Source organism: Heterodontus francisci, chromosome 2 (genome assembly GCF_036365525.1).
Source record: "Heterodontus francisci isolate sHetFra1 chromosome 2, sHetFra1.hap1, whole genome shotgun sequence".
Lineage (NCBI taxonomy): Eukaryota > Metazoa > Chordata > Chondrichthyes > Heterodontiformes > Heterodontidae > Heterodontus > Heterodontus francisci.
In genome coordinates, this window is record NC_090372.1 from 168,777,586 (window position 1) to 169,354,301 (window position 576,716).

At 43.4% G+C, this 576,716-nt stretch overlaps 3 protein-coding genes and 1 non-coding gene across 11 annotated transcripts in view; 2 read left to right on the forward strand and 2 right to left on the reverse strand.

The window, feature by feature from the left end:
• Nucleotides 1-118,813: 118,813 nt before the first annotated feature.
• Nucleotides 118,814-118,887, reverse strand: trnan-guu (transfer RNA asparagine (anticodon GUU)). Its single transcript has one exon. It is a non-coding gene; the product is annotated as a tRNA-Asn (tRNA).
• Nucleotides 118,888-135,615: 16,728 nt separating this feature from the next.
• Nucleotides 135,616-152,336, forward strand: LOC137380929 (polycomb complex protein BMI-1-like). Its single transcript, XM_068053339.1, has 18 exons — nt 135,616-135,806; nt 136,455-136,566; nt 136,657-136,720; nt 137,078-137,112; nt 138,193-138,253; nt 138,380-138,436; nt 138,521-138,580; nt 139,937-139,992; nt 141,885-141,987; nt 146,323-146,464; nt 146,636-146,732; nt 148,126-148,181; nt 148,276-148,326; nt 149,063-149,171; nt 149,274-149,319; nt 149,568-149,666; nt 150,684-150,764; nt 150,854-152,336. Exons 1-18 carry the CDS (start codon nt 135,668-135,670, stop codon nt 151,178-151,180), a joined length of 1,695 nt encoding a protein of 564 aa, XP_067909440.1. The 5' UTR covers nt 135,616-135,667; the 3' UTR covers nt 151,181-152,336.
• A 16,592-nt stretch (nt 152,337-168,928) lies between these two features.
• On the forward strand, nt 168,929-425,179 carry spag6 (sperm associated antigen 6). 5 transcript variants are annotated; one of them, XM_068013711.1, is made up of 11 exons: nt 168,929-169,088; nt 171,623-171,718; nt 252,027-252,193; nt 253,452-253,635; nt 361,394-361,599; nt 361,980-362,153; nt 368,058-368,210; nt 371,154-371,345; nt 376,135-376,251; nt 419,110-419,255; nt 424,604-425,179. In XM_068013711.1, exons 1-11 carry the CDS (start codon nt 169,064-169,066, stop codon nt 424,668-424,670), a joined length of 1,527 nt encoding a protein of 508 aa, XP_067869812.1. In that variant the 5' UTR covers nt 168,929-169,063; the 3' UTR covers nt 424,671-425,179. The 5 variants fall into 5 exon arrangements, with proteins under 5 accessions (XP_067869812.1, XP_067869817.1, XP_067869815.1 ...); XM_068013713.1 differs by lacking the exon at nt 168,929-169,088 and adding an exon at nt 170,844-170,959; XM_068013716.1 differs by lacking the exon at nt 368,058-368,210.
• A 113,313-nt stretch (nt 425,180-538,492) lies between these two features.
• Nucleotides 538,493-576,716, reverse strand: part of pip4k2aa (phosphatidylinositol-5-phosphate 4-kinase, type II, alpha a) — a 282,211-nt gene continuing 243,987 nt past the window's right edge. For all 4 annotated transcript variants that reach the window (XM_068013719.1, XM_068013720.1, XM_068013718.1 and 1 more), the window contains 4 exons: nt 576,056-576,169; nt 555,568-555,820; nt 541,697-541,800; nt 538,493-540,713 (listed from right to left, as the gene is read on the reverse strand). In XM_068013719.1, the coding sequence (XP_067869820.1) occupies nt 540,633-540,713; nt 541,697-541,800; nt 555,568-555,820; nt 576,056-576,169 (552 nt within the window). In that variant the 3' untranslated portion in view covers nt 538,493-540,632. The remainder of the gene's footprint in view (nt 540,714-541,696; nt 541,801-555,567; nt 555,821-576,055; nt 576,170-576,716) is intronic.

Genomic DNA, 576,716 nt, shown 5'->3' on the forward strand with positions numbered 1-576,716 from the left:
AATACAGGGAGGGGGAACACACAGAAAGGGAGAACTCTGGGAGAGAGAGAGATAGAGAGGGCTGAATTTTATAGAGCCCTCAACGTCGGGAACAGTGGCGGGGGTGGTGCCATGAAGATCGCTGTGGATGAGGCCCACCACCGACTCCACACCGGCAGGGCCCAGCCCGATCTCAATGGGGGCAGAGAGGCCTCGTGATGGCCCCCCCACCACTCGGCGATGGAACCACAATTTCCATATGTAAATAAATTTACCTATCTGAATTAATGAAGATCCTATTGTCTCCTGATTTGCCACATTCTGGTGACCGGCAATGCCGCGCCTTCAAAACCCCATTCAGGGAAATGAGGTGCAACACCTGTGGGGAGGAGGTGATTTTCTCAGTGCAGGAGGTGGGGAGCGTGGTCAAACACTTTGGATTGGGTGTGGGATGATGGGAAGGGGTTAAGGGTTAGAGTTCATGAACTATGGGGGGGAAGGTCACGTAGTCAAGGTAAGTATTTTGGGGGATGTGGGCAAGGCATTAAACGTAAGGCATTGAGGGGGGTGGGAGACGGGATGGAAAGAGTTTTAAAATAATTTTCAATATTTTTAAATGAATTGTCACTTTAAAAATTCAACCTGTCATTAGGGCTCTAAGCCCTTTAAAAATGGCGCCGGCGCCTGCACAGTGGCACCGGATGCCTTGGCCAGGGACGGCTCGCCCTCCCCCTTCACATCATTGTGGCGGGGCAGTTTCCCCGGCCATGATAATGAGCCGCTGTGTTTGGAATCGTGGTGGCTCCATGACATGCGCCCCGTGTGTGCGGGTTGCCATGTTTTACGCCCGCCACCTATTCTGGTGGCGGGCTTTTAAAATGCAGCCCAGAGAGAGAAATCAAGATCGCTCCTGACAGATGGATAACTATCCAGAATAATCTGCATCACTACATCAAGTGTGCAGGCAGAGATTGACTACTTATGCAAGCAAAAACAATGCTAGATATGTCACTAAATCAGTTTTCAATATAGTGATGAGAAAGTAAGTCAATAAACTAGTCTTCTCATTTAAAGCTTCGTTACAAAAATGCACATTTTTTTTTAGAGATACAGCACTGAAACAGGCCCTTCGGCCCACCAAGTCTGTGCCGACCAACAACCACCCATTTATACTAATCCTACATTAATCCCATATTTTCTGCCACATCCCCACCATTCTCCTACCACTTACCTACACTAGGGGCAATTTACAATGGCCAATTTACCTATCAACTCTGCAAGTCTTTTGGAGGTGGGAGGAAACCGGAGCACCCAGCGGAAACCCACGCAGACAGAGGGAGAACTTGCAAACTCCGCACAGGCAGTACCCAGAACTGAGCCCGGGTCGCTGGAGCTGTGAGGCTGCGGTGTTAACCACTGCGCCACCCATTTGTTGTTGTTTTTATTCATAAGATAAATTTTTAATGCCATTATTTTTCAAAATTTGCTCACCGGTCCCGAGCCGAGCAAAAATCATAATGCAGCCCTCCACCCAAAAAGATTGGACAACCCTGGTCTATAGGATGCACTGTTTACTTTGGCAACCTATACTACTGAGAAGGACAAGAGCAGCAATAGCGTGGAAACATCATCACATTCAAGTTCCCATCCAAGACATGCACTATGCCGACTTAGATATATACCATCGTTCCTTCATTGCCACAGGATCAAACTCCTGTAATTCCCTACCTAATACCACCATGGGAGCACCATCACTACTAGGACTGTAACAGGTCAATGAGATGGCCCACCAGTACCTTCTCAGAGCAAGCAGAGATGTTAAAGAAATGCCAACATTGCTCAAATCCTGAGAACGAATACATTTTTTTTCAAACTTAAAAAGGAGGTATATCATATAATCAAAACTAACAATCCTGCGGAAAATCATGAGGAAAATAGGAAGTGTAGAACACATGCACCCTGGCTATTGTAGTAATTCAAAAACATAGCAAAGGCTCTGGCCACAATTTAATGTGAGCCTCTCGTTGGAGATTCCTCTGTTTTCTACCTTAATAGTAAAGAAGGAGAACAGAACAAAGCAAAGAAAGTAAGGCAGATTTAAAGAAGGATAAGGCCCAAGCACTATTACCTTCCCCAAACATGCATATAGGTCCTTCAGATCTTATGATGGACTAATGAACAGCGGTGTCTTTTCTGGCTTTGCTTCACAAAGGAAGTCCTAGGTGAGCTGTTTCATTTTCTGCATGATAACCCGCAGACCTGAATACATATCGCAAAACTTAATTAATTTAAAACAACAACAACTTGTTTTTTTGTTCATTCATGGGATGTGGGCATCGCTGGAAAGGCCAACATTAATTGCCTATCCATAATTGCCCTTGAGAAGGTGTTGGAGAGCTGTCTTCTTGAAACACTGCAGGCCATGTGGTGGAAGTACACCTACAGTGCTGTAGGGAAGGAGTTCCAGGATTTTGACTCAGTAACAGAGAAAGAACGGTGTATGACTTGGAGGGGAACTTGCAGGTGGTGGTGTTCCCCTGTGCCTGCTGCCCTTATTCTTCTAGGTGGTAGAGGTTGCCAGTTTGGAAGGTGCTGTTGAAGGAGCACTGGCGAGTTGCTGCAGTGTACCTTGTAGATGGTACACACAGCTACCACTGTGTACCATTGGTGGAAGGAGTGAATGTGGAAGGTAGTGAATGGGGCAGCAATCATACGGGCTGCTTAGTCCTAGGTGGTGTTGAGCTTCTTGAGGGTTGTTGGAGCCACACTCATCCAGGCAAACTGGTGGAGCTGCAGGCTGACAAGTCCTTGGGTCCTGATGGGCTTCATCCTAGGGTCTTAAAAGAGGTGGGTAGTGAGGTTACTGCATTGGCAATAATTTTTCAAAATTCACTAGATCCTAGAAAGGTTCTATCAGACTGGAAAGTAGCAAATATAACTTTTTATTCAAGAAGGAGGGGGAGGCAGAAAACAGGTAACTATAGGCCAGTTTAGCTTGACATCTGTCGTGGGGAAGGTGTTAGAATCGAGCATTAAAGAGGCTATAGCTGGGCACTTAGCAAAACTCAAGGTAATTGGGAATAGTCAGCATGGTTTTGTGAAAGGGAAATCATGTTTAACCAATTTATTGGAGTTCTTTGAAGAAGTAACATGCACCGTGGATAAAGGGGAGTCTGTTGACGTACTGTACTTGGATTTCCAGAAGGCATTTGACAAGATGCCACATAAAATGTTATTGCGCAAAGTAGGAGCTCATGGTGTAGGGGTAACATATTAGTATGGATAGAAGATTGGCTGACTGGCTGGCAGAAAACAGAGAGTGTACATAAATGGGTCATTTTCTGATTGGCAGGATGTGACAAGTGGACTCCCACAGGGGTCTGTACTAGGGCCTCAACTTTTTACAATTTATATCAATGACTTAGATGAGGGGAGCGATGCCATGGTAGCTAAATTTGCAGATGACACAAAGATAGGTAGGAAAGTATGTTGAGAAGAGGACATAAGGAGTTTGCAGACCAATATAGAAAGGTTGAGTGAGTGGGCAAAAATCTGGCAGATGGAGTATAATGTGGGAAAATGTGAAATTGTTCACTTTGGCAGAAAGAATAAAAATGCAGAGTATTACTTAAATGGAGAATGACTGCAGAATTCCAAGGTGCAGAGGAATCTAGGTGTTCTAGTGCATGAGTCAAAAAGTTAGTATGCAGGTACAGTAAGTAATAAAGAAAGCTAATGGAATGCTCTCTTTTATTACTACAGTAATTGAAAATAAAAGTAAGAATATTATGCAGGGCATTAGTGAGACCACATCTCAAATACTGTGTGCAGTTTTGGTCTCCTTATTTATTGCTGAAAATAGAGATATTATGTCAAAGCTTTTCATCTTGCACTCATCAGGACAATCCACAAGAATACCAATGTAAGGGAAAACAAGTTTATACTTTATGAGAAGACAGTGCTGATTGGTTGGCAAGTGAACTTTGATTGGTACAGATGTTGCCATGGAGAATGCACCAGTTAACGGTGACTGACAGTTAACTGCCAAGCTTTGTTTGAAATATAAACCAGGTAGCTTGACTTGCTTGGTGAAGGCATTGCCCTGAGGAATGAACCAGCGAATGGCTGTCACTTATTTTGTTCAGCTGAAACAGGCACAATGTTAGTAAATATTCTTTCTGTCTGCAAAGAACAGGGCCCTATGTATTAATTTATGTAGCTTCCAGTGCATGCAAATGTGCCACACTGCGAGCCCTACTGACAATCTTAAATTCTTAGCATACTGAGGATTATTTAGCAAATGTTGTCCAATTGTGGAATCACATCTAATGTTGGACACTGTGTTTTGAGTGTTGCAAGCACGGGCTGGTTGGGTACGCCCTGTACCTTGCCCGTTGCGAACATCATTCGGGACATGTCATTTGATACGACCCTTCAGTCTTTGTGACGTACGGCCTATATACCTAGCATCACACTGGCATTGAAATTTATATATCATATTACTCATTTGTGTAATAGGCAGGACATCTTTTTGGCTTGACGGCAGCATCCTGTTAGTGGCGAACACCACACGTGTTGCTACTGCATAGTAGCAGCGTGAAACAGCTAGCTTCACCTGTTGCTCAAATTTTTGGGATATATTACCCTTCCAGGGTAATTTGAGGTAGACTGGGCACTTTTCAGCACTGAAAATGATGGCCTTAGGCCCGTTCATAAGTTTGCGCGATATACAGCGAGAAATGATCTGATCAAGATAGCCATTGTCACACAGGATGTCTTTGATTTGCCCTATTTCAGCATCAAGCTTGCATGGTGAGCAAATGGCACGGGCCCTATTTACGAGGTTGCTGATAAGTCCAATCTTATAGCACGTGGAACTATAAGAATCCCAGTGTGTGTATTGACCAGTGAAGGTAGGTTTGCGGTCGACTGTGGTAGAGAACCCCTCATCAGATTTCTCAACTAGTACGTCAAGGAAAGGGAGCTCATTTGACTGCTCCATTTCAAAGGTGAATTTGAGCGCAGGATGGAGCCCATTAAGACGTGGAAGGAAATTATTGCAAACATTTGCGGATTCAAATATAGCAAATGTATCATCTACATATTGGAAATATGCAAGAGATAGGAGGAAGGATGTATATGTTTTGGAGGTGGTTCAGAGGAGGTTTACTAGATTGATACCTGGAATGAGTGAGTTGTCTTATGAGGAAAGGTTGGACAGACTGGGCTTGTATTCACTGGATTTTATAAGAGTGAGGGGAGACTTGATTGAAGTTTATGAGATTCTGAACAGTCTTGACACGGTGGATGTGGAAAGGATGTTCCTCTTGTAGGGGAGTCCAGAACTAGGGGGCACTGGTTTAATATTAGGGGTCGCCTTTTTAGGACAGAGATGAGGAGAATTTTTTTCTCTCATTCCCTCAATTTTTTGATGAAGTAACAAAGAAGGTTGATGAAGGGAATGCAGTGGATATTGTCTGTATGGATTTTGTCATGGGCAGGCTGTAAGAGGTGTGGGTGGTTCCCACTGTTAACCTCCCACTCGCAATCGTGTCTTGTTTAAAATGGTTAGACCCTGAGTGGTGGCCATCTTGCAGAACATTGTCCACTTTTTTAAAGGAAAAGTCAATTTCAAAGAGTCCACATTGAATAACATTCATATCTTAACTGTAGGAATATATGTCTTTATTGGGCATGACGCCCCGCCGCATAAGAAAAAGGAATCTTGATTAAATTTTTTTAACGTTGTTTTCAGGCTAAAGTATGAGAAACATGAACAGGTTCTGTTCTCATTCTGACATCCACACCTGAACCTTACAACTGCTATAGTTGGCATTGTCTGCAACAGCTATTTCTTGTTCAGCTTTGAGTTTCTCATCACTTTGTTTTTGAATCATGCACAATTATAATTGAATCTCTTTTTGGGGGTTGAGGTTTTGCCCCAGGAAGACTTCTGTTTAGAAAACCTAATGCCTTCTATCCATTCCCCACTTTTAAATCCCAATTATGTGGTGTTGAACGGATTTCTCAAGCATCTGTTTCCAATACTTTGGGAATTTTAATACCAACAGACATGTGGCTTTTGGTGAGCTTTGGGCTAAGTGGGGACTGAAGTTTGACTCGAATTCTTGAAGGGATCGAATTTCGTAGGTTTCTGTAGAGACATCTTTTCTGTTCCGAGGTTTGTAATATGCAGATTTCTGTTACTGCATTGTTCCTGGCTGTTGTCAAATTTCACTGCCTGTACATGCCTTAACCTCTTAACTGTTGCTTCCACAATACATGGATTTAATAGTTTAGGTTCTGGCACATCGATAGTTCTTATCTCTAGGGCGAGAGTGGGAAGTAAACTGTTTTTTAGCCTCTGTGAGGCATCTGGGTTCTCCTCCTGCACTTTGTCCTTAGTGGGTTCTGAATTTAATTTGCTGGATTTAGATTTGGCTTTTCGAACCTGACTGTTTGATTTCTTCAGTGGACAAATCCACACTGACCTCACTTCTGTTTTTCTTGTGGCTTTCACCAGTGCATAGTAGGGCATAGTACCTTCCCTTTTTCCTTTACTTTAAAGGTGTGTTTTTCCTAATCTGCACCAAGTCCTCTGGGATAATAAGGCTCACAGGTGATTGTTCAGCTTCCGTTGCACTCCCCTGTGACACTTCAGCTAGGTGAGGCATCTTCCTCACTCTTGGCTTACCTGTTTGGGAACTTTCCTTGTCCCTATTTAAATATTTAAAGAAGGTTTCTGCTAACCATAACTCTGGTATATTTCCTTCAACCTCTGCTTCTTTTATCTCAGCTCCTTTACTTTCCTCTGCCTCTATCTCAGCCTCTGTAAATTCTACTGGCTCCATCTTGGTCTCTTTAAATTCTGCCGGCTTTCCTTTAGCCTCTTTACTGGCTCTATTGCCTAGTCGGATTTTTGGGACTTCCTCAGCACTCTGCAGCTGTGCAGAATTTTGCTTGTTCCCCTCAGTTTTCTCAGTCTCTGTGGACAGCTCTGGACCCTCTGGAAACAGTTACCTGCTTCCTGCTAACTCATTGCCCAGCAATTGGTAAGCTCGGAATGACCCCAACTGTCACTACCCTGGTGACCAACTTACTCTGTAGGTAATCTTTAACTAAGTGAACCTTCAAACATTTGCCAGTAAGCCCTTTTACCAATACCGTGGTATTTGTTCTGCTTGCGGGTGGCATCTCTGTAACCTTTCTTGCTGCTTCCTCTCTTTTTTCTCTTCTCTGCGATGTTATTTTCTCTCTTTATTTTCAACTGAAATTCCCTTTCTTCTCTTTCCTTTTGAAGCTGAAACTCTCTCTCCTCCTTTTCCTTTTGAAGCTGAAATTCTTTCTCCTCTTTTTCCTTTTTTAATTGCATTTCCTCTTTTTATTTGCATCCCTTCCCTTTGCAACTGAATTCTAGCTAGTGTAATTTAACCATTTCAAATTCCATGCCTGTTTCTTCTGGTTCAGGGGCAAGATTAAAATGGCTAGCTAATTCTTCACTATTTCAGATTTCTTTGCCTTTGTTTTAAAGTGACTCACACATGGGCAGCTAAGGTTTTAAAATCTTCTATACATAATTTATTTAACTTATCAGATATGTCTCCCTTCTCTTCAGCATTAAATATGACCATATCTTTTGTTTCTAGCACTGTAGAGAAAAAAAGAATGATACAAGAAAACCTGTTTGTTCAATTTTGTCCACAGTTTTAAAGGTCAAGTTTTCTCCCTTTTCTAAATCTGTCATTTAATCTGATAGTTCAGAATCTCAGCTTCAAGACCATAGTTTGTTACAAACAGGTAGTAAGGGGTATGGTTGGTTCCCACTGTTCACCTTCCAACTAACCACAATCGTGTTTTGTTTAAAATGATGAGTTAGCCCCTGTGTGTTTTACTTGCCAAATAAACAAACAGTGGCAGGTTTTCTTGTAGGTTTTAAACAGAAGATTGATCATTTATTAAACAATATTCATTCCCCGAAATGTACGCAACACCACTCATGCAAGCATTCACTGTCACATGCACTCTCAAGAGAAGATAGAAGGTAGAGGGTAAGAGTTCAAGGTGTGGTAGGTGTTATGGTTTACAGTAAACCTTTAATCATCTAAGTAGGACAGTCTCTTTTAAAGGTGTAGGCCTGGGTGTTTGTAGTCTTGAACTTGTTGAGGTGTTGTAGGTTGCTGGTGCTTAAGATTTCAGATTGGAAGTGGCGACCACTTTCAGTTTTCTGCTGCACCAAGTTGAAGTATAGAAGTAGCAGCAGGGCTTCTTCTTGTTTGGACTGGATCTTTCCACAGCCCCTGGCTAGACTGTCATCTGTGATGCTGCTGTGATCTGTCCCTATCCAGAGGGTTACCTTTTAGGTCTTTGCATTTCTGTTATTGGACACATGACTTGCTCCCCTGGTGTAACCACACAATGGACCAGGATGTGGAATCCATGGTTATTTATTGATGTTTGGATGCATATCATTCTAAGATGTGGCTACTTCACACCTTCTTTGTCAAAGAAGAAAACCATTCAATTCAGGAATGTCTCTTGATGGTTTCAGGGTGTAGTTGATGCCTCTTAGTCTGGAATGTATCCTTTTGTCCTTTTGAGACAGTGGTGTAGTGTTTGAATACACAGGACAGGTCATCTGACCTTTGGTTGCCATATTGCAACATATTGTCCACTTTTTTTTAAAAGGTAAAGTCAATTTCAATGAGTCTACATTGAATAAAGTTCATATCTTCAAAGTAGTAATATATGTTTTTACTGGGCATGGCAATTTTAAGAAAGTGTTTGATAAAGTACTACATAAAAGGCAGGATAACAACATTGAGGGTCATGGAATAGAAGGGTCAGTATCCAATTCATTAAAAAATTGGCTTAAGGACAGAAAATAGTGAATTGTGGTAAATGGTTGTTTTTTAGAATGGAGGATGAGAGACAGTGGTGTTCCCAAGTATGACTTGGATTTTGGAATACAGAGTAGAATTTCAAAATTTGCAGATGATACCAAACTTGGAGGAGTGGCAAACAGTGAGGATGATACGAACCACCTGCATCGGGACATAGATAGGCTAGCAGAATGGGCAGACAAGTGACAGATGGAATTTAATACAGACAAGTGTGAGGTGATGCATTTTGGCAGAAGGGATAGGGAGAGGCAATATATACTTAATGGCACAGTTCTAAACATTGTGAAGGAACAGAGGGACCTGGGGGTGCCTGTGCATAGATGTTTGAAGGTGGCCGGACATATTGAGAGACTGGTTAGCAAAGCATATTGGATCTTGGGCTTCATAAATAAAGGCATAGAGTATAAAAGCAGGAAAGTTATGCTGAATCTTTAGAAAGCTCTGGTTAGGCCCCAATTAGAGTATTGCATCCAGTTCTGGTCACCATACTTTTGGAAGGATGTGAGGGTCCTTGAGAGGATGCAGAGGAGATTTACCAGAATGATTCCAGGTATGGGGGATTTTAGTTACAAGGTTAGGTCGGAAAAGCTGGGGTTATTCTTCCTGGAGCAAAGGAGATTGTGTGGAGATTGGATAGAGGTGTACAAGATTATGACAGGCTTAGATAGGTTAGACAAGGAAAAACTGTTCCCATTAACTGATGGTACAAGGACAAGGGGACACAGACTGAAGGATTTGGGCAAGAGATGCAGGGGGATGGTAGGATAGAACTTTTTTATGCAGTGAGTTGTAATGACCTGGAACTTAGCGCCCACGAGGGTGGTGGAAGCGGAGACACTCAATGATTTCAAAAGCAAATTGGATGGGCATTTGAAGGAAATAAACTTGCAGGGCTACACGGATCAAGCGGAGGAGTGAGACTGACTGGATTGCTCCTCATAGAGCTGGCATGAACTCAGTGGGCTGAATGGTTTCCATCTATGCCATAAATGACTCTAAGCTCACGTTTATTGGATGAGGAAGGAAATTCAGCCAGAAAGTCCTAAAGTCATCCCCTTGTAGCATCCAATTTTTAATTAAATGTTTCAGCAGTTTTGGTTCCACTACTCTATCTGGAAGTCATAGTTTTGTGTGAGAGTTTCCTTAAATCAGTCGCAAAATTACCTTTAATAAAAGCAAAATACTGCGGATGCTGGAAATCTGAAACAAAAACAAGAAATGCTGGATTCACTCAGCAGGTCTGGCAGCATCTGTGGAAAGAGAAGCAGAGTTAACGTTTCGGGTCAGTGACCCTTCTTCGGAACTCGGAACTCGGAACTTCGGAGTTCCGAAGAAGGGTCACTGACCCGAAACGTTAACTCTGCTTCTCTTTCCACAGATGCTGCCAGACCTGCTGAGTGAATCCAGCATTTCTTGTTTTTGTTGCAAAATTACCTTTTATGAGTTTGAACCTGCATCCTCTTGTTCTACTGCTACAGTTTAATTTAAGGTAATATTGCAGCTTAACTTTTTCTATACCCTTAACAATCTTATACACTGCTATAAGATCTGCTCTCGGCTGCCCAATTTTTTCCAGTCTTTCTTCATTGTTCAGATTCCTGACACAGGGGATCAGCCTTGTGACTCTTCTCTGCACTGCCTCCAGGATTTGACTGTCTCTCCATTTATTGGCAAACAGAACTGCATGTCGTTTTCAAGGTATAGTCTAAACAAAGCAGTATGAAGTTTGACCATTTCCTCCTTTAATTTGCATGTTACGGTTTGACCATGTCATTCAATATCTTATTGGCTTTGTTGATTGCATTTGATGGACATGTTGAGCATCAAGTCATCAAAAACTCCAAATTCTCTTTCAGCTTCAGCTGTATTTTTTCAAGCTATTCATGTATGTCATCTAATTTTGTTTCCTCCTTTTTACTTTCTAATACCGAGTCATAAGATGACTTTGCAACTGCTGGTGCCATGTCTGAATCTTCGGAGTCTGTCTGGATCTGCCATCTTTTTGGCTTCGTCTGGATCATTTGAGTGGAACAGCTGGTCAGCATGGATGTTGATTCACCTTAAGAGACAGCTCCCTCATCTATACCTACTCCTGCTGTATTGTGCACCAACATTCCCTCTAAGCTGTGCAGTTGTGCAGCCACGCAACAGTTGGGAATGTGCCATGCAGCGGACAAACAGGCTGCACACAGCGAAGGAAAATTAAAGGAACATTGCTCTGCACTCCCTCAGCATATCCTGTGATCTGTGTAGGAGAAGGTCATAGGACTTTAGTGAGATAGATGAAACCCCACATCAGGATAGAGTATCTGCTAATTTCCCAGAATGGTGAATCCAGGCAGAACAGAATCCAAGATCTCTAACATAATTTATATCATTCCTTAGATAGCCCAAAGTTGTACTTAGGGCCTTTGTTCAGGGAAAGTGGAGTGGTGCTTTGTTGTAGATGGCCTTTGAGTTATCATGTTCTGCATAGTAGACTGCAGTTCTGCAAATAGATCAAACACTGATGCAAGGATGTGATTGGTAGACTCCTCCATTACAGCCTTTACACCTTACAGGGTGGCTTTCATATTCTCAAATAGAATCAGAGAATGGTTACAGCACAGAAGGAAGCTATTTGGCCCATCGTGTCCAAGTCAGCTCTTTGTGAGAGCAACTCAGCTAGTCCCGCTCTCCAGCCTTTCCCCTCCCCATCCCCCACGTAGCCCTGCAAATCTTTTTACTTCAGATAATTATTCAATGCCCTTTTTCAAAGCCACGATTGAAGCTGCCTCCACCACAATCTCAGGTAGTGCATTCCAGATCCTAACCACTCACTGCATAAAATTTTTCCTCACGTTGCCTCTGGTACTCTTGCCAATCACTTTAAACCAGTGTCCTCTGGTACTTGACCCTTCCACCAATGGGAGGAGTTGCTTCCGATGTACTCTGTCCAGGTCCCTCATGATTTTGAACACTTCTACCAAATCTCCTCTGAACCTTCTCTTCGCTAAGGAGAACAGATCCAGCTTCTCCAATCCATCCTTGTAACTGAAGTCCCTCAACCCTGGAAGAATTCTCATAAAACTTTTCTGCACCCTCTCTAATGTCTTCACATCCGTCCTAAATGGCAATGGCCAGAATTGGATGCAATGCTCCAGTTGAGGCTGAAACAGTGCTTTATGAAGGTTCACCATAAATTCCTTGCTTTTGTATTCTATACCTCCATTTATAAAGCCCAGGATCCCCTTTGCCTTATTAACTCACTTTCTCAACCTGCCCTGGCACCTTCAATGATTTGTGCCCATATACCCACAGGTCCCTTTGTTCCTGCATCCTCTTTAGAATTGTATCCTTCATTTTATATTGCCTTTCCTTGCTCTTCCTACCAAAATGTATCGCTTCACAATTCTCTGCATTAAATTTCATCTGCCACGTTTCCACCCATTCCACCAGCCTGTCTACGTTGTTACAATCAGGCGAGGAGGGGTTGAAAGGGTCCCCTCTTGCCCCTCTCCTTGTTTGACCGCAACAGGGTTTATTTATTTTAAACTGTGGATATGCTTACCAATTCAGTGAGTGTTTGGCCCATTATTTGCTATGATCATAAAAGAACCAATTGGATAGGTTTTCTTGAGTGTAAGTGAGAAAGAAGTTAGTTTATTGTACTTAAAATCAAAACCCGATCTAAGTAAAATAATAAACTATGCTCCAACTTTCTCACACACACATGCACACATGAGAATCACACACAAACAAATAGGTTACAGAGTGAAGAAGAATAGATTCGTTGGATTAGAGTCTGGGACAATAAAGAAAGGATATACAGTCTGTGGAGTCTGGTAATTCAATTGTCTTCCAGCTAAACTTGAAGGTCCTGACGTTTCTGGCTGGTAGAGGAGGCCACCTGATTCAGGGTTTTCTTAGAGACAGTGATGCAGATGGTTTTCTTCCTGGGGTCACTGTCTGCAGCAATGATAGACATGGATGTTCTGTGGCCAGCAGGCCGGGTTCAAACTTGCAGGATCGGCTTGAGAGAGAGAGACAGTGAGTGAGGGAGACCCCGCTTGGGTCCTTCACTGGTCAAGATCAGGTGATTGTCTGTCTGTAGAGAAAAACAACAAGTTTCACACAGATGGAGAGTCTGTCACATGATGGCCCTGTGTATTCTCTCTTTTGCAAATTAATTGGATCATGTCTAAGAATTCCAATCTCTCCGGGTCCAATTATCCCAGGATTACCCTTTGAGTGGCTCGTGCCCACCAGTGTTAATGTTCCAAGATTACCTTTAATGCCTTGTTAATGAAGGCAGGATCAGGTAATCCATTCAAAATTCTCACCATTGATCTGGATGAGGACTAACCAGACATTTGTCTTCACTTCGATACCCTGGAATGTAAGGTATTTAGTTGCAAGTTGTGGTGGCCATTTTAGCTGATAGCACCGATCCACTTATTCTTTGTCTCCATTTTAAAAAAAGTTTAATTCAGGTTTCCAACCAATGGATTAAAAAAATTATCATTTGGCATAGCATGTGTTCATGACAATGTCCTCTTGAAGTTTATCACTATCCTCCTCACAATTCACTATACTTCCAAGTTTTGTGTTGTTTGCAAATTTTGAAATTGTGCCATGCACACCCAAGTCTACGTCATTAATATAGATCAAGAAAAACAGTGTTTCTAATACCGACCCCTGGGGACTCCCACTGTATACTTTTCTCCAGTCTGAAAAACAACCGTTGACCACTACTTCCATTTCCTGTCACTCAGCCAACTTCATATCCATGCTGCAACTAACCATTTTATTCCATTGGCTTTAATTTTGCTGACAAGCCTGTTATATGGCACTTTATCAAATGCCTTTTGGAAGTCCATATATGCCACAACAACCATATTATCCTCATCAACCATTTCTGTTACCTCATCAAAAAACTCTATCAAATTAGTTAAACACAATTTGCCTTTAACAAATCCATGCTGGCTTTCCTTAATTAATTCACATTTGTCCAAGTGACTGTTAATTTTGTTGCCACCAAGGTTAAACTGTCATTGCTGGGGTTATCCTTACAACCTTTTTTGAACAAAGGTGTAACATTTGCAATTCTCCAAAACTCTGGCACCACACCTGTATCTCAGGAGGATTAGAAGATTATGGCCAGTGCCTCCAGCATTTCCACCCTTAACTTCCCTCAGTATCCTTGGATACATCCCATCTGGTCCTAGTGACTTATCAACTTTAATTACAGTCAGCTTTTCTAACACGTCCTCTATCAATTTTTGGCCCATCCAGTATCTCAACTCCTTTTTTTCACCATGACTTGGGCAGCATCTTCTTTCTTGGTAAAGACAGATGCAAAGTACTCATTTAGTATCTCAGTCATGCCCTCTGCCTCCATGTGTAAATCCTCTTTTGGGTCCCTAATCTGCCCTACTCCTCTTTTTAACACAATTTTACTATTTATAAACCGATAGAAGTCTTTTGAATTTCCTTTTATGTTGGCTGCCAGTCTCTTCTCTTACTTCCTCTTTGTTGCTCTTATTTCTTATTTCACTTCCTCTCTGAACTTCCTATATTTAGCCTGCTTCTCACTTATATTAACAACCTGACATCTATCATATGCACTCTTTTTCTGTTTCATTTTACTCTCTATCTCTATCGTCAACTAGAGAGTTCTAGCTTTGTTTGTCCTACCTTTACCCCTTGTGGAAATGTACCTCAACTGTGCCCAAACCATCTCCTCTTTAAAGCCCATTGTTCAACTACAGTTTTGCCTGTCAATCTTTGATTCCAATTTATCTGGGCCAGATCTGTTCTGTTAATTGTGTATCAATTGGTTAATTATATGCAGGTGGAAGGTATTAATTGGAGGTCTTACTTGAGCACTTATAAGCAGACCTTACTGAGATTGGTGCAGGTTTTTGAGTAAGGAGCTACGTGTTTGTAATCATTTTACTCTGTACAATATCAGCATCATCCTTCCCCTATAAGCTTTCTGGAATTTAACACTCACCTCAGTGAATTTGGCCCTCCACCAATTAATTATCTTTACTCTGGATTGCTCCTCGTTCTTTTCCATAACTAACCTAAACCTTAAAGAAACATAGAAAAATAGGAGCAGGATTAGACCATTCAGCCCTTCGAGCCTGCTCCGCCATTCAATACGATCGTGACTGATCATCCAAACTCAGTACCCTGTTCCCACTTTCTCCCCGTATCCCTTGATCCCTTTAGCCCTAAGAACTATATCTAACTCTTTCTTGAATATATTTAATGATTTGGCTTCAACAGCTTTTCGTGGTAGAGAATTCCACAGTTTCACCACTCTCTGGGTGAAGAAATCCCTCCTCATCTGATTCCTAAATGGCTTGCCCCTTATCCTTAGACTGTGATCCCTGGTTCTGGACTCCCCCGCCATCGGGAACATCCTTCCTGCATCTAGTTTGTCCAGTCCTGTTACAATTTTGTAGGTTTCTCCGAGATCCCCTCTCATTCTTCTAAACTCTAGTAAATACAAGCCTAATCGACCCAATCTCTCTTCATACGTCAGTCCTGCCATCCCAGGAATCAGTCCGGTGAACCTTTGCTACACTCCCTCCATAGCAAGAACATCCTTCCTCAGATAAGAAGACCAAAACTGCACACAATACTCCAGATGTGGTCTCACCAAGGCTTGTATAACTGCAGCAAGATATCCTTGCTCCTGTACTCGAATCCTCTCGCTATGAAGGCCAACATACCATTTGCCTTCTTAACTGCCTGCTGCACCTGCATGCTTACTTTCAGCAACTGGTGCACAAGGACACCCAGGTCTTGCTGCACCTCCCCCTTTCCCAATCTTTCGCCGTTCAGATAATAATCTGCCTTTCTGTTTTTGCCACCAAAGTGGATAACCTTACATTTATCCACATTATACTGCATCTGCCATGCATTTGCCCACTCACTCAACCTGTCCAAATCACACTGGAGCTTCTCTGCATCCTCCTCACAGCTCACACTCCCACCCAGCTTTGTGTCATCTGCAAACTTGGATATATTACATTTAATTCCCTCATCTATATCATTAATAAACATTGTGAATAGCTGAGGTCCTAGCACTGATCCCTGCAGTACCCCACTGCCTGCCACTCGGAAAAAGACCTGTTTATTCCTACTCTTTGTTTCCTGTCTGCCAACCAGTTCTTTATCCATGTCAGTACCTTACCCCCAATCCCATGTGCTTTAATTTTGCATGCTAATCTCTTATGTGGGACCTTATCGAAAACCTGCTGAAAGTCCAAATACACCACATCCACTGGTTCTCCTTTATCTATTCTACTAGTTACATCCTCAAAAAATTCCAGTAGATTTGTCAAGCATGATTTCCGTTTCATAAATCCATGTTGACTTTGTCCAATCCTGTCATTGTTTTCCAAGTGCTCTGCTATTACATCTTTGAGAAGAGACTCGAGCATTTTCCCCACTACTGATGTCAGGCTAACTGGTCTATAATTCCCTGTTTTCTCTCTACCTCCTTTTTTAAATAGTGGGGTTAAATTAGCTACCCTCCAATCCATTGGAACTGTTCCAGAGTCTATAGAATTTTGAAAAATGACCAGCAATGCATCTACTATTTCTAGGGCCACTTCCTTAAGTACTCTGGGATGTAGATTATCAAGCCCTGGGGATTTATTGGCCTTCAATCCCATCAATTTCCCAAACACGATTTCCCTATGAATACTGATTTCATACAGTTCCTCCTTCTCACTAGACCCTATGTTCCCCAACATTTCTGGGAGGTAATTTGTATCCTCCTTTGTGAAGACAGAACCAAAGTATGTATTTAATTGGTCTACCATTTCTTTGTTCCATTATAAATTCCCCCGTTTCTGACTGTAAGGGACCCACATTTGTCTTCAGTAATCTTTTTCTCTTCACATATCTATAGAAGCGTTTACAGTCAGTTTTTATGTTCTCTGCAAGCTTTCTCTCATGCTCCATTTTCCCCTCTTAATCAATCCCTTGGTCCTCCTTTGCTGAATTCTAAACTGCTCCCAATCCTCAGGTTTGCTGCTTGTTCTGGCCATTTTATATTTCTCCTCCTTGGATCTAATACTATCCCTAATTTCTTTTGTAAGCCACGGTTGAGCCACCCTTCCTGTTTTATTTTTGCGCCAGACAGGAGTGAACAATTGTTGTAATTCATCCATGCACTCTTTAAATGCTAGCCATTGCCTATCCACTGTCAACCCTTTAAGTAACGTTCCCCAATCTATTATAGCCAACTCGCGCCTCATAGCTTCATAGTTTCCTTTATTTAGATTCAGGACCTTAGTCTCAGAATCAACTCTCTCACTCTCCATCTTAATGAAGAATTCTATCATGTTATGGTCGCTCTTCCCCAAGGGATCCCGCACAACAAGATTGTTAACTAAAATAAAAGCAAAATACTGCGGATGCTGGAAATCTGAAACAAAAACAAGAAATGCTGGAATCACTCAGCAGGTCTGGCAGCATCTGTGGAAAGAGAAGCAGAGTTAACGTTTCGGGTCAGTGACCCTTCTTCGGAATCCTTTCTCATTACACAATACCCAGTCTAGGATAGCCCGTTGTCTAGTTGGTTCCTCAACGTATGGGTCCAAAACAACATCATGTACACACTCCAGGAATTCCTCCTCTACAGTATTATTGTTAATTTGGTTTGCCCAATCTATATGTAGATTAAAGTCACCCATAATTACAGTTGCACCCTTCTTGCATGCGTCTCTAATTTCCTGCTTAATGTCATCCTCTACATCACCACTGCTGTTTGGGGGTCTATATACAACCCCCACCAACGTTTTCTGCTCCTAGGTGTTTCTTAGCTCCATCCATACAGATTCCACATCAGGATTCTTGGAGCTAATAGCCTTCATCACTATTGTATTGATTTCCTCTTTTACTAACAACACTACTCCACCTCCTTTCCCTTTTTGCCTGTCCTTCCTAAATATTGAATACCCTTGGATGTTCAGTTCCCATCCTTGGTCATCCTGCAGCCATGAATCCATAATCGCAACTATATCGTATCCATTTACATATATTTGAGTGGTTAATTAGCCTCCCGTATTGCAAATACTCCGCACATTGAGACACAATGCCTTTAGGCTTGTCTTTTTAACATTCTTAATCATCTTAGCATTATTTCGCACTATGGCCCTATTTGTCTCCCCGCTCAGGTTCCCATGCCCTTGCCATTCTAGTTTAAATCCTCCCCAACAGCACTAGCAAATGCCCCTCCGAGGACATCGGTTCCGGTCCTGCCTGGGTGTAACCCGTCCCGCTTGTACAGGTTCCACCTTCCCCAGAACTGGTCCCCATGTCCCAGGAATCTAAATCCCTCCCTCCTGCACCATTTCTCCAACCATGCATTCATCTGGTCTATTCTCCTGTTCCTATACTCACTAACACGTGGCACAGGAAGTAATCCTGAGATTACTACCTTTGAGGTCCTGCTTTTTAATTTAGCTCCTAACTCCTTAAGTTCATCTTGCAGGACCTCATCCTTTTTCTACCTATGTCGTTGGTACCGACATGTATCACGACCACTGGCTGTTCACCCTCCCCCTTCAGAATGTCCTGCAGCAGCTCCAAGACATCCTTGACCCTAGCACCAGGGAGGCAACATAGTATACTGGAGTCTCGTTTGCAGCTACAGAAACGCCTGTCTGTTCCCCTTACAATTGAATCTCCTATCACTATGGCTCTCCCAGTCTTTTTCCTCCCCTGCTGTGCAGCAGAGCCATCCGTGGTGCCACGAACTTGGCTGTTGCTGCTTTCCCCTGGGAGGCCATCCCCCCCCCCCCAACAGTATTCAAAGTGATATATCTGTTTGAGAGAGGGATGGCCACAGGGGACTCCTGCACTACCTGCCTGCGTCTACTACTCCACCTGGTGGTCACCTATCCCTGTTCTGCCTGTGCAGCCATGACCTGCGGTGTGACCACCTCACTAAACGTGCTATCCAAGATGTCCTCAGCATCGCAGATACTCCACAGTGAATCCACCCGCAGCTCCAGCTCTGTAATGCAGGTAGCCAGTAGCCACAGATGGATACACTTCCTGCACACATGGTCATCAGGGGCACTGGAAGCGTCCGTGATTTCCCACATAGCGCAGGAGTATATCACAGGTGCGAGCTCTCCTGCCATGACTTAACTTTAGATTACTTAGTTACTCCCTTTAATTAAAAAATACTAATTTTGCTAGGGTCCTTGTTCTACTCCAAACACCACCCACTACAATCTAAAGTCCTTAATAAATTACACTAATTTAAAAAAACACACTTTATTAGTACTAACCTTATCACTTATACGGTGGGTTTAAAAAAGAACTTTTCCCTGATTTTTTAAAAGCTATTTCCAGGCTCTCACCTTGCAGCTTTCTTATGATGACACTGTTGACTTTTTTTTCAAACTCTGGCACGCCTGTACTGCTCTCTGCTTCGCTTCCGGAAGGTAAGTGACTGGGCCTCAATCCTCGGGCTGTATTCATCCTCTTCTCTCGCTCGGTGTTCTCCCCACAGGTCCTCTCCCGGAAGTTATGATAGTGTGATCACGGTTCCCTAAGTATTTCCCTACTGACACTTGATCCACTTGTCTCCTCTCATTCCCCAGAACCAAATCCAGCAATGCCTCCTCCTTTATTGGACTTGAAACATACTGGTTTAGAAAATTCTCCTGAACACACTTCAGAAACTCTTGCCCCTCTTTGCCCTTCACACTAGTACTATCCAGTCTATATTAGGATAAATAAAGTCCCCCATTATAACTACTCTATAGTTTTTGCACCTCTCTGTAATTCCCTTTCAAATTTGTTCCACTATATCTTTTCCACCTCTATTGATTCTTAGCTCAAACCAAATTGATTCTATCCTTGACCCATCTATAACATCCTCTCTCTCTAGCACTGTAATATTATCCTTAGTAAATAATGCCACCCCTCCTCCTTTCTTTCCTTCCCTATCTTTCATGAACACCTTAAATCTAGGAATATTTCATACCCAGCCCTGTCCTTTTTGAGCCAAGTCTCCATTCATATTATTGCCATCATATTCCCACATGGCTACCAATGCCTGCAGCTCACCACCTTATATACCACACTCCGTCCATTCAGATCTGAGCATAGTAAACCCAAATAACTCCCTGAATTGATGGTACTCAGAAACCAGTATTCCTTTGTACATAAGCACCAAATAGCAAATGATGGTAGCTTTAAGTAGGTATTCTGGCTAGCTAGTTCCTATTCTTCTGCTGCCATTTAAACTTGCATCTCCTCATTTGTCATGTGTGCTTCACCTGGTAGTTCCTTCTCAAAGTCTACATTTGAAACCCACAGAGTGAATATTCTTGGTATTTAAGACAAGTGGAGTGAGTGCCACTGTGTGTCATTAGGTGGCAGATATAACATCCTCTAAGCCTGCATCTGGTGAATTCCTAAGGCACACCTATGGAAACACAAGAGGAATAAGTATTACAGTGATATCAACAATGTACTCCTTATAACAAATATGCCTTGGCAAGACATGTAGTACAGAGAATTACATGGAATTTACAGCACTGAAACAAGCCACTCAGCCTAACTAGTCCATGCCAGTGTTTATGCTCCACATAAGTCTTCTACCAACTCTGCTTTATCTAACTCGATAAGCATATCCTTCTAGTCCTTCCTCATGAATTTATCTAGATTTCCCTTAAATGCATTTAAGTTATTTGCCTCAACCACTCCCTGTGGTAGTGATTTGCACATTTCAACTACTCTCTGGGTAAAAAAGTTTCTCCTATTGGATTCATTAATGACTATCTTATATTTGTGACTCCTTGTTTTGGACTCCCCCACCATGTGGAAACATCTTTTCTATATCTACCCTATCAAAGCCTTTCATAATTTTAAAGGCCCTCTATTAAGTCACCTCTCAGTGTTTGCTTTTTTTGGAGAAAATTGTACCACCCGTTCAGTCTTTCTTGATAATTTTAATCTCTCAGTATTGGTACTATCCTGTAAATCTTTTTTGCACCTTCTCCAGTATTCCTATATCCTATTTATAATATGGAGACCAGAACTGTGCACAGTTTTCCATTTGGGGTCTAACCAAGGTTCTCTAGAAGTTTAACGTAACCTTTCTGCTTTTTAATTCAATTTCCATGTACAGCTGGCTCCTCTCTATAAACACACATGGCCTAGACTTTTCTCTTTTGCATTAAGCCCACCAGAACTGTACAGGATAGGCTTTTGAAACAATTGGATTTTTCAGACCTGCTAATTTACATATTGAGTGAGCTCTGACACAACCAGCAGCAGAACATCGTCAGCTGTCTCTAGGGCAGCCTGAGCACTGGCAGATTTTGTGAACATTTTCAACTTGGCTTGCTTGCGGACTGCAATCAGTCAACTTACGCTTGGCTAACAGTCCATTTAAAATGTGAATCCCCACCTCTGTTTTCTTAGCAGCACTGGACCCCAGTGTACAACTTTGGTCCTATCATCCAGCTTGGCAAAGATGCCCCTACCCCTACCATAACTCTCGAGGAAAATACCAGAATGGACAGGAACCAACAAGGAACTGGATCAGCTTCCCAGTTGATTTACCTCCCACGTTTGACCTAATTCTGCTGTTAAATAGTTGGTAAAAGGGACAAAAACCTAACCCATAATTTTGTGGCAGTCAATAAAATGTATCTAATTTGAACATCTTTACCTCTCTACACAATTTCTACCTCTCCACATAAACTGTTCATTCTTCTACTTATCTGTTATTTCCTGTGCTATCTCAGATAGGTATTCCTACAAACCCTTTACTCCATGAGGTGTTGGCACTCAGCTTGTTGTTATTAGTCAAGCGACTCATCAATTTTAGATCATTTTGAAATAACAACCTACCATAATTAACTAAAATTATTGTTCTATCATGTATCTGGCACTTAAATCCCTCAGTTCAGATACTTATACACCGTATAACCTCAACTGCCAATACAGATTTGCAGCAGCTCAATAGCTTACAAACATAATTTGTGTCTCAGTCTCCAGCGTTTGTTCAAAGAACCGGCTGCCTCCATGTCTGATAAATCAGTCTCTTCAGCTTTCCAAATAGGTGCAGTTCTACTTTATCACCACACCTGCAAAATTGAATATTTCTGTACCTTTCTACCGATGAGTACTCTGAAGTAGAATGAAAGGAAGATGCAGGACATTTCCCAAGTCCCAGATTTTGAAATATAGGAATGATTTTACAGTCACTGGGACAAACACAGTTCTAAAGGAGTTAACTCAGAGGGAATCAGAAGTGCCCAACCCTCTTCAAACACACAAATATCACTATCCCCTAAAAGTAAACTCTGGAACTTTGCTGGACATAAATCCACCCCAAGGATTAATTTTATAAAATGGTGGAGATTAATGTAAAACAGAACACTGCTCATTGAAAAAGGAAAAGTTAAGAGCTCAATAAACAGACTGCATTGATATAGTACTGCCCTTGAGGCAGCAGAATAAATGAAAGATACAAAGCATGTCAAGAATGCTGTTAGATTGAACAGATTTATAAAGACCACACAAAATCAGCTCCTGATTCCTTACCTGCCAGGGCAATGGCTAAAAGCTTTGTTAGACGCCACATTTGTGAATGTCAAAATGCCTGAGTGTGAAGGTTTATGAGGTGGAAGAAAAAAACAGCAATGATGTGGTACATTCCAACCACCACCATGCCCCCACTACCACCCACACCCCTCACTCCGTCCATACATTCGGTGCAGCCAACAGAGTGGCCCCAGCAAAAAATAATTTCTCATCAATTTCAGTGTGCTACTGCTCTGTTTCCACCAGCCAGGAGGCCTCAAAATCTCCATTGAATATTAACCTGAAAAATGCAGGATCCTCTTTTACACGGCCCTTTCAATTGGCTTCAGCAATTCCAGACCAATTGCTTACCGGGTAATTTATTCTAGGTGGGTTATTAGCTTTAGACTGAGGACACCCCTACCTGTTGCTCATCATTCCTTTTTTTCCTGTAACAATGAACAGAAAATAGTGAAGTGCTGCAAGTTTGAAGAGATGTGAAACTCTTCTGGAAATGTCACCCTGCCAACCCAAACACAAGTCAGTGAGCATGCAACAAGCAAATAGCTGTTGATAGAAACAGTATTGGACTTGTATTTTCTGATAAGTGTGCCAAAGTATTGGAACTGGTTGAGATAGAGGTATCTGCTGCAGACATGCCATAGCATTGCACTTGAGGCAGGTACATTTGCCATGGCAAACATCTTCAACTAGCTTTTTCCTTATCTTTGCTGATGACTTCCCCCCATGAAACTATGTTCACCTGCTCTGACACCTGTTCCCAGGCTGCATAGGCACCAAATGTCTGAGAAGGATACACATTTTGTACAAGAGTACTTTTTTGCAGTCCAAAAGGCCAGCCAAATGATGACGCACTGTGCAAAATGGGCAGGGATCTAGGAATATGGATCTGTGCTTAATTTCCTGGCGCTCCCCCCATTCCCCCACACTCAATGACCTGAAATTCTTTTCAATCTACTGTGTTACAGCTGAATTCTTACAAGTTTACAACCTTATTCACAACTTTTACAATGCCACAACTTACTGATGAATAAATGTTGCACAGAAATGCACAGCATCACAAAAATATGGAAACTACACTTACAGATGTTACTTATTACAAATATTATTTATTGATTTACTGTCATGTTTTCAGCAATTAATTTAATGATAAATTGCAATCATTTTAATGTTGAATATTAAAAATAATCAGCATGTTGCTGTACCCAGTAGTTGTGCTTGTCTGATAAATTCCAGAAACTATATTACTACATAAAATAAGAATAGTCGCTTGGTCGTACAGAACTTGAGTATTGCTGAAAAAAAGAGACATGCGGTTGAAGCTTTACATCTTGCAATCATCAGGACAGGCGTGAGAATGCCAAACTTCAAAAGGAGCAGCAATTTATACTGTATGAGAAAAGGGTGCTGATTGGTTGGCAAATCAATTCTGATTGGTCGAGGCGCTGCCATGGAGAATGCACCAGGAAACTATTGCCCCCATGCTTTGTTTAATTCAAAAAAGGCGCAATGTCTGGGCATGTTCCATTTGCTTGCAGAGGACAAGTCCCTGCATATTAATATATGTAGCTTCTAGCAAGCAAGCGTAAGTGAGCCACATTGCGAGCCCGACTGATAATCTTAAATTGGTTGTTAAATTCTTAGCACACTCGGGATTGTTCAGTAATTGCTGTCCAATGGTGGAATCACATCTAATGTTAGACATTGTGTTCTGAGTTTTCCAAGCACAGGCTGGTTGAGTACGGTCTGTACTCTGCCTATTGTGAACAGCCAAAGGGACGTGCTGTTTGATACAATCCACCAGTTGTTGGGACGTACTGTCTATGTACCTGGCATCACACCGGCACTGGAATTCATATCTCTCTCTCGGCATTTTCTTGCGGACGAAGATTTTGGGAAGGTTGTACTCATTGGTTGCAGGCCTATTTGTGACCGGCAGATTCTCCCACAGCGGGTGTAAGTAAAGGTGTAGTTGCTGCTGGGGGCAAATGGACTTATCCTTCTTCTCCTTTTCTCTTTCATGCTGGTTCTTTGCTCAGTCTCAAATGTGTCTGTTGCCCTCCTGATGTAGCATCTCCAGGCATCACGATCTATGGCCTGCGCTTCCCACTGGCGATGGTCGATGTGGCACACAGAGAGGGACTGCTTCAGGGATTCCTTGAAATGTTTGCATCGGGCCCCTCTGTTCCTTTTACCGATGGTCAGCTCTCCATACAACACGATCTTGGGCAGGCGACTGTTGTCCATCTGGGCAATGTGATCCACCCAACGCAGTTGGCTTTGCAGGAGGATGGCCTCAGTGCTGGTGATGTTGGCTGTTTCCAGGACTTCAATGTTTGTGATGCGGTCCTGCCAGCAGATCTTGATGCTGTGGAGGCAGCGCTGATGGAAGAACTCTAGAAGGTGTACATGACGGCAGTATAAGACCCATGACTTGGTGCCATATAGAAGGGTGATGAGGACTATGGCTTTGTGCACTTTGAATTTGGTCTGTGCTCAGAGGCTGTGGTTGCTCCACTCTCATTTGTTGAGTCTGCCGAATGTACTGTTTGCTTTTGAGAGCCTATTGTCCACTTCCTTGTCTATGGTGGCATCAAACAAGATGACGCTCCCCAAATAAGTAAATTGCTTGACGGCATTCAGCTCGGTTCCCTCAATGACTATGCTTGATGGTCTATATTCTTCTTGGGGTGCAGGCTGATGCAGGATGTCAGTTTTCTTTAAACTGATTTTTAGTCTGAAGAGTTGTGCCGCCTCGGAAAAACATGTTGGTATTACGTTGCAGGTCTGACTGACTGTGGGCCAGGAGAGCACAGTCATTGGCGAAAAGAAGTTCACAGATGGGTTTTTCTTGTGTCTTGTGTGAGCCTGAAGATGCCCGAGGTTGAAAAGGCCTCCCTCAGTCTGGAAGCATATGTAAACTCCTTCCTTAGGTCTTCCGTTGCCTGCTGCAGCTTCATGCTGAAAAAGATGATGAATAAGGTCAGGGCCAGCACATCTCTGCTTCACACCATTGGAGATTTGGAAGAGACTCGAGCGGTCGCTGTTTTGTTTGACTTGTCCATACTGATTTTCATGAAACTGCTTCACCATGGTCAGGAACCTGGGTGAGCATCCAAGTTTTTCAAGGATTTTCCAAAGTCCATCTCTGTTCACAGTGTCGAATACCTTGTTGAGGTCTACGAATGTGTCGTACAGACCTTTGCTTGGCTCATGACACTTTTTTTGTAATTGTCTGAGTGCAAATACCATGTCTGTGGTGTCTGTTTGTGCTGAAACCACACTGACTCTCTGGGAGGTTTTCTTCTGCAATGGTACAGCACGTAATTAGGAAAGCTAATAGAATGTTTCCGTTTATCACAAGGAGAATTGAATACAAAAGTCGGGAGGTTATGCCTCAGCTATATAGGGCATTGGTGAGACCACATCTGCAGTACTGAGTACAGTACTCGCCTCCTTATTTAAGGAAGGATGTAAATGCATTGGAGGCAGTACAGAGAAGGTTTACTAGACTAATACCTGGAATGGGCAGGCTGTCTTACAAGGAAAGATTGGACAGGCTAAGCTTGTATCCGCTGGAATTTAGAAGAGTAAGAGGCGACTTGATTAAAACATATATGATCCTGAGGGGTCTTGATAGGGTGAATGTGGAAAGGATGTTTCCCCTTGTGGGAGAATCTAGAACTAGGGGTCACTGTTTAAAAATAAGGGGTCACTCATTTAAGACAGAGATGAGGAGAAATGTTTTCTCTCAGAGGGTTGTGAGTCTTTGGAATTCTCTTCCTCAAAAGGCGGTGGAAGCAGAGTCTTTGAATATTTTTAAGGCAGAGGTAGGTAGATTCTTGATAAGCAAGGGGGTGAAAGGTTATCAGGGATTGGTGGAAATGTGGAGTAATCAATTCAGCCATGAACTTATTGAATGGTGGAGCAGGCTCGAAGGGCCGAGTGGCCTACTCCTGCTCCTGATTCGTATGTTTGTATGGTAGGCACAAGCCTGTTCAGAAGTATTCTAGCCAGGATCTTCCCAGCAATAGAAAAGAGGGTGATTCTACGGTAGTTGGAGCGGTCTGATTTTTCTCCTTTGTTTTGTACAAGGTGATGATACCGGCATCATGAAGATCCCATGGAATCCTGCCCTGTTCCCAACAGGCTGTGAAAAACTCATGCAGCTTGGTGCATAGGGCAGGGCCACCATGTTTCAAGGCTTCATATGCCACGTTATTCATTTGCATGGTAAGCAGAATGTCTTTTTGGCTTGACGGCAGCATCCTGTTAGTGGAAAATAACACTTGTGTTGTTACTGCATAGTCGCAGTGTAAAACGGCTAACTTCACCTTTTGTTCAAATTTTTGAGATACCTTACCCTTCCAGAGTAATTTGAGGAGACTGGGCACAGGTCCGAAAGTGGTGGTCTTAGGCCCATTTATGAGTATGCACAATACACAACACGCAATGATTTAATCTGGGTAGCCATTATCCTGCAGGATAGCTTTGAAGGGCTCTGCAGCTCCACATGCTATAAGATTGGCTTCATCGGCAATCTCGTAAATAGAACCTGAGCCATTTGCTCACCAAGCAAGCTTGACGCCAAAATAGGGCACATCAAAGCTATTCTTCTGGATAATGGCTACCCCGATCAGATCATTGCTTGTTGTGTATAGATCGCGCACACTCACAAATGGGCAAGGGTAAGGTATCTCAAAAATTTGGCCAACAGGTGAAGCTAGCCATTTCACACTGCAACTATCCAGTAGCAACACAAATGTTATTTTCCACTAACAGGAGGCTGCCGTCAAGCCAAAAAGAAGTTCTGCCTACCATACAATTAAGTAATGTGGTATATGAATTCCAGTGCCGGTGCAATGCCAGGTACATAGGTCACACATCCCAATGACTGGCAGATCGTATCAAACAGCACATCCCTTCGGTTGTTCACAATAAACAGATTACTGACTGTACTCAACTAGCCCATACTTGCAAATCTCAGAACACAATGTCAAACGTTAGATGTGATTCCACCATTGGACAGCAATTACTGAACAATCCCGAGAGTGCTAAGAATTACACTAACAACCAATTTAAGATTAACACTCGGCTTGCAATGTGGCTCACTTACAGTTGCTAGAAGCTACATATGTTCATATGCAGGGACCTGTCCTCTGCAAGCAAAAGGAACATGTCCAGGCGTTGCGCCTTTTTGAATTAAACAAAGCATGGGGGACAATAGTTCCATGGCAAGCCTCGACCAATCAGAGTCGACTTGCCAACCAATCAGCACCCTTTTCTCATGCAGTATAAATTGTTGCTCCCTTTGGAGTTTTGCATTCTTACATCTGTCCTGATGAGTGCAAGATGAAAAGCAAGTCTCTTTTTTTCAGCAATACAAAATAAGAATATAAGAAATAGGAGCAGGAGTAGTCCATTTGGCTGCTTGAACCTGCTCTGCCATTCAATAAGATCACGGCTGATCTGATTTGTGGCCTTATCTTCACTTTCTTGCCTGCCCCCCATTACCTTTCACTCCCTCATAGATCAAAAATCTGTCTAGCTCAACCTTGAATATATTAAATGACCACTGCTATCTTGGATAGAGAATTCTAAAGATTAACTTCCTTCTGAGAGAGGAAATTCCTCCTCATCTCAGTCCTTTGAAGGAGACCTCTTATTTTGAAACTGTGTCCCCTAGCTCTGGATTCCCCCACGAGGGAAAACATCCTCTCAGCATCTACCCTGTCAAGCCCCCTCAGAATTTTCCCATACTTGAAAGTCACAATGGCAAGGAATAGTAAATCTACCTTAGCACTATACGTGCCTTGTAACCGATGGATCAGACAGTAGTAATTCCAAACCAACAAAATTAGGGTCTAGATATAGATTCACAACAGCTCAGGTAAAATAAAAGTTAGCAAAAGCTGTACTATGACTGAGAATCTCAAAATAAAAACTACTACTACCCAAAGTATACAGTAAGAGTGCATGCACCGTTGCAAAATGAATGGAAGCAGCAATTGTTCTGCATAAAAACGATGAATCAAGATCATGCTATTAAAGGTGATTTTAACTTGGGTTTCCACTGAGAAACCACACTGGTGAATTAATTTCCCTCCCACCATAGGCCGCAGGAGGTCTTTGATGAAGTTAACCATTGGGCTTCATTTAAATCCCACTGGTCAACTTCCTGCCTGGAACGGGCATGAAAAGTGTGCAGAGCGACTGGCATCTCCTGAAAACCAAGTGACCAAGAACTGCCTGCTGGCTATCAGTTAAGTGGTGGGGAAGGGATTTCAGAAAGGTTTCTCAGGGAGGAAGAAGGCACGGGGGAGTCCAGGACAAGCAAGGTTGTGACTTTTCTTGTGAGACCCATAGGAGCACTGCTGCTTCTGGCCTCACAGAGGAAATTTTCTCACTTAATTATGGGTCTCTTCTTCATCCCTGATCTTCTTTCAATTGGCAGGAAAGCCATTACAACAGCTAAATTCAAACGAGCTGTTAAAATGCAATCGGATTCCTATTGATGTAATCGATCCCCAATTTGAATGATGTCACAAGACTTCTGCATGCTTCAGGTGGGCACCACAAGAACTATTGAGGTTAGGATCATGGGTGGTGGGAAAAGGGCAATTCCTGACTGCTCAGTTTCAACTCCCCACCGACCAAGCTTCCACTGGACTGGTAGAGTTAAAATTGACTCCCTTGTGTTATAAAGACAGGTAATCAGCAGTTATGATGGACAGAAGAAATTTTGTTGAAATATAAGAAAAGTTAGAATTGGTATAAGAAGAGCTGATGGAAGAAATTAACACATTACAACAAAAACTAAACATGAGATTTGGAACAATGAACAGGAATGGATATATCAAATCAGAAAGTAAAAGCCACCTAAGCAAGTAGACGGATTTTTTTTTATTATTCATTCATGGGATGTGGGCATCGGCAGCTAAACCAGCATTTATTGCCCATCCCTAATTGCCCTTGAACTGAGTGGCTTGCTAGGCCATTTCAGAGGACATTTCAGAGTCCACCACATTGCTGTGGATCTGGAGTCACATGTAGGCCAGACCACATAAGGATGGTAGATTTCCTTCCCTAAAGAACATTTGTGAACCAGATGGGTTTTTACAACAATCGCCAATGGTTTCATGGTCACCATTAGACTAGCTTTTTAATTCCAGATTTATTAATTGAATTCAAATATCATCATCTTCCATGGGGGATTCAGACACATGTCCCCAGAACACTAGCTTGGGCCCCTGTACTACTAGCCCAATGACATTAGCACTATGCCACTGCCTCCCCTTAATATATTCTGATTTTTGTAACTAGCCTATCGCAGAGCTTTATAATACAGTACAACCTGAGAGTTTATCTGAATTTTGAATTTAGTAAAAAAAAAATATAGAAAGACCAATTTCCCATGTTGATGTCACCAGACACTACAGAGAGGAAAAGATGGTGGCGATCATCTAATGAGTGGATGTGGGCTTGTGTTAATGCCTGCACCTCCATCTGAGGTAGGTGCAGACCTAATGTTGTTAGAGAACTGAAGCATTCTCCTCAACATCCTCCATATATATCCAAACAGTTATATTCACAACTGCTTCAAAAGGTGAGACTGCAGGATCTTCATCAAAATGGAGGACTTGAGTTGGGCCCAGCAGCAACTAGAATAGAACAATAACTATAGGTGGGGGCAATTTTTAATGTCCCAGCATGTAGCAGCTTGAATACCCAGAGGCTAACAGCCAGGACTATAGCTGCAGGCCTCTTCAACCTGCAGCTGTGCTCATGTTTTAATCTCTACAATTCTTGGCACAAGGACCTGTTCTGGTGGGCTTATTGCAGAGGTGTCCCTGACCCATCCTAATCATCCGACACAGCAAAATTGGGCACAGAGATACTTTGATAGATACAGTGCATCTTAGGTGTGATGACTGGCTCCCAGTACAGGCGAGGATAGAAAATAAACACTACAGTTTCCTGAAAGGTGGATGCAATGATATGTAAAAGTTGTATAGAGCTATCTAGTGGTCAGAAATGGGATTGATATATAAACAATTCCATGCATCATAGTTCAGTGCACTTTTGGAAAACACTTGACTTGAATGTGTCTTAACATTTAAAGGCTTGTACCAGCTTAAATTGTTATCACTTGTTTCAAAATTGGCTGCAAAAAGATGTGCAGCTGAAGACATCTCTGGCAGCAACAGTCTAAGGAGAAATAGGACACCCTACTTTGATGAAGAGACTATAAAAGTCTTGCTGAAGCAAGTGCAACTCAGGAAATGCCTTCTCTATCCCTGAGATGGGTGTCGGGTGAGCAAGATGGTAGAGCTATGAGCTTGGCAAATGGTGGCAGATTCCAACACTGTGCAGAGTAAAGGTCCCCAGTATCATAAGAATTTAATTGACCTCACCAGGAGCAGCAAAACAGAGGACTGTAATGAGAGCTGTTATTCTTACACTGTGCCAACTATTACTATCATGGACTGTTCCATTTTACCCATGCATCCCTTCACCTTCACTTTGCAGCACCTCCTTTAGTAGAAGACTGTGTAAGACAACACACTGCCAGCTCCTTTCATAGCCAGCACGATGAACCAAGTGGAGGCATGCATCTTATTGTATCTGTGCTCCACTGGTGTTCTGGGATGCTGTAGAAGTCCAGACAGCAGGAGATATCTTTGGTTTTCCAAGCCCTGACTTTTGACTTGCTGGATATCTGCAAATAATAGTGGCTTGGTAGAAGATGGCAAAATGAATGCATCATATTTGCTGCTTGGGAATCTGGAATTTACCTGCCTTAATGGAAGTAGATGACCACGCAAAAACTGAACATCGATGGAATTAAAGCCCTTGTATTCATATATGGGATACTGCTGTGTGCAGGGACACATGAATGCCAGCAAAGGTATTACAGACTTCTGGGAATTGCCATTCAAAACAATCCTTGGGATCTGTCCTGTTGTTGTTTGTTGTCCAGGGAACTATAATATAACTGCTTGCTCTCATTGATGTCCCCACCACCCATTGCAAGTAGCTTGAGCATAAGAGTTGAAGGCAGCTGCCAACTTCACTGCCACTGGCAATGCTGTACCTGCCCTGGAGTCCTTTTGCAGCACGTTGCTCATCACTGTCACTGTCTCCCTGATGGATCAGAGCTTCTGATAACCTTTCTCCTCTATCAGGTCCAGATAATTCTTCTGTGGCTGATGTATTTGATTGGCTGGGTAACTCCAGATAGGAGCCCTCTTCCTGCAGTGAGGTTACACCTCCTTACCATTTATAAGTTTTTTTTTTGTCCCCTTCCTCCAAATAGCACCCGTACAACAGTATTCTGAATGGAAAATACCTAATGCTAAGGTGGGTGATGGGAGCAGGAAACTATAACTTCCCATCTCTTCTTAAAATTTCATTGAGGCAGTATAGCCCAAATGCATGTAAAATCTTTGAAATTTTCTCTCAATTTTCAGCCCAAATGTCAAATTACTAGTCTCAATTCAAATCCCATCAAACAACTTTGGATCTCAAATGCAGCCTAAGGCTGAGAACACCCAGTTTATATGTGCAATATTAGCACATAACCTATGATAAATGTAAGGTGGGGAAATTGACATGATAGATGGAATTACATCATTTCTTTAGCATCTAAATACCTTAAATTTCATGTGCAACAACTTGTATTTATATGGCAACTTTAACATAATAAAATGTCCCAAGGCACTTTACAGGGCATTATATAAAAAAAAAGACACCAAGCCGCAGATGACCAAAAGCTTGGTCAAAGAGCTAGCTTTCAGGAGTGCCATAAAAGGAGGAAAATGAGTTAGAGATGCAGAGAGGTTTAGGGAGGGAATTCCAGAGCTTAGGAAAGCTTAAGACACAGCCACCACTGGTGGAGTGATTAAAATTGTGAATGCTCAGGAGCCCAGAATTAGATGAGCACAGATATATCGGAGGGTTGTGGAGCCCGAGGAGATTACAGCGATAGGGAGTGGCCAGACCATGGAAGGACTTGACAACAAGGTTGAGAATTTTAAAATAGAGGTGTTGCTTGACCGGGAGCCAGTGTAGATCAGTGAGCACAGGGCTGATGAGTGAATGGAATTTGGTGTGACTTAGGACACTGGCAGCAAGGTTTGGATGATCTCAAGTTTACTAAGGGTAGAATGTGGGAGGCTGTCCAGGAGTGCATTAGAATAGTCGAGTATGAAGGTAACAAAGATATGGATGAGGGTTTCAGCAGCCGATGAGCTGAGGCAGTGGTGGAATCAGGTGATATTACGGAGGTGGAAATAGGAGGTCTTAGTGGTGGCCCAGATATGGTGGATGAAAGCTCATCTTGAGGTCAAATATGACATTGAGATTGTGAACAGGCTGGTTCAGCCTCAGACAGTTGCCAGGGAGAGGGATGGAGTCGGGGGGGGGGGGGGGGGGGGTGGTGGTGGGGGGGGGGGGGTGGTGGTTGGGCAGGGGGGTGAGTGCGCTAGGGAACGGAGTTTGTGGCAGAGACCCAATACTTAATTGAAGGAAATCTCTGCTCATCCAGTACTGGATGTCGGACAAACAGTGTGACAATTTGGAGAAAGTGGAGGAGTCAACAGAGGTGGTGGTGAGGTAGAACTGACTTATGACAAATAATGTATGTCAAATGCAAATGGCCTGTGACAAGCACTATGCTGGGCCTGGGCATGCACTTCTTTTCTTCTCTACCTATCATTCTAGAAATAAGCAGACACTGGGCAATAGGCAAAATAAATCAGTCGCACGTGCTCAGAGATAGAAGCAGACACTTTCCATCAGATTGGAGACATGCTCCAGTCTCCTGAGGATCACTGTTCTAATAGGCAACAAACCTTTGCATGACACACTTAGAATAAGACAGGCTACAATGGTGAACTTTCAAGCACTTAAGCTTTCAATTGAAGGAGAAGCTTTATCACTACAGTCTTACATTAATCTCTGCAAGAGGATGGAGTCCTCCTCCTTTAAGTGTTCTTTCACTTTCTCTCTCCCTCTTTCTGCAACCAGAATAGAAGTGAGAAGTTTCAGTGCCAGGATTAGATGCAGTAATATCCAAAAGTCAGTATACATCTGTTGACATATACGTGCAACATTAGATGAAGCATATAATTGAAGCATATGAAAGGAACACTTCCAGGTGAAGAGTGTGACTGCAAAGTGCACCATGAAGCATGATGGGCATTCATACTAATGTTTGAAAGTACTTTGAGACCATGGGCTATTTGTGGGTCCCCAATTGTGGCACAAGTGCCAGGATGTGTCCATTGTGATCACGCCTGTATGCAGAGTGGGTAGGAGGTTCCCTTATCATTGGTGGGCACCAAAGCCACCAAAAGTTCATTAGGGAAAGTGACATAGGCCACTCATTCTCCCCTGTTTCAACATCACCGACTTTAATGTTTCTTTTTCATGAGCCCTTTGTTGAAAGGCTGATGAAGGCCCAGGATTTACAGTCATTTTTGGGGGGGGCCCAAACCAAGTTGAACTCTCAGATGGACCACACTTCCACACATCGTCTGGTCAAAACTCACACATTCATTCTGTGTACCAGCCATCCAGCAGGTCTCAGGCCAGGGCCAAGAAAACTACCAGCCCGAGAAATTGCCACACGGTAATGGTCACATCCTGTCAGAAACAGGAGACCTTGCTTTGGGCAGATGGAGCTTCGACCCGAAACAGGTCATCACAGAAACTTGAGGTAAAAATTGGGACCTGGTATCTCCTGATAATAGCCTAATTTCCAGGCCTTCCACTGCATTTCTTCCTGACTGATGGCAGATTGCAGAAGCAGTTTTGTGGAAATTTAGGGACAATGTTGTATGTGCCTTATTTGCTCAGGATAGTATATTAATGGAAGTTAATGTTATGTCTTCTACTTTCTACTGTATTGAACCTAAGGGCTACAGGTAGATGAAATTGTGGCTTTTCCCAGCAGTGGGGAAGGGAAAGCAGAAATTGGGTAATAAAGGAAACTCCCATAAGATTCTGCAGAGAGAAAGATAAAGAGAGAGAGAGGAGGTGAAATGATATTGCTGACTTGTATCACTGTAAATGTGATTATTAAATACACTTTTCTGTATAAGTAACCAGGTTTGGCGCTTTGGAGAAGAAGTTGAAGATCCTATCATCCATTGTTTACATGGCTGTTTATACTTGCTTCCAAGTATACAGCATGTTGCTCATGAAATTAATGCTAGCACATACCTCTTCCTTGCTCTTCCTGGGAGTCTGTTGCACTCACTACTAAAGATCCCACACCCCCTCCCCACCCCCACCTCAGCTCTGCCTCATTTCCTCTAGCAGAATTTCTATTGCTTCATCTAAGGAAACAGGGTTCTCTGTGGCTTCCTGCACTCCTTACAGGCAACGATTTTTTTGAACAACGTTGTTATGTTTCAAGTTGGCCAAGCTGAACGCCTTAAACTCTGCAAGACTTCAGATTCTGCAACAGAATACAATTTCCTATTCACCAATGGGCAAGCTCCCGAGCCATGCAATTTCTACATGAGGAGCTTGGCTACATTATTAAAATGCCACTGACCCCAGAAATACACGCAAGACAGATTAGAGAGGTGCTATTACCACACTGCCCCAATTCCAATTGCATTGTTGAGTCTTTTGTCAGTCATAAACATGGCAGCTTTGCAATGGTCACATGCACAAATTTTTTGAGACACATCTGTGGTGCAAGGGTAAAGGCCTAAAAATATTGTAATCCAAAGCTTAGCTAAAGAAACCAATCTGAGGTAATGGAGAAGAAGACAACCCTGAACCTCCTGACAGAGGACCAGCCAGCGTGGGGCAAAGTTTTTGGAAGAATTAATATATAGGATGTGTAAACCTTATGAGTTCTTATTGTGTTTTTATATTTATTGTTATGTTAAAAATGTTATTGTTGCAGGATTGGGGAGGGGGTTTAAAGTGGCCACCGAAAGGATTTTAATTGATTTCTTTTTTTGTGAATGGGAAGTCTTTGAGAGATAGGCCCCCAAAATTCTCATGCTCTGGAACTCCCACACCATTATTCTAACAGGTGTGCAGTGGTAGGTCTGGGAAATAGGCCAGCACTGAGATATGTTAGATCCTGTTCCTTTCTAGTATTTTCCAGAGGTCTTGTCTGGGCTTGATCCGCCGGCCATCTGCCCCAAACATGGTCCTCTACATCAGAGGGAGTGGGGCCTGGAGTAGGAATTCCCTAAACTTAGCCTGTGCAGAACTTGGCAAAAATATGGAGGCTGGTAAAACCTAGCAAAATGTAGCTAACTGACCTCTGGCAGGTTGCAGGTGGATCTCACTGGGGAGGAGGGAAGTTTAGGCCAGATAAGTGGTATGGACCTCTTGATTATAATTTGTTGTCATTATGGCTCTTTGCAAGAAGGTCAAAGGAGCCAAAATGAAAACTTTCTGGGGGAGGGGATGGGCACACTTTCCCCAGACAACAGCAGATGCAGGAGTTTCCAGCCTGTGTGGGCTAGCTGTCGCTCAGTGGGCCAACACTAATTAATTGCCCTCCTACTGGCCCCACATACACCACCAGGATCACAAGCGAAGGGCACTGGCATGCACAATCCTGGTTCGCATCCCCAAGCAATTTCTGGGCCATAATGAAGTATGCTGGGTGTCTTTGTGATGAACAAAGCTTCCGATAACATGTCTTTTGGACCAGTTCCAACATCACTCCCTCTTGGATAGGAGGGCCTGGCAACTTAATATGAAGGGAATTCTGAGACACAGTGGGCTGCATTTTAAGAGTCTGCTGCCAAAGTAGGTGGCGGACATAAAAAATGCGCCCCGCCTGCACGGGCACCGCGTCACGGAGCCATCGCGATTTCAAACGTGGCGGCAGCACCCCACCCCTCACAATGGTGTGGCGGGGCGGGCAAGCCATCACCAGCAACAGCGCCCGGTGCCAATGTGCAATCGCGGTGCCATTTTAAAAGGGCTTACAGCCTTTAGTGGAGATTTAAAAATTAAAGGGCCAGGTCAGTTGGATTACCAAAAAGCAGAAATAAATTATCTTTAAATTCATTTTCCCATCCTCCCAATGGCATCTCAAAACATTCCTGCCCTTCCCCCACCCCTTCCCTGGAATTCGTTTATTAAGAATTTGACCTACCCCGCACCCCCCAAAGTTCAGCACCTTTGCCCTTCACCCCTTCCAATCACCCCCCCCCGACTAATCCACAGTGATGTTACCCCCCAACCCCCAACCCCTGCACGGAGAAAAACTCCTCCACCCCCTCCCCACAGGTGTCGAGCCACGTTTCCCCGAACGGGGATTTGAAGGCGCGGCATTGTCGGACGCCCGAATGAAGATTGGTGCGGTGATCAAGGAGGCGACGGGTCCCTCATTAAATCAGCTATGTAAATTAGTTTACATATTGAAATGGGGGTCCCGTCGCCGAGCGATGGGGCAGCCGCCACGAGGCCTCACTGCTGCCGCCGAGATCAGCACGGGGCAAGCCGCCATCGGGGCCATCGATCTTCATTGTCCCCCCACCCCGCCCCCCACCGCCAATACTCCCGACGGCAGAAGGGCTTTAAAATCCAGCCCAGTTTGTTGTCTCCTGGGGCTTCCTTTAGAAAGAACAGAAGTCCCCATAAACTGGTACAATTATTGCTTATGATGTTATTTCCAGCTGAATGTTGCTAGTTCATAGTGATCCATTGAAAGCAGGTGGGTCAAGCTGATACAGATAGAACAACCAATACTGTTTAATTTAGCAATATAATCCTTGCAAGATAGGTGCCATTTGGTCAATGTAATCTCTTGCTTAATTTAAGTAGATTAATTATTTACTTTTGTGTAAAGGGTTCCATTTAGCGACTGTACATGATCATATGTCAAGCATCAGCAGAGCATAAACTGAAATCATTTAGGAGAAATTTCATTTTTTCACATTTATTTGTTCCTTTATCTTAACCTTTGGGCACAATTTGCAGTGTCCTATGTCAGCAGTTAGCATTTGTATTCTGCAGAATAGAACAAACACAATAACAGAAATTAAAACAACATTTTTACCTGTACATTAATGCTGTAATGCAAGTAAATCTTTAAGCAAAAAATACCTTTTGGAAAGTAGAAAGATGATTTAAAGAGGAGGGCAGTTTCTTTCAGGACAGATTTCAGCCGTGCAAAAAAAGATTGATTTTTACAGCTGTTCAGTATAGAAACAATTTTCTCCTCTGCTAAAATGCTTACTTTTAGGTCTGTTATCAAGCATTACTAATATCCCCATGTCATCCTTCAAACAATAACATATATATATATAATATATTGCCTTTAATTTAGTGAAATGTCCAAAGGCACTTCACAGGAGCGTTATCAATCAAAATTTGACTCTCAGCCATATAAGGAGATATTAGGGCAGATGATTGAAAGCTTGATCAAAGAGGTAGATTTTAAGGAGCATCTTAAAGGAGGAGAGAGAAGAAGGGAAGTGGAACTGTTTAGGGAATGAATTCCAGAGATTAGGGCCGAGGCAACTGACAGCACGGGCACCATTGGTGGAATGATTAAAATAGGGGATGTGCAAAAAGCCAGTATAGGAGGAGCACAGAGATCTTGGAGGGTTGTAGGGTTATGGGAGGTTACAGAGATAGATACGAAGTTATGTTAAATTGTCTTGCTCAATCCCAGTGACACAATGTGTCCCTCAGCATTTAGAATCAATCCAGTTTGTGAAACTAATCAGTTTGCATGTGTCTGGACATAGGAATATACAAACATATGAATTAGGAGCAGGAATAGGCCACTCGGCCCCTCGAGCCTGCTCCGCCATTCAACAAGATCATGACTGATCTGATTGTAACCTCAACTCACAACCCTCTGAGTAAAGAAATTTCTCCTCATCTCGATCCTAGGTGGCTTTCCCCTTATTTTGAAATTGTGTTCCCTGGTTCTAGACTCCCCAAGCAAGAGGAAACATCTTACATGCATCTACCCTGTCTATCCCTTTAACTATTTTGTAGGTTTCAATGAGATCACCTCTCATTCTTTGAATCTCTCGAGAATACAGGCCCAGTTTCCTCAATCTCTCTTCATAGGACAGTACCGCCATCCCGTGAACCTTTGTTGCACTCCCTCTATGGCAGTAATATCCTACCTAAGTTAAGGGGACCAAAACTGCACACAGTACTCCAGGTGCAGTCTAACCAAGGTTCTATACAATTGAAGCAAGACTTCACTACCCCTGTACTCAAATCCTCTTGCAATAAAGGGTAACATACCATTAGCCTTCCTAATTGCTTGCTGCAACTGTGTGTTAGCTTTCAATGGCTGATTGATGAGGACATCCAGGTCCCTTTGCACATCTACACTTTCTAATCTCTTACCATTTAAGAAATACTCTGCACATCTATTCCTCCTACCAAAGTGGATAACCTCACATTTTTCCACAAGATATTCCATCTGCCATGTTCTTGCCCACTCACTGGGCTGAATTTTATGTGCCTGCCGCCAATATTGGCAGGGGGGTGGGGGGTGCCAGAAAACGGCAGCCTGCCACATGTCTCTGAGCCGCCACGAATCTAAACGCGGCGGCTCATTTAAGTAGCTGGGGCTGCCTGTGCGCAAGCGCTGAGGCCATTTTTAAAGGACTGTTAGCCCCACAGGCTAATTTAAATATTTAAAGGTAAAGAGAATTAAAATAAATAAATACATTTCTTTTGCCCCTCTCTGACCACCCCCCCATAACAATTAAATTAATTATTTGCCCTTTCCCTCCTCAAAACACTTACCTTTACCATCTGACCTTGCACCCCCCCCCCAAACTGCACAAACCTTCAACTACAACCCATCCCACCATCTCTTACACCCATGACATTAATTTGACCCAGTTCCCTCCCCTCACCACACTGATAAACTTACCCCCTTCCCCCTCCCCGCCAGTGTGGTGCCTCTTTTCCCCGGATGGGGATCCGAAGGCGCAGGAGTGCTTCATTAATTAATTCATTTTAATTTATTTAAATATTCAAATTGGGGTCCCTTCGTGAATGGTGGGCAGGGCTGCCGCAAGGCCTTGCCGCTGCTGGTAATATCGGGCCGGGCTCCGCCCCCCACCCCAGCGTCAGGGTGCGTGGCAGTCCTCTCCCAGAGATATCTTCAGGCCCCCACCGCCACGGAACCTGATGCCTGGGGGAGAACAAAATCCAGCCCACTAACTCTGACCAAATCCCCTTGCAGCCGCTTTGCATCTTCCTCACAACACACATTCCCATCTAGTTTTGTGTCATTCGCAAACTTGGAAATATTACATTTGATCCCCAGGTCCAAATCATTGATATATATTGTGAACAGCTGGGGCCCAAGTACTGATCCCTGCGATACCCCACTAGTTACAGCCTGCCAGTGTGAGAATGACTCGTTCATTCCTACTCTCTACTTTCTGCCTGTTCACCAATCCTTGATCCATGCCAGTATACTACCTCCTATCCCATGTGCTTTAATTTTCCTAACCAACCTCCTGTGGAGGACTTTATTAAAAGCCTTCTGAAAATCCAAGTATACCACGTCCACCGACTCCCCTTTATCAATTATGTTAGTAACATCCTCAAAAAACTCCAATAGGTTTGTCAAACATGATTTACATGATTTTCCATTCTTAAATTCATGTTGACTATGCCCAATCTGATTATTATTATCCAAGTGTTCATTTGTCACATCCTTTAGAATCGATTCTAGCATTTTCCCCAATACTGATGTAAGGCTAACAGTTCTGTAGTTCCCTGTTTTCTCTCCCTCCCTTCTTAAATAGTAGGGTGACATTTTCTACCTTCCAATCTGCAGGAACCATTCCAGAATCTATGGAATTTTAGAAGATGGTCACCAATGCATCCACTATCTCCATAGCTACCTCTTTCAACACTCTTGGATGTAAAATATCAGGTCCCGGGGACTTATCAACCTTCAGCCACATTAATTTCTTCAATACAACCTTCTTACTAATACTAGTTTCCTTCAATTCCTCATTCTCCTTAGTCCTTTGGATCTCTAATTCTGGGATATTTCTGGTATCTTCCTCAGTGAAGATAGACATAAAGTAATCATTTAGCTTCTCTGCCATTTCTCTATTCCCCATTATAAATTCTCCTGATTCTGCCTGTAATGGACCCACATTTATCTTAGCCAAATGTTTCCTTTTTACGTACCTATAGAAGCTTTTACAGTCCATTTTTATGTTTTTGCTAGCTTACATTCATATTCTATTCTCCCTTTCTTTGTCAGTTTCTTGGTTCTCCTTTGCTGTATTCTAAAATCCTCCCAATCCTCGGGTTTTCTACTATTTCTGTCAACTTTATAGGCCTTTTCGTTTAACCTTATATAATCCTTAACTTGCTTTGTTAGCCACGGTTGACTGACTTTTCTTTTTGGGTTTTTGTGCCTTGAAGGAATGTATAGTTGCTGAAAACTATATAATATTTCTTTAATGATATCCATTGCCAATGTACTGTCATATCTCTTAATGTATTTTCCCAATCCACCTCAGCCAATTTGCCCCTCATACCTTCATAATTTCCTTTGTTCAAATTTAACACCCTTTCTTCAGATTGAACCACCTCACTTTCAAACATAATGTAAAATTCTATCATATTATGGTCACTCATCCCTAAAGGTTCTTTTACAACAAGATTATTAATTATCATTTACTGATTAGGCACCTCATTTACTGATTAAGTACGTTCAATAATTTCAGAGCATGATGGGCCCCCCTTTTTAATTTTATTTGTAGTTATTTTTTATTTTTTATTTGTTTATTTCATTTTAGTTTATTTAGTTTGTTCCTACTGTGCCTACCCACTGTTTTTTTCATGTTTGTGCTTGTGGCCAGGCTGTTCATTTTTCGGTCAATTAACACCCTCTCTGCACGAACGCTTTGTCTTTCAGCACACTATTAACATACTGTTTGCCTTTGCTCCATGACCTTTTGGTAAGTTATTCTCTGTGACCTTGTCCTATCAACACCTTCTCTTTGGTTATCTCTTGCCCCACTCCCACTTTACTTGCTTAAAACCTATTACATTTCTAATATTTGCCAGTTCTGATGAAGGGTCACTGACCTGAAACATTAACTCTGCTTCTCTCTCCACAGACGCTGCCAGACCTGCTGAGTATTTCCAGCATTTCTTGTTTCTTTTCAGATTTCCAGCATCTGCAGTATTTTGTTTTTATTATATAAGATTATTAATTAGCCCTTCTCATTGCATAATACTAGATCTAAAATAGCCTGTTCTCTAGTCGGTTCCTCAACATACTGCTCTAGAAAACTATCCCTAACACACTTCAGAAACCCGTCCTCCACAGCATTAGTGCTCATTAGGTTTACCCAGTCTATATGCAGATTGACGTCACCCATGATTACTGTATTACCCATGCTACATGCTTCTCTAATCTCCTGATTAATACCATGCCCCACACTACCACTACAGTTTGGTGGCCTATAAACAACTCCTACCAATGTTTGCTGCCCCTTGCTGTTTCTTAGCTCCACCAAATAGATTCCACATTTTGATCTGAGATCCTCCCTTACTAATGTACTGATCCCATCCCTTATTATCAGCGCAACACCACCTCCTTTTCCTTCTTGCCGGTCCTTCCTAAATGTTGAATATCCTTGAATATTCAGTTCCCAGTCTTGGTCACCCTGTAGCCATGTTTCCGTTATGGCAATTAGATCATACCCATTTACCCCTATTTGAGTCTTTAAATCATCTACCTTGTTGCGAATGCTGCGTGTATTCAGGTAGAGTGCCATTAACTTTTTTTTGACATTATTCTGCATTCTAAGCCTAATTGATGCTCGCCTTTGTTTTGCCTGCCTTCTAATTTCACTTGCTATTTTTCTACTTTCTGTTACCAGCTGTATTTCCTTCCAATTTGAGCTACCCCTCAGGTTCCTAAAAAGCAAGTTAAAACCCACCCCAACAGCACTAGACATTTTGCCTTCTGAATCTTTTCCTTCACCAATTTTCTCCAAGTGCTAACTCATTGCTGAGGTAAGAGGGCCGAATACCTTCAGCCCTCTTGGTGCACTCCCACCACAACTATGGCAGGACTGTGGCCAAAATCAGGATAAGTGAGGTCCCATCCTAACATGGGAGTTTCCGAATGTCGGATATAACAGCCTGCCCAAAACAAGGCCAGTGACACAGGGGGAAGTGGGCCTGGGACGGGGACTTCCATGCCCAAGAGTTTCCCACATTGCTCACTTCTCAAGGGCCCGTTGAAAAATAAAAGGGATGGTCTGTGATAGGGTAGAGGTCAGGAAAGATTAAATGACAAAAGGTTTCATGGTGCAAGGCCAAAGGGAATGGTAATGGGACAAGTAAAGAAACCAAACATGTGTCTAAAGGAGGTATGAATGGCAGGATCCTGAATAGCTACTGTCCAAGAGCAAAGTAAAGGAAATAAAAGAAAAATGAGAGAAACAACTAAACCAGCAAAGAAAAATGAAACAAATTGGGGGTAGAGGTTACAACTTAAAATTGTTGAACTCAGTGGTAAATTTTTGAGTATTGATGGGGGTGATCTAAGACTGGTAGACTAGCATCATATAAAATGAGCCCCAATCTAATTTAGGCAAACAAAGTAATTTTGAGTAACAAAATTTTAACAATCTGCTGCACAACATATTGAGCCTCATGCAATGGTAGGGCACTGATGAGCACTCATATTATTGATCACCAAAGCTTGAGGCCTACTACATGCCTGAGCTGCCCAGTGTAGCCTATTACCTGTTAACTTGAGGAAAGAAATGGTTGCATTCTTGCCTCTGAGTTAGAAAGTTGTAAGTTTAAGTCTCACTTTGAAGACTTGAGCACAAGAATCTAAACTGACACTCCTGTCCAGTACTGAAGGAGTGCTGCATTGTCAGAGGTGCTGTCTTTTCGATGAGGTGTTAAACCAAGGCCCCCTCTGTTCTCTCATGTGAATGTAGAAGATCTCAAGATACCACTTCAAAGAAGAACAGGGGAGTTATTCCCGGTGTCCTGGCCAATATTTATCGCTCAATCAACATCACAAAAACAGGTTGTCTCGTCATCACATTGCTATTTGTGGGACCTTGCTGTGTGCGAACTGGCTGCTGTGTTCCCTATATTACATCAGTGACTTCAAAAGTACTTCATTAGCTGTAGCGCTTTGGAATGTCCTGAGGATGTGAAAGGTACTATATAAATGCAAGTCTTTTCTCTTTCAACATCGACTCTCAGAACGGAACTTCAGAAAGGAAAATATACTGCTCAACAGAGACACCTGGTGGTCAGAGTATAGAACTGCAATGTCACTGATGGTAATAGGAAAATCTAGTTAAAAAACATGACAGGACAGGTGTCACCAAATATAATATAGATGTGGACACAATTAATGTTGAAATGTCCAAAGGAATGTTTACAGATGACAAGACATACAGGCCTAGAAATTCAATCGTGCTTGAAAATAGTGCTGCAACGTCTGTTCATATGGTTCCAAGTACCATGTTAAATATGTACTGAATTTTTGTTAAAATAATTCAGGCATTTAGCCAGTGCTGCCTGTGCTATTCAATGACTGCACTGCTGTGAGGGGGAGATAGAAATCATGTATATTTGACAACATGAAAAGGCAACACCTCTTAAAGGGGAGATGCACGCTACCTGCAGGGACAGCAGGAAACATTGTCAAAGGGCCAAAATAACTGCAAGAGGTCCAGATAGGGTGTCCAGGTTGTCTGATGCCACATTGGCGGTCCTGGCCTGACCCACACCTGAATCAGACTGACCTAATCTATGCCAAGATACTATAGCATGCAACAACAACAACTTGTATTTACATAGTGCCTTTAACATAGTAACGTACCCCAAGGCGTTTTACAGGAATGTCATCAAACAAAGCTTGTCACTAAGTTACATAAGGAGAAATTAGGACTGGTGACCAAAAGCTTGGTCAAACAGGTAGGTTTAAAGTAGGAAAGAGAGGTAGCGAAGCAGAGAGGTTTAGGGAAGCAATTCTGTAGTCTAGAGTGCAGGCAGCTGAAGCCATGTCTGCTAGTGATGGAGCAATTAAAATGCGCAAAAGGCCAGAATTGGAGGAGTGCTGAGATCTCAGAGGATTGTAGGGCTGGAGGAGGTTACAGAGATAGGGGGGCAAGGCCATGGAGGTATTTGAAAAAGCGGATGAGAATCTTAAAATTGAGGCATTGCTGGATCAGGAGCCAATGCAGATCAGCAAGCACAAGGATGATGGGTGAATGGGATGTTGTGCATGTTTGTATACTGGAAGCAAAGTTTTTGATGAGCTCAATTTTATGGAGGGTGGAAGATGGAAGGTTGGACAGGAAAGCATTGCAATAGTCAAGTCTATAAGTAAAAAAGGCATAGATGAGAGTTTCAACAGCAGATGAGCTGAGATATGAACAGAGACAGGCAATGTTATAGAGTTGGAGGTAGGCAGTCTTGGTGATGGAGTGGATATGTAGTCGGAAGCTCATCTCGGGGTCAAATAGGAAACCAGGGTTGTGAATGGCCTGGTTCAGCCTCAGACGATGACCAGGTAGAGGGATGGGGCTGGTGGCTAGGGAACGGAGTTTACGGAGGTGACCGAAGACAAACCCCAGAACTGCTCAAGGTCGGCCACCGCGGCCATTTGAAGTGTTCTAACTGAAAACGCAGCAGTCTTCCACCTCCCAAGCTGTAGATGGTGTAAACATTTTGTAGGAGCACTAGGATAAGTAAAGGAGCATAGAAGGCAGGCAGGAAGGGCAATTCTAAGGGTAATTCTTTATTTTTTTAACCATTAGACACTGGTGGAATGGAGTTATTGGATAAATATGTTTTTTATTCTGGATTTGGAGTTGGTGTTCATATTTGTAGTGATATGAGGGCAAGATCGAAAAGGCTGAAATGAGAGAAGACAATAGGATGGTGGTAATAAGGACGCTGGTGATAAGTACAGCGGGATTGTTGATGTATTAGGGAAGGAAGGGAGGCTTTGATGAAGCATTCATGGCTCTCTGGAAACCCTGGTAGCTATAGGCAACAAGCGTAAAACTGACGCCTAAGTGTTCAATAAGGAAGATGGTGCACTTACGGCACAGATACTTAGATGCCTGTTTTACACCTGTAAGATAGGCAGGCTGCTAATGATTCTCTGTGCCACCAATTTTAATATTCCTGAAAATGTGTGGGGGTTCTAAACCAGCAGAACCAACCAGAAAACAGCAGGGACCCAGCTGTACCAAGTTTCTGGCATTTCTGGGACTTAACAGCATATGTAGGAAGCCTCTGCCTGCCCTTTCCAAGTCAGATATTGTCAAGCAAGTGGATCCAGAAGCAAGGACTCCCTATGCTAGAGTTCTTACTTCCCTGGCTCAGTTGGCGTCCATCCAACAGCAGCTAATAACATGGACTGCATGCCAAACTGTTCATAGCTGGGGCAGACAGCCCACATCTGTACAGGCATAACGGAAACATCCACCCAACTGCCAGCCAGAAAATCAAATTGTGGCACTATGCCAGTCTGATGGTGGGTTCTGAGGCCCTGTTGAGCCAAAGTGATAAAAGCATTTGTTTAAATGCCCCTGAAGATAACCATCACTGTTCATTTGAACTACTCAATCCCTCTGGCCCAGTAGAAGACATATATCAGCTCTCAGCTGCTGTAGGTCCCACTTGGCTTATTGGTGACATATTGGGTGGAAATCGTGGGGTAGCTTGCTTCTTACATGAGGTAAAAACCTGGCAGATCAAGTTTCCTGCTGTCCCCGTCTCCCCCCACCGCCTCTCCAATGATTGATTTGCCCAATCTATGATCTCTCTGACACCCGGATCTTTGGTGTCTACAGAATTTGAAAAAAATTATGTTAACAGTAACGTCGTTGTGTGTGCAGGCATAGTTTTTGGCAAGGTTTGAAAGTGACTTTGACGAGGCAGCATGAATGAGAACAGTGTGAGTTGATACACACAGTCAACCATCTGTAGATGATGGCATACTTGTGGTTGGAAGGAGGAAGATGTGCACAGGACTATTAATGAAGTGGCCAGATGCGATAGTCAAGCAGTTTCCTGTATCAGATTGACATGCAGCTGGCAATGGGTTGTTGTCTTCTTCAGATTGCTATGGTGTCAGTTTGGCTCAGTGGTTTCACTTTTGCCTCTGATGCAGATGGTTGTGCATTCAAGCCACATGCCAAGATTTGAGCATACTGGCGTTTCAATGTGTTACTGAAAAAGTGCTGTATTGTCGGAGGTACCTTCTATTCTTTAAACCTCTTCTGCCTGTTTGATGAAACTAAAAGATCTCATGGCAGTTTTTGAAATGCAGCAGGGGAATTCTCCCAATGCAAAAGCAAAATACTGCAGATGTTAGAAATCTGAAATCAAAACAGGAAATGCTAGAAATACTCAGCTGTTCTGGCAGCATCTGCAGAGAGAGAAACCCAGTCAATGGAAACCTGGCTGAGTGGTAATGACACCTTGCCACTTAATGAAGCTTCCCCACTTGGCTACATCTTACACCATTTGCCCCGCCAAGACTTTCATGGTGGCAGTGTGGTGCGTCTCACCCTGTTCCACCCCTCTCCCTACTCCTCTGACACTTTCTCCTCCTTTGAGCATCTCACCTTTAAAAATCATCATTTTCTACCACCCTCCCAAGTATGATAAAAATTTTCTCACTGAAATATCTTCACTGTTTTTCACCCTCAGCCTCTGCACCGACTGATTTCTCATCTTCGACGATTTCAACCTCCATCTCAACTCATCATGCTCTCTCTCCTCTGAGTTCACTGCCCTCTTATCTTCCCTAAATCTCTCCCTCCAGGTAAATTCCCCAAACCATATTCACGGCCACTCCTTTGACCTTGCCATCTCATGTGATCTTGCTAATCCCATCGTATCAATTATGGAGAAGGCCATCTCGGATCACTTCCTTGTATCACTCTCCACCCACATCGCCCTCCCACGCCCTAACCCTACCTCATTCTGTATACCTCCTGGGGAAAAATGACATCCCTATTCTCTTACAACTGCACTTTAAAAATCTCAACTATCTAGCCTTTGGCCCACTGTTCACCACAACATTTCTGCAGCTACTGATTTGCTCAACTGCACCCTCACCTCCACCTTTGATGCCCTAGTCCCCAATAAAACCATTACCCTCTCTCACCCTGGCCGTTCCCCCGGTACAGCCCTCACCTCCACTCCCTTAAGCCCAAGGGACACAGACTTGCAAGGATATGACAGACAGCTGGTTTAGCAATCCACCGACAGATCACACTGAACCACATAAAACACTATCAGGCCCTGCTCTCATCTGCTAAAACTGCTCACCATTCCAGGATCATCCTGGAATGCAAAGATAACCCCTGGCTTTTCTCCATTGCAAAGCAGCTTCTTAAAGCCCTCTCCCTTGTCCCCTCCACCCTCACCTCCAACAATAAAGTGCGAAGAGCTCATGGATTTCTTTGTCACTAAGATTGAGACCATCCGATCAGCTGCCTCTGTTGCATTCCCTCCCTTCCACCAGCCCACCTTACCAAACTTATTTTATTGCTCCCCACTGCCCTAGCCCTGAACTTGCATCTTTCTCTAGTTTCTCTCCTATCTCCCCTCATCCTCTCTCTGAGCTCATCTTGTGTATGAAACCCACCTCCTGCTCCTTCAAGCCTATTCCTACTAAACTGCTGACCACCCAACTTCCCCTCCTGGTCGCCATATTAGCCGGTATTGTAAACGGTTCTCTCTCTTCCGGTGTTGTTTCCCCTCTCCTTTAAATCTGCCATCATCGCCCCTCTCCTCAAAAAAACAACCCTTCACCCCACCAGCCTTGCAAACTACTACCCATCTCCAACCTCCCTTTTCTCTCCAACGTTGTTGAATATGTTGTCATTTCCCAAATCTCCTCCCATCTTTCCCAGAACTCCAGCCAGAGCCGAAAGCGGGGTGGGGGTGGGAGGGTCGATCCCACTTTAGCGGGCAGAAAGACCAAGGGTTGCAATCAGTCAGTGACGACCAATTAAGTGCGTGCCACCAGTACTTCCATCCCCGTTAAGGACAGCGGCCCGCCCCCAAGAGCTGCCGGCCCAATCAGCAGCCTCAGCAGCACCACCACTAGCAGAGGCCACTGCTGGGGCTGTACCTGCAGGATCAGGGCACGTAGATGGCTGTGCACCCTCACAGTCAGGTAAGTGGGGTCTGGGGGCACCGGGCCAGTCAGGCAGGCCCTGGCGAGTTGGTGGGGGGGGGGGGGGGGGCGGATGGGTTGTCATAGAGGGCAGACGGAGCTGTTGCCGCATGGTGGCCATTGCCACGAGAGGGCTCTTCTTTGGGCCAAAGTGTCCCCAAAAAGGAGGTTTCTACCCCCCCAACCCCCACCCATCACCTCCCTGGAGCCCACCGGGAGGCTGTTAGATTTCACTGAACGGTCTCCCCACGCAGTGGAGGTAAAATGCCAGCAGAGGTGGTAAGAGGCCCTTAATTGGCCACTTAAGTGGCTAAATTGGGCTCCGGGTGGGTGGGCCGTCTGCCACCTTTCTTGTCACTGGCAAAATGACATAGCGGAGGGAAGCTGACAGGCAAACCACTCGCCGCCTTCCTGCTCCATTTTGCCAACCTTGCCACCTCCCAGCCTGTGCCCAAAGGGCTGGTAAAATCCAGCCCTCCCTGTTTGAATACCTCTAATCAAGTTTCTACCCCACCACAGTACCAAAACAGATCTTATCAAAGTCACAAATGATATCCTATGTGACTATGACAAAGGTAAACTTTCCCTCCTCGACCGTCTTGACCTATCTGCAGCCTTTGACATGGGTGACCACATCTAATATCTCCTTCTGTGGCTCAGTGTCATATTTTGTCCTATAGTTAAAGGCGTTATTTGAATATAAGGTTATATAAAAATAAGTTTATATATAAGTATAAATATAAGTTCTTGTTGTTTCAGGTGCACCCTGTGGTGAAACTTTCTGCTGAAAGGTCGTTGGCTTGAAATGTTTCTCTCTCCACAGATGCTGCTGGACCTGCCAGATATTTCCAGCATTTTCTGTTTTTATTTCAGAGTTCTCTCATTGTCCTGGTTAATATTTATTCCCCAACCAAATCAGATTAAAAAGGGAGGTGGCGTGGCAGTATTGATTAGGGAAGACATTGCAGCGTTGGAAAGGAAGGATGGCCTTGAAGGGGTAAGGACAGAATCCATTTGGTTAGATTTGAGAAGCAATAAAGTATGATCACACTACTGGGTGTATTCTATAGACCTCCAAATAGTGAGAGAGAGATAGAGGAGCAAATCTGCAGAGAAATCACAGATGTACAAGAACTATTCTTTTTTTTTTCTTTTGGGCCTCCTTATCTCGAGAGACAATGGAGGTGGTCAGTGGTTTGTGAAGCAGCGCCTGGAGTGGCTATAAAGGCCAATTCTGGAGTGACAGGCTCTTCCACAGGTGCTGCAGAGAAATTTGTTTGTTGGGGCTGTTGCACAGTTGGCTCTCCCCTTGCGCCTCTGTCTTTTTTCCTGCCAACTACTAAGTCTCTTCGACTCGCCACAATTTAGCCCTGTCTTTATGGCTGCCCGCCAGCTCTGGCGAATGCTGGCAACTGACTCCCACGACTTGTGATCAATGTCACACGATTTCATGTCGCGTTTGCAGACGTCTTTATAACGGAGACATGGACGGCCGGTGGGTCTGATACCAGTGGCGAGCTCGCTGTACAATGTGTCTTTGGGGATCCTGCCATCTTCCATGCGGCTCACATGGCCGAGCCATCTCAAGCGCCGCTGACTCAGTAGTGTGTATAAGCTGGGGGTGTTGGCCGCTTCAAGGACTTCTGTGTTGGAGATATAGTCCTGCCACCTGATGCCAAGTATTCTCCGAAGGCAGCGAAGATGGAATGAATTGAGACGTCGCTCTTGGCTGGCATACGTTGTCCAGGCCTCGCTGCCGTAGAGCAAGGTACTGAGGACACAGGCCTGATACACTCGGACTTTTGTGTTCCGTGTCAGTGCGCCATTTTCCCACACTCTCTTGGCCAGTCTGGACATAGCAGTGGAAGCCTTACCCATGCGCTTGTTGATTTCTGCATCTAGAGACAGGTTACTGGTGATAGTTGAGCCTAGGTAGGTGAACTCTTGAACCACTTCCAGAGCGTGGTCGCCAATATTGATGGATGGAGCATTTCTGACATCCTGCCCCATGATGTTCGTTTTCTTGAGGCTGATGGTTAGGCCAAATTCATTGCAGGCAGACGCAAACCTGTCGATGAGACTCTGCAGGCATTCTTCAGTGTGAGATGTTAAAGCAGCATCGTCAGCAAAGAGGAGTTCTCTGATGAGGACTTTCCGTACTTTGGACTTCGCTCTTAGACGGGCAAGGTTGAACAACCTGCCCCCTGATCTTGTGTGGAGGAAAATTCCTTCTTCAGAGGATTTGAACGCATGTGAAAACAGCAGGGAGAAGAAAATCCCAAAAAGTGTGGGTGCGAGAACACAGCCCTGTTTCACACCACTCAGGATAGGAAAGGGCTCTGATGAGGAGCCACCATGTTGAATTGTGCCTTTCATATTGTCATGGAATGAGGTGATGATACTTAGTAGCTTTGGTGGACATCCGATCTTTTCTAGTAGTCTGAAGAGACCACGTCTGCTGACGAGGTCAAAGGCTTTGGTGAGATCAATGAAAGCAATGTAGAGGGGCATCTGTTGTTCACGGCATTTCTCCTGTATCTGACGAAGGGAGAACAGCATGTCAATAGTCGATCTCTCTGCACGAAAGCCACACTGTGCCTCAGGGTAGACGCGCTCGGCCAGCTTCTGGAGCCTGTTCAGAGCGACTCGAGCAAAGACTTTCCCCACTATGCTGAGCAGGGAGATTCCACGGTAGTTGTTGCAGTCACCGCGGTCACCTTTGTTTTTATAGAGGGTGATGATGTTGGCATCGCGCATGTCCTGGGGTACTGCTCCCTCGTCCCAGCACAGGCATAGCAGTTCATGTAGTGCTGAGAGTATAGCAGGCTTGGCACTCTTGATTATTTCAGGGGTAATGCTGTCCTTCCCAGGGGCTTTTCCGCTGGCTAGGGAATCAATGGCATCACTGAGTTCCGATTTGGTTGGCTGTATGTCCAGCTCATCCATGACTGGTAGAGGCTGGGCTGCATTGAGGGCAGTCTCAGTGACAGCATTCTCCCTGGAGTACAGTTCTAGGTAGTGCTCAACCCAGCGGTCCATCTGTTTGCGTTGGTCAGTGATTATGTCCCCCGATTTAGATTTGAGGGGGGTGATCTTCTTGATGGTTGGCCCAAGAGCTCTCTTCATGCCATCATACATTCCTCTGATGTTTCCGGTGTCTGAGGCCAGCTGAATATGACTGCATAGGTGTTGCCAGTAGTCGTTTGCGCAACGCCTAGCTGTTCTTTGTGCAGTACTTCTGGCTGCTTTAAGTGCTGCGGATGTTAAATCGCTGGGGGCTTTCTTGTAGTTCAAAAGTACAAGAACTATAGACTGGTGATATTGGAGGATTTTAATTATCCGAATATGGATTGGGATAATTCTAGAGTAAAGGGAAAGGAGGGGGAAGAATTTCTGTAATGTATTCAGGAGAACTTCCTTGAACAGTATGTTCTCAGCCCAATGAGAAAGGGGACATTGCTGGATCTGGTGCTGGAAAATGAGGTTGGCAGGTGGGCCAAGTATCTGTCAGGAGTACTTAAGTAAGATTGACCATTGTCTCATAGGATTTAGACTTGTATTGCAGAAAAGCAAGGAACAAAATAAGATAGAACATCGAGATTGGAAGAGGGCTAATTTCAACGTGATGAAAAGGGCAAATGAATTAAAAAAGGATAGAATGGAACCAAAAACTGGCAAGAAGAGCTGTATTGGAACAATGGGTTATCTTTAAGGAAGAGATGCTTCAGGTACAGACTTGGAACATTCCAACAAGGGCGAAAGGTAAGGGAACCAATAACAGGCGCCTTGGGTGACAAGGCAGATAGAGATTATGATGAAACAAAAAAAGAGGGGATATGTTGCATGTCACAAGAACACAAGAAATAGGAGCAGAAGTAGACCATATGGCCCATCGGAGCCTGCTCCGCCATTCAATACAATCATGGTTGATCTTGGGCTTCAATTCCACTTTCCTGCCTGCTCCCCATATCCCTTGATTCCATGCGAGACCAAAAATCTGTCTATCCCAGCCATAAATATATTCAATGATGGACCGTTCACAACCCTCTGGGGTAGAGAATTCCAAAGATTTACAACCCTTTGAGTGAACTAATTTCTCCTCATCTCAGTCCTGAATGATTGACCCCTTAGCCTGAGACTGTGTCCCCATGTTTTAGATTCCCTGACCAGTGGGAACAATCTCTCAGCTTCTACCCTATCAAAGTCCTTTTAGGATCTTGTATGTCTCAATTAGATCGCCTCTCATTCTTCTGAACTCCATAGAATATAGGCCCAATTTACTCAGCCTCTCATCATAGAACAACCCCCTCATCCCAGGGACCAATTTAGTAAATCTTTGATGCACCACCTCCAGCACAAGTATATCCTTTCTTAAATGTGGAGACCAAAACTGCACACAGTATTCCAGGTGTGGTCTCACCAAAGCCCTGTACAATTTTATTAAGACTTCTTTATTTCTGTACTCCAATCCCCTTACAATAAAGGCCAACATGCCATTTGCCTTCCTAATAGCCTGCTGCAACTGCATGTTAACTTTGTGCATTCCTTGTACGAGTACCCCCAAGTCTCTCTGAACATCAACATTTAGCAGTTTCACATCTTTTAAAACATATTCTGCTTTTCTGTTTTTACAACCAAAGTGAACAACTTCACACTTCCCTACATTTTGCTCCATTTGCCATCTTGTTGCCCACTCACTTAACCTGTCTCTATCTCTTTGCAGCCTCTTTACATCCTCCCCGCAGCTTACCTTTCCACTGAGCTTTGTATCATCAGCAAACTTAGATACATTACCCTCTGTCTCTTCATCCAACTCATTAATAGAGTGTAAATAGCTGAGGTCCCAGCACTAATCCTTGCAGCACCCCACTATTCACTGCCTGCCAACTTGAAAATGCCCCATTTATGCTCACTCTCTGCGTCCTGTCTGTTAACAAATCCTCTATTCACGCTAATATATTACCCCCAACAACATGAGCCCTTATCTTGCTTATTAATCTTTGATGTGGCACCTTATCGAATGCCTTTTGAAAATCCAGGTATACTACATCTACTGGTTCCCCTTTATCGACCCTACTTGTTACATCTTCAAAAAACTCTAATAAATTTGTCAAACAGGATCTCCCTATAGTAAAACCATGCTGACTTGGTCTAATCATACTATGCTTTTCCAAGTGCAATGTTAAGACTTCCTTAATATTAGTTTCCAGCATCTTCCCAACAGCTGATGTTAGGCTAACTGGCCTGTAGTTCCCTGTTTTCTCTCTACCTCTTTTCTTGAAAAGCGGCAAACATTTGGCAACTTCCAATCTGACAGGACCATTCCTGAATCTAAGGAATTCTGGAAAATCATAGCCAGCACATCCACTATCTCTTTTAGAACTCTAGGATGTAGGCCATTTGGTCCTGGTTACTTGTCAGATTTTAGTCCCTCAAGTTTCTCCAATACTTTTCTCAGCTGATATCAATATCATTAATTTCCTCATTCTTTTTAGTCCCGAGGTATACTATACTAGACCTGGTATTGTGCAACAAGATAGGATTAATTAATGACCTCATAATTAAGGCACCCCAAGGTAGCAGCGATTGTAATATGATTGAATTTTACATTCAGTTTGAGGGAGAGAAGAGTGGATCCAAGACCAGCATTTTAAACTTAAATAAGGGCAATTATGAGGGTATGAAAGCAGAGCTAGCTAAAGTAAACTAGCAAATTAGGTTAAGAGATAGGTCAATAGAGATGCAGTGGCAGACATTTAAGGGGATATTTCAGAATACACAGAATCGATACATTTCAATGAGAAAAATAAGGGTTTCTGATTAATGTGTTACTAATAATGGGTAGATTTTCAACTTGCCACCCAGACTTTGAAATCAGTGGAGTTGAAAATCAAGCAGTTTTCATGGGCGGCCGATCCACAACCCCAGTTTTATCCCTCGGTGACAAGCTGAAAATCGATTGATGAAGTTAACAGAGAAGGTTTTCTTTTTATTCATTCATGGGATGTGGGCGTCACTGGCTATGCCAGCATTTATTGCCCATCCCTAATTGCCGTTGAGAAAAGAAATGTGCTGGATGTTCTTTATTTGGATTTTAAGAAGGAGTTTGATGAAGTACCACATAAAAGGCTGGTTAATAAAATTGAGGCTCATGGAATAAGAGGATCAGTGTCCAACCGGATAAAAAATTGGCTTAAGGGCAGAAAACAACAAGTCATAGTAAATGAAATAAAAACAAGAAATGCTGGAAATACTCAGCAGGTCTGGCAGCATCTGTGGAGAGAGAAGCAGAGTTAATGTTTCAGGTCAGTGACCCTTTTTCAGATGGGAGGATGGTAGACAGTGGTGTTCACAAAGGATCAGTGCTGGGACCACTGCCTTTTTTTGCTATATATAAATGACTTGGATCTTGGAATAGAGAGTAGAATCTCAAAATTTGCCGATGACACCAAACTTGGAGGTGTGGCAAACAGTAAGGACGATATGAACCGCCTGCAACAGGACATTGATAGGCTAGCAGAATGAGCTGACAGGTGGCAGATGGAATTTAATACTGACAAGGGTGAGGTGATGCAATTTGGAAGGAATAGGGAGAGGCAATATATACTTAATGACACAGTTCTAAAGAGTGTGCAGGAACAGAGGGACCTGGGGGTGCATATGCATCGATCTTTGAAGGTGGCAGGACATATTGAAAGTATGGTTAGTAAAGCATATGGGATCTTGGGCTTTATAAACAGAGTCATTGAGTACAAAAGCAGGAAAGTTATGCTGAACCTTTATAAGTCTCTGTTTAGGCCCTGACTGGAGTATTGCATCCAATTCTGGTTACCACACTTTAGGAAGGATGTGAGGGTCCTTGAGAGGGTACAGAGATTTACCAGAATGATTCCAGAGATATGCGATTTTAATTGCAAGGATAGGTTGGGGAAAATGAGGTTGTTCTCCTTCGAACAAAGGAGATTGTGTGGAGATTTAATAGAAATGTACAAGATTATGACAGGCTTAGATAAGTTAGGCAAGCAAAAACTGTTCCCATTAACTGATGGTACAAGGACTAGGGGACACAGATTGAAGGTTTTGGGCTAGAGATGCAGGGGGAATATGAGGAAGAACCTTTTCACTCAGTGAGTGGTAATGACCTTGAACCCGCTGCCCATAAGGGGGATGGAAGTGGAGACAATCAATGAATTCAAAAGGAAATTGGATGGCCACTTGAAGGAAATAAACTTGCAGGGCTGTGGGGATCGAGCGGGGAGTGGGACTGACTGAATAGCTCTGTGGAGAGCCAGTATGGACTCGATGGGCCAAATGGCCTCCTTCTATGCTGTTACTGACTCTATGAACTGTTTGGTTTGCTTCATTATTGTTTATGGAGCCTTGCTGTGTGCAAACTGCCTATTGCACATGCCTACATAACAAGAGTAACTATACTTAAAAAGTAATTAATTGCTTATGTAAAACAAAGCATGAAAGGTGCTATAAATACAAATTCTTCCTTTGCTACTCATTGTTGTTGCCTTTCCTTCCCATGGGGTCCTTTGTTCACTGAAGCCTTCAGTGAGAAGACCTCTTTGTGAAGCAAATTCTCATTTTTAGGCTGACATTTAGTTTTAAGTGTGAATGGTGTCTGTGGATGCTTTGCTGCTCTTGTTCCCACTGTATACTACTCTTCTTCTTCTTCTTTGGCCTCCTTGTCTCAGGAGACAATGGGTAAGCGCCTGGAGATGGTCAGTGGTTTGTGGAGCAGAGCCTGGAGTGGCTATAAAGGCCAATACTCGAGTGACAGACTCTTCCACAGGTGCTGCAGAAAAAATTGGTTGTCGGGACTGATTATGATTTTTTTTTTAGATTAGAGATACAGCACTGAAACAGGCCCTTCGGCCCACCGAGTCTGTGCCGAACATCAACCACCCATTTATACTAATCCTACACTAATCCCATATTCCTACCAAACATCCCCACCTGTCCCTATATTTCCCTACCACCTACCTATACTAGTGACAATTTATAATGGCCAATTTACCTACCAACCTGCAAGTCTTTTGGCTTGTGGGAGGAAACCGGAGCACCCGGAGAAAACCCACGCAGACACAGGGAGAACTTGCAAACTCCACACAGGCAGTACCCGGATTCGAACCCGGGTCCCTGGAGCTGTGAGGCTGCGGTGCTAACCACTGCGCCACTGTGCCGCCACAACTGTTACACAGTTGGCTCTCCCCTTGCGCTTCTGTCTTTTTTCCTGCCAACTGCTAAGTCTCTTTGACTCGCCACACTTTAGCCCCGCCTTTATGGCTGACATTTAGTTTAAGTGTGAATGGTGTCTGTGGATGCTTTGCTGCTCTTGTTCCCACTGTTTCTTTTGGGCCTCCTTATCTCGAGAGACAATGGATATGCACCTGGAGGTGGTCAGTGGTTTGCGAAGCAGCGCCTGGCTATAAAGGCCAATTCTAGAGTGACAGGCTCTTCCACAGGTGCTGCAGAGAAATTTGTTTGTCGGGGCTGTTGCACAGTTGGCTCTCCCCTTGCGCCTCTGTCTTTTTTCCTGCCAACTAATAAGTCTCTTCGACTCGCCACATTTTAGCCCTGTCTTTATGGCTGCCCGCCAGCTCTGGCGAACGCTGGCAACTGACTCCCACGACTTGTGATCAATGTCACAGGATTTCATGTCGCGTTTGCAGACGTCTTTAAAGCGGAGACATGGACGGCCGGTGGGTCTGATACCAGTGGCGAGCTCGCTGTACAATGTGTCAATGTACACTGTATACTACTGATTCCTGCATAATCATGTGTGAAGAGAGCAGAAGGTCCATCAAGACACTTCCTCAAAACACTATTGCCTTTGAAAGTAATGAACTGTAGCATAGAAACATTGATGCTTTGAAGCCTGTTCCTAAGATAACATGAAGTTTGCACATCAGATGGTGCTCATCTACCCCTACATCCTGAAAAAGAGTACCTTCAACTGCCTGTATGTCAATGAAGGTCATCATCCTTTGTTAAAAAGTTCTCTCCAGTAATACAGCAAACCATCATTGAATGCTACCTCTTTGCTGTAAAAATTACACAAGTAGAAATTATTGCAAAGCCTGTTCAACAAAACTCATGCAATGCTGAATTAACTTTCTTGTGCTGTCATGATATACAAATAGGACAACATTTCTATTTTTAAAACTTCTGCTTTCATTCGAACATCTTTGCTCAGTTATATCTGTCTCAGTACAGAACTTTAGCTTCCAATACAGAAGTTTGGAATTCTTCAAATTGTGCTGACAATCCAGTTTAAAGGGTGTAAAAACTGCATTTCAAGTTTTCAAGTTCATAACTGGCTATCCACATGTTATGGTATTTCTTCCTAACTTCCTTCCAGGTCTTTGAGTTTGTGAGATAGCAGTGATACTCAGGAATCAAATGCTGGCCTGGTACCAATCCTAAATTATGGGTCCAGACTATCCTGGAAAAGGCATCCTGTTTTTCATTGGCCCTGCCAATGTATTTCATGCACCCAGAGATCCAGAAATTAAATGTACAAAAAAAGTCTGTGTTTACATTTCAGATCCTTAGAACTGCAAAATATATTGGCTGGGATTTTACGTGATCTGGTGGGGAGGGGAAGGTGGGGCCAGAAGCGGGTGGCATTGGTGCTCCGACTCCGATCCCCGTTCTTGGAGCAATCTTGAGCTGGCTGGCCAATTAGCAACTGGCAGGTGGAGTGGCTGGCCATTCACTGGCCGGAGACGGGAGACTGAGGCGGTGGCCGCTCCATCAGCTGATGCAGTTGGATGTGCTGGCACCATCTTTAAAGGGAAGCCAGCACCGGAATGCTGCCTCAGACCATCCTGTCCAGCAGCCTGTGACCATTTTTACAGCAGCCTCAGACCATCCTGCCCAACAGCCCGTGACCACCTGCCCAGCAGCCTGTGACCACCTGCCCAGCAGCCCGTGACCACCTGCCCAGCAGCCTCAGAAGACATCCAGCCCGCAATGTGGACCTGCCATTGGGAGAGGGTGAAGAAGTCACCGATGCAGCCTTCTGCTGCTTCCCCATCCCAAGGTTGCCCCTACAGGTGACCATGAGGTTGCTGCTGCCCGGATCTGTGTGCCCACATCTCCTTCCCTCAGGTTCTCGCCTTCACAGGAGGACCTGCCTCCCAAATGGACTATGCCCATGGCACTTGAGCACTGCCATTCTGTAGGGCCACTCTGCCAGTTGCTTCCTCAACACTGCCTATCCCACTTTCACCACTACCCCCCCCCCAACCCCCCTCAGCACCCCCTCCCCTTTAATTGACCCCCATGCCAGGAACTTGATAACACGATGAAGACTTGACCCCAGATCTCTTCCTCCTCAACTCCCATTCCTCCACATTAAATGCTCTGGCTGTGCTGCAGCAGCCTTCCTATGAAAGCGAACACCCTGACCCCACAGCTGCCAAATGCAAATATTACCTCAGCTGCTGCCCTCCTGCTGCCCTTAAATACTTGCTGGGGCTCCAGTGCCCTAGCACTCCTTGTAAAATTTGAGTGGACATGTAAAATGCTGTTCAATTGGGTCTTCAACAATTTTAACAAGCTCTCAATTGCCAGTTTTGGAAAAACATTCTTGTTTTCACTCCACTTGCCATCCACCACCGGGAAAATGCCCACCCCGTCGTGATGATGTCGGAGGTCCATCCTTATGCCATCCCACATGATTTTACGCATCCCCCACCCCCCCCACCCCCCTGGCCTCCAACTATCTGCTTCAGAGCTGTAAAATCCCAGCCATTGTCTGCAAAAAGTTTTGATTTTAAATTAAAGAAATGCCCTCAAGCAGCCTGTGACCACCTGCCCAGCAGCCTCAGGAGACATCCAGCCTGCAATGTGGACCTGCCACTGGTCTTCAACAATTAGCTGTTATCTTTAAACTTGACTGTAAATAACACAGTAAAGCATTCAAATTTAGGTACTATAGTCCTTCATTGACTGGAAACTTTCATGGAGTAGTCAATCACACCCAAATCTTTTGTTAATTAACATTACCTTCATTGTATATGGGTACTTCATCTTTCCTACTCCAATACAAATTATATTACAACATTATGATGAAAATGAACTAAATAGAAAATTTGGTGGTAGTTGCTCTGTGTACCAAAACTGCAAAATTATGAAGAGCAGGTTTACGATTTCATTACATATTACATGCCAAAGGAAATTGTCTTCCTTTGTTGTTTCTTACAACTCTTCATGAAGCATTGGGGTCGATTTTCAACTTGTCACCGAAGGATAAAACTGGGGTTGTGGATCGGCCGCCCATGAAAACTGCTTGATTTTCAAATCCATTGATTTCAAAGTCTGTGTGGCAAGTTGAAAACCTACCCATTATTAGTAACACATTAATCAGAAACCCTTTTTTTTTTTAGCTCTGATGAGGAGTTAATTGTACTGCAGTTCACAAATTACAAATCTATTCAAACTTGTCTCCAAGATATTTCATAATAATTTCTTTATATGATAGCTAGTGAATTACTCAATGTCTTATTATACACACGACTACATGATTAACACATCCATATTTGATTATAAACTGTACTCACTAGCAACTTTTTCATAGCAGGGAACTTTTTTAAATATTCAAAATTTACATAGATTGTAAATTGCTAGAAGTAGTAGCTAAAATAACCTTCTTCAGAAACAATGCAAGATTAGGGTAAAATGGATAATAAACTGATTTAGAATTTTGCAATCTATATTGTGATAAATTTTTTAAACAGTTTTTGAACCACTGCTCCATAATATTTCCTATATTCTAGGAAAAATAGTAAAGAATTAATTAATTTTTAAGTATATTTTTATTGGTAATCTGTCCAATTTAACTTAATTCTGTTTTTCCACCCTATCTAATATTAATTTCTCAGTAGGCAGGGTGGTAGACAGCATAATATCCAATTAAAACTTTGCAAATTTTAATATTTAAAAAGCCACAAGTAATAAATATCATAAGCAAGAAAATTTATATTACTGTTGAAAATAGGAAATTTCATTTGTATTTTTGAGGGGAAGGGGAAATGATTATGGACTATGATAGATAGTGACGTACTGTGATATAAAAGGAAGCTTGAATCTTCTAAATACAGTAAGGGTATTTTTAAGTGTTCAATTATTTATAGAACAAAAATCAGAGCAGAATTTCCACTCACCTCTATATAATTTCTCCTCTATTTGTCCCTCAAACTTAAAAAATGATGCATGGGGCAACAGAGGTCAACTAATTTCAAAGTGGCCTATCACTGCCTCGCCAGACCCTCCTACTCATCTATTAACTTGTACAGCAGACATCAATCTCACCTTTAGAAAATAGGCGACAGGTTTAGATAGAGGATCTGGATCGGCGCAGGCTTGGAGGGCTGAAGGGCCTGTTCCTGTGCTGTAATTTTCTTTGTTCTTTGTTCTTTGTTTGAAAAGTGTAATGTTGTTCCATACCTGCGAAGCCCTTATTTGCTTTAGATGTACAGGCTGAATTTTATTAGCGGCCGCACATCGCAGCAGCGTGCTTTGAAGTCGGTGGCCTTCGGGCGCGGATGCACCGTCGCTGAGCTCCAACGATATTTTGCGCGGGGGCTCATTTAAATGGAGGAGGCAGAGCAGCCGCCTCCGCACGTCATCGGGGTAAAATGTGGCGAGGCCTTGTTGGCATCGGGGGTTGTGGCGGGCCGCTCCCACAAGTGTTTTACAGGCCCCCCGGCCACGACCCCCGACATCGAGGGGTCGGTAAAATTCAACCCACAATATTTATAATGTAATTTGTTAAAGTGTGGATCCAGGAAGCAAATGGTTCTTCTTTGGAACTATCCTATCAAATGACATATAAATACACATTAGTTATCTCAGATTTTAGTTAAACAGATAAACATATATTAATGAATCAGTTTTCACAACTACAGGTATGTAAGTTGCTTAGCTGTGTATTTACCCTGATTAGAATTTAATAATCTCACAGCTCAAATGGTTTATTTTATCTGAGAACAAAATTGTGACTTTCTTGCATCTTGGAACCAACTGTTTCAGTTAAACGGTTTCATTTGTTGAATTGGTTGCAAAGCATATTTTGCCCAGATTTCTCCCGTCCTGCCCTGAATGTATTGACTCTTGCTAGCGTACAGTTCACAGGTACTGCCAAACATCCAATACCCTGCCTCAGTGCCCTGTCTTAATGTGTGAGCCATGACAATGACGTCAGAAGCTCAGTCATAGGAAAGAACATAGGGACAGGAGTAGACCATTCAGCCATTTGAGCCTGTTCCACCATTCAATTAAATCATGGTTAATCTATATCTTAACTCTACTTACCTATCTTGGTTCTGTAACCCATAATACCCTTCCCTAACAAAAATCAATCAATCTCAGTTTTGAAATTTTCAATTGACTTAATACCTGACACAAAGGAAGATCTTCTTCTTTGGCCTCCTTGTCTTGAGACACAATGGGTAAGCATCTGGAGGTGGTCAGTGGTTTGTGAAGCAGCGCCTGGAGTGGCTATAAAGGCCAATACTAGAGTGACAGACTCTTCCACAGGTGCTGCAGAAAAAATTGGTTGTCGGGGCTGTTACACAGTTGGCTCTCCCCTTGCGCTTCTGTCTTTTTTCCTGCCAGCTGCTAAGCCTCTTCGACTCGCCACACTTTAGCCCCGCCTTTATGGCTGCCCGCCAGCTCTTATGGCGATCGCTGGCAACTGACTCCCATGACTTGTGATCAATGTTACAGGACTTCATGTCGCGTTTGCAGACGTCTTTAAAGCGGAGACATGGATGGCTGGTAGGTCTGATACCAGTGGCGAGCTCGCTGTACATTGTGTCCTTGGGGATCCTGCCATCTTCCATGCGGCTCACATGGCCAAGCCATCTCAAGCGCCGCTGACTCAGTAGTGAGTATAAGCTGGGGATGTTGGCCGCCTCGAGGGCTACTGTGTTGGCGATACGGTCCTGCCACCTGATGCCAAGGATTCTCCGGAGGCAACGAAGATGGAATGAATTGAGACGTCACTCTTGGCTGACATACGTTGTCCAGGCCTCGCTGCCATAGAGCAAGGTACTGAGGACACAGGCTTGATACACTCGGACTTTTGTGTTCAGTGTCAGTGCGCCATTTTCCCACACTCTCTTGGCCAGTCTGGACATAGCAGTGGAAGCCTTTCCCATGCGCTTGTTGATTTCTGCATCTAGAGACAGGTTACTGGTGATAGTTGAGCCTAGGTAGGTGAACTCTTGAACCACTTCCAGAGTGTGGTCGCCGATATTGATGAATGGAGCATTTCTGATGTCCTGTCCCATGATGTTCGTTTTCTTGAGGCTGATGGTTAGGCCAATTTCATTACAGGCAGCTGCAAACCTGTCGATGAGACTCTGCAGACACGCTTCAGTGTGAGATGTTAGTGCAGCATCGTCAGCAAAGAGGAGCTCCCTGATGAGGACTTTCCGTACTTTGGTCTTCGCTCTTAGGCGGGCAAGGTTGAACAACCTGCCACCTGATCTTGTGTGGAGGAAAATTCCTTCTTCTGAAGACTTGAACGCGTGTGAGAGCAGCAGGGAGAAGAAAATCCCAAACAGTGTAGGTGCGAGAACGCAGCCCTGTTTCACACCACTCAGGATAGGAAAGGGGTCTGATGAGGCGCCGCTATGCTGAATTGTGCCTTTCATATTGTCATGGAATGAAGTGATGATACTTAGTAGCTTTGGTGGACATCCGATCCTTTCTAGTAGTCTGAAGAGACCACGTTGTAATTATTGTAGGCCAATCATCTCAGCCTGAGGACACAGCTGCAAAAATTACTCAGGACAACATCCTGGGCTCACCTCTCTTCAGCTATTTCATCAGTGACCTTCCCTAAATCAGAAGGTCAGCAGTGGAGCTGTTCACTGATGATTGCAGTGTTCAGCAACATTCTCAATTTCTCAGATATTGAAGCAGTTCATGCTGTCATGCAGAAAGAATTGAACAAAATCCAGACTTGGGCTGAAAAGTGGCAAGTAACATTCACGCCACACGCTAGATCATGACCATCTCCTACAAGAGAGCACTTCTTAAACATTTCCTTTGACATTCAATGGCATTATCATTGCTGAATCCCACATCACCAACACTCTGGGGGTAACCATCAACAAACCACATAATTCAACTGAACAAACCACATATATGCCATGGCCGCTAGGGCAGGTGAGAGGCTGGATATTCTGTGACAAGTGGGTTATCTTCTGACTCCCTTGACAGTGTCAGCTGTGGCTCAGTTGTTAGCACTCTTGCTCCTGAGTGACTGGTTCTAAGTTCAAGTCCCACTCCAGGAATTGAGCACAAAAATCAAGTTTGACACTCCAGTGTAGTGCTGTCTCTTGCATAAGATGTTAAACTAAGGCCCTGTCTGCTCTCTCAGGTGGGTGTAAATGATCCTATGGCAATGTTTTGAAGAAAACTATGGGAAATATCACCAATGTCCTGGCCAATATTTATCTCTCAATCAACATCACAAAATCGGATTCTGTGATTATCAGCACATTGTTATTTGTGGGAACTTGCTGTGCACAAATTGATTGCTGTGTTTTTCACAGTGACTACACTTCAAAAGTACTTCATTGGCTGTCAGGTGCTTTGAGATGTCCAGTGGTCATGCAAGGCATTATATAAATGCACGTTATTCTTCTCCTTCTCCCCAGACACTCTCCACCACCTACAAGTGGACACTTAGAGAGGACACGAGAAGTCATTGGCGGATAGGATCAAAGAAAACCCTAAGGCTTTCTATAGGTATATCAGGAATAAAAGAATGACTAGAGATAGGTTAGGGCCAATCAAGGATAGTAGTGGGAAGTTGTGTGTGGAATCGGAGGAGATAGGGGAAGTGTTAAATGAATATTTTTCGTCAGTATTTACAGTGGAGAAAGAAAATGTTGTCGAGGAGAATACTGAGATACAGACTACTAGGCTAGATGGGATTGAGGTTCACAAGGAGGAGGTGTTAGCAATTTTGGAAAGTGTGAAAATAGATAAGTCCCCTGGGCCAGATGGGATTTATCCTAGGATTCTCTGGGAAGCCAGGGAGGAGATTGCAGAGCCTTTGTCCTTGATTTTTATGTCGTCATTGTCGACAGGAATAGTGCCGGAAGACTGGAGGATAGCAAATGTTGTCCCCTTGTTCAAGAAGGGGAGTAGAGACAGACCTGGTAATTATAGACCTGTGAGCCTTACTTCGGTTGTGGGTAAAATGTTGGAAAAGGTTATAAGAGATAGGATTTATAATCATCTTGAAAAGAATAAGTTCATTAGAGATAGTCAGCACGGTTTTGTGAAGGGTAGGTCGTGCCTCACAAACCTTATTGAGTTTTTCGAGAAGGTGACCAAACAGGTGGATGAGGGTAAAGCCGTGGATGTGGTCTATATGGATTTCAGTAAGGCGTTTGATAAAGTTCCCCATGGTAGGCTATTGCAGAAAATACAGAAGTATGGGATTGAAGGTGAATTCGTGCTTTGGATCAGAAATTGGCTAGCTGAAAGAAGACAGAGGGTGGTGGTTGATGGCAAATGTTCATCCTGGAGTATAGTTTCTAGTGGTGTACCGCAAGGATCTGTTTTGGGGCCACTGCTGTTTGTCATTTTTATAAATGACCTGGATGAGGGTGTAGAAGGGTGGGTTAGTAAATTTGCGGATGACACAAAGGTCGTTGGAGTTGTGGATAGTGCCGAAGGATGTTGTAGGTTATAGAGGGACATAGATAGGCTGCAGAGCTGGGCTGAGAGATGGCAAATGAAGTTTAATGCGGAAAAGTGTGAGGTGATTCACTTCGGAAGGAGTAACAGGAATGCAGAATACTGGGCTAATGGGAAGATTCTTGGTAGTGTAGATGAGCAGAGAGATCTTGGTGTCCAGGTACATAAATCCCTGAAAGTTGCCACCCAGGTTAATAGAGCTGTTAAGAAGGCATATGGTGTGTTAGCTTTTATTAGTAGGGGGATCGAGTTTAGGAGCCACGAGGTCATGCTGCAGCTGTACAGAACTCTGGTGCGGCCGCACCTGGAGTATTGCGTGCAGTTCTGGTCACCGCATTATAGGAAGGATGTGGAAGCTTTGGAAAAGGTGCAGAGGAGATTTACTAGGATGTTGCCTGGTATGGAGGGAAGGTCTTACGAGGAAAGGCTGAGGGACTTGAGGTTGTTTTCGTTAGAGAGAAGGAGGAGAAGAGGTGACTTAATAGAGACATATAAGATAATCAGAGGGTTGGACAGGGTGGATAGTGAGAGCCTTTTTTCTCGGATGGTGATGGCAAACACGAGGGGACATAGCTTTAAGTTGAGGGGTGATAGATATAGGACAGATGTCAGAGGTAGTTTCTTTACACAGAGAGTAGTAGGGGCGTGGAACGCCCTGCCTGCAACAGTAGTAGACTCGCCAGCTTTAAGGGCATTTAAGTGGTCATTGGATAGACATATGGATGAAAATGGAATAGTGTAGGTCAGATGGTTTCACAGGTCGGCGCAACATCGAGGGCTGAAGGGCCTGTACTGCGCTGTAATGTTCTATGTTCTATGTTCTAAGTCACAAGTCCGGAGCCTGTTGGAATACTCTCTATTTGCTTGGATGGTGCAGCAAGTCTCAAGAAGCTCATCACCATTCAGGACAAAGCAGTCTATTTGATTGCCACCCCACCCATCGGCTTAAACATTCACTCCCTCCACCACTGACGTACTGTGACTGCAGTGTGTGCTACCTCAACGTTGCACTGCAGCAAGTTACCAAGACTTGTTTGGCAGCACCTCGCTAACCCATAAGCTACACCACCTAGAAGGGCAAGCGCACCAGGTGAATACGAACACCATCACCTCCAACTTCCCCTCTGTCACACACCATCCTAACGTGAACATATATCATCATTTCTTCATTGTCGCTGGGTCAAAATCCCAGAACTCCTCATCTAACAGCACAGTAGGAGTACCTATACCACATGGACTGCAGCAGTTCAAGAAGAAGGCCCATCATCACCTTCTCAAGGGCAACTAATTATGGGCCTTGCCAGTCATGTCCATGTCCAGAAAATGAATTTTTAAAAAAGATATTCCTTACTTTTGAACTCTTTTATAGATTATTTGCCTGTGGATTTCATACATACTTACAAGATCATTTGTTATTTGTCTCATGTTGGTACTCCTATAGTGAGTCCAAGGGTTCTTATTGGGAAACAAAAGAGGTCACACATTCTTCAATAAAACACACCATTTTTGAACTAATTCAAGCTATTTAGGATATTCTTATCCTGCCACTAGTTTTCATTTCACAATGATGGAAAAGCGACAGACTAACCCGAAAGTGACCAAGAGTTAGGTCACAATCTGACTCCAGACTGTAATGATGAGACAGGGGAATCTGCCTCATACTGCTGGGGCCCAACATTGGTGCAGTATTATTCTAGATTTAAAATGTCAGTCTGTTAAACCAGCTGGGCATTGATAAACAAAGCAGATTTTTGAAATGTTTTGAAAAAGTGGGTTTTTCCTTCTGAGTCCTCAGAATCTTAGACACTTACTCAGCTCTCTTTTCACTATGAAAGTATGATTCCCGCCAGGCAGTATAAATCAAGGGTAGCTGACTGCAAATCTACTCTGTAGCTAACAGTCTCAGACCATATACATAGTTTAAATACAACATTGCTAATTAATACACACTGACATTTCACAGTAAAGCAAGAACTTATATTTCAGTTTTCAAAAAGTAGCATTAGTATCTGCATATATTAAAATTTCAGTATATTTAAAAATCTTTATCAAAGACTTACAAAGAAATTAAATAAAACATTATATCTTTAGAGATTAAAATACAATATTCTAGATTTCTTCATTTTTTTTCCTTTTTCTCAACTAAAGGTTCATACATGGGTACACAACGTCAACAACCCCTATTTACCTCAAACAAGTGCTGTTGCTCATCTTTAGTTCATGAGAGTTGGCAGGCTATTCAGCTGCAGGGAGCATCATAGTTATGCCCAGTTCAGTCCTCACACGACATCAGGTGCCACTGAATAGTAATCAGCAGCATGACTCCTGGCCATTTTTCCTCTCCAAAGCCTATGGGCAACAAAAATGATTGTAGCATCCCCACTTCATCCTAGCTTAGATCAACTACCTGATCATAGACCAGGATTTGCATGTAGAACTTTCCTGGTCTGTATATACGATCATAAGAAATAGAACCAGGAGTAGGCCATTCGGTCCTTCGAGCCTGCCCCATTCAACAACATCATGGCTGAGCACCGACCTCAACACCACTTTCCTGCGCTATCCCAATAATCCTTAACTCCCTTCGTATTCTAAAATCTTTCGATCTCTGACTTGAACATACCCAACAACTGAGAATCCACAGCTCTCTGGGGTAGAGAATTCCAAAGATTCACCAACCTTTTGAATGAAGAAATTTCTCCTCATTTCTGTCCTAAATGGCCGACCCCTTATTCTGAAACTGCCACCCCTAATTCTAAATTTCCCAGCCAGGGAAAACATCCCCCCAGCATCTTAAGCTCCTTAAGTGTTTTATTTGTTTCAATTAGATCACCCCCATTCTTCTGAATTCCAGGAAATAGTGGCCTAGTTTACTCAATTTCTCCTCACAAGACAATGCTCTCATTCCCAGAATCAGTCTAGTGAACCCTCACTATATATCCTTCCTTAGGTAAGGATCCGTGAATTCCACAAGAGGAAGGTTGCACCAGAGAAACACAACAAACACATGGGCACAGAGGAAACCTAGAGAAAGGTTCGAAACATGTCAAGGAAGACCGAGACAGAGATTATAATCACCTCACATTTGAACATCTAATCATTGTGGTGGTGCATATCCTCACTACAAAACTTTAGGGCGGCACAGTGGCGCAGTGGTTAGCACCGCAGCCTCACAGCTCCAGCGACCCGGGTTCGATTCTGGGTACTGCCTGTGTGGAGTTTGCAAGTTCTCCCTGTGTCTGCGTGGGTTTCCTCCGGGTGCTCCGGTTTCCTCCCACATGCCAAAGACTTGCAGGGTGATAGGTTAATTGGCCATTAGAAATTGCCCCTGGTATAGGTAGGTGGTAGGGAAATATAGGGACAGGTGGGGATGTGGTAGGAATATGGAATTAGGGTAGGATTAGTATAATTGGGTGGTTGATGGTCAGCACAGACTCGGTGGGCCGAAGTGTATCTCTAAACTAAAAAAAAACTTGTCCTGCGAGAGGAAAGAAGTGTAAAGCCTGTAGAAAAATGGGACGTTTCACAAGAGTATGCCAACTGAAGCCTGCAGGACATATGAATATGTGAATTAGGAGCAGGAGTAGGCCATTCAGTCCCTCGAACCTGCTCTGCCATTTGATAAGATCATGGCTAATCTGATTGTGGCCTCAACTCTACTTTCCTGTCTACCTGCTATAACCTTTGACTCCCTTGTCAATCAAGAATCCATCTAACTCAGTCTTAAAAATATGCAATAACCTTACCTCCACTGCTGTCTGGGGAAGAGAATTCCACAGACTAACAACCCTCTGAGAGAAAAAAATTCGCCTCATCTTCGTCTTAACTGGGAGATCCCCTATTTTTAAACTGTGTTCCCTAGTTCTGGTCTCTGCCATAAGGGGAAACATTCTTTCAGCATCCATTCAGAATATAATAATAGAGTTGAATAGAGAAGGAAGATTACATCTTCGCAGCACAAGAGAAGATCCTTGTTGCTCGCAACCAGAACTATCAACGCCTGCCCATGTGTGATGCGTTCATATACAATTTGACAATCTCTGCAGTAATTGACTCAGGATCAACAGTCAATATAATGGATGCCCTGGCATTCCAAGAGTTACAGGGAAAAAGAAACTGCAATTGAACAAGACGATATCTAAAACCTTCTCCTACAGATCAGATACCCCTCTGCCGGTCCTAGGGATCATCCAAGTTACTCTCAATTCCTCCCATGGATCCACATGCCAAAGTCAGTTCCATGCCGTAGACTCAAGCAAGGGAAATCTGCTAAGTTTCGAAATGCCAACGAATTGAAGCTGATCACATCGTCAGTGGACAGAACCACCTGACGAAACAGGACAGCCTGAAGAAGTATCCACAATTATTCAAAGGCATTGGCAAAGTGAAAAACAAAAAAATCAAGCTCCAAAAAGATAAGTCAGTCCAATCCAAACAACAGAAACACAGGAGGATTGCATTCCACACCAGAAAAGACGTAGAGCTGTATTTTAAGAGCCTGCTGCTGATCTCGGCAGCAAGCTCAAACAATGGCGGCCCGCCCGCACGTATGGGCTGCATGCCAAAGAGTCGCCTCAATCTCCCGCACGGTGGCTTATTTAAATCATCGAGGTGGCCCGCCGCCCACCACCCCCCCACACCCCCCCCAATCATGTGGATGGGGCAGACTGTCCATCCCCGGCAATGGCGTGGCTGCCTGTGCACAGGCGTGGCGCCATTTTTAAAGAGCAACCAGCCCTGCCGGCACATTTAAATTTTTAAAGACAGATCCTCCCCCCAAAATTAAATAAATAAATTTCTAACGCCCTGTTCCCAACCCCCAGTAACAATTATATTAACTATTTGCCCTTCCTCCCCAAATCACTTAACTTTAACATCTGACCTTCCTTCCCCTAAACTGCACAAAGTTTAAGGTTCAACCCTTCCCACCATCCCCTACACCCTTACTATTTATTTGGCCCCATTTTCCTCCCTCCCGCGCTGACAAACTAACCTCCTCCCCCCTCCCCACCAATGTTGTCCCGTCATTCCCCAGACGAGGATCTGAAGGTGCGGGAGTGTCAGCTGCCACCCCAAACATCATGGTGGGCCCTCGAGAGTGCGGGTAAATATATTTAAATTATTCATTTTGTTGATTTGAATATGTCAATTGTGGTCCTGTCGCCCAGCGGTGGAGGGGCCATCATTGAGCCTCACCACCACCGGCAGGATCGAGCCATGCCCTCATGGCATCGAGGTCCATGGTGGGCCTCATCCAGAGCCATCTTCAGGCACCCCCCCCACCCCCTCACCACGGAATCCAACGCTCGGGGGAGAACAAAATCCAGCACGTAGAGAAAGAATTGGACAGACTGGAGAAGTTGGACATCATTGAAAAGACAGAAGGGCCAACACTGTGGATCAGCCCAATTGTTGTAGTTCCCAAACCCACAGGATAAGTACAAATTTGCATAGACGTGAGACAGGCCAACAATGTGATCAAACGAGAAAGGCCAACACTAGATGAGATAATTGAAGACATGAATGGGTCAACAATCTTCAGTACCCTAGATTGACTGCAGGGTATCACTAATTTGAGTTAGACGAATCCAGTCGATACATAATAATATAAAAGCAAAATACTGCGGATGCTGGAAATCTGAAACAAAAACAAGAAATGCTGGATTCACTCAGCAGGTCTGGCAGCATCTGTGGAAAGAGAAGTAGAGTTAACGTTTCGGGTCAGTGACCCTTCTTCGGAACCAGTCGATACATAACTACCTTCAGTACCCACATTGGATTAAGAATGTACAAGCATTTAATGTTCGGAGTAAACGCAGCCTCCGAATTCTTTCAATTGGCAGAAGCAGAACTAATTGCAGCCCTGATAAAAGTCAAGAGTGACTCAGACGACATTATTGTACATGGGAGAACACAAGCAGAACATGACAAGCACCTACAAGCAGTCTTGGATTGGAAAAGGACAATCTCCAGATTTGAAGAAGGTGAAGGCAATCTTGAATGCAGATCCTCTTGCAAACACAAAACAGGAGACAAATTCTGGTATTGAGGGTGATGTGCTTGAAATCTATCAGCCCACTGATGCAACTGATGAAATCATCAGACATATATAACATGAGGAGGATAGTGTAGAACTTCTAAAGGACATAGACATAGGCGGAATGGGCGGACAAGTAGCGGATGAAATTTAATGCAGAAAGGTGTGAAGTGATTCATTTCGATAGGAAGAACACAGAGACACAAAATAAAATAAAGGGTACAATTCTAAAGGGGGTGCAGGAGCAGAGGGGCCTGGGTGTATATGTGCATAAATCATTGAAGATGACACGACAGGTTGAGAGAGTGATTAAATGAGCATGCAGCATCCTAGGCTTTTTTAATAGGGGCATAGAGTACAAAAGCAAGGAAGTTATGTTAAACTTGTATAAAACACTGGTTCAGCCTCAACTGGAGTATTGTGTCCAGTTCTAGGTGTCACCTTAAGAAAGATGTGAAGGCATTAGACAGAGTGCAGACCAGATTCATAAGAATGGTTCCATCGATGAGGAACTTCAGCTACGAGGATAGATTGCAGAAGTGGGGATAAAAACAGAAAGTGCTGGAAATATTGAGCAGGTCTGGCAGCATTTGTGGAGGGAGAAGCAGAGTTAATGTTTCAGGTTTATGACCTTTCATCAGAACTGGCAAAGGTTAGAAATGTAATTGGTTTTATGCTAGTGAAGCGGGGGTGGGGGGTGCTGTGTGGGAGAAGAGAACAAAAGGGAAGGTGTGTGATAGGGCAGAGGGCAGGAGAGATTAAATGACAAAGATGTCATAGGACAAAGGCAAAGGGAGTGCTAATGGTGTGGTGAAAGACAAAACATTAGTCCAGAGAGAGTGTTAATGACAGAATAATGAACAGCTCTGTCTAAAAGCACACACATGAAAAAACAATTTTAAGGTAGGCACATGGTTAAAAACTAAACTAAAATAAAATAATAATAAAAAGGCCAGTCATGCTCTGAAATTATTGAACTCAATGTTGAGTCTGGAAGGCTGTAGAGTGCCTAATTGGAAAATGAGGTCCTGCTCCTCGAGCTTGCATTGATGTTCACTAGAACACTGCAGCAGACTAAGGACAGAAATGTGGGTGTGAGAGCAGGGTGCTGAATTGAAATGTCAAGCCACTGGAAGCTCAGGGTCATGCTTGTGGACTGAGCAGAGGTATTCTGCAAAGTGGTTACCCAATCTACGTTTGGTCTCCCCAGTGTAGAGGCAACCAAACTGTGAGCAGCAAATACAATATACTAAATTGAAAGAAGTACAAGTAAATCACTGCTTCACCTGGAAGGAGTGTTTGGGCCTTGGATAATGAGGAGAGAGGAGGTAAATGGGCAGGTATTACACCTCCTGCAATTGCATGGGAAGGTGCCGTGAGATGGGGAGGAGATGTCAGGGGTAATGGAAGAGTGGACCAGGGTGTCGCAGAGGGAATGATCCCTTCGGAATGCTGCCAGGGGAGGGGAAGGGAAGATGTGTTTGATGGTGGCATCATGCTGTAAGTGGCGGAAATGGCGGAGGATGACCCTTTGGATGTGGAGACTGGTTTGGTGGAAAGTGAGGACAAGGGGAACCCTGTCACAGTTCTGGGAGGGAGGGGAAGGGGTGAGGGCAGAAGTGTTGGAAATGGCACGGACACGGTTGAATGTCCTATGTCAACCATATTGGGGGGAATCCTCGGTTGAGGAAAAGGAAAGCCATATCAGAAGCGCTGTTGTGGAAGTTTGCATCATCAGAACAGATGTGTCGGACACTGAGCAACTGGGAGAGTGGAATGGAGTCTTTACAAGAAGCAGAGTGTGAGGAAGTGCAGTCAAGGTAGCCATGGGAGTCGGTGGGCTTATAATGAATATTAGTGGACAGCCTATCCCCAGAGATAGAGACAAAGGAGTCGAGTAAGGGAAGAAAAATGTCAGAGATAGACCATGTAAAGATGAGAGAAGGGTGGAAATGATGAAGTTTTCCAGCTCAGGGTGAGAGCAGGAAACGGTACTGATATAGTCATCAATGTAGTGGGAAAAGAGTTGAGGGAGGGGGCCTGAGTAGGACTGGAACAAGGAATGTTCGACATACCCTACAAAAGGACAGGCAAAACTAGGATAAAAGCAAAATACTGCAGATGCTGGAAATCTGAAATAAAAACAAAAAGTGCTGGAAATACTCAGCAGGTCTGGCAGTATCTTTAGAGAGAGAAGCAAAGTTAACGTTTCAGATCAGTGACCCTTCTTCAGAACTGGCAAAGGTTAGAAATGTAATAGGTTTTAAGCAAAAAGAAAACAAAAGGGAAGGTGTTGATAGGACAGAGGGTCACAGAGAATAATTGACCAGAAGGTCATGGAGCAAAGGCAAAGAGTGTGTTACTAGTGTGGTGAAAGACAAAGCATTAGTTCATTGACAGAATAATGAAAGTCTTAGCCAAAAGCAAAAACATGAAAAAAAAACAGTGGGCAAGCACATGGTAAAAAGAAATAGGGAAAACTAGGACCCATGTGGATACCCATAGCAACACCTTCAATTTGAAAGAATTGAGTGGAGTTGAAGGAGAAGTTGTTCAATGTAACCACAAGTTCAGCCAGGCAGAGGAGGATGGTGGTGGATGGGGATTGGTTGGTCCTCTGTTCAAGGAAGAAGTGGAGAGCCCTCAAACCGTCCTGGTGGGGGATGGAGGTGTAAAGAGATTGGCCGTCCATAGAGAAGAGGAGGCGGGTAAGGTTAGGAAACTGGAAATAGTCGAAATGACGTAGGGCGCCAGAAGAGTCATGGATGTAGGTGGGAAGAGATTGGACTGGGGAGAAATAATCGAGTCAAGATTGGAAGAAATAAGTTAAGTGGAGCAGGAATAGTCTGAAATGATGGGTCTGCCAGGACAGTCCTGTTTATGGAACTTGGGAAGGAGGTAGAAGTGGGCTGTCCAGGCTTGCAGGACAATGAGGTTGGAAGCTGTAGAGAGAAGATCTCCAGAGGAGATGAGATCAGTGACAGGTCTGGAGACAGTGGTTTGATGTTTGGTGGTGGGGACCTGGTCCGGGGGGAAGTAGGAAGAAGTTTCTGAGAGTTGGCGCTCAGCCTCTGCAAGGTAGAGGTTGATATGCCAGATAACAACAGCACCACCCTTGTCAGCAGGTTTGATCACAATGTTGCGGTTAGACCTGAGAGAATGAAGTGCAGCAAGTTCAGAAGGAGACAGGTTAGAGTGAGCGAACGGAGTCGAGAAATTGAGATGGCCAATCTTAAGCCAACAGTTCTCAATTAAAAGATCGAGAGTGGGTAAGAGGCCAGAGGGCGGGGTCCAGGTGGAGGGAGAATGCTGGAGGCGGGTGAATGAGTCAGCTGGTCAGCGGGAGGACTCCTGGTCAATGAAGTGAGCCGGAGGCGAAGGCAATGGAAGAACAGCTCAACTTCATGCCGAACATGAAATTCATTGAGGTGGGGGCGTAAGGGATAAAACTGAGTCCTTTGTTAAATACAGATCATTCAGCGTCAGACATCGGAAGGTCAGAGGGTATAGTGAATACATGGCAAGGGGTCGGTTAGTAAAAGGGATTTGATCAGAGGGACATGAAGGGGAAGAAGGATCTGGAGGGGCATTAGTCCCCATCAGCTGCTGGAGCTTGCGTTCCTTAACACCTGAAAGGAAGAGAAAAAGTTCTTTGTTAATGCGTTGGATAAGATGAAGGATGAAATGAAACTGCGGAGCAGGACAGCTTTGAGATAAGGTGAATTGGTGCTTCAGGAGAGAGAGGTTGAGTGTGTACATGTGACAGCGCATGGCACTGAGTGTGGATCTCAGGATGCAGTGAAAACCGCAGCCTGAGGAACGTTGTATATCTCGGAGGTATCAGTAATCCTGGGTGGATTCAAAACATGAAGGATGGAACTTCAGTGGGAGTCCGTGTGGAATAAGTTGGAGCCGGAGTCAGTCACTGAGGAAGGAGATGTGGCTTTGAAAATGAGTTTTGGTAGACACCATATCAAACACCAGGAGGGAAATAGAAAGCAATGAAGGTGAACAAGGTCAAAGAGACAAATGAAAATCCTGTCGGAGAGAAGAGCAGGATTTCTTCAAGGTGGGCATTCCTGGACAAGAAATGGCAGTGAATTAAATACTAAAATAAAAGCAAAATACTGCAGATGCTGGAAATCTGAAATAAAAACAGGAAGAGCTGGAAATACTCAGCAGGTCAGGCAGCATCTGTGGAGAGAGAAGCAGAGCTAATGTTTCAGGTCAATGACCTTTCATCAGAACTGGCAAAGGTTAGAAATGTAATAGGTTTTAATCAAGCGAAGCAGGAGTGGGGGGAGGGAAAGAGGACAAAAGAAAAGGTGTGTGATAGGGCAGAGGGCAAGAGTGATTAAATGACAAAGATGTCATGGGACAAAGGCAGAAGTTAGGACTTTTTTTTATTGAAGAGAAGGTTGAGAGGAGATTTGATACAGGCATTCAAAATCCTAAGGGGTCTGGACAGAGTAGATATTTTTTAGAACATTACAGCGCAGTACAGGCCCTTCGGCCCTCGATGTTGCGCCGACCTGTGAAACCATCTGACCGACACTATTCCATTTTCATCCATATGTCTATCCAATGACCACTTAAATGTCCTTAAAGTTGGCGAGTCTACTACTGTTGCAGGCAGGGCGTTCCACGCCCCTACTACTCTCTGAGTAAAGAAACTACCTCTAACATCTGTCCTATATCTATCACCCCTCAACTTAAAGCTATGTCCCCTCGTGTTTGCCATCACCATCCGAGGAAAAAGACTCTCACTATCCACCCTATCTAACCCTCTGATTATCTTATATGTCTCTATTAAGTCACCTCTCCTCCTCCTTCTCTCCAACGAAAACAACCTCAAGTCCCTCAGCTTTTCCTCGTAAGACCTTCCCTCCATACCAGGCAACATCCTAGTAAATCTCCTCTACACCCTTTCCAAAGCTTACACATCCTTCCTATAATGCGGTGACCAGAACTGCACGCAATACTCCAGGTGCAGCCTCACCAGAGTTTTGTACAGCTGCAGCATGACCTCGTGGCTCCGAAACTCGATCCCCCTACTAATAAAAGCTAACACACCATATGCCTTCTTAACAGCCCTATTAACCTGGGTAGCAACTTTCAGGGATTTATGTACCTGGACACCAAGATCTCTCTGCTCATCTACACTACCAAGAATCTTCCCATTAGCCCAGTACTCTGCATTCCTGTTACTCCTTCCAAAGTGAATCACCTCACATTTTTCCGCATTAAACTCCATTTGCCATCTCTCAGCCCAGCTCTGCAGCCTATCTATGTCCCTCTGTACCCTACAACATCCTTCGGCACTATCCACAACTCCAACGACCTTCGTGTCATCCGCAAATTTACTAACCCACCCTTCTACACCCTCTTCCAGGTCATTTATAAAAATGACAAACAGCAGTGGCCCCAAAACAGATCCTTGCGGTACACCACTAGTAACTAAACTCCAGGATGAACATTTGCCATCAACCACCACCCTCTGTCTTCTTTCAGCTAGCCAATTTCTGATCCAAAGCTCTAAATCACCTTCAACCCCATACTTCCGTATTTTCTGCAATAGCCTACCGTGGGGAACCTTATCAAACGCCTTACTGAAATCCATATACACCACATCCACTGCTTTACCCTCATCCACATGTTTGGTCACCTTCTCGAAAAACTCAATAAGGTTTGTGAGGCACGACCTACCCTTCACAAAACCGTGCTGACTATCGCTAATGAACTTATTCTTTTCAAGATGCTTATAAATCCTATCTCTTATAACCTTTTCCAACATTTTACCCACAACCGAAGTAAGGCTCACAGGTCTATAATTACCAGGGCTGTCTCTACTCCCCTTCTTGAACAAGGGGACAACATTTGCTATCCTCCAGTCTTCCGGCACTATTCCTGTCGACAATGACGACATAAAGACAGGGAAACACTGTTCCCATTGGTGGAAGGATGGAGAACAAGAGGGCACAGATTTAAGGTTCTTGACAAAAGAAGCAATGGCAACATGAGGAAAAACCTTTTCATGTAGCGAGTGATTAGGATCTGGAATGCACTTCTTGAGACCATGGTGGAAGGAGGTTCAATCGAGGCATTCAAGAGGGAATTGGATTGTTATCTGAAAATGAAGAATGTGCAGGGCTATAGGGAGAAGGTATGGAAGTAGCAGTAGGTAAATTGCTCTTTTGGAGAGCCAGCGCAGACACGGCTGGCCAAATGGCCTCCTTCAGTGCTGTAACAATTCTGTGATTGTGTGAATGGAAGCTCTTCCTGTTGATGAAGGTGGCTGGCTGGTCAGTGAGAACTTTTATGGCCACATGCGTGCAATCTATCAGACCTTGCACCTGGGGAAATCCAGTGATGGCCCTGAATCCAATGGCCCTGTCTGTCTGACTGTCAGGGTTGGGCCAGTAACGCACATAGTTGCTGGCCCTCTTAAACAGGGCATTGGTCTCTTCTTTGATGCAGTGGTGGGCTGCAGCCTAGGAGACCCCACACATGTCCACGGTGGATCCCTGGAAAGATCCAGATGCATAGAAGTTTAGTGCCACCCTGATCTTCAGGGCCACTGGCATACGGTGACCCCCAAATCCCAGAGGTTGCAATTCGTCCTGCAGCAGGGTGCATAAGTTAGTGATGGCTTCCCTGGAGAGCTGTCATCTTCGCTGACAGTGGTGCTTGGACATTTGGAGGTAGCTAATCTGAGTCTGGTACACTGTGTGGCTCTGTTGGGCCCTTCTTGGCATGTCTGGCTGCTGTTGCTCTCATCGTGGAGCTTCACGACAGGCACAGTAGCCTGTTGTTCCTCCCTTGGTCAGAGGCGCTGCATCATGCCACGGAGTCCAAAAATACAGGGTGTATGTGACCCATACTGGGTGACCTGTGGACCTGCAGAGCATTGTCGATACAGAGACGACCCTGCCTTGGCAACTGAGGTTTGACAATTCTCTAGGCAATTCGCTGATGGACCTCAGAGTCCAACCTTGCTGATGGCGCACCCTCCATTCCAGCAGTGTGAGCAACCAAACACATCACCCAGCAGTTTGATAATCCAATACAGCACCCCCACAAACCCACACTGAAGTCCATTCCACAGCCCCAAAAACCCTGAACCCCTTTGCACAAGCCCCAAGACTTTGAACCCACTTGCAGAGGCTCCGAGACCCTGAACTCCCTTGCAGAGGCCCTGAGACCTGAATTCTCTTGCAGAGGCCCCAAGACCCGGAACTCCCTTGCAGAGGGCCCGAGACCCGGAACTCCCTTGCAGAGGCCTCGAGACCCTGAAACCCCTTGCAGAGGCCCCAAGACCCTGAACTCCCTTGCAGAGGCCCTGAGACCCGTAACTCCCTTGCAGAGGCCCCGAGACCCTGAACACCCTTGCAGAGGTCCCAAGACCCTGAACCCCCTTGCAGAGGCCCCAAGACCCTGAACTCCCTTGCAGAGGTCCCAAGACCCTGAACCCCCTTGCAGAGGCCCCGAGACCCGGAACCCCCTTGCAGAGTATGCAGCAAGACAATCCCACAATGTCTGAATCACCCTCTTTTCCTATGGAGCAAAGCTCAAAGCTGCCTCCCCATTCTGCCAATGTGGCCTTTCGTCTCAGTGCTGTCACAATTTTAACGGGTCATGAACCTTAAGGCATGAGTGCTGCCCGCTATTCACAAACCAAACATTAAATTAGAATTAATTATTTAAATGCATTTAAAACACCAATTTAAAATGGCTTCCCATCGCATTGGGATGGCAATGCCGCCATGGTGTTTTCCCGCCACTGACAAAATCCGGAACCGATGTCATGATGCCGGATTTCCAGGCGGACAGTTCTGGTGCGATTCTCCATCCCTCCATGCCACCATACCTGCCTTCAGCCACATTAAATTCAGCCCCTGGCTGTGAGGGGGCCCAGATGGAAGGAGGGGTTCCCTACCTGCACGTCATCACCACAATGGAAGAGGGAGCCATGGAAATCACTAGGGTCGCTGATGAAGAATAAGTCAGGGAAGGTGAAGTGGGCATCCCTGGTGGAAACAGTAATAGAGACTGCAATGCATATATTAATGGTGTGCATAGCATGCCGGAGACTCAGCTACTTTGGGAAGCCTCTGTGCTGCAGTGGCTTCTGCTGTCCAAGGCTATTTCTCATGATCTCTTCTTGTGTTTCCCACAAGTGCTGACATCGGGGCACTAAGACGGACTCTTTCACCATCACCAGGTCAAGCGCTGCCAGAGCAGAGCTCAGACCAAACACTGTCACACCTTACAAGCGAACCCTCCATTAGCACAGTCACCTCGGTGGATCCATGCGCCTGATTAGATAGGGTGACACTGAGTGATGCATCACGAGTGAGCAGGAGGAGGTGATAGAGGCAGAGGCAGGTGTGCACAGTCCCAATTGAGGATGGAGGACAAACACAGTCCTGTTCAGCTGGGCACAGATGCAGGACCTCAAGATTCACAGGAAAGGAGGTTCTACTTAGACCAGCAGCCACAGATGTGCTTCCACATGTCGGAGTTCCCTGAGACAGTGCGCAGTCATGGGCTGAGAATGGAGGAGTCCATCCAGCTCATGTGCGCCACCATGGCTCAGGGCTTTGAGCGCATGAGCTCCTCCATGGAGAGATGATCAACCTCATGGAGAGCCATATGTGTCAGTACCCGGAGTGCATGCAGGAACTGGGCACTGATGTTCACAGGGTGCATGCCACACTGTGTAGCCTTGACCAGTCAGTGGCATTGATGGCGCACAGGTGTTTGGAGGGGATGCCAGTTGTTTCCCAGCTAGTGCTCCCCTCCAGCCATCTGTAGCACCAGTCAAGGGCTGAGGCAGTCACTGAGGAGGGTGAGGACGAGGGTGCCAACCCTCATGGGGCACCATCAGTATCGGCCTCCTTGGCCCCTCTGATTGAGGGAGCATCTGTGCATCAGGGCCCATTGACAGAGACCGCCCCTGCAATGATGCCAGCGCAGCAGCCTCTGGAGGTGTCCCCGTTGGCACCTCCATGACGAGGACAACTGCCACTCAGCCATGAGCAGAGGCAAGTGAGCAGGCTGCCTCCATCAAATTCTGAGACCACAAGGGGAGCATCACGTAGAAGTGGCCAAGAGCGGAGGCCACTGTATCAGGCAGAGCACTGTAAGTGAGCACTATTTGTCTTTTTAAGCACCATGTAAATATTAACACATGAATCCAGATGTGTGAGCCTCCTTTTTTTCATAGCGGTACAGGAGAAGAGGGATGAAGGGGAGAAAGGGTCCATGAATGGTGTTGTGAAGTCTCTGGGCAGATGTGCATCCTTCATTGGAGGTAAGAATTGAGCTGTTCCAGGCTGTGTCTTCAATGGAAGAGTTGTCACAGGCATTCCCCTAGAGGGGCGAGTAGCCATTTCTTCAAGAGATATCCCTTGTCCCTTAAAATGCATCGATGGAGTTTGGATGGTGCATTGAAGAGCTGCACCAGCCTGGACTGCTGGAGGATGAAGAAACCATAGCAGCTGCCAGGAAAGTGAGTCTCCAGGACCTAAAAATTCAACCCCTTTACTCTTATACTCCAATCTCTTTGTAATAAAGGTTAACATACCATTTGCCTTCCTAATTAATTGCTGTACCTGCATGTTAACTTTATTTGAGCCATGTACAAGGACAACAGGTCCGTCTGAATGCCAACATTTCCCAGTCTCACCATTTAAAAAATGTTCTGCTTTTCTATTTTTCCTACCAAAGTGGATAACTTCACACTGCTCAACATTATATTCCATCTGCCATGATCTTGTCCACTCACTTAACCTGTTTATATCCCTTTGCAGCCTCTTTCCATCCCCCTCACAGCTTATTTTCCCACCTAACTTTGGATGCTGGATACATTACACTCACTTCCCTCATCTAAGTCATTGATATAGATTGTAAATAGCTGAGGCCAAAGCACTGATTCATGCGGTACCCCACTAGTTACAACCTTCCAACCTCAAAATGACCCATTTATTCCTACTCTCAGTCTTTTGTCTGTTAACAAAGCCTCAATCTGTGCTAATATATTACCCAAATCTCATGAACCCTAATTTTGTGTAATAACTTCCTGTGTTTCACCTTATTGAATGTTTTTCGAAAATCCAAATACACTACATCCATGGTTTCCCCTCATCTACCCTACTGGTTACAATGGCAAAGAACAGATTTGTCAAACACGATTTCCCTTTCATAAATCCATTTTGATTCTACCTAATCATATTATGATTTTCTTAGTGCCCTGTTACCACATGCCTAATAATAGATTCTAGCTCCCTATTACTGATGTCAGGCAAACTGACCTATAGGGCAAGATTTTGCCCTTTGGGTCGGGACCCCTATGTCAAGGTCAAATGGCAGGGTGGGGTGGGGGGGGAGGGGGGTCACAACCCAGCACTTGTTGGGAAGACAGTCACCCAGCAGTGATTTTCCCTGCATTGGCCAATTAGTGGCCAGAGGGTGGGCAGGCTCTTGAAGCTGGAATGCCAATAGGAGGCCTGCCAGCCTTGAAGAAGCAGCAGCTTGCCATTCAGGTAAGAGGAAGAGGGTGCATTCATTTTGAGGCACCCTCTCTCCAACTTTTTGGAAAACCCCTCCACAGGGTAGCCTGTGACCACTGCTGTGGCCAGGCAGGCGGGGAGGGCTTCAAAGCCTGTCTGGAGTGCTGGCTCCCTGTTGTGCTGCTGTGAGACTGCCTCCAGGCAGCTGGCCTAGTCCCTGGAGGGAGGGCCCGAAGACCGACTGCCTCCGCACTCACCCCTGTCGGAGCCTAATGATCCTGTCCACAGTTACCCTTTTTCTCTTGCCCTCCTTTCTTGAAAAGCAGGTTATGTTTGCTACTTTCAAATCCATGGGGACTGTTGTAGCATCTAGAGGATTTTGGAAGATCAAAGCCAACGCATCCGTGATCTCTGTCACCACCTCCCTTAAAATCCTAGGATGTAAGCCATCAGTTCTAGGGGATTTGTTGACTTTTAGTCCCATTAATTTCTCCAATACTACTTTTATTCCTTCCTCTTTCTTCTCCAATACTACTTACTTCTTAACTAATACTAATTACTTTAAGTTCCTCATTCTCACTCGACCATTCTATTTCTGGAATGTATTACTCAGTCATGCAGCTCTAAAATTGCTATGAAACCTTGTTTCTTGGTTCAAAGTGTATTTTTTTTAGGTTGGCTTAGTTGCTATTACACCTGCATCTGCATTAGAAACTTCTAGATTCAAGTCCAACTCCAGGGCTTGAGCAAGTGAAACTTGGCTGACAATGCAGTGTAATGGGAACACTGAATTTAAATGGACATGGAGGATTCCACTGAACTGTGTGAAGAAGAGCAGGGACTTGTTCTAGCCAATGTTTTTACATTAACTAACATCATCAAAAACAGATTGACAGGTTGTTTATTCAAGTTACCCTTTGCCTGTATAAGAAATCACTTCATTTCAAAGTAATTAATTTTTCTGAGAAATATGAAAAAAAACATTTTTTCATTCTTTCGTCGGATGTGGGCATCTCTGGCAAGGGTAACATTTATTGCCCATCACTAATTGCCCTTGAGAAGGTAATGGTGAGCAGCCTTTTTGAACCGCTGCAGTCCATCTGGTGCAGGTATACCCACAGTGCTGTTCGGGAGGAAGTTCCAGGATTTTGATCCAGCGATAGTGAAGAAACAGTGATGTATTTCCAAAGCAGGATGATGTGTGACTTGGAGGGGAACTTGCAGGTGCTGGTGTTCCTATGAGTCTACCGTTCTTGTCCTTCTAGGTGGAAGAGGTTGCAGGTTTGAAAGGTGCTGTCAAAGGAGGCTTGGTGAGTTGCTGCACTACATCTTGTAGATGGTATGCACTGCTGCCACTGTGTGTGGAGGCAGTGAATGTTTAAGGAGCTGGATGGGATGCCAATCAAGCAGGCTATTTTACCCTGGATGATGTCAAGCTTCCTGAGTGTTGTTGGAGTTGCAGTCATCCAGGCAAGTGGAGATTATTCCATCTCACTCCTGACTTGTGCCTTGTAGATGGTAGACAGTGTTATGACCACAGCGGGAGCAATGCACTGTCAATTCAGTACCGTAACTCCACAGGTCGCAGCATATTATTAAAAGCTTTCCACCTAACCAGAAAACAGCCAAAGTAAACAATCTAGTAACCCCCAGAAGAAAAACAGACCAAACCAGGCATTTTTAGACAACAAATTAACTATTTATTAAAAACTAAATCTTAAACACTATTAAGATAAACCTAGTCTAAAGACCTTCTAACTTCTTATTTTAATCTAACTCCCCCATTCACACACATACACTCAAAAATAACAGTAGTTAACCAGTTTTAAAAGTGGTGTTTTTAAAAATTAGCTGCTTCTTAAGAATAAATAAATAAGTCTTTGTGGGTTACCTTCCTGATGGATGAGGTATTCTAATGTGGAAATAGTCAAAGGCCACTGGAAGTCTTCACATGGATTTGATGCAGTAGTCTATTCTTAATAGGCATTCAACTCTTCGGCTGCAGTAGGCATCAACAGATCCTTCAGCAGTACAAACAGTTCCTTGAAAAAAGAAGGCTTTTCTGCTTTTGGCAATTAACTTGGCCTGTAGCTCCCTGTAGAACTTTTTCTGAAAGAAAATAGACAGCTTTCTTCTCTTCAGTAGCACGCCTTGCTGAAGACTCTCTCAAAAACCAACTGGTTCAGATTGATTTTTGCCAGTATTACACAAAGTCAAATTGAAATATTATGCCATGTGACCTCTCTCTCTCCTGCTGTCGCCTAGGGTAACAACTGTTCCCATGCATCTGCTGCCCTTGTGCTTCTAGGTGGTAGAGGTCGTGGGTTTGGAAGGTGCTGTCTAAGGAGCCTTGGTGCTTTGCTGCAGTGCATCTTGTTGATGGTATACACTGCTGCCACTGTGCGTTTTTTATAAAACCAAGTCTTAATGAAGTAAATATATATGCGAATTGAAATATTAAAGCCCCATTTTTTTTATATCCTAGCCCTCACGCACACACACATACATCCAAAAACATACCAACATACAAATTAGGAGCAGGAGTAGGCCAGTTAACTAGGGAAAAAAGGAATTTTTGTTTACAGCTGTTACAAAGAAATAGAAGAGATAAAACAATAACTTTTACTGAAGAGAAAAGATGGAAATCTGGTGTTTTGGCAAGGTGTCACAAAGTCGAGTAGTTGGCTGCCACTAGGAATTCTTCCAGGTGAGGTTGATAAACAGTCTGTTTGGGTAGGCGTTCAAAGAAATTCAACTGCAGAAGGCTTCACACAGGTTTTCCAGTGGGTGTGCAGCAACAAATGTCAGTTCTCACACACATATGATACACAGTTCATTTGGAGATGCAAGGTTTCTGCAAGCATTCAGGATGTCTTCAAAATTACAGGAGGCAACAGTACCACTTCATACAAGCTTTTGCTTTTCAAGAGCAGGGATTCTTCAAATAGAGGTAATAGCTTTTTTTTGAACTCCTGGCAGGTCCATCTCAAATTCCAATTGCCTGCTTTAGTCCAAACCCACTGGCTTTTAACAGTTCAAAATTAAACTATTTTTCCAAGCAAGTCTCATGCTAATCATAAATTCTCTCTTGTTACAACAAAGGATAGCTCTTAAGTCAACCCCCCTATGCTGCTTACTTGAAATCACTTGTTTTCTAGTATTTGTTTACGGGTCAAAACCAGGAACCTCTTGTTGACCTTGCTCTTTTTAAAAAGCATCCATAAAGTTCAGCTATCTCGAGATGTTTCAATGTCCATGAAATCCTTTTTTTTTCGTTTTTAAAAATATAGATTTCCAAGTTTTACCACAAAAATGGAAATTCTGTAACAATTGTCATTGCCTGGCACTTGTGTGGCACGAATGTTAACATATAGATATATATTAAGTAATATAACCTCACTTGTTTACTGTATAAGAAATACCAAATTGATAATTGAGTCCTCATGTGCCAATTTAATGCAATTTGTGGTATGCACCACTTTCTAATTTAGTTGCACAATATCTTACTTCACTGTAATAACAATTTGCATTTATCTAGTGCCTTTATTATAGTAATATATCCCAAATGTTAAAATTGCCTTCATACTATGGAGAAATTAAAGTTCAATCAGCCAATTGCACTATATAGTTTGCTTCAATATGAAATAGTTTTGGCTTTATATTAATGCAAATGCTGTAGTATAATTCAAGTGTGAAGTTGTCCAAATGAAATTTAGACAAGTGATGGCAGGCTCTCTCCTCCTCTGTCTCCGAAAGTCATTAAAACAAGGTGTGGCTATCACTAACCTTCATCTTAATTACAACTTTAAAAGACTTGCAAAAATTCCAGGCCTCTGACTGATAAATTTTAGGTTCATATTGTGAACCATTATGGTATTTCAGTACCACAGTCATAATAATCTCCCTAAACACAGAAAAAGGATGTGATGTTGGTGGAGGCCATTTTCTGTTTGTGTCTCTTTGGGAAAGGTGGGGATTGGGGCATGACGTATAGTAATTTCAACAGGATTAAGTCGACTCTACGCTGTCTATTGACACCCCACATTCACAGAGTTTACCAATGATCAGTCTCTCTGCTTCAGTCGATATTGAATGGTATTCCCAATCCTGTGTTTGCTAAAGTAACCTTCTTGCATACATTGAAATTATTGTACAACTTGCACTTACATAGCAACTTTAACATAGTGAAACAACCTAAGATGCTCCACAAAGAAAGGGAAACAGCAAGACTTAAGTGTTGTGAAGCAGACAGACAAAATACTCCAGTCTACCTCTGATTATTTTTTTACTTTTCATTTGATTTTTCTTCCTCCATTTAATTTTTCATGTGCTAGATGCCAGTCCCCAAACAGCAGACTAATGATCTGTTCCAATCCCTCTGCCAGTGCTAGATTATTAGTACTGTTGCGTTCCTCGTCTCCTTACTATACATTACTCAGAGCTGGGCATTGCTCCTAATTACTTAAACCAACACCAGGAAGCTTGAAACAGCCATCAGACTGTAAAAGTTTTATTTGAAAGTTTTATTTGTATTGATATTACCAGCAGAGCTGTCTACTTTAGTACTAGGCTATGATACTCAACCTACTGTTAGTTCTCAGCTTGGTATGCTAAAGTATGATTTTACTGTTGCAATTACCAAGTTGGATTTAAGATCTCTTTGTAAATGAAACATTACTATATTTTCTTAGAACGCTGTTCAAGATGGCTCCTGGGATGGAAACTCCCTAGGAAGCTCCCTTGCTGTTCAACTCTATCCATGGCCATCTGCTCCCATCCCTAACGTTTTCTCCCCCAATCTGCCCTCTTAAACTGTTTAAATTCCCCTGGCTCTTTAAATCAGTTCATTTTAGCCCTATCTAAAAGTTAACAGTTAGTTTAGTGTATGTTACCTGGGCCCACTGCCCTCCCCCAGCCACACCTGCTCTTTGTTTTCTCAATGAAATTGATCCGGATGAAACTGACGAGCACAGCTGCCGATACTTCAATCTCCGATCCTGCTGTCTTCACAGTCCAGAGTGTCTGCAGCCACGGCATGCGGTAAGTCCATTGAGGTGAAGAAGGAGCTGCGGGACCTGAGAGAAGTCCTGTGAAAAGGTGCCCCGAACACCCAAAACATCCACGAACGGCCCCCCCGGCCGCAACTTCAAAGCGCCCGCGGGAGATGGCTCGGAGAGCATCTGCAGCGCACTGTCGGCAATGCTGCATGCCTTTATTTAAACCACTGCAAAAAAAAAACCCTGAGCAAATGTAATCACCTCTAAGTCTGCCAAATGATGCTTCACCTCCCGAAGGACGTGGATGAGCTTTCCGGACGTCGATGGTGGGCACTGAGGAAATGGCTTATTACCTGCACCAGATTCCACCCCCCCTCCCCCCCCCCTTTACCCCCCTTCCACCCCCCCCCCCACCCCCGTCCCCTTCCCTGCTCCACCCTCTCAGCTCACCCCCTCACAACCCCGTCCCAGCCCGCCCCCCCCCTCGCACCATCTTCACCCCGCACCCCCTTCCCCTGCACCCCCCCCCACCCCCTCCCTCTACCCCTCCCCCTTGCATCCCCTCCTCCCACCGGCACCATCCTACACCTGTGTAGGGGCCCCAACAACCCCACTGCCTTGTGGGCGTCTCGGGAGAGACCAAGGCTAAGGGAGTAAACCCTAACAGAAAATCCGGAGCGGAACCCCGTAGGCGGTCATGTGTCACCTTTGGCATGTTTCCGGCAGTTCCTGCAGCCATACTGGTGCCAAACGTCGTGTCCTGCACTCCTTTGGACCCCACCAGAAAGGCCGAGAGGGGGGTTTTGACGACTGGGCAACTCTCAACCTCCATAAATTTGCCCAGGCATGCGCCATGGAGAGGTCACTCCACAGTTGCCTCACAGCGACTAAAACAACACGGAAGGCAGCAGTTACGGGTTATAAGTCCAGATAAATTGGCGTAGAAACTGGGCGCCACGGGTTGCCTTTGTCGGTGGGAGAGGTCATTGCACCTCACTGGACAGATACCGCCCGCCTCAAACCGGGCAGCCCCCGGTCAATAAGGTTCTGTCCCGCCACAGTCTGCCTGCTTCAATGGGTGCTTGGAGCTCAGGGTCATTGCCCGAAAGGTGGACGGATACACCGCACCAAACAACATGAAAAAAGGAAAGAAGGTACCAGCCCTTCGCTTTGCAAGCTGGAACGTCAGAACTATGTGTCCTGGCCTGTCGGAAGACCTTACACAAATCAACGATTCTCGGAAGACCGCCATCATTAACAACGAGCTCAGTAGATTCAATGTGGACATTGCAGCACTTCAGGAGACTCGCCTCCCCGCGAGTGGCTCTCTAGCAGAGCAAGACTACACCTTCTTCTGGCAGGGCAGGGATCCTGAAGAACCAAGACAGCATGGAGTGGGCTTCGCCATCAGAAACTCCTTGCTCAGCATGATAGAGCCTCCCTCAAATGGCTCGGAACGCATACTGTCCATCCGACTGCTCACCACCTCTGGTCCAGTACACCTACTCAGCATCTATGCCCCAACACTCTGCTCCGCACCTGAAGCTAAAGACCAGTTCTATGAACAACTCCATAACATCATTAGCAGCATCCCCAACACCGAACACCTATTCCTGCTGGGGGACTTTAATGCCAGGGTTGGGGCCGACCATGACTCATGGCCCTCCTGCCTTGGGCGCTATGGCGTTGGAAGGATGAATGAGAACGGGCAGAGACTGCTTGAGTTGTGTACCTATCATAACCTCTGCATCACCAACTCGTTCTTTCACACTAAACCCTGTCACCAGGTTTCATGGAGGCACCCAAGATCACGTCGTTGGCACCAGCTAGACCTCATTGTCACAAGGCGAGCCGCCTTAAACAGTGTTCAAATCACACGCAGCTTCCACAGTGCGGACTGCGACACCGACCACTCCCTGGTGTGCAGCAAGGTTAGACTCAGACCAAAGAAGTTGCATCATTCCAAGCAGAAGGGCCACCCGCGCATCAACACGAGCAGAATTTCTCACCCACAGCTGTTACAAAAATTTCTAAATTCACTTGTAACAGCCCTTCAAAACACTCCCACAGGGGATGCTGAGACCAAGTGGGCCCACATCAGAGACGCCATCTATGAGTCAGCTTTGACCACCTACGGCAAAAGTGCGAAGAGAAATGCAGACTGGTTTCAATCTCATAATGAAGAGCTGGAACCTGTCATAGCCGCTAAGCGCATTGCACTTTTGAACTACAAGAAAGCCCCCAGCGATTTAACATCTGCAGCACTTAAAGCAGCCAGAAGTACTGCACAAAGAACAGCTAGGCGTTGCGCAAACGACTACTGGCAACACCTATGCAGTCATATTCAGCTGGCCTCAGACACCGGAAACATCAGAGGAATGTATGATGGCATGAAGAGAGCTCTTGGGCCAACTATCAAGAAGATCACCCCCCTCAAATCTAAATCGGGGGACATAATCACTGACCAACGCAAACAGATGGACCGCTGGGTTGAGCACTACCTAGAACTGTACTCCAGGGAGAATGCTGTCACTGAGACTGCCCTCAATGCAGCCCAGCCTCTACCAGTCATGGATGAGCTGGACATACAGCCAACCAAATCGGAACTCAGTGATGCCATTGATTCCCTAGCCAGCGGAAAAGCCCCTGGGAAGGACAGCATTACCCCTGAAATAATCAAGAGTGCCAAGCCTGCTATACTCTCAGCACTACATGAACTGCTATGCCTGTGCTGGGATGAGGGAGCAGTACCCCAGGACATGCGCGATGCCAACATCATCACCCTCTATAAAAACAAAGGTGACCGCGGTGACTGCAACAACTACCGTGGAATCTCCCTGCTCAGCATAGTGGGGAAAGTCTTTGCTCGAGTCGCTCTGAACAGGCTCCAGAAGCTGGCCGAGCGCGTCTACCCTGAGGCACAGTGTGGCTTTCGTGCAGAGAGATCGACTATTGACATGCTGTTCTCCCTTCGTCAGATACAGGAGAAATGCCGTGAACAACAGATGCCCCTCTACATTGCTTTCATTGATCTCACCAAAGCCTTTGACCTCGTCAGCAGACGTGGTCTCTTCAGACTACTAGAAAAGATCGGATGTCCACCAAAGCTACTAAGTATCATCACCTCATTCCATGACAATATGAAAGGCACAATTCAACATGGTGGCTCCTCATCAGAGCCCTTTCCTATCCTGAGTGGTGTGAAACAGGGCTGTGTTCTCGCACCCACACTTTTTGGGATTTTCTTCTCCCTGCTGCTTTCACATGCGTTCAAATCCTCTGAAGAAGGAATTTTCCTCCACACAAGATCAGGGGGCAGGTTGTTCAACCTTGCCCGTCTAAGAGCGAAGTCCAAAGTACGGAAAGTCCTCATCAGAGAACTCCTCTTTGCTGACGATGCTGCTTTAACATCTCACACTGAAGAATGCCTGCAGAGTCTCATCGACAGGTTTGCGTCTGCCTGCAATGAATTTGGCCTAACCATCAGCCTCAAGAAAACGAACATCATGGGGCAGGATGTCAGAAATGCTCCATCCATCAATATTGGCGACCACGCTCTGGAAGTGGTTCAAGAGTTCACCTACCTAGGCTCAACTATCACCAGTAACCTGTCTCTAGATGCAGAAATCAACAAGCGCATGGGTAAGGCTTCCACTGCTATGTCCAGACTGGCCAAGAGAGTGTGGGAAAATGGCGCACTGACACGGAACACAAAAGTCCGAGTGTATCAGGCCTGTGTCCTCAGTACCTTGCTCTACGGCAGCGAGGCCTGGACAACGTATGCCAGCCAAGAGCGACGTCTCAATTCATTCCATCTTCGCTGCCTCCGGAGAATACTTGGCATCAGGTGGCAGGACTATATCTCCAACACAGAAGTCCTTGAAGCGGCCAACACCCCCAGCTTATACACACTACTGAGTCAGCGGCGCTTGAGATGGCTTGGCCATGTGAGCCGCATGGAAGATGGCAGGATCCCCAAAGACACATTGTACAGCGAGCTCGCCACTGGTATCAGACCCACCGGCCGTCCATGTCTCCGTTATAAAGACGTCTGCAAACGCGACATGAAATCGTGTGACATTGATCACAAGTCGTGGGAGTCAGTTGCCAGCATTCGCCAGAGCTGGCGGGCAGCCATAAAGACAGGGCTAAATTGTGGCGAGTCGAAGAGACTTAGTAGTTGGCAGGAAAAAAGACAGAGGCGCAAGGGGAGAACCAACTGTGCAACAGCCCCAACAAACAAATTTCTCTGCAGCACCTGTGGAAGAGCCTGTCACTCCAGAATTGGCCTTTATAGCCACTCCAGGCGCTGCTTCACAAACCACTGACCACCTCCAGGCGCGTATCCATTGTCTCTCGAGATAAGGAGGCCCAAAAGAAACTATATACTAACACCCTCGACAAACCAAAGTCTATTTAACATGTTTTTAGGATGAATCAGCAGAGTTTACTGCTAACCATGGTTATTAAGGAACCTTATCTCTGAATCTCATCTGACAACTGTATACCCCAGTCATAAACCTTCCAGAAGATATGTCAGCTTGACTCTGCACAGGATTATTAGCCTGTGACTGATTCACAATTATTAACTACTTTTTTGCCAAACTAAAACTATGTTTAAAGTTCAGTAAAATGTAATGTAAATGCAATGTTATTAAGGATGCAAGAACAGTTCAGGATCATTTTCTTTCCTTCCTTATGAGAAAAAGCACAACATCTGCTCTGCATACCCCTCTGATGGCACAGGTGGAATCCGAGATTTTATGTTGAAAACTGGAAGAACAATTCCCAGTCCCCCCGTCCTTTACACAGTACCTTGGTACAGGTTCTATCTTTTACCTGTAATACTGTACCACCTTCTATCTACTACTCTAAACACAATACAGTCATTCTAACCAGAAACAAAACAAAATCTTCCAAGGCTAAATCTATTTTCCTCTGGTTCTGCAAAGACTCTGCCAGGATCTGTTTGTGATTGTCTCCAAGTACAGCAAGAGACATATCAGAAAATGAAACATTCTAGCATGCTCATTTTCATCCTTTCAAATGCTCTTTTCCAGTATCCCGACTCACAGATTATACTAATCTTGATGGAGCCACTATGTGACCTCATTCCTCTAGAATGCCAAAAGATTTCAGGTTGGCTTCACCACACTAAACAGAAAATAGTTAACCACCTCTGTTGCATGTTTTACTATCAAATCCCCCAATTTTTTCTTTAACTGATCTATTTGCGACATTTTTTCTTTTCAGTCTGAGCCACACATCATCCTGATTGAGAAAACAGATGGAAATCCCCCTACCTCAGTCAATGATATGGAATGATAGACCAAGATAATTTTTTTCAGTGTTTCTATTGACCCTTTGAAAAATGCCCAGCCTTTCCATTCTGTGCCCCCCACTTCTGCTGAAACAAATTACATCAGAAGTTCAAAATGTGGTGAAGTGCAACCACCAGTCACATCTTTACCACTCCATAGCATAGCAAAGTGCCATTCCCATATCAAGCAATTGATATAATGGAGTCAGGGACCACATGATGGTTATCATGCCAATTGAAGTCATTATACATGCCACTCATTCAGCCGCTACACTTCTACTTTCTGGAATTCCCTACCCAGATCCCACTACGTTGGCAACTCCTCTCTTGCTTTCAAAAATCTCCTCAAAACCATGCTCTTTGACTGAGGCTTTTGTGACCATCCTGCTTCTACATTCCTCTTCCCGTTCCCCATGGTTGATGCGCACAGTATCCCTTTCATCGTTATTGTGAACATCTTCCTGCACATGAGAAGTTCTATATAAATGGAAATTGTTCTTTCTTTCTAGGATCCAAAAACATTCTCCACCCCTGATGTTCTAGACCTAAATTTACTTGAGGTTTGAGGCACATTCCCCATGTAAATTGGCTGGGAGTGCAATGTAGGCAACCCTGCTCGTTCCACTGCCCCACCCCTTTCCCGTATCCCAGCATAAGTCATTGAAGGTGGCAGGACAGGTTGAGAGAGCAGTTAATAAAGCATAAAGTATCCTTGGCTTTATTAATAGGGGCATAGAATACAAGAGAAAGGAGGTTGTGTTGAACTTTTATAAGTAACCTCATAGCCTGGCTTATCCCCCACTCTACCATTACCATCAAACCGGGGGACTAACATTGGTTCAACAAAGAGGACATGCCAGGAGCAGCACCAGGCATGCCTAAAAATTAGGTGTCAGCCTGGTGAAGCTTCAACACAGGACTAGTTGCATGCCAAACAGCAGAAGCAACATGCAATAGACAGGTGTGATGGAAACAACACCTGCCAAATGGAAACATATTAATTTTGTCATACATGTCACTACTTGAACCTTTTTTACTGGACGTTGCACAGAACTTGTTTAAATAAACAACAGAGCTAACCAGCTGAAAACATGGTTGCACATTTGTATTTGGGAGTGCTCACTGATTCAATTAACAAGATTGATCTGGGCAATCATGAAAATCAACATTCCTTGTCCGTGTGAAGAAGGGTCACTGACCCGAAACGTTAACTCTGCTTCTCTTTCCACAGATGCTGCCAGACCTGCTGAGTGAATCCAGCATTTCTTGTTTTTGTTCCTTGTCCGTGTAACAGCCAGAACTCCACACCCCATCAAGTGTGACTGGAGAGCTTTGAAATCCAACAACCCTCCCAGAAGATGCTGTTTCAAACAAATAGATGGTCACATGACTTACCTGCTGGGCAGACTGGAGACTGTTTGAATTGTGCCTCAGAGAAAGCTTTTTGAGACTGCAACTGAACTCAAAGGAGAAAGCACCTCTCTCGCTGTCTCTCTCTTTCCAGCAAAGTCCCAAGAAAGTCATGGTGTAGCGTAGCCTCAAGACTACAGAACTTTACAGGCGACCACCAAGAAGATGATTGAAACCTCTCTTCAGCCTTCTGGTACCAAGAAAGCAATTTTGAAAGTGTGCAATCGGTCCCAGCGAGAACTCCCAGACCTCAACTTCAACCAAGGACTTTACAGCAAAAAAAAAAGACAGTAACTGAAATCCATTTATTACCAACCCTACTTCAAGCCTCCCAATTCTTTCTCCCCCTCTGTATTTGTGTGTGTGTGTTTATCCCGTATGCATGCTAGCATGCTTGCATCGCATATTTTAGTAACTTGAACCTAGTTAGAGTGATAAGACTAATAAACTTACATCTTTCTTGTTTAAACCTAAGAAAACCTGTCTGATTGGTTCATTTGCAATTACACTTAGAGAGCAGTGGGCAAGGACTCACTGAGGTGGTAAGCTAAAAACAGGGTTTTAAAAGATAAACCTGTTATGGCCAAACTAGGAAAGGGGCAAGAGGGGAGCCTGAGACCCCTTCCTCACCCAGTCGTAACACAGGGCTAAGTGATCCCACAACCAACGTATCAGCTCTAAGCTCTGCAGTCCTGGACAATTAAACAACAGGAGGAGAGGCTCCACAAATATCCCCATTCTCAACGATGGGGAGCCCAGTACATCAGTGCAAAAGACAAGGCTGAAGCATTTGCATCCATCTTCAGCCTGCTCCTCAGGACCCCTGCATCACAGATGTCAGTCTCCAGCCAATCTGGTTCACTCCACGTGATATCAAGAAATGGCTGAAGGCACTGGATACTGCAAAGGCTATGGGCCTGACAACATTCCGGCAATAGTACTGAAGACTTGTGCTCCAGAACTAGCCATGCCCAAGCCAAGCTGTTCCAGTACAGCTACAACACTGGCATCTACCTGGCAATGTGGAAAATTACCGAGTTATGTCCTGTCCACACAAAGCACATCAAATCCAATCCAGCCAATTACCGTCCTATCAGTCTACTCTCGATCATCAGCAAAGTGATGGGAGTGGCCATTGACAGTGCTATCAAGTGGCACTAATAACCTGCTCAGTGATGCTCAGTTTGGGTTTGCCAGGGCCACTCAGCTCCTGACCTCATTACAGCCTTGGTCCAAACATGGACGAAAGAGCTGAACTCAAGAGGTGAGGTGAGAATGACTGCCCTTGACATCAAGGCAGCATTTGACTGAGTATGGCATCAAGGAGCCCTAGCAAAACTGGAGTCAATGGGAATCTGGGGGGAAATTCTCTGCTGGTTAGAGTTATCTCAGTCACAGACATCAGAGCAGGAGTTCTTAGGGGTAATCTCCTAGGCCCAACCATTTTCAGCTGCTTCATCAATGACCTTCCCTCCATCTTAAGGTCAGAAGTGGGGATGTTTGCTGATGAATGCACAATGTTCAGCATCATTTGTGACTACTCAGATACTGAAGCAGTCTGTGTACAGGTGCAGCAAGACCTGGACAGCATCCAGGCTGGGGCTGATAAGTGCAAAAAACATTTGCGCCATACGAGTGAAAGGCAATGACCATCTCAAACAAGAGATAATCTAACCATCTCCCCTTGATGTTCAATGGCATTACCATCATTGAATCCCACACTATCAACATCATGGGGGTTACCATTGACCAGAAACTGAATTGGACCAGCCACATAAACGCTGTGGCTACAAGAACAGGTCAGATGCTAGGAATTCTGCAGCGAGTAACTCACCTCCGTTCTCCCCAAAGCCATCTACAAGGCACAAGTCAGGTGTGTGATGGAATACTCTCCACTTGCCTGGATGGGTGCAGCTCCAACAACACTCACAAAGCTTGACACCATCCAGGACAAAGCAGCCCGCTTGATTGGCACCCCATCCACCACCTTTAACATTCACTCCCTTCACCACCGACACACAGTGGCAGCAGTGTGTACTATCTACACTATGAACTGCAGCAATTCCCCAAGGCTGCTTCAACAGCACCTTCCAAACCAAAGACCTCTTCCATCTAGATGGACAAGAGCATCAGATGCATGGGAACACCACCACCTGCAAGTTCCCCTCCAAGCCACATACCATCCTGACTTGGAACTATATCACCATTCCTTCATGGTCACTGGGTCAAAATCCTGGAACTCCCTCCCTAATAGCTATTGTACCTACACTCCAGGACTGCAGCGGTTCAAGAAGGCAGCTCACCACTACCTCCTCAAGGGCAATTAGGGATGAGCAATAAATGATGGCCTAGCCAGCGACGCTCACATTCCGTGAACGAATAAAAAGAAAGACACTAGTTTGGCCTCAGCTGGAGTATTGCGCCAATTCTGGGCGCCACACTTTAGGAAAGATGTGAAATCATCAGAGAAAGTGCAAAAAAGATTCATGAGAATGGTTCCAGGGATGAGGATCTTCAGTTATGAAGATAGATTGGAGAAGTTGGGATGTTTTCCTTAGAGAAGAGAAGGCTGAGAGGTGATTTGAACCAGACCCACCAAAGCCCAGTTCCAGCAGGTGGTGATAGTGGGCCTTCTCTTTTGCCTTCTCCTTCTCTTGTTAAACCCGACCATGTTTTGTCCACATCTAAGAATCGCAGCAATCCAGTTGAAAGCAAACGCTCAAGATAATGAAACTGCTCAAAACAGCAAAAGATGACATTTTAAACAGAAACGTTAACTTCCCTCAGAGGGGGATGGGATTGACAACACCTCTGAGAGAAACTGGGCCCACCCTCTCAAAATAGTCAGCAGATCTCGAGAAAACCCCACCTCAGCTGCCTACCCTTACCTGAATCCCATTCATTCAACGCCCAACAGTTTAAGGGCCGTGATCGAGACTTTCCAAGCTCCCTGACGTCACGCCAAGGAAACCCCGAACCTCCTTGAAAAATTGCGAGGCAATCGAGACTGAGGAATTGGGCCAATGGTTTTTCTGTCAATGAGGGGGGATTCTGTCCAACGCCTGGCCCCCAGGTTTGTGTTACATGTTCAGTGTTATTGTATAAACCAGTGGTCTGGTCACAAAAAAAAAAGAGAGGTGATTTGATAGAGGTATTCAAAATCATGAGCGGTCTGAACAGAGTGTATAGAGAGAAACACTGTTCCCACTCTTGAAAGGATCGAGAATGAAAGGGCACAGATTTAAAATAATTGGCAAAAGAAGCAAAAGCGACATGAGGAAAACTTTTTCACGCAGCGAGTGGTTAATGTGTGGAATGCACTGCCTGAGAGTGTGGTGAAGGTAGGTTCAATCAAGGCATTCAAAAGAGAATTGGACTTTTATCTGAAAAGGAAGAATGTGCATGGTTATGGAGGGAAGGGAATGGCATTAGGTGAATTGCTCATTTGAAGAGCTGGTACAGACAAGAATCTTTGATTCTGTGATATACAAGCGACGGTATTTGTCCAGATCCAAGCAAATTAGAGGACATACATTCTATGCCTACTCCACTGGACAGGGAGGATCTACAGCATTGACTGGGATTATTTAACTTCCTCGCATCATACATGTTCAGAAGGCATTGTCGCTCAGGGAGCTATTGAGGAAGGAAGTACCATTCACATGGCAAAGGGACCAACAGCACATGTTTGAGGTGTGAAAAAAGTCACTCTCACAGGAAACGTCCTTACTCCAGTTTTACGACCCAAGGAGGTAGATGCATCACAGAAGGGGCTCGGAGCTTGCATTCTGCAGGATGGAAAACCCATTGCAATTGGATCGACGAGCTTATCTCCAGCGCAAGCGAATTATTCAAATATAGAGCAAGAGACACTAGCTGTAGCATTTGGCATAACAAGATTTCATACATATCTGTTTGGAAAGAAATTCATTGTGGAAACAGACCACAAAACCCTTGAAATGATATGGTGAAAACCATTGGAAAGTGCACCACCTAGGTTGCAACGATTGTTGATCAAAATTCAAAGATACGGTTGCAATGCTTGCGAGAAACCAAGCAACTTGATGGTTACTTCAGACACCTTGAGCAGGTTGCCGAATCCAATAAAGAATGTGGATGTTTCATTGGATCTGCAAGTCAATTCACTAGATTCAGAAGTCTAAAATGTGTTACAAGTGTTACGAAAGTGCTTCTGTTTTGTTAAAAACATTTTTTTGAGAATTCATAGTCAAACTGAAGAAATGTTGGACCAGCTTTTTGTTCAAGAGGGTCATCAAGAAAATACTGAAAGAACTTATTTGACAAGTTGTCACATGACTAAAGTTAAAAATGGAACAAAAACCCTGATAACTGAGGAAGTTGTGTGCAGAGAAGTAACAGGTCAGAAGGTGGACTTTCTGTTTCCGGCTTCACTTTTGAATTGTTTGGAGTTGAGAATGAACTGTTTAAAAGGGGTTGGAGTTTTTAAAAAATTAAAATTGAAGGACAGAACCCCATCTATTTAAAAAGCCTCAGAAAAAGGAAGAGAACTTCCAAGGAGAGAAGAAAATTCCCAAGGAAGGAGAGAAGACCACAGTGCAGCTCAACTTTCCAGCACCTCTCTAAAAGACCCTGAGAAGTCCACTGTGTCAACTCATCTCATCTCCGGTCTTTGAAGAAAAGCCTGCTAAATTAATTCTCAATGCTGCCTGAAAAGAACTGTTCTAAAAGATCCCAGTGACCCATCTACATGTACTCGGAGGCTACTCTGTATGCCAATTTTGGAACACAACATCTGCTCTTTTCTTCAAGAATGAGCAAGTATTCAGACCAAATTTTTTTTGTCTGTAACAGAGTTCTAAACAAAAAACCCTTTTATTTTTCCAGTTAACCTGTGTGTGTGTGTGTGTGTGTGTGTGTGTGTGTGTGTGTGTGTGTGTGTGTGTGTGTGTGAGAGAGAGAGAGAGAGAGAGAGAGAGAGGGGCTAATGTAAAAAGGGAACTTTAAAATTTCAATCTGTGTGTTTATGCTTTACTTCATTACTGGTTGAAACTTGTTTTATAATAAACTGATAATTTTGTTGTTCATTAAAGAAACCTGGTTAGTGCGTTTTATTCTGGGAAAATAGAATATATAATTGACTGTATCGGTAAGTGAGAAAATTTAAGTATATGTTGTGACCTGTGGAGAAGTGGAACGAGAATAAATAGTGCACTCCTCCCACCTCAGACATAACACAAGTTCATTTGATGAACACAAATGTCAACAATTACAAATAGAGACATCCAAAGATCCAGTATTCCAGGCACTATGGAAAACCATAATCGAAGGTTGGCCTGATGTACTATAAGAAGTCCAGGAAACCTTAAGACCATTTCAGACCTACTGAAATGAATTAGGAATATCCAGAGGTGCAATAGTCAAAGGTAGACAGGTTCTAATACCTGAGTCACTCCGACCAGATATTCTGTTGCAATTACACCAGGTTCACATGGGCATTGAGTACACTAGACGTCTGCTGAGAGAAACCGTATACTGACCAGGGATCAGCAGTGATCTACAGAAGGCTGTGAGAATGTGTGAGGTATGCCAGGCACACCAGCCAAGCCAGCACAAGGAACCATTGATCTCTCATAAGATTCTATCACACCCATGGACCAGAATTGCTATGGACCTATTTTGTATTTGTAATAACGATTTTCTACTAGTGACAGACTATTTTACCAAGTTTCCGACAATTCGACAACTACATGATACGACGAGCGCAGCCATTGCCAGTAAGCTGACTGCCATTTTCAGTCCGTTTGGGACACCACAACAAATTATCACAGACAACGGTCCTCTGTACACAGGTAAGCCATTTTGAAACATGTGTGAAGTGGGGCATTGATCACAATACCTCATCACCACATTATCCTCCATCAAATGGCCTAGCGGAGCAAATGATTCATACTGTTAAGTCCTTGATTATTAAATGCCGGGAAAGGAAGCAGGATTTCCAGAGGGCAACGCAGCAAAGGGTGACACCCATTGAGTGGAAGTTTACCCTCACCAGCTGAGCTCATGTTTGAGAGGCAATTCAAAATGACTCTTCCAAGCCATCATCTATCCAAGTTTACAGTTGTATGGGTCGAAATGTTATGCCCCCCCCCCACAGAGCAGGAAGGTGGTCGGGGGGAGGGGGGGTGCGTAAAATGGAGCGGGAGGCTCAGGGGCCCTTTCTGACCCGCTCCAGTCTCCGCCTCCACTTTATGCAGGGCGGCGGTGGTAAACGGGCCACCCGCCCCAGGCCAATCAAGGCCCTTAAATAGCCACTTAACAGCCACTTAAGGGCCTCCGCCTGTCGCCACAGGGATTTTACCCGTGGCTGGTCAGGTGGCCAGGCCCGAGAGAAGCCACCTGACAAAAGCAGGCAGCTGTCTGACGGCTTGGGAAGGGGGTCCCTCATGATCAGGCACCCTGTGCCCGACGGAGGGCCACTCCCGTTGCCACAACCACCCCAACACCCATCACGCCCCCCATCCCCCCAATCAACCACCCTTGCATTGCTGGGGCCTGACCGATCACCCCTGGCGAGGCAACAAAAGCTTACCTTGGTTCTGAGGCTCCCCAACATGGTCGTTTTGAAGCTGGACTGCAGTCCCAGCAGTTGCCACTGCTCCCGGTGGCGCTGCTGGGACTAAGAGCTGCTGGACCACTGATTGGCCAGCAGCTCCATTAGGCAGGACTTCCTGCCTCAAGCAGGTGGAAGCCCCGCCTCAGAACAATTAAAGGCCGGGGAACCACAAAATGAAGATCAGATCCCCAGGCCTGGCGGAATCATGTTCGCCACTGACTTTTCAGTTGGTGGATGGCTCCCGTCTGCCAAGGGTAAAATCCCGGCCATGAGACGAGTTACTGGAAAAACAGAGTAGGACGAAGGATATGTATGAATGGCATGCAGGGAAAGAATTGTCAAATTTGACCATAAAACAAAATGTTCAGGTTCTACATCGACAGAGGGAAACTGATTTCCAGCTGAAATAGCTAAGGTTTGTCAAGAGTCAAGATCATATGTAGTGGTGACACCAAATGGAGCAACATTATGCAGAAATCGATGTCAACTCGGGGAGATGTCCAATTATGCAATGCCCAGCAGTCCTATCGCAAATAGAACACATTCAAAGGTGAGACCTGAAAATAGCACTGTGGAAGATCATGGTGAAAACAACCAACATAATGTTGTTGTGTAAGAAAGCAACACAATTGTAAATCAAGACCACTGTGATAACAGTCCTCAAAGAAGTTTCACTGTGACCAGATTGGGTCGTATTAGCAAACCACTTATAAATTCATAAACTCCTAAAGTTGTGAACTCACAATGCACAAAGGTTTCACTGTAATGTAAATCGTGCTATGATATCCTTGTTATTATCTGTTTGGTTATTATAAGTGTGTAATCTCAAATTTAGAAAAAATGGGGATGTCGTATTATGTCTTTAAGTGGGTATGTCCATAATCTGTATACATCAGAAAGCTTATGATGTTGTCTGTCACATGACAGTGCAGTTGGAATGTGTTAAATGGCCAAGCAAGACATTGTTATGGACAGGTGAGTGATGAAAGGTCACAGACCTGAAACATTAACTTTGCTTCTCTCGCCACAGATGCTGGGTATTTTCAGCACTCTGTTTTTATCTCAGATTTCCAGCATCCACAGTATTTTGCTTTTATTATCATGTTGATGACTGATGATGTGAACTGGAAAGACTTTGTTCTTCAAAAGGATTACCTTTAAAGGCAAACTCACGAAGTGTTAGTTTTGCCCATGTGCCTTCAGGTTTCCGTTCCTGATGAGCAATACAATAGCTTTTGATGACCCTATTTTGATAAGATGGGGGCTGTTCACACTCTATTGTGGTAAGGGCAGCTGGAGACATAGAATATGGGAGTGCCTTTGTTTTAGCTTGTTTGTGTACAGCTCACATCCATGTATGAGAAACCCTCATTTCCATGCAGACAGGGTTAATTGGTTTTAGTTCTAGTAGACATGGATGTGCAGCAGGTGGTATGTCATGTGACTGTGTCCTCTATCTTGTTGAAAGTAAATGTACCAGCCCCTTTAAAATTCTCCTCATTTTTTAGCTCTTCAGTTTATTTTTTGTATTTTCATCGCGTCACTTCTCGTGAGCGTGACAATGTACTAGTAAGAGCTCTCCAACAATGTGTATATACTACTGTAATATTTGAATAAAAAACTCACAGTATAGTTTACCAGTCCTCCTTGAGTGATGAATTCATGTTTGAAGGATAGAAGGAAATACAACAACCCCAACTAGAGGATTACATCCAATACTGGTCACCACACTTTAGGAAGCATCTGAAAGTCCTTAAGAGGGTGCAGAGGAGATTTGCCAGAATGTTCAGGCAGCATCTGTGGAGATAAAAGCAGAGTTAACATTTCAGGTCTGTGACCTTTCATCAGAACTGGCAAAGGTTAGAAAAGAATTAGGTTTTAAGCAAGTGAAAAGGGCGGGGTGGGGGCGGTGTTTGGTGGGGAAGAGAACAAAAGGGAAGGTTTGTGATAGGGCAGAGGGCAGGAGAGATTAAATAACAAAGCTCTCCTGGGACAAAGGCAAAGAGTGTGTTAATGCTTGTGGTGAAAGACAAAGCATTAGTCCAGAGACAGTGTTAATGGCAGAGTAATGAGCAACTCTGTCTACATGAAAAAACAGGCACATGGTTAAAAAATAAAATAAAACAAAACAATAAAAAATACAACAAAAGAAAAATATTTTAAAAGGTCAGTCATGTTCTGATATTGTTGAACTCAAGGTTGAATCCTTGAGAAAGGCTGTAGAGTGCCTAATCGAAAGATCAGGTGCTGCTTTGCACTATGGACGTCCAATCTCTCTACACTTCCATTCCCCACCAGGATGGTTTGAGGGCTCTCCACTTCTTCCTTGAACAGACACCCAACCAGTCCCCATCCACCACCACCCTCCTTCTCCTGGCTGAACTTGTTCTCACATTGAACAACTTCTCCTTCAACTCCACTCACTTCTTTCAAATAAAAGGTGTTGCTATGGGTACCCGCATGGTTCCTAGTTATTTCTGTCTTCTTGTAGGATATGTCAAACATTCCTTGTTCCAGTCCTTCTCAGGCCCCCTCCCTCACCTCTCTTTCCAGTACATTGATAACTGTATCGGTGCTGTTTCCTGCTCCCGCCCCAAAGTGGAAAACTTTATCAACTTTGTTTCCAATTTCCACCCTTCACTCACCTTTACATGGCCTAGCTCCAACATTTCCCTTTCCCATCCCTTCCTCAACTTCTCTGTCTCCATCTCTGGGGATAGGTTGTCAATTAATATTCATTATAAGCCCACCGACTCCCACGGCTACCTTGACAACGCTTCTTCAGACCCTGCCTCCTGTAAGGACTCCATTCCATTCTCCCAGTTTCTCCGTCTCCAACGCATCTGCTGTGATGATGCAACCTTCCACAACAGCGCTTCTGACATGTCTTCCTTTTTCCGCAACCAAGGATTCCCCGCCACTGTGGTTGACAGGGCCTTCAACCATGTCCGACCTATTTCCTGCACTTCTGCCCTCACGCCTTCCCCTCCCTCCCAGAACTGCAACAGCGTTCCCCTTGTCCTCACTTTCTACCCCACCAGTCTCCAAATCCAAAGGATCATCTTCCGCCATTTCCGCCACATCCAGCGTGATGCCACCACCAAAGACATCTTCCCCTCCTCTGTCAACATTCAGAAAGGATCGTTCCCTCCACGACACCCTGGTCCACTCCTCCATCACCCTGACACCTCGTCCCCTTCCCACAGCACCTTCCCATGCAATAGCAGGAGATGTAACACCTGCCCTTTTACCTCTTCTCTCCTCACCGTCCAAGGCCCTAAACACACCTTCCAGGTGAAGCAGCAATTTACTTGTACTTCCTTCAATTTAATATACTGTATTCGCTGCTCACAATACAGTCGCCTCTACATTGGTGAGACCTAACTCCGATTGAGTGACCACTTTGCGGAACACATCCACTCAGTTCGGAAGCGTGAACCCGAGCTTCCGGTTGCTGGCCATTTCAACATTCCCCCCTGCTCTCATACCCACATTTCTGTCCTTGGCCTGCTGCAGAGCTTCAGTGATCATCAAGCAAACTCGAGGAGCAGCACCTCATCTTTTGATTAGGCACTCTACAGCCTCACTGACTCAACCATGAGTTCAACAATATCAGAGCATGACTGGCCTTTTTCTATATTTTTATATTTTTTGTATTTTTAAAAATTCTTTTATTTTTTTAACAGTGTGCCTGTTTTTTTCATGTGGACAGAGTTACTCATTACTCTACCATTAACACTCTCTCTGGACGAATGCTTTGTCTTTCACTGCAAGCTTTGTTATTTGATCTCTCCCGTCCTCTGCCCTATCACACACCTTCCCTTTTGTTCTCTTCCCCACCAAACCTGCCCTGAAGGCGGCAGGACAGGTAGATAGACTGGTGAAGAAGGTATATGGAATGCTTTCCTTTATTAGCTGAGGTATAGAATACAAAAGCAGGGATGTGATGCTGGAACTGCATAAAACGTTGGTTAGGCCACAGCTGGAGTATTGTGAACAGTTCTGGTCACCACATTACAGGAAAGACACAATTGCTCTGGAGAGAGTACAGAGGAGATTTACGAGAATGTTTAGTTTAGTTTAGAGATACAGCACTGAAACAGGCCCTTCGGCCCACCAAGTCTATGCCGACCATCAACCACCCATCTATACTAATCCTACATTAATTCCATATTCCTACCACATCCCCACCTGTCCCTATATTTCCCTACCACCTACCTAAACTAGGGGCAATTTATAAAGGCCAATTAACCTATCAACCAGCAAGTCTTTGGCATGTGGGAGGAAACCGGAGCACCCGGAGGAAACCCAGGCAGACACAGGGAGAACTTGCAAACTCCACACAGGCAGTACCCAGAATTGAACCCGGGTCACTGGAGCTGTGAGGCTGCGGTGCTAACCACTGCGCCACTGTGCCACCCATGGCAAGGCTTGAAAGTTGCAGCTACGAGGAACGATTGGATCAGATAGGTTTGTTTTCCTTAGAACAGAGGAGGCTGAGGGGTGACTTAATTGAGGTGTACAAAATTATGAGGGGCCTAGACAGAGTAGACAGCAAGGACTGGTTTCCTCTAGTGGAGAGGTCAATTACTAGGGGGCACAGATTTAAGGTGATTGGTAGAAGCATTAGAGGGGACATGAGGAAAAACTTTTTCACCCAGAGGGTGGTGGGTGTCTGGAATTCACTGCCAGGAATGGGTGGTGGAGGCAGAAATCCTCAACTCATTTAAAAGGTACCTGGACATGCACCTGAAGTGCTGCAACCTGCAAGGCTACAGACCAGGTGCTGGAAGGTGGGATTAGATTGGGCGGCTAGTTTGTTCAGCCGGTGCAGACACGATGGGCTGAATGGCCTCCTTCTGTGCTGTAACTTTTCTATGGTTCACAATGCCCCCCCCCGACCCCACCCCCCTCCACCCTTTCACTTGCTTAAAACCTAATTCTTTTCCAACCTCTGCCAGTTCTTATGAAAGGTCACAGACCTGAAACGTTAACTCTGCTTCTCTCTCCACAGATGCTGCCAGACCTGCTGAGTATTTCAACACTTTTTGTTCTTATTTCAGATTTCCAGCATCTGCAGTATTTTGCTTTTATTTTACCAGAAGGGTGCCAGAGAAAGGAAATTTTAGTTACAAGGTTAGGTTGGAAAAGCTGGAGTTGCTTTCCCTGTAGCAAAGGAGATTGAGGGGAGATTTGATAGAGGTGTACAAGATTATGACAGGCTTAGATATGTTAGACAAGGATAAACTGTTCCCATTAACTGATGGTACTAGGACTAGGGGACACAGTTTGAAAGTTTTGGGCAAGAGATGCAGGGGAAATGTGAGGAAGCACTTTTTCACGCAGCGGGTGTAATGATCTGGAAGTCGCTGCCTACATGGGTGGTGGAAGTGGAGACAATCAATGATTTCAAAAGGAAATTGGATGGGCGCTTGAAGGAAATAAACTTGAAGGGTTACAGGGAATCAAGTGGGGGAGTGGGACTGAGTGGATTGCTCCACAGAGAGCTGGCATTGACTTGTTGGGCTGAATGGCCTCCTTCTATGTCATAAATGACTTTATGGTTTTATGACACTGTGTAAAATGGTTTTCCTCATGTCGCTATTACTTCTTTTGCCAATCACTTTAATTTAGTGTCCACTGGTTCTTGAATACCACTATCAAATCTCCTCTCAACCTTCTCTTCTCCAAGGAGAAGAACCCCAGCTTCTCCAAATCTATCTTCATAACTGAAGACTCTCATCCCTGGAACCATTCTCAGAAAACTTTTCTGGACCTTTCTAAAGCCTTCACATCCTTCCTAAAGTGCAGTGCCCAGAATTGGACACAATACTTCGGATGAGGCCAAACCAAGGTTTTATGAAGGATCATCATAACTTCCTTGCTTTCATTCTGTATGCCTCTATTTATAAAGCCCAGGATGCTGTATGCTTATTAACTATTTTTTCAACCTCCCCTGCCATGTTCAATAATTTGTGCACATATACCCCCCAGGTCGCTCTGTTCCTACACCCACTTTAGAAATGTACCCTTTAGATTTTATTGCCTCTCCCAGTTCTTCCTAGCAAAATTTATCACTTCACACTTCTCTGCATTAAATTTCATCTGCCATGCGTCCAGCCATTCCACCAGTCTGTCTATGTCCTCTTGAAGTCTATCACTATCCTTCTCATAGTTCATGATAATTCCAAGATTTGCATCATATGCAAATGCTGAAAATGTGGCCTGTACTCCCAGGTCTAGGTTGTTTATGTATATCAAGAAGGCCTGTGGTCCTTTTTTAAAAATTAATTCATGGAATGTGGGCATCGCTGGCTTGGCTAGCATTTATTGCCCATCTCTAATTGCTCTTGAGAAGGTGGTGGTGAGCTGCCTTCTTGAACTGCTGCAGTCCATGTTGGGTAGGTATACCCACAGTGCTGTTAGGAAGGCAGTTCCAGGATTTTGACCCAGCCACAGTGAAAGAACGGCGATATAGTTCCAAGTCAGGATGTTGTGTGGCTTGGAGGGGAACTTGCTGGTGGTGTTGTTTCCATGCATTTGCTGCCCTTGACCTTCTAGGTGGAAGTGGTCATGGGTTTGGAAGGTGCTGGCTAAGGAGCCTTGGTGCATTGCTGCAGTGCATCTTGTAGATGGTACCCACTGCTGCCGCTGTACGTCAGTGGTGGAGGGAGTGAATGCTTGTGGGTGGGGTGCCAATCAAGTGGGCTGTTTTGTCCTGGATGTTGTCGAGCTTCTTGAGTGTTGTTGGAGCTGCATCCATCCAGGCAAGTGGAGAGTATTTCATCACACTCCTGATTTGTGCCTTTTGATGATGGACAGGCATTTGGGAGTCAGAAGGTGAGTTACTCACAGAATTCCTAGCCTCTGACCTGCTCTTGCAGCCACAGTATTTATATGGCTACTCTGGTTTAGTTTCTGGTCAATGGTAATCCCCAGGATGTTGATAGCGGGGGATTCAGCGATGGTAATACCATTGAATGTCAAGGAGAGATGATTAGATTCTCTCTTGCTGGAGATGGTCATTGCCTGGCACTTGTGTGGTGTGAATGTTACTTGCCACTTATCAGCCCAAGCCTGGATGCTGTCCAGGTCTTGCTACATTTTTACACGTATCTGAGGAGTCGCAAATAGTGCTGAACATTGTGCAATGATCTGTGAACATCCCCACTTCTGACATTATGATTGAAGGAAGGTCATTGATGAAACAGCTGAAGATGGTTGGGCCTAGGACACAACCTCGAGGAACTCCTACAGTAATGTTCTGGAGCAGAGATGCAAGTAGTCCTGGGCTGTAGCTTCTCCAGGTTGACACCTCATTTTGAGGTATGTCTGCTGTTGCTCCTGGCATGCCCTCCTGCACTCCTCATTGAACCTTCATTCCTAGTACTGACCATTGGGGAAACCCCACTGTATACCCTTCTCCAGTTTGTAAAACAACCGATCACCACTACTCTGTTTCCTATCACTCACCCAACTTTGTATCCATGCTACCATTGCCCCTTTTATTCAATGGGCTTCAACTTTTCTGACAAATCTATTATGTTTCACTTTATCAAGCACCTTTTGGAAATCCATGCACACCACATCAACTACATTACTCTCAATTAACCTTTCTGTTACCTCATCAAAAAACTCACTGAAGATAGTTAAACATGATTTGCCTTTAACAAATCCAAGCTGGCTTTTCTTATAATTAATCACACTTGTCCCAAATTATTGTTTCAAAAAGCTTTCTCACCACCGAGGTTAAACTGACTGAACTGTAGTTGCTGGTTTATCCTTACATCCTTTTTTGAACAGGGTGTAACATTTGCAATTCCCCAGTCCTCTGGCATCACCCCTGTATCTAAGGAGGATTATAGTCAGCACCTCCGCAATTTCCAACCTTACTTCCCTCAGCATCCTCGGCTGCAACCCATCTGATCCTGGTGACTAATCAATTTTTATTACAGCTAACCTTTCTAATACGTGCTCTTTATCAACTATTACCCCATCCAGTATCTCAGCTACTTCCTGTTTTTTTTTATTCTTTCATGGGATGTGAGTGTAAATGGCAAGACCAGCACTTGTTGCCCATTCCTAATTGTCCTTGAGAAGATGGTGGTGGTACTATGGCTGCGGCACTATCTTCTTCCTTGGTAAAGACAGATGCAAAGTACTCATTTAGTTCCTCAGCCATGCCCTCTGCCCCATGCATTTTTTATTCATTTCACGGGATATGGCACCACAGGGAAGGCCAGCATTTGTTGCCCTTCCCCCTAATTGCCCTGGAGAAGGTGGTGGTGAGCTGCCTTCTTGAACTGCTACAGTCCATCTGGTGTGGGTACACCCACAGTGCTGTTAGGGAGAGGGTTCCAGGATTTTGATCCAGTGACAGTCCCCTTTTTGGTCCATAATTGGCCTCACTCCTCCTCTTACTACCATTTTAGTATTAATATGCCTATGGAAGACTTTTGGATTCCCTTTTATATTAGCTGCCAGACTCTTCTCATACTTCCTCTTGGCTTCTCTTATTTTCTTTTTCACTTCAGCTCTGAACTTTCTATATTCAGCCTGGTTTTCATTTGTATTATCAACCTGACATCTGCCGTACTCACACTTTTTCTACTTCATCTTACTCGCTATCTCTTTTGTCATCCAAAGAGCTCTGGCTTTGGTTTCCATACCTTTCCCTCTCATGGGAATGTACCTTGACTGTACCCAAGACATTTCCTATTTAAAGGCATCCCATTGTTCCATTACCGTTTTGCCTGCTAATCTTTGATTCCAATTTACGGGGAACAGATCTGTTCTCATCCCACTGAAATCCAATCCATCAATTAAGTATTTTTACTCGGCATTGCTCCATGTCCATTTCCATAAATAACCTAAACCTTATGATACTATGATCACTGTTCCCTAAATGTTCTCCGACTGACACTTGATCCACCTCATTCCTGAGAACCAGATCCAGCAATGCATCCTTCCTCATTGGGCCAGAAACGTACCGATCAGTAAGATTCTCCTAAATGCACTTAAGATACTTTTCCCTCTCTCTGCCCTTTACATTATTACTATCCCAGTCTATAGTAGGATAATTAAAGTCTCCCATTATCACTACTCTATAATTATTGCACCGTTCTGTGATTTCCTTGCAAGTTTGCTCTTCTATATCTTTCCCACTATTTGGTGGCCGACAGAATACCCCCAGTAGTGTAATGGCACCTTGAATGTTACTTAACTCTAACCAAATATTATCTGTTATTGACCCCTCCAGATCATCCTGTCTCTCTCCAGCACTGTAATATTCTCCTTAATCAACACTGCCACCCCTTCCCTTTTCTTTCCTTCCCTATCTTTCCTGAACACCCAGGAATATTTATGACCCAGCCTGCCCTTTTTTGAGCCAGTTGTTCGTTATTCCTATTATTCCTAGTTATCTGCACCTGCAACTCACCAACCTTATTTACCATGCTTTGTGCATTTACACACATGCACTGTAAACCTGATTTAAACAGCATCCACAGTATTTTGCTTCTATTTTACTGATTTAAACATCTTAGTCTGGCCCCACCATTACCTTACTATTTCTTACTCTAGTGCTATGTCTCTTGCAATCCTTCATGTACCTTGTTTCTCATTTCTAGTATTACATCTTGGTGCTCATCCCCCTACCAAGTTAGTTTAAATCCTTCCCAACAGCACTAGCAAACTGCCCCACAAGGACAATGGGCCAATTCAGTTTAGCTACAACCCATCTGGCCTGTGCAGGTCCCACCACCACCAAAACTGGACCCAATGTCCCAGGAATCTTAAGCCCTCCCTCAAAGCTACTGCTAACATGAGAAACATTGGGTGTTTGCATTGCAAGTTTAACTTGGTGTGAAGAACCAATACCAAATTTGCAGTCTGAGTCCAACCTAACTCTGGAGCAAAGTTGATTAAGATTCACTTAGGTTGCTTCAGTCTAACATTCTATTAATATAATATTTCAGTGGTGCTGTGCAGGTGCTGACAACTTTTTTTAAATGATCAGGTCAGGGAACCTGAAATTCCATGCATGTGCTGACAGTCTCAGGATTTCCAAAACATAAGATAAGCGTCTCTACTAACTGAGAAGGTAAACATTATAGAATTACAGAATCACTTTATAAGTAAAGAATAAAAAGTGAATTTGTAATGGTTTTCTTGATTCTTCTCGGCACCTTCCTGAGGTTTCCCAACTTTATAGAGGCCAGGCTTCAGCCAATTTAATTCACTCCACGTAACATCAAGAAATGGCTAAGTGCAATGTATACAACAAAGGCAAAAAGTTCTGACAATATTTCAGTTGTAGTGATGACGGCCTGTACTCCAGAACTAGCTACACTTGTAGCCAGGCTAATCCAGTACAGCTACAAAACTGGCATCTACCCAACAATATGGAAAATGCTCCAGGTACTTCCTGTCCACAAAAAGCAGGGCAAACCCAACCTAACAAATTATTGCCCTATCTGTCTACTCTCAATCATCAGTAAAGTGATGGAAAGAGTCACAACAGTGCTATCAAGTGGCATTTACTCATGAATCGCCAGCTCATCGATACTCAGTTTAGGTTCCATCGGACCACTTGGCTCCAGACCTCATTAAAGTCTCATCCAAACATAAAGACAAGAAACTCCAAGGCAGCATTTGACCATGTGTGGCACAAGGAGCCCTAGTAAAATTGAAGTCAATGGCAATCAGTGGGAAAACTCTCCACTGCCTGGAATCATACCTGGCACAAAGGGTTTATTCCTGACAATTTCTTTAAAGTTCATTCTCGGCGTTTGGGCGTCACTGACAAAAAAAGTTAATTAATGCTTTGGGTAGCGGCATTCCTCAAAACTTATATAAACAGGCATGGGAGCCTATTTATACATATTTGTGCATTGTTCTCCACACTGATCAGTTTTGGTCAATATGTACATTTTCTGATTTCTTTGTAGGAATTCTTAGCTATGTGAGATGAAGTGGCTGCAGGCATCGGTTGCAGCAGAAAAATTTAATTCCTCAGTTGTTAGAAGGTTTTATGGCTTCTTTCTGCTGTGGGAGATTTATGAGTTAAAGAAGATTTAACAGATTTTGCAACATCTGGAATGTTTTGATAGCTGTCCAGTGCAATTAAATGTTCATAGTGTAATTTATTTGACATCAGTGGGTTGTATTTTTCAGGTACTCACAGTATCATTTTTATTCTTGCTGCTCTGAAGTACTACTGTTAGGGATTGTGGACATAACAGCAACATTTTTTGTTTCGACCACGAGTGCTGATGACATCAGTGATTGACTGCTAGCTTCAAGGAATTAATGTGAATCAACCTGCAAAGTTAAACTAACAATCACTGATGTACTCTACTGATTAATTTAGTCCTTTCAGTTTATCTGATTCAATTGGTCCTCCAAGACCGTTTCTCCTGCTGATGTAATCAGCACTGTTTAAACCTAAATAATATTCAAAGGCCTTAGTGGAAAGATATTAAAAGCATATTGAAGTTAATTGTAAATCTTTATGACTTCTATTTTTAAAAGAAGTGTTGATGTTGAAACTCAGTTATACAAAACAATAAGATTACTTTTTCATGTTGACTGATTTAAATACCTTTTCATTCTTATTATAAAAAAGTTAACATAGAAGCTGTGACTATTATAGTTATTTAAAAAATCTTAAACTGCCTCCACATTCATCAATTCAAATTCTTTGAGCAATTGCTCAAGGGTTATAATTATAAGCAATGTGATATACATTTTGTGCTTAACTCATTCATAGGTATATATTTTCAAATGTAGGAATAGTTTAATTATGAAAACAAGTATCTAAATCATTGTAGCTATATAAGCCTACAACACATTGTGGTATCTGTTCAGTTTAAGCAACTCTCAGATATGTCACTTATTGGAGATAAAGATGACTGTCAGTAAAATCACATGGATGCCTTCTTGATCCTAATTACTAATCTACAAAGCAACATATGAGTCAGAATGAAATTATCTTTAGACATGCATGACACAGATACAGGATGCTGCTGCAGTAATGGTGATAGATATAAAAGATTGGAAATTAACGGAATAGAAATTCAATCGCTGAAATACAAGATGCAACGAAAACATTACATTTTATATCAAATGCAATTACAGATACCGTATGGACTGAAACTCGGGGATTTGCACAAAGCGCCATAAGATCATCTGAATCCTGTCTACTTTGTGCATTAATAGTTGCAGGTAAAAATAAGTATTGACAAAAAATAGTGTAGTGCTTTTTACAGCAACGGGAACTTCGTGCAATAAAATACAATGATTTAGAGAAGGGGTACATACATACGAACATATAATGATATAGTAATAAAAGTTGGTGCTATGCAACTGCAAAATGAGGCGCGGCTGATCGGCAAAGTTTGCGAGCAGGAAACAGCAACACCTGTATAAAGGTGTCATATCTTGGAATGATATTGCGTATTGGAAATCAGACTCCATCAGACCTAAACATCATAGGAGGTTATGGTTTGATAATGATCAAATATACACAAATATAAACATGTAAATAGCAATGTAGAAAATTGAAGAGCGAACGCGTTGAACTCATCTTACATTCCAAGAAACTTTTGATTTTCTCTTCCTTTTCAGATGGATGCTTCAAAAAATGCACACAACAAAGACCGGGATGTAATGAAAATCGGCGACTCGAAATTGTTAGGGAGAAAACTGCAGTGGCCAGAATAATCATTTTCTGTCATCGCTCACGTGGACAATAAATATATCTAACTAACGATTACTTAAAGTATGCCCAACATTAATGCATTGGAAAACCCCTTCTTATCCTACTCGATGATTCCATTCTTTCAGTTTTGAGGAATAGAAAGAAAATCTACTGGAATGTTGCGTATCCTTAACTGTTAAACAGTATGGTTAGCGTCACATTTGTGCAAGTTGCATATACAGCATCTGTATTCGACAGTGCATTCAACAAAAAGGTTAAAGGGCTCGAGTTACAATTTTTCAGGAAGAGGTGATCATCGCATTTCATATCAACTGAATAATTTATTTACTTTATCATCGATAGATATATATTTACTTCCGAATGTTCAATTTATTGACTGCGAAGCGCGTTTGGGTCTCGATGACGTGAGAGGCGCTATATAAATGAAGATCCGCGTCCTTTGCTAATTTTATTCCTCCTGAAATAGAAACATTCTTGCTATAAAGCATGCTTTTAATATAGAATTGCTCAGCGTGATCTATTGCAGCCTGGAGGCACAACTTATGTGATACTTTGATCTAATGTGTCAAACAGTTGTTGCCAATAAATCTCGGTAATGTGCCTAACTATAATTTTGTATGCTCAGTAAAAGAGTGTCTCACGGATGATCCAATCTGTCAAAGTATCCCTTACTGTATGTTCACAGTTTGAAATTAAATCATTATCAACCATTTTATTTCTACTTTATTTATTAACGATATGCTTAAGTTTCTCAGTCTGTGTTTTACATTATTAAAACATTTGAGGATTTGCATGTTCTTCCTCTCAAATAATTAAATATTTAAGATATAAGGGACGAAGACGTCTTTGTTCTTGCACTATTTGTTTACCGGTTGCAATTAGTTTCGTCGCCCTCACTCCTAAAATGTTGAACAATTTAAGTGCTCTGTAATCAATAGTCCACGGCCTTTTCGATAGTACCTGAATAGGAATGTTCGGCAAATCACATCCGCCCCTATAAGAATGTTAAAATATGCAACTGGAATGCCAAGTCTCAGGGGAGTTAATTGCCGGAAATGCTGTCTGGGAGGTGAAAAGTATGGCGTGTTGAACTATTCATATTGCATTTTACTGATTCCGTTTGCTGTCTATGGTGGAAGGCACTTTTAATACTCAGTCCTCTGTTAAAATAGACTCCTTGCACGCTGCGAAGACTGTAGAAGTTTAGACTGATGATAGATGGACAGACATAGGGAAGATGGATTGATTCATATACATATAGTATATGCGTGTTTCCCTCTATCTCTCAAACACATACACGCACATGCTGAAGTGGAAGTCCTTGTACTTATATGTGGTTGAGATTAATTGACTTTTTCGGATGACTGCAGCGAAAGAGCAGCTTTCTTCAATAAATAAATCGCACCCTTTCATTTCTATGAATAGAAATGTAGAAAACTAGTTTTCATTTTCCCAATTGAGTAGTAATTTTTAGTTGCTGCCTGGATGTATTTGTCACCCTAAATCAAGACAGTCCGAAATGAATCTTCAGGTAGAAGTTGGGAACACAAGACGTGGACTCCAGACATGAAGCGTTCTAATCGAAAAATACCTTCACTAAAAGAAATTTAAAATAAATTGAACGCTTATGAAGCCTAAACATAGGTCATCCTCCTGAAATTCTGGAAAATGCAAAGTTTTTTTAACTCTTGCTTTTATTCCTTTGAATGGTAGAAATTTACAGCACGAAAGGAGGCCATTCGGCCCATTGTGTCCACGTGTTCCTGAAGCTCTTGTCTTTCATCAGTTTATTTTTATTGATCTTGTATTTATTGAGTAGCTCGGATAATTAATCAACTAATATTCAATGAGCAAATAACATTAAGATTTTGAAAATAATAGGTGGTATTTAATTGTAAGATTGAAGACTTCTTGAGAAATATATTAGAATATGACCGAAAGATTTATAAGTCACCTATCTCCGACGAAAAGAGGTCATCATTTTCTTTGTTCAGGTGACGGCTGAAGCTATGGGAAAATAATTGAAAAATGTCGGACACGCCCATTAAGCAAACAAAAACCGCGCCTTGACTTCAAATTTTCTCAATGTAATGCAGTAAGTTTTATCTTGATATCTCCCCCAATTATTCTGCTGATTACGTGTTTGAAAGTTGTCAAAATATAAGAATTTAATAACAATCAATTCCATGTAGATTGTTTTTTTGATGTAGTAATGGTGAAGTCCTTAATGACCGCCAAAGACGAACTGCCTTTGTGTTAGAAGAGATAAAAGGACTGCAAGTGCATCTTGCACTTAAAAAGAACAGGAAATATTGGAAATGCACAGCAGGACCCTCAAAAAGAAAAAAAAAGTACCGGTTAATGTTTGGCCTGTGACCCTTTATCAGAACCCGGTTTAATTAGAGCATGAAATCAGTCAGTCATTCGAAGTTGTCCACAATTTTCTGCAGAATATATTCCATTTAATTTTAATTTGAAAAAGGCCCCACAATGGCAAGCTCACCTAACTTTTCACGTTTTCGCCAGTAATAGACATCCATTAAAAGGACACGCGAAACTTATTTAAATACGGAATACAGTTGTTAACGATGTCTTTCCAACTCATTGCTTCGGTTTCATTGGAAAGCAAATGATATTCGAGCCCATCTCGAGGTGGCAAATAATTATAAAATTACAGCCGAACTCCTGTTGTTAAAAATGTTAAACGTGGCAAGCTTAAACATTGGTTGATGTCGTGCCACAAATTTCGAAACCTTTGAAAGGGGTTGTGAGACTAAACAGCGTAAACGAGTCCAAAGAAAAGGTAAACAGAGAAGCTGTTCTTCAAGAAACTTTACGTCAAAACCATTATATTTAAGTTCTTGAGAGTGGTTATGTTTTTCTTACGACAATTGCACATTGAAGTGGCTATATTTGTTCTTCTCCCCATTTATTTTCATTTATCCTAATGTTACATTAATTTCACTAGGTCAATAACTTTGTTGATAGTTGCTTCTTATTGATAATCCTGTTCTATTGTCACAAATATGCACAAACGTTTCATGGACTTCATGACATCTCAATGTACTCTAAATCGGACAATATAATGAAAATCTACCGACTCCTGTAACATTGGGTGCTGAAAAGGGATCGACTTATTTCACAGTGATAATATTTATGAGAGTTTCATTTCCATTATTATCCTATTTGAGAGAATTCCTCTTCCTGTCACTTCTCACTTAAGGGCTCAGGAATCCACAATGGAATTAATAAACATTTTTTTTGCAACATTAAGGATTTTAATTGCTGCTTTTTGGCACGGTGACTTGGTCAACATTGCAAATTGAGTACAAAAAGAAACTTTTTTCTTCTGGAAATGTACAAACCAGATATTGCTGTATTTTACTGGTAACCTTTTAAATAAATGCTACAGCTTCCAGCTACTCTCGCTCAGTAAAATAACTCAAGTTGACTTTTTTATTTTATATATTTAGAAGTAAAAGGGATTCTGCAGTAAGAGTGACTTGTTAGTAAAGGTAAATGTATTTTATATACGACTTTTCTTTATATTTGATACAGGTTTAGTGGGCCAGAAAAATATTCTTTCTATAACCGATGTATTTTTGAATAACATGGTCCTGTATATTTCCTTTGGTGCAATATTGTCTAGGATTTAGTGCATAAGACCACAGAGTTGATAAGATAAGTTACAGGTGGAGAAACAATATTTGAAAAGTTTGGCGTATTTTCGAAATTCTGCTCACTTTCCAATGGGTTTGCATGCCGATTTCTTGTCCTGATTGAAAGACGAGAACTTGGTGAAATCGGACTGACAGCTTAAAGTACAGTATATATTACGCTGTGTGCCCCTTGCTTCCCAATCCAGCATTGCATTAGTTCTACCATGCTTGTAAAACCCTAGTTGTTAAAGTATAGGATATTAACCGCCAGAGTTTGAAATGGTTTTCCCATGAATGAAAGTGTTCAATGTAATTGCCGAAGGCTGTTGTGTAAAGCAAAACTGAATTTATTGAAGTATTTATTTAAGGAAATGTATCATTCCTACGTTACAACAATGACTAAAAACTTCAAAAGTACTTCACTGGCTGTAAAACCTTTGAGACGTCCGGTAGTTTCTTTACACATTCCTCCATAATTGTTCAAATGTACAGACTACATTTTATTTACATAACAATTTAAAATAAACAACAATGTGTTTTGCAAATGAATGCACAAAAATACAATGTAGGTTACAAATTAAGTATTTTTCTTTCTGCAGGTTCTAGATGCACAATCCATTTCTATGGCATGACACCCCTACTGTCACTTTCAATTAGTAATTCTCATTGCATTATTTTTAATTTTGGGGAAAAGATGGCTTCGTGATAAAATGTGAAAATTCCACTAAAGTTGGCAAAACTAACAAAGCTGGGCAATAAAAAAAACTTGCATTTATATAGCGCCTTTCACGACCTCAGAACGTCCCACAACGCTTTGCAGCCAGTGAAGTACAACGATATAAGCACTCTTAACTGGAATAGTTTAAATCCATTTGCTGATGTTTTGTTTTACGGGGCTTTTGGTGGGTTTAGAATTGTAGAAACAAGACTTGTAAAAAATGTAATCAGATTTAAGTTGAAAACAAAAAATGGCAAAATAGAAGTACGATAATAGCGCAAAGCAAAACAAAACCAAGCACATAAATTCTTAATGGTCAACATTAAATTGTACAATGTTTTTCAGAACATATTAAAATCATTTACATACCATGGGTCTTTGACAATAGGCAATGTAATTACGACACAGGAGAGGAGTAGGTAATGTGATCGACATGAGTTTATGTAACATTTAGACAGCGGCTCTTTTATTTATTTCTATTTATTGAAAACTTTACAGTTAAGATATATGCAACGTTCTTTTTCTATTTTGCCTGGATACAACAAGCGAAGGATTGAACAGAATAAATTAAATACCCTTCGTTCTAATTATGCATTTACACCATTCTAAGTAGTTGCAATTGATTCTTTCCACACACAATATTTTGATGTAATCTATATCTATGTTACAATATTTAGTATCCGGGACGTCTGTCTCAAAACTTATAATAAAATTAATTTGCAATGAATAGTTTTATAATCAAGAGATCTTAAAGCATCTCTCTCGAGTATTTAGATATAAACCCCTGAAGAATATTTCTTTACTTTAGCTATTTTTACTTTGTCTTTTGTCGGTGTCATACTAAAATTGAAACGTTTCTGTTGCCTTTGGAGAAAGTTTACTTCTATAATTCTTTCAGCTTTTATCGTGTTTCTAACTGAAGAGCAATTGCAAATCCCTGACTTTTCCAATGGTATTTCCTGAATTACGAAGCTCTGTTAGTAATCTCGGCCGAAAAATTGAATGCGGAGACTCACCTTTTGCACTGCACGATTTTACATCTCTTTGTTTGATTGAATAATCGGCTGAGTTTTGTTTTGTATGGCATGCTACAGGATGGACAAATATTCTTCTCAGAGATCACAACCTGAATTTTGAGATGTACTACTGCTCAGTATAGTTATAGACAGTCAACTTTACCGAGAATTTAATTTTGTGGTTGATCATTTTGCGCGGCCGCTATTGAAAGAAATGTGCAAAAATATCTTCATATTTTTGCAGCTGATATTATTTCTCATACGTTCATACGCGTTATTTCTTTACGTGAGAACAGAGGCTATGATGTGTTTCATACTAGCTGTTGGCAAGATACGCGTTCTGCCAAAAGAGCAGAAACTTAAAAACTGTTAATTTATCTTAAACCCTTTATAATTTTGCAGAGCATTTGTAATCGTACATAAAATGTAAGGGCATTAACGCTACATAAAAATGACAAACGTCCCTGGGTGGGCTCGAACCACCAACCTTTCGGTTAACAGCCGAACGCGCTAACCGATTGCGCCACAGAGACACACTGAGCAAGAAGCTTCCGATTAGAGAAGATAACAGGATAGCTACAAACACATCTAATTGTTCTCTATTTTCTCACAGTCCTTTCAACAAATATTCTTATTAAATCAATCACAAGACACTCTGCTCTCCAGTCACTGGCTTCTTTTGAAATTTTCGTGGAAAAATAGTCCAGGAAACAACAAGGCGTTGATTCACCCTGATCTGCAGCGGATCTACAGCTAATTATTTGTTATTGCTTCTGGATCGGGGTTAATTTTCTCGAAGGTGGTTTTGTGGGGGGAAGGGGGTGTCTCTTGTCACAGCGGCTCATTTAACAGGGTCAAGGTTTGTAGAAAGAGGACCAGAGCCTTCTCTGCGACAAAAGGCCGGGGGTGAGGGGTGGGATTCGGATGATCGGAAACACCAGTTTGTTTTTCACAATTGGGAACATTGGCTGCCTTCCGTTTAATTTGATCTTCTGAGAGCCCAGAAGGTGGTAGAGCGTCACCTGCTGACCGAATGGATCGCAGGACGGAGTCAGTCGTGCGGGACTAAAGTAACGGGACGAACTCGCCAACAGCGCTCGCCGGTCAGCGTTTCCCCTCGAAATTGGAGCGGGGCTAAACTCTCTTAATCATCGATATTGGCATGTTCGGCAGAATTTCTTCGGGAATCCAGATATCCCTCTTGATCGATCGGTTATGCCCGGTGCAAAAAAAATTAATCAAATTGACAATAAATTCTTTTAAAATGTCACTATCACTATTGTTGCATTGCCAAATTACAAAGTGATTATGCGTTGATAGATTTACAATCAATTGCTGCTTACCAGAATTTTAGAAATGTTAAATTTACTAATTTAAATAAAACGACTTCCTAATTGAGTTTACAATTCCTTGAAGATCGCACTGGAAAAAGTCTGAATTACATGCAGCGATGTTGTCAATTCAATAGCATTTTTGCATGCAACGTAAAGAATTTCCGCCTTTATGTGGATGGTACAAAAATAGATCAAAGTTTCTACATCAGACGAATAGTATGTCAATCAAGGATTGAAAAGACGCTTCCCGTTGACAAATCAAGTACAATAATTTTAAAGTTCAATCTGGCTATAGTTAACAAAGAAAACGCACTTATTGAAATGAGAAATGCTTTGCAATAGGTGAGAAAGATCATCGTTTGGCTTTGCTCTCCGTATTTTTTTTCTTCTCTCTCTGTTAATTAGTATTTAGAAGGACGCTTCAGTTCATTTATTTTGACTTCAAATCCTCTTTCTAAAAGTAGCAGAGGTTTAAATACCATTAATTTGATTGTAGTAAATTACAAACAAGTTTTAAATCCTATAGAGAAGTATATATATATATATACACACACTGTCATACAAACAGCTTTTAAAAGATAACCTTTACATGCTTTGATACATTTTAATTCCCATAGTCTCGTTAGATAGGAAAACTGCTAGTTATATGAAATTGATCATTTCAAAAATAGGGTTCTCTTGTCATTATCAATGAATTTTTGGTAATTACGTGAACTATTTATATGTACATGATTAATTATTGCATAAAATTCCGGAAGCTTTGCAAAAAGAATGGCACTTCTTATTTTACTATTTTATGTCAATTAGGAACAGGAATGTCATAATTAGATTTTCATATCCTTTAAAATGGAATAAAAAATGGTCGTTTACAACATCTGAACAATTATTAAATATGCAGTTTGAAATGCAAGTCTTGTTGCTTTGCATGGCAAAATAGAGGTTTAAAGTATTTACTAGATTACCAGTTCTGGCTCCAGTAGTAACTAATGAAGACAAACAGAAATCATCCCTAAAAATTGCAATGCTAAATAAAATGTCAAAAATCAGTCATATGTAGTCATCACTTGTAGCTCTTTTCTGATCGTAAGATGACAGATTGTGAGATTCTGCATTAAATCTATAGCTTGCCTGTTGCATATAGGGATAGATTATCATTATAGCTGTGACGACTCATTCAATAGGGCTGCTTTATATTGATCACTTTGACCAATAGTAACAATGGGAAACAAGTATAATCATGCTCTACCTCATTCAAAAATAATCTTGTTATGGTGTTCATGCATTATTGACTCATAGTTTCAACTCTTTACACCATTGGTGGATTGAATCTGTAGCAAGATATCTCAATAATACATATATTTTCATCTTTATCCCTTTATCTCAGATCCAGGCCAGATGGCAAATACACAGCACAATGCAATATTCTGAAACTGAGATAGGAAGATAAAATTCAACAAAGAATAATAATCAAAACTGCATGATTGAGTGTATTATATATATAATCTAAAAACAATCAATAATCTGTAAAATGAAAACTAGTATGAACATAGGTGACATTTAGGAGGCTATAGTTTTATCTCTGTTTTGAAACACTACTAATATTGCAGTTCTGTAAAAGTAATGCTGATTTTGGACCAAAAAGCATAGTTATTTCTTTACTGTTTTGTAAGAAAAAGAAACAGTTGTTAAAATTCTGTTCCACTAGAAAAAACATTGATTGTTGCTATATATGAGATTAAATGAATAAAGTCAAACATGTGAATGCAAAGAAATTATAAATATTACCTTGATCACAATACATTGCACCACTGCAGTTATATTGAGAAAGTCTGATTTAAAGCCATTAAAACTCAATATACAGACACAGTCTTTCTGTAAGTAACCTTTATACCATTTCTCTATTGTTTATACAATCACTATTTACTCTCCAAAACAATAGTCCTTAGATGTGCCTAAGGATCTGGGAGGCTTGTCCAACCATCAGAATCAATGCAAATCAATTAAATTGCAGCTGGCCTGCATTCATACAGCACAGACCTCCATTTGAATTAACCACATGTGGCTGATACAAACTTCTCACATGTCAGTGTCCAGAGGCCATACTTACAATAGTTTCATCATAAAAGCATAGGCGTGAATAAACAAGCATGCATAAACACAGATGTTTTATGCGAATGAAGAGACAGAAGTACTGGTAAAGATAGATGCAGGTAATACTTCAAATAGACAGTGCAAGGAACTAATGACACTGATTAAATGCATCATTAGGAATTCCATTTTATGTGGTCAGCATTCAATGGAAAACAATTTTATTTCTTTAAAACCTGTAATTCATTCTCATTTAATTGCACAATTTAAAAACAGTTAGTCATTTCCCAGTTACTATTTTTGTCTACAATTGACTAAAGAAAATGGATAGCTTTTTTAAACACAGTAATATAAACATGATAAATTTAAACTACAGTTAACACTAAACATTTTAACACCAATTTCAGTTATTACAGGATAATTGTTAAATGAGCAAACATGTGGACAATCAGTATATGTTAATATTATAAGTTTATGTTAGGAACCCTCAGTTGTGAAAATTAAATTCATTTGAACTAAATTGTTTTGTAAAACTTGATTAATCTCTTTAATCTGGGAAAATGTCACTATATAGTCCATTAGACTCTGTATTCGTTTAATGAAAATAACATTCTGTAACCCACACAAGTATCACTCTTTTGAATTGGTTTACCTGAGGTTTGTAAAATTTGAGAGACTGGAAAAGCATAAAGCTGCGTAGTGTTTTATTCTGTACATATATTACATCAAATTTGATGTGTATATAACACACAATGCAATAATATGACTTTTTAAATGGTTCTATGATTCTATGATAGTTACTTAAATTGATTATGTAATCCATTGTCATGCCAAGCAGAACTCAACACATTTTGTGCTGAACAGAGTTGGGTCCACAAGCTACTATTAAAACCAACAATTGTCCTAGTTTACAAATCTCAGAAGCTGTATGGCTTTCTGTTCAAGCTAATCAAAAGATTTTCCAGTGTCTTATGGCTAATGTAAACTTATTTTGTTTTGCTAGTACTTACACTAAAATATAAAACATTAGTTCAAAACATACTGCATGTTTTTCTCATGCCATATAGTTCAAACTGCTATTTATGTTGAATCCAAAAATGTGTAACTGATTATTATTCCATGTAATGTACTTCTGTCACAATCCAATTTGTGCAATCTTAATTGTTGTTATTTATAATAATTTGCAAGCCAGACATTAAAGCAAGCAGATTCAATGAGGAGTATGATCGAGTAGAACCTGGAAAGAGATGGAAACACCAAGAAGCAATATCATTGAATTAAATTATACCTTACCAACCTGTATCTTTAAACCCTGTCTTTCACTTCTTTCTTAACAATACAGAAGAGAAATTCACTGTGTAATCTTTTGCAACATCATATCAAATTGTACATTAGAATGACTATTTAAACATTAAATATGGAGCCACATTTTGTATTTAATATTTTTTATCAGTTCCAGTAACAGGTATATTATTTGAAGGATACTCAAATCAGATATACAACATACCATAAAATGCTTACTTGTACATTGCTTCAGGTTCTTTTTAAGGCTGTACTTGCTTGATCCTTGTTTTAAATAATGTCTTATTTCCAACAAAGGTTGAGTTTGGAAGTTTAACCTAATGTATTCTGCAAGATATTATCAGAATGTAACAAGATAACAATGTAAACAGAATCTCATATGTTTAAAATTTGAACAGTGACCAATAATACTAAGAATTACAAGAGGAATTTTGACCAGTTTTGAATATAATTACTAGATCTCCAGTGTCAGTGTTGTTGCTCAGATGAGTCAAGGAATATATTAGTCTGAAATGGAGGTTTCTGAAGTACAAATGGAAGGTTTCTACCAGTCAGCATTTGATGTTGGAAAAGTCACTGACAGAAACAATTGACCCGCTATTGGGCAGTACTCAGCACTTATAATTAGTTGAAGAGAAAGTTGTCTTTGGTTTTGCCATCTAATTTGTGAAGAAACCCTACAATAATAGTGCACAACATCACAGTCACTAGACATCTACTTTTTGTGATAGATTTATTTTATTTTAAATTATGTTAAACTCCAGAATATTTTAAAATCATGTAATTAGCAATATTAGTGTTAGGTACAGCATTGATGATTTAATGTTCCTGTCACTGTGCAATATAACTTACCTTTGTATGCAGAACCAATGGTTTTGGATTTACTCACCAGATCCATTTCCAGTTCTGAATATGAACAAGTAATATTTTATGACTCAAATTAGAAAAAAAGCAAGTCACAAATGTAATTAGAGCCCAACAGAGCATAAGCTAAAAAAATCTCTAAACGCTGAATATATGAATAAAAAACATCTAGCAGAATAAGCATTTATATGTCAAGTACAAATTCAATTTTGTGTTAAGTTTGCTACTGTTCAAAATATGTCTAATACATTTGGTGCTTCAACTATAAATCAAGTAATAAAATTAAATTCATACTAGGTTTACCTCCTCCTGACTCCTTGTGTGACTGTAATCTGATATTTTCCTTGTTTAGGGACAAGTGATGTTTAAACTCTGATCAATAACTATGTACATGACAGTATTAAATTAGAGCAATAATATTGAATTGGCTGTGGTCTTACAGGCATTGCTAAGATGTTGACTAGATGCATGAGTCATTTGATGTTTGATAGTATAAAGAGATAGATGCTGCAGAATCAAACTATTTGTTCCAGAATGTATTAATATATCTGTCTTCTTCTCATGAGACATTAGTGAAAATCTATTAAATTTGTCTCTAAAGCTAATTGCATTTTACAGTTTCTTTAATTGTTTAAAAGGAGAAAGTATTAAACTATCATATTTTTCTCAGGATCATTTTAGAGAGAAAAAAGGTCACATTCTTCATTGTAGACAAGCTTTGGTTTCCCCAGTAACATTTTCAGCTGCAATTGGCAATTTCTGAATTGCTGTGTGTAAGTGCACTGTCATTTGCAGCAGAACAGAATTCACTTTAGTGGGATGAGGATTAATTCTCCACCAATCATGTAAATGGAGCATATGAATATTACTCAATTACAATCAGCAAGACTGAGCTAAATTTGACCTAAAATATAAAAGGAGTCTTCTAAAGACTGTCCTGCAAACTGTTGTGAGAAAATAAGTAATTGACAGGATCCCTATGGTCTCTTGACAGGATTAATTGAATGTAACTACGAAGCTTTCACACTCCATTTTGTTGATCTATAAAAAATATTTTTTACATAATACACTTAATGTACTTTGTCTATTCACTTTTATTTTATAGCTATCATTAAGAATAGTAGATAATGGAACTACCAAGTTTACTGAGAAACATCCATCTTATGGAGAAGATGCACTTCTAGAAAAATGAAAAAAAAACAGAAGTGACTGACAAACTAAAAGCATTCCTGCCGATCTTCTTAGTTCCATTATTAAGACGATTGCAAATGTTAATCTCTGACTACCTAGGAAAGTAAATTCATATAAACTGGGACCTTTATTGCCCCAATAACATTTATTTTACAAAGCATTTGACTTATACTGGTAATTACAATGCAAATATTTACCCAGGTCTAGCATTACCTTGTTTATTTTTCCTGTTAAAATATTTATCTGTGTAATTTTCTATTTCATACATTTTTCATAATGTTGTCCTGTTCACACCAAAAGTAATTAAACTCTTTAAAATGATGATAATTTATATTAGGTTTTGCTGGTCTTCAAATGTGCTGAATGGAGTTAGAGAATATCAAAACATTGAAGGATTATCATATCAATTATCATAAGCTAATGAGGTTGAAAGGCACAACCCTCAGCAACTTCAACTGGGGATAATTGTCCTGATATTATTAGCACTGCTTCACTATTGTACTTATCCCCAATATGTTAAAATATTGTGAAGAAATTATAAAATATATTGGTACGTGAATACAAGATATTAAAAACAGGAAAGGAAATAGCCATGATCAGTGTATGTGCGTAAATGTTTTATGTAAATATCCATGTGCATTGTCAGGGTCTTGGGAGGTGTGTCCTTTTTAAAAAATAATTAAGCATGTATTTTTAAAGAAGTGCCTTGCATTTTTTTCCTGCTATGGTTGTATTGTGAATCCACTAGAGTAAAGAAAGAGGCTTTTGGTTCAAGGATATTTCCCTCAGAAGTTTGATTTGCACTTACAAAACCATGACCATCAACAATCAGTGATGTGGTAGTAGGAGTGTCAGTTAAACACTGCACGTGTGTGGAGGATTATCTGGCAGTTCACAAGGACAGGTTACCAGGAAGACTTTGTGAGGATTATCAATTTTGATACAATGACACCTGCAGGTAAAGTAGAATGTTAGCAGTATACTATCTTGAAGAAAAGTATGTATGTTTTATATAAACACATTTGCTGAGGCAAAGGCTGAACAGCAAAGTGATCTATCAAGCTACTATTTTACTACCTTTTTCCAGCATATAACATTAATAGATAAAGCACTGTCATTCATTTTCTGAATGTTTGTTTATTGTGATTTTCTATGGTGTTGATATCCTGTAGGTAGCAATTTGAGATCTGAACTTGCTGAGTGTGATATCAAACTCTTGGAGGGAACATGCTAGAACCTGCTGTCGTAGTGAAAATGCTATAATCTATTAAGAAGAAGATGTGGTAACAGAGCACTTAGAATGGTTGGGCAGAGTCAACATGGATTTCTAAGAGGCAAATCGTGTTTGACAAATCTGTTAGAGTTTTCTGAGGTTGTAACTAGCAGGATAAATAAAGGGGAATCCGAAGTAGTGTATTTGGATTTTCAAAAAACATATGATAAGGTGTCACACAAGAGGTCATTACACAAAATTAGGACTCATGGGATTGAGGGTAACATATTAGTATAGATTAACCATCAGTTAATGGACAAAAAAATAGAGTAGGAACAAACAGGGCATTTTCAGATTGGCAGGTTGTAACTCATGGAGTACCGCAAGGATCAGTGCTTGGACCTCAGCTATTCATGATCTATATCAATTACTTAGATGAGGGGATCCAGTACAATATATCCAAGTTTGCTGACAATACAAAGGTAGGCAGGAAAGTAAGCTGTGAAGAGCAAGTAAAGAGGCTGCAAAGTGATAAAGACAGGTTAAATGAATGGGCAAAAATATGGCAGATGGAATATAATGTGGAGAAGTATGAAGTGATCCATTTTGGTAGAAAAAGTAGAACAGCAGAATATATTTTAAAAGATTAGGAAATATTGGTATTCAGAGGCACCTGGGTGTTCTTGTACACAAATCACATCCAGGTAACAGCATGCAATTAGGAAAGCAAATGGTACGTTAGCCTTTATTACAAAGAGATAAGAATATAAGAGTAAGGAAGTCTTAATGAAATTATTTAGGGCCTTGATGAGTCCACACCTGAAGTATTGTGTGCACTTTTGGTCTCCTGAGCTAATGAAGGATATACCTGCCTTGGAGGGAGTGCAGCAAATGCTCACTATACTGATTCCTGGGTTAAGGGGATTGTCCAATGTGGATAGATTGAGTAGACCAGGCTTATATTTCCTAGAACATAGAAGGATGAAAGGTGATCTCATTAAAACATATAAAATTATTAAGGGGCCTAACAGGGTAAATGCTGGGAGGATGAGGGAGGGCCACTTTTCCTCCCTCAAAAATACTAACTATTTGTTAGGATACAGTTCCTCAAGCACCAGTAACCTTCTAATACCTTGGTCAAGTGAGAATAGCTTTGAGAGTTGATTGGCAATTCAACTACAGAGGCCATTACATATGAGCCTGACCCTGCCCTCCCTTAGGTAGCATTTCTAGTTCTAATCTATCAGAGATCAACTACCTCAGCTCAGAGTATTGATCAAAACAGGGAGCCCTTTAGGGAAGTGAACTTGTGAAGGAGCTCTCACCAGTTTTTTTTTAAGTGTCACTGAAAAGCTGATGGGACGGTTGGCTCTTTGCTAACACTAAAAGATTTCAAAATCCAGTTTAAAGTGCACAAGCAGCAAAGTGTATTGCACCAAAATAAAAACTGAAATATTACAGGATCATTCTTTACCAAGGAAGAAGATGCAACCCAGGCAATGTTGAGAAAGGAGGTAAGTCAGACACTAGAGTGGTTTAAAATTGATAAAGAAGTATTAGATAGGCTGTCTGTACTGAAAGTGGATAGAGCACCAGGACCAGATGAGATGTGTCAAAGGATACTGAGGGAATTGAGGGTGGAAATCGCAGAAGCAATGGCCAGAATTTTTCTGTCTTCCTTAGACTTGCGGAGGTGCCAGAGGACTGGAGAATTGCAAACGTTACCTTGTTCAAAAAAGAGTGTAAAGATAAGCGCAGCAACTACAGGCTGGCCAGTTTAACTTCAGTGGTGGGAAAACATCTAGAAAAAATAATTCAGGACCAAATCAATAGTCACATGGACAAATGTGAGTTAATTAAGGAAAGCCAGCATGAATTTCTTAAGGGAAAATCATCACTTGCTGGAGTTTTTTGAGGAGGTAACAGAAAGAGTTGATGAGGGCAATGATGTTGATGTGGTGTACATGGACTTTCAAAAGGCGTTTGATACAGGGTCACACAACAGACTTGTGAGCTAACTTGTAGCTCATGGAATGAAAGGGACTGTATGCATCATGGACACAAAATTGGCTGAGTGACAGGAAACAAAGAGTAGTGGTTAATGGATGTTTTTTGGGCTGGAGGAAGGTTTGTAATGGAGCTCCCCAGGGATCAGTGGTGGGACTCTTGTTTTTCCTGATATATACTGATGACCTAGACCTTGGTGTACAGCGCACAATTTCAAAGTTTGCAGATGATACAAAACTTGGAAACATTGTGAACTGTAAGGAGGATATTGTAGAACTTCAAAAGGACAAAGACAAGTTGGTGGAATGGGCAGACAGGTGTCAGATGAAGTTCAATGCAGAGAAATGTGAAGTGATTCATTTTGGTAGGAAGAACATGGAGAGACAATACAAAATAAAGGGTACAACTCTAATGGGGATGCAGGAACAGAGGGACCTAGGTGTATATGTGCATAAGTCATTGAAGGTGACAGGACAGGTTGAGAGAGCGGTTGATAAAGCATATATTATCCTGGGCTTTATTAATAGGGGCATAGAGTACGAGCAAGGAAGTTATGTTGCATCCAGTTCTGGGCGCCGCACTTTAAGAAAGACATGAGGGAGAGAATACGGAAAAGATTCACGAGAATGGTTCCAAGGATGAGGAATTTCTGTTATGAAGATAAATTAGAGAAGTTAGGACTATTTTCCTTGGAAAGAGAAGGCTGAGAGATGATTTGATAGAGGTATTCAAAATCATGAGGGGTCTGGACAGAGCAGATAGAGAGAAACTGTTCTGACGCAAGAAAGGATCAAGAATGAGAGGGCACAGATTTAAAGTATTTGGTAAAAGAAGCAAAAGTGACATGAGGGAAAACCTTTTCACACAGCGAGTGGTTAAGGTCTGGAATGTGCTGCCTGAGAACGTGTTGGATGCAGGTTCAACTGAAGCATTCAAAGGGGGATTAGACAGTTATAGGAAAAGGAAGAATGTGCAGGGTTACAGGGAGAAGGCAGGGGAATAGAACTGAGGGAATTGCTCTTTCAGAGAGCCAGTGCTGCCACGATGGGCTGAATGGCCTCCTTCTGCACTGTAATGATTCTGTGATTCTGTGCAAGGTATTTTTCCATGTTTCCCTTTATTCCTTATTTTGAACCTTCTCCAGCCCTACAACCCTCCAAGAAATATGCATTCCTCCAACTCTGGCAGATTTCTTGGAGGGTTGTAGGGTTGGAGAAGGTTGAAAATAAGGATATATCAAAATAAGGATATATCATCATACATATGTTTGTATGTTTGTATGATTACACATCCCCCACTCCCTTTGCCCCACCGGACTATGCCTCCAGTCTAGGCCCTAAGTTTCAAAATTTCCAACCTAAACCTCTGCAGTTTTCTCTTAAAACATCCCTCTTTGCCACCTCTTTGAATATCTGCTTCTTTGGCTCACGGTCAATTTTTGTCTGATTATGCTCCTGTGAAGCACCTTGGAACATTTTCCCAAGTTAAAAGCACGATATAAATACAAGTTGTTGTTTTCCCCTCTTTTCCAGCAGGAAAAACATCACAATGTCCTGCAAACCTCCAGTAGCCATTCATTCATCATTGAGAGTAGACTGATGAATGGTGTAGACAGCCATTAAATGGACTTCACAGTCGAGCTTGATTTAATCTCTGTTTATTTATTATTGAGATACAGCGCTGAAACAGGCTCTTCGGCCCACCGAGTCTGTGCCGACCAACAACCACCCATTTATACTAACCCTATAGTAATCCAATATTCCCTACCACCTACCTACACTCGGGGCAATTTACAATGGCCAATTTACCTATCATCTGCAAGTCTTTGGATGTGGGAGGAAACCGGAGCACCCGGCGAAAACCCACGCGGTCACAGGGAGAACTTGCAAACTCCACATAGGCAGTACCCAGAATCAATCCCGGGTCCCTGGAGCTGTGAGGCTGCGGTGCTAACCACTGCGTCTCACCCAATATTTCCAAATTTCAACTTTCCAGCAGGTCAGTGGCTTACAGTCAAAATCAGGGGCTTGGATGATTTTCTCCCTCCCCAGCTCAGGGGTATTGAAGTTAATTCTGGCACTTATTGTGCTGCTCTCTGAAACTTTTGATCTGTGGAAGGGTACACCAGGTGCCTTTAACACAAAGTCATCAAGATAGCCCTTATTATCTCCTTATGTCAAGCAGCATTTTCATTTAAGCTTGGCAAGTTTACAATGTGCACCAAAGTGTTTCTTTATCTGGTATTTGGATGCTTCCTGAGGGAGGGAAAACATCAGAAGTTGTCACACAACCTGTACCACACTTCCCAATGCCTACTTTTGGTGTATTGTCTAATTCTTTTCGGCACTTACACTTAGCCACTGCTTGACATTCCCAGATGAAGTTAAATGCCAGGGAGTTGCCCCTGTAGAATTACCATACAATACAAAGCAGTTGCTACATACATCAGTAAAGGAACTATTGAAATACATCAGACTTTGCTCCTCACATTTTTATATCCCTTGTAAATTATCTTTACATCATAGTCTTTCTAATTTACATCTTTGATCCAAATTTACTTCAGACTTACTGATTTATATTTAATTCTGCATTCTGTTTAATATCTCTCACTTTTTGATGAATTATGTTTATCAGGGATTGGGAAATCAGTGTTTGGGAATTGAATTCTTTTCTGTTTTGACATCCAAGTACAGTACTGTCAGGTCATGCAAAGCACAGGCCTAGTGCAGAATATGGACTTAATTATACTGTATTTTTAGAATCCGTAACACAATCTTTTGCACTGAAAATGTATTCTTACAATGGCAGCATTGCACATCTGCTGAAGCATAATTGAGGTTCATGCAAAGTTAACATTTTAAATTTTAACCCTCCACTTTCTAATAATAGAAAAGACCTGAGAATCTTGTCAGTTCTTCTGTATGAATAAAACTTTCACCAGCAGTCAGATGTTGATGAGTATAACTCCATGCATGCATTTGAGTACACATGAATGGAGCTCTGGTTTCTTCTATTTAGCATCAATATGAGTATGTAGTATATACGTGATTATTCACTTACATTCCCATTTTAGTGCACCCAACATTGCATTGCTTCACATAGTGTAAATGGGGCATGAAGCTCCCTAACTTTGTTTCAACAAAGTCTGAACTTAAACCTCAGTAAACAATCGGGACTGGGAACTAAATATACCTGGTTATAAAGTTTACAGGAGGGACAGGGAAAATAGCAGAGGGGGTGGAGTAGCCTTGCTGATTAGAAATATCACCTCATTGGTAAGGGAGGATATAATGAGGGGAAAGCATCCAGTGGAGACCTTATGGGTGGAATTGAGGAACAGAAAAGGATCTAAAACTGTAATAGGTGTTGTGTATAGACCCCCTGGTAGTAGTTCTGGAGGTGTTAGATTGTACAAATGCACAAATTAGGCAAATGTGTAACAAAGGCAGAGTAGTATTAATAGGGGATTTTAACTTACACATAGATTGGGGGAGGCAGACTAGCACCTGTCAGAAAGGTAGTGAATTCTGGATTGTGTCCGGGATAGTTTCCTACAGCAATATGTCCTAGATGTAACAAAGGGACAAGCAATATTAGATTTAGTTATGAGTAATGAGCCAAATTTAATTAGTAGCCTAACTGTGCGTGAACATTTACCAAATTTAGGGCAGCACAGTGGCGCAGTGGTTAGCATTGCAGCCTCACAGCTCCAGTGACCCGGGTTCAATTCTGGGTACTGCCTGTGTGGAGTTTGCAAGTTCTCCCTGTGTCTGCGTGGGTTTCCTCCAGGTGCTCTGGTTTCCTCCCAGATGCTAAAGACTTGAAGGTTGATAGGTAAATTGGCCATTAGCAATTGCCCCTAGTATAGGTAGGTGGTAGGGAAATATAGGGACAGGTGGGGATGTGGTAGGAATATGGGATTAGTGTAGGATTAATATAAAATGGGTGGTTAATGGTCGTCACAGACTCGGTGGGCCGAAGGGCCTGTTTCAGTGCTGTATCTCTAAACTAATCCCTACTGCAGAATAACTCTTTTTTCCCTCCCATTTTCCACACCTGCTTTCCTTTTGGGCTGTCAGAGTTGTACTGCCAATTTTGATTTCAAGTTGTGCTAAATTGTGGACAGTTTTGGCTGTGGCTTCATTGCTTGTTCGCATAGGATCCTTACAGTTAATAAAGAAAGATTTTCATCCATCAGCCTGAACATGATTTGAACCAGATCAAAAGACCATATGCTTACATAGGAACAACAGCAGACAAACAGCAAAAGACCAGAAAAATGAGTATAAGAAAAAAGACCTAACACACTATCAAAATCAGCAGTCCAACAATCACATACAATACAAAAGTGCTGTACTAGGGTCAGACATCATACATTGATTTCTAATCTTTGCCAATTCTGTGAAAGGTCACAGACCTGAAACATTAACTCGGTTTTTCTCTCCACAGATGCTGCCAGACCTGCTGAGTATTTCCAGCACTTCCTGTTTTTATTTCAGATTTCCAGCATCCACAGTATTTTGCAATAATTTGGTCTCACTTCTTTAAGGTTCGTATTTTCAAATATTACTATGATTATTTAACAACCAGTTTTGAACTAATTGCAATGATAAAATCATTCTTGGGGATCCAGATGGCACAATGAGTTAGAAAGAGCATTTTCTTTGACTTCTTGGCTGGGTTTATAGGGTATTACAAATTGTGAAAAATGGGGAAAAAAGTTATTCTGCCAGTAGGTGTTGTTTACGGAGGTTTAAGTTAGGACTTTGTTGAAACAAAGTAGAGGAGTTTCATGCACTATATGAAGCAATGCATTGTTGAGCATACTAAAATGATAGTGAATGGATAATTGCATATATACTACCTACTCATATTGATGCTAAATAGAAGCCAAGATCAGTGGGATGAACGTTTCTTCTCTAGGAACCATCCTACACAGAATTGCAACTCAGCTCCTACTGTACACAGTTCTGGAACACAAAAGCAGTCCTGTCCATTATTCAGTATTGGTGATACAGTGTCACTGAGATGGATGGTGAGTGTGGGAAATAAAAATATCACACTAGGAGCACACCAGCATTCCTGCCACTACAAACAAGTACACACCTCAAGTTGGGGTTTAGGCAGAGTCTTATTGCAGAGAAAATACTTCTTTATCCTATATCTAATCTAACCTATAACTGATCTGACAGTGCTTGATACTGCCACCAAGTTCAAAGAAAGCTGAGAAAATTGATAAGTAACTCATTCATTTGCTCTCCATTTTGGATTAACACAGAAGACTATGATTTTATATTTATATAAAATACAATAAAAACTGATTTAGGGATTGGTTACATTTTATCACTTACTGCTTCAGTGCATTTTGACTAATATATTTGAGGGGTGCTATAATTAAATTTACTTTCCACTTTTTCTCCCTCTTGTCATGAAGGTAATCCCTCATGTAGGGATACTATTTCAAAGATGATACCACACAGACCCACACTGAGCTTGGACATTGAATGTTGTTCGATAATTCAACCTTAGGAACATCACAACTGTGCTTATCCAATTCCATCAAACATATATTTTACAGCAGTGGTCATTGGATAGACATCAGGACTGAGAATCCTAGTCCATGACTACCTCTGTTTTGACAGATACCAAGTAATGGATGAATCTAAATTTCCTTTAACTAATCTTCATCAGAAGCTTCACTCCACAATGCTGGACTTCTATTTCTTTTACAGCTGAGCTTCAAACCCAACATCCTATCCATCAGCAAGACCACTTACTCCCACCTCCACTATATTGCCTATTTTCACCCAGATCTTATCCTACCATTGCTGAAATCCTTATCCATGCTTTTGTTATCACTAGACTCAATTTCTGCAATGTCAGTCTCCTACCCTCCACCTTTTATCAAACCTGTTCAAAAGGCAAATATCCAAACTAAATTCCACTTGCTCATCCTCACTGACCTACTATGTCTCCCAAAGTATTTAATTTAACATCCTCATTTTCAAGTCCCTCCACAGTCTCCGTCCAAACTACCTCTGCAACCTTCTCCAGCCTTATATATTCCTCCTGCACCCTTTGGTCCTCCAGCTTTGACCTTCAGTGGATTTCCATCTCCTGTTACCTGTCATTGGTAGTAAAGCCTTACACCCTCCATTTCTCTCTCCACTTAAAAAAATTTCTTATCACCATCTTTTTGACAAAATTCATGACTCATTGAGAACAATCACATCCTTTCAAGCTTGAATAGTCCAAACTTGTCCAGTTTCTCCTCATAATTCAGTCTTCTAATTGTACAGATCAGTCTTGTGTCTCTTTTCTGCATTACACGTCATATTTATGAGCATATAACAATAGCATGAAGACAATTTTCAGTAGTCTCCAACTAATTGGGTGATTTTGCTCTGGCTGTGGTTATTCTACAGCTGATGAACACCAGTGAATAAATGTTGACTCAATAAAAGCTCCACAGAGTTATAATATTGTTTTCTGTTAGGAAAAAACACATTTAACAAACACAAAATCTAGAGTACAACACAATGATTAGCTTGTTAACCCAGTACTCTCAGTTTAGTGCTGGTATTTATAGTGGATAATTGGCTAACATTTGATGTATGCTAGAAGTACCTGATTAATTGCACCAAAGCCCTTGTTAAATGGTAAATTATATTAAGGGAAAGAAAAATATAAAAGATCCTATTAAGCGAATGTAGACGGTTCGTTTCACTATGCCCTGTGCGATAACTACGTAACCGGGCTTAATCAGTTATTTCATCATGTTCTCTACAGCTGCTGCAGTAAAATACACGATTACATTTACAATTACATACATTTATATGTAGAAGTTACACTGATCAGCACCAGACTGATCCTATCCACGTGGTAGTAAATGCTCCACTCATGGATGTAGAATCTGCTTATAAATGTTTTATTGTTTTACTTAACAATAAAATTGGCATTTTATCTTCTTGTTGCATCTTTGAATGTTAAAATTCTGGTTTAAATGCCCTGTGCGATGACAATAATGATGCACTGGCCTTAATTTGTGCAACGCTTTGCGGAAATAGCTCGCAAGAATATTTTCACAGTATTGCATAAAACAATTACGTCTCTACATTTTGCACGCTATTTATGTTTATATTTCTGTATGAATGGCTACTAAGTGAAAGCAATTTCGTAGTGAGCAGGCTTTTCACTTGTTGGAGCAGAGTGTGGTGATATTCTGCTGCTTCAGTTCATTGCTAACACTGTCACATCCGCGTGGATCAGCTGAGCTCGATCACGTGGCTCTGTGTCGAAGGTCAGTACAGCACAATGGAGCTGCCAGAGTACGTGCTGAAAGGGTTGCAATTGCTGGCCGATCCCAGCCACTTCTCCAACAAAACATTCCACATTTTAGTGGAAGCTGCTTTCGAGAGCCTCATAAACCCACAAACAGACGAAACAGTATTAGGTGAGCGTGTATTTTCGAGCTGTTTGTGGAGAGCGGCTGCTGGCTCTTTTACTGATTTAATGCAGGAAGGACACGGTCGGGTTGTTCCTTTGCAAGCGGCTCTGTGTTGCAATGTTCCCGAATCCAGTTATAAATAACATTTTTAACAATGTGTTATTTGCCAAATGTGTTTCTGTTGACTGATTCCTTGTTCTTGAGCTGTCGGCTTGACGGCGCGAAATGTGCATTGAGTCTGCATGTTGTTCATTGTTGTGGACAAATATCCTGGGCCTAATGCATCAGGGTTGCCGACTGAAACTGTATTCTGATTTATCTGGGTTCTTTAACAAGTATTTAAGGTCCCAATATGTTCCGTGGAAGTAAAAGCAGGCAAAAAAACTTTCTCTCAGTGACTGTATGTGGTTGTTATCACTGAAGGCACAATTTATCAAAGTAATTCGGTATAAACAGAATAAAATGTTGTACTTAATTTTCCCAAGAGCTAACGGCCATATGTTTTGGTTTATAAAGTAGCAGACAAAATAATTTCATTATTACTAAATGTCATGTACGTGCTGGACCAGGCGCAGGCCTGTAATAGGTGGAAAGCTTTACGTTTTATGTGGAAATCACATTGAGAGTCATTTATAATCTACCATTGTTATACAGACCATCTAAAGCTGGGAAATTTGGACTTGACTTTGCTGAAACAATGCCATGTAGCCATCGCAACCTGTATATTGGAGGCAGGAAAACAAAACGCCGACAAATCGACTATAAGGTTACATGTCCAAGATTTATGAATATTGTGTATTCAGTTTAATGTTTTCGGGTGTGGAGGCATTTTGTAACTCATGTTCTTTAATTCCAGCACGTTACTTGAAGACTGTAGATTTGGAGGAGAAAGAATAGACATATTTTGTGCAGCATACCAGGTTTGGTGTCACGTATACTGTGCGTTTGTAAAATTTTTGGAAGTGCTGTAGTTTAGGAATTTGCAACGAAAAGAATACGAAGTAACGCAACCAGGCAAATGGTTCACTTTCTGTTTTATTGCAACCAACCTACTGACTTTCTTGTGTACAACTAACAATGTAGATCACTGATTTTAAGGAGGCGTCATTGAAGGGTTGTGACCTTGTAGTTCCATATGAATTTGTCAGAACACGTTTGTACAAGCAAAATACAGCGAGCACCTAGATTTTATACGTTTACTGAAAATATATTAACCGAAGCTAACATTGTAGCTTTAATAATGCGGCTAAGCTCCTGTATTCCCTTTTGCTATTTAGAAAAACAAAGATAAAGTGGAAACATTACTAGGAGGGTGAGTGTTAATTATATTTGCGTAGTTGTCTGGTGCTATGTCACTGCCTGTGGGCGTGGGTGGGAGCGGTGTGGGGGGGTTGCATCTTGGGTTTGATATCTATAAATTGAAATGTTGTATCAGTCCCTTTTTTATATAGACATAATCATAACCCAAATTGTTTATCATAAAATCATTCAATTGTCCACCTTGTAAATGCACAGAAGTTCTAGTATGAGTAGCTTAGTAAAAGTTTACAACAATTGAAATACTTCCAAGACTATATTTAGATTTGCTTTGGTTCAACTGACAATATATCGTGTGTCCAACACTGAATATTTTGACATGTCATTCGCCTAAAACTGTACATGTCACTTCTGGATCATAAATTCTATTAACTTGTTTTGTTGCATTTAATTATTTTAACACTCGTGCCAATCCAGAGCTGAATGCGGATTTGTAGTGATTTTTGAATGCCTGCTCCCCCCGCCCCCTTTTAATTCATCTGGAAGAGAGATAAAGTCCTGTTTCCTCATGCACCCCGGCAGCATATGCTAATAACACTTCGAAAAATATAGAGGAGACAAGAATCTAAAACTGTCCAACTATTTTAACAAATCAGCACTTGCATCTTTGTTAATTAGCCTTTTTTTAAATCCGTGTTCTGACATCTAGTGTATTATCTGCAAAATGTTAGCCAATAAATTTATTAGAAAGGTGAAGGTTTTTTTTAGACTCCTGTTTACAAGCTAAAGGATAAATATAAAGCGAATTCGGCTTCTAACGAACAGTTCGCTATCTTATTTCCATTGAAGTCGAACTTTTTATTTTTACCCCCTCGCTTTGTTTTTGAGCGGATTTACAGTGAACAGTATCTCCACAACAACGCAACGTTAGATTTGGTTGGAATTGATTTTTCCTGGAAGATTTGTGCCAAAACGACTATTTGGATGAAACTCTGTTAAACTACTGACTTTGAGGGTGGGTGGGGGGGGGGGGGGATCTGACTCACTGGGAAAGTGCAAAATAGGAATAGTTAGATTGTAGTATTTAACTTTTTCTACAATGCGTTAATTTTTGTTCCTTTTAAATATGTTGCAGCATAGGAAGATTTCCTTCTCATATCATTGATGCATCTTGGCGCCTCGAATATCACATTAGGGTAAAACAAACGCAAAATGTCAACTTTTCACGTTTGTATTTCATAGTAGCCCGACACAAACTTTCCTCCAATTATTTTGTTATGGTATACATCCGGGCTAATCCAATGTTTTGATATGTATTTCAGAATAACCATCTTCACAAAGTCAATCAGCCTGCATATTTATTAACCTTAAATGTTGAGGTAAGGGTTAAAATAAGCAGATAATGCTTTCTGCGTTTGAATTGCTTATTTAGCACGGCTTAATATTGCTTTAACCTTTTACAGAATGGTGAGTCCAGGCCAGCTCAGGATATTACTTTCAGTTGTACAATGGAGCAATTGCAGGTATTCTAACAAAACATTATCTCTTATACAAAATGTCGATGATTTTCTCCCCCCATGTCAAGATTGAAGTTCCCTGATTGTTGCATTTTCGTTTTAGGCCGAATTGTAAGACCTCCGAGTTTTTATATATGGTTCGATGGACTGATGCCAGAAGTGTCATTTACTCACTTTCTGGAATGCAATTTAAGTGACGTGGGTTATTAGAAAACAAAGTACATTGTGGGGTGACTTAAAATGCAAGTTACATATTGGCCAAAGATCAATTTTCATTTGAGTCTCTTCATAAAAATGCAAACTCATTTAAAATGTCAACTATATTGATTTTAAGATCCACCAACTTTTCTGTTGAGACAATTTTTTCTTCCTGTGCGACGATTTTTACGGACACTTTTACTGGGGATCGATTCCAGACTTCATTATTTACTATAATTTTTTTCTATGAAAAGATTAACCCGTCAGCGAATTTACCCCACTTATTTTGCATTTTTAGTGCTAAGTTTAGATTGCATCCTAGTTCAAATAAATTTATCTATAACTAATGTTTTACAATTGAAGGGCCAAAGAGACTTTGCATTACCTTGGAGTTCTCTGGATTTGATTGTGTGGTGAAACCACCTGTTTGATTTGGACTGTTTAGTGTAAATAACTATTCGTCTCTACAACTTTCCACATTGTTACTAATGCCCCCGTTTGTTAGTTTATTTTGCAACGTTCAGTAGTCCACTGAGCCACCCCGTTTTAGTTTGCAAAAATTGCTCACATTGTTAAGAACCACGGCGGTCGGCATTTTTACTATTGAGGTATTTTACGAAAAGCAATCTTTTTTTTTTAAAAACGCTAAATGTTACAAAGCAATACGAATATTAATACTTTAAAATATAAAATTTTGTTGTCGGAATGACTCGTCTGCTCCGTGAGAAGTTCAGCAAGATAGCATTTTCTTTTAACCTTTGTCGCCTGAAGCTTGGATTTTTTTTTAAGTTCAATTATGCATTTCTAAATCTTGACATCGTTAGTACTTTAAATAAAAGTCTTCAATTTTGGAATGTAGCTGAAGCATAGCCCATGTATCCTCGCGTTGAAGAAACGACTTCGATCCTAATACCTTTGAATTGTTCCTTTTTTAACGGGAAAATCTACTGTATGATTAACGGATATTTTAGTGACTCTATGTATTTTTAAAAATACTTTGCAAAGTTGCATTCTGTGTAATACCTTACTGTGCGTGTGAATTCCTGGAAAAAGATTTAAAATGTGCCTCTCCAATAAAATATTGCTCTCTCCACTGTTGGTGGAATAAATTTGACTTCTTTTTGTGTGTGTGTGTAATTTTAAAAATCTGTTTTCCTATTGTAGGATCTTTTGGGAAAATTGAAGGATGCGGCTAAAAGCATGGAGAAGGCGAGTCAGCTGTAATTGATGGAGCTGTGGGGACCGCGATTGAACTCGAGGCTGTGGGTGGCATAAAAGGAATCCGCCAAAACCTGCGTGCTTCCAGGTTCTATGCAAGAGATGTGAACAGCAGAGAATCTATAAATCGTTCAAACTTTGCATTTGGCGAATGTATAAAATTCCGCCTTATAGTTGAATAAAATGCTTGTGGCGGCAGCGAGTTTTCCTGTATCAGACTTGTATATTTGTCGTGTTTCATTGTGTATATATTTATATATGTATACATATATAATCACTTTTTTCCCATAATAAAGAGATGCTTCCTGAAGTGTGCGGTATTTTGTTTGGTATTTTCTTTAAGTCTTTTACATCCTTTCGTGTTTGTTTGAAATCTCCAGTCACGTTAGATTTTGTATTTGTCAATATTTTGACTTATGGTAATTGTTAAGTCGCTTTATAAATGTCTGTGCTATGTGTACCGATTCTGTGAATAAAAATTACAGTTTGAAGAGATCTCTCATTCACTCGACATTAAGCATCTTTTACAGTTGCCAGATTGGTGGATTTTTTTGGGGGGGGGTGGTGGGGAAGAACGGCAACTATGAACTCGGTCTAATTTTTTATATATTATATTCGCATCTTGGAAGTAATTTTGGCGGCTATTGTCTTCTGTGTTCGTGCCAACAGTGGAATTTGATGACAAGACTTGCTGAAGGATTTAGGAAACAGCAATGATAAATGCAAATTGTGTTTGGAAGCACAACGGAGGCTTTTTCCTGTTCCTCTGGTGGGGACTTACTTAAACTTTAAATAAACGTATTTACAAAATGTCTGTCAGTTCGTTTGCTGCCACATCTAACAGTGGGGTTTCCCCCGTTCGAAACGCATTTGCGTTTGTTTCTGTTTGCCACATTTAAAAAGAACGCAATAAAGTCGACTTTATCAGGGAACCTGCGGTCGAACAGTACGGAGAAGTGAGATTGTGTGAAGTGAATCGGTTCTAGGAACTCGTCCACGTTCTAGTGACTGTAGTTGCTCTGTGCTGGGAAGAATCATGACGCTGGAAACAATACAACAAAATGTTTCAAATGGAAAATTTGGATCAAAATAGGGTCGCCTCGCTACCAATCCTCAGCCGCAACCCAATGAAGTTTCTATACATCATCGGTTAGCAATATCATCGCATGATATTCTATAGATAGTTTAAAAAAATACCAGCGTACAGATCTGTAGAAAGGGAAGCTTTCATTTGATCTGTTGGTTGACATATATTCTCAAATGTGGTAGAAGATTGAAATGAAGTTTGCCATCATATTTTATTATATAATAATCTTTTTGTATCGAAACCACGAGACTTTTATTTTACTCGGCGGCATGTAGAGATTTTTTTTAAAAGCGTGTTGATATTGGAATGGAACTGGAGCTGATGTGTGAAGCTGGTAGAGGGTGCATTATTATTTCGTGTTTTTTTTTGAAGGGGTAGATGGGTGGTGTTGGAGGTGGAGGGGGGTCGGCTCTGATTACACCGACTCTAATTCCCAGGCCACCCTTAAGGAATGAGACCACGTGACGGAGCGGGGCGGTCGAACTCGAGCCATTTTGGGGACGGTGTCAGTTTCACGGCACCCATCACTGGGCTTCGGGGGTGGGTTTTTTTTTTCAACTTCTACAACCGGGAATAGCCCAGCCGCCTCGCTGCCTCGGAACCAGGTAGAATCGGTTGAAGAAATATTGCAAGGGTGCGGATCGGGTCCTGCCAGGGTCGGTGTGTGGGTTGAAGGGCCAGCGTTTAACGAATGTTATTTTCTCTCTCTCTCTCTCTCTAAGCTGCAGCCTCTGCGATTGCAATTGACAGCGTCTGCAGTTCATGCAAGATGGCCGCTTGGCTGCGATTCATTTTTTCCCCCTGATCTACAACTTTCATTGTTTTCCGCGGGGTGCAGGCTGTAGCCGGGAGTCGCCGTGCCCCGGGCATGTTCGCTCCAAGGCGGCACTGTCTAGAAAAGATCTCCCAGGTACATTCCGGTCGCGGCTTGAGGCCGATTTGGCTGTTTGAAATGCACCCGATGCTGCCTCTCTCTCTCTCTCTTTTCTCTCTCTCTTGCTCTCTTCTCGCTCTTAAGGCTGACAGCAACTCAGCGGCTCGTCGCCGTCCTGATTTCCACTCAGTTTCGTTACCCACTTCATTTGCAAAATTTTTGTTCGATTCTCCGCGGCGTTTGAGTCTGCGACCTTTCTGCTCGTTTGTATCGAGGGAATAATATTTATACTTTCGATCATTGCAAGTTGGGAGGTTCGAACTGTCGCGGGTTTTTATTGAGATATCTTTGAAAATTGACCATGGTGGAAATTTGCTGCTGTACCAGCAAAGTGTTATTAGTCAGCTCAGTTACAAATGTATATTTTGACATCAAACGGGGGACCTAGTGGAACGATTTTATAGAGTTAGGATCCATACAGGGTAAGGAATGTGCTTAGGTGACTGTTTGGGTAAAAAGTCGAGTGTGCTGTGTTTTCTGAACTTAACTTCTTAAGAGTACTTCTTTGGATTTTGACGGTAAACATGGCGGTTGGTGGCGGTGCCCTTCGGATCCTTGTACAGTGCGTGTGGTGTTAGAAGTAAATAAACAAACAAGAAGCATGTAAAGCTTTGACATAACCGACTATCAAGATGTTGAGACTTTTTTCATGCCTATTTGTGGACATTTATTTTCTATAATTGGTAACCAGGACTGTATCATTTTGACAGCACTGATTTTCCAGGCAGAGCACGAGGTTTTCTGGGTATGAGTGGGAGTAAGTGTTTTCCCCTTTTTTGCCCAGTTGGATTTATTAGAGTGGATTTCGAGAACGTGTTGGCGTCGTTTACAGTCCCAGTTCTGTGTTGTCTTGGTGTTGATGGTGATGATGGCGGTAGTGGTGGGGAAGGGAAGGGAGTGCGGGCGGGGTGGGGATGGGGATGGGGGGTGGTGGTGGATGGCGAAGAGCTGTTATACAATCTGATTATGATTTGCTTGTGTGGATACCGAATGTATGTTGAGTAAGGAGACACAATGGCCTTGGCCGCAAAATCTTTTTGGCTTATCCCAAGCAAGCAGCAACTGACAAGGACAACTGAAATTGTGAGAACACACGCACATGCACACACACAAAATAAACGTGTCCTTTCCGCCATATAGGATTTTGTTAATATTACAGAATGATTTCTACTGTGATGTACTTAAGCGAATGTACTGAGAACAGGTACTTGAGAGCAGCTAAGAGCTAGATGCAGACAAATAACGTTGTTTCTCTTCTAATAGTTTGATTGCTCCAAAATCTGAATGTTCATTGAAGGGAAATGAAACAGTGCAAATTACAGTACTCCTGTTAACCGTGAGTTTGATTTTAGCTATGCGAAATTCTAGTTTTAGTTAATAACTTAATATTCTGTTCTGAGTTATAGTTCCGATTTAATGTAGTTTTCAAAAATGGTGTTTGTGTGTGTATGTAGGTAGTGGTGGCGATGTTTTGATTGGAGTTGACTTTAGATTTCTTTGTAATATACATGCAGGACACCACAGTTGGTTATATTGCAATAGACCATAGTTTTCTCAGGATTACTGTTGGATGTCCTAGAATAATGTATGCATTTTTGAAACATGGGTTCTCTTATACAGTATCTTGAAGATCCATGTGTCAAACGGTCTACATTGCTTTTGTATTTTATGCAGCTTCAACATTGATTTCTTTGTTGCTTTGGGATGGTGTGAGTACAGTATTATGAAGGCTTATTGTATATCCCGCTGATAATAAAGAACACCGGGCTTAAAACATAATCAGGGAAACACAAAGTTTCACAGCTGAAATGAATTATCTAGCATAAACGGAAGCTCACGGATCTCTGAAATAAAACATGTTCCTTTACATGGATATATATCTATGTATACACCATGGTTGCCTTGTCAGTCCGTGATGAAGGCTTTACTGATGAAGTAGTTAATCTATCGATCAGCTAAACCCACACCAGTTCTGTTGATCTCACTCTGATAAGAGGGGCCGATCACGAGTCTGATGGTGAGAGTGGAGCATTTTGGAACACGTGGTTTGTTTTTATTTTCCTTTTTCTCTCTCTTCCGCGGAATGGAACTACGGTACTTGACAGCGAGAGCCGGCTAAAAGCAAGTATGCGAACTGCAAATGGATAAACGTGCCGCAGTTTCTGCAACTAAATGAGAAAACGGGTGCCTTTTGTGAGATTCGGTACATGAGTGGAGGCAGGACATCCGTGTAAAACGGTTAGATTGGAATAAATGGAGAACTTCTGTTGAGTTCTGTTTGTTGTGTTAGACGGCCTGAAGGGGAAATTACTGAAACTTCACTGAAATCTGTACATCGTTTGATTGTGTCTCAACGCCAATTGAAACATAAAGAATATAGAAATGCTGATTGTTTATGACCGAATGCAGTTTGATTACTTCGAAACGTCGCGCGTCGGCGCTGTGGGTAAAATTTGCTTTCTTAAACCAAATATACATAAACTGTAATGAATTTAATTATTTTAACTGTGTATATAGTGTTATAGGTACTGTAAATAAGTGCGACAAATAATCACTTTTTTCATCTGGTGGGAAATGCCTGCTGTTTATTTGCCCTGGCTCTGTGCGTCTTCTGAATTCTTGCGTCACATAGTTATTTGCATGTTGTCAGTTTTCTTGCTGGTTTCTTAAGAAAAGCAAACTGGTTCCTTTTTGTTTTTACATTTTCAATGAGCAACAAACCCCCCAAAGTTTAGTAAAACATTGAATCTTTATCAATTCCTGTTTCCTGATCACTTATTAATTAATTATTAATCATAGGCGTGCTCTACCAAAGTGATCCTCTGTTGTGGAACTGCAGCTACCCATTAGCCGCTCTGGAAAGGAGACAGGCGTTTGCAGAAGAAAATCGTGTGATCACAAAAGCCACTACTTAAAGCTAGTGTCGACGTGGAGACTATCTCAAGGAGAGCCAAAAAACGATGATGTGCGCTGTGTTAGGGCTCATTTGAAATGGCGGTGAGATTTGCATGTTTAGATTACTCAGATCATCCTCTCATCGTGATTGCGTTGTAGGTTTTAAATTTGCGATATTTCCACATGAACGCTGTGGGTCCCCCACAGAAGCTCGCTCTATTTTCGGTCCTTTGGCGAAATGCCAAGTGTAACCCAAGTTGCTATAGTAACTGCAAGAATTGTCGAGTATGGGCACCAGCAGACGTCAATTTGCCTTTTTGATCATTAAGAATGGCCCTCGTGTAGTACACGAGCATTATTTTATTTATTAAATTTGTAACGGGTCAGCTTTGGTATCTACATCACATTACTAATACAGCACCCCGATGTTCATTACAATATTTCCAACGAACATGTAATTGCCGGAAATGGCTTTGTAGAACACAATTCTTCCTGTTTCGCTTTTCGCGGGGCTATAGAATCGTCGGTTTCATGTCAACCATAAAACGTGTGATTACAAATCTGATGATCCTTGTATTACGACAGTTTCTGCTGAATAAATAGTCGCTTTGTCTGATTACACATTTTCATCGATTCCGACGCGTCTTGAAACGGTGCAAATATGAGCCCAAAGGCATGTGGGTTTCGCGGAAAGAAGTGTGTTTTGGTAGAGCCGCTTCGTATCTGGGAGTAAAGTCTAGAAAAGGCGGTTTTGTTATGCTTAAACATGAAGGAAACAAAGCCAACAAGAATGATCAGGAGTGCTAGTCGAAATTCATTGTCATAAACCTGCATGTAATTGGTTTGTGTTTTTTTTATTAATCACCGTGGAGGTCAGAGGAAAGGTGGTCTGTATAAGATCATCTTAAAGTCTGTCAGATTACGAAAATGATTTAGTATGCCTTTTAATAGATTAGCCACTTTTCATTAATTGGGTGCGATTTGGCAAATGCAATACGGTTTTTACAACTCTTCATTTACAGCTGCTGTACGTCAGCTTGTCAGTATTTCAGTAAAAGCTTAGCTTTGGGGGGTATCAATAGTTTTACAAAACGGTTTTGTTTTACTATTTTGCCAATTAAGAACTAAGTCAATTGAGGGAAGAGAAATGCCTAAACACTGATTTCCTGATATTTCGCGAACATTTTATGTAAAAGTTGTTCCATAAATTATAATTTGTTAATCATTGTGGCTTTAGAAAATAATTTATCAATTTTGTATCTTGCTATTGAGAATGCTAACAGTGGTTTTTTAGTTCAGTGATTGTATCCGACTTATCATATGGACCTTTATATACCAAATCAGTAAACCTAATATGGAGTGAAATTCCATAATAGGAAAAGCTATTCCTTTTACACGGGTTGTATTTCTGCTCAGCTTTCAGAACGCGGCCATTTTAGTCAGAAAATGCACCGAACAACACGAATCAAAATAACAGAACTGAATCCTCACTTGATGTGTGTGTTGTGTGGAGGATACTTCATAGATGCAACAACCATCATTGAGTGTCTACATTCATGTAAGTATATCTACATGCTGCAGTTCAGCAGGCCGCTTGCTTATGTTAGAAATGAAAAGAACACAATACTCTAAGCATTAAAGTATATCAACAATGACGTTTCAGAATCTTTCTTGTCACCAAATCAACCATTACAACCAGTTTATGTATAGGTCCTGCTTTTATTCACAGTTTGCAAGACCTGCATCGTCCGTTACTTGGAAACGAGCAAGTACTGTCCTATTTGCGATGTGCAAGTTCACAAAACTAGGCCCCTTCTTAACATTAGGTATGTATCCGTGTACTTATGGTAATCGTAATATTTGATTACACCATTAAATGTGCTTCTGTGGGAAGTATGACTGAACTACTGTACTGCTCGGAGCTGACATACGTGTTAGATGGACACTAACACAATTCTCAAACTACACACATGATATGTATTCATGTACGTTGGTTAGTGAGACAATTTTCACGTAATACATTTCTAAACCGCACGTCCTGTGGTGCAGTACAGCTTTAAGATCAGGGATATGCTTTATTAAGCGTTTATCCCACTTAATATGGGTATTTTGTAAACTGGAATCTAAGAAAATTGTAATTTTATTTTATTGATATTAAACATCTCATTTGAAAGTAATTGCCAATAATTGAAGGAAGAATGTAATGTTTTCACATTCTGTTTTGAAAGAAATACACAAAATGGGTTATTTGGAAAACTTTGATAGCTGAAGCTCCAAGAATTGTGATCATGTAATGTTCAGTGATATTATTCAGCACTAATCTAGAAATACTGTACCGAAAGATACAATGTTTCTGCTGAGTGAACTGAAATTGGATATAAGCCTTTTTTAGTTATGATAGCAGTTAAAAGAATGTCTGATTGTTAACTGACTAAATTTACTGCAAGTTTTGTCCTTTTGCCCAAGTTGCACAATCAACCAGGTTTACTAATTTGATACATTTTATGAAAAAAATCTCCAATTGTCCAAAGTAAGCATGAAACAGTGCCACAAACATTACTCTGCTAGTTCTCACGTTTAAACAAAAGCAAGGCAAACTTGATTCACTAAATTTAGTTCTACTATTACTCTACTGAAAGAAAATGATGTTGAATATGTGATGGAAAATGTTCCTGTGGCATTGTAAAATATATGTGTTATATTCAAAACTTTTATAGGTCAGAGAGTATTATGTATAAATGAGTAAACATGATACAAGGCATGACACCTTTCTTATCTGTTCTAGAAATACAATTAGTTCTACCCCAATTTATCAATGCACACATCTCCAGAACTGAAATTGAAAATGCAGATATATTTCTAGTTGCTTGTTAAAAACTACATAAACAAAACTTATCAGTTGAATAAAGCTTATGATAATTTCATGTTAACTGAACAGTTTTTACCAAAATGATGCTACCATGTTTACAGACTACATAGTTGCACTTATGTGGATTTCTCTAATCTAACAAATGGCAACATATACAAGGGATCAAAAGTGAGAAATAGTTTGCATTTTAGAACACTGTAAGTTCAAATACAATAAACAGTTATTTGGCATTCACAGAAATTATTCTGCTATGACTTATGCAGGTGGAAATTGTATTGATGAATGTTATGTGGAATAAAGTCTTTCTGTAGCTTTGTGAAATATGACTGTCATGTTCAAATCCATTTTAGGTCAGATAAGACTTTACAAGATATTGTGTATAAATTAGTTCCTGGCCTTTTCAAAGGTAAGTGCAGCAGTCTGTTTATAAAACAAATTTACATTTGAATTGAATTCCTCTTTCTGTCAATTAGATGACTAATAGGCTTTTGTCTTTATAGATGAAATGAAACGTAGAAGAGATTTCTATGCTTCCCATCCCTCTGCTGATGGTAAGTGTGTGCTGGTAACATTAATTGATTTTGTTTTCTCACAATAAACATAATACTAGAATTTTTTGAAAAAGGACAGGTTTTAGTCTCCATTTAAAAAAAATTATGTTTTTTCACAAAACAGTAAAGTGATACTTTTAAAAGATTTCTTTCAACATTTATGTTGGCATGGTGCATTTATTGCAGTTTTTTTGTTATATATATTTTGTAAATTATTTTTAGTTTTGAAAACTTAAACTCTAGCAACAGTTGTTGCTATCATTTTTTAAATCTATGTCTAATCCAATAAAAATGTATTTATAGTTGTGATAGAGACTATTCTGCTTAGACCCACACTTGTGTTATGTTTTTAATTTTTCTGTTAAGTTGGTACATATCAGGATAATTTTATGCTGTTACTCCTTTAGTGTTCACACTAAATTGTCAGCATGGCAAAGTTAATCTTTCAGTTAATACCAGTGTGATTTACTTTATGCTCTTTGAACAACTTAAACTGTGTTAAATGACATCTAAAATGGCATGCTTCCCATCCACTAAAAGCATAAATATAAACAATGTGTCACAGATTTAAGTGATTTCTAATGTATAGGTTTCTTTTGACATCTTGTAGTCTCAAAATAATATAAGAATTATATTTGCTGATGATTTATTTTCCAAATTAGTATTGAAGCACTTGGCTCTAAGTACATGAAAATATTCTGAAATCACTGCTTCTTTAACATTCAAAATTGTATAGCAGCAAATGGCTCTAATGAAGACAGGGGTGAAGTTACAGAAGAAGAAAAGAGGATTATAACAGATGATGAAATCATTAGCTTATCAATAGAATTCTACGAACAAAATAAGTAAGTACAGCAATCATACAAAACAATACATATACTGTATCACAAACTATTTTTGATTTTGCATATTTTTTATTACTAAATGGAGACTGTCTTGTATAACAGGACTGATCGAAAAGCAACTGCAGAAAAAGAAAAGACAAAAGATGAGGTGACGTAATTATGGTCAATTGTGACTCCTTTACATTTATTTCTTTTGCCAAACGTATTTAATTTTAGCTGGAGTTAAGCAAGTAAAGATCAACAAATTAAATAGAAAGACGTTTTAGCACCTTTAATGTACGATGGATATATTTGTATAGACAAATCTGCTACTAATATTTAAAGTAACTGAAATGTTCACTTTATCAACAAATGCAATGCCAGTATATCTCATATCTTTATTTTCTTTCTCTCTAGATGAATGACAAGAGATATTTGCGGTGCCCCGCAGCCATGACTGTGATGCATTTAAGAAAATTCCTGAGGAGTAAAATGGACATCCCTCAAACCTTTCAGGTACATTGAGCTGCACTTTATTAAAGTTATAGAGTAGTGATGATTTCTAATAAGGAATAAATAGGGTTCTATCTCAGAAGAAAACTCTGTTATGATCAAATATTAAAAGTAATATTGAAAGATTTTACTTTTTTACAGATCACTTCTAGTTATGTTTGGGAGGTGGAGCATTCAACTGTTTGTTTGTTTATTTCTTCTGCCCCAGTGCAGCTCTGAAATGTTACGGTGGCATTTTAAATATTATACATAAAGAGATTTGGAGGCCCCTGTACACATGCACACATATAAATTATATGCATACAATTTTGAAAGAGGTATATTTTATTTCTATAGCACAAATGATATTGTGAAGTGCGATTTTGAAAATGATAGTTAAACCTGTTTTTATTTTAATAAATATAAGTTAATTAAATGTGTCACTGGAGATGTTTCCAAGGTTAATCATTTTACCATCCAGAACATTTTGAATTAATTTAGCTAGCTTATCACTGCCCACCAAATTTTAGTAAATATAAAATCAAACACATCTGTTGTGTTAAGAAGGAGCGAATCATTGATGTAAGGAACAGCTTCTAACAGCCACAAAGGATCAGATGTGACCACCCAAAAAAGGGGAAAATGAGAGACTGTGAATGGAGGGATAAATACGCCGTAGTTATTTGCAAGTTGACAAATTGTTTTATTTCTCACCTAGTCAAAATTGACATGTAAATCATTCATGACTGAAAGGCAGATTTTAAATTTTCTCACTTGGCTTCACAGTCTATTCATGATTACTTAATTTTGTGGAAATCAATTGTATGTTGTTGTGACTTACTATGAGTTAATAAAACAATACATATAACTTGGAGTGTAATGTGAACTTGTTTCACTCTTTACAGTGATGCATTGACATTTATATAAAACTACAATGAGGTCTGCGGTACTGAGGTGTGTTATATTTTGTAATAATCAAAGAAAGCAGTTGGGTAAATAATGCTGTCTTTAATATATATGATTTTATTATTTTCACTCTAGATTGATGTTATGTATGAAGATGAACCATTGAAAGATTATTACACACTTATGGATATTGCCTACATTTACGCATGGAGGAGGGTAAGTCCAATCTACCTATTCTAATGGTCCAGCAAAATTTTAATTTCAGACCTTCAATCCTTACTAATATACCTTGCATTTTATTTCAGAATGGACCACTTCCTCTAAAATATCGAGTGCGGCCTACATGCAAAAGAATTAAGATTGGTCATCAACAAGATGGATTAAATAACACCAGTGGAGAGGTAGAAAGTGACTCTGGGAGTGACAAGGCTAATAGCCCAGCTGCTGCACCATCCACATCATCCTCACTGCCCAGTCCCTGTACACCAGGGCAGTCTCCACATCCACACTTTCCTCATATATCGACTACCATGAATGGTTCCTCCAACCTCAATACCAACCATCAGATCCCATTCAGCAACAACAGAGCACGGAAATCATCTGTCAATGGCTCATCAGCATCATCAGGCTGACAGTATTCATCAAATCGATGGCACAATACATATATTTGAAGACCTGTTCATACCATGTGATAATATATAGATATAGAGAATGCTTAGCATTGTGATCATCATTAACATCACTATTTTGTAGTGACTTGCACATTTTGTTCAAAGCAAGAAACAATACGTGGCTGTACTACAAATAGTTCTGACAACATCTTTTGCTCCTCAAGACATTTTTCCAGTTTTTGGGAATGCAAATTAGCAAAGGATCTACATCACTGAAATGCATATTGCAAAGATTTGAGGATATTTACACCTAACAGCGTTGGATTTAATGACTCTGATTGCGACGGAGATGATATTCACTGAATGGAAAATGAAGGAAGGAAAGCTGGGCAGGAAATTATTGTAAAGATGTAAACGTTGGAAGATATTTTGTATAACTGTTTAATTGAATTGAAGTTTACTATATCTGTATATCAACATACTTTTAATTTGCCAGTAATAGGCACTGTGATATTGGCTGTACAGATTAAATATAAAAGGCTAGTGATTTTTCACAATGGCACTCCCAAAAAGAATTTGAGAAATAAAATTAGAAAGACGTATTCTTTGTAGCCATTTCAAAGTAAAAACTGATTGACAGTAGATGTTGACATCATTGGTTGTTAAATGTTTTCCTGCAGCATTAGCATACATACCACAAGAAAATTCTGAATTGATCAACCCAAAATAAAATTGTTTTAATGATTTATCATTTTAGACCTAAAGTGGGTATGAACTAATTGAATTGCCTGTAGAACAACAATATTTACTATACATCGACCAATTAAGTTCCTGGATCTCAGAAAGGAAATTCAAAGATGTAGTATGGATGGATGGATGCCAAACATCCAATATATTCACTATGAAACATAGATATATACGATATATTAGGCATATACTACTCCTGAGAAATCAAACAATTATTTTTGAGAAATTCTGCCCCTTTATATTACCACAGCCCAAATAATGTTTGTACACTATATATAAATGTTTTACTTGAAATGTTCGTTTCATTGTTTTCAGTTAAATTGAATAGTCCAAATTACTTTTGGCAAACTTTTTAAATTAGGCAAGCCAATGATATCTTGTTCAAATTGTAATATTTAAAGATTTAAATATACTTTAAATGATATTTTCACATTAATGTTCCTCTTATTTGCAATGGATTTTTCCACTGAGATTGTCAAAAATTGAAGCTAGGTCATGATTGAGCCTGATATCTGTTCAAGCCATGCTAGTGAACACAGTGTTGGTAAAAGACTTTAAATGTATAAATAGATCAAAATGTTTGAATTTCTAACTGTGAAGGTTTCAGACACTAGTTGTCATTTTTATTAAAAGGTGGTGGTTGATCATCTTAAACAGAATAGTTTAAGAACATAACTCACAACGTTTTCATCTGTAGCACATAAAAATTAAATCTCAGCCACTCAACTGACAACATTTGGAACACAACAGAATAAATAACACTAGGCTCATACAAAATAAGCTTCAGATAATTTTAAAAGTTAACTTCAATCAGAATGGTTACATATGACTGTAGAAGGAGACATTTTCTACTGTAGAATTATCAACTGTCACTAGGCCCAATGTCATACTACAAATCAGACCTATAAATGTATAATTTTCCTGCAAAAATCTTTTCTATATTAGTTTCTGATGTGATAGACGTAAACACGAACTATTGGGAGGTGTGAGTTATAATAATGCAATCTAACTTATGCTGGGAAAATTAAAGCTACAGCGTCTGTTTTCTTGACATTTTCGTAGGCTCACATTTAACGCTGCAAGGGTTAACTTTCTAATGGCCTTCTTGGGATAATGCATCAATTGGGAAATGCGAACTGTAAGAAGAAGATAGATTCCAAAGGATATTTGAGTTTTAATCTTTGATGGTACTAGTTATTAAAGAAGTCATATCATTTTAAGTGATGCCTTAAAGGCATAAGACTGCCTACGATACATTATCATCCGTTTATCTACTGATGTTTACCTACACGTGAACAATGATTGTCTAAGTTAGCCTTATTTTATCGTGGCAGGTCCAAACTTCGTCTCTGCACGGGCTTGATAAGAATTCCTCTTCTATGATGCTCAAATTTTGTTTGAAGGAAAAAACGAGACAATACTTTTGTCTGTATTTTGACATTGTTCTACTGTCACTGATATTGTACATAAATTAGCAAATAAACAAAACAGTTCTTTGCGCCCCAAATTGGAAAAGCACAATGCAAGTCGTGCTTTAATTTCAATTAAAATCAATGATTTCGCATAAGTTCACTTTATGTTTCCTAGTGCTTGAGGAAGTATGGTTAGAGGTTACAGATACATTTCAGTAAAAATAACAATTTGCAATTCAGCACAACTCGTCGAATACAGTCTTAGTGTGTTGAGGGATCACCTCCAAAATAATGTTGATGTTTTATGAAAATACTTTGCGTTTAAGTGAACGGTTTTCATAATTGCTGATGAAATCAAATAATCCTCACTGTGCAAGTTAGCGAAGGTTAAAGACAAAACATTTCATTTCTTAAAATTACATTCCGTAATAATTTACTGTGGCGATGTTATTTTTTTCAAAAGGAAAGAAGTGGCATGACATGGTACTGCATTTCATAAAAATGTAGGAGGTTAAAGATAGTATGTAACAAGATGAGCAGTCAGGGAGGAGGCAGTGCTATGTGTCAATGAAATCTCATTCATCTAATACCCTCGGGGTGCAATTATACTGCAATATTTACATAATGGCCAATGATTTCAGGTGCGCGTCAACAAAAGTGATAGCTTAACTCTCGAGTCAGATCTCCAACGAAGGCCCCCTGAAGAAAGCTTGGCCTCTACTATAGATGAAATATACTTCGGGTCCTAACCCTCCGAGCATTGCAGCCTATCCTCTTTTCCCTCTACTATCCTGTTAAGTGAATCATTCCATATATGTATCCTTGTTTGAGAAAATACGTTCCCTTTATACCTAGCTCTCACCAAACATTAGAACTATAAATGGATTTTTAGAATAATTAGCTTTTGAAATTTAAGCACTACACACATCCACTCTGCTTTCTTTTAAAATGTTTCAAACGTGTTTCTAAGTAAAATAATTAGGATCAAACAAATCAGTCAAAAGTTCCTGAAGCGTATTTGTCAACTCTTTCCTTTTTGACTCATCCTGTAAAAAGATGGGATATTTTCAAGGAGATTGTTACTTCTACTTCCGCGTGAAGCTATTGAGACAAATGCAGTTCTGTTGCAAATGAGGCAAACATGAGCAACTATATCTGATCTACATTTTTCTAGTTTTCTGGATATAGCTTGTATTACTACCTGCAATAAATACTCCACAAAACAGACAAAGCAAAATGTTTTCAAAAAAGGTTCCATGTAAGATCCTCTTTACCGATTTCCTTCATTTTCACACCTTAAAGTAAACATCAGAGAACACTGAGTAACACCCAATCGAATCTCCCCATTCACTTGTAATCAAATTTGTTTCGTTACTCTACAATTGAAAACAGCTGGAAATAAGGTGGATGATGCAAGGGGTAATCATATGAATGAACCAGTATTGTGTTCTTTTTGATATTAATTAGTATGAATTCAATAGGAGTAAACATTGTTGACTTTGTACGTTGACTACATTAACGGGACTATATAACATTTGTTTTGGTTTGCTATCTAAATACTGTTAATCATCTTCTTTGCAGCATTTCATTGAACATGAATGTAGTATTTTTCAAAGTCCACTTCACTTGCACAAAGAGACAAAAAGAAACTTGCCACCTGAGCAGTAAATCTCTACTAAGGGCGATCATTCCTGTTGCTTTCATGTAGACAGGAAAACTTGCCGTGAGAACCAAATTAATGTAGTTGTTGGAGGTTGTCATATTTTCCTGTGTGCGGAGTTAAATAAGAAGCTTTACTTTTTCGTCTTCCCTAAATTATCATTTTTTCACGCGAGTTTAAGAAAAAATACTTTGACTTTATATACTCCTTTGCATTGAAGGTAAGATAACAGTTAAAAACAAATATCCAGGTAAGGCAAACAAAAACACGGGTTCAGGCAATTAAGATGCGTTAATAGTGCTTTTGTGAAGATGAGAACAAATAGACTGAGAAAGGCCCATGAGCATCAGGCCAGCACAAGCCTTTTAGGTTTGCATTGACATGGGTGGGAAAAAAACTTTCCATTTGTCTATTTAAACAACCGATTATTTTGAAAGGGCTCCATGAAAGTTAGTAACAACAGAACTGGAGATCCCCTTGCTTCCAAGACCAATTTAGCACACTGAGTGGCTCAGATCATTCCACTTGGAAAAATCTAAGTACTTTAATCTTTAATTCACAAAAGTAACCCCTATAACCTGTGACATTCACATACCATCTTTATGGTCTTTTCAGACAAATGAGTGACTGTTGGGTTGTGAATTTTCACCATTGGACACACTGAACTCATTCTCATATAACTTTATGGGCAAAGTGCGAGGGGAAGGGAGGGTATTGGGGGCGGTGGGGGAAGAAGAGTAGTCGGACGAATTTGTCCAAACACTCTGTTTTTGATTTGAATTCGAGGTGCAGAGGTGAACGCCAGTGATGTGATGGCGCTGCCTCCTCGTTCCAATATAATCATCATATTCGACAGAATAAAGCAAATACACTTATTTCCGATCTTTTAATCACACTTCCAACCGGCGAATAGGATATGTATTGTCATCCACTCAAAAGTGTATTACTTTGTTTAAACTGATACGCAGTTGTCACAGTTGCTTTGAAAGAGACATATCTGTTTCAATGTTTTACTTCCTGGCCTACAAAAAAGAACAGCTTGTGCAGGTGTACGGGTTCATGTCTCATGGTAACACCAGGTAATAACACAAAAAGATGCAATATCAATGCGTTGGGTTAAATGTAACCTCGGCGTCTCTTGAAAACAATCCATGGCCTTATGGTGCACCTTTGAAAACTAGATATAAATACATATCAACATTACAATCTAAATTCAATACAGATTTTCTTTGTGCAAAGAAGTAAACATGACTATGCAGGATTCTTTAGGTAATAAAATGAACTAGTTTATTTTGACGTAACGCAGACTGACATTCCTACACTTGAAAACCCAGTCTAAACTACATTTGTACATTAATTTGGAGAGATCAGGAAGTACGTCTTTTATTATAAATATTAAGATTTGTTATTGGGTGTTCATTTGTACATTAAAATGTCATGCTAACAGTTAGGTGTCACTGTGACGTTAACAAAAACAGACAAGTGTTACATGATTACCTTAAAAATATTACATCAAAATTCTCAGTAAATGTTTCAATCAGATAACTGCTTCCTGTTTGTCAGTGGTGGGTAACGTTCTTGTCTACTGCGTGATCTTTTTTAGCTCTTTGCTCAACGAGCGGATTTCCTTTTCTCACAAACAAGCAGGTTTTTTTGTAACTTGTACAAGAGCTGAGTGAACGGCTATTGGTAACGTGCTATGTCTGTAGAACATTTTTTCTGGAGGAGCCGCTTTCTTTTTTTTGTCTCTCGCCTTGACATTTCGTACCGGGGCTTGACATTAAATAGCGTAGGCAGAAATGATTTGGTTTTAAATCGCATCTACAGAAAGCAGCGAGTATTGGGCATTGGAAACAACGTTAACACTGATTCTTTAACCATCACTCTCAGTTTTCAATCACATGATGGCAATCGGCCGCATTTTCCAAGATGTTTTACGGACTCTTCAAATTGTGTTTGCATTATCTTCATATGTTATGCACTAGCTGGATTATTCACCTAAAAGTGTCTGGCAGGCTACCTAATGTTCTGCTCACATGTTTCTCTTTGCCTTCTCGCCACTAAATGACAAAAGAGGGCAGGTTTTTGCAGCCCGCAGAGCGGCTGCTCGCAGCCCACGTGACTCTTTTGGCGGGCGCTGGAGCCCTGTTGGGAAACGCTGCAACACGCCTGCGCGCCTCGGTGCTTCCACCACAAAGTGCAATGGTCAAACCTCAGAACAATTTGAGCACATGTAGCATTAATCACCACAGCCACCAGCAAATCCCAGCGCATTCTCAATTATTGTCCAAAAGAAATCACATGCATAGAACATAATATAGATATTTAGTGATGATCAATGTGGTGGCCTTTGTAATACTTGCACATGCTAAAATTCTGCTGCAAAAATAGCGCCCCTTGTCTTTTCTTCCCTCCTGAATTTCAATGTAGCCATGAAGGACATTGAAGCCAATGTAGAGAATTCAATATATTTATTGTTAGCGAACCCAGCATGTGTTTTAGCAAACAGTTTTGGATTTCGTGTCATCGTAAGTCTTAACCGCTGCAATGTTAGAAACTTAATGGGACCATGAAAGATGGCAAAACTCTTCTTGCTGCACATTTACAAAGTTTAATACTGCTGTGTTGTGGTTTTGGCTTGGCACCGTGCTAAACTTGTGTAGGGGGCTAAGGCCCGAATTGATTCCAAAGTGTCCAAATGAAAACAGAAAATCCTGGAAATGCTCAGCAGGTCTGGCAGCACCTTTGGAGGGAGAGAGAACGTTAACGTTTCAGGTCAATGACCTTTCGTCAGTATTTTGCTTTTGCTTTTGCTAAAGTGCCCAGTGTCAGGTGGAGCTCTGGTCCATATTCAGGTTGAATCTGTACGGTATTTGCAATGTCTGTGCAAAGCCAAACTGATTCGCACGAATATTACATTTGTGTAATTGCACCCTCAAACCACATAGTGGTCTGAACTGTGTTCGAAGTAATATTGATTAGGTAGAGTGCTCGAGATGTGAAAAAAAATGAAACCCAGACTTAAAAGTCAACTAATCACTATTCTCAAATCGAAAACTCCAAAACTTCAGCTTCTATTAGTACTTGTTAAAATTTCCTTTCTAAACCCCAATACCAAATGTTTACAAATTTCGCACTGTAAATCATTAGCAAACACTGATATGTAGGCCGGAGAAGCAGAGCAATATTGGTTAAGAACACAATTGTCTAAAGTATAGTTCAGATGCTTTTAAATTCCATATTTTAACGCAATTTACAGATTATTCTATAATCGGTAGCTGCAGCGGTAATTGTTTTTGTATGCCCTAACATTATTTTTAATCCCTTATTCTAGACATCTCTATCGATTTAGAGTTTACTTCCATTACTTACAGAATGGCTGATGCTGATTTGATATTTGAGTAGGCATGGATAGAATGTAAATCAAACATGAGATCTTGCTCGCAGTAACAACACAGCGTCATACTAGAGCAGAATACTGCGGATGTTGGAAACCTGAAATAAAAACAGAAAATGCTGGCAGCATCTGTGGAGATAGAAAGAGTTAACGTTTCAAGTCTGTGACCTTTCATCATAGTTTAATTATACAAGTTTATTGTTTATTAATAAAGCATACCACATTTGATACCCATCAAACGTAGCTGCACCTAAACTCGTTCTTACTTTTAAACATTTGTATTCACTTTCCAGAGAATCTGTATTCTATTTTCTGCTACCAAGTGTACCAAACAAAGGTGACAGATATGGCGAAATTAATATAAATATATTAATATTAATACTTTAGAAAAAATGTGCAATATTATACTCCAGAACATTGTTCGAATTGTTGGTGGTTTCTCTCCAGATTGTAACACTAAGATTTAGAAACATAGAAAAATAGGAGCGGGAGTAGGCCATTCCGCCCTTCGAGCCTGCACGGCCATTCAATACGATCATGGCTGATCATTCAAACTCAGTAACCTGTTCCTGCTTTCTCTCCGTATCCCTTGATCCCTTTAGCCATAAGAACTACATCTAACTCTTTCTTGAATATCTTTAATGATTGGGCCTCAACTTCTTTCTTGGTAGAGAATTCCACAGGTTCAAAAATGTGTGTGGCGTTACTTTTATAAAGTTAAACGGATGAGAATGAAGTTTACAACTCAAGCCGTTTTACTTTTGTTTACCTTTTGGAATATAGCTGAAATATGGTACTTCAACGTTATCCGCATTTCATTTGGAACATCAGGGCGCTTTTAATTAGTTTTTAGATTTTTAAAAAACATGTTTGCACTAGCCTTATGCTGTGTGCATGTGGGTATTTGATGTCGCTTTAGTGTTTACATTAGATTATTATGAAAACGATGTTAAGTATAACTCGTAATTCCTAATAACGCGTACTAGATTTTAAAAAAACAGGCATGCAATTATGACATCCAGACAATACATTATTCTTATGGATATGTCTTACCGTGGTCGTTGCTGGATCTGCCACTAAATGATGCCAAACATCATAGATGTGCATCTCGCCGTTTTGTAGTTGCTGTCACTTCTTAATTAAATATGAAAAACAGAGCACACCGTGTATTCATAAAAATAATAATTCTCCTATAATTATGGTGAATTGATGCAATATAGCCTGGAAATATACACTGCTGTAAAAACAAGAAATGCTGGAGATACTCAGCAGGTCTGGCAGCATCTGTGGAAACAGAAGCAGAGATAACGTTTCGGGTCAGTGACCCGAAGAAGGGTCACTGACCCGAAACGTTATCTCTGCTTCTGTTTCCACAGATGCTGCCAGACCTGCTGAGTATCTCCAGCATTTCTTGTTTTTATTTCAGATTTACAGCATCCGCAGTATTTTGCTTTTATTATACACTGCTAGTTGCCGTTCCTTAAACCTATATGCAACCACACTATTGTTTTACTTTAAAGTATAGGGTTTCGAGCTGGACATAAGATGTCATAGCAAATCTTTATTTGGTGTATAAGGGAGGGAGTTAGTTTAATTTGTGGATATTAATCACTTTCTGTCACTGCAATTACATGACTGCTTGATTCAGCAATGAGGATATTACATTAGGGAAGTCTATTTTAATTAATTGCGCTTACAACATAGAGATGGAAACTGTGAAAGTAGAGAAAAAAACTAAGCTACAGGTATTTGTATGTTATGATGAACGATATGTAATAAGCCGTTTAGCTGTACAGGACACTATTTTGACAAGAATTCCAAACATCTCAGCAACATGACTTGCAGGCAAAATAAAGTTCATAGACACATACCACTGCAACACAACTTCAGAAATAGCACTTGTGTGTTCTCGTTTTTTGTCAATTTCAAAAAATTAAAGTTTCGAACAGTGAGTACATATTGGAATCTATGCCGTGTATATAAACATACCACCTTTTATTGTCCCCAGTGGAAAATGGTGCATAGAGATGTGCGTTAAGAAAACAAAAGAGCAGAAATCGTGGATAACCGATACCACAGATACCCCGTATGAAAAAATACATCCAGCAGCAAAGATTTGTAAAATACAATTTATAAAAGAATAATTTTATATTTAATAAACCCAGTTTTCACACTTAAAGACAAAAGTGATATGAAACCAAAGACTAGTTTGTGGAGTAAAAGACACAGCTGAACATACATATTGGACATATACAATGTTTTCCTTCTATTCTGTTATAGACATCAAATGCAAAGCTATGTTAATATTTTCAAATACGACGGTACTTACAAGGAATATCTGCATGTTTAAAACACGGATTCTGCGAAATGTTCTTTCCAATTTTTCATTTTTCTACACAGTTTTAAAGCACGAGTTATCTTGATCACAAAATAGGGCAATAAAACGTGTGTAAATATTGTAATATATTTCCTTTTCATATACAGCAACATCGTCAACTAATTGGGCGTGGTCTCTCCAAAGAGCGGTTAACAGACATTTCTGGATGACAGGCAGTGCCTTGTTCGTTTATTTTTGTTCAGAAAAGTAGCTTAAACCCTCTGTAAACTTCAGACGCTGCCTGCAGTTTGTATAAACCACACGAGCCGTGGGATTTATAGCAGGCTTTGTTTAGAAGCTCTAACGTGGGAAAATACATTCTTTTCACAATACACAATGTCCACGGAAAATGTTTTTGTTGTTGCTATATTTTAAAAGTAATTTAAAAGTTGGTCATTTATATCAGTTGTTCGCAGCTAAAGTTGAGACATTTCTAACATTTCTCGTAAAGACTTAACATTTGGCAATACTTGAAGCTTCCATTTCTAGCCTTTTATTTTGCTTCTGCTTAGGCATCTGAGGCAACAAATTATCAAGTTTATAATTCTCATTATGTGGAATGTCAAGAAAGATTTATACATATAAAGTAGTCATAAAGACTTGATTAAAGGCACTAATTGTGAGTATATGTGGCTGATACCCCTTCACTCTCTGCTACCCGCAGCGTATCGGTAGCTTTGTTGTTGTGCTTCAGCACTCGACGCAGAGTCAACAGTCAAGCAATAGCCTTTTAAGCTTTGCGAGATTTTACTTTTGGGGCCCTCTCAGAAAGATCAAGTTTCACTTACAAGATTTGTATCAGGGTCAACGCCTAAAGATGCCTTGTAAGCTGTAGCCGAGAAAGCTGTACCCGTCCAGAATTCTCCCTGTTTTCATTTCCTGCCACCTTATGTCAGAAATGCTTTTGAATGATAGTTCTGGCACGTCCTGCGCACAGCTGGCCTCGTCTTGCCATCCGTATCCTGCACTGGCTGAAAGACCTTTGCCAATACGTACAAACATAAATCAAGGCAAAATCAAAAAAAACTGCAAATGAAATAAAACCAGAAAATGTTGGAAATACTTTGAAGGCTAGTCAGCACCTGCGGAGAGAACAGACAAGTTAATGTGTCAGATCAGAAGTATTGATTTCCCTCCCTATTTCTACTGCATTAGCGAGCGACTTGTACAAATGCCAAAATCCTGACTTTTGCGCGTGACGTCAGATTTTTTTTAAACACACAGCACATGCGGATTGGCACCAACGCCTTCCCGCATTGAATTACACTATTTTAAACTAACCACAAAGTAAATCAGGCAGCCTTTGGTGATGCAATAGATCGCTGAGGTGAATTACCCAGTATAAGTTGTATTTTAAGGATACAACCATTCTAAGAAATATGACGTTACGGAAAACATGTTGACTACGTTGGTTCCGTCTTTTAATCACTGCAGATGTATACTAGACCGTGTGTGTGAAGGTGGGTTGGAGTAAAAGAGACATTTGAGGAAGTACCCCACCTTTTGTTGGCTGTAAACCATGCGCCCACTTTATAAAGACAAATGATTGGAAACGATGATTGAGGAAAGATTAAGGAACCACGGAAACTGATAAAATTTGATTTATTCATTTTACACAGCAACACAGTTAACAGTGACTGGAGAGATGAAGGTTCATAAATGTGCGAAAATCTATGTTTATTTACAGTGTCAAGGAGTGCAGGATGAGACCTCGTTTTTTATTATTTCCTTTTTCATTAAAATAAAAGGCCACCGTACTGTAGGTGGTTAAAAAAATAACACATTCACGTCAACGATTTCACTGGAGGTGGAGTCCCACCGCAGGATGTTACACAGCACCAGTACAAGAGAGGTGGTGCGTGGTGCGATGATTATTCTCCCATCGTGTTTTTTCCGACGGCTAGCCAGTAAAGCAATGGCAGATGGCTTGTTGTCCTTTTAGTCAGGTTGTGGGGGATGGGGAAGAGAGAGAGAGAGAAAGAGCGAGATAAAGGAACATTTTAAAATTGGGAATAAAATATTTAATTTGCATATTTAGGTTTTTGCTGGCGATTCTTAGAACCAGAGTTCCTTTCACCACTCTTTTAGGACAATACAATTGTTTCATACAGTGCAGATAAGGATAGCAGCTTGTGACCCTATATTCACATGGCAAATCTCTCAAAGCTTGGATATGGCTATAGCTTCTATTTTAACCTTCGATTTGAGATTAATGGTAGAACATTCTCGGGATTTAGTAGAAGTCTTTACCAGAGTATTGAAGCTCGCAGAATGAGCGACCAATTTAGCTTTCAGACAGTGTCACTGTCTTAGAATAGATTATATATAAAGGACGTGGCTGATTTGCACTAGGATAGGCGTAATGGGGAGCCAGAAGGTGCTGCTCCCCAAAGAAGAAAATAGCAGAGGGCCTTGGAGCCCTCTCCTACCATCTCCGCTCCCCCATGACGTACATCCTTAAACAGATGGGACAAAAGTATTGAGGAATCTGATAAAAATGTACATTTTAATTACGTCATCACGCAGTGTGGAGTGCATCTTATTTGAAACATGAAAGACGTCAGGAACACTCACCCAACAATATCATTTAAAATTATCTAATTATATAATCTATTAAAATTATTAAAATAAAAACGCTTAAGGAATGACTTCTGTATGTTAATTCATTGGAAGAGATGCTCGCATTCATCGACATATTGTCTTCGACTGCTGGTGAAAACTTAATGATAGAAAACGAAAACGGCTCTTTTCTAACATCAGAAACGCAGGCTGCGGTTATACACTTTTTCTGGATATGTACACCAAAGTGGCAATATCATATAGATCCCAATCTGACTGACACATGCACTAAAGCCAAGGGGTTTGAGACCTTGCTGGAATTTATCTCACAGGACTTCAGTTCCACGGATCATGCAGTAAGACGTGAGTTAGGTGTGAGGCCGGACTCAAGAAGTGTTGAGGTAATGATGAGTTGGATTTCGAGGTATTTATATATACAGTGTTGAGTTTTTAAAATCTTACGCAAAGTGCACGCTGACCCTGGCCTTTTTGATATTTAAAACACAGCATTTGGAGAATAGAATTCTTCACATCATGGCTGCTGCTCCTGCCACTCAAAGCATGAGTTGTGACCACAATATAACTCGAGTTCCCAGCTGCATTTTCCAACAGCTACTGTACTGTCTTTGATTAGATTATGCCATAAAAGTATGGGTTCATTTGCGCTCTGGTGGAAACAATGGGAGCCAGGGTGGTGCCTCTTCCCAAGGAGGAAAATATGAGAGCAACTGACCCTTGGAGCTCTCACCCCATCCGCAGGGATCAGTCTTTCTTACCCTTGACTTGCATCGTTAAAAAGATAGGTCAAACATAATGAAAAGCTTGATCAAAATATACATTTTGTACTCGTATTTTGTAAATTAACTGCAGCCTCATTTCTATTTTGCAATGACAACTGTTTGGGGAGAAGGGCTAATTTGAGATTTTCTGATCAGGTGGGCTCTCACCTAATCGAAATTCCCAACAGATACCAGATCAGTTGTATTTAAGCAGGAACTTCATTTATATAGTACCTTATCAGTTCCAAAGTGTCTGATGTCCAATTAATTACTTTGAAGTGCAGTGACTGTGTTATGTAGGCAAATGTGGCAGGCATTGGGAACACAGCAAGCTCCCGCTAAAAACAAAGCTCATTTCGACTTTGTCATGGTGGTGTTGGCTGAGGTAAAAATATATAAATAAAGATCTGGAAATACGCGGCAGATCGGTTAGCCTTTGCTTTCTTTTTATACATGCTGACCGATCTGCTGTGTATTTCCAGCATTCTGTTTTCATTTCAGCTTTCCCGTGTTTGTATTCATTTCCATTTTACTTACACCAGGTGAAGTTCTTGCTGTCCTCAAACTATGCTATGGAAACGGTAACACAGCAAGGACCGAAGTATGTCATCTGAAGGTTGGCACCTCTGACGATGGCTTGAACCTACAACCTTCTGACTCAGAGGCTGGAGCTACTGAGTCACATTGACACTACTATATACAGATCATCTTGCCTCAATGACAAATTCAAACAAAAAACTTCTCAGTTATTTAAAATATGCAGTATTAATTCACTAAACAAGTAATTTAACACATGTTCTCGTTCAGCGTTGCCGCCAGTATAGATTGGAAGCACGTGGCATCACCATGGTTCTTTAGAATAAAAGCAAAATATTGCAGATGCAGGAAATCTGAAATAAAAACAGAAAGTGCTGGAAATACTCAGCAGGTCTGGCAACATCTGTGGAGAGAGAAACAGAGTTAACGTTTCAGATCTGTGACCTTTCATCAGAACTTGGTTCCACGGTTCTTTAGAAGTCGTGACGCTACAACCCAGTGACTTGAATTATATCGTTGCCCAAACCAATGGAAACCAGACGAAGATGAACTATATTCCATAACCGAGCTACTTAACTGCACACATTAGGAAAAACAAGAGAGATGCTGCTTCAATATCACAGGTTGTATTCCCTTCCGAAGGTGCATCACGTGATTAGAGACATAATCTTATCAACACTTTGTAGCTATGGGGTGGGGAGTGAAATGCCGAAAAAGTTCTCGAATTACTGTTAGCATTTTGGGATTTTTAACACGCATCATTTTGTATTGGAAGAATTCAACGATAATCACAGCTGCCGGTGCTTCGTCGGCGGTTAACATGCTAATCAGCGTCAGATGTACAATAAGATAATACGACCCAGAGGGCCGGTCTGTACACGCTTGATCACTGTGTTTTATTTTTTCAAGATATTAAATTGGATTTCCCAATTAAATTTTAAGGTTGTCTACGTTGTCTCGAAGAAGGTTTCCATAAAGACAAATGAACAAATGGAGAAAAGGCAGCGATGCTCTCATTTTCAGTCCATAAGTTCGCTTTGGTTTCGTACCTAGTTACAGTTTGCAACTTGGTGGGTGCGCTTCGCTATTTCTTAGTCATTTTTATGATAAACTGTGTCTTTTTGAATGTACTATCCGATTAATTCATAACACCCTCATGTCCCATTGCGATTCAATAAACATTTTTATTCTATACGAAGCCAGAAATTATTTTTGCCTTTCAGAGGTAGGTGAAGAACTTGAATGTAACCAAGTTCAAGATTATTTCCGCATTACCAGGAACCCTTGCTGTTTTGTTTAAAATTAAATACGATACACGGACTCCAATAAGGCCTATATTCGGTACGGTTGTGACAATAATTATTTTTATGCTTACCATACTGCCCAAACAATGTACCCGCGACTGACCACCCCCCACCACCCTTCCACCTCCCCGCCGCCCCGCCATCACACCACCCCGCAACAGATCCTGAGCATTGATGCAGTTAAACCAACAGTTTCATTAACACTACATAATGATATTACTGGCAGAACTCCACCTCGCGCATTCGCATTTAAATTGAAATGGGTGATTGATATACAGGGAAGGACGAATACAGTACTAATACATTAGGGAACGTGAAAACTAGCGTACAGTTTAGAAAAAGAGCGGCGCTCCAAAAATACGTAAGAACGTGCACAGAAAGACGTGGCTGTAAAAACGTCACTTTTGCTTCACGTGAGATTGGTTCTTCAACGATATGAGCCTTCATTTCATCTGTAATTTGATTTCTCAGCTGCACTTGAGCAGATGTGTTCTAATCTACAACCCTCATGCTCCTGTACTGTGCTTGGGAGGAGACAGTCCATGAGGCTCAGGGGGAAAAAGTTACATTGTATATAATATTTCGGCTATATTAACTTGGCATGTGGGAGCAAACATTGTTCTTCATAGGCCTGACATAATTGGTTTTCTTTCTACTCTGGGCGTCAATGGGACATCTTATATGACCTGATATGTAATCACGTGTACAACAACATCAATGTTAACATTTCTGAAATGTGAAAGGACTACTCCTTTCCAACACATTATTTCTGTAAAAATGTCAACTTGTGAAGGAACCAAATGAACGACCAACCGACCAGCTCGAATGACCCTTTGTATTAATGTACAGCTGTAAAAGCACATGGATATTGTTTTAATAAACACCAAGTTGTGACACTTCTGGTTATGTCACCCCCACCTTGTTTCATATTTTCTACTGCAGCTTATTAAGTACACATTTATCATTTTAGCACAGGTTTCTTTATGTCTTCAGGCGGAACGAGAAATCAAAAATCCGCATTCTGCTTGAGACAGAGTGCAAATAACGGGTGCTTTAAGTCGACTTTTTCATGCAAGTGAGAAGTCTGGAACAGAATTCATTTTAAGTTACAACCTAAACGAAAGCTGTAAGTGTAAATGAAGATTATCTTTTTGGGCCTCCTTATCTCGAGAGACAATGGATACGCGCCTGGAGGTGGTCAGTGGTTTGTGAAGCAGCGCCTGGAGTGGCTATAAAGGCCAATTCTGGAGTAACAGGCTCTTCCACAGGTGCTGCAGAGAAATTTGTTTGTTGGGGCTGTTGCACAGTTGGCTCTCCCCTTGCGCCTCTGTCTTTTTTCCTGCCAACTACTAAATAACCGAAGTTCCGAAGAAGGGTCACTGACCCGAAACGTTAACTCTGCTTCTCTTTCCACAGATGCTGCCAGACCTGCTGAGTGAATCCAGCATTTCTTGTTTTTGTTTCAGATTTCCAGCATCCGCAGTATTTTGCTTTTACCTTTCATAACCTAATAGTTCTATGCCAGTTACCCTGATATGCAGAACACAAAATATATTTAACAACGACAAAATAAACAAACACGCATGTAACGTTTCTAAACAAAAGTTTCGTTACGGAAATAACTCCTTCGATGTTATTATTTTTAATTTTCCGCTTGGGGTGGTTTTGAGTTTAACCCATCGATCTGCAAACGTCCACGCAGCAACCACAGCGCCTTACATACTCAGCGACCTTTTATAACTAATGGAAAAACAAAGATATGCTGCTTACTGCCGCATCATTAACGCTGTATCTTCAATATACACGAAAAGTGAACTCTTCTGGGCTGTTGTAATGTTCCAGATTGCGTGTTATTCAAATATCGAGAATTTATATTTTTGCATTTATTTGGAATTGAGTGAAAACTATGTACTAGTTTTAAATAATTCCAAAGAAATCCCTTAAAATGTTTTAGATGTAAATAGCAAATCCTGACAATCATATTGGACTACAAAAACATTTCCCATAGTGGGAAAAGCTGTTCACCAATACAATATTGTACAAACTGTTTTTAAAAGAGAAAATCAGCAGCAGACCAATATTTTATTAGTTGTGTCCCAGTATAATCAATTCGAGTGGAGACATGGAACTGCTTTGTGTTGAAATAATTTGGCTATGGAGAACCGAGATGAAGATCCACGTGCTTTTATTGTACATTCCTCAGTAGGATGTGGTGTCAATCCAGTTGTTTGCATAAAATGATGAGTTTATGTGCGAGTTGCTATGGCTAACCCCTTCCCCCCTGTTCAAACCTATAAAATTAGTTAATCATTAAACAGACTATTGCCATAGTCTCTCCAGCTTTTATAAGACTTGGTGCACGTGTAGTCAACAGTTGTGATACATGAGGCTATCAAAACTTTCTTGATCAATAGACTATTATCGATACTAGGCAATAATATTGACAGGACCGAATATGTGAAAAATTACAGTTAAGCACTCACCAACCGCAAACATATCACAACTCGTCAATGTCCGAGCATTCATTCCTAACACTGTTTAGCGGGATATGACAATGTGATGACAAATGAGCTGCTTAAATGCCCTTGAGAAAGTTCAAAACAGTTTTAGTGTGAATGTTAAAACATCACTGGCGCTTAGTCAATACCATGCCAATAGTTCCATTTTCAAAATAGATAAATCTCGAAATTGCTAACCGATTTCGGCTTATAATTGGCATCATACTTAGGTTTTTACTGTAATAACCAAGTAACTTAGAATCTTTAAAATAATCCGAATTTTATGTAATTGTTAATATTGAATATTTAAGAACGCGTAAATATTAATTGCATTGAATCATTTACAGAATGCACACCTATCTCAAAATTACATCGGACCTCCTTAAACAGCCATTTCATTACGACAAAAGCTGCTGATTGACAGCCTAGCGCTGGGTCAATGAGATGCATTTCAGCAGCTCCAAGGTCGTGACGTCTAAATAATAGAGGCGGACCTTGAAATGCCGACCGATGCGTAATTACCCCAGTACCGGATTAAGTCAGCTCTAGGACCGCCAGAATTAGTCAACTGGTTTTATGGCTTCATTTTCCGCACACGGCACTTTGGAAACATGGTTACTCATTCAAGTTTATCATGCAGCAACGCTCAATTTTTAAAGGTAAGTCTTTGATCAAGTATTTTTGCGTCAGTTGTTATGGAATAACTTTGATCTGTTTGGAAAAGCTTGATAAATGGTACTTAAATCGGCAAAAAAGGAACGAAACTAAACTTAATCGCTCTTCACGAAGCTAGCAACTGCGCATATCGTTTGCGCCTGCGTCATCAGTATCTGAGTCAGAAAGCGAGTCGAACGCTTCTTTTACATTCAGGTGCAACCACCCTGAGCACTGCAGAATCCACAACGTTTGGAAGATAATGCAGCTTTAAATATGTAGCTTAAATCACTTATAGTGTAATTTAACTGCAATATCCGTTTAAATTGTTTCTAAAAATGTTATTGCGGGGATTGAAGTGGACACGTAGAGATGAGTATACCAAGGAGCTGAACAATAAATTTAACAAAGAATCATTTGAATCTCGGGAAACCTTTCCATTTTTGTGAAACAGTGGATAATGGAGGCGATCTTAGCTTCTAGATGCTTCTAAAATGTGTTTGCAGTCGAATCAGAAGAGCTAAAGCACATGTTAAAGCGGAGAACAAAACATCTGAATAGTAAGACATCCAAATGGAGACATCCAAATAAGCTGTGTAAATATTATTACAAAACACACGCTCATTAAAAAGGGATTGGAAATGAAATAAATGTAAAACGTGTTGTATATATTCTGAATATTTTTAACATCAATACTAATCGATGTGACGAACAAATTCAAGCTTTAGTTAGACGAACATATTTTGTAATTTCAGTTGCTGCTTTTCATTAGAGTTGGTTAGTCCTTTTCATGAAGCAGAAAATATATTTTGGAATATAGACGTGCGAGTGAAGTAAATTGTATCGTGAATTGGTCTTGGCGAACTATCCTTTCGCCGATACAGTTGCATACATAAAATAGCGAACATGGTTATGCAAAAATGGTTATGATTGTTATTCTTGGTTTTCACATGCATAATATTCACTGCTTCATGAAAAAACATAAACATAACACTGAACGTTAGGGCCGCCAGTCAAGATTTATTTGCTTTATTATATTGACTATTCATACGATTTCTTGACATGGTCTGTAATCAAAAGTCAAATCACCAGCGCTTGTATTCAGAACGATCGCAAACATGCTGAGGCACAGTGATCGTTCGCATTTGCTGCCACTTCATCCATTTCCGCTTTAACCCTTCAAGACGTTAATATGTTTGCCGTTCACAGTATTTTATTCGTGTTTTATTGTGTTCTTCATATAAATGTTTTACGTCCCAAGAAATAATGTTTAACACATAGTACAATAACCTGCATGCCTAGTCCATTTTCAGGTGAAAACGTAACATTACTGTACTGTAGAAAATTGCACAATCACTTTTTCAGCTGAAAATGTGGCATTGCACAGTAAAATCGGTAACACAGGCCGAGAACAAATACAATAAAGCTCAGGCTGGCTTTTGCTGCTACACGCAGGATAATGCGAACACTCCCCACACGGAGTACTTGTCAGTCAATGACACAAGGTTGCTTCAGTAACAAAACAGTGTGGGGGGGGGGGGGGGGAATCTTCGGGCGTGCAAACTCACACTATGAACACTTGCGAACAAAGTAACAACAATAATAATGAAAACAGAACCCAGATTCAGCAACTGGGTCCGCTCATGCGCTTCAAGTGACAATCACAAAGTAGCGACCTCTGCTAAGGATTTGGCGGGCAACTCCTTCCGGTTCGTCGCTGTGGTAACCGCGGCATAGCACAATTCACTGAGCTGGTGGTTGTCTTGGACACTCGATAGAGCGCAACTGTGGCAGTCGTCGTGTGTGTGTGTATATAGAGTTTAACTCATCCAATATATAGTTACGGGCACCATGACTCAAAGATTAGCTTTACAAGGTAATTATCATTCAGAAATTATAAGCATTATTGTTTTTAAGACTACTCTTAGAAGTGAATCAGGTGGAAACTATTGTCCTTCATGGGGTGAGAAGGATATAACGTTCCTTATTTCATCTGAAGTTGCAATTCAGCAGCGAATATTTCTATAAAAGAAAGGCTTGCATTCATATAGCGCCTTTCACCATCTCAGGAGGTCCCAAAGTGCTTTAAACTTAATGAAGTACTTTTTAAATATATAATTGTAGTCATTGTTGTAATATAGGCAGCAATTTCCCACAGACAGCAATGATCAGATAAATCTGTTCTTGTGACTTTGGCTGAGAAGTAAATATTAGCTGGGGAGAACCCCCCCCCCCCCCCCCCCTGCAGTTCATTCTCAAACTGTGCCATAGGATCTTTTATGGCCCCCTGAGTGGGCAGGCACGACCTCTGCTCTAACAACTCATCTGAAAGACAGTGCCTCCAACTGTGCAGCAATTGTGCACTGATTTTGTGCTCAAGCCTCTGGAGTCAGTTTTGAAGCCACAACCTTCTGACTCAGAGGCAAGAGTGAATCACAGTGAGTATTGTGTGTTTTTAGGACTCTGTTGTTTAATTATTATGTGTGAGATTTCTTGGGTTTCAAGAATTTACTTTTATTCATCCCACCCCCACCCCCAGTTTTTGAGCAGTACCAGAAGGCTAGAGCGCAATTTGTACAAACAATTGCAGAGCTTGCAACAAGGCCACAAAATATTGAAACTCTACAGAACGCAGGTAAGCCAAAATTGTGCTTGACCATTCGGTGGTAAGTTTCACATTGTAATTGTAAAAGAATATATTAGCTGCTGATTTTTGTTAAAATATTCATAGTACAGTTTTAGGGAACTCAGAAATACGTTTGTTTACCATTTGACACTGTATAAGCTGTAGCATTAATATGAGAAAGTATTACGTATATAAGCATATATAGTTTTGCATTGCTTTGGTTAATATCTCTCCAATATATAGATATGAATTTCTGTGGTGAGAGTACGTGAGAAAAGTAATGAAAAAAAAGTATAAAGCTGCACCTAGACAGCGCGCTTTACTGAAATCTAGGGGTCAAATTCTATATACATTGCCCAGTTATTGATTATCCAGCTGTGTCTGTCTTGGCCTGATGAACTAGACTTGGATGGAATCACATCACTCAATGTTGATTTAACAACAACCTGTATTTATATAGTGCCTTTAACATAATAAAACATTCCAAAATACTTCACAGGAGTATAATTAGACAAAAATTAACAGCAAGCCGAAGACGGAGATATTCAGAGAAGTGACTAAAATCTAAGAGGTAGACTTTAAGGCGTATTGAAGAGGGCTTATATGGAATATACAGGAATGCACATGACTCAAAAGGGCTAAATTGTGATCCACTTGGCCAGTCCCTGTGTCTTGGCACCATCATATTCCATGGTATCTGTCATAGCTCTCCACCAAATCTTTCTACAGGCACTTCTTGAACACTCTCTTGAATTTGTTGATACAAACACCACCTCCCCCCTTCCCCCCCGAAGAATCCTCTGTATACATTAGTTAAATCTAAACAGTTTTTCATCCTCCATCTTCTAATTCTGATACCATGGCCTCTGGTAGGATCTGGGACTATGTTAGAGATATTAACATTTATCTTGTTTGTGCCCTTTACAATCCCTGAGCCTTGGCTTCAATGCCTAGATGTCATTATTACAATAGTGACCAGACTTATACACAATACTTCCTGGTTGGACTGGATCAGTGATTTGTGCAAATTCAGAATCACTTCCTGAGCTTTGTACTCTATTGTTCTGGCTACACAACCCAAGATCCTGTTTGCTCCATTTATCCAGTGATCCAGTACCCCTAAATACTGCTCCTGTGTTATGCTCTGTTGAATAACATAATTTGGCAATTGTGATTCTTTATGATGTTTTCTTAATCTCAGTGTATTTGCCCATTATTAAATGGTATCCTCTGTTCATTAGCACAGCTCCCCAGCCTATCTATGTCTGTCTATGCTTGATCAGGCTATTTCCTGTTGTTTGAAATTCCTCCTATTTGATATCATTTTCATTCTTTATTTGTTATGAGCAATCCTTCATTCTGCCAAGATTGAAAGCATTTCTAGAGATTTGGGATAGGCAAGAGGGGAAGAGTGGTCAGTATCACAGACGGACTATGAAAGCACTGTCTGGTTGTATGTAAGAATCACCATTAGTGAATGGCCTTCTACCTTTTGTGTAATTTCAGCAGGAAAAATGTACTATTCTAAAAATTGAATGTCACTTAGAGTGAGATGATTGGCCTGTGGAATATGAGGTAAATAATGACCAGGAAGGGCATCGGTCAGGACTGATTTAACTTATTTTCCTGATGGAAGTTTTCAACTAATGTAAGTTTGTAAATATATGTACAACACTAATAAAATCACCAGTATGTGTATCAGATTATCTTAATCTAAAAATATGCCTTTTTCCAATCAGTTTCTAGTTCTCTAAAAACTATTAATTGGATGTAGTTTGCTATGTTACCCTCTCAGTGTCTAGTTTTTTTTCATTATGATATCAAAGCAGCATATTGTATCAAGTGTCTGGTATCGCTAACCCAATGAAAGAGTTTGGTGAGGAAGGCAAATTTATAATTAGTGTTTGTCTGAAATAATTGAAATATTAAAAAAAGGCAAATGAAAATCAGAAATCATTAAAAACTCGCAGTTTCTGGGAATTATATATTTGAATCCCTTGGTCTCTCATGCACACCCTTCAGTGTCTTTCCATTAAATGTATAATCCTATTCCTTTGTTTTTCTGTGTTACTTCACACTCCTCTTTTAAGCTGTATTTGCCCACTTTGATAACTTGGGTATGTCTTCCTAAAGTCTTTCATCAACCTCCTTAATTGGTTACCAAACCTCTAATCTTTGTGCCGTCAGCAAATTCAAGATTATGCTCCCTATACCCAAGTTTAAATATATATTAATATATGCTGAGACCAAAAGTGGATTCAGAACATACCTCTGGGATACAGCATTTCCATCCATTCTTCAATCTGAGTAACACTCATATGAATTAGAGCAGAAGTAGGCCATTTGGTCCCTCGAGCCTGCTCCGCCATTCAATAAGATCATGACTGATCTGTTTGTGTCTCGAATTCCACACTCCCATATACTCCCAATAACCTTTGATTCTCTTGCATAACAAGACTCTATCTAGCTCCGCCTTAAAAATATTCAATGACCCTGCCTCCACCACCTTCTGAGGCGAAGAGTTCCAAAGTCGCACAACCCTCTAAGAGAAAAAAATTCTCCTCATCTCTGTCCTAAAAGGGCAACCCCTAATTTTAAAACAGTGCCCCCTAGTTCTGGACTCACCCACAAGAGGAAACATCCTTTCCACATCCACCTTGTCAAGACCGTTCAGGATCTTATATATTTCAATCAAGTCTCCCCTCACTCTTCTAAACTCCGGTGAAAATAAGCCCAGTCTGTCCAACTTTTCCTCATAAGACAACCTGCTCATTCCAGATATCAATCTAGTAAACCTCCTCTGAACCGCCTCCAACACATTTACATCCCTCCTTAAATGAGACCAAAACTGTACACGGTATTCGAGTTGTGGCCTCACCAATGCCCTGTATAACTAAAGCATCACATCTTTACTTTTATTTTCAATTCCTCTCGTAATAAACGATAGCATTCCATTAGCCTTCTTTATGACTTACTGTACCTGTATACTAACGTTTTGTGACTCATGTACTCGAACACCTAGATCCCTCTGCACCTTGGAATTCTGCAGTTGTTCTTGTTTAAGTAATACTCTGCTTTTTTATTCTTCCTGACAAAGTGAACAACTTTACATTTTCCCACATTATACACCATCTGCCAGATTTTTATCCATTCACTCAACCTATCTATATTGGTCTGCAATCTCCTTATGTCCTCTTCACAACATACTTTCCCACCTATCTTTGTGTCATCTGCAAATTTAGCTACCCAAGCCATCGTTCCTTATCTAAGTCATTGATATAAATTGTAAAAAGTTGAGGCCCCAACACAGACCCCTGTGGGACTTCACTTGTCACATCCTGCCAATCAGAAAAGTCCCATTTATGCATACTGTCTGTTTTCTGCCAGCCAGCCAATCTTCTATCCATGCCAATATGTTACCCCCACACCATGAACTCCTACTTGGCACCTTGTCAAGTGCCTTCTGGAAATCCAAGTACAGCATGTTCATGGGCTCCCCTTTATCCACAGCATGTGTTACTTCTTCAAAGAACTGCAATAAATTGGTTAAACATGATTTCCCTTTCATAAAACCATGCTGACTATTCCCAATTATGTTGAGTTTTTCTTAAGTGGCCAACTATATCCTCCTTAATGATCGATTCTAACACCTTCCCCACAACAGACGTCAAGCTAACTGGCCTATACTGTTTTCAGTCTGCCCCCCTCCCCCTTCTTCTTGAATAGAGGGATTATATTTGCTACTTTCCAGTCTGATGGAACCTTTCCAGAATCCAGCGAATTTTGAAAAATTAACACTAACGCATCTACTACCTCATTAGCCACCTCTTTTAAGACCCTTGGATGAAGCCCATCAGGACCCGGGGACTTGTCAGTCCACAGCTCCATCGGTTTGGGCAGTACCGTTTTCCTGGTGATTGTAATTTCACAAAGTTCCTCTTTTCCTTCCACCTCCTGATTTATAGCTATTACTGGAATGTTTTTTGCATCCTCTATAGTGAAGACAGAAGCAAAATATTTGTTCATTTCATCCGCCATTTCCTTATTATCTACTGTTAACTCCCTATTCTCACTCTCTCGAGGACCAACATTTACTTTACTTACTCATTTCCTTTTTAAATTCCTGTAGAAACTCTTGCCATCCATTTTACATTTCTAGCTAGCTTCCTCTCATACTCTAATTTCTTTCTCCTGATTTAACCTTTTAGTCATTCTCTGCTGCTCTTTATATTCTGACCAATCATCTGACCTAGCACTCATCTTTGTGCAATTTTATGCTTTTTCCTTAAGTTTAATGCTTTCCTTAACTTCTTTAGTTAACCAGGGATGGTGGGTCCTCCCCTTAGAATTTTTCTTGATATTAGGAATATACTTATTCTGAGTAATCTGAAATATCCCCTTAAATGTCTGCCACTGCTTCTCTATTGATCTATCTCCTAGCCTAGTAACACAGTTTACGTCAGCTAGCTCAGCTTTCATGCCCACATAGTTGCCCTCATTTAAGTTTAAAAGACCCACTCTTCTCTCTTTCAAACTGGATGTAAAATTCAATCATATTGTGGTTGCTGTTACCTGGAGGTACTTTTACTCTGAGGTCATTAATTAATCCTGTCACATTACACAATACCAAGTCTAATATAACCTGCTGTCTGATTGGTTCCAGAATGTGCTGCTCTAAGAAACTAGCTCAAAAGCATTCTATGAACTTATCATCCAGGCTACTATTGTCAATCTGATTTTTCCAGTTTATAGGTAGATTAAAATCACCCACGATTATTGCCGTCCCTTTATCACAAGCTCCCAATATTTCTTCTTGTATACTTCATCCTACATTGTGATTACTGTTAGGGGCCTGTAGACCACTCCCACTAGTGATTTCTTTCCTCTAGTATTCCTCATCTCCACCCAAACAGATTCTACATCCTGATCTCCTGAACCAAGGTCATCTCTGACTATTGCACCAATGCCATCCTTGATTAACAGTGCTACCCCTCCACCTTTACCTAGTTTCCTATTTTTCTTGAATGTCATAGCCCTCAATATTCAGGACCCAATCCTTGTCATCCTGCAGCCACGTCTCCGCAATGGCTATCAGATCATATTTATTTACTTTAATGTGTGCTATCAGTTTGTCTACATTGTTATGAATGCTACGTGCATTCAGATACAGAGCCTTTAGTTTTGGAAAAACTCGGATTGTTTTCACTGGAACGACGGAGGTGGAGGGGCGACATGATAGAGGTTTACAAAGTTATGAGCGGCATGGACAGAGTGGATAGTCAGAAGCTTTTTCCCAGGGTGGAAGAGTCAGTTACTAGGGGACATAGGTTTAAGGTGCGAGGGGCAAAGTTTTTAGAGGGGATGTGCGAGGCAAGTTTTTTACACAGAGGGTGGTGAGTGCCTGGAACTTGCTGCCAGGGGAGGTGGTGGAAGCAGATACGATAGCGACGTTTAAGAGACATCTTGACAAATATACGAATCGGAAGGGAATAGAGGGATATGGGCCCCGGAAGTGCAGAAGGTGTTAGTTTAGGCAGGCACCAAGATCGGCGCAGGCTTGGAGGGCCGAATGGCCTGTTCCTGTGCTGTACTGTTCTTTGTTCTTTGTTTTTTTTGAAACATCTAGTCTTAACTGTTGGTGTGCTCTTAGGTTGTCTCTCTCTGTCCCTTCCTGACGTTCTCTGATCTTCAGTTCCCATATTACTATTCTGCTCTCCTGCCTGGACTCTACTGCTTGATTTGCTACATCTGCCCAAGCTCCCTCCTTGTTTAGTTTAAAGCCCTCTTTATATCCCTAGTTATACAGTTTGCAAGAACACTGGTCCCAGCACGGTTCAGGTGCAGACCATCCCAGCAGTACAGCCCCCACTTTCCCCTGTACTGGTGCCAGTGCCCGACAATCTGAAACCCACTTCTCCCACACCAGTCTTTGAGCCACATATCACTTCACTAATATTCTGTTCCCTCTGCTAATTGGCACGTGGCTCAGGTAATAATCCAGAGATTATTACCCTTGAGATCCTACTCTTCAATTTAGTGCCTAGCTCCTCGTACTGACTAAGCAGAACTCTTTCCTAGTCCTACCTATGTCGTTGGGACCTACATGGACCACAGCAACTGGATCCTTCCCCTCCCACTCCAAGTTCCTGTCCAGCCCTGAGCAGATGTTCCGAACCCTGGCCTGGTAGGAACCCAACCTTCTGGATTCACGCTCTTGGCTGCACAGAACAGTGTCAATCCCCCTTACTATACTATCTCCTACTACTACCACTACTACATTCCTTTCATTCCTACATTCATTTACTTTAATTCTTTGTTTCCCGTTTCTCAACAAACTGTCTATTCATGCTACTATATTTCCTCTTATGCCGTATGCCTGTACTTTTCTAATGAAGCTCTTGTGAGACATCTTATCAGCGTCTTCTGAAAACCCTCGTGCATTGCATTTACTGCGTTCCCTTTAGTAGCCGATCGTCCTTTTCCCCCCTTAGAATTTGAACAAATAGAGTTTTATTTTATGAATTTTATCATACACCTGTAACAAATGTTTCTTAATTTAATCTCAAATTATGGATTCTAAATCCTGGATTTTGGGACAAAAGTAACAGTGAGTCTCCAGTGTCTGCACATGTGCAGTTAATCATAGAAAGCAGGAAGTTGTTGTTCAATTTGCCCTGCTTCTCCACATGCTTTGCTGCACAGGTAAATCAGCAAGAGATTTGGCATTGAAACACATAAAGAGCTTGAAGTTGCTGTACTTACCCACTAAATATACCAGAAAGAGTGTAAATATAAGTGAATTTCTAATGGTGTGATAACTCATAATTACTGCTAAATAACCTCTCTGGCGCTGAAAATTTATTTTTACAAGTGTTGAGTCTCATTCCTTCAGCTTTTAGTTACTGTTGAAGATTTAAAAAAATTAATTTTAAAAAAAACTTTGCCTCTCTTACTCCCATCGTTATTTCCCTCTCATTATTTCATATGAGGTGTAAAAATAATAGGGTAATAATAGTAGGGGATTTCAATTTCCCCAATATCAACTGGGATAGTCTTAGTGCTAAAGGCTTAAAGGGGGCGGAATTCTTAAAATGCAGACAGGAGAGCTTTTGAGCCAGTATGTAGAAAGTCCGACAAGAGGTGGGGCGGTACTGGACCTAATCCTAGGGAATGAAGCCGGACAAGTGGTAGAAGTGTCAGTGGGGGAGCATTTCAGGGATAGTGACCATAACTTTGTAAGATTTAAGGTGGTTATGGAAAAGGACAAAGATGGACCGGGAATAAAAGTACTGAATTGGGGGAAGGCCAATTTCAATATGATAAAACAGGATCTGGCCAAAGTGGACTGGGAGCAGCGACTTGTAGGAAAGTCTATATCAGACCAGTGGGAGTCATTCATAAAGGAAATAGTGAGAGTTCAGGGCCAACATGTTCCCGTAAAGGTGAAGGGTAGGACCAACAAGTCCAGGGAACCCTGGATGTCGAGGGATATAGATGATTGGATAAGAAAAAAAAGGAGACTTATGGCAGATTCAGAGCGTTGAAAGCAGCGGAGGCACTAGAGGAGTATAGAAAGTGTAGGGGGGTACTTAAAAAAAGTAATTAGGAGAGCGAAGAGGGGACATGAAAAAACACTGGCGGGCAAGATAAAGGAAAATCCTAAGGCGTTTTATAAGTATATTAAGGGCAAGAGGATAACCAGGGAAAGAGTGGGGCCCCATTAGGGACCAAAGTGGCAATCTGTGTGTGGAGCCGGAGGACATAGGTGAGATTTTAAATGATTACTTTTCATCTGTGTTCACTACGGAAAAGGACAATGTAGGTGTAGAGATCGGGGGGGCGGGGGGGATTGTGATATACTTGAACATATTAGCATTGAAAGGGAGGAAGTATTAGCTGTTTTAGCGGGCTTAAAAGTGGATAAATTCCCAGGCCCAGATGAGATGTATCCAAGGCTGTTATGTGAGGCAAGGGAGGAGATAGCAGGGGCTCTGACACAAATTTTCAAATCCTCTCTGGCCACAGGAGAGGCACCAGAGGATTGGAGGACAGCGAATGTGGTACCATTATTCAAGAAGGGTACCAGGAATAAACCAGGTAATTACAGGCTGGTGAGTCTAACATCAGTGGTTGGGAAACCATTGGAAAAAATTCTGAGGGACAGGATTAAACTCCGCTTGGAGAGGCAGGGATTAATGAGGGATAGTCAGCATGGTTTTGTCAGGGGGAGATCGTGTCTAACTAACTTGACTGAATTTTTCGAGGCGGTGACTAGATGTGTAGATGAGAGTAAAGCAGTTGATGTAGTGTACATGGACTTCAGTAAGGCTTTTGATAAGGTCCTGCATGGGAGATTGGTTAAGAAGGTAAGAGCCCATGGGATCCAGGGCAATTTGTCAAATTGGATCCAAACTGGGCTTAGTGGCAGGAGGCAGAGGGTAATGGTCGAGCGTTGTTTTAGCAAGTGGAAGCCTGTGACCAGTGGTGTACCTCAGGGATCGGTGCTGGGACCCTTGCTATTTGTGGCTATAGATGCGGTGCCAGAGGATTGGAGGACAGCTAATGTTGTACCATTGTTTAAAAAAGGAGAAAGTGATAGACCATAATTACAGGCCAGTCAACCTAACTTCGGTGATGGGAAAATTATTGGATAAAATTCTGAGGGTTAGGATAAATTTTCATTTAGAAAGACACTGATTAATCAAAGACAGTCAGCATGAACAGTCAACCAATGGATCAGATCTAAGCTCTGCAGTCCTGCCACATACAGTCATGAATAGTGGTGGACAATTAAACAACTAAGGAGGGTCCACAAATATCCCCATCCTCAATGATGGAGGAGCCCAGCACATCAGTGCAAAAGACAAGGCTGAAGCATTTTCATCCATCTTCAGCCAGAAGTGCCGAGTGGATGATCCATCTCGGCCTCCTCCTGAGATCCCCAGCATCACAGATGCCAGTCTTAAGTCAGTCCGATTCACTCCATGTGATATCAAGAAACGGCTGAAGGCACTGGATACTGCAAAGGCTATGGGCCCTGACAAGTTTCCGGTCATAGTACTGAAGACGTGCTCCAGAACCAGCTGCGCTGCTCGCCAAGCTGTTCCAGTACAGCTACAACACTGGCATCTACCCGACAATGTGGAAAATTGCCCAAGTATGTCCTGTACACAAAAAGCAGGACAAATCCACCCAAGCCAATTACCGCCCTATTGGTCTAGTCTCGATCATCAGCAAAGTGATGGAAGAGGTCGTTGATAGTGCTATCAAGCGGCACTTGCTCAGCAATAACCTGCTCACTGACACTCAGCTTGGGTTCTGCCAGGTCCACTGAGCTCCTGACCTCGTTATAGCCTTGTCCAAATGTGGACAAAAGAGCTGAACTTCAGAGATGAGGTGAGAGTGACTGCCCTTGACATCAAGGCAGCAATTGACTGAGTATGGCATCAAGGAGCCCTAGCAAAAGCGGAGTCAATGGGAATCAGTGGGAAAATTCGCTGCTGGTTGGAATCATACCTAGCTCAAAGGAAGATGGTCGTGGTTGTTGGAGGTCAAAAGTCCCAGGACATTACTGTAGGCATTCCTCAAGGTAGTGTCCTAGGTCCAACCATCTTCAGCTGTTTCATCAATGACCTTCCCTCCATCATAAGGTCAGAAGTGGGGATGTTCGCTGATGATTGCACAATGTTCAGCACCATTCGCAATAAAGGCCAACTACCCGACCGGGACCCGACGACATGGTCGGGTCAGGTTGCACTTTTGATTCCGGCATTCGGGCTCGGGTCGGACACGCTCTGTCACTGGTAAGTGGCTGCAATGTTAATTTAATTTTTGGACTAGAAAGGTGGTTTTATTACAGTTATTTTAAGCTTGTGCAGATCAGCAACAAAGTGAAAAATGGAAGGAAAGTTAACTGATCATCGGGTTGGGTGTGGGAAAAATGGAAGGACTTGGGCCGGGTTGGGCTCGGGTCAGATGCGGTTCTGTCAGGCTCGGGTCGGGGTTTTTTTTGCAGACCCAAGCAGGCCTTTAATTCGCGACTCCTCAGATAATGAAGTAGCTTGGGTTGATAAGTGGCTAATAACATTTGCGCCACACAAGTGCCAGGCAATAACCATCTCAAACAAGAGAGCATCTAACCACCTCCCCTTGATGTTCAATGGCATTACCATTGCTGAATCCCCCGCTATCAACATCCTGGGGGTTACCATTGACCAGAAACTGAACTGGAGAAGCCAAATAAATACTGTGGCTACAAGAGCAGGGCAGAGGCTGGAAATTCTGCTGTGAGTAACTCACCACCTGACTCCCCAGTGCCTATCCACCATCTACAAGGCACAAATTAGAAGTGTGATGAAATACTCTCCACTTGCCTGGTGCAGCTCCAACAACACACAAGAAACTCGACAGTATCCAGGACAAAGCAACCCGCTTGATTGGCACCCCATCCACCACCTTCACCATTCACTCCCTTCACCAGCAGCGCACATTGGCAGCAGTGTGTACCATCTACAAGATGCACTGCAGCAAATCACCAAGTCTCCTTCAACAGCACCTTCCAAACCCATGATCTCTACCACCTAGAAGGACAAGGGCAGCAGAAGCATGGGAATACCACCACCAGCAAGTTCCCCTCCAAGCCACACACCATCCTGACTTGGAACTATATCGTCATTCCTTCACTGTCGCTGGGTCAAAATCCTGGAACTCCCTTCCTAATAGCACAGTGGGTGTACCTACACCCTAAGGACTGCAGCAGTTTAAGAAGGCAGCTCACCGCCACCTTCTCAAGGGCATTTAGGGATGGGCAATAAATGCTGGCCTAGCTAACGACGGCCACATCCCATGAACAAATAAAAAAAAGGACTCTAATCTTTAACATAATTTTCTATTCCTACATTGAACCTACCTATGTTATCGTTACTATATCTTGTCCCTCCGTATTTATTAATGTTTGTAATTACAAATTTGTTTGAATACTTTGTCCATGCATATACATACCACTCAATCCTAACTTCGATTTTTTGAAATATGCACCTTTAATTTTTTTCATGGTTTTCTTTCAAATTTTTGATTATCCCTTGACCCTTCTAAAATATCTTTTTATCTCTTACTTCCTCAAAGTCTGTTTCTTTTGTTTCTGATAGGATTTTCTCACCAGTTATTTCAGCTAAGTCTTGGCCTTTTAATTGAAAAGTTTTATTAATCCTGCTCCCTTTCTCTAGTCTCAATCCTAGATTTCCCTACAATATTAGATTAATTCTGGAAAAGAGATACACCATTGAAATAACAAACATATTAATGTCATAAGAATAAAATAGAATCAGGTACCTGTACCTATTTTTTGTCCAGAAAGGAGAGCAAAATAATAAGAAGGAGAGTTGGAGACCAACAGATAGGAAATGAGACACCAATGAGAGAAAGTGTGCCATACAGAGTAATGCAGAAAAAGAGTGAAAAAACAACAAGCTAGAGAAGGAGATAGGAAAAAAAAAGCGTGGTGGACATTTACAGAAAGACAGAGACACAATTGTTTTCTAACTTTTGTCTGTGAATAACACCGCCGGACATCAAGTAGTATCTGGAAACTAATGTGGTATAGGCCTTGGTCATGAAAGAATGTTGCCCTGCATAACCCCATCCCCTCAGTCAGGAAGTTGAAAGCTCTTCAGTTTTTCCCCTGTCCAGAGAAATAGTACAATACATTTAGATTTGTATGAGATGTTAATATAGATAAAGAATTACAGTCAACAGAGGATGCTTAGAAAGGCATGGTGGTGGGGGGGCGGAGTTTGTGATATTCCTTTGAAGTAAATTGTGTCTCCATTTACTATAAAGTGAGCTCTGTTACTCACGATTTAGTCAGCCTCCCGACAAAAACACAGTTCTTGTCAATGCAAAGTTGATTTTTCAGGTCTAAACAAGGGCTCAGAATTTTTTAATTCTAAGGATGAAAACACAATTAATCCTGGCTTCATTATTTCATTTGGATATACATTTTTGTTTCACCAATTGGGCTTTTATGCAAAACCCATCTGACCAACTTAATTCTTTTCCAACTTCAGGTACTCTCCTTTTGGTAGATTTGTTTCTTATAACAAATCTACATTCATTTATTCCTTCCATAAGAAGGTCAAAATCTTTGGTGATTTATTGTCTTAATATTATAAGAAGTAGCCAACTTAGGCAAGGTTATTGAGAATTAGGGAACCAAAGCACGTGATGAAGTTAAGATAGTGATCAGCTTTGATCTAACTGAATGATGGTACAGACTCGAGGGGCAGAATGGCCTACTCCTGTTCCTATGTTGCTATGTAAATTGTGGGTTTGTGGTATGGAACGTTAGTAAATTTCAAGTGTCCTTATGAGACATTTTAGAACAATAGACATGGAGCGAAGTTCAAGGACTGTATGACCTACTTCTATGCTGAACACTGAACAGTCATAAGCAGAAACTTTGCTGATGAAAATAAAAAAAAGACAAACTTGCATTTATACAGCACCTTTCATGACACCAGATGTCCCAAAGTGCTTTACAGCCAATGAAGTACTTTCTGAAGTATAGTCACAGTTGTAATGTAGGCAATGCAACAGCCATTTTGGACGCAGCAGGCTCCCACAAACAGCAACGTGATAATCATCAGATAATCTGTTTTCAAAGAGTCATAAAAATTTACAGCAGGGAAAGAGGCCATTCAGCCCATCGTGTCTGTGTTGGCCTACAGCCCAAGCCTATTTTCCAGCTCTTGGTCCATAGTCTTGTAGGTTATGACACTTCAAGTGCATATCCAAGTACTTTTTAAATGTTCTGTGGGTTTCTGTCACCCTTTCAGGCAGTGAGTTCCAGATCCCCACCACCCTCTGGTTGAAAAAAATTCCCCTCGAATCCTCTCTAAACCTCCTACCTCTTAACCTAAATCTATGCCCCTGGTTATGGACTCTTCAATCAAGGGGAATAGGGCCTTCCTCTGGTATTGATAAAGGGATAAATGTTGGCCAGGTCACCCGGGATAACTCCCCTGCCCTTCTTCAAAATAGTGCTGTGGGATCTTTTACATCCACCTGAGAGGGCAGATGGGGCCTCAGTATAATGTCTCATTCAAAAGACAGCACCTCCAACAGTGCAGCACTCCTTCAGCACTGGAGTGTCATCCTAGATTGTTGTGCTAAAGTCCTGAAGTGGGACTTCAACCTTCTTGCTCAGAGGCAAGAGTGCTACCGAGCCACGGCTGACACATGACATGATGTGATTGATTTATTACTACAATGCTAAACAACTTTACGGCTAGTAGAATTTCAATTAACTTCCACAAGTTAAATATTCATGTAATCATGTTTACACTAAAGGGATATATTATGATCTGTGCTCCAGTGGGGAGTGGGGCTTACAGGACGTACTTCTCAGAAATGCATAGGCACAAAGCAGGTTTAAGATAACTTAGTTTCAGCCTTATTATGTGTACATTTCATCACTGTACAGATCTGTGTCATATAATCCCAATCTTTTCTCCAGTGATGACAAATTAAATTCTAATTCCCTTGCATTACTGCACCTTTTATGCTGTTTCTGACAGATTGGGTGGAATTTTATGCTCTCCCCTGCAGCAGATTTGGAGGCAGGGAGAGCATAAAATCGGGTGGGATGGTGGCGGGGCTGGGGGGAGAGGCGGAACCGAAATTTAGCCAGGACCGGGAAGGCCTGTGAATGGCCTTTCTGCCCTGCTGCCAATTGAGGCCCTAATTAAGGGCCTCTTCCCGCCACAGCCACAATTACCTATGTGACAGGTGGCCCTGTCGCCGCATGGAAAGCATGGCACAAAAAATCGTGCGGGCTGCATCCCAGCTGTGCGGGGGTGGTGGTGTGGTGGGGTTGGTGCCTGAACGAGGGACCTGGCATTGGGAAGGGGGGCTGCTGAGGGCCACCCCACCTGCCCTTGCTGTCGACCTCCCCCACCCCGCGAGACCCCTCCTGCCTTGACCTAACTTAAGCCTGGTTCCAGCGCCGCTCCTCTGTGTCCTTTCACTGCAGCTACAGCAGCAGCCACTGCCTCGGTACTGCAACTGCTGGCCTCTGATTGGCAGGACTTCCAGCAACGAGTTCCTAAATCGTACGGAAGGCCCGTCGCTGTCCATTTAAGTGCCTAATTGGCACTAGATTCTGTGGGCCTTCTGTATGAGCCGATGTGGGGATCTCGGCAGTGGTTTCCCCCAACGTTGAGATCCCTGCCGCCAGCACAAAATTCCACCCATTGTCCTCACAATTTACCCCATTTTGTTGTTGGCAATGAAGCGAGTCTTTACTCCAAGAAAATTAGCCTCTTGGTTTTGTTTGTTAGTTTAAGGATCAAAGCTGCTTTATTGCTAACTGATCAGAAATATTTTGAAGGTACTGAATATACAGATTCAGGTGACACAATACGTTGGACCACAAATTGTTCGGATTCAAACCTACTATTCTCAACTGTATGATGTGAATGAACTGAAAGGAGGCCAAACAACTCTTGCACACATCCAGTAGTACAGCATCATATGAGAGGCTTGGGCTAGATTGTCTGTTCAATTTTATTTTTATTTTTAGCAATTTTCTTCCTTCCCTATTTCTCCTGCTGAAGGCATTAGCTAATTGGACACAGGTTCATGAGATGCACTCTAATACCTCGCCAAATTGGCTGTTATTTTTGTGAATATCAGCATGCTGTTTGACCATGAGTCTGTTTCTTTTCTTACTTGATGTTCATATGTACTTTCATTATGAGGGAAGCACTATTTAATAGCAGCTGAGCCCTGTCTGATTATTTTCCCTTGCACCCACGGATGACGAGAATCGTAGTGTTTCTATGACTGCTGTGGTTGAGATCAGTTATCACAGCACAGACCAGGGATCAAACATGGGAATCTTTTTTTGCCTTTATATTTAAGCTACTCGCGGGATAAACTCATTGATTCATTGGTGGGGTCTGTCCTCATCGTCAGTCACAATTAAATATGGAAACAAAAAGGGGAGGCACTAAAAACAGTAAATGGTCAATCAAAGTTCCTCTTCTAGACCTCAGTTAAAGCTTTTAATTTGCAGAATGGTGCCTAAAATGTGTACTTTCAACTAGTTGCCAAGAACCTCTCATAAAAATTGGCCCAGAACATTAATATAAGGTGTTTAAAGTGCCACTGGGAGATGCACTGGTAATGTCCCCACTTGTGATATTCAACATTCACGTATAACGCTCCAGCAAAGAGGCAGTGCCTTTGAGAGAGGAGGGGAGTGGATGAAAAAAACTGGTGAAGGGAAACAAAATAAACAAGTAAAATAAAAGTTCTTATGATTTTACATTCTTAAAGTCAAAGCTAGGCAGAACAGTGGGTTTGATTCTGATAGCTAAAGAGATATGACTGGGTTGTCATTAGCACAAGAGTTGCTGCTCATGCTTTTGTCGGAGCAAGAAGCTGGCGCTGTTGCAGTTCAAAAATCTGCATATAGTAAAGTGTGAAGCTTCACACATAATTTCTGCCAATAGATTCTCTCCTACAGGCATGGTTATCTTCTAGATCTCCTGGTCCCACCAATTGAAAAGTTTGATTGTAAATTAAGCTGTACTTGTTGATACAGGATTGGTCAAGCATACATTAATCTGTAGAGGTCTGAACTATAAATTGTACTAATTTTCCATGTCTGTGTGTTCTTCATAAGAACCAGGGCCAAACTTAAGAGACAGTTGTCTTTGTTACATTAGTCCTTGGTTCCACCCTGTTACAATGAATCTTAATTGTTTAGATTTTGCCATTGTAAGGATGACAAAACTATTGGCATTCGTTGTCATTACTTCTCTGAAATTGACAGCTACTTCTGGAGTCTCCACATGCGCAGTTAAATGTGGAAATCCAGAAGTTGCTGTTAGTGATTCTATGCTTTTCCAGCGGCTCTGCTGTTGAGGTTCCCCCAACACTAGCCGCCCCACTGCCTCTTACTGCAATCAATGGGAAATCCATTGAACTGACAAGAACATCCACTCTTACGCTCTTAGGATGAGATTTTAACTCACTCAAAATGCACTTACAGAGTTAAAATTGGGCCAATAGTCTCACTGTAAAAACTCTTGAAAAGTTACACCTTGTTGAATGAAGTATAACTGGGTTTTTAATGGCTTACTGAGTTCATAATTGTAGCTCAGCAGCATCACTGGCTCTGGAAGAGTAATCTTGTATTTATTGAATGCCAGATTTCTACAGTATGATAAGAAATTGCGCATACTTTTAAAAATAATTTTTAAAGCTTTGTGATGATATTTTAGCTTCTACCTAAATTCCATGTGTCTGTCCCAACCATTTATTTTGTTATCTGTAAAATTTAAAAATGAAAGGTGAAGGGGTTCAGTGGTTTTTATTTCTTAGTTTGCTGGCTGTGATTATACTTCAGTGTGATTGGCTGTTTATCCTGCTTGATGACATCACTATTGTTGGACGCCTGGTGATCCCCTTATTTGGCGCCAGATTCAAACTGACATCTGGAAAGGGGAAGTCAGTGCCACAGAGATTACTAGATTTTTGTGGGCACTTTCCTTGAGGTTAGTGACAAGCGCCATTGGTTTGCCACTGACCGCAAAAACTGGGCCAGTATATATTATTTTAAAACTATTTTGTGTGCTCCCTGTTAGAGGTTTCCTTGCTGAACTGTTTTTTGTCCTTGGGCTTCAAAAGTGTTTTCTGTGTATGTCCTGCTCGGGACTCCTGCTTGGTGGTCCAGGGATAAAATGGGCATGAAGCTTCATTTGTAGAGTTAATTGGCCTCAAGCTGTTCCATCAGTAATACCTCTTCTCATTAACCTCCCCCTCAGAAGCTAACTTGTAAGCAGAGGGGAGGAGTACAGACAGACCTTTTAAAAATTTTTATTTGCTCCTTTGATTTCATAACTATTTCTTGAAACAGTATTTGGGTAGACGTTTTGGATTATACAAAAACTAAAGTCCCTAATCTCAATGGGATGGAATATCTATTCTCATAACAGTTAAGATGAGAAATTGCTGTTGGAGATGTTGTGGAAAAATGTCTTATGCATTTATATTGCATTCTTCTGTTATTTTAAAAGACCCTTTTAACTATATTTTAAAAGGGTTCATGGGCTGGATTTTTAGCCCCCACCAGGTCAGTAACGGATACAGTTGAGTGTAGAACTTCACGCTGCCAGCCTGCGTGCCAGTTCCCAAGTTCCATCCTGCCCTGGGCCATTTTCCTGAGGAATTCAAAGACAGGTTTACAATGCATGTACGCAAACACACAAGGTGTGGTGAATAAGATTGGTGAGCTACAAGCACAAATAGCTGTTTGGGAATCTGATGTAGTGGCAATATCGGAAACGTGACTTAAAAGTGGTGATGACTGGGCGCTTCATATACAAGTATATAAAGTGCTCAGAAAAGACAGAGAAGGAGAAAAGGGAGGTGGGGTGGCAGTACTGATTAGGGAAGAAATTGTAGTGTTGGAAAGAGAGGATGTTCTTGAGGGGGCAAAGACAGAATCCATTTGATTAAAAAAGAGTATGATCACACTACTGGGGGTATTCTATAGGCCTCCAAATTAGTGAGAGATAGAGGAGTGAATCTGCAGGGAAATCACGGAGATATTGGGGGACTTTAATTACCCAAATATTGATTGGGATAATGTTAGAGGAAAGGGTAAGGAGAGGGAGGAATTTCTGAAATGTGTTCAGTAGAACCTTCTTGATCAGTGTGCTCTTGGTCCAACTCGGAAGGAGGCATTGCTGGACCTGTTGTTAGGGAATGAGGTGGACCAAGTGTCTGTGGGAGAACACTTGTGTAAGAGTGATCATGGTATCATAAGGTTTAGATTAATAATGGAGACAAACAAGGAAAAAATCTAAAGTGGAACTTCTAAATTGGAAGAGGGCCAACTTCAATGGGGTGAGGACATCTAGCCAGGGTAAAATGGAACCTAAGATTCATGGGAAAAACTATAATGGAATAGTGGGTGATCTTTAAGGAGGAGATGTTTCATTCCAACAAAGGTGCAAGATAAGGGAACCAAAGCCAGGGCTCCTTGGATGATAAGGAACATAAAGCACATGATGAAACAAAGAAAGAGGGTGTATGATGCATGTCAGGTGAATTCTTCAAACGAGAACCAGGCCAAATACATTAAGTTGAGAGGGGAAGTGAAGAGGACAATGAGACTGGCAAAGAGAGAACATGAGAATAGAATGGCTTTTAACATAAAAGTGAACCCAAAAATCTTCTCTTGGCATGTAAATAGTATGCGGGTAGTAAGAGGTGAGGTGCGGCCTATTATGGACAAAGAGGGTGGTATATGCTGAGAGGTGCAGGGCAAGGCTAGTATATTTAATAGGTACTTTGTATGGGTGTTTATTAAGGACGAGGATGCTGACAGAATATCAGTAGAAGTGGAGATGGATGGGGTGAAAATTGATAGGAAGGATGTACTGGAAAGGCTAGCTATGCCCACCTGATCCGGATAGCTTGCATCCCAGGTTGCTAAAGGAAGTGTGAGTGAAGATAGCAGAAGGGCTTGCCATAATCTTCCAATCTTTCCTAGGCATGGGGAGGTTCCAGAAGATTGGAGAGTGGCAAAATGTGACACCATTATTCAAGAAAGGACATTCCTTGTAACTACAGGCCAGCCAGTGTAACATCAGTGGTGCGTAAGATTTTAGAAACGATAAACAGGAAAACAAAAATCAACAGGCACTTGGAGAGGTTTGAGTTAATTAAGGAGAGCCAGCATGGATTTGTAAAAGGCAGCTCATGCTTGAATAATCTAATTGAATTTTTTAATGAAGTAACAGAGAAGGTTGATGAAGGGAGAACAATGAATGTTGTCTATATGAATTTTAAGAAAGTGTTTGACAAAGTACCACATAAAAGGCTGTTTAACAAAATTAAGGGTCAGTGTCCAATTGGCTAAAAAACTGTCTTTTTCCCAGACCTGAAATGTTAACTGTGCTTTTCTCTCCGCAGATGCTGCCAGACCTGCTGAGTATTTCCAGCACTTTCTGTTTATATTTTGGATTTCCAGCATCCACAGTATTTTGCTTTTATTTTTGAAGTTATGCTGAACCTCTATAACGCTCTGGTTAGGCCACAACCAGAATATTACATCCAGGTCTGTTTGCTGCACTTTAGGAAGGATGTGAGGAACCTTGAGAGGGTCCGGAGAAGATTTACCAGAATGGTTCCAGGCTTGGGGGAATTTAGCTACAACGTTAGGTTGGAGAAGCTGGGGTTGTTCTTCTTGGAGCAAAGGAGATTGAGTGGAGATTTGCTGGAGGTGCACAAGATAATGACAGGTTTGGATAGGGTAGACAAAGAAAAGCTGTTCTCATTAGCTGATCGTACAAGGACTAGGGGACACAGGTCTAAGGATTTGGGCAGGAGATGCAGGGGATGTGAGGAAGAACTTTTTATGCAATGAGTGTTCATGACCTGGAACTCACTGCCTATGAAGGTGGTGGAAGCAGAGACAATGAATGATTTCAGAAGCAAAATGGATGGGCGCTTGAGGAAAATAAACTCACAGGGCTATAGGGATAGAGCAGAGGAATGGAACTGATTGGATTGCTCTACAGAGTGCTGGCATGGACTTGATGGACTAAATGGCTTCCTGTGCCGTAATGACTGTATGACTTACCTGCCATGGCATCCTGCTGCTGCTTTCAAGTTGGAAGGACTCGGATGGCCCTCCAGCTTCGGGATCCTACCCGCTGTCCTTAATTGTCAGTGAGCCTGCCCTCTGGCCATTAATTGGTCGCTTCGGGGAAAATAACATTGAGTGACTGTTTCCCACATAGTGCAGGCTCCTGATCTCCATTTGAGTCTGACGGCAGGGTTCAGAAGCCCACAGGGAAAATTACGGCCCATGTCTCTGCTAAGAGAAAGACAGAGGAATATCATATGAATATGTTAATCATCAAATATTGGCAACAGTAATTATCTAGTCAAGTGTTTCTTGACTTGGAGTTGCATCTCTACACATATGTTCATGTCGGAGGGAGGTGGAAAACGAGAGATGATCACTGAGTTGATTGGGCAAGTGCAAAAGGTTAATGCTTTGCTGAACATCATTACAAGAGGTATTAAATGTAAAAGCAAGGAAGTGATTATTCAGTTTTCGAGCATCTGGTTTGATCTCATTTAGGAACGTTGTGTTCAGTTTTGAGTACTGACCTTAGAAAGTATTTAATGGCTTTGGCGAAAATTCAGTGGCAATTCACCAGGACAATACCCGTGATGAAGAGTCTGAACTTGATAAGAGACTGGGTAACCTTGGTTTATAGTTCCTGGAGAAGAAGAGGCGATTTGATGAAAGTGTACATTGGGAACAATCTTGGCTAGGGAATCCAGAACAAGGGGATTCCAGAGTTTGAACTAAGTCAGTTAAAAGTAAATTCAGGAAAAGCTTCTTCACAGAAAGTGTTGTAAGAAGGCCATCAATGCAAAATCAATTGATGTATTTAAAAGAAATAGATGAATACTTAACTGAGTAGTAAGGGTATTAATGGATTTTTATTCTCTAAGTAAAGATACATGGGTGAATTTCCATCTGGCCCCAAATTACTGTCAATGCAGAAAATGACTGGTCACAAACATAAGAGGCAGTAACTATTAAGTAGGCTACAGGAATTGGTATTAAATTGCAGAATATTGGGGCCTTCTGAGAATGATAAGCCTGTACAAGAATTTTCATTTTTAAAAAGTGTTCTCTCTATGTGGCTGACACCAACTTGCCCTAGTTATCCTGAATATTGTACATTGGAGTGGGTTGCTAGGCCACTTCAGAAGACAGTAAGTGTCAACCAGTTCAGGTGGTGGTAGCAAATTGACATTAGTGAATTAGTATGACAATCAGCAGCTTTCATAGTCATTTTTACTGGGGCAAGCTCACAACTTCAATTTCACACTATGCCATGGTGATATTTGAACTTATGACCTCTGAGTGGCTACTCAAGTGCTATAGCCACTACATTACTGTTACGAGTTCACAGGACAACAGTCTTGCTTATATTGAAGTGCCTTCTGATGGCTGCCTGCAGTGAGTGCCTCATGGTAGAGGTCACATGACCACAGCAAGGATGGAGGCACATTAGTACGGTATTACATTTCTTGCCCAAACATCCCCCTTTTCATACAAAAAAAAATTGCATGCATTATCGTTTACACTGAGTTGCCCAAGTTACCTACTATGCACACAACTGTTCTCATGCATTAGCAGTTCGTTATTCTTATCAGTCTCTGCCCATGCATTGCGCACACAGTCTTTAAATCGTGCCGGTCTCTTAATGGTGCGTGTGCACCTTGTCATTGGCTAGGTGGTTTTCCTTCTCCGGGAGTGTCGTTCCTGTGTAAAAGTTGCCGCGTAACTGTTGTTGTTCCCTTTCCGTTGTTGGGGTGCTGTGGACCTCTGGGACTGATGGTTGATTTGTGGTCTGTGCAGTTGATGAGTTCACATCTTCCTGATCGGCCACCTGCAGTGAAGGAATAGCTACTCCAGTTGTATATGCCTGCGATTGTACCAGTATATCTGGTCGTTTACTTCTACTGCATACGATCGAGGTGACAACTGCTCTACGCAGGTCCCAAGTTGCCACTTGGGCTGACTCTTGTTGAGAGTGTTGAAGGTTTGTACCTTGACTGGCTCTCCAATGCTCAATTCTGGCAATGGTTTGGCAGTTTTGTCAAAATAATATTTGGCTTTCTGCCTTGGTTTTGTCACTCATGCCTGTTACTACTTGTGGCTTCAGTAGCTTTTTTGCTACAGGAAGAGTGGTTTGGGTGAGGCGTAACATTAGTCTTGGTACTGGACTACTTTCCATGCCTTCAGTCGGTGTGTTTCTCCACTTGAAGATTGCCTTGTATACATCTGTGCTGAATTTGCTCAATTTCTTTATGATTCCTTTGGCGATTTTCACTGCCGCCTTAATCTTTCCATTTGACTGGGGTTGGTGTGGAGATGAAGTATAGTGTTGTATTTCCCAATGCTTTATGAAGCGGCTGAATTCTTCACTCATGAACTGGGGGCCATTGTCACTCATTACAATGTAGGAATGCCATAACGACTGAAGTGTGCTTTCAGGTATTCTATAATCTCACTGGTCGTCTTTGAAGTCAGCTGGTCTACCTCCCAGTAGTCAGAATTATAGTCGACGGTGACAAGATAATCAGTCCTGCGAGAGCGAAGAGGTCTACTCCTAGCTTCATCCAAGGTCTGTCTGGGATGTCATGTGTCATCAGCAACTCTTTAGCTTGCTTAGCTTAGTACTCCTAACACGCACTGCACTGGCTGATGTGGTCCTTGATTTCATTGCTCATGTTTGGCCAGTAGAGCACTTCTCATGCCTTCTTCAGAGTCGACTCAATTCCTTGGTGGCTTGCGTGGATGGCTTTAGTATCTCTCCTCTCAGCGCCTTTGGAATAATGACTCTATTTCCTTTGTACACAATGATATCTTGGGCTGTCAGTTAATCTCTGTATGCCCAATACGCTCTTGTGACCGCAGGAGTGTCCTTGATGCTTTCAGGCCATCCTTTCATCACTACTTCTTTCAACACCTGGCGAGATGCATCTTGTTGGGTAGTTCGCTTGATTTGAGTAAGGCACATGTCAGTCAGATTCAATGTCTCTGCTGGGTTGATGACTTCCAGAGCATGTCGAGCTGCAGCTTCACATTGGATCTGGAGGATTTCACACTCTGTCATAGCATCCTCTACTTTCTTCACAGGGAGTGCTGCTCTCGACAGCATGTCAGCGATGTACATCTGTTTCCCATGCTTGTATGTCACGTCCAGATGATATCTCTGTAACCGGACACTTTGGAGCAGATAGTAGCGGCTTGAGGAAAATGCTTTGAACTGGCTTGCGGTTGGACTCAGCTGTCACTTTGTCTCTTCTAAGTAGGTATTGATGAAAATGTTCACAAGCAAAGACAATGACCAGGCACTCTTTCTCAGTCTGAGCACAGCATTGTTCCGTTTGTGTTAACGCCCTGGATGCAAATTGAACTGGTTGTTCTTGCTACATTAGGGTTGCTTCAAGTCCTGTCTCGCTGGTGTCACATTGCAGGGTGACTTCATCATTTACGTCATAGAATTTCAGCACTGGCGTTGCTATCACTAGTTGCTTGATTTTAGTGAGTGCTGCTTCTTGTTCTGTGCCCCAATACCACTGCACGTCCTTGGCAGTGAGTTGGCATAATGGTTCACAATCCAATGACAAATTAGCAAAATATTTTCCCAAATAGTTGATGAAAAATCGTTACACTGCTTTTACGTCTGTTGGTCGTTGCATCGCTGTTACTGCTCTCGCCTTTTCAGGATCGGGGCCAAGACCATTTGTTGTCAGTACATGACCTATGTACTTGACTTCAAGCATCTTTAATTGCACTTTTTTCTTGTTCAGCTTCAGGTTCATCTGGCAAGCTCTGTCTAGCAGTCACACTAGATTTTGATCATGGTCAGCAATGGCTTCTTCCATTGTGTCTTCGCATCCATAAACTAGCAGATAATCCACTATAGCTTCCACTCCGGGAAGATCACTAACTATCTTATGCTGTCTGTGTTGATACTCCTCTGGAGCTGTGGAAATGCCAAACAGCATGTGCAACCGTCTGTATCCCCCGAATGGTGTCCAGAATGTAGTTAGAAAGCTGCTGCTTTCATCCAGCTTCACTTGCTTGTAACCATCCTTCACATCTAGGGTAGTGAAGATTTTAGCCTTTTCAAGTTGCGGCAAAATTCCTTCGATGGTAGGCATAGGGTAGTGAGATCGCTTCAGAGCTTTATTTAGGTCCTTTGGGTCGATGCCTACTCTCAGCTTCCCAGCTTGTTTCACTGCTATCATGCTGCTAATCCATTCTGTAGGGGTTGTCACGTTCTTGATTACTCCCTTCTTTTTCAGCTGTTCTATCTTGTCTTTCAGGCTGGCCTTGAGGGCAGCTGGAACTTTCCTTAGTAGCTACTTCAAGATGATATTCTCCAGGAAGACATCCTAAACCTAAATACATCATTGTACTCCTCTAGGATCTGTTCCGCGGGTGAATGGTTTAGTGTGCTGTGACACATTGCAAATCTCTTTTTGCACATTGAGGGTTACCAGTCCAAGCTTTAGACTTTCTCTGACTGAGATGAGTGGCTTTTGCTTGCCATCTCCAATCTGGAACTCCATATCTTCGTTCTTGTTATTGCTTTGGGCTCAGCACTATTATGGTGCCATATATAGCATCAACTTTACTTTCGAGGGCTTCATTCTTGGATCGCCATGTTGAGCCACTTCGTACAGGTCTGTGAAGGTCATGAAATTGCATGATGCACCTGTGTCTATTGAGCACTTTATGTTGACTTGATATTCTCCTTCTGAAGTCATCATTTCAACAGTCACAAACCATTTATCACCTATCGACCTGACTGAACCAACCTGTTGTATGGTGTATAGTGATTCATCAGAATCTTTGGCTGATGTCTCTCCAGTGGCCAACTGTACCTGCTTGTTCTGCTTCCTTCTAGCCAAACACTTGGGTGCAAAATGATTCGGCTTCTTGCAGTGAGAGCACTGCTTTCCCCACTGTGGACATTCCTTCTTTTCCTTTTGTGTGATGTCCTCAGCAGTATTTGCATCCTGCCCTTTGTCCGTGATCTTTCTGCCCTTTTGGCTTGGAATGTCTATCCTGGTGTTCCCATGCATCTAATGCCCTTGTCCTTCTAGATGGTAGAGGTAACGGCCCGCTCAGGTTGGGAATAAGAACCCAACCTGAACCCGACCGATCCATAGCGGACCCGAGCCCGACCCGGCCCGAGTCCCTCCAATTTTGCCCCGACCCGACCCCACTCGACCCGACCCGAGCCCAACCATCCCTTTACTTACCTTCCGACTGGGAAGCTCCTCGAAGCTGCAGCGCATGCGTGATGACGTCATAGTGACATCACTCGCTCACTGCACAGACTCAGTTTCGTCCCGGACTCCCAGCTCAGGTAAGTTTTTATTTTTAATACTTACCGGCAGAACACTTACCGTGTGTGTCTAGCCCGGCCCAACCTGAGCACGACCTGGACTTGGCCTGACCCGACCTGAACCCGGCATATGTCGCAGGTCCGGTCGGGTTGGGGTCGGGTAGCAGGCGTTTAGGTAGTGGTCACGAGTTTGGAAGGTGCTGTTGAAGGAGTTGCTTCAGTGCATCTTGTAGATGGTACACACGGCTGCTGCTGTGCATTAGTGGTGAAGGGAGTGAATGTTGAAGGTGGTGGATGGGGTGCCAATCAAGCAGGCTGCTTTGTCCTGGATGGTGTCGAGATTTTTGAGTGTTGTTGGAGCTGCGCTTATTCAGGCAAGTGCAGAATATTCCATCACTCTCCTGACTTGTCCCTTGCAGATGGTGGACAGGCTTTGGGGAGTCAGGAGGTGAGTTCACTGCGGAAGTCCCAGCCTCTGACCTGCTTTTGTAGTCACAGTATTTACATGACTGGTTCAGTTAAACTCTTGGTCAATGGTAACCCTCCAGGATGTTGATGGTAGGAGATTCAGTGATGGTCATGCCGTTGAACATCAAGGGGAGATGATTTAATTCTGTTTTATTGGAGATGGTCATTGCCTGGCACTTGTGTGGCGCATAAGTTAGTTGCCACTTATCAGCCCAAGTTGTCTAGGTCTTGCTGCATGCAGGCACAGACTACTTCAGTATCGGAGGAATTGCAAATGGTACTGAACACTGCAATCATCAGTGAACATCCTCACTTCTGACCTTGTGGTAGAGGGAAGGTATGGTGTGAACACAGCAGATTAATAATATTATATACTTCATAGGAAGCTATAACAGAGCTTTTCCTTCTTGCCTACTAAATCTTTTTGTGCATGCTTGACAATGTGTTTAATTTTTATCTGTTTTAATTTTTTAGAGTTGTAACATAAGCTATAATATAAATCACAATGTTCCTTTTGACCTATCATGAACATGTTATTGATATGAGAAGCAGGTGTCCAATCACTGAAACCTGCCTTTGAATCCACAACAAAGGAACCATGCAGTTTCCAGATCATCAGCTGTGGTTTCCGTAGCCTAGCAACTTATAGTTTCTGTCTCACCTACAAAATCAAAATGTTTCTTTTAAACAGCATTTTGTTCAAACTGTTACCTATTACATTTCTAACATTTGCCAGTTCTGATGAAGGGTCACTGACCTGAAACGTTAACTCTGCTTCTGTCTCCACAGATGCTGCCAGACCTGCTGAGTATTTCCAGCATTTCTTGTTTTTATTTTGTTCAAACTGATTGTGTTAGGTTGATTTTAAAATCCATAGAACCATAGAAAAATTAGGAGGCCATTCAGCCCGCCGTATCCGTGCCAGCAGAAAAAACTACCCGCCCATTCTAATCCCACCTTCCAGCACCTGGTCCATAGCCTTGCAGGTTACAGCACTTCAGGTGCATGTCCAGGTACCCTTTAAAAGAATTGAGGATTTCTGCCTCCACCACCATTCCTGGCAGTGAATTCCAGACACCCACTACCCTCTGGGTGAAAAGGTTTTTCCTCATGTCCCCTCTAATCCTTCTACCAATCACCTTAAATCTGGGACCCCTGGTAATTGACCTTTCCGTTAGGGGAAACAGGTTCTTCCTGTCTACTCTATCTAGGCCCCTCATAATTTTGTACACCTCTATTAAGTCACCCCTCAGCCTCCTCTGTATTAAGGAAAACAACCCTAGCATATCCAATCTTTCCTCATAGCTGCGGCTTTCGAGCCCTGGCAACATTCTTGTAAATCTCCTCTGTACTCTCTCCAGAGCAATTATGTCCTATCTGTAATGTGGTGACCAGAACTGTACGCAGTACTCCAACTGTGGCCTAACCAGCGTTTTATACAGTTCCAGCATTACATCCCTGCTTTTGTATTCTATACCTCGGCCAATAAAGGAAAGCATTCTATATGTCTTCACCACTCTATCTACCTGTCCTGCAATCCTTCAGGGACGTTTGGACATGCACTCCAAGGTATCTCACTTCTCCTATCCCTCTCAATATCCTCCCGTTTATTGTGTATTCCCTCGCTTTATTTGCCCTCCCCGAATGCATTACCTCACACTTATCTGGATTGAATTCCATTTCCCACTTTTCCGTTCGCTCATCCAAACCATTGATATCTTTCTGGGGTCTACGCCTATCCTATTCACTGTCAACTACACGGCCAATTTTTATGTCAGCAGCAAATTTCCCAATCATGCCTCCCACATTTAAGTCCAAATCATTAATATATACCACAAACAGCAAGGGACCCAACAGTGAGCCCTGTGGAACACCATTGGAAATAGCTTTCCATTCACAAAAACATCCATCTGCTATGAGCACGAGATAAATTAAATGGTTGTAGAAAATTTTTTGTTGTTTGAGAATAAAGTCAACTTTCTTGGTGCTATGAAGTACTTGCGTGACATTACCTTCATTGATTATCATAATTGTTCTTTGCTATGCAAATTATTTCCAAGTTTTTCCTGTGCTGTTCAATGGTGCATGGGAGAAAGGGAGGTGCTTTACTAGAGGGATTTTTAAACTGAGAAATAGTATGCTTCTAAATATATTGTAGTTATGCAACAATGATATTCCTATTTAATAAACAATATAACAGTAAATAATACACTTGCTAATTAATACTTGTCAGGGGTCCTGGGAGGCCCATAATTACAGCAGGGGCCAGCAACCCAACCACGTTCCTCACCCCACTGCGGGCACATAATTGGGCCCACGATTGCAGCATAGAGTCATAGAGAGATACAGCACTGAAACAGGCCCTTCGGCCCACCGAGTCTGTGCCGACCAACAACCACCCATTTATACTAATCCCATATTCCCCATCACATCCCCTCCATTCTCCTACCACCACTAGGGGCAATTTACAATGGCCAATTACCTATCAACCTGCAAGTCTTGGCTGTGGGAGGAAACCAGAGCACTCGGCGGAAACACACGCAAACTCCGCACAGGCAGTACCCAGAACCGAACCCGGGTCGCTGGAGCTTTGAGGCTGCAGTGCAAACCACTGCGCTGCCACATGATGACTGGAGATTGGGGGGAATCTATAAGGGCTACAAACATCAATGCTTGACCAGGACAGGCAGCCTCCTAGAAGGAAGGTGCATGTGCCTTGCTAAGCATTTATCTTCCCCACCACCACCTCCAAATGGAAAAAGAATGCATGGCGAAGGCTCTGGTCAACTCGGAAGCTGCAGTCCCTGCAGCCAACCCATCCCTAACTAAGAAACTGAAACATTGGCCTGCCTTGCAATTTGTATTTTTTTCCTTATGACTTTAATGTATCTTGGTTTGATTTTCTGTGCTAATAGTGGTATGACAGTTTTTGTTGTTTAAATAATGAGTGAGTGCTAATGACACTATTTGCAAGTGGCTTGGAAGGGTTTCTATGCCAACTTGAGGCAGGTGAAATTATAGTTTATTTGCAATACAAATCTGCTGCTGAGTTAACTGCTGAAGTTGGTGGCAGTTTTGCATTATAAATGATGCAATGTTGCTTCTTGTGGGGTGTGTCCCTGGACAATCACTATAAGCAGAAGTTAATTGAATCCAAAAGAAAGATTTTAACTCCCCAAAAATGGTAGCCTTCAACATAAATTGATAAAACTCTCCTTTTTCCTATTTCAGTGAAGTTTTTTTTCACAATTGCTTATGTACAGGTCATTGCTTTTGCTTTTAATCTGCTTTGTGTTTAAAATGCACTGAGTACTATTTGTTAGTAACGTGCCCTTGTGTAAAATTCCTATGTCAGCTATTTTAATGAAGCTGTTAACCAATTTACGATAGTTTCACAAGTAAATTTTAGTCAGTGCAGTAAAATAGCACTCAGCGAAATTTCAACCTCTTGAGACTTTTTTTTACTCTAAGTTCCCCAATCACTTGGAAGCTACATATAGATAAGTGATAGTGAGGCCAGTTTATTGATCCCTTCAATGGTTCAGTTAACACTGCCAGTGTAGAACTGAGTTATGTCGATGAACAAGGTCCCAGGTTGATCCTCCAGCTATACAGAACTATCTAAGCAATAAACTCTGCTTCTGAACACATGGCGAACTGACTGATTCTCTCTCAGCTTAATGTGCTTCCTGAAGTTCATAATGCACAAAATAAAGCCTACAACAGGTACGTAGTCAGTAGTCTTCTGCTCTATCCCTTTTGTGTGCATACAAACATGTGCTTGAACACTCTGGTCCCAATATTAATCAGGAGGGAGGTGGAAGAGTGTGGAGGAGCCTGATAGCAAATTAAGAACTTGACAAGGCCAGTGGATTGGCAGGGTCTTATTTGAATAAATCACTACAGATTCCCACCAAACCACCAGCCATATTGACTGCCTGGCTGGCAAATGGAAGCGGAAATCAGCAGAGGGAGGATACTCATGGGAACAGCCCCTTGAAGTCCTTGAGGTCGGGGGGGGGGGGGGGGGGGGGGGAAGAGGGGTGGGTAAAGGCTCTGGGCTGTGATCAGGGGCTGTGGGAGACCAGAATGATTGAGGCTGTAATTGTGAAAGGTTAGGGGAGCCTGAATGATTGATTGCGCTGTAGTCAGGGCTGTAGAGGCCGAACATTTCCTAGTGAGGTGTGGGAGAAGTACTTCTGTTCCTCCTGGCTCATATTGAACTTCAAAATGGACACAGTTGTCATAGAGCCATTCGGCATATCGAATCTATGATCCATGCTGGCTCTCCACGGAGTTATGCAGTCAGTCCCACTCTTCGGCTTGACCCCATAGCCCTGCAAGTCTATTTCGCTCAGGTGGCCATCCAACTTCCTCTTGAAGTCTCCAGTTGCAACAAGACTTACCTGGACCTCTTTTGTCCAGCCAGCTTCTCCCACCTTGTTGCTACTGCTGGGCAGCAGACAGCATGGGACTCTCTCTATAGTGAGGATAAAAATAAGTTGTGGCACGAGTGACATGATTGGGTCATGACTTTTGTATGTTAAATAGGCCCTGCCTGCTTTTAGCAGGAGCCTTGTCCAGGACCTGGATCACCACCATAAATATTATGGCAGCTGGGAATTGAATTGGGTAGGGTTGCTTGAACCTGTTATTTTAATCCACCATGCCCCCCCCCCCCCGCCCCGACCCTCTCACAGCTGCCATGGGAGGGTGGGGGGCATTTAAAATCGAGGTCTCTGTTTCAAGCAGTGAATGTTGGCATGAAATTCAGTTGCATAGCACTGCTGGAGGTGGTGCTACAGAGGTCTAGTGCTGCTCTCCGGGGGCGCGCACCACTGCCAGTGGCTTCCAGTGCAGTCTGCACGGTGAAGCCTGCTCAAAACAGCACCCACTGGGCATCCAGAGCATGTGCCAGAAGCATGTGAGGCAGTGCTTCCTGATGTAACACAGCCTAACTGGCTGATGCAATGCCAGGATCCCGAATTTGGGCAGTGCTCAGCCTGGCAATGAATTTGTGCATCATTTCTGCAAACAACGGGCTAGAATTCATGGGCTCCCTGAGACAGGGTCATAGGCAGGAAGTGGCCCATAGAATTGTGGCAGAGGGTCCATCGCCTCCCCACCGCGGGCAGTATTGGCTGATGATGGCCTTTCCGCCCAGAGGCCAATTATGGCCCTTGTGGCTTTCAAATGGCCACTTAAGGCCCTCTTCCACCCTGCCACTGGGATTTAACCAGCGACGGGGGATTGAGGGGGGGGGGGTGTGCCTCTGCCACACAGGCGTTTGGGGGGGGTGGGGCGTTCCCCCAGTGAGAATTCCTCCCTGTGGGCTTGAGGAGAGGTCCCTCCTTTGTGGGTAGTCTGTGGCCTACTGAGGACCCCCACTGGGAAAAGCTTCACCTCCCTGGACATCCCCTCCTCTTGCACAAAGCCCACCTGCCTTGCCAGGGCCCTCTGGTCTGGCCCCCGGTGACCCTATCTGGGTCTCCAGCGCTGGGCCTGGGTCCAAGACCTCTGCAGTACTGGGACCTGTACAAGGACTATTTAAAGGGCCATTCAACAATTTTCAGGTGAGGTGTTTTTGGATAACTTTTGCTTTTGTCAGATTTTGTGGTGGGTTGTTGGAGGTGTTTTTAGGAATTTGCTGGATCCATTCAGAGAGAAGAAAGAAGTGTTTGACTCAGGAATGAGGCATTTATTTCAGTGACTCCTCGTCTGCAACATGGCCAGGAATTGGAACGGAGGAGGTAGAGAGGGGAAGCTGTGTGAGGAGGGAGGAGAAGGAGGGCTCTCCATTGAAGGCCCTATACCACTGGTTTTCTGGGAGTAGTTCTCATACATTCAAATGTGCCTGAAGCAATGCTGAGATTCTCCAAGGAGGTGGTGATGGAGCTATGCCATGTCCTTCAGCACAACCTTGAGCCTCACAGCAGGGCAAGGACAGCTGTGCCAGTGCCCGTGAAGGTCACCTTCACCTTTTAAGCCTCTGGGTCATTCCAAGTGGGAGTGAGAGACATTCTGAACATATCACAGGATCCGGGAAGTCACAGAGGTCATTTATACCAAGCATGGGGACCTTATCCTCTTCTCACTCAGGAAGCAAGAGCAGGATGAAAGGGCATGTGGCTTCATCAGGAAAGTGCAATTCCTGATGATGCAGGACACCATTAGCTGTGCCCACGTGGCTCTGTGGGCCCCTCCAGGTCAATGGGGAGAGGTACAGGAACTGCAAGGTCCACCATTCCATCAGTGTGAGTTGGTGTGTGACACACCAAGACCTTCTTCTTGGTGAATGCCCACTATTCTGGCAGCAACCACGATACCTTCATCTTGCGCCAGTCTGCCCTACCCACTGTCTCGGCCTCCCAGAAGAAGCAGAAGCTGGCTACTCGAGAAGAAAGTCTACGCCCCCTGCACGTGCTTATGACTGCTTTTTGCCACCCCTATTACATGAGCAGAAAGCCAAAGGAGACAGCTGCAACATCGTGGAGCAGGTAATTGGTCTCCTGAAGCAACGTTTCCCCTGCCTTGACCGCTAGGGCAGATCACTGCAATACCAGCCAGAGAGGGTCTCCAAGTTTGTCGTGATGTGCTGCGTCCTCCACTACCTGGCCATTGTGAGGGCACAGCCATTACCTGCAAGGATCCGGAGGCCACCTTTGGAGGTGGCTGAGGAAGAGGAACCAGGGTGGGGGGGGGGGGGGGGGGGGGTGCAGGGAGGAGGAACAGGAGGAGTAATTGGCTAGTGAGAGGTGGATATGAGGCTGTGCTTCCACTGAAACTACTTCCCCATTCCAAAGGGGACACACCATTCCCTACCGTCATATAGAATTCAGACTCCCCGTCATAACATCCCCTTGGCCAACATCTAGCAATAAAAGCCACCAACAAAAACCTTCACAAAACATCTTTACCCAACAACCACATCCAATTACACAAACTTTAATGAACTATTCACCCTTGTCCAAACTCTTAATGCCTGTCTTGCGGGTGGCCTTGCATGTCCTAGTGCTCCTTTGCCATGCTACCCCAGTGACTGCAGCCTAGCTGGTGGAAGACTGCTGACTTTCATGAGGGGAGACTGCAGATGGCCTTGCAGAATGTCCACAAGCAGCTTTGAGCCTTGTGAACCTGGCTTTGGACTGCAGCACCACGGCATAGGCGACAGCAGTCTGGGTTGGTTGGCTGACTGCCAGTGCCCCTGCTGTTGACTGTGGAGGTGAAGAGAGAAAAAATGCTGAGGGAGGACTGCAGGGTCGTTTATGCTCCATGCTGCCACTGCCACTCCCATGGGGTAGCACCTTCAGCAAACCTAGTAATCTGCTGGAGGACAGATTGTTGAACTACTGTGAGAGCTTGTATGTCCCTTTCAGCACTGAGATCTGCACCTATGATAGCAGCAGTCTGAGACTGCATGGCAGGCGTGAACGGCATGACCTCTGATTGAGGCTTCTACCTATGCTGCCGTGGAAGCTGAGACGGAGACCATCAGATGCTCCATCAATGAGGTGCGAGCACTGAATTTACATGCTCCCCACCTCTGTTTGAATCAGCGTAGGTAGGCCGCGAATCACAGCCCCATCACATGAAAAGAAGGGTAAGCCAAATTCTAATCAAACTTTATTTGAATAAAGTTTTTGAAATTTATCCTCTAGCTTTTCTTCAAATAATTAAAAAAAAACTAATCAGATACTACTAGAAGCTAAGGAAAAATGTCCAAGTAGATCAACTACTGAATAGTACTAATGCATCCGAGAAAGGTGAGTACGCTACAAATGCTTAGACTGTACAAACTGAATTTAGTTAACTATGTTACAGCTGTGGGCAAAAATGATCAAGATCAATTCCAAGCCTCGGCTTTTGGGAGAGGCTGAGGCATTCTAGCAAAAAAACTTTATTGAAGGCAATAAAAGACACAAAAGACAACTCAAGGAAAAATGTGATTATGTTATAAAATTTGTATTCTTTGAATTTTCAAAACATTTAATTTAAACCTTTGTTTTGGACATTAGAAGTTCCAGGTACTGAAGACAAAATGGCAGACGCTTTTTATTCTGAAAGCATTTTGTGTAGTTTGTCGGAATAGATATGAGAATTTCCATAAGAAGGGGTTTTATATAGGTGTTTTCAATGGAAGATGGCATCCCATATACCAAATATAATGAATTATAGATAGATATATACTGGATTTATCAATATATAATTTTTAAAAAATGAATATTCTTGTTATCTGACCTGATAGTCACTGGTTAAAATTATTAATTTTGTATCTTGGAACTTATTAGGAGAGTTGTACTGGTTTAAAATAATTGCCATATATTTTTTATAGCTGCTGATGAAGAACTTGATTGAGCCATAAATTGAGTGATGTATTATTTTCCAATCTATGAGTCATGGTATTATCAGCAACAAAAAAATATATTTATCTTGTTTGAGTCCTGTTTGCATTTGCAGTCGGGACATGTCTTTTAGTTTTATGCGAAGGAGTTAATGAGTACTGATTTATTTTACGTGTCTACTGTCTGTGCCTGTCAGTCTTTCATAACAATTTTCATATGATTAATGGTGACTGTATTTGTCTTCAAAGGTATATTCAAAAGATTGTTCTTTAATTTACTTTCCACCAACTAAGACAGTTTATTTGAAGCTAATTTTGAGTGACATTTTTATGTTTGCTAATTGTATTTTTTTCATCTAAAGAAATGCAGACTAGATTTTTTTTCATCCAAATACCACATTTCCTTTGACAAATTGCCCATTTTCAATAAGTGGGTTTGATGAAAATTATTAGGCATGAGGAGTTCAGAATCGCATGCTATTTACAGGATGCTTGCTAAGAGCAAGTGCAAATGGTGGCATGGAGGGAGTAGTTAGGAAGTAGTAAACTGTCAAGAGGAGTGGGGACTGCATATAGGGATATGTGGCTAGAAAATATAAGAACGTAAGTAGGAGCTGCAGTAGGCTAAACAAGATCATGGCTGAACACTGAGGTAGGGTAGGACAAGGCTATGAAGAGATTTGAAGGTGAGGATGAGGATATTGAAACCAATTTGTTCGGAAATGGGGAGCTGTGGAGAATGACAAGGCCAAGGATGATGGGAACATGGGACTTCATGTGTGTGAAAGTGTGGGTTGTGGCATTCTGGTATAGTTTGCGGAAGTTGGAGGCCAGCAAGGGGAGCATTGCAGCAGTCAAGCCTTGCAATGATAAAGATGTAAATTAGAGTTTTAGCAGCAGCACGGACAGACAAAGGGGATATTTCGCAGGTGAAGAAAGAAATCTTGGCAATGGATTGAATGTTGTGAAACAGTACTGACTCAAGGTTCTGCAGGTTTTGACAGCACATTTAAATATAAACTTACCACTATTAAATGTGTGTAACTGTATTAAAGCAATACTCTGCAGGGAAAAGCACAGATGTTAATATCAGAGAGATTATGGACAAATGATAAATATTTTCAAAGTACCATTTTCAGACAGGGATAGGCACCAACATGTTGCACCACGGACAATTGTCAAAATTATTGACTCAGCCACGGACATGGGGGGCAATTAATCTGCATATAAAGTGTATAGCCAACTTAATGCCATCAAAACACAGTTGATTTAAAACACATTTCTCCTCATTTAGTGAGATATCTGTTTTTACTTGCAGAAGTAAATGTCTGCCCGCACACTTGATGTTGTGATGCAGAGAATTCGGATTGATGTCCATATGTCAGGAGAGATTGTGATCTTTCTCCTCCTCCTCTCTGTGTCCATCCCCCTCCCCCCTCCGTTCAACACTTTTCTCTGTGTCCATCCCCTTCTGCCCCCCCTCAGTGTGTCCATCCTCCTCTTCCCCCCTCCATGTCCATCTCCCTCTCCCCCCTCCCCCCCCCGTTGTGTCCATCTCCCTCTCCCTCCCCCATCGTTGTGTCCATCTCCCTCTCTCCCCTCTCGGTGTGTCCATCCCCCAACTCCTCCCTCCGTGTTTCCATCCCCCTCTATCCTCTCTGTGTGTCGAGCCCTCTCCTCCCCCCATCTGTGTCAATCCCCCTCTGCCCCCTGAGTGTCCAGCCCCCTCTCCCCCACCCCCCAATCACCCCTGAGTGTCCAGCCCCCTCTGCCCCCCCCAATCACCCGAGTGTCCAGCCCCCTCTCCCCTCCCAATCACCCGTGTCCAGCCCCCTCAATCACCCGAGTGTCCAGCCCCCTCTCCCCTCTCTGTCTAACCCGCCTGCAATTTCTGTGTGTTCATCCCCCTCTCCCACGACCCCATGTCCATCCCCTTCTCCTCTCCTTCTCTGCGTCCATCCCACTCTGTCCCCACCACCCCTACCCCTGGCCAGTGCTTGTTTAAAGGACTGCCTGACTCAGTGTGCTTCCTCCGCGCTGCGCCGCGCCTCTGGCTGTGTGCTGGCCCGCGTCCTCCTCTCTCTTCAGCCTCTCTCTCCCTCTCCCCCACAGCCGCTCACGCTGTGAACCGTGCAAAAACAGCAGAGGTGGTTGATCCCAGCGCACCTGCCCTGTGAACCGCCAATTCGCACTCACCCCGCCCAGGCAGCCCACTGTCAGTCACAAACAGTGACCAATCACAGACATGCGACCAATCACAGACATGCGACCAATCACAGACATGCGACCAATCACAGACATGCGACTGCTGCCCGTCAGACACAGGCCCCGATTTTGCCTGATGTACATTTTATTAGGACAGCCATCAATCAAAGCTGAGCTGAGGGCATCCCACTGTCAGTCAGAAGACTGGTGGGCTGGATGAAAACTACAGACCTCAAAACATTTTTACCATGGACACTGGTGTCTGTGTACAGTCATTTGCTGACCCCTGGTTTAAGATTTCATGAAACAAGAATAACACTTCCACCAATCTATGAACAGTCATAATTATGAGAAGGATCCTTGTCTTAAAGGAAGTCAATATCTGCTTTTTATGGTTTGCATCTTGGTAAGGGCCACTTGTCCTTTTTAAAGTTATCTTGATATTTTCAAAATTTCATTGTTATGCATAATGTTTAGTTGTTAATTTACATGCCTGTCTATGAGGTCCATACGAACATACGAATTAGGAGCGGAGGTAGGCCATCCGGCCTCTCGAGCCTGCTCCGCCATTCAATAAGATCATGGCTGATCTGTTTGTGTCTCAGATTCCACACTCCCATCTATCCCGGATAACCTTTGATTCCCTTTCCTAAGAAAATTCTATCTACCTCTGCCTTAAAAATATTCAATGACCCTGCCTCCACCACCTTCTGAGGCAGAGAGTTCCAAAGTCACACAACCCTCTGAAAGAAAAAAATTCTCCTCATCTCTGTCCTAAAAGGATGACCCCTAATTTTAAAACCATGCCGCCCTAGTTCTGGACGCACCCACAAGAGGAAATGTCTTTTCCACATCCACCTTATCAAGACCGTTCATGATCTTATATACATCAATCAAGTCTCCCCTCACTCTACTAAACTCCAGTGAAAACAAGCCAGTCTGTCCAACCTTTCCTCATAAGACAACCCGCTCATTCCAGGTATCAATCTAGTAAACCTCCTCTGAACCACCTCCAATGTATTTACATCCTTCCTTAAATAAAGAGACCAAAACTGTACAGAGTGGGCTGAATTTTACCGGCCCCTCGACGCCATGGATCGCGGCGCAGGGGCCGGTAAAATGCTGCAGGGAGAGGCCCGCCTCGACCTGCGACGTTGAGACGGGCCCACCGCATTTTACTGGCGGCGGCGGGACCTCGGTGTGGCCCCACCCCCGCTGCATGGCAGCGCACCACAATCAACATATGTTAATGATTACTTACCTATGCTGATTATGTAGCCTGTTGCCTCTCCACCGACACTGCCGGATTTTTTGTTGAACGGGCGGCTGTCCTGTGCCGTCCCGTTCACGATCTGAAAATCTGGCGGATCCTCACTCTGCATTCTGGAAAGGAAGGGGGAGGATATGTAGGGGTCTAACTCTGCATTCCTAAAGGGAGGAGGAACGGGGGAAGGAATACCTAGGGGTCACACCCTGCATTCTGAAAGGAAGGGGGTCTGGGATTACTGGAGGGAAAGCTGTGCTGGCATGAAGGGAGGCACTGTGTACCATCCCTCTGTTAACAGTGTATGTGAGGGGGCAATGGCACACTAGGCACCCTGTGTGTGGGGAGGGTGCCAGGAAGGGCAGGAGCATTAAGGTTTTATGGATGATGGGGCAATCGATTCAGCTGGTGGGATCTTGATGTGGTCATGCTGTGCCACTGAGTGTTGGCCAAGATGGGCAATGTCATGGCATGCCACATAATTGATCCAGGAAAGCAGCTGATGTACCCGTCAACACCAATCCATGCCCTGTTAGCAACCTTCGAATACATGCAGGGTTCAATTTTATTTATCACCTGGAAATAGGTATGGCTCATCCTACATTGTGAGATCCTCCGCACGTGAGGATCTGTGTGCGCCAGAGGCAATATCAACAGGCAGGTGTGATCCATGGAGGCCCCCGGTCGTGAGTAGCAGCCCCCAAGGGGAGCCCGCCATTACAGTTGCTGTGCATGTACAGGCCCCACATGACATCGGATGTCAGAGGCGATTGCGCATATAGAGAGGGTGGTGACACGTCTCTGTGCCCTGCTCAAGGATGACCTGCAGCCCATGGGCTCCAGTGGACATCCTATGCCTTTGTTCCTCATGGCGACAGTGGTTCTCAAGCCTGATGCCTCTGCAGCCTTTTAGGGGCCCATCAGACCTTTCTGGGGTCACACAGTCAGCAGTGCACCGCTGCATCAGGGAGGTCACCAATGCCCTGCACTGGAGGGCCATTGAGGATGTCCGCTTCAGGACGGACTCTCACAGCCAGGCCCAGAGGGCCATTGGTTCTGGCACCATTGCCAGAGAACCATAGGTTGTAATGTTCATAGACTGCACTCATGTGGCCATCAGGCCTACTGCCAGGCTATCACCATTAAAGAAGCCCTCTCAATCTAGGTGAAGCTGGTATATGAACACCGCAGATGCTTGCAGCAAATCTGTAACCACTTCCCAGGCAGCTGCCATGATATCTGGGTCTTGCGCCTGTCCCGGCTGCCACCGCAGCTCACTGAACTGGCTCAGGTGGAGGGATGGCATCTTGGAGATAAGGGCTATCCTTTGCAAACATGGCTCCTGACACAGGTGAGCGACTCCACCACTGCTGCAGAGGAGAGATACAACGCCAGCCACTGGGCTACATGAGCCACCATTTAGCAGGAGATTGGCATGCTGAAAGAGCGCCTCCAATGCCTGGATAGATAGGGTGATGCCCTGTACTACGGGCCGAAAAGGCCAGCTCCTTTCTTTGCTGCTCTGCACAACTACACACCCGATAGGCCTGGCATGAGGAGGAGAGACGTCAACAGGATTCCTCCTCAGACTATGAGTACGCTGAGGACCTACAATATGAAAGATGCATGGGAGGGCAGATGGCACCCAGGCTCTGCATGTAGGGCTAGAAGTGAAGTAGGGATGTACGGAAGTGGCTTATCAGACGAAGGCTGTCTGCTCCATAGGAACTGACATGAGCTCTGCAAGCCACACATCATCCTCGCTCTGCTGCTGTGTACCAGTCCACATCTGCAGCATCCCTGTGTAAACCATTAGAGGCAGCAGCTGACTGAGTCAATGTCCATGTCACTATCTGTGGAGACGCTCATGTGTAATGGTGGCATGGCAATGATGCTACTGCATACCTTGGCTCTTCTGAAGGGCCAACGATGCAAAGGGATGTGACATTGGTGCTGCATGCTGGCACACATCATTCGCACAAAGAAAAAGGACACATGTTGGTGAGGAACATTTAGTGAAAGACGTATTTACATTGCTGTGACACCCGTGAATTCCCATTTGTATCTGTGTGTTCTCTAAACCTCTAATACCTTTTATGGTGTATTTAAGTCTCATGTCTTGGAATGTGCAAATTTAAGATTGTTCACCCAGGTGCAGCACGTCTACAAGAAGGAATGTTACACTTGAGTCGGAGAAGAGGATCGCAACTTCACAGGACACTGGGACACAGCAGGGTAAGTATGTGACAGCAAAGCGGAAAGTGCTGGGATAACTCAGCAGGTCAGGCAGCATCTGTGGAGAGAGAAGCAGAGTTAACTTTCAGGACTGAACTTGGACAAGTTAACTCTGCTTCTCTCTTCACAGATGCTGCCCGATCTGCTGGATTTCTGCAGCACTTTCTGCTTTGCTGCCAGATTGACAGCAGCCCCACTCTTCAGTAGTCAGGTAAGTATTCTTTGACAGCTGTCAGGAAGCAGGTGCTGGGCACTTAAAATAGGGTTGCTGCACAACTGTCAAAGGGTTCCTCACTGCGCCAAATGTCCCGCCTCTCCCCATGTAATATTGTGGGGGGGGGGGAAGGAGAAGAGGCTCGGCGCAATGATGCTAATGAGTCCCCGCGCTTAATATCGTGGGGGCTCTGCGGCGGCTGCTAAATGTGGGCGGCGCCCCAATAAAATTCAGCCCAGTACTTGAAATATAGTCTCACCAATGCCCTGTACAACTGAACCATATCATCCTTATTTTTATTTTCAATTCCTCTTGTATTAAAAGATAGCATTCATTAGCCTTCTTTATGACTTGCTGTACCTGCATACTAACTTATTGTGACTCATGCACTAGAACATCTAGATCCCTCTGCACTTCAGAATTCTATAGTCGTTCTCCATTTAAGTAATACGCTGCTTTTTTATTCTTCCTACCAAAATGAACAACTTCACATTTTCCCACATTATACTCCATCTGCCAGATTTTTGCCCACTCACTCAACCTATCTCTATCAGTCTGCAACCTCCTTATGTCCTCTTCACAACATATTTTCCTACCTATCTTTGTGTCATCTGCAAATGTAGTTACCATGCCATCGCTCCCTTCATCTAAATCATTGATATAAATTGTAAAAGGTTGAGGCCCCAACACAGACCCCTGCGGGACTCCACTCATCACATCCTGCTAATCAGAACAGGACCCATTTATGCATACTCTCTGTTTTGTAGCACCTTGTCAAATGCTTTCTGGAAATCCAAGTACAGCACGTCAATGGGCTCCCCTTTATCTAGAGCACATGTTACTCCTTCAAAGAACTCCCACTATTTTGTTAAACATGATTTCCCTTTTATAAAACCATGCTGACCATTCCCAATTGCCTTGAGTTTTTCTAAGTGCCCAGCTGTAGCCTCCTTAATGATCAATTCTAAAACCTTCCCCATGACAGACGTCAAGCTAACTGGCTTATAGTTACCCGTTTTCTGCCTTTCCCCCTCTCCCTTCTTGAATAGAGGTGTTATATTTGCTACTTTTCAGTCTGATGAAACCTTTCAAATAGGCGACATGTTTAGATAGAGGATCTGGATCGGCGCAGGCTTGGAGGGCCGAAGGGCCTGTTCCTGTGCTGTAATTTTCTTTGTTCTTTTCCACAATCTAGCGAATTTTGAAAAATTAACACCAACACATCTACTACCTCATTAGCAACCTCTTTTAAGACCCTAGGATGAAGTCCATCAGGACCTGGGGACTTGTCAGCCCACAGCTCCATCAGTTTGCTCAGTACCGCTTCCATGGTGATTGTAATTTCATCAAGTTCCTCTCTTCCTTCCATCTCCTGATTTACAGCTATTACTGGAATGTTTTTTGTATCCTCCAAAGTGAAGGCAGAAGCAAAATATATGTTCATTTCATCTGCCATTTCCTTATTATCTACTATTAACTCCCCATTCTTACTCTCTAGAGGACCAACACTCACTTTACGTACTCTTTTCCTTTTTAAATAACTGTAGAAACTCTTGCTATCGGTTTTTACATTTTTTACATTTCTAGCTAGCTTCCTTTCATACTCTAATTTCTTTCTCCCGATTAACCATTTAATCATTCTCTGCTGTTCCTTATATTCTGACCTATCACCTTTGCGCAATTATATGTTTTTTCCTTACGTTTGATGGTTTCCATAACTTCTTTAGTTAACCATGGATGGTGGGTCCTCTCCTTAGAATTTTTCTTTATAGAAGGAATATACTTATTTTGAATATTCTGAGAAATATCCCTTAAATGTCTGCCACTGCTCCTCTATTGATCTATCTCAGAACAAGAACAAAGAACAAAGATAATTACAGCACAGGAACAGGCCCTTCGGCCCTCCAAGCCTGCGCCGATCCAGATCCTCTCTCTAAACATGTCCCCTATTTTCTAAGTTTCTGTATCTCTTTTCTTCCTGCCCATTCATGTATCTGTCTAGATACATCTTAAAAGACTCCATCGTGCCCGCATCTACCACCTCCACTGGCAATGCGTTCCAGGTGCCCACCACCCTCTGCGTAAAGAACTTTCCACGCATATCCCCCCTAAACTTTTCCCCTTTCACTTTGAACTCGTGTCCTCTAGTAATTGAAACCCCCACTCTGGGGAAAAAGCCTCTTGCTATCCACCCTGTCTATACCTCTCATGATTTTGTACACCTCAATCAGGTCCCCCCTCAACCTCCGTCTTTCTAATGAAAATAATCCTAATCTACTCAACCTCTCTTCATAGCTAGCACCCTCCATACCAGGCAACATCCTGGTGAACCTCCTCTGCACCCTCTCCAAAGCATCCACATCCTTTTGATAATGTGGCGACCAGAACTGTACGCAGTATTCCAAATGTGGCCGAACCAAAGTCCTATACAACTGTAACATGACCTGCCAACTCTTGTACTCAATGCCCCGTCCGATGAAGGAAAGCATGCCGTATGCCTTCTTGACCACTCTATTTACCTGCGTTGCCACCTTCAGGGAACAGTGGACCTGAACACCCAAATCTCTCTGGACATCAATTTTCCCCAGGACTTTTCCATTTACTGTATAGTTCACTCTTGAATTGGATCTTCCAAAATGCATCACCTCGCATTTGCCCTGATTGAACTCCATCTGCCATTTCTCTGCCCAACTCTCCAATCTATCTATATTCTGCTGTATTCTCTGACAGTCCCCTTCACTATCTGCTACTCCACCAATCTTAGTGTCATCTGCAAACTTGCTAATCAGTCCACCTATACTTTCCTCCAAATCATTAATGTATATCACAAACAACAGTGGTCCCAGCACGGATCCCTGTGGAACACCACTGGTCACACGTCTCCATTTTGAGAAACTCCCTTCCACTGCTACTCTGTCTCCTGTTGCCCAGCCAGTTCTTTATCCATCTAGCTAGTACACCTTGGACCCCAAGCGCCTTCACTTTCTCCATCAGCCTGCCATGGGGAACCTTATCAAACGCCTTACTGAAGTCCATGTATATGACATCGACAGCCCTTCCCTCATCAATCAACTTTGTCACTTCCTCAAAGAATTCTATTAAGTTGGTAAGACATGACCTTCCCTGCACAAAACCATGTTGCCTATCACTGATGAGCCCATTTTCTTCCAAATGGGAATAGATCCTATCCCTCAGTATCTTCTCCAGCAGCTTCCCTACCACTGACGTCAGGCTCACCGGTCTATAATTACCTGGATTATCCCTGCTACCCTTCTTAAACAAGGGGACAACATTAGCAATTCTCCAGTCCTCCGGGACCTCACCCGTGTTTAAGGATGCTGCAAAGATATCTGTTAAGGCCCCAGCTATTTCCTCTCTCGCTTCCCTCAGTAACCTGGGATAGATCCCATCCGGACCTGGGGACTTGTCCACCTTAATGCCCTTTAGAATACCCAACACTTCCTCCCTCCTTATGCCGACTTGACCTAGAGTAATCAAACATCTGTTCCTAACCTCAACATCCGTCATGTCCCTCTCCTCGGTGAATACCGATGCAAAGTACTCGTTTAGAATCTCACCCATTTTCTCTGAGTCCAAGCATAACATTCCTCCTTTGTCCTTTAGTGGGCCAATCCTTTCTCTAGTTACCCTCTTTCTCCTTATATATGAATAAAAGGCTTTGGGATTTTCCTTAACCCTGTTTGCTAAAGATATTTCATGACCCCTTTTAGCCCTCTTAATTCCTCGTTTCAGATTGGTCCTACATTCCCGATATTCTTTCAAAGCTTCGTTTTTCATCAGCCGCCTAGACCTTATGTATGCTTCCTTTTTCCTCTTAGCTAGTCTCACAATTTCACCTGTCATCCATGGTTCCCTAATCTTGCCATTTCTATCCCTCATTTTCACAGGAACATGTCTCTCCTGCACGCTAATCAACCTGGCCTAGTAACCCGGTTCACTTCAGCTAGCTCAGCTTTCATGCCCACATAGTTGCTCTCATTTAAGTTTAAAATACTAGTCTTAGACCCACTTGTCTCTCTTTCAAACTGGATATAAAATTCAATCATATTGTGGTCGCTGCTACCTAAGGGTGCCTTTACTCTGAGGTCATTAATTAATCCTGTCACTTTACACAATACCAAGTCTAATATAACCTGCTCTCTGGTTGATTCCAGAATGTGCTGCTCTAAGAAACTATCTCAACAGCATTCTATGAACTCCTTATCCAGACTACCATTGCCAATCTGATTTTTCCAGTTTATATGTAGATTAAAGTCACTCATGATTATTGCTGACCCTTTATCACAAGCACCCAATATTTCTTCTTGCATACTTTGTGCCTACATTGTGAATACTGTTAGGGGGCCTGTAGACCACTCCCACTAGTGACTTCTTTTCCCTATGTCATGCAGGCCTCCACCTGCCAAGAATGAGGCACATTAGTTTCGCCACATGGACATTAAATTTCAAATTGTTGCTGGGAAGAGGAGGCCTGTTACAAGGACTGACTTTGGCTGGAAAAAAAACATTTACATACTAACAGACATTGAAGGCAGGGAAGCGCATTCCATTCCTGCTAAGATGATACAATACACAGAGCCAAGACATGGTCAGACCAGTTAGTCACATGACCACATGACTAACCTGCTTGGCAACCTGGGGGTTTCTGAATTGCACAGTTTGAACTGAGAGCCTGCAGAAAGCTGAATGCTCCTGGACCGAAGACCTCCTGTCTGTCTGCCTGCTCCCATCACAAGCCTCTGAATCCACTGAAGACACATGAACCCCGAGAGAAAAGTCTCCTACAGTGAACAAGGTTTAAGAAGCATACTGGGCCCCAATGAAAAGCAAAATCTACCTACAATCAAGGACTCTACAGTGAGCTTGAAGAACTGGAACAAAAACTCTTCAGCTATTGCCTCAAACTTTTCACTTTATTTTTCTTCTTTGCATTTCTGTCTCTATTTGCATGTGTGTATCGCGTATGCATGCTAGTGCGGGCGCATCGTGTATCCGTAGGTGTTAACCGAGTTAGAGTTCAGGTTTAAGTTTAATAAATTTCTAGTTTTCTTCTTTAAACCTAAAAACCTGTTTGTGCTGGTTTCTTTGCCTTATAATTGGAAAGCAGTGAACAAGGATTCACCAAGGGGGAGCTAAAAACACGGTGTTTAAAATTAAATCCTGTTGCAATAAGACCAGATGAAGGCTGAAAGGAAACCCTAGACCTCTTTCTCACCTGGTCGTAACACCTACTATTCCTCATCTCCACCCAAACCAATTCTACATCCTGATCTCCTAAATCAAGGTCGTCTCTAACTATTGCACCAATGCTATGTAAAGTGCGATATCTTTAATTTTTTTTAAGTTTACATGCCTTTTTGCATGATGTTTAGTATTACTTTTTATGTGGAAAAACATGAACATTTTAATTATATTCATACTGCATATGAAAATTTATACTCCAGAATTATTAGTCAGGAGGTTAAAATTTATAAGCTTTAAGGAACTTAATTTCTACAGTTAAACACACATCAGTGCTGAATTTATTTACTAGTGCTTATGCTAACTTTCATTAATTGTCTTAATAGTTATTTGAGGGAGTGGGCAACTAACAGTTGTTCATTTTTAGGACTACTAAGGCAGAATTTTTTTCTGGCCCTCACTTTATGTTTTGAGGCCAGGTGAATACATTATCTTTTTTCCAGCTAAAAACCAAAAGTATAATTAAAGTTTTTAAAAATACATCTTCAAAGATGATATGATGCAATGAAAGCTTTTGTGCCTCTGTGATTGGAAAGTGCAAAAAATGGTTTTACTCCTTTTTTGCCAATGCCCTCTGAGTTTTCTCCCCTTCTTGCCTAAATGTCAAAGGGTCAGCCTTTCGGAAACAGTCGGTAGTGGCCCTAGAATCGTAGTGTTGCATTTACTAGCCCATTCCTGTTCTGACCCTGCCAGTGCAATTTTGCCTGAGTCTTTTTTAAGGGTGGCCTAGGCCATCACAAATCATGGAAACTACTACCCTGGGCACCCATCCTCCTGCCTACCTACCTGCCTGGACACTACAAGCTACAGTGGGACACCGGTTATTTACTGTGCCTTCTATTTAACTATCTGCAAATCTACAATATTTCCTCTAGCTCTATATGCAAATAATTGATGTATACAGTGAACTGCAAAGATCCTAGATTTGAACCCAGTGGAATATTGCTATCTACTTCTAACCATTGTTATGCATGGAAAGAGCAGTGATGAAATAAACAATGAGTTGGAGGAATTATCACGTTTAAAAAGTCAACTGTTAAAACTAAATTACAAGAACTTGGACACTTGAACCATAGTCAAAATGGAGTAGTGGCCATGTAACCCCTCCTATACTGGAAATCCACAAACTTGTCTGCAAAGATGAAGCTTGTTAAGAGAAGCAGAGTTAACGTTTCGGGTCAGTGACCCTTCATTGGAACTGACAAATATTAGAAAAGTCACAGGTTATAAGCTAGTGAGGTGGGGGTGGGGCAAGAGATAACAAAGGAGGTCTAGATTGGACCAGGCCACATTGCTGACCAAAAGGTCACGGAGCAAAGACAAACAATATGTTAATGATGTGTTGAAAGATAAAGCATTAGTACAGATTAGGTGTAAATACACTGAATATTGAACAGCAGCAAGTGCAAACCTGAAAAAAAAACAGTGGGTAAGCAAACTGAACAAAGAAAGATGAAATGAAATAAATGCAAAAAAAAAGATTGTAAAAGAATGTAAAAAAGAATGTTTAAAAAAAAAAGGGAAGAAAAAATAACAAAATGAAAGTAAAATGGGGTTCCCCCCACTGTGGTTGACAGGGCCCTCAACCGTGTCCGACCCATTTCCCACACCTCTACCCTCACCCCTCCCTCCCAGAACCGTGACAGGGTTCCCCTTGTCCTCACTTTTCACCCCACCAGCCTCCATAGCCAAAGGATCATCCTCCGCCATTTCCGCCACCTCCAGCGTGATGCCACTACCAGTCGCATCTTCCCCTCCCTTCCCCTGTCAGCATTCCGAAGGGATCGTTCCCTCCGCGACACCCTGGTCCACTCCTCCATTACCCCCATCACCTCGTCCCCGTCTTAGGGCACCTTCCCCTGCAATCGCAGGAGGTGTAATACCTGCCCATTTACCTCCTCTCTCCTCACTATCCCAGGCCCCAAACACTCCTTTCAGGTGAAGCAGCGATTTACTTGTACTTCTTTCAATGTAGTATACTGTATTCGCTGCTCACAGTGTGGTCTCCTCTACATTGGGGAGACCAAGCGCAGACTGGGTGACCGCTTTGCGGAACATCTCCGCTCAGTCCGCAGGCAGGACCCTGAGCTTCCGGTTGCTTGCCATTTCAACACTCCCCCCTGCTCACATCTCTGTCCTGGGATTGCTGCAGTGTTCCAGTGAACATCAACGCAAGCTCGAGGAACAGCATCTCATTTACCGATTAGGCACACTACAGCCTGCCGGACTGAACATTGAGTTCAATAATTTCAGAGCATGACAGCCCCCCCATTTTACTTTCATTTTTAGTTATTTTTTCTTCCCTTTTTTTTTAAAAAAAACAAACATTCTTTTTTACATTTTTTACAAATTTTTTTTTGCATTTATTTCATTTCATCTTTGTTCAGTTTGCTTACCCACTGTTTTTTTTTCAGGTTTGCACTTGCTGCTGTTCAATATTCAGTGTATTAACACCTAATCTGTACTAATGCTTTGTCTTTCGACACACCATTAACATATTGTTTGCCTCTGCTCCGTGACCTTTTGGTCAGCTATGTGGCCTGGTCCAATCTAGACCTCCTTTGTTATCTCTTGCCCCACCCCCACCTAACTTGCTTATAACCTGTGACCTTTATAATATTTGTCAGTTCCGATGAAGGGTCACTGACCCGAAACGTTAACTCTGCTTCTCTTTCCACAGATGCTGCCAGACCTGCTGAGTGATTCCAGCATTTCTTGTTTTTATTTCAGATTTCCAGCATCCACAGTATTTTGCTTTTATATTAATGAAGCTAGTTAACCTTGTCTGAAATAGCTCTGGGAGAACTCCTTTGAAATTGAAAAGGAGCTATTGCATATCAATTACTCTGATTGACATGAATGAACTAACAGAGGGTGCTGGAGACAGTTTGACTCACAGCCAAACCAAGATGAATAAGGTGTGAAGCAGCAACATCATGACAGATCGATTCCCATTCAACATCAAACAGTGGCCATGGTTATTATCCTGGCCTATTGTGTGGTCAAACAGGGAAGAGGTCCATCATCTTCTAAAATAAACTCCAATGTGATAGATTTTAACCTTAAAAAGGTAGCAATCTGGAGAGAGAAGGAAGATATCAAACCAAACTCACGGAAAGCCTGTGAGAAGAATCCAGCAGGCAAGAGAAGAATGCAGCTGATTAAGAACAGCCACCACAGCAGAGACATCACAAATTGACTTTGAGACTAACCATCTCTGAAGGTAACAAATTACGTAGCACTAGCTTTGGGCTATATTACAACCACTAGAGTGTTACAATGGGAATCAGGGGGAAAACCCTCCACTGGCTGGAGTCATACCTAGCGCAAATGAAGATGGTTGTGGTTGTTGGAGGTCAATCATCTGAGCACCAGGACATCACTGCAGGAGTTCCTCAGGGTAGTGTCCTAGGCCCAACCATCTTCAGCTGCTTCATTAGTGACCTACCTTCAATCATAAGGTCAGAAGTGGGGATTTTTGCTGATGATTGCACAATGTTCAGCACCATTCGTGACTCCTCAGATACTGAGGCAGTCCGTGTAGAAATGTAGCAAGACGTGGACAATATCTAGGCTTGGGCTGAGAAGTTGCAAGTAACATTCGCGCCACACAAGTGCCAGGCAATGACCATCTCCAACAAGAGAGAATCTAACCATCTCCCCTTGACATTCAACAGCATTACCATCGCTGAATCCCCCACTATCAACATCCTCGGGGCCACCATTGACCAGAAACTGAACTGGAATAGTCATAAATACCGTGGCTACAAGAGCAGGTCAGAGGTTGGGAATCCTGAGGCAGGTAACTCACCTCCTGACTCCCCAAAGCCTGTCCACCATCTACAAGGCACAAGTCAGGAGTTTTATTTTTATTTTTTTAAATTTATATTTTATATTTAAATTTTAAAAAAGTCAGGAGTGTGATGGAATACTCTCCACTTGCCTGGATGGGTGCAGCTCCAACACTACTCAAGAAGCTCGACACCATCCAGGACAAAGCAGCCCGCTTGATTGGCACCCCATCTACAAACATTCACTCTCTCCACCACCGACGCACCGTGGCAGCAGTGTGTACCATCTAGAAGATGCACTGCAGCAATGCACCAAGGCTCTTTAGACAGCACCTTCCAAACCCGCGACCTCTACCAACTAGAAAGGACAAGGGCAGCAAATACATGGGAACACCACCACCTGCAAGTTCCCCTCTAAGTCACACACCATCTTGACTTGGAACAATATCACCGTTCCTTCACTGTCAAAATCCTGGAACTCCCTTCCTAACAGCACTGTGGGTGTACCTACCCCAAATGGACTGCAGCGGTTCAAGAAGGCAGCTCACCACCACCTTCTTAAGGGCAATTAGGGATGGGCAATAAATGCTGGCCTAGCCAGCGACGCCCACATCCCTGAATGAATAATAAAAAAAAAATATCTCCGCAAGTTCAAGACTGAGTAATCAGGCCTGCAACTTTTTTTTATAAAACACTTTTCCTCCCAAGAAGACTCAATAATCTTCTGCAAACCACAATACTGAACCTCACTTGGGACTTTAAACTACTTCTTACCCTTTTCTGTCTCTCTACCTATTCTTGTGTGCAAGTATCTGTGGGTGAAGGTGTGCGTGAGTGAGGTTGCGACCATTTTGACACTCGAGGCTAAAGCATCATTTTTAACAAAACACGATTGTGGTCAGTTAGGAGGCGAACAGTGGGAACAACCCACACCATTTACCACCTGTCTGTAACACCATTCTGAAAACTGTTCATCACTCCTACGCTTTGTTTCCTCCTTTCTAACCAGTTTTTAGTTCAATTTACTATCCTTCCTTTAATTTCATACCCCTTAATTTTCTCCACCATTTAGCCCCTCAAGTTTGTTTTGCCATTCAATAAGATCATGGCTGATCTGTGACCTAACTCCGTATACCTGCATTTGCTCCATATCTCTTCATAGATTTTTGTTAACCAAAGCTATCAATCTCAGATTTTAAGATTAACAACTGATCTAGCACCGACTGCCGAAGTGAGTTTGCAGAAGTGAGTTCCAAACTTCTACCACCCTTTGTGTCTAGAAGTGTTTCTTAATTTCACTCCTGAAAAGTCTGGCTCTAATTTTTAGACTATGCCCCCTATTACTAGACTCTCCAACCAGTGAAAATAATTTCTCTCTATCTACCCTATCTATTTCCCTTAATAGCTTGAAAACTTCGATGAAATCACCTTAGCCTTCTAAATTACCCTAGTTTGTGTAATCTCTCCTCGTAATTTAATCCTTGGAGTGCAGGTTTCATTCTGGTCAATCTAAGTGCACTCCATTCAAGTCCAGAGAGACAGAGAGGAGCGAAACCCGAGGACCAGCAGGTCCGGAGGTTTGTGTGGGAGAGAGGCAGAGAGGAGCGGAGCCCGAGGAGCAGCAGGACAAGAGGTTTGTGTGGGAGAGAGGCAGAGCGTAGCCAGAGGAGCAGCAGGACCGGAGGTATAAAAAGCGTGCCAAAAACCTGTGCAGCAGAAGAGAGACAGAGGAACAGAGCCCGAGGAGCAGCAGGACCGGAGGTTTGTGTGGGAGAGAGGCAGAGAGGAGCGGAGCCCGAGGAGCAGCAGGACCGGAGGTTTGTGTGGGAGAGAGGCGGAGAGGAGCGGAGCCCGAGGAGCAGCAGGACCGGAGGTTTGTGTGGGAGAGAGGCAGAGAGGAGCGGAGCCCGAGGAGCAGCAGGACCGGAGGTTTGTGTGGGAGAGAGGCAGAGAGGAGCGGAGCCCGAGGAGCAGCAGGACCGGAGGTTTGTGTGGGAGAGAGGCAGAGAGGAGCGGAGCCCAAGGAGCAGCAGGACCAGAGGTTTGTGTGGGAGAGAGGCAGAGAGCAGCGGAGCCCAAGGAGCAGCAGGACCAGAGGTTTGTGTGGGAGAGAGACAGAGAGGAGCGGAGCCCGAGGAGCAGCAGGACCGGAGGTTTGTGTGGGAGAGAGACAGAGAGGAGCGGAGCCCGAGGAGCAGCAGGACCGGAGGTTTGTGTGGGAGAGAGACAGAGAGGAGCGGAGCCCAAGGAGCAGGGGAAAAAAAATTGAAAAGTGACATCAGAGTGATGTCACATTGAACAGTGAGAGCAGGGAAACAGAAAGCAGCTGGGGTCAGTATTCGGGTAAGTTTTTCATTTAATTTAATTGAATCAACATAGAAGAAGACTTGATTGATTTATAAGTATATAAACTAAAGAGTAAAGCGGTTTGAAATAAAACTAAAGACCAGTCAGAAATTTAAATAAATTAAATTCTAATTATATAGAACATAGAACATAGAAAAATACAGCACAGAACAGGCCCTTCGGCCCACGATGTTGTGCCGATCCTTTGTCCTCTGTCAAGGACAATTTAATCTATACCCCACCATTCTCCTTTATCCATATACCTATCTAAAAGCCGTTTGAAAGTCCCTAAAGTTTCTGACTCAACAACTTCCCCAGGCAAGGCATTCCATGCCCCGACCACTCTCTGGGTAAAGAACCTTCCCCTGACATCCCCCTTATATCTCCCACCCTTCACCTTAAATTTATGACCCCTTGTAACGCTTTGCTCCACCCGGGGAAAAAGTTTCTGACTGTCTACCCTATCTATTCCCCTGATCATCTTATAAACCTCTATCATGTCACCCCTCATCCTTCTCCGTTCTAATGAGAAGAGGCCTAGAATGTTCAGCCTTTCCTCGTAAGACTTATTCTCCATTCCAGGCAACATCCTGGTAAATCTCCTCTGCACCCTCTCCAAGGCTTCCACATCCTTCCTAAAATGAGGCGACCAGAACTGCACACAGTACTCCAAATGAGGCCTTACCAAGGTCCTGTACAGCTGCATCATCACCTCACGGCTCTTAAATTCAATCCCTCTGCTAATGAACGCTAACACCCCATATGCCTTCTTCACAGCCCTATCCACTTGAGTTGCAACTTTCAACGATCTGTGCACATAGACCCCAAGGTCTCTCTGCTCCTCCACATGCCCAAGAACCCTACCGTTAACCCAGTATTTTGCATTCGTGTTTGTCCTTCCAAAATGGACGACCTCACACTTTTCAGGGTTAAACTCCATCTGCCACTTTTCAGCCCAGCACTGCAACCTATCCAAGTCCCTTTGCAGACGACAATAGCCCTCCTCGGTATCCACAACTCCACCAACCTTTGTATCATCTGCAAATTTACTGACCCACCCTTCGACTTCCTCATCCAAGTCGTTAATAAAAATCACAAACAGGAGAGGACCCAGAACTGATCCCTGTGGCACGCCACTGGTAACTGGGCTCCAGGCTGAGTATTTACCATCTAAGACCACTCTCTGCCTTCTATCAGTTAGCCAATTCTTAATCCAACTGGCCACATTCCCCACTATCCCATGCCTCCTGACTTTCTCCATAAGTCTACCATGGGGGACCTTATCAAATGCCTTACTAAAATCCATGTACACCACATCCACTGGTTTACCCTCATCCACTTGCTTGGTCACCTGCTCAAAGAATTCAATCAGGCTTGTGAGGCAAGACCTACCCCTCACAAAACCGTGCTGACTGTCCCGAATCAAGCAGTGTCTTTCCAGATGCTCAGAAATCCTATCCCTCAGCACCTTTTCCATCAACTTGCCTACCACCGAAGTAAGACTAACTGGCCTGTAATTCCCAGGGTTGTTCCTATTCCCTTTCTTGAACAGGGGCACAACATTTGCCACCCTCCAATCACCTGGTACCACCCCCGTCAACAGAGAATATGAAAAGATCATTGCCAGCGGCTCTGCAATTTCATCCCTTGCTTCCCATAACATCCTTGGATATACCCCGTCAGGCCCGGGAGACTTGTCTATCTTCAAGTTATTCAAAAACCCCAACACATCTTCCCTCCTAACGAGCACTTCCTCGAGCTTACCAGTCTGTTTCACACCGTCCTCTTCAGTAATACACCCCTTCTCATTCGTAAATACCGAAGAAAAGTACTCATTCAAAACCTCACTTATCTCTTCCGGCTCAACACACAGTCTCCCGCTATTGTCCTTGACCGGACCTACGGTCCCCCTAGTCATCCTCATATTTCTGACATACGCGTAAAAGGCCTTGGGGTTTTCTTTTATCCTACCCGCCAAGCATTTTTCATGCCCTCTCTTAGCTCTCCTAATCCCTTTCTTCAGATCCTTCCTGGCCATCTTGTATCCCTCCAGAGCTATGCCTGTGCCCTTTTTCCTCAACCTTATATACGCATCCTTCTTCTTCCTAACAAGACTCTCAACCTCTCTTGTCAACCACAGTTCCCTCACATGACCATCCCTTCCCTGTCTGACAGGGACATGCTTATCAATGGCCCCTACTATCTGCTCCTTGAAAAAGTTCCACATTTCGACCGTGCCCTTCCCTGCCAGCATATGCTCCCAACTTATGCTCCTCAGTTCCTGCCTGACAGCATCATATCTACCCTTCCCCCAATTGTAAACCTTGCCCTGTTGCACATACCTATCCCTCTCCATTACCACAGTGAATGCTACAGAATTGTGATCACTATCTCCAAAGTGCTCGCCCACCAACAGCTCTATCACTTGCCCTGGTTCATTACCTAGTACCAAATCCAATATTGCCTCCCCTCTGGTCGGGCAGTCTACATACTGAGTCAGAAAAGCTTCCTGGACATACTGCACAAACACTACCCCATCCAAACTATTCGATCTAAAGAGTTGCCAATCAATATTTGGGAAGTTGAAATCCCCCATAATTACTACCCTGTGACTTCTGCTCCTTTCCAAAATCTGTTTCCCAATCTGCTCTTCCACCTCCCTGCTGCTATTGGGGGGCCGATAGAAAACTCCCATCAAGGTGACTGCTCCTTTCCTGTTCCTGACCTCAACCCACAGTGCCTCAGTCGGCAGATCCTCCTCGAAAATTCTTTCAGCAGTTGTTACACTATTTCTAACTAACAATGCCACCCCCCCACCTCTTTTACCACCATTCCTAATCTTATGAAAACATCTATAACCAGGTACCTCCAAGAACCATTCCTCCCCCTCACCTATCCACGTTTCAGTGATGGCCACAACATCGTAGTCCCAAGTGCCCATCCACGCCTTCAATTCACTCACCTTATTCCTGATGCTTCTTGCGTTGAAGTATACGCACTTTAACCCTTCTCCGTGCCCATCTGTCCTCTGCGACAGTGCTACCTTCCCCAATACCTCACTACACTCTTTGTCTTTGAGTGGACCCACTGGTCCCTGGACTACAAGTCCGGTTCCCATCCCCCTCCCAAACTAGTTTAAACCCTCCCGAACAGTACTAGCAAACCTCCCTCCCAGGATATTGGTGCCCCTCTGGTTCAGATGCAGCCCGTCCTGTTTGAACAGGTCCCATCTTCCCCAGAATGCAGTCCAATTATCCAAGAACTGGAAGCCCTCTCTCCTACACCATTCCTGCAGCCACGTGTTCAGCTGTGCTCTCTCCCTATTCCTAGCCTCACTATCACGTGGCGCCGGCAACAAACCAGAGATAACAACTCTGTCCGTCCGAGCTTTCAGCTTCCAGCCTAACTCCCTAAACTCACTTCTAACATCTGTGCCACCCTTCCTTCCTACGTCGTTGGTGCCAATGTGCACCACGACCTCTGGCTGCTCCCCCTCCCCTTTAAGGATCCTGAAGACGCGATCACAAACATCACGGACCCTGGCACCAGGTAGGCAACAAACCATCCGTGCGTCTCGCTTGCGCCCACAGAACCGCCTGTCGGTACTCCTCACCATCGAGTCCCCGATGACTAGTGCTCTCCCATTCTCCCTCCTTCCCTTCTGAGCCACAGTGCAGGACCCCGTGCCAGAGGCACGGAGCAGAGATGCAGATAAGAGATGCAGAGCCAGGTGATGTGTTGTACCTGCATGATGTGGGAGCTGGTGGACCCCATTGTGGTTCCTGGTGAACACATCTGTAGCAAGTGTTGGCTGCTCGAGGAACTCCGGCTCAGAGTTATGAGCTGGAGTTTGAGCTTCAGACACTGCGACACATCAGGGAGGGGGAGTGTTACCTGGACGCTGTGTTTCAGGAGGCAGATTAACTACATTGAATTCGGCCAGTGGTCAGGGACAGGAGGGTGTGACTATGAGTGAGGCAGGTAGAGGGATCCAGGAGGTAGTGCTGCAGGAGCCTTAGCCATTGTCCTTGTTCAACAGGTTCGAGATTCTTGCTCCCTGTGTGGACGAGAGCAGGGACTGTAGGGAGGATGAGCAAACTGACCACAGCACCGTGGTGCAGGGAGCCATCCAAGTGGGGGGAGAAAAGAGAAATGTAGTTGTAATCGGGGATAGTATAGTTAGGGGCATAGACACTGTTCTCTGTGGCCAGGATCGAGAGTCCCGAAGGCTCTGTTGCCTACCTAGTGCCAGGGTTCATCTGGGCTGCAGAGGAACTTGGAGTGGGAGGGGAAAGATCCAGTTGTCGTGGTCCACGTAGGTACCAACGATATAGGTAGAACGAGGTTAGAGATTCTGCTGAGGGGATATGAGCAGCTAGGGGCTAAATTAAAAAGCAGAACCAAAAAGGTAATAATCTCCGGATTGCTACCTGAGCCACGAGCAAATTGGCAAAGGGTCAATAAGATTAAAGAGGTAAATGCGTGGCTCAAAGATTGGTGTGGGAGAAATAGGTTTGAATTCGAGAGACATTGGCACCTGTACTGGGGAAGGAGGGAGCTGTTCCAATGGGATGGGCTCCACCTGAATCATGCTGGGACCAGAGTCTTGGTGAATCGCATAACTAGGGCTGTAGATAGGGCTTTAAACTAAATAAATAGCGGGGAAGGGGGGGGGGGGGGGGTGGTGGGAGGGTTCAGTGGCATGGAAAACGGGAAGTTAAAGGAGAAGGTAAGAGTGCAGGTTAGTGGTGAGGCTGATTGTTACCAAACTGCAAGTATACTGGTTAAACCAGAAGAGAGAAATAATAAACAGGCAAATAAAGCATCAGTGCTGAGGGACAGGTTAGGGGGTATAGCCCAAATAAGAGTTCTATATACAAATGCATGGAGTGTAAGGAATAAACTAGATGAGCTGCAGGCGCAAATTCAAATGGAAGATTATGATGTAGTGGCCATTGCGGAGACATGGCTGCAGGATGGTCAGGAATGGGAACTAAATATACCTGGTTATAAAGTTTACAGGAGGGACAGGGAAAATGGCAGAGGGGGTGGAGTAGCCTTGCTGATTAGAAATATCACCTCATTGGTAAGGGTGGATATAATGAGGGGAAAGCATCCAGTGGAGACCTTATGGGTGGAATTGAGGAACAGAAAAGGATCTAAAACTGTAATAGGTGTTGTGTATAGACCCCCTGGTAGCAGTTCTGAGGTGTTAGATTGTACAAATGCACAAATTAGGCAAATGTGTAACAAAGGCAGAGTAGTATTAATAGGGGATTTTAACTTACACATAGATTGGGGGAGGCAGACTAGCACCTGTCAGAAAGGTAGTGAATTCTGGATTGTGTCTGGGATAGTTTCCTACAGCAATATGTCCTAGATGTAACAAAGGGACAAGCAATATTAGATTTAGTTATGAGTAATGAGCCAAATTTAATTAGTAGCTTAACTGTGCGTGAACATTTATCAAATTTAGGGCAGCACAGTGGCGCAGTGGTTAGCACCGCAGCCTCATAGCTCCAGCGACCCGGGTTCAATTCTGGGTACTGCCTGTGTGGAGTTTGCAGGTTCTCCCAGTGTCTGCGTGGGTTTCCTCCGGGTGCTCCGGTTTCCTCCCACATGCCAAAGACTTGCAGGTTGATAGGTAAATTGACCATTAGCAATTGCCCCTAGTATAGGTAGGTGGTAGGGAAATATAGGGACAGGTGGGGATGTGGTAGGAATATGGGATTAGTGTAGGATTAGTATAAATGGGTGGTTAATGGTCGGCACAGACTCGGTGGGCCGAAGGGCCTGTTTCAATGCTGTATCTCTAAACTAAACTAAATAGCGATCACAACATGATCGAATTCAAGGTAGCGTTTGAAAATGAAAAGCATGAATCAGCTACTAGAATTTTGTGAAAAGCATGAATCAGCTACTAGAATTTTAGACTTGGGTAAGGCTGACTTTATGGGGATGAGACAGAGACTGTCCACGGTAAACTGGGTAGATCTGTTAATCGGTCAAACGATTGAAGAACAGTGGTGAATATTTTAAGAAACATTTAACGAAATGCAGATCAAGTATATTCCCGAGAGGAAAAAGCTCCGCTTCACAGAAAAAACAGCCATAGACAACTGAAGAGATTAGGGATCGCATAAGACAAAAAGGGCTTACAAAAATGCAAAACGCAGCACAGATCCGGCCGAATGGGATTGTTACAAAGACCAGCAAAGGGTCACAAAGCAGCTTATAAGAGCTATTAAAAGAGATTATGAAAGGAAACTTGCAAGGGACATCAAAATCAATAAGAAGAAATTTTACAGTTACATAAAAGGGAAAGCGGGTGGTCAAGAGCAATGTAGTTGCTAGCAGCTAGCAAAGAGCAGTTAGCCTGACATGTGGTGGGCAAGTTGCTGGAGTCTATAATCAAGGATAGGGTGACTGAACACCTAGAAAAATTTTAGTTGATCAGGGACAGCCAGCATGGATTCATGATGGGAAGGTGATGCCTGACAAATCTCATTGAATTTTTTGAAGAGGTGACTAAGATAGTGGACAGGGAAATGTCTATGGATGTTATTTATATGGTCTTCCAGAAAGCATTTGATAAAGTCCCACATAAGAGACTGTTAACTAAGGTAGAAGCCCATGGAGTCGAGGGCAAATTATTGACATGGTTAGGAAGTTGGTTGAGTGGTAGGCAACAGAGAGTGGAGATAATGGGTAAGTACTCCGATTGGCAGGATGTGACTAATGGTGTCCCGCAGGGATCTGTGTTGGGGCCTCAATTATTCACATTATTCATTAATGACTTGGACTTGGATGGCATAGTAAGTCATATATCCAAATTTGCTGATACAAAGTTAGGCGGCATTGTAGACATTCTAGATGATAGCATAAAGTTGCAAAGAGATATTGACAGACTAGGTGAGTGGGCAAAACTGTGGCAGATGGATTTCAATGTGGGCAAGTGAGAGATTATCCATTTTGGACCAAAAAAGGATAGAGCAGGGTACTTTCTAAATGGGAAGAGGTTAAGTACAGTGGATGTCCAAAGAGACTTGGGGGTTCAGGTGCATAGATCTTTAAAATGCCACGAGCAAGTGCAGAAAATAATCAAAAAGGCTAATGGAATGCTAGCCTTTATGTCTAGAGGATTGGAGTATAAAGACACAGAGGATATGCTGCAGCTGTCCAAAAACCTGGTTAGACCCCACTTGGAGAACTGTGAGCAGTTCAGGGAACCACACCTTAGGAAGGATATATTGGTCTTGGAGGGAGTGCAACGAAAGTTTACAAGAATTATACCTGGACCACAGGGGTTAAGTTACGGGGAGAGATTACACAAATTAGGCCTGTTTTTGCTAGAATTTAGAAGGTTAAGGGGTGATCTGATCGAAGTCTTCAAGATATTAACAGGAAAAGACAGGCTAGATAAAGATAAAATATTTGCACTGGTTGGAGATTCTAAAACTAGGGGGCATAGTCTAAAGATTAGGACCAGACCGTTCAGGAGAGATGTTGGAAAGCACTTCTTCATGCAAAGGGTGGTAGAGGTTTGGAACTCTCTCCCCCAACAGCAGTTGAAGCTAGAACAGTTGTTAACAAAAATCTATTTCAGATTTAAAATTAAGCAAAGATATTAAGGGATATGGGCCAAAAGCAGGTAATATGGAGTTAGGCTGCAGATCAGCCATGATCTCATTGAATGGTGGGACAGGCTCAAGGGGTCAAATGGCCTACTCCTGTTCCTATGTTCCAATATATCCTTCCTAAGGTATGGTGTCCAGAACTGCTCACAGTACTCCAGGTGTTTTCTAACCAGAGCTTTGGAAAGCTGAAGGATTACTTCTACCCCCTTGTATTCTCGTCCTCTGGATATAAAGGCCAGCATTCAATTAGCCTTTTTGATTATTTTCTGTAGCTGTTCAAGACATTCTAATGATCTATATACATGAACCCCCAAGTCTCTTTGGACCACTGCTGTTTCCAGCTTTTCACCATTTCAAAAATACCCTGTTCTGTCCTTTTTAGGTCTAACGTAGATGACATATTTGTCTACACTGAAATCCATTCACCACAGTTTTGCGCATTCATTTAATCTATCAGTATCTCTTTGTAATGTTATTCTTCCATCTACACTGCTTACAATGCCATCCATCTTTGTGCTACTGCAAATATGGATATCTGGCTTTCTATTCCATCATCTAAGTCATTAATAAATAGCGAATAGTTGAGGCCCTAACAGAGATCCTTGCGGGACACCACTAGCCACATCCTGCCAATTAGAGTACCAGCTCTTTGGTTCTACTCTGACTCCAGCTCAGCCAATTTCCTAACCAGGTCAATAATTTGCCTTCAATTCCATGAACTTCAGCTTTAGATAACTGTCTCTTATGAGGGACTATATGAAATGCCTTCTGGAAGTCCATATAAATAACATGCACAGACATTCCACTGACAACCTTTTCAAAAAATTCAATCTGGCATGACCTACCTGTACAAATCTCTGATCAGATGTAGATTTTCAAGGTGTTCAGTCACCCTATCCTTAATTGTAGACTCTAGCAATTTCCAGACAACAGGTGTACAGAAAACTAGTCTATAGTTTCCCTCTGTCATTTTTCTTAAATAGCAGAGTGACAGGCACAATTTTCCAATCTAAAAGAACGGTTCCTGACTTGAGAACTTTAGAAGATTATAATTATAGCACCTGAAAAGCTCTCACCAACTTAAATTGGAAACCATCTAGTCCTGGGGTTTGTCGTTCTTTATAATTGCTTATAATTTTGGTGACTCTGTCCCTGATTCAATATTAGTTTCCTTGGGATGTCTAACATGCCGACCTCTTCCTGTACTGTAAATATTGGTGCAAAGTGATTATTCAGTATGTCCGCCATTTCCTTAATTTCATCAACAATATCACTTATCAGTTTTCCTCTTTTTCCTAATGTTATTGTAAACATTTTTTGTATTGACTTTGATATCGCTTGCAAGTTTATTTTTATATTCCCTTTTGTAGCTCTTACTGTGTTCTGTCACTTTTTGCTGTTCTTTGTATCTTTCCTATTTGCTAGGATCCTTTTTCTTTGCATTTTTGTATGCTTTCTTGTTCAGTTTTATGTTGTTTCTTACCTCTGAAATTGTCCCTGGCTGTATTTGTTTGGCAAGTGGAGCTCTTGCCCCTTAGGGGTATAAACTGGTTCTATCACATTAAATTCTTTTTTGAATACCTCTCACTTGTTATATTCCAGAAAGCCAGTTGGTGAAGCATAAAACTGGAACCAAGCAAGCTTTACACACTTCTATAAGCATTTATTTACAGAGTTACACATTACAAGCATACATCTCCTAACCTAACAACCACAGTTTAGGTCTGTGACTATTTATATTATTTAACTATTCCCAGTTAATGCCCACCATCTGCATACAATTAAACATAATGCATATACAATTAACAGATTCCCTTCTCTTTGTACATAAAAACTATAATTTTTAATTAAAACCAAAATTTCAAAATAATTTAAAGAAAAGCCTCCATATTCTGTACAAAGTGTTACATTGCAAGACACTCCTCCTCTAGGACCCCTAACAATTTCTTCATACAGCATTTCTTTTTGTAAAACAATCAATCAGGTAGTTGATGACTTGCATCCACCCATTTAATTTTAGAGATTTTCATTCTCCAGCATTTGTTTCAAGCCAGCAAGGTCGATCCATAACAGTTTTCTCATCACACTTTTTAGAGAGTGTACATTATCCACGTAACATTCAATGAGTATACTATCTTCCGTATTCCCATTGTACAGAATCTCACTTAACATTTTTGACAAATAGAATCCCATATCCATTGCCTCCACAAGAGCCAGTGTTTCAGCAGCCAGAGTGCTTTTAACAACCCTTTTTATTTTCTTAGCTTCCCAAGCTCAAGGACAAATTTTCCCATTCTCACCCATAAGAAATATTATGAAACCAGCTACACTAGAATACCCATCAGGAAGTTTAGCATATGAAATATCTCTAAAAATGACTAGTTTCATGTTGTTTGGGTCACCTAAGGATGGGAAGTTAAGTACACATTTCTCCAGATTTAATTTTTTGAATGTTTATTTGTCCTTAAAACATTCTTGACTTCAGGGCGTTTCATCATAGTACTTAACTCCAACACATCAAAACTAACATCTGGTCCACTCTGAGTGCCCAGCCAATTCAACTGATCAATCAAGCTTCACAATTGCTCTGTCTCTTTCGAGATAAAATAATTTTTCTGTAAGGACCTAGAACAATTAACAGTGATGGGAGTAACACTCTCTAAATTGGATTGTTGATTTAAAGTTATTTCAGACTTACTCTGCATACTATCTAAACCAATATATTTAAAAGCCCCACAAGACTGACTTATTTTTAAATTCTACTCTAATCTTATGAATAAAACATTTCTTAAATTCTGCAGTACCACCCCATAAGAAATCAACATGCATCATGAAGATGCCGGATATGATCATAGAATTGTTACAGCACAAAAGGAGGCCATTTGGCCCATCGTGTCTGCACCAGTTGTCCGAATGAGCAATTCACTGCCATTTCCCCACTTTCTCGCCATAACCTTGCACATTCTTCCTTTTCAGATAACTATCTAATTCCCTTTTGAATGCCTCGATTGAACCAGTGTCCCATGTAAGCTTTCCATTGGCATGTGATTTAGTAAGAACAAAAGGGTTATTATAGACAAAATCATGAAGAAATGGATGGGGATTGGACTTGAGGCATAAGTAGAGTTTGACTGATAATAGAGGGAATTTGCTAATGACAAGTTTAGAAACCTGTGTGAAAACATGAAAATCATGGTTTTGAATATCGCAGCTGAAAGTCCTTTCACTAATGAACTCTGTGAAAGGAATCATGTGGGGAGGGATGAAATGTTGCATAATGTTTTAGCTGATCAACCAGACCGCAAGTTGACAACTGCCTGGCATGGATGGTTCATGAGAAAAAAAATCATTCCAGATGGTTGCAGGGTATATTCCTTATCAGTTAGTCTATGGGTGAAATCCCAAATTGCCTTCTGTTCTGTGTGGTATTCCTCCTGCTTGGAAGATATGACAATTAGTTCAACTGTTTCTGCACATTTGAATGCTTTATATTGAGGGAGATGGGCTTTCATCAAGGCTGAGGTCTGAGAGAAAACTCAGAGCTCTAAGGCATTGTACAAGACCATCTGAGACAGAAATTAAAATTAGGAGATTTGGTGTATTGTAAAAGAGAGGGTCATAAGGAATGGAAAGTTCCTGGTAAGGTCATAGGTTGTGATGGTAAGATTGCCATGTTTGATGAATACAATCAAACTGTTAAGGTTCATTCCTTACAATCAATGGGAATTAATTAAAATATCTGACTCGAGTAGCTGATAGAATAAATGAGGCACCTTGTACCTCAAGTGCTTATGTCCTTTGCGATGAGGGTCCTGAGGAACAGAATGCAGTAGATCAAGGGCTGGATAGTGGTAACATGAGTGATCATGACACAGGAAAGAGCTATCACATTCAAAGACCAATTGCCCAGAGTGGGTACTCAAGTGACGTATATTCCAGAGGGGTCCAGTGAATGGAGGGATGTGATAATTGAGGGATTGCAGGAAAAGCTATTGGCAAGTTTAAATATTGGTTCAATTTTCAGGATGATGGCCTAGAAGTGAGGTCCATGGACTGGCAGAATGGGGTAAAAGAGTGAAGACCAATAAAACATTGCTGGATTAGCTTTTAGTTGAACACAACCTATTTTCAGCAAAACAGACCTCACCAAAAATACCACACTCTGGAAGCATCATTCAGGTCATAAACACATTTGTTTAGTTTCCATTGTATTCCTTCTGCATCTGCTGCCTCTTTTGGCTGTTTCAGAAACACTTCTCTCTGAAAAGTATTGCCCTGGAAAAATGTGGCTTTTATGTTGATTGATCAACACTCCCATGAATAGGTGGCTAAAAGAGCTAAAAAGATTTTCAAGATTACCTTTCCAGCTGTGGGAGAGTTCACTATAACATCTGTATTAGCCAGTTGCTCTTCAAAACCCCTAGCTACTAGCCTCGCTTTAGCCTTAGAAGTCCCATCTATAAAGGATTTAATCTACAAATCTACCTGTGTGCCCTTATCTGGTACTTCAGAATAAACTCCAAATGTTCTCCAACTATCTCATTCCCTTTGTTTTGCCTCTCTTATTCATTTATCCTCAAGTTTATCAGCAGCCATCAAAACTTCACGATCATGAGGCCTTCCGCTCCTTGTCTGTTCCGAGACTGTTCTGTGGCCTTTATTTCAGTGTCTAATCTATTCAAGCTACAGTCTCTATTTGTATCTTTATGTCTGTCAGGATTACTACGGAGAGATCACCCACTTACAGCATTGGAGGGTCTTTCTCCTGTACATGATCGTTTTCTGACACAAGAGTCACTTCCAAACCCACTATCGGTATTTGCACTGGGCTTTTTTTACTGGCCACTTTTTCACCCCATTCTGCTAGTCCGTGGATCTTGCTTCTTGGCCATCATCCTGAAGATTCAACGAATATTTAAACTTGGGAGTAGCTTTTCCTGTACGTCCCCGAATTGTTGCATTCCTCCATTCACCAGACCGCTCTGGAATATATATCATCTGAGTACCCACTCTTGGCAATTGACCTTTGGATGTGATAGTTCTGTCATGTCATGATCACTCACATTACAACATCCAGCCCTTGATCTACAGTATTCTATTTCTCAGGATGTTTATCACAAAGCACAAGCCTTGAGGTAGAGGATGCCTCGTTTATTTCTCAGAGTCTGCGATTTTGTAATTAATTCTCATTAATTGTGAGGAATGAACCTGAATAGGATTTACTTATAAAACATGGCAATCAAACTAACAGCATGATCTGTTACCTTACTCAGGCCTTTCCATTCCCTATGACCCTCTCTTTTATGCATCAAATCTTCTGAATTAAATTCTGTCTCAGATGGTCTTATACGATGCCTCAGTGCTCTCTGGATTTTCTTCAAGGCCTCAGCCTTGATGAAGCCTGTCTCCCTGCATGTAAAGCATTCAAATGTGCAGAAAAAATTGGAACTAATTGTAGTACCTTCTAGAGCCGGACTATCATACAGCACAGAAGGCGGAGTGAATTCTTTGCATGAATTGCCCATGCCAGGGCAGTTGTCAACTTGCAGTCTGGTTGATCAGATAAAATTTTATGCAGCATTTCACTGATCACATTATTCCTTTCACTGGTTGCTTTGCCAAAAGGGGCTTTCAGCTGTGGTATTCATGACCATGATGCTCAAATTTTCACATATGCCTCTAAATTAGTCATTGGCAAATTCTCCTCAATTATCAGCCAGAATCTTCACTGGTGCCCCAAGTCTGGTCCCTATCCATTTCTTCATCATTTTGTCTATAATCCTTACCAAGTATTATTGTAGAAAGACTAAATCCGTTTGCCAAATCTACAAAAGGTGGAATGAAATAATTTCTGTATTTATGACAACTACCTCGTTAAAGTCACATGCCAGTGGAAGGCTTATAATTTGAATATGGTGGCATCTTCGATACCTTTTTACAGACTTCTCATTAATCCCTTCCATTAGCCTCGTATACTCATCAAATACACCTGCATCGTTTAGCAGGATTTTTAACCTTTGTCACTAGAGTGAGCAAATTGTCTTTGTAACTTTAAGACAATTTGCTTTTTTTCCCTCTCGATTATCACCTGATATCATTGATAATTGTCTAACACTGCGTAGTGTATACCATTTACAAGATGCACTGCAGCAACTCACCATGCCTTCTTCGACACCACCTCCCAAACCTGCAACCTCTTCCAACTAGAAGACAAGGGCAGCAGATGAGTGGGAACACCACCATCTGCAAGTTTCCCCTCCAAGTTACACACAATCCTGACTTGGAACTATAAATCACCATTCCTTCACTGTCACTGGATCAAAATCCTGGAACTCCCTCCCTAACATCCCACAGCGGATGGACTGCAGCAGCTCAAGAAGACAGCTCACCACCACCTCGAGGGCAATTAGGGATGGGCAACAAATGCTGGCCTTGCCATCCCATGAAGTGAAAAAAAAGCACTCTGCTGAGAAGCATCAGGTTTTGTTAAGGGGAATCAATATGTCCAGACTGGATAAACTACAGATCCACTACCTTTCCAAAAATAATTGCCTTATCAAGTTTCATTTGTGCCTTTTTCATAGAAGGGGCAGAGTTTACCTCAAGGGCTTCAGGATCCCACTGTGAGTATCAAATGGGGGTCAGAAGCCTGCACTCTGACTTTTTTTATTCATTTGTGGGATGTAGGTGTCGCTGGTTAGACCAGCATTTATTGCCCATCCTTAATTGCCTTTGAACTGAATGACTTGCTAGGCCATTTCAGAGGGCATTTAAGAGTCAACCACATTGCTGTGGGTCTGGAGTCACATGCAGGCTGGACCAGGTAAGGATGGCAGATTTCCTTCCCTAAAGGACATTAGTGAACCAGATGGGTTTTTACAACAATTGACATTGGTTTCATGGCCACCATTAGACTAGCTTTTTTTTTATAAATTCCAAAATTTAATTTAATTCGAATTTCATTGTCTGCCGTGGTGGGTTTCAAACCCATGTCCCCAGAGCATTAGCCTGAGCTCTGAATTACTAGTCCAGCAACATTACCACTATGCCACCACCTAATCTATGATTTTTCTCTGAATTGGCCAATTAGTGACCAGAGGGTGGGCTTGCTGTATAATTAAAGACAGTGGGTGGGCTGTCAAAGCTGGAGGGCCAATAGGAGGCCCTTCCAAGATGGCAGTGCCCTCTCTCCAACTTTTTAAACTTCAAAAAGAATCAGCAGACTTGCCTACATTATGGGGTATAACCCCCCCTCACTCCACACCGGGCAGTTTGTGGCTGCAGCTGAAGCCAGGGAAGGTCTCTAAGCCTGCTTGAAGCACTGGCCACCCAGTCTGCTGCCGGGAGGCCGCCTCCAGGCAACTGCCCTGTTCCTCGCTACCTCTGGGGACAGTGAGGCCAACTGGAAAATTCCATTTGGCCTCTGACAATAGATCTAATAGGCCTTTAATTAGTTGAATCAGCTACCTACTGCTTGTGGGCAGGTAACCTTGCTGCAACCCCCACCAGCCCCATCCTGCCTCTGGGAAAATAGCCTGGGAGTGGGATGGAGACAGAGAATTGACAGGCCAGGGGCATGAAATTCCCCCCCCCCCCCCAATCCTGCCTCTGTGCCCTCTCCCATTGGGGCTAAAAATTCAGTCCAAGGTTTACTCAACAGTATTTGTATCTCACTAGAGACAACACAGGACTTATAAAATGGCTTACTGCAGCTATTTTATATGGATTGAAACAAAAATAAAAAAATTACAGGTCTCTTTAGTGATTGCAATGTATTGTCATCACCAAACCTAAAGCAAGTAGTGCTTTGGTATTCCTTAACCTTCTGTTGATCCTCACTACTTAGTGAATCAATGTAATATTTTAGACAATCTGTTCCACATATTGTCAATGTGTAATCTCTCCATCTAGTATTGCACAGTTAAAGGAGTGCACGACTAACAAATTCAACACAGGACTAAAACTCCTTGTAAGCAGTATAATTTGTTCGAATGTCATCATCTTCATTCTCTTACTCAGAATTCTCTTCAGCATGCGTCAGAGGACCCTGCATCTCTGTTTTGTGCAGTTCATTGTATAATGATACTTTAAGTCACACCTGAAGCACTGATATTTTTTTATTCATTCATGGGATGTGGGTGTCGCTGGCCAGGCCAGCATTTATTGCCCATCCCTAATTACCCTTGAGAAGGTGGTGGTGAGCTGCCTTCTTGAACCACTGCAGTCCATTTGGGGTAGGTATACCCACAGTGCTGTTAGGAAGTGAGTTCCAGGATTTTGACCCAGCGACGGTGAAGGAATGGCGACATAGTTCCAAATCAGGATGGTGTGTGATTTGGAGGGGAACTTGCAGATGGTGGTGTTCCCATGTATTTTCTGCCCTTGTCCTTCTTGTTGGTAGAGGTCGCGGGATTGGAAGGTGCTGTCTAAGGAGCCTTGGTGCATTGCTGCAGTGAATCTTCTAGATGGTACACACTGCTGCCACAGTGCGTCGGTGGTGGAGGGAGTGAATGTTTGTAGATGGGGTGCCAATCAAGCGGGCTGCTTTGTCCTGGATGGTGTCGAGCTCCTCGAGTGTTGTTGGAGCTGCACCCATCCAGGCAAGTGGAGAGTATTCCATCCCACTCCTGACTTGTGCCTTGTAGATGGTGGACAGGCTTTGGGGAGTCAGGTGGTGAGTTACTCACCTCAGGATTCCCAGCCTTTGACCTGCTCTTGTAGCCACGGTATTTATATGGCTACTCCAGTTCAGTTTCTGGTCAATGGTAGCCCCTAGGATGTTGATAGTGGGGGATTCAGCGATGGTAATGCTGTTGAATGTCAAGGGGAGATGGTTAGATTCTCTCTTGTTGGAGATGGTCATTGCTTGGCATTTGTGTGGCGTGAATGTTACTTGCCACTTCTCAGCCCAAGCCTGGATATTGTCCAGGTCTTGCTGCATTTCTACATGGACTGCTTCAGTGTCTAAGGAGTCACGAATTGTGGAGCATTGCACAATCAGCGAACATCCCCACTTCTGACCTTATGATTCAAGGAAGGTCATTGATGAAGCAGCTGAAGATGGTTGGGCCTAGGACACTCCCCTGAGGAACTCCTGCAGTGATGTCCTGGAGCTCAGATGATTGACCTCCAACAACCACAACCATCTTCCTTTGCACTAGGTGTGACTCCAGTCAGCAGAGGGTTTTCCCTGATTCCCATTGACCTCAGTTTTGCTAGGGCTCCTTGATGCCATACTCGGTTGAATGCTGCCTTGATGTCAAGGGCAGTCACTCTCACCTCATCTTACCTCGAGTTCAGCTCTTTTGTCCATGTTTGAACCAAGGCTGTAATGAGGTCAGGAGCTGAGTGGCCCTGGCGGAACCCAAATTGAGCGTCACTGAGCAGGTTATTGCTAAGCAAGTGCCGCTTGATGGCATTGTTGATGACACCTTCCATCACTTTACTGATGATTGAGAATAGGTTGATGGGGCGGTAATTGGCCAGGTTGGACTTGTCCTGCTTTTTGTGTACAGGACATACCTGGGCAATTTTCCACATTGCAGGGTAGATGCCAGTGTTGTAACTGTACTGGAACAGCTTGGCTAGGGGCACGGCAAGTTCTGGAGCACAGGTCTTCAGTACTATTGCCGGAATATTGTCAGGGCCCATAGCTTTTGCAGTATGCAGTGCCTTCAGTCGTTTCTTTATATCACGCAGAGTGAATCGAATTGGCCGAAGCCTGGCATCTGTGATGCTGGGGACTTCAGGAGGAGGCAGAGATAGATCATCAACTCAGCACTTCTGGCTGAAGATTGTTGCAAATGCTTCAGCCTTATCGTTCGCACTGATGTGCTGGGCTCCCCCATCATTGAGGATGGGGATATTTGTGGAGCTACCTCCTCCAGTTAGTTATTAACCGTTGTAATAGCCAGATCTGCTAAAGGTGCTTTCATCTTCATTCTGTCTGTCTTTAATTCTTCTTCCATTGTATTGACACCAGCATCCAGTATCTGGACCATTTTGAAATCTGGCAATAATCAAGTCCTCTATTCTTTGTGTCATCACAGAATGTCCCATTTGTTCCATGAAGCCTGAAGGAAATGACTGTTCCCTCAGGAACTTTTTCAAGGCAGTAGATAACTGATCCAACAGGGTCTTCCTCTCAGAACCAAACACCATTTAGAACTAGTAGCCTGTTCCTATGAGACACTGCAGAACAATCTAGCAATTTAAATGCTAGTACTGATCCAGGCACCCTCAAATTGAATTTCTTCAATCTTCTGTACAATCTGTTAAAGATCATGATATATTCATCTGTGGAATGACCATCTGTTTTCTGAAATCTCTTAAAGTCTGACCATGCCTCATAGGCATTTAACAGATCGTCTTTGTAGATTTCATCCAAAAAACCCCAATAGAAGGTTCAAACCTTCATCACTATCCAAGTGATGGGTATCCATCTCACAAAATACATTACTTCAGATTTTTCATGTTGCAGGAAGCGACAACGCTAAGGCCATACCTTCTTCCTTTTTGGTAGTGGGGTAGCCCATGTCCACATGCACTTCATTATTCCACTGGTCTTATGGTTCAGATTCCAAGAATATCGGAGAGTAATCATTCCCTGACAATTTACACTTGATTTGTGCCATTTTCCACAATGGCCACGAGGATAGTAGTTTTCTGTCTGATTTTTTTTAGTTTCCAAACGCTACCATGCTATATTCCAGAAAACCAGTTGGTGATGCCAATCTTTTCACACTTTTATAAGCATTTACAGAGCAACACATTAGAAGCATACTCCTCCTAATCCAACGACCACAATTTCAGTCTGTGTCTGTTTATAGGGGTGCAAATGAATCCCTAGTTAATACCAACCATCTTCATACAAGTAAATGCAATTAATATATAATTTACACTACTGATCTTGTCATTTTACACATTAACATATTTGCCCAGTTTATTGTGGACAGTCTGTGTCTCATCCCATTGAAGTCATTCTTAACCAATTCTAGAATCTTCGTAGCTGTTTCGCATTTCTCTATTTCAGAAACTACATTGAACTCAATTGTATTTTGATCACTGTTAGATAAATGTTCATTCACTATTAGACTGTTAACTAAACCTGGCTCATTACTCATTTCTAAATCTACTATGACATGCTTCTTTGTTGGTTCTAGGACATATTGTTGCAAAAAACTATCCTGGATAAACTCAAAAAATTCACTTCCTTACTGACATGTGCAAGTTTGTTTATCCCAATCTGTATGAAGGTTAAAATCCTCCATTAAAACCACTCTGCCTTTTACTGAATGCTTATCTAATCTCTGTATTTATACAAACTACCAATTCACAGCTGCTACATCTATACACAACTTCTACTACAGTTTTAAATCCTTTTCTATTTCTTAATTCTACCCATAAAGTCTCCACTGTCTGCTTACTTATTATTTCCTCGCTTACCATTGAAGTGATTTCATCCTTAATCATTAAGGCTACTCCTCCCCTCTACAATTTTCACAACCTTTTCTGTAAACCTAATAACCTGGTATATTTAGCTCCCAGTCCTGAACATCTTGCAGCCATGAATCAGTAATGGCTGCCATGTCAAACCCTCAAAGTTGAATTTGTGCCTGCAATTCATTCAGTTTGTTCCTTTTGCTCTGTGAGTTTGTTTGTATCAAGAATGCTTATTTGGGCCACATCCCTAACCTGTCCTTCCGCTCTAACGTTTTACTTAAAAACTGTCTTATTTCTTTCTGACTGACTCTATTCTCTTCCCTTTCATTTGCTTTCAAACTATACTTCCTTTTGAACCTGACCCCTCCCCCACTTAGATTTAAAATCCTGCTAATCGCCCTATTTATCCTTTCCACTAGGACCCTAGTCTCAGTCTGGTTCAGGTGGAGCCTGTCCCAACGGTACACTTCCTGACCAATACTGGTCTCAGTGTTCCATTACCTTTTTTTCTCCATGTCATTCCTTTAGCCATGTGTTCACCTCCCAAATCCCTGGATATGGGGGAGGTGTCAGAGGATTGGAGAGTGGCAAGTGTGACACCCTTATTCAAGAAAGAGTGTAAGGACAGTCCTAGCAACTACAGGCCAGTTAGTTTATCAGTGGTGGGTGAGATTTTAGAAACAATTATCGGGAAAATATCAACAGACAAGCCACCGGACCCATGGAAGACACGTAAACCTCAAGAGAGAAAAGACTCCTGCATCGAAACAAGTTGAAGTGTGCACTGGGCTGCAATGAACAGCAACCAAAGACTCCACATTGAACTTAAAGCACTGCAACTATAATCCAGATATTGCCTCAAATTTTTCCCCTTTATTCTTTTCTACTTTTTCTGTCTCTACCTGTGTGTGTTTATCGCGTATGCATGCTAGCGTGGTCACATTGCATATTCGTAGTCATTAACCAGATTAGAAAAGATGAATAAACTTCCACCTTTCTTGTTTAAATCTAAGGAAATCTGTCTGATTTCTTTGTCTTACAACTGGAGCAGTGAACAAGGATTCACTGAGGGGGAGCTAAAAACACGGTGTTTCTAAAATTAAATCCTGTTACGGTTAGACCAGGCAAAGGCTGAGGGCGAACCCCTAGACCTCTTTCTCACCTGATCGTAACAAAGTTAACAGAGAAGGTTGCTGGAGGGAATGTGATGGATGTTGTTTATATGAATTTTAAGAAAGTGTTTGATAAGGTACCCCATAAAAGGCTGGTTAACAAAATTGAGGCTCGTGGAATAGGAGGATCAGTGTCTAATTGGATAAAATATTGGCTTAAGGACAGCAAACAGCAAGTCGTAGTAAAGTTGTAGCAAATGGTTGCTTTTCAGACTGGAGGATGGTAGACAGTGGTGTTCCTCAAGGGTCAGTGCTGGGATTACTGCCTTTCTTTTGCTATATATAAATGACTGATCTTGGAATACAGAGTAGAATCTCAAAATTTGCCAATGACACCAAACTTGGAGGCATGGCAGACAGTGGGGATGATATGAACTGCCTGCAACAGGACATAGATAGGTGGCAGATGAAATTTATTACTGATAAGTGTGAGGTGTTGCATTTTGGCACAAGGAATAGAGAGGCAATATATACTTAATGGCACAGTTCTAATGAGTGTTCAGGAACAGAGGGACCTAGGGGTGCATGTGCATATATCTTTAAAGGTGGTAGGACATATTGAGAGAGTGGTTAGTAAAGCATACGGGATCTTGGACTTCATAAATAGAGGCCTTGAGTCCAAAAGCAGAGAAGTTATTTTGAACCTTTATAAAGCTCTGGTTAGGCCCCAACTGGAGTATTGCATCCAGTTCTAGACACCACACTTTAGGAAGGATGTGAGGGCCCTTGAGAGGGTACAGAGGAGGTTTACCAGAATGGTTCCAGGGATTTTAATCACAAGGTAAGGTTGGAAAAGCTGGGTTTGTTCTCAGAACAAAAAGGACATTGAGGGGAGGTTTAATATAAGTGTACAAGATTATGACAGACTTAGTTAAGTTATACAAGGAAAACTGTTCCCATTAACTTATGGTACAAGGACTAGTGGACACAGATTGAAGGTTTTGGGCAAGAGATGCAGGGGGAATATGAGGAAACACCTTTTTACGCAATGGGTGGTAATAACCTGGAACTCGCCGCCCACAAGGGGGTGTTGGGGGGGGGCGGGGGTGGAGGCAGAGACGATCATTGATTTCGCGAGGAGGTTGGATGGCCAATTGAGATAAATCTGCATGTCTATGGGGATGGAGCCGGGGAGTGGGACTGACTGGATAGCTCCCTGGAGACCTGGCATAAACTTGATGGGCCTTGGTCTCTGCTGTAAATGATTATCTGCTTAATCTTTAGGCCAATTTGCACATGGCTGGGATAATAATTCAGGGATTATAACCCTTGAGGTCCTGTTCTTTAATTTAGCTTCTGGTACTCTCGAAACAGGGCCTCTTGCCTACTCTTCCCAATATCATTGGTCTTAACATGGAAAACAGTGACTGAATCGTCCCTTTCCCTCTCCAGTATCCTTTCAATACAGTTTGAGATGTCCTCACCTGACACCAGGTAGGCAACATACCAAGTAGGACTCTTGATCCTGCTTACAAAGGATGCTATGTATCTCCTTAATTACTGAATCCCCTACAGCTATCAGATTACACATCCCCTCCTCCTCTTCCCCCCCAATCTTTGGACAGATACAGCTCCCCTGAGTGTCTCCAACTTGCACTCCAGCTCAATGACTGAGTCAGAGAAATTTGAGATGGAGATGTCTACTGCAGATGTATTTGCTTGGGACAGTCTCACTGGCCACACACTCCCACAGACTGCAGTCTAACCTGTCCTTCTGCTCCTACACTGTACTAAAAAAAATTCTTATTTCTTTCTTCTGGTTTAATGACTATTTTTTTGTCTTCCCTTTACCTGTGGTGCCTAAAGCACAATTTCTGACTGACTATTCACTTCCTTTTCATTTGTTTTTGAAGTTTTATCTGTACTACCTTTTCAACATGATCCCTTCCCCCACCTAGTAGTTTAAAGTCCTGGTGACTGCCCTATTTATCCTTTCTGCTAGGAACCCGGTCCCAATGGTACAGTTCCTGTCCCAGTGAACTTCATCAGGGAGTGGGATGTCACTAACCTGCTGCCTGGCCTTTGGTCTGCTCCTGCTGATACTTTCCTCTTAGTGCTGTCTCTCTTCAAATGAGATGCTTCTTTCCTCCTCCTGGATCATTTCAAAGCTCTGCTGACAGCACTGCTATTTACTTGGTTGAACATGAGCAGTGAGTGTGGGCAGTTGGTGCACTGCCACTCAGGTTGTCTAGGAAAGAGAAGAGCTGATTTTTGAGTTATTATTTGCCACCGAGTCTATCAGCCACCCATTTATACTAATCCTACATTAGTCCCATATTCCCTACCCCATCCCCACCTTCCCTCAATTCTCCTACCACCTACCTACACTAGGGGCAATTTACAATGGCCAATTTACCTATCAACCTGCAAGTCTTTGGCTGTGGGAGGAAACCGGAGCACCTGGCAGAAACCCACGCAGTCTCAGGGAGAACTTGCAAACTCCGCACAGGCAGTACCCAGAATCGAACCCGGGTCGCTGGAGCTGTGAGGCTGTGGTGCTAACCACTGCGCCACTGTTCATTCCCTCTCCAAGCTCACCTTGTTCATGAGACCCACCTCCTGCTCCTTCAACCCTATTTAGACATAATCTGTGTTAGATGTTCAGCCACATTATTCAAGATTTAAAAAAAAACAATTTTTAAATGAGTTAAATCACAAGATGATGGAATGGGTTATTTATAGAGAGGCTGTAATTACATGATCTTAACAAGCCATGGTTTCCATGAATCTTTATTCAGCCCTGTTGATTATTTTTACTCATTTTTTTCTTAAACTAGCAAGGTGGTTACAGCACATGAATTTTTGAATCCCAATACTCTTTTTAAGCTCCTGATATCACTTTGAACTCCCATCCCTTGGCTGATTGTAGGAATCATCTGAGTTCCTCATTGTCCCATGCTGTTTCCCCAACTCAATGCCTTCAATGATATAGGAAGTAATACAAAAAAGGAAAATTGTGAAGCAACAAACAGAAAAAAGTAAAAAATGAAGAAAATGGGAGGGTGAGAGGGGTGGAAGTAGCAGGAGATATTGAGAGACAATAGTGAGGGAAGTGAGAAATGAAGAGAAACAAAAGTGAAGAGAGAGTTGATGGGAAGGAGTGTTCCTCTCGGCTTCACAAAAAAATTTCCAACTTGCTACTGGCTCATTCTCATGGGCCCCCCCTCACTTCACTGTCTGCACCCCCTCTCCTCCAACAAGTTTTACTTGTCGGCTGGGCACGTGGTGTGGCCAGCCAAGTTACCTCTTAAAGAAATGGTGTGCTGCAGCAGTGTGCCCATTGGATGCCTACAGCTCACCAAAAAGATCTTAAATGAGGCCCAAACCTGAAAGTTGTTCAGACCGCTGCATTGGCTTATGGATGCATCGCCGATATTGCGCCTGTTTGGCACCCAACCTAGAAGTCTCACCCTTTGTTTCTTTTTGATTTAATGGATGGAAGAACAAGGTGCAGCCAGTTGCTGAACACTATAACAAAACCAAGTATCTTACAAAATTGCAAAGACATCTATCCTTGGGTCCAATGGAATAAATCCAGTCTCTTTTGAGCCCCTAATGCATGCTTTAACAATTCTGGTTTCCCAGGTGATGGTTAATGCTGCATTTCAATTTTTGCATACAAGAGACAGAGTCCCAGGCAACAACGTTGCATAAAGTAAAAAACTTTACAAAAGATTGCCTGAGAAGGAAGAAATGTTTGTCAGTGATAGTATTTCGCTGTAGTTCCTCTTTAACAGGAGTTAATTAAAAGTATTCATGTGATAGACTAGTGACAAAAAATATTTAGGATTTTCTTATTCAGCTGTCATTTATTTAAATAATGTGGACTAGAAGCATACTTGGTGTTGGAAAACTTATGTTGTTTCTCCATTTGTTAATTGACTGTTCCACCATATATTTAATAGGTTAAATGATACATAGCGAGCAGCAGCAAAATTTTGGCATTAAGATTTAATGTACAGATTTGGGGAGAAATTTGTTTGGGTCACAGTGCAACACAGGCATATGTCGATTCATTGGGGCAGGCAGAATTGGGAATATATTATAAAGAAAGGTAATACAATGCAAGACAAAATGTTGATTTCCTGTGGCATTGGCCCAGGATAAGTTATATCCCTCATTCTGTAACTGTCTCTTTGCTTTTCTTTTATGTGGGTTTCTCTGTCTTCAGCATCCTGTCTCTTATGGCTATCACTTTTCTCATTATGGTGCTATCTCACTCTTTCCAACTCTTTCATGCAACTGCTTTTATAGTCTTTTTTGCACTTTAACACATTTCATTCTTAAATATAGATAAACCATAGGAGGAGGAAATAGTCTGGCCCATCAAGTTATGCTGGCTCTCTGAAAGAACTATCCTCAGTCCCATTTCTCCATAGCTGTTTAAATTTTCTTTTTCAAATACTTAACCACACCCTTTTAAGTACTGTTGTGGATTCTGTTTCCACCACTATTTCTGGTTGGCATTCTATGTCCTAAAATACCTAATGAATTAAAATAATTCTCCTTAGTTCTCCCTTTGTTCTTTTGCAGGCATTCTAATTACTGACTCACTATCTAGTTGAAATAATTTCCCCCTATTTACCATATCCAAATCTGATAACCAAAGGCTTTCATGCCTGCTATCATTTTAGTGAACCTCTTGTATGGCTTTGACATCTTTCCTAAAGTAAGGCGCACAGAACTGGGCACAATGGGCTGTATTTTCCGGTTATACCTCCCATAATCAGGCAACATAGTGGAGGAAAATTGGGTGGGGAGGCCAAACTAAATTTTCCTCCCTTCTCTCCACAAGCAGGGAAAGGCATCCCATTATGTCCTATACATGAAAATGACTGAGAAGGTGGGGCCCATCAACACTCAATTTCCTGTCTTTTATCTTCATCCCAAAGGACAATGAGGGCCATTCCCCCTTTAGAGGTAGGAGGCCAGTAATGGGCACTCTTACCATTCCTAAATCCTTACCCGATTTAGGCTTTGGCTTTGAAAAAAAAAAAATCAAACCATATATTTTGGGTTCTCCTAACCCCTTTTAAATAGGTACCTTGCTCTTCTGTTTGGCGGGTTCCCTACTACAGCACCACCATAACTTGTTCCTCAGGTCTCATTGGGATCCCATCAGGTGCCCATATGAGTGACTCACAGGAAACTGGAATGTAGTCATTTGTGGAGCCGGGGTGACAGACAGCAGTCCTATTCCATCACCTCCTCTGGTCGAGAGAGTTGGGGTGGAGGAGAGGTGGAATACAGGCCAATATTCTTACTGTAACTTTGTGGATTACATATAAAGTTTAAGTCAATATTTCCCCTTAATTTGCCTCTAACTCAAGTTGCTAGTGTTAATAGATCTTGTGTTCTAATTTAGAATTTATTCACCAATGAGGCTACAATGCTAAAATCAGCCCCTTTCAACCTATAAACTCTCAAAATTCAAGCAAGACAACCCAAAAAATAAATAGGAACACAAAAAAGACTGAGTTGCCAAGTTTACAGGGCTAGATTAGAGACGTTGGGTCATATGTTTCCAAGCCACAACTTGGGTGCCCCTAATATAGATCAAACCCCCAAACCAGGTTGCTGAATGTGTTCTGGGAGGGAGATTTCAATGTCTATCACCAAGAGTGGCTCGATGGCACCACCACTGAGAGCTGGTCAAGTCCTGAAGGATGTAGCTGTTCAAGTCCTGAAGGATGTAGCTGTTAGACTGGGCTAATGGCAGGAGAGAGAAGCAACACAAGGCCAAAACCTATTTGACCTCGTCCTCACAAATCCGCCTGTCGCAGATTCATCTGTCCATGACAGTATTGATAGGAGTGACCATTGCACAGTCCTTGTGGAGACGAATTCCCGTTTTCACACTGAGGATACTACCACCTTGTAAAAAATGGGGTAGATGCAGGACAGATCTAGCAGCTCAAAACTGGGCATCCATGAGGCGCTGTGGGCCATCAGCAGCAGAATTGTATTCCACCACAATTTGTAACCTCATGGCTGGCATATCCCTCACTACCATTACCATCAAGCTAACTGATCAACCTGAGTTCAATGAGAAGTGCAGGAGAGGGTGCCAGGAGCAGCGCCAGCTATATCTGAAAATGAGGTACCAACCTGAAGAAGCGACAACATAGGACTATTACATGCATGTTAAACAGCAGAAGAAGCGTGTTTTGGCAAGAGCCGAGTGATCCCAGAACCAACAGATCAGATTACACTTCTGCAGTCCTGCCACATCCAGTCATGAATGATGGTGGACAATTAAAAACTAAATGGGAGGAGGCGGCTCCACGAACATCCCCATTCTCAGTGATGGTGGTATCTAGCACACGAGCGCAAAAGACAAGGCTGAAGCGTTTTCAGCCATTTTCAGCTAGAGGTGCCGAATGAATGATTGTTCCATCTTGGCCTCCTCCATAGGTTCCCAGCATCACCGATGCCGGTCTTGAGCCACCTCATTTCACTCCATGTCATTATCAAAAAATGGCTGAGTGAACTGGATACAGCAAAGGCTATGGGCTCTGACAACATCCTGGCTGTATTGCTGAAGACTTGTGCTCCAGAACTAGCTGCACCCCTAGTCAAGCTATTCCAGTACAGTACAACATTGGTATCTACCCAACAATGTGGAAAACTGCCCAGCTATCTCCTGTCCCCAAATCCAATCAGGCCAATTATCACCCCATCACTGTACTCTGTCACCATTGTTGGAAGGTGTTGTCGATAATGCTATCAATTGGCATTTACTCAGCAATAATCTACTCACTGATGCTCAGCTTGAGTTCTTCCATGACCACTCACTCTGATCCAGACCACATTATTGCCTTTGTCTAAAATTGGACAAAGGAGCTGAATTCCAGAGGTGAGGTGAGTGTGACTGTCCTTGGCATTCAGGCAGCATTTGACTGAATGTGACATCAAGGAGCCCTACTAAAACTTAAGTCAATAGGAATTGGGGGGGAAAACTCTCCATTTGCTGGCATCATACCTAGCACAAAGGAAGATGATGGTAGTTGTTGCAGGCTAATCATCCTAGTCCCAGGATATCACTGCAAGAGTTCCTCAGGACATTGATTTAGACTAAACCATCTTCAGCTGCTTTATCAATGACCTTCCCTCCATCATATGTTCAGAAGCGAGGATGTTTGCTAATGATTACACATTTTTCAGTTACATTCATAACTCGTCAGGTAATGAAGCTGTCCATGCCCACATGCAGTAACCTGATGGTATTCAGGCTTAGACTGATAAGTGACACGTACATTCATGCCACACAAGTGCCGGTCAGTAACTATCTCCAACAAGCAAACATCTAACGATCTCCTTTATATTCCATGGCAATACTGTTTCTGAAGCCCCCACGGTCAACATCATGGGCGTCATCATTGACCAGAAATTTAACTGTACCAGCCACATAAATACTGTGGTTGGAAGAGGACAGAGGCTGGCTTTCTGCAGCAAGTAACTTACCTCCTGATTCCGTAAAGCCTGTTCGCCATCTACAGGGTACAAGTCAGGAGTGTGATGGAATGCTGTCCAGTTGCCTTGATGAGTGCAACTCAACGACACACAAGACACTCGACATCATCCAAGACAAAGCAGCCCACTTGACAGGTACCCCATCCACCACAATAAGCATTCACGCCCTTCACCATTGCTGCACAGTGGCAGCAGAGTGTACTATCTACAAGATGCAGTGCAGCAACTCAATAAAGGCTCCTTTGACAGCAACTTCCAAATCCATGACCTCTATCACCCAGAAGAACAAGGTCAGCAGATCCATGGGAATACTACCACTTTCAAACTTCCCTCCAAGTCATCCTGACTTAGAAATATATTGCTGTTCCTTCATTGTTACTGGGTCAAAGTTGTGGATCTCTGTCCAACAGCACTCCATGTGTACTTAGACCACATAGACTGCAGGGGTTCAAGAAGATGGCTGATCATGACCTTCAAGGGTAATTAAAGGATGGCCAATAAAGTCTGGCCTTGTCAGCAACGACCACATCCCACAAATGAAGAAAATACTGATTTCCCCTTCCTAGGAAGGATATTAATTCACACATGCAGCACCTTAAATGTAAACTACATTAAGCTTTATAATAAAAGGTAGTCTCTGTGCGATTTTAACAAAATGCGAAGACAGACTTACATTTATGTAAGTGTTGTTCACTACCATGGGACTTCCCAAAGAACTTTATAACCAATGAAGTACTTTTGAAATGTAGTCATTGGTGTAATGTAGAAATTATACATCTTTTATTGTGATACATAATTTTAGTTATTTTCAGTTAATAAAGACACATCCAGTTTTCTAAAAGCTAAAATGTGACAAACGGTGGAAATAAATAACTTGTTAGCTCTACAGCTATGATAGTAGAATACTGAAATCCCTTTTGCCTAAATTTAATTCATCTTTGATCATTGTTTAAATAGCGTAAGCTATGCTTGCTGTTGGCCAAATTGCTGAAGGAGTAGTAGATAGGAAGTGACTCCTCATTGGTGGATGGAGAAAAGTAAAATCAGCATTATCAGTCCTTCTCTACAGAAGTGGATCTTCTGTTGTAATTGAAGGAGGGAGTTTTATGGCAGTGAGTAAGGATCCGATGAATTTAAAAAAAGTGATATGTAATTGTTGATACAAAAATGAAGAAAAATACTGAAAGTAACAAAAGTTTACTGTTGTCGGTGTGTGGCATAAGAACCCTCTCGTAGATGACAACCCTCATTCTTAAAGTAACATGGACAACTAAATTAACAGCTGTTGACTTAATGGTTGTCGTCATTTTGGTTCCTTTAATTTTTTCTATTTCTTACACTGTTATTCTCGGTTTTAAAAAAAATCTCACATTATCTGCTATCTAGTAGGAATCAATTAATAAAAAGATTGATGAACAAACAATTGAAAAGCAAACTGCTTTCTAAGTATTGTAGAATAAAACTAAAATGTATAATTTTCCTATTTTCTCTCTCCCCTATAGGTGTGATGTCTCTTTTGAGGCCCCTGTTACTAGACGTAGTTCCAAGCATTCAGCAGACAGCAGCATTGGCACTGGGACGTCTAGCTAATTACAATGATGATCTGGCTGAGGCTGTTGTTAAGGGAGACATTCTTCCGCAGCTAGTGTATTCATTGGCGGAACAAAATGTAAGACCTCATATTTCCTTTACACTAAGATCAAAAAAGAGATAATATTGGTATAATCATAAAGGTAGAGCTCTGCAGTTTCACGACTTAGAAGAGTGAAAGCATGTATTAAAATAAGTGAATTGTGTACGTCATGGTGATTTGTATTCCAACTGTGAGCTAGTTTTGAATATTTTTTCCCTACTGAAGGGATCTAGTTTAAAAACAGCATAAATTGCCTGCACCGAGGCTTTGCACATTAGCTTTTAGTTTGTCAGGCAGCTGTGAGACAGTGGTTAGCTGGGATCATTGAGGGCACCAGCAGATTAGTGCGGGGTCACAAAAGGCCTATCATACTTTAGTGACTGAGGGCAAGTGAAGGAAGCTAATTAGCCAGTTCATGTAGAGTTTAGCTGCACATGCAAGCAATCTGTTTGTCCCTTGGGCAAAACTACCTTCCTGACTTCCAAGTTGATGATTACAGTGATGACACATTATTTCAAACCATTTAGAAAAAAGCTTATTAAATTGCCATCCTTATGCATTTCAAAAACATTAATAATTTTTCACTTGAAGTCAGATGCGTATTTTTAAATTAAGATGGTGTTGTATTCTTTCCCTTTTGATAAAATGTATCAGTGTACATTCAAATCCACTGATCATTTGAGTAGGTGCTGTAAGGTTTACTTAATTTACCTTCAAGATAATGTAGATGATTCACTTTTTGGTGCTACTCATTGTAGTTTCTGGTCACATCTTGAAAGCTCCAGTTATTTCATCTGGTCATAGAATGGTGTTCGTGATGCATTATATAAAGGAAACCAGATTTAACGAAAAGAACAGTCATGACTAGTCTGCTCTTAAAACTTTTCTTCAGAGCCACATTAGCAGACTCAACACCTGATAAATTATCAGCTACAAAACAAGCTTTTGCAATGTAATTTTCATTTGGTCATATTTATTTTTCAAATCTTTCACAAAGTGGAAGTGATTGATGAATATATTGTAATATATATTACAGTGTATGCCCATGTAAAACAGCATGCCTGTTATTTTACCAAGGACATGAATGGTACTTTTAAAAGAATGTCGTCAATTAAAAAAATCATTTTAGATATTAGAAACAGCCATATGTACTCAAAATAAATTTAACACTTATGTCATCATGGTGTACTGTGATTATTTAGGTTTTTCTGCACCATAAAAACACATCTAAAATTAGGCATCACAAAGCTCTATTTAAATAAGCTGGTTACGAAATACTTCTATTTTTATAAAGCGTTTCTACAAGAAAGCTGCAGCCTTTGTGTTGAGAGCCGTGGCCAAACACTCTCCTCAACTAGCCCAAGCAGTGGTGGATTGTGGGGCACTGGATGCATTGGTGATCTGCCTGGAGGAGTTTGATCCAGGAGTGAAGGAAGCAGCAGCTTGGGCACTGGGATATGTTGCACGCCACAATGCAGGTGAGGAACACTTGGACCTGGCTTTCACATTTTAAAGCAGTTAATTCTTGTGATTGGCTGTGGTCAGTTTCCATGACAACCCAAGGAAAAGGGAAGCCAGCTTGGCAGCATTTCACTACTGCAAACAAAATGATCTTCTGAAATGTTGCAGGTTGGGCAAGAAGAATGTTTCCTAAGTTTTGTCTCATTTTGAACTATGCGTATTGTTACTTCTGTCTAATCAACAAAAGGACAAAGCTGCTCTTGTTAATCAGACAGCAAGTAACAGTGTCCGACACATTCTGCCTTTAATCTACTGGTAATCTGACCACGTATTTGAAATACATATGTGTCCTTCCAACTGGGTTTAAAGTCAGCTAAAATCCAACCTCCATTTGATAATACTACTCTCAAATTCTGGATGTTGAATGAATGCTGTTTTTAAACAAAGTTTATCTCAGTATAGATTTAAGGCTGATGATTCAGAAGCATGCTGGTGTAAACTGTAAGCAGATACAGCTATGATTTGCCATGTTTTATATGTCTTTCGTTCTGTGTTCCACATAATCAAAATACCCCGTCCTGCAAGAATTCCAATTTCTGCATGTTTATATGTACAAATTTATTTTAAAATTAAGTCGCTTTCCATTGCGTAGCAAAAATATAAACCTGACTAATTTCACTCAATCCACTTCTGCAGGCTCAACTACTGTATCCAAATGATAGCTCTAGAACTTTGTAAACATGCTCTGTAGTAACCAAGTGACTTTCAAGGCCGATTTTAATTCTGGGCAGGAGCAATCTCGTGTGGGTTTGTGAGTGGGAGACCTGTCAGATTTTAGCTGCTGAAATATGTTTCTGGCAAAAAGTGGCAGCTGGCTGGCGGGGGAGGATGAAATTCAGATAGCTTGGAGACCAGCCTCCAGCATCAGAACGAGATGACTGGCAGGTCTGGGAAAGGATATTCCACGAGTCTTGTGCTTGGGGGAGCTGAAAGAGTCTAGGGCAGTCGAGGCAGCAGTAGAGCACTCCTGCTTCTCTGAACCCAGTAAAGAAAGGTTTTGTAACTTACCTCACTGGTTCCTGGTAGGTTCACCTGGCGGGCGACCACGGCAGGCGCCCCGCACATGAGCAGGTTAAAATGCCATTGGGATCCCATGTATCTTATAGGATCCCAATTTGCATTTATTAAATGAGACTCCTGTGAAGTTTAGTAGGACCTTCCTCCACCAGCAAAATCAATGGTGTTGAAATCACACATTAGCAGGAATGGAGCAAGAAACAGAACAGCTCTATATTAGCTACTGTCCTGCTCCTTTCCTGCCAATGGCAGGAAGTTAAAATCATTTTCATTCTCTAAATTTGCAAATAGTTTTAGAATATACAAAACAAGAGGAGGAAGAAGCTCTGCCTTGGTTTGCTCATCTCAAGCCTGATCTGCATTTGAACTTCGGTTGCCAGTTCAAATCAATGCCTTATAGTCAGTAAGTCAGAGGTATTGGGCCTCTGATTACCCTAGTCAACGGACTGTGCATGCTCAGATTAGTTTTTCCATAACTATAACAGCCTAATCAGCAATCACTAAAGGGACTAGTGAAGGCTGTCAAAGAAAAGGGAAGTATTACCATTTCTACTTACCTTGATGTGGAACCAGTAAGAGCAGATGTGCTACTCTTGGTTGCATAGAAATACTGTGAGCAGCTGCCAACCCCTGTTCTTGCCCACATTGTTCACTTTCAGGTTGCTCAAAATATCCCTATAACTGGTTACCAGGATGCTTTAGTGACTGCTCAGCTCGGATTTCCCTTGGATTTTCCCTCTTCCTGCCTGGAGACATCACAGTTTCTTCTCTTCTCCGCTGATATATTCTTGGATGGAAATACCACATCTTCTGCTCGTTTTCTCTCTACTTGATGCAGTTAGATCAGGTTGGATGAAGCAGTAGGTCTTTTCTCATCCTATTTATAGGTTTGTATATTCGTATGCAAAAGATAATGCTGAAAGGTTTGCAACCGTCTTCGACTGAAGTACCAAGTGGACGATCCAAATCAGCATCCTGCTGAGGTTCCCAACATTGTAGAACCCAAAGTGGTTCACTCCACATGATATCAACAAACACTATGGGCCCTGACAACATCCCGGCTGTAGTTGAAGATTTATGCTCCGGGATTGGCCACGTCTCCAGCCCCAAGCTCTTCCAGTACAGCTACAACACTGGCATCTCTCCAACAATGTGAAAAATTACCCAGGTATCTCCTGTCCACTAAAAGTATTACAATCCAATCCAGTGAATTACTGCCCAAAAGGTTTACTCTCAATCATTAACCAAGCCTTGGAAGAGGTTGTCAGGAGTTGTCAAGCAGCACTTGTTGACCAATAACCTGCTCACCAATGCTCAGTTTGGGTTCTGTCAGGACACTCTATTCCAGACTTCATTACAGCCTTGGTCCAAACTTGGGCAAAAGAGCAGAATTCCAGAGGTGAAGAGTGTGACTGTCCTTAACATCAAGGCAGCATTTGATCAAGTGTGGCATCAACGAGCTCTAGTAAAATTGAAGTCAATGGGAATCAAGGAAAACTCTCCATTGGCTGGAGTCATACCTAGCACAAAAAGGTGGTGGTGTGGTTTTTGGAGGCCAATCATCTCAGCCCCAGAACATCGCTGCAAGAGTTTCTCAGAGCAGTGTCCTATGTCCAACAATCTTCAGCAGATGATTACACTGGTCAGTTCCATTTGCAACTTCTCAGATACTGAGGCAGCCTATGCTCTCATGCAGCAAGACCTGGATAACATTCAGGCTTGGGCTGATAATTGGCAAGTAACATTCATGCTTCACAAGTGCCAGGCAATAAGCATCTCCAACAAGAGTAACTATCTCCCCATTACATTCAATGGCATTACAGTCAACAAATCCTGATCAACATCCTGCAGGTCACCATTGACCAGAAACCAAACCAGATAGATAGAAAGACAAGGGTAGAAAGTGAGCGGGAACACCATCGCCTCCAAGTCACACTGTCCTGGCTTGGAAATCTAAATCCTTGCCGTTCCAGCATTTGAATCCTTATCTCGACTTTTAGATAATTATTTGCTGTGATCATTTGTGACATTGGTATTGTAAAACTTCAAAGTCAAAATGTACATTGACCCAAGGAAAATGCTTGAAACATTGAAGCATGTTCAGCTTCTACTTTAGGCATGTTAGATTTGAACTGAATTTAAACTTCAAGTTATTTTGATGAGATTGCTATCCTCTCTGAAGGTCAGATTTCTGGCCTGTCCAGATCTATTTTTGTACCTTTGCTTTTAGAACACCAACTTGGATATGCAGAACATTGATCTGAGGAGGAAATGATATTTATTAGAATTGAAATAACAGTAATCAACTGTGAAATTCTGAAAGCTGTACCAGCATATTTACATTCATTTGTCAATTGTTAGCAAATTGCAGTTTAGTTCTTCCATAGCCGGTAATCAAAAAGGTGGCGTGCAGGATGCAATTCTCGTTATTTGCAAGCTTTCTGTCTGCCTCAACCAGTTAAATGTGTAAAGGACACTGTATGCTGCTGAGTAGTATATGCAAAATAGTTTCTGAACTGATCCAGGTTTGATGAAATTACAAATGAGTTAAAAAAAAAACTTGCATTTATATAGCATTTTGTCACATTCCCAGGGCATCTCAAAGTGTTTCACAATCAATTAAATTCTTTTGAAGTGCTGCTATCATGTAGGCAATATAGTAGCCAATTGCAGACAGCAAGGTGATGAATGACTGATTTACCGGTTTTCCTTTGAGGGAGGAATGTTAGCTAAGATACTGGGAGAATTCCTGTTCCCCGACAAACAGTGCCTTGGTTTTTTTTTAAAATACAGTCGCTGTGCGGGCAAAAAGCGGGGGGCAATGCTTAATAAATAATGCTTATTTTCATTTTAATACATTTATTTTTTAGAAACATACACTTTCCCTTTGGGCTAAATGTCATTCCCAGGCCAACAGTGTGAATAGGTAACCAGTTTCCTGCAGCCAGATTTTTAAAGCCTGTTGGGAGTGGAAGTAGGTGCCTGTGCATTTGAAGATCATTTGCCCGCCACCTCCGGAACACAAAGATGTTTTTAAAAGAACACCGAGAGGGAGGGAATGGGAAGCCTGCAGGTCTCCAATTATTCGCCTGTTGAGCTCATTAAAAGGCTGGTCAGGAGTAGTTTGAGAGTTTCAATGGAGGGGCACAGGGAAATTGCCATGTTTGGAGCACGGCAGGGTGTAGAAGACATGAACAATGTGGAGAGCGGATTAACATATAATGCAGAGGCCCAAAATAAAGTTCAGCTGCTCCAAAGGTACCACAGGGTAGCCATTGCTGGAGATGTAAAACTTGCATTTGTCAGTGGTGAGTGGTAGGAATCTGGAGAGGGATGTTAGCCCACTGGTATCACTTGAGCAACTGGGTTGGCAGGGGAAAGCCTGGTGAACGGAGCACCAGCTGAGGGAGTTCAGATGGGAATAGGCTATTCGGACGTTGAACAGAGCAGCCAGGATGAGCTTCAGCAGATGTAACCTCATGGACAGCAGGAGACCTGAAGAGCGCTGTGGAGGCCTGCAAGAGGAAGAATGCACTACCCTAGACATCAGTTTGACCACCCAAGAGTCAGCTAACCTGCAAATGACAGTGCTTCAGTGCCGTAGGAGGCTAAGCCTATCCAGGCATATGGTGTCAGACATTTGTGCTCTGATCCACAATGACCTGAGGCCTTGCAGCTCCCAGGTCAGCCTCTTACCTGCAACCGTCAAGGTCACCATCGCCTTGAACTTCTATGCAACCGGGTCATTCCTGGGATTAGCTGCGGACCTAGGTGGCATCTTGTAGTTGGCATCCCATGCCATCAGGCAGGTCCTGGATGCTATATTCAGGAGGGCAGGGCAATACATCCACTTTGACCTAGATGGGCTTTACTGCCATTGATGGATTCCCTCAGGTCCAGGGCGTCATCGATTGCACTCATGTAACCATCAAGGTACCGACAGACCAGCCAGTCAGATTTCTGAACAGAAAGGGCTACCACTCATTGAATGTCCAGATGATCTGTGACCACAGGAAGTGAATCTTGCAGGTGTGCATCCAGATCCTGGGCAGCTGTCAGGACTGTTTTATTCTGAGAGAGTCCCAGGTGCCGACCTCTTCAGGCCCACATCCAGACTCCATGGGTGGCTCCTGATAAAGGCCTGCTACCCGATCCGTACCCAACGACATGTGTTGGGTTGGGGTCAGGTCGGCCCCTCTTCCGGGTCCGGCGGTCGGGTCGGGCCGGACACACACGGTAAGTGCTCTGCTGGTAAGTATTAATTTAAAAAAAAAAAAAACTTGAGCTGAGAGTCCAGGACGAAACGGAGTCTGCGCAGTGAGCGAGTGACGTCACTATAACATCACGTATACACTGGAGCTTCCGAGCCGGAAGGTAAGTAAAGGGGTGGTCGGGTCGGGTTAGGCTCGGGTCTGCTGTGGATCGGTTGGGTTCGGGTCAGGTTCTTTTTTCCAACCTGAGCAGGCCTTTAGCTCCTGATACATGTCCGAAACCCAGATATGATGGAGAGAGGTGCTACAACCAGAGCCATCTCCTAACATAGACTGCATCGAACAGACCATTGGCCTCTTGAAGATGCCCTTCCGTTGCCTTGACCAGTCAGGTGTTGCCCTCCAGTTAGAGTCAGCCAGAGTGTCCCATATCATGGTCATCTGCTGCACCCTGCGCAACATGACAATGCGAAGAGGGCTGGAGATGGATGAAGGAGGAGGAGCTGGAATGCCATCGCACCTCAGAGGAGGACTGGGAAGCAGAAGAGGAGGAGGAAGGGATTGCTCCAGCAGTGACTGGCAACCAGGCAGTGGAGGACACAGTGCTGTCACAGACCTCGGTGAACTGCAATCTGGCATGGCAGTAGCTGATTCAGCAGCGCTTCAGCTGATCGCCCCAGGCCCTTGTGGCTGATGACTCCAAAATTCACCTTCTAGCATAGAGTTATCATACCGTTATGACCCATAACTGCGAGGTCCCATTGCCAACCATGAGCGTGCAGAATGAGGGTTTCTCCGCCAACATTCACCAACAGCACATAACATTGCTAGGGCCCCATGTTTCCCCCCACCCCCCACAATGCTCCCTCCCCTTCAGAGATGCAACATCAATAACACACATCATAGTGATAACAAACAAGTTAATAACGTGGTGATAACAAAAGAACAGACAAATGTGCAGAACAGCTCACAGGTGACCCATTAAATGGTCAACAGCGTGGCACTTTTCTTTCCCCAACACTTGTACGGGGTGCTCCCACTGTGGCAGAGGATGAGGTGGAGGCAGCCTGCTCCCTAGTCTCTGCCTCTGGCTGAGATACCCGTAGTTTCCATCCTCATCTGATATGCCCTTGGGGACTACTCCTTAGACTGTTGCGACTGCATCATTGCAGGGGCTGCGTCTGTCACAGGGCCTTGGCACACAAATGGCTCGAGTCAGAGAGGGTAATGCCAGTGCCCCCTGGGGAGTGGCCCCTTCATCTGCCGCTTCGAACGTCTCAGCCCTTTCCTGGTGCCCTTGGTTACTGGATGAGGCCACTGACAAACACAGCTGGCATCCGCTCCATGCATCTGTGGGCCATCAGGGACACAGTGGTTGATGCTACAAAGAGTCTTGCTCTTTCTGTGCATACCAGTGCGTTGCTCCTGCACCCACACAGAGTGGTGTTGCATATGGCTCTACAAGAAGTTGCCCAATTTCTCATGCAGTTGAATCCCTGGGTCGTGACAGAGCAAACGTGCTGCATGGACTCCATCGCCCCTCCATGGCTCTTCAAGGGAATTCTGACAAACAGGAACTTATGTGCCTCTGGTTCTTGAGGAAGACCCTCCTTGTTTGTGACACCTGAGGCATAGCACCTTGGCCCAGCAAAGCATCACTGTGTCTGGCCTCTGTCCTGAGGAGGACTGCCCACAGCTGACTGCCTCACCCTCTTCCTCCTGCTCACAGTTGGTGAGGTTCAACCAGTGCTCTTTTCTTATGCTACTCTGGATCCCGACTGGGTTGTGTCTGCACTGGTGGAAGGTGCCAAGGTATGATATGATGGTACAGGTAGAGGAAGAATTCTTGGAGTGTATACGGGATGGTTTTCTGGACCAATACGTTAAGGAACCAACCAGAGAACAGGCTATCCTAGACTGGGTATTGTGTAATGAGGGGAATAAATCGACAATCTAGTGGTGCGAGACCCCTTAGGGATGAGCGACCATAATATAATAGAATTCTTCATCAAGATGGAGAGTGATGTAGTTGATTCCGAGACTAGGGTTCTGAAGCTTAGTAAAGGAAACGAGTTTGAGGCGCGAGTTGCCTGTGACAGATTGGGAAACATGACTTAAAGGGATGACAGTGGATAGACAATGGTAAACATTCAAAGAGTGCATGGATGAACTGCAACAATTGTTTATCCTTGTCTGGTGCAAAAGTAAAACGGGAACGGTAGCCAAACCATGGCTTACAAGGGAAATTAGAGATAGCATTAGATCCAAGGAAGAGGCAAATAAATTTGCCAGAAAAAAACCAGACCTGAGGATTGGGAGCAGTTTAGAATTCAGCAAAGGAGGTCCAAGGGATTGATTAAGAAGGGGAAAATAGAGTACGAGAGCAAGCTTGCGGGGAACATAAAAACTGACTAAAAGTTTCTATAGGTATGTGAAGAGAAGATTGGTGAAGACAAATGTAGGTCCCTTACAGTCAGAAATAGGGGAATTTATTATGGGGAATAAAGAAATGGCTGACCAACTAAATGCATACTTTGGTTCTGTCTTCACAAAGGAGGACACAAATATCATACCAGAAATGTTGGAACACAGGGCTTAGTGAGAGAGGGGAACTGAAGGAAATCAGTATTAGTAGAGAAATGGTGTTGGGGAAATTGATGGGATTGAAGGCCGATAAATCCCCAGGGCCTGATGGTATGCATCCCAGAGTACACAAGGAAGTGGCCCTAGAAATAGTGGATGGTGGTCATCTTCCAAGATTCTGTAGACTCTGGAACAGTTCCTACAGGTTGGAGGGTAGCTAATGTAACCTCACTATTTAAAAAGGGAGGTAGAGAGAAAGCAGGGAATTGTAGACCAGTCAGCCTGATGTCAGTAGTGGTGAAAATTCTAGAGTCCATTATCAAAAATTTTGTAGCAGAGCACTTAGAAAACAGTGGTAGAATTGGGCAGTCAGCATGGATTTATGAAAGGGAAATCATGCTTGACAAATCTACTATAATTCTTCGAGGATGTAACTAGTAGAGTTGATGAGGGGGAGCCAGTGAATGTGGTTTATTTGGACTTTCAGAAGGCTTTCGACAAAGTCCAACATAAGAGATAAGCGTGTAAAATTAAAGCGCATGGGATTGGGGTAGTGTATTGCAATAGATACCTGCTTGAGTTGTGTACCTATCATAACCTCTGCATCACCAACTCGTTCTTTCACACTAAACCCTGTCACCAGGTTTCATGGAGGCACCCAAGATCACGTCGTTGGCACCAGCTAGACCTCATTGTCACAAGGCGAGCCGCCTTAAACAGTGTTCAAATCACACGCAGCTTACACAGTGCGGACTGCGACACCGACCACTCCCTGGTGTGCAGCAAGGTTAGACTCAGACCAAAGAAGTTGCATCATTCCAAGCAGAAGGGCCACCCGCGCATCAACACGAGCAGAATTTCTCACCCACAGCTGTTACAAAAATTTCTAAATTCACTTGTAACAGCCCTTCAAAGCACTCCCACAGGGGATGCTGAGACCAAGTGGGCCCACATCAGAGACGCCATCTATGAGTCAGCTTTGACCACCTACGGCAAAAGTGCGAAGAGAAATGCAGACTGGTTTCAATCTCATAATGAAGAGCTGGAACCTGTCATAGCCGCTAAGCGCATTGCACTTTTGAACTACAAGAAAGCCCCCAGCGATTTAACATCCGCAGCACTTAAAGCAGCCAGAAGTACTGCACAAAGAACAGCTAGGCGTTGCGCAAACGACTACTGGCAACACCTATGCAGCCATATTCAGCTGGCCTCAGACACCGGAAACATCAGAGGAATGTATGATGGCATGAAGAGAGCTCTTGGGCCAACCATCAAGAAGATCGCCCCCCTCAAATCTAAATCGGGGGACATAATCACTGACCAACGCAAACAGATGGACCGCTGGGTTGAGCACTACCTAGAACTGTACTCCAGGGAGAATGCTGTCACTGAGACTGCCCTCAATGCAGCCCAGCCTCTACCAGTCATGGATGAGCTGGACATACAGCCAACCAAATCGGAACTCAGTGATGCCATTGATTCCCTAGCCAGCGGAAAAGCCCCTGGGAAGGACAGCATTACCCCTGAAATAATCAAGAGTGCCAAGCCTGCTATACTCTCAGCACTACATGAACTGCTATGCCTGTGCTGGGACGAGGGAGCAGTACCCCAGGACATGCGCGATGCCAACATCACCCTCTATAAAAACAAAGGTGACCGCGGTGACTGCAACAACTACCGTGGAATCTCCCTGCTCAGCATAGTGGGGAAAGTCTTTGCTCGAGTCGCTCTGAACAGGCTCCAGAAGCTGGCCGAGCGCGTCTACCCTGAGGCACAGTGTGGCTTTCGTGCAGAGAGATCGACTATTGACATGCTGTTCTCCCTTCGTCAGATACAGGAGAAATGCCGTGAACAACAGATGCCCCTCTACATTGCTTTCATTGATCTCACCAAAGCCTTTGACCTCGTCAGCAGACGTGGTCTCTTCAGACTACTAGAAAAGATCGGATGTCCACCAAAGCTACTAAGTATCATCACCTCATTCCATGACAATATGAAAGGCACAATTCAACATGGTGGCTCCTCATCAGACCCCTTTCCTATCCTGAGTGGTGTGAAACAGGGCTGTGTTCTCGCACCCACACTCTTTGGGATTTTCTTCTCCCTGCTGCTTTCACATGCGTTCAAATCCTCTGAAGAAGGAATTTTCCTCCACACAAGATCAGGGGGCAGGTTGTTCAACCTTGCCCGTCTAAGAGCGAAGTCCAAAGTACGGAAAGTCCTCATCAGAGAACTCCTCTTTGCTGACGATGCTGCTTTAACATCTCACACTGAAGAATGCCTGCAGAGTCTCATCGACAGGTTTGCGTCTGCCTGCAATGAATTTGGCCTAACCATCAGCCTCAAGAAAACGAACATCATGGGGCAGGATGTCAGAAATGCTCCATCCATCAATATTGGCGACCACGCTCTGGAAGTGGTTCAAGAGTTCACCTACCTAGGCTCAACTATCACCAGTAACCTGTCTCTAGATGCAGAAATCAACAAGCGCATGGGTAAGGCTTCCACTGCTATGTCCAGACTGGCCAAGAGAGTGTGGGAAAATGGCGCACTGACACGGAACACAAAAGTCCGAGTGTATCAGTCCTGTGTCCTCAGTACCTTGCTCTACGGCAGCGAGGCCTGGACAACGTATGCCAGCCAAGAGCGACGTCTCAATTCATTCCATCTTCGCTGCCTTCGGAGAATACTTGGCATCAGGTGGCAGGACTATATCTCCAACACAGAAGTCCTTGAAGCGGCCAACATCCCCAGCTTATACACACTACTGAGTCAGCGGCGCTTGAGATGGCTTGGCCATGTGAGCCGCATGGAAGATGGCAGGATCCCCAAAGACACATTGTACAGCGAGCTCGCCACTGGTATCAGACCCACCGGCCGTCCATGTCTCCGTTATAAAGACGTCTGCAAACGCGACATGAAATCGTGTGACATTGATCACAAGTCGTGGGAGTCAGTTGCCAGCATTCGCCAGAGCTGGCGGGCAGCCATAAAGACAGGGCTAAATTGTGGCGAGTCGAAGAGACTTAGTAGTTGGCAGGAAAAAAGACAGAGGCGCAAGGGGAGAGCCAACTGTGCAACAGCCCCAACAAACAAATTTCTCTGCAGCACCTGTGGAAGAGCCTGTCACTCCAGAATTGGCCTTTATAGCCACTCCAGGCGCTGCTTCACAAACCACTGACCACCTCCAGGCGCGTATCCATTGTCTCTCGAGATAAGGAGGCCCAAAAGATTGCAATAGATAGAAAATTGGTGGGCAGACAGGAAACAAAGTAGGAATAAATGGGTCTTTTTCCCGAATGGCAGGCAGTGACTAGTGGGGTACCGCAGGGGATAGGTGCTAGGACCTCAGCTATTCACAATAATATATTAAATGATTTAGATGAGGGAACTAAATGTAATATCTCCAAATTTGCAGATGACAAAACTGGGTGGGAGGGTGAGTTGTGAGGAGGATGCGGAGAGGCTTCAGGGTGATTTGAACAAGTTGAGTGAGTGGACAAATGCATGGCAGATGCAGTATAATGTGGATAAGTGTGAGGTTATCTACTTTGGTAGCAAAAACAGGAAAGCAGATTATCTGAACAGCTATAAACAGAGAGGGGAATATGCAGCGAGACGTGGGTGTTCTTGTACACCAGTCGCTGAAGGTAAGCATGCAGGTGCAACAGGTGGTAAAAAAGGCAAATGGTATGTTGGCCTTCATAGCTAGAGGATTCGAGTACAGGAGCAGGGATGTCTTGCTGCAATTATACAGGGCCTTGGTGAGGCCACACCTGGAATATTGTGCAGAGTTTTGGTCTCCTTATCTGAGGAAGTATGTTCTTGCTATAGAGAGAGTGCAGCAAAGGTTTACCAGACTGATTCCTGGTATGGCGGGACTGACGTATGAGGAGAGATTGAGTCCGTTAGGATTATATTTGCTGGAGTTCATAAGAGTGGGGGGGGGGGGGGGGGGGGGGTGGGGGGGGGCAGAAACCTAATAAATTCTAACAGGACTTGACAGGGTAGATGCAGGAAGGATGTTGCCGATGGTGGGAGAGTCCAGATCTAGGGGTCATAGTCTAAGGATATGGGGTAAACTTTTCAGGACTGAGATAAGAAATTTCTTCACCCAGAGTGTGTTGAGCCTGTGGAAAGCAGTCGAGGCCAAAATGCTGTATGTTTTCAAGAAGGAATTAGATATAGCTCTTGGGTCTAAAGGGATCAAAGTGTATGGGGTGAAAGCAGGAACAGGTTATTGAGTTGGATGATCAGCCATGATAATAATGAATGGCGGAGCAGGCTCCAAGGGCCAAATGGCCTACTCCTGCTCCTATTTTCTTTGTTTCTATGTAGGTTCCATGGTGTCTCCCCCACAGGGTCCACTTAGCTCCCCCGGTGCAACTGGCCCTGTGGGAAACACAAGAAAATAGAAAGGAGGACTCTTCCTACTCAACAAGTGCCCCAGTACAACCATCCCCTCAGATGACAGCGATCTAAGGTCCAAAGCATGCATTAGGCAGGAGTCTCCTCCATGCCCTTCACCTCAAGAAAGAGCTTTCCAATGACCATGTTGCTCACAGCCTCCCATTTTGCCACCCCCACCAAATGCCTCAAGGGTGCCCTGGCGATCTCCAGAATTGCCTCCTCCAGCGGGGTCAAAGTTTGCAGTTGAGCCACTCCACCACCCGTTTTGGCCATCTTAAGCGCTATGGGTGCTCTTATCTTGCAGGATGAGAGAAGAATGATTCATAAGTAGGCCACCCTCCCTCATCTTCTCCAGCATGACACACATATGGTCTGATATCCCCCTCAGTAATGTCCCCATCTGACTGTTGCCCCATATGTTAGGGTGGCTGCTGTCTTGGTGTTGCAACTGTACACTTGATCTGAATGTTAGGGAGAACTATGGACATTCCGTGAGGTCAGCTCACTTGCATTCTGGTGCTGAGAGAGTTGGTGGCCAATGAACTGGGTGCCACTGGCCCCTCACCTTACCGGAGTGCAAGAGGTTATTGAACTTCTTCCTACACTGGACCTCCCTCCTTCTTGTGGGTCCCCAGCTGCTGACTTTCGTGGTCACCTCCATCCAAGCCCTCTTGGTTTCTCTGGGTGGATTTCTCCTTCCTGAAGCCAGGAAGAACAGCTCTCATCTCTGCAACTGCTTCAGTCAGCACCTCCAAGGAGACATCAGAAAAATGGGATGCTGCCCGGAGATGCATGCGCATGCCAACACTGGCCCTCTAATCTCCCTACTGCTCCAGTCATGCCTGCCGCATGCCTTTTAAAATCACCTTCTGTAACCTGGTCCCACCTCCAGAACACTTCTTGTGCCTCTAATTTGACACCGGACTCACCCTGGGGCCAATTAGACCTTCTACATATGAAAATTACATCACATCAGCGCAGGGTCGGGACCCAGAAATTTGTCAGGCTTTGGGTTCCTGACCCTGTAATGAAAATTCCAGCCCAGATTTCTGCTGATGTTAGTTGTTAGAAATTAAGAAAAATTGGCTGTCCAACTGATTTTGTTCCTATTTTCCATTGCCAATATGGAGAAATGCTAAAACTCTTTGGTTCCTCCAGATTCAGCCCACTAAGATCAAGGCTTACCAATGTGGAGGCATGTGATTCATGCCTTTCTGTACAGTAGAACAGCATATTGAAGCAACACCACAATACCCCACTGAAATGCTACAAAAACTTCTCTCATATCCCAGAGAGTGTCATTTAGGGAACAGAAGGAGGCCGTTTGGCCCATTGAATATATGCTGGTTTAGCATAAGGCAGTCAGTCTCATTCCCCTGCTGTATCGCTGTACCCCTGCAAGTTTATTTCCTTCAAGTGCCTATCAAATTTCCTTTTGAAATCATTGATTGTCTTTGCTTCCACCACCCTCATAGGCAGCGACTTCCAGGTCACTTCACTCGCTGCATCAAAAGAGTTCTTACTCAAATTTTCCCTGTATCTCTTGCCCAAAACCCTAAATCTGTGTCCCTTAGTCCTTGCACCATCAGCTAATGGGAAAAGATTTTTCTTTCCCTGCCTTATCCAAACCTAGCATCTTGTACACCTCTATCACATCTCCTTTCAATCTTCTTTGCTCCAAGCAGACCAGCCCCAGCTTCTCCAAACTAGACTTGTAACTAAAATCCCTCATCTCTAGAACCAGTCTGTTAATCGCCTCTGCTCAGAACTGGCACAATACTCTAGTTGTGGCCTAACCAGAGTTTTATGAAGGTTCAGCATAACCTCCCTGCTTTTGTACTCTATTTCTATATGAAGCCAAAGATCCCATATGCTTTGCTGACCACTCTCTCAATATGTCCTGCCAACTTTAAAGATCTGTGCATCTGCACCCCAGGTTCCTCTGTCCCTGCACACTTTAGAACTGTGTCATTAAGTCTATATTGCCCCTCCCCATCCCTTCTGCCAAAATACAGCAACTCACACCTTCTCTATTAAATTGCATTTGCTACATGTCCGTCCATTCTGCTAGCCTATCCATGTCCTGTTGAAGTCAATTTGTTTTGTCTTCACTGTTTGCCACTCCAAGTTTGGTATCATTGGCAAATGTTGACATTTTTACTCTGTATTCCAATATCCAAGTCATTTATATATTTCTAAAAAAGCAGTGCTCCCGGCACTGACCTCTTGGAGAACACCACAGTCTACCATTCCTCAGTCTGAAAATCAACCATTTACCATGACTTGTTTTGTTTTAAGCCAATTTTTTTTAATCCAAGTTGACACTGACCCTCCTATTCCATGAGCCTCAATTTTGTTAAGCAGTCTTTTGTGGTATTTTGTCAAACACTTGCTTAAAATCTAAATAGGCAACATGCATTGCATTTCCTTCATCATCCTGCTCTGTTACTTCAGCAAAAAAGTCAATGAGATTAATCAAGCACAGTCTGCCTTGTACAAAGCTGTGCTGGCTATTCTTAATTAGCCCAATCCTCTCAAAGTGCCTGTTGAATTTTTTGATTGTTTCCAAAACCTTACCCACTACTGATGTTAAACTGACTGGCCCATAGGACTGTCCTTACACCCTTTCTTGAATAAGGGTGTCACATTTGCCAATCCTCTGGCACCTCGCCCATATCTAGGGAAGACTGGAAGATTATAGTAAGCTCTTCTGCTATCTCCATCCCCAGTTCATTTAGTAACCTGGATGGCATGCCATCCAGAACAGGCCACTTATGCACTCAGCATAGCCAGCCTTTCCAGTACCTACTGCCTCTCAATTTTCCATCCATTACCTCTACCATCTCTGCTTCTAATCGATTATTGTCAGCATCCTCTTCCTTAGTAAACACGGACACAAAGCACTAAGTATTCTAGCCTTGTCTTGCATCTCTAAGCATATATCATAGATGAACTGTTATAGCACAGAACGAGGCCATTCGGCCCATTGTGTCCACACCGGCTGAGTGAGCAATTCACTTAGTGCCATTTCCCTGCCTTCTCCCCACAACCCTGTACATTCTTCCTTTTCAGGTAACTATTTAATTCCCTTTTGAATGCCTCAATTGAACCTACCTCCATCACACTCTCTGGCAGTGCATTCCAGATCCTAACCACTCACTGCGTGAAAGAGGTTTTTCCTCATGTCGCCATTGCTTCTTTTGCCAATTATCTTAAATCGGTGCCATCTCGTTCTTGATCCTTTCACTAGTGGGAACAGTTTCTCCCTATCTACTCTGTGCAGACCCATGATTTTGAATACCTGTCAAATCTCCTCTCAGCCTTCTCTTCTCCAAAGGAAAGAGTCCCAACTTCTCCAACCTATCTTCATAACTGAAGTTCCACATCCCTGGAACCATTCTCGTGAATCTTCTCTGCACTCTTTTCAGTGCCTTCACATCTTTCTTTAAATGCAGCACCCAGAACTGATGCAATACTCCAGCTGAGGCCAAACTAGTGTCTTAACATAACTTCCTTGCTTTTGTACTCGATGCCCCTATTAACAAAGCCTAGGATACTGTATGCTTTATTAATCGCTCTCAACCTGTTCTGCCACCTTCAATGACTTATACACATATATGCTGTTACGATGGAGGTGGGAGGACTGCACTGCCTTTTCTAGTTCCACTTCTCCACAGGTCAACATAGTTAAATGTTTACCCAGAATAAATATACACCAACCAGGTTTCTTTAATAAACATCATTATCGGTTGATTATAAAACAAGATTTAACCAGTAATGAAGCAAATCATTAACATACAGATTAAAATATGAACGTTCCCTTTTACCTTAGCCCCTCACATATACATGCACTGGTTAACCGAAAAAGAGACTCTCTTTAGAGCTCTATTACAAAATATCCATAATTCTAAAATAAGAGTCCTCAAAAAAAAAAAAAAAATAGAACCACTGTCAGAACAATACCCGGGTCCCTCAGTTCCCGCACCCGCTTGAGTGTTGTACCCTTTATTTTAATTTTGCCTCTCCATGTTCTTCCTACCAAAATGAATCACTTCACATTTCTCCACATTGAACTTCATCTTCCTCTTGTCTATGTCCTTTTCAAATTCTATGCTATCCTCCTCACAGTTCACAATGCTTCCAAGTTTCGTATCATCCACACATCTTGAAATTGTGCCTTGTATATCAAGGTCTAAGTCATTAATCAGGAAGAGCAAGTGTCCCAACACTGACCCCTGGGGAACTCCATTACAAACCTTCCTCCAGCCAGAAAAAAAAAAATCCATTAACTGACACTCGGTTTTCTGTCACTCAGCCAATTTCGTATCCATGTTCCTACTGTCCCTTTTATTCCATGAGCTATAACTTTGCTCACAAGTCTGTTGTGTGGCACTGTGTCACATGCCTTTTGGAAGTCCATGTACACCACATCAACTGCATTGCCATCAACCTTCTTGGTTACCCCTTCCAAAAAAACTCCAGCAAGTTAGTTAAACACTACTTTCCCTTAACAAATCCATGCTGGCTTTCCTTAATTAACCCACAGTTTTCCTTGTGACTATTAACTTTATCCCAAATTATTGTTTCTAGAAGTTTCCCCACCACTGAAGTTAAATTGATTGGTCTGTAGATGCTGGGCTTACCTTTACATCTTTTTTTGAACAGGGGTGCAACATTTGCAATTCTCTAGTCCTCTGGCACCACCTTAAGTCTAAGGAAGACTGAAAAATTATGGCCAGTGGCTCCACAATTCCCACTCACCTCCCTCAGTAGCCTTGAATGCATTTCATCCAGTCCTGGTGCTTTATCAACTTAAGTACAGACAGCCTATCTAAAACCTCATCAATTTTAAATCCTCCTAGTGTATTAATTACCTCCTCTTTCATCATGGCCTGGTTAGCATCTTCTTCCTTGGTAAAGACAGATGCAAAGTATTCATTTAATACTTCAGCTATTCCCCCTGCCTCCATGTGTAAATCCCCTTTTGGTCCCAAATCGGCCCTACTCCACCCTTTACCATCCTTTCACTATTTATATACCTAGAGACGACTTTGGGATTCTCTTTTATGTTAGCGGCCAGTCTCTTTTCATACTCACTGCTTCTCTTATTTGCTTTTTCACTTGCCCTCTGAACCTTTTACATTCAGCCTGCCATTCCATTGTATTATCTAAATGACATCTGTCATAAGCACACTTTTTCTTCTTCGTCTTCACCTCTATCTCTTCTGTTATCCGGGGAGCTCTGGACTTGTTTGCCCTACCTTTCCCCTTTGAGGGAATATACCGAGACTGTGCCTCAACTATCTCTTCTTTGAAGGTAGCCCATTGTTCAGCTACTGTTTTTCCTGCCAACCTTTGATTCCAATTTAATCAGCCCAGATCCATTCTTGAAGTTGGCTTTCCCAGTGTTAATTGTTCTTACTCTGGATTGTTCTTTGTCCTTTCCCATATCCAACCGAAACCTATGATACAATGATCACTGTCCCCTAAATGTTCTCGTACTGATATTTGATCCACTTGGCCCACCTCATTCTAAGAACCAAGTCCAGCAGTGTCTTTTCATTTGACTGGAAACATACAGTAGAATTTTTTTTTAAAAAAATCCGTTTCATGGGATGGGAGCGTCGTTGGCTAGGCCTTGAGAAGGTTGTGGTGAGCTGCCTCTTGAACCGCTGCAGTCCATGTGGGTAGGTACACCCGCAGTACTATTAGGAAGGGAATTCCAGGGTTTTGACCCAATAACAGTGAAGGAACGGCAATGTAGTTCCAAGTCAGGATGGTGTGGGGTTTGGAGGGGAACTTGCAAGTGGTGGTATTCCCACGCATCTGCTGTCCTGGTCCTTCTAGTTGGTAGAGGTCACGGGTTTGGAAGGTGCTGCCTGAGTAGGCTTAGTGCATTGCATCTTGAAGATGATACACACTGCTGCTGCTACAGGAGTGAATGGCACCCCATCCACAAACAAACAAGCAGGCAGGCTGCTTTGACCTGAATGGTGTCAAGCTTCTTGTGTTGTTGGATATGCACCCATCCAGGCAAGTGGGGGAATATTCCATCACAGTCCTGACTTGTGCCTTGTAGATGGTGGACAGACTTTGGGGAGTCAGGTGGTGAGTTACATGCCGCAGGATTCGTAGTCTGAACACGCTCTTGTAGCCACAGTATTTATATGGCTACTCCAGTTCAGTTTCTGGTCATTGGTATCCCCCAGGATGTTGATAGTGGGGGGATTCAGTGATCTTAATGCCGTTGAATGTCAAGGGGAGATGGTTAGATTCTCTTATTGGTGATGGTCATTGCCTGGCACTTAAGTGGCAAGTAACATTTGTGCCACACATCAGCCCAAGCCTGGATATTGTCCAGGTCTTGCTGCATTTCTACATGGACTGCTTCAGTATCTGAGGAGTCATGAATGGTGCTGAACATTTTGCATCAGCAAACATCCCCACTTCTGATCTTACAATTGAAGGAAGGTAATTGATGCAGCAGCTGAGGATAGTTGGGCCTAGAACACTACCCTGAGAACTCCTGCATTGATGTCCTGGAGCCGAGATGATTGACCAACAACTACAACCATCTTCCTTTGCACTAGGTACGATTCCAACCAGTGGAGTGTTTTCGGCCTGATTCCCATTGACCTCAGTTTTACTAGGGTTCCTTGATGCCATACTCTGTCAAATGCTGCCTTGATGTCAAGGGCAGTCACTCTCACCTCACGTAGAGTTTGGCTCTTTTGTCCATGTTTGAACCAAGGCTGTAATGAGGTTAAGAGCTGAGCGGCCCTGGCGGAACCCAAATGGAGGGTCAGTCAGCAGGTTATTGCTAAGCAAGTGCCGCTTGATAGCATTGTCGACGACACCTTCCATCACTTCACTGATGAGAGAGTAGACTGATGGGGCAGTAATTAGCCAGGTTGGATTTGTCCTGCTTTTGTGTATGGGACATACCTGGGCACTTTTCCATATTGCCAGGTAGATGCCAGTGTTATTGCGGTATTGGAACAGCTTGGCTAGGGGCACGGCCAGTTCTGGAGCACAGGTCTTCAATACTATTGCCGGAATAGCCCATAGCCTTTGCAGTATCCAGTGCCTTCAGTTGTTTCTTGACAATGCGGAGTGAATCGAATTGGCTGAAGACTGGCATCTGTGATGCTGGGGACTTCAGGAGGAGGCCAAGATGGATCTACTCGGCCCTTCTGGCTGAAGATTGTTGCAAATGCTTCAGCCTCATCTTTTGCATTGATGTGCTGGGCTTCCCCATCATTGAGGATGGGGATATTTGTGGAGCCACCTCCTCCAGTTAGTTGTTTAATTGTCCTCCACCACCCCCAGGACTGCAGAGCTTAGATCTGATCCATTGGTTGTGGGATTGCTTAGCTCTCTCTATCACATGCTGCTTACACTGTTTGGCATGCAAGTAGTCCTGGGTTGCAGCTTCACCAGTTTGACACCTCATTTTGAGCTACGTCTGTTGCTGTTCCTTGCATGCCCTCCTGCACTCTTCATTGAACCAGGGCTGGTCTCCTGGCTTGATGGTAACGGGAGAGTGGGGATATGCCGGGCCATGAACAAAGAACAGTACAGCACAGGAACAGGCCATTCGGCCCTCCAAGCCTGCGCCGATCTTGATTCCTGCCTAAACTAAAACCTTCTGCACTTCCAGGGTCCGTATCCCTCTATTCCCATCCTATTCATGTATTTGTCAAGATGCCTCTTAAAATTCTCTATGGTACCTGCTTCCACCACCTCCACTGGCAACAAGTTCCAGGCACTCACCACCCTCTGTGTAAAGAACTTGCCTCACACATCCCCTCTAAACTTTGCCCCTCTCACCTTAAACTATGTCCCCTAGTAAATGACTTCCACCCTGGGAAAAAGCTTCCGACTATCCACTCTGTCCATGCCACTTATAACTTTGTAAACATCTATCATGTCGCCCCTCCACCTCCATCATTCCAGTGAAAACAGAGTTTATCCAACCTCTCCTCATAGCTAATGCCCTCCAGACCAGGCAACATTTTGGTAAACCTCTTCTGTACCCTCTCCAAAACCTCCACGTCCTTCTGGTAGTGTGGCGACCAGAATTGCACACAATATTCTAAGTGTGGCCTAACTAAAGTTCTGTACAGCTGCAGCATGACTTGCCAATTTTTATACTCTATGCCCCGACCAATGAAGGCAAGCATGCCATATGCCTTATCCACCTGCGTTGCCACTTTGTGACCTGTGGACCTGTATGCCCAGATCTCTCTGCCTGTCAATACTCCTAAGGGTTCTGCCATTTACTATATACCTCCCACCTGCATTAGACCTTCCAAAATGCATTACCTCACATTTGTCCGTATTAAACTCCATCTGCCATTTCTCCACCCAAGTCTCCAACCGATCTATATCCTGCTGTATCCTCTGACAATCCTCATCACTGTCCGCAACTCCACCAACCTACTAATCAGACCAGCTACATTTTCCTCCATATCATTTATACATACTACAAAGAGCAAAGGTCCCAGCACTGATCCCTGCAGAACACCATTAGTCACATCCCTCCATTCAGAAAAGCACCCTTCCACTGCTACCCTCTGTCATCTATGACAGAGCCAGTTCTGTATCCATCTTGCCAGCTCCCCTCTGATCCAGTGTGACTTCACCTTTTGTACCAGTCTGCCATGAGGGACCTTGTCAAAGGCTTTACTGAAGTCCATATAGATAACATCCACTGCCCTTCCTTCATCAATCTTTGTCACTTCCTCAAAAAACTCCATCAAATTAGAGAAACATGACCTCCTTCACAAAACCATGCTGCCTCTCGCTAATAAGTTTGTTTCCAAATGGGAGTAAATCCTGTCCCGAAGAATCCTCTCTAATAATTTCCCTACCACTGACAAAGCTCACTGGCCTATAATTTCCTGGATTATCCTTGCTACCCTTCTTAAACAAAGGAACAACATTGGCTATTCTCCAGTCCTCTGGGACCTCACCTGTAGCCAATGAGGATGCAAAGATTTCTGTCAAGGCTCCAGCAATTTCTTCACTTGCCTCCCTCAGTATTCTGGGGTAGATCCCATCAGGCCCTGGGGACTTATCTACCTTAATGCTTTGCAAGACACCTAACGTCGTCTCCTTTTTGATAATGAGATGACAGACTATCTGCACTCCCTTCCCTCGGCTCATCTTCCATCAAGTCCTTCTCCTTGGTGAATACTGATGCAAAGTACTCATTTATTACCTCGCCCATTTCCTCTGGCTCCACACAGATTCCCTTCTCTGTCCTTGAGCGGGCCAACCCTTTCGCTCTTTAGATCTGTATAAAAAGCCTTGGGATTTTCCTTAATCCTGTTTGCCAATGACTTCTCATAACCCCTTTTAGCCCTCTTGACTCCTTGCTTAAGTTCTTTCCTACTGTCTTTATATTCCTCAAGGAATTTGTCTGTTCCTAGCCTTCCAGCCCTTACGAATGCTTCCTTTTTCTTTTTGAAAAGGCTCACAATATCCCGCATTATCCAAGGTTCCTGAAACTTGCCAAACTTATCCTTCTTCCTCACAGGAACATGCTGGTCCTGGATTCTAATCAACTGACATTTGAAAGACTCCCATGTCAGATGTTGATTTACCCTCAAATAGCCGCCCTCAATCTAAATGCTTCAGTTCCTGCCTAATATTGTTATAATTAGCCTTCCCCCAATTTAGCACCTTCACCCGAGGACTACTCTTATCCACAAGTACCTTAAAACTTATGGAATTATGGTCACTGTTCCCGAAATGCTCCCCTACTGAAACTTCGACAACCTGGCTGGGCTCATTCCCCAATACCAGGTCCAGTGCGGCCCCATCCCTAGTTGGACTATCTACATATTGTTTTAAGAAGCCCTCCTGGATGCTCCTTACAAATTCTGCCCCATCTAAGCCCCTAGCATTAAGTGAGTCCCAGTCAATATAGGGGAAGTTAAAATCACCCACCACTACAACCCTGTTACCTTTACATCTTTCCAAAATCTGTCTACATATCTGCTCCTCTGCCTCCCGCTGGCTGTTGGTCGGCCTGTAATAAACCCCCAACATCGTGACTGCACCTTTCCCATTCCTGAGCTCCACCCATATTGCCTCGCTGCATGACCCTTCTGAGGTATCCTCCCGCAGTACAGCTGTGATATTATCCTCAACTAGTAATGCAACTCCCTCCACCCATTTTACATCCCCCTCTATCCCGCCTGAAGCTTCTAAATCCTGGAACATTTAGCTGCCAATCCGGTCCTTCCCTCAACTAAGTCTCTAACAACAACATCATAGTTCCAAGTACTAATCCAAGCTCTAAGTTCATCTGCCTTACCGGTTATACTTCTCGCATTGAAACAAATGCACTTCAGATCACCAGTCTCGCTGTGCTCCGCAACATCTCCCTGCCTGCTCTTCCTCTTAGTCTTACTGGCCTTACTAGTTCCCCCTCAGTTATTTCACTTACTGATCTACTGCTCTGGTTCCCACCCCCCTGCCACACTAGTTTAAACCCTCCCGACACTAGCAAACCTCACAGCCAGGATATTTGTGCCCCTCCAGTTTAGATGCAATCTGTCCTTCTTGTACAGGTCCTATCTGTCCCTGAAGAGATCCCAATCATCCAGATATCTGAAACCCTCCCTTCTACACCAGCTGTTCAGCCACGTGTTTAGCTGCACTATCTTCCTATTTCTAGCCTCACTGGCACAGGGAGTAATCTTGAGATTACAACCCTAGAGGTTGTGTCTCTTAACTTTCTACCTAACTCCCTAAACTCCCCCTGCAAGACCTCATCACTCTTCCTGCCTATGTCGTCGGTACCGATGTGTACCACCACCTCTGGCTGTTCACCCTCCCCCTTCAGAATGCTCCCTGTCCGTTGAGACATCCTTGACCCCGACACCAGGGAGGCAACATACCAGCCTGGAGTCTCTTTCACGTCCACAGAAGCGCCTGTGTGCCCCTGACTATAGATCCCCTATAACTATTTCTCTTCTGCGCTTTGTCCCTCCCTGAACAGGGCCAGCTGTGGTGCCATTGCTCTGGCTGCTGCTGTTTTCCCGATAGGCCATCCCCCCCCAACAGTATCCAAAATGGTATACTTGTTAGAGAGGGGGATAGCCACAGGGGATTCCTGCACTGACTGCCTGCCCCTTCTAGCGGTCACCCATCTATCTGCTCGCACCTTGGGTGTAACCACTTCTCTAAAACTCCTGTCTATGATGCTTTCTGCCACTTGCATGCTCCCAAGTGCATCCAGTTGCTGCTCCAACTGATCCACATCCTGCAGATGTAGTCGTCCGGAACGCTGGAAGCGTCACGGACCTCCCACATCTCACAGGTGAAGCACTTCACCCCTCTGACATTTCTAGCACTATTTAATAAAAATAAATACTTATTAAATCCTTACTAAATGGTTATAATTAACGATATGGTCCTAGTGCTAGATTCCTACTATAAATATTAAATGCTAACTAAATACAGTAATCTCCTCCCTCTGGTTTAGTTACTCTACTTATTTAGTTAATTAGGGTTTTAATCAATTTTTATCAATGTTTTATTTTCAAATTAGTACAAATTCCCTACCAGCCAATCAGGTCACAGCTTTCCTGTGACATCACTTTTCAGTTTATTTTACCCGAGGTAAGTTTTTTTTTATACTTACCGTTCCGGAACTCTGCCCTCCGAGCCACACAACACGATGGAGGGTCTGCACAAGGACTACGCTTCGGTCACTCCTCCCAATACCGTCATGGACAGATGCATCTGCGGCAGGCAGATTTGGGAGGACGAGGTCAACTATGTTTTTCCCCTCTTGTTGGTTCCCTCACCACCTGCCACAGACCCAGTCTAGCAACTATGTCCTTGAGGACTCAGCCAGCTCGCTCAGTAGTGGTGCTACTGAAGCCCCCACTTAGAGTACATTCTGTGCCCTTGCTACCCTTAGTGCTTCCTACAAGTGGTGTTCAACATGGAGGAGTACTGAGGGGTGGGTGGGGGAAGAGAAGAGGGGTAGTAGGTGGTAATCGGCAGGAGGTTTCTTTGCCCCTGTTTGACCTGATGCCATGAGACTTCATGGGGTCTGCAGTCAATGTTGAGGACTCCCAGGGTAGCTCCTTCCCAACTGTATACCACTGTGCCACCACTTCTGCTGTGTCTATTCTGCCAGTGGGACAGAACATACCCAGGGATGGTGATGGTCATGTCTGGGACATTGTCTGTAAGGTACGATTCCATGAGTATGACCATGTCAGGCTGTTGCTTGACGAGTCTGTGGGACTGTTGTTCCAACTTTGGCACAAGACCCAAGATGTTAATGAGGGCTTTGCAGGGTGGAAAGGGCTGGGTTTGCTGTCGTCATTGCCTGTGCTTTGGTCGATGCTGGGTGGTCCATCCGGTTTCATTCCTAGTGACGTTTTAAGCGGTTGTACAACTGAGTGGCTTACTAGGCCATTTTAAGAGTCAACCACATTGCTGTGGGTCTGGAGTCACATGTAGGCCAGACCAGGTAAGGACAGCAGATTTCCTTCCCTAAAAAAAAAAAAGGACATTAGTGAACCAGATGGGTTTTTGTAACAATCGACAATGGTTTCATGGCCATCATTAGACTAGCTTTTATTTTTAATTCCAGATTTATTTTTATTAATTGAGTTCAGATTTTACTCTGCCATGGTGGGATTCAAACCCATGTCCCCAGGGGAATACCCCAAGTCTCTGGGTTACTAGTCCAGTGACAATACCACCACTCCACCGCCTCCCCGAATACATCCCTGAACACTCTCGCAGCTCTTGCCCCTCTCTACCCTTTGCACTACAACTATCATGTCTATATTCAGATAATTAAGGTGCCCCATTATAACTATTCTATAATTCTTGCACCTCTGATTTCCTTGCAATTTTGTTGCTCTACATCCTTTCCAATAATTAGTGGTCTATTGACTGCACTGAGCAATGTAATTGCACATTTTGTTCCTTAACTCTAGCCAAATAGGTTCTGTCCTTCATCCCTCTGGAATATCCTCAAGCACTAATATTCTCCTGAATACTGCCACTCCTCCCCTTTTTCTTCCTTTCCTGAGCATCTTGTATCCAGGAATATTTAACACCCAACCCTGCCCTTCTTTGAGCCAGGTCTGTTATAGCCACATTATATTCCCACATGTCAATCTGTGCCTGTAACTCAAACTCTGCATTTACATATAGTTACCCTGATTTAGACTTTTTTTTTGAAACTTCCTTTCTTACTCTGCCCCCACCTAATAACTTACTATTCTATTTCCGACTCCAGTGCTATCTGTCTTCCCCAGTACTACCAAGGGGCACAGAATATTAAGACTCTTGCCGTATGCACTTTATTCCTCTTTTTTACTTCTACATGCTGGTGCCCATCATCCTGCCAATTTAGTTTAAACCCTCCCCAACCACATTAGTCCCAGTCCTGCTGAGGTGCAACCCGTCCCTTTTGAATAGGTGCCTCCTGCCCCAGAAATTGTCCCAATGCCACATGCTAGTGAGTAGAAATGAAAAGATAAGGATGATCAATTTGTGGCATGAAGCATGGTGTAGGAGGGGAGGCCTTCAGATTCTTGGCATTGGGAGTAATCCACGGATTACTATGCTCTAGATCCTATTCTTTAACTTCCTCCCTAGCTCCTGAAAATCTGACCTCAATAGCTGCCCTTAATGTGCCATTAGTAGCAACATGCACCACAACTTCTGGCTCACTCCCTTTCCCCTGCAGAATATCCTGCACCCTGTCCATGATGTCCTTCTCCATGGCACCAGGGGAGGCAACACACCATGGAGTACTTAAAATAACAGTTACTGAAATGCGCATCTGTCCCCTTGACTATAGAATCACCTATAACTATTTCTGCACTTTGCTGCTCCCTCCTTTGGTGCCATGTTTGGCCTGTGCTACTTCAAGGTGTTGTCACTCTCAGTCTCCAAAGCTGAGTACTGGTTTGAAGGTGGCACACCCCCCAAAGACTACTGCACTTCCTACCTCTTGCTACTCTTCTGGATGGCCACCTACCTGCTGTCTGTGGGTTGACCACCTCCTGGAACATACGCTCCAGGAAACTTTCCTACGCCAACACCCGTGACTCTAGCTGCCCAAGCTCAGAAATCCTGAATATAAGCTGAAGCAGCTAGAGATACTTCCTACACACATGGTCTCCCAAGCCACATGAAGTGTCCTGAAGCTCCCACCTGCTGCAGGAATTGCAAGCAACAGGCCACAGCTGCCCATCCAGGATCTAAACAAAAACCCTCTATTCTGTTTTTATACAATCAATTATAATTAATACTTCTAGTCCTGCTATGTGTTTACACTATTACAAGACTTACTGTTAAACTACCCCGATTGAAAAAGTGAATTTCCCAGCCCCTAATCTGAACCAATACCCTCCCTGCTGGTCTTTCTCACATTTTGATTGTGACATAACTGACTTTTGATTTGCCTCCAAACTTCCTGCTCCTCTCCAAATCTGAGCTTTTGGTGGTTTTAAATCCACTCCTCTCCCGCTGCTTCTGTCCAATTCCAAGATTTTAGTGTGCTTTTTAAATCTTCTCCCACTGCTTCTGTCCAAATTTCCGAGCTTCTGGTGCTTTTTAAATCCTCCCCTCTCCTGCTGCTTCTGTCTGAATTTCTAAGGTTTTGGTGCCCTTCACCAAATTACCCTTTGTCTCTAATAGGCCCTGCTACACCTCTTCTGCTTTCTATTTACATGCCAGATGATTTTTGGGTTCCTTTTTATGTTAACTGCTATTCTATTCTCATTCTCTTTGCCAGTCTTATTTTCCTCCTCACTTCCCCTCTCAACTTATTGTAATTGACTTGGTTCTCACTTGGAGAATTCACCTGACATGCATCATACACCCTCTTTTTGTTTCATTATATTCTATCTCCCTCATCATCTAAGGAGCCCTGGCTTTGGTTCCCCTACCTTTTGGAATGTCTTGAGGCTGTATGGAAGCCACTCCTCAAAGATCACCCATTGTTCAATTACAGATTTTCCCATCAGTCTTTGGTTCCATTTTGCCCTGGCAAGATCCCTTATCCTATTGAAATTAGCCCTCTTCCAATTTAGACATTCTACTTCTCCATTACTAGTCTAAAAAACCTTTATGATGCTCATTCTTACCCAAGTCCACTTGACCAATTTCATTCTCCAGCACCAGATCTAGCAATGCCTCCTTCCCAGTTGGAAGGAGAACATACTGGTCAAGAATTTCTCCCGAACACATTTTGGAAATTCTTCCTCCTCCTTACCCAAATACAATCCCAATCGATACTTGGGTAACAGTTCTTGCATATCTGATCTCTGCAGATTTGCTTCTCTAACTCCCTCTCACTATTTGGATGCCTATAGATTATCCCTAGTGTGATCATCCCTTTTTGCTTCTGAACTCTAACCAAATGGATTCGGTCCTTGCCCCCTCAGGGACATCTGCTCTTCAACACCACAATGTCTTGCCTAATCAGACCTGCCCCCCACCTCCCTTTCCTTTGTATCCTTGAATATTAAGTGCCCAGTCTTCATTTTTAAGCCACATTTGTGTTATTGCCACACAGCTATTTGTGCTTGTAGCTGACCAACCTTTGAGAGTTTACATGCATGCATTGTAAACCTGTTTGTGTTCTTAGAAGTCCTTCTTGATCTGCTCCTAATAGGATACTACACCCTTCTGTGGTACTATCCAACATTCTCACTGACCCTTATTCCACTTTTCTACTTCTATATGCTGGTGCCCATCCTCCTGCCAAATTTAGTTTAAACCCTCCCCAACTACACTAGTGAACCTCCTCATGAGAACTTTGTTCCCAGTCCTGCTGAGGTGCAACCCATTTTAAAACAGGCAGATGTCCAGTCACCAAAAATGAGGAAGCAAATGATAGTCTCTGATCCACAATTGTTTTATTGGCAATTCAAAGTTCAGTCCAAACACGAGTTCACACTTTCCTTCTGGACTAACTCTCAATCCAGAGAGAACTCCCCAAATGGGCAAAAACCCAGCCCTTAAATACAAAAACTATAAATGAGCAGCACCTACTCTAACACTGAAATGAATCCTGTTTAATTAAAAAAGGGACCAGCATTTTCACCTTCCATTCCAACGTTTGCTTCAAGCTGGCTATGTCATCCTCAGCCTTCCCCCCCCCCCCCCCCCCCCCCCATTTACACTTTGTCTAATATAGATTATCCCACAGAGATCAATTATCTATGTAACATTCAATTTGTGTTGGCTTTTCAGTCTTATATAAAATATTTTCTTCCAAGATCTCAGAAGAAACACCATATCAACAGCATCCACAAGTGCAAGAGTTTCAGCAGCTAGTGTGCTCTTCACCACTCTTATTTTCTTGACCTCCCATGCCAATGGGCAACTTTTCCCATTCTCTCCAAGGAATATCACAAGCCCTCCTGCACTGGAAGATGCATCACCAAAAAGGTTTGCATGCAAGGCTTCACTGAAAACAATTAATTTCATATTTTTGGGGATCATCCAAAGCAGGGAACTTCAGCATAGACTTCTCTATTTTTCATTTTTTAAAAATAAATGTTTTGTTCACCCTCAGGTGGTCTTCACCCTTAGGATATTTCATCACAAGACTAAGTTCAGCACATCAAAACTTGAATCTAGTCTGTGATGCTAACCAATTGAGCTGTCCACCAAGACTCCTGAACTGTTCCATTTTATCCTTAGATGTAACAGTGTCTTTGTCTCGATCTGGTGTGACCAAATGTGACGGGAGTGACATTTTCCAAGAAAGAAAGTCAGATGTAGTCTTACATCAACAATCTCCAAACTCATTTAAAAGGCCCCAGAAGCTAGAGTGCCAATTTTAAATTCTTCCATAATTCGAATAACATTCTTTTCAAACTCATTAGTACCACCCCACAAAAAAGTTTGTCCACATGCATCATAAAAAGATACCCGAAAATTTTCCATTATAGTGCCAATGAAACATTGCAGGGTCCACCTGCAGTTGTGAACACCCTAACAGAACTGCCCTCACTGAAAAATACCAGACCTGGAAAGCATCATTCAACCCATAAAACACATTTATTCAACTTCGAGCTTCCCCATGTCTGATGCTTCCTTTGGAGGCTGGAGAAACACTTCCCTCTGAAGCACGTCACCCTGAAGGAAAACCACTTTGATATTCTTGGAAGTGCAAGTCCATAGATAAGTTGCTAAAATAGCCAAAAAGACTCAATCATCTTTCCTGCTGAGAGTCTACCCTGATACCTTTATCCCCCAAACACTCCTCAAACCTCTGGCCACCAACTGAGCCTTGGCCTTATAGGTCCCATCTCGAACATTTTCTGTCTAAATCCATCTGAGAGCACAGGTTGGCCCCTATCCACAGCCTCCGAATATACCCCAAATTGTCTCCAACTATCTCAGTTTAGCCTCTTATTGCCCTATTTAACCTGTTAGCAGCTACAAACACTTCCCGATCAGGAAGACTTTGGCTTCTGATCTTATCCAGAGAAGGTTCTCTGCTTTCGAGGCTACACAGTCACCTTGTCAGGCTGCGGCCTCACGTTGAGCATTCTCTAGACTACCCCTGTCAAAATGTCTACTAGAGGTCCTTTCAACTGTATGCAACCTTTTTCTCCTCCTAGATGCATCTCCTGAATCATTATTGGAACTCTAGCTAAGTTCTTATTCTCCATTCTTGAACTCCTGTTTTGCCAATCCATGGCCTTCACTTCCTGTCCCTCTTGGAGATTTAACCAATTTGTATTTTCCTGTAGGGTCGGTCGACCCTGCTGGCCAGTTTACCACCTGGGAACCTACTTTGGGCAACAGATTCCTGGATGAGAGTTTCTTTTTGTTCATCCTGAACAGTACAGGTATCAGTATCTATTTCTTGATCTCACATCCTACCCCTCTGGCTCCAAAAATCATACATTGCATGGGTATGCGATGTAAATGGTGCTTCATGATAATCACCTGCTCCCATGTTCAATGTTCAAAAATTCATAATGCATCCCTAGTACCCGTGAACAATGTGCTTTTTTGGTTTGATTCCTGTGTTGTATAACTAAAATGTTTCCATCACGTCCAATAACTTTACCCAGACCTTTCCATTCCCTATGCCCTTGAGGATTGCCAGACCAAAAGTCTTCCCCAGACCGTCTTATGCGATGTCAATGCTCTGAATTTCAGATGCTTCAGCTTGGATAAATGCTCATCTGCCAGCATGTAGCACATTTTCAGTGAGCTGAGAAATTAGAGCTAATAGTCGTTCCAGAGGATTGTCAGTGTGGAAGGCAATTTTGGATTATGGCTGTATACCAAATGGTATGGGCTATTACTCTTTTTCCCCCCCCCCCCCCCCCAATTTGTACAGAATTTCTCTTTCATGTACTGCCTATGCCAGAGCCATTTGTAGCTTACAGTTTGGTTGATCTGCCAGTATTTTGTGTAACAGGTCATCAATTATCCCATGATTTCCTCAATTCATTGTTGAATGGACATTCTGCAGCAAAGTTCTCACATGTCCCTAAACTAGTCATTTGCAAATTCCCCTCCATTATCAGTCAGAAATTTTGCCACTGTTCAAAGACCTGTACAAACCCACTTTATCCATTACTGTCCATTTGTCCTTGTTGTTTATTACCATTGATATGGTGAACCTAGTTGCCATAAAAAAAAGACAAAATGCAACAGATAAATACCATGTTCTCTGTCCCACACTTTAGTCCATAGCCACCACCTCATTAAATTCCCAAGCTAATGGGATACTCAACTGGGCATGGCAGTGTCTTCCGATATTTAATACATGTGTCCATATTGAGATGTGATTTGTTCAGAGTTGTATTCTTTATCTACAACTCCAGCATCCTTTAGTGGCTTTAACTTCAATGAAGGATGGGCAAATTGTCTTGTGCAACTTCCAGGTAATCCTCCTAGTTAACCAGACTCTTGTCTCAAAACAAGAATACTTCTTGAACTTCTCGGCGAGAAACACTTTCTTCAATGAAATACAATAATGTCCTGATCCAGTGAATTGTAAATTTACTGCTTTACTGAAGACAAACGCTTTGTCATTCTCCATGTCCAATCTCATCTTTGCTTTTTTCAAATCAAAGATTTACTTAGCAGTATGTCACTCTGGACTGCATCAGTGCTGATGAAATGACACATACCTGCTATTTCACACAGGAGGACCACACTTAAAGACAACATGTCAAAATCTAAAGCAAGTAGCACTTTCATATTCTAACTTTACATCTGCCTTGTCAAAGGATTCCAAGTAACAGTTCAGCCAATCAACTCCACACAGTTGAGGTACAGCCACTGTCTAATATTGCACAATTGAATGAATCAGCAACCAAAACTGGAGTCAGGCCATGAGCATTTTCAGTCACCAATATGATAGTCATGTCATTCATCAGTAGAATGATTAGTCTCATGAGTCACTTCAAATACTCAATTCCTGGCTCTAGGACAATTCCTTGCATCGTGGTTCTTGGACTCACACCAAAAACACTCATTAACTACTCCCCACTCATCTCTGGGATTCATTTGCCTTTGGTTATCATCCCAACCTTGCCTTCTGTTTTGATCCCAAGATCCATCATAAGTACAACCCACTTCAAAAGATCTTTCAGCAACTTTCTGCACAAGCACCCACAACAAGGCCCTCAATTTTGAGAGCCAGTAATCATGAAGTCCTCCATGCTCCATCAATGCAGAATTTCCAATTTGTGAAATGAAGGTAGCTGGAAATGATGATTGTTTTCCCAAAAATTTCTTTAGGGCTGTAGTAATTTGCTCAAAACAAGAATTTTACCATGGAATTGAACCCCCATCAAAACCAGAAGTCTACTTATGAGAGATCAGTCTGCAACCTAACAATTTGAACACAAGCAGAGTCAGGAATTTCTAGACTGAATTTTTTTAGTCTGTTATATAACCTATCAGATTCCATGACATTCTTCCATGGACTGATTGATTTTTGATAAACTTAAGATGGACAACTATGCCTCATAGGCTTCCAACAAATCATTTTTAATAAATCTTGTCCAGAAATTGTATTAGAATTGGCAATCCCTCTTCAGTATCCAAGTCAGTAATGTTCAGTTCCAAAAATACTTTTTCTAATCTTGCTTTTTCCTTTTAAAGACAAAGTCAAGCCCATACCTTGCTTCCTCTTTGTTAGCAAAGTGACCAGAGTCCACATTTCCACTTCATTCCTCCATTGTGCAGATGGTTCCAATTCCAAAAAGACCAGTGGGTAATCATAGTTCAAGAGCCTGCAACATGATTCAGCCATTTCACCCCAAAAACCACCAGGAGCCTTGCTTTGGTTAGACAAAGAAACTATGTTTTTCTTTATACTCCCACCTGAAGAGATTGAAGTTAATCCTCTGCTACCATGTTAAACAAGCAGATGTCCAGTCACCAAAATGAGGAAGCAAATGATAATCTATGATCCACAACTGTTTTGTTGTCAATTCATAGTTCCAGACAAATATCAGTTCCCACTCTCTCCTTCAGGACTAACTCTCTATCCAGAAGCAACTAGCCAAAAACCCAGCCCTTAAATACAAAACTATAATGAGCATCACCTGCTCTCTATTAACACTGAAATGAGTCCTGTTTAATTAAAGGGACCAGCATTTTCAGTACTGTCAACCCGTTACTTTTGAATTGGTGCCTCCTGCCCCAGAAATGGTCCCAATGCTCCAAGAATTTGAAGCCCTCCCTCCTGCACGGTGCCTCAAGCCACACATTGATCCTCCCTATCTTTTTATTTCTACTCTGGCTAGTGCATGGTATTGGGAGTAATCCAGAGATTACTACCTTTGAGGTCCTACTTTTTAACCTACTCCCAAGTTGCTGAATATCTTACAGTAGACCTCAATACCTGCCCTCTCTATGTCGTTGGTACTGGCGTGTACCACAACCTTTGCCTCATTCCCCCCCCCCCCACATAGAAGATTCTGCATGCTCTCTGTGATGTCCTTCACCATGGCACCAGGGAGGCAACAGACCATATGGGACTCACGATGATAGGAACATAGGAGCAGGAGTAGGCCATTCAGCCCATCGAGCCTGCCCTGCCATTCAATATGATCATAGCTGATCATCCACTTCAATGCCTTTTTCCCACACTATCTTCATATTCCCTTATGTCATTTATATTTAGAAATCTGTCAATCTCTGCTTTAAACATAGTCAATGACTGAACTTCCACAGCCGTCTGGGGTAGAGAATTCCAAAGATTCACAACCCTCTGAGTAAAGAAATTTCTCCTCATCTCTGTCCTACATGGCTTCCCCCTTATTTTGAAATTGTGTCCTCTGGTTCTAGACTCCCTAACCAGGGGAAACATCTTAGCTGCATCTACCCTGTCAATCTCTTTAAGTATTTTGCAGGTTTCAATGCGATCAGCTCTCATTCTTCGAAACTCTAGACAATACAGGCCTAGTTTCCCCAATCTCTCTTCATCGGACAGTCCCGCCATCCTGGTAACAAGTATGGTGAACCTTCGTTGCACTCCCTCTATGGCAATAATATCCTTCTTAAGGTAACGGGGACCAAAACTGCACACAGTACTCCAGGTGCGGTCAAACCAAGGTTCTATACAATTGAAACAAGACTTCACTACTCCTGTACTCAAATCCTCTTGCAATAAAGGCTAACATACCATTAGCCTTCCAAATTGCTTGCTGCACCTGCATGTTAGCTTTCAGTGACTTATTGACAAGGACACCCAGGTCCTTTTGTACATCTACACTTTCTAATTTCTTACCATTTAAGAAATACTCTGTACATCTGTTCCTCCTACCAAAGTGGATAACCTCACAATTTTCCACATTATATTCAATCTGCCATGTTTTTGCCCACTCTCTAAATCTGAGCAAATCCTTTGAAGCCGCTTTGCATCTTTCTCACAACACACATCCCCACCTAGTTTTGTGTCATCAGCGAGCTTGGAAATACTACATTTGGTCCCCACATCTAAATCATTGATATATATTGTGAACAGCTTGGGCCCAAGCACTGATTCCTGCAGTACCCCACTAGCCACAGCCTGCCAACGTGGGAATGACTTGTTAATTCCTACTCTCTGCTTTCTGCCTGTTAATCAATCCTTGATCAATGCCAGTATATTACCTCCTTTCCCATGTGCTTTAATTTTGCTAACCAACCTCCTGTGGGGCCTTCTGAAAATCCAACTATACCATGTCCACTGACATCCCCCCCCTTTATCAATTCTATTAGTAACATCCTCAAAAAACTCCAACAGGTTCGTCAAACGTGATTTCCTATTCATAAATCCATGTTTACTGTGCCCAATCAGATCATTATGATCCAAGTGTCCATTTATCGCATCCTTTAGAATAGATTCTAGCATTTTCCCAACTCCTGATGTAAGGCTAACAGGTCTGTAATTCTCTGTTTTCTCTCCCTCCCTTCTTAAATAGTGGGGTGACATTTGCGACCTTTCAATCTGCAGGAACCGCTCCAGAATCTATAGAATTTTGGAAGATGATCACCAATGCATCCACTGTCTCCATAGCTACCTCTTACAACACTTTGGGATGTAGAATATCAGTTCATGGGGACTTATCAACCTTCAGCCCCATTAATTTCTCCAATACCATCTTCTTACTAATACTAATTTCCTTCAATTCCTCATTCCTCTAATACCTTGGATCTCTAATTCTGGGAGATTTCTTGTATCTTCCTCAGTGAAGACAGACACAAAGTAATCATTTAGCTTCTCTGTCATTTCTCTATTACCCATTATAAATTCTCCTGACTCTGCCAAACGTTTCCTTTTTACGTACCTGTAATCTAATGTCCTTTAGGGAAGGAAATCTGCTGTCCTTATCTGGTCTGGCCTACATTTGACTCCAGTCCCATAGCAATGTGGTTGATTCTTACATACCCTCTGAAATAGCCTAGCAAGCCATTTAGTTGTATCTAACTGCTACGAAGTCAATAAAAAAGAATGAAACCGGACGGACCACCCGGCATCGACCTAGGCACCGGAAGCGACAACGGCAAACCCAGCCCCATTGGCCCTGCAAAGTCTTCCTTACTAACAGCTGGGGGCTTGTGCCAAAGGTGGGACAATAGTCCCACAGACTCATCAAGCAACAGCCTGACATAGTCATACTCACGGAATGATACCTGACAGACAATGTCCCAGACACTGCCATCACAATCCCCGGGAATGTCCTGTCCCACTGGCAGGACAGACCCAGCTGAGGTGGCGGCACAGTGGTATACAGTCGGAGGGAGTTGCCCTGGGAGTCCTCAACATCGACTCCAGACCCGATGAAGTCTTATGGTATCAGGTCAGACATGGACAAGGAAACCTCCTGCTGATTACCACCTACCGCCCTCCCTCAACTGATGAGTCAGTACTCCTCCATGTTGAACACCACTTGGAGGAAGCACTGAGGGTGGCAAGGGCACAGAATGTACTTTGGGTGGGAGACTTCAATGTCCATCACCAAGAGTGGCTCGGTAGCACCACTACAGACCGAGCTGGCCGAGTCCTAAAGGACATAGTTGCTAGGCTTGGGATGCAGCAGGTGGTAAGGGAACCAACAAGAGGGAAAAACATACTTGACCTCGTCCTCACCAAGCTGCCTGCCGCAGATGCATCTGTCCATGACAGTATTGGTAGGAGTGACCACCGCACAGTCCTTGTGGAGACAAAGTCCCGCCTTCACTTTGGGGATACCGTCCATCGTGTTGTGTGGCACTACCACTGTGCTAAATGGGATAGATTGTGAACAGATCTAGCAATGCAAAACTGGCCATCCATGAGGCGCTGTGGGCCATCAGCAGCAGCCCCAGAATTGTACTCAACCACAATCTGTAACCTCATGGCCCGACATATCCCCCACTCTACCATTACCATCAAGCCAGGAGACCAACCCTAGTTCAATGAAGAGTGCAGGAAGGCATGCCAGGAACAGCACCAGGCACACCTCAAAATGAGGTGTCAACCTGGTGAAGCTACAACACATGACTACCTGCATGCCAAACTGCGTAAGCAGCGTGCGATAGAGCTAAGCGATCCCGTAACCAACGGATCAGATCTAAGCTCTGCAGTCCTGCCACATTCAGCCGTGAATGGTGGTGGACAATTAAACAACTAACTGGAGGAGGTGGCTCCACAAATATCCCCATCCTCAATGATGGGGGAGCCCAGCACATCAGTGCAAAAGATAATGCTGAAGCATTTGCAACAATCTTCAGCCAGAAGTGCCGAGTTAATGATCCATCTCTGCCTCCTCCTGAATTTCCCAGCATCACAGATGCCAGACTTCAGCCAATTCAATTCACTCCACCTGATATCAAGAAATGACTGAAGGCACTGGATACTGCAAAGGCTATGGGCCTTGACAATATTCCGGCAAAAATACTGAAGATCTGTGCTCCAGAACTAGCTACGCCCCTAGCCAAGCTGTTCCAGTAAAGCTACAACACTGGCATCTACCCGGCAATGTGTAAAAGTGCCCAGGTATGTCTTGTACGCAAAATACAGGACAAGGCCAACCCGGCCAATTACTGCCCCATCAGCCTAATCTCAATCATCAGGAAAGTGATGGAAGGTGTGATCAGCAGTGCCATCAAGCGGCACTTGCTTAGCAATAACCTGCTAAGTGACGCTCAGTTTGGGTTCCACCCGGGCCACTCAGCTCCTGACCTCATTACAGCCTTGGTTCAAACATGGACAAAAGAGTTGAACTCAAGAGGTGAGGTGAGCGTGACTGCCCTTGACACCAAGGCAGCATTTGACCGAGTATGGCATCAAGGAGCCCTTGCAAAACTGAAGTCAGTGGGAATCGGGGAAAACTCTCCGCTGGCTGGAGTCATACCTAGCACAAAGAAGATGGTTGTGGTTGTTGGAGGTCAATCATCTGAGCTCCAGGACATCTCTGCAGGAATTCCTCAGAGTAGTGTCCTAGACGCAACCATCTTCAGCTGCTTCACCAATGACCTTCCTTCAATCATAAGGTCAGAAGTGGGGATGTTCGCTGATGTTTGCACAAAGTTCAGAACCATTTGCGACTCCTCGGATACTGAAGCAGTCCGTGTAGGAATGCAGCAGGACTTGGACAATATCCAGGCTTCGGCTGATAAGTGGCAAGTAACATTCGCACCACACAAGTGCCAGGCAATGACCATCTCCAACAAGAGAGAATCTAACCATCTCCCCTTGACATTCAATGGCATTACCATCACTGAATCCCCCACTATCAGCATCCTAGAGCTACCATTGACCAGAAACTGAACTGGAGTCATATAATTACCGTGGCTACAAGAGCAGGTCAGAGGCTAGGACTCCTGCAGCGAGTAACTAACCTCCTGACTCCCCAAAGCCTGTCCACCATCTACAAGGCACAAGTCAGGAGTGTGATGGAATACTGTCCACTTGCCTGGATGGGTGCAGCTCCAACAACACTCAAAAATCTCGACACTATCCAGGACAAAGCAGCCCGCTTGATTGGTACCCCATCCACAAACATTTACTCCCTCCACCACTGACGCACAGTTGCAGCAATGTGTACCATCAACAAGGTGCACTGCAGCAACGCATCAAGACTCCTTAGACAGCACCTTCCAAACCCGCGGCCTCTACCAACTAGAAGGACAAGGGCAGCAAATGCATGGGAACACCACCACCTGCAAGTTCGCCCTCCAAGTTACACAGCATCCTGACTTGGAACTATATCGCCGTTCCTTCACTTTCGTTGGGCCAAAATCTTGGAACTCCCTTCCTAACAGCACTGTCGGTGTACCTATCTCCCATGGACTGCAGCGGTTCGAGAAGGCAGCTCACCACCACCTTCTCAAGGGCAATTAGGGATGGGCAATAAATGCTGGCCTAGCCAGTGATGCCCACATCCCATGAATGAATAAAAAAAAGCTTTTACAGTCCGTTTTTATATTTTGTGCTAGCTTACATTCATATTATATTCTCCCTTTCTTTATCAGTTTCTTCGTCCTCCTTTGCTGTATTCTAAAATCCTCCCAATCTTCAGGTTTGCAACAATTCTGGCAATTTTATAGACCTTTTCTTTTAATCTTATACAATCCTTAACTTTCTTTGTTATCCACGGTTGACTGCCTTTACCTTTGGGTTTTTGTGCCTTGAAGGAATGTATAGTTGCTCTAAACTATCTAATACTTCTTTAAGGACTATCCATTGCCTATGTACTGTCATACCTTTAAATGTATTTTCCCAATCCACCTTCACCAATTTGCCCCTCATACCTTTATAATTTCATTTGTTCAAATTTAACACCCTGACTTTAGATTGAACTACCTCACTTTCAAACATAATGTAATATTCTACAATATTACGGTCACTCATCCCTAAATGTTCTTTTACAACAAAATTATTAATTAGTCCTTTCTCATTACATAAAACTGGATCTAAAATAGTCTGTTCTCCAGTCGGTTCCTCAACATACTGCTCCAGAAAACCATCCCTAACACACTCCAGAAACTTGTCCGCCACAGCATTAGTGCTCATTAGGTTTACCCAGTCTATATGCCTCTGAAGTCTGATGCTCTCCCTCCTACACCAATTCTGCAGCCACGTGTTCAATCGACCAATCCTCCTATTCCTATGCTCACTAGCATGTGGCACTGGGAGTAATTCTGAAATTACTGCTTTGGAGGTTCTGCTTTTTAATTTCCTACCTAACTTCCTAAAATCTGCTTTCAGGACCTCATCCCTCTTCCTACTTATGTCATTGGTACCAATGTGGACCACAACCTCTGCCTTTCACCCTCCCCCAGAAGGATGTCCTGTAGCCGCTCCGTGACATCCTTGACCCTGGCACCAGGGAGGCAACACACCATCCTGGAGTCATGTTTACTGCCACAGAAACGACTGTCTGATCCCCTGACTATCAAATCCCCTATCACTATTGCTCTTCCACTCTTCTTCCTCCCTTCCTGTGTAGCTGAGCCACTCGTGGTGCCACAGACTTTGCTCTGGTTGCACTCCACCAAGGAACCATCGCTCTCACCAGTATCCAAAATGGAAAACCAATTAGCAAGCATGGTTGCAGAAATGCTTGTCTGTTCACCCTAACTATGGAATGTCCTATAACGACTGCATTTCTACTCTTTGCTATTCCTTCCTGTGCAGTCCCTTGCCAACTGGTGCCATGATCCGGATTGCATTCCTTCAAGGTGTCTTCGCTCCCAGCAGTCTCCAAAGCTGAGTACCAGTTTGAGAGTGGCATACACCTCGAAGTCTCCTGTACCTCCTGCCTCTTGCTACTCTTTCGGATGGCCACGCATCTACCATCCTGAACTCATACTGCCTGTGGGGTGACCACTTCCTGGAACGTACGATCCAAGAAACTCTCCCGCTCCCCGATGCTCCATAGTGACTCCAGTTGCCCCTCAGGTCAGAAATCCTGAGCTTGAGCTGAATTAGCTGGAGACACTTCCTTTGCATGTGATCCTCTAAAACACATGAAGTATCCTGAAGTTCCTACATGGCGCAGCAATTGCAAGCAACAGGTCTCAGATGCCCATCCATGATCTAAATAAAAAAAGCTTTATTCCCTCTTTTCGAATCTAGTTGGTACTTTGTTTAAATTATTAATTTTAATTAATGCCTCGAGACCTGCTCTGTGCTACTTCTCTCATTAATTCACTCACTGTTATACTTATCCTGATTGAGGTTTTTAATCTCCTGGCTCCTAATTTGAAAGAATGCCGTAGTTTAGAGAGAGAAAAAGAGAAATACTCATCAACCAATCACTTACCTGCTTTCCTGTGATGTCACACTTTGTTTCTCTTTTGCATATGGTGGGTCTGCTCTGAACCCTCCCCAATGCTCTTTGATCCTTCCCGCTGGTCACACTGTGCTCTCACACTCCAGGCTGCTCTTTTTATCCTCCCTGCTGGTCACACATTCTTGGGAGCTGCTCTTTTATCCTCCCCACTGGTCTCGTTCTCGGGAACTGCTCTTTTATCCTGCCCGCTGGTCTCGTTCTAGGGAGCTGCTTTTATCCTGCCCGCCGGTCTTGTTCTCAGGAGCCGCTCTTTTATCCTGCCCACCAGTGTCATTCTCAGGAGCTGCTCTTTTATCCTGCCCACCGGTCCACCGGTCACACTGTGATCTCGTTCTCGGAAGCTGCTCTTTTATCCTGCCGGCTGGTCTCACTGTGCTTTCGCTCTCGGGGTGGGGCAGTGGGGGCCGCTCTTTTATCCTCCCCGCTAGTCTCGCTGTGCTCTCACACTCCAGGCTGCTCTTTTATCCTCCCCGCCAGTCTCGCTGTGCTCTTGCTCTCGGGGGCCACTCTTTTACCCTTCCCACCGGTCATACTCAATTTTAGTTCCAGGGTCTCCACCCTGATGTCAGGCTGAAGTGTGGGTCGGGGCCCAAAAGTGGCCATGGTGGGACCCTGGAATAGATTTTCAAGGAGGCGGCCAATTAAGAGCCGCTTCCAGGCTGCCTTCAAGAGTCCCATCCAATTAAGGATGACAGATGGAGTCTGCAGCAGGAAGGGCCAGTGGTAGTGCCCGAGGCTCTGGGCGGTCGGCAGCCCTCACTTGTAAATGGATCAAAATATACAGTGGCTACAGCTGGCAGGCCATCATTGCAGAGGGGGAACCCCTCCACACGATGGCCTGCAGCTGCTGCTGTGGACCTCGTAACCCAGCGGATCCATGCTGGGCTGCTTTGCAGGATGCTGCTCTGGTTCTTTCCCACCAGCCAGCCACCATGCCACCAATGGGCTCCAGCTGCATTGGGGGGCCCATCTGTCATCTGGAAAATCCAGGTGCAATGCCCTCAGTTGGTTCTTTAATTGCCCTAATTGGCTACCCATTTCTGATGAGTGGGTAGCTGTCACCACCTGAGAAGCCACCTCCCTGAAAATAGGCTGTTGCAGGAACAAAGCAGCAGACCTGCACAATAGTTGGTAGCTTGAAATTGCTGACGCCTGCCTCTAAACCCACCTTTGCCTTGGGCTGAAAATTCATCCCAATGCATCATCAGTTTTTACTTTTCTAATGGCTCAATGTAGCACTGTTGTTTGTGAAGGGAGGATGTTCGACTGTCTGAAGTGAAGCTGGATAGTGGAGATCTTTCAGTGGCATTTTTGACTCAGGCCTTTGCGTTCTTTTTCAAGGTCAGGCAAAACTTTTACAAGTGTTTAACTGTTCTGTCAAGGAAATGTTATATAGCAGGTACTGAAAGTAATGTTGGCTCTGGTTTAAGGTTAATGACGATTTTGAGAAGCAGTTGAGAAGTTTGTGCTGGTGTGCTTTTGTTATGGCCATTAGAATTAGACCAGTTCAGTGTGTTTATACTGCTTGTGTGTTTTGAGTCTTCTTGTAACCACAGACACACCATGAAACAGAATTCTGCTGTGACTTGATGTCTCATATGTAAACCATACAATATCTTAGTGTTGTGATTCAAAGATTTGAAAGCAGCTTAAGAAAGGAGAAATTTCCTGTTTGCTATTTGTTGTAAACTGCTTTGAATTTTCTTAATTTTGTCTTGAAACCTATCTAATGCCTTCCCCTTCTAAATGATTGATGCTTAGAGAATGAAACAAACACCCATGAGCAAGCACATTGTAAGCAATATTTTTTCATCTTGTGGGGTTTCTGGGCCCCTTCCTTCCTGGGTGCAAAGATTTATCCAGCCTTTGACTGTTCTTTTCCCCTCCTCCTGTTCTCTTGACAGCTATGTCCTAAGCTATCTCCCCATCAAAAATTAACAGGAATTCTAGCTATTATTATATCAGAAGTAACTTTATTATCTTTAGATCTGCAGGGTTCAAAATACAAACAGGAATATAATAGATTGTGTGTGTTTAATGAAGATAATTGAAAGTTATAAAGTAGAACTGAGGACTCCCACATTAACATTCAAGGAATTGTATATTATGATCTTGTAAGCGAAAAACCTTTTGTTCAAACTTCAGAATAGAAGTGTTCTCATATATTTCTTAACTAAAGAAGCATACTTCTGAAAAGTACACTCAGACATTTTGACTTTTTTTGCACTGTGAGTTGCTATCCTTAACGTATGCCTTTCTCCTTTGATTTTGCCTCTATTTACCAAAATCAGGAGGATCAAGTATGGTTAGTGCACATACTGCATTTTAGTGATATATGTTTTTGCATTGATCACTATTCGTGGTAGAATGGCACTTCTGAAATTTTGGACTTGAAATTCCTGGCTGTGGAGTGTGGAAGTCAGGCCTTACGGCTGCAAGTAATGGTAATTGACTTCCACCTGTATCCCAGCATTGGGGCAGCAGTTTAGAGAAGTTTTTGGCCGTTCCTGGATTATGTCAGGAATTTTGCCAGCTTGGCTCTCAGGAAATTAGATATTTTCTTTATTCTAATGGTAATATGATAATGGCCTCTGGATCTCCCCCATCAGAGACTGGTCAGAGCAGTTGTCTCTACAGGTAGAGGACACTGCCTCAAATTTTAAAAAGACCCCATTCCCAGGATTTAGGATGAACTTTTCCAAGCAGTGGACAGAAGTTCCGTCTGACTGTACTTTCGATGGCAGAGCAGTAAGCCAGCAATTTGGACACTTTTATGTTCTTTTGGACCTCCTTATCTCGAGAGACAATGGATACGCGCCTGGAGGTGGTCAGTGGTTTGTGAAGCAGCGCCTGGAGTGGCTATAAAGGCCAATTCTAGAGTGATAGGCTCTTCCACAGGTGCTGCAGAGAAATTTGTTTGTCGGGGCTGTTGCACAGTTGGCTCTCCCCTTGCGCCTCTGTCTTGTTTCCTGCCAACTACTAAGTCTCTTTGACTCGCCACATTTTAGCCCTGTCTTTATGGCTGCCCGCCAGCTCTGGCGAACGCTGGCAACTGACTCCCACGACTTGTGATCAATGTCACAGGATTTCATGTCACGTTTGCAGACGTCTTTAAAGCGGAGACGTGGACGGCCGGTGGGTCTGATACCAGTGGCGAGCTCGCTGTACAATGTGTCTTTGGCGACCCTGCCATCTTCCATGCGGCTCACATGGCCAAGCCATCTCAAGCGCCGCTGACTCAGTAGTGTGTACAAGCTGGGGATGTTGGCCGCCTCGAGGACTTCTGTGTTGGAGATACGGTCCTGCCACCTGATGCCAAGTATTCTCCGGAGGCAGCGAAGATGGAATGAATTGAGACGTCACTCTTGGCTGGCATACGTTGTCCAGGCCTCGCTGCCATAGAGCAAGGTACTGAGGACACAGGCCTGATACACTCGGACTTTTGTGTTCCGTGTCAGTGCGCCATTTTCCCACACTCTCTTGGCCAGTCTGGATATAGCAGTGGAAGCCTTTCCCATGCGCTTGTTGATTTCTGCATTTAGAGACAGGTTACTGACTGTCATAGTATGTGCAGATACAGAAGAGAAGAATGCATGAAATTATTAAATTAGTAGTGTCAGGTATCCTAGCTGCTAACCAAAAAAAGTGTAATTTAGTGAAATAGAATTTATTCAGAAGTTTGCTAAAAGTTATACACAGCAAGAAACAATAATGCCAAGATTGGTTATACACTTTTGGTTATACACTTTTGGTTATACACTTCCCCACACTGATCTTAGACGACCAGTTAAATTATTACTTTTGTTAAACCTACAGCAAAGAAAATGAAATTGAATTGTATTGTAACTTGCCAAGCTTGAGATTCTTTCAGAACTTGTTCAATCACATCTACTCATTCTCCACAACATCTACTTGTACCTATGTTACAATTAATGCACAGAGGAAACCGTCCCTCTACCAATTTCTAAATGTGGCTGTGCCAGTTTCTGTGCTTTGTAAGTTATAATACTGGCATGTAGGATTTGTTGGACGTCTAAATTCAATATTAACATCTATGGGTTTATGAAAAACTAAGACAACACAGAATTAATGAGAAAACCAAAAAATGGATGAATGTATAAGATGGTAAAATTGTTTAAATACTGAAAACAAAGAAAATATCAACAGAACTTAGGAGAGACAGTATTCATTAGAATTAATCCAACATAATCTTTAAAATAATAGACCAGTGAGTAAAACTATTAGAATAGTGGGCTGAAATTTCACCACGGAGGCAGAAAACAGGAGCTGGGTCTGTTGTTATGCCAGAAACCCACCTCCAATGGGAAGCTGATTAAAGTTCAGATTTTCATGTGGGTGAGCTCTTAGTTGATATTGAAACAGGTTTCCTGTCCACTTAGAGCCAGTGGGGTGGGAATGGAGGTGGTCAGATGAAGCATGGGACTCATTTAGATACCCCACAGCAGCCATCACTGAGGCTGCTGGTTGTCCTGAGAGAGAGAGATCTGCAGTTTGTGCCAAAGCTTTCCACTGCACCAGAGAGAAGTGAGATGTTACAACGGAGCTGGAGGCCTGGGACAAGGGGTTGGGTAGTCCCTCGCTTCATCGATGCAGACCTGGATCTAATGCTGGAGGCCGTGAGGGAAAGGAGGGAGGTCCTCTTCCCAGAAAGTGGCAGGAGGAGGCTAGCTTGTCGTGCATTAAGGGCATCTCTCTGTTCAGTGTCATCTCCCTCCGCCTCATCTTCCTCTTCCTTGCCTGCCTCCTCCTCCTGCTTCTCCTCCTGATGAGCTGTCTCCTTTCAGGGCCTCACTGTCTTCAAGGTCCACATCTCTCTGGAGGGCCATGTTATGGAGAGGGCTGCAGTCCACCACAATGACCAAGACCCTTGCAGGAGGGTACTGGAGGGCACCACCCAGCTGGTCCAGGAGTTGCATCTTCAGAAGCCCAATGGCCTGCTCATTCGTTGTATTGTTGAGTTGGCATTTATTGTATCGCCTCTGTGCTTCTGTCTGGGGCTTCCGTGGAGGGGTCAGTAGCCATCTCTTCAAGGGGTTTCCCCTTGTCCCCTAGGATCCATCCATGCACTTTGGGCATTGGAGTGAAGATCTGAGGCAGCCTGGACTGGCGGAGAATGAAGGAGTTATGGCAGCTGCCAGGAAAGTGAGTGCAAATTCGCTCTTGTTCTGGTCGCAGATATGTTGAACGTTGAAGCAGCGAAAGACCTTTCCGTTGATGCATCTCACTGTCCGGTCACTGGGTGCCTTGATGGCCACATGGGTGCAATTGATGATGCCCTGCACCTGGGGGAATCCCACGATGGAGGAAAAACACAATGCCCTTTATCCTTGCGAGGGCTTGTCTGCCATCCAGTGAATGTGCTGTACTGCTCTGACAAAGAGGGCATCATTGACCAGCGAGATGCAATGGTGTGTAGCCATTTACAAGATGCCACCAAAGTTCACAGCTGGTCCATGGAAGGAGGCAGAAGCGAAGTTGGTCAAGGCTACATTAACTTTGACAGCTACTGGCAGGGCAGGGCATGGCGGCCAGTGCTGTGAGGTGAAAGGTCTTTGGTGGCAATGACACAGACAGCAGTGACCATCTTCTTGGAGAGTTGCAGTCTTCTGTGGCACTGGCTGTCAGTCGTTTCCAGGTAACTTTGTCAGTAGATTCTGGGTTGAGGGTATGGCCTCGGCTGCCTTCCTGCCTCTCTTTCCTCTCCCGATACCTGGGGTTCAACCCTTCCCGTGGAGAGTATTCCCTTATCACCACTGGGCCCAAAACCTGACAGTCGTGCCCCCAATGCCAGCTGCATCTTCCTTTACAGCAGTTGTCTGTTCTATTGTGATTGACAGCCTTACCCCCTGCTTTTCAGTCCCCACGATGTCAGGAGGCTGAGTGCCCATTCTCCCTGCCACCTGCACAGCACCATGGTCACCTACTTACCAAGTGCCGAGTCCCCCTTTGCCCCACTGGCCCTCTAATGGGGCTGCAATGATGCCATGGGGCAGCTCTGACTGGCCTCCCACTTTATACCCGCCTCCCCTCAGCTGCTCAGAAACTGAGAATTTCTAAAACCATTTTCTCTTTAAATATGCCACCCTCACCCTTCAACAAGCTCAATGAGATTTTTAACTAGTTTAACTTCCCTCAGTGGGGAGGAGAACGGGATCAGTGCCTTGACATTGACATGCCGCTCAGCGTTGGTATCTTTGGGGCCCCCCTACCTCAGTTCCCAACTTTTGGGGGGGCCCGAAATATCAGCCTAGTGTGTGTACAATTTTCATTACAATTTAAAGAAATTGTCAATGTTTTAAAACATATTAGCATTAATCACAATTATGAATGATATTAAATTCATCTCTCATCTATCGATCAGTGAACCTGCATGGCCTAGTTTTTATTTGTGTTTGTTAATGGGACCTGGCCATCGCTGGCAAGCTTAGCATTTATTGCTCATGCTTAATTGCCCTTGAGAAGGTGGTGGTGAGCTGCCATATTGAACCGTTGCAGTCCATGTGGTTTAGGTACACCCACAGTACTGTTAGGGAGGGATTTCCAGGATTTTGGCCCAACCACAGTGAAGGAATGGCGATATAGTTCCAAGTCTGGATGGTGTGTGACTTCGAGAAGTACTTGTAAGTGGTGGTCTTCCCATGTGTCTGCTTCCCTTGTAGCCATAGTATTTATATGGCGGGTTCAATTAAGTTTCTGGTCAATGATAACCCCCAGGATGTTGATGGAGTGGGATTCAGCGATGAGATTCTTGATGGAGATGGCCATTGCCTCGTACTTGTGTGGCACGTCTGTTACTTGCCACTTATCAGCCCAAGCCTGAATGTGGTCCAGGACTTGCTGCATGTAGGCATGGACTGTTTCAGTATCTGAGGAGTTGCGAATGGTACTGAACACTGTGCAATCATCAGTGAACATCCCCACTTCTGACCTTAAGATGGAGGGAAGGTCATTGATGAAGTAACTGAAAATGTTTGGGCCGAGGACACTACTCTAAGGAACTTCTGCAGCAGCTTCCTCCAGAGCTTTGATCTGATCTGTTGATTGTGGAATAACTTAATTCTGTCTATAGCATACTGCGTCCGCTGCTTAGCATGCATGTAGTCTGTGTTGTAACTTCACCACGTTAACATCAACACGAAGTTTGCCTGGTGCTGATGCTAGCATGCTCTCCTACACTTCTCATTGAACCAGGATTGGCAAACAGTAACTAGTGGGATGCCACAGGGATCAGTTCTGCGGCCTCAACTATTTACAATCTATGTTAATGACTTGGGCGAATGGACAGAGTGTATTGTCGTCAAATTTGCTGACTATACAAAGCTAGGTAGGAAAGCAAGTTGTGAGGAGGACACAGAGAGTTGCAAAGGGATATAGATAGGTTACGTGAGTGGGCAAAATTTGGCAGATGGAGTATAATGTGGGAAAAGATGAGGTTATCCACTTTGGTAGGAAGAATAGAAAAACACAATATTATTTAAATAGAGAGAGACTACAGAATGCTGTGGTACCAAGGAGTTTCTCAGGGTAGTGTCCTAGCCCCAACCATCTTCAGCTGCTTCATCAATGACCTTCCCTCTATCATAAGGGGATGTTCGATGATGACTGTACAATGTTTGGCACCATTTATGACTCCTCAGATACCGAAGCAACCCATGTCCTTATGCAGCAAGACCTGGACAACATCCAGGCTTCGGAAGAGAGGTGGCAAAAAACATTCATGCCGCACAAGTGCCAGGCAATGACCATCTCAAACAAGAGAGAATCTAACAATCACCCCTTGATGTTCAATGGCATTACCATCGCTGAATCCTCCACCATCAACATCCTGGGTGTTACCATTGACCAGAAACTGAACTGGACCAGCCACATAAATGCTGTGGCTGCAAGAACAGGCCAGAGGCTGGGAATTCTGCAGCAAATAACTCACCTGCTGTCTCTCCAATGCCTATCCACCATCAACAAGGCACGTCAGGAGTGTGATGGAATACCGTCCACTTGCCTGGATGAGTGCAGCTCCAACAACATTCAAGATGCTCGACACCATCCAGGACAAAGCAGCCCGCTTGATTGGCACCCCATCCACCATCCTCAGCATTCACTCCCTCCACCACTGATGCACAGTGGCAGCAGTGTGTACCATCTACAAGATATACTGCAGCAAATCACCAAGGCTCCTTCGACATGACCTTCCAAGCCCGTGACCTCTACCACCTAGAAGAACAAGGGCAGCAGATGCATAGGAACACCACTGCCTGCAATTTCCCCTCCAAGCCACACACTATTCTGACATGGAATTATATCGCCGTTCCTTCACTGTCGCTGGGTCAAAATCCTGGAACTCCCTTCCTAACAGCACTGTTGTGTACCTACACCCCAAGGACTGCAGTGGTTCAAGAAGGCAGCTCACCACCACCTTCTCAAGAGCAATTAAGGGTGGGCAACAAAAGCTGGCCTAGCCAGCAACGCCCACATCCCAGAATGAATAAAACACGGGTGGCGCAGTGGTTAGCACCGCAGCCTCATAGCTTCAGGAACTTGGGTTCAATTCTGGGTACTGCCTGTGCGGAGTTTGCAAGTTCTCCCTGTGACCGTGTGGGTTTTCGCCGGGTGCTCCGGTTTCCTCCCACAGCCAAAAAGACTTGCAGGTGATAGGTAAATTGGCCATTGTAAATTGTCCCTAGTGTAGGTAGGTGGTAGGGAATATGGGATTACTGTAGGGTTAGTATAAATGGGTGGTTGTTGGTCGGCACTGACTCGGTGGGCCGAAGGGCCGGTTTCGGTGCTGTATCTCTAAATAAGAAGGGATCTGGGTGTTCTCCTTTATGAATCACAAAAGGTTAGCATGCGGGTACAGCAAGTAATTAGGAAGGCAAATGGAATGTTGTCATTTATTGCCCAGGGGGATGGAGTATAAAACTATGGGAGTCATGCTACAACTGTACAGGGCTTTGGTGAGACCACACCTACAGTACTGTGTACAGTTTTGGTCTCCTTATTTAAGGAGGGATATACTTGCATTGGAGGCAGTTCATAGAAGGTTCACTAGGTTGATTCCTGGGATGAAGGGGTTGCTTTATCAGGAAAGATTGAGCAGGTTAGGCCAATACTCATTGAAGTTTAGAAGAATGAGAGGTGATCTTATTGAAACATCGAAGATTCTGAAGGGTCTTGACAGGATAGATGCTGAGATGGTGTTTCTTCATGTTGGGGAAGCTTGAACTAGGGGGCACAGTTTCAGAATAAGGTGTCTCCCATTTAACATGGAAATGAGAAGGAATTTCTTCTCTCAGATGATTATTAATCTTTGGAATTCTCTACCCCACAGAACAGTAGAGGCAGGGTTGTTAAATATATTCAAGGCTGAGTTAGACATATTATTGATCTATAACGGAGTCGAGGGTTAGGGGGCAGACAGTAATTTGGAGTTGAGGCCACAATCAGATCAGCCATGATCTTATTGATTGGTGGAGCAGGTTTGAGGGGCCGATTGGCCTACTCCTGCTCCTATTTCTTATGTTCTTACGTGCCCTGGCTTGATAGTAATAGTAGAGTGAGGGGCATGCTGGGCCATGAGGTTACAAATTATGGTTAAAACAATTCTGCTTCTGATGGCCCACAGCACTTCATGGATGCCTAGTTTTGAGCTGCTCGATCTGTTCTGAACCTGTCCCATTTAGCATGGTGACAGTACCATACAACACGATGGTGGGTATCCTCAATATGAAGTTGGGACTTCGTCTCCACACTCCTACCAATACTGTCATGGACAGATGCATCTGCAATAGGTAGGTCGGTGAGGATGAGGTCAAGTAGATTTTTTCTTCTTGGTTCTCTCACCACCTGTTGCAGGCGCAATCTGGCAGATATGTCCTTCAGGACTCAGCAAGGTTGGTCAGTAGTGATTCTAACAGTAAGAATGACAGCGAAGCTATCAGCGCTCACCATTATTAAGGAGTAAATCGATCATCCAATTCCAGTGCCTGCATGTGTGCAGTTATATGTAGAAATCTTGAACTTGCTGTCCATTTGCCCTATCCCACTGTCAGCTTCACTGCACCAGTACCTCACTGAGAGACATGACATTCAAACACATGAAGGTTGTGATGTTATAGTAGTTACCCACTGGATAACCACTAAGTGCATAAGAAATTATTAGGGCTTGTCCATTCAAATGTAAATGAATTTTTAATGGTGGGATACGTCTTAATTACTACCAAACAATCTCTCTGACACTAAAAATGAACGTTTACAAGTGTGGTCTTATTCCTTCAGATTTTAATTATTGTTGTTAATTTTTAAAAATGTTTTCTGCCTCGTCTTTCCTCTCTCAATCTCATCTTGCTTTCCCTCTCTTTATTTCACTTTAATTAATTAAATATTCTAGCTTACACTTCCTGATCTTGACTCTGCATGCCTCACTAAAGATTCTTCAATCTGATTGGTTAAAGACACACGCGATTGCTTGCCCTGTTCTCACAGGTCCTAGGCCACTTGTAGAGGGCACCACATTGATTTGACTGTCTGAGAACCACTATTCGCAGTGTAAAAGTCCACGGAAATTCTATGGGCAAGTTTAAGCATAATGGACAGCAAGTGCATTTGTTTGTCACTGATTGCAAAATTTGGGCCTATGTGTTCAAGACCAGCTAAGTACATGAGGGAGAAAGGAATAGAAGGATTGGATTGGATGAAGTAGGGTGGGAGGAGGCTTATGTGGAGCATAAACAGGTATACACCAATTGTGCATAATAGCCTGTTTCTGTTTGTGGCTGAATGAACATAGAAAAAGAACATAGAAAATACAGCACAGAACAGGCCCTTCGGCCCACGATGTTGTGCCGATCCTTTGTCCTCTGTCAAGGACAATTTAATCTATACCCCATCATTCTCCTTTATCCATATACCTATCTAAAAGCCGTTTGAAAGTCCCTAAAGTTTCTGACTCAACAACTTCCCCAGGCAAGGCATTCCATGCCCCGACCACTCTCTGGGTAAAGAACCTTCCCCTGACATCCCCCTTATATCTCCCACCCTTCACCTTAAATTTATGACCCCTTGTAACGCTTTGCTCCACCCGGGGAAAAAGTTTCTGACTGTCTACCCTATCTATTCCCCTGATCATCTTATAAACCTCTATCATGTCACCCCTCATCCTTCTCCGTTCTAATGAGAAGAGGCCTAGAATGTTCAGCCTTTCCTCGTAAGACTTATTCTCCATTCCAGGCAACATCCTGGTAAATCTCCTCTGCACCCTCTCCAAGGCTTCCACATCCTTCCTAAAATGAGGCGACCAGAACTGCACACAGTACTCCAAATGAGGCCTTACCAAGGTCCTGTACAGCTGCATCATCACCTCACGGCTCTTAAATTCAATCCCTCTGCTAATGAACGCTAACACCCCATATGCCTTCTTCACAGCCCTATCCACTTGAGTTGCAACTTTCAACGATCTGTGCACATAGACCCCAAGGTCTCTCTGCTCCTCCACATGCCCAAGAACCCTACCGTTAACCCAGTATTTTGCATTCGTGTTTGTCCTTCCAAAATGGACGACCTCACACTTTTCAGGGTTAAACTCCATCTGCCACTTTTCAGCCCAGCACTGCAACCTATCCAAGTCCCTTTGCAGACGACAATAGCCCTCCTCGGTATCCACAACTCCACCAACCTTTGTATCATCTGCAAATTTACTGACCCACCCTTCGACTTCCTCATCCAAGTCGTTAATAAAAATCACAAACAGGAGAGGACCCAGAACTGATCCCTGTGGCACGCCACTGGTAACTGGGCTCCAGGCTGAGTATTTACCATCTAAGACCACTCTCTGCCTTCTATCAGTTAGCCAATTCTTAATCCAACTGGCCACATTCCCCACTATCCCATGCCTCCTGACTTTCTCCATAAGTCTACCATGGGGGACCTTATCAAATGCCTTACTAAAATCCATGTACACCACATCCACTGGTTTACCCTCATCCACTTGCTTGGTCACCTGCTCAAAGAATTCAATCAGGCTTGTGAGGCAAGACCTACCCCTCACAAAACCGTGCTGACTGTCCCGAATCAAGCAGTGTCTTTCCAGATGCTCAGAAATCCTATCCCTCAGCACCTTTTCCATCAACTTGCCTACCACCGAAGTAAGACTAACTGGCCTGTAATTCCCAGGGTTGTTCCTATTCCCTTTCTTGAACAGGGGCACAACATTTGCCACCCTCCAATCACCTGGTACCACCCCCGTCAACAGAGAAGATGAAAAGATCATTGCCAGCGGCTCTGCAATTTCATCCCTTGCTTCCCATAACATCCTTGGATATACCCCGTCAGGCCCGGGAGACTTGTCTATCTTCAAGTTATTCAAAATGTGCTGTAAATGCTATGTAATTCGATGTAACACTGATAAAGAATGAATTTTATTTTTACATTAAAGCACAAAGGAAATCTTCCCTCACTGAATTGCCTTTCACTTATTGATGAAATGCAGATTGGCAAAGTACCTAGAAGTTAGAGCATAAACAACCACTCATTCTGGAAATAAATTCCTCAGCTTTACAATTCTTTCTGTGAAGAAGTTTCTCCTGCACTCTGATATACATCTCTTTAATCTTGTATCTGTGGCCCTCGTTCTTGAGCACTCGACTACTGGAAACAGTCTGCCTCTATCTACCCTATCTTATCATTCTTTTAGAGTTTTAAACATTTCTGTTATATTGCTCTGTAAATTTGTACTGTTCTAACAAAACATGCCCATTTTAAGTCTTTTTTTGTTACGAGAGTTGCCATATTTTTTGTTAAAACTTGGAATACATATTTTAAAACTGAAAAGGCTGAACTTTGGGTGTTTTTTTAAAAGGACGTTCAACAAAAGGTTGACCAGTAAACAAGTTTTTATTGGAAAGCTTGTGATTTCAAGTAAACATTAGCAGGGGGTTTGACCTAAGAGCTATTTTTTACTTGTGACAAGACAGAATTTATGATTATCATGGGACTTGCCTGGAAAAAAGTTTAGTTTCATTTTGAACTGTTAAAAGCCAACTGGGTAAAAGAGGCAGTCTGAGATGAGAAGAAAATCCAGATCATTGTCTCCTTGAAGAATCCCTGCTCTTGAAAAGAAAAAGCCTGTATGAAGTTGTACTCTTGCCTCCTGTATTGTGAAGAATTCCTGAATGTTTGTAGAAACCTTGCATCTTCAAAAGAACTGTGCATCAAATGTGTTGTTACACACCTGATGGAAGACCTATGTGAAGCCTTGTGTCGTTGAATTTCTTTGACCGCCTACCCAAACAGACTGTTTATCAACCTTGCCTGGAAAGATTCCTAGTGGCAGCTAACTATTCGACTTTGGGATACCTCACCAAAACAAACAACTGCCTTCCATTTCTTTGCAGTCTAAGTTATTTATTTTTATTCCTTCTATTTCTTTGTAACAGCTGTAAACAAAAATCCCTTTTTTTTCCTGGTTAACTGCTTTTTGGATGTATGTGCGTGTGCATGAGGGTGAGGATAAAAAATACAGGGCTTTAATATTTCAATCGTATATATTTACTTCATGATTGGCTGACTTGGTTTTATAATAAACGGCTAATTTTGTTGTTTATTAAAGAAACCTGGTTAGTGTGCTTTATTCTGGGGACAAATAGAGTATCTAATTGACTGTTTTGGTAAGTGGGAAAATTTATTGGCATGTTGTAACCTGTGGAGAAGTGGGACTGAATTAACGGTGCACTCCTCCCACCTTGGTCGTAACAATTTTTATTTGTATTTCTTCATACCAAGCAACATCCTAGTGAGTTTGCGTTCTACCCTTTTTAATGCTTTAAGAGCCTTGTAGTGTGAAGCCAGATACTGAACACCGAACTGTAACTAAGGTCTTGAAGTTTTATATAGACTTATCATTATCGCTTGACTTTTATATTCTGTACATCTTGCATTAAAACCTAGACTTCTATTATTAAAATGTAGATTTTACATCTTTATCAACTTGAGGTGTTTCCTGTAATGTTGTGTGAACTTGTGTTCCCAAGACATTAAATTCCATATGCCATTTTTTAACCTATTCCCTCATTCTTATCAATATCACTTTGTAGTTTCCTTTGGTCTTCTGAAGGATTAACTATATCTCCAATTTTTCTTTTTTGCCGCACATTCTTAGAAAAGCTAATTATATTAAAAATAGTAGAAACATAGAAAATAGGAACAGGAGTAGGCCATTCGGTCCTTCAAGCCTGCTCTGCCATTCATTATGATCATGGCTGATCATCCAACTCAGTAACCTGTTCTCGCTTTCGCCCCATACCCTTTGATCCATTTAGACCCAAGAGCTATATCTAACTCCTTCTTGAAAACATACAATGTTTTGGCCTCAACTGCTTTCTGTGGTAGCGAATTCCACAAGCAAGGTGTAGGAAAGGAAAGGTGAAGTGAATTTTAAAAAGGAGGATAAACTTTGGAGGAGAGGCATAAATTTAAGTTTCATCTCTACTGCATATATTAATGCAATGTTGAAACTTAATCCTTTTGGTAAAGCAAAATGGTTTCCTTTGTTGATAGAATGATACATTTTGCTTTCAAGCAAATTCTAAACTTTCCTATCTGAAGACTGATGTTTCTGACTCATCAGTGGTGTGTCATTGTAAATAATTAACTGGGTTGCATTTGAGCTACGTGTACCAGAATTTTCTCTTTTCATGTACTTGGAGAATTTGTAAGCGAAGTGATGCTAGCTTTTATTTTAAAGCCTCGCCTCTATAAAATTTCCACCTAACTAATTAAAAGGTGCTGAAAATTTGGAGAGGCAAAATATTAGGTCAAATGGTTTGGGCTGAATTAGACTATAAAAAGCCAATTTTAAAAAATGATAATGCCTTCATTGGACATTTGGTTGGAGTGTTCATTTAATCTCTTACTTTTAGTGATTTTGGCTATTCCATTCACTTCTTTAGTGTTTACCCCCTTTTGAAAGTTTTAATATTGTCTGAAATTTTAACTTGTTTTTATGTTTCCTTTTTGGTGCTATTTATCATCAATTTGAAAAGATGGTTACACACCTTCTCTCTGACTTCTGTCATTGTCTTTCTCATTGATGGTAAAGAGATGCGTAAAGCAGCGCAACAGCTTTTCTCAACAAGAGTCATCATATGTTATAAATTATCTATGTTAAGACCACATGCCATGCTGATTCAGTATATATCCTTTTTTGCATGCAATTTTTAAATGTGTTCAAAATACTTTTACTATTTTTAATGATGTGTTTTTTCAAATGTATAGTTTTGTAATCTTGTTCCTCCTTTCCCACTATTACAAATATCAATGTATTAATTTACCCACAATCTGTGAAAATGCCATCTTCTAAATTATTTGAGCTGTTTGAGTGATTCTAACTTGTCTTATAATTGTATATTGAGACTTCTTTTTTAAAATCTGTATACTGCAATATCAAAAACATGTGTAAGTGTGCAGCCTAATATGGATGTTTAAAAATTGAAAATTTAATTCTATAACAGGAGTGCACTCGATTAAAAGCCCATGCTGCTAGGACTTGTTGGCTCCTGATGAGATTTTAGGTCATTAGTCTCCTAAAATATTCCCATAGGATCAATTAATCAATTGGACAGTTTTCGTCCTTTTAAAACAGCTGTTCAAAGCAACATTATTTGGAAGTGTTAAAATGTTACTTTTTCGTAACATTGCCATTTCTTTTTGATAAAACATTTTGTGTGTATTTTTTAAATTGTATGTTCCAAGTGATAAAGTAAAACAAATTCAAGAAAATATATTTTAGAACAACTACCATTGATTTTCTAAAAAACCTGCTCTGTTAGAAACAGACAGACCAATGATTACATGGAGACTATTTTGAAAGGGTGGAAACTGCTATAGGACTATAAATTGAGCCCCTTTTTAAGCTGGCCATCTCTCAGATCAAAGATCCAAGTAGATCCCGTCTTCCAGCCAGTTAGCTCATTATTACACTATCACCTATTATATTTCTAACTTTTCTGAGCTTTGACGAAAGGTCACAGACCTGAAATGTTAAATCTGTTTCCTTGTCCACAGATGCTGCCAGACCTGCTGAGTATTTCCAGCATTTTCTGTTTTTGTTTCAGATTTCCAGCACCTGCAGTATTTTGCTTTTGTGTTGAGATAGCTTACTAGATGATCTGTTCTTTGGTTCTGGGGAAGACCAGAGATTTATCTCTTGTTGATATGTGTTGTGGAGGTCAACCTGTACTGTTGGTTGTTACTCCCAGTGTTTATCACTATTACTATGCTCTGATACTGATATTCTGAAAGAAAAGCAGCAATGGCCCACTATTGTGTTAACCAGACTTCAAAAATAGAATTCAGGTGAGATAAAATATTATGCCAGTGTTACTGGAAGAACGGGTCTGTTTTCAGTGAGTGAATAATTATACTTCACAATCTATTACAATCTTACATATTCAGCTATTCACATTGAAAAGATACAATTTCTCCTTGCAACCTGTAACATTTATGAACAAGTACATTTCCTTGCTTGAGGAAATTAGAGTGAAATTCAAGCAAGATCCTTGAAAACAAAATGGAGGAATAATAGTTTTTACACTGTGTGCTCCAAGGATTAATAACTCATAACTCTTAAAAGTAAGATGAATGTTATTCCTTCTGGAATAAAATTAGATAAGGGCATGTTGAGCTGATTCATTTTGGTACATTCAGATTGTGTATGCCATTAATATAAACCAGTTAGCTGTTAAAATAACTTCCCCTTAAGGGGGTCTGCTGAGGTTGTTAAAAAAATTACAGAGGTGATTAAAATAAGTCTGTTTTCGATCTGACTATGATAGATGTACAAGAACTGACCATTTAGAATTGTGGCCAAATTCAGCAATTTAAGAAGAAATGTAACCAGTTTGGAATTCTGTTTCAATATATTTTTTTAAACAAAATAAATCAGACCTTGGCATAGTGTTGAACTCATTTAAATTTTCAATTGCGAGAACATATTGTAATTTAACCAGAGAAAGCAAATTTTAAGATAAATAATACGCCTTGGTTACAAAGCAGTCAGTATGGTAAAGAATAGTAACAAAAAGCCACAAAAGATCTGATGCAACATGAAACCAAAGAAGCAATGAAGAATTGAAGATGGAGGAATGAACACATCAATGTTACTCGTAAGCAGTCGGGTTGATTTGTTTTTTAGCTTGCCAGAAATGGAAAGTACTTTGCTTGAGGCTAGTTGGCGAGTGGAGTTCTTCCAATTCTGAATAAAACATCATTAACCATTATCCTGCTGAAGAAACAGAAGCTCTGTGTTTTAAATATGAAGTATATTGTAACTGCAACTATTTTAGGGTTCTATTTTTGTTTACTCCTTTCTCTTTAATAACTTGAAAAATGATTGTACAGGATATTATAAATCCTTTCATTCCATGGAAATTTCTATCCTTTTCATAGAAACTGGGCAGTCAGTTAATGCTTGGTTTTGGGGAAAGTCGATAAGCCAGGAGGGAAGTTATCATCTTCATAAAAGGTGTATTTTTGCAAAATAAATGCTAAACTAAATTAGGATTTTTAATATTTGGATTAAAGAATAACTGGAAGCACAACATTCCTTTTTTAATAAAATCAAACTAGTACAAAAATTTATGTTTCGTCTTAATATCACTTTTTTCTGAAAATTTTGTAGTGCAAATGTTTCATGGTTAAATAGTAAGTGGAGTTACACCATTTGAAGAACTGGCTAGGAGTTACTAGTGGTGATTCTGTGCTGCTGCACTCCTAAAATTACAAGGTAGTTGTCCCAATTCTCCAACCCACTTTCCTTATGCATGCCACTTCCAACTGTGAGTGCAAAATTGCAGAATCACCCCTATTGTGTTCATCAGTTAAAATTATGATTGCAGAAAAACCTTGGTTTAATAAACAGATCTCTGCTATTTCAGTGTTGGGTTCAAGTTAGTCCTCCTGAAAATATTGTAACAGCATTTAGTGCTTTCAAAATAACCTCAGGCTTTGGGAAACTAATATTAAACCATCCCTAATACAAAAGCAAACTCTGCAGATGCTGGAAATCTAAAATAAAAACAGAAAATGCTGGAAATAACTCAGCAGGTCTGGCAGCATCTGTGGAGAGAGAAGCAGAGTTAATGGCCTGGATTTTAAGGAGCCCTTCACATCGGGATCCATGGCAGGGGAGGGGGGTGCCTGAAGATGGCCCCTGATGAGGCCTGCCATGGACCTCGATGCCGGCAGGGCCCGGCTGATATTTTTGCTGGGAATGGCGAGGCCACGTGGCGGCCCCCCCCCACCGTTTGATGATGGGACCGCAATTTAAATATTTAAATAAGTGAATTAATTAATCTAACGTCGCCTCCTGATGTCCTGCTGCGATCTTCAGCCCGGCAGCTGGCACGACCGTGCCTTCGGATCCTCGTCCAGGGAAATGAGACGGAACACTTGTGGGGCGGGGTGGGGGGAGGTAAGTTTATCAGTGCAGGGGGGAAATGGGGTCAAATTAGTGTCATGGGTGTAGGGGATGATGGGAAGGGTTGTAGTTGAAAGTTTGTGCAGTTTGGGGGGGGGGAAGGTCAGATGGTAAAGGTAAGTGTTTTGGGGGGCAAGGACAAATAATTAATTTAATTGTTATTGTGGGGTGGGGGAGGGGCAAAAGAGATGTGTTTATTTATTTTAATGCTATTTCCCTTCAAATATTTAAAGTTTCTGGTAGGGCTAACAGCCCTTTAAAAATGCGTCAGCGCCTATGCACAGGCAGCTGACACCATTGCCAGGGATTGACAGCCTGCCCGCTCCACATGATTGGGGCGGCCAGCCCCGGCTATTTAAATGAGCCGCTGCGCTTGGAATTGCAGCAGCTGTTTGGTGTGGGCTGCCATTTATTTTGCCAATCAGTGGCGGGCTTATAAAATTCAGCCCAATGTTTCAGATCAATGATCTTTCATCAAGGGTGCTGTACTACTTGTATTAAATTTGTTTTAGGTAGTGAGTACATATTGAGGTTGGCATACTGTGGCAAAAACAAAATACTGTGGCTGCTGAAAATTTGAAATAAAAAACAGAAAATGCTGGAAGTAATCAGTAGGTCTGGCAGCATCTGTGGAGAGAGAAACAGAGTTAGCTGCTGAACTGATGAAAGGTCACAGACCTGAAACATGAACTCTGCTTCTCTCTCCACAATGCTGCTAGACATGCTGAGTATTTCCAGCATATTCTGTTTTTATTAGCATACTCTGGTTTCACATCTAAGACTTGGGTTTGAATGTAGCCCAAATTGGTGAAATGAAAATCCCTTCTTCCTGCTAGTTGTAAATGTCTTGATTTGAATTAAATCAACATGAGCAATTTCAGTCCAGTTCTTAATGTGTGTGACCACTGTATAAAATATCTAAATGAACCCAGATTGACAGCAATTGGCAATTGTAGTCTGAGACATTAAAGGATGGTGAATGTAGGAATGGTGTGGTGGAAGGGAAGTCACATTGTGTATCCTTATGAACATACAAACATACGAACATTCGAATTAGGAACAGGAGTAAGCCACTTTGCCCCTCGAGTCTGCTCCGGCATTCAATAAGATCTTGGCTCATCTGATTGTAACCTCAACTCCACATTCCCACCAATAATCTTTCACCCCCTTGCTCATCAAGAATCTATCTACCTCTGCCTTAAAAATATTCAAAGGCTCTCACAGCCGTCTGAGAGAAAACATTTCTCCTCATCTCTGTCTAAATGGCAGATAATTTAAACCAATATTTTGCATCGGTCTTCACGGTGGAGGACACGATAAACATCCCAACAATAATAGATGAATAAGGTGTAAATGGGAGGGAGGAACTTGTAACAAATCTCTATCACGAGGGAAAAGGTGCTGGCAAACTGATGGGACTAAAGGCAGATAAGTCGCCAGGACCTGATGGCCTGCATCCAAGGGTTTTAAAAGAAGTGGCTGCAGAGATAGTGGAGGCATTGGTCATAATATACCAAAACTCACTGGATTCCGGTAGGGTACCAGCGGATTGGAAAACCACTAATGTGATACCCCTATTCAAGAAAGGAGGGAGACAGAAAGCAGGAAACTACAGACCAGTTAACATCAGTCATTGGGAAAATGCTAGAGTCCATTATTAAGGAAGAAATAGCAGGACATTTAGAAAAACATAATGCAATCAAACAGAGTCAACATGGTTTTATGTAAGGGAAATCATGTTTGACAAATTTGTAGGAGTTCTTTGAGGATATAATGAGCAGAGTGGATAAAGGGGAACCAATAGATGTAGTGTATTTGGATTTTCAGAAGGCGTTTGATAAGGTGCCATATAAAAGGTTATTGCACAAAATAAGAGATCAGGGTATTGGGGTAATGTGTTGGCGTGGATTGAGGACTGGCTAACACACAGAAGACAGAGAGTCAGGATCAATGGTTCTTTTTCAGGTTGGAAAGCCGTAACTAGTGGGGTGCCACAAGGATCGGTCCTCGGGCCTCAACTATTTACTATCTATATTAATGATTTAGAGGAAGGGACAGAATGTAGTGTATCCAGATTTGCTGATGATACAAAAATAGGTGGGAAGGCATGTTGTGGTGAGGACAGAAAGAATCTGCAAAGGGATATAGATAGGTTAAGTGAGTGAGCAAAAACTTGGCAGATGGTGTTCAATGTGGGAAAGTGTGAGGTAATCCACTTTGGTAGGAAGAATAAAAAGGCAGATTATTATTTAGATGGAGAAAGAATACAAAATACTGCAGTGCAGAGGGATCTGGGTGTTCTTGTGCATGAAACACAAAAGGTTAGCCTGCAGGTGCAGCAAGTATTTAGGAAGGCAAATGGAATTTTGGCCTTTATTGCTAGGGGATTAGAGTTTAAAAATAGGGAAGTCTTGTGCAGGGAGTTGGTGAGGCCACACCTGGAGTACTGCATACAGTTTTGGTCCCCGTATTTAAAGGAGGATTTACTAGCATTGGAGGCAGTTCAGAAAAGGTTCACTAGGCTGATTCCTGGGATGAAGGGGTTGTCTTATCAAGAACGGCTAAACGGCCTTTATTCATTGGAGTTTAGAAGAATGAGAGGTGATCTTATAGAAACATATAAGATTTTAAGGGGGCTCGACAGGGTAGTCGTTGAGAAGATGTTTCCACTAGTGGGGGAATCTCGAACTAAGGGACATAGTTACAGAATAAGGGGGCACATGTTTAAAACTGAGATGCGAAGGAATTTCTTTTCTCAGAGGGTGGTGAATCTCTGGAATGCTCTGCCTCAGAGAGTTGTGGAGGTTAGGGCACTAAATGTATTTAAGGAGGAGGTAGATAGATTTTTGAAATCTCGAGGAGTCGAGGGTTTGGTGGAGCATGCCCGAAAGAGGAGTTGAGGCCTGGGACAGATCAGCCATGATCTTATTGAATTGCGGGGCAGGCTTAAGGGGCTGAATGGCTTACTGCTGCTCCTATTTCTTATGTTCTTATGTTCTTAAATGGACTACCCCTTATTTTTAAACAGTGACCCCTAGTTCCAGATTCTCCCACAAAAGGAACCATCCTTACCAGATCCACCCTGTCAAGACCCCTCAGAATCTTATATGTTTCAATCAAGTCACCTCTTACTCTTCTAAACTCTAGCTGATGCAAGCTTAGCCTGTCCAACCTTTTCTCACAAGCCCACCTGCCATTCCAGGTCTTAGTCTAGTAAACTTTCTCTGAACTGCTTCCAACAGATTTACATCCTTCCTTAAATAAGGAGACCAATACTGTACACAGTACTCCAGATGTGGTATTACCAATGCCCTGCATAACTGAAGCATAACCTCCCTACTTTTATGTTCAACTCCTCTCGCAATAAACAATATCATTCTATTAGCTCTCCAAATTACTTGCTGTACCTACATACTCACCTTTTGCGATTTCTGCACCAGGTCACCCAGATCCCTCTGCATCTCAGAGCTCTTCAATCTCTCACCATTTAGATAATATCTTTTTTTATTCTTCCTGCCAAAATGGACAATTTCACATTTTCCCACATTATACTCCATTTGCCAGATCTTTGCCCACTAACTTAACCTATCTATATCCTTTTGTAGCCTCCTTATGTCCTCTTCATAACTTACTTTTCCACCTATCTCTCTGTTATCAGCAAATTTAGCAACCATACCTTTGATCCCTTCATCTAGGTCATTTATATAAATTGTAAAAAGTTGAGGCCCCAGCACAGATCCTTGTGGCACACTACTTGTTACGTCTTGCCAACCAGAAAATTACCCATTTATGCCTACTCTCTGTTTCCTGTTAGCTAGCCAATCTTCTATCCATGCCAAAATGTTACCCCCTACAGCATGAGCTTTTATTTTCTGCAATAACCTTTGATGTAGCACCTTATCAAATGCCTTCTGGAAATCTAAGTACAGTACATCCACCGGTTCCCCTTTATCCACAGCACATGCTACCGATTCAAAGAACTCCAATAAATTGGTTAAACATTCACAAAACCATGTTGACTCTGCCATGTTGACAGTGCCCTGCTATAACATCTTTAATAATAGCTTCTAACATTTTCCCCATGACAAATGTTAAGCTAACTGGCCTGTAGTTTCCTGCTTTCTGTCTCCCTCCCTTGTGGAATAAAAGAGTTACATTGGCTATTTTCCAATCCAATGGAACCTTCCCGAATCTAGGGAATTTTGGAAAATTAAAACCAACGCATCAACTATCTCACTAGCCACTTCTTTCAAGGCCCTCAGATGAAGTCCATCAGGACCCTGGGATTTGTCAGCCCCCAGCTCCAACAATTTGCTCAGTACCACTTTCCTGGTGATTGTAATTTTCTTGAGTTCCTTACTCCCTTCCATTTCCTGATTTACAGCTATTTCTGGGTTGTTACTTGTTTCCTCTATGGTGAAGACCGATGCAAAATACCTGTTTAATTCATTAGCCATTTCCTTATTTTCCCTTATTAATTCCCCAGACTCACTTTCTATCGGACTAGCGCTCACTTTGTTAACTCTTTTCTTTTTTAAATATCTAGAGAAACTCTTACTATCTGTTTTTATATTTCTAGCCAGCTTTCTCTCATATTCTAATTTTTCCCTCCTTATTAATCTTTTAGTCATTCTTTGCTGCTTTTCATATTCTGTTCATTCTTTTGACCTGCCACCCAACTTTGCACAATTATGCTTTTTCTTTAAGTTTGATACTATCTTTAACTCTTTTAGTTAACCATGGATGGTAGGTCCTCCCCTTGGAATTTTTCTCTCTCGTTGGAATGTATCTATTCTGTGTATTCTGAAATATCCCCTTAAATTTCTGCCACTGCATCTCTGTTGACCTATCCCTTAACCTATCCCTTAACCTACTTTGCAAGTTCATTTTTGCTAGTTCTGCTTTCATGCCCTCATAATTGCCCTTATTTAAGTTAAAATACTAGTTTTCTCTCCCTCAAACTGAATGTAAAATTCAATCATATTATGATTGCTGCTGCCTAGGGACGCCTTCACTGTGAGGTCATTAATTACTCCTATCTCGTCGCACAGTACCAGGTCTAGTATAGCCTGCTCTCTGGTTGGCTCCAGAATGTGCTGTTCTAAGAAACTATCCCAAAAACATTCTCTGAACTTCTCGTCTAAACTACCTTTGCCCTTTGATTTTTCCAATCTATATGTAGATTAAAATCCCCCATGATTATCACACTACCTTTCTGACAAGCACCCATTATTTCTTCTTTTATACCCCATCCTACCATGTGGTTACTGTTAGGGGGCCTGTACACCACTCCCAAGTGACTTCTTGCCTTTATCATTTCTCATCTCGACCCAAACCGCTTCTACATCCTGGTTTCCTGAACTCAGTTCATCCCTCTCTATTATGCTAATACCATCATTAATTAATAGAGTCACCCCTCCACCTTTTTTAGCTTCCTGTCCTTCCCAAATATCATGTACCGTTCAATATTCAGGTCCCAATCTATGCCATCCTGCAGCCATGTCTCTGTAATGGCTATCAGATCGTACTTATTTATTTCTATTTGTGCTATCAGTTCATCTGTTTTTAGATTAGATTAGAGATACAGCACTGAAACAGGCCCTTCGGCCCACCGAGTCTGTGCCGAACATCAACCACCCATTTATACTAATCCTACACTAATCCCATATTCCAACCAAACATCCCCACCTGTCCCTATATTTCCCTACCACCTACCTATACTAGTGACAATTTATCATGGCCAATTAACCTATCAACCTGCAAGTCTTTTGGCTTGTGGGAGGAAACCGGAGCACCCGGAGAAAACCCACGCAGACACAGGGAGAACTTGCAAACTCCACACAGGCAGTACCCGGAATCGAACCCGGGTCCCTGGAGCTGTGAGGCTGCGGTGCTAACCACTGCGCCACTGTGCCGCCCCTTTTGAATGCTACGTACATTTTAGTTTTGAATGCTACGTGCATTCAGATACAGAGCCTTTAGTTTTGTCCTTTTATAATTTTTTTTCTAACCTCTAGCCTTGTTGGCTGATTTACGCTTAGATTTGTAATCACTATCCCTTCCTGTCACGGTTTGTTTATCATTTCCCTTATTATTACCTTTCTCTCTTGCTTTGTCTCTACTCTCTGATTTATCACATCTTCCCAAATTTGATCCCTTGCCCCCACTATTTAGTTTAAAACCCTCTCTACTTCCCTAGTTATGCAGCTCGCTAGAACATTGGTCCCAGCATTGTTCCGGTGTAGACCGTCCCAACGATACAGCCCACTTTTCCCAGTACTGGTGCCAGTGCCCCACGAACCATAATCCACTTCTACCACACCAGTCTTTGAGCCAACCATTCGTTTCTCTAATTTTATTTGCCCTATTCCAATTTGTACGTGGCTCAGGTAATAAGCCAGGGATTATTACCTTTGAGGTTCTGCTTCTCAATTTGGTGCCTAGCTCCTCATACTGAATGTGCAGAACCTCTTTCCTTGTCCTGCCTATGTCATTGGTACCTACATGGACCACGACAACTGGATCCTTCCCGTCCCATTGTAAGTTCATCTCCACCTCTGAGCAGATGTCCCGAACCCTGGCACCGGGCAGGCAACACAGCCTTCTGGACTCTCGCTCTTTGTTGCAGAGAATAGTGACAGTCCCTCTCACTATACTGTCCTCTACTACCACTACATTTCTTTTTGCTCACCCCACTTCATTGTCTTCCTGTACCATGGTGCCATGGTCAGTCTGCTCATCCACACTACAGCCCTCGCTCTTGTACACACAAGCTGTGAAAACCTCGAACTTATTGCTCAATTGCAAGGGCTGAGGGTCCTCCCCCCCCCACTTTCTCAATCTTTTTACCTGCCTCACTCGCAGACACACCCTCCTGTCCCTGACCACTGACCAAAACAGACGACCCTATCCTAAATAGTGTGACTACTTTCTGCAACAAAGTGTGCAGGTAACTTTCCCCCTCCTTGATGCATCGCAGTGTCTGCTCGACCTCCAGCTCAATGAGTCTGAGCTGAAGCTCCTCAAGCTGCAGATCTTACTGCAGATGTGGTTGCCAGGATTGCCGTGGCATCCAGGAGCTTCCCATACTTCAGCCACGACACATCACCTGTACTGCCTTCTTTATTGTGTTAATTTAATTTAATTTATTTCTTAATTAATTTATAGTTCCCCTCCTTACAGAACTCCCTCACTTACCAAACTCCCGGCTTCACACTCTGTGCCCTCCAGCAGCACTCAGTGCGGACAAGCAGCACTGAGTAGCCACTGAATTTATACTCTCTGAAAACAATAAAGTGTCAGCTTTGCTAGAACTCAGAAACCAGTTTAAGCTAGCTACCTAATTAACTAGCTACAGCTACTCTCAGAGAGATTGTATACCCCTGTTTAAAACTCAAAGAAAGTTAACTTGTCTCTTAACTTAAACAGTCATTTCAGTTCATTGCAAAATGTAAACAAAACAAAAACTAAACTTTAGAGAGATTAACCCTTAAAATCCCCTCACTTACCAAACTCCCTTCTTCACTCTCTGTCCCCTCCAGCGGCACTGAGTGCAGCCAAGCAGCAGTGTCCTTCTGTGGTTGAGGAAAAAATAGATTTTTGGGAAAAGAGACACAGTTTAGTTCTGCAGTTTTGGGCACCCACTTTGTACAGGGCACGAACAAGGGAGAGGCTGGGTATTTTGTGATGAGTGGATAATGTTCTGACTCCTCAAAGCCTATCCACCATCTACACAGCTTAAGTCTAGAATGTGATGGAATATTCACCATTTGCTTGGTGAGTGCAGCCGCACCAACATTCACAAAACTCAACACTATCCAGCACAGAGCATTGTGCTTGACTGAGGCCCTTACCATTGGACTTTTAAAAAAAGTTATTTATGGGATGTGGGTGTCACTGGCTAGGTCAGCATTTATTGCCCATCCCTAATTGCCCTTGAGAGGGTGGTGGTGAGCTGCCTTCTCGAACTGCTGCAGTCGTTGGGGTGTAGGTACACCCACAGTGCTGTTAGAAAGGGAGTTCCAGGATTTTGACCCAGCGACAGTGAAGGAACGGTGATATAGTTCCAAGTAAGGATGGAACTTGCAGGTGATGGTGTTGCATGCATCTACTGTCCTTGTCCTTCTAGGTGCTGGAGGTCGCGGGTTTGGAAGGTGCTGTCGAAGGAGCCTAGGTGAGTTGCTGCAGTACATCTTGTAGATGGTACATTGCTGCCACTGTATGTCGGTGATGAAGGGTGGAAATGTTGAAGGTGGTGGATGGGGGTGCCAATCAAGCAGGCTGTTTTGTCTTGGATGATGTCGAGCTTCTTGAGTGTTGTTGGAGCTGCACCCATCCAGACAAGTGGAGAGTATTACATCACATTCCTGAGTTGTGCCTTGTAGATGGTGGACAGGCATTGGGGAGACAGCAGGTGAGTTACTCACTGCAGAATTCCCAGTCTCTGACCTGCTCTTGTAGCCACAGTATTTATGTGGCTGGTCAATGGTAACCCCGGGATGTTGATAGTGGGAGATTCAGCGATGGTAATGCCATTGAACATCAAGGGGAGATGGTTAGATTCTCTCTTGTTTGAGATGGTCATTGCCTGGCAATTGTGTGGCGCAATTGTTACTTGCCCCTTATCAGCCCAAGCCTGGATGTTGTCCAGGTCTTGCTGCATCTGGACACGAGCTGCTTCAGTATCTGAGGAGTCGCGAATGTTGCTGAACATTGTGCAATCATTGGGCAAGAGATAACAAAAGGCAAGGTGTTGATCGGACAGAGGGTCACAGAGAATAACTGACCAGAAGGTCATGGAGCAAAGGCAAATGGTATGTTAATGGTGTGCTGAAAGACAAAGCGTTAGTGCAGAGAGGGTGTTATTTGACAGAAAAATGAACAGCCCTGGCCCAAAGCACAAACATGAAAATAAACAGTGGGTAGGCACATGTAAAAAAATGAATGATGAAACAAATTAAATTAAAATAAACAAATAAAAAATAATAAATAATAAAAAAGAAAAAATAACTAAAAATAAAAAGGGGGGGGGCCCATCATGCTCTGAAATTATTGAACTCAATGTTCAGTCCAGCAGGCTGTAGTGTGCCTAATCGGTAAATGAGATGCTGTTCCTTGAGCTGTCTTTGATGTTCACTGGAACACTACAGCAAGCCCAGGACAGATATGTGGGCATGAGAGCAGTGGGGTGTGTTGAAATGGCATGCAGCCAGAAGCTTGGAGTGATTCTTTCGAACTGAGTGGAAGTGTTCTGCAAAGCGGTCACCCGATCTGCGTTAGGTCTGCCCAATGTAGAGGAGACCACATTGTGAGCAGCGAATACAGTATACTAAATTGAAAGAAGTACAAGTAAATCGCTGCTTCACCTGAAAGGAGTGTTTGGGGCCTTGGATAGTGAGGAGAGAGGAGGTAAAAGGGCAGGTATTACACCTCCTGTGATTGCAGGGGAAGGTGCCATGAGAAGGGGACGAGGTGTTGGGGGTAATCAGGAAGTGGACCAGGGTGTCGTGGAGGGAACGATCCCTTCGGAATGCTGACAGGGGAGGTGAAGATGCGTTTGGTAGTGGCATCACGCTGGACATGGTGGAAATGGTGGAGGATGATCCTTTGGATGTGGAGGCTGGTGGGATGGAAAGTGAGGACAAGGGGAACCCTGGTGTGGTTCTGGGAGGGAGGGGAAGGGGTGAGGGTAGAGGTGCGGGAAATGGGCCGGACATGGTCGAGGATCCTGTCAACCATAGTGAGGGAGAATCCTTGGTTGAGGAAAAAGGAAGCTGTCGTGTAAGGTTGAATCATCAGAGCAGATGCGCCAGAGACCGAGAAACTGGGAGAATGGAATGGAATCCTTACAGGAGGCAAGGTGTGAAGAAGTGTAGTTGAGGTAGCTGTGGGAGTCGGTGGGCTTATAATGAATATCCTTGATGCCATACTCGGTCAAATGCAGACTTGATGTCAAGGGCAGTCACTCTCACCTCACTTCTGGAGTTCAGCTCTTTCATCCATGTTTGGACCAAGGCTGTAATGAGGTCAGGAGCTCAGTGGCCCTGGCAGAACCCCAATTGAGTATCAGTGGGCTGGTTATTGCTGAGAAAGTGCCGCTTGATAGCACTGTCGACAACCCCTTCCATTAGTTTGCTGATGATCGAGACTACCAGAGGAAAAACCCACCTGCACCTTTTCCAGGCAACAAATTTGACATTGGCAGTACCAATTGCATCCTAAGAACAAATTTTAAAAATGCATTGTGAATGTACAATATAGATTCTCTACTAAGATGCCAAGCACAATAAACTAGTGTGAGGAGGACGGTTAGAAGTTTTTTTCAAAGACGTTAATTGGAACTTGAAATGCTTTGCCACAGGGAGTGGTTGAAGCAGAATCCTTGTGGAGACGAAGTCCCATCTTCACACTGAGGATCCCCTACATTGTGCCAAATGGGAGAGATTCAGAATAGATCTAGTAGCTCAAAACTGGGCATCCATGGGCCATCAGCAGCTGCAGAATTGTATTCAACCACAATCTGTAACCTCATAGCCAGAGATAGGCACCATCATGTTGCATCACGGACATTTGACAATATTATTGACTCAACCACAGATTAATTAACCACAGGGTCAATTAATCTGTATCTAAAGTGTATAGCCAATCTAATGCCGTCAAAACATAGTCCGATTTAAAACACATTTCTCCCTATAAATAAAGTAGCTAAGCATACAAACAACAATGGAGAGCAGCACAACTGTATTAGCTAGCTAGAAAGCAAATAGCATGCAATGCCAATGCGAATTACTTTTGTTGACAGAGTAGAGCTAGCTACACCATGTCAAGGGGTGGTAGGTGTAGCTTATTGGATGACTAAAATGCAAAAACAGCATCTCTGATGGACAAAATGTCATTTACTCACCAAACCTAGTGACAAAATTAGATAAACACAATTACAAATAACGAGTGTCCTTCAGTTCCTCGAATAAAGTGATTCTCTTAAATTCACTTATGTCTATATCTTAGTCTATGACTGTCTATTCCGATTGAGCTCTGACAAGATAATTATTAGCAAAAAGCTTTTCTGCAAAATGTTGAACAGTTGTTACTGCATGTATTATTCAGTTACAAAATGCTTATTCACTATCTGTAAGATTGCACTTAAGGCTAACCAATTTATATCCACCGCACTCTCTGTGTCCCCCTCCTCTCTATGCCCTCCCCCTTTCTGTGTCCCCCCTCCCACTCTCTCTGTCTGTCCCCCTCTCTGTGTCCCTCCTCCTGCTCTCTCTGTCCCCACTCCCTCTCTGGCCCCCCCTCTCTCTGTCTGTCCCCCCCTCTCTTTCTGTCCTCACTCTCTGCCTCCTCTTGCTCTGTCCGCCCTCTCCCTATGTCCCACATCTCTGTGTCCACCCCATCTCTGTGTCCCCGTCTCTCTCTTTGTCCCCTCCATGTCCCCCTCTCTCTGTGTTCCCCCTTATCTCTCTGTTTCCCCCTTCTCTCACTGTGTACCCCCCTTTGAGTTTCCCTTCTCTCTCTGTCTGTCCTCCCCCCCCACTCTCTGTCCCACCATCTTGCTCTGCATTGCTTTCTCTCTCTCCCTCTCTCGCTCTGATCTCCTATCTCTCTCTGCTCCCTCTTTCTCTGTCTGCTCCCTTTTTCTCTCTTTGCCCCCGCTTTCTCTCTGCCACCCCTCTCTCTCTGTCCCTTCTTTCTCCCTGTCTTTCTGTCCTCCCTCTCTGTCCCCCTGCTCTCTGTCCTCCCCCTCTCTGTCCCCCCTTCTCTGTCTCTCTCCGTCCCCCCTTCTCTCTCTGTCCCCCCTTCTCTCTCTCTGCCCCCCCTTTCTCTCTCTCTCTGACCCTCTTTCTCTCCCTGTGTACCCCCTCTCTGTGTTACCCACCTCTCTGTGTTCCCTCCCTCTCTGTGTTGCCCCTCTCTGTGTCTCCTGTCTCTGTTCCCCCTCTCTCTGTTCCCCCTTTTCTGTGTTTCCCTCTCTCTGTGTCCCAATCTCTCTGTGTCCCCCCCTCTCTATGTTCCCCTCCCTCTCTGTCTGTCCTCCTCTCTCTCTCTCTACCCCCTCTCTCTCGCTCCCCTCTCTCTCTCTGTCCCCCTCTCTCTCTCTGAACCCCTCTCTCTCTGAACCCCTCTCTCTGTCCCCACCTCTGTTCTTCCCTCTCTGTGTTCCCCCCTCTCTCTGTGTGACCCTCTGTCTCTGTGTGTGTCCCCCCCGCCCCCCCTCCGGTGTGTCCCTGCCCTCTCTGTGGCCCCGCCCTTTCACTGTATCCCCCCCACTCCCTGTGTCCCCCCTTCTCTCAGTGTTCCCCCTTCTTTCTCTGTGTCCCCCACCTGTCTCTCTCTGTCCTCCCTTTCTCTCTCTGTGTCCCACCCTCTCTCACCCTGTCCCCCTATCTCTCTCTGCCCCCTCGTTCTCTCTCTGCTCCCTCTTTCTGCCCCTGCTTTCTCTCTGCCACCCCTCCCACTCCCTCTCTCTCTGTCCCCCTCTCCCTCTCTTTCTGTCCCTCCTCTCTCTGTAGCCCCTCTCTTTGTCCCCCCCATTGCCCCGTCTCTCTATCCGCCTCTCTCTGTCCCCCCCTCTCTGTTCCCCCCCTCAAACCCTCCTCTCTCTCTGTACCCCCTCTCTCTCTGTCCCCCGTCTCTCTTTCCCCCCGTCTGCCTCTCTCTGTCCCCCACCCTCTGACCCCCCTCTCGCTCTGTTCCCCCTCTTTCTCTATCCCCCTCCCTCTCTGTCCCCCCTCTCTCTGTCCCCCCTTCTCTCTTTGTCCCCCCCTCTCTGTCCCTACTCTCTCTATCCCCCCTCTCTGTCCACCCCCTCGCTGTCTTTCCCCCCTCACTCATTTCCTCCCGTCTCTGTCCCCCCTCTCTCTGTGCCCTTCTGTCTCTGTGTCCCCCCTCCCTATCTGTCTCCCTCTCTCTATCCCCTCTCTCTCTGACCCCCCTCTCTGGCCCAACGCCCTATCTCCCCCCACCTCTGCCCCCTCTCTAGGTCTGCCCTCCCTCTGTCCACCCCCCCCCCGCTCTGTCCACCCCCTCTCCCTGTCCACCTCCTCCCTCTATCCACCCTCCTCTCTCTATCCACACCCCCTGTCTGTCCACCCCCCTGTTTGTCCAGCCCTCCTCACTGTCCCCCCCTCTCTGGGCCCCCCTTTTTCTCTGTCCCCCCTTCTCCCTCTCTGTCCCTCCTTCTCTCTCTGTCCCCCGTTTCTCTCCCTCTGACCACCTTTCTCTCCCTGTGTCCCCGCCTTTCTGTGTCTCCCCCCCCTCTGTCTCCCCATTTCTGACCCTCCCTGTCTCTCTCCTTGTCCCCTCTCTCTCTGTCCCCCACTCTGTCCCAAACCCCTCTCTCTGTCCCCCCTTCCCCCCCCCCCCATTACCCCCTCTCGGTCCACCCCTCCCTCTGTCCACCCCCCCATCTCTGTCCACCCCCCTCTCCCTGTCCACCCCCCTCTCCCTGTCCATCCCCTCTCTCTGTCCACCACTCTCTCTCTGTCCACACCCCTCTCTGTCCACCCCTTCACTGTCCCCCCCCTCTGTGCCCCCTTCTTTCTCTCTGTGTCCCCCTTCTCGCTCTCTGTCCCCCCTTTCTCTCTCTCTGACCACCTTTCTCTCCCTGTATCCCCCCCTCTCATGTCCCCCGCTGTGTCCCCCCTCTTTATTCCCCCTCTGTGTTCCCCTTCTGTGTGTTTCCCCCTTCTCAGCATTTCCCGCTCTCTGTGTTTCCCCCCTCTCTGTGTTCCCCCCTCTCTGTGATCCCCCTCTCACTGTGCCCCCTTTTCTGTGTTCCCCCTCTCTCTGTGTCACCCCTCTCTCTGTGTCCATCCCTCTCCCTGTGTCTAACCCTCTCTGTGTCCATCCCTCTCTCTGCGTCTATCCCACACTCTCTGTTCCCCCCTCTCTGTGTTCCCCCTCCCTCTCTCTCTGTCTGTCCCCGTCTCTCTCTCTGTCTCCCTCTCTCTGTTCCCCCTGTCCCTGTCCCCCTCTCTCTCTGTCCCCCTTCTCTCTGTGTCCCCCTCTCTCTGTGTCACCCCTCTCTCTTTGTCACCTCTCTCTCTGTCCACTCCCTCTCTCTGTCCACCTGCCTCTCTCTATCCTCCCCCCTCTTTCTGTCCACCCCCTCTCTCTGTCCAACCCCCTCTCTGACCACCCAACGCTCTCTGACCACCCGTTTCTCTGACCACCCCCCTCTCTGTCCACCCCCCCTCAGTCCCCCACTCTCTGTCCCCTTTCTCTCTCTATATCCCCCCTTTCTCTCTCTCTGTTCCCCCGTCTCTATGCTCCCCCTTCTCTGTTTCCCCCCTCTCTCTGTGCCCCCCTCTCTCTGTGCCCCCCCTTTCTCTCTGCCCGCCTCTCTGTGTCCTACCTTCTCTGTGTCTACCCTCTCTCTGTGTCTACCCTCTCTCTGCACCCCCTCTGTGTCCCCGTGTCCCCACCTCTTTGTGTCCCCACCTCTCTGTGTTCCCACCTATTTGTATCCCCACCTCTCTGTCTCCTCACCTCTCTGTTTCCCTCCCCTCTCTGTGTCCCTCCTCTCCCCCCCCCCCCCCACTCTCGCTGTGTCCTTCCTTCTCTCTGTGTGCATCCCTCTCTCTGTGTCCCTCCCTCAGTCTCCCCCCTCCCTCGCTCTCTGTCTGTCCCGCCTCTCTCTCTCTCTCTCTGTCCACTCTCTCTCTGTCCCCCTCTCTCTGTCCCCACCTCTCTGTGTCCCCACCTCCCTGTCTCCTCACCTTCCTGTCTCCCCACCTCTCTGTGTCCCCACCTCCCTGTCTCCTCACCTCCCTGTCTCCTCACCTCTCTGTGTCCTTCCCCTCTCTGTGTCCCACCTTTCTCTGCCCCCCCTCTCTCCCTCCCCCCACCCCCGCTCTCTCTGTGTCCTTTCCTCTCTGTATGCATCCCTCTCTCTGTGCCCCCCCCGTGCCCCCTCCCTCTCTGTCTGTCCCCCCTCACTCTCTGTCCACCTTCTCAGTTTCCCCCTCTCTCTGTCCCCTCCTGTGTCCCCCCCACTCTCTGTGTCCGCTCCTCTCTCTATGTCCCCCTCTCTGTATCCCCCCTCTCTGTGTGTCCCCCCTCTCTCTGTCGCTGCCCTCTCTCTGTGTCCTCCCTTCTCTCTCTGTGTCCCCCTCTCTCTGTGACCCCCCCCTCTCTCTGTCCCACCTCTCTCTCTCTCTCTCCACTATCTCTCTCTGGCCCCTCTCTCCCTGCCCCTCCCTCTCTCTCTCTCTGCTCCCGCTCTCGCTCTCTGCCCCCCTCTCTCTCTCCCTCTCTGCCCCACTTCTCTCTCTTTGTCCCTCTCTGTGCCTCTCTCTTTGCCCTCTTTCTTTCTCCCTATACCCCCTCTCTGTGTATCCCCCCTCTCTTTCTCTGTCCCTCTCTCTCTCTGCGGTGCCCTCTCTCTCTGCATCTCTCTGTCTCTCTCTCTCTGTTCGCCCTCTCTCTGTCTCCCCCTCTCTCTCTCTCACTCTCCCCTCTTTCTCTCTCCCTCTCTGACCATTGTTGAGAGCAGGAATAGCAGTTTCTGAACTTCGGACATATTTGTGGTTTCTGGCAGGCTTTTTAAAGAAAAAATCGGAATGCGCCTGAAAACCCCAAATCTGTACAAAGTTTGGAAACCACTGTTCCCACTCTCAGCACCTGTCAGCTGTCAATAGGGAAATGAGTGTTATTGAGCATTAGATAAAGAACTGCTCTTAGAAATTCCAATTCAGCTGTGAAATTAACAATTGCAATTTTTTTTTTAAACGAGTCTGGTCGAAAGAAGAAGCCAATGGGAAATTTCTCACCCCTGAAATTACAATCACGGTACTCAAATTTTTTATCACCTACACTGGTGTCCGTATATGGACACGTTGCCGGCCCTTGCTCACGGCCCACCATATCCCTCGTTCTACTGTTACCCTCAAGACAGGGGATCAACACTGGTTCAACGTGGAGCGTAAGAGAACATGTCAGGAGCGGCACCAGGCATATATAAAAATGGAGGTGCCAATCTGGTAAAGCTACAACACAGGACTACATGCATGCTAAACAGCAAAACCAGCATGTAATAGACAGAGCTAAGCGATCCCACAACCAATGGATCAGATCAAAGCTCTGCAGTCCTGCCACATCCAGTCATGAATGGTGGTGGACAATTAAACAGTTAATGGGAGGAAGTGGCTCCACAAACATCTTCATCCTTAATGATGGGGGAACCCAGCACGCGTGCAAAAGACAAGGCTGAAGCATTTGCAACCAGCTTCAGCCAGAAGCACCATCTCAGCCTCCTCCTGAGGTCCTCAGCATCACAGGTGTCAGTCTTCAGCCAATTTGATTCATAAGAACATAAGAAATAGGAGCTAGAGAAGGCCATTCAGCCCTTCGAGCCCGCTCCGCCATTCAACTAGATCATTGCTGACCTTCTTCTTCAACACCATTTTCCTGCACTATCCCTGTATCCCTTGATGTTTTTAATATGTAGAAATCTATCGACCTCAGTCTTGAACATGCTCAACGACTGAACCGCCACAGCCCTCTGGGGCAGAGAATTCCAAAGATGCACCATCCTCTGATTGAAGAAATTCCTCCTCACCTCAGTCCTAAATGGTCTGCCCCTTATTCTGAGATGGTATCCAGCCAGGGGAAACAGCCTTCCTGCATCTACCCTGTCGAGCCCTGTAAAAATGTTGTATGTTTGAATGAGATCACCTCTCATTCTTTTAAACTCAGGAGAATAAAGGCCCAGTCTATTTAATCTTTCCTCATAGGACAATCCCTCCGTCTCAGGAATTAGTTTGATGAACCTTCGTTGCACCTAAACTGTATGCAGTACTCCAGGTGCAGTCTCACCAAGGCTCTATATAATTGCGGTAAGACATGTTTACTCCTATACTCAAATCCTCTTGTAATAAAGGCCAACATACATTTGCCTTCTTAATTACTTGCTGTACCTGCATGTTGGCTTTCAGTGCCTCATAAACTAGGATCCCAAGTCTCTTTGAAGTTCAACACTTCCCAGCTTCTCGCCATTTAAGAAATACTCTGTATTTCTGTTTTTTCTACCAAAGTGGATAACCTCACATTTCTGCACATTGTATTGCATCTGCCAAATTTTGCTAAATTGCTTAGCCTCTCCAAATCCCCTTGAAACGTCTTTGCATCCTCCTCACAACTCTCACTTCCACCTAGTTTTGTGTCATCTGCAAACTTGGAAATATTACATTTAATCTCCGCATCCAAATCATTGATATAGATTGTGAATAGCTGAGGCCCAAGCACTGGTCCCTTATGGTACCCCACTAGTCACAGCCTGTCAACCTGAAAATGACCCGTTTATTCCTACTCTGTCATTCTGTCCATTAACCAGTTCTCAATCTATGCCAGTAAATTCCTCCTAATCCCATTTGCTCTAATTTTCTTTACTAACCTCTTGTGTGAGACCTTATCAAAAGCTTTCTGAAAGTCTAAATATACCACATCCATCTGTTCCCCCTTATCTATTTTGCTAGTTTCATCCTCAGAAAACTCCAACAGGTTTGTGAAGCATGATTTCCCTTTCATAAATCCATGTTGACTCTGCCCAATCCTATCATTATTTTCTAAGTGGTCTGTTATCACATCCTTTATAATAGATTCTAGCATTTTCTCAATGGCTAATGTTAGACTAACAGGTCTGTAGTTCCCCGTTTTCTCTCTCCCTCCTTTCTTAAATAGTGGGCTTACAGTTGCTACCTTCCAATCTGCAGGAACCATTCCAGAGTCTATAGAATTTTGAAAGATGACCACCAATGCATCTACTATCTCTATAGCCACCTCTTTCAACACTCTGGGATGTAGATCATCAGGTCCAGGGGACTTATCTGCTTTAAATCCCATTAATTTCTCTAGTACTTTTTTTTACTGATATTAATATTTTGTAGTTCCTCATTTACACTAGTCCCTTGATACTCCAGTATTTCTGGGAGGTTTTTAGTATTTTCCTCCGTGAAGACAGACACAAAGTATTTGTTTAGTTTCTCTGGCATTTCCCCATTATAAATTCTCCTGACTCCACTTGTAATGGACCCACATTTGTTTTTGCTAATCTTTTCCTTTTTACATATCTTTAGAAGCTTTTACAGTTAATTTTTATGTTTCTCGCGAGTTTACTCTCATTCTGTTTTCCCTTTCTTAATCTTTTTCTTGGTCTTCCTTTGCAAAATTCTCAAATACTCCCAATCCTCAGGCTTACCATTTCTTTTGGCCACTTGATATACCTCTTCCTTTGATCTAATACATTCCTTGATTTCTTTCACTAGGCACGATTGGAAAACTTTCCTTGCTGTATTTTTGTATTTTTGTTGTAAACTATGTATTAGTTATTTAAATGTTAGCCATTGCCTGTCTACTGTCATACCTTTTAGTTTCCCAATCCACCATAGTCAATTTGCCCCCATACCTTCATAATTTCCTTGGCTTAGATTTAAGACTTTAGTTTCTCATTGAGCGACATCACTTTCCAACTTAATGTAAAATTCTATTATATTGTGGTCACTCTTTCCTAAAGATTCACTTCACGTGATATCAAGGAATGGCTGAAAGGCTACATACAGCAAAGGCTACGGGCCTTAAAAACTTCCCGACTGTAGTACTGAACACGTGTGCTCCAAAAAAGGCAAATCCAATCCAGCCAATTACCACCCTATCAGTCCACTCTTAATCATCAGTAAAGTGATGGAAAATGTTGTCGATAGTGCTATCAAGCGGCACTTACTCAGCAATAACCTTCCAGGAGCGGAGCAGACCTGTGGGGAGAACGCCGAGAGCGGAGCCTATAAATCGAACGAGAGGATTGAAGCCCAGTCTCTTACCTTCCGGGAGAGCAATCCAGGCACGCTGGAGTTTGAAAAAAAAAGTCAACAGTGACATCACAGGAAAGCTGCAAGGTGATTGTATGGTGAGTAACTGCTGCTAGGGAATCGCTCTAAATAGTTGGCTTAGTAACTAAGGTAAGAAAGGTCTACAGTTTATTTTCATATATAGTAAGTAGTGTTTTTTTAGGGAGTTCTGTAGTAACGAGGACCAGGGAAGAAGGACCCTGGAGAAATTGATATTATTTGATATTAAGCATTTTCCAAAAGGTTTAATTTAAAGGGTTAAGTCATGGCAGGAGAGCTCAAAGCCATGGTGTGCTCCTCGTGCTCTATGTGGGAAGCCGGGAACAATTCCAGTGCCTGGGACCAGCATGTGTGCAGGAAGTGTCTCCAGCTGCAGCTCCTGGAAGCCTGGTTTTCAGAGCTGGAGTGGCGGCTGGGGACACTGGAGCACCTACGAGGCGGAGAGTGTCGTGGATAGCACATATAGAGAGATGGTCACACCACAGGCTCAGACTCCATAGGCAGGGGGAATGGGTGACCACCAGGCAGAACAAGAGGACTAGGCAGGCAGTGCAGGAATCTCCTGTGGCTATTCCCCTGCAAAACAGATATACTGCTTTGGACACTGTTGGGGGGAATGGCCTCTCAGGGGAAAGCAGCAACAGCCCAATTCGTTGCACCACGGTTGGCTCTGCTACACAGGGGAGGAGTAGAAAGTGTGGGAATGCAATAATTATAGGGGATTCAATTGTAAGGGGAATAGATAGGCGTTTCTGTGGCCGCAAACGAGACTCCAGGATGGTATGTTGCCTCCCTGGTGCTAGGGTCAAGGATGGCTCAGAGCGGTTACAGGACATTCTGAAGGGGGAGGGTGAACAGCCAGTAGTCGTGATATACATTGATACAAACGACGTAGGTAAAAAAAAAGGATGAGGTCCTAAAAGCAGAATACAGGGAGTTAGGAAGTATGTTAAAAAGTAGGACCTCAAAGGTCGTGATCTCAGGATTACTACCAGTGCCATGTGCGTGAATAGAAATAGCAGGATATATAGGATGAATAGGTGGCTGAAGAGATGGTGTGAGGGGGAGGGTTTTAGCTTCCTGGGATATTGGGACCCGTTCTGGGAAGGTGGGACCAGTACAAACTGGATGGGTTACACCTGGGCAAGACCGGGACTGATGTCCAAGGGGGAGTATTTGCTAGAGTATTTCCTATGGCAAATGTGTGAAGCAGAATGCAGACTGGTTTCAATCTCACTTTGAAGAGCTGGAACCTGTCATAGCCACTAAGCGCATCGCACTGCTGAACTATGAGAAAGCCCTCAGCGAGTTAACATCCGTAGCACTTAAAGCAGCCAGAAGCGCTGCACAAAGAACAGCCAGGTGCTGCGCAAATGACTACTGGCAACACCTATGCAGTCATATTCAGCTGGCCTCCGACACCGGAAACATCAGAGGAATGTATGATGGCATTAAGAGAGCTTTTGGGCCAACCATCAAGATGATCGCACCCCCCCCCTTCAAATCTAAATCAGGGGACACAATCACTGACCAACGCAAGCAAATGGACCGCTGGGTGGAGCGCTACCTAGAACTGTACTCCGGGGAAAATGTTGTCACTGAGACCGCCCTCAATGCAGCCCAGTCTCTGCCAGTCATCGATGAGCTGGATGTACAGCCAACAAAATCGGAACTCAGTGATGCCATTGATTCTCTAGCCAGCGGAAAAGCCCCTGGGAAAGACGGCATTACCCCTGAAATAATCAAGAGTGCCAAGCCTGCTATACTTTCAGCACTCTACGAACTGCTTTGCCTGTGCTGGGACGAGGGAGCAGTACCACAGGACATGCGCGATGCCAATATCATCACCCTCTATAATAACAAGGGTGACCGCAGTGACTGCAACAACTACCGTGGAATCTCCCTGCTCAGCATAGTGGGGAAAGTCTTCACTCGAGTCGCTTTAAACAGGCTCCAGAAGCTGGCTGAGCGTGTCTACCCTGAGGCACAGTGTGGCTTTCGAGCAGAGAGATCCACCACATGCTGTTCTCCCTTCGCCAGCTACAGGAGAAATGCCGCGAACAACAGATGCCCCTTTACATTGCTTTCATTGATCTCACCAAAGCCTTTGACCTCGTCAGCAGACGTGTTCTCTTCAGACTACTAGAAAAGATCGGATGTCCACCAAAGCTACTAAGTATCATCACTTCATTCCATGACAATATGAAAGGCACAATTCAGCGTAGCGGCGATTCATCAGACCCCTTTCCTATCCTGAATGGCGTGAAACAGGGCTGTGTTCTCGCACCTACACTGTTTGGGATCTTCTTCTCCCTGCTGCTCTCACATGCGTTCAAGTCTTCAGAAGAAGGAATTTTCCTCCACACAAGATCAGGTGGCAGGTTGTTCAACCTTGTCCGTCTAAGAGCGAAGACCAAAGTTCGGAAAGTACTCATCAGGGAACTCCTCTTTGCTGACGATGCTGCATTAACATCTCACACTGAAGAGTGGCTGCAGAGACTCATTGACAGGATTGCGGCTGCCTGCAACGAATTTGGCCTATCCATCAGCCTCAAGAAAACGAACATCATGGGACAGGACATCAGAAATGCTCCATCCATCAATATCGGCGACCACGCTCTGGAAGTGGTTCAAGAGTTCACCTACCTAGGCTCAACTATCACCAGTAACCTGTCTCTCGATGCAGAAATCAACAAGCACATGGGAAAGGCTTCCACTGCTATGTCCAGACTAGCCAAGAGAGTGTGGGAAAATGGTGCACTGACACGGAACACAAAAGTCCGAGTGTATCAAGCCTGTGTCCTCAGTACCTTGCTCTACGGCAGCGAGGCCTGGACAACGTATGTCAGCCAAGAGCGACGTCTCAGTTCATTCCATCTTCGCTGCCTCCGGAGAATCCTTGGCATCAGGTGGCAGGACCATATCTCCAACACAGAAGTCCTCGAGGCGAACAACATCCCCAGCATATGCACCCTACTGAGCCAGCGGCGCTTGAGATGGCTTGGCCATGTGAGCTGCATGGAAGATGGCAGGATCCCCAAGGACATATTGTAAAGCGAGCTCGTCACTGGTATCAGACCCACCGACCGTCCATGTCTCCGCTTTAAAGATGTCTGCAAACCCAACATGAAGTCCTGTGACATTGATCACAAGTCGTGGGAGTCAGTTGCCAGTGATCGCCAGAGCTGGCAGGCAGCCATAAAGGCAGGGCTAAAGTGTGGCGAGTCAAAGAGACTTAGCAGTTGGCAGGAAAAAAGACAGAAGCGCAAGGGGAAATCCAACTGTGCAACAGTCCCGACAACCAATTTTATCTGCAGCACCTGTGGAAGAGTCTGTCACTCTAAAATTGGCCTTTATAGCCACTCCAGGCGCTGCTTCGCAAACCACTGACCACCTCCATGCGCTTACCCATTGAATCTTGAGACAAGGAGGCCAAAGAAGAGAAGAAGAAGAGGTTAGGAGGGTTTTAACTAAAATGGGAGGGGGATGGGAACCTTTGCAAGGAGTCAGAGTTGGGGGGATCTACAAGAACAAAAGACAGTAAGGGGAATAAGAAAAGTGATAGGCAGAGAAATCAAGGGCCAGAATCAAACAGGGCCACAGTGAGAACTAGTGGGAAGGGGACAAGTAATGTTAAAAAGACAAGCCTTAAGGCTTTATGCCTTAACGCACAGAGCATTCGCAATAAAGTGGATAAGTTAATCGCGCAAATGGATGTAAACGGGTATGATATAGTCAGGATTACGGAGACATGGCTGCAGGGTGAACAGGGATGGGAAATGAACATCCAGGGGTATTCAGTATTTAGGAAGGACCCAGAAAAAGTAAAAGGCAGTGGAGTTGCATTGCTGGTTAAAGAGGAAATTAACGCAATAGTGAGGAAAGATATTAGCTCTGACAACGTGGAATCTGTACGGGTAGAGCTGAGAAACACTAAGGGGCAAAAAACGTTAGTGGGGGTTGTATATAGACCCCCAAACTGTAGTGGTGATGTTTGGAATGGCATTAAACAGGAAATTAGAGACGCATGCGATAAAGGAACCTCTGTAATTATGGGTGAGTTTAATCTGCATATAGATTGGGCAAATCAAATTAGTCACAATACCGTAGAGGAGGAATTCATGGAGTGTATATGGGATGGTTTTCTGGACCAATACGTTGAGGAACCAACTAGAGAACAGACCATTCTAGACTGGGTATTGTGTAATGAGAAAGGAATAATTGACAATATCGTTGTGCGAGACCCCATGGGGATGAGCAACCATAATATGATAGAATTCTTCATCAAGATGGAGAGTGACGTAGCTGATTCTGAGACAAGGGTCCTGAATCTTAATAAAGGAAACTACGATGGTATGAGGCGCTAGTTGGCTATGACCGATTGGGAAACGTTACTGAAAGGGATGATGGTGGATAAGCAATGGCAAACATTCAAAGAGCAAATGGATGAACTGCAACAATTGTTTATTCCTGTCTGGTGCAAAAGTAAAACGGGAAAGGTAGCCAAACCATGGCTTACAAGGGAAATTAGAGATAGTATTAGATCCAAGGAAGAGGCATACAAATTCACCAGAAAAAACAACAGACCTGAGGATTGGGAGCAGCTTAGAATTCAGCAAAGGAGGTCCAAGGGATTGATTAAGAAGGGGAAAATAGAGTACGAGAGCAAGCTTGCGGGGAACATAAAAACTGACTGTAAAAGTTTCTATAGGTAAGTGAAGTAAAAAAGATTGGTGAAGACAAATGTAGGTCCCTTACAGTCAGAAACAGGGGAATTTATTTTGGGGAACAAAGAAATGGCTGACCAACTAAATGCATACTTTGGTTCTGTCTTCACAAAGGAGGACATAAATATCATACCAGAAATGTTGAAAAACACAGGGTTTAGCGAGAGGGAGGAACTGAAGGAAATCAGTATTAGTAGAGAAATGGTGTTGGGGAAATTGATGGGATTGAAGGCTGATAAATCCCCAGGGCCTGATAATTTACATCCCAGAGTACTTAAGGAAGTGGCCCTAGAAATAGTGGATGCATTGGTGGTCATTTAGTTTAGTTTCGAGATACAGCACTGAAACAGGCCCTTCGGCCCACTGAGTCTGTGCTGACCAACAACCACCCATTTATTACGAATCCTACATTAATCCCATATTCCCTACCACATCCCCACCATTCTCCTACCACCTACCTACACTAGGGGCAATTTACAATGGCCAATTTACCTATCAACCTGCAAGTCTTTGGCTGTGGGAGGAAACCAGAGCACCCAGGAGAAACCCGTGTAGTCAGAGGGAGAACTTGCAAACTCTGCACAGGCAGTACCCAGAACTGAACCTGGGTCGCTAGAGCTGTGAAGCTGTGGTGCTAACCACTGCACCACTGTGCCGCCCATCTTCCACGATTCTATAGACTCTGGAACAGTTCCTACAGATTGGAGGGTAGCTAATGTAACCCCACTATTTAAAAAGGGAGGTTGAGAGAAAACAGGGAATTATAGACTAGTCAGCCTCACGTCAGTTGTGGGGAAAATTCTAGAGTCCATTATCAAAGATTTTATATCAGAGCACTTGGAGAACAGTAGTAGAATCGGACAGAGTCAGCATGGATTTACGAAAGGGAAATCATGCTTGACAAATCTACTAGATTTCTTCAAGGATGTAACTAGTAGAGTTGATGAGGGGGAGCCAGTGGATGTGGTTTATTTGGACTTTCAGAAGGCTTTTGACAAAGTCCCACATAAGAGATTAGCGTGTAAAATTAAAGCGCATGGGATTGGGGGTAGTGTATTGCGATGGATAGAAAGTTGGTTGGCAGACAGGAAACAAAGAGTAGGAATAAATGGGTCTTTTTCCGAATGGCAGGCAGTGACTAGTGGGGTACCGCAGGGATCGGTGCTCGGACCCCAGCTATTCACAATATATATTAATGATTTAGATGAGGGAACTAAATGTAATATCTCCAAATTTGCAGATGACACAAAACTGGGTGGGAGAGTGAGTTGTGAGGAGGATGCAGAGAGGCTTTAGGGTGATTTGGACAAGGTGAGTGAGTGGGCACATGCATGGCAGATGCAGTATAATGTGGATAAATGTGAGGTTATCCACTTTGGTAGCAAAAACAGGAAGGCAGATTATCTGAACGGCTATAAACTGAGAGAGGGGAATATGCAACAAGATCTGGGTGTTCTCATCCACCTGTCGCTGAAGGTGAGCATGCAGGTGCAACAGGTGGTAAAAAAGGCAAACGGTATGTTGGCCCTCATAGCGAGAGGATTCGACTATAGGAGCGGGGATGTCTTGCTGCAGTTATACAGGGCCTTGGTGAGGTCACACCTGGAATATTGTGTGCAGTTTTGGTCTCCTTATCTGAGGAAGGATGTTCTTGCTATAGAGGGAGTGCAGCAAAGGTTTACCAGACTGATTCCTGGGATGGCGGGACTGACATATGAGGAGAGATTGAGTCAGTTAGGATTATATTCGCTGGAGTTCAGAAGAGTGAGGTGGGGGATCTCATAGAAACCTATAAAATTCTAACAGGACTTGACAGGGTAGATGCAGGAAGGATGTTCCTGATGGTGGGGGAGTCCAGAACCAGGGGTCATAGTCTAAGGATACAGGGTAAACCTTTCAGGACTGAAATGAGGAGAAATTTCTTCACCCAGAGAGTAGTGAGCCTGTGGAATACGCTACCACAGAAAGCAGTTGAGGCCAAAACATTGTATGTTTTCAAGAAGGAGTTAGATATAACTCTTGGGGTGAAAGGGATCAAAGGATATGGGGCAAATGCGGGAACAGGTTACTGAGTTGGATGATCAGCCGTGATCATAATGAATGGCGGAGCAGGCTCGAAGGGCCGAATGTCCTACTCCTGCTCCTATTTTCTATGTTTCTAACCTGCTCACTGATGCTCACTTTGGGTTCTACCAGGTCCAAATGTAGAAAAAAGAGCTGTGTTGAAGTGGTGAGGTGAGAGTGACTGCCCTTGACATCAAAGCAGCATTTGACCAAGTGTGGCATCAAGCAGACCTGACAAAGTTGAAGTCAGTGGGAATCGAGGAAAAACTCTCCATGGGTTGGAGTCATGCCTAGCACAAAAGAAGATGGCTGTGGTTGTTGGAGGCCAATCATCTCAGCCCTCATACATCACTGCAGGAGTTCCTCGGGGTAGTGTCCTTGGCCCTACCATCTTATGTTGCTTCATCAATGATTTTCCCTCCATCATCAGGTCAGAAGCAGGGATGTTCACTGATGGTGCAGTGTTCAGTACCATCCGCATTTGGAGTTGTTCGCTGGTCATTTCACTATTCACAACTCCTCAGATACTGAAGCAGCCCCTGTATGAAAGCAGGAAGACCCTGGACAACAGTCAGCATTGGGCTGATAACTGGCAAGTAACATTCGCACCACACAAGTGCCAGGCAATAACCATCTCCACAGATACGCATGTAAGATGTGACGGTGTTTCTTTGGATCATTGCTGGTCATCTTGGGCCAGAGGTGGAGAGGGAGAAGGTCACCGGGGGTGGACGTCTGCACCTGTGTGAGAAGAGATCATGAGGGTTCTGATGAAAGATCATCGACCTAAAACGTTAACTCTTGTTTTTCTCTCCACAGTTGCTGCCAGACTTGCTGAGTATTTCCAGCACTTTCTGTTTATTATTTCATGAGAGCTAGCCTTGGAGAGCAGAAGCGTCTGCAGTGGTCTGCTCCTCCTGCCATCTACCAGGAAAAGGATCTCCCACCTCTCCCTCATGGCCTCCAGCCTTATCTAATGGCTGTCGTGGTGAGTTTAAATTAGACCTGCACTTGATTTGGCCAGCCTCTTTTTCACCCTTGTGGCCATTAATTGGCTGCCAAACCCGTCTCCATATCAATTAACTGGTCGCCTTTGTGAAACTCACGGCTCATTTCCTGGCCCCGCAGGGAAAATCAAGCTCCAGGAGTGTGATGGAATACACTCCACTTGCCTGGATGAGTGCAGCTACGATAACACTCAAGAAGCTCAACACCATCCAGGACAAAGCAGCCCATTTGATCGCCACCCAATCCACCTTAAGCATTCACTTCCTCCATTATTGCCGCACAGTGGCAGCAGTGTGTACCATCTACAAGAATGCACTGCAGCAACCTGTCACGGCTCCTTCAACAGCACAGTGGCGCAGTGGTTAGCACCGCAGCCTCACAGCTCCAGCGACCAGGGTTCAATTCTGGGTACTGCCTGTGTGGAGTTTGCAAGTTCTCCCTGTGTCTGCGTGGGTTTCCTCCGGGTGCTCCGGTTTCCTCCCACATGCCAAAGACTTGCAGGTTGATAGGTAAATTGGCCATTATAAATTGCCCCTAGTATAGGTAGGTGGTAGGGAAATATAGGGACAGATGGGGATGTGGTAGGAATATGGGATTAGTGTAGGATTAGTATAAATGGGTGGTTGATGGTCAGCACAGACTCGGTGGCCGAAGGGCCTGTTTCAGTGCAGTATCTCTAAAACTAAAACTAAAGCACCTTCCAAACTCGCGAACTTTACCACCTAGGAGGACATGGACAACAGACACAAAGGTACACCACCACCTGCAAGTTTCCCTCCAAATCACTCCCCATCCTACTTGGAACTATGTTGCCGTTCATTCACCAGTGCTCGGCTAAAATTCTGGAACTCCCTTCCTAACAGCACAGTAGCTGCAGCGGTTCAAGAAGTCAGCTCATCATCACCTTCTCGGGTAATTAGGGATGGGGAATAAATGCAGGTCTTGCAAGCAACACTCACATTCCATGAACAAATAAAAAAGAATTGAAACCATTGCACCTCTTTGGAAAAAATGGATTAATGCCTGAAGCAGAGGTAGGTAAAGGGCCATTGGGAGAAAGGAGGACAGTGGGATTAGTTCATTCTGTACTGTAAATTTCTATAGTTCTAGGTGTGGTTAAAAGCTGTTCTCTCAGTTGTTATTGTTTCTTTTTATTTGCTGTTGCCAATGACTTTGTCACTTATCTTTGTTTAATTTAGTGATGGGGCTTCCATCTTGCCCACAGTCAGACAAGGGAAAATAACATTCCCATTGGGATTCCCCTTATCTTTGCTCCTTTTCTTCTTTCAAGTAGCAAGGGAAGGATGCCAGGCTGATGAGGTTTTTTTTTATTTATTCATGGGATGTGGGCATCGCTGGCCAGGCCAGAATTTATTGCCGAATCCTAATTGCCCTTGAGAAGGTGGTGGTGAGCTGCCTTCTTGAACCACTGCAGTCCATATGGGTTAAATACACCCACAGTGCTGTTAGGAAGGGAGTTCCAGGATTTTGACCCAGCGACAGTGAAGGAACGGCGATATAGTTCCAAGTTATGATGGTCTGTGGCTTGGAGGGGAACTTGCAGGTGGTGGTGTTCCTATGCCTTTGCTGCCCTTGTCTTTCTAGTTGGTAGAGGTCGCGGATTTGGAAGGTGCTGTCTAAGGAACCTTGGTGATTTGCTGCAATGAATCTTGTAGATGGTACACACTGCTGCCACTGTGCGTCGGTGGTGGAAGGAGTGAATCTTTGTAGATGGGGTGCCAATCAAGCGGGTTGCTTTGTCCTGGATGGTGTCGAGCTTCTTGAGTGTTGTTGGAGCTGCACCCATTCAGGCAAGTGGAGAGTATTCCATCACATTCCTGATTTGTGCCTTGTAGATGATGGACAGACTTTGGGGAGTCAGGTTGTGAGTTGTTCGCCAAGGATTCCTAGCCTCTGATCTGCTCTAGTAGCCATGGTATTTATATGGCTGCTCCAGTTCAGTTTCTGGTCAATGGTAACTCCCAGGATGTTGATGGTGGGGGATGTAGTCATCGTAATGCCATTGAATGTTAAGGGGAGATGGTTAGATTCTCTTGTTTGAGATGGTCATTGCCTGGCACGAATGTTACTTGTCACTTAACAGCCCAAGCCTGGGTATTGTCGCGGTCTTGCTGCATTTCTACACGGACTGCTTCAGTATATGTGGAGTCATGAATGGTGCTGAACATTGTGCAATCATCAGCGAACATCCCCACTTCTTACCTTATGATTGAAGAAAGATCATTGAAGCAGCTGAAGATGGTTGGGCCTCGGACACTACCCTGAGGAACTCCTGTAATGATATCCTGGAGCTGAGATGGTTGACCTCCAGCAGGCACAACAATCTTCCTTTGCACAAGATATGACTCCAACCAGCCGAGAGTTTTCCCTCTGATTTCCATTGACTTCAGTTTTGCTAGGGCTCCTTGCTGCCATAATCGATCAAGTACTGCCTTGATGTTAAAGGTAGTCACTCTCACCTCACCTCTTGAGTTCAGCTGTTTTGTCCATGTTTGAACCAAGGCTATAATGAGGTCATGAGCTGAGTGGCCCAGGTGGAACCCAAACTGCTTGTCACTGAGCAGGTTATTGCTAAGCAAGTGCCGCTTGATGGCACTGTCGACAACACCTTCCATCACTTTACTGATGATTGAGAGTAGACTGATGGGGCAGTAATTGGCCATGTTGGACTTGTCCTGCATTTTGTTTACAGGACATACCTGGGCAATTTTCCACATGCCAGTTTTGTTGCTGTACTGAAACAGCTTGGCTAGGGGTGCGGCAAGTTCTGGAGCACAGGTCTTCAGTACTATTGCCGGATTGTTGTCAGGGCCCATAGCCTTTGCAGTATCCAGTGCCTTCAGTCTTTTCTTGATATCACATGGAGCAGGTCAGAGGCTAGGAATCCTTGGCGAGCAACTCACCACCTGACTCCCCAAAACCTATCCATCATCGACAAGGCACAAGTCCGGAGTGTGATGGAATACTCTCCACGTGCCTGGATGGGTGCAACTCCAACAACACTCAAGAAGCTCGATACTATCCAAGACAAAGCAGCCCGCTTGATTGGCACCCCATCCACAAACTTTCACTCCCTGCACCACCGACGCACAGTGGCAGCAGTGTGTACCATCTACAAGATGCATTGCTGCAATACACGAAGACTGGCATCTGTGATGCTGGGGACTTCAGGAGGAGGCCAGGTTGCACAGAATGAACATGGAACCTTCCCATTGACATCCCCACATCAGAGAATACAAATAGAGGCACTCCCATCTGAACTTAACAGAAGAGCAGTGCCTGTGGAGGCTTCTGTTTCAAAAGATAATATCACTGAGTTATGCTAAATAGTGCCAATGGATTTACAGCCCACCTCAACAGTGAGCTCAATAAGGCCAATGGCTAATAAGGTCACTACTTCTCGAGCAAGCAATTTCATCTCCTTCCCCATGGACAACTGGCAGTAATATGATTGGGTACTGCAATTTTACAATATTTCCTATGGTCCGAGGAGTCAAAGTTTGCCTTAAATTGGTGGTCATTTATGTTTCTAGCTCAGCGCTTCTACCAAATGTCAACAGGAAAGGCTTCTATGCTCACCGTGAAGCACATTTGCAAACAATAGCAGACCATCATGCAAGTGAATGCTTGATTCCTTGTGAGCTGGCATAATGCCTTCATTTTTATGAACTTCACCATGCCAACCAGAAAGGCAAGTCTCTGGGTAGCTCCTGGGAGATTAAGGCTATTGTCAAAAGCCATAGCGGATGACACCTGTGCACATTCCCAGCTGAGTACCATTATAAACAAGGTCCATTTATTTACCAGAGTCATCCATCGAGCACACCATTTGTGTGCTGCATAACAACAACCTGCATTTATATATAGTACAAAAACAAGAAATGCTGGATTCACTCAGCAGGTCTGGCAGCATCTGTGGAAAGAGAAGCAGAGTTAACGTTTCGGGTCAGTGACCCTTCTTCGGAAGAAGGGTCACTGACCCGAAACGTTAACTCTGCTTCTCTTTCCACAGATGCTGCCAGACCTGCTGAGTGAATCCAGCATTTCTTGTTTTTGTTTCAGATTTCCAGCATCCGCAGTATTTTGCTTTTATTTATATATAGTACCTTTGGTAAAAAAAAATAATCCAAGGCAATTCACAGTGGCACAATTAGACAAAAATTGACACCATGTCAAAGATTCAGATAATAGTAGTAGAGGTGACCAAAAGCTTGGTCAAAGAGAGGTAGCTAAAGGGCTATTGGGAGAAAGGAGCGTCTTGAAAGAGGAGAGAGGTGGAGAGGTTTAGGGAGCAAATTCCAAAGCTTTGTGTCTAGACAGCTAAAGAAACGGCTGCCAGTGGTAGGGCAAAGGGAGTACAAACACGCAGCCAGAACTGGAGGAACACAGAGTTCTTGGAGGGTTGCAGGGCTGGAGTAGCCATGGAGGGTGCCATGGAGGGATGTGAACACAAGGAGGAGAATTTTAAAATCGAGTTATTGATGGACTGGGTCCCAATCTAGGTCAGCAACACAGGGGTAATGGAAGAACGGGACTTGTGGCAGATTAGGATGCAGGTAGCAGAATTTTGATTGAGCTTAAGATTATGGGGGGTGGATGCTGGGAGGTAGCCAGGAGAGCATTGAAATACTCAAGTCTGAAGTTAACAGAAGGATGGATGAGGATTTCAACAGAAGATAGGCATGAGCTAGAGGTGGAGACAGGTGATATTGTGGAGATGGAAGTAGGCAGTCTTGATAATGGAGTGGATATGGGGGTCATACTTGTGCAACCTGGCGTTATTTTCAGATGATGTCATCAAGGCGCAGCTTGTAGATGAGAAATAGGAGGGGTCCAAGGGTAGATCATTGGTGGCTCCAGAGGTAACTATGCAGGCCGGAAGTGAAGCCATGGCAGGAGACACAAGGGGCTGGATTTTATAGGGATTCCAATGCCAGGAACGGTGGTGGGGAGGCCACGAGGATCTCAACGGATGAGCCCCGCCATCGGCCCCGACGCCAGCAGGCCCTGTCCCGATCTCAACGGTGGCAGAGAGGCCCCTTGGCGCACCCCCGCCACTTGGTGATGTGACTCGCATTAAAATATGTAAACCAATATTTACCATTCATTAGTATGCAGGTCACTGCAATCCAGGCACCAGATTTTCATTTGGACGTGCGGCACTCACGTGCCTTCATGTTCACTTCCGTTAAAAGCTGGTGGCAACGAAGCATCAGTCCTCAGAGCAAGCAAAAGTGGGTGGTGGTCTCCGATGACCAGGACATAACTCTGCATGAAATAAGGGAGAGACCCCATGCCCATCTGTCATAAAGGGGGTCACTCTGCGTATGCTAATGTTTGGCGGGGGGGGGGGGTGAAGGGGGCTGACCCTACAATCGGCCAATGCTGTTTGGGGGAGGGGAGAGCAATAGCATTCCTTGACCCCTTCAGTGTGGGGTATGGGCCAAAAATGGTATGAGGTCAAAGGTCATGTGGCCGATACATCCTCGCAATGTCAGTAATATGACCATGCTGATGCTGCCCCGCTTTCATGCAAAGCTGGTATGAGCGATGTCATACTATACAATATAGGTGATGATGGAACGCAGCTGAAGCACCAATGTACATCACTGTCAGCCCTGATATTTGCCATTGATCCACTGAAGACACCGAGTTCCCCTACAGTGTTCAGATGGGGCTGGTCCATCCTGTCTGTCTTAATCCAAGTGCCATGAGGAGCCATATCCACTGGAGGCGGAAGCAACAGGCAGGCACGGCCCACGTGGAAGCTCATGGAAGGGAGCAGCAGCATCCACCAAGGCACTTTCAACGTCTGAGAAGACAGCACATCTGCATGCCCCACATGACATACCTGCAGATGTTCAGGCACCAGTGTCAGAAGCGACTGCAGATGTCCAGAGGGGCAGTGACTCATCTCTGTGCCCTGCTGAATGATGACCTGCAGCTGATGGGTTTTGCTGGACACCCTATGCCAGTGGCCCTCAAAGTCATCGCGGCTCTTACCTTCTGCGCCTCTGCGTCATTCCAGGGATCCACCGGTGACCTGTGTGGCATTTCACAGTCACGAGCGCACAGCTGTATCAGGGAGCTCACCGATGTCTTGTACAGGAGGGCTGCTGGATATGTGTGCTTTGGGACAGACCCTGAGAGTCAGTCCCAAAGGTCCGTCGGTTTTGGGGCCATCGCGGGAGACCCACAAGGTACAAGGGTTCACTGACTGCACGCATGTGGCCATCAAGGCTCCAGTCGGACAACCACCTGCATTCCTGAATAGAAAGGGCTTCTACTCACTGGACCTGCAGCTGGTATGTGACCACAGGAAACGCTTCATGCAAGTGTGTGCCCGCTTTCCAGGCAGCTGCCATGCCTCAATCATCCTGTGCCGGTCCCAGGTGCCAATGCTCTTCGCTGCACCTGCTCAGATCCAGGAATGGCTTCTTGGGGACAAGGGCAACCCCTTGCAGACATGGCTCCTGCTGCCGGTGAGAAACACAACCAGCGAAGCAGAGGAGAGATACAATGCCTGCCACGGTTCGACAAAAGCTACCATCGAGCAGGCTATCAGCATGCTCAAGATATGCTTCCGCTGCCTACACAGGTCAGGTGGGGCCCTACAGTACTCACCAGAAAGAGTAACGCGCATCGTTGCTGTGTGATGTGCTCTGCACAACCTTGCAATACAGAGGGGGAAGGCCTTGCAGGAAAGTTAGAGACAGGAGCAGGAGACATGCTCAGATGATGAGAGCACAGAGGAGGTGCAGAAGGATGCATGCATGGGAGGATGTAGATCATCGAGGCATCTCAGATAGGACAAGCAAAGAGCAAGGGATGCTCGGCAATGTCTTATTGCTGAGCGCTTACACTATCCCTGAGGAGCAGAATATGCTCCCCATCTCACACATCACCGTGCTGCATCTGTTGACATCTGTGTCACCACTATTGGCAGCAGATGACTGAGCCATTGCCCATGTGACTGCACCCGTGCAGTCCCACATCATGCATACTGACATGGCGATGGCGTTTTTCCATACATTGACATTGCTCCAGGGCAATGATGTCATTGGGAGGAGACAGAGTCGGGATATGCTGGCATGCATCATTAACACAGTGAAAAGGAGACACTGGTTAGAGAAACACATTTAATGAGAAGTTAACAAAACATATACGTTGACCCCGTGATAACCCATATGTGTCGTCGTGTCTTTTTAGCCGCTTGTGGATTCTCTTGACTGGAGGCAGGTTGCTGATCAGGACGCCCTTTGGCTTTGGATGACTTAGGCGGTCGTCCTCTGGACGCCCAAGGCCCTGAGGGCCCTGGCTGCGTACGGGCTTCCTACATCAGTGCAGGGTTCTCCTCAGACGTTGTGCTGCTGGAGCTGGACTCACCAGCAGAGGGGCTGAAGAGCCAGTGTCCACATTGGAATCGTCTTGAGAGGAGACCCCATATATGGACAGATGGCCTTCCTCCTCCCTGTCAAGGTTCATGGGAACCTCACTGCTCTCCTGAGAAGGACCAGGTGCAGAGACAGTGTCCAGGCTCCTGGTCCCTCTCTCGCCTAATCATTGCTGCATCCACCTCATGACCAAGGCGATGGTTTGCAGGTCAGCACACATCTGTGGGATGTAGCTCTTCATGAGAGTTGACATCCTTTCCATGAAGGAAGGCATGCATTCATTTGCCCGGGACATGGCAGCTGTCATGGCCTGGATGGACTCCCCCATCGTCCATTCATGGCTGCGCATGGCCTGTGGCATTTCCGCCAGATGTTGCCTTACCTCTCCCTGCAACTCCAGCATGCCCTGTGCTATCAACACCAGAGGGTCATCATCAACCTGGGGCTCAGCATGGGCCTGGCCACCCACTGTCCTCCAACTCTCAGAGGCCTCGGCTGACTCAGCCTCAGCCAGCTGCTCGGGCGCGTGTGTGGTGCTCTCACCAGCTTGTGACCCAGACTCTAGAGTCAAAAGCATTCACACCGAGGTGAGTGTCTCTGCGCTGGTGGAAAGTGCCGGAGTGTCATGGGATGCTGCTTCCTCTGAGTTCGTCTCCTCCTCAGAGGTGCCAGCACTTGCCGGGACCTCCGATGCCACCTCGGAGCATCGGCCTGCAAGATACAATGTGAAGAGCACAGTTTTAGGTTCACTGGTGGACATATCACTAACGTGACGGCATTATGTCCAAAAACGACATGTTTCTGATAATAATTGCGTTTGTCAAAGAGATGAGTGTTCAACCCGGAAGCCAAGCTCCACTTCTGAAATTGGACATCCTCCATGACCACCACATAGTTCAAAGGCCTCCTCCTCAGCCTGGGTCAGTGGTCGGATGTCTGGCACCCCTCCTCCAGTCCTGGAGGACTCCCTCACATTGTGCACACTCTTTGCCTGGAAGAGCAAGGATGCAGATCATAGATGAGACAGCACTGAAACAGGCCCTTCGGCCCACCAAGTCTGTGCCAACCATCAACCACCCATTTATACTAATCCTCCATTAATCTCATGTCCCCTACCACATCATCCCCACCTTCCCTCAATTTTCCTACCACCTACCTACACTAGGGGTACTTTACAGTGGCCAATTTACCTATCAACCTGCAAGTCTTTGGCTGTGGGAGAAAACCAGAGCGCCCGGTAGAAACCTACACGGTCACAGGGAGAACTTGCAAACTCCGCACAGGCGGAACCCAGAACCGAACCTGGGTCGCTGGAGCTGTGAGGCTGTGGTGCTAACCACTGCGCCACTGTGCCGCCCGATGTTAAACATTGACATACAACAACATGATGTTTTGCACAACAGGGGTGCTACAACAAAAGGTGGGTGACAGTCAGTGTGTCAGACAGACTCAGCCTGTCATGTAGGTGCCATGCTCTGGGGTGCAAATGAAGGATTGACTTTTTCACACATGTAGACACCCATGTGGCATCAATCCTCCCCGTTCAGCCTCCCTGTGTTTGAAACGGCAGTGGCACCCATGTGCCACTTTGTGTGGGCAAACCCGGGTCAGATGGGGCCCCAAAAAAGTGCCACTTGTCTTTGCTGAGCGAATTACATTGTTCATCCTCTTGCGTCACTGGACCCAGTCACGGCGGGTGACCCCATGGCAGCTTACCTCCTCTGCAATCTTCATCCATGCTTGCTTGGTCAGACGGGAGGGCCTCTTCTTGCCTTGCCCGCACAGCCTGGAGGAGACTGAGCAGGGAGGAATCGCTGAACCGTGGGGCCACCCTGGATTGCACCTCTGACATCTTTCAAAGTCACAGGGATGTTGTTGTCAAGATGTTTCTCTGGATTCAGCAGTGTGCAGCAGCAGACAAAACGTTAGAGTTCACCTTTGTAAGTAATGCAGAACTGGCTGCTGTTCAAATATGGCACCGGCACCTGATGCCATTTGCAGTGTCGTTCAGCCTGCTCCCTCTGCGTCATTTGGAGGGGGCAGGTGCCGCGGCCATGCTAATGAGCCGCTGCATTTGGAATCGCAGTTGCTCTGTGACGTGCAGCCCGTGTGTGTGGCCCGCCAGTTTTTTCACGCAGCAGGCTTTTAAAATCCAGCCCAAGACATCTGATTGACTTAGGACTATCCAAATATATAATTCTGCTTATTTCTCAAGGAACGAGTGTTTGAATATTCTGCACAACCTTACATAGATACATACAGCACTGAAACAGGCCCTCTGGCCTACCGAGTCTGTGCCGACCAACAACCACCCATTTATACTAATCCTACCTTAATGCCATGTTCCCTACCACATCCCCACAATTCTCCTACCACCTACCTACACTAGGGGCAATTTACCATAGCCAATTTACCTATCAACCTGCAAGTCTTTGGAAGGCAACCAGAGCACCCAGCAGAAACCCACACGGAGAGCTTGCAAACTTCGCACAGGCAGTACCCAGAACTGAACCCGGGTCGCCAGAGCTGTGAGGCTGCAGTGCTAGCCACTGTGCCACTGTGCCGCCCAGAAGAAGCCTTATCTTGGGGGCCCAGACAATGAAGACCTCTGTGGGCAGCAAGAGGAGCAGTAGCAGCCTGTAGGAGTTGTGGAAGATGAGTTGCAAGTTACCAAGAAGTAGTCATGTCAATCTTAACAACTGCATCTGTATAAACGGTAACGTACATCTTCCCTTGCCCATCATTAATACATTACCAACTACAGACAATTTCATGTGTATATCAACTCGCACTGCTCCCATAGATGCCACCTTATGAAATCAACTTCCATAATTACCATGAACAATGTCTGTATGCAGTAAACCATAATGCAAGCATAATTTTAAAGAAAGCTCATACCATATGTTTGCCTAGTGCTTCTTCCTACCATGTGTCTCATGGGCCCACTATGTAATGTATGAACTCTTAAACCTAACCTTATGCTTCACTTTGGTCCTAGCTAGATGGCTGGTGTACAGGGGTTGGCTGACGACTTGTCTCACGGAAGCTAAGTCTTCATCTGAGTCCTGTTACCTGAGGTGACTTTCACAACCTCAGGATGATCCAAAATGCTTTACAGCTAATAAAATACTTTTGAATGAAGTGTAGCCATTGTTGCAATGTAGGAAGTGCAGCAACTAATTGTATACAGCAAGATACACAAACAGTAATGAGATAATGAGTAAATAATCTGATTTAGGTGTTGGTTGAGGGATAAATGTTGGCCAGGACACCATTGAGATCTCTACACTTCTTTAAATAGTGTCGTGGGATATTTTACTTCCATCAGAGAAGACAGATATGGTCTCAGTTTAACTTCTCATCTGAAGTTGAGCAGAGAGAACAAGCCTGGGGAGAAACTGTGCGAGAGGCCAATAGGTAACAGTGGTGGCAGGGAGTCAGAGAGCGAGTCTGCAGGGAAACAAGTGCAAGAAGCAATGGATAAAAGGAGTATCAGAGGTCAGTTTCTAAGAGAGAACCGCAGAGCCTGGTGGTAACGGAGCGCCGACCTTAGGGAATTCAGTGGCCGGGAGGGCAGTAGCAGAGAGATTTATAAGTAGTGAGTCACTTAGAGTAGGCCTCAATTGCCAGGTTCCGCCAGGACCACTTGCCTCCAGACCGTGTTACAGCTTTGGCCCAAACATGGACCAAAGTGCTGAATTCAAGAGGTGGGGTGAGAGTGACTGCCATTGATATCAAGGCAGCATTCGATGGAGTTTCGGATCAAGGAGTCCGAGTAAATTTGAAGTCAATGGATAATTGGGGGAAAACTCTCCACTGGTTGGAGTCATACCCAGCACAATGACAATCCACAGAGCCTCGCGATTTGTTGAGTCGAATGCTTTGGTCAGGTCGATCAATGCAATGAAGAGTTCCTGATGTTGTTCTCGACATTTTCCTTGGATTTGTATGGCAACAAAGACCATGTTGGAGGTTCCTCTGGAAGACCTAAAGCCACACTTTGTCTCTGGGAGGATTTCCTCAGCCCCAGGAAGTAGGCGTTTCACGAGAATGCATGTCAGGATAGTTTCTGCAGCATGATTTATTTCCCTTCTTGAAGATAGGTACAATTGACACATTCCTGAAGTCGAGGGTAAGTTCTTTTTCCTCCCAGATCTGTACGATGAGTTCATGGAGTCTTGATGTGAGCAAAGGTCCGCCATCTTTTTGATTGATTGTTGTAGCTCTCCCATCGATGGTGGTTCACCCATTGATTCTACCATAGGGCACGGGGGGATAGCCTGGAGGGTATCAACTGCTACTGTGGATTCAGGGTTGTGAAGTTGTTCAAAATGTTCTTTCCAGCATTTATGGATGGCATTCTCATCTTTAAGAAGAGAAACACCATCCTGTGAACAAAAGGGGTTTTGGCCACTTGACCTTGGTATATAGAAGGCCTCGGTGGCTTCAAAAAAGCTTCCTATGACAACGTGATTGCAACTATTTTGAAACAGCAATGCTTCCGCCGCATCCTTTGGATTCAATGGGAGGACCATTGAACAAACGCTAGTGTCCTTCTTGAAACCAGATCCACAAGCATTCAGGCAAAACGCCTGCAAATCCGATGGACTGGCCAGTCTGTCCACACGGCTGAAAATCGACTCCCAAGCCAGTTGCAGGTCTCACAACTCTCCAATGACCAACGTTCCAGGGGAGGACAAAGGAAACATTTCAAAGACACTCTGAAGCTTTCCTTGAAGCGTTCCTGCATTGACCTTAACTGGGAGGAGCTTGCTACCAACTGCTCAGTATGACAACAACTTGTCCATCAAGCTGCATTATGTTTTGAATCCCAATGCCTTAATGATGAGGCAGAGCGACGGCAGAGAAGGAAAGAAATGGAAGCAAATCCTGCACTCTGGATCCCACTACCTCATATGTCTTGTCTCATGTGCCCAGAGATCTGTGGGTTGAAAATCTGCCTGCTCAGTCACTAGAGGATCCATGGAAGAAACTCGCAATCCTGAGTAGACGTCTTTCTTAAATTGAGGAACAGCTGACACCTAGCACAAAGGAAGATGGTTGTGGTTGTTGGAGGCCAATCAGCTGAACCCCATGACATCACTGCAGGAGTTCCTCAAGGCAGTGACCTAGGTCAAACTGTCTTCAGCTGCTTCATCAATGACCTTCCATCCAACATAAGGTCAGAAGTGGAGATGATTGCTGATGATTGCAGTGTTCAGTTCCATTTGCAACTCCTCAGATAATGAAGCAGTCCGTACCCACATGCAGCAAGATCTGGACAGGTCTGGACTGATAAGTGGCAAGTAACATTCGTGCCACACAAGTGCCAGGCAATGACCATCTCCAACAATAGAGAATCTAGCCATCTCCCCATGACATTCAACGGCATTACCATCGCTAAATCCCCCACCATCAACCTCCTGCAGGTTACCGCTGATCAGAAACGTAACTGGACCAACTATATAAATGCTGTGGCCACAAGGGCAAGTCAGAGGCCGGGAATTCTGCAGCATGTAGCTCACCATCTAACTCCGCAAAGCCTGTCCACCATCCACAAGGCTCAAGTCAGGAGTGTGATGGCATACTCTCCACTTGCCTGGAAGACTGCAGTTCCAACAACACTCACAAAACTCAACACCATCCAAAACAAAGCAGTTCACTTGATTGGCACCTCATCCACCACCTTAAACATTCACTCCCTCCACCACTGACGTACAGCGACAGCAGTGTGTACCATCCACAAGATACACTGCAGCAACTCACCAAGGCTGCTTCGTTAGCACCTTCCAAACCCATGACTTCTACCACCTATCAGGACAAGGGCAACAGATGCATGGAACACCACCATCTGCAAGTTCCCTTCCAAGTCACACACCATCCTGTCTTGGAACTATATTGCTGTTGCTCCACTGTCGCTGTCTCAAAGACCTGTAACTCCCTCCCTAACAGCACTGTGCGTGTACCTACACCAGATGGACTGCAACAGTTTAACAGGTAGCTCTCCACCACCTTCTCAAAGGCAATTAGGGATGGGTAATAAATGCTGACCTTGCAACGCCACACACTTCCCAAGAATGAATAAAAATAAGGCAATGACTTACACATGCACTGCCTATGGTCAGCTGGACATTGAGGGAATGGAATCCCTTTCAGTTCAGGTAGATGTAAAGTTGACATGAGATGCATGCAAAGCAATATGCATTCAGTCAATTGTACCCTGAACCATGGGGAAGGCTGCTATCCTGGCAAACCTTCATGCTCGCTCCACCAGCTTCTCTCTGACAAAAGGGAATGAGATGCATTTGTCTATCTTTGTATAGAGAGCTTCAGCAACCTCCCTTAGACAGCAGTGCACTGCAAACTGCAAGATGTTGCTAATATCTCCAGCAGCAGTCTTGAAAGAGCCAGACGCATGAAAGTTCATAGCCACGGTCTTCTTTATAGCCAGCTTCTTGTCCTGCTCAGATGTTGGAGTTGTGGTTACAGCAGATTCCAGAGATCATCTCGTGAGTGAAGGAGAGATGTCTCAAACATTGGTTGTCACTGAAGTTCACATAGGAAAATTATTCCCTAAACACCGAGTGGCTATGTCCTCCTTCCTTCCTCCTCTCTCCTCTAGCAGCTTGTGCTGCTTTGCATGGCGTCTGCTCATTCTCCCAGTCATGCCAAGGGCAAGGCCTACTGGTCCACCCATATGTGGAAGAAATTAGTTTATGCAGAAGCCTTGCAGTCAGCAGAAAAGAACTTCACCACCTGCCATACTACTCCTTGTAGGCTTTTGAAACTTCAAGCAACTATAGAAATCACTCAAAACATGTGGAATTGCACCAATACCAGAAGAAACAAACTAGCAACTAATCTGTAAGTAGTTGATGATCCCTGTAAATAGCATTGGATGGAGGGTTGGTGGCATGGGTCCTTCATGGCATTGAATACGAATTGGTCTGTGGGAGGTTAAGAGAGGACGTAGGTTGGAGCGTAGAGTTTCAATATGGCAGCGCTGGTGTTAAATCAGTGTGACGTGTTCTGCCTGCTCTGCATGCTGTCAATGGACATTAGGTTTGTGCGCACTAACCCCTTTCATGTAAGAAGTGTGCGTGGATGCCATTTTGATACCTTAAGGGGATGCTTTGCTGCTGAAAAATGGCCACTACCAAGACCAATTTCGCACCAACATATTTAGAAAAGATAGAAAGAAATTTGATGGCAGGAGGAGTTCGGTACAGGGGAATAAAAAGAATTTTTAAAAATCAGCACAAATTACCTCTATAAATTATCAATGAAAATCCTAGGTTAAGATTACATTAAATGTCTTAATAATGACTTTATAAAGCATAACTAATGTTTTATTGATCATCCTATAAAGGGTAATTCACAATTCCTACATTCCAGGTGGAAACTGCATTCACAGGGAGTTTGAGTCAATGTTGCAATACTGTAGCCCTATTTCCAGTGCACACTCTCTAAAGAGTGCATTTTGATCAGATTTCAGAAATGCTCCTAAAGTGTTAAGGACCTGAATGGATTTTGGAAGCATTTTACTATGGCTCTCTTACAGCTGAGTTTACTACCAAACTAAATTCCAGTTAAGAATTTTTGGGCATGAAATTCATTTGCCTCAACCTTTGAGCGTGGGGGCCCAATTTGCAGCATGCCTGTGCCCATTCAGGTGGAGGTGGGTAAGACACAAAATTCATCTACCAACCTCACCTGAATGTTTGTGGTGCAAGTTCCTGCACCTCTAGTGCTAGTCTACTCTTCCGGACGCTGCGGGTGAGCTCTGCATACAGCAGGAGAAGTTAGCAGCCTTGCTACACACCATGTGATACACCATGTCCTACTTATTCTTAAAGGCAGCTGCCCCTTAAAGGGAAGGTGGAAAAAAAATTGCTGCAATGGAAATTCTTACAGACTGAACACATGGGCACACAGAGGGATCAGATTGACAGATGTGGTGCTGGAGGGCAGAGGAGAGAGATGCCATGGCCTAGAAACCCTCAGCAACACCATCAGAAGGGAGTGGGAGCAGGTGGCCAGGGAGATCAGCTCCCAGAGTCAGGACCTGAGGACCTAGCAACATTGCCAAAAGAAGAGTAATGACTTTGTGTAAGTGACCAATGTCAGTGAAGACATTGTTACATGGCATCTCCTACCCACCACACTACCAGCCTCTCACACTACTCAGTGCACCACACCCCCATCACTCACCCATCAGCACTCCTCGGCACTCAGGATTCACGGCTAACATCCAGATACATCTCACCCTCACACACCTACTATTGCTGCAAGCCTCACACCCACCTCTCACTGCCTCCACATACTTCCAGCTATACAGCTATGGCAGGCACATGCCCCAAACACAGTGCTACACGATCACTGTAATTCTGCCCTCTCTCTAGCAGGACATGGTGACACACAATAGGAGGAAACAGAGCAGAGCTGGTGGGGCACAACGACACCTGCATCTCCTGAGCCCTACAGAGGAGATGGTTCTCCATATCATGGGGCCGTCTGAGATGGGGCCTGCTGCATCCGATGTCACTGAGAACATTGAGGATGATGCCATCTTCCTGTCTTATGCCCTTTCTCAAGTCCCAGAACACCTTCATCCTGCTATCTGACATGATGAGCAAGCTGCTGATAGTGTGACCATGGACCTCTTACTTCACATCCCACCCCTTTCCCTCACAAAAACCTTCCCATTCTGAGTTCCTGCTTTCAGACACCCATGAAGAGCTGCCTGCACAGCCACAGCAACCCAAAGATGGAGGGAGAGAGCAACAGCACAGCAGTGATGGAGAGTCCTGTCACTTGATCTAACACTTGTAGCCACCAGTTCAGCCATTGGCACTGCACTTACCTTGGAGGCAAGCATAGAGTTGTGATCAGGATATGGTCAGTTGCCGGACATGAGTGGGTTGTAAGTAGCCAGAGGTAAAGGATGGTTTATAATATATAAAAACAATAAATGCTGGAAATACTCAGCAGATCTGGCAGCATATGTGGAGAGAGAAGCAGAGTTAACGTTACAGGTCAGTGACCCTTCTTCAGACTGACCTGAAACGTTAACTCTGCTCAGACCTGCTGAGTATTTCCAGCATTTATTGTTTTTGTTTCAGATTTCCGGCATCTGCAGTATTTTCCTTTTACTATAGTAAAGGATGGTTTGTTTGGTTGAGATGGCAAACAAGTACAGCAGCAGAGGACTCAGATGAGGACTTTGATTGGGTGGCATTTAAGAGAGTGCTGAATGGGCAAGCACACTAAGATGTTGGGTGTATTGGCTGACCTGCTTGGGCCCCAGCTATTCACAATCTATATCAATGATTTGGATGTGGGGCCCAAATGTAATATTTCCAGGTTTGCTGATGACACAAAACTCGGTGGGAATGTGAGTTGTGGGGAGGATGCAAAGAGGCGTCAAGGGGATTTAGCCAGGCTAAGTGAGTGGGCAAGAACATGGCAGATGGAAAATAATATGGAAAAATGTGAAGTTATCCAATAAGGTAGGAAAAACAGAAATGCAGAGTATTTCTTAAATGGTGAGTGATTGGGAAGTGTTAATGTACAAAGGGACCTGGATGTCCTTGTTCATAAGTCACTGAAAGCTAACATGAAGGTGCAGCAAGCTATTAGGAAGGCAAATGGTGTGTTAGCCTTTACTGCAAGAGGATTTGAGTACAGGAGTAAATAAGTCTTGCCGCAATTGTATAGAGCCTTGGTGAGACCGCACCTGGAGGATTGTGTACAGTTTTGGTCTCCTTACCTAAGGAAGGATATACTTGCCATTGAGGGAATGCAATGAAGGTTCACCAGACTGAACCCTGGAATGGTGGGATTGTCCTATGAGGAGAGATTGAGGACACTTGGCCTGTATTCTCTAGTGTTTAGGTGATCTCATTGAAGCATACAAAATTCTTACAGGGCTCAACAGGGTTGATGCAGGAAGGTTGTTTCCCCTGGCTGGGGGGTCGAGAACCAGGGGACACAGTCTTAGGCCATTTAGGACAAAGATGAGGAGGAATTTCTTCACTCAGAGGATGGTGAATCTGTGGAATTCTCTACCCCAGAGGGCTGTGGAGGCTCCGTCATGAGTATGTCCAAGACCAGGGTTGTCCAACATATGGCCTGCAGGCCAGGATCCGGCCCGCCAAACTTTTCCATCCGGCCTGGGCCGTTCCTCATCCTCACCGTGACTGGAGATTAGAAATGTCTTCTTCTTATAGAGCGGCCTTTTTAAAAACATCGCGCTGTCAGTTTCACAGCTCACAGCTGCTGACATCGGGAACAGCTGTACCCCAACAGACTGAGTATTTTCTGGCAGGTTCTGACTTTTTTTTTAAAAGCCCACCGGAAAACCCCGAGCCTGTTGTGAAACGACTGTTCCCGATGCCAGCAGCTGTGAGCTGTGAAACTGACCATCCAACTGTTGAGCGTTCCACTCTCTGCAATTATGTTAGAGAGAGGGGGAAGAGAGAGGAAGAGAGAGAGAGGGAGAGGGGGAACAGAGAGAGGGAGAGAGAGAATGAGAGGGAGGGGAGGAACAGAGAGAGAGAGAAAGGGGCAGAGAGACAAAGGGGGGACAGAGAGAGAGAGAGAAAAAGGGGAAGAGAGAGGGGAGAAAGAGGGGGAACAGAGAGAGAGGTGGGGGACAGAGAGATAGGGGACACAGGGTGAGCGAGGAACACTGAGCAGGGAACACTGGAGACACAGGGGTGGAGAGAGGGGTGAGATACAGAGAGGGTGGGGAGAAGAAGACAGGGGTTAGGAGACAGAGAGAGGGGGAGAGGGAGACAGAGGGGGAGAGGGCGACATATGGACAGAAGGGGGGAGAGAGATAAAGAGGGGAGAGGGGGGTGAGAGAGTCAAAGTCATTTACTTACGGCACAGAAGGAGGCCATTCTGTCCATCGAGCCCATGCTGGCTCTCCACAGAGCTATGCACAGTCCCACTCCCTGGCTTGATCCCCGTAGCCCTGCAAGTCTATTTCTCTCCGGTGGCCATCCAACTTCCTCTTGACATCATTGATTGTCTCCACTTCCACCACCCTTGTGGGCAGCGAGTTCCAGGTCATTACTCCCCACTGCATAAAAAAGTCCTTCCTCCTATTCCCCCTGCATCTTTTGCACAAAACTTTCAATCTGTGTCCTCTAGTCCTGGAGGAAAGGGGCGGGGGTTTGGGGGTGCAGGGGGAAGAGAGAACGAGACGCACAGAATGCAGGGGGAGAAGAGAGATCAGGGTCTCTTCTGAAAGATGGAGATCTATCCAGAATAACCTGCATCACTACATCAAGTATGCAGGCAGAGACTGAGTGCATATGCAAGCAAAAATAATGCCAGGTATGCCACTAAATCTGTTTTCAATATAGTGACGAGAAAGGAAGTCAGTAAATTAGTCTTCTCGTTTAAAGCTTCTTCACAAAAATGCACATTTGTTGTTGTTTTTATTAGTAAGATAATTTTTTAATGCATTTATCTTTCAAAATTTGCTCACTGGCCCCCCTGGGCCGAGCAAAAATCATAATGCGGCCCTCCGCCCGAAAAGGTTGGACAACCCTGTTCAAGACAGAAATTGATAGATTTCTAGATATTAAAGATATCAAGGGATATGGGGATTGTGCGGGAAAATGGTGTTGAGGTAGAAGATGAGCCATGATCCAGTTGACTGGCAGAACAGGCTCGAGGGCCCGGATGGCCTATTTCTGCTCCTATTTCCTATGTTCGTGCTAGACAGCCTCTTGTCACTGTCAAGGAGCATGAAGGAGTCCAGCTCAAATTTTGCAGAGAGCATTGGGCAGAGCTTTCCCTCTCCGCAGCCTTTGCTCCATCTCCCTGTTGTGCTGCGGACCCAGAGGCCCTGTCACTGCTGTTCCCGTACCTGTTGCAGCCTTTGTGTGGGCAGGTCACCAAATCCTCTGCTATCCCTGTCAGGATGCGGCAGCAAACATACCAAGACAATTCAAAAACCACCGCAGCGTACTTTCAGACACTTCCCTGTAGAAAAAGTTTCAGAAATGTTACTTAGCTGCAGTCAGGATGCCTGGCCCGTTAAATACCGCTACTGCAGAGCCCGTCCTGCTGCTTCATGCTTCTTTTTTCAGAAGTGGACAATGTAGGCATTGCATTTTTTAATCTTGGTATCCTGGCATCACATCAGCTGGTTAGGCTATGTGACGTCAGAATAATGCCAATTCAACATGTTTGGGCACTTGCAGGGGATGCATTAGCTTGCCCCCATATCAGTGATGAACGCTGCACAGGCTGCCTGCGGCACTGCCTGCTCCCGTGGAAGCAAGGTAGGCCTGTGAGATGAATTTCTTGCACTTTATTCTTGGACATCTGTTTTGTTGCATTACAATGTTGATGTTATAGAATCTAGGACCCCAATATTTACGGGGAGGTGGGGAGGGTGTGGGGAGGGAGTGGGGTCATCTGGTGGAGTGGGCTGAGAAACCCAGAAATACTGGGTGGAGGCTATGCCAAATTTCATGAGAGGCCCTAATTAGAATTTTTCACTCCATTTCCTGCACTGCAGCCAGCCAGATTGAGAGGCTAGCCAGCTGCTGGGTGTAAAAGCCTGCCGTACAACAGCTGGGGACTGATGGCGAACATCCCTGGCAGTTGAGAAGATCAGGGGTCAGTGTGGGGGTGGGGTGGGGTGGACTTGAAGCGTGGCAGAGATGAGGGAGGGAGGGAGATATCACAGATTGGGGAAAGAGATTGCATGAGGTGCAAGAGATACTAGGGGGTTGGGGAGGGATCGCAGCTCGTGAGGATAGTGAGGAGAGAGGTTGGTGGGTTGCAATTGGTCGATTGCCTGGCAGTTTTGTTTGAGGGGCTAAACTCCTGGCTGACAAGCAGTGCTGTAAAAATACTTACCTGCTTCAGCTGATAGCTCCTGCTTCTCTTTGGCTGGGCCTGCAGAAATTCAAATGGCTGCCTAAATCTGAGGTACAGAGCCTCATTTAAATATTATAATTACTGACCTATCTCTCCAGAGTGGGTTACTCGCCATGGCTAAACCAGAAGTAAGTGCATTCACGGAAAGTTGATCAGGTTTCGCATTTTATCAACCTTAACCCCTAACTACCCCCACGACCCCTGACCCTCTTCTGACCAACATGGTGAAGTTAAAATTATGCTCTGGGTTTCTCCTAGATTATAGATAAATAACTTTTCAAAGTTTGAATGGATGGAGTCCAGCAAGCTGGATATTACCATGAATTAAAATGTATCAAAACAGCTATATATACTTTGAATTTCTGCTTTCAGTTCTGAAGGACTTTCAATATTTGGTTCTTCTGTTGTGGATGGTAGCTTGTTACCTTGTTTACATAAAAGTGCTTTTCATCAGATTTGAAGCAGACTTGATCAATTACTTCCTTGGACAAGATACTGGGTCCCTTTTCAGTGCAGGTGGGCTGTTAACTCTTTGTGTATCCAATTTCCATTAACTTGGGTAGAGCCTCCTGTGTTAGAAATGTCTTCACTTTGGCTATATGAATGTGATTAACAACCTATATAACTCCTGAAGTATTTAAGATAGTCATACGATACAGAGTGATAACAATTCTCATTCCCACAGAGTAACTTGACGCATCTTCTCATCTCCCAAGCTTTACACCAAATTGAAGAAAAAGAAAAAGGGAAGCAAGACATACTTTTAAATGAGACCTTGTCCTTGTGCTGCTGAAACCTTCTGGAAAGGACACTAGCTTTAAAGTCAGTGTTTGCATTTCCTAGTTGGCAACTGACTCCCTCAAGACTTTTATTTGTATTATTGTATCCAGCATCTGAAGGAATTCTTTTATATTTCCTTTAAGCAAATCTGTCACACGTAGGTCTCAATGTAAAGTGGAGACTGTCTCTCTCTGTATTTTGAATAATTTTTGTGGCTTTCTTTATCAAAAGCCTTTCACTTGAGATTCAGAGGGGATTTTTATGAGTGTAGCTTATTGTTTTTTGTTAATGCTGTAAGGCAATGAAATATGATTGCAGAGCAGGTAGGTAAATTGAATGAGATATTGAATGAGTAAATCCTTCAAATCTGTACTTCCAGAAATGCTAACCATTTGTTTCTCCTTTTATTCTGCTAAATCATTTTTTTTTAAAGAAGAAACATAAGAAGCCAAATCCTTTAAAAAAAAATCTTGCTTTGACTATGGTGCTTGACACCAAGTCTCACTGCTGCATACAGAATCATTCCAAAAATAGCCTTTGCCCTTTTGCGTGATTCGCATGTTAAATAAAGATGGAAAACTTGCCTCCATGAAAGTAGAGTGAAATAAAAATGTAACATATATTTTGGTAGCTTTCAGTCTTTTGTAATACATTTAAAACAACATAATTAAAATGCTACATAAAATAGCAGCAGCTGTTTGTGCGACCTCACATTTGCAGAAGTATTAACTGCTTGATGTTCATGGTTCTGTATTACTAATTTTAATTTGTATAAGCTAGTTCATATTAAACACTTAGAAGGATAATGAGAAAGGAACAATTGACGTTGCTGGAGGAAGGAAGCAAGAGTAGAGAACTGCATTTCTGTGGATTTACAGACTGAAGAGTGAAAAGGAAACTACTATAAATATTGTCCGTGAAAAAAGCTTGTTTGTTTATTGCCAGATTGACTAGTATAAGAGAAATTCTGGAAGGTGTTTTGCTTAAAAAACAAATGAAACATTATTCACACAATTTAATTCAGTTAGAAAAAGGATTTATTTTCGTATTATGTTATCTTTCAAAAGCTTTACTAGTACTAGATTACAGTACAGTTAATTTTGCCACTTCTGTTTGCTGTATTCCATGTGTAAAACATATGCCTATTGAAGATTCAGAAAGGTCGTAATTTAAACAGCTGAGGTCTGTTTGTCTCTTTTCTAACAGAATAACAAACCGTTTCAACCCAATCTGCCTAAAACATGCCACATGTAAATGGGGCCTATCCTTTGACCTGTGTCATTTTAGCTATGGATCAGTCCACATGCTCTATGAAGCTAGGCAGGCTGATTTGAAATGCAGATGCAGTAGAGGTGGGGATGTGCCCCTTTTTATTCTTGCTGTATCTGTCAGGGTGAAAAATGGCTGGCTCAAGGGTCATCTATCCATACTCACTTAATTATTTTTTTTGGACCCACAGAATTGTCGCAAGCAGTAGTGGATGCAGGAGCTGTTCCTCTACTGGTTCTTTGTATCCAGGAGCCAGAGGTGCCATTGAAAAGGATTGCAGCTTCTGCCCTCAGTGATATCGCAAAACAATCCCCAGAGCTGGCTCAAACTGTAGTGGATGCAGGATCCATTGCTCATCTCGCTCAGATGATCCTGAACCCAGATGCCAAACTAAAGGTGAGCATTTGTACTGCACACATTATACCATTGTTCTCATTGTACAAGCAAATACACTAATCCAATGTTAGATACATCACAAATATGAAAGTTTGGTTGAAGTAAATAAGTTCAATATTAAAGTAATTTTTTTTGGAACGGAAATAAAATAGTTTTGTCATGAATCTGTATAGGGTTCTAATTTGATTAATCAGAGATGATTGATCACCTATTGGTACAGAATGTAACAAATATATAATAGCTTATCAGTGCTGCAATTATTTCGTTTTTAAAAAATTCAGTTTGAAATAGCCTTATGATTAATCATTCCTTGCCTGTTTAATTGTTTTATCTTAGCAGCTCTAATCACCCATTTGAACTCTTGTGCCTGTGTTCTATAGCGTCAGGTGTTTTCAGCTCTTGGCCAAGTTGCAAAGCATTCTGTGGATCTGGCAGAAATGGTTGTGGAAGCAGAAATTTTCCCCGCTGTTCTAACATGCCTGAAGGACCCAGATGAATTTGTGAAAAAAAATGTTGCAACACTAATTAGGGAAATTGCCAAGCACACTCCTGAGGTAAAAGCATTTGATTTTAAGAGTGCAGCAAAGTAGCTGAAAGATTTTCACAGGTGTTGTACAGATAGAACTGACATTGCTTACACTGAAACTTGAAAACTTATGTCTTTGTAACGCAGTTGATAAAATTTAAATTTATTTATTTTTGAAGTGCATAACATGAAAATTTGTTTTTGGAGCACAAGCCTAAATTATGTAAAGCACCTTTTAATCATTTTTGTACCATCTTATCTTTATTTATAATTTATTGGAACATCTTCTCTGGCATTGCCTAAGGGGAACAGGGATCTGGTTTGGGGAGCAGAAAAGAGGATTGACCTAATTTGAAGAACTGCATCTGGAAGACTGGGGAAGCTCAGCTCTAAGCCCAGGAGGCAACAGGAGGTGGGAGCCCAACAGTGAGGAAACTGAGAACGGTCAGGGAGTGGCAAGAGACTGGGAAAAAAGAATCCAGTAGCCCAGGAGCAGAGACTGTGTCCAGGGTTGGCATGTGAATGGAGATGTTGGGTTTAGAGTTGACTGGGAATAGAAATGGTGACTGCAGAGCCCCTGAGCAGGCACAAGCATGTGTTGTGGTTCTCTCATCTCTTTGCTATCCATGGACCAATAATACTACTTGTTCCTATGGGTCAATCAGTGTACTCCAAAACAACACCCCTTGACACAAGATGTTTTTAATAATATACACTGTACAATTCAGATGGGATGGATTCATTCCAACATAAACCTGAACATAAATTCAGAAGGAACAGAAGCAATACTGGAAATAGAACACAGAAAATTAGTAAAGCAAGTATGAAAATTTGAGGAAACAAAGGCTAGAAAATAGACAATAAAGGAGTTGATCAGTGATTAGTGGTAAATATTTCAGTGCAAGGAGTCCAGCGAATGAGGCATTTGAGCTGAGGGCACAGATATACACTTGGAAGAATGATAACATAGCTATCTCTGAAACATCGCTTAAGAAAAGGCAGGAATGGCAACTCAACATTCCTGGTTACAGGGTTTTCAAACGGGATAGAGTGGGATAAAAAATGAGGGGGTTGCAATATTGGTTAAAGAAACAATCACAGCTGTGAGAAAGGATGATATACTAGAAGGAGCATCAAATGAAAGCATATGGGTTGACCTGAGAAGCATTAAAGGGACAGTCACACTGCTGGGCATATACTATAGACCCACAGATAGATAGTGAGATACAGCACCGAAACAGGCCCTTCAGCCCACCGAGTCCACGCCGACCATCAACCACCCATTTATACTAATACTACATTAATCCCTCTCACATCCCCACTTTTTCCCCTCAATTCTCCTGCCACCTACCTACACTAGTGGCAATTTTTACAATGGCCAATTTACCTATCAACCCACAAGTCTTTGGCACGTGGGAGGAAACCCACACAGGCACAGGGAGAACTTACAAACTCCGCACAGGCAGTACCCAGAACCGAACCCGGGTCGCTGGAGCTGTGAGGCTGCAGTGCTAACCACTGCACCACTGTGCTGCCCCATGAAGATCTGTGAAGGTAGCAGAACAGGTAGATAAGGTGGTCAAGAAGGCATATGGGATACTTTCCTTTATTGGCCGAGGCCTAGAATAGAAGAGCAGGGAAATTATGTTAGAGCTGTATAAAACACTAGTTAGACAACAGCTACGTACAGTTCTTGTCACCACGCTACAGGAAGGATGTGATCACACTAGCGAGAGTACAGAAGAGATTTACGAGGATGTTTCCAGGAATGGAGAATTTTAGCTATAAGGAAAGATTGAATTGGCTAGGTTTGTTTTCTTTGGAACAGAGAAGGCTGAGGGGAGATTTAATTGGGATGTATAAAATTATGAGGAGCCTAGGGCCTACATAGAATGGATAGGAAAGACCTATTTCCATTAGCAGAGAGGTCAATAACCAGAGGACATAGATTAAAAGTAGGGGATTGAGGAGTAAATCTTTCACCCAGAGGTTGTTGGGGGTCTGGAGCTCACTGCCTGAAAGGGTAGTAGAGGCAGAAACCCACATCACGTTTAAAAAATACTTGGATATGCATTTGAGGTACCATAACCTATACGTATACCTATACCATAACGGACCAAGAGCTGGAAGGCGGGATTAGACTGGATAACGTTTTTTCAGCCGCCATGGATACAATGGGCCAAATGGCCTCCTTCTGTGCTGTAAATCTTTCTATGTTTCTAAAGTAGATCATAACTGAACAGTTTAAATGCACAGTCCGCCAATTCTTTGTATAACAAATCTATCTGTAGTCTTGTAAATTAATGTAAATGTAATTTATTTAAAATTCTACAGTCATCTAAAGTTTGCTGTTTGAGTTGGCGCAAACCTTCTGAAGAAATTCACTTGTCATAATCAAATTCTGTCCAATCATTTATTTTACTTGCTGGTAAAGCCAGACAAAACAATACCCTTTTAAACTGGGAGATTCTTGTGATTCTGAGTATTAAAATTATTGATAGTGATTTTCATCATACAATTTTAATTAGACACATTAATAAGCAATTTCTTACATTCCTAGAGATCGTCATATATTATTTTCACTTCCCAGCTTCAGCTCAGCAATGTATATAAATCAGTGCATAATTGATCAGATCAGCCTTTATACAACTGGTTAGTTTTGGACAGTGCCAGTGAATGGGAGTGTGACTTGAAACTCCCTGTGCTACAACTGAACAGCTTACCTCATTATATGTTTTGCTGAATAACAATATCTTACCAGATTGTTGAGAAATATAGAAAACCTAGATTGCAATGAAATAATTTTCCTAATATTTCAACCGCAAAATAAGGAGATTTACATACATGATTTTTATGGTACATACTCAGGGTCACCATATGATAGTTTACATTATATACTGAAAACTACAGTCTAGATTTGTTTTGTTATCTTACCATTAAATAATGTTTTCACTCATACTTGAATACTGAAACAGTGGGCTGAATTTTACCAGCCCCTTGCGCTGTGGGTCGTGGCACAAGGGCTGGTAAAATCCAGCGGGGAGAGGCCTGCCTTGACCCGCGACATCGTGAGGAGCCTGCTGCATATTACCAGTGGCGGGGGGACCTCGATGAGCCCCCCCCCCCCCCACCGCTGCCTGGCGGCGGGCCCTTCATCTTAATATGCAAATTAACAATAAAGAGATGCAAATAAACTTACCTGCAGGCGGCAACCGTCCCACACCAATTTTACGGCCGCCGTTCGTACTCTGCGCGCCTTCGGAACTCCATGGCGAGAACGTGGTGGGGCGGGGGGGGTGGTGGGGGAGGAATAAATTTTTCAGGGCAGGAGGGATGGAGGAGCGGGGAAAACATTTTTCATTGGCTGTGTGGATGGTGGGAAGGGGTTGTAGGGCAAAGAGTGCAAGTTTGGGGTTTAAAGGTCGGGACAGTCAAGAACAGTTTTTTGGGGGGGAGAGGGTTATAAATTTATTGTGTGATCATTGGGGGGTGCAAGTGGCGTTTTTATGTTAAATGTAATGTTTTCATTAAAAGTTAAAGTCCTGGTCCCTTTAAAAACTAAAATCTCTGCTAAGGGTTTAAAGCCCTTTAAAAATGTCGCCGGCGCCCGTGCAGTGACGCCAGATGCCATTGCCAGGAACGCAGCAGCCGCCCCCTCTGTGTCATCAGGGGCGGCCACTCCGCCCCTCTATTTAAATAAGCCCCTGCACGTAATATCGCAGGGGCTCAGGGACGGCACATCTGCGCGGGATGCACGCCATCATCAGAGTGCGCCGTCACAAACTGCAGCGCACTCGCAAAATTCAGCCCAGTATTTGACTTGTGACATCATGAAGAATAATCCCAACTGCTGACCTCACTCACTGGAATACCATTACCAGTAATTTTTAATTAATTATATATACACTGGTAATTTCTTCATGGAATCTCCCACTCCTCTGCTTTAACTTTGGCAAAAGTTCAATAGAAACTTGTTATGCGTGTAAATAAGGTACGGGGGCAGAGTGGGAGAAGCCTCAGTGATGGTGACGACTGGTGATCTGGTGATCAGTGGTTTGCTATTTCGCATGACACTATCTAAATATCTTTGTACTGTTATATCACAGGTATAATTATAGTGTAGCAAATCTTCTTATAACTTTAAACAGAAAATACTGGAAATACTCAGCAAGTCAGGCAGCATCTGTGGAGAGAGAAACAGTTAATATTTCAGGACCATGACGTTTCATCAGTATGTTGATTTGGTATCAAGTACTAATTGTTGGTGTCAAATAAAGAAAGGCAAGATCAATTTTCTGAAATATGCCATTGATTAAAATGAAAGACACCCTGTGCAGCCACAGATGAACATTCATAGGGCTGAGTTTTATTCTCCTGCCGCTGCTTCAAAAATGGCGGCCCGCATACGTGGGCTTCACACGGCCATGTTGCCGCTATCTAGCGTGCAGCGGCTTATCTGCATACACTGGGCGTTCCTCCCCTTCCCCAATCACGTGGCGGGGCGGGCTCGGCGAAGCCAGCAACAGCGTCAGCTGCCTCTGCACAGGCGCTGGTGCCATTTTTAAAGGGCTGCCAGACCTGCACAGTTGAAGCCTGTAACCCCCCCACCCCCAATAAACACTGAATTGATTTTTGGCCCGTACCCCCCCCAATACAAAGAAAATAAATGACTGCCCTGTTCCCCACCCCCCAAAACACTTGTATTTAATGTGTGACCTTGCACCCCGACAACTGCACAAAGTGCAGAGGTCAACCCTCCTCTACACTACACATGCAGATTTGACCCTGTCCAATGCCCCCCACTGCACTAAAAATCCTAAATTCTACTCCTTCCCCACCTCAGTGGCTCCAGCTTTCCCTGGAAGGGAAAGTGAAGACGCATGACTGCCGGCCACCACATGCAAGATCATGGACAGCCGGCAAGATTGCAGTGAAAGGTATGTTAATTTATTCGTGTCCTTTATTTAAATATTTAAAGTCAGGTCCTGTCGCAAAGCGGTGGGTGGGACTCCACGGAGCTTCGCCACTGCCGGCAAGATCGGACCTGGCAATCCCAGTGTTGGGCTTTGTGGCGGGCCGCTGCCTCAGGGATCTTCCACCAGCCCCACCCTCCCGCCAAGCATCCTGACGTCAGGAGCTCAGCAAAATTCAGCCCCTAGTCTACAATAACCCAGTCTATAAGTCCTTCTGATTCTTTTTCCATTATTTTACTATTTAAGTTATCGGTTGACGCTATTTAACTGGCATATACCTCAGTGGCTTCATCAATTTTTAAAGAAAAACGCATAACCTTAAAACAAGTTGAAAGTAAATTAAAATTATGGAAAATCTGAAAATGTCAAGATCAAACTGGAAAAATATTTGAGATGCTATAAAAATAGTAGGCATTTGAATGAAAAAGACTGATTTTAAATATTACCTTTTATTTACTGAAAGGCTATATTTGGCTACCTAATTTTGTCAAGTGATCTCAAATGTTTGCATATTCCATGAATAATGATGGTAGACAGTCATATAAAATGTACAGTGCAAAATTGAAGCAATTAGCTTAATTATAGCAATATATTAATAAATTTGTCTTTGAATCAAGAAAGGTGATAAAAGATAATAAATAATTAAACGCCCTCTCAATTTTGCTTTAGCTATTGGTGATCCAGGTTAGGTGATACTAGTAGATAATTTATTTAGCTGTTAGCAACATTCCGTTTGCTCAGATACCAATAAGGAGGCACAAGCCTTACTTCACAGCAGAGAAAACAGCAGTTTTTTTTCTCTTTTAGAATACCAATAGACTAACAGAAACAATATGATATTCCTATAACAAGAATGTATATACACTAATAGATGAAACTGGTCACTTTAATTTGAGATGATATTTTGCTGTCTTATTTGGTAGAATCTGACTAACCACTTTTTTTTTCTCCTCCTCTAGCTGTCTCAGCTTATTGTTAATACAGGAGGTGTGGCTGCTGTCATTGATTATATCGGTGATTCTAAAAGTAATGTCAGGCTGCCTGGTATTATGATGCTTGGTTATGTGGCTGCACACTCAGAGAACCTGGCAATGGCAGTGATTGTCTCCAAGGTTAGAGCCTTGTTCATTATCTGCATATTACCATTACAATGAGGCCCTAGAAAAAGGACTATAAATTAATCTCGCTGCAAAGCATATTGGAGTGCAGTGGTATATTGATTTGTTGGTTAGTACTCCCAGCAGAATTGAGGTTGCAGATGTAAATTCTATGTTGCTCATTTCATTTCTTTCTATTTCAGTACGAAGGAGCTTTTTATTTTCATTTTAATACAGAAAGTGTCAAAGTAAATCTTGATTATGACTTTTAATTTAAATACTTTAATTATGGTAATTTGTGCTATGTATCAGGTTTTATTCAGTCGTCTTCAGGGCTTCTAGCTGGAGTGCTATGCTGTGACGTGATACTCAATTACACCCCACCCTCCCCCCACCCCCCCCAACCCCCCCAACCCAGGCTTAATATCTCACCTGACTACAAATGCAGCTCTCATTACAAGATCAAGGTGCAGCATTGATGTAAATACTTGCTATTCTTTTAGAGAAATGTCTTCGTTATTGGAAAGAGATTGTATCTGTCCCTTCCTCTATCCCTCCCACCCTATTTTAGTATCTTTTCTCTATTCATCCACTTGCTTTTGACAACCCGGACAAGATCAAAAATTTATTATATCATGGGTGGAAACATGTCTACTACTTAATGAGATGACATTTTAACAACCAACCCGAATAATATCTTAAGAAAATAATGTTTTAATTATTTGATTTTATTTTTGGTGCTCTTTTGTGCTTGACTAGATGATGTCAATGCTGAAAAATTAAACTTCTTCCACCTTTGACACCATTGGCCGAGAGTTTTCAACCAATGTTATTGTAATGCTGGCATTAACTCTATTCAAACAAATGGGTTAACACCAGCACTATAATCTATAAATCTAGGCTCCAGTGTCAGCATTGTATACTACTAGGTAAAGAATTACCAAGTATTTAGCACAAGTCCTTTTACACTTCCCTAACAATGTATTTTAATCCCTGACCTCAGAAGAACACTCCCTTTTGCATCAATGTGAATCTTTCTATGTACTATACCAGACATTCTTAGGGCCTCTCTGAGTGAGACTGTTGTTTTGTGATGTAGATCAGCATCCACAAAAAAGTGTGATTTCATTTAGGATCCTTACAGCTGTCAGAGTCAGGAGACATTCATCCCATCAATCTGAGTTGGATTTGGACAAGGCTCCAGAAGTGAAAAGCCAGTCTGAAAATTCACCGTGCACAGTAGTCTTCTCCTCGTAAAATAAATTTGATTTACTTTTTTTTGTTACACCTGGCATACAGGCACACTGTTTATCACAAGAATCAAAATTTTCAGACTGGAGTCCTTCACAACATTGCTAATATCAATTTGAAATTGATTCATGCTTTTAACAGGGTGAAATAGCAATGCTCATTTCTATTTTATCAAAAATAGTCTGTTGCTAATCCTTGCACTTTCTTGTGGCTCAGTTCAGATCTAACAAAACAAACGCAAACAAAGGCAGGCAGCCTCTGCTGTTGGGCAGTCCTTTTATTTCCATTTACAATAAATGAGGTTGGAATTTCATATTATTGGTGTTCTACAATGGTGACCCTCCCAAGAAAGAAATTTTCATTTTTATATATGTAAAATCTCAAGAACACTTGCTGCACTATGTTCTGTAGCTAAGCAAAATATTAATAAAACTTTCTTGGCTCCTTGAACCTGGTCTGTTAGCCATGTCAGGGCTAGCTTTGCAATGCAGTAATATGAGTTGCCAGAAATGAGTTATGGTTAGGTACATAAGTTAAAGTTTGAATCCTATAAAATGTGTGGAATTATAGGAAATTTTGTGCTTAAAATATTAAGATGTATTTTTGTAGAAAGTTGAGAAACTGCTAAAGATGTAATCTGGTTATTTTATCAAACAGGTAGAACTATTATTGTATGTCTCCACATTAAGCAATGTTGGATCCTGTGTATTCATGGGTCTTCACCTTGCCACTAATTGTTTTAGCGCAAAGTAAATAGAGTTAAGCTTTTGAGTTAATTACTGTTAGGCTCTGTATATTGTTCAGTGGTCAATACATAAAAATCAATTATGGTTTTAAATTTGAAATGTTTAGCTCTGCAGTTAGATGTTGAGACAATTTTAAAGGATTTTAAAATGTTTTGAGGACCATTTAAACTCTGCTTGAACCAGTTACATTAACAATAGTTTTCATAAGAATTAAAATTCTCATCAACATTTTACAATACTGTGATAGTCAATCATAAGTAATTTTGATTTTAATAATGACCTACTTTAAAGCTAAAACAAAAGAATTTAGCGTTTTTCCTTCAGTAGTTATTTTGACCAGTGTGGCATTTTAGTCTATCAGGGCTGCCAAAATAGAAAGGTCACAATGTAATGTTAGACAAAGAACTAGTGAGATGCCCCATGCATAGATATCCCAATTATCTTTCCTTAGCAGAATCTTTTTATTAAAATATAATTGTTCTATTCTGCATTACTAAAACTGTTCTGTTCTAGGACACAAGCTTGTCTTTGATCTGGTTTTATACATGCAAACAACATTTAGGAAAAATAATTGATTTCTTTATTTGTAACTGAACAAAGTAAATGTTTAGACATGTCATTTAATGGTTGCAAGTTATGGTTTGAGATGCACTGTGACTTCCCTGAATATATATTATTTTCATTTTTGTATATTTTCCACACTAGAATCATACAGTAGTGGTAATATAAGTAATGGTGCTTCAAACTGAGGATTTCACTATCCTTGACATTCTGTCAAACTGAAAAAATGCCAGCTCTAATATACTGAGCAGCTGTGTGCTGAACTGCCCTTTCAGCCATCAGAAAGATGTGTAGGATAGAAATAAAGAACTGTTTTTTTCTTCTAAAATTGCTTATTAGTGTAAGCCTATCACATGTAGTGTCTCTGACTAAAACTGTGTGCTTCTGATCAACACTACAGGGGGTGTCTCAGTTGGCTATCTGCCTGTCAGAAGAACCAGAAGACCACATTAAGGCAGCGTCTGCTTGGGCCCTGGGGCAGATAGGAAGACATACTCCAGAGCATGCACGTGCTGTTGCTGTGGCAAATGTTCTGCCAAAGCTCCTTGCACTCTACATGCAGACTGGAAGCTCTGAAGACCTTCAGATTAAGGTAAAACATACATCAAGCCTGTCATATTTGATCCCACTTGCAACCAAGGTGCCAAATTTAACTATTAAACATCTAAGATGATTTTCTTTTTTACATCCTTTCTAAAGATCAGAAAAGCTTGCTATTCAGATAAGAAGAAATTAGCTTTGCACTTTAAGAATTGCTATGTAAAATAAAGATAGTACATTATTAAAAATGTTTATATAAAGGAAAGTGGGAAAAAATTAAATATTTAAAGAGTTCTTTACACTGGCACTCTTTTAGTAAATTGATTTTAAAGTGTGTATTAATGCTGAATTATCTATGGTAACAGGAATTAATTCTGATCTCCTGTCAATAATGTTTACCTAGGGGATAATAGCTGACTTGAAATGTGTCACAATGGAGTGCTTCAGATGATGTCATAAACCATGAGGGTGAAGCTCAAGTGGTTAATTACAGAAATTCTAATCCCTAGACATAACCTGGTTAACAAAATGCAAGCCAGCTGTTCTTTGTTATAAATGTAATTTACTGGGAATTCTTGGGATTTCTGGCAGTCGCAGTAAAATCAGGTGACAAGAGTAATGAGGCTTTTTTTAACCAGAAGCTACATTGTTTATCCCGATAGTTAACCCTTGTCACATATATGCCTTCAGTATTGCATTGTTCTGTACTGTATTAAGCACCACATCAGATTAATCTATTGGTACCTTTTTTTTAATTTAACAGTTGATTTTTAAACATTTATTATTGAAAAGTGTTTTGTGTTTATTATGGTGATGTAAACAGAAACCATATTTTGTACCTGTGGAACATGATATTGAACCTATCCCAATAACGTACAAGCAGTGCTGTTATTTATTCACTTATTGTGCTATTCACTGGGGTCTGTCAGTTGTGTAAATATTGTATCTAATAAGAGCCCAGCATGTTTCTTGTTGACAACCTTCATTTTGTAAGTATTCATTTGGTAATAGAATAAGGTGTTATAACAGTTATAATGCTATATGTTTTCATCAGTCTCTTACCTGCAGGATGAGTTTTACTAAAATATATTACTCTGCATTTAGAGTGTCTCGTATAGATTATACTATGATTAGTCATTTTAAATCAGTCATTAGAGAGCATACCTCTGAAAATATTTAAATTGGGTATGTTGCAGCTTTCTCTCACACGTATTTAAAGAATACAACAGGTGCTCTCCAACTCTTATATTCGGAACAGCAAGTAGAAAAATTCCATTGATTTATGGCTAAAAATCAATTGACTACGAGCACTGCCATTAGTTGATTTTTCTAAATGTCTTCATGCTGGGAGGATGAAAGGGCAGCTACATGATTGTCCAGACAGCTTTTGTGCATTTGACAACCAATGAATGCACATCAAACTGAAAGTGCAGATTCTTTAAAGAAACTGCATTCACTTTATTGGGCTGTACAGGCAATAGTTCATTACAATAAAAAGGTACCTACACAGTGATACTTTTTCCCATTTCTCATTCTTGTAAATGACTTTTATAAGCTAATTGAAAGAAGGTGATGGTAGCAAGTCATTGCAAAATTTTATGTTCCTAATTTTTACAGTTAATAAATTGATTCTCAGGAACTAATTTTCATTATAGATTTTTAAAAGAATGTATAGGCAGCACATGAAGTGAGATAATCTGTCTGGTTCAGCAAATTAATTTACATGCTGGATGAGGGAGTAGATACTTTTCCTAAAAGGAAACTGAAAGATTTCAATCGAAAACAGTTGTGAATGACGTATGAAGAAGGCTGCAAAAATCAGTTCACGGTGAAGACAATTTAGCCTAGAAACTAATTTTGATGATATTAGCAAACAGGTATTTGATATATTCATATGATATTCTTCAGTTTGTCCTTTAACAGAGATACTTTAAAATAGTGTTTCATTAAAATGCAAACAGAAGAATGTCGCATGAATATGATCAGCATTTGTTAATATTGCCAACAGCAATTTCCAGGCTTTCAAGCTCTGATTCCTGCTGCACTGATGTTCTGTCTGATTGACAATTGCACAAATTCAGCGAGGCTGTACTCCCAGAGCCGAATCTCCCTTGATGGGAGTGCAGGTCAGATAATCAAAGCTATAGTGTTATAGCCGCATCTCTAACTTGGCTGCCTTCTCCCAAGGCTCCACTCTTACAAAACAACCTTACCAAACTTCCCCAATATTTCCATTAAAAGTACAGTGCCTCCAGCACTGCCACACATGCAAATTGTTTCCTCATCCTGGGACCAAGAAGTGGAGACTTGTCTGTTCAGAAAGGGTAGGAGTAAGACAACAATATTTCCCTAATATATTTTGCTGGTTGTCAAACTCATCTGGAAGCTGTGATACTGCTACATTGTTTTTCTATTCCTTTAAAAATTCTGAAAATTTGCGAGGTTCATTTATTATTGTATACTTTGGATAGCATGCTGATCTGGATTCCTCATCATGAAAACTAATAAAGCCAAATTTCCACAAAAGCATTTTAACAGACATACCTGTGTTAATAACCCGCTTGGTAAGTTCATGGCTAACACTAAAGAATATGGATTGCAAAGACTCAAAAGCTTTCAGATGTAGAATTTAATTTGTTAATGGTGACTACTCCATGATTGATTTGGAGTATGAGAAGGAAAGATACAGAAATATAAACTTGGAGCAACAGTGACTGTGTAAAAGTGCATAAAACACTAGTTAGACTACAGCTAGAGTACTGTGGTCAGTTGTGATCACACTAGAGAAGTTACCGAGGAGATTTACAACAATGTTGCCAGGACTGGAAAATTTTAGCTTTGAGGAAAGATTGGATAGACTGGAGTTGTTTTCTTTGGAATAGAGGAGGCTGAAGGGAGATCTAATTGAGGTTATAAAATTATGAGGGTCCTAGATCGAGTGGATAGGAAGGACCTATTTCCCTTAACAGAGAGATCAATTACCAGGGAGCATAGATTTAAAGTCATGGGTTGAAGGATTAGATGGGAGCAGAGCAGAAATGTTTTCACCCAGAGAGTGGGGGGGTCTGGAACTTACTGCCTGAAAGGATAGAAGAGACAGGAGCTCTCATTGCATTTAAAAAATACTTGCATATGCGCTTGAAGTGCCATAACCTACAAGGCTATGGGCTAGGAACTGGAAAGTGGGATTCGGTTGGATAGCTGTTTTTTTGGCCAGCACAGACACGATGGGACAAATGGCCTCCTCTGTGCTGTAAATTTCTCTTTTGGTTCTGTCAACATATACTGCAGTGCATTGAGGCCCCTGATGGGGAGGGTTTATATAGTTACCTTAAAAGATAAAATTGCGTGTGGAGTTCCAATATAAATGTTTGCTAAACAGTAAAATTTTCTGTTAAGTGACTTCTCTTTTGGTTAGTGGGTTGACTATTGAGGGTAAAACTAAAACAACTTTGCTGCCTGCTGAAGAAGTGTTGTCTCATTTACATATGTGGAGTTTATTATATAGCTTGTGCCTTTAAACCAAAATTTGAAAATTGGTGAACTTCACATTAGTGCAAATCACCACTGCAAAGAGCACTGTAACCAGTTTGATTTCTGAAGCAGTATAATTTTATGTTGGTTAGCTTGTGCAGAAACTGGATGCAGGAAGATTGCTAGTTGTTTTCTTCATAATGATTTGCTATTTTAATAAAAATTAACAGGATGAATGATTGTTTAAGAGCATAACTTTGATTGAAATTCTGTGATTTTATTATTTCTTCTATCAGGTTTACTGACCATTATATGGTGCCACAATGTAATTATGTAACTATAGCTTGGTAATTGCTGTGAGCAATGTTGTCAACAAACACTTGATTCTTAATTTATATGGGTTAGGATTAAGGTTCTTAAAATAATGGATGAAGAAAGTTAACACAAAGGTTTGTATGATAGCACTGTTGACAGTAGTTTCCAGGCTTATATGTGGTGCCATTGCATAGCTATACAGTGACCTCATTGCACCTTTATATTTTTTTATTTGGAACTAATTTATGAGCAGTGTGAATCTTGTAATTATGCAAAATGTTTTTGGTGACCTCTGATAGAGTCAGAATTATTTTACATCATGTACTTCTTCATTAATATGGTCATGTTTAACAGAGATTGCTGAAGGTCATGCAGTATTGGTTATCCATAACTGAGCAAAAGGTGTAAATAGTTCAAAGAATACCCCTACTGGAGCACTGAGAAACTCTGGAAATATAATATAGAAATAGGTTTCTGAATGAAATTCCTATAACTATATTGTGTAACAGCAGAATAGAGGTGTTAGATGTTTGATGTTGTTGGCTTATCTTCCTTTAGCTTTAGCTTTTGATACATCCTTTTACACTTTCTATAGTGTATGAAAATATGAGCTGACAAATTAAATTAATTGTAGGCCGACTGCATATCCACTATCAAAATGTAGGGATAAGCCTATGGCGATGCTGAAATTTCTTTTATCAGAACAATTTTACTGGACATTGATTTCTTAATTGCTTGGTTTACCCTTTTTTATGTTAAACTTCCTTAGATCATATTTTGTTTAATATTATGTTGAGTTTTATACCAATTCAAACATCGTATTTTATTTTCACTTTGTTAGTATTTGTGACTTGGCTTAATTCTATGCTTCAAATCATTGTCTGGCCATACAAGTAGTGTCTCATTTCACAGATCTATAACTGAGCCAACAGCAAACACTGAGGCAGTCTGATGTTTCGATCCCAGGAATGTAGAACATGATGTGTTGCAAATTCCAAACATTGTTTTCAGCAGATGCTTTGCAATTTCACTATGGCTTTCCACTTCAACAGGCTAAAAAGGCCCTGAAAAACATCCTGCAGAAATGCACGTATCTGCCAGCTCTAGACCCATTACTACATGATGCTCCTCCCAATGTCCTTAAACATATTGTTGGACAGTATAGTAAGGTAAGAAAAACACTGTTCACCTACTAATTTGAATCAATTGTTGCATTTACTAGAAACTGATAGAAGTTGTGTTCATCCTTAACTTATATGATAAATTATAGGGTAGACACATTGCAAAAGATTCAATTTTATTTTCTGTAAGGATTAGTTGATTTCCCATGGTGTTGCACACTGGTCAAAACAAAAATAAGAATAAAAAGTTGCATTTATATTATGTCTTTCACAACCTCAGGATGTCCCACAGTGCTTTACAGTTAATGACGTCCTTTTGAAGTGGAGTCACTGTTGTAATGTAGGGAAATGCAGAAGCCAATTGGCGCATAACAAAGTTCCACAAACAATCATGAGATAATGGCCTGATAATTGGTTTTAGTGATGTTGGTTCAGGGAAGATATTGGGCAAGCTACAGTGGAGAACTTTTCTGCTCTTCTTCGAATAGTGGCAAAGGATCTGAGAAGACAGATAGGGCCTCAGTTTAATGTTTCATCCAAAATTTAGGCAGCTTCAACAGTACAGCACTCCCTCGGTACTGCACTGAAGTGTCAGGCTAGATTATTTTACTTAAACTTGGAGTGGGGCTTAAATCCATAACCTTGTGATTCAGAGTAAGTTGTTGAGTGAAGCGGAGCTAAAGGACAGTCATAATTGCAGTAGGTCACACAAACATAACATAGTCCCTATTTTAAACTCATATATGCTGTCCTTACTTTTACATTTCTAATATAAATTCCTGTGTCCACATTTATAATGGAAACTGCTTTTATAAACTTGTCATGTTGTAATTATATCCTTCTACAGTGGTACTGCAGCACCTCCACTGGGTGTAATTACAACGTGACAAATTTATATGGGCAGTTTCCATTATAAATTTGGACCTGGGAACTTATAGGGCTGAATTTTACAGACCCCCCCCCAATATCGGAGATCATGGCTGGGGGGCGCGGGGGTGGGGGGGTGTTGGGGGCCGGAAAATGCCTCTGGGAAAGGGCTGCCACGCACCCCGACGCTGAGAGAGACTGTCCTGATATTGTTGGCAGTGGCGAGGCCTTGTGGAAAACCCCTGCTGCTTGGTGATGGGACTGCCATTAACATATAGAAATAAGTTTAAATTAATGAATTAATTACCTTTGTTCCTGTCATCTGTCCCGGTGCAATTTTTGTGCCGCTGGCCGTCCGGGGAACCAAGGCGTAACACTGGTGGGGAGGGGGAAGGAGGTAGGTTTCTCAGTGGGGGGAGTGGGGTCAAGTAATATCATTGGTGTAGAGGATGGTGGAAAGGGTTATAGCTTAAAGTTTATGTGCTTTTGGGAGGGGAAGATCAGGTGGACAAGTTAAGTATTTTGGTGGGGGGGAGAGGGCAAGTAATTAACTTAATTGTTATTGGGAGGGGTGGAGAGGGACAGAATAAATGTATTTAATTTTTTTTCATTAAATTTTCCTTTAAACATTTAAATAGAATGGTGGGTGCGAAGCCCTTTAACACTGGCGTCAGTGCCTGCACACAGGCAGCTGACCCCATTGCCAGGGACGGACAGCCCGGCCCCTCCACAGCATCGGGGGGTGCAGGGTGGTGGGCGGTGCTCCCCGGCTACTTAAATGAGCTGCCGCACTTAATATCACAGCGGCTCCGCAACATGCAGCCTGCACAGGCCGGCCGCCATTGTTGCGTTGGCAGGAGTATAAATTTCAGCCCATAGTGAGCAAAGCTAACAGGAAATGCGTGCAAACATATGATTTTTAACATATTGCTAGCTGATTTTCCATGGTGTTGCACACAGAGTCAAGTCCAAGAACAAGTTATGAGCTAATGGGTTCCTATCTTTAAAATAATTTAATATGCTTCAGTCTTCAATGAGTTTAGCACACAATTTACATGATTGCTGGGAGCACAAAGACTTGAGAAAATTGTACTGTTATGGGGCGGCACAGTGGTGCAGTGGTTAGCACCGCAGCCTCACGGCTTTAGCGACCCAGGTGCGGTTCTGGGTACTGCCTGTGTGGAGTTTGCAAGTTCTCCCTGTTGATGGTCGGCATGGACTCGGTGGGCCGAAGGGCCTGTTTCAGTGCTGTATCTCTCTATGACTCTATAACACTATTCAGGTCAAGCAGTTAGAGGGCAGAGAGATAATTGGAGCAAAGCAGAGGAGAAAAAGAGGGAGGGGAGATGAGGATGGGAGACTGAGAGGAGGTAGGGGTAAAGGAGGATTGGGGGCATGTGGATGGAGAAGTGAAAGATGGTAGGGAAGAGGCTCAGCATGGACCTGGCTACCTACAGTCCTCCAACTGTCAGTGGCCTCGGCTGTCACAGCCTCCGTCAACTGCTCAGGCGCATGTGGTGCTCTTACTAGCTTATGACACTGAATCTAAGCCCGAGTGCATACCCATTGATATGAGAGTATCTGCACTGTTGGAGGGTGCAGGGGAATGATGTGATGGTGCATCCTCTGACTGTTACACCTCCTCCTCAGAGGTCAACTGCAGGCCCCCTGTCCTAGTGGCTGAGTTTGCCTCCGAAATGCCATAACCTGCATGAGAGAACACAAATTTTTGTGGGTTAGGTTGGTCAGATTTCCTCATGCCAACCATGTCTGATGTGGATCTCCAGAAGTGTGGTGGAGGACACATGAACACAATGTCTCCTCACTCTCTTGTGCGGACACTCCAGTCTCACCATCCATGATTGATCAGTCACTCTGGGCCCCCACCAGCTCCAGAGCCGCCTCCTCTGCCGACGTCAGGACGCATGTCCGGGATCCCACTGCCAATGCTCGATGTCTCCCTGGTGTTATGGGTCCATTTCTCCTGCAAGCAGAAAGAGGGACGCAGTTAGACCTCACATGAAGAACAACACTTTTGCTAGTGGCAGCCCCTCGTTCCCTGATGGGGTTTCCCAAATGTTTTCTCCCCTTGTCCACTCTCTGAGGACGTAATGGGGGTGAGCTCTGAAAGAAGGCGGCCTGTCGCCAAGATGCAGCCATGCATTTGACAGGATTTGGTGATACCTCACTCCCTTGCCACTGCCTTTGTGGTCACTCCCTCCCCATGTAGATCTCTGTCCCACACAGCCACATGCAAGCCCCAAAGAAGAGATGAGTATGGAGGGCTCAGCTTGGTCATAAGGTCTTAAGAACTAGGAGGAGGGGTAGGCAATTCAGCCCCTTGAGCCTGCTGCGCCATTTAATATCCTCATGGCTGATCTCATCTCGGCCTCAACTCCACTTTCCTGCCCATTCTCCATAACCCTTCAACCCTTTTACTAATTAAAAATCTGTCTATCTCCTCCTTAAATTTGCTCAATGTCCCAGCATCCTCAGCTGGGGTAGTGAATTCCACAGACTCACGACCCTTTGAGAGAAGTAATTTCTCCTCATCTCTGTTTTAAATCTGCTACCCCTTATCCTAAAACTATGACCTCTCATTCTAGATTGCCCCACAAGAGGAAACATCCTCTCTACGTCTACTTTGTCAATCCCCTTAATCATGTTGTATACCTCAACTAGATATCATCTCATTCTTCTAAACTCTAGAGAGTATAGTCCTAAACTGCTCAATCTCTCTTCTTAAGACAAACCCCTCATCCCTGGAATCAATCTAGTGAACCTCCTCTGAACTGCCTCCAATGCAACTACATCCCTCCTCAAGTAAGGGGACCAAAACTGTACGCAATACTCCAGGTGCGATCTCGCTAATTGTACAGTTGCAGCAACACTTCCCTACTTTCATATTCTATTCCTTGAGCAATAAATGACAAAATTCCATTTGCCTTCCTTATTACCTTTTGTACCTGCATACTAGCTTTCTGCGATTCATGCACGAGGACACCCAGATCCCTCTGCACCAAAGCGTTCTGAAGTGTCTCTCCATTTAGATAATTTGCCTTTCTATTCTTCCGACCAAAGTGGATAACCTCACACTTATCCACGTTAAACTCCATCTGCCAAATTTTGGCCCATTCACCTAACCTATCCATATCCATTTGTAAATTTCTTATTTCTTTATTGCAACTTACTATCCCACCTACTTTAGTGTCATCTGCAAATTTGGCTATAGTACCTTCTATCCCTGCATCCAAGTCATTAATCTATATTGTAAATAGTTGAGGCCCAAGTACCAAACCCTGTGGCACCCCACTAGTTAGGGCGGCACAGTGGCGCAGTGGTTAGCACCGCAGCCTCGCAGCTCCAAGGACCCGGGTTCGATTCCGGGTACTGCCTGTGTGGAGTTTGCAAGTTCTCCCTGTGTCTGCGTGGGTTTTCTCCGGGTGCTCCGGTTTCCTCCCACAAGCCAAAAGACTTGCAGGTTGATAGGTAAATTGGCCATTATAAATTGTCACTAGTATAGGTAGGTGGTAGGGAAATATAGGAACAGGTGGGGGTGTTTGGTAGTAATATGGGACTAGTGTAGGATTAGTATAAATGGGTGGTTGATGTTCGGCACAGACTCGGTGGGCCGAAGGGCCTGTTTCAGTGCTGTATCTCTAATCTAATCTAATCTTGCCAACCAGAAAAAGACCCATTTATCCTGACTCTCTGTTTTCTGTTGGTTAGCCAATCCTCTATCCAAGCTAATAAATTGCCCCTAACCCCATGTGATCTTGGCAGAGCGAAGGAGTTCACTGACCATCTTGTGGCACTGGGGGCGATCCAATGGTTGCTGACCTCCTCATTAACTGTCCATCCAGGCTTGCCCTCCCTTGGAAAGAGGACCTCCTGCCTTTTCCTTGCAGCCTGGAGGAAAATCTCCAGGGAGACATCGCTAGACCATGGGGCCACCCAGTGTCTTGCCTCGGACATCGTCCCAGTTGGCTCCCCCTCTGTCCGTTTGGTCTGCACTCCTGGTGCAGGGAGGTCCAACAGCAGCAGCAGCAGAGAGGGGGTCCAGCAGTCACAACAGCAGCGTTGGGGTGGGGGGGGATCCAGCATCTGCAGCAACATTAATGGGTGGTCCAGCAGCAGCAGTAGAGAGGGCCCAGGAGTCACAGCAGAAGGGGGGAGGGGGGGCAGGAGTCACAGCAGCAATGTGGGTGTCCATGAGATACAGCAGCACTAGAGGAAAGTCCAGGTGTCAAAGCAGTGGTAGAGTGGGGTCCAGGAGTCACAGCAGAGGTAGAGAGCGGCCATGAGTCACATCAGCAGTGGGGGTCCAGGAGTCACAGCAACAGTAGAGGAAGGTCCAAGGAGTCACAGCAGAGGTGGGGGGGGGGGGGCGGGCTTTGAGTCACAGCAGCAGTATGGGTGTCCAGGAGTCAAGCAGCAGTACAGTGGGGTCCAGGAGTTACAGCAGCAGTACAGTGGTGTCCAGGAGTTACAGCAGCAGTAGAGGGGTCAAGCACACTCCAGATTCACTGCATCAGTGAAAGGCAGCAGTACAAGCAGGGCTGGCAGTGGTTTAAAGATGGCACCAGCATCTGTGCTTTTGTCAGCTAACGTCACCATCAATGCCTCATAGCCCATCCCCCCGTCCTGAAATAGGACGGGCCCCACACCTCAGTTATGTTAATTGGCCAGCTTCTGGTGCCACTGCCAGAATCCACAACGAGCTAACAAAATTCAGCCCCCTGAGTCCAAAATGGGATGGGGAGGGTTCCAGTGTCATTTTTGCTGCTCAGTGAGGGAGAAGGGGTTTTCAATACCTGGGTCAGCAATACTACTCAGTGGAGGGGGGCAGCTTTATCCATGGCTTGTTTATCTTTGCTCAGGGATATAGGGTGGGAATTTCATTGCAACCTGAGGGTGGGAACGGGAACGAACGATCGCTTATACCCACCCCTCAGGTTGGCATGCCGATTTCCTGATGCAAAACCAGCAGGTTCAAACTTTAAAAGGGTCCGCCAAGAGCCAGAGGAGCCAATTTTCCGAAAACCATGAAATGGCCAGTTAGCCGCTTAACAAGCTTGTCAGCTCGCTAAGGGCCAGTTTTGAATTTTCATTCCAAGGCATGGGATCCACGTAGGGTCCGAACCACGACAGGGAGGAGGAGGTGCAAACAAACTGAGAAGCCACTCAGAACGTTGAGACAGCAGCAAGAGGCTCCATCAAAAAGGGAAGGCACAGAGAAGACCCGCAATTCACAGGCAACCAGTTGTACAGAGTCAACAGCGTTATCTGTCATATCTCCTCACTCTTGACGTGCATTTTTGGGGGGAGCAGGTGGATAGGTCCCTCTGCTCACAGGCCTCACGGGTACAAGAGAAGGGCATTGAAGAAGACTGCACATTCGAATTGAAAGGAAGGAAGGACATAACAGGAAATTTGATGATAGGATCGAATAGCGATGAGGAGCAGCATCTGCAGGAGCAGAGGCAGACCCCTGGGCCACAGGTGTGCAGAGGTTAGGAACCAGGGGCAGGAATGCAACGAAGGCAATACCCTCAGCAGAGGGTCTACTGCCAACGGAGAAGCTACCTGGACATGTCAGAGCATCAGTGCCACAGATGCCTGCTCCTTTCCAGGCAGATGGTTGCTGACATGCGTGCCCTCATCGAGGATCATCCGAGGGTTTGCAGGAACTGTCACCATGGCTTTTCTTGGCTGTAAAAGTAATAGTGGCTTTGCACTTTTTGCAACCAGGTCCTTTCAGGCAGCGGTGACAAACATTGGTGGCATCTTGCCAGCAGCAGCTCATCATTGCATCACGGAGGTAAGAGATGCTTTGTTGAGAGGACAGGGGATTTCATTGAATTCAAGGTAGATAGCAGCACTCAAGCTCAAAGAGCAGTGGGAATTTCCCCAGTCACTGGAATCGCTCAGGTGCAGGGGATCATCGATTGCACCCATGTGACCATCAAGGCACCGACTAACCAGCCAGGGAGATGCCTCAACAGGAAGGGATTCCACTCTCTAAACGTTCAGTTGGTATGAAACCGCAGCAAGAGCTTCATGCGGGTGTGTGAACACTGTCCTGGAAGCTGCCATGACGCCTTCATCCTTCAGCAGTCACAGGTGCTGCAGCTCTTCATGGAGCCATCGGAAACCAGTGGATGGTTGTTCGTAGATAAAGCTTATCCTATTGAGGGTGGGAGAGGGATAGAATAAATGTATTTAATTTTTTTTCATTAAATTTTCCTTTAAACATTTACATAGAATGGTGGGTGCGAGGCCCTTTAACACTGGCGTCAGCGCCCGCACACAGGCAGCTGACCCCATTGCCAGGGACGGACAGTCCGGCCCCTCCACAGCATCGGGGGGTGCAGGGTGGTGGGCGGTGCTCCCCGGCTACTTAAATGAGCCGCCGCACTTAATATCACAGCGGCTCTGCAACATGCAGCCTGCACAGGCGGGCCGCCATTGTTGCGTTGGCAGGAGTATAAATTTCAGCCCATAGTGAGCAAAGCTGACAGGAAATGCGTGCAAACATATGATTTTTAACATATTGCTAGCTGATTTTCCATGGTGTTGCACACAGAGTCAAGTCCAAGAACAAGTTATGAGCTAATGGGTTCCTATCTTTAAAATAATTTAATATGCTTTAGTCTTAAATGAGTTTAGCACACAATTTACATGATTGCTGGGAGCACAAAGACTTGAGAAAATTGTACTGTTATGGGGCGGCACAGTGGTGCAGTGGTTAGCACCGCAGCCTCACGGCTTTAGCGACCCAGGTGCGGTTCTGGGTACTGCCTGTGTGGAGTTTGCAAGTTCTCCCTGTGACCGTGTGGGTTTCCGCCAGGTGCTCCGGTTTCCTCCCACAGCCAAAGACTTGCAGGTTGATAGGTAAATTGGCCATTGTAAATTGCCCCTAGTGTAGGTAGGTGGTAGGAATTGAGGGAAGGTGGGGATGTGGTAGGGAATATGGGGTTAATGTAGGACTATTATAAATGGGTGGTTGTTGGTCGGCACAGACTCGGTGGGCCGAAGGGCCTGTTTCAGTGCTGTATCTCTCTATGACTCTATGAGGAGATGACATTTTAACCTGAGCAATACTCAGTTTGCAGGACATTTGAAGAGGAGGTTCTCCTTTATCTGGTAAAGAGCAAACAACCCTTAAGAGCAAAGGTCAGCAACCTTCCAATGGCACAATCAGTGCAATGCTCCATATTCTCCAACTGACACTCTCTTCCCCAACACACTACTCTGCTTTGCTTACCTTTATTCCCCCTTCCCCTGCCTTTCGCCATGATGAAATGAAGACACACGTCTGCCTTAATGCAACAACATGCCCATTGCTTTATCAAATTGCAGTGTGATATTATTTACATCAGGCACACCCAAGTAACCCACAAAGTGACATTACCAACTCAGTGGCTTCCACTCAAGGCCACTCCAACGTGGTGATCCCTGTGGCTGAGGATGAGGTGAAGGCTGACTGCTCGCTAGTGCCTGTTAGGGACTGAGATACCAGGGAGGCACCTCCAAAGGCAGCTGCACCGGCCTCACTGCAGGGGCAGCTTCTGTCACAGTGTCTGAATCTACAGATGCTTCATCTGTCGGAAAGGCCATGGAGGTGGATGATGATGACGGAGCCCCGTGAGGGGTGGCCCCTCATCACCATCTGTAACCCCATCAGCCCTTTTGTGATGCCCTTGATCGCTGGAGGGAACCACCAGCTGGGGCGCAGCTGGCATCCACTCCATGCTTCGTTGCATCATTTGTGCCACTGAACGGTCAATGCTGCAGACTATGGCATACATTCCGTGCATGTCAATATGCTGTTCCTACATCCAATGTGAGTGATACCCCATATGGCTTTACATGACGTTGGCCACTCTCTCAATGGAGATGTTCATGCACTCAAAGCACTGAGACATTGTGGAGCACATGAAATGAATGGACTCCTCCATTCTCATCTCATGACTCCGCAGTGCCACCCATAGGTAACTCTGACATGTGGCACACACCTCACGCTGGTTCTCCAGGTAGAGCCGTCTGTTTCATGACTCCCTAAATTCTGCATCTCCGCCCTGCTGAGCAGGGCTCTGCCTGCCCTCCATCCTCCAAGGGGGATTGGCCACAGCAGATTCTGCCTCCCCTGTATCCTCCTGCTCTGATGTGCGTGCGCTTCAAGCTGTGCCACTTTCTCTAATAATGTGCAAGGACCTACCGAGGTGCGAGTATCTAGGCTGGTGGAAGGTGCGCAAGAAAGATGTGAAGCTGCAGGCTCCAAGGATCCTGACTCCTCAGGAACTTGTTGGCATTGTCTGGACTCCTGCCCCTCTGCAGCTGGCCCTGCGGGAGACATAAGAGAAGGTGGTGATGAGAGATCGGGACAGTAAACAGATGCTTCCGCTACTTAAAATAATGAGATGACAGCTTATGAATTGACATTTTGTTGCACGGGGAGGATTGCCTTGCATCCCCAGAACCTGGAGCTGTTGAGATCTTTTGTCTACTCCCGCTTCTTCATCTCCAGTGTCCCTGTGGCTTGCAACTCTGGCAGATCAAGGGCCAGCTCCTCAAAATGTGTCAGTGATGCAAGCTGGAGCACCACACTGTGCAGATGTGCCCTCTCGCTCTCCCTGCTGATCATCTCCTGTTTGACCCTTTAGGATGCCATTAGGACTATGTCCATTTCCTTCACCACTGCCACTTTTCATTCACATAAGATGTTGCAGTCTGCACTCCAGCTTCCCGTCCAACAGCAGTAGGTTTCTGACCTATGCCTATGGGTTATCAAGGCTGCTGAACACATATCTCTCCCATGGTCAGGGGGCCTTTGTGCGCCATCAGGATGCTCCTAACTTTTGCATTCTGGTGAGTGCTGACCAAGAGGCATGCCATCCAAGTGTATCTTTGACTTCACAGAATCACAGAATTGTTACAGCTTAGAAGGAGGCCTTTCAGCTCGTACTGGCTCTCCAAAAGAGCATTTTACCTAGTGCCACTCCCCCGCCTTCTCCCCGTTGCCCTGCACATTCTTCCTCTTCAGGTAACAATCCAATTCCCTTTTGAATGCCTCAGTTGAACCTGCCTCCAACACACTGTCAGGCAGCGCATTCCAGATCCTAACCACTTGCTGCATGAAAAAGTTTTTCCTCATGTTGTCATTGCTTCTTTTGCCAATTACCTTAAATCTGTGCCCTTTTGTTCTCTATCCTTCCACCAGTGTTTCCCTATCTGCTCTGTCCAGACCCCTCATGATTTTGAACACCTCTATCAAATACGAACATATGAACGTACGAATCAGGAGCAGAAGTAGGCTATTTGGCCCCTCGAGCCTGCTCCACCATTCTATAAGATCGTGGCTGATCTGTTTGTTTCGAATTCCACACACCCATCTAACCCCAATACCTCTTGATTCCCTTGCCTAACAAGAATCTATCTACCTCCACTTTTAAAAAATATTGAATGTTCCTGCCTCCACCACCTTCTGAGGTAGAGTTCCAAAGTTGCACAGCACTCTGACAGAAACAATTTCTCCTCATCTCTGTCCTAAAAGGGTGTCCCCTAATTTTAAAACAATGACCCCTAGTTCTGGACTCACCCACAAGAGGGAACATCCTCTCCACATCCACCTTGTCAAGACCATTCAGGATCTTCTAAACTTCAATCAAGTCTCCCTTCACTCTACGAAACTCCAGTGAAAACAAGCCCAGTCTGTCCAACCTTTCCTCATAAGACAAACCGCTCATTCCAGGTATCAATCTAGTATACCTCCTCTGAACCGTCTCCAATGTATTTACATCCTTCCTTTAAATAAGGAGACCAAAACTGCGCACAGTATTCGAGATGTGGTCTCACCAATGCCCTGTATAACTGAAGCATAACATCCTTACTTTTATGTAATGAAGGATAGCATTCCATTAGCCTTCGCGCCTCTCAACCTTCTCTTCTCCAAGGAAACTGCCCCAACGTCTCCAATCTATCCACGTAACTGACGTTCCTCATCCCTGGAACCATTCTCGTAAATCTTTTCTGCACTCTCTCCATGCCTTCACATCTTTCCTAAAGTGTGGCGCCCAAAGCTGGGCACAGTACTCCAGTTGAGGCTGTGCTTTATAACAGTATAACATAACTTCCTTGCTTTTGTACTCTATGTCCCGATTAATGAAACATAGGATGCTGTATGCTCTATTAACCGCTCTCTCAACCTGTCCTGCCACCTTCAATGACTTATGCACATATATGCCCAGACCCTACTGCTCCTGCACCCCTTTTCGAATTGTATCCTTTATTATATATTGTCTCTCCGCATCTTTGTACCAAAATGAATCATTTGACATTTTTCTGCATTAAATTTCATCTGCCACTTGTCCACCCATTCCACCCTTCTGTCTATGTCCTTCTGAAATTCTACACTATCTTCCTCACAGTTCACAATGTTTCCAAGTTTCGTATCATCTGCAAATTTTGAAATTGTGGCCTGTACACCAAGGTCTAGGTTGTTAATGTATATCATGATGAGCAAAGGTCCTAACACCGACCCCTGGGGAACTTCACTACAAACTTTAATCCAGTCCAAAAAACATTAACCAATAGTCTCTGTTTCCTGTCACTCAGCCAATTTCGTATCCATGTTGCTACTGTTTCTTTTATTCCGTGAGCTATAACTTTGCTCACAAGTTTGTTGTGCGGCACTTTATCAAATGCTTTTTGGAAGTCCATGTACACCACATCAACAGCATTACCCCAATCAACCTTCTCTGTTACCTGATCAAAAAACTCCAGTAAGTTAGTTAAACACAATTTGCCCTTCACGTCCATGCTGGCTTTCCTTAATTTACCCACATTTGTCCAAGTGAATATTAATTTTATTCTGAATTATTGTTTCCAGAAACTTCCCCACCTCCGAGGTTAAACTGACTGGTGTGTAGTTGCTGGGCTTTTGGCCTTTTTTTGAACAAGGGTGTAACATTTGCAGTTCTCCAGTCCTCTGGCACCACCCAAATCTAAGGAAGACTGGAAAATCACGGCCAATGCCTCCACAATTTCCACTCTCACTTCCCTCAGTATCCAGTTGTCATACCTTACAACTTTAAGTACAGCCAGCCTGTCCAATACCTCCTCCTTATCAATTTTAAACCCTTCTAGTGTCTGAATTACCTCCTCTTTCAATATGACCTGCACAGCATCTTCTTCCTTGGTAAAGAAAGATGCAAAGTATTCATTTAATACCACAGCATTCCCCCTTCTTCTTCTTTGGCCTCCTTGTCTCGGGAGACAACGGGTAAGCGCCTGCAGGTGGTCAATGGTTTGTGGAGCAGCGCCTGGAGTGGCTATAAAGGCCAATTCTAGAGTGACAGGCTCTTCCACAGGTGCTGCAGAAAAATTTGATTGTCGGGGCTGTTACACAGTTGGCTCTTCCCTTGCGCCTCTGTCTTTTTTCCTGCCAACTGCTAAGTCTCTTCAACTCGCCACACTTTAGCCCTGCCTTTATGGCTGCCCGCCATATCTGGCGATCGCTGGCAACTGGCTCCCACGACTTGTGATCAATGTCACAGGACTTCATGTCGCATTTGCAGGCGTCTTTAAAGCGGAGACATGGACGGCCGGTGGGTCTGATATCAGTGACGAGCTCGCTGTACAATGTGTCCTTGGGGATCCTGCCATCTTCCATGCGGCTCACATGGCCAAGCCCATCTCCATGCAAAAGCCCGTTTTTTGGTCCATAATCAGCCCCACTCCTCCTTTGACCACCCTTTTACTATTTATACGCCTATCGAAGACTTTGGGATTCCCTTTTATATTAGTTGCCAGTCTCTTTTCATTCTCTCTTTGCTTCTCTTTGTTTTTTCACTTCTTCTCTGAACCTTCTATCTTCAGCCTGGTTCTCAGTTGTATTATCTACCTGCCAACTGTCAGAAGTACACTTTTTTCATCTCTTTCATCATCTAGGGAGCTCTGGATTTGTTTGGCCTACCTTTTCCCCTTTGTGGGTGTATATACTTCCATGTGGCTGTCTATGCCTGCAGCTAACCAATGTTACTTACCACATTCCTCACATTCACATACATGCACAGTACCCTTGACTGTGCCCGAGCTATCTCTTCTTTAAAGGCAGCCCATTGTTCAGTTACCATTTTGCCTGCCAACTTTTGATTCCAGTTTATTTGGGTCAGATCCATTCTTACCCCATTGAAGTTGGTTTTCCCCTAGTTAATTATTCTTACTCTGGATTGTTCCTTGTCTTTTTCCATAGCTAACCTAAAGCTTATGATGCAGTGATCCCTGTCCCCTAAATGTTCCCCTACTGACACTTGTCTACTTGGCCCACCTCATTGCCAAGACCCAGATGTAGCAGTGACTCCTTTCTCGTTGGACTGGGAACATACTACTGTAGAAAATTCTCCTGAATACACTCGAGGAGCTCTTGACCCCCCTCTGCCCTTTACACCGCTACTAGCCCAGTCTGTATTTGGTAATTAAAGTCCCCCATTATAACCACTCTATAATTCTTGCACCTTTCTGTGATTTCCTTGCAAATTTGGTCCTGTACATCTTTCCTGCTAGTTGGTGGCTTATAGAGTACACCGAGCTGAGCAACGTAATTGCCCTTTCTAGCCAAATTGCTTCTGTCCTTGACTCCCCACCCCCCCCTCCCCCCCGGGGCATCCTCTCTCTCCAGCACTGTAATGTTCTCCTTAATCAAAACTACCACCCTTCCCCTTTCCTTCCTTTCCTATCTTTCCTGAATACCTGGTATACAAGAATATTTAGTACCCAGTCCTGCCCTTCTTTGAGTCACGTCTCTATTATCTCCACAACATCATACTGTGCCTGCAGCTCACCAACCTTATTTACCACACTCCTCACATTCACATACATGCACAGTAACCCTAATTTAGACTTTATTACTTTCCCTCTTTGACCCTACCTAATTCTTGACTATTTCTTATTCTAGTGCGATCTGTCTCTCCCAATTCTCTGTGCACTTGGTGTACCTCTCTTGTATTATCTCCTGCCAAGTTAGATTAAACCCTTAATAGCACTAGCAAATTGCCCCAAAAGAAAATTTGTCCCAGCTTTGTTCAGGTGCAACCCGTCCAGCCTGTACAGGTCCCATCTCCTCCAGAACCAATCCCAATGTCCCAGGAATCTAAAGCTCTACCTCCTGCACCATCTTTCCAGCCCTGCTTTCATCTGCAATATCCTCCTATTTCTATACTCACTTGCGCATGGCACTGAGAATAATCCAGAGATTACAACTTTTGAGGTCCTACTTGCTAATTTCTTACCTAGCTCCCTACATTCTGACTGCAGGACCACATCCCTCTTCCTAGTTATGTCAGTACCAATGTGGACCATGACCACTGGCTGTTCACCCTCCTCCCTCCGCATGCTCTGCAAACATTCAGTGACATCCTTGACCCTGGCAACAGAGAGGCAACGTACCATCCTGGATTCATGTCTGCAGCCACAGAAATGCATGTCTATTCCACTAGGGGACTCCTGCACCACCTGCCTGTTTCTTCTTGGCTGTCTGGTGGTCACCCATTCCCTCTCTCCCTGCATACTCTTAAGCTGCAATGTGGCCACATCTATAAACGTGCTATCCACGAAGCTCTCAACCTCACGGATGCGGTGCAGTTACACTAGCTGTTGCTCAAGTTCCAAAACCCACAGCTTGAGCTGCTGTAACTGATGACACTACCTGCACAGACGGGAAGTGCCCTGGAGTTCCCACATAGCACAGGATGTGCACTCCAGAGGTCGGAGCAGTCCTGCGACTCCTCTATATATTAGATAATAAGAAAAGAAAGTAAAACAAGAGAAAAAATACTCACCAACCAATCACTTACCTGCTTCCCTGTGATGTCACACTTGATTTTCTTTGGAATGCTGTTGGTCAGCTCGTAACCCACAGGCTGCTCTGACGCTTTTCCCTCAGGAGCTTGCTCTTTACTAAACCTCTGCTCTGACGCTTTTCCCTCAGGAGCTCGCTCTTTACTAGCCCTCTGCTCTGACGCTTTTCCCTCAGGAGCTCGCTCTTTACTAGCCCTCTGCTCTGACGCTTTTCCTTCAGGAGCTCGCTCTTTACTAAACCTCTGCTCTGACGCTTTTCCCTCAGGAGCTCGCTCTTTACTAGCCCGCTGCTCCCTCACAGGCTTGCTCTTTACTAGCCCTCTGCTCCCTCACAGGCTTGCTCTTTACTAGCCCTCTGCTCCCTCACAGGCTTGCTCTTTACTAGCCCTCTGCTCCCTCACAGGCTCACTCTTTACTAGCCCTCTGCTCCCTCACAGGCTCACTCTTTACTAGCCCTCTGCTCTGACTCTGCTCCTTCACGGGCTTGCTCTTTTCTTGCTTGCGGGTCCAACTCTGCTCCCTCACAAGCCAGCCTTGTCAGACCTAAGCAGGTCATTGAAATATTTCCTGCACTGGACCCAGTTCCTCCTTACTATTCCACTACTACTGACCTCATGAACACCTCCAGCCATGCCTTCTTGGTGAGCCTTGCAGGCTTTCTTTTGCTACTGGCAGGGAACAGGATGTTTCTTAGTTCAGTCACCATTCCAGCAGCACCTCCACTTAGTTGTCAGAAAAACAGGGGCTGCCCTGATACGGGGGCCCTCCCTACCCACTGCCCTATCCCAGTTCCTCCTTGCATCGTGGGGATGAACAGCAACCACAGCAATGGCTGCTGCTTGCCCTTTAAATTGGGCCCGGTGCTGATGGTGTCCCGCCTACTTCCCTGTCATAACAATATGATCTAAGCTAACACTTCATTGAGGGAGTACTGCACTGTCAGAGGTGCCATCTTATACCTGAAAACATAGAATCATAGAAACATAGAATGGTTACAGCACAAAAGGAGGTCATTCGGCTTGTTGTGTCCATGCCGGCTCTCTGCAAGAGCAATTCACCTAGTCCCACTCCCCTGCCTTTTCCCCGTAGCCCTGAATTTTTTTTCTCTTCAGATAATTATCCAGTTCTCTTTTGAAGGCCTTGATATAATCTGCCTCCACCACACTCTCCGGCAGTGCATTCCAGATCCTAACCACTCACTGCATAAAAAGCTTTTCCTCATGTTACTGTTGCTGCTTTTGCCCATCACCTTAAATCGGTGACCTCTGGTTCTGGATCCTTCGGCCAATGGGAACAGTTTCTCCCTATCTACTTTGTCCAGACCCCTCATGATTTTGAACACCTCTGTCAAATCTCCGCTTAATCTTAATAAAAGCAAAATACTGCAGATGCTGGAAATCTGAAATAAGAATCACAGAATAATACAGTGCAGAAGAGGGCCCTCGGCCCATCGAGTTTGCACTGATGCATTAAAACACCTGACCTGTCTACCTAATCCCATTTGCCAGCACTTGGCCCATAGAAGTGTTGGATATACTCAGCAGGTCTGGCAGCAGCTGTGGAGAGAGAAACAGAGTTAACGTTTTAGGTCAATGACCTTTCATCAAAACAGCCCCAGAGGAACAGCCCCAGCTTCTCCAACCTATCCACGTAATTGAAATTCCTTATCCCAGGGACCATTCTCGTGAATCTTTTCTGTACCCTCTCTAATACCATAACACCCTTCAGAAAGTGTCGTGCCCAGAACTGGGCACAATACTCCAGTTAATGTTAAATGTTAAACCAAAGCCCTGTCTGCCTTGCTATTGGACTAATTGAAGAAGAGCAGGGAGGTTCTGGCATCCTAACCAGTGTTTATGCCTCAATCAATGACTAAGTCAGACTATTTGGTGATTTATTTCATTGCTGTTTGTAGGACGTTGCTGTGTGAAAATTGGCTGCTGTGCTCAAAAGTACTTCACTGACTAAAGCATTTTGGGATGTTATGAAAGGCGCTGTATAAATGCACGTTCTTGCTTTCTATAATCCCACCTACAGGGAAGAGGCAGTAATAATGATGTTACAGCCCTTCACTTTTTATAGACATACGAGTGGATTTTATTTCGGTGACTGGAGTCCCAGCGACAGGCTGGAAGGCAGTGTGGGAAGGAGGTGGTGGAGGAGGGCGACCCCACCTCAAACCTCTGTCAGACCCCAAGCTGAATTCAATAGCGGACAGACAATTAACTGCCCACTATTGGGGATGCCATCCTCTTTAAGGGACAAGATCCTGCCCCAAAAGCTGCCAGCCAATCAGAGGGCCAGCAGCTCAGCATCAACCAGCAGCTCTACCAGGAGCTGTGACCACAGCCAGCTGGTACTGCAGGAGGCCCAGTGCAGCAGCCATGGAGGAGATGAGTGAGGACGGATTTACCAGGGTCACTCAGGCAGGCCCTGCTGAGTGGGTGGGGGGTGGTGATGATTGTTACTGAGGGGTGGAGGGAGGGGTGCAGGTGGGTGTGCCCTTGCCACCGAGAGGCCCTTTGTGGGCCACAGAGTGGCCGAGTAGGAGGACCCCACCCCCGAGCTCGCTAGGAGGCTGCCAGTTTTTACCTGGCAGTGTCTGCACGTGAGAGCGGGCCCCTCCAACTTTAATTGCCAGCAGAGTTGGGAGGCGGCCCTTAAGGGCCACTTAAGTGGCTCAATTGGCCTTCCAGCAGACATCCCATCTGCCACAGTGCCCGCCACATGGACAAAGTGGCGTGGAACAGGACAAGGTGGAGCATGCTGCCCGATACCACCCCATCATTTTGTCTGCCTACCCCCCCCCCCCCACCACCTCCCAGCCCATCTCCAAGGGCCAAATAAAATCTAGCCTATAATAGATTAAAGCAGGGTCTGTTGTGCATTTTGAGGGAAAATTAGACTCACGTGAAGTCATGAGTTCTTAAAATTCATGTTAAGTCATTTTTTCTGAATCTTACCCTGCACATTGACTGCCCCAACTACCACAGGCCACCACCATGATCTTGTCATCATGCACAGTCATGAGATCTATCACCTTCTTAACTCCCTTATCCTAACATACTTCCCTCTCTGCCCGAACCCCTTCACCATTGCCATCTATCCCTAAAAAAGCTCACATAACTATCATCTCCTCTCTCACCTTCTCTATCACCTTGCAGCTGGACCAATACAATTCGCTCCTTGCCAGCCTCCCTATTTCTACCATTCAAAAACAAGTTATCTTGAGCGACATTACCCATGACCCACTCTGGGAGTGCAGCCAGAGCCAAGGCCATGATACCATGGGTGGCTCACTGCACAAGGGGGCACAGGAAGACTGAAAGAGCATGTGTGATAGGAGATTCAGTTAAGCAGGGGAACATACAGGCATTTCTATAGCGGCAGACTTAAATCTAGGATGGTATGTTGCCTTGCTGGTGCCAGGGTCAAGGATTTTTTTTTTTGCACTGGAGTGCTGACTTGGGTTGCAATAGAGTGCTACAGTGGAAGTTTGATAATTAAGGGTTAATTTTATCTTAAATCTAATCTGTCTTTTATTTAGCAGATCAACTTAACAGTTGCTGTTAGGGTTGGGGAAGGTGAGTTTTCGACCAGCTTTAAACAGGGTTAACTCAGGCTCTGCTTGCAGCTGCACCTTGTTAATTAGAGAATTGGTTTAAACCAGTTTTTAGGGGGCGAGAGTGAGTCAGTATAAAAGTGAGCCATCTTACAGTGCTGACTTTGTTTGCACTAGAGTGATGACTTGGGTTGCAATAGAGTGTTACAGTGGAAGTTTGGTAAGTGAGGAAGTTCGGTAAGGAGGGAGCGAGGAGCTCCTTTCATTTCCTACCTGTCCTCAGAGTGAGGGGAGCCCAGAGCTTCCAAAGAGCACAGCTGACTGGGAGAAGACTCGGAGGGCAGAGTTCCGGACCGGTAGGTATAAAAAAACTTGCCTCTGGTTAAAAAAAACTGAAGTGACATCGCAGGAAAGCTGTGACCTGATTGGCTGGTAGGGAATTTTTTTTTACTGAATTTGAAAATAAAACATTGATTAAAACCCTAATTAATTAATTAATAAGTAAAGTAACTAAACCAGAGGGAGGAGATTACTGTATTTAGTTAGCATTTAATATTTATAGTAGGAATCTAGCACTAGGGACCAAATAGTTAATTCTAACAATTTAGTAAGGATTTAATAAGTATTTATTTATCTTAAATTAATTTATTAATTAGCGCTAGAAATGTCAGTTAGAGGGGTGAAGTGCTTCACCTGTGAGATGTGGGAGGTCCATGACGCTTCCAGCGTTCCGGACAACTACATCTGCAGGAAGTGTACCCAGTTGCAGCTCCTCACAGACCGCATGGATCGGTTGGAGCGGCAACTGGATGCACTTAGGAGCATGCAGGTGGCAGAGAGCATCATAGACAGGAGTTTTAGAGAAGTAGTTACACCCAACGTGCAGGCAGATAGATGGGAGACCGCTAGAAGGGGCAGGCAGTCAGTGCAGGAATCCCCTATGGCTATCCCCCTCTCTAACAAGTATACCATTTTGGATACTGTTGGGGGGGATGGCCTATCAGGGGTAAACAGCAGCAGCCAGAGCAGTGGCACCATGGCTGGCACTGTTGTTCAGCAGGGAGGGGCAAAGCGCAGAAGAGCAATAGTTATAGGGGACTCTATAGTCAGGGGCACAGATAGGCGCTTCTGTGGACATGAAAGAGACTCCAGGATGGTATGTTGCCTCCCTGGTGTCAGGGTCAAGGATGTCTCTGAACGGACAGGGGGCATTCTGAAGGGGGAGGGTGAACAGCCAGAGGTTGTGGTACACATCGGTACCAATGACATAGGCTGGAAGAGTGACGAGGTTCTGCAGGGGGAGTTTAGGGAGTTAGGTAGAAAGTTAAAAGACAGGACCTCTAGGGTTGTAATCTCTGGATTACTCCCTGTGCCACGTGCCAGTGAGGCTAGAAATAGGAAGATAGTGCAGCTAAACACGTGGCTGAGCAGCTGGTGTAGAAGGGAGGGTTTCAGATATCTGGACCATTGGGATCTCTTCAGGGACAGATGGGACCTGTACAAGAAGGACGGGTTGCATCTAAACTGGAGGGGCACAAATATCCTGGCTGCGAGGTTTGCTAGCGTCACTCGGGAGGGTTTAAACTAGTGTGGTAGGGGGGTGGGAACCAGAGTAGTAGGACAGCAAGTGAAATAAATGAGGTAGAACTAGTAAATAAGGTCAGTAAGACTAAGAGGAAGAGCAGGCAGGGAGATGTTGCGGAGCACAGCGGGACTGGTGGTCTGAAGTGCATTTGTTTCAATGTGAGAAGTATAACAGGTAAGGCAGATGAACCTAGAGCTTGGAATAGTACTTGGAACTATGATGTTGTTGTGATTACAGAGACTTGGTTGAGGGAAGGACAGGATTAGCAGCTAAACGTTCCAGGATTTAGAAGCTTCAGGCGGGATAGAGGGGGATGTAAAAGGGGTGGGGGAGTTGCATTACTTGTTAAGGAGAATATCACAGCTGTACTGCGGGAGGACACCTCGGAGGGGTCGTGCAGCGAGGCAATATGGGTGGAGCTCAGGAATAGGAAGGGTGCAGTCATGATGTTGGGGGTTTTCTACAGGCCTCCCAACAGCCAGCGGGAGGTAGAGGAGCAGATATGTAGACAGATTTTGGAAAGATGTAAAGGTAACAGGATTGTAGTGGTGGGTGATTTTAACTTCCCCTATATTGACTGGGACTCATTTAGTTCTAGGGGCTTAGATGGGGCAGAATTTGTAAGGAACATCCAGGAGGGCTTCTTGAAACAATATGTAGATAGTCCAACTAGGGATGCGGCCGTACTGGACCTGGTATTGGGAAATGAGCCCGGCCAGGTGGTCGAAGTTTCAGTAGGGGAGCACTTTGGTAACAGTGACCATAATTCCATAGGTTTTAAGGTACTTGTGGATAAGGATAAGAGTAGTCCTCGGGTGAAGGTGCTAAATTGGGGGAAGGCTAATTATAACAATATTAGGCAGGAACTGAAGAATTTAGATTGGGGGTGGCTGTTTGAGGGTAAATCAACACCTGACATGTGGGAGTCTTTCAAATTTCAGTTGATTAGAATCCAGGACCAGCATGTTCCTGTGAAGAAGAAGGATAAGTTTGGCAAGTTTCGGGAACCTTGGATAACACGGGATATTGTGAGCCTAGTCAAAAAGAAAAAGGAAGCATTCGTAAGGGCTGGAAGGCTAGGAACAGACGAATCCCTTGAGGAATATAAAGACAGTAGAAAGGAACTTAAGCAAGGAGTCAGGAGGGCTAAAAGGGGTTATGAGAAGTCATTGGCAAACAGGATTAAGGAAAATCCCAAGGCTTTTTATACGTATATAAAGAGCAAGAGGGTAACCAGGGAAAGGGTTGGCCCACTCAAGGACAGAGAAGGGAATCTATGTGTGGAGCCAGAGGAAAAGGGCGATGTACTAAATGAGTACTTTGCATCAGTATTCACCAAGGAGAAGGACTTGATGGAAGATGAGCCTAGGGAAGGGAGTGTAGATAGTCTCAGTCATCTCATTATCAAAAAGGAGGAGGTGTTGGGTGTCTTGCAAAGCATTAAGGTAGATAAGTCCCCAGGGTCTGATGGGATCTACCCCAGAATACTAAAGGAGGCAAGGGAAGAAATTGCTGGGGCCTTGACAGAAATCTTTGCATCCTCATTGGCTACAGGTGAGGTCCCAGGGGACTGGGAAATAGGCAATGTTGTTCCTTTGTTTAAGAAGGGTAGCAAGGATAATCCAGGAAATTATAGGCCGGTGAGCCTTACATCAGTGGTAGGGAAATTATTAGAGCGGATTCTTTGGGACAGGATTTACTCCCATTTGGAAACAAACAAACTTATTAGCGAGAGGCAGCATGCTTTTGTGAAGGGGAGGTCGTGTCTCAACAATTTGATGGAGTTTTTTGAGGAAGTGACAAAGATGATTGATGAAGGAAGGGCAGTGGATGTTATCTATATGGACTTCAGTAAAGCCTTTGACAAGGTCCCTCATGGCAGACTGGTACAAGAGGTGAAGTCACACGGGATCAGAGGTGAGCTGGCAAGATGGATACAGAACTGGCTCTGTCATAGAAGACAGAGGGTAGCAGTGGAAGGGTGCTTTTCTGAATGGAGGGATGTGACTCGTGGTGTTCCGCAGGGATCAGTGCTGGGACCTTTGCTCTTTGTAGTATAAATGATTTGGAGGAAACTGTAGCTGGCCTGATTAGTAAGTTTGTGGACGACACAAAGGTTGGTGGAGTTGCGGATAGTGATGAGGATTGTCAGAGGATACAGCAGGATATAGATCGGTTGGAAACTTGAGCGGAGAAATGTCAGATGGAGTTTAATCCGGACAAATGTGAGGTAATGCATTTTGGAAGGTCTAATGCAGGTGGGAGGTATACAGTAAATGGCAGAACCCTTAGGAGTATTGACAGGCAGAGAGATCTGGGCGTACAGGTCCACAGGTCACTGAAAGTGGCAACGCAGGTGGATAAGGTAGTCAAGAAGGCATACGGTATGCTTGCCTTCATCGGTCGGGGCATAGAGTATAAAAATTGGCAAGTCATGCTGCAGCTGTACAGAACTTGAGTTAGGCCACACTTAGAATATTGCATGCAATTCTGGTCGCCACATTACCAGAAGGACGTGGAGGCTTTGGAGAGGGTACAGAAGAGGTTTACCAGGATGTTGCCTGGTATGGAGGGCATTAGCTATGAGGAGAGATTGGATAAACTCGGATTGTTTTCACTGGAACGACGGAGGTGGAGGGGTGACATGATAGAGGTTTACAAAGTTATGAGTGGCATGGACAGAGTGGATAGTCAGAAGCTTTTTCCCAGGGTGGAAGAGTCAGTTACTAGGGGACATAGGTTTAAGGTGAGAGGGGCAAAGTTTAGAGGGGTTGTGCGAGGCAGGTTCTTTACACAGAGGGTGGTGAGTGCCTGGAACTTGCTGCCGGGGGAGGTGGTGCAAGCAGGTACGATAATGATGTTTAAGAGGCATCTTGACAAATACATGAATAGGATGGGAATAGAGGGATACGGTCCCCGGAAGTGCAGAATGTTTTAGTTTAGGCAGGCATCAAGATCGGCGCAGGCTTGGAGGGCCGATTGACCTGTTACTGTGCTGTACTGTTCTTTGTTCTTTGATGTCACTGAACGACTGCAGAGTACTCTGAGAGGAGAGGGTGAACAACCAGCAGTTGTGGTCCACTTTGATACCAACGCCATAAGTAGGAAGAGGGATGTGGTCCTGCAGTCAGAATTTATGGAGTTAGGTAAAAAATTAGCAAGCAGGACCTCAAAAGTAATGATCTCCGGATTACTCCCAGTGCCATGTGCAAGTGAGTATAGAAATAGGAGGTTAAAGCAAATTAATGGAAAGATGGTGCAGGAGGGAGAGATTTAGATTCTTGGGACATTGGGGCCAGCTCTGGGGGAGCTGGAACCTGTCCAGGCCAGACAGGTTGCACCTGAGTAGAGCCAGGATTGAGTTTCTTGCTGGGCGATTTGCAAGTGTTATGGGGGAGGGTTTAAACTAACTTGTCAGGGGTGTGAGAACCAGGAGGAAATATCAAAGAGGAATACCAAGGTGCACAGAATACTAAGAGTGATAGATAACACTAGAGTAGGGAATAGTAAGTTATTAGGTGGGGTCAGAGTAAGGGAGAAAGTAATAAAGTCTAAATCAGCGTTAATGTGCATGTATGTGAATGCACGGAGTGTGGTTCATAAGATTGATGAGGTACAGGCACAGATTACCATGTGGAAATTTGATGTGACTATAACAGAGACCTGGCTCAAAGAAGGGCAGGACTGGGTGTTAAATATTCCGGGATACAAGGTGTTCAGGAAAGATAGGAAAGGGGGGGAAAAAAGGGTGGAGGGGGCTGGTAGCGGTATTGATTAGGAGAGCATTGCAGTGCTGGAGAAAAGGATGTCCCACAGGGGTCGAGGACAGAATCAATTTGGCTAGAGCTAAGGAACAAAAAAAGGTGCAGTCACATTGCTCTGTGTTGTCTATAGGCCACCAAATACTGGGAAGGATGTAGAGGAACAAATTTGCAAGCAAATTACAGAGAGGTGCAAAAAGTATTGGTTAGTTATAATGGAGGACTTTAATTATCCAAGGATAGACTGGGATAGTAGTAGTGTAAAGGGCAGTGAGGGGCAAGAGTTCCTAGAGTTTGTTCAGGAAAATTTTCTACAGCAGTATGTTTCTAGTCCCAACAAGAAAGGAGGCACTGCTAGACCTGGTTCTTGGGAATGAGATGGGCCAAGTGGATCAAGTATCAGGAGATCATTTAGGGGACAGTGATCATTTTATCATGAGCTTTAGGCTGGCTATGGAAAAGGACAAAGAACAATCCAGAGTAAGAATAACTAACCAGGGGAAAGCCAACTTCAATGGGGTTAAGAACAGAGCTTGGGCAAATAAATTGGAGTCAAATGTTGGCAAGAAAAACGGCTGAACAATGGGCTACCTTCAAAGAAGAGATAGTTCGGGCACAGTCAAGGTATGTTCCCTCGTAGGGGAAAGGTAAACAAATCCGAGGTCCCTGGATGACAAAAGAGGTAGAGATTAAGATACGGAAGAAAAAGTGTGCTTTTGACAGATGCCAGGTAGAAAATACTATTGAGAACCAGGATGAATATAAAAGGTCCAGAGAGGAAGTGAAAAAGCAAACAAGAGAAGCAAAGAGAGCATGAAAAGAGACTGGCAGTTAACATTAAAATGAATCCCAAAGTTTTCTATCGACATATAAATAGTAAAATGGTGATGAAAGGAGAAGTGGGGCCAATTAAGGACGATAAAGGGGATTGACGCATGCAGGCAAAGGGCATAGTTGTGGTATTACATGAATACTTTGCATCTATCTTTACCAAGGAAGAAGATGCAACCCAGTCAATGGCGAAAGGAGCTAATTCAGACACTAGAAGGGTTTAAAATTGATAACGAGGATGTATTAGATAGGCTGTGTATACTTAAAGTGGATCAAGCACCAGGACTGGATGAGATGCATCCAAGCAGGGAAGTGAGTGTGGAAATCGCAGAGGCACTGGCCATAATTTTTCTCTCTTCCTTAGACCCGGGGGTGGTGCCAGAGGACTGGAGAATTGCAAATGTTACAACTTTGATTAAAAAAGGGTGTAAAGATAAGCCCAGCAGCTACAGACCAAACAGTTTAACTTCGGTGGTGGGGAAAATTTTAGAAAGAATAATTCACGACAAAATTAATAATCACATGGACAAATGCGGATTATTTAAAGAAAGCCAGCATGGATTTCTTAAAAGAAAATCATGTTCAACTAACTTGCTGGAGTTTTTTTTGAAGAGGTTACCGAGAGGGTTAATGAGGGCAATGCAGTTGCTGTGATGTACATGGACCTTCAAAAGGTATTTGATACAGTGCCACATAGCAGACATGTGAGCAAAGTTCTCGCTCATGGAATAAAAGGGACAGTAGCAACATGGATACAGAATTGGCTGAATGACAGGAAACAGAGTGTAGTGGTTAATGAATGTTCTTTGGAGGAAGGTTTGTAGTGGAGTTCCCCAGGAGTCAGTGTTGGACCCTTGCTTTTCCTGATATGTTTTAGTGACCTTTGTGTACAGGTCACAATTTCAAAGTTTGCGGATGATACAAAACTTGTAAGCATTGTGAACTGTGAAGAGGATAGTGTAGAACTTCAAAAGGACATAGACAAGTTGGTGGAATGGGTGGACAAGTGGCAGATGAAGTTCAATGCAGAGAAATATGAAGTGATTTATTTTGGTAGGAAGAACATGGAGAGACAATATAAAATAAAGGGTACAATTCTAATGGGTACAGGAACAGAGCGACCTGGGTATATAAGTCATTGAAGGTGGCAGGACAGGTTGAGAACGCGGTTAAATGAAGCATACAGTATTCTGTGCTTTATTAATAGGGGCATAGAGTACAAGAGCAAGGACATTATGTTGAACTTGTATAAGATACTAGTTTGGCCTAAGCTGGGGTACTGCCTCCAGTTCTGTGCGCTACACTTTCGGAAAGATGTGAAAGCATTGGAGAGAGTGCAGAAAAGATTCACGAGAATGGTTCCAGGGATGAGGAACTTCATTTATGAAGATGGATTGGAGAAGTTAGGACTGTTTTCCTTGGAGAAGAGTAGCCTGAAAGGTGATTTTCTAGAGCTGATCAAAATCATGAGGGGTCTGGACAGGGTAGCTAGGGAGAAACTGTTCCCACTCATGAAAGGATCGAGAATGAGAGGGCACAGATTAAAGTAATTGGTAGGTGTGGTGCTAACAAGCCACTGTCTGGGATGGACATTGACGTCTCCCACCCAGAGCACATTCTGTGCCCTTGCTACCTTCGATGTTTCCTCCACGTGGTGTTCACATGGAGTACTGATTCAAGACCTGAGGGAGAGGCAGTAGGTGGGGTAATCAGCAGGTTTCCTTGCCCATGTTTGACTTGATGCCATGAGACTTCATGGGGTCTGGAGTCAGTGTTGACTCCCAGCGCCACTTCCTCCTGACTGTATACCACTGTGCCATCACCTTTTCTGGGTCTATCCTGCTGGTGGGACAGGACACATCCAGGGATGGTGATAGAGGAGCCTGGAACTTGGACTGCAAGGTGTGATTATGACTGTTAGACTGTTGTTTGACAGCTGTCCCATTTTTAACACAAGTTCCCAGATCTTGCTGAGGAGAACTTTGCAGAGTTGACTGGGCTGAATGTGCCTTTGTTGTGTCCACATCAGGTGCCTAGGACAAAGCGGGGTGGTCTGTCAAGTTTTATTCCTGTTATAATTTTTGTAGCGGCATGATGCAACTGGGTGGGTTGCTAGGCTATATCAGAGAGCAGTTAAGAGTCAACCACATTACTGTGGGTTTGGTATCATGTAGGTCACATCAGGTAAGGATTTTCTTCCCCTAAAGGATAGGTGACAGTTAGGTAGCTTAATGGTCATCATTACTGGGACTAGCTTTTTAGTTCCAAGTTTATTTAATTAATTGTCTCAATTTAAATTCCTCAGCTGCTGTGGTGGGTTTTGAACCCTTATTTCTGGATCATTAGGCTTTGTCTCTGGTTCACCAGTCTAGTAACATAACCACTATGCTACCGTACTCACAAAGTACTTTATGTGCCAATAGTTTCAGTAATGCTTTTAAGTCAACATACTTGATAGAACTGCCTATATAAATATTTATAATCTACATGTAAACATTTCACTTTGAGCCAATTAAATTTCTTGCTTTTTGGGAAGAATTTTTCTGCCATTTTCTTCAGTGAAATTTCTAGTGTCCAAAATGTTTTGTAATAAAGTAATGACTAGGTAGTATTTACAGTGCAGAAGTAGGCCATTTGGCTACACTGTACTTGAGACTGAAGGAATCTTTTTATATAAAACTTGGAAACTGTAAATGATATAAATTTCCATAAACAAGCAAAAATTGCTATTTTTATATATTTTGTTCAATAAAGAATGTAAAGATAAGTCCAGCAACTACAGGCCAGTCAGTTTAACTTCGGTGGTGGGGAAACTTCTCGAAACAATAATTTGGGACAAAATTAATCATCACATAGACAAATGCAGGTTAATTCAGGAAACGTAGCATGGATTTGTTAAGGGAAAAACATGTTTAACTAACTTGGTGGAGTTTTTTGAAGTGGTAACCGAGAGGGTTGACGAGGCCAATGCTGTTGATGTGGTGTACCTAGACTTCCAAAAGACATTTGATACAGTGCCACACAACAGACATGTGAGCAAAGTTATAGCTCATGGAATAAAAGGGACAGTAGCAATATTGATACGGAATTGGTTGAGTGATAGGAAATAGAGAGTAGTGTTTAATGGATGTTTTTCAGGCTGGAGGAAGATTTTGTAGTGGAGTTCTCCAGGGTCAATGTTGGGACCATTGCTCTTCCTGATGTATATATTAATGATGTAGACCTTGGTGTACAGGTCACTATTTCAAAATCTGCAGATGATATGGAACTTGGCATTGTGAACTGTGAGGAGGATAGTATAGAACTTCAAAAGGACATAGACAAGCTGGTGGAATGGGAAGGCAAGTGGCAGACGGAGTTCAATGCAGAGAAATGTGAAGTGATTCATTTTGGTAGGAAGAACATGAAGAAACAATATAAAATAAAGGCTACAACTCTAAAAGGGGTGCAGGAACAGAAGGACCTGGGTGTATATGTGCATAAGTCATTGAAGGTGGCAGGACTGGTTGAGAGAACAGTCAATAAAGCATACGGTATCCTAGGCTTTATTTAATAGGGGCATAGAGTACAAATACAAGGTTATGTTGAACTTGTATAAGACACTAGATCGGCCTCAGCCGGAGTATTGCATCCAGGTCTGGGCACCACATTTAAGGAAAGATGTGAAGGCAAAGGAGAGTGCAGAAAAGATTTATGAGAATGGTTCCAGGGATGATGAATTCCATTTACAAAGACAGATTGGAGAAGTTGGGTATTGCAATCAGGTGAGAAGGGGTCACAAGGCTCCCCTCTTGTCTGTCCTTTTATTTGACAGCAACAGGATTTATTCCTTTTTAAGCAGTGGATGTGCTTACCCCTTCAGTGAGTGTTTTACCTTTGTGGTGATCGTAAAAGAACCAATCAGACAGGTTTTCTTGAGTTTGAACAAGAAAGTGGTGAGTTTATTATACTTAGAAGTCTAAACCTGATCTAAATAAAATTACGCTACACTTTCACGCGCGCACATACACATATACACACACACACACAAATAGATGACAGAGTAATTGGGAACAGATTTGTGTTGGATTAGAGTCCAGAACAAATAAAAATAATACACCATCTGTGGTGACTGGTGACTGTAGTGGTCTTCCGGTTGAATTTGTGGTCCTGAAGTTTTGCGTTATAGTTGTTCTTGGAGACGGTTGAGCAGAGGACTTCCTTCTCAGTGTCTTTGTCTTGGATCTAGCAGCCGACAGTAGGCTTTGCACACCCCACCAGACCTTCTAGAGAGAGAGAGTCAGCCAGACAGACAGAGCCCTTCTGGTTTCTGCACAGATTGAGTTTCTGACTTGTCTCCTTGTCCAAGGGAAACTCCCCACTTTCACAGAGATGGCCAGATGGTCACATGACTGTCTCTGTGTATTCTCTGGTACCTTCTAATAAGATTCAAGTTTAGGAATTTCAATCTCTCACCTCATGGTGTCGATGTTCTCCCCTGGAGGGGTTCACGCTTTCAATGTTAATGTGCCAGGATGGCTCAATCTTACAAACATACGAATTAGGAGCAGATGTAGGCCGTTTGGGCCCTCGAGCCTGCTCCGCCATTCAATAAGATCATGGCTGTTCTGTTTGTGTCTTGAATTCCACACTCCCATCTATCCCTGATAACCTTTGATTCCCTTGCTTAACAATAATCTATCTACCACTGCCTTAAAAATTTTGAATGACCCCGCCTCCACCATCTGAGGCAGTCTTCCAAAGTCGCACAACCCTCAGAAAAAATTTGTTCTCTTCTTGATCCTAAAATGGGGACCCCTAATTTTAAGATAGTGCCCATTAGTTCTGGACTCACCCACAAGAGGAAACATCCTTTCCACGTCCACCTTGTCAAGACCATTCAGGATCTTATATACTTCAATCAAGTCTCTCCTCACTCTTCTAAACTCCAGTGAAAACAAGCCCAGACTGTCCAACCTTTCCTCATAAGACAACCCGACCATTCCAGATTTCAATCTAGTAAACCCCCTCTGAACCACTTCCAACGCATTTCCTTAAATAAGACGACCAAAACTGCGCACAGTATTTGAGATGTAGTCTCACCAATGCCCTGTATAACTGAAGCATAATATCCTTACATTTATTTTCAATTCCTCTTATAATAAAAGATCGCATCCATTAGCCTTCTTTATGACTTGCTGTACCTGCATACTAACATTTTGTGACTCATGCACTAGACCACCTAGATACCTCTGCAACTCTGAATTCTACAGTCGTTCTCCTTTTAAGTAATACTCTGCTTTTTTATTCTTCCTGCCAAAGTGAACAGCTTCACATTTTCCCACATTATACTCCATCTGCCATATTTTTGCCCACTCACTCAACCTATCTATATCGGTCTGCAACCTTCTTATGTCCTTTTCACAACATACTTTCCTACCTATCTTTCTGTCATCTGCAAATTAGCTGCCCTCATCTAAGCCATTGATATAAATTGCAAAAAGTTGAGGCCCCAACACAGACCCCTGCGGGACTCCACTTGTCACATCCTGCCAATCAGAAAAGGACCCATTTATGCAAACTCTCTGTTTTCTGCCAGCCAGCCAATCTTCTATCCATACTAATATGTTACCCCCTACACCATGAGCTCCTACTTTGCGCAATCATCTTTTATGTGGCACCTTGTCAAATGCCTTCTGAAATCCAAGTACAGTTCATCAACGGGCTCCCCTTTATTCTTCAAAGATCTCCAATAAATTGGTTAAGCATGATTTCCCTTTCACAAAACCATGCTGACTATTCCCGATTACATTGAGTTTTTCTAAGTGGCCAGCTATAGCCTCCTTAATCAATTCTAACACCTTCCCCATGACAGACGTCAAGCCAACTGGCCTATAGTTACCTGTTTTCGGTCTCCCCCGCCCCCCACTTCTTGAATAGAGGGGTTATATTTGCTACTTTCCAATCTGATGGAACCTTTCCAGATTCCAGCGAATTTTGAAAAATTAACACCCAAGCACCTACTACCTCATTAGCCACCTCTTTTCAGACCCTTGGATGAAGCCCATCAGGACCTGGGGACTTGTCAGTCCACAGCTCCATCAGTTTGGTCAGTACTGTTTTCCTGGTGATTGTAATTTTCTTCAAGTTCCTCTCTTCCTTCCACCTCCTGATTTACAGCTATTACTGGAATGTTTTTGTGACCTCTATAGTAAAGATAGAAGCAAAATATTTGTTCATTTCATCTGCCATTTCCTTATTATCTACTATTAACTCCCCATTCTCACTATCTCGAGGACCAACACTCACTTTACTTGCTCTTTTCCTTTTTAAATATCTGTGGAAACTCTTGCTATCTGTTTTTACATTTTATCTAGCTTCCTCTCATACTCTAATTTCTTTCTCCTGCTTAGCCTTTTAGTCATTCTCTCCTGCTCTTTATATTGTGACCAATCATCTGACCTGCCTCTCATCTTTAGACAATTATATGCTTTTTCCTTAAGTTTGATGCTTTCCTTAACTTTTTTAGTTAACCACAGATGGTGGGTCCTCCCCTTAGAATTTTTCTTTATGGTAGGAATATATCTGAAATATCCCCTTAAATGTCTGCCACTGCTTCTCTATTGATCTATCTCCTAGCCTAGTAACCCAGTTCACTTCAGCAATCAATAGGGCAAGCCATTGTTTCGGGCACAGGCTAATCAGACCTGTGTCTCCACTTTGCCTTGGAATGTGCAAGATTTCCAAATGCAGATGGTGGTGGCCATTTTTAGCTGTGGCAAAGTCTTTGTAAAGGTTGTCTGTAATATTCCAGCTTTCCTTTTTTTTAACTTTAATGTAAGTTTCCAACTGATGAATTAAAAATCCTCATTTGGCATAGCATGATTTTCTGTCATTTGAACTCTTTTATCCTTGGAGAAAAGAAGGCTAAGAGGAGATTTGATAGAGGTATTCAAAATCATGAGGGGTTTGGACAGAGTAGATCGGGAGAAACTGTTCCCACTCATGAAAGGATCAAGAACAGGAGGGCACAGATTTCAGGTAACTGGTAAAAGAAGCAATGGTGACATCAGGAAAAACTTTTTCATGCAGCGAGTGATTCGGATCTGGAATGCACTGCTGGAAAATGTGGTGGATGCAAGTTCAATTGAAGCATTCAAAAAGGGATTAGACTGTTATATGAGAAGGCAGGCTTACGGGGAGAAGGCAGGAGAATGGCACCAAGTGAATTGTTCTTTTGGAGAGCCGGTGTGGACACGATGGCCTCCTTCTGCGCTGTAACAATTCTGTGATGTTCTCACACGCCCTAACGCTGCATGCCTATCATTTCTGCCCTTTACAAACTCCACTGGCTTTCTATATTCTAGAGAATTAACTTTAAGATTCTCAGCCCCACAGCCTCACTTTTTCTAACTCCACATTTGGCTGCAGCCCTCTGACCCTGCACTGGTTGCCTAGTACCAGGTTACTTCTTGTTTCCCAGTTCCTCTGCTTCACCATCCGTGACTGCTGCTTGTAGAACACCCTCCCTCAGCATCTTCAGCTTTCCACCTCCATCCTTGCCTTCAAAACTGCCTTAAGACCTTCCTCTTCAACCATGCTTTTGTACCTTTCTCACAATCTCTTCCCTCACCACCCCCCCCATCCCCCCCCAACTTTCTCACTCTCCATTTACTATTCACCGCCCTATACAGCACTCTGAGATATCTTATATTATTCATTTATCGGATGTGGGCATTGCTGACCAAGCCAGTATTTATTGTCCGTCCCTAATTGCCCTTGAGAAGGTCATGGTGAGGCGCCTTCTTGAACCACTGCAGTCCATGGGGTGTAGGTACACCCAGTGTTGAGTGAGTGAGGGAGTTCCAGGATTTTGACCCAGCGATGATAAAGAAACAGCGATATATTTCCAAGTCAGGATGGTATGTAATTTGAAGGGGAACTTGCAGGTGGTGGGTTCCCATACATGTGCTGCCCTTGATCTGGGTGGTAAAAGTGGCAATTTGGAAGGTACTGTCAAAGAAGTCTTGGTGAGTTGCTTCAGTGCATCCTATAGATGTTACATACTGTAGCCACGATGTGCTGATGGTGGAGGGAGTAAATGTTTAAGCTGGTGAATGCGGTATTAATCAGGCAGGCTGTTTTATTCTGGATAGTGTCAAGCATCTTGAGTGTTGTTGGAGCTGCACTCATCCAGTCAATTGGAGCACTGATTTGGAATGGCTTTAGCCTCTGACTTGCTCTTGTACCTACAGTATTTATGTAGCTGGTCAAATTAAGTTTCTGGTCAATGGTAACCCTCGGGGTGTTGATGGTGGAGTGTTCAGTGATGGTAATGCTGTTGAATGTTAAGAGGAGGTAGTTAGATTCTCTTGTTAGAGATGGTCATTGCCTGGCACTTGTGTGGCATGAATGTTACTTGCCACTTATCGTTCCAAGCCTGAATGTTGTCCAGGTCCTGCTGCATGCATTATCTGAGGAGTTATGCATGGAACTGAACACTGTGCAATCATCAGAGAGTGTCTCCTTTTCTAACCTTATGATGGAGAGTATGCCAGTGGTGCAACTGAAGATGGTTGGACCTAAAACACTGCCCTGAGGAACTCCTGCAATAATGTTTTGGGGCTGAGATGATTGGCTTCCAACAACTACAACCATCTTCCTTTGTGCTAGGTAGTGGAGAGTTTTTCCCCAGTTCCCATTGACTTCAGTTTTACCCCCAATGTGTAATAAGAGATATAAAAATATATGATATTGTTGATGATGGCAATTTCTACACAATAGGATTGAAGAAGATGTCGTATTTGGATTGTCGAACAGAAAGGGAAGTTCAGAGGAGCATTGTCCAAAATAGTATTGATAAAGTATAGAAAAATTAGAATCATAGAAAGTTACAGCATGGAAAAAGGCTATTTGGCCCATTGTGTCCATGCCGGCCGACAAGTAGCCATCCAGCCTAATCCCATTTTTCAACTCTTGGTGCGTAGCTTTGTAGGTTGCAGCACTTCAGTTGCATGTCCAAGTACTTTTTAAATGTAATGAGGGTTTCTGCCTCTACCACCCTTTCTGGCAGTGAGTTCCAGATCCCCACCAGCCTCTGGGTGAACAGATTTTCCCTCAAATCCCCTCTAAATCTCCTACTTCTTACCCTAAATCTGTGGCTCCTCGTTATGGACCCCTCAACCAAAGGGAATAGGGCCTTCCTATCCACTCTGTCCAGACCTCTCATAATTTTATACACTTCAAATTAGGTCTCCTCTCAGACAGTAATTGCCAATGATACAATAAGCTATTTTTTAATGTCTTATTCAATAGTGCAAGGGAAATGCTAGAAGAATTTAGTTAATGATTCATTGTAGTTTAGTTAGAAGTAACCCGAATAGAAAAAATGGCTTTTGCTGCCAAAATGGCTAAACTCCCACAGGCAGAATCAAACTCACCTGTCTGAACCCCCAGAGTCCTAAAACCAGGAAACAGTATTGCACTGCAGCATCTATTCCAATGCTTTGTTTTTTATGCATACCACTTAACAATCTCACCTTTTAATTATCTTCTTCTTTGGCCTCCTTATCTCGAGAGACAATGGGTAAGCGCCTGGAGGTGGTCAGTGGTGTCTGGAGCAGCACCTGGAGTGGCTATAAAGGCCAATTCTAGAGTGACAGACTCTTCCACAGGTGCTGCAGAAAAATTTGATTGTCGGGGCTGTTACACAGTTGGCTCTTCCCTTGCGCCTCTGTCTTTTTTCCTGCCAACTGCTAAGTCTCTTCGACTCGCCACACTTCAGCCCCGCCTTTATGGCTGTCCGCCAGCTCTGGTGAACGCTGGCAACTGACACCCACGACTTGTGATCAATGTCACAGGATTTCATGTCGCGTTTGCAGACGTCTTTAAAGCGGAGACATGGACGGCCGATGGGTCTGATACCAGTGGCGAGCTCGCTGTGTATAAGCTGGGGATGTTGGCCGCCTCGAGGACTTCTGTGTTGGAGATACGGTCCTGCCACCTGATGCCAAGTATTCTCCGGAGGCAGCGAAGATGGAATGAATTGAGATGTCGCTCTTGGCTGACATAAGTTGTCCAGGCCTCGCTGCCATAGAGCAAGGTACTGAGGACACAGGCTTGATACATTCGGACTTTTGTGTTCCGTGTCAGTGCGCCATTTTCCCACACTCTCTTGGCCAGTCTGGACATAGCAGTGGAAGCCTTTCCCATGTGCTTGTTGATTTCTGCATCGAGAGACAGGTTACTGGTGATAGTTGAGCCTAGGTAGGTGAACTCTTGAACCACTTCCAGAGCGTGGTCGCCAATATTGATGGATGGAGCATTTCTGACGTCCTGCCCCATGATGTTCGTTTTCTTGAGGCTGATGGTTAGGCCAAATTCATTGCAGGCAGCCGCAAACCTGTCGATGAGACTCTGCAGGCACTCTTCAGTGTGAGATGTTAAAGCAGCATCGTCAGCAAAGAGGAGTTCCCTGATGAGGACTTTCCGTACTTTGGACTTCGCTCTTAGACGGGCAAGGTTGAACAACCTGCCCCCTGATCTTGTGTGGAGGAAAATTCCTTCTTCCGAGGACTTGAACGCATGTGAAAGCAGTAGGGAGAAGAAAATCCCAAAAAGTGTGGGTGCGAGAACACAGCCCTGTTTCACGCCACTCAGGATAGGAAAGGGCTCTGATGAGGAGCCCCCATGTTGAATTGTGCCTTTCATATTGTCATGGAATGAGGTGATGATACTTAGTAGCTTTGGTGGGCATCCAATCTTTTCTAGTAGTCTGAAGAGACCACGTCTGCTGACGAGGTCAAAGGCTTTGGTGAGATCAATGAAAGCAATGTAGAGGGGCATCTGTTGTTCGCGGCATTTCTCCTGTATCTGACGAAGGGAGAACAGCATGTCAATGGTTGATCTCTCTGCACGAAAGCCACACTGTGCCTCAGGGTAGACGCGCTCGGCCAGCTTCTGGAGCCTGTTTAGAGCGACTCGAGCAAAGACTTTCCCCACTATGCTGAGCAGGGAGATTCCACGGTAGTTGTTGCAGTCACCTCGCTCACCTTTTAATTATAATAAAAACAGAAAATGCTGGTAATACTTAGCAGGCCTGGCAGCATCTGTGGAGAGCGAAACAGAGTTAATGTTTCAACATATTCAGCCTTTATTTCAGATTTCCAACATCTGCAGTATTTTGCTATTGTACTTGTATTTAACCCACCTTTTTATTCTAAAATTGAAAAGGAATAAACCCAATGGAACACCCAGCATCAACCCAGGCACTGTAATCGACAATGGCAAAGTTGACACTGCAAAGGCCTCCTTTACTAACATCTGGGTACTTGTGCCAAAATTGGGAGAGCTGTCCCACAGACTAGTCAAGCAACAGCCCGACATAGTCTTACTCATGGAAACATACCTTGCATCCAAAGTGCAAGACACCACCATCACCATTCCTGGGTATGTCCTGCCCCACTGGCAGGACAGACTCACCAGAGGTGGTGGCACAGTGGTATACTGTGGGAGGGAGTTGTCCTGGGAGTCCTTAACATTGAGTCCAAACCCCATGAAGCCTCATGGCGTCAAGTCAAACATGGGCAAGGAAACCTTCTGCTCATTACCATCTACCACCCTCCCTCAGCTGATGAATCAGTACTCTTCCATGTTGAACAGCACTTGGAAGAAGCACTGAGGGTGGGGTGCTTAAATGTCCATCACCAAGATTGGCTTGCTAGCAACACTACTGACTGAGCTGGCCAGATCCTGAGGGACAAATCTGCCAGACTGGGCTTGCAGCAGGAACCAACAAGAGGGAAAAACCTATTAGAGCTTGTCCTCACAAATCTACCTGTTGGCAGATGCAACTATTCATGACAGTCCTGTCTTCACACTGAGGATATCCTCCATCATGTGTGGCACTACCACCATGCTAAATGTGACAGATTTAGAACAGACCTGGCAGCTCAAAATCGGGCATCCATGAGGTGTTGTGGACCATCAGCAGCAACAGAATTGTATTCAACCACAATCTGCAACCTCATGACCTGGTATATCCCTCACTCTACCATTACCATCAAGCCAAGGGATCAATCCTGCTTCAATGAAGAGTGCAGGAGGGCGTCCGAGGAACAGCGCCAGACATATCTAAAAATGAGGTGCTACAATACAGGACTACTTGCATGCAAAATGGTGGAAGCAGCATGCAATACACAGAGCTAAGCGATCCCACAACCAACAGATCCAATCAAAGCTCTGCAGTCCTGCCACATCCAGTTGTGAATGGTGGTGGACAATTAAACAACTAATGGAGGAGAAGTCTCCACAAATATCTCCATCCTCAATGATGGGGGAGCCCAGCACATCTGTGCAAAAGACAAGGCTGAAGCATTTGTGACCATATTCAGCCATAAGTGCCGAGTACATAATCCATCATGGCCTCCTTCTGAGGTCCCCAGCATCACAGATGCCAGTCTTTAGTTTAGTTTAGTTTAGAGATACAGCACTGAAACAGGCCCTTCGGCCCACCGAGTCTGTGCCGACCATCAACCACCCACTTATACTAATCCTACACTAATCCCATATCCCTACCACATCCCCACCTGTCCCTATATTTCCCTACCACCTACCTATACTAGGGGCAATTTATAATGGCCAATTAACCTATCAACCTGCAAGTCTTTGGCATGTGGGAGGAAACCGGAGCACCCGGAGGAAACCCACGCAGACACAGGGAGAACTTGCAAACTCCACACAGGCAGTACCCAGAATTGAACCTGGGTCGCTGGAGCTGTGAGGCTGCAGTGCTAACCACTGCGCCACTGTGCCGCCAATTCGATTTACTCCACATGACGTCCAGAAACGGCTGAAGGCATTGGATACTGCCAAGGCTATAGCTGTAGTACTGAAGACTTGTGCCGCAGAACTAGCCACGCCTCTAGCCAAGGTGTTCCAGTACAGCTACTACTGGCATCTACCCGACAATGTGTAAAATTGCCCAGATATGTCCAGTCCACAAAAAGCAGGACAATTCCAACCTGGCCAATTACCGCCCCATCAGTTTGCTCTCAATCGTCAGCAAAGTAATAGAAGGTGTCCGCAAGCAGGACCCTGAGCTTCCAGTTGCTTGCCATTTCAACACTCCCCCCTGCTCTCATGCTCACATCTCTGTCCTGGGATTGCTGCAGTGTTCCAGTGAACATCAACGCAAGCTCGAGGAACAGCATCTCATCTACCGATTAGGCACACTACAGCCTGCCGGACTGAACATTGAGTTCAATAATTTCAGAGCATGACAGCCCCCCATTTTACTTTCATTTTTAGTTATTTTTTCTTCCTTTTTTTTTACATTCCTTTTTACATTTTTTACAATTTTTTTTGCATTTATTTCATTTCATCTTAGTTTGTTCAGTTTGCTTACCCACTGTTTTTTTCAGGTTGTTTTTCTTCAGGTTTGCACTTGCTGCTGTTCAATATTCAGTGTATTCACACCTAATCTTTACTAATGCTTTGTCTTTCAACACACCATTAACATATTGTTTGCCTTTGCTCCGTGACCTTTTGGTCAGCTATGTGGCCTGGTCCAATCTGCACCTTCTCCTTTGTTATCTCTTGCCCCACCCCCACCTCACTTGTTTATAATCTGTGACTTTTCTAATATTTGTCAGTTCCGAAGAAGGGTCACTGACCCGAAACGTTAACTCTGCTTCTCTTTCCACAGATGCTGCCAGACCTGCTGAGTGACTCCAGCATTTCTTGTTTTTGTTTGTAATAGAAGGTGTCGTTGACAGTGCTCTCAAGCGCCACTTGAGCAGCAACACCCTGCTCACTGATGCTTAGTTTGGGTTCTGCCAGGGCCACTCAGCTCCTGACCTCATTACAGCCTTGGTCCAAACATGGGCAAAAGAGCTGAACTCAAGAGCTGAGGCGAGAGTGACTGCCCTTGTTATCAAGGCAGCATTTGACCAAGTGTGGCATCAAGGAACCCTAGCCAAATTGAAGTCAATGGGAATCAGGGGTAAAATTCTCCACTGGTTGGAGTCATGTCTAGAACAAAGGAAGATGGTTGTGGTTGTTGGATGCCAATCATCTCAGCCGCAGGACATTGCTGCAGGAGTTCCTCAGGGTACTATCCTCAGCCCAACCATCTTCAGCTGTTTCATCAATGACCTTCCCTCCATCGTAAGGTCAGAAGTGGGGATGTTTGCTGATGATTGTACAATGTTCTCAATTCCAGGAGGCAGAATCAAACTCACCTGTCTGAACCCACAGAGACCTAAAACCAGGAAACAGTATTGCACTGCAGCATCTATGCCCATACACATGCTTTGTTTTTTATGCATACCACTTAACAATCTCTCCTTTTAATTATAAAAAAAACAGAAAATGCTGGTAATACTTAGCAGGCTTGGCAGCATCTGTGGAGAGAGAAACAGAGTTAATGTTTCAACATATTCAGCCTTTATTTCAGATTTCCAACATCTGCAACTCCTCAGATACTGAAGCAGCCTGTGTCCAAACGCAACAAGACATGGCTTGGGCTGATAAGTGGTAAGTAACATTTGTGCCTCACAAGTGCCAGGCCATGAGCATCTCAAACAAGAGAGAATCTAACCATCTCCCCATGACATTCAATGGCATTACCATCACTGAATTCCTCCACTATCAACATCCTGGTGGTTATCATTGACCAGAAACTGAATTGGAGCAGCCACATAAATGCTGTGGCTACAAGAGCAAGTCAGAGGCTGGGAATTCTGTGGTGAGTAACTCACCACCTGACTCCCCAAAGTCTGTCCACCATCTACAAGGCACAAGTCGGGAGTGTGATGGAATTGTCTCCACTTGCCTGGGGAAGCTCGACACCATCCAGGACAGTGCAGCTCACCTGATCGGCACCCCAAGCACCACCTTAAACACTCACTCCCTCCACTACTGATGAACAGTGGCAGCAATTTGTACCATATACAAGATGCACTGCAGCAACTCACCACGCTGCTTTGACAGCACCTTCCAAACCCATGACCTCTTCCACCTAGAAGGACAAGGCAGAATATCACCACCTGCAAGTTCCTCTCCAAGCCACACACCATCCTGACTTGGAAATATATCACCGTTCCTTCTCTATCGCTGAATCAAAATCCTGCAACTCCCTCCCTAACAGCACTGTGGGTGTACCTGCACCTAATGGACTGCAGTGGTTCAAGAAGCTCGCCGCCACCTTCTCGAAGACAATTTGGGATGGGCAACAAATGCTGGCCTTGCCAGTGATGCTTACATCCCATGAAACCAATAAAAAATAAAACTAGCTTTGTGCGATGGGTACCCTGACTTCCTCTGAAACCTGACCAGGTGGAAATGAATTCCAATTGGGTACATTGCATTACTTGTTAAATATGCTTTGCAAGTGAAAATAATAATTGCTATAATGTGCAGGAGTAAAATTTATAAGGATCATACCAAGATAGCCTATCATTAGAAGTACCAGCTTTAGGTTTTCTGTGGTCAAATGCAAAAATTACATTTTGCCTATCACCAGAAGGATAAATGAATGCATTGATTCATGTCAAGCCCTGAAGCAATTTAGTTTTTCCAGCCTTCCTGTCCAGTGTGAATCACCATGGAGTTGGGGAATTAAAATGGAGAAACTGGCAGTTTTTTTTATTGTAAAGATATGATCCCATCTTTTGTAACAGGTGTCTTGGGTGCAAGTAGAAGAGTGAAACTTTGCCCTCATAGCCCTTGTAAAAAGATCCATTCCACTCAGTCAATTTTTTGTTATTAAAGCTGAGTTAACTAATGTTAGAGTGGGAAACAATATTAAATGGCTGACATATATTCTCAACCAAGTGCCTTCCATGGACAGAAGCTTGGGTTATATCAATATGAATATTAACTAATACCCACAATTTTCATTAAAAGCCCACAGTCAAGGTTAAAAAGGTAGGACAGTACATAGAATATCATTTTTAGGGGAGAAAATGAGAATGAGATGCAACTATTTCAGGGAACAGCTTTGTAAAGAAGTCTGTTTGAAAACTGTTGAATACAGCGTCTTGGTCCCTGTGCATACATGTATTTGTTTACAGAGTAAGGAGTCCAAAGCTATCCCTCCAAGTTCATAGAGCCAGGAGAGCAAAAGATCAGCCAGATATTTGTGAGGTCATCTCAGGAATTTACATGAGTCCATGTTTATAAAATAGCTGAGTTGATTGCTGTAGAGTCAGAAGTGACTGTGCTGTCTCCAATGTGCACTACAGGAACACATACCTGTTTCTTCCCCACTGCATAAGCCCATATTCCTGTACTATTAATATTTAGTATTCATTAAATGCATCATATAGTCCATGAAAGCAATCATATATGGGCTCCAGCACCTTTAGGTTTATGTCAATGCATAAGCCATTAATGATGAATCTATATTGGATTAATAGTTGTACCAAAGTATCACAGGTTTTTCAGGAATGCCCTTTTTTATTCTCCAGGTGCATATGTGATAACATCCCTTCTCAATGTACTTTGGCAGTTTTCCAAAGAAATGTCCAAGCCTTATCTATATCCAAAAGGACTTCAGGCACTGCTGAACACAAGAAAGAAATTCTAAGGAGATGTAAGCTGCAATCAGCAGCACTTTTAATGGAGACCAGAAAGATAGAAAGAGCCCAGGGTTTAGCAGACTGTAATGCAACAAAATCATTTTGCCTATATCAGCAAGTTAGAAAACAATTTTTTCCATATTAAAAAGAAAACACACAAAGTTTGTGTTATAATTTGAAGAAATATTACACTTTATAATCTAATATATTAAAAATGTTGCAGGTAGTGTGCAGTTCCTAGAAGTGTTGCACTTACATCCTGCAATGCTTTCACACCTCCTTATCCCCATCATACTTTAATAACACTGTTACAACTGAAGCGGGAGGAGTACACTGTCTTTTCTACTCCCACTTCTCCACAGGTCACAACATATATTTAAATGTTTATCTGCTTACCAGTACAACCAATCATACACTCTATTGTTTATATCCAGAATAAAATACACCAACAGGTTTCTTTTAATAAAAAACAAAATTATCAGTTTATTATAAAACAAAACTTAAACCAGTAATGAAGCAAAGCATTAACACACCGATTAAAATATGGAAGTTCCCTTTTTAAAAATTTCCCAATTACACTGCATTCTGTCTGTTTTGGAGATGTCAAGAATTATCCTAGTAGGTTTTCCAGGAGGAATGTGGCATCAGGGTTTTCCGCCAGCACATACTTGAATCGCAGGATTTTTTTTCCAGTTTCTCAGGAGCTGTACAGCACTAGGGATTTCATCTCTCCCATATTGGATTTTTGCAGGATTTCTTCAAAAAGGTAGAGAAGGAGGTCAGCTGGGTGGTTTCTTTTTTCCTTGACAGAAAAACACCAACTGTCTTCAAACTGTACACACCCCAACTGCTGCACTGAAAACAATACACCAACCCCAAACAGAGTCTACCTCCTGATCTCCATAAACCTTGACATGAGGCTTCTGTGTAACCATTTTTCCCCAAGTCACCAAGGGTTCTTCTGTTTGCTGAGCCTGAAGCACATAACTTCCAGCAGAGATGACTTTCAAACAACAGCTCATGTGCCCCCCGTCAGGTGAAACTGGTAGAAAAAAACACATCCACGGAATCTTTTCAGTTTTGACACAAGTCCTCAAAAAAATAAAACACTTTCATAACAACACTAAACATCATTATCATTCACATCTTAGGAAGAATTTATTGACCTTGGAGGGAGTGCACTGTAGATGTACTAGAATGATAATACCTGGACTCCAAGGGCTAAACTACGAAGTGAGATTACACAAAATAGATTTGTATTCCTTGGAATTTAGAAGGTTAAGGGGCAATTTGCTCAAAGTTTTCAAGATATTAAGGAGTAGAGAGAGTAGATTGACAGAAACTATTTCCATTGGTTGTGGAGTCTATGACTAGCAGGGATAGTCTAAAAATTAGAGCCAGCCCTTTCAGGAGTTAAATTAGAAAATGCTTCTTCACCCAAACTGTGGTAGAAGTTTGTAACTTTCTTCTGCAAATGGCAATTGATGGTAGATTAATTGTTCATTTTAAATCTGAGATTGATAGATATTTGCTAACCAAAGGTATTAAGAGATGTGGGCAAAGGCGGGCATATGGAGTTAGGTCGCATATCAGCCATGATCTCATTGAATGGTGGAAGAGGCTCATGGGGTTAAATGGCCTACTCTTTTGCTTCTATGTTCCTAACACACCTACTGTTATAAAACAGCATATCCTCGCACTCACTATGAGCAAGGCCACAGGAGATTGCCTAGTTTAGAAAAAGCTAAGAAAAATATAAAAGAGCAGAACTGTTTCTTGTATACCCATGGTAAGCTCACTATCCCTTTACAGTAAAAGTGCAAAATCTTTCCAATTCAAATCATGTGAATACTTGTTCTACATTTGCATTCTCTCTGATAGGTACTACCACATGATACCAAAGCCCGCCGTCTTTTTGTCACAAGTGGTGGACTGAAGAAGATTCAAGAGATTAAAACTGAACCTGGTTCAATTATGCAGGAGTACATTAATGGCATTAACAACTGTTACCCTGAAGAAATTGTCAGGTAAAATGGATATCATTCTCCTTAAACTTTCCTTAAACTAATTTGCTTAATTGATGCCAAGGTTAGTTTTGTTTTTAAAAGAAAGGTTATTTTGGTCAATTTCAAATCTGATTATTGAAAGTCTTTAATTTCTTTCAAATTTCCTTGTTTGTTTAGCTGATAATTAGCAATCTTGATGGGTCTTTTCTGAGCTGACTGCATGCTCTCAGGAGAGATACACCTTGTGCATGCAGTTGCAACAGCATCGGCAGCATAAACTAAGGGAAGGGAATGAACGGTGCTGGAATGAGCACGGACGAGGAACCCAGAGGTTATGAGTACAAATCTCACCATGGCAAATTGTGAAATTGAATTCAATAAATCTTATCACTTATGACATCAGAAAAATTACTATGAAAACTGCTGGATTGTTGTAAAAACCCAACTGAATTACTCATGTCCTTCAGGGAGGGACTAGCTACCCCTACTCAGTCTGGCTTACATGTGACACTCATCCCTTACTACATGGTTGACCCTTAATGCCCTCAAAGGCAATAAATTCTGCTTCGTCAGTATTGCCCATGAGAGCAAATTAAACAATCTAAACTGAAGATGGAGAGCCGGCATGAACTGAGGGAGGGGAGTGAAAACAGCAGCTTGAACTGAGGGAGGGGAGTGAAAGCAGCAGCTTGAACTGAGGGAGGGGTGGGGAGTGAAAGGTGCTACCAAGACTGAAAGTGGTAGGAGAATGGTATGTGAACTGAAGTAGGAGAAGGAGAAGTATGTCAATATCAGTTGGGGTGGAGCACGAAGAGGGTGGATGTGGGGGCTGGAGGAGATTAAAGGAAGGGAATGGCACTATTAATTGGGTGAAGATGGTTAGAAGATGGAAGTGCCTCTGTGAATGGGGGAGAGTGACTTTGAGGTAGCCTTTGGGAAGTACAAACCTAGTTGGCATGTTGAATATCTATATCTAAACATAAAAATTTGAAGTTTTGCTTTGGGCCTCCCCTGTTTGCCTGACAACATCATAAGCCAGAGGTAGTGCACATTCTCAGGGAAAGGAAAGGAGGGACAATGTTTGCAGAAAGAGCCCATCAATGACTTCTGTGACAATCCGACAATCCTCAGCATACTGAAGGGATAGGGCCAGCCAAAAAGCAAAAAGGTTAAAGTTCTGAGGAAGGTTATGTATCCAATTATGAACCCAAAATGAGACACTCTGTTCTCTCCACAGGTACTTTGTGGCTAGCTTTTTTCTATTTATGTTTCAGATTTCCAGTGTCTGCAATATTTTGATTTTCACTTGAAAACTGCATAATTTGTGTCCTCATACCTGACTGAGTATAGGTTTCAAGCAACATTCATGTGACTAGACACATTTGCCTTTTCCTAAAGTGGTCTTAGCTGGCAAAGAAAGGGGCTGGATTTTCGTTCCAGAATCCCGATCCCGACGGTAAGCTAAATTCTGGATCGGGAACCTGGAACTGCAGCTTGTGGGACCTGGAAGCGAATTTTGAGAAGGTAGCCAATTAAGTGGCCGCCTCCAGGAGCCCTGTCCAATTAAGGTTAGCTGGCGGGTTCCCAAGGCTGGACAGCCAATAGGACGCCCTCCTGCACTGAAAGATCAGTAGCCCCACTATCAAAGCTGGGTGCTGACGATTGTAGGAAGGAGAAAGACAGAGCACCTCAAGATGGAGGCACCCTCTGAAGACTTTTTTAAAATGTGAAATAAAAAGTGGCCATAGCTACCAAGCTATCCTTGTGGAGGGGGAGCCCCTCCACAAAGCAGCTTACAGCTGCAGCTGTAGCCATCTCTCAATTGCAGCCACCGGTGGCGGGTGGGGTGTGTGTTGGTTTGAAAATGTTAGATGGAGCACTGGCAGCACCCCTTGCCAACCCCCGCCCCCCTGCCGGTTCATCGTCTGGGATTCGGCCTCAGTGGGAACCCTGACTGCTGACTCAATAATTCAATTCGTGTCTGCACACTGGCCTTAAGGCGCGTGATTGGCTCCCCACTGCTTGCAGGTGGGTAACGTCATCCCCCAAACCAGTCTCTTCGAAAATGGGCCCAAGGAAAGGAATTCCAGAAAACCGGCATGCTGGCTGGCAGCAGGAAATTGCAGGCTGGCCTGCCTCCATTCCTGCCTCCGCAGACCTTCGAAAATCTGGCCCAGGGTATCAGTGAGAGTGAGAAGACAATGGAACACAATGGATAAAATTACTAAACAGAAAATGATGCAAGACTCTGGTGGGAGTTAACTACAGATCCCCTGACGACAGCAGTGATATAGTACCACGACGTATAAGTACATAGATCAGAGACGCATATAGAAAAGGCAAAACCGTTATAATGGGAGCTTTTAAATTTCACGTAGACTGAGAGATGCAGAACAACTCAAATTGTGAAGGCAATGAATTTATAGAGAGTAAGAAATTTTCTGAAACAGTATGGTTTAGAACCAACAAGGGAACAGGCTATACTAGATTTAGGAATGATTAATAAGCCAGAATTAACTTTTTTATTCATGCTTGGGATATGAGTGTCGTTAGGAAGGCCAATACTGATTACCCATACCTAATTGCCCTTGAGAAGGTGGTGAGAAGGCCTTCTTGAACCGCTGTAGTGCATTTGGTGAAGATACTCCCACAGTCCTGTTAGGTACAGAGTTCTACAATTTTGGTGCAGTGACAATGAAGGAACGGTGATATATGTCCAATTAATAATCTGACAGTATGGAAGCATCTTGCAAATAATGACTAGAACATGATTGTGTTAGATATCAAATTCAAGGCAGACGAAGATCACACACAAACCAAGTTTTGAACTTGACTATGGCTAACTTCGAAGGATTGAGATGTAAACTAGACATGTTAAGCTGAGTTGAGCTGTTAAACAGTAAACACACAGAAAAACAATGGAAGGTATCCAAAGAAGTATTTAGTACAATACAAGACCAATACATATCCCTAAAGAGCAAATGTTCCATTTAGGAAGAATATGAGGAATAGGAGTAGGCCATTTAGCTCCTTGACGCTGTTGCAATATTCAATTAGATATGGCTGATCTGCATCTCAACTTTATTTTCTTGCCTTTGCTTCATATTGTTTGATACCCTTACCCAACAAAAATCTATCTAACTCAGTCTTGAAAGCTCCAAATACCCTAGCATCCGTAGCTTTTTGGAGGGGACGACTCCAAATTTTTGCGACCCTTTGTGTGAAAAAGTCCTTCCTGATTTCACACCTGAATGGCCTAGCTGTAATTTTCAGATTATATCCCCTTGATTTCCCCTTCAGAGGAAATAGTTCCTCAGTAGCTACCCTATCAAGTATTTTTTAACATTTTAAACACCTCAATCAGGGGGAGATGGTGGCGAGTGGTAATGTCACTGAGCTTGTAGTCAAAATGCCCAGCCTAATCCCTTGGGGACACTGGTTCAAATCCCACCTCAGCAGCTAGTGGAATTTAAATTCAATTCATTAATAAAAAATCTGGAACTGAAAACTAGTCCCAGTTTTCATGGCACCATTACTATCATCGAATGTCGTAAAAACCCATCTGGTTCACTCATGTCCTTTAGGAAAGGAAATCTGCCAACCTTACCTGGTCTGGCCTACATGTGACTCCAGATCTACAGCAATGTAGTTGACTCTTAACTGCCCTCTGAAATGGCCTAGCAAGCCAGTCTGATGTCAAGGGCAATTAGAGATGGGCAACAAATGTTGGCCTTGCCAGTGACACCCACATCCCATGGAAGAATAAAAAAAATTAGGTCACCCCTCAATCTCCTATACTCAAGCCACATTTATGCAAACTGTCCACATAATTTAACCCTCGTTCTGGTGAATCTGCAGTGCATCTCTTCCAAGGCCAATATACGCTTCCTGAGGTGCTATGCCCAAAACTAGGAGTTATCTTCATAAAGCTGCAACATAGAAATGCCAGGACAGATAGTTCCTTCAGTCAAACTTCCATTCTGATATCCGTGTGTGGTTTCGCTCCAGATTTTTTGACTTAATATGATCTCTGCTTAATGGTTTATCATATATTTAAGATTTTAGAAAACATATCTTCCTTGCAAACTATTTAAAGCTTTTAAAGCTCTGAGGTTATTTTGTGTATTCTATTACTTTTATTGCCAGTCTGCTAATATTCTTAGTGTTTAACCTATGCTTACTATATGTTACTACTGTAATTATTTATTCCCTTTTTTTAAATAATCCCTCCCTTAATCCCAATGTCAGTTAGAACAACATTGGTGAATTTTTCCTCCTCCTCTCTCCCTTTGCCTACTCAGAACATGATAGAGCTAAGATTAGGAGTTTACTGTGAAGAGAATAAATATAAGGAACCTGTGTCCTATGGCTCTGTAGCACATTATTTCACTGTGCTATGTCACCAATCTGCTTCCAACTGTGCTTTATTAATCGGCTCTATACATGTAGTTTTTTGATCAATTACCCAATTGTTCCATCTTTTTATTTTTTTATTTCAAATTCTCACACTAAATTTGTTTTCACGTCTCTTCTGTAGTTCACTGAACCCCAGACTACTTCAGTGAGAATGTATGTTTCATTGTCTGCTGAAACAGCCTTTTAACAAAGCCCTCCCACATTTCTCAATACTTTTTTCTAAAATGACGTATTTGCTGTGGACTACTTTTGCATTTTATAGACAGATAATATCCTGAGCATCAACAGTGGCATTGTGCAGATGGGACTAGCAAATGTTACTGTTCCTAGTACAGTGATGCAGACAGTCTCTGACAGCAATATTATTACAATTAATAAGATTTGCTCCAACTTTTTCTAATGGAATCATTATGAACAGGCATGTTGATTGCTGGACTTTGAATTGTTAGAAGTCATTTGAAATATTATCAGGACAAGTAATTAAGTAATATTTTCAGCAGTATTGTCCTCTGTGCCATGATTTTATTGTGTGAAATGTTTTTGAAATAAACTTAAAGGAAAATAGCATCTTTAATGCAGTAAAACATCCCAAGGTGCATCACAGCGTTGTTATCGGACAAAATTTTACACTGCGCCACGTAACAAGATATTGGGACAGGTAACCAAAAGCTTGGTCAGAGAGGTAGGTTTTAAGGAGTGTTTTAAAGGAGAGACAGAGTGGTTTAAGAAGGGAATTCCGGAGCTTAGGGCCTAGACAGCATAGCCCAGCGAAGGAGGGGGCGAAGAAATCGGGGATGCACAGGTGGCCAGAATTGTAAGAATGCAGAGCTCTGAGAGTTGTAGGGCTGGAGGATATTACAGAGATAGAGACATGGGTCTTCATTTACAACAATGTAATTTTAAGAGGTTTACCTCGAATTATATTTAACCATACAATACTTCCTTTTTTGCAGATATTACTCTCCTGGATACTCGGATGCATTGCTGGAAAGAGTAGAAAACTACCAACCAGCTCTTTGAGAAGCACTCTGGTCATTATTTCATCCTAATCATAGTTTTGGTTTCCCCAATACTAAAACCTTGAAGTATCTACTAATTTTGCTAATATTTTCCAAGATAGTTTACAACAAGTAGTAAATATGCCCTAAGTCCCTATCTAGACTCTTCCCGACTTTAAAGCAAATTCATCTGAAATCGAGCAATTCATTTTGATAAATATGAGGAGCGTCCCTTGCGAACATGTTTTGAAATGTACAATTTGTATTTCAGTGCAGCCGATTTTTATGGCGGTTAGTGCTGCAATACTTCACGCGTCCCAATAAAATGGTATATTTTGTAGAAAAGAATTCTAAATTATGGGAATGGTTAGCGGGGTTGTGCATTTTCGTTGACAATTTGTGAAGCCGGATTTCACTGGCCAAAGAAGGACTCTTTTGTATTTTATGATCTGCAAATTTAAATTCCCATTTGCGGCCTCCTGAAACTCATTATGACAGAAATAAACGTGGTGACTTGGATCTGAAATGAAAGGTTTGTCTGGATTCATTATTAATAGGGACATGTCTAATAACCAGCTATTTGTATTTTTATATTACTTTGATTGCTCGGCCAGGTCGCTACAATGAGCACTCAGCATTAATGTTATTTTTCCAATAAAATTAATAACTTCGAAAAACTATATAGTTTAGTTTAATACAGATGTATCGCCCCACTGTTGAAATCTGTTGCAGATGTGTAACTACTAATGCTAATACTAACTGTGGCTTCGTATGCGTGTGACGTTATTGTGGAAGTCAGTTTGTTATTTGCACAGCGATGGAGTGACATTGACTTGCAGGATGTTACAGACTTCGACCTCTTCACTTTTAACACCTGAACACCATGCTGTTGCTAAATGGCGGATTTTGAATGTGTGATGACATGCAGCTGTCACAGAAGCAACATTTCTATTTCCCAGTATTTTCCACCACTTCGGGAGAATCACCTTTTACATATTCCAATCCACGTTTCAGTTAGCTATTTCGTGAGCTGTTTGGGGGATATTTCAGTTTTGATTTGATGTGTTCCTTGTACTATTACGTATTGAGTATTAAAGATAGAATATGCAACCCCATAATCATGGTAGCTACTTGAACGTTATGACCATTTAGACTAGAAAGGAAAAAAATCTGCAACCGACTTCAAGTGAAAATCCTATTGCATTGGGGTTTTGGAGAAAATTGGAGAGCACTGCGATGTGTTTGCCTTCATATGAAATTCCAGTTTAGTACAGTGCATAAAATTTCAAGTCAAATTACTTTACATGGCTAAAAAAAATCGAGTTGTTGTTTTGGAGACCGCACCAAAGATGAAAGTAAAGCTGCAGAACACCATTGTACTCCGTACAATTGGTTTTTATTGAATTGACGTTTAAAAAGCTGACGGCGGGGTTTAAGTATATGCGTGTATAAGCAGTGCGTGCCATAGGGAATTTTATGCAGATGTTGGTTTGAGTACATTTTGTGATATTGCATATAAATAGACCGACAAAGCCAAATGCCTTCCTTACTTCATGTTTAAAGTTTTAAATAAAACGGCCAGACGAGAGTTTAAACCTTTTGTTTCCTCTCGGACAAGACATTCAGCAGTTCCGATCTTTTTCAATAGTCAGAAAGATCAAACATTCGTGTACATTGCAGCGACAGTCATGGGATTCTGGTTAATTGCTGTAACCTCAGCAGTAACCAGTCTCTCAAATGTGTTGTCCGCGCTCGGCCAGATTTTTAAAAAAATCATCGAAGGAAAAAGAGAGCTTCATAAGCGGAAAATGTGCAGGTTGGAAGGAGTGTGTGTGTGTGTGTATCAGGTGCTCCTGAAGTCGATTCGCTTTCCCGTTTCCAGTGCAGGTTACTGTATCTCTGCAGCCTGCCACGCTGTTAAATTGGACCTGGAGACTCGCTCGGTTCCTCTTTCGAACAAAGCCATCCTTGTGTGCAACTGGAATAAACTGTGAGCTCTCGCCCCGCTCGCTCTCGCCCTCTCCCTCTCTCTCCCCCTCAGTGCTGATCGCTGTAACACGAATCTAGCAAATCATCTATCTGAAATAAAATGTCTCCTTTCTCCCTCCCCACGACTCCTTTCTGAGGTCACTGAATAATGTGTTGGTTTTTTGAGAGGGTATACCAGTCCAGCGGTGATGCGTTTTCGTTTTCAAGACCTCCACTCTTAATCTTGCTGTTGTTGGCGGCTGAGTGGAACTCGCACTGGAGCTGGCGCGGAAAAGCCCAGAAGAATCTGAACCCTGACTAAAGGTGGTTTCCTGTAAGCAGGTTCCCGGATTGCCCGACACTTGAAATCTGACTGCTCTATTTATGTTTCGTCTGGAAGCAATCGCCGTTAAATACAGAGAGCGAAAGAAGGAACCGCTCATTTGCGTTTCAAGTGTTGAAATCAAAGGGCAAATCAGGCATTTTCTGAATACCGTCAAATCTATCAGGGCACCTAGATTCTCATCAACTGTAGCCTGAAATTGTCTACAAACCCTACTGTAATATGTGGCTATGTTTTCGACAGGAAAAAATATGCCTCTTGTTCAGCTGGCTGCCTCGCCCAAAATCCTAAAAGCATCTACCTAACCGGTTGTCCCAATAACATCTTTAGAATCACTCGAAACAAAATGTGGGTTACAAAACACGCCACAACAACAGTGCTGTTTTAACTCATTAGCAGGGTAGATTACAGAAGGTGAATATTAAACAGTGAACACAACCCCAACAATGCCTGATAAGGCATAATTTTCCTATACAGTATTTTAACTATTTAAACTAAAAGCGATATAGTAATTTAACCACACGGGCCAATGTAAGTGCGTAACGGCATTTTAAGTCAGTTCTGATTAAAACCGAACCGAACCTATAAACAACTGCAAATATTTTAAGATGTCAACAGCATCAAAGGCCAATATATCTGTTCACACTATGAACCGAAAGCAGTTATATCATCACCTCGGCCGTCTTCATTAGCAATACTTTACTTATTTTATACTGATCTTTGATGTTACGTTGCATTATGTCAAGGAGGTTGTATATATAGCCCATTCAGATATTAGACAAAGCATAGCTGAGCAGAATGGATTTGCCAATTTTGTGGGATTTCCTTTGTGCCGATTTCTCATTGTGCCTTTCATTGAAAATCTCCACCTCTCTCACCTCCACCCACCTTCCTATCTCACTTTGTCCCCATGTGGTCACTGCAGCCCAAGCCCACTGAACAGAAATATTGAAATCTTATTAAATAAAACTCATCAGTCTGTTTTCTAAGTTGCCATGTCGTTATCGCGACTGAGCATGATATAGGTTTTATAAAGGACTATTTTGATTTAAGTTTGATGGAAACAGGATAATTCCACTCCTTCCTAATATCAAACGAAGGGGAATGAGAGCTGAGCAGCTTCACTAATAACCATGTTATCAATAAAAGAAGACGAGAAAAGGGAAATTTAATCTTTGATATTTTACTGCCTAAATGTGCAACATAAAATGTTCGTAACTATGCAAAATTTCCCAGTGTTTAATATTTCAGCTTTTACCCCGAGGCCTACCAAAATTTCCTTCCCATCCTGACATTTTGCTGATTGTTCTTTTACAGGTTCCCAGTGGGTTGTCTTCTCTTGACAGTCCCAGTACCACATGGGAATGCAAAACTGCAATATAAAGTGCATATCATGATACCAAACATTTCAGGCACAATACCGAGAAGAGGATTTTCTGTCTCACGATATCATCCTCACCTTCAGCAGAGTTATGAAGTGAATTGAGTGACAATGTTCATGTTAATTCGTGATCAGAACTTTAAAACTGAATGACTACAATGTAAGTTACATTAAAGTGATATCAGGAAGGCCTGGAGTCCAACAGGCCTGTACATCGCCTTCTAAAAGACAAGAATATAATTTTCCTTTACCAATTTATTCCTAACTTCTGCAATAACTATTTGTCCCTTCGAATCCAAGTTGTTATAAAGAAATGTTACATCGCTGAACTTAATACCATGGTTCACGAGCTATTCTCATCCTCGCTTGTTACCATTTAATTGAGAATTATCATGGGAAGTTTGAATTGTTAAGCAAACTACTTACAATCATATTTAAACGTATAATAGCATAATGGTGAGGTGGCAGAAATATTCTATTTCACAAAATTTAGCTTGATGAAAAAGATAATAAAAGAAAAATATTTGCAACCCTGTTTGTGTCACTGTTACCTAGGCGGAAGTTAAAAGAAACCATGCTAAAGTGGTCCAAAGAATGATATTTTCAGTAAACCCATACATTGCGTGACAGACACTGGCTTGGGTCGACAAAAATAAATCTTCGGCGTTTATAAAAGCAAGCTTTTGCTGAGGTAAATTATTTTTAAATTATGATAGTTTCCAACACCGCAGGGAAAGCGGAGAAATTAGAGGAGCAAAAATAGCTGAAACCAACCAGTTTGATAGTCATTTATTAATAATTGCTTATTAATTTCGCTTCTTAGCTTCAATTAAAAAGCCATCGTAATTGTTAGCATTTCGGCCAAGTTTTATTACATTTGAAATCTCGACACTTTCCAGGTTCGTATGAAAAGCATAATTTCGACTTCTTTGTTAACACCAGTAACACCATTCACATCACTAGCAATTCACAAAACATAGTCTGCGAAATTTACCCATACGCTAATTTCATTCTTCACAAAGCTGTAATAAAGTGTAATAAAGCTCTGCTTCTCTTTCCACAGATGCTGCCAGACCTGCTGAGTGGTTCCAGCATTTCTTGTTTTTATATGTAATAAATTGTTACCCTGCGACTAAAAGGTGATGAATTGAGTTATTTCAGTCGTGCTATTCTACACGTTTATCGCTGCAAGCACCTGATTTACAATTATTTACCTGAAAGGAACCCACACTTCAGAAGCTGAATGATTGAATCATGGAATCATAGATTGAGTTCTGACTCAAGGTCATCGATCCATAAGGTTAACTCTGTTTCGCTCTCCACGGATGCTGCCTGACCTGCTCAGTGTTTCCACCACTTTCAGTTTCTGGTGTCAGATTTTCAGCAACTGCAATATTTTCTTTTTTGTTTTCACAAAATTATTGAGTTGTTTGCTTTTTAAAAAAAATACATCTGGGATTACGGAACGTATTGTTTCTTTGCACGCTTCCCTAAAAAAAAGCTTGAAAATCAACAGGTGGACGTAATTTTGAGCTGGTAAATAGCCGACCAAACCCTGTTGCTGTCGATAACTTAATGAAGTTCTGTCTATAATGAAAGGCCATACAAAAATGTGCAAAGACAAGTCTTGATCGCCCCCTGCTGGCGGCTTTACACACCGTCCTGGTAGAGATGGATAATGGTTCCTTACTAACAGGAATAGAAACCACATAACATCAAGAAATTAGGAAATGTCTGTATCACGACGAAGCAAAAAAATTGTGGGAAAATCTAGGGCTTCTTGAAAAAAGGGGGAGTATACAATGTATGTGGACTAACATACGGATAGCTTTGAATATGGTCGTTCGTCACTGAACGAAACCATTCGTTTAGGTGAAGACTTGCGATAGTTTTCAAACTTTTAGCCACAGTCTAGAGTTAGGGTTAATGTCGAGGAGGTGGTGGAAGGAGTTGTAATGCTTTAGTGTGAACGAACTCTTTCCGGGTAATGAGGGTGACAACACAGGAAGAATAAAATATCAGTCTCGTTCAATGCTGTTTATCATTACAGAAAGTCTGAAATAAATATCACACTGACAGCGACCACAGAAAGTACCCAAAACAGATCGTCACATGTATTTCATTATCACAAGCACTCAGAAATGTCATCACAATGCCCGGTACTTCGTGCAGTTCAATTTATCAATGAATAAAGTGATAGTCAAAGAAAATCATTTACTGCGGAAGTTATTACTGTTTAAGGTTTATGAATTTAAAACATGTAAAACATTCTTCCCAATTAATCTATTTTTCGAATATTTCAATCCATTAGGTTACATTACCCGTCACGTGCAATTCTTTTCTACATGTGAAAGGGGCAGCAACAAAATTAACCCTTCACCATGCTAATTGTTTTAGCCATAAATATGCAAAAAGAGTGCAGTAAACTTAGAGTCTCAGTATGAAACCAGCCACCAGACGTTATTAAATGAAACATCACATGGAGTAGGCAGTGTTGGTAGCTTGGTATCTGAGGATTATTATGTTTAAGGAATATTTGCCAACAAGAATGAAAATCATCCTTCGCAAAATATTCTATTCCTTTTTCCATAGAATGAGCGTACGCGCTGATAGAGTTGTTTTCGTAATCAGCTACTGAAACATCTATCAAAAAAGGAGAGTAGCATCAATGCGAGGCATAGTTACTCCTGCTGCCTGGAATTAACATCCTACTTCATTTACAGAGACAGTTATGTAAAAACTACAAAATGTAATCCAATCTTCCACCATACACCGTGGGTTTATAGGAAATATCTGACTTATTATTGGAAATATTATCTCTTTCATATATATCAATCTTAAGGTGTACAAAACATTCAAGATTACATGCGCTGGATTTCTGTAGGATGTATATAATCTGGTATTCGTGCTTGTATTTGTGAGCTATATATGCAATGTTAACGTGAATATAGGAGGTGCAACGTGATACTGTGTATTTGCATCTGTATCGTGATTATCTTGTATGGTGAATTTGGTGTGTGTGTGGCCGTTCCTAGCCTCACAATTTAGGGCAGTTGGTATACGTGCTGTATATCTAATGGTCTTGAAATTACGTCTTGGTAAAGCTGCACTTCGAAATTCCTCTTCCGGCTTTTTTTAGCAGAGGTATTAACCATTTGGAAAACGGGTTAGCACTTCAGCTAAGGAGGAATTTCAGACATTTCCCCAGCATTCCATGGGGTAATTTCAGAACCAATGTCCACGGAACAGACGCATTGGCCTACCTGATTAGAAAAAAAATCAGATCTCCACCTTACAAAATATGTGTAGAGAGAGATATTACATTGTACTTCAAAGGTTACTCGATAATGACACCTATCAGTATTCCCAGCGTTCAATGAATGCTTCATGCTTGGTGCGATCTATTTAAACCACCTCAAATTAGGCTTGGAGGTGCGGTTTATAAATATTTCATGGTATTGCGCCCAAATAGAATATTGATTGTAATGTATTCATACTTCCAATGCGTAATTAACGTAGTTAATCTGCGCCTATTTCTGCAATGCATATGTTTCCCTGGTGATTTTACATGTGATTTTATACATTGTGCGCCCAGTAATGAAAAGTTTCTCTAATCTTATAAAGTAACGTCATTTGCTGTGTAATCTCTATATGGTGGATAGATTTTGCAGTTTACCTATATTGAGCAGTTTGTTTTACAGGTTTAATCGGATTTTCTGGTCAACATCTGCAAAGTACAATTTAGCCTTATTCAGCCATTGTGTAATTGGGTGCTTGTATTTTGAGTATTTTAATTGACTATTTTTGTACAACATGCTTATGGTTATCAGTGCATTGGAGTCTGCTTAGTTAGCTTTGTTATCTTTCCCAATTTTGCCTCTTTGGGCATGATTTGGACACTTTTTATAGGTGTATATTTATGATTAGTTTATTCTTGTCCATCCTCCTTTCAGCCACCGGTCACAAAACTAACACCTAAATTAATTCAGTAATTTGACGCAATAAAACTTTAACTGCGCGAAACTGCAGCTGCTAATTTCCAAGTTGGACATTATGCATTAGAGGAGGGCCCTGAAACTGTGAATGATTGGGCATTCCGTTACGGCTCTGCGGTTCCTGGTATCTCTACGATGCAGACCAAAACAGGTAAGGTTGTAAACAAACACTGGTAACAACATATTTCTTACATCACTCGACTCAAAAAAAAAGTTCCCTCAGAGCTTCCTCATGCTAGGATCAGTAGAATGGCAGCTATTAATGACTGCATGAACAGTCTTAAGCTTTCCATTGCACTCACCATTTCATCACTTGATAGGAAATCACGTTTTCAGTCTTTTCGCCTAAAAAGAACGAATCGAGCTGCAAGGATCAAAGTTTAAAGAAACTGTATAGGAAATAGATGCCCGAGTGTGTTTGAAACTTGCTAAGCTAAATGACAATGCTTGCAAAGGGCAACAGACATAGAATGATGTGGGCAGTATTGTCGTTGGTGTGTTTTCAAAGTGATTGGACACCAATTAGGTACCTTTGAAATAAATTACAATAATAATATCAGTTGTATGAAGACAACATGAACTTTCACGAAGTAAATCCCAGCTTTTGAAAGGAGGAGTGTTTATATTGTTTCCTGTTTTGGTTTTTCTCTCCTCCCCGCCCCCACAGAACGACATAGTCCAGTTAGTGCCTCGCTTATCTCTATTTGGGGTCCAATACCACGTTCTATCTGCTGTAGAAAACAGTCCGCTCTTAACATGTAAGATTGAAGATGGAATGCTAATTAAATACAAACGATATCACTTGGATCCTCCACCACCCCCTACCCCACCCCACCCCACCCCCTACCTCACCCCACCCCCAATCCCAGAAGAAAATTTAAAAAAATACACCATCCACAAAAGACATTTACTTTGCTTTCTCGTCAGGCCATCACAGATGCTGGAGGTCGGGCATTTTTTTAGCTCAGTAATGCTTAAATATTAATACATCCTGCTTATTAATTCATATTTGATTGCGCTGTTTGTAATTCGTTATGGTTGACCAGATTTTTTTAAAATTACGCCGAGGACATTTTTATTTACAGTTTTTAGTTCGGTTTTAACGTTTTACAAACCGCTGATGCATTGCTTAAAATCGAGCTCGATTGCCAAATTCTATTTACTCCGAATGTTACACTGCGTCCTTTTAATTGGGTAAATTTCCTTCGGATAGTTCATGCTGATCAGGTGCCACTATAGATCTCACGCTGTTTTATAGCGTTGATTATAAAGCTGTGAGTCGATGCACCAAAAGGCGATAAAACAGAACACATTGTTCACACTTTCTTTGGTGGGCACTGCTGCCCTCATCTGTCACCTTCAGCGTTGTTTGCACCTTCTACAGAAGCAGATGATTCAGCACCCGTCCATCTTAACAGTGCGACCATCCAACATGTGATCGTTTGCCACCAGCATTTCCAGCAATCCTACTGTTCATTAGGGTGCAATTGGACATTCAGTGGAATCCCAAATGCCACCGTTTGTGAAATTCCAGAAATTGCTGAGTTTACTTTTTTAATTCGGGAATACCCCAAATCCCAAACCTAATAACACATCATATTAATATTACAGCAAAAAGGCGGCTGGGCTATAATATCTACTATTCCAATATTCTCCGAGCTCCGACCCTTTAGTTTAAGATTGAAAATCGTTTGGAGCTGCATATAATTTACATCAAACTCACTGACCCGATGTCCATAGGGAATGCATTTTACATTTCACTGTGGAAGTACAATGTTGTACAATGGCGTGCGTTGTGCGCACTCTGTATTCACATTTAAAAACCTTTATTGTTTCACTCTAAAGTGTGCAGGATAAAACAGCCCATATTATTTTTGATTTTATTGTATACTGTATCAACAGGAGGTAAAGGTAGCTGGGATATTTTTGGTTTTGTGCAATTGCAACAAACTGGAAGGATCTTGTGGACTTAATTCAGAAATTATTTGGTATGTATGTCTTAATGTAAGAATGAGGAACATTACAACGGAGCATAAAAGGTTATGTTAGAAGTAATTCATGATTATGCAAATAGCGAGCACATCAATCTAAACGTGGGGCTGTTCCGTCAGGCTATCTTTTTTATCCCGCGCCATCGTGCGGTAGATATTCATTCCCACGCCGTTCGGGAAAAGCTGCAGCTGCCAACAGTCCTCGGATCCATCACCTTCCCTGAGCTACAACCGAGCGGCCTTCAAACATAAAACTCGCCCGACTGTTAACACAACTGGTATTTCCGAAGAGCGTTTCGGTGGAGATTTAAATTTTAAAAATTTATCAAAGGAACAGACGTGTCCAGCAGGGATCTGGATTGTCAGCCCCACCCCCACCTCACTTGCTTATAATCTGTGACTTATCTAATATTTGTCAGTTCCGAAGAAGGGTCACTGACCCGAAACGTTAACTCTGCTTCTCTTTCCACAGATGCTGCCAGACCTGCTGAGTGATTCCAGCATTTCTTGTTTTTGTTAGGGATCTGAATTTGTTTGGAGGATTGGCTGCCGTTGCTTGTGATCAGGAGATTTATTTAAGAACCGTGCCATTGTATTGTGGCAGGAAAATGTGCGCGCGTTAATTTATAAATAACTATTCCACGTGCTTTAAAAAATCTGGCAAGAATGCAACATATGTTGAAACGATTTATGAGGGCACCGGATTCATTCGACCCCGTTATGCCGCTTCGAGGAGTGAAACAGCCCCGGTGAATATTAGACCGCCCCACCCTGCACAAACTGCTGAAATCAGTGGTTCAGAGCTGAACCCCAGAGCTCTCTCCCCTTCTGCTGACTTCGGTTCGCCTGGGAACAAAGGGAACGCTGGTGCTGTGCGATCCCGTGACTGGGACCAAGTGGAATCTGCCCAGCAGATTGTTCCTGGATCCCGGGGATTTAGTACCTGACGGCGCACGCACCTTTGTCGCCTTGGGAAATGCTTTATTGTCATCCAGGGGTGGACACTGGGCTGGATTTTCCTGGCCACCGAGAGACAGGGTGGGGGTGCCATATTGGGATGGCGTCCCGAAGCATTCCCACTGCTGCCAAATTTTCCCAGAGTTGGGCTGCGAACAGGATTGGCTGCCCACATCATGGAGGCAGGCAGCCAATTAAACTGGTTAAGGCCCTAAGTTGGGGGGAAATTTGCAGCACCGGCATTGGAACTTTTCCACTGGCAGAGTGCACCTCCTCCGTGTGCACAGACCACCAGCTCATTGGAGGCGAGCTCCCTGCGGCAGGCTGGGAGGGGGGAGGGGCATAGGAGCCAGAGGCTCCATGCCCCATTGATGGCACACAAATGAGAGGCTGCAATTACAGCCACACCCAATCCTGTGGAGGGAGTACCTCTCCATCCCAGCTTCGGGAGTCTTCAGTACAGCTTTACTGTGCAGCCCAGCGAGGCTCCCTCCATGTTCAGGCACCCTTGCTGTCCCTGATCTTATAAGAATATAAGAACATAAGAAATAGGAGCAGGAGTAGACCATATGGCCCGTTGAGCCTGCTCCACCATTCAATACAATCATGGCTGATTTTAGGATTCAACTCCATTTTCCCACCCACTCCCCTAATCCTAGATTCCCTAAGAGACCAAAAACCTGTTTATCCCAGCCTTAAATGTATTTAACAATGGAACATCCACAACTCTCTGGGATAGAGAATTTCAAAGATTCACAACACTTTGAGTGAAGTAATTTCTCCTCATCTCAGTCCTAAATGATCAACCCCTTATCCTGAGGCTGTGCTCCCATGTCCTAGCTTCCCCAGCCAGGCGAAACAACATCTCAGTGTCTATCCTGTCAAGCCCCTTCATAATCTTGAATGTTTCAATGAGTTCACCTCTCATTCTTCTAAACTCCAGAGAATATAGACCCAATTCACTCAGCCTCTCATCCAGCCCTGTCGACCCTGCAAAGTCCTCCTTACTAACATCTGGGGGCTTGTGCCAAAATTGGGAGAGCTGTACCACAGACTAGTCAACAAACAGCCTGACATAGTCATACTCACAGAATCACACCTTTCAGACAATGTCCCAGACACCACCACCACCAACCCATAGGCAGGAGAGACCCAGTAGAGGTGGCGGCACAGTGGTATACAGTCGGGAGGGAGTTGCCCTGGGAGTCCTCAACACTGACTCCGGACCCCATGATGTCTCATGGCATCAGATCAAACATGGACAAGGAAATCCCCTGCTGACTACCACCTACCGCCCTCCCCTCCCACCGCCGCCCCCCCCCCCCACCTCTGCTCAGATGATGAATCAGTGCTTCTCCATGTTGAACACCAATTGAAAAAAGCACTGAGGGTGGCGAGGGCACAAAATGTATTCTGGGTGGGGAACATCAATGTCCATCACCAAGAGTGGCTCAGTAGCACCACTACTGACTGAGCTGGCTGAGTCCTAAAGGACATAGCTGCTAGACTGGGTCTGCGGCAGGTGGTGAGGGAACCAACAAGAGGGAAAAACATACTTGACATCGTCCTCACCAATCTGCCTGCCGCAAATGCATCAGTCCATGACAGTATTGGTAGGAGTGACCACCGCACAGTCCTTGTGGAAATGATGTCCTGCCTTCACATTGAGGATACCCTCCATCGTGTTCTGTGCCACTACCACTGTGTTAAATAGGATAGATTTCGAACAGATCTATCAATTTAAAACTGGACATCCTTGAGGCGCTGTGGGCGGAGTGGTGCATGGGGTGGGGTGTGAGTTGTGTGTAGAGTGGGATGTGGAGTGGGGTGTGGGTTGTGTGCGGAGTGGTGTGTGGAGTGGGATGTGGAGTGGGGTGTGGGTTGTGCGCGGAGTGCTGTGTGGAGTGGGGTGTGGGTTGTGTGCAGAGTGGGATGTGGAGTGGGGTGTGGGTTGTGTGCGGAGTGGTGTGTGGAGTGGGATGTGGAATGGGGTGTGGGTTGTGTGCGGAGTGGTGTGTGGAGTGGGGTGTGGGTTGTGTGCGGAGTGGTGTGTGGAGTGGGATGTGGAGTGGGGTGTGGGTTGTGTGCGGAGTGGTGTGTGGAGTGGGCTGTGGAATGGGGTGTGGGTTGTGCGCGGAGTGGTGTGTGGAGTGGGGTGTGGGTTGTGTGCGGAGTGGGATGTGGAGTGGGGTGTGGGTTGTGTGCGGAGTGGTGTGTGGAGTGGGATGTGGAGTGGGATGTGGGTTGTGTGTGGAGTGGTGTGTGGAGTGGGATGTGGAGTGGGGTGTGGGTTGTGTGCGGAGTAGTGTGTGGAGTGGGATGTGGGTTGTGTGCGGAGTGGGATTTGGAGTGGGGTGTGGGTTGTGTGCGGAGTGATGTGTGGAGTGGGATGTGGGGTCGGGTATGGGTTGTGTGCGGAGTGGTGTGTGGAGTGGGGTGTGGGTTGTGTGCAGAGTGGTGTATGGAGTGGGCTGTGGAATGGGGTGTGGGTTGTGTGCGGAGTGGTATGTGGAGTGGGGTGTGGGTTGTGTGCGGAGTGGGATGTGAAGTGGGGTGTGGGTTGTGTGCGGAGTTGTGTGTGGAGTGGGATGTGGAGTGGGGTGTGGGTTGTGTGCGGAGTGGTGTGTTGAGTGGGAGGTGGGGTGGGGTGTGGGTTGTGTGCGGAGTGGTGTGTGGAGTGGGGTGTGGGTTGTGTGCGGAGTAGTGTGTGGAGTGGGATGTGGGTTGTGTGCGGAGTGATGTGTGGAGTGGGATGTGGAGTGGGGTGTGGGTTGTGTGCGGAGTGGTGTGTGGAGTGGGATGTGGAGTGGGGTGTGGGTTGTGTGCGAAGTGATGTGTGGAGTGGGATGTGGGTTGTGTGCGGAGTGGTATGTGGAGTGGGATGTGGGTTGTGTGCGGAGTGGTGTGTGGGGTGGGATGTGGAGTGGGGTGTGGGTTGTGTGCGGAGTGATGTGTGGAGTGGGATGTGGAGTGGGGTGTGGTTGTGCGCGGAGTGGTGTGTGGAGTGGGATGTAGGTTGTGTGCGGAGTGGTGTGTGGAGTGGGATGTGGAGTGGGGTGTGGGTTGTGTGCGGAGTGGTGTGTGGAGTGGGATGTGGAGTGGGGTGTGGGTTGTGTGCGGAGTGGTATGTGGAGTGGGATGTGGAGTGGGGTGTGGGTTGTGTGCGGAGTGGTGTATGGAGTGGGGGTGGGCTCTGGGCTGAATTTTCCTGGTTGGGTGCTGATTTTGTCATCAACCTCAATTCCAGGTCGGGCACCTGGAAGTGGCCATGGCAGGACTTTGGTTGCGGTCTTCTTTGAGGCACTCAATTAGGAAACCGCCTCCAGGAGTCCTGTCCAATTAAGGATGGTGGGTGGACAAGGGAAGGGGGAGGCCCAATTGGAGGACCATCAGCGATGGCCAGCCGGCAGCCCGACCAGGAGAGATGGGCACTGCAGAGATAAGCAGGAGACAGTGAGGGCACCTCAAAAGGGCAGGCGCTCTCTGCAGAATTGGGAACAATTAAAAACATGTATGACAACAGGATGGCTTGCGGCCGTGGTTATGCCCAACACAGCTTAGCGGGTCCGTGCTGGGAGTGAGTGAGAAGAAGCATTGATGGCCCCCTGGTGGATGCTGCCCCCAGTTAATTGCAGGAGGTTCAGCCTCAGTGGTGGGGAGTGGGGCATCCGCCATTGAAAGATCCCGTCGGTGCCATCACCTTTCCCCTAATTGACCCATTACTGGGCCTAATTGGCTACCCACATCTGCCGGGTGGCTAGCCTCTGCCGTGTTGTCTCCGCCTCTAGCATGGTTGCTTGGAGGTGGGAACATGTCGGGTAGCTGACCTGAAGTACTACTTTACAATTTTGCTCCCAGTCCTGCCTCCGAACTCACCTCCACAGGAACATGAAAATTCTCTGTGCAGAGCGACGCATTTGAGGGGGGTGGGGGATAGTGGCGTGCAGGTGGCGCGGGTGGGCAGGTTGTGTACTAGTGGAGCATGGGGTGTTGTGTGTGGAGTGGTGCACGGAGTGGCTGGTTCTCTGCGGAGTGGGAGGCGGGGTCAGTGTGAAGTGGGCTACGGGGGCAGGTTGTATGTTGAATGGTATGAGGTGGGGGGGCAGGTTGTGTGCAGAGTGGGGCATGGGGGATCGCGGTTGAAGTTCTCCCCTACTGTAGCTTTGCAGCACTGCGCTGTGTCCACCTATCCCCTAGCATTGAAGGGTGTGTGACTCAAGGCAATCACATTCTGCAGCAGTCAGGAAATCTTAACTACTCAAAGGGATCATTCAATCTGCAACATAACTGCAACCTATGTGCATTGAAATGCATGAGTGGAACACTGTTAATGAAGTTTTTAACGAAAATCAGGTGGTTCAAAATGGAATAAGTCTTTTCAAAACTGGTATCAGAGTGCCTGCACTTTGTTAAATAAGATATACTAATGCTCATGCTGTGATATAGAGCATGCAGCAGAAATAATTATACTCCAGGGAATTGTATTCAGATCAATGCAGGAATATTTTAGCATTGCTGTTAATAAAATAATGATCCATGATTACTTAAACACAGCAATTACAGTCTTAATGGACCATGAAACAAATTTGGAAAGGCTATAGGTTATGGAGAGAAGGGTAAGCAGATCAAGATTATAACCCATCTCTCTGTGTCTTGGTCACTAATATATTTAAATATATGTAGAAAAGATGGAGATGGTGTCACAGGTCCATATTAATAATTAATAATTATCAGTAAACAAAAGATGTCAGTTCTTCAACAGATCTTTAATCGATCTCTATCATTTGCACCATTGATGAGTTTTATTTAAGAAGGGACGTATGTGTTGGAGAAGGAGAAAAAGTGGTAGTAAATTAGCAATACAACTTAATATATGTGGACTCAGACTGAGTGGGGGAGGGTATTAGCCATGACATTTGCTCCCCCCCCCCCCCCCCCATCTCATCTGCACCAAATAAAGTAGGTGATTGAAAGATCCCACCCATCCGCCAATCTGAAAGATTGTATACCTCAGCGAAATAATCACTCAGCTTGTGGTATTCATTCTCCTTATATCCTCGTGTAAAATCTCTCACATGTTAATATGGCTGGGGTTTCAAAAGATAAAACAGGCTCACACTTTTCTTAATCTCGGTTATCATTTAAAGCACATGCTTGATATACTTTACCTTTTGTAAATCCAAATCATATTGACATCTAACTCATGTTAGAAGGCCCACTACCACCTTCTCAAGAGTAACTGGGGATGGGAAATAAATGACAGCCTTGCCAGCAACTCCGCATCCTGAGAATTAATTAAAAACCTGTAAGTGGAAACAATTAAAATTATGTTCTTTAGTATAAAAAAAACCTTTAAAGGCAGCAAGCTTTACTGCCATTTTCAAATTGTTGCAAAGAAGTTTTAGATGTACATTGTTACAAAAGTGGTAATATATTCTGGGTGGGGAAGTGGTGTTGGTGTCCGGTCCCAATTTTACTCCTGAGCATGCTAAAGCCAAGTTGTGTGACATCCTGCTTACAATGCCATCACACATGATTTGGGCTTGTCGTGGGTGCAGCATAAATCCAATCTCATGTGAAACTGGTTTTAAAAAGTGCTCAGGGAGACAAGAGCATTCAATACTGAATCACATTAATGCCCGAAGAAATTTAAGGCTGCAGCACACACTCCCTAACATTAAAAATAACTTCAGAAGAACAGATCTCAAACTTTCTCCTGGTGGGCAAAGTGCAAGCTGTAACCAAAGATGAAATCCTGCATAATTCTAGTCTTGAAGACTTTACAGTTCACCCTAAAACACCTTATCTTCCAAACTCAGAATGATATGACAGAATTTTAACTGTCAAGGAGAGGTGGGTTCGGGTGCATGCAGGGAGTTAAATCTCCTAAAACAAACATCGGATTAGGATCCCAACATCATCCCGCCCTCTTCCCGGTTTCCCCCAGGTGAGTTCATAGGTGAGTGGGGAACCCCCTTGGAGCTGTCAGGTAAGTAATTGTCATGTGTAAATAGGTAATTAACTATTGTTTTAACCAACCATACGGGCTTTAACAGCCAGCACACCTATTTCCCGAGCTGTCAGCAGCTCACCAGGGTCAACTAGGTGAGTGCAGCATGGGGAATGCTTCTTCAGTGAATATGAAGACCTGCAGCCATGCCCAGGTGAGAGGCTGCTTCTCACAGCACTCCTTCTCGGAGAGTGTTTTCAGTGCTTGACAGGTGATTGCTGACTTCTTGGAATTCAGTTCACCTGTTTTGCACTTCACTCACCTTGATCTGCATTTCCTGCTTCACCAGAGTATGGGAGCAGCTTACACAGCTCTACATTGCACCTCTGATGAGAAGCAAGAGGAGCAGCACCACCAACAGCAGTAGAAGCGACACCAGCAGCAGCATCAACTGCCTCCTCTTCAGCCCTATTCCACTCTATAGGCCAGAGAGGATAGACTCAGGGATGCAGCTCCAAGGAGGCGAGATCCCCAACACAGGGTATACAGGTACAGTATCAGCTCTCTTGTCATGTATGAGCACCAGTGCCTCAGGAGGCTCAGGCTTTCACGGCAGGTCATTGCTGACATTGGCAGCCTCCTGGACCAAGACCCTCTTCACTGTGAAGCAGGTGGGCAAGCATTTTCAATGGTTCTCAAGGTGGCTCTTACTGGAGACTCCTTCCCCCACCACCCACCTTCCCTCCCACTGGTCTCTGCCTTTCCCTGCAGTCCTGGGCTCTCTTCTGCAAGGGGAGAAAGCAGAGAGTTATGAGAGCTAGTAATGGCTTGTGTGAAAGGGAAGGAAGGACAACGTTTATGGAGGGTGAGGTTGAGACATGGGTGTGAGAAGGCAATAGGATGAGGATGAGAATGAGTGTGAGTGTTGGATGTTCAGATGGGGATGTGAGGAGGGGCCTGGGGAGAGAGAAATGAATGGAGCTGCAAGATATGTTGGTCTGAGGGGTGTTATGGTGGAGAATGCTGGGAAAGTCAGAGTGTTATGCCACTCACCTTTGCTGCCCTCCTGAGGTCCTGGATCCTCTTGGTGCACTGTTTCCAGGTTGGAGGGATCACACTCCTACTGCTGACTTTCTCATCCACTTCCATCCACATCTGCTAGATTTGAGAGGCTGGCCTCTTCTTCCCATCCTTGAGAAAGATCACCTCACTGCAGTCCCTCAGATTCAGCAGCAGGACCTCCAGGTAAGAGTGAGAGAAATGGGGGGTGGGGAATGGGGTGGCGTGCAGACTTCCAAGGCCCCCTCTCGATTCCTGTGGTTGCTGCAGCCCTGGTTAAGCCTTTCTGACCCCTACCCTTTAATTAGAAATCCTTTCTTTGACAGATTCGATGCATCATCCCTCCCACCCTCTTGTTTAGGAAATTGGAAGCGGGATTCTAATGCTGTGGCTCAGTTAAAGAGCCACTGCAAAGTCCACTGCAGATCCTAACAAGGTCCTAACTTGCTACAGCTCTTGCTATTTCAGCTGGGATTACCAGCTCAAAATTCCACCCATAATGTAGTATAACATTAGCCTAAGATTGTTTAAAAATATACTACATTAAAAATGGCCAGACTTAATTATCTTTTGATCCACTAAAGGTTTCATGTGTATTTGGATTTAGTTTTTGCTGGTGATATTTACTGATTTGATACTGATTACATTTAATATTTCTGATCACTGCAAGTCTGCAGGACAGGGCATCAGCCTCATTTCTAAACTTCTTAACATTACTCAAAGGAATAAGTACCTAAATAACCTCACTTTTAGGTTTCATGTGAAAAATACAGTCATTTATTTAACTTAAAGGTATGTTTTGATTTATAAATAAACTCACATAAGGTGACTGCGCTCCTGATGAGGATCACATTCGCTGCATTTCCAATTTTAGGTGTGGAAACATGATCTGTTTTGCCTTGTCCCAGCCCTGCCTCATTTCAGAGAGACATGCGGTTACCCTATTTAGTGCTGAAGGTATAGTGTTCCTTTCCCTCTTTGCTGATAATGCCATGTTTGTTCATTAGGTTTCTGCTCTTGTTGCCATATCATCTAAGTTGTGTTTACTACAGAGCTAAGACAACTGCAAAATCAGTAACTTAGCTATCTGCCATTGCATGTATATCATTTTGGTGTAAGAAAACTGAGATTATATTTACTAAAGACTATCTGAACAAACAATTTATTTGATGTATCTAATTGTCTTTTTTAATACGACATATTGTTCAATAGTGTCCCTTCTATTAAACAATAGCGGTAGGTCCCTTCTATGCTTGTCTGCTATTAGTGATATTAATTAAAGTGATTCATTAAAGCAATGAATTTAGCCTAACCATCAGCCTCAAGAAAACGAACATCATGGGGCAGGACGTCAGAAATGCTCCATCCATCAATATTGGTGACCACGCTCTGGAAGTGGTTCAAGAGTTCACCTACCTAGGCTCAACTATCACCTGTAACCTGTCTCTAGATGCAGAAATCAACAAGCGCATGGGAAAGGCTTCCACTGCTATGTCCAGACTGGCCAAGAGAGTGTGGGAAAATGGCGCACTGACACGGAACACAAAAGTCCGAGTGTATCAAGCCTGTGTCCTCAGTACCTTGCTCTATGGCAGCGAGGCCTGGACAACGTATGTCAGCCAAGAGCGACGTCTCAATTCATTTCATCTTCGCTGCCTGCGGAGAATACTTGGCATCAGGTGGCAGGACCGTATCTCCAACACAGAAGTCCTCGAGGCGGCCAACATCCCCAGCTTATACACACCACTGAGTCAGCGGCGCTTGAGATGGCTTGGCCATGTGAGCCGCATGGAAGATGGCAGGATCCCCAAAGACACATTGTACAGCGAGCTCGCCATTGGTATCAGACCCATCGGCCATCCATGTCTCTGTTTTAAAGACGTCTGCAAACGCGACATGAAATCCTGTGACATTGATCACAAGTCATGGGAGTCAGTTGCCAGCGTTCGCCAGAGCTGGCGGACAGCCATAAAGGCGGGGCTAAACTGTGGCGAGTCGAAGAGACTTAGCAGTTGGCAGGAAAAAAGACAGAGGCGCAAGGGGAGAGCCAACTGTGTAACAGCCCCGACAATCAAATTTTTCTGCAGCACCTGTGGAAGAGCCTGTCACTCTAGAATTGGCCTTTATAGCCACTCCAGGCGCTGCTCCACACACCACTGACCACCTCCAGGCGCTTACCCATTGTCTCTCGAGATAAGGAGGCCAAAGACTAATTGTACAATAGTGTCCCTTCTATTAAAAAATAGCGGTAGGTCCCTTCTATGCTTGTCTGCTATTAGTGATATTAATTAAAGTGATTCTCCTCTCCATTTGTTCCAGCAGAACCATCACCTCACAATCTAGAATATTCACAGTCACCCTTTTAGTCAAAGGCGAATCTTCTACTTATTACTTATTCAGCTAAGTCAAAAAGAAAAACTAAACTTTTTATGCTTCTGAGTAGGCCCATAAGCATTTACATAGAATTGTATCGAATGTACAGCACAGAAACAGTCCATGCCAGTGTTTATACTCCATTCAGAGCCTCCTTCCATCCATCTTCATCTAACTCTGTCAGCATATTCCTCTATTCTCTTCTTATCATATGCAAATCTAGTCTCCCTTTAAATGCATCTATACTGTTCACCACAACTACTTTCCCTGTGGTAGCAGTTGCACATTTTCAGCATTCTCTGGGTCAAGAAGTTTCTTCTGAATTCCCTTTTTTTTTATTAGTTCGTGGGATGTGGGTGTCACTGGCTAGGTCAGCATTTATTGCCCATCTCTAATTGCCCGTGAGAAGGTGGTAGTGAGCTGCCTTCTTGAACTGCTGCAGTCCTTGGGGTGTAGGTACTTCCACAGTGCTGTTAGGAAGAGAGTTCAGGCATTTGACTCAACGACAGTGAAGGAATGGCCATATAGTTCCAAGTCAGGATGCTATGTGGCTTGGAGGGGAATTTGCAGGTGGTGTTGTTCCCATGCATCTGCTGCCCTTGTCCTTCTAGGTGGTAGAGGTCATGGGTTTGGAAGGTGCTGTCGAAGGAGCCTTGGTGTGTTGCTGCAATGCATCTTGTAGATGGTACACACTGCTGCCACTGTGTGTCAGTGGTAGAAGGAGTGAATGTTGAAGGTGGTAGATGGAGTGCCAATCAAGCGGGCTGCTTTGTCCTGGATGGTGTTCAGTTCTTGTTGTTGGAGCTGCACCCATCCAGGCAAGTGGAGAGTATTCCATCACACTCCTGACTTGTACCTTGGGAATGGTGGGCAGGCATTGGGGAGACAGGAGGTGAGTTACTCGCTGCAGAATTCCCAGCCTCTGACATGCTCTTGTAGCCACAGCAATTATGTGGCTGGTCAAGTTTAGTTTCTGGTCGATGGTAACCCCCAGGATGTTGATTGTGGGGGATTTAGCAATGGTAATGCCATTGAACGGCAATTGGAGATGGTAAGATTCTCTCTTTTTTGAGATGATCATTGCCTGGCGCTTGTGTGGCGTGAATGTTACTTGCCACTTATCAGCCCAAGCTTGGATGTTGTTCCGGTCTCGCTGCATATGGACATTGGCTGCTTCATTATCTGAGGAGTCGCGAATGGTGTTGAACATTGTGCAATCATCAGCGAACATCCCCACTTCTGACCTTATGATGGAGGCAAGGTCATTGATGAAGCAGATTGGGCCTAGGACACTACCCTGAGGAACTCCTTTCAGTGATGTCCTGGGACTGAGATGATTGACCTCCAGAAACCATAACCATCTTTCTTTGTGCTAGGTATGATTCCAACCAGTGGAGCATTTTCCCCCTGATTCCCATTGACTCCACCTTTGCTAGGGCTCCTTGATGCCGTACTCGGTCAAATGCTGCTTTGATGTCAAGGACAGTCACTGTCACCTCACCTCTGGAGTTCAGCTCTTTTGTCTATATTTGGACCAAGGCTGTAATGAGGTCAGGAGCTGAGTGGCCCTGGTGGAACCCTAACTGAGCATCAGTGAGCAGGTTATTGCTGAGCAAGTGCTGCTTGATAGCACTGTCGACGACACCTTCCATCACTTTACTGATGATTGGGAGTAGACTGATAGGGCAGTAATTAGCCGGGTTGGATTTGTCCTGCTTTTTGTGCACAGGACATTCTTGGGCAATTTTCCACATTGCCGGGTAGATGCCAGTGTTGTAGCTGTACTGGAACAGCTTGGTTAGTGGTGCGGCTAGTTCTGGAGCACAAGTCTTCAGTACTATTGCCAGAACATTGTCAGGGCCCATAGCCTTTGCAGTATTCAGTGCCATCAGCCATTTCTTGATATCATGTGGAGTGAATTGGATTGGCTGATGACTGGCATCTGTGACACTGGGGACCTCAGGAGGAGGCTGAGATGGATCATCCACTCAGCACTTCTGACTGAAGGTGGATGTAAATGCTTCAGCCTTGTCTTTTGCACTGATGTACTCGGCTCCCTCATCATTGACGTTGGGGATATTTGTGGAGCCTCCTCCTCCTGTTAGTTGTTTAATTGTCCACCACCATTCATGACTGGTTGTGACAGGACTGCAGAGTTTAGTTCTGATCCGTTGGTTGTGGGATTGTTTAGCCCTGTCTCTTGCATGCTGCTTCCGCTGTTTGGCATGCAAGTAGTCCTGTGTTGTAGCTTCACCAGGCTGTAATCTCATTTTTCAGTATGCCTGGTGCTGCTCCTGGCATGCCCTCCTCTACTCATCATTGAATCAGGGTTGGTCTCCTGGCTTGATGGTAATGGTAGAGTGGGGGATATGCCGGGCCATGAGGTTTGATTTATTGATGACAGATGATTGGATAGTGGAGTAAGAGAGTAAGGACATTCCTAGTAACTACAGGCTGGTCAGTTTAACAGCTGTGGTGGGGATGATTTTAGAAACAATAGTCAGGGTAAAAATCAAGAGGCATTTGGAGGGTGTGAGTTCATTAAAGACAGCAGCACGGATTTGTAAAAGGGAGATACTGGTGCTTGACTAATCTAATTGAATTTTTGTTGAAGTAACAGAGAAGGTTGATGAAGGGAAAACAATGGACTTTGTCTACATGAATTTTAAGAAAGCGTTTGACAAAGTACCACATAAATGGCTGATTAACAAAATTGAGGCACATGGAATAGGAGATCAGCTTGGATAAAAAATTGGCTTCAGGACTGAAAACAGCAAATTTTTGTAAATGGTTGTTTTTCAGACTGGAGGATGGTAGACAGTGGCATTAGCCAAGTCTCAGTGCTAGGACCACTGCTTTTTTTTGATAGACATGAATGGTTTGGATCTGGAATACAGAGTAAAATTTTGAAATTTGCTGATGATACCAAACTTGGACGTGCGACAGACTGTGAGGATGATACCAATTGACTTCAACAGGACATAGATAGGCTAGCCGAATGGGTAGACAAGCTGCAACTGGAATTTAATACAGAGAAATGTGAGGCGATGCATTTTGGCAAAAGGAATAGGGAGAGGTAATATAGACTAAATGGTACAGTTCTAAAGAATGTGCAGGGACAGGAGGACCTGAGGTTTCTGTGCATCGATCTTTGAAGGTGGCAGGACATATTGAGAAAGTAGTTAGTAAAACATGTGGGATCTTGGGCTTCATAAATAGAGGCATTGAATACAAAAGCAGGAATGTTATGCTGAACCTTTATAAAGAACTGGTCACGCCACAACTAGAGTTTTGTGTCAAGTTCTAGTCACCACACGTTAGGAAGAATGTGAGGGTCCTTTATAGGGTGCAGAGGAATTCCAGCGATGAGGGATTTTAACTACAATTTTAGGTTGGAGAAGCTGGGATTGTTCTCCCTGAAGCAAAGGAGATTGAGGGGAGATTTGTTGGAGGTGTACAAGATAATGACAGGGTTGGATAGGGTAGACAAAGAAAAGCTGTTCCCATTAGCTGATGGTACAAGGACTAGGGGACACAGATCTAAGGTTTTGGATAGGAGATGCAGGAGGAATGTGAGGAGAACTTTTTTATGCAGCGAGTGGTAATAATCTGGAACTCTCTGCCTACAAGAGTGGTGGGTGTGGAGAGGTTGAATGATTTCAAAAGGAAACTGGATGGGCACTAGAGGAAAATATACTTGCAGGGCTATGGGGATAGAGCCAGGGAATGGGACTGATTGGATTGCTCTACAGAGAGTTGGCATGGACATGATGGGCTGAATGGTCTCTTTCGGTGTCATTATGATTCTATTACTCCATGACTATCTTACATTGATGGCCTCTAGTTTTGCTCTTCCCCACAAGTGGAAACACCCTCTCTGTGTTTATTCTACCAAACTCATTCATCATTTCAAAGACTTCTATTAGGTCACCTCTCAGCCTTCTCTTTTCAAGAGAAAACAGACACAGCTTGTTCATTTTTTTAAATTTCCAAAATATACTTTATTCATAAAAATCTGTACAAAAATACATTACCAAACAGTTTCAAATAGCACCAAATCAAAAAAGTACAAACAGTGCAAAGGAGATCAGTTTCATTCAATACAGGAGTGAGTTGCCTCACAAACCCTCCATTTCATTGTCATGCCATATAGATTTTTACATTTTACAGCACACGAAAATTTTCCTGATACAGTTCGAGGGGTTTCCCATGGATCCAGCCCCTCAGTTCAGCTTGGTGGGGGGACCTTACACTGTGGTCTTTCCCCATTGAGCCTTTGCTGCGGCTGCCCCAAGCTTTAGTGCATCCCTCAGCACGTAGTCCTGGACCTTGGAATGTGCCAGTCTGCAACATTCGGTTGTGGACAACTCTTTGCGCTGGAAGACCAGCAAGTTTCGGGCAGACCAAAGGGCGTCTTTCATCGAATTGATAGTCCTCCAGCAGCAGTTGATGTTTATCTCAGTGTGCGTCCCTGGGAACAGCCCGTAGAGCACAGACTCCTGTGTTACAGAGCTGCTTGGGATGAACCTCGACAAAGACGACTGCATCTCTTCCCACACCTGCTTTGCAAAGACACATTCCAGAAGGAGGTGGGCAACCGTCTCTTCCCACCACAGCCACCGCAAGGGCATTGTGCGGAACGGGTGAGACTTCAGGTGTGCAGGAAGGATCTGACGGGGAGGGCTCTTCTCACCACCAGCCAAGCTACATCTTGATGCTTGTTTGAAAGTTCTGGTGATGAGACATTCCGTCAAATGACTTTGGCAGTCTGCTCGGGGAATCATCCGACAGGATCCACCGCTTATTCATCCTTTCCTGATAGGTATAACCTTGCCTTTCGTACCATCTTTGTAAATCTTCTCTGCACCATCTCCTGTATCTCTATATCCTTTTTTAATATGGTAACCAGAATTGTGTACAGTACTCCAAGCACAGTCTAACCAAGGTTTAATGCAAATTTAGCATAACTTCTCTACTTTGCAATCCTATCCCTCTTGAATTAAACCCGAGAACTTGGTTTGTTTTTGTTACGACCTTATTGGCTTGCATCGCAAATTTTAGTGATTTGTGTATTTGTACTTCCTTTTGCTCCACTACCCCATTTAGATTCTTATTTTCTAAGTAATATGTAACCTCCTTATTTTTTTTACCAAAATGTAATACATGTGTTGAAAACTTCAGTGCTCTACAATTATTCTATAATGTAGATGTGGGAGTTAAAGAAGCTAACCTGTGTAAAGGTTTTTGCATGGAAAATCAGTATCAGTAAGGTGTGCTTTGTATACTGACACTGTTGATCCCTGTTCTTCACCCTAGGTTCTTGCTCTGTGATTGGCAGTAACCTGGAGGCAAAGAGTGGAGGTTAGTGATATGAGTAACAGCTGCACTTTACTGAAATCAATCTCTGAGGTAAAAACTTTATTAACTTCAGTACAGATAATTCTACAAATATTTTTCCCTATGATGGTGCCTTCAGTTCATACTTGTACAATTCCAAAAATATATTATAGAAAAATGTGACTAAGTGGCCTTAATATTCAATTTGAATGGCCCATTCAGCAGAAAGGAATTAGTACCACTGTCTACAGTTGACTGCTGGAAAACTTGCCAATTACAGATTTGTGACAGCTGCACAGTTTTTTTAAGTGCTTGCAGAGGGCTGTGCCTGGCATATGTGTACAATAGACACAGAAATCGTACTAGTCAGTTGCATTTTAAAATAAAGACATTTTCCAGAGGCAGGTTCCTGGAGGTCAGAATGGTAAACTCACAAATACATTGAAAATTTCCATAAGACCTATCACTTTCTATGTTTATAACGGCAGTGTCCCACAATTTCTCCTTAAATTAATAGTGCAGTTACTTTGTTTAACTTAAGGTCAAACAAACAAATAGTGGCCTTGTCAAATAAAATCTATATAGTAAAAACTGTATTCTTTATGAATGCTACTTTAAGAAGAGCTGCCTCCTCCCATTCCACTGCCACTCTGTTTGTTAGGCTCATTGCTACTTTCTCAGGGCAACTAAGAATGCACAATAAATACAGCCTTGCCAGCATCACCCACCTCCCAAATACAAAACAATTTTTAAAAAAGTAGCAAAACATTTTTCTCTGTTTGGATCTTAGTGACAGTTGGCAAACATGACAGCAACTTAATCAATAGCCAGCCATGAGATGAAAGGTTAATTTGGCCGGAATTTGCGCTTGTTGGTCAGGAGCCATCCACCGACCGAAATGTCGGTGGCGATCTCACCTCCGCCAACCATGGGGATCCAGACCGGATTTTACGCTCACCAGGCCCTTAATTGGTCTTAGGCAGGACTTCCACCTCATTCAGGCAGGAAGTCCCACCTAATGGAGCTGCCGGCCAATCCGCGGGCCCGCAGCACTTAGGCCCAGCATCACCAACGGGAGCAATGTCCAGTGTACAGGATGTTGAGAGTAGTGAGGTCAGGGATAAGGTTACAAGGACGCAAGAGGGCACTGGCAAGCAAGAACCTGGTTTAAAGTGTGTCTACTTCAACGCCAGGAGCATCCGGAATAAGGTGGGTGAGCTTGCAGCATGGGTTGGTACCTGGGATCTCGATGTTGTGGCCATTTCGGAGACATGGGACATGGGATAGGAATGGATGTTGCAGGTTCCGGGATTTAGATGTTTCAGTAAGAACAGAGAAGATGGTAAAAGAGGGGGGGGTGTGGCATTGTTAATCAAGGAGAGTATTACAGCGGCAGAAAGGACGTTTGAGGACTCGTCTACTGAGGTAGTATGGGCCGAGGTTAGAAACAGGAGAGGAGAGGTCACCCTGTTGGGAGTTTTCTATAGACCTCCGAATAGTTCCAGAGATGTAGAGGAAAGGATAGCGAAGATGATTCTCGACAGGAGCGAGAGTAACAGGGTAGTGGTTATGGGGGACTTTAACTTTCCAAATATTGACTGGAAATATTATAGTTCGAGTACTTTAGATGGGTCAATTTTTGTCCAGTGTGTGCAGGAGGGTTTTCTGACACAGTATGTAGACAGGCCAACCAGGGGCGATGCCACATTGGATTTGGTACTGGGTAATGAACCCGGCCAGGTGTTAGATTTAGATGTAGGTGAGCACTTTGGTGATAGTGATCACAATTCGGTTAGGTTTACCTTAGCGATGGGCAGGGACAGGTATATACCGCAGGGCAAGAATTATAGCTGGGGGAAAGGAAATTATGATGCGATTAGGCAAGATTTAGGATGCGTAGGATGGGGAAGGAAACTGCAGGGGATGGGCACAATCGAAATGTGGAGCTTATTCAAGGAGCAGCTACTGCGTGTCCTTGATAAGTATGTACCTGTCAGGCAGGGAGGAAGTTGTCGAGCGAGGGAGCCGTGGTTTACTAAAGAAGTTGAAGCGCTTGTCAAGAGGAAGAAGAAGGCTTATGTTAGGATGAGATGTGAAGGCTCAGTTAGGGCGCTTGAGAGTTACAAGCTAGCCAGGAAGGATCTAAAGGGAGAGCTAAGAAGAGCGAGGAGAGGACACGAGAAGTCATTGGCGGATAGGATCAAGGAAAACCCTAAGGCTTTCTATAGGTATATCAGGAATAAAAGAATGACTAGAGTTAGATTAGGGCCAATCAAGGATAGTAGTGGGAAGTTGTGTGTGGAATCAGAGGAGATAGGGGAAGCGTTAAATGAATATTTTTCGTCAGTATTTACAGTAGAGAAAGAAAATGTTGTCGAGGAGAATACTGAGATAGAGACTACTAGGCTAGATGGGATTGAGGTTCACAAGGAGGAGGTGTTAGCAATTTTGGAAAGTGTGAAAATAGATAAGTCCCCTGGGCCAGATGGGATTTATCCTAGGATTCTCTGGGAAGCCAGGGTGGAGATTGCAGAACCTTTGTCCTTGATCTTTATGTCGTCATTGTCGACAGGAATAGTGGCGGAAGACTGGAGGATAGCAAATGTTGTCCCCTTGTTCAAGAAGGGGAGTAGAGACAGCCCTGGTAATTATAGACCTGTGAGCCTTACTTCGGTTGTGGGTAAAATGTTGGAAAAGGTTATAAGAGATAGGATTTATAATCATCTTAAAAAGAATAAGTTCATTAGCGATAGTCAGCACGGTTTTGGAAAGGGTAGGTCGTGCCTCACAAACCTTATTGAGTTTTTTGAGAAGGTGACCAAACAGGTGGATGAGGGTAAAGTCGTGGATGTGGTGTTTATGGATTTCAGTAAGGCATTTGATAAGGTTCCCCATGGTAGGCTCTTGCAGAAAATACGGAAGTATGGGGTTGAAGGTGATTTAGAGCTTTGGATCAGAAATTGGCTAGCTGAAAGAAGACAGAGGGTGGTGGTTGATGGCAAATGTTCATCCTGGAGTTTAGTTACTAGTGGTGTACCGCAAGGATCTGTTTTGGGGCCACTGCTGTTTGTCATTTTTATAAATGACCTGGATGAGGGTGTAGAAGGGTGGGTCAGTAAATTTGCGGATGACACGAAGGTTGGTGGAGTTGTGGATAGTGCTGAAGGATGTTGTAGGTTACAGAGGGACATAGATAGGCTGCAGAGCTGGGCTGAGAGGTGGCAAATGGAGTTTAATGCAGAAAAGTGTGAGGTGATTCACTTTGGAAGGAGTAACAGAAATGCAGAGTACTGGGCTAATGGGAAGATTCTTGGTAGTGTAGATGAGCAGAGTGATCTTGGTGTCCAGGTACATAAATCCCTGAAAGTTGCCATCCAGGTTAATAGGGCTGTTAAGAAGGCATATGGTGTGTTAGCTTTTATTAGTAGGGGGATCGAGTTTCGGAGCCACGAGGTCATGCTGCAGCTGTACAAAACACTGGTGCGGCCGCACCTGGAGTATTGCGTGCAGTTCTGGTCACCGCATTATAGGAAGGATGTGGAAGCTTTGGAAAGGGTGCAGAGGAGATTTACTAGGATGTTGCCTGGTCTGGAGGGAAGGTCTTAAGAGGAAAGGCTGAGGGACTTGAGGTTGTTTTTGTTAGAGAGAAGGAGGAGGAGAGGTGACTTAATAGAGACATATAAGATAATCAGAGGGTTAGATAGGGTGGATAGTGAGAGTCTTTTTCCTCGGATGGTGATGGCAAACACGAGGGGACATAGCTTTAAGTTGAGGGGTGATAGATGTCAGAGGTAGTTTCTTTACTCAGAGAGTAGTAGGGGCGTGGAACGCCCTGCCTGCAACAGTAGTAGACTCGCCAACTTTAAGGGCATTTAAGTGGTCATTGGATTGACATATGGATGAAAATGGAATAGTTTAGGTCAGATGGTTTCACAGGTCGGCGCAACATCGAGGGCCGAAGGGCCTGTACTGCGCTGTAATGTTCTATGTTCTATGTTCTATGGCCACTTCTGGGGCCAGAGCCAGCTTCAAGATGAAGAGGAAGGTCGGCCCACAAGAGAAGTAGGTTTCTGGGACCACGCCAGGGGTGATTGGTCGGGCCCCGGTGAGGCAAGGGGGGTCGAATGGGGGGAAGGAGGCGTGTTGGGTGTTGGGGGTGATTAGGGCATATGGGGCAGCCTTCCATCGGGCACAGGGTGCCCGATCAGGAGGGCCCCACCCCAGGCCGTCAGAAGGCTGCTGACTTTTGTCAAGTGTCTTTTACTTTTATTTTATTTTTATTTAAAGATACAGCACTGAAACAGGCCCTTCGGCCCACCGAGTCTGTGCCGACCAACAACCACCCATTTATACTAATCCTACAGTAATCCCATATTCCCTACAACCTGCCTACACTAGGGGCAATTTACAATGGCCAATTTACCTATCAACCTGCAAGTCTTTGGCTGTGGGAGGAAACCGGAGCACCCGGCGAAAACCCACGCAGTCACAGGGAGAACTTGCAAACTCCGCACAGGCAGTACCCAGAATCGAACCCGGGTCCCTGGAGCTGTGAGGCTGCGGTGCTAACCACCGTGCCTGGTCCTCCCACCTGCCAACGGTAAAATCCCCTTGGCGGTGGGCCGAAGCCCGTAAGTGGCCAACATAAGGGTCTTGATTGGCTGGGTCAGGAAGGGCCCCCCGAGCCTCCCACTCCATTTTATGTGACCCATCTCCCCACCACACCACCACTCCAGCGCACTAACTTTTGGAGACCATTCTCATAGATCCCCCTCCTGCAGTCACATTCCCACTAGTTTCATTCCCCTGTAAAAATCAAGGCTATGTCTTTGAAATGATGACACCTTTGACTATGCAGCATTTTCTCAGTACTGTACTGAAATGTTCAGCTTATATGTTAAATAATAATATTTTTAAAAATGAAGTCCAATATTGATTTACAAAACAAGGAAATGGATCTTTTGTACTGCCTGAGTTACCATCACGTTCTCCACATGATGGACTGGATTTTAAGAGCCTACCGCCGATATTGGCAGCGAGCGCATAAAATGGCAGCCCACACATGCGGGCCACACGCCAAAGAGCTGCCACAATCTCCCGCATGGTGGCTCATTTAAATAGCCAGGGCAGCCCCACCCCCCCAATCACATGAAGGGGGCGGGCTATCTGTCCCAGCAATGGCGTCAGCTGCCTGTGCGCAGGCACTGGCGCCAATTTTAAAGGGGACGGTCAATTTGAATTTTTAAAGCAACGACCCCCAAAATTTATCCAATAAATTTCTAATGCTCCTTTCCCACCCCCAGTACCAATTATATTAAATATTTGTCCTTCCCCCCCCCACCCCCCCAACATGACACTTACCTTTTAAATCTGACCATTTGCCCCAAACTGCACAAAGTTTAAAGTTCACCCCTTTCCACCATCCCCTACACTCTTACGTTTATTTGACCCTGTCCCCCCCCTCCCGCACTGAAAATCTTAACTCCTCCCCGTCTCCACCAATGTCATGCTGGCTTTCCCCGGACGAGGAATTGAAGGTGCTGGAGTGCTGGCTGCCACGCTGAAGATCGCGGTGGGCCCTGAAGATTTCAGGTAAGTTTATTTAAATTTATTCAGGTTATTCATTTAAATATTGAAATACTGTTCCTGTCACCCAGTGGCACGGTGGGGTGGGGTGGGGGGGGTGAGGGGAGGGGAGGGGGCTGCCATGGAACCTCACCGCTCCCGGGAGGATTGGGCCAGGCCCTCCTGGCGTCGGCTTCCATGGCGGGCAGCTGCCGGACCCGACGTCGTGGGCTTGGTAACATCCAGCCCAACCTGTTTGTCTCCAACAAAGGCATCAGTTGAATGAATGTGAACAGCAATCCAGTGATTTACAGGATAATTTGTTTACTGGATACTTGCGGTATACATGAAGCTGAGAGCAAGAAAATGCTTTTAACAATAAAATAAAAAAACAAATGCATGATTATGTGTCATATGTAGGTTATAAATATAAAGATATTAGTAGTTTCAAATCTTTTGTTTTTCTAAGGCCGGCTGTGGATGCTGTACTTAGGTCTTCCCACACATTGAATCATGCGCTGGTAGGCTATGGCTATGTTCCCATCTTTCTGTCTTGGATTCATATTCAGAGTTACTTCTCTATAGTTCACGACCAGAGCCCAGTCTAATATCAACATAATATACAATAATGTAGATCTCATATCTTTGAAGTATAATAGTGCAGGTGTCCGGAGATATCAAGGCACTCTATTTAATTATTTTTTTTAGCCTGGAAACATCTGGAGAACATTAAGAACAAATCTGGTATCTGGCAGGCTGCTTTTTAGTCTAGTTTGGCCATATTAAGTAATCTGATATCAAATGCATATCAGGGATATATACTCAGAGCCAAAACAGAAGGGAAATTGTAAATGATCTACATGTGAACCCAAAGCATGGGGGAGCTGTCTGAGTTGGATCACTGTGTTTCTTTCTATATTCTCACATTTATTTTCTAATGCAAACCAGCCAAAGTTAGTCATTAGCCTTGCAGAATTTCATTACTGCAGAGTTATGCTTCCCATGAGACACCACTAAAATTTTTGCACTAAAATCACACAATAATGTATGAAATTGTCACATGATTAAATTTGACATGGATGTCAATTACCCATGTGTCAGGTCACACCCAAATGATAGGTACTCTCAAAAGAGACACAAACTAACAAAAAAACTTGCATGGGTCCTAGTTATGCCTGTCTTTTTGTGGGGTATGTCGAACATTCCTTGTTCCAGTCCTACTCAGGACCCCTCCCCCAAGTGTTTTTCTGGTACATTGATGTCTGTATCGGTGCCGTTTCCTGCTCTCACTCAGAACTGGAAAACTTCATCAACTTTGCTTCCAACTTCCACCCTTCTCTCACCTTTACATGATCCATCTCCGACACTTCCCTTCCCTTCCTCGACTTCTCTGTCTCCGTCTCTGGGGATAGGCTGTCTACTAATATTCATTATAATCTACCGAATCCCAAGGCTACCTTGACTACACTTCCTCACACACTGTTCTCTGTAAGGACTCCATTCCATTCTCCGAGTTTCTCCGTCTCTGGTGCATCTGTTTTAATGATGGTGGGGTGGAAAGTGAGGACAAGAGGAACCCTGTCGCAGTTCTGGGAGGGAGGGGAAGGGGTGAGGATAGAAGTGTGGGAAATGGGCCGGACACGGTTGAGGGCCCTGTCAACCACAGTGGGGGGGAATCTTTGATTGAGAAAAAAGGAAGACATTTTAGAAGTGCTTTTGTCGAAGGTTGCATCATCCAAAGGATCATCCTCCTCCATTTCTGCCACCTCCAGTGTGATGCCACCACCAAAGGCATCTTCCTCTCCCCTCCGCTGGCAGCATTCTGAAGGGATCGTTTCCTCCGTGACACCCTGGTCCACTCCTCCATTACCCCCGATACCTCGTTCCCATCCCATGGCACCTTCCCCTGCAATCACAGGAGGTGTAATACCTGCCCTATTACCTCCTCTCTCCTCACTATCCAAGGCCCCAAACACTCCTTCCAGGTGAAGCAGTGATTTACTTGTACTTCTTTCAATTTAGTATACTGTATTCGCTGCTCACAATGTGGTCTCCTCTACATTGGGGCGACCAAATGCAGATTGGGTAAACGCTTTTAAGAACACCTCCACTCAGTGCACAAGCATGACCCTGAGCTTCTGGTTGCTTGCCATTTCAATTCAGCACCCTGCTCTCACACCCGCATTTCTGTTCTTTGTCTGCTGCAGTGTTCCAGTGAATATCAATGCAAGCTCAAGGAACAGAACCTAATTTCTGAGTAGGCACTCTACAGCCTTCCAGACTCAACATTGAGTTCAATAATTTCAGAGCATGACTGGCCTTGTTTATTATTATTTTATTTTACTTCATTTCATTTTTCAACCATGTGCCTGCCTTAAACTTAGTTTTTCATGTTTGTGCTTTTGGACAGAGCTGCCTATTATTCTGTCATTAATACTCTCTCTGGACTAATGTTTTGTCTTTCGCCACACTCCCTTTGCCTTTGACCCATGACATCTTTGCCCTTTAATCTCTCATGCACTCTGCCCTATCACACACCTTCCCTTTTGTTTTCTTCGCCCCACCCCTGCTTCACTTGCTTAAAACCTATTACATTTCTAATCTTTGCCAGTTCTGATTCAACATCACAGACCTGAACCGTTAACTCTGCTTCTCTCTCCACAGATGCTGCCAGACCTGCTGAATATTTAGAATTATAGAAAGCTTAAGGCACAGGAAGAGGCCACTTGGCCCATCATGTCTATGCTGGCCGAAAAAGATCTACCTATTCTAATCCCACCTTCCAGCTTTGGTCTGTAGCCCTGCAGTTTACGGCACTTGAGGTGAATATCCAGACTGCTTTTGAATGAGTTGAGGGTTTCTGCCTCAACTACCCTTTCAGGCAGTGAGTTCCAGACCCCCACCACCCTCTGCCTGTAAATGTTTTTCCTCACCTCCCCTCTAATCTTTCTACCAATCACTTTAAATCTCTGTCCCCTCATCACTGACCTCGCTGCTAAGGTAAATAGGCCCTTCACCTCCACTCTATCCAGGCCCCTCAAAATGATATACATTTCAATCAGATCTCCCCTCAGCCTTCTCTGTTCCAAGGAGAACAACCCCAGCCTATCCAGTCTTTCCTCATAGCTGCATTTTTCCAGTCTTGGCAACAACCTTGTAAATCTCCTCTGTACTCTCTTGAGTACAATTACATCCTTTCTGTAATGAGGTGACCAGAACTGCACACAGTACTCAAGTTGTGGCCTGACCAATGAGTTATACAGCATAACCACCCTGCTCTTGTATTCTGTACCTCGGCTATTAAAGGAAAGGATTCCATATGCCTTTTTAACCACCTTATCGACCTGCCTGCTACCTTCAGGGATCTGCGGACATTCACTCCAAGGTCCCTCACTTCCTCTACACTTCTCAGTATTTTCCCATTAATCGTGTATTCATTTGCCTTGTTTGACCTCCCAAAATGCATCACCACACACTTCTCCCAGTTGAATTCCATTTGCGACTTTTCTGCCCATCTGACCAGACCATCAATATCTTCCTGTAGCCTACAGCTATCCTCCTTGATATCTACCACACGGCCAATCTTTGTGTCGTCTGCAAACATCTTGATGTTCAAATTGTTAACATACACCACAAAAAGCAGGGGACCCAGTACTGAGCCCTGTGCAACGCCACACCAAAACAGCGTCAACAATTACCCTTTGTTTCCTGCCACTGGGCCAATTTTATATCCACCTTGCTGCATTTCCCTGGATCCCAGGGGATTTTATTTTTTTAACCAGTCTGCCATGTGGGACCTTGTCAAAAGCCTTGCTAAAATCCATGTAGACCACATCAACTGCACTACCCTCATCTATCTTCCTTGTTATTTCTTCAAAGAATTTGATCAAGTTTATTTATTTAGAGATATAGCACTGAAACAGGCCCTTCAGCCCACTGAGTCTGTGCTGACTATCAACCACCCATTTATACTAATCCTACATTAATCCCATTACCCTCTCACATCCCCACCTTCCCTCAATCCCCTACCCCTACACTAGGGGCAATTTACAATGGCCAATTTACCTATCAACCTGCAAGTCTTTGGCTGTGGCTGGAAACCAGAGCACCCGGTGAAAACCCACACGGTCACAGGGAGAACTTACAAACTGCACACAGGCAGTACCCAGAATTGAACCCAGGTCACTGGAGCTATGAGGCTGCGGTGCTAACCACTGCACCACCCAAACAAGATCGTTCCTTAACAAATCCATGCTGACTATCCTTGATTAACCTGTGTCTTTCTAAGTGACAGTTTATCCTGTCTCTCAGAATAGATTCCAATAATTTTCCCAGTACTGAGGTTAGACTGACTGGCCTGTAGTTATTCAGTCTATCCTTCACTCCCTTTTTGAACAGAGGTACAATATTAGCAATTCTCCAATCCTCCGGCACCACACCTGTATCCAGTGAGGACTGCTATTTCCTCTCTTGTTTCTTTTAACAGCCTAGGATATATTTCATCTGGCCTTGGTGATTTATCAACTTTCAAGGATGCTAATCCCATTAATACTTCCTCAACTGTTAATATGTACTGGAGCCTTTGTGTTATCTATTTTAATCTACGTTGAACTTACTTTTGCATATAAACTTATTGCATAGACATGATTCTACATTAAAAACTTAACCCCATTAATGCGTTTCATATCAATATGGTATTAACATCTTTCCAGGCATCAAAGAATCCTAATGGAGTGCTTTGATATCTCCACATATGTAGCAATATAACATCAACAATTGGATATTTGCAGTATTGTAAATTCTTCACATAGTACACCCTGCTGTTATTGCAAATTATACCAAAATTACTCTGTCTGACAATGCAAATGCAATACAAAAAATAGGTGTAGGGTCGCATTCATAAAGGTATCCTGTGGTTATTGGCATCAGGAGGCTACAGAAAAGTGCTAAGAACTATTTCAGATGCACAAAGGCTGAGCTTCCAGTAAAGTTTCACAGATGCAATCAATGATCAGATGGGCAAAGGGCATTTTCAGAATGCACATTTAGTGCAGGAAAACATACTTCATGACACTGGCCAGAATGTATAGGTGCTGCCAGATGGTTGATGAGATAACATATGTTTCAATTTGGGAGAGAATAAGTAAATGAATTTCCCAGAGAAATTGCTGCTGAACTTATGTATTACAGAATTAGAGTCATAGAGTCATAGAGTTGTACAGCATAGAAACAGGCCCTTCGGCCCACCACGTCCATGCTGACCATAATGCCTATCTATACTAATCCCTCCTGCCTGCATTAATTCCATATCCCTCTATGCTTTGCTCATTCAAGTACCTGTCCAGATGCCTCTTAAATGTCGCTACTGTTTCTCCCTCCACCACCTCCTCTGGCAGCGCATTCCAGATACCCACTATTCTTTGTGTGAAAAATTTACCCCTTTGATCCCCTTTAAACCTCCTCCCTCTCACCTTAAATCTATGCCCTCTAGTTTTAGTCACCCCTACCATGGGAAACAGACTCTGGCTACCTATCCAATCTATGCCTCTCATAATTTTATATACCTCTATCATGTCCCCTCTCAGCCTCCTTTGCTCCAGGGAAAACAGACTCAGCCTATCCAATCTCTCTTTATAACTCAAGCCCTCTAAACCAGGCAACATCCTTGTGAATCTTTTCTGCACCCTCTCTAACTTAATCACATCTTTCCTGTAGTGCGGCGACCAGAACTGCACACTCAGAACTCCAAATGCGGCCTAACCAACGTTCTGTATAACTGTAACATGACGTCCCAATTCTTGTACTCAATGCCTTGGCCGATGAAGGCAAGCATGCCATACGCCTTTTTCACCACCCTGTCTACCAGTGTTGCCACTTTCAGGGAACTATGTACTTGCACCCCAAGGTCTCTCTGCTCAATAGCACTCCCCAGGGCCCTGCCATTCACTGTATATGTTCTGCCCTGGTTTAACTTCCCAAAATGCATCACTTAGCACTTGTCTGCATTAAATTCCATTTGCCAATCCCTTGCCCACTTTCCCAGTTGACCTATATCCTGTTGTACCCTTAGACAACCTTCTTCCCTGTCCACTATACCACCAATTTTGGTGTCATCTGCAGACTTACTCATCATGCCCCCTACATTCACATCCAAGTTATTAATATATATGACAAACAACAGAGGGCCCAGCACCGATCCCTGCGGCACACCACTGGTCCCCGGCCTCCAATCTGAAAAACAACCTTCCACTACCACCCTCTGCCTCCCATCACCAAGCCAATTTTGTATCCAATTGGCTCGCTCATCCTGGATCCCATGTGTTCGAACCTTCCGGAACAGCCTACCATGCGGGACCTTGTCAAAGGCCTTGCTAAAGTCCATGTAGACAATGTCCACTGCCCTGCCCTCGTCAATCCTCTTGGTCACCTCCTCGAAAAACTCAATCAAATTCATGAGATATGATTTCCCACGCACAAAGCCATGCTGACTATCCCTAATCAGACCATGCCTTTCCAAATGCACATAAATCCGGTCTCTCAGAATCCATTCCAATAACTTTCCCACCACTGATGTAAGGCTCACCGGCCTGTAGTTCCCTGGCTTATCCCTGCTGCCCTTCTTAAATAAAGGCACAACATTAGCTATCCTCCAGTCTTCCGGTACCTCACCCGTGGCTAACGATGATACAAAAATCTTTGCCTGGGCCCCAGCAATCTCCTCCCTTGCTTCCCATAGCATCCTAGGATACACCTGGCCAGGCCCTGGGGATTTATCCACTTTAATGTGCTTCAAAACCTCCAACACCTCCTCCTTTGTAATGTTGATATGCTTCAGGATATCGCTGTTCCCTCCCTTGAACTCACTAGCTTCCATGACCTTCTCCATGGTAAATACAGACAATTATATCAATAACAATAAAAACATGAGGTATAACCAACGGTGAGAGAAGAAATAAATACTGGCAGCTTTTGTGATGCAAGACTGTAAACTGTATCACTAATTCATAGACCTGCAATGATCTACTTTGATCATGTTACACTTAATATTCAGTAATATCCTATCGACATTCTAATCACTATTTTCCATCTCAAATGGAGATTTTTGTTAGTTAATTAGATTATATTGGATTTTATAATACTAAATTATGTCAGTTTTGCAATGCATTTACTCGTGTTGGGGAAATAATACAAATCATATGTAATTGATACTTATATTTTTATATTTTGATGAATTTTACAGCTGTGTGCATTGTTGTGTTATACCACCAATTAATGTACTGAAAATCGAAAATTGCCCGTTGCATCACAAAAAACATGCATGTCACTTTGACTTATGATGAAGTTAGTTTGTTCTTCTCTTTCAGATGTTGATCAATCTGTTCTTTACCAGCATTTTCAGCTTCTATTTCAGATTTTCACTCTGCGGTTTTTAATCATATCTTACTTAAGTAAGGATTCTCAATCCAGGTATAAGATATTTTCCTGTTCATGTTTTAATTGTCCAGTTCATTAACTTGTTATTGAGTACTCAATGCTGAACATCTTGGTCATTTTTAACACAGAAGTTCATATTTGTAACATAAAGTTTCATTTTATAATCGGTTACTGTATGAGTGCCAAAAATGCACTGTGGTAGAAATATGTTTTTACATTGATTATTGCTTGATCCAGCTCCCCTCAATAGAGTGGCCATTAAAATGCACTGGCCAGTGTGCAACAGAACCATAGTATGTACTAAATTTCAACCGAGATTCAGTTTATGGTCTTGGTGAGTTGGTTGATCTTAGGTAATCTTATAGGTATGATATAAAAACAAAAATGCTGGAAATACTCAGCAGGTCTGGCAGCATCTGTGGAAAGAGAAGCAGAGTTAACGTTTCGGGTCAGTGACCCTTCTTCGGAATTTTTGCTTTTATCTTATAGGTATGATAATTGGCCTCAGTGTTCCTCAGGCAGATGTCCTGTTCCTGATCGCTATCCAGTGACTTCTGCTGGAAAATATGTATGTGTGGACATTGAGTATGGACAGAATTGCACTTTCCTACAAAATCCCCATTGTCAATTAACCTGCTGGCATTCATTGCAAACCTTCACACATAGAGAATGGTCACTGTGTGTAGTACTGCATGGCAATTAGCATCCATGAACAATGTGTCAGCATCATCCAGAGCAGAGGAAAGATTTGACATTAAAAAAAAAATCTAAGTAATGTACTTCTTAGCAAACAACTTCTAAGTATATCAGGATCAACATCCTGGGGGTTACCATTGACCAGAACTGAAATGGACCAGCCATATAAGTACTGTGGCTACAAGAGCAGGTCAGAGGCTGGGAATTCTGTGGCGAGTAACTCACCTCCTGACCCCCATCTACAAGGCACAAGTCAGGGGTGTGATGGAATACTCTCCACTTGCCTGGATGAGTGCAGCTCCAACAACACTCAAGAAGCTCAACATCATCGAGGCCAAAGCAGCCCACTTGATTAGCACCCCAACCACCACCTTCAATATTCACTCCCTCCACCACGGTGGCGGCAGTGTGTACCATCTACAAGATGCACTGCAGCAACTTACCAAGGCTCCTTCAACAGAATCTTCCAAACCCGTGACCTCTACCACCTAGAAGGACAAGGACAGCAGTTGCTTGGGAACCTGCATGTTCCCCTCCAAGCCACACACCATCCTGACTTGGAAATATATCACCGTTCCTTCACTGTCGCTGGGTCAAAATCCTTGAACTCCCTTCCTAACAGGGTGTACCTACCCCACATGTTCTGCAGCAGTTCAAGAAGGCGGCTCACCACTACCTTCTCAAGGGCAGTTAGGGATGGCAATGAATGCTGGCATAGCCAGCAATATACACATCCTTGAAAGAATAAGAAAAGGATTAAAATGTGCTTGACCGACCCAAGTCATCCAGTATATTTTCCTTTATAAATTTATTATAAACACTGCACTTATAATTATTTAAAATTGGTGTATATGATTAGCATTCTAGTTATTCCATCTTCAGTTTAACAGCACAAATCTCTTTTACCTTTTTTATCTAAACATGGTATTCGCCTTTCATAATAAGTACATAAAAAGAGATTTGAAATAGTTTAATCCAATTGATATCTCTAATTGCTATTTGACAACCCAACACGTCAATATGTTATCAAACTTTTTAAACTGAAACTTTTTAAAACTGAAAACATTCGGAGCTGAATTTTACCAGCCTCTTGACGCTACGGGTCCCGACGGGGAGGGGCAGTAAAACTTTGCAGGGAGAGGCCCACCTCGACCCCCGACGTCGAGAAGGGCCCGCCGCATATTACCGGTAGCGGTGGAGGGGATCTCGGTGCAGCCCCCCGCCGCCAAGTGGTGGGGCCTTCATCTAAATATTCAAGTTAGCAATAATTAGATGTAAATGAACTTACCTGCTGGCAGCAGCTGTACTATTTTACGGCAGCTGATCGCACCTCCATACGGAGTTCTGAGACGAGAACCTGGTGGGGTGGGGGGGGGGCAATAAAATTTTCAGGGCGGGAGGGGTGGGGGAGGGGGGAAACAATTTTTATTGGCTGTGCGAATGGTAGGAAGGGGTTGAGAGTCAAAGGGAACAAATTTCGGGAGAGAAAGTTCGAGATATCAATAAAAGTTTATTAAGTTGAGAGGAGAGGGCAATTCATATATAAATTACCCATTGGTGGGTGGGAGACAGGAATAGGAGTTGAAATAAAATGTTATTTTTATTTCCTGGAGATTGGGACTTTAAAATTTTAGAATGTTACTGAAGGGCTTGAACCCCTTTAAAAATGGCACCAGACGCTGTTGCTGGGGACGCGGCATCCACCCCCTCTATTTCATCAGGGGCGGCCGCTCCGTCCCCTCTATTTAAATGAGCCCCTGCACGTAATATCGTGGGGGCTCGGTGGCGGCACCTCCGTGTCGGAAGGCCGTTGAGTTCAAAGCGTGCCGCCGCAGAGCGCAATGCGCTAATAAAATTCAGCCCTCTGAATCCAGTGACATTGGATACTTAAATGCAATAATATTCATCTGGTTTACAGGGGATGGGAGCATAGTGATAATGGTACTCTACTAGTAATCCGGAGACCTGTACTAATGCTATGGAGGCATGAGTTCAAATCCCAGCAAAAAAGCTGGGGGAATTTTAATTCAATTAATTAATAAATCTGGAATTCAAAATCTAGTCTTAGTAATGGTGACCATGAAACTATTGGATTGTTGTTAAAACCCATCTGGTTCACTAATCTCCTTCAGAGACGGAAATCTGCCATCCGATCCTGTCAGGCCTACATGTGACTCCAGACCCACAGCAATATGTTGACTCTTTACCCCCTGAAATGGCTTAGCAAGCCACTCAGTTGTATTAAATTGCTACAGAAAAATTGAATAGGAATAAAAAAATACTGGACAGACCACTCGATCTCGACCGATGCATTAGAAAGAACAAAGGCACACACTGCCCAGTCGACCCTGCTGAGCACTCCTCACTAACATCTGGGGACTTGTGGCAAAATTGGGAGAGCAACAGCCTGACATAGTCATACTTGCCAAATCATACCATACAGCCAATGTCCTGTCTCCTCCAACAGCATCCCTTGGTATGTCATGTCCCACCAGCAAGATAGACCCAGCAGAGGTGGCAGCACAGTGGAATACATTCAGGAGGAGGTGGCCCTGGGAGTCCTCAACTCCTTGATTCCAGCCCTCATGAAGTCTCATGGCATCAGGTCAAAGATGGGCAAGGAAACCTCTTGCTGATCACTACCTACCGCCCCTCCCTCAGCTGATGAATCAGTACTCCTCTGTGTTGAACACCACTTGGAAGAAGCACTGAGGGTGGCAATGGCACAGAATGTACTCTGGGTGGGTGTCTTCAATGTCCATCACCAAGAGTGCCTTAGTAGCACCACTACTGACGGTTGGCCAAGTTCTGAAGGACATTCCTGCCAGACTGGGCCTGCGGCAGGTAGTAAGACAACAAACAAGAGGAAAAAACTTACTTGATCTTGTCTTCACCAATCTACCTGTCGCAGATGCATCTGTCCACCACATAGTAGTGACCACCGTACAGTCCTTGTGGAGACTAAGTCCCGTCTTCACACTGCGGATACCCTCCGTCTTGTTGTGTGGCACTACCAGCATGCTGAATGGGATAGATTCAGAACAGGTCTAGCAACACAAAACTGAGCATCCATGAGGTGCTGTGGGCCATCAGCAGCAGCAGAATTATATTCAACCACAATCTGTCGCCTGGCATATCCCTCACACTACCATTACCATCAAGCCAAGGGACCATCCCTGATTCAATGAGAAGTATAAGAGAGCATGCCAGGAGCAGCACCAGACATACTTAAAAATGAGGTGTCAACCTGGTCAAGTACAACACAGGACTGGTCGGCAGCAGCAGCTGTCCCTCAATTCGAGGATGAACAGGCTGATTCTCGACCTGCAGATCTTTGGGCACATGGGGCATCCCATGAGGTAGTGGGATCCGGAGTGCAGGATTTGTCTCTTTTTCTTTCCTTCTCTGCCTCATCATTAAGGTGTTTGGACTCAAAGCTTAATGCAGCTTGATCGATTGATATAAAAACAAGAAATGCTGGAACCACTCAGCAGGTCTGGCAGCATCTGTGGAAAGAGAAGCAAAGTTAACATTTCGGGTCAGTGACCCTTCTTTGGGGTTCCGAAGAAGGATCAGTGACCCGAACGTTAACTCTGCTTCTCTTTCCACAGATGCTGCCAGACCTGCTGAGTGGTTCCAGCATTTCTTGTTTTTATTTCAGATTTCCAGCATCCGCAGTATTTTGCTTTTATTGATTGATTGATAGCAAGCTCCTCCCAGTTATCAATGTCAATGCTGCCGTGCTTCAAAGAGAGTTTGAGAGTATCTTTGAAGCGTTTTCTTTGTCCTCGCCTGGAACGCTGGCCAGTTGAGAGTTGAGAAAACAGGACCCAGCGGGGGAGATGGTTTTCGGTCATCCAGATACAGTGTCCAGTCCATCGAAGTTGGTTTTGCAGGAGTTTTGCCTAAATGCTTGTGGAGCTGACTTCAAAAAGGACACTAGCGTTAGTTTGACGGTCCTCCCGTTAAATCGGAGGATGCGGCGGAGGCATTGCTGGTGGAATTTCCCCAGCATTCTTAAATGTCGCTCATACACAGTCCAGGTCTTACTGCAGTACAGGAGTGTGGTGACAACAAATGCTCTGTACACTAGGACTTTTGTTGACCTGTGGAGGTCTTTGTTGTCAAACACTCGCTGACGTAGTTTGTAGAAGACTGAGCTGGCACAGCTGATCCGGTGTTGGATCTCCTCATCAATGGTGTTCTTTTGAGAGAGGTGACTGCCAAGGTATGGGACTGCCAAGCAACGTATTTCAAAGTCTCTCCTTCAACATATATGGGAGGTGGAATATTTGGCTGACCAGGTGTGGGCTGATATATGAGTTTTGTTTTGGCAACATTCAAGGACAGGCCGAGTCTCTTGTATGCAGAATTGAAAAGATTGAGAGCAGCTTGCAAATCTGATGCAGAGTGGGAAACAACACTGCAGTCATCCACAAACTGTAGGTTTGTCATCGTTAAGAAGAGAAACACCATCCTGTGAGCAAAGGGGATTTTGTCCATTTGACCTTGGTCCAGAAATGGCCCTGGTGGCTTCAAAAAAGCTTCGCATATCATGATGGTCGGCATATTGTTGGATCTCCTGGGCTTTCTCTTCCTACCATTTGTCCTTTATCTTCTGGATTTGTCTTTGGGTGTCAGCTTTGGGTGTGAGCTGTTGGAATGCTGCCTTCTTGACTTGCAACCTTGGGTTGTTCTGTCAGGCAATGAAAGCTGCTCATTTTTGTTCCAGGAGGTCATATATTTCAGCATTGTTTTTGTCGAACCAGTCCAGGTGACGATGATGCTTAAACCCGATGGTCTGGACACAGGAATCTAGTACAGCAGACTTCATTTCTTCCCATTTTTCTGAAATTGAGTTGGAGAGTTGAATGTGTGAAGATTTTCCAGATTAGTTGTGAGCTGCACTTGGAATTCCTCTCTTCCGTCGGGCTGCTTTAGGGCTGAGACATTGATCTTCTTCCTCTTGGACGTTTGGGTCTTGCGATGCCTTAGTGCTAGGCAAATGTTCATCCTGATTGAAGCAAGGTGATGATTTGACCAGCAGGCATCAGTTCCCTTCATAGAACAAGTGATACAGACATCACTTAGATCTTTGATTCGAACAATGACATAACACAGGAGGTGCCACTGCTTTGATCTAGGATGCCTCCATGTGGTTTTGTATTTGTCTTTCTGGCAGAAGAGGGTCTTTGTTATAATGAGGCCATGCTGAGTACAGTTTGTCAGCAGGAGAACATCATTTGCATTGGCTTTTCCCAACCCGTTTTTCCCAATGGTTCCTCTCCGGATATCGGAGTCACGGCCAACCCTGGCATTAAAGTCCCAGAAGGAAGATCTTCTCTTTTTTTGGGATGGCAGTGAGGACTTCATCAAAGTCAGAATAGAACTTTTCTTTAACATCTTCATCGGAGTCAAGGGTCAGGGCATAAGCGCTGATGACGGTGGTGTATTGGTTACTGCTGAACTGTAAGTGAAGTGTCGTGAGTCTTCCATTTATGCTGTTGAGGAGTTCTAGCAGTGCATTCAAGATCCTATTCTGGATGGCAAAACCAACTCCATAAACACGAGGGTCGCTGTCAGCCTTTAGTTTCCAGTAGAAGGTGTATCCCCCGGCCTGTTCCTTCAGCTGCCCCTTCACAGGAAGGCAGATCTCACTGAGGGCAGCAATGTCAATTTGGAGTCTTGATAGCTCACGTGATACATTTGTAGTTCTTCTTTACAGACAGTCGGTCTTGAGATTATCCAGGTGTATTCTGGCATTTCAAGTTGCGAAATTTAAAGTTTTCTTTCTTTGACCACAGAGATGGTGATCCTGCAGGGTGCAGTTCCCCAGCCAGGAGTGGGACAGACTATTTTTAGGGCATCTTTTCTAGTCCCTTCCCCATTTGGGGTGAGCAGAGGGTATCCTGAAAAGGACTGCTCAGTTACAGATGCTGCTGCCCAAAAACACCTCTGTCCCAACAAAGGTGTCCAACGACCTTCATACCTGTCGCCTGTGTACGGAGTCTTGACTAGGGACTCCCAGGTTCACAGCCCTGTCCCTGTTGCCAGGCCTCCATCGTCATAGGACTTGGCAGATGGACCCTGGTAGAAACATGCATGTGACTTTGTTTAACGTGGGAACCTTGGGGCACCATCATTGTCCACATGATCTTGACGGATTGGTGGTCTGATTTCGGTGACGCGTCGAACCACAATGACTGGGACCACCTTGCCACTGCAGCCTTCTTCCGCCTTCACAGCAAATGAGACGCACAGTCTTCCTTCGCCTGCTCTGCTGTTGAGGACTTTTTGGACCGCACTTCATCTGGCACCTCCCCCTGACCTTGCCGCATGGGTGGCCCTACCAGGAGTAAGGAGCTCCCAATGGCATTGCTCAAGGGATCGTTGGCACGCACAAGCCTCTCCACCACATCAAGGTGGCGATCCACGGAGGGAACACAGGACTATGTGCATGCTAAACAGCGGAAGCAGCATGCTATAGACAGAGCTAAGCAACCCACAACCAACAGATCAAATCAAAGCACTGCAGTCCTCGAATGGTGGTGGACAATTGAACAACTAACTGGAGGAGGAGGCTCCACAAACATCCCCATCCTCAATGATTGAGGAGCCTATCATGTCAGTGCAAAAGACAAGGCTGTAGCATTTACAACCATCTTCACCCAGATGTGCCAGTTGGATGATCCATCTCGGCCTCCTCCTCAGGATGCCAGTCTTCAGCCAATTCGATTCACTCCACATGACAACATCTTGGCTGTGGTACCGAAGACTTGTGCTCCAGAACTGGCCGTGCCCCTAGTCAAGCTGTTCCAGTACAGCTACAACACTGGTATCTACCTGGTAATGTGAAAAACTGCTCATGTATGCCCTTTCCACAAAAAGCAGGACAAATAGATGGACTGTTCCCATTGACGGAAGGGTCAAGAACCAGAGGACACCGATATAAGGTGATTCGCAAAAGAACCAGAGGTAACATGAGGAAAAACCTTTTTTATGCAGCGAGTGGTTAGGACCTGGAATGCACTGCCTGACAGTGTGGTGAAGGCAGATTCAATTGGGACTTTGAAAAGAGAATTGGATAATTATCTGAAGAGAATAAACTTGCAAGGCTATGGGGAAAAAACGGGGAGTGGGACTAATTGAGTTGCTCCGGTACAGACATGATAGGCTAAATGGCCTCCTTCTGTCCTGTAACCATTCTATGATTCGATGATTTTATATACAATCGGCCAATTACCTCCCCATCTGTCTACTCTCAATCATCAGCAAAGCAGTGCTGTCAACAGTGCTGTCAAATAGCACGTACTCAGTATTTACATGCTCACTGTGCTCAGATTTGTTCCACCAGGGCCCCTTGGCTCCAGACCTCATTACAGCTATGGCTGAATTCCCGAGGTGAGGTGAGAGTGACTGCTCTTGACATCAAGGCAGCATTTGACCGAGTATGGCATCAAGGAGCCCTAACCATGTTGAAGTAAAGGGAATTAAGGGGAAAACTCTCCACTGGTTGGAGTCATACCTCGCACAAAGGAATTTGGTTATGGTCATTGGAGAAAAATCATCTCAGCCCCAGGAGGTTGCTGCAGGAGTTTCTCAGGACAGTGTTCTAGGTTCAGCCATCTTCAGCTGCTTCATTAATGACCTTCCCTCCATCATAAGGTCAGAAGTGGGGATGTTCGCTGATGATTGCACTGTGTTCAGTACCATTCGCAACTCCTCAGATGCTGAAGCAGTCCGTGTAGAAATGCAGCAAGACCTGGAAAATATTCAGGCTTGGGTTGATAATTGGCAAGTAATATTCATGCCACATGAGTGTCAGGCAATGACCATCTCCAATAAGAGAGAATCTAACCATCTCCCCTTGACGTTCAATGGCATTACGATCACTGAATCCCCCACCGAAAACATCCTAGGAGTTACCATTGACCAGAAACAGAACTGGAGTAGCCACATAAATACTGTGGCTACAAGAGCAGATCAGAGACTAGGTATCCTGCAGCGAGTAACTCCCCAAAGCCGGTGGGACAGGACAAACCCAGGGATGGTGATGGCGGTGTCTAGGACATTGTAAGGTATGATTCGGTGAGTATGACTATGTCAGGCTGCTGCTTGACTAGTCTGTGGGACAGCTCTCCCAACTTTGGCACAAGTCCCCAGATGTTAGTAAGGAGGACTTTGCAGGGTCGACAGGGCTGGGTTTGCCGTTATCGTTTCCAGTGCCGAGGTCGATGCCAGGTGGTCCTTCTGCTCTTATTCCTTATCAACTTTGTAGCAGTTAGATACAACTGAGTAGCTTGCTAGGCCATTTCAGAGGGCATTTAAGAGTCAACCACATTGCGGGTCTGGAGTCACAAGTAGGCCAGACCAAGTAAGGACAGCAGATTTCCTTCCCTCAAGGACATTAGTGAACCAGGTAGGTTTTTTACAACAATCGACATGGCTGTCATTCAACTAGCTTTTAATTCCAGATTTATTAATTGAATTCAAATTCCACCTTCTGCTTTGGTGGGATTCAAACCCATGTCCCCAGAGCAATATCCTGGGTCTCTGGGCAATACCACTACGCCACCACCTTCCCCTCAAGCAGGATTTAGTATTACAGTAAAGCTATAAGTGGATTCCATGCATGATCAGCCTTTCTTGCTGTGACAATGTTAAATTATTTAACTCAAACTGAATCATGTTAAATAAATTTTAATGATGTGCTTGTTAGTATTTTGTATGTGCCACTGACACTATAAACCATTTATGGAAAAAGGATACTATTTGATCTCACTGTGGTTTGCTGATGTAACAATATTTCTGTCCTTAGAAAGATTTATATTGACTTAGAAATTTTGCATTGCCAGAGGTGAGGATCTGCAGTGTGACAGGCCTTTCCATTGCTAAGAGACAGAGAAGGATTTGATTAAAGAACCTGTTGTCATGTCCTTAGGTAAAAATGATATTAGTTTCCTCGGTTGAACAGAAAGTCCACTGCAGTTTCGGGTGGAAAGGAATATATTGTTAATAAATTATGATCTCCGTGCACATGGCTGGATTACAGGAAGCGACTCAAAACTGACTTTAGACTAAAAGATGAAGAAAAGTATGTCTTGATCCATTATTTTAGTTCTAATTATGTAAACATTACATTCTTTGTTTTTAGTTAGGAAAGTAAATACAATTTGGTTACAGTGATAAAGAGTTTTCTTTTTGTTCTTCTTCTTTTGGGCCTCCTTATCTCGAGAGACAATGGATACGCGCCTGGAGGTGGTCAGTGGTTTGTGAAGCAGCGCCTGGAGTGGCTATAAAGGCCAATTCTGGAGTGACAGGCTCTTCCACAGGTGCTGCAGAGAAATTTGTTTGTTGGGGCTGTTGCACAGTTGGCTCTCCCCTTGCGCCTCTGTCTTTTTTCCTGCCAACTACTAAGTCTCTTCGACTCGCCACAATTTAGCCCTGTCTTTATGGCTGCCCGCCAGCTCTGGCGAATGCTGGCAACTGACTCCCACGACTTGTGATCAATGTCACACGATTTCATGTCGCGTTTGCAGACGTCTTTATAACGGAGACATGGACGGCCGGTGGGTCTGATACCAGTGGCGAGCTCGCTGTACAATGTGTCTTTGGGGATCCTGCCATCTTCCATGCGGCTCACATGGCCAAGCCATCTCAAGCGCCGCTGACTCAGTAGTGTGTATAAGCTGGGGGTGTTGGCCGCTTCAAGGACTTCTGTGTTGGAGATATAGTCCTGCCACCTGATGCCAAGTATTCTCCGAAGGCAGCGAAGATGGAATGAATTGAGACGTCGCTCTTGGCTGGCATACGTTGTCCAGGCCTCGCTGCCGTAGAGCAAGGTACTGAGGACACAGGCCTGATACACTCGGACTTTTGTGTTCCGTGTCAGTGCGCCATTTTCCCACACTCTCTTGGCCAGTCTGGACATAGCAGTGGAAGCCTTACCCATGCGCTTGTTGATTTCTGCATCTAGAGACAGGTTACTGGTGATAGTTGAGCCTAGGTAGGTGAACTCTTGAACCACTTCCAGAGCGTGGTCGCCAATATTGATGGATGGAGCATTTCTGACATCCTGCCCCATGATGTTCGTTTTCTTGAGGCTGATGGTTAGGCCAAATTCATTGCAGGCAGACGCAAACCTGTCGATGAGACTCTGCAGGCATTCTTCAGTGTGAGATGTTAAAGCAGCATCGTCAGCAAAGAGGAGTTCTCTGATGAGGACTTTCCGTACTTTGGACTTCGCTCTTAGACGGGCAAGGTTGAACAACCTGCCCCCTGATCTTGTGTGGAGGAAAATTCCTTCTTCAGAGGATTTGAACGCATGTGAAAGCAGCAGGGAGAAGAAAATCCCAAAAAGTGTGGGTGCGAGAACACAGCCCTGTTTCACACCACTCAGGATAGGAAAGGGCTCTGATGAGGAGCCACCATGTTGAATTGTGCCTTTCATATTGTCATGGAATGAGGTGATGATACTTAGTAGCTTTGGTGGACATCCGATCTTTTCTAGTAGTCTGAAGAGACCACGTCTGCTGACGAGGTCAAAGGCTTTGGTGAGATCAATGAAAGCAATGTAGAGGGGCATCTGTTGTTCACGGCATTTCTCCTGTATCTGACGAAGTAAGTAGGTAAAAACTGCACTATTCACTTTGTGTTAAAATGTTTCACTTCAAGGAGATCTCATTTGGACTAAAAGACTATATGTGAATATATTGAACAATTTATTTTTTATTAAAAGACTAGCAGAGACCTGCAAAACATTTGCATCCAAGCTAGTATCTTTATTGCAACAGTACTTAGTTAAATACAGGATTTCTAGTCTTTCTTTCAACAAAGGCTTTAACAGAATCAAAATTTCTCATTCTGGAAAAAGCTCCCTAAAGCTGTCTGTGTGTAAAACCAGACCTAGGAATATTAATACAAATTTTGTCAAGAATTTGGCCTTGTGACTTGTTTAGAGTCATAGAATATGAAAGTCTAGTCTAATTGGGAACTGTTTTCTCAGTCATTGAATATATTCAAGACAGAGATCGATAGATTTCCAGATATTAAAGATATCAAAGGGATATGGGGATAGTGCAGGAAAATGGCGTTGAGGTAAAAGATCATGATCTAGTTGAATGGTGGAGCAGGTTTGAGGGGCCGAATGGCCTCCTGCTGCTCCTATTTCCTATGTTCCTATGTTCTGCTGAGTTGAAAAGGAATGTTTAAATCTGATGATCTCAATATTATTCCAGGAATAAACACTTTATTTCCTCGAAATCTACCTGGTATCATCTCAGCATCTATCATCAAAGAAAACAGCTTCCCAACTACCAATAATAAAAACAGAAAATGCTGGAAATAATCAGCAGGCTGGGCAGCATCTGCGGAGAGAAAAACAGAGTTAATATTTCAGGTTTGTGACCTTTCATCAGAACGGGGAAAAGTTAGAAATGTAACAGGTTTTGAGCAAGTGAGAGGAGGGAGGGTGGGAAGAAGAACAAAAGGGAAGGTTTGTGATTGGGTGGAGGGCAGGAGAGATTAAATGACAAAAAGGTTTTGTGTTGCAAGGTCAAAGGGAGTGGAAATGGGACAAGTAAAGAAACAAAAAGTTATGACTAAAGGAGGTGTGAATTGCAGGATAGCTACCAACCGAACGCGAAGAGAGATAAAAAAAAAACCCAGCAAAGAAACATGAAACAAAATGGGGGCAGAGGTTATGATCTAAAATAGTTGAACTCCATGTTAAGTCCAGAAGGCTGTAAAGTGCCCAGTCGAAAGATAAGTTGCTGTTCCTAGTGTGTTGAGCTTCATTAGAGCGCCATAGCAGGCCAAGGACAGAAAGGTCAGAGTGGGAGCAAGGTGGAGAATTAAAATGACAGGCAAGTGGGAGCTCGGGGGCACGCTTGCGGACTGAACAGAGGTGGTCCACAAAGTGGTCACCCAGTCTGAATTAGGGGCCAGATTTTTAAAGCCCCCTGGGTATGGGTGTAAGGGTGATTTAAAGATCACATTCTTGGAGGTCAACATTGGGACCTGCCGCCTCTGGAATGCAACACACAGCAGCAAGGGAACAGGTCAGCTGCATGCATCCAATTAATAGCCTGTTGAGTTCATTGAAGAGCTCATTAATAGGCTTGTCAGCAGCAGTTTTTAATTTTCAAAGGCTGGGAACGTGGAGGACACCATGTGGGGAACATGGCAGGCGGGTATTCAAATTATGAACCCAGCTGGCGGTGGTGGAGGGGTGGTGGTGTTGGGGGTGCATGAGGGCTATGGGAAGGGCTGATTAAAATAATGCAGAGGCACAAAATAAAGCGTAGCTGCTTCAAAAGTGCCATAAAGTGGCCATTACTGCAGCAGTAAGACTTGTTTTTCTCAGTGGTGAGTGGTAGGAATACAGAGAGGGACATAAGGCCGCTGGCACCAGTTGGGCACCTGGGTTGGCAGGGGAAGGCCTGGTGAATGCACAAAGCCCAACTGAGGGAGTTAAAGATGGGAACAGGATACTCTGACATTGGGCAGGTCATCCAGGATGAGCTTCAGCAGATGCATCCTCCTGGACAGCAGGAGGCCAGAGGAGCACAGCGGTGGGGCTGCAAGGGGAAGAAGGTGAAATTTCTTCACTCAAAGGGTTGTGAATCTTTGGAATTCTCTACCCCAGAGGGTTGTGGATGCTCCATCGTTGAATACATTTAAGGCTGGGTTAGACAGATTTTTGGTCTCTCAGGGAATCAAGGGATATGCAAGTGGGCAGGAAAGTGGAGTTGAAACCGAAGATCAGCCATGATTGTTTTAAATGGCGGAGCAGGCTCGATGGGCCATATGGTCTACTCCTGATCCTTTTTCTTGTGTTCTTGTGTTTTTGTGCTACCCAAGACATGGGTCTACCACCCAAGAGTCAGCTCCCTGCAAGTGACAGAGTGCCATGCTATAGGAGCCTGTGCCTTTCCAGGCAGATGCTCTCGGTCCTTTGTGCTCTGATCCACAATGATCTGAGGCCTCACAGCTCCATTGGCAGTCTCTTACCTGCAGCCATCAAGGTCTCCGTCACCCTAATCCTCTATGCAACTGGGTAATTTCAGGGATCAGCTGTGGACCTAGGTGGTATCTCGCAGTTGGCATCTCATTAGGCCATCAGGCAGGTCACGGATGCCATGTTCAGCAGGGCAGGGACTACATCCACTTTGACACAGATGGGCTTGCACAGGCACAGAGGGCATTAGGTTTAGTCTCCATCACTGGATTCCCCCAGCTGCAGGACATCATTACTTGCACCCATGTGACCATCAATACACTCAGTGACTGGCCAGTGAGATCCTTCAATAGGAAAAGCTTCCACTCCCTCAACATTCAATTGGTCCACAACCACAACAAGATCTTCCTGTATGTGTGCGCTCACTTTTCTGGCAGCTGCCATGATTCCTTCACCTTTGCCGGTCCAGGCTACCTCGATACTTCACTCCATCCCCCAAAGTGCATGGATCGATCCAACAACAGCAACTTATATTTATAGAGCGCCTTTAATGTAATGAAATGCCCCGAGGCACTTCACAGGAGCATTATGAAACAAATCATGAAACTAAGCCACAAAAGGGGATATTGGACTGGATTTCATGCTAGAGGCGGGGTTCCAGGCGACGGGCCGGAAACGTGGGGCGAACCCCGCCTCTGCCTTTTCCTCCACCCGTCCCCCATTCCCAGAGCGATCCTCTGGACTTTTTCTGTCAAAGTTTTAGGACTTTAAAGACTTTAAAGGGTCGGGGATCCTGCCTCTAAGGGTGGCTGGCCAATCAGAGGGGCGGCAGCTTAGCAGGATTGGCAGCACCACTGGGAGCAGTGGCCACTGCCAGTACTGCAGGGACCTTGGACCCAGGCCCAGCGGTGGAACCCCAGAATGGAGGGAGGTGAGGTGGGGGTGGTCATTCAGTCCAGGGGAAGGAGGGGCCCGGGCAGGGGGTAAAGTTGTTCCCATTGGGGGTCTTCCGTGGGCCACAAATTGCCTATGGAGGAGGGACACCCTCCCAGCCCGCAGGGAGGGCGCCTCGCTTTACAAGGCATCCTCCCCGCCGGTGGAGACCCCGCCTGCCGCTGGTAAGATCCCAGCGGCGGCGGGAAGAGGCCTTAATTGGCCATAAGTAGGCCACTTAAAAGCCTCAATTGGCCTCTGGGCAGAAAGGCCATGTTGGCCTATCCCACCCCCAGAAACATCGCCCTCCGCCCCGCCGCCCCCCTCGCCACCCGTCACGATAATCCGTGCACCCCCCCCCCCCCCCCCCCCCCACCTCCGATCATAGCCATTTGGTCAGATGACCAAAAGCTTGGTGAAAGAAGTATGTTTTAAGCAGTGTCTTAAAGAAGGAAAACGAGGTGGAAAGGCGGCGATGTGAAGGGAGGGTATTCCAAAGCTTGGAGCCTAGGCAACTGAAGGCGCAGCCACCAATTGTGGAGTGATTAAAATCAAGGATGCAAAAGAGGCCAGAATTAGAGGAGCGCAGATATCTCGGAGGATCGTGGGGCTGGAGGAGATTACAGAGATAGGGAGGGGCGAGGCCATGGAGGGATTTGAAAACAAGGATGAGAATTTTAAAATCAAGATGTTGCTTAACCATCAAAGTAGGTCAGCAAGCACAGGGTTTTCAGGGGAACGGGACTTGGTGTGAGTTAAGACTCGAGCAGCAGAGTTTTGGATGACCTCAAGCTTACGGAGAGTAGAATGTGACAGACCAACCAGGCGTGCGTTCAAATAGTCAAGACTAGAGGTAATGAAGGCATGAATAAGGGTTTCAGCAGCAGGTGAGCTGAGACAGGGGGTAAAGTGCCTGGATCGGGTGGGTGGTGCCCTCCAATACCCTCCTGCAAGGGTCTTGGTTAATATGGTGGTCTGCTGTTCTCTCCATAACATGGCCCTCCAGAGAGGTGTGGACCATGAGGACAATGAGGGCTTGGAAGGAGACATCTCATTTGGGGAGGAGCAGGAGGTAAAAGAGGAGGGGGAAGTGGGGGAGAGGGGGATAACACTGAACAGAGCGCTGCCCCTTCTGTACGACAAGATGGCCTCCTCCTACCATCCTCTGGTAAGAGGATCTCCCTCCTCTTCCTCACAGCCTCCAGCATTAGAACCTGATTGGCATCGATGAAGCGAAGTTCTACCCTGCCCCTATTGCCAGGCCTCCTACTCCCCTGTGACATTTTTCTTCCCTCACGCCCGCTTGCCACCCGTAAAATCCGTGTGGAGGCGGGCGAAGGCCCTCAAGTGGCTGTTAAGTGGCCACGTAAGGGCCTTGATTGGCCTGGGGCGGACGGGCCGTTTTGCGCCACCGAAACTGGCGGCAGAGGCGGGAGCAGGTTGGGAAGGTCTCCCGGAGCCTCCCGCTCCATTTTACGCCACCCTCCCCCCCGCCCCCCCCACCACCATCCCACTCGTCGGGGTGGCATAAAATTTAGCCTTCTGTCTCCATCACATCTGTTCTGATGATGCCACTTTCCATACCAGCATTTCAGATATGTTTTCCTTTCTCCTCAACCAAGGATTCCCCCCCTCACTGTGGGTCCTTGATCATGTCTGCCCCATTTCCCACACTTATGCTCTCACTCCTTCCCCTCCGTCGCAGAACCATGATAGGATTCCCTTGTCTCACCTTCCCACCAGACTCCACATTCAAGGGATCCTCCTCCGTCATTTTTGCCACCTCCAGTGTGATGCCACCACCAAACACATCTTCCTCTCCCCTCAAAGAACAAAGAACAAAGAAAATTACAGCACAGGAACAGGCCCTTCGGCCCTCCAAGCCTACGCCGATCCAAATCCTCTATCTAAACCTGTCGCCTATTTTCTAAGGGTCTGTATCTCTTTACTTCCTGCCCATTCATGTATCTGTCTAGATACATCTTAAAAGACGCTATCATGCCCGCGTCTACCACCTCCACTGGCAATGCGTTCCATGCACCCACCACCCTCTGCGTAAAGAACTTTCCACGCATATCCCCCCTAAACTTTTCCCCTTTCACTTTGAACTCATGTCCCCTTGTAATTGAATCCCCCACTCTGGGAAAAAACTTCTTGCTATCCACCCTGTCTATACCTCTCATGATTTTGTACACCTCAATCAGGTCCCCCCTCAACCTCCGTCTTTCTAATGAAAATAATCCTAATCTACTCAACCTCTCTTCATAGCTAGCGCCCTCCATACCAGGCAACATCCTGGTGAACCTCCTCTGCACCCTCTCCAAAGCATCCACATCCTTTTGGTAATGTGGCGACCAGAACTGCACGCAGTATTCCAAATGTGGCCGAACCAAAGTCCTATACAACTGTAACATGACCTGCCAACTCTTGTACTCAATACCCCGTCCGATGAAGGAAAGCATGCCGTATGCCTTCTTGACCACTCTATTGACCTGCGTTGCCACCTTCAGGGAACAATGGACCTGAACACCCAAATCTCTCTGTACATCAATTTTCCCCAGGACTTTTCCATTTACTGTATAGTTCACTCTTGAATTGGATCTTCCAAAATGCATCACCTCGCATTTGCCCTGATTGAACTCCATCTGCCATTTCTCTGCCCAACTCTCCAGTCTATCTATATTCTGCTGTATTCTCTGACAGTCCCCTTCAGTATCTGCTACTCCACCAATCTTAGTGTCGTCTGAAAACTTGCTAATCAGACCACCTATACTTTCCTCCAAATCATTTATGTATATCACAAACAACAGTGGTCCCAGCACGGATCCCTGTGGAACACCACTGGTCACACGTCTCCATTTTGAGAAACTCCCTTCCACTGCTACTCTCTGTCTCCTGTTGCCCAGCCAGTTCTTTATCCATCTAGCTAGTACACCTTGGACCCCATGCGCCTTCACTTTCTCCATCAGCCTACCATGGGGAATCTTATCAAACGCCTTACTGAAGTCCATGTATATGACATCTACAGCCCTTCCCTCATCAATCAACTTTGTCACTTCCTCAAAGAATTCTATTAAATTGGTAAGACATGACCTTCCCTGCACAAAACCATGTTGCCTATCACTGGTAAGCCCATTTTCTCCAGATGGGAATAGATCCTATCCCTCAGTATCTTCTCCAGCAGCTTCCCTACCACTGACGTCAGGCTCACCGGTCTATAGTTACCTGGATTTTCCCTGCTACCCTTCTTAAGCAAGGGGACAACTTTCAGCATTCTGAATGGACCATTCCCTCCATGACACCCTAGTCCACTCTTCAATCACCCCCTCCCCTTCCCATGGCACCTTCCCATGCAAGCACAGGAGGTGCAACACCTGCGTTTTTAACCTCCTCCCTTTCCCACTGTCCAGGACCCAAATACTCCTTCCAGGTGAAACAGCAATTTAGTTGCACTTCTTTCAATTTAGCATGCTGTATTCACAGTTCATGATGATGTCTCCTCTAGGTTGGGGAGACCAAACGCAAATTAGGGGATTGCTTTGTGCAACACCTCCATTCAGTCTGCAAGTGTGACCTTGAGCTATCAATCGCTTGTCATTTTAACTCTGCCCCACTCTCACTCTAACCTCAGCCTCCTACTCTGTTCTAATGAAACTCAACAAAAGCTGGAGGAACATCAGCTCATCTTTTGATTCGGTCCTTTACAAGCTTCTGGTCTCAAGATAGAGTTCAACAATTTCAGATCATAACCATTGCCCCCATTTTTCTGGATAGCATCTGTTATTAATGATGATGTTATTCTCATTTACAGCTCCCCTGGGCCCATCTTTTATTTCTTGTCTTCTCCCATTACCACCCCCTTTTGCCTCGCACCATTTTGTAATTTAATCTCTCCTGCCTTCTATCCTCTGACAGACCTTCTGTTTTGCTCTCTCCCTCCCTCCCCCCTTTCCCTGCTTCTCTACTTGCTTAAGACCTTTTACATCTTTCTCTTTTTTTAGTTTTGATGTAAGGTCATTGACCTGAAGCATTAAATCTATTTCTCTATCCACAGATACTGCCTGAGCAGCTATCTATTTTCAGCATTTTCTGCCTTATTGCTGATTTCCATCATCTGCAGTATTTTGCTTTTGTTATAATACTTTACATTGGGAAAGACTGCTCACGACTCAAGACCACCTTGAGTGTACCCCAAAGTCCTTGGCTCTCCTTTTCTTTGTTTATTTACATGCTGCCCTCAGTGCTATTATCCACAGATATGTAATAATCTCCGACAAGTATACTGCCAACATCAAGATCTATCTATTTGCTTTAGTCCAAACTCTACAATCACCATTGTGCTGTCAGCTAAGTTCCATTTCCCCATTTCCACTGTATTTGACAAATGTGCGTTCAAAGTACAAGTCCCTCTATGACCTCATCTCATCTGACATTCTGAACCAGCAGATAGCCTTCAATCTTCCGACAAAGGCTTCTTAAATAGTTTCATCTCCCCCCCATTCCACCATTGTTAGCTAACCTTTTGACTGTGTTGGCCTTACCCTTGAGGTCCCTTTCTAAAACCTTTTTTAACTCTCCCTACCTTCAAAGGTCTTCTCAAATCTACTTATTTGACCTCACTTTTGCTCTTTTCTTGTCATTACTTGATGCCTATTAGAGAAAGCTAGCTAGAAATATAAAAACAGGTCGTAAGAGTTTCGATAGATATTTTAAAAAAAGAGTTAACAAAGTGAGCATTGGTTCCATAGACTGTGAGTCTGGGGAATTAATAAGGGAAAATAAGGAGATGGCAGATGAATTGAACTGGTGTTTTGCATCAATCTTCACTATAGAGGGTACGAGTAACATCCCAGAGATAGCTATAAATCAGGAAATGGAAGGGAAGGAGGAACTCAAGAAAATTACAATCACCAAGGAAGTGATACTGAGCAAATTGTTGGAGCTGTGGGCTGACAGGTCCCCAGGTCCTGATGGACTTCATCTGAGGGTGTTAAAAGAAGTGGCTAGTGAGATAGTTGATGCATTGGCTTTAATGTTCCAAAAATTCCGAGATTCGGGGAAGGTTTCATTAGATTGGAAAATTGTGAATGCAACTCCTTTACTCAAAAAGGGAGAGAGACAGAAAGTAGGAAACTACAGGCCAGTTAGCTTAACATCTATCTTCGGGAAAATGTGAGAAGCTATTATTAAAGACGTTATAGCAGGGCCTTAGAAAAATTCAAGGTAATCAGGCAGAGTCAACATGGTTTTGTGAAAGGGAAATCATATTTAACCAATTTATTGGAGTTCTTTGAAGAAGTAACATGTGCCGTGAATAAAGGGAAACTGGTGGATGTACTGTACTAGATTTCCAGAAGGCATTTGATAAGGTGTCACATCAAAGGTTATTGCAGAAAATAAAAACTCATGGTGTAGGGGTTAACATATTGCCATTGATAGAGGATTGCCCAGCAAACAGGGAACAGAGAGTAGGCATAAATGAGTCATTTTCTGGTTGGCAATATGAAATGAGTGGTGTGCCACAGGGACCAGTGCTGGGGCCTCAACTTTTTACTATTTAAATTTTTTTTTAAATTCATTCATGGGATGTGGGCGACGCTGGCCATGCCAGCATTTATTGCCCATCCCTAATTGCCCTTCAGAAGGTGGTGGTGAGCTGCCTTCTTGAACCGCTGCAGTCCATTTGGGGTAGGTATACCCACAGTGCTGTTAGGAAGGGAGTTCCAGGATTTTGACCCAGCGACAATGAAGGAACGGCGATATAGTTCCAAGTCAGGATGGTGTGTGACTTGGAGGGGAACTTGCAGGTGGTGGTGTTCCCATGTATTTGCTGCCCTTGTCCTTCTAGTTGGTAGAGGTCGCGGGTTTGGAAGGTGCTGTCTAAGGAGCCTTGGTGCATTGCTGCAGTGTATCTTGTAGATGGTACACACTGCTGCCACTGTGCGTCGGTGGTGGAGGGAGTGAATGTTTGTGGATGGGGTGCCGATCAAGCGGGCTGCTTTGTCCTGGATGGTGTCGAGCTACTTGAGTGTTGTTGGAGCTGCACCCATCCGGGCAAGTGGAGAGTATTCCATCACACTCCTGACTTGTGCCTTGTAGATGGTGGACAGGCTTTGGGAAGTCAGGAGGTGAGTTACTCGCCTCAGGATTCCTAGCCTCTGACCTGCTGTTGTAGCCACAGTATTTATGTGGCTACTCCAGTTCAGTTTCTGGTCAATGGTAGCCCCTAGGATGTTGATAGTGGGGGATTCAACGATGGTAATGCTGTTGAATGTCAAGGGGAGATGGTTAGATTCTCTCTTGTTGGAGATGGTCATTGCCTGGCACTTCTGTGGCACGAATGTTACTTGCCACTTATCAGCCCAAGCCTGGATAAATGACTTGGATGAAGGGACCAAAGTTATGGTTGCTAAATTTGCTGAGGACACAAAGATAGTTAGGAAAGTAAGTTGTGAAGACGACATAAGGAGGTTCCAAAGGGTTATACATAGGTTAAGTGAGTGGGCAAAGACCTGGCAAATGGAGTATAATGTGGGAAAGTGGGAAATTGTCTATTTTGGCAGGAAGAATGAAAAAGAAGCATATTATCTAAATGGTGAGAGATTGCAGAGCTCTGAGATGCAGAGGAATCTGGGTGGCTTAGTGCATGAATCACAAAAGGTTAGTATGCAGCTTCAGCAAGTAATTAGGAAAGCTAATAGAATGTTATTGTTTATTGCGAGAGGAATTGAATACAAAAGTAGGGAGGTTATGCTTCAGCTATATAGGACATTGGTGAGACCACATCTGGAGTATTGTGTACAGTCTTGGTCTCCTTATTTAAGGAAGGATGTAAATGCGTTGGAAGCAGTTCAGAGAAGATTTATGAGACTAATACCTGCAATGGGCGGGTTGTCTTATGAGGAAAGGTTGGACAGGCTAGTTTTGTAACCGCTGGAGTTTAGGAGAGTAAGAGGCGACTTGATTGAAATACATTCGATCCTGAGGGGTCTTAACAGGGTGGATGTAACAAGGATGTTTCCTCTTGTGGGACAATCTAAAACTAGGGGTCACTATTTAAAAATAAGTGGTTGCCCATTTAAGACAGAGAGGAGGAGAAATTTTTTCTCTCAGAGGGTCGTGAGTCTTTGAAACTCTTTTCCTCAAAAGTCAGTGGAAGCAGAGTCTTTAAATATTTTTAAGACAGAGGTAGATAGATTCTTGATCAGCAAGGGGGTGAAAGGTTATTGGGGGTAGGGGGGAATGTGGAATCAAGGTTACAATCAGCCATGATCTTGTTGAATGGCAGAGCAGGCTCGATGGGCTGAGTGGCCTACTTCTGCTCCTAATTCATATGTTCGTGTGTCTACTTCTCCTCCGTGAAGAAACTTGAGGCACTCACTGCATTAAAGGTGCCATATATATTCAATTTATTGCTGTTGAAGAATAAATCTAAATACCATGATTTTAATTAATCTTTGGGAAACATATAAAAACAACACAGTAATTATGATGCAAGGCTTCTAATTATAGCATTCATTTTGCTTGATGTAATGTAACTGCAAGGAGGTAAAATAATTAATCAATATACTTAGATTGAACTGGTCCAAATGTAACCTCAGCCACTACTTTGGTTTGGGTTTCAATCATGGCTGGTGTGACACACACAACATCAAGTGAAGGCAAAGTGTAACTGTTGGGAAAGGAACACTGCTTTAGTTCTGTCGGAATGGTCAGTGCTCATCACATATCTCAGACCAAGTCTAGAGTACAGAAGCTGGGAGGCAATAAAGAGGATAATGAGGTGAAAACATATTATGGAGTAATACTATATATGGATCAATTTTCCTGATCTTTGCCCACAAGAAGCACCCACTCTCTGATGCAAAGGTCAAGAAAGTGCAAAAGTATTATGCTGAAACTTGGGCTCCTTTATGTTGTCCCAGGATTTATGAAGCTTTTCTTGGGCACACATAACTGGGTTAGGAACATAGGAACATAGGAGCAGGAATAGGCCATTCATCACATTGAGACTGCCCCGCTATTCAATATGATCATGGCTGATCATCTGCTTCAATGCCTTTTTCCCACACTCTCCCCATATCCCCTTAAACATACTCAATGAATGAGCTTCCACAGCCCTCTGGGGTAGAGAATTCCAAAGGTTCACAACCCTCTGAGTAAAGAAACTTCTCCTCATCTCTGCCCTAAGTGGCTTCCCCCTTATTTTGAAATTGTGACCCTTGATTCTAAACCAGGGGAAACACCTTAGCTGCATCTACCCTGTCTATTTATTTAAGTATTTTGTAGGTTACAATGAGATCACCTCTCATTCTTCGAAACTCTAGAAAATACAGGCCCAGCTTTCCCAATCTCTCTTCGTAGGACAGTCTCGCCAACCCGTGAACAATTCTGGTGAATCTTTGTTGCACTCCCTCTATGGCAATAATATCCTTCCTAAGGTAAGGGGACCAGAACTGCACACGGTACTCCAGGTGCGATCTAACCAAGGTTCTATACAATTGAAGGAAGACTTCACTAGTCCTGTACTCAAATCCTCTTGCAATAAAGGCTAACATACTATTAGCCTTCTTAATTGCTTGCTGCTGAATGCTAGCTTTCAGTGACTTATTGACAAGGACACCCAGGTCCTTTTGTACATCGACACGTTCTAATCACCATTTAAGAAATACTCTGTACATCTGTTCCTCCTACTAAAGTAGATAACCTCACATTTTTCAACATTATATTCCATCTGCCACATTCTTGCCCACTCACTAAGTCTGTCCAAATCCCTTTGAAGCTGCTTTGCATCTTCCTCACAACACATTTGCCCACCTAGTTTTGTGTTATCCGCACAGTTGGAAATATTACATTTGGTCCCCACATCCAAATCATTGATATACATTGTGAACAGCTGGGGCCCAAGCACTGATCCCTGCGGTACCCCACTAGTCACAGACTGCCAACGCGAGAACGACCTATTTATTCCAACTCTCTGCTTTCTGCCTGTTAACCAATCCTTAATCCATGCCAGTATATTATCTCCTATCCCATGTGCTTTAATTTTGCTAACCAATCTCCTGTGGGGGACTTTATCAAAAGCCTTCTGAAAATCCAAGTATACCACATCTACCAACTCCCCTTTATCAATTCTGTTAGTAACATCCTCAAAAAACTCCAACAGGTTTATCAAACATGATTTCCCATTCATAAATTCATGCTGACTATGCCCAATCAGATCATTAATATCAGTGTCCATTTATCACATTCTTTAGAATAGATTCTAGCAATTTCCTAACGACTGATTTAAGGCTAACAGGTCTGTAATTCCCTGTTTTCTCTCTCCCTCCCTTCTTAAATAGTGGGGAGACATTTGCAACCTTCCAATCTGCAGGAACCACTCCAGAATCTATAGAATTTTGGAAGATGATCACCAATGCATCCACTATCTCCATAGCTACCTCTTTCAACACTCTTGGATGTAGAATATCAGGTCCTGGGGACTTATCAACCTTCAGCCCCGTTAATTTCTCCAATACAATCTTCTTACTAATACTAATTTCCATCAATTCCTCATTCCGCCTAATCCCTTGGATCTCTAATTCTGGGAGATTTCTTGTATCTTCCTCAGTGAAGACAGACACAAAGTAATCATTTAGCTTCTCTGCCATTTCTCTATTCCCCATTTTAAATTCTCCTGACTCTGACTGTAATGGACCCACATTTGTCTTCGCCAAACATTTCCTTTTTACATACCTGTCAAAGCTTTTACAGTCCGTTTTTATATTTTTTGCTAGCTTACATTCATATTCTATTCTCCCTTTCCTTATCAGTTTCTTGGTTCTCCTTTGCTGTATTCTAAAATCCTCCTAATCCTCAGGTTTACTACTATTTCTGGCAACTTTATAGGCCTTTTCTTTTAATCTTATACAATCCTTAACTTCCTTTGTTATCCACGGTTGACTGCCTTTACTTTTGGGGGTTTTTGTGCCTTGAAGGAATGTATAGTTGCTGGAAACTATGTAATATTTATTTGAAGACTATCCATTACCTATGTACTGTCAGACCTTTTAATGTATTTTCCCAATCCACCTCAGCCAGTTTGCCCCTCATACCTTCATAATGTCCTTTGTTCAAATTTAACACCCTGGCTTCAGATTGAACTACCTCACTTTCAAAAATAATGTAAAATTCTATCATATTATGATCACTCATCCCTAAAGGTTCTTTTACAACAAGATTATTAATGAGCCCTTTCTCATAACATAAAATTAGATCTAAAATAGCCTGTTCTCCAGTCAGTTCTCAACATACTTCTCTAGAAAACCATCCCTAATGCATTCAGAAACTTGTCCTCCACAGCATTAGTGATCATTATATATAACCTGTCTGTATGCAGATTGAAGTCACCCATGATTACCGTATTACCCATGCTACATGCTTCTCTAATCTCTGATTAATACCAAGCCCCCCACGACCACTACTGTTTGGTGGCCTACAAACAACTTCTACCAATGTTTGTTGCCCCTTGCTGTTTCTTAGTGCCACCCAAACTGATTCCACATGTTTGTTCTTCCAATCTGAGATCCTCCTTTACTAATGTACTGATCCTATCCCTTATTATCTGCACAACACCACCTTCGAATCCTTTTTGCCTGTCCTTCCTAAATGTTGAATATTCTTGAATATTCAGTTCCCACTCTTGGTCACCTTGTAGCCACATTTCCGTTATGGTAATTGGATCATACCCATTTACCTCTATTTGTGCCTTTAAATCATCTACCTTGTTGTGAATGCTGTGTGCATTCAGATAGAGTGCCCTTAACCTTGTCTCCTTGACATTCTGCATTCTAAGCCTAATTGATGCTCACCTTTGTTTCGCTTGCCTTCCAATGTAACTTGTTGCTTTTCTACCTCCTGTTACCAGCTTTACTTCCTTTCAATTTGAGATACACCTCAGGTTCCCATCTGCCAGGGTTTGGATCTGTAGCATATGTAGGTCCTTTAATGTCATGAGTTAGCACAGAGTATTCCCAGTCTCCACCCTCACTTCTTTCCTTTCTCTCTTGTTAGTTGGTCCTTGTATTCTCAGGGTGCTTTGAGAAGATGGTGCTTGGCTTTATGTCAGGAAACCCAGGAACCCCATCAGATTAGGTCTCTGAGAGACCCCTGCAGAAGGTAATTGCTCAGTTTTTCCATGCAGCCTCTGAAGTGTTCTCAGACCTCCAGTTTCCTGCTTTGTTTTCTAGCCCTGGGCCCTGGCAGGGAATAGCATGCACCAGGAATGCCCCTGCACCATGTTAATTGCCCAGGACAAAAAATTCCAGTATGGGGAGGGGGTGGGAGGGGGGGATGTGGAGGAAGAAAATCAGCCCCAATATATTCTATTTTAATGTAGTTATTTCACTTCCTTTTATCTTGCATTTTAATATCACACATTATTGCAAGCTGCTTCCAAGTCCCAATCATTGCCAGTTTACAATCATTCACTAGAAGATGAGGAAGTAATTGGGTGACTATGACTGTTAATTTTACTCCCTCCCTGGGAGGTCTTGGATTACAAACTATGGATGTATAAGATCTTGGATGCAAGAATACTGTACAGATGGGCACCAATCTGCTCCACCACTCCACTGTTCTGTATGTTGCCTCTGCTACCTCTATCATGCTACCTCTTTAAAAAAGTGTAGTTATGTGAATGAAAAATAAGAAGTGTAATCTACTCACATTTGGTTATATTAATCCTAACAATCTGGATAACTATTCACCATCTGGACAATGTAGTGAAAGAGATTTTATAATGCTGAGTAGTGCAGCTTCCACTATGCCTCTTCTTTTTCCACTAACACAATATTAAAAATCTGAAGAAATTTGTTAGATATTATAAAACAATTGCTAGGTTGTTGTGCACTCAGGACAAACAATACAAAAGCAAAATACTGCAGATGCTGGAAATCTGAAATAAAAACAGAAAATGTTGGAAATAATTGGTAGGTCAGGCAGCAACTGTGGAGAGAGAAACAGAGTTAACATTTGAGGTCTGTGACCTTTCTTAGAACTGGGAAAAGTTAGATTTTGAGCAAATGAAAGGGGTGTGGGGGGGGGGGGGTGTGGAAGAAGTGCTAAAGGGAATGTCTGCGATAGGGTGGAGGGCAGGACAGATAAAATGAAAAATGGTTTCATGTTGCAAGGCCAAAAGGAGTGGTAATGGGACAAGCAAAGAATCAACAGATGTGTCTAGAGGAGGGGTGAATGGCAGGATAGCTGTCGTCTGAACCCAAAGTGAGGGAAAGAACAAAGAACAAAGAACAAAGAAAATTACAGCACAGGAACAGGGTCTTTGGCCCTCCAAGCCTGCGCCGATCCAAATCCTCTATCTAAACATGTCGCCTATTTTCTAAGGGTCTGTATCTCTTTGCTTCCTGCCCATTCATGTATCTGTCTAGATACATCTTAAAAGACGCTATCGTGCCCGCGTCTACCACCTCCACTGGCAACATGTTCCAGGCACCCACCACGCTCTGCGTAAAGAACTTTCCATGCATATCCCCACTAAACTTTTCCCCTCTCACTTTGAACTCGTGACCCCTAGTAATTGAATCCCCCACTCTGGGAAAAAGCTTCTTGCTATCCACCCTGTCTATACCTCTCATGATTTTGTACACCTCAATCAGGTCCCCCCTCAACCTCCATCTTTCTAATGAAAATAATCCTAATCTACTCAACCTCTCTTCATAGCTAGCGCCCTTCATACCAGGCAACATCCTGGTGAACCTCCTCTGCACCCTCTCCAAAGCATCTACATCCTACACGAGAGAAATGAGAGAAAAAAACAAACCAGCAAAGAGACATGAGACAAAATGGGGGCAGAGATTATGAAATAAAATTGTTGAACTCAGTGTTGAGTTCAGAAGGCTGTAAAGTGCCCAGTTGAAAGATGAGGTGCTGTTTCTTGAGCTTTCATTGAACTTCATTGGAACATTATAGCAGGCCAAAGGCAGAAATGTCAGAGTGGAGCAAGGTGGAGAATTAAAATGGCAGGCGACTGGGAGCTTGGGGCAATGCTTGCAGACTGAACGGAGGTATTCTGTAAGGCTGCAATCCAGTCTGTGTTGGTTTTCCCATGTAGAGGAGACCACATTGTGAGCAGCAAATATATAATAATATATTGAAAGAGGTACAAGTAAATCGCTGTTTCATTTGGATGGACTGTTTGGAGCCTTCGATGGTGAGAAAGGAGGAGGTAAACAGACAGGTGTTGCATCTCCTTCGCTCGCATGGATAAAGTGCTGTAAGAAGGGGAAGTGGGTATTGGGAGTGACTAAGGAGTGGATCAGATTGTTGTGGAAGGAATGGTCCCTTCAGAATGCTGAAAGGATACGGGAGGGGAAGATGTGTTTGGTGGTGGCTTCACGCTGGAGGTGGCAGAAATGGCTAAGGATGATCCATTGAATATGGAGGCTAGTAGGGTGAAGGTGAGGATTAGGGGAACCCTATCGTTGTGCTGGGATGGAGGGGAAGAAGTGCAAGCAGAAATGTGTGAAATTAAATGGATACAGTCACAGGCCCTGTCAACTAGTCTGGGGGGAATCCTCAGTTGATGGAAAAGGAAGGCATATCGGAAGCGCTAGTATGGAAGGTTTGCATTGTTCAAACAGATGAGATGCAGAATAAAGGCCTGCTCAGGTCACGCAAATAAAACCCAACCCAAACCCGACAGAACCACATCGGACCCGAGCCCGACCCAGCCCGAGCCCCTCCAATTTTTCCTGTGCCCGACCCAACACGAGCTTGACCCCGACCCAACCCAACCCGAGCCCGATCCAACCACCGGAATGTTCCCTTTACCTACCTTGCGATTCCCAATCTGCAGGAAGCTGCAGCATGAGCTTGATGACACTCATTCGCTCACTGCGCAGACTCAGAGATTCCTTCTTTGACGTCCCGGACTCCCAGCTCAGGTAGGTTTTTCACTTTTAACACTTCTTGCTGTGTGTGTCCGACCCGGACCCGGCCCGACCTGGACCCCCCCCCCCCACCGACCCGACCTGAGCCCAATAGCCAGACCTGGAAGAGCAACCTGACCCTACCCGAACCCAACACATGATGTCGGGTCCCATTGGGGTCGGGTTGGGTAGCAGGCCTTTAATGCAGAAACAGGGTGAATGGAATGGCGCTGGAACTGGAAACTTTCATCAACATTCCTTCCAATTTCCACTGTTCTCACCTTCACACTGTCCATTTCGGACTCTTCCCTTCCCTCCCTTGACTTTTCTGTCTCCATTTCTGGAGATAGGCTATCAACTAATATTCACTATAAGTCCACTGACACCTACAGCTACCTTGAGTACACTTCCTCACACTATGTTTCCTGTTAGGAGTCTAGACCATTTCCCCAGTTTGGACAATGCACCATTCCATACTAGCACTTGGATATCAGTTCCTTTTTCCTGAACCAAGGAATCCCCCCCACAAAGGTTCACTGGGCCCTCAACCATGTCATTCTATTTCACACACTTCTGCTCTCACCCCTTCCTCCCCCTCCCAGAACCACGATAGGATTCCCCTTGTCCTCACCTTCCACCCCACCAGTCTCCACATTTAACAGATCATCCTCCGCCATTTATGCCACCTCCAGCACGATGCCACCACTAAACATATCTTCCTCTCTCATCCCCTTTCAACATTCTAAACAACCAGTCCCTCTGTGACACTCCAATTCACTCTTCAATCACCCCCAACTTCTCACAGTACCTTTCCATGCAAGCGCAGGAGATGCAACACCTGCCCTTTTACCTCCTCCCTTCTCATCATCCAAGCCCCAAACACTCCTTCCAAGTGAAACAGAGATTTACTTGTACTTCTTTCAGTTTAGTCTACTGTATTAGCTGCTCACAATGTGCTCTCCTCTATATTGGGGAGACAAAATGCAGACTGGGTGGCTGCCTTGCAGAATACCTCCATTTAGTCCGCAAGTGTGACCCCAATGCTCCCAGTTGCCTGTCATTTTAATTCTCTACCTTGCTGCCATTCTGATCTTTCTGCCCTCGCCTGCTACAGTGTTTCAATGAAGCTCGATGAACATTACCTCACCTTTTGACTGGGCACTTTACAGCCTTCTGGACTCAGCACTGAGTTTAACAATTTTAGAAAATCACCTCTGCCTCCATTTTGTTTTGTGTTTCTTTTCTGGTTGGGTGTTCTCTCTCATTTCTCTCCCTTATTCACTTTGTGTTCAGACAGCAGCTATCCTGACATTCACACCTCCTCTAGAGACATCTTTTGATTCTTTACTTTGTCCCATTCCCGTTCCCATTGACCTTGCAACATGAAACCTTTAGTCATGAAATCTGTCCACTATCCACCCTATCACAGACCTTCTGTTTTGTTCTTCTTCCCACCCTCCCCTTTTCACTTTCTCAAAACCTATTACATTTCTGATTTTCCCCAGTTCTGATGAAAGGTCACAAATCTGAAACGTTGGGCTAAATTAAATTCTGGCGACGGGGATATGGCGGCAGGCTGTAAGGTGGGGGAGACCCCACCTCAGCCTTCGGCAGATCCCTGTTGCTATTTCAGGGATGCCATCCTTTTAAGGGTCAAGCTCCTGCCTCCAGTTGCTGGCCAATTAGACAGCCTGTACCTTTGCGCCACTGGGAGTGGTGTCCACTGCCTGTACTGTAGGAGGCCCTGCAGTACTGAAGACATTGGAGACACCGGGAGAGGTAAGTGAGGTTGGGGTTGCTGGATTGCCCCACAGCAGGGACTTCTCCCGACCCGCTAGGAGGCCACCAGGTTTGAAGGGCCTCAATTGGCCTGGGCAGGAAGGTCGTCATCGGCCTTCCCTGCCCTGGACTAAATTTGAAGACATTGGGAATGCCACAGGCACTCTAACCCCCTACCTTCTGATGCAATTTTATGTGCCCCTCATGCCTCCATTCCCTTCCCTAGGGGGCCCATAGGATTTAGCCTGTTAACTTTTTCCTCTTTCCACAGGTGCTGCCTGACCTGCTGAGTATTTCCAGTATTTTCTGTTTTATTAAGGCAAACAATAGTTCATGTGATTTTAACTTTTAATCAGGCATATTTGCTGCTCTCCAGAAGACTTTCATTCAACACCTGTTCCAAAAGGGAACAGTGCCATCTGAAAGAAACTATTTTCAATCCCATTCACTTTTGCCTCCCAATGGATGTTGGGTTGTCTTCCCCTGGTTTTGTTTCTCTCCCTAGTGCTGTGAGCCGTTTTATCCTGAAGGCAGAGAGAGAGAGTTAATGAGTGGCTATTGAGAAGCAATGTACTAGGTGTTAGGTTTCTTTGTGTAGTGTATATGCTGAGAGTGAGAAGTTAATAGGGACCTTGGAGTGAATGTCCACAGATCCCTGAAGGTAGCAGGACAGGTTGATAAGGTTATTAAGAAGGCATATGGAATCCTTTCCTTTATTAGCTGAGGTATAGAATATAAAAGCAGCGAGGTTATATTGGAACTGTATAACTCATTGGTTAGGCCATAACATGAGTACTGTGTGCAATTCTGGTCACCTCATTACAGAAAGGATGTAATTGCACTAGAGAGGGTACAGAGGAGATTTATGAGGATGTTGCCAGGACTGGAAAAATGCTACTATGAGGAAAGATTGGATAGGCTGGGGTTGTTCTCCTTGGAACAGAGAAGGCTGAGGGGAGATCTGATTGAAATGTACAAAATTTTGAGGGCCTGGATAGAGTGGAGGTGAAGGGTCTATTCACCTTAGCAGAGAGGTCAGTGTCTAGGGGGTATAGATTTAAAGTGATTGGTAGAAAAATTAGAGGGGAGATAAGGAAAAACTTTTTCAAACAGAGGGTGGTGATAGTCTGGAACTCACTGCCTGAGAGGGTAGTTGAGGCAGAGACCCTCAACTCATTCAAAAGGAGTCTGAATATGCACCTCAAGTGCTGTAAGCTGCAGAGATCCAAATCAAATGCTGCAAGATGGAATTAGAATAGGTGGATCGTTTCTTGGCCAGCACAGACATGATGGCCCAAGTGGCCTCTTCCTGTGCCTTAAATTTTTTATGATTCCAAGTTGTAAGCAGAATGGGGAGGTGTTCAATGGAAAAAAAGTGGCTGAAATGTGAAGTGAGAAAGATGAAAGGCGTCAATTGAAGGAGATCCTCGTTCTACAGTTGCTGCCATATAGGAACATAGGAAACAGGAGCAGGAGTAGGCCATTTGGCCCCTCGAGCCTGCTCTGCCATTCAACCTGATCATGGCTGATCTTCTACCTCAATGCCATTTTCTCCACACGATCCCAAATCCCTTGATATCTTTAATACCTAGAAATATATCGATCTCTGTCTTGAACATACTCAATGACTGAGCCTCCACAGCCCTGTGGGGTACAGAAATCCAAAGATTCACCATCCTCTGAGTGAAGAAATTCTTCCTCATCTCAGTCCTAAATGGCCTACCCCTTATTCTGAGACTGTGTCCCCTGGTTCTAGACTCCCCAGCCAGGGGAAACATCCTTCCTGCATCAACCCTGTTGAACCTTGTATGAATTTTGTCTGCTTCAATGAGATCACCTCTCATTCTTCTAAACTGTAGAGAATACAGGCCCAGTCTCCTCAATCTCTCCTCATAGGACAATCCTGCCATTCCAGGAATCAATATGAGAACAGAATGCTTTTGGTGCTTATTGTGAAGGCGGCAAGTAAGAGGTGAGCGTTTGGATTGAAAAGGAAAGGTGCCCTGGTAATTGGTGAAGAAGGAATGTGATGCAGGGAAGAGAATTATTCAGAGCAGGAATATAGGAACAGGAGTAGGCCAGGCCGTTTAGGTTATCGAGCCTGGTCCTCCATTCAATGAGATGATGGCTGATTTGCGATCTAACTCCACATACCTGCATTTATCCCATATTCCGTAATACAAAGGTCAACAAAAAAATCTATCAATCTCAAATTTTAAATTAAAGCTAATTGATCTAGCTTTATTCACCAATTGTGGAAGAGAGTTCCAAACTTCTACCACCCTTTGTGTGTAGAAATGCTTTCTAATTTCACTCTTGGAAGGTCTGGCTAGTAATTTTTATACTATGTCCCCTAGTCCTAGACTCCCCAGCTATCGTAAATAATTTCTCTCTAACTTATCTGTTCCCCTTAATATCTTGAAAGCTTTGATCAAATCACCCTTAACCATCTAAATTCCAGGAAAAACACTCGTAGTGTTTGTAATCTCTCCTCGTAATTGACTCCTTGGAGTCCAGGTGCCATTCTGGTAAATCTATGTTGCACTCCCTCCAAGATCAATATATCCTTCCTAAGATGTGGTGCCCTGAACAGCTCACGGCACTCTAGGTATGGTCTAATCAGGGCTTTATAGCTGAAGTATGATTTCTATCTACTTGTGTTCTAGTCCTCTAAATAGAAAGCTCAATTCCATTAGCCTTTTTGATTACTGTCTGTTCACGACATTTTAATGATCTATTACTTGGACCCTTGAGTCTCTTTAAACCTCCACTGTTTCTAGTTTTTCACCATTTAGAAAATACTCTGTTCTATCTTTTTTTGGTCCAAAATGGATAACCTCATATTTGCCACAGTTTTGCCCATTCATTTCATCTATTAATATCTCTGTAATTTTATGCTTCCATCAACACTGCTTATGATACCACTTATCTTTTGCCATCGACAAACTTGATCGTATGGCTTTCTGTCCCATCATCTAAGCCGTTAATAAATATGGTGAATAGTTGAGGCCACAACACAGATCCTTACAGGACACTGCTAGTTACATTTTCCAATTAGAAAACCTGCCCATTATCCCTACTATCAGTCTCCTGCCAATTTCCTAACCAGGTCAATAATTTGCCTTCAATTCCACGAACTTCAATTTTAGGCAAGACTTTTTTGAGGGACTTTATCAAATGCTTCCTGAAAGCCCATATAAATAACATCCATAGATGTTCTCCTGCCATTACTTTAGTCAACTCTTCAAAAAATGCAATCAGGTTTGGTAGGCAACACCTACTCTGAACAGCAGAAAATTTCCCAAGATGTTCAGTCACGCTATCCTTAATTATAATCTCTAACAATTTCTGGACAGTAGATGTTACGCTAACTGGTCTATAATTTCCTGATATTCCTCTGTCACCTTTCTTAAATAGTGGAGTGACATGTGCAATTTTCCAATCTAAATCAAGAGAACTTCGGAAGATTATAGTTAAGGCATCTGCAATATTCTAATCTATTTCCTTTAAAACCCTGGGATGGAAACCACCTGGTCCTGGGGATTTGTCACTCTTCGGCGCAATATTTTCTTCATTACTGTTATTTTGCTTACGTTAAATTTTGTTGAATTCCTGTTCCTGATTCAATATGAGTTTCCTTGGGATGTATAGCATGCGGACTTGAACCTCTAATATAAATACTGATGCAAAGTAATTATTCAACATGACCAATGTATCCTTATTTTCATTGACAATATTACTGCTATCAATTTTCAAGGGGCCCACATTGCTCATGATCACCCTCTTTTCCCTAACATAATTGTAAAGACTTTTGTGTTGATTTTGATATCCTTTGCCATTTTCTTTTCATACTCCTTTTTGTAGCTCTTACAATCTGTTCTGTCACCCTTTGCTGTTCTTTCTATCTCTCCCCAATTGCCAGGATCCTCATCTTTTATTGCATTTTGAATTTTTTATTTTATTTTTATTTAGAGATACAGCACTGAAACAGGCCCTTCGGCCCACCGAGTCTGTGCCGACCAACAACCACCCATTTATACTAACCCTACAGTAATCCCATATTCCTTATCACCTACCTACACTAGGGGGCAATTTACAGCGGCAAATTTACCTATCACCTGCAAGTCTTTTGGAAACCGGAGCACCCAGGGAAAACCCACGCAGACACAGGGAGAACTTGCAAACTCCGCACAGGCAGTACCCAGAATCCAACCCGGGTCCCTGGAGCTGTGAGGCTGCAGTGCTAACCACTGTGCCACTGTGCTGCCCTTATTCTTTTAGTTTTACAGTATCTCTTACCTCTTTAGTCATCCATGGTTGTGTTTTATTGGCAAGTAGAACTCTTGCTTCTTAAGGGTATGAACTGGTTTTGCATTACATTAAATTCTTTTTGAACACTTTCCACTGATCTTCAGTCATTTTATCCACTTACAGATTTCCCCAGTTTACTTTGGACACTCTGTCTCACCGCATTGAAGAATGCCTTACCTAATGCTAGAATCTTGGCAGCTGTTTTGCGTTTCTCCCTTTCAAACACTATGTTGAACTCAATAATATTATGATTTTCTTTCTTTTGGGCCTCCTTATCTCGAGAGACAATGGATACGCGCCTGGAGGTGGTCAGTGGTTTGTGAAGCAGCGCCTGGAGTGGCTATAAAGGCCAATTCTGGAGTGACAGGCTCTTCCACAGGTGCTGCAGAGAAATTTGTTTGTTGGGGCTGTTGCACAGTTGGCTCTCCCCTTTCGCCTCTGTCTTTTTTCCTGCCAACTACTAAGTCTCTTCGACTCGCCACAATTTAGCCCTGTCTTTATGGCTGCCCGCCAGCTCTGGCGAATGCTGGCAACTGACAATATTATGATTGCTATTAAATAAATGCTCATGCACTGTTAGGCTATTAACCAAAAGTGGCTCATTCCTAAATCTAATATGGCAACCCCCTTGTTGGTTCTTGGATATATTGTTGCAGAAAACTATACTGTTTTACTTAGTATACTTAGTATATAGTATATACTTAGTGCACAGTCAGTATACTTAGTGTGGCACTCCAAAAGACGCAGGCAAGTTGGTGGAATGGGCAGACAGGTGGCAGATGAAGTTCAATATAGAGAAATACGAAGTGATTCATTTGGTAGGAAGAACATGGAGAGACAATATAAAATAAAGGGTACAATTCTAAAGGGGGTGCAGGAGCAGAGGGACCGAGGTGTATATGTGCATCAGTCATTGAAGGTGGCAGGACAGATTGAGAGAGCGGTTAATAAAGCATACAGTATCCTGGGCTTTATTAATAGGGGCTTAGAGTACAAGAGCAAGGAAGTTATGTTGAACTTGTATAAGATACTATTTCAGCCTCAGCTGGGGTAGTGCATCCAGTTCTGGGCACTACACTTTAGAAAAGTCGTGAGGGCATTGGAGAGAGTGTAGAAAAGATTCATGAGAATGGTTCCAGGGATGAGGAACTTCAGTTATGAAGATAGATTGGAGAAGTAGGGACTGTTTTCCTTGGAGAAGAGAAGGTTGAGAGGTGATTTGATAGAGGTATTCAAAATTATGAGGGGTCTGGACAGAGTAGATAAAAGAACAAAGAACAGAGAACAGTACAGCACAGGAACAGGCCATTCGGCCCTCCAAGCCTGCGCCGATCTTGATGCCTGCCAAAACTAACACCTTCTGCACTTCCGGGGCCCATATCCCTCTATTCCCTTCCTATTCATGTATTTGTCAAGATGTCTCTTAAACGTCGCTATCGTATCTGCTTCCACCACCTCCCCTGGCAGCAAGTTCCAGGCACTCACCACCCTCTGTGTAAAAAACCTGCCTCGCACATCCCCTCTAAACTTTGCCCCTCGCATCTTAAACCTATGTCCCCTAGTAACTGACTCTTCCACCCTGGGAAAAAGCTTCTGACTATCCACTCTGTCCATGCCGCTCATAACTTTGTAAACCTCTATCATGTCGCCCCTCCACCTCCGTCGTTCCAGTGAAAAAATTCCGAGTTTTTCCAACCTCTCCTCATAGCTAATGCCCTCCAGACCAGGCAACATCCTGGTAAACCTCCTCTGTACCCTCTCCAAAGCCTCCACGTCCTTCTGGTAATGTGGCGACCAGAATTGCACGCAATATTCTAAGTGTGGCCTAACGAAGGTTCTGTACAGCTGCAACATGACTTGCCAATTTTTATACTCTATGCCCCGACCGATGAAGGCAAGCATGCCGTATACCTTCTTGACTACCTTATCCACCTGCGTTGCCACTTTCAGTGACCTGTGGACCTGTACGCCCAGATTTCTCTGCCTGTCAATACTCCTAAGGGTTCTGCCATTTACTGTATACCTCCCACCTGCATTAGACCTTCCAAAATGCATTACCTCACATTTGTCCGGATTAAACTCCATCTGCCATTTCTCCGCCCAAGTCTCCAACCGATCTATATCCTGCTGTCACCTCTGACAATCCTCATCATTATCTGCAACTCCACCAACCTTTGTGTCGTCCGCAAACTTACTAATCAGACCAGCTACATTTTCCTCCAAGTCATTTATATATACTACAAACAGCAAAGGTCCCAGCACTGATCCCTGCGGAACAACACTAGTCACATCCCTCCATTCAGAAAAACACCCATCCACTGTTACCCTCTGTCTTCTGTGACTGAGCCAGTTCTGTATCCATCTTGCCAGCTCACCTCTGATCCTGTGTGACTTCACCTTTTGCACCAGTCTGCCATGCGGGACCTTGTCAAAGCCTTTACTAAAGTCCATATAGACAACATCCACCGCACTTCCCTCATCAATCATCTTCGTCACTTCCTCAAAAAACTCAATTAAATTAGTAAGACACGACCTCCCCTTCACAAAACCATGCTGTCTCTCGCTAATAAGTTTGTTTGTTTCCAAATGGGAGTAAATCCTGTCCCGAAGAATCCTCTCTAATAGTTTCCCTACCACTGACGTAAGGCTCACCGGCCTATAATTTCCTGGATTATCCTTGCCACCCTTCTTAAACAAAGGAACAACATTGGCTATTCTCCAGTCCTCTGGGACCTCACCTGTAGCCAATGAGGATGCAAAGATTTCTGTCAAGGCCCCAGCAATTTCTTCCCTTGCCTCCCTCAGTATTCTAGGGTAGATCCCATCAGGCCCTGGGGACTTATCTACCTTAATGCTTTGCAAGACACCCAACACCTCCTCCTTTTTGATAATGAGATGACTGAGACTATCTGCACTCCCTTCCCTCGGCTCATCATCCACCAAGTCCTTCTCCTTGGTGAATACTGATGCAAAGTACTCATTTAGCACCTCGCCTATTTCCTCTGGCTCCACGCATAGATTCCCATCTCTGTCCTTGAGTGGGCCGACCCTTTCCCTGGTTACACTCTTGATCTTTATATATGTATAAAAAGCCTTGGGATTTTCCTTAATCCTGTTTGCCAATGACTTTTCATGACCCCTTTTAGCCCTCCTAACTCCTTGCTTAAGTTCCTTCCTACTGTCTTTATATTCCTCAAGTGCTTCATCTGTTCCTAGCCTTCCAGCCCTTACAAATGCTTCCTTTTTCTTTTTGACTAGGCTCGCAATATCCCGTGTTATCCAAGCTTCCCGAAACTTGCCAAACTTGTCTTTCTTCCTCACAGGAACATGCTGGTCCTGGATTCTAATCAGCTGACATTTGAAAGACTCCCACATGTCAGATGTTGATTTACCCTCAAACAGCCGCTCCCAATCTAAATTCTTCAGTTCCTGCCTAATATTGTCATAATTAGCCTTCCCCCAATTTAGCACCTTCACCCAGGGACTACTCTTATCCTTATCCACAAGTACCTTAAAACTTATGGAATTATGGTCACTGCTCCCGAAATGCCCCCCCACTAAAACTTCGATCACCTGGCTTGGCTCATTCCCCAATACCAGGTCCAGAATGGCCCCATCCCTAGTTGGACTATCTACATACTGTTTCAAGAAGCCCTCCTGTATGCTCCTCACAAATTCTGCCCCATCCAAGCCCCTAGCACTAAGTGAGTCCCAGTCAATATAGGGGAAGTTAAAATCACCCACCACTGTTACCTTTACATCTTTCCAAAATCTGTCTACATATCTGCTCCTCTACCTCCCGCTGGCTGTTGGTCGGCCTGTAGTAAACCCCCAACATCGTGACTGCACCCTTCCTATTCCTGAGCTCCACCCATATTGCCTCGCTGCATGACCCCTCTGAGGTGTCCTCCCGCAGTACAGCTGTGATATTCTCCTTAACCAGTAATGCAACTCCCCCACCCCTTTTATATCCCCCTCTATCCCGCCTGAAGCTTCTAAAGCCTGGAACATTTAGCTGCCAATCCTGCCCTTCCCTCAACCAAGTCTCTGTAATAGCAACAACATCATATTTCCAAGTACTAATCCAAGCTCTAAGTTCATCTGCCTTACCTGTTATACTTCTCGCATTGAAACAAATGCACTTCAGACCACCAGTCCCGCTGTGCTCAGCAACACCTCCCTGCCTGCTCTTCCTCTTAGTCCTACTGACCTTATTTACTATGTCCTCCTCATTTACTTCACTAGCTGTCCTACTGCTCTGGTTCCCACCCCCCTGCCACACTAGTTTAAACCCTCCCGAGTGACGCTAGCAAACCTTGCAGCCAGGATAGTAGTGCCCTTCCAGTTTAGATGCAACCCGTCCTTCTTGTATAGGTCCCATCTGTCCCTGATGAGAGCCCAATGGTCCAGATATCTGAAACCCTCCCTTCGACACCAGCTGCATAGCCACGTGTTTAGCTTCACTATCTTCCTATTTCTAGCCTCACTGGCACGTGGCACAGGGAGTAATCCAGAGATTACAACCCTAGTGGTCCTGTTTTTTAACTTACTACCTAACTCCCTAAACTCCCCCTGCAGGACCTCATCACTCTTCCTGCCTATGTCATTGGTACCGATGTGTACCACAACCTCTGGCTGTTCACCCTCCCCCTTCAGAATGCCCTCTGTCCATTCAGCAACATCCTTGACCCTGGCACCAGGGATAGAGAGAAACTGTTCCCACTAAGTGAAAGGATCGAGGAGAGGGCACAGATTTAAAGTATTTGGTAAGAGAAGCAAAAGTGACATGAGGAAAAACTTTTTCACGCAGAGTGTGGTTAAGATCTGGAATGCACTGCCTGAGAGTGTGGTGGAGGCAGGTTCAATTGAAACATTCAAAAGGGAATTATACAGTTATATGAAAAGGAAGAATGTGCAGGGCTACGGGGAAAAAACGGGGGAATGGAACTGAGTGAATTGCTCTTTTGGAGAGCAGGTGCAGACATGATGGGCCAAATGGCCTCCTTCTGCATTGCAACAATTCTGTGATTCTGTGATACTGGACATATTGAAGAAATTCACTACCTTCATGTGAAAGTTGAAATCCCCCATTAAACCACTCTGCTTTTGCTGCACGTTTGTCTAATCTCTGCTTTCAGCCACTTCACAGCAGTTGCCAGAGGGCCGATACATAACTCCCACTATAGAATTATTTCTTAATTCTACCTATAAAATCTCCATTTCCTGCTTACCTCTCGTTATATACTCCCTTATCACTGAAGTGACTTTATCTTTAATTATTAAGGCCATGACTCCCCTTCTACCATTTTCCCTATCTTGCCTGTAGACTTTATTACCTGCTATGTTTAGTTCCCAGTCCAGACTGTCTTGCAGCTATGTCTCAGTAATAGCTACTATGTCATACCATCCAAGTTGAGTTTGTGCCTGCAATTCATTCAAAACTGTGGGAATGGCACCATAGTAGTAATATTACTAGACTAGTAATGCTTTAGAGGCTTTAGTTCAAATCTCAACACGGCAGCTGGGGGAGTTTAAATTGAATTAATTAATAAATCTGGAATAAAAAGCTAGTCTTAGTAATGGTAACTATGAAACTGCTGGAATGTTGTAAAAACCTTTTGGATCACTAATGCCGTTTAGGGAAGGAAACCTGATGTTCTTACCTTGTCTGGCTTATATGTGACTCCACGCTCATAGCAATGTGGTTGACTCTTAATTACTGTTTGAAATGGCCTAACAAGCCATTCATTTGTATCAAAACTATTACAGAAAAGTCAAATATGAATAAAACCATGAGAACCACCTGTCATTGACCTAGGAACTGGAGATGACAACAGCATACCCTGCAAAGTCCTCTTTACTAACACCTGGGGAATGGTGCCAATATTGGGACAGCTGTCCCAGAGACAAGACAAGCAACAGCCTGACATAGTCATACTCACCAAATCATCCCTGACAGCAATGTCCCAGCCACCTCCATCACCATCCCTGAAGTAGCAGCAGTGGTATGGAATTGGGCGGGAGTGGCCCTGGAGTCCTTGATCCTGGACCCCATGAAGCCTCAGGTCATATATGGGCAAGGAAACCTCCTGCTGATTACCGCCTTCTGCCCTCCCTCAGCTGATGAATCAGTACTCCTCCATGTGCAGCATCAGGCATACCTAAAAATGAGGTGCAAACCTGCTGAAGCTACAACACAAGACTACATGCATGCTAAGAAGAGGAAGCAGCATGCAATATATGGAGCAAAGAGATCCCACAACCAATCGATCAGTTTAATGCTCTGCAGTCCGCCCAGATCCAGTCATGAATGGTGGTAGACAATTAAACAACTAAGCTGACAAGGCTCCACCAACATCCCCATCCTCAATAATAGAGGACCACAGCATGTCAGTGCAAAAGGCAAGGCTGAAGTATTTGAAACCATCTTCAGCCAGAGGTGCCCAGTGAATGAATCCGACTCGACCTTCTTCTGAGGATCCCAGCACCACAGATGCCAGTTTTCAGCCAATTCAATTCACTCCATATGATATCAAAAAATGGCTGAAGGCACTGGATACTGCAAAGGCTCTGTGGCCTGACAATATCATGGCTGTGGTACTGAAGATGTGAGCTCCAGAACTAGCTACACCCCTAGCCAAGCTGTTCCAGTACAGCTACAACACTGGCATCTACCCGACAATGTGGAAAATCACCCAACTATGTCCTTTCCACAAAAAGCAGGTCAAATTCAATTCAGCCAATTACCGTCCCATCAGCAAAGTGATGGAAGGTGTCATCAACAGTGCCATCAAGCCACACTTACTCCCCAATAACCTGCTCACCGCTGCTCAGTTTCAGTTCCGTCAGGGCCACTTGCCTCCAGACCTCATTATAGCCTTGGTCCAAAAGTGGACAAAAGAGCAGAATTCAAGAGGTGAGATGAGAGTGACTGCCCTTGACATCAAGGCAGCTTTTGACTGAATGTGGTATCAAGGAGCCCCAGCAAAATTGAAGTCAATGGAAATCACAAGGAAAACTCACCCCTTGTTGGAGTCGTACCTAGCACAAAGGAAGATGGATATGGTTGTTGGAGACCAATAATCTCAGCCCCAGGACATCACTGCAGGAATTCCTCAGGGTAGTGTCCTAGGCCCAACAATTTTCAGCTGCTTCACCAATGACCTTTCCTCCATCATAAGGTGAGAAGTAGGCATGTTTGCTGATTGCACAGTGTTCAGCACCATTCGCGACTCCTCAGAAGCTGACTCCATCTATGCCTGCTTGCAGCAAGACCCAGACAACATTCAGGCTTTGGGTGATTAGTGGCAAGTAACATTTGCACCACACAGGTGCCAGGCAATGCCGATTGTTACAGATAGATGGAAAGGGGTATGGGTGTTTCCCACTGTTCGCCCCGCAACTGACCACAATCGTGTTTTGTTAAAAATGGTGAGTTAATTCCTGAGTGTTTTTTTAGGGTCAAATAAAGAGACAAATGATAGGTTAAAAAGATAACTATTTTTTCATAATTCCTGAAATGGTCGCAACCTCACCCACACACACACATTCACTCACATACACATACACAAGAATAGATAGATAGAAAGAAAAGGATAGGATGTAGTTCAAAGTGAGGTAGGTGTTCGTGGTTTATGGTTTACCTGTTGAATCTTCTCAGGAGTTTCTTTTAAAGGTGCAGGCCTGGGTGCTTGTAGTCTTGAACCTGTTGCGGTGTATATTTCTGATGCTGGTAGTAGCTTTAAGTTCTCTGCTGCAGCAAGTCAAAGTGCAGAATTAGCAGCAGGGCTTCTTCCTTGTTTGGCTGTATCTCTTTTGCAGCCTCTAACTGAAATGTTTTCTGAAGATGTTGGCTTGATCTCCCCTCTCTCTTCTGAGAACTACCTTCTAAGGTAAAAATCCATCACATTAGAGTTTCTGTTAGAAGACACATGGCCCTCTCCCCTGGTGTGATCATAAAATGGACCAGGATGTGGCAACCATGGTTATCAATTGATGACTGAATGGGGACCAATTTGTTAACATGGTGCTATTTCACACCTCTTCAGTTTTGGTTTGGGCTGTGAGTCCGTCTGTCTCCAGAACTCTTTGTTAGTTCATGCATGTTGATAAGAGTCATTAATATGCAATAGTGCTCCTTTCAATTTCAAAGGGGTTCTCCCCAGAGCTATTTCAGATGAGGTTAACGAGTTCTATTCTTGTAGATAGGTTTGTTGATTTCCAGTATAGGAGGGGTCATGTGGCCACTATACTATTTTGACTGTGGTACAAGTGGCCCTGTTCTTGTGGTTTTTTTAACAGTTAATTTTTAAAAAATTCATAATTCTTCCATTTTGTTTATTTCGTCACAGTTCCTTCTGTGCATGACACCATCTCCAACAAGAGAGAATCTAACCATCTCCCCTTGATATTAAATGGCATTACCATTGCTGAATTCTGGGAGTTACCATTGACCAGAAACTTAACTGGTTCAGCCATGTAAATACCATGGCTACAAGAGCAGGTCAGAGGCTGGGAATGCCGCAGCGAGTAACTCACCTCCTGACTCCCCAAAGCCTGTCCACCATCTACAACGTGCAAGTTAGGAGTGTGATGGAATACTCTCCACTTGCCTGGATGAGTGCAGCTCCAATGACACACAAGAAACTCAACACTGTTCAGGATAAAGCAGGCTGCTTGATCGACACCCCATCCACCACCTTAAACATTCAACACTGGCACACAGTGACAGCAGTGTGTACCATTTACAAGATGCACTGCAGCAACTCGCCACGGTTCCTTCGACAGCACCTTCCAAACCTCAAGCTCCACCATCTAGAAGGACAAGTGTAGCAGACGCATGGGATCACCACAGCCTTCAAATTCCCTCCAAGCCACACAACGTCCTCACTTGGAATTATATCGCCGTCCCTTCACTGTCGCTAGATCAAAAACCTAGAACACCCTCCCTAACAGCACTGTGGGTGTACCTAAACCATATTGACTGCAGTGGTTCAAGACACAGTGGGCGGCACAGTGGCGCAGTGGTTAGCACCGCAGCCTCACAGCTCCAGCGACCCGGGTTCAATTCTGGGTCCTGCCTGTGTGGAGTTTGCAAGTTCTCCCTGTGTCTGCGTGGGTTTTCTCCGGGTGCTCCGGTTTCCTCCCACAAGCCAAAAGACTTGCAGGTTGGTAGGTAAATTGGCCATTATAAATTGCCCCTAGTATAGGTAGGTGGTAGGGAAATATAGGGTCAGGTAGGGATGTTTGGTAGGAATATGGGATTAGTGTAGGATTAGTATAAATGGGTGGTTAATGGTCGGCACAGACTCGGTGGGCCGAAGGGCCTGTTTCCGTGCTGTATCTCTAAACTAAACTAAACTAAACAGCAGCTCATCACCACCTTCGCCAAGGCAATTAGTGACAGGCAACAAATGTTGGCCGTGTCAACAACACTCACATCCCATGAACAAATAAGAAAAAGTTGTTCCATATACTCGGTGCTTTTGTATAAAGAACAATTATTTAGGTGTTACACCCTAACCTGTTCTTTTCCTCTAATGTTTTATGCTCATAATTCTTATTTCTCTCTCCTGGTTTAATTACTTTGCATATTTTAGTTTTCCCTTGATCTGTAGTATGTAAAGCACAATTTCTGACTGCTACTCCATTCTCTTACCTTTTGAGTGCTTTTGAACTTTTACTTACATTACCTTTTCCACCTGAGCCCTGGGAACTAGAGAATGGTTGGGGGTGGGGTCTAGATGGTAGCTGGGGGAGAAGTGCCATTGCCAGGGGTTACAGTGAGAGATAAATAAATAAAGACATGTACTGTCATGAGACATTGCTACTCTGGTCAGGTCATTGAACCTCTTCTACATGGAATCTAGGAGTGATGCTCGTTGAACTGAGGGCATAGCCACTTATGTCACAGTTACCTGTTTGACATTGGCCTTTGGAAACTTCCCATTCATTGGCAAGAGATTTTCCTCTTTGCCTTCACCTCTTCTACTAGAGCCTCCAAGGGGTTTGCTTCTCTCATTTCTCACAATAACACTCCAAGAAGTGAATGCAACCTCTCTTTAAGAGGTACATTTACACTTTAAATAGGTCTTAGGAGAGCTGTCAGAAATCTCACTTTGCAAATATTTCCTGACTTGATCAGCCAGGCAGGCTGCCAATCAGATAGAAATGAAGCCCAGCTGATGATATTGGCCCAGCCTCACCTTGTTGGCTTCAGTGGGCATGTCATTTGCCCCGCCCCCTTGCCCGCCCAAAGGTGCTGCCAATTGAAATTCCCCCTTATATCTCAACAAATGATAAGCAGTGATTGCAGTGCACATTGGCTGAACTTAATTTTAGAAGAAGCCTTTATTATTTAATTGCCTTTGCCAATACCTGTGTTAAATGTGTGTTTGACACTTCCTACTTTCTCCCTTGCTGCCTTCTAAAGTCTCATAAAACGGTAGCTCTTTGATAATGCCTCCAGTCTCCCACCATTCCAAAATTCTTTTGCTTCCTGCTCAGAGTACCTCTCTCCCTTGTAAAGTGCTCTGAGATGTTCATCTGCATGACAAATGTAAGTCTGGGTATTTTTGGGCATTGTGATATTTACATTGTACATTCCAGTGTCTGACTGGAGTGTAACTGGATTATTTTAGTATATTCTTTGATAAGCTTAATTCTCTATCGTCCATTAAGTGAGGTAATACATGTGATAATTATAATACAATACTATATTCATTAGCATTTTGATTTTAAGATTATTCTATTCTTTGGCAAAATTAACTGATGTGTAAAGATTTATGGCATTGGCTTTGAATGCCTTAAGATGACCTGTTTGACAACTTTGGAGAGTGAAGGACCATCTTTTATGAAAGAAATGGAGGCTGACAAAATATCAGTAGAAGCGGTGAGAGTAGAGGCAACGGACAGGACAAAAATTGAGAGGGGGTGGTACTAAAAAGACTGGCTATGCTTCGGGTTGATAAGTCACCTGATTTGGATGACTTGCATCCCAGGTTGCTAAAGGAAGTGGGGATGGAGATAGCAGAAGGGCTTGCCATATTCTTCCAATCATTCCTGGATATGGGGGAGGTGTCAGAGAATTGGAGATTGGCGAATGTGACACCCTTATTCAAGAAAGGGTGTAAAAAGAGTCCTAGCAACTACAGACCAGTTAGTTTAACATCAGTGGTGGGTAAGGTTTTAGAAACAATAATCAAGGAAAATATCAACAGACACTTAGAGAGGTTTGAGTTAATTAAGGATAGCCAGTATGGATTTGTAAAAGGCAGTTCATGCTTGACTAATCTAATTGAATTCTTTGATGAAGTAACAGAGAAGGTTGGTGAAGGGAATGTGGTGGATGTTGTTTATATAGATTTTAAGAAAGCATTTGATAAGGTACCGCATAAAAGGCTGGCTAACAAAATTAAGGCTCATGGAATAGGAGGGTCAGTGTCCAATTGGATAAAAAATTGGCTTAAGGATAGAAAATAGTGAGTTGTAGTAAATGGTTATTTTTCAGCCTGGAGGATGGTAGACAGTGGTGTTCTTCAAGGCTCAGTGCTGGGAACACTGCTTTTATTGCTATATATAAATGACTTGAATCTTGGACTACAGAGTAGAATCCCAAAATTTGTTAACAACACCAAACTTGGAGGTGTGGCAAACAGTGAGGATGATATGAACCACCTGCAACAGGACATAGATAGGTTAACAGAATGGGCAGAGAGGTGGCAGATGGAGTTTAATACTGACAAGTACGAGGTAATGCATTTTGGCAGAAAGAATAGGGAGAGACAATATATACTTCAGGAAGGATGTGAATGTCCATGAGAAGGTGCAGAGGAGATTGACCAGAATAGTTTCCGGGATGGGGGATTTTGGTTACAATGTTATTTAGAAAAGCTGGATTTGTGCTCCTTATAATGATCACATCTCCTGAACACATTTGAGGAATTCTTCCCTTTCCTTCCTTTTTACTCTAAACTTATCCCAATCGATATTTGAGTAATTAAAATCCCCCAATATCACCACTCTTTTGTTCTTACACATCTGTGATTTCCCCACAAATTTGCTCCTCTATCTCTGTCTCACTATTTGGAGACCTATAGAATACCTCTAGTAGTGTGATCATACCCTTTTTGATCCTCAGCTCTAACCAAATGGAATCTATCCTTGCCCCTTCAAGGACATTCTCCCTTTCCAGCACTGCAATGTCTTCCCTAATCAGGACTGCTACCCCACCTCCCTTTTTTCCTTCTTTATCTTTTCTGAACACTTTATATCCTTGTATATTAGGCATCTAGTCCTCGGCATTTTTAAGCCACGTTTCTGATATTGCCACTACATTATATTCCCATACTGCTACTTGTGCTTGTAGCTCACCAACCTTATTTGCCACACTTTGTGTGTTTACACACATGTATTGTAATCCTGTCTTTGCATTCCTCTTTGTAGTCCTTTTTGGTCCACCCCCGTCTAATATGGAACTACTCCCTTCTCTAGCACTAACACTCCCACTCTGACCCTGCCTAATACTTTGCTATTTCCTACTCTAGTGCTATCTGTCTCTTCCAATTCTCTGTGCACCTTGGTGTTCCTCCCCAATAGCACTAGCAAATCACCCCACAAAGAAATGTGTCCCAGCTCTGTTCAGGTGCAATCCTTCTGGCCTGTACAGGTCCCACCTTTCCAGAACTGGTCCCAGTGCCCCAGGAATCTAAAGCCCTCCCTCCTACACCATCTTTCCAGCCATTCATCTGCACTATCCTTCTATTTTTGTACTCACTTGCGTGTGGTACTGGGAGTAATCCAGAGATTACAACATTTGAGGTCCTGCTAGCTAATTTCTTACCTCACTCACTGAACTCTATCTGCAGGATCACATCCCTCTTCCTTGGTAGGTACCAATGTGGACCATGACTGCTGGCTGTTCACCCTCCCCCCTCAGGGTGCTCTGCAGCTATTCAGTGACATCCTTGACCCTGGCACCAGGGAAGCAAAACACCTGTCTGTTCCCCTGACTATTGAATCTCCTATCACTATTGCTCTTCTAGTCTTCCTTGTTGCCTCCCTGTACAGCTGAGCCACCCGTGGTGCCCTGTCCTTGGATCTGGCTGCACTCCCCAGATGAGCCATCACTTTTCTCAGTATTCAGAACCTGATTTAATCACAGATGCTACTTCAATGGATTCTGTGGAAAAAAACAATGATATAAGACTGGCAGAATCCACTCCACAACTAATCCACATTATGGACGGCACAGTGGCGCAGTGGTTAGCACCGCAGCCTCACAGCTCCTGCGACCCGGGTTCGATTCTGGGTACTGCCTGTGCGGAGTTTGCAAGTTCTCCCTGTGAACCGTGTGGGTTTTCGCCGGGTGCTCTGGTTTCCTCCCACAGCCAAAGACTTGCAGGTTGATAGGTAAATTGGCCGTTGTAAATTGTCCCTAGTTTTGGTAGGTGGTAGGGGGATGTGGTAGGAATATGGGATTAGTGTAGGGTTAGTATAAATGGGTGGTTGATGGTTGGCACAGACACTATGGGCCGACAGGCCTGTTTTAGTGCTGTATCTCTAAATAAAATAAAATAAAATTTGTATTATGATTAGCATGCCAGAAACTGGGAACTTTCTGATTTACAAATAGCGGTGTATTTAGAAGATAAAAAGATCAAGAAAAATAACAAAACAATACTTACAAAAAAAAAGTTGTCTCTTTGTTTTAGTTTAGAGATGACACAATGATTTCCACCGAAAACTAGTCTGGAAAACTTTTGAATGTTGATTGTATAAACATCGCAGCACAGACAACTTTATCTACAATGTGATGGCTGTGTCTATATGGAAATAAAATAAGAACTTGCTTTTGTTCAACAGCTTTCACATTCTTAGGATGTCCCAAAGCACTTTATGACTTTATGGCTGGGTTCAGCTTAGACCAAAGCAAGCATGTACTTGGACCAAAGTATCTTGCAGAGCAATCTCTGCTTGGCGGTATATCTTGGAGCCAGCATTCAAATATTAGTTCCATTTCTAAGATTGTACGCTTGTAAGCACAGAACTAGGCAGTGCCTCACAGCACCCTGCATCTCACTGACATTAGCAAGCACCAGCATAGCTATTCACATCTTAAGGAAGTAACACAGGTAAGTGACAGTGCATAACTGAAGAGGACCAAATTGTGATGCCACAATGGGAGTGGGAACTTGTGTGCCTGGATGGCTACAACACTGTTATAGGTGACTTCCTATACTTTGGGAAATGCAAGCGTACATAAAATTCAGCAGCTGTATAATGCTCTTGTGATTCTGTCGGAAAGGAGGTGCTGGCAATGTGTCAGTAACATGTTTTAAATATAATGGTGGGTGTGGGCAGTGTTGCTCTGGTTTCTGATGATCACCCTTACATGCCTGCCTCTTTAAGAACACCTTTGGATACAAGTTCTGCCAAATTTAACAGGGGTTGGGGGCGTGTTTTACGACTTTTAGTTATAAATCCCCTTCCATCCCCAGTCCTTTACCTACCCATCGTGGGGCTGGGGGAGGAGGGGGTTAATATTGAGGCCCATAGAGTTTTTCCTTTTGAGTATTTACCAGACGTTATACTGACACAAGCCTGTAAGGTGTTGGAAATGATCAGATGGACTCATGCATATAAAAAATGACATTTGGAAAGTATAATTCCAAACAGGAAATTTTAAATTTAAAAAATGTGCCACTTCACTATACTCACACTTGGAAATTTAATGATTTCCTCAAGGTCTCAGGGTGAAATATAAGAACGTCACCAAAAGTCAAATCATTCCCCTCTCAGTATCTTCTTCCCCCCCCACCCACAACCCATACAAAAAATGTTAAAACACAAACTTTGTTAAATGCTTTGACATTAGTAATAAGTTTAGATATATTGACCTGGGGCCTGCCTAATGTTGCTTGTACCTGTGAAACCCCCATCCCATCTGTTGGTTCAAAATGCTCAAGAGAATCAGATCTGCCCATTGTCACTTGCAAATGTTTGCAGCATTACCTGTATTGTGACCACATCAATATGCACATACATTAACCTGTCTTTTCTCTTTCAGACACTGTCTGACCTGCTGTCCATTTTCACCTTTTTCTAGCATTAGTGTTTTTTTTCTTTTCATTCGATTTACACATTATTTAGACTGGACAAAGTTGGCAGGAAATAAGGACTCTTTGTAAAGCATAGTAAAACATTCTGTCCTTTAGTTTATAAATTTTAGAAATGTGCTTCTCATAAGCAATTGATTGAGTCCTGCCGGTAGATACACTGAAATATTAGCAGCAGTAACTGCTATTAATAAATCAAACATGAAGGATTACTTTTGGCAGAAATGTCAGCAAATGAAAGAAAATAAATAAAGGTTTACAGATGGTGGAAACCCTGTCTAAATGCACTTAACACCCATTGACTTAAATCTAATAGGAAATGCAAGGTTAGTATGAGCTATGAACTTCTGAGAAAATATACACAAACAAATTGCTCACAGTGACATATTTTGAGTCAAAATGTTAGTATCCTGTGACTATCTGTTTATCATAACTGCTTGAATGTATAAGTAGCTAACTACAGCTTCATTTTTGAGCATGGGCATTATAATCATATCATCATCATCATCTTCTCCCACAAACAAGTATAGTGATCTATGAAGAACATATCACCCCATTATCAGCATATTTTAGTCCTTCAGTTAGGAAACATATATGCTTAATTTCCTTCCTGTTTATATTTTTGCTTTCATGCTCCTGCTCCCACTGTGGGAGTGATCCAAACCAGGAAATTCCATAAGTGACTAATCAGGCACTTATTGCAAGAAACACATCAGGGGTTGGTTCCAAAGCATGTTTAAATGAAAGGACTAGAACTCAAGGAAAAGTCAGACATTTCAAATTATCCATGTAATCCAGTGCCACTCAAACTTGTTTGTCAAAATGGACCTTTCCTATTTCGCCTCTAAATTTATAAATTTTTGTTTAAAAAAAAATCCACATCTGCATAGCCAGGAAACTGTACTTTCTGCAACCTCACAATAATAATGGCACCACTCTGTAAAGCTAAACTCTAGTGAATGGAGCTATAACAGCAATTTAGTGGAACTGTAAAGATCAGATTGATATTAGCTGCTCATATAGGAAGATGAAAGAAATTTACCTGTGCTGAAAGGAATAAATCACACAGAACAAGCAAATAAATGGAGCCACATGATAAAGCCCGATGATAGCACTCAAAAGTGTAATAAGATTTTAGGCTATCCTTTGTCATGGCCTTCTTCAGTTCTCTTAGGTCAGATGCTGTATTGGTCTATTGGACAACATTATGGTTGGTTTCGCAATAAATGTATTCTTTGGATAAAGTTATTATTTGGCACCCAGCCTCAAATATTCTCTCCCTCCACCACCGATACACAGTGGCAACAGTGTGTACCATCAGTGTGTACAAGATGCACTACAGCAACACACCAAGGCTCCTTAGCCAGCACCTTCCAAACCTGCAACCCCTACCAACTAGAAGGACAAGGGCAGCAAATGGATGGGAATACCACCACCTGCAAGTTCGCTGTTCCTTCAGTGTCGCTGGGTCAAAATCCTGGAACTCTCTTCCTAACAGCACTGTGGGTGTACCTACCCCACATGGACTGCAGCGGTTCAAGAAGGCAGCTCACCACCACCTTCTCAAGGGCAATTAGGGATGGGCAATAAATGCTGGCCTGGCCAGCGACACCTACATCCCATGAATGAATTTTTAAAAACTATTCATTGAAATACATCACTAAAACTCCAGCAATTCTATTTGCTACTGTCGTGAGCAAACCTTGGTCTCAGCATGCTGCTAAGATGCAGGATAGAAGATGTGCTTTTTCCCAAAGCAAGGGAAAACCCCATTCCAGATGGGCTTCTCTGGTATAATCTCTGGATGAACACTTTGCTATTCTGCTTCTTGCCCAGGCAAGGAAGTGAAAGAGAGATTTATCTCATCACCACCAGATGGTAGCATGAGGTGATGCTAATCTCTGTTTTGATTGCCAGAAGCTAGGGCGGTCCAAAGACAATAGTTGTGACAATGTATTGCAGGCCCCTTCTATCACCCCATATCCTAAGATCCTTTTGCTTGCTCTGTTCTTTCATAAGGACTATTCATGTGTAATATCTTTCAGTTCTGAGGAAGGATTTCTACCTGAAATGTCAACTGACCTGTGTTTTCTCGATGGATGCTGCCTGATCTGATGAATACCTCTAGTATTTTCAGTTTGTGTTTCAGATTTCCAGCAGCTGTCTCACTTTGCTTTCTGTTCTTAAATTGTTGCATTCAATTTAAACACCACACCACAAGGATGAAAGGATGAATGAACTTAAATTCAGGTCCAAGACCCTGTGGCCTTCAGTCCAGTTTTCAATCAATGAAGCAACTCTGTAAAAAAGAATAGAAAAATAAATTTTAAATTTGTGAGGGAATATTTTGTATATACTACAGTTTTGTCTTATGAATCTTTGTTCTGCTCTCAATGAAATAATGTCTAACATCTTCAGCTATCATCTTTTTTGATACCAAATGGTGTGGGATAGTGGGGAGGTGGGGGGGGGGGTGGCAGAGGGTGGTGGCTATAACACTGATGAAGAATGCATCATAGTACAAGAAGACATTAGAAAACTTGCAGACTGGACAGTTAAGTAGTAAATGAATTATAGCATTGATAAATGTGAAGTGATGCAGTTTGGGAGGAATCATAGAAACGTCACCAATGCTTTAGAAAATAAAAATCTGAATGGGTTAGAAGAACCAAAGGATCTATGGATACAGATTAAAAAATCATTAGAAGGTGCATTGCAGGTCAGCAAAGCAATTAAAAATGGTATCAAAACATTGGCAGTTATAGAATTCAAAAGTAGTGAAGTTATGTTAAACTTGTATAGGACCGCACTTATAGCACAGTGAACAGTTCTGGTCTCCATAGTATAAAAAGGACATAGAAGCACTGGAGAAAGTGCAAAATGACTGGTACCTGAACTGAGATTTTACAGCTTTCAGGGAAGATTGAACAGGTTGGGTTTTTTCCCTTTAGAAAAGAGAAGATATAGAGGATACCTGATAAAGGTCTTTAAAATTATTAATGGGTTAGACAGGGTAGAGTGGAAAGAGTTTTCCTGGCCCCAGATTAGTGCGGAAAATAGGGCAGAGCCGCATCAGGACAGTTCCCTGACACATTCCCGCCACTGGGAAAGTTGGCGGATGTGGGCAGCCAATTTGAATAATTAAGGTCCCCATTAAGGGTGACTTAGAGGCGTTGCTGGCATTTTGCCAGTGGCAGAGAGGCCCCCAGACAGGAACGGAGACTGTCGGCTCCACGGAGCCAGCCACCCTTCGGTAGTACAGGGAGCTATCAGAGCTGGAGGCTCCATACCCCAAAGAGGGGGATGTTGGCATTGAAGGCAGTTCCTATGGCCCCAACAAGCCACCTAGAAGGGTTGTCGATCCAAGGGTCCAATAGTCTTACACCCCCTAATTAATATATTTAATTTTACTCCTCTGAGGGTGTCTCCATATTGAGGCCTCCTCATGGCCCCTGACCTCCCTCAGCAGTACCCACATCTCTCCCAGTGGGGCTGCCGAAGCTCTTGAGCTGCCTGTCTTCTGATTGGGCCAGCAACATCGGAAGCCCGCGCACGGTACTTAATAGGATGGCAAGCGCAGAGATGGCCAATTAGGAGGCTGCCTCCGGGAATATCACCAGGTCGGTCTCGCTGCCAGCAAATACAGGCTCAGGGCCCCGACTTGGTCCTGATGTTGGTTTCCCAAGCCCATGGGAAAATCCTGCCCAATGTTTCCACTTGTGGGAAAATTTTTAAAAATTTGTTCTTGGCATATGGTGGCACAGTGGCGCTGTGGTTAGCACCGCAGCCTCACAGCTCCAGTGACCTGGGTTCGATTCTGGGTACTGCCTGTGCGGAGTTTGCAAGTTCTCCCTGTGACCGTGTGGGTTTTTGCCGGGTGCTCTGGTTTCCTCCCACAGCCAAAGACTTCCAGGTTGATAGGTAAATTGGCCATTGTAAATTGCCCCTAGTGTAGGTAGGTGGTAGGGGAATTGAGGGGATGTGGTAGGATTATGGGATTAATGTAGGATTAGTATAAATGGGTGGTTGATGGTCGGCACAGACTCGGTGGGCCGAAGGGCCTGTTTCAGTGCTGTATCTCTAAATAAAATAAAATAAATGTGAGTAGGGACCAAAGTGGCAACCTATGTGTGGAGCTGGAGGACATAGATGAGGTTTTAAATGATTACTTTTCATCTGTATTCACTAGGGAGAAGGACGATGTAGGAGTAGAGATCAGGGAGGGGGATTGTGATATACTTGAACAAATTAGCATTGAAAGGGAGGAAATATTAGCTGTTTTAGTGAGCTTAAAAGTTAATAAATCCCCAGGCCCGGATGAGATCTATCCCAGGCTGCGATGTGAGGCAAGGGAGGAGATTGCAGGGGCTCTGGCACAAATTTTCAAATCCTCTCCGGCCACAGGAGAAGTGCCAGGGGACTGGAGGGCAGCGAATGTGGTACCATTATTCAAGAAGGGTAGCAGGGATAAACCAGGTAATTACAGGCCAGTGAGTCTAACATCAGTGGTAGGGAAACTATTGGAAAAATTCTGAGGGACTGGATTAATCTCCACTTGGAGAGGCAGGGATTAATCAGGGTTAGTCAGCATGGCTTTGTCAGGGGGAGGATCCAAAATTGGTTTAGTGGCAGGTGGTAGAGGTTGATGGTCGAGGGTTGTTTTTACGAATGGAAGCCTGTGCCCAGTGGTGTACTGCAGGGATCGGTGCTGGAACCCTTATTGTTTGTAGTGTACATAAATGATTTAGACGTGAATATAGGAGGTATGATAAATAAGTTCACAGATGACATGAAAATTGGTGGTGTCGTAAATAGTGAGGAGGAAAGCCTTAGAGTACAGGAAGATATAGATGGGCTGGTAAGATGGGTGGAGCAGTGGCAAATGGAATTTAATCCTGAGAAGTGTGAGGTGATGCATTTTGGGAGGACTAACAAGGAAAGGGAATATACAATGGATGGTAGGACCCTAGAAAGTACAGAGGGTCAGAGGGACCTTGGTGTACTTGTCCATAGATCACTGAAGACAGCAACACAGGTAGATAAGGTGGTTAGGAAGTCCTTTATTAGCCAAGTCACAAAATATAAGAGCAGAGAGGTTATGATGGAGCTGTATAAAACACGAGTTAGGTCAGAGCTGGAGTACTGTGTACAGTTCTGGGCACCACAGTATAGAAAGGATGTGATTGCACTGGGGAGGTTGCAGAGGAGATTATGTTGCCTGGGCTAGGGGATTTCAGCTATGAAGAGAGACTGGATAGGCTCGGGTTGTTTTCCTTAGAGAAGAGAAGGTTGAATGGGGACCTGATTGAGGTATACAAAATTATGAGGGGCATTGATAGGATAGATAGGAAGAAACTTTTTCCCTTAGCGGAGAGGTCAATAACCAGGGGGCATAGATTTAAGGTAAGGGGGAGAAGGTTTAGAGGGGATTTGAGGAAAAATGTTTTCACCCAGAGGGTGATTGGAATCTGGAATACACAGCCTGAAGGGGGTGGTAGAGGCAGGAACCCTCACAACATTTAAGAAGTATTTAGATGAGCATTTGAAATGCCATAGCATACAAGGCTGCAGGCCAAGTGCTGGAAAATGGGATTAGAATAGATAGGTGCCTGATAGCTGGCACAGACACAATGGGCTGAAGGGCCTGCTTTTGTGCTGTATGACTCTAAGGCCAGCATTTGTTGCCCATCCTTAATTGCCCTTGAACTGACTGGTTTGTTCGGCTATTTCAGAGGGCAGTTAAGAGTCAACCAGATTGGTGTGGGTCTGGAATCACACACAGGCCAGACCAGGTAAGGATGGCAGATTTCCTTCCCTAAAGGACATTAGTGAACCAGATGGGTTTTTACAACAATCAATGATAGTTTCGTGACACCAATACTGAGACAATCTTTCAATTCCAGATTTTAATTAATGCTGCCATGGTGGGATTTGAACCATGTCCCCAGGGGATTAGCCTGGGCCTCTACATTACTAGTCCAGTGACATTACCACTATGCCACCGTCTCCCCCTATTTAGGCTGTCTGGCCTGCTCTGTGCTGTATGTATTCTATGTAAGTGAGAAACTAGATTGAAATAGTGAATTAGAACTTCTCACCCCTCTCCCACCACTTCTCTCCATTATAAGTAGTGAGGGGCAAGAGTTCCTAGAGTGTGTTCAGGAAAGTTTTCTACAGCAGTATGTTTTCAGAGAAAGGAGGCACTGCTGGACTTGGTTCTTGGGAATGAAGTGAGCCAAGTGGATCATGTGTCAGTAGCAGAACATTTAGGGGACAGTGATCATGGTTGGCTATGGGAAAGGATACAGAACACTCTAGAGTAAGAATAATTAATAGGGGAAAGCCAACTTCAATGGGGTAAGAATGGATCTGGGCAGAATAAATTGAAATCAAAGGTTGGCAGGAAAAACAGTAGATGAACAATTGGCTACCTTCAAAGAGATAGTTCAAGCATAGTCAAGGTATATTCCCTCGAAGGGGAAAAGTAGGGCAAACAAATCCAGAGCTCCCTGGATGACAAAAGAGATAGAGATGAAGACGAAGATGAAAGAGAAAAAGTGTGATTATGACAGATGTCAGGTAGATAATACAATGCAGGCTGAATGTAAAAAGTTCAGAGGGGAAGTGAAAAAGCAAATAAGAGAATCAGAGAGAGAGTATGAAAAGAGACTGGCAGCTAACATAAAACGGAATCCCAAAGTCTTCTCTGGGCATATAAATAGTAAATGGATGGTAAAAGGTGGAGTAGGGCTGATTAGGGACTAAAAGGGGGATTTACGTATGGAGTCAGGGGGAATAACTGAGGTATTAAATGAATACTTTGCATCTGTCTTTACCAAGGAAGAAGATGCCACCCAGGCCATGATGAAAGAGGAGGTAATTAATACACTAGAAAAATTTAAAATTGATTAGGAGGAGGTTTTAGATAGCTATCTGTACTTAAAGTTGATAAAGTACCAGGACCAGATGAGATGCATCCAAGGATCCTGAGGGAAGTGAAAGCAGAAATTGCAGAGGCATTGGCTATAATTTTCCAGTCTTCCTTAGACTCAGGGGTGGCACCAGAGGGCTGGAGAATTGCAAATATTACACCCTTGTTCTGCAAAAAAGTATGTAAAGATAAGCTCAGTTTATTAGCCCAGGCTAATCTACAGGCCAGTCAGTTCAACTACAGTGGTAGGAAAACTTCTAGAAACAATAATTTGGGAAAAGTTAATAATCACATGGACAAATGCAGATTAATTAAGGAAAGCCAACATGGATTTGTTAAGGAAAAATCATGTTTAACTAACTTGTCAGAGTTTTTTTTTGAAGGGGTAACAGAGAAGATTGATGAAGGCAGTGCTGTTGATGTGCTGTACATGGACTTGCAAAAGGCATTTGATAAGGTGCCACACAAAAGTCTTGTGAGCAAAGTTATAGCTTATGAAATAAAAGGGAAGCAGCAACATGGATACAAAATTGGCTGAGTGACAGGAAACAGAGAGTGGTGGTTAATGGATGTTTTTCGGGCTAGAGGAAGGTTTGTAGTGGAGTTCCCCAGGGGTCAGCGTTGGGACCCTTGCTCTTCCTGATATATATTAATGACTTAGACCTTGGTATACAGGGCACAATTTCAAGATGAACGGATGATACAAAACTTGGAAGCATTGTGAACTGTGAGGAGGATAGCATAGAACTTCAAATGGACACAGACAAGCTGGTGGAATGGGCAGACAAGTGGCAGATGAAGTTCGATGCAGAAAAATGTGAAGTGATTCATTTTGGTAGGAAGAACATGGAGAGTGTTACGACCAGATGAGAAAGGAGTCTAGGGTTCCCTCTCATCTTATCGTAACAGGGTTTAATTTTAAACACACTATTTTGTTTAGCTCCCCCTTAGTGAATCCTTTTTCACTAACTTCCAATTATAAGGCAAAGAAACAAGCCAAACAGGTTTTCTCAGGTTTAAAGAAAAAAGGTTGAACTTTATTAAACTTAAACTCTAATTCGGTTAATGCCTACGGCTACGCGAAGCGCCCACGCTAGCATGCATATGCAATACACATATGCAGATAGAGACAGAAAAGAGCAGAAGAGATAAAGTGGAAACGTTTGAGGCAATATCTGAAATGGCAGTTCTGAAGAAGGGTCACTGACCCGAAACGTTAACTCTGCTTCTCTTTTCACAGATGCTGCCAGACCTGCTGAGTGGTTCCAGCATTTCTTGTTTTTATTTTAGTCATGTGACTAGCTGGTCTGACCACGTCTGTTCTGGATTCTCTTGTCTTAACTGACCCTGGAACATCTCTTCTTACAGACAGTAACTGGTGCTCAAAGTCCATTGTGGGTTAAATTGGAGCAGGGAATAGCCCCTTTGTCCCTCCAAGCACTGTCTGTTGGTATGCAAATATTTTTCCGCTAAGGGTCTGGCAGCCCTTGTAACAGGCCTTCTCTTCTTCCCAGCAAGTTTAAAATCAATGTTCATATGACAAAATTAATATGCCTCATTCTTGGCAGGCCGGGGGCCTGCATGACAAGAGATTGTATAAAATAAAGGGTGCAACTCTAAAGGGGGTGCAGGAACAGAGGGGTGTATATGTGCATAAGTCATTGGAGTTGGCAGGACAGGTTGAGAGAGCGGTCATGTTTCCAGGGTTGAGGAACTTCATTTACGAAGAGAGATTGGAGAAATTGGGACTGTTTTCCTTGAAGAGAAGGCTAAGAGGAGATTTGAAAAAGATATTCAAAATCATGAGGGGTCTGGACAGAGTAGACAGGGAGAAATTGTTCCCACTTGTGAAAGGAACAAGAACAAGAGGGCACAGATTTAAAGTAATTGGCAAAAGAAGTAACGGTGACATGAGGAAAAACTTTTTCATGCAGCAAGTGCTTAGGATCTAGAATGCACTGCCAGAGAGTGGTGGAGGCAGGTTCAAATGAGGCCTTCAAAAGGGAATTAGATAGTTACCTGAAAAGGAAGAATGTACAGGGTTATGGGGAGAAGGCAGGGAAATGGCACAAAAGGAATTGTTCACACGAAGAGCTATTGCAGATACGATGGCCTCCTTCTGTGCTGTTACAATTCTATGAATCCAACCTAATTGTAGCTCCAATTGTTTTTAAATGATTCCAGAGTTTTCATCCTGAGGCTCCTCCCACTCTGCCACTGTAACTTCACTGGGACTGTGGTAAAAGGGTTATCCACTGCCCTTTATGGCATAGTTCAGTCGGCAGCATCGAAACATCTCCAAGAAAGATCATGGCCCAAGTTTCTCCAGTCGTTTCTCATAGCTCAGATCGCCAATGCTCGAATGTCTCTCTTGATTATTAGATGCAGTATTAAAGGTGCAGCCTGACTAGAGGACTATACAATTTTATCATTACCGCCTTTGACTTGTATTCTACCATATTGCCTGTATAGTTCATAACCAATTGACTGTGTTGGTTGCTGCTCTGCATTGATTGGCCATATTGAGCATTAAGTTTATTAGGTCGCCTTAGCTACTTCAGCACCACTCATGGAGTACATATACTGTCTTTTTTCCTTTCTCAATGTAGCAATTGATATTTGTCTGCATTAAATTTCATCGACCACTTATGGATATTATCCAACTCATTCTTAAATCTGATCTTAGTTTTAGTTTAGTTTAGTTTAGAGATACAGCACTGAAACAGGCCCTTCGGCCCATCGAGTCTGTGCCGACCATCAACCACCCATTTATACTAATGCTACACTAATTCCATATTCCTACCACATCCTCACCTGTCCTTATATTTCCCTACCATCTACCTATACTAGGGGCAATTTATAATGGCCAATTAACCTATCAACCTGCAAGTCTTTGGCATGTGGGAGGAAACCGGAGCACCCGGAGGAAACCCACGCAGACACAGGGAGAACTTGCAAACTCCACACAGGCAGTACCCAGAATTGAACCCGGGTCGCTGGAGCTGTGAGGCTGCGGTGCTAACCACTGCGCCACTGTGTTTTTCCTAGTGTGGTATCATTTACAAATGCAACCACATTGCACTGAGTTTCTGAATCCAAGTTGTAGTATGAAATAAGTTAAGATACTGAATTGGAAGAGAAACTAGGCATAACATGCTTCTTTTTTTTAAAGTGTATGTTTTAGTAATATTTCCTTAATATTACAATGATAGCTGATCATTGTATTATATGAGGACTTTAAATGTCACAGCATGTGGGCTGCAAACTCAAAAATTGCCTCGCCCAGGATGTACAGAATCCCTTTGAGTTAAGGGTTAATACAAAAGGAAAATATTGTGGATACTGTGGACTCCCCAGTCGCTGCCTGACCTGCTGAATATTTCCAGCATTTTCTGTTTCTAGTTAAGGGTTAATTATTAATTTCCTCATTTACTTATTGCTTATTACACATTTCTCCTTCAGCTAGGATCAGAAAATGGATTCATCCAGGAGGCTTTGAGTGACTCTGGAACTTGAACTTTCAACCTTCGTAGTGGAACTTAAGAACTCAACTCAATCACTTGAATTATTGGTCAGTGCTCACTTTTTTTATGTACATCCTATTCCTAAATCTAAACCAGGAGCTGTCTAATGTATTTGTTATCCATATCATTTTCCATGCAATAGTGTAATAAGTCTTTACAAAAATGAAGTAATGACATAAATGATATAAATCCTGTACTTTCTATACATGAGGCACTTAATCCTAAGTATGAATGGACATGAATAATGTGAGTAATGCTCATGTTACAAACCAAGTAGCATCAGCATTCCAAACTCTGAAAATAATTTGACAAGTGAGACAAGAGCACAAAACCATCTGAATGACATTGTGAAATTATCTTGAGACTGATTAGGAACAGTGAAACTGGAGGAAATCCTTCTAGTTTGCAGACAGTGAAAGGAACATGGACAGATGTTATCACACTAAGTAGATAATTAGAGAAGGCGATGTTACAATATTATCCCTCACTTCAGAATTCAAAGTGTGCTACTATAATGATAGCCCCAGAAAAAAAATGTATGTATTCACCAGAGTGTTTGAAGTTCTCTGAAGAGCTTTGTAGCTTGAGTGCTATTCTTCACATGATATAAGTGACCTTGGTAAATGCGTGTTGATACGCAAGATCCTTGTCATTCATAAGAACTTTGAAAATTTCAACTGATATTCTTCAGCTGGATGTTTTGTCATTTTATAATAGATTTTTTTCAGTTGTTCGATCAGTTTTAGTAAGCCCTTAATGCTGACCAATACCATAATATGTATGTAATTCCATGTACGGAAATTACTTCATTGTTAACGAGGAAGTATCACTGTTAGCAAGCTTTCCAAAATTCAAACTAAAGTAGAATTAACACCAATATATTTATGATGTGTTATCTGCTTCTGTTGACCTTATTAAACATTTTTATTTAAATATTTAATTGAGTTTCCATGACCTCATCAGAGGGACTGCTTTAGGGGAGTTACTGATAATTCATTCATATCATACAGACATTTTTTGAAAATGCCTGTCGACATTGTTTTTCAATCCCGTTGAGAAAACAGTCCAGTTTATTTTTATAGGAGGCAAAGATAATACTTTCACTGGCAGAAGGGAGGAAAATGTCATGGTAGTTAGAAATATTGCCTTCCTGCTCTTGCCCTGACTACAATTGAAGTGGTTTTTAGGGTCACTTAGCTGCACGCCATATTTTAAGTGTTATTTTACAAAACTGGCTCAGTTAACAAATATATAGCAGCATTCCATGGCATGAATAGCGATTAATGCATATTCAGCTTTTAATTTTTTACTTTCTCTCTGTTTAGCCAGAAGAGGCAGAGTGCAGGCCAATAATATAAAGCTGCTTCAAATGCAATAAGGGCAGAAGTGGGATGGCTTGAGATGGGCAGGAACCAGGGGCTAGCAATGGGAATGCCGTTTGTCTGCCAATGAAGTTAGTTTACTTTCACTGCTGCAACAATGGTGACTTTTGGAAAACTATTAAAAGGTGGATTTCACCTAACTTAGGAATTTTGACATTGTATTGTTTACATTGGCCAATGAGAGCAGAATCATGTATTGATTCAACGTTTGTCTGTTACAATAAATGAGATATGATTAAGACCTTGTGAGTAAACTGAATCCACATCACTGGAAGTATAGTCATTAAACGTAGGGTCTGTCATCTTCAATGGACAATTCCTTTCAGCCCTCACACATGATCAGATTCAATACCTCCTCAAACTAGTTCATATCATCAAGACATTAAAACAATTTATTTGTGGATTTATTTTTAGAGCATATTGTCCAAGATTTGATATGCAGTGTAGAAGAGGTTGGTGTGATGAGGAGATAACGACAACAACTTGCATTGATGGTTCTCTTTGCATGATGGACATCACATTGCACTGGGAAGGAAATGATATAGCAGACACCGTGCTTGTAGAAAAGGGGAAAAGTAGTGGGGTAGGATAGGGACTGGTGGCACGGTCAAGGAGCATTTTTTTTTAAGAGAGCCTGAAGAGATTTTTCAAAGCAAGGAGAAAGATAATAAGGTGAAAGGAACTGGGTAGAAACTTTCAGAGGGCAGAACTGTAGTGGCTGAACAAGTAGGATGGGGAGAAATGGAGGAATGATGAGAAGGCATAAGACAGGAGTAAGTTACAACATAGATTGGAGTGAAGCCATGGAGAGATTTGAAAACTAAATGTTTGATGGGAGTGTGGGACTTAGTGTGGGTGAGGACACGCGCTGTGGTCTTTTAGATGGCTTGAGGATGTTTAAGACAGGAAAGGCATGTTAGAAGCTGATCCTTGAGGTGATTAAAACATGGACTAGGGATTTGGCAGCAGAAGTGGAGAGATTTAGTTTAGAGATACAGCACTGAAACAGGCCCTTTGGCCCACCGAGTCTGTGCCGACCATCAACCACCCATTTATACTAATCCTACACTAATTCCATATTCCTACCACATCCCCACCTGTCCCTATATTTCCCTACCACCTACCTATACTAGGGACAATTTATAATGGCCAATTTACCTATCAACCTGCAAGTCTTTGGCATGTGGGAGGAAACTGGAGCACCCGGAGGAAACCAACGCAGACACAGGGAGAACTTGCAAACTCCACACAGGCAGTACCCAGAATTGAACCCGGGTCGCTGGAGCTGTGAGGCTGCGGTGCTAACCACTGCGCCACTGTGCCGCCCATGAGGTGGAGGTGGGCAGAATTGTGGAAGTGGAAGGTGATAGTTTTTTTAAAAATAGAATGGCCATGGGGAAGGAAGCTGAGGTGTAATTACAGCAGGTTCTGTATTTCCTGACTCAGCCAGGGAGGTACACATGACTACACGATAATTATGGATGTGGAAGACATTTGGGTCCATTTTAACATCCATCTCACCAATATAACATCCAATTATTCTTAAATAATTACAGGGTATTTTACATCCATTACTCTATTTGGAAGCCTTTTCATAAATTGATCACATTTTGTATGAACCAGAATTTCCTGAGATCAATCCTAAAGTCAATGGAAAAGGAAATTGGATGGATGTATAACAGGTCTAATATTGCCTGTTTTACACAATTGATGGAAGTTAAAATTGTCCCTGTGTCTTTCAAGTCCATCCTTAGATATTTCAGTACCATTCAAAGAGCCCGTGTCAGCCATTGTTCTTCCCATACGTAATATTTCATACTTTTCCACATTAAATTTCATCTGCCTTTGTTCTGCCCACTTACATATCTTGTCCAACTAGTTCTGAATTTCTGAACTGCGTCCTTGAATTCCAGTGACATACCTAGTTTGGTGTTAATTGAAATGTTACCAGTTTTGTTTTGTTTTCCTGTACAGCAGTTGTTTATCTAAATTAGAAACAGCAGTGGTCTCAACACTGAGCCAGTCAGTACTTCCCCCAGCTTAACTTGACACCTCCAACGTGGGATAAAATTGAGAGCAGAGGCAGAGATGCTGATGGAATCAAAGAGGAACAGCATCTCATCTACCGATTAGGCACACGACAGCCTGCCGGACTGAACATTGAGTTCAATAATTTCAGAGCATGACAGCCCCCCACTTTACTTTCATTTTTAGTCATTTTTAGTTATTTTTTCTTCCTTTTTTTTACATTCCTTACAATCTTTTTTTGCATTTATTTCATTTCATCTTAGTTTGTTCAGTTTGCTTACCCACTGTTTTTTTTCAGGTTGTTTTTCTTCAGGTTTGCACTTGCTGCTGTTCAATATTCAGTATATTCACACCTAATCTGTACTAATGCTTTGTCTTTCAACACACCATTAACATATTGTTTGCCTTTGCTCCGTGACCTTTTGGTCAGCTATGTGGCCTGGTCCAATCTGCACCTTCTCCTTTGTTATCTCTTGCCCAACCCCCACCTCACTTGTTTATAATCTGTGACTTTTCTAATATTTGTCAGTTCCAAAGAAGGGTCGCTGACCCGAAACGTTAACTCTGCTTCTCTTTCCACAGATGCTGCCAGACCTGCTGAGTGATTCCAGCATTTCTTGTTTTTGTTTCAGATTTCCAGCATCCGCAGTATTTTGCTTTTATATAAGGAAAAAAGGGAAGTGTGGTAGCAGTACTGATTAGGGAAGACATTGTAGTATTGGAAAGAGAGGACGTCCTTAAAGACAGAATCCATTAGGTTAGAGTTGAGAAGCAAAAAGGGGATGATCCCTCTATTGGGGGTATTCTATAGGCCTCCAAATAGTGGGTGAGAGAGATAGAGGAGCAAATCTGCAGGGAAATCATGGAGATGTCCAAGAACTATACGGTGGTGACAAAGTAACAGTGAAGTTTGGTGAAGGAAATGCAATGGATGTGATCCATATGGATTTTAAGAAAGTGTTTGGCCAAGTATCACATGAAAGGCTGGTTAACAAAACTGAGCTTCATGGAATTAGGAAGGTCAGTGTCAATTTGGTTAAAAAATTGACTTAAAGACAGATAACAATGAGTCGTGGTAAATGGTTGTTTTTCAGACTGAAGGATGGTTGACAGCAGCGTTCCCCAAGGATCAGTGCTAGGACGACTGCTATTTTTGATATATTTGAATGACATGGATATTGGAATAGAGAGTAAAATTTCAAAATTTGCTGATGATACTAAACTGGGAGGAGTGGCAAACAGTGAGGATAAAGTAATTGACTGCACCAGGGCATAGATAGGCCATCAGAATGGGCAGACAAGTGGCAGATGGCATTTAATACAGAGAAGTGCGAGATGGTGCATTTTAGTGGAAGGGCTAGGGAGAGACTTAATATAGACTTAATGGCACAGTTCCAAAGAGTGTGCAGGGAAAGAGGGACCTGAGGATCATGTGTATAGATCTTAGAAGGTGGCAGGACCTATGAAGAGAGTGGTTACAAAGCATATGGGATCTTGGGCTTTATAAATAGAAGTATTTAGTACAAAAGAAGGGAAGTTAGGCTGAACTTTTATAAAACTCTGATTAGGCTGCTACTAGAGTATTGCATCCAATTCTAGTCACCACACTTTAGGAAGGATGTGAGGGTCCTTGAGAGGGTGCAGAGGAGGTTTACCAGAATGGTTCCAGAAATGAGGGATTTTTAGCTGCAAGGATAGGCTGCAGAAGCTGGGGTTGTTCTCCTTGGAGCAAAGGAGATTGAGAGGAGATTTGATGGAGGTGTACAAGATTATGACCGGTTTCAATAAGGTAGACAAAAGAAAAGCTGTTCCCATTAGCTGATGGTACAAGGACAAGGGGACACAGATTTAAGGTTTTCGGCAAAAGATACAGGGAAGATATGAGGAAAAACCTTTTTGTACAGTGAGTGGTAATGATCTGGAAATTGGATGGACACTTGAGGGAAATAAACTTGCAGAGCTACAGGGATAAAGCAGGGGAATGGGACTGACTGTAGTGCACTACAATGGGTTTGATGGGCCATAGTTCTGTGCCATAATGACTCTATGTACAACCTGGATATTTCAACTACCTCAATCTCATGCATTTGTCCCAATATTTATTTCACTTTCTTTAAAATGATAAAAAGGGACATTAAGCCTGCTTGTCATTTTGTGACCATGATAATTCTTCAATATGATTGCCTGCTTAGCCTGCTTGTTGGCATCACTGTTGTTGGACACAAGAGTTCCCATATATCTGGTGCCAGAATGAAATTAATGTCAGGTAAGAGGAAATCCATGCCATTGAGCTTGCTAGATCATTGCTGCGAGCTTACTTTGAGGTTAATGGTTGGCACCATCACTTCACTGCTGACCGCAAGATCTGGGCCTGTAAGTGGGGCATAGAGCTAAATTTGAATAGATGATGCAAAACCCATAGAAATCATTGATTATGCCAATTAGGGTATTATGCTCAGTTTTGGGCACCCTAGTTTGGGAAACACATCATGGTTATGTAGAGAATGCTGAAGAGAGGGTGGTGGGTGTCTGGAATTCACTGCCAGGAACGGTGGTGGAGGCAGAAATACTCAACTCATTTAAAAGGTACCTGGACCTGCACTTGAAGTGCTGTAACCTGCAAGGATACAGACCAGGTGCTGGAAGGTGGGATTAGATTGGGCGGCTAGATTTTTCAGCCAGCGCAGACACGACAGTCTGAATGGCCTCCTTTTGTGCCATCATTTTTCTATGGTTCAAAAGTGATACGAGGGATGAATAAGTTATGGAGTAGAAAGTGGGATTGTTTTACCTGACATAGATCAATTTAAATGGATATCAAAATTCAAAATTACAAGGAATTTTGATAAGGGAAATAGGGAAAGACTGTTTCCACTGGTTGATGTGTCGGCAACTAGAGGGCATACATTTAGAATCAACAAGGATGAAAGGTACAGCTGAGGAGAATTTTTTTATCCAGAGGATATTTAAGACATGGAATGCCCTAACAGAATTGATGGTAGAAGCAGAACCCATAATCAGATATTCAACATGGGTGTGGATATGCTGAATGTCTCCCTTTTGTCCACCATCGTCCCACTTTCCAAAAAATCCCCCCTTGACCCCTCTGTCCTTGCTTACTATAATGCCATGTACAACTCCCTTTCCTCTTCAAGGTCCTGGAATATGTTGTTGCCTCCCAGATTTGTGCCCATCTCTCCCCAACTCCCTGTTTTAATCATTGCACTTAGGTTTCCACCTCATCTACAACATTGAAATGATTAACTAAAGTCAACAACATTCTCTCTGCCTGTATTCATTTTGAAACCTTTGATCCATGAAGGCGCCAGCATGGTTAATCAGTAAAAATGGTCACATTTCTCAGTCCTGCATTGTCACCTCTAGAGTCCTCCAAGGAGTTATCCTTAGCCCATATTCTTTCTGAATCTACATCATCACTAGAGTAATTTCCTCTAGTAGACATTAGGAAGACACAAGTCATTGACTTTGCCATCCTGGCCACTCTCACAGGCTGACCATATTGGTTGCAACCTTCCACATATACCTTCTCTATCACAAAGATCACCAACATGCACCTCCATAACAATACCTGCCACTCCCCCACTTCAATTCATCTGCTGCTGAGTCACTCATTCATACTTTTGTCACATCCACTTGATTACACCATGCTCTCCTGGCTGTTTTCTCATCCACCACCTTCTATAAAATTCTAGCTGCCTATATTCTATTCTGTACCAAGTTTCCACCCAGCAATTAAGTCTGTTGTTGCCTTCTTGCCAATGACTCGCATTTAAAATTGTCATCCTGTGTTTAAATACCTTCATGTCCTTGCTCTTCCCAATCTCTGCACCTCTTTCTGCTCCATAATCTCCCAAACTCTCTGTTTCTCCGACTCCTGTCTCTTCTGCTCTTTGCCCTACTATTGGCAACTATGCTTTCAGCTGACCATGCCCATGTTCTGGAATTATCCCTATAAATCCTCTGCATCTCCACCTCCAGGATCCTCCTTAAGACCCACCCCACTAACCAAGCTTTTGATCACCACTCAGGCTTTGCCCCGGTATTAGTCTTTCCTTATGCATCTGTGAAATACTCTGAGGCAAAGCAACTATTCAATATTTCTGCCATTCCACTGTCATTACCTAATTTATTTAGTGCATTCCCTTAGCGGTCCTTTCCCTATCTTAATTTTCCTTTTGTTATTTAGCAGCTGCTAGAATATAAAAAGAATTTGTAGAGTATGTGATCATAATTTTGTTTCCTAATTCCTCTTTGCTGGCCTAGTTTAAAAAAAAACTTATTTCCTGATCTCTTCGTATTCCTTTTCATCATTTGGTCCTTTATCGTATATAGTTAGCTGTTTTCTTCAGATTCAATTGCATCCATGTCTCTTTAGTCATCTTCGGTGTCTCATTATTAGCTAGTTTGTTCTTGTTTTTTTTAGTGGAACATAATTCTCCTGAACTCTATTGATTACCATTCAAAATATTTCCCACTGATGTTCTCTCTGTTCCAGTGTCCAGTCAATTTAATTCACTTCACATGACATCAACAGCTCAGTGCACTGGATCCAGCAAAGGCTATGGGTTCCTTACAACTTCCAGGCTGTAGTGCCGATGACCTGTATTCTAGTGCACCTGTGGCAAGGGCATCAATCTAATAAATGCCCAGTGTTAGAAATTAGAAAGAAGCTTAACAGCCTGAAATAGGTAAAAGAATAGGTTGGTGCTGTAGTTTCATTTTCTCGGAAACTACTTAAGGTTTCATTTCTCTAAAAACAAATCAGTGGAATGATTGTAATAAAAGCAAAATACTGCAGATTCTGGAAATCTGAAACACAACTAAGAAATGCTGGAAATACTCAGCAGGCCTGGCAGCATCTGTGGAGAGAGAAGCAGAGTTAATGTTTCAGGTCAGTGACCCTTCATCAGAACTTGTTTGTGTTTCAGTGGAATGATTGTTCTGAGATGATGACACCTGTAATATCCCAGAAATCAGCCATGGCCCAGACGAGGCCTAGTGGAAGAGCAACTGGGTAGATACTTAAAACATACAACCATACTACAAAGGCTCTTCATTTAGCCTTGCCTAATTAAGATGCTTACTGAAATACATACATTAATTTGTGTGTAGAAGTACAATAGAAGTTACTTTAGTGCATCACTCCATGGTTCAACAGTTTGATAAGAAATAAGGTCACTGGACTGAATGGTCATTTAGGAACAGCTCGTTAACAGGCATTATGAACAGCTTTAGACATAATAACTGATAGTGGAACAGATACAAATAATGAAACTTCTGCAAGTTAGCTTTGAAGGCCAGAGATAGAATGTTTCTGGGAGGATGAAGCTAATCAGGGAGCAGGGTCGAGGGGCCGAGTGGCCTACTCCTGCTCCTAATTTGTATGTTCACAGCCTGAAGTGAGATAAGGAAAGGATGATGTAAGGCCTAGGCTTGATTGATCAAGTACAGGAAGTACGTGCGAAGGCTCAAGAAGTTAATGGCAGGTGAATGACATTAAAGACGGGCTTTTTAACACAAGGTTTAGACAAAGAACTCAACATTTATAGGATATTTTGTAATAAATCTTTATAGAGCGAAAAGGCCTCATCAATAATCCATCCAGGTCCACCCCTGAAAAGGGTATAAAGAAAGAGACTTTGGGAGACCTCAGTGCAGTAGGTGGTGGAGAGAAACTCCTGAGGGTAGATCCATGCTAACACTCTTGAGTAGTTTGACAAGTCATGTAAATGTGAGGCACTGAGAAGAAAAGAGAAAGAAGAAAAAAAGAGTTGTTCGTGTATGCCAACCATTCTGCCCGACCTGGACCAGTACTCGCTACTTGTCACGGTCATATATTTTTTCTGTATAACGAGTGTGTTAAATCCCGTCTTAAACTCTGATTAAACTCAACATACCAACCGTATTAGTTGCAGTTGATCCTGATTGATTAGATCATTGATAACATCAACTATCTTTCAAAGATAAAAATCACTACACCAGGAACATTTCACGACTTTGAAGTGCTATATCAATGTTGTTATTGCTGATAGTATGGCAGATTCACAATAAGCACAGCAGCATTCCAAAAGAAAATTCAACCACCTTCTCAGGGTAGCTAAGGATGTGCAATAACTGTGGCCTTGCCAGTGTAGTACCTTCCAAGAAGAAAAAAAATCTTTGTGTTCTGGCTGCCTAGTTTCCTACCATAGATCAATAGTAATGCAATCACTTCAGCCAGAAAGGGAGGTATTGTTTCCCATGGCCAATCAGAGAATATTTTGCATCCAAAGAGCTCAGCAAAGGTGTATTCAGTAAGACATGTGTCATGTTCAAAGAAAGAAAGAAATATTGGCAAAATTTCCCTAGTTAGTTATATATCAGGTCACAAACACCAAGAAATAGCCAAATTACATCTGTCATCAGAATGTTTCACTAAAATATAACAATGTTTGGAATCACACCTCAGGACTAACAGGTAAGATAATGCTCTGAACAGTCCAACTTAAATTGAGAAGATTCTGGTGTTGTTTACAGAGATGGATCTAAATCTATCTTTTATGATTTGATAATTTGAAGATTCAAATGTTGAGTGTTTCAGAAGAGAGGGGCAAGGAAGAGAAGATAAAATAGTTGGTCAAGCCTGAATTAGAAATGGAATCTCTTGAGTTTCAGTACAAACAGATTAGGGAACACTGGGAGAAGATTTCCCTTGTTCATTATGTGTAACAAAATCATACACCAGTTTATTAAGAACATGTTTATAGTTTTGTATCACATGGCACACAGATTAAATCTTTCTCCACTGTATCTGTACTAATGCAATATGACCTTTTCCACACTTAATTGCCATGCTAGCATTTCTATGCTTCTACTATCAATTAGGATGGAAACATTGTTAAAAGAATAAAAAGACTGAAATAGTCAACTGTCAAACATACATACATATATATATATATATATAAAAAAAACTGTTTACAGTAATGGTATTTCGCCCACAAAATTCATTATATGCCCTTAAAATACACAATGAACTGTTATACTACATATAAGTAAGTTTAGGGAAGTGAGGTTATTCTCTTTTTAGTAATTTCCATTTGCCAGTGAGATTCGTCTGAGCGCATCGCAGCTTCCTGTAAACGCGATTTGAACCAAAGCAATATCTGGACAGCAGTCACTGAGAGGCCAGACACTACCTTTACAAATTAACTAGAATAAAAATGTTTGCCTTCCAGTATGTGATCATAAAAACTATTGTAATGTAACATTGGCACTGGGAAAGCAACTATTGACCACAGTTGAAGCAAATCAGATAATGCAAGTACGTGTTGGACTGAGATGGGTTTCTCGTTAGAAATGTGCATCTTAAATTACTATTTATAACAAAGGTAGAACATTGTCGAAATATAAGCATTATACCTATGTTTAATAAACATTGTCATTCACCAAATTGACAAACTTTACATTGTACCTAAAATATATTGCAATGGTCTGAAGCTTAAATCAAAACTTCTTGACAAAGGCTGATTTCTAGAAGAGCAAAGCTTGTTGAAATAGGATTTTTGCATCCACATGTTCTTCCTGCAGGCAACACGCATCCTTGCTCTTTATCAATTACATTCTGCTTCTGTTGGTATTGACCTTTCAGTAAACAAGCTTTCATGTTTAAATTTTCAGAACATAAATATCCTGCTTGCTGGCATATCCTATAGCTATGAGAAAAGTACCATCATTTTCATAACAGCTTTGGAATTACTCTTACATTATGTAAAAATTACTTTCTGAAAGATGGGGCTGTTAGATGAAAAAATATATGTGCTTATATATTCTAAATCATTCACTCATTAAGACTAGGTATCATACAGTTTTCTTCCTTGAGTATAATTGCAGCCAAAGACACTTTGGATTACTGCTCTCTGCTGAAGAATAACTCCAGAATGTGATAGATTCTGAGGAAAGTGTGTAACTGCGCAGTCGGGTTTATTAGCCACAGTAGGATTTTGAATAGATCATAAAATACTTCACTATAGAAATATACACATAATTTTTGTTAAGGTATCAATTAGAATTAAATTGCCTAAGTTCAAATCAGAAAACAATGTTTCACTAATAGAAGAACAATGCTTCCTGTAATGGAAAGAGTGAAAAAAATTGTGAACAGCTTCATTAGTATGACTTACATCACTTCAGAGAGCCTACAGAAACAAAGTGACAATAACTCCCCCTGTTGGTAAATGGGCCTATCCCTAAGGAATATGGAGGATAAAGAATAATTTTATTCATAAAACAAAAGGATCTTGATTTTCCACAAACATTTTGGAGCTCTGGAATGCTCTTCATTTTTCTTTTCCTTGATGGCAGTGTATCCATGGGTCCGATATCTACGTAGATCAATTACAAATACTACTGCATGGTCAGAGTGACACTTAACTTGTAAGAAAGGCATCTATTACCTGCTATTATACCATTCTCTGTCTACAAATTAAGAAAGGGCTGCTCAATTCATAGAAATTTACAGCATGGAAGGAGGCAATTTGGCCCATTGTGTTTGTGCTGGCCGACAAGTAACCATCCAGCCTCATCCCACTTTCCAGCTCTTGGTCCGTAGCCTTGTAGGTTACGGCATTTCAAGTACATATCCCAGTACATTTCAAATGCTTTGAGGGTTTCTGCCTCTACCACCCTTTCAGTGAGTTCCAGATCCTCACCACCCTCTGGGTGAAAAAAATTTCCCCTGGAATCCCTTCCAAACCTACTAAATCTTACACTAAACCTACGCCTCTGGTTATGGACCCCTCAAACAAGGGGAATAGGGCCTCCTTATCCACGCTATCTAGACCCTTTATAATTCTAAACACTTCAATTAGGTCACCCCTCAGCCTCCCTTGTTCCAAAGAAAACAACCCTACCCTATCCAATCTTTCCTCCTAACTAAAGTTCTCTAGTCCAGGCAACATCTTCATAAATCTCCTCTGTACCATCTCTAATGTAATCACATCTTTCCTATAGTGCAGTGACCAGAACTGTGCGCTGTATTCCAGCTGTGGTCTAACTAGGACTGGATTTTGTTCTCAGCCCGACGTCGCGTTTCATGGCAGGGGGGCCGGAGAATCACAGCGGCAGCCACAGAGCCCGATGCTGGGATTGCCAGGCTCAATCTTCCTGGCGGCGGCAAGGCTCCATGGCGGCACCTCTGCCACTCTGTGACGGGATCCTACTTTAAATATTTAAAATACCTCTCTGCATAAACTTAAATTCAATTCCCCGCAATCTTACCTTCAGTTCCCAATCTTGAGCTCGTCGTGTGGCATTCACACACCTTCACTTTCCCATCCAGGAGAAGCTGGCGCCACCAAGGTGAAGAGGTCAACTCTGAATGATTTGTATGGGGAAGGGGGGAGGGGTCAACTCTGCATTATGTTGAACTGTTTGCAGGGCTGGCAGCCTTTTAAAAATTGCACCAGCATCTGATCCTGTATCAGGTGATGCCATGAATGGCGTCAGCAATGCCGCGCCCCCACCATGTAGATTGGGGGGGGGGGGGGCGGCCGCTGTCAATACGTTAAGTGGCTGCCTGCCGCATATTTGTGGCGCCGTAGGTACCGTGCGGTGTGGCCACTATTTTCTGTGCGGCGGGAGGACAAAATTCAGTCCCTAAGGTTTTTTACAGTTCCAGCATAATTTTCCAGCTCTTATATTCTATGCATCAGCTAATAAAGGCAAGTATCTCATATGCCTTCTTGATCATCTTATCTACCTGTCCAGCCACCTCCAGGGATCTGTGGACATACATTCCAAGGTCCCTCTGTTCCTCTACACTTCTCAGTCTCCTACCATTTATTGTGTATTCCCTTTCTTTGTTTGGTTTCCCCAAAATGCATTATCTCACACTTCTCCGGATTGAACTCCATTTGCCACTGTTTGGCCCATCTGACTAGTCCATTGATATCTTCTTGCAGTCTACAGCTTTCTTCTTCATTATAAACCACACGGCCAATTTTTGTATTGTTTGCAAAGTTCTTAATGATACCTCCTACATTCAAGTCCAAATCATTGATTATATACCACAAAAAGCAACGGACCTAGTATTGAGCCCTGTGGAACTCTTCTAGAAACAGCCTTCCGGTCACAAAAACACCCATGGACCATTACCCTTTGCTTCCTGTCTCTGAACCAATTTTGGATCCAACTTGCCACTTTGCCTTGGATCCCATGGGCTTTTACTTTCATGACCAGTTTGCCATGTGGGACCTCGCTAAATTCCATACAGCCTACATCAAATGTACTACCCTCATCGACCCTCCTTGTTACCTCCTCAGATCATGTCAGACACGACCTTCCCTTAACAAATCCGTGCTGACTGTCTCCAGATTAATCTGTGTCTTTCTAAATGAAGATTTATGCTGTCCCTCAGAATTTTTTCCAATATTCTTGTCACCATCGAGGTTAGGCTGACTGGCCTCTAATTACTCAGTCTATCCCTTTGTCCCTTTTAAACAATGGTACAACGTTTGCTGTCCTCCAGTCCTCTGGCACCACACCTGTAGTCAGAGAGGATTGGAAAATGATGGTCAGAGCCTCCACTAATTCTTTTCTTGCTTCCCTTAACAGCCTAGGAATTATTTTGAGAGAGCCTGGAGATATTTCCATTTTCAAAGATTCCTCTTCCTCTCTCACAATGTGAATTTCATCCAATATGTCACACTCCTCCTTCCTGATTGCAATGACTGTATTGCCCCTTTATTTTGTGAAAGCAGACACAAAGTATTCATTAAGAACCATATCAACATCCTCTGCCTCCACACACAAGTCACCGTTATAGTCCCTAATAGGCCCTATTCTTTAGGTATCCTTTTGCTCTTTATGTATTTATAAAAAATATTTGAGTTTTCCTTAATTTTACTTGCCAATATTTTTTCATGCCCTCTCTTTGCTTTCCTAGTTTCCTTTTTAATTTCACCCTACATTTTTTTATACTCCTCCAGATTTTCTACAGTATTGAGCTCATAGTATCTGTCATAAGCTTCCCCTTTTCTTTATCCTCTCCTTTAAGATCCTTGACATCTGGCGGGGGGGGGGGGGGGGGGGAGCTCTGGATTTGTTACTCCCTCCTTTTTCTTTAAGGGAACATACTTGCTCTGAACCCTCATTATCTCTTCATTTAATGCCTACCACTGATCTCGCACTGATTTACTTCAAGTAGCTGATTCCAGTCCAGCTAAATCACATCTCAGCTCAGTAAAATTAGCTTTTCCCCAATTGAGAACTTTAATTCCTGGTCTAGCTTTGTCCTTTTCCATAACTACCCTAAATTTAACTGAATTATGATCACTTGCACCAAAGTGCTCCCCATTTGATATCCCTTCCACCTGCCCAGCTTCATTCTCTAAAACTATGACCAGAACTGTCCCCTCTCTTATTGGGCTTGCTACATACTGGCCAAAAAAGTTCTCCTGAATGCATTTTAAGAATTCTGTTCCCTCTGTGCCTTTCACACTAGTTCTATCCCAATTATATAAGTGGTGTTGAAATCCCCCACTATTACTGCCCGATTGTTTTTGCACTTCTCAGAGATTTGCCTACATATTTGCTCTTCTACCTCCCTCTGACTGTTTGGGGGCCTATAGTACACCCCCCCGCCCCCCACTTTATTATCCCCCATCTCATCTGAAAACTCTGTAACAAGGAATGTTGAGCTGCCATTCTTGTTCTTCTTTCAGCCATGTCTCAGTAATAGATATAATATCATACTAATTGCTGCAAGGTGATTATACAGTGACTGGGAAAGAGTTCTAACAGCTTCTAGGCATCAGTTCTATTTTTCCCAAATGGGTTAGGAATGTTAGAATAGGCAACTGTAGTTACTCTCACCACCAGTATGAAAACAACATGAATGCAAGAAGCGTTTTGAGACAACAGGGCGCTTTATTTCATAAAGCAAAGCTCAGGTGTGGAGTGTGTAGAATGCAGCACTAGTACATATTGTATGAAGTTGCCTCACTTAAACAAAAAACAATTTATCTACATGAATGACTAATAAAGACAAAACGTTGTGCATTATATTTTAAGCTGCCAGAAGCATTTAAAATACACAGATGAGCCACAAAGGGAACTTTTTTTGCCCAAATATATTGTTTGTACGTGTACCTCTTTTTCCCCACATGGGGCTTGTTTCTTGTAGTCCTATTACTAATGGAAACTACAGCATACTACAGAAAATTTGAAATGAAAATGACCTGCACAATGATTATGGAAATTTTTTTAAATACATAAAATATATAACTGTACATTTACATTACAGTGTTACCATCACTATACCAAGAGTAACAAAACCATGTTAAATTATTACATAGACACATTGATGATATTGCCTTTGGCCACTGAAGATGCTGATACTCACTAGAATCCTAGTACAATCTAGGTAATTGCTACCTAATGTGAAGCATTTAAAAAAATTGCAGTCCAAACAGCACTGACATTTTTAATAGGAAAGGCATTCTGGCACTCCTTTGCTTGCTTAAGTTCCCAAACTTCTGGGGAGGGCACAGCAATGAAATTGATATAGTCTTAACAGCAATTTCAATGACACACCTAGGAAAAAGGCACACCAATTGCACAGTGTAGTCTTTGAAGATATTAAGCATGTTTTACTTAACAAGGCATATCTGCTTAATTAGAGGTCATGGAAGTATTACAGAAAAGATCAATTCATACTTCAAAGCATTAACAAATAACAAAGATGATCATAGTTTCAGGCAACCATTTATTACATATTTACATAATACCTAAAAAAATGTTGCAGAAACTAAAAAGGCAACTGTGAATTCTGAAATATTACTGTTGTGTTTAGACAATCTTAATGTGTTCCTCTCTATGAAAAATGCAATGAATAGTTCAAGCATTCCATATTTAATTTAGGTGCTAGAACTCTCTGGAACATTTATACTATGGTGGAGATAGGCTTTCTCTAAGGACTTTTCATTTGAAACCATATTAATATGAAAAAGCTGCTCATTATGTGACACATCAGACACTTCTCTAGTAAACACTAGTAACAAGGGGAATTTAAAAAAAAGTTTTTACTTTGCAATGAAATCAATCTGCACAATTCATTATGATGGGTAATGTGAAGTGTTATAAATATAATTTTACTTCCCACAACAGTATTCTAATCACTACTACAAAGGGATCTGCTGTGTATAAAGTGACCCAGGTGACTTTTAATCCTTTAACATCTAACTCAATTACTTCAAATGAAAGAAAGTTAGATATGTAGTAAAATGTTGCCCAAAACAACGTTAAATAATCACGAGGCAGGTCTTGACACTTAATGCACATCTTTTCTGTACTGTGACAACTCAGTTAATTTATCAGAGCTTCAAAACACCCAATTACCGTGAATGATTGTGACCAAAATTTCTGATTTCTTAATTGGATTTCCTCCTAGAAATAATTTTAACTTTTAAACACAAACAACATAAGCTGCCTAAAGTGGGGATTTAAGACTAATTTATCTCAACATAAATTTACAGGACTTTGCAAGTTTTATTATGTCAAGACTCCCGTTGAAGAAAGAATAAACCATGAAGCTACCTTGAGGAGTGCCAGTGTGCACAATGGAAGTGTAACATTAGCAAGTTAAACAAATACTGCTCTGCATCTTTCAGTTCAAGTGATAAACTGATCTACAGTTTATAATTTGATACCAGTAATTGCTGTGTGTCAATTAACATGCACTCTCTTCCCATTATTGAAAGTACCTCCTCCCATAAAGTTCCATCACAGCTGGTCTTGGAGTGTTGCTAAAGCAGTGCACTCTGATGATTTTTATATTCTTCCCACAAAATAAAGTCATTAATTGTGAGTACTGTGCTGGCAGTTTCAGGAAGCAGTTAAAGCTATTTTCTGTCAGTCACCTTATTCAGAAGATGTAAAGAAGGGGACGCTTTCAGCAAGACGAACACTGCAGATGCCACTTCATTTAGCCCATTTCATTCCCACATCCTTGTCACACCTCCCATTCCTTGCATGTGATCCAGATTAAGCTATGTCAAAATACTGGTGATAAATTCCACAAAGCGCTTCGAGTACTGCTCAGGATTGACGGTGGAGATCTCAGCACCAGACTGTAACACACAAAAAATATAATTATCACCATTTTCTATTTAACACTTTTCAAAAGTACAGATTTAAACATTAATAACCATTTAACATGGGATTCTGTATAACTTTGAATATATTTTTTTAAAAAGTGCTTATTTCCTTGTGATTGCCGACAGAAAAGGTTCAAGAAAAGCCTAAACAATTCTTCCCAACAGGAGGATAATAATGTGGTGCATCAATTTCAACCATTCATTTTCTCCTGATGATTGGACCCAAATGTAGAATTGAGGCATGTCAAATAGTAGCCAGTGAATGATGTGTGAATTAATTTTAAATTGGGGAAAGGAAGAAAGCTATTTATTCTATATGTTCTGCTGTCATTAAGGTGAGGAACATCAGCATTGGTTACTGGAATAATCTCCCATTTTGTGCATCCATTGTCAGCAACAAACGCAATCAGGTCAGGTGTTGAGTAACCAGCTGTAGAAAGGTTTTGAAATGCAGTCACTATTATGTAGACAGATCACGCACACAAACAGCACGCGTGATAAATGATAATTGAGTGTTTTGGTGGTGTTGCTTGAAATTTGATTACTGGGCAGGACACAGAGAGCTCCCTGCTCTCCTTCAAACAGCGTCACAACCTTCTACTTCCATCTGAACAAGCAGATGGGACCTCAGTTTATTGTCTCATCCAAAGGATGGAACTTTCGACGGTGCTGCACTCCTTCAGTATGGCACTGAAGTGAGTCTAGATTATGTACTTTAGTCCTGAGTGGAACCTACAATCTTAAGTTTCAAGAGGCAAAAGCACTGCCAGCTGAGGCAGGTTTACACTCAAATGCACTAGTACAGTCACTTAGAAATACTCTAGTGTTACATAACTGCACTCAACCTGAATTAATGCACTCACTAAAATTAATAACTGCAAGACCATGTTTAGTTGTACTCCTCAGACCTCAAAAGAGTTTTTGTAAGAAAACATATGAAAGTAGAAATGACTTACACCATGTTTGACTGTTTTGGCAGCATGTGCAGCTTTCTTCTTTGCATCATAATGTGTTAGAATGTCTATAATTCCCAGAAAGTAAACCTCCTTCCTCAGGGAGCCTGTAAAATAAATATACAATTTATGAACAGGGTGTTGTTAAAATGTACAAATAGATTTCATTAAAAAGATGGAAAACATGAAATAAAAATATTACTACCATTAATTACCATATGCAGAACACAGAGGTGGGAGCTATCTTTCAAATGCTAAAAGAATGAACAAGGGGAGCACTTTCAGTATAAGCTACTTTCTAACTTTTTATAAAATTGAAGAATGTGTATCCTAACTTGTAAGGGATAACTTTGAAGTCGTGAGCTACTTTTTTCCTCCCATGGAAGCTTGCCATTTTCATCTCCATACATCCCACAGCAACTCCAGGCTTTGGACTGGATGCTAACCTGGAGGCGTATCACTGGGATAGCTCCAGGTGTCAGTGGAAATCCAAAATGGTGGGTCGCCAAAGGAGGAGGGAGAGGGGAACCAAAAACAGCAAATTGAAACTGTCTGCTACAAACAGGAGATACGTTCAAGTTAAAAGACTATGTTAATGCTTGTGGTGAAAGACAAAGCATTAGTCCAGAGAGTGTTAATAGCGGAATAATGAGCAGCTCTGTCTACATGAGAAACAGGCACATGGTTAAAAAATATATAAAAATATAAAAAAAGGTCAGTCATGCTCTGAAGTTATTGAACTTAATGTTCAGTCTGCAAGGCTGTAGAGTGCCTAATCAAAAGATCAGGTGCTGCTCCTCGAGCTTGTGTTGATCTTCTATAATTCAGGACTGCTCAAAATCTGGCATTAATTAGAACTGAATTGTAAATTTTGCTGATGCCATAAGAATGGCTGGTGTGGGAAATGTAAAAATTTATAGTGATGTACTGGATCTAAGATTGGGGTTCAGGTACATTGCTTTTGTGGAGTAAAGGAAACTTTGCTGTGTTCATGGGGAAGCATATGACGCTGATGCCATCTGCCAAAATGAAATAGATGTTGATTCTCAGGAATTACATCCTCATCCCAATAATCATAAAACAATTCCCCTCTCTCAAATCCAAACAATAAAAACAGCATGGTGCCATGGAGGATGATGACAATATTTGTTTAGAAATGCACTCAATTATTATGACAAGCTTCTTCAAAATCAGTAAACAGGGTGTAATCAGTTTGTGGGAATGTTTGCCCTCGTCTACACTTTCTGGAAGAAGTTATGATGTGCTAATATGGTAAACATCTTTTTGTTGGTTATTGCTCTAGGAGTCTGAAGTAATAAAGATAACTGTGACTATTTATATTAAAAATCTATTCTAACACATTTTTTCCAACCCACCCCAAATATACTTTCTAAGCTTCACAATGTTATCTTTGTTGTAGGCAGGGTAAAGTTGACAAAATCTCTGGGCAATGTCTATGACCCTAATCATTTTGGCTCAGAATCGTTGAGCTAGATAGAGCATGCGATGGAGACACTTAAGGGACTGTAATATGTGGATAGCTTATTCCAGAATGCAGTCACACCATAGAGAAATACAGATGCAGGAAAGGAGAGCATGACTGACAGCCAGCAAAATAGGGAGAAACTAGGTGGATGGAGTGAAAGAGGAACTGCAGAATTTGCTGTTGTGGTTTATGTCAGAACAAATAATACAGGAAAAAACAGGGAGGAGATCTCACTAAAGCAGTAATTTGGAGCTAAATTAACGAGCAGGTCCTCAAGGGTGATAATCTCTAGATTGTTACTTGAGTCACTTGCTAATTGGCACAGGGACTAGAAGAATGGTGCGGGAAGAAAAGGTTCCAATTCAGGAGACACTTGCTTCAGCAATGGGACAGAAGTTGTTGTACAATTGGGATAGAATTCAGCTCAACTTGGCTTGCAGCAAAATCCTAGTGAAAAGGATAAATATGACTATAGAAAAGACCAAACCAGAGGGAAGTCGGGGTGAGGTGGGGATGGGAAGAAAAGAGGATCTGGGTGGAAATAATAGTCACCTAAAGATAAGAAAAAGGGGTGAAGAGCAAAGGACAGAATACAATTTGGGATAAAGACAACAAATACTCAGAACAGAACAGGTTAGTGAAAGTAGTAATACCTGTTAAAAATAAAGCACAAGTAACAAAAAATAAGAACATATTAAATTGCCTGTATAGCAAAGTACGGAGCAACAGTAACAAATTAGAGGCAGTAATCAGTAGTGAGGAAACAGGTGCAATCAGGATAACAGAAAGATGGCTACAGACAGGTCAGAATTGGCTGTTAAATATTACAGCTTATAAAGGTATTTTAGGAGAGATAGGGAAGGAAGAATGGGTGGTGAGAGCTGTGTTAATCAGAAATATGATATTGGCAAGGAAGGACATAACTAGCATGATACTGAAACAGAATCCATATGGATTGAGAAGGGACGGTCACACCATTACAGGTATAATACAGACCTACAGAAAATAAGTGGAGGGAGAAATATGTAGGCAAATTTATGAAATGAGTACAAGAACACAATCATAATGGATTTCAACTACCCCCAAATAATCTGGCAAGAAAATAGAGTGAAAGGTGGTGGGGGGAAGGGGTTGGAGGTTTTAAACAAGACTCCTTTCTGTCCCGTTATGCAAGAAGCCCAACCATGGAAGAAGTGCTGCTAGACCTAGCAATGGAAATGAATCACAAAAGGTAAGAAAAGTGAGCACAAGCGTAGTGATTACAATATAATAAGTTTAAAGTAATGATTGAAAGATAGATAGTACAAAGACCAAAAAAAGCCAGCTAAGATGTAATGAGGATGAAACTTAAGGAGGTAAATTGGAGAAAAACATTAAAAGAATAAATTAGAACAAGCCAATGAAAAATCAGATGCATGGATGAATAAGGAGGTGAGGATAAAATTGAATCTAAAGAAAAGGCATACCTTAGTACATGAACAATAAAGCAAATGATAACAAAAGGGAATGTGATGAGGGGAAAAAAAGACAACTAGGGACACAAAGAGGAAATTTGGAATGAAAACATCATAGAATATAAAAATAAATATTTTACAAGCAAATAAGTAACAAAAGAGAATTAAGATAGAGATAGGCCCACCATGGGTAAACCAAGACAAACTCATCGGAAACGATACTGAAATGATGGAGATACTAAATAGATACTTTGCCTCAGTTTTCACCGGAGAGGCTAACAAAGAGGAAATGACAGTCGTAAAAGAAGTCACGAGCAATATTACAACAGTTAAGATAGAAAGTAAGGAAATTCTAAACGAGCCAAACCTGAGGACAAGATGCCAGCTCCAGATGAACTACACACACATTCTCACTAGGAGGTGACAATAGAGACATGTTGTTGAAGCTTTTGGTCTTGCACTCATCAGGACAATCCACAAAAATACCAATGTAAGGGAAAACAAAGACTTTATACTGTATAAGAGAGTGCTGATTGGTTGGCAAGGGAATTCTGATTCGTAGAGGCGTTGCCACGGAGAATACACCAGTTTACGGTGACTGACAGTTAAGTGCCAAGCTTTGTTTAAAATTTAAACCAGGCAGCTTGACTCTGATTGGTCAAGGCACTGCCTTGAGGAATGGACTAGTGAATGGCTGTCACTTATTTTGTTTAGCTGGAACAGGCACAATGTTTGTACATGTTCTTTCTGTCTGCAAAGAACAGGGCCCTGTGTATTAATATATGAAGCTTCCAGTACACACAAATGCACCACACTGCGAGCCCTACTGACAATCTTAAATTGGTTGTCAGCATAATTCTTAGCACACTGAGGATTATTTAACAAATGTTGTCCAATCGCAGAATCACATCTATTGTTGGACACTGTGTTTTGAGTTTTGCAAGCACGGGCTGGTTGGGTACAGCCTGTACCTTGCCCGTTGCGAACAGTGGAAGGGACATGTTGTTTGATACAATCCGCCAGTCTTTGGGACGTACGGCCTATGGAATGGCCAATCTTATAGCACAAGGAACTGTAAGAATCCCAACGCGTGTATTGACCAGTGAAGATAGGTTAAGAATTACAGACAACCAATTTAAGATTGTCAGTAGGGCTCGCAGTGTGGTGCATTTGCGCGTACTGGAAGCTACATATATTAAACAGGGCCCTGTTCTTTGCAGACAGAAAGAACATGCACAAACTTTGTGCCTGTTCCAGCTAAACAAAATAAGTGACAGCCATTCACTGGTTTATTCCTCAGGGTAATGCCTTGACCAATCAGAGTCAAGCTGTCTGGTTTAAATTTCAAACAAAGCTTAGCAGTTAACAGTCAATCACCATAAACTGGTGCATTCTCCATGGCAACGCCTCTACCAGAGTCCATTGCCAACCAATCAGCACTCTCTTCTCATACAGTATAAAGTCATTGTTTTCCCTTACATTGGTATTCTTACGGATTGTCCTGATGAGTGCAAGACAAAAAGCTTCGACAACATGTCTCTATTTTCAGCAATACTCAAGTTCTGTACTACCAAGTGATTATTTATTATCCACATATCAAAAAGTACCTAGGAAATAGTTCCACAGAACTGGTGAACAGCGAATGTAATTCCTAGCTTCAAAAATGGATTAGAACTAAAGATCAATTACCTTAATGTCAGTGGTAGAAAAGATATTAGCAACATTGCTAAAAAACAGATAACAAAACATCTTGAGACAAAAAATATACTAAAAACTAGTCAGCACAGATTTCTAAAAGGAAGGTCATATTTAACCAACCTTATTGAATTATTTGAAGAAGGAACAGAAAGAATTGACAAGGGCAATGTAGTAGGTGTGGTAAATACAGACTTTCAGAAGACCTTTGATAAAATGCCACATAAGTGACTATGAGAAAGATCAGTCAGGCCAGGTAACAGAATAAATTGAAAGATGACTACAAAGCAGAAAACAGATGGTAGGTGGTAAGGCATGTTTGTCAGACTGGCAGAAAGATGGACGTGGTGTTCCACAGGGTTCCATACTGAGATCACATAAGTGATTTGGGCTCAAGGATTGGAAGTATGGTGTTGAAAACTGCAGATGATATCAAATTAGAAATTATGTGGAAGACTGCACCAAAATACAGGAAGACATAAACAGGCTTGCAGAGTGGGTGGATAAATGGAAAATAAAATTCAATATCGGTATGAGGTGGTTCATTTTAGTGGACAAAATAAGACCACTTATTTCTTGGAAGATAATGAATTAAAATTAAATGGACTAAATGAGCAAACAAATCTGGAATATAGATACATAAATCATTAAAAGTAACAACACAAGTTAATAAGACCATGAAGAGTACAAAGTACTGGAGTTCATTTCTTGTGAAATGGAATATATAACTAGGAAGTTACATTTATTTGGAACTGTGGTTAGACTACATTTGGAGTACTGTATGCAGTTTTGGCCTCCATACTAAAATAGAATATTGAAACACTACAGAAGTTGCATAAATGATTTACAAGGATGCTACCAGAATTGGGGGGATCTAACGAATATAAAGGATTCAGCAGGCTGGGGCTCTTTTCTCCAGAAAAGAGAATACTATAAGGAGATCAGATAGAGGTAGTTAAAATTAGTGAAGGGTTCATTAAGGTGGATGTGGAGAGTTCAAAACAAGGCAGCATAAATCTAAGATAAATATTAACAGATCAAATAAAGAATTCGGGAAAAATATCTTTATATAGAGAAGTGGTGAGAATGTGGAACGTGCTGCCATAGGGTGTGGTTGAAGCAGATAGCATTAATGCATTTAAGTGTGCACACATACATGAGAACAGACTAGGGGAATGGGCCGAAGGGCCTGACTCTAATACTGGGGTAGGGTGGGTAAAGGCTCCTGCAGAGAATAAACACTAGCATAGACCAGTTGGGTCAAAGGGTCTTTTCTGTACTGTAGATTCCATGCTGTGATTCTATGTAATCCATAAGCAGCACCACAGGACATCTCAGAGTAACCAGTGGGAAAAAAAATCACTGCATGTGTGAATTAAGTGTTAATATGCAAATGATAAAAACAGATTTATTTTAGAAATAAATAATCTGGTTAAATCAAGATCTGCAAAAATGCATTCTGGGGAAAATGAATTACCCATTTATAATAATTAGAATTTGCATTTAATTGTCCCTATATCAACGGTTGAATGCTTTTTCAGACAGGTACATCATTGTTGATTTAAATTAGTTCATATTCTACTCTGTATTCCAAGATCCAAGTCATTTATATATAGCAAAGCAGCAGTGGTCCCAGCACTGACCTTTGGGGAACACCACTGTCTACCATCCTCCAGTCTGAAAAGCATCCATTTACTACAACTTACTGCTTTCTGTCCATAAGCCAATTTTTTTTATACAATTGGACACTGACCCTCTTATTCCACGAGTGTCAATTTTGTTAACCAGCCTTTTATGTGGTACCTTATCAAATGCTTTCTTAAAATCCATATAACCACCATCCACCACATTCCCTTCATCAACCTTCTCTGTTACTTCATCAAAAAATTCAATTAGATTTCTCAAGCATGATCTGTCTTTTACAAATCCATACTGGCTATCCTTAATTAACTCAAACCTCTCCAAGTGTCTGTTGATTTTTTTCCCCGATTATAGTTTCTTACCCACCACTGATGTTAAACTAATTGGCCTGTAGTTGTTAGGACTGTCCTTACACCCTTTCTTGAATAAGGGTGTTACATTTGTCACTCTCCAATCCTCTGGCACCTCCCCTACATCTAAGGAAGATTGGAAGATTATGGCAAGCCCTTCCGCTATCTCCATCCCCACTTCCTTTAGCAACCTGGGATGCAAGCCATCTGGACCAGGTGACTTATCTACCCTAAGCATAGCCAACCTCTCAATTTTTATCCTATCCATTGCCTTTACTCCCTCTGCTTCTACTGATATTTTGTCAGCCTCCATTTCCTTAGTGAATACAGATACAAAGTACTCATTAAGTATATTCACCTTGCCCTGCACCTCTAAGCATATATTACCCTCTCTGTCCCAAATAGGCCCCACTCCTCCACTTACTACTTGCTTACTGTTTAGATATCGGTAGAAGATCTTTGGGTTCCCTTTTATGTTGACTGCCATTCTATTTTTATATTCTCTCTTTGCCAGTCTTATTTACCTCTTCACCTTCCCTCTCAACATATGCTGAACCATTATAAAGCTCTGGTTAGGCCCCAACTGGAGCATTGTGACCAGTTCTGGTCACCACACTTAGGAAGGATGTGAGGGTCCTTAAGAAGGTGCAGATGAGATTTACCAGAATGTTTCCAGGGATGGAGGTTTTTAGTTACAAGGTTAGGCTGGAAAAGCTGGATTTGCACTGGAGTGCTGACTTGGGTTGCATTAGAGTGCGATAGTGGAAGTTTGGTAACTGAGGATAATTAAGGGTTAATTTTATCTTAAATCTAATCTGTCTTTTATTTAGCAGATCAACTTAACAGTTGCTGTTAGGGTTGGAGAAGGTGAGTTTTAGACCAGCTTGAAACAGGGTTCACTCAGGCTCAGCTTGCAGCTTCACCTTGTTAATTAGAGAATTGGCGTAAACCAGTTTTCACGGGCTAGAGTCAGTCAGTATAAAAGTGAGCCATCTTACAGTGCTGACTTTGTTTGCATTAGAGTGCTATAGTGGAAGTTTAGTAACTGTGGAAGTTCGGTGAGGAGGGAGCGAGGAGCTCCTTTCATTTCCTACCTGTCCTCAGAGTGAGGGGAGCCAAGAGTTTCCAAAGAGCACAGCTGACTGGGAGAAGACTCGGAGGGCGGAGTTCAGACCGGTAAGTATAAAAAGCGAACCTCTGGTAAAAAAAAACTGAGTGATGTCACAGGAAAGCTGTGACCTGATTGGCTGGTAGGGAATTTTTACTGAATTTGAAAATAAAGCATTGATAAAAATTGATTAAAACCCTAATTAACTAATCAATAAGTAGAGTAACTAAACCAGAGGGAGGAGATTACTGTATTTAGTTAGCATTTAATATTTATAGTAGGAATCTAGCACTAGGGACCAAATAGTTAATTCTAACAATTTAGTAAGGATTTAATAAGTATTTATTTTAAATTAATTTATTAATTAGTGCTAGAAATGTCAGTTAGAGGGGTGAAGTGCTTCACCTATGAGATGTGGGAGGTCCATGACGCTTCCAGCGTTCTGGACGACTACATCTGCAGGAAGTGTACCCAGTTGCAGCTCCTCACAGACCGCATGGTTCGGTTGGAGCGGCAACTGGATGCACTTAGGCGCATGCAGGTGGCAGAAAGCATCATAGACAGGAGTTTTAGAGAAGTGGTTACACCCAAGGTGCAGGCAGATAGATGGGGTGACCGCTAGAAGGGGCAGGCAGTCAGTGCAGGAATCCCCTGTGGCTATCCCCCTCTCTAACAAGTATACCGTTTTGGATACTGTTGGGGGGGATGGCCTGTCAGGGGAAAACAGAAGCAGCCAGAGCAGTGGCACCATGGCTGGCACTGTTGTTCAGCAGGGAAGGACAAAGTGCAGAAGAGCAATAGTTATAGGGGACACCATAGTCAGGGGCACAGATAGGCGCTTCTGTGGACGTGAAAGAGACTCCAGGATGGTATGTTGCCTCCCTGGTGCCAGGGTCAAGAATGTCTCTGAACGGACAAAGGGCATTCTGAAGGGGGAGGGTGAACAGCCAGAGGTTGTGGTACACATCGGTACCAACGACATAGGCAAGAAGAGTAACGAGGTCCTACAGGGGGCGTTTAGGTAGTTAGGTAGAAAGTTAAAAGACAGGACCTCGAGGGTTGTAATCTCAGGATTACTCCCTGTGCCACGTGCCAGTGAGGCTAGAAATAGGAAGATAGTGCAGCTAAACACGTGGCTGAACAGCTGGTGGAGAAGGGAGGGTTTCAGATATCTGGACCATTGGGATCTCTTCAGGGACAGATGGGATCTGCACAAGGAGGACGGGTTACATCTAAACTGGAGGGGCACAAATATCCTGGCTGCGAGGTTTGCTAGCGTCACTTGGGAGGGTTTAAACTAGTGAGGCAGGGGGGTGGGAACCAGAGCAGTTGGACAGCAAGTGAAATAAATGAGGGGGAAACTAGTAAATAAGGCCAGTAAGACTAAGAGGAAGAGCAGGCAGGGAGATTTTGTGGAGAACAGCGGGACTGGTGGTCTGAAGTGCATTTGTTTCAATGCGAGAAGTATAACAGGTAAGGCAGATGAACTTAGAGCTTGGAACTATGATGTTGTTGTTATTACAGAGACTTGGTTGAAGGAAGGACAGGATTGGCAGCTAAATGTTCCAGGATTTAGAAGCTTCAGGCGGGATAGAGGGGGATGTAAAAGAGGTGGGGGAGTTGCATTACTGGTTAAGGAGAATATCACAGCTGTACTGAGGGAGGACACCTCGGAGGGGTCATGCAGCGAGGCAATATGGGTGGAGCTCAGGAATAGGAAGGGTGCAGTCACGATGTTGGGGGTTTATTACAGGCCGACCAACAGCCAACGGGAGGTAGAGGAGCAGATACGTAGACAGATTTTGGAAAGATGTAAAGGTAACAGGGTTGTAGTGGTGGGTGATTTTAACTTCCCCTATATTGACTGGGACTCACTTAGTGCTAGGGGCTTGGATGGGGCAGAATTTGTAAGGAGCATCCAGGAGGGCTTCTTGAAACAATATGTAGATAGTCCAACAAGGGATGGGGCCGTACTGGACCTGGTATTGGGGAATAAGCCCGGCCAGGTGGTCGAAGTTTCAGTAGGGGAGCATTTCGGGAACAGTGACCATAATTCCATAAGTTTTAAGGTACTTGTGGATAAGGATAAGAGTATTCCTCGGGTGAAGGTGCTAAATTGGGGGAAGACTAATTATAACAATATTAGGCAGGAACTGAAGAATTTAGATTGGGGGTGGCTGTTTGAGGGTAAATCAACATCTGACATGTGGGAGTCTTTCAAACGTCAGTTGATTAGAATCCAGGACCAGCATGTTCCTGTGAGGAAGAAGGATAAGTTTGGCAAGTTTCGGGAACCTTGGATAACGTGGGATATTGTGAGCCTAGTCAAAAAGAAAAAGGAAGCATTCGTAAGGGCTGGAAGGCTGGGAACAGACAATTCCCTTGAGGAAAAAAAGACAGTAGGAAGGAACTTAAGCAAGGAGTCAGGAGGGCTAAAAAGGGTCCTGAAAAGTCATTGGCAAACAGGATTAAGGAAAATCCCAAGGCTTTTTATACGTATATAAAGAGCAAGAGGGTAACTGGGGAAAGGGTTGGCCTACTCAAAGACAGAGAAGGGAATCTATGTGTGGAGCCAGAGGAAATGGGCGAGGTATTAAATGAGTACTTTGCATCAGTATTCACCAAAGAGAAGGACTTGGTGGCTGATGAGCCAAGGGAAGGGAGTGTAGATAGTCTCAGTCATCTCATTATCAAAAAGGAGGAGGTGTTGGTGTCTTGCAAAGCATTAAGGTAGATAAGTCCGCAGGGCCTGATGGGATCTACCCCAGAATACTGAGGGAGGCAAGGGAAGAAATTGCTGAGGCCTTGACAGAAATCTTTGCACCCTCATTGGCTACAGATGAGATCCCAAAGGACTGGAGAATAGCCAATGTTGTTCCTTTGTTTAAGAAGGGTAGCAAGGATAATCCAGGAAATTATAGGCGGGTGAGCCTTACGTCAGTGGTACGGAAATTATTAGAGAGGATTCTTCGGGACAGGATTTACTCCCATTTGGAAACAAACAAACTTATTAGCGAGAGGCAGCATGGTTTTGTGAAGGGGAGGTCGTGTCTCACTAATTTGATTGAGTTTTTTGAGGAAGTGACAAAGATGATTGATGAAGGAAGGGCAGTGGATGTTATCTATATGGACTTCAGTAAAGCCTTTGACAAGGTCCCTCATGGCAGACTGGTACAAGAGGTGAAGTCACACGGGATCAGAGGCGAGCTGGCGAGATGGATACAGAACTGGCTCTGTAATAGAAGACAGAGGGGAGCAGTGGAAGGGTGCTTTTTTGAATGGAGGAATGTGACTAGTGGTGTTCCGCAGGGATCAGTGCTGGGACCTTTGCTGTTTGTAGTATATATAAATGATTTGGAGGAAAATGTAGCGGGTCTGATTAGTGAGTTTGCGGATGACACAAAGGTTGGTGGAGTTGCGGATAGTGATGAGGATTGTCAGAGGATACAGCAGGATATAAGATCGGTTGGAGACTTGGACGAAGAAATGGCAGATGGAGTTTAATCCGGGCAAATGTGAGGTAATGCATTTTGGAAGGTCTAATGCAGGTGGGAAGTATACAGTAAATGGCAGAATCCTTGAGAGTATTGACAGGCAGAGAGATCTGGGCGTACAGGTGTACAGGTCACTGAAAGTGGCAAGGCAGGTGGATAAGGTAGTCAAGAAGGCATACGGCATGCTTGCCTTCATCGGTCAGGGCATAGAGTATAAAAATTGGCAAGTCATGCTGCAGCTGTACAGAACCTTAGTTAGGCCACACTTAGAATATTGCGTGCAATTCTGGTCGCCACACTACCAGAAGGATGTGGAGGCTTTGGAGAGGGTACAGAAGAAGTTAACCAGGACGTTGCCTGGTCTGGAGGACATTAGCTATGAGGAGAGGTTGGATAAACTCGGATTGTTTTCACTGGTACGACGGAGGTGGAGGGGCGACATGATAGAGATTTACAAAGTTATGAGCGGCATGGACAGAGTGGATAGTCAGAAGCTTTTTCCCAGGGTGGAAGAGTCAGTTACTAGGGGACATAGGTTTAAGGTGAGAGGGGCAAAGTTTAGAGGGGATGTGCGAGGCAAGTTCTTTACACAGAGGGTGGTGAGTGCCTGGAACCTGCTGCTGGGGGAGGTGGTGAAAGCAGGTACGACAGCGACGTTTAAGAGGCATCTTGACAAATACATGAATAGGATGGGAATAGAGGGATACGGATCTCCGGAAGTGCAGAAGGTTTTAGTTTAGACAGGCATCAAGATTGGCGCAGGCTTGGAGGGCCGAATGGCCTGTTCCTGTGCTGTACTGTTCTTTGTTCTTCTTAGAACAAAGGAGATTGAGGGGAGATTTAATAGAAGTATACAGGATTATGACAGGCTTCGATAAGTTAGACAGGGAAAAGCTGTCCAATTGTCAAGTGGTACAAGGACCAGAGGACACAGATTGAAGGTTTTGGGCAAAAGATGCAGAGAGAATATGATGAAGCACTTTTTTTTTTTTACACAGCGAGTGGTAATGACTTGGAACTCACTGCCAACAAGGGTAATGGAAGCACAGATGATTAAGCAGGACAAATCCAACCCAGCCAATTACCGCCCCATCAATCTACTCTCGATTATCACTAAAGCAATGGAAGGTGTCATCGACAGTGCTATCAAGTGGCACTTGCTTCGCAATAACCTGCTCAGTGATGCTCAGTTTGGGTTCACTCAGCTCCTGACCTTGACATCAAGGCAGCATTTGACCAAGTATGGCATCAAGGAGCCCTAGCAAAACTGCAGTCAATGGGAATCAGGGCTAAAACTCTCCACTGGTTGGTGTCAAAGGAAGATGGTCATGGCTGTTGGAGGTCAATCATCTCAGCTCCAGGACATCACAGCAGAGTTCCTCAGGGTAGTGTCCTCGGCCCAACCATCTTCAGCTGCTTCATCAATGACCTTCCTTCAATCATAAGGTCAGAAGTGGGGATGTTTGCTGATGACTGCACAATTCGTGACTCCTCAGATACTGAAGCAGCCCGTGTAGAAATGCAGCAAGACCTGGACAATATCCAGGCTTGGGCTGTTAAGTGGCAAGTAACATTCGCACCACACAAGTGCCAAGCAATGACCATGCCAAACAAGAGAGAATCTAACCATCTCCCCTTGACAATCAATAGCATTACCATCACTGAATCCCCCACTATCAACATCCTGGGGGTTACCATTGACCAGAAACTGAAATGGAGTAGCCACATAAATACCATGGCTACAAGAACAGTTCAGCAGCTAGGGATCCTGCAGCCAGTAACTCACCTCCTGACTCCTCAAAGCCTGTCCACCACCTACAAGGTACAAGTGAGGAGTGTGATGGAATACTCTCCACTTGCCTGGATGCGTGCAGCTCCAAAAACACTCAAGAATCTCAACACCATCCAGGACAAAGCAGCCCGCTTGATTGGCACCCCATTCACAAACATTCACACCCTCTGTCACTGATGCACAGTGGCAGCAGTGTGTACCATCTACAAGATGCACTGCAGCAACGCACCAAGGCTCCTTAGAGACAGCACCTTCCAAACCCACAACCTCTACCACGTAAAAGGACAAGGGCAACAGATGCATGGGAACACCAGCACCTGTAAGTTCCCCTCCAAGCCACACACCATCTTGAATTGGAACTATAATTGTCACTGGGTCAAAATCCTGGAACTCCCTTCCTAACAGCACTGTGGGTGTACCTACTCCACATGCACTGCAGCAGTTCAAGAAGATGGGTCAGCACCACCTTCTCAAGGGCAATTAGGGATGGGCAATAAATGCTGTCCTACCCAGTAATGCCCACATCCCATGAATGAATTTTAAAAAAAGACTTCAAAAGGAAGTTGATGGCCACCTGAGAGAAAGAGACTTGCAGGGCTAAAAAGATCGGTCCGGGGAGTGGGACTGACAGCATAGCTCTGTGGAGAGTCAGTATGGACACGAAGGGCCAAACGGCCTCCTTCTGTGCTGTAAATTACTCTATTATACTGACAATGAAGCTCTTTTTTTTTTTGAGTAAATTGCATCAATACATTAATGCCAACAACTATTTTGTTATAGTCATTGGAAACGACTTGTATCCTTTATTATTTTGTGTGTTTTATTATGTTTAGAAAATGTAAATGATTACTTACTTTCATGGCTTTTTATGGCATACACATCAATAGTTGGGTCAAATTCACCAGGTGCTAATGGTCTTGAACTGTTCAGTATATTTCCAGGGCTATCTGGAGGCGTTCCACATGATCCAGTTGTATAGGCTCCAGCCCCATCACTTTCTCCTTCATCTTCCTCATCCTCAAACTCCATTTCTTCCTGTTCAGCTCGCTCGACATCATGAATACCAACCAGAAGACTGTAGTCCATGATCTTCAGCTGAGCAAGGAACTAAAGTAACATTATAGAATGTGAAAATCACATTTAAAGGTACTCATAACTATAAGTTATAATTAGAATTATAAACTATAATTAGTAAGTTGGCGGACGACACAAAGGTTGGTGGAGTTGTGGATAATGATGAGGATTGTCAGAGGATACAGCAGGATATAGATCGGTTGGAGACTTGGGCGGAGAAATGGCAGATGGAGTTTAATCCGGACAAATGTGAGGTAATGCATTTTGGAAGGTCTAATGCAGGTGGGAGGTATACAGTAAATGACAGAACCCTTAGGAGTATTGACAGGCAGAGAGATCTGGGCGTACAGGTCCACAGGTCACTGAAAGTGGCAACGCAGGTGGATAAGGTAGTCAAGAAGGCATACGGCATGCTTGCCTTCATCGGTCAGGGCATAGAGTATAAAAATTGGCTAGTCATGCTGCAGCTGTACAGAACCTTAGTTAGGCCACACTTAGAATATTGCGTGCAATTCTGGTCGCCACACTACCAGAAGGACGTGCAGGCTTTGGAGGGGGTACAGAGGAGGTTTACCAGGAGGTTGCCTGGTCTGGAGGGCATTAGCTATGAGGAGAGGTTGGATAAACTCGGATTGTTTTCACTGGAATGACGGAGGTGGAGGGGCGACATGGTAGAGATTTACAAAGTTATGAGCGGCATGGACAGAGTGGATAGTCAGAAGCTTTTTCCCAGGGTGGAAGAGTCAGTTACTAGGGGACATAGTTTAAGGTGTGAAGGGCAAAGTTTAGAGGGGATGTGCGAGGCAAGTTCTTTACACAGAGGGTGGTGAGTGCCTGGAACTTGCTGCCAGGGGAGGTGGTGGAAGCAGGTACGATAGCGACGTTTAAGAGGCATCTTGACAAATACATGAATAGGATGGGAATAGAGGGATATGGGCCCCGGAAGTGCCGAAGGTTTTAGTTTAGGCAGGCATCAAGATTGGCACAGGCTTGGAGGGCCGAATGGCCTGTTCCTGTGCTGTACTGTTCTTTGTTCTTTCTTTGTTGTTAATAAGCAAAACTGCAAAAATGATATTCATGCACCTTGAAGAATAAAAAAAACTACATATTTATCACATTAAAATAGAGCCACTACATTTGTTATGAATTCCTCTGGGCTTGAGAGAGGAAAATATCAGTCAAGCTTCTCACTCTTGAATGAATCCTAGCTGGTAACTCATGATGCAAATTCCCACTGGGAGGACATGATCTGGCTTGCCCATTATGCTACCCAGGTGTGAACAGCCTGTCAACACTTAATGTCTAGGCTCGTGAAGAATGACCAATCGAATGGTGTCAGCTACATGTAGAACTGCACCCAATATGAGTTAAAGTCTTAAGAGGAGAGAAACAGGAAAATGTAATCATGGGTTAAGATTAGAGGCAATGAAATAAAAACTACCAATTGCTCTCAGTCTTATTTTAGTATATAAAATAACTCAAGAAATTCAATCCATGATTACTACAGTACAGCCTCAGACAAGGAATTAATGGTAATTAAATGCTCAATTAACTTCCTACCAGCTAGAGATACAAAGAATTGCATTTATTGTATATTTATGCAAACAGATCTCCTTTGTCATTGCTCATGGGTAAGGGATGATGTTAGGCTGTGCATCTGGTAAAACCTTGGGTTACAACTTTTTTGAAGGTTGGAGCACAGAGATGGAGGTGAAGCATCCAGAAGGATATTCAAAGCCGAGAGATAGAGTGCAGCTGAAGTGCAGACAGGCCAAGGAGGGAAACAAAGAAGACTGGAACGCTGGGCAAATTCCTTAATTGTTATCGAAAGCTTCTGAAAGGCCAAGTACTCTTACATCGTTATTTTGTAAATGGAATTTCAGGTTTATCCAGATAATGCCTGTCTGCTTTATTCCTTAAAACCTATGATATTTCACTCATTTCACAATATATACTTGATGCAACACTCTTATTAAAAGATTTTTCTCAGTCAGAACGTGGGTAGAGTATGTTCAGGCAGTTGTAACTCGGGAGAAATTACTTTCCCTGCAATGAGACTGGATGGAATTTTTTTGATGGGCAGGTTGGGGGTGAAAAGGAAGAAATGTTTTGCACAATATGACTGGTGAACTTTCAAATAGAAAGTAACTAATTAGAAATGAAAAACAAGTTTAATCAATAAGCAAACTGACAGACAAAATATATCCATCCGTATCATATATCTTTTGCACAGTTCAAGTTGTTACTTACCACCTGTAACACATTTCTTTGTTGCAAATTTCTTCTCACACACCTGAAAGCATCACTCACACCACTTGATTGACTCTCAGCCCTGGTACTTTTGACCCAGATACCCAGAGAAAAGTAAGTTACAACCAACTAAACAGAATAGTACAGTTGTAAGTGTAGTAAGTGCAGTTATGAAATAAACTTTTTTAAAAAGGATTTTTACAATTAGGATCATAGGACTGAATTTTATGGGCCTCCGGCAACGGTTCAGAGGCAGGGAGGCCCCATAGAATTGTGAAGGGAGGTGGGGGGACGTGGAGGTCCCGTCGCCTCACCACTGCAACGCAATTTTGTCGAGGGCAGGAAAAGCCGAAGACAGCCTTCCCGACAAGAGGTCACGAGACCCTTAAGTGGTCTATTACCGGCCACTAAAGGGCCTCTTCCTGCCGTTGCTGGGATTTAAGCAGCGGCGGGGGGGGGGGGGGCGGTGGTGGAACCTCCGCATTCAGAGAGGTTGCCCAGTAAAACGAGGCGATCTCCCTGTGGGCTTGATGGGGGTGAGGGGTGGCCTCCTCCCTGGACTATGTGTGGCCCACAGAGGGTCTCTGCTGAGATAAACTGCACCTCTGTTAACCCCCCTCCCTCTACACTAAATACCCACTCTTCCCTCCCCCCTCCCACCGGGGCCTGCCAGACTGGCCCCAGCGACCCCGCTCACTCACCTTGGATTCGGGCTCCAGCGCTGGGCCTGGGTTCGAGGCCCCTTGCAGCACTGGCAATGGCCACCATTCCTGGTGGCGCTGCCTGCACTACTGAGCTGCCGGCCCCATGATTGGCTGGCAGCTCTTGGAGGCGGGATACCAGCAGCTGGTGGAATTTAAATTCAATTAATTAATAAAAACCTGGAATTGAAAGCTAGTCTCAGTAATGGTACCAAGAAACAATCGATTGTTGTAAAAACCCATCTGATTCACTAATGTCCTTTAGGGAGGGAAATCTGCTGTCCTTACCTGGTCTGACCTACATGTGACTCCAGACCCACAGCAATGTGATTGACTCTTAACTGCCCTCTGAAATGGCCTAGAAAACCCCTCAGTTCAAAGGGCAATCAGGGATGGGCAACAGATGCTGGCCTTGCCAGTAACACCCACATGCCATGAAAGAATTAAAAAAAAAAAAATCGCACTGGGGGTGCTCCGAAAGGCCGAGGCGGGGTTCCCTTTGCCTTTTTTGCCTGGCGCCAGAAGCCCCGCCTGTGCAACAAAGTCCAGCCCACAGAATCTTGCAGTACAGAAAGTGGCCATTCAATCCATCATGCCTGTGCTGAGTTTTTGAAAGAGCTACCAATTAGTTCCACTCCCCTGCTGTTTCCCCAAAGACCTGCATATTTCTCTCCTTTAAGTATGCATCCAATTCCCTTTTGAAAATTACTACTGAATCTTCCTCCGCTACACTTTCAGGCAGTACATTCATAATAAATCGCTGCGTAAAAATAATTTCTCATCTCACCTCTGCCTCTTTTACCAATTACCTTAACTGTATGTCTTCTGGTTACTGACCATTCAGCCAATGGGATCAGTTTCTCTTTATCTACTCTATCAAAATCCTTCATGATTTTTACTGCCTCAATTAAATTTCCCCAGTTTTCTCAGTAAGGAGAACATTCCCAGCTTCTCATCTCCTTCACCCCTGGTACCATTCTAGTAAATCTCCTCTGCACCCTATCCAAGTGCTTTCTAAAGTGTGGTATCCAGAATTGGACATGATCCTCCAGCTGAGCCCTAACCAGTGATTTATAAATGTTTAGCATAACTTCCTTGCTTTTGTACCCAATGCCTCTATTACAAAGCCAAGGATCCTGTATGCTTTTTCTCAAAAACATCCTTATCAACTTGTCTTGACACCTTCAAAGATTTTTGTACACAAACCCCCAGGTCTCTCTGTTCCTGCACCCCCTTTTACAACTGTAACATTTAATTTATATTGGCTCTCCTCATCCTTTTCAAACCGCACGTTTCTCACTTCTCTGCATTAAATTTCATCTGCATCTGCCCATTTCACCACTCTATGTCCTCCTGAAGTTTGCTACCATCTCCTCACTGTGTATAACTTCTCAATTTGTCAATTGCAAACATTGAAATTATGCCCATGTCCATTTACCACTATACTCTGCTTTCTGTAGCGTAGCCAATTTCATATCCATGTTGTCCCTTTAATCTCATGGGCTTCAATTTTGTTTACAAGTTTATTAGGTGGTACTTTATCAAACTCCTTTTGAAAATCCATATACACATCAATCACACGATCCTCAAGAACCTTCTCCATTACTACATGCAAAAAATGGAATCAAGTTAGTCAAACACTATTTGCCTTTAACAAATTTGTGCTGGCTGTCATTGATTAACTCATGTTGTTCCAACTATCAATTAATTTTGTCCCAGATTATCATTTCTACAAGTTTCCCCACCCCCAACATTATGACTGGTCAGTTATACCTGGTTTATTACATTCCCCTTTACTGAATAGGGCTGCAACATTTGCAACTCTCCAGTTCTCTGGCACCACGCCCACATCCAAGGTGGATTAGAAGATATTTCTATATGTATGAATACGAACCACCTTCTCAAGGGCAATTAGAGATGGGCAATAAATGCTGGCCTTGCCAGCACTGCCCACATCCCATAAATGAATAAAAAAATTACTGGCCTGGTTTGCTTCCAGAACAGGACTAACATTACAATGTAAAAAACAATGTAATAATCTTCTGCTAAATTATAGGTGTATGTCCCTTTAAGGTTATAATTTCTAGTTGATTAGATAAACAATGGGGTTTCATTCAGGGCTAATGGGGGCTGTATATATTGTGGCATCTGTATTTTCTCTTCCGAAAGAAAATTATGTAAAACATAAAAAGTACAGCACAGAGATTTGCAATTGACAATGTGTGATGGGCACCTGGAGTACAATAGAAAGGACGTTTTAATTCCTCTCTGGCCACGGGGGAGGTGCCAGAGGACTGGAGAACAGCTAATGTGGTTCCACTATTTAAAGAAAGGTTGTAGAGATAAGCTGGGGAACTACAGACCAGTGAGTCTCACGTCAGTGGTAGGGAAACTATTGGAGAAAATTCTGAAGGAGAGAATCTATCTCCACTTGGAGAGGCAAAATTTGATTAGGAATAGTCAGCATGGCTTTGTCAGAGGGAGGTCATGCCTAACAAATTTGATTGAATTTTTTGAGCATGTGACCAGGTGTGTAGATGAGGGTAGTGCAGTTGATGTAGTTTACATGGATTTCAGCAAAGCCTTTGACAAGGTCCCACATGGGAGACTTATCAAGAAAGCAAATGCACATGGGATACAAGGTAACTTGATAAGGTGGATTTAAAGTTGGCTTAGCTGTAGAAGACAGAGAGTGATGACAGACGGCTGTTTTAGTGACTGGAAGCCAGTGTCCAGTGGCGTACCACAGGGATCTGTGCTGGGTCCCCTATTGTTTGTCATTTATATAAACGACAAAGGTGACTATGTGGGGTTAGGATCAGTAAGTTCGCGGATGACACTAAAATTGGCCGAGTGGTTAACAGTGAGGTTGAGTGTCTTGGGTTACAGGAAGATATAGACGGGATGGTCAAATGGGCAGAAAAGTGGCAGATGGAATTTAACCCTGAAAAGTGTAAGGTGATACACTTCAGAAGGAGTAATGTGACATGGAAGTATTCAATGAATGTCCTGACACTGGGAAGTTCCGAGGAACAAAGGGACTTTGGCGTGTTTGTCCATAGATCTCTGAAGGCAGAAGGGCAGGTTAATAGGGTGGTGAAAAAGGCATATGGGACACTTGCCTTTATCAATCGAGGCATAGATTACAAAAGCAGGGAGGTCATGTTGGAGTTGTATAGAACTTTGGTAAGGCCACAGCTGGAGTACTGTATGCAATTCTGGTCGCCACATTATAGGAAGGATATGATTGCACTGGAGGGGGTGCAGAGGCAATTCACCAGGATGTTGCCTGGGATGGAACATTTAAGCTATGAAGAGAGGTTGGATAGGCTTGGGTTGTTTTCGCTGGAGCAGAGAAGACTGAGGGGTGACCTGATTGAGGTGTACAAGATTATGAGGGGCATGGACAAGGTGGATAGGGAGCAGCTGTTCCCCTTAGTTGAAGGGTCAGTTACGAGGGGACACAAGTTTAAGGTGAGGGTCAGGAGGTTTAAGGGGGATTTGAGGAAGAAATATTTTACCCAGAGGGTGGTGACGGTCTGGAATGCCCTGCCTGAGGGTGGTAGAGGCAGGTTGCCTCACATCCTTTAAAAAGTACCTGGATGAGCACTTGGCACATCATAACATTCAAGGCTATGGGCCAAATGCTGGCAAATGGGATTAGGTTGACAGGTCAGGTGTCTTTAATGCATTGTATTACTCTGTGATTCTGAAGTGCATAGGTATAGAATCATAGAATCAAGTTTTGGTGAAATTACAGGGGTTCCATGGTCATACTTGCAGAAAGTCAGATGCACGATTTATAAAGACAGAAACACTGAAGCATATAAAAACACAATTTATTCTGCTGTTATAAGTGCTGTGATGTCTCCCTTTAAGGCTACAATAGTCTAATTGATACAAATGTGTGAGCTTAGAGTCAATTGAAGAACCTCTGATATTTTCTTTGATTGGAGACTTTGCCTGTACATTCCAAATTGCTACCTTGGTTACATGATTGGGGGAAGTGGGGGAATGGCGGTGACTTTGCAAGAAATTTCCATTTGGGAGTATGTTACCTTTGTAGTGTGATGGGCATTTGAAATGCACTAGATAGGAAATGCATGCCTACATTTTCACAAGCAGCATATACGAGGATATATAAATGGCTACATTTGCTGACAATGCAACCACTAGGTGGCGCTGTACTGGCACATGCGCAAATTCAGCCTGTTCCACTTAAACGTCACAGTCTGCGACGTTAAGGCAGCTGCCAGGACTAAACATGGCGCTGCTCAAATAATCACAGAATGACAAAGCAAACCTATGGCAGCACGCAATAGAAATCGAAAGTACAGCACCTCTGACAGTGCTGCAGAATTCTAATTGTTTTCAGTGCCATTCCGCTCTGGCCCCTCGCTCTCTGCCTCCTGCTTCCTTCCCGCACCGCACCGCCCTAAGAAGGTGATGTAGGAGCATGTGGCAGAGAGGAGGGAAGCGGCGCCGCCTTGAGCTAGCGTCTGGAGGGATTGGGGGAGACAGCGGGAGGCGGGGGAGAGCCGGGGGCGGGGGAAGAGGCGGGGTGGGGGAGAGACCGGCGGGGTAGGGTGGGGGAGAGACCGGCGGGGTAGGGTGGGGGAGAGACCGGCGGGGTGAGGGGGGATCGGAGCGGCCGAAGAGAGTGGCAGGATGGAGGTGGAGTGGAGCGGCCGAAGAGAGTGGCGGGGTGGGGGGGAGCGGAGTGGCCGGAGGTGTTTGGGGGGGGGGGTGGAAAGAGAGTGGAATGGCCGGAGAGAGCGGCGCGGTGGGAGGGGGGGGGGGGTGCGAGAGAGAGCGGCGGAGTAGTTGGGGAGGGGAGGGGTGAGAGTCGTGGGGGGGCAGAGCGGCCAGAGAGCGCGGCGGGGTGGGGGCGGAGCGGAGCCAACCAGGTGCGTTGCACGAAGATGTACATGTTACGTGATGACGTTGTTGGCGCATGCGCTAAACAGTCCTGGCAAATCGGAACGCTGCGCACGCGCAGAGAGCAGGAGCCCATGTGCTCATCTTGGAGCAGCCTGATGACGTCAGCGGCCGGCTGCATTGTCAGGAATCATTTTGTATATAAATACATACCATACATAAAAACTATTATCTAAAATAAATATCATACATGTGCATGCATTTCCTGTCAACCTTTTCCATTATTAATTCCTCGTGTGCCACTGCAAAGGATGGGTGATCCATTGTATGCGGATAACTTTGTAGTTGTCAGTTGTATCATTGATTTCCAATGACTCCGGTACATATTCTTCAGGATTCGGACTGGTAGGATATTTGCACTAGCTCCAGTGTCAATTTAAGCGAGTGTATGTTTGCCAGCTTTCTTGGGCATGTGATGTTAATGATGGCAAAAGCTTCCATTTGTTTGACTTCATCTACATGATGTGTCAGGTTCACCATGTGCAATGCCTGTTCACCTTTTCACTGAGAATTATTTCTTGTTGAGTCTGGTCTCAGGTCTCTTTCACTGTGGACTTCGTGTAGCGGCTTGCGTTTATGCAGGTTTCTGGTACTTTCCTTGCTGTTGTTGCCATGTCTGTTTGTTTGATTTTATCCTACTGTGACTTCTGGCTGCATCTTTGGGGCCAGATTTGTTGCATAGGCGGGCCCAGTATCCTTTTGCACTGTACGCCTTACACAGGTCTTGAAATGCACAACAACTTTGCAGTGAGTGGGACCAACCATACTTACCACATGGCTTGCTTGCTCTTTTCGACTTGGTTATCACACCGATACGTTTGGCTGCATCTCGTGCTTGCAGATACTGTTTGAACTCGGATAGGATATCCGTGACCTTCCAGTTCATGCTGAGAAATTTGGTATCCATCTTCCTGCTGTTCTTTTGTTTTAAAACTTGCTTTAAGACTTGTTCTATGACTCAGTGCTGTTTCCCTTTTAAGAAACTCTGTTATTCAGAGTAGCTACTTTGATGGAGAGGAGCAGGTGTTTCAAAGTGCTCGGTTTATCTTGCTTTCAGCACTTAAGCTGGTCTGTTACACAGCTGTTCACTAGGCAGTTCAATGGCTTTTTTTGCTAGAGTTTATGTTCTTCACGTTCGAGTGGTTTAATGGTATTTTTTATAGCTGTGGCTTTGTGAATGGAAGCTCTTATTCACGCTTGAGTGGTTTAATGCGATTATTTAAAAAACATTGCCTGCGTGGATGAAGCTGAGCAGTGATTGGGGGTTTCCCGCGCTTTTGCAATGGGATGTCCCCTTTGATGGCGTCGAGCCAGAGAGAGGAGTGGGGTCTTTTTTTTTTTGCAAAGGCTCTGGAAAGAAAAAATCAGCTTTTTAATGATTTCAAAGCTTGTTTTTCTTTTAAGCCAGCATCCCTCGACCGTCGGTACAATGACTCACCCGATTTACTTGCAGCCTGTCGTTCTGTGCTCTGTCATCTACAGCTTGAGGCAAGTTCCTTTTTTCCCCACTGTTTTGAGCCAGTATTTTTTTTAAACTTACTCTCTAGTGGCTGTAGGAAGGGGTCATTTTTAAAGTTGTTTTCCTGTGGTCTTCAACTTAGACTTTGTCTTCTCACCACAGCTGCCACCATGTAATTGGTTCTTTATGTTGTCTGATGCAACATAAATGAGATGCGTGGAGTTCAGTTGGTTGAAGATCGCAAACAGGTTTATCAACTGCTGAGCTATTATGTACAGTACAGAGCTAACTATTTAAAGAATCTTACTCTGGCTGTTACAGTTGCAGAGTGACGCTGGCTCATGAGTCGCATGACTACAGCCTGGTACTTAGCTCATTAGCATACTAAAATCTCAAAGGACATCACTCTTAAAGGCAATCATACAACAGTAACCTGATGTAACATATACTTTGAACGTTCTAAAATAATTTGTGCATAAAATGTGCGCACTTATTTCTTAAACTTATATATAAAAGGAATTCAATTCTCATTACATGGAGAATATAACAGAAACCTAACAAGTGATTTCAAAGCAGTGCTTTTAATTGATGGGTTTAAATCAATTTAAGACCATAATTTATGTGGTTCACAATACCAAAATTACCATTATTCATAACATAAGGTTTTCATTTTATGAAGGATTTTAATATTGTGCAGACAAATGTCAATGCAGAAGAAACTGACAGTGTGTTCTACATTCTCAAGATGTGATGAACCTCATTTGATGATTCTCACATAATGATTAATGATCGTGTCTCCTTCAGTGCTGGATTACTGAGTAAATTGCATCTAGTGGAAGTACATCAAACAGCTATAATTTTCAGATGCCATAATGAGGCAGTTAATATACCAGAGGAATGAGCTTCAATAGCCAGATGACTTTTCGCTCATTCCTTATTTTTCTTATGCTCTGAAGTTGCATCTGCCCAAAATCTTTTGTAAAAATGCAAAGCCACAATATGATTCATTTGCATTTTGAATGTGCATTGGAATTTTGTTTATTTCCAATGAGTTAGCCATTTATTTAAAATCCCACAAGTGCCACAGATCAATAGTCATCATAAAAACCACATGTCACAACACACATTTAATTTGTACTTTGGTATTTTACAGTTCATTGAAAGAGAGAATTGGTGCCAGCTCTAAATGCAGTTGAACAGATTACACTTTGTTTATGCTGAAGCTTACCTCCATTTTTCACTGGCTAAATGGCTAATTAAAGTCCATATTAAAAATGGTTATAATGCAGAATGAACTTAAGTAAATGCAGAAGAGAAACAAATGAGAAAAATCAGACTGCTCCAACTACTGTGGGATCACCCTCCTTTCTATTGCTGGGAAGATCCTGGCTAGAATACTTCCGAACAGACTTGTGCCTTCCATTGCAGAAGAAATTTAAGAAGTTCTGTCCGTTGGATTGCTAACCTAACAAGTTCTGACATTTTTTTTTTGGTTTTTCAGTAGATTTGTTGGGAATTTAGAATAGTGGGAATGGAAGTTAAGGCAGTTGTATGTTCCTCCTGCGGAATGTGGGAGGTAAGGGTCGCCAAGAGTGTCCCTGCTGACTGCATCTGCGGGAAGTGCACCCAACTCCAGCTCCTCGAGAACCGCGTTAGGGAACTGGAGCTGGATGAATTTCGGATCATTCGGGAGGCGGAGGGGGTTATTGAGAGGAGTTATGGGGAGGTAGTCACACCTCAGGTAAAAGAAGTAGGTAGATGGGTTACCGTCAGGGGAAGGAGAGGGAACCAGCAGGCAGTGCAGAGATCCCCTGTGGCCGTTTCCCTCAACAACAGGTATACTGTTTTGGATACTGTTGCGGGGGACGACTTACCAGGGGTAAGCAATGGGGTACAGGTATCTGGCACAGAGTCTGTCCCTGTTGCTCAGAAGGGAAAGGGGAAGAGGAGCAGAGCATTAGTCATTGGGGACTCCATAATTAGGGGAACAGATAGGAGGTTCTGTGGGAACGAGAGAGACTCACGGTTGGTATGTTGCCTCCCGGATGCCAGGGTTCGTGATGTCTCAGATCGTGTTTTTGGGATCCTTAAGGGGGAGGGGGAGCAGCCCCAAGTCGTGGTCCACATAGGCACCAACGACATAGGTAGGAAGAGAGATGGGGATTTAAGACAGAAATTCAGGGAGCTAGGGTGGAAGCTTAGAGCGAGAACAAACAGAGTTGTTATCTCTGGGTTGTTGCCCGTGCCACGTGATAGCGAAGCGAGGAATAGGGAGAGAGAGGAGTTGAACACGTGGCTGCAGGGATGGTGTAGGAGGGAGGGTTTTGGTTTCCTGGATAACTGGGGCTCTTTCTGGGGTAGGTGGGACCTCTACAAACAGGATGGTCTTCACCTGAACCAGAGGGGTACCAATATCCTGGGGGGGAGATTTGTTAGTGCTCTTCGGGGGGGTTTAAACTAATTCAGCAGGGGGATGGGAACCTAAATTGTAGTTCCAGTGTACAGGATGTTGAGAGTAGTGAGGTCAGGGATAAGGTTACAAGGACGCAAGAGGGCACTGGCAAGCAAGAACCTGGTTTAAAGTGTGTCTACTTCAACGCCAGGAGCATCCGGAATAAGGTGGGTGAGCTTGCAGCATGGGTTGGTACCTGGGATCGCGATGTAGTGGCCATTTCGGAGACATGGGTAGAGCAGGGGCAGGAATGGATGTTGCAGGTTCCGGGATTTAGATGTTTCAGTAAGAACAGAGAAGATGGTAAAAGAGGGGGGGGGTGTGGCATTGTTAATCAAGGAGAGTATTACAGCGACAGAAAGGACGTTTGAGGACTCGTCTACTGAGGTAGTATGGGCCGAGGTTAGAAACAGGAGAGGTGAGGTCACCCTGTTGGGAGTCTTTTATAGACCTCCAAATAGTTCCAGAGATGTAGAGGAAAGGATAGCGAAGATGATTCTCGACAGGGGCGAGAGTAACAGGGTAGTTGTTATGGGGGACTTTAACTTTCCAAATATTGACTGGAAATACTATAGTTCGAGTACTTTAGATGGGTCAGTTTTTGTCCAGTGTGTGCAGGAGGGTTTTCTGACAGTATGTAGACAGGCCAACTAGGGGCGATGCCACATTGGATTTGGTACTGGGTAATGAACCCGGCCAGGTGTTAGATTTAGATGTAGGTGAGCACTTTGGTGATCGTGATCACAATTCGGTTAGGTTTACCTTAGCGATGGGCAGGGACAGGTAGAAACCGCAGGGCAAGAATTATAGCAGTGGGAAAGGAAATTATGATGCGATTAGGCAAGATTTAGGATGCGTAGGATGGGGAAGGAAACTGCAGGGGATGGGAACAATCGAAATGTGGAGCTTATTCAAAGAGCAGCTACTGCGTGTCCTTGATAAGTATGTACCTGTGAGGCAGGGAGGAAGTTGTCGAGCGAGGGAGCCGTGGTTTACTAAAGAAGTTGAAGCGCTTGTCAAGAGGAAGAAGGCGGCTTATGTTAGGATGAGATGTGAAGGCTCAGTTAGGGCGCTTGAGAGTTACAAGCTAGCCAGGAAGGATCTAAAGGGAGAGCTAAGAAGAGCAAGGAGAGGACACGAGAAGTCATTGGCGGATAGGATCAGGGAAAACCCTAAGGCTTTCTATAGGTATATCAGGAATAAAAGAATGATAAGAGTTAGAACAGGGCCAATCAAGGATAGTAGTGGGAAGTTGTGTGTGGAATCAGAGGAGATAGGGGAAGTGTTAAATGAATATTTTGCGTCAGTATTTACAGTAGAGAAAGAAAATGTTGTCGAGGAGAATACTGAGATTCAGACTACTAGGCTAGATGGGATTGAGGTTCACAAGGAGGAGGTGTTATCAATTTTGGAAAGTGTGAAAATAGATAAGTCCCCTGGGCCAGATGGGATTTATCCTAGGATTCTCTGGGAAGCTAGGGAGGAGATTGCAGAGCCTTTGTCCTTGATCTTTATGTCGTCATTGTCGACAGGAATAGTGCCGGAAGACTGGAGGATAGCAAATGTTGTCCCCTTGTTCAAGAAGGGGAGTAGAGACAGCCCTGGTAATTATAGACCTGTGAGCCTTACTTCGGTTGTGGGTAAAATGTTGGAAAAGGTTATAAGAGACAGGATTTATAATCATCTTGAAAAGAATAAGTTCATTAGCGATAGTCAGCACGGTTTTGTGACGGGTAGGTCGTGCCTCACAAACCTTATTGAGTTTTTCGAGAAGGTGACCAAACAGGTGGATGAGGGTAAAGCAGTGGATGTGGTGTATATGGATTTCAGTAAGGCGTTTGATAAGGTTCCCCATGGTAGGCTCTTGCAGAAAATACGGAAGTATGGGGTTGAAGGTGATTTAGAGCTTTGGATCAGAAATTGGCTAGCTGAAAGAAGACAGAGGGTGGTGGTTGATGGCAAATGTTCATCCTGGAGTTTAGTCACTAGTGGTGTACCGCAAGGATCTGTTTTGGGGCCACTGCTGTTTGTCATTTTTATAAATGACCTGGAAGAGGGTGTAGAAGGGTGGGTTAGTTAATTTTCGGATGACACTAAGGTCGGTGGAGTTGTGGATAGTGCCGAAGGATGTTGTAGGGTACAGAGGGACATAGATAGGCTGCAGAGCTGGGCTGAGAGATGGCAAATGGAGTTTAATGCGGAAAAGTGTGAGGTGATTCACTTTGGAAGGAGTAACAGGAATGCAGAGTACTGGGCTAATGGGAAGATTCTTGGTGGTGTAGATGAACAGAGAGATCTTGGTGTCCAGGTGCATAAATCCCTGAAGGTTGCTACCCAGGTTAATAGGGCTGTTAAGAAGGCATATGGTGTGTTAGCTTTTATTAGTAGGGGGAATCGAGTTTCGGAGCCACGATGTCATGCTGCAGCTGTACAAAACTCTGGTGAGACCACACCTGGAGTATTGCGTGCAGTTCTGGTCACCGCATTATAGGAAGGATGTGGAAGCTATGGAAAGGGTGCAGAGGAGATTTACTAGGATGTTGCCTGGTATGGAGGGAAGGTCTTACGAGGAAAGGCTGAGGGACTTGAGGTTGTTTTCGTTGGAGAGGAGGAGGAGGAGAGGTGACTTAATAGAGACATATAAGATAATCAGAGGGTTAGATAGGCTGGATAGTGAGAGTCTTTTTCCTTGGATGGTGATGGCAAACACGAGGGGACATAGCTTTAAGTTGAGGGGTGATAGATATAGGACAGATGTTAGAGGTAGTTTCTTTACTCAGAGAGTAGTAGGGGCGTGGAACGCCCTGCCTGCAACAGTAGTAGACTCGCCAACTTTAAGGGCATTTAAGTGGTCATTGGATAGACATATGGATGAAAATGGAATAGTGTAGGTCAGATGGTTTCACAGGTCGGCGCAACATCGAGGGCCGAAGGGCCTGTACTGCGCTGTAATATTCTAATTCTAAAAAACCCCCCAGAGAGCCAGTGTGGTTTCAGAGCAAACAGAGGCACCACAGACATGGTATTTACACTCAGACAATTACAAGAAAAGTGTTGTAAGCAAAACAAAGGCCTGTACGTCACTTTCCTAGACCGCACCAAGGCATTCGACACTGTGAGCAGAGATGGACTTTGAAAAACCCTTGAAAAGCTTGGATGACCACCCAGGTTCCTGGTCATAGTGAAGCAGTTTCATGAAAATCAATTTGGACAAGTCAAGCAAAACAGCAACCTCTCGAGTCCCTTCCAAATCTCCAATGGCGTGAAGCAGGGATGTGTGCTGGCCCCAACCTTATTCACCATCTTTTTCAGCATGATGCTGCAGCAGGCAACAGAAGACCTTAAGGAGGGAGTTTATGTACGCTTCTGGACTGATGGAGGCCTTTTCAACCTCAGGCATCTTCAGTCTCGCACAAAGACACAAGAAAAACTCATCCGTGAACTTCTTTTTGCCAATGACTGTGCTCTCTTGGCCCACAGTCAGTCAGACCTGCAATGTACAACAACATTGTTTTTCCGAGGTGGCACAACTCTTCGGACTAAAAATCAGTTTAAAGAAAACTGAAGTCCTGCATCAGCCTGCACGTCAAGAGGAATACAGACCACCAAGCATTGTCATCGAGGGAACCGAGCTGAATGCCATCAAGCAATTTACTTATTTGGAGAGAGTCATCTTGTTTGATGCCACCATAGACAAGGAAGTGGACAACAGGCTTTCAAAAGCCAGCAGTACATTCGGTCGACCACAGCCTCAGAGCACAGACCAAACTCAAAGTGTACAAAGCCATAGTCCTCACCATCCTTCTGTTTGGCACCGAGTTGTGGGTCCTATACTGCCATCATGTACACCTTCGAGAGCACTTCCATCAGCGCTGCCTCTGCAGCATCCTCAAGATCCAAAGGCAGGACCGCATCACAAACATTGAAGTTCTGGAAATAGCCAACATCACCAGCATCCAGGCCATCCTCCTGCAAAGCCAACTGTGTTGGGCGGGTCACATTGTGTTGTATGGAGAGCTGACGACTGTTATAAGGAACAGAGGGGCTCCACGCAAACGTTTCAAGGTCTCCCTGAAGAAGTCCCTCTCTGCGTGCCACATTGACCATCGCCAGTGGGAAGCACAGGCCACAGATCGTGATGCCTGGAGATGCTACATCAGGAGGTCTACAGAGCGAAGAACCAGCATGAAAGAGAAAAAGAGAAGGATAGATCCAATTGATCCCAGCAGCGACTACACTGTCACTTGAACTTGCTGTGGGAGAATCTGCCGGTCATGGATAGGCCTGACTAGCCACTAGTGGGCCTGCAACCGATCAGTACAACCTTCCCAAAATCTTCGTCCGCAAAGAAATGCCAAGAGAAGAGAGAATTGGTGCCAGCTCTAAATGCAATTGAGCAGGTTACACTTTGTTTATGCTGAAGGTTACCTCCATTTTTCACCAGCTAAATGGCTAATTAAAGTCCATATTAAAAATGGTTATAATCCTCGAGGCGGCCAACATCCCCAGCATATACACCCTACTGAGCCAGCGGCGCTTGAGATGGCTTGGCCATATGAGCTGCATGGAAGATGGCAGGATCCCCAAGGAGACATTGTACAGCGAGCTCGTCACTGGTATCAGACCCACCGGCCGTCCATGTCTCCGCTTTAAAGACGTCTGCAAACACGACATGAAGTCCTGTGACATTGATCACAAGTCATGGGAGTCAGTTGCCAGCGATCGCCAGAGCCCATAAGACCAGTGATGACACCTTCTATCACACTGGAAGCAAATCTAGAGGGGCAGATGGGGGGCAAAGTGGTGCCCAAAAATTATATCCGAACTATTCCTAGGTCACAAACTTGTGTTTATATTCTAGCCTCTGATTATAATCATTTCGACAGTAAAGAAACAGCAGACAGCATATGCACCATGGCATACAGAAATAAAGCAATTGAGATAGAATCATAGAAAGTTTAAGGCACAGAAAGGGGCCACTTTGCCCATCATGTCTATGCCGGCCGAAAACTGATCCACCTTCCAGTATTTGGTCCGTAGCCCTGCAGATTACAGCACGTAAGGTGCATATCCAGACTCCTTTTGAATGAGTTGAGGGTTTCTGCCTCAACTACCCTTTCAGGCAGTGAGTTCCAGTCCCCCATCACCCTCTGGGTGAAAAGGTGTTCATCATCTCCCCACTAATTTTTCCAACAATCACTCGTCCATGACCTCTCTGCTATGGTGACCCTTCACCTCCACTCTATCCAGGCCCTCAAAAATTTGTAGATTTCAATCAGATCTCCACTCAGCCTTCTCTGTTCCAAGGAGAACAAACCCAGCCTATCCAATCTTTCCTCACAGCTGCATTTTTCCAGTCCTGGCAACATCCTTGTAAATTTGTACCCTCTCTAGTGCAATTACATCCTTTCTGTAATGAGGTGACCAGAACTACACACAGTACTCAAGTTGTGGCCTAACCAATGATTTATACAGTTCCAGCATAACCTCCTTGCTCTTATACTGGGATTGGCAAATGGAATTTAATGCAGACAAGTGTGAAGTGATGCATTTTGTGAAGTTAAACCAGGGTAGGACATATACAGTGAATGGCAGGGCCCTGGCGAGTGTTGGTGAGCAGAGAGACCTTGGGGTGCAAGTACATAGTTCCCTGAAAGTGGCAACACAGGTAGACAGGGTGGTGAAGAATGCGTATAGCCTTCATCAGCCAGGGCATTGAGTACAAGAGTTGGGACGTCATGTTACGGTTGTACTTAACGTTGGTTAGGCCGCACCTGGAGTACTGTGTGCAGTTCTGGTCGCCGCATTACAGGAAAGATGTTATTAAGCTAGAGAGGGTGCAGAAAAGATTCATAAGGATGTTGCCTGGTTTGGAGGGCTTCAGTTATAAAGAGAGGTTGGATAGTCTGGGTCTGTTTTCCCTGGAGCGAAGAAGGAGGCTGAGCGGGAACATGATCGAGGTATATAAAATTATGAGAGGCATAGATAAGGTAGATAGCCAGAGTCTGTTTCCCATGGTCGGGGTGACTAAAACTAGAGGGCACAGATTTAAGGTGAGAGAGAGGAGGTTTAAAGGGGATCAAAGGGGTACGTTTTTCACACAAAGAATAGCGGGTATCTGGAATGAGCTGCCAGAGAAGGTGGTGGAGGCAGGAACATTTAAGAGGCATCTGGACAGGTACTTGAATGAGCAAGGCATAGAGGGATATGGAATTAATGCAGGCAGGTGGGATTAGTATAGATAGGCATTATGGTCGGCATGGACGCGGTGGGCCGAAGGGCCTGTTTCTATGCTGTACAACTCTATGACTCTATATTCTATACCTCAGCTAATAAAGGGAAGGATTCCATACGCCTTAACACCTTATCAACCTGTCCTACTATCTTCAGGAATCTGTAGACATTCACTCCAAGGGCCCTCACTTCCTCTACACTTCTCAGTATTTTCCCATTAATCGTGTATTTCTTTGCCTTGTTTGACCTCCCCAAATGCATCACCTCACACTTCTCCAGGCTGAATTCCATTTGCCACTTTTCTGCCCATCTGACCAGATCATCAATATCTTCCTGCAGCCTACAGCTATCCTCCTCGCTATCTACCACATGGCCAATCTTTGTGTCGTCTGCAAACTTCTTGATCATGCCCCTACATTTACGTCCAAATCGTTAATATATACCACAAAAAGCAGGGCACCAGTACTGAGCCCTGCAGAACGCCACTGGAAACAGCCCTTCAGTCGCTAAAACACCCGTCAACAATTACCCTTTGTTTCTTGCCACGGAGCCAATTTTGCATCCACCTAGCTGCATTTCCCTGGATCCCATGGGATTTTATTTTTTTAACCAGTCTGCAATGTGGGACCTTGTCAAAAGCCTTGCTAAAATCCAAGTAGACCACATCAACTGCACTACTGATTCAAAGAGAAAGACTCAGGCATCAATAAACTTGTTCCATAATATATTGCGTCTTATCACCCGATTGCTTCTGCTCATGGAAAATATTTTAGCATATGTGCAGAAAAGATAATATGTAAATTGTTAGAGAAATATAATTGTCCAAGAATATGCCAGTCTTTGCTTGTATTGTTCCCAATGGGCTTCAAAGGAGTAGGGAATGTCAAGAAAAATATTTTCTTTTAAGGTAAGTAGTCATGGTCAGTGGTGTCAGCGGTGTGGTCTGTAAGCTTGCAGAAAATTTATGAAGGGAGGAGCACAATCTTCTGCAAAAGGATTTAGATGCAATAGGGGAATGGGTCAAACAATGGTAAATGGCATTTAACTTATAAAAATGCATCATCATACATGCAGATAAGACCAACACATATCATTTACTGGGAACAATATTGAAAGCAGTTGAGAAAAGGATCTAGATGTTATTGCGCACAGATCACTGAAAGTTCATGACCAATGCAGAGAAGCTGTAGCCAAAGCAAACAGATTGTACTGATTGAACCACAGCAAATCAAAGGAAACCATTCTGTCATTATACATGCTGTTAGTTCGACTGCATCTGGAGCACTGTGCCCAGATTTGGTTCCTCACATAGTGGGTGATATAGTGGACTTGGAAAAGCTTCAGAGGAGAGCTACAAGAACAATTCCGAGAAATGATTCAGAGGAGAGCTACAAGAATGATTCCGAGCTCAAAGAAACTTAGTTACTCAAATAGGCTATAAGAACTGGGTCTATTTACTTTAGAATGGTGTAGACTTGGAGGCAACCTGATAGAGGTATTTAAAGTCAAAATCCGGCAACTCCCTTCCTAACAGCACTGTGGGTGTACCTACCCCACATAGACTGCAGCGGTTCAAGAAGGCAGCTCACCACCACCTTCTCAAGGGCAATTGGGGATGGGTAATAAATGCTGGCCTAGCAAGCGACACCCACATCCCAGGAACCAATAAAAAATAATCTGTTGATAGATTATTTCAGTTTGACAGACTGGGGGGGGGGGGGGGGGACCAGGGGCTAGGGACATACCTTTAAGCTACACAAAAATAGGAATATATTAGATGTTAGGTGGTTTCTCCTTTCTCAGAAAATGGTGAGTCCTGGAACTGAGTTGCTGACTTGTGTGCTTTGTACTGACTTTTTCAAGAAGGAGCTGGACAAGTTCTTGGCTAGGGCACAGGATCACATCATATAGAAGGTAAATGGACCAAAGGTTCATGTACACATGGTCTGGACTGGTTTCAAGTGCCTGAGAGGGTCAGAGAGGAATTTTCTGAAGTTATTTTTCTCTGATGGGCCCTGGGTTTTTTTTTTCCTTCTCCCCAGAAATTATATGGCTGTGGAACGAGGCAGTGTTTAATAATAATGGTCCAGGCATCATGTATAGAATGAACTTGATGTACCACCTGGTCTTTCCTGCATGTTACTATTGTATGGTCTCATGTATTTAAAGCATAGTAGCAGAAACACTCTAAAATAGTTAACTGCAATTACACAATCCTTATTTTCTTTTCTTACCTCAACATCTTTCTTGAGTTTTTCAAGGAACATCTTTTTGTTACTTTCATCAATGTAAATTTTTTGCCCATCATTAATAAAATCATTGTCCTTGTATGTTGGTAGCTCCTTGGCCTGCAACAAAAGTTCATGCAATCATTTGCATAGTCCTTAAGCAAAGAAAGTGGCAGATCATGAAAGTTTCAAATCTATTTCCTATATCGCTCGATTCACATTAGGAGGTACAATTCAAACAACTAAAAAAACACAAAATGCTTTCCAAAATTAAGAGAGTTGAGAATGAACCAGAGGTGGCGCAATTGTGCTGCTGCAAAACAATCAATGGCACAGATGTGAAGATCAACATTTGAGCAAATACTATTCTTTGGCCTCCTTATCTCGAGAGACAATGGGTAAGCGCCTGGAGGTGGTCAGTGGTGTGTGGAGCAGCGCCTGGAGTGGCTATAAAGGCCAATTCTAGAGTGACAGGCTCTTCCACAGGTGCTGCAGATAAATTTGTTTGTCGGGGCTGTTACACAGTTGGCTCTCCCCTTACAAATACAATATAGCATTCTAAAACTACACAGCATAAACTAAGACAGTTTATCTTTTGAGTGGATACCCATTATATTACTGAAGTTTGTTAAAAAAAAAATCAATATTTTGAAAATGAAATAATTGA

What these genes read in the sequence shown, in the direction of transcription:
- LOC137380929 (XM_068053339.1), top strand. Translation starts at nt 135,668, where the DNA reads ATGGAGCTGCCAGAGTACGTGCTGAAAGGGTTGCAATTGCTGGCCGAT. An exon ending in TATTTTGTGCAGCATACCAG is followed by an intron (nt 136,721 to 137,077) that starts GTTTGGTGTCAC and finishes TTTGCTATTTAG; the next exon opens with AAAAACAAAGATAAAGTGGA. An exon ending in TTCCCATCCCTCTGCTGATG is followed by an intron (nt 148,327 to 149,062) that starts GTAAGTGTGTGC and finishes AAAATTGTATAG; the next exon opens with CAGCAAATGGCTCTAATGAA.
- spag6 (XM_068013711.1), top strand. Translation starts at nt 169,064, where the DNA reads ATGCAGCAACGCTCAATTTTTAAAG. An exon ending in GCAACGCTCAATTTTTAAAG is followed by an intron (nt 169,089 to 171,622) that starts GTAAGTCTTTGA and finishes CCCCACCCCCAG; the next exon opens with TTTTTGAGCAGTACCAGAAG. An exon ending in TACCCTGAAGAAATTGTCAG is followed by an intron (nt 419,256 to 424,603) that starts GTAAAATGGATA and finishes CCTTTTTTGCAG; the next exon opens with ATATTACTCTCCTGGATACT.